The 576716-nt window shown below is 38.6% G+C and overlaps 22 protein-coding genes across 37 annotated transcripts in view; 8 read left to right on the forward strand and 14 right to left on the reverse strand.

The window, feature by feature from the left end:
• The first annotated feature begins 653 nt into the window (after positions 1 to 653).
• LOC139938420 (equilibrative nucleobase transporter 1-like) lies at positions 654 to 15597 on the forward strand. Its single transcript, XM_071933928.1, has 10 exons — positions 654 to 856; positions 1945 to 2363; positions 4020 to 4143; positions 4608 to 4700; positions 5619 to 5859; positions 6563 to 7516; positions 8264 to 8371; positions 11108 to 11297; positions 13106 to 13229; positions 14487 to 15597. Exons 2-10 carry the CDS (start codon positions 1963 to 1965, stop codon positions 14625 to 14627), a joined length of 2376 nt encoding a protein of 791 aa, XP_071790029.1. The 5' UTR covers positions 654 to 856; positions 1945 to 1962; the 3' UTR covers positions 14628 to 15597.
• Positions 15598 to 19804: 4207 nt separating this feature from the next.
• On the reverse strand, positions 19805 to 33235 carry LOC139938421 (large neutral amino acids transporter small subunit 4-like). Its single transcript, XM_071933929.1, has 12 exons — positions 33088 to 33235; positions 31138 to 31375; positions 27710 to 27950; positions 26568 to 26691; positions 26136 to 26228; positions 25817 to 25950; positions 25331 to 25483; positions 24680 to 24888; positions 23612 to 24108; positions 23170 to 23243; positions 22646 to 22769; positions 19805 to 21147 (listed from the first exon to the last, which is right to left on the reverse strand). The coding sequence occupies exons 2-12, from the start codon at positions 31295 to 31297 to the stop codon at positions 20968 to 20970; spliced, it is 1989 nt and encodes a 662-aa protein (XP_071790030.1). The 5' UTR covers positions 31298 to 31375; positions 33088 to 33235; the 3' UTR covers positions 19805 to 20967.
• Positions 33236 to 51332: 18097 nt separating this feature from the next.
• On the reverse strand, positions 51333 to 102192 carry LOC139938666 (FACT complex subunit SSRP1-like). Of its 3 annotated transcripts, XM_071934271.1 has the most exons (16): positions 102072 to 102192; positions 100850 to 101035; positions 100012 to 100117; positions 98598 to 98785; positions 96811 to 96905; positions 96073 to 96208; positions 94789 to 94892; positions 94282 to 94410; positions 93543 to 93764; positions 93172 to 93256; positions 92765 to 92933; positions 91758 to 91803; positions 90367 to 90499; positions 89368 to 89687; positions 88342 to 88501; positions 51333 to 53367 (listed from the first exon to the last, which is right to left on the reverse strand). In XM_071934271.1, exons 1-16 carry the CDS (start codon positions 102123 to 102125, stop codon positions 53245 to 53247), a joined length of 2256 nt encoding a protein of 751 aa, XP_071790372.1. In that variant the 5' UTR covers positions 102126 to 102192; the 3' UTR covers positions 51333 to 53244. The 3 variants fall into 3 exon arrangements, with proteins under 3 accessions (XP_071790372.1, XP_071790374.1, XP_071790373.1); XM_071934273.1 differs by lacking the exons at positions 98598 to 98785; positions 100012 to 100117; positions 100850 to 101035; positions 102072 to 102192 and adding an exon at positions 98316 to 98360; XM_071934272.1 differs by lacking the exons at positions 98598 to 98785; positions 100012 to 100117; positions 100850 to 101035; positions 102072 to 102192 and adding an exon at positions 97787 to 97864.
• An 811-nt stretch (positions 102193 to 103003) lies between these two features.
• Positions 103004 to 109185, reverse strand: LOC139938307 (small ribosomal subunit protein mS23-like). The gene is made up of 6 exons (XM_071933737.1): positions 109079 to 109185; positions 108826 to 108967; positions 107928 to 108089; positions 106258 to 106338; positions 105631 to 105769; positions 103004 to 104493 (listed from the first exon to the last, which is right to left on the reverse strand). Exons 2-6 carry the CDS (start codon positions 108870 to 108872, stop codon positions 104350 to 104352), a joined length of 573 nt encoding a protein of 190 aa, XP_071789838.1. The 5' UTR covers positions 108873 to 108967; positions 109079 to 109185; the 3' UTR covers positions 103004 to 104349.
• LOC139938305 (CUE domain-containing protein 1-like) lies at positions 108997 to 132482 on the forward strand. 4 transcript variants are annotated; one of them, XM_071933733.1, is made up of 11 exons: positions 108997 to 109159; positions 118471 to 118968; positions 119402 to 119551; positions 120330 to 120473; positions 120638 to 120889; positions 121565 to 121781; positions 122159 to 122332; positions 123344 to 123413; positions 123889 to 124009; positions 125435 to 125581; positions 127461 to 132482. In XM_071933733.1, exons 2-10 carry the CDS (start codon positions 118777 to 118779, stop codon positions 125528 to 125530), a joined length of 1416 nt encoding a protein of 471 aa, XP_071789834.1. In that variant the 5' UTR covers positions 108997 to 109159; positions 118471 to 118776; the 3' UTR covers positions 125531 to 125581; positions 127461 to 132482. The 4 variants fall into 4 exon arrangements, with proteins under 4 accessions (XP_071789834.1, XP_071789837.1, XP_071789835.1 ...); XM_071933734.1 differs by lacking the exon at positions 108997 to 109159 and adding an exon at positions 109303 to 109506; XM_071933735.1 differs by lacking the exon at positions 108997 to 109159 and adding an exon at positions 115709 to 115886.
• A 3498-nt stretch (positions 132483 to 135980) lies between these two features.
• On the reverse strand, positions 135981 to 168161 carry LOC139938470 (uncharacterized). 4 transcript variants are annotated; one of them, XM_071934017.1, is made up of 19 exons: positions 167613 to 168161; positions 163210 to 163261; positions 155399 to 155455; positions 154947 to 155018; positions 154131 to 154281; positions 152786 to 152913; positions 151996 to 152090; positions 150810 to 150989; positions 148849 to 149384; positions 147660 to 147812; positions 147331 to 147371; positions 147002 to 147150; positions 146460 to 146541; positions 145631 to 145856; positions 144362 to 144591; positions 142791 to 142914; positions 140237 to 140998; positions 139889 to 139972; positions 135981 to 138266 (listed from the first exon to the last, which is right to left on the reverse strand). In XM_071934017.1, exons 1-18 carry the CDS (start codon positions 167660 to 167662, stop codon positions 139926 to 139928), a joined length of 3135 nt encoding a protein of 1044 aa, XP_071790118.1. In that variant the 5' UTR covers positions 167663 to 168161; the 3' UTR covers positions 135981 to 138266; positions 139889 to 139925. The 4 variants fall into 4 exon arrangements, with proteins under 4 accessions (XP_071790118.1, XP_071790120.1, XP_071790119.1 ...); XM_071934019.1 differs by having other exon boundaries at positions 135982 to 138266; positions 142869 to 142914; positions 154125 to 154281; XM_071934018.1 differs by having other exon boundaries at positions 135982 to 138266; positions 142848 to 142914; positions 154125 to 154281.
• A 4518-nt stretch (positions 168162 to 172679) lies between these two features.
• LOC139938987 (uncharacterized) lies at positions 172680 to 217066 on the forward strand. Its single transcript, XM_071934684.1, has 9 exons — positions 172680 to 172905; positions 173498 to 173820; positions 182969 to 183068; positions 188420 to 188527; positions 189755 to 189976; positions 207344 to 207484; positions 210036 to 210150; positions 213827 to 213981; positions 214643 to 217066. The coding sequence occupies exons 2-9, from the start codon at positions 173546 to 173548 to the stop codon at positions 215777 to 215779; spliced, it is 2253 nt and encodes a 750-aa protein (XP_071790785.1). The 5' UTR covers positions 172680 to 172905; positions 173498 to 173545; the 3' UTR covers positions 215780 to 217066.
• A 7409-nt stretch (positions 217067 to 224475) lies between these two features.
• On the forward strand, positions 224476 to 234488 carry LOC139938479 (uncharacterized). Its single transcript, XM_071934031.1, has 3 exons — positions 224476 to 224609; positions 226789 to 227057; positions 231285 to 234488. The coding sequence occupies exon 3, from the start codon at positions 231303 to 231305 to the stop codon at positions 232302 to 232304; it is 1002 nt and encodes a 333-aa protein (XP_071790132.1). The 5' UTR covers positions 224476 to 224609; positions 226789 to 227057; positions 231285 to 231302; the 3' UTR covers positions 232305 to 234488.
• A 111-nt stretch (positions 234489 to 234599) lies between these two features.
• On the reverse strand, positions 234600 to 269189 carry LOC139939210 (rabankyrin-5-like). Its single transcript, XM_071935004.1, has 24 exons — positions 269165 to 269189; positions 267232 to 267430; positions 263216 to 263334; positions 262189 to 262324; positions 260816 to 260939; positions 259869 to 260018; positions 258790 to 258955; positions 257314 to 257518; positions 256562 to 256630; positions 255917 to 256068; positions 254285 to 254388; positions 253523 to 253763; positions 252183 to 252435; positions 250904 to 251072; positions 249854 to 249972; positions 249189 to 249345; positions 248544 to 248744; positions 247011 to 247187; positions 246423 to 246570; positions 245591 to 245681; positions 244544 to 244668; positions 243035 to 243181; positions 242579 to 242669; positions 234600 to 241496 (listed from the first exon to the last, which is right to left on the reverse strand). The coding sequence occupies exons 1-24, from the start codon at positions 269172 to 269174 to the stop codon at positions 241367 to 241369; spliced, it is 3483 nt and encodes a 1160-aa protein (XP_071791105.1). The 5' UTR covers positions 269175 to 269189; the 3' UTR covers positions 234600 to 241366.
• Positions 269190 to 269255: 66 nt separating this feature from the next.
• On the forward strand, positions 269256 to 291326 carry LOC139937965 (NFATC2-interacting protein-like). Its single transcript, XM_071933277.1, has 8 exons — positions 269256 to 269411; positions 280727 to 280874; positions 281290 to 281419; positions 282330 to 282458; positions 283620 to 283821; positions 284691 to 284841; positions 285209 to 285315; positions 286336 to 291326. The coding sequence occupies exons 1-8, from the start codon at positions 269337 to 269339 to the stop codon at positions 286501 to 286503; spliced, it is 1110 nt and encodes a 369-aa protein (XP_071789378.1). The 5' UTR covers positions 269256 to 269336; the 3' UTR covers positions 286504 to 291326.
• Positions 291327 to 292453: 1127 nt separating this feature from the next.
• Positions 292454 to 310437, reverse strand: LOC139937964 (flotillin-2a-like). Its single transcript, XM_071933276.1, has 9 exons — positions 310244 to 310437; positions 308754 to 308835; positions 307838 to 308052; positions 305407 to 305639; positions 304463 to 304582; positions 302853 to 303067; positions 301252 to 301435; positions 298970 to 299113; positions 292454 to 297556 (listed from the first exon to the last, which is right to left on the reverse strand). The coding sequence occupies exons 1-9, from the start codon at positions 310290 to 310292 to the stop codon at positions 297527 to 297529; spliced, it is 1272 nt and encodes a 423-aa protein (XP_071789377.1). The 5' UTR covers positions 310293 to 310437; the 3' UTR covers positions 292454 to 297526.
• Positions 310438 to 312930: 2493 nt separating this feature from the next.
• LOC139939167 (uncharacterized) lies at positions 312931 to 316173 on the forward strand. Its single transcript, XM_071934936.1, has 2 exons — positions 312931 to 313094; positions 314277 to 316173. The coding sequence occupies exons 1-2, from the start codon at positions 313036 to 313038 to the stop codon at positions 314788 to 314790; spliced, it is 573 nt and encodes a 190-aa protein (XP_071791037.1). The 5' UTR covers positions 312931 to 313035; the 3' UTR covers positions 314791 to 316173.
• LOC139939166 (synaptosomal-associated protein 29-like) lies at positions 315152 to 321860 on the reverse strand. Its single transcript, XM_071934935.1, has 3 exons — positions 321555 to 321860; positions 320235 to 320637; positions 315152 to 319641 (listed from the first exon to the last, which is right to left on the reverse strand). The coding sequence occupies exons 1-3, from the start codon at positions 321822 to 321824 to the stop codon at positions 319475 to 319477; spliced, it is 840 nt and encodes a 279-aa protein (XP_071791036.1). The 5' UTR covers positions 321825 to 321860; the 3' UTR covers positions 315152 to 319474.
• Positions 321861 to 322178: 318 nt separating this feature from the next.
• On the forward strand, positions 322179 to 390271 carry LOC139939168 (BCAS3 microtubule associated cell migration factor-like). 7 transcript variants are annotated; one of them, XM_071934939.1, is made up of 21 exons: positions 322179 to 322563; positions 325609 to 325724; positions 332109 to 332209; positions 334370 to 334512; positions 335561 to 335668; positions 336325 to 336478; positions 339840 to 339923; positions 341435 to 341617; positions 342195 to 342425; positions 343041 to 343134; positions 343929 to 344072; positions 344225 to 344530; positions 345340 to 345505; positions 346114 to 346208; positions 347413 to 347513; positions 348595 to 348788; positions 362068 to 362186; positions 364220 to 364507; positions 366657 to 366821; positions 371360 to 371550; positions 389734 to 390271. In XM_071934939.1, exons 1-20 carry the CDS (start codon positions 322481 to 322483, stop codon positions 371521 to 371523), a joined length of 3039 nt encoding a protein of 1012 aa, XP_071791040.1. In that variant the 5' UTR covers positions 322179 to 322480; the 3' UTR covers positions 371524 to 371550; positions 389734 to 390271. The 7 variants fall into 7 exon arrangements, with proteins under 7 accessions (XP_071791040.1, XP_071791043.1, XP_071791042.1 ...); XM_071934942.1 differs by lacking the exon at positions 389734 to 390271 and adding an exon at positions 369531 to 369637 and having other exon boundaries at positions 371363 to 371498; XM_071934941.1 differs by lacking the exon at positions 389734 to 390271 and adding an exon at positions 369531 to 369637 and having other exon boundaries at positions 371360 to 371491.
• Positions 390272 to 406315: 16044 nt separating this feature from the next.
• On the reverse strand, positions 406316 to 448081 carry LOC139938210 (14-3-3 protein epsilon-like). The gene is made up of 5 exons (XM_071933611.1): positions 447837 to 448081; positions 415927 to 416135; positions 414505 to 414611; positions 413351 to 413700; positions 406316 to 412100 (listed from the first exon to the last, which is right to left on the reverse strand). The coding sequence occupies exons 1-5, from the start codon at positions 447907 to 447909 to the stop codon at positions 412033 to 412035; spliced, it is 807 nt and encodes a 268-aa protein (XP_071789712.1). The 5' UTR covers positions 447910 to 448081; the 3' UTR covers positions 406316 to 412032.
• A 984-nt stretch (positions 448082 to 449065) lies between these two features.
• LOC139939212 (14-3-3 protein zeta-like) lies at positions 449066 to 463991 on the reverse strand. The gene is made up of 7 exons (XM_071935006.1): positions 463776 to 463991; positions 460242 to 460435; positions 458774 to 458904; positions 457828 to 458017; positions 455762 to 455912; positions 454575 to 454652; positions 449066 to 453537 (listed from the first exon to the last, which is right to left on the reverse strand). Exons 1-6 carry the CDS (start codon positions 463843 to 463845, stop codon positions 454618 to 454620), a joined length of 771 nt encoding a protein of 256 aa, XP_071791107.1. The 5' UTR covers positions 463846 to 463991; the 3' UTR covers positions 449066 to 453537; positions 454575 to 454617.
• Positions 463992 to 470048: 6057 nt separating this feature from the next.
• On the reverse strand, positions 470049 to 479944 carry LOC139939211 (14-3-3 protein beta/alpha-B-like). Its single transcript, XM_071935005.1, has 7 exons — positions 479741 to 479944; positions 476213 to 476418; positions 475043 to 475170; positions 474443 to 474635; positions 473230 to 473380; positions 472174 to 472218; positions 470049 to 471508 (listed from the first exon to the last, which is right to left on the reverse strand). Exons 1-6 carry the CDS (start codon positions 479811 to 479813, stop codon positions 472190 to 472192), a joined length of 780 nt encoding a protein of 259 aa, XP_071791106.1. The 5' UTR covers positions 479814 to 479944; the 3' UTR covers positions 470049 to 471508; positions 472174 to 472189.
• Positions 479945 to 481543: 1599 nt separating this feature from the next.
• On the reverse strand, positions 481544 to 501136 carry LOC139939213 (14-3-3 protein 2-like). Its single transcript, XM_071935007.1, has 7 exons — positions 500957 to 501136; positions 489064 to 489275; positions 488083 to 488195; positions 487047 to 487236; positions 486396 to 486546; positions 485462 to 485546; positions 481544 to 484550 (listed from the first exon to the last, which is right to left on the reverse strand). The coding sequence occupies exons 1-6, from the start codon at positions 501024 to 501026 to the stop codon at positions 485503 to 485505; spliced, it is 780 nt and encodes a 259-aa protein (XP_071791108.1). The 5' UTR covers positions 501027 to 501136; the 3' UTR covers positions 481544 to 484550; positions 485462 to 485502.
• A 2168-nt stretch (positions 501137 to 503304) lies between these two features.
• On the reverse strand, positions 503305 to 526175 carry LOC139938401 (gametogenetin-binding protein 2-like). The gene is made up of 14 exons (XM_071933906.1): positions 525937 to 526175; positions 524426 to 524555; positions 522736 to 522831; positions 521221 to 521333; positions 519747 to 519893; positions 518623 to 518721; positions 517633 to 517743; positions 516258 to 516461; positions 515048 to 515222; positions 513605 to 513859; positions 512732 to 512954; positions 511975 to 512144; positions 509975 to 510079; positions 503305 to 508293 (listed from the first exon to the last, which is right to left on the reverse strand). Exons 1-14 carry the CDS (start codon positions 526086 to 526088, stop codon positions 508069 to 508071), a joined length of 2205 nt encoding a protein of 734 aa, XP_071790007.1. The 5' UTR covers positions 526089 to 526175; the 3' UTR covers positions 503305 to 508068.
• A 2493-nt stretch (positions 526176 to 528668) lies between these two features.
• LOC139938961 (large ribosomal subunit protein eL6-like) lies at positions 528669 to 536240 on the reverse strand. Its single transcript, XM_071934646.1, has 6 exons — positions 536219 to 536240; positions 534737 to 534869; positions 534002 to 534103; positions 531705 to 531894; positions 530351 to 530535; positions 528669 to 529070 (listed from the first exon to the last, which is right to left on the reverse strand). The coding sequence occupies exons 2-6, from the start codon at positions 534866 to 534868 to the stop codon at positions 528918 to 528920; spliced, it is 762 nt and encodes a 253-aa protein (XP_071790747.1). The 5' UTR covers position 534869; positions 536219 to 536240; the 3' UTR covers positions 528669 to 528917.
• Positions 536241 to 536414: 174 nt separating this feature from the next.
• LOC139938379 (uncharacterized) lies at positions 536415 to 542112 on the forward strand. The gene is made up of 6 exons (XM_071933849.1): positions 536415 to 536554; positions 537263 to 537433; positions 538250 to 538405; positions 538831 to 538906; positions 539134 to 539344; positions 540123 to 542112. Exons 1-6 carry the CDS (start codon positions 536492 to 536494, stop codon positions 540382 to 540384), a joined length of 939 nt encoding a protein of 312 aa, XP_071789950.1. The 5' UTR covers positions 536415 to 536491; the 3' UTR covers positions 540385 to 542112.
• LOC139938378 (uncharacterized) overlaps positions 540882 to 576716 on the reverse strand; it is a 39005-nt gene continuing 3170 nt past the window's right edge. Inside the window, exons 4-28 of one of the 2 annotated variants that reach the window (XM_071933847.1) lie at positions 575964 to 576038; positions 575082 to 575236; positions 574207 to 574435; positions 573036 to 573152; positions 572611 to 572689; positions 571531 to 571682; positions 570935 to 571035; positions 570124 to 570354; positions 569122 to 569214; positions 567475 to 567598; positions 566200 to 566400; positions 564632 to 564730; positions 562967 to 563017; positions 561753 to 561858; positions 560656 to 560729; positions 557583 to 557707; positions 557015 to 557252; positions 556322 to 556469; positions 555357 to 555526; positions 548769 to 548854; positions 547697 to 547763; positions 546390 to 546560; positions 545054 to 545263; positions 544075 to 544260; positions 540882 to 543404 (exon numbers count right to left, since the gene is read on the reverse strand). In XM_071933847.1, the coding sequence (XP_071789948.1) occupies positions 543297 to 543404; positions 544075 to 544260; positions 545054 to 545263; positions 546390 to 546560; positions 547697 to 547763; positions 548769 to 548854; positions 555357 to 555526; positions 556322 to 556469; positions 557015 to 557252; positions 557583 to 557707; positions 560656 to 560729; positions 561753 to 561858; positions 562967 to 563017; positions 564632 to 564730; positions 566200 to 566400; positions 567475 to 567598; positions 569122 to 569214; positions 570124 to 570354; positions 570935 to 571035; positions 571531 to 571682; positions 572611 to 572689; positions 573036 to 573152; positions 574207 to 574435; positions 575082 to 575236; positions 575964 to 576038 (3396 nt within the window). In that variant the 3' untranslated portion in view covers positions 540882 to 543296. The remainder of the gene's footprint in view (positions 543405 to 544074; positions 544261 to 545053; positions 545264 to 546389; positions 546561 to 547696; positions 547764 to 548768; positions 548855 to 555356; positions 555527 to 556321; positions 556470 to 557014; positions 557253 to 557582; positions 557708 to 560655; positions 560730 to 561752; positions 561859 to 562966; positions 563018 to 564631; positions 564731 to 566199; positions 566401 to 567474; positions 567599 to 569121; positions 569215 to 570123; positions 570355 to 570934; positions 571036 to 571530; positions 571683 to 572610; positions 572690 to 573035; positions 573153 to 574206; positions 574436 to 575081; positions 575237 to 575963; positions 576039 to 576716) is intronic. The other variant, XM_071933848.1, reaches the window with a different exon arrangement.

Below are 576716 nucleotides of genomic sequence, written 5' to 3' on the forward strand. Positions count from 1 at the left end.
TTATAAGACGTACTACATTAAGGCAATGTAAGTACCTACGAAGCAGAGCAAAGTGGCTTGCCGCGTTAAAGGGGCTTTGAGTAATGAAAGTTGCCAGACCCCGACAGAAAATAGAACAATTATGGGAACAAATTATGGGAATAAATCAGTACATGGAAATGTAACAAAATCAAAAGCGCATTAAGTATATAAAATATGTTTTTACATGTGTTGAAAACTGTGTTTTGGTTCAAACTATTTTATTCCACAAAATTGATTACTGTGAACAGGGGTGGCTTATTGGACACAACGAAGAAAAACTATTACTTCAGGTACTTGTTAATATTTCTAACATTTATTTTAGAAAAAAAACGGTCACATTCGTCCAAAGCCATCGAATGTTACGGTCTTTCAATTTCATGTATTATGGTTGTCACTGTCTGTGACATTTATTTTTCAGCTCAACTAGTCATGTGTAACCCCTTTCATAAACTGTATTATGTTTACATTGCAGCAGTAGAGCATGACGGGCGCTAAGTGTGTTTGTTGGGAAAACTCATTGAATGTCTCCCCCATTTTCTTTTGTTATAGAGACGCTAACTCTAGCATCAAAGAGTTCATGGGATTCTGTGGCATTGCAGGATAGGGGTTATCCATTTTGGTTTGCGGTAATATCATGTGTACTTGCTGGGTAGATTATGTTTATGAAAGCTTAAAGATTATGATTATGAGAGCTTGTCTTGCTCTGTATTCAATCTACTACTGTGGAGTAGACTTGCGGAATTCAAGAGAGTCCTGCTTTTTAACTCTGGATGGGCGGAAGGTAGAAAAATCGGCCGGGCTACTACTTTAGCTTATTAACTTCACTACCAGCGGAGTGAGTTCTTAATTGGTCTCAACTTTTCGTTTAGCTTGCTCTAGTCATCGTCGAAGAGTTTTGAATAGTAGTAGATTTAAAAAAAAAAACATTTAATGCTCTGGATAGTTTGCCACTGCTGGGTCGAGCAACCTTTTTTACTGCGTGATGCATTGCTGAGATCGTTAAACAAGGTTTTCCTGAGTGCTTTTTATCAAAGGTATAAGGTAGAAACTAATATCATTAATTGCTTTGTCACTGTTGCTTTAATATTTACACACAGTGCACTATTTTATTGACCTGATTAAAGGTAAAGTATACATTTAATGTACTTTTTGTGCTTAAAAGCAGTGGACACTATTGGTAAATACTCAAAATAATGATTAGCGGAAAAACTTAGTTGGGAGATGTTGATAGTATAAAACATTTTGAGAAACGGCTCCCTCTGAAGTGACGGAATTTTCCGAGAAAGAAGTATTTTTCCACGAATTTGATTTCGAGACCTCCGATTTAGAATTTTGAGGTCTCGAAATCAAGCATCTGAAAGCACACAACTTCGTGTGACAAGGGTGTTTTTTCTTTCATAGTTATCTCGCAACTTCGACGACCAATTGAGCTCAAATTTTCACAAGTTTCTTATTTTATGCATATGTTGAGAAAGACCAAGTAGTGAGAAGACTGGTCTTTGACAATTACCAATAGTGTCCAGAGTCTTTAAGTGCCTCTATGGTATTGGGCCCAGTTCATTGTTTCTCGTGACTTTTTCAACTCTAGCTGGTTAACATACAACTTTAATTATTTTATTGCTTTGAATGTTTGTTCCCAAAATTTGTTAATGTGTATTTTGTTTTTAAGACAGAAGTTTTTCTGTTCCAAATTATTCTGCTTTGAAAACACGTAATGTCTGTATTTATCATAAGTATACTTGTTTTCTCGTGGCAAACATGTAGTCCTTCACTCAATCAAACATTTAAACAGCCTCGGCTCTATATGCATGGCAACTGCGTATTGACATTTCGATACGTGGTTGTTAACACAAACCTGATGTTTGGTTGTTTGCATTTTGTAACATTGTGGATTATTTCTTCATTTGTCGTATAAATCTACAGTAGTGTGACATGTAAGAGATGCTGAGTCTAGGTTTATATCGAGTCCTGACGCTAAGCTTTGGTATCAGTGAAATCCTGCTCTTTGGCGGGATATCATTCGGCTGGACCTCGCTCGTCTTCATCCTGAAGCAAGAGGGATACTTCAGTCACCTGTGTCCAGAAGCAACAAGGTCTCCCACCATCAACTCAACAGGAGCACCGGGTAATACCCCTAGCCAGGTGACAGTCTTTGGCCAGACAACACCGGCTTCCTTGGGAGTTGATGAGGTACCTTTGAGGGGTTTTCCAAGCTGCCCAGAGCAAGACGCCCAACTTCAGCTCATTTTCACCGTGGCTATCTTCTGTTATGAGTTTTTTCTCTTCCCGATGGGATTGATGTTGGATAAATTCGGAACGCTGTTCATGAGAATGCTGACAAGGTAAAGCGTTTCTTTCTGAATCAAACAACCTGGTATTTTTACCCTAGCAGAGTCTTTCTCATTCAGCCTTCGAGAAAGACTCTGCAAGGGTCGAAACGTCAGACCATTTTGCATTTATGCCTAGTACTTTTTGGTTTTGGCAAGTTGCAATCGGCAAATGGTATTTTCTAGTTTTAAATCATTCAGAATAGGAAAGCATGTGAAAGAATATTTATTAATGTATGTTTCAAGTTATGAAACCAAGAATGGCTCTATCAGTGAATGTAATATTGAGGAAACCGGTAAACAGACATGTAACTCACTCGGAATTTTCCTGATTTCTAAAACATGGTTGGGAAATTTAATCTCATTAAAAATCAATGATTTCTCCAGAAGACGATCACAGCATACTGATCGAAACGTCGAGTTGAAACCAAGGGTTCTTTACAGAACCAACCCCAACTCATTTAGAGATAGTCATTACATGGTGTTACCGCAAACCTTAATTCCATATCATTAGAAATCATTTGCAACCAAAGTTTTAAAGGAACGTTACAGAATTGGTAAGAAACAAAAATCGTAAAGATCACAGATTTACATAAACTTACATGGTCTAATGATGATGATAGTAGAAAACATCCCTTGAAATATTTCTGTCTGAAATATCATATTTGATGAGAAATAAATAATCTAACTTCGCGTTTGGAGTTTATCGCTCAGTGAGCGTTTTATTCATTTTTATTTTGGCATCGATGCAATGCAAAATTTGTAATCGGTTTTTCACTATTCTCTCATGACCCAGATGGCCGATCAATCTCAAACTTCTACAGATTTGTCAGTGTATGTATATGGGGATTACATAAAATGCTTACACTCCCAGCAACTGTTTTGTAAGCAAAAAACCAATTATGCAATGTTCCTTTAAAGGCACTGTACACGTTTTGTAATAATGTCAAAGACCAGTTGTTTTTTGGTGACCAGTTTGCTGTTAATGGTTGATGGTATAAAACATTGTGAGAAATGGCTCCCTCTGAAGTGCCATAGTTTTCGAGAGAGAAGTTATTTTCCACGAATTTGATTTCAAGACCTCAAGTTAGAACTTGAGGTCTCAAAATCAACTATCTAAACGCACACAACTTCAAGTGTGTCAAGGGTATTTTTTCTTTCATTATTATCTTGGAAGTTCAATGACCGATTGAGCTCAAATTTTCACAGGTTTGTTATTTAATGCATATGTTGAGATACAGCAAGATAGAAGACTGGTCTTTGACAATTACCAATGGTGTCCACTGCCTTTAAGCATTACAAACGTATTTTCATGACATTGATTTACTCATTTCTCAAAAACTACAGCACCTTAGTATTTTGAAGGGAAGTTTTCCACTATCATTATCTTCAAACCCTGTAAGTTTAATGTAAATCTATTGATATTTTGAAAAAGTACCCAAATCCTTTAAAGGTCATTGATTTACTCATTTCTCAAAAACTACAGCACCTTAGTATTTTGAAGGGAAGTTTTCCACTATCATTATCTTCAAACCCTGTAAGTTTAATGTAAATCTATTGATATTTTGAAAAAGTACCCAAATCCTTTAAAGGTTTGTTGTTTGGGCAAACTTGTTGAGCGCCAAAAACATAAACATTTTGTGGTTGTTTTTGTATGTATTTTTGACGCAGCTGTTTTTTGGTGACCAGTTTCCTGTTAGTTGCCTTCAGTTCTAGAGAGTCTACTAACGTCATCCTTCCAGCTATGTGTTTGTTGACAGTCGGTGGAATCGAACTGTTATTTGTTAATATGCAGGTAAGTTTATTTTATCATTTTTTTGTCTAAAGACACCGCACACCTTTGGTAATTGTCAAAGACCAGCCTTTTTACTTGGTGTATCTCAGCATATGCACAAAATAACAAACCTGTGAAAACTTGAACTCAATTAGTCGTCGAAGTTGCGAGACAGTAATGGACGAAAAAACACCCTTGTCACACGAAGTAATGTGCTTTCAGATGCTCGATTTCGTGACCTCAGGTCTCAAAATCAAATTCTAATATTTTAGTGGAAAGTTGCTTCTTTCTGAAAAACTATGTTACTATACAGGAAGCCGTTTCTCACAATGTTTTTACTCTCCACAGCTCTCCATTGCTTGTTGTCAAATCACTTTTTATGCTAACAATTATTTTGAGTAACTAAACTATTCTGGTGTGTTTCTTTCTGAAACTTTTATGCACATTATTGACAAGAGTGTGTGTTTTTTTTTTTTTTTTTGCAGATTTCAAACTTATTTGGAAGAAAGAAGTCCACCTTCATTTCTCTTCTATCTGGATGCTTTGGTTCGTCAGCATTTGTTTTTATCATCTTCAAGGTAATTTGCAAATTTAGATTAAACATCTAGAATATTTCATTCTCTCTTACTATTGGTAATTATCAAAGCCCAGTCTTCTCACTTGGTGTATCTCAACTTATGCATACAATAACAAACCTGTGAAAATTTGAGCTCATTTCGTCAAAGTTACGAGGTACTAATGAAAGGGAAAAAAACCTTGTCACATGGAGTTGTGTGCTTTCAGATGCCTGATTTCGAGACCTCAAATTCTAAATCTGAGGACTCAAAATCAAATTCTAAATCTGAGGTCTCAAAATCAAATTTGTGGAAATTACTTCTTTCTTAAAAACTATCTCACTCATTACCAAGTGAGTTTTTTATGCTAATAATTATTTTGAGTTCTTACCAATAGTGTCGACTGCCTTTAAGCATAATTAATAATCCTGCGAATAGTGATCAAAAATGAATTATTCCTTTGGATTGGCTGCAAGTGGTCAAACAAACTAATTTTATTAAAAACAGTTTTTTACTAGGTGATTCTTGGCATTACATCCGACCCAAATAATTTGGGACTTGGACTCAGACCTCGACAATTAGGACTGGGGCTCAAAGATTGAGGACGTTTTCAGTTTTGAATTGTTTTAGTGGAGCTTTCCTGTTATCGCAAAAGGTCTGTTCTTTTCCAGTTCGAGATTGTACCAATTCAAACTGCCAATATTTGCATCTTGCAATCAGGGAGATTTTGTACATCAATCGGGGAGATTTTTAGAATTTCATTCAACATGAACAGGGAAAAAAGTTTCAAAAACAAAATTGGAGAGCTTTTGAAATGTGTTCATTAGAACATGGAAAGATTGGTTGATTCTCAGGGAAAGATCCTATAGATCAAATCAGGGAGAAATGGCAGTTCTGCAACCTGTCCTTTAAAACCAAATATATCTCGTTCTTATTTTTCAGTTTGGCTACGAGCAATATGGCATCACACTTCAGACTTCATTCTTCATCTGGGCGGGGCTGTCCTCCATACTCTGTCTTAATACGATCTTACTTCCAAAGAGAGGGCATATCCCCTACCCACTGCCCCCCGACTACAGGAAGAAAATACCCATTAGCGATCTGGAAGGAGTTGATGGTACCTATACTTTCAAATCGGAGGATAGTCGAGCAGAAGATAATGGACGGTATTCTTCAGTGATGGGTAAAAAATTAGGAATATAAAATAAAAGCCCTAAAATGGTTTTGATACTTTAGTAGATAAAGTTTTTGGTGATGACCTGAATCCCTACTCACTATGAATAAAGATGTATGTAATATATTCAACCGGGCACCATCGACCTTTTCGCAAATTCCCATTGCGCAAACGCTAACTATCAAATGAGGGGCATGCTGGTCTAGCTAGCGGTCAACATTGATCGCTAGCTAGACCAGCATGCACCTCGCTTTCTTCTATCTTGTATCTTTCTCTCATTGTTTAGTTTATTGTTCTCTTTATGCACTAAGAGGCTTTTTGCATTAGGCGCTTTACAAATGTCTTATTATTGTTATTATAACCAAATGGAGAGTAGACAACCAAAGGGAGTTTCAGTTTTAGATGTGGGAGGAAAATCCCCAGAGAATGATTCAAGGGAAAGACCCACGCTGTCAGTTATGGACTGAAAACCCAATCAAGATTTAAACCTGGGTCCTAGAGGCGAAACGCGAGGAAAGAAACCACTACGCCAACCCAACGGCTTGTGAGTCAATTGTTGAATATAAACAGTTCAGCTTAAAAACAAAAAATGACATATTCCATATATGTTTAATAGGAATTACTATTTGGGTAAAGAACAATGTAATTTGTTATGTTCTTTTCTTTCACTCAACTGACAGATAACAACTGTCTTTCATTATGTTCGATACAGAAAAAAATAAAGCTCAGCTCAATAAAGATTTGGCCATTGAGGAAAACACATCATCAGACACTGAGCATCCAGAAACAGTGGACACTACATCAAAGGTGCCACATACATCAACAGAGGACATCTTATTATCACAGATACCATCCCCACCAATAGAGAACACCACATCAGAGATGCCACGCCTAGCAACAGATGACACTACATCATCACAAGAACCACACCCAGCAACCGATGACACTGCATCATCACACAAGCCACACCCAGCAACTGAGGATGCCACATCACCACATATGCCACACCCAGCAACGGATGACACTGCATCAACACAAGAACCACACCCAGCAACCGATGACACTGCATCATCACATAAGCAACACCGAGCAACAGATGATACAGCAACATCACAACAGCCACACCCGGCCACAAATGAAACCAGATCATCACAACAAGAGCCACTACCAGCAATAGATGACACAGCAACATCACAAGAGCCAAACCCAACAACAGATGATACCAAATCATCAGAGAGGCCACACCTAGCAACATCAGAGAAGCCAAACCCATCAATTGAAGACATCGAAGCACCCGTGTCCCAGGCCTCGTTAAAAAATGGGGCAAATCGTGGACAGGTGGCATCCCAAGCCACTACAGACACCTCAACAGACCACAGGACACAACAAGCCACAGAGACCAAACTCAATGAGACAACATCTGAAGAAATGGACTCCAAATCATCACAGGATATGGATCTCTCTATTACAGAAGTTACTTCTTGTGCACAAAGCGTGACTGAAGCCATGAAGAAGTTACGCTACCCGTCTCTCCGATCGTGTTTATTATCGTTACCTACACTCTTCCTACTCATCTGGTTCTCATTGCTTCAACTCAACATGTTCTTCTTTCTTGGGACGCTCAACCCAGACTTGGAGCGACTGACAAACAATGATCAATCTTTGGGTGAGTATAGATTGATAACAGTTATCACACAAGCGCGAGTTGCATTCGGACAAAATATAGCGCTTCTGAATTCCATTCCTAAAGGTACTGGACACTATTGGTAATTACTCAAAAACAATTTTTAGCATAAAAAATTACTTGGTAATGAGCAAAGGCGAGCTTTTGATAGTATAAAACATTGTGAGAAACGGCTCCCTCTGGAGTAGCGTATAGTTTTGAGAGAGAAGTAATTTCTCACTAAAAATATTAAAGATTACGGGCCTGAAACTTTGTTAATGTATCTTAAAGCACACATAATTATAAAGCAATGATGTTTTTTCTTTCGTTACTCTCTTGCAGCTTTGATGACCAATTGGGTAAAACAAATAAAAGATTTGTTATTTTTTTTGCATATGTTGAGATGCAGCAAGTTAGAATAAGCTGATCTTTGACAATTACCAAGGTTTCCAGTGTCTTTAAGGAGGAAGAAGGCAGAGTTGGGTACAGGATGCATAGATGCACTAAACTTGACACAAAATGGCGTGCCGTGTTAATTCACAACGTATAAGGAAAACCATGCAATTCATGCAATTTCGAGGCATGTTTGTTTGGATTGTTAGTTTCTGCTTTTAAAAAATCTTTCTTACCATAGCGATTTCATAACAAACAATTTCAAACACTTTTCATGGACCAATTTGCCGTATCTAAGGCAATGTGTCACTTTAATAATGACTTTAACCCTCTGTTTTATTTTTATTTGACATACAGTGAGTCAATATACGACAGCTTTGGCCTTCATCCAGGTTTCCGGTGTATTCATAGCGCCCCTCTGCGGACTTCTGCTGGATAGAAACAGAACCAAGAAGAGAATGGCAGGTAAATCAGTGTTGCTATCAACAAAACTAGTTTCTCTCTTAGAGACTGATACCTTGGATCATGATATAAGTGTTCATCGGATGGCATGGTTGGCTTGTGCGTAAAGCGCTCGCCTCTCACCAAGGTGACCCCAGTTCGATTACCGGTCGGGGCCATATGTGAGTTGAGTTGTGCGTTGGTTCTCTGCTGTGCCACGAGGGTTTTCCAGACTATCCGGTTTTCCTCCCTCGGGAAAAAATCAAACACTTTCAATCTTGGCTGTGCTCCGTGGTCGTAACGGGTTGATGTGGCTGGCAGCTGAAGGCCTGCTCCTTGAACATGTTTTAGCCGCGTCCTTCACAACTCAGCTCTTAGCTGCAAGTAAAGATTTTTTGTTCGGGGGTGCCAGTCAAAAGCATACAACCATTAAAAATGCTTTGTCAGATATTTTTTTGTTAAATGGATTTTTTGGAGTGAATGGTTTTTCAAAGAGTATCACCCGCTCTAACGAAAAAAGTTTAGCTTTTACTTTTAACGGTCAGGAACCATGACAAAAGTTTAAAACGTTTCTTATAAAACGCATAAGAATTGGCCACGTGATATATTGTCAGGATCCCGACAAAAACTAATTTTGAGCTCTTTATTTCACTGCTACTAATAATTGGCAGACTTTTTCGAGCAATGGCTTAAATGAAAGCTTGTAACTTTCTCGACCCCCATCAAAATACCTATTTAATTGTAAATCAAAATTTTTCGGTCAAATCGGCCAAAAATCTGACATAGCATCTTTAACTGCCATGTAGCCAGGGATCACACCCGAATTTACAATACAACCTGGGAAGCGGCAGCAAAGGGATCACCTAAAGGGATGCAACTTTTTACAAAAGTGAAAAACAACTATTGGCAGTGCAATCTTCAATCATGATTTTCTCAAAACGTGGATTTAGGTCACTTCATGGGAAGTGGCAGCAGCAGAGTGTGGGTTCAAAAACCAGTTATGAGACTTGTGCCCTCGAGCAAGTCACTTACAGACACTGGACACTATTGGTAATTGTCAAAGACCAGCCATCTCACTTGGTGTATCTCAACATGTACATAAAATAGTAAACCTGTGGAAATTTGAGCTCAATCGGTCAACGAAGTTGCGAGATAATAATGAAAGAAAAAACACCCTTGTCACGCGAAGATGTGTCAGCTTTCGGATGCTTGATTTCGAGACCTCAAATTTTAAATCTGAAGTCTCAAAATCAAATTTGTGGAAAATTAACTTCTTTCTCGAAAACTAAGTCACTTCGGATGGAGCCGTTTCTCACAATGTTTTATACCATCAACTTCTCCCCTTTACTCGTACCAAGGGAGGTTTAGTAATTAGCAATAGTATCCACTGCCTTCAAACATATTGTTTTGTAAATTAATGTTTGGAAGGTAGTGCATTCTGCTCTACCAGTCTCCTAGTTGCCTACATCATTATATGGAATTTAAAGGGGCAACCCTGTTTCAGCTTCAGTAGTAGGTGACAACTTGCCCATAGTGGCAGTTGATTTGGGTGGATATAGCCAAGAGTAGTATAGTTTTAGTAGCCTCTCGCTTTGAATTGCCCACAAGCCTTGTTATATCTTATAAGTACTTTCCAGGTTTGTTTTGCTTTGTACAAGGCATCCCAGCCTACAATTCTTTGCTTTAAATGGGTCATGCCTCCATACAGTTTCAGTCTCTATAGAATCAAATTGTTATATTTTTATGGAAGTAAATATTGACTGATTTGATTTGATTTGATTTGATTTGATTTGATTTGATTTGATTTGATTTGATTTGATTTGATTTGATTTGATTTGATTTGATTTGATTTGATTTGATTTGATTTGATTTGATTTGATTTGATTTGATTTGATTTGATTTGATTTGATTTGATTTGATTTGATTTGATTTGATTTGATTTGATTTGATTTGATTTGATTTGATTTGATTTGATTTGATTTGATTTGATTTGATTTGATTTGATTTGATTTGATTTGATTTGATTTGATTTGATTTGATTTGATTTGATTTGATTTGATTTGATTTGATTTGATTTGATTTGATTTGATTTGATTTGATTTGATTTGATTTGATTTGATTTGATTTGATTTGATTTGATTTGATTTGATTTGATTTGATTTGATTTGATTTGATTTGATTTGATTTGATTTGATTTGATTTGATTTGATTTGATTTGATTTGATTTGATTTGATTTGATTTGATTTGATTTGATTTGATTTGATTTGATTTGATTTGATTTGATTTGATTTGATTTGATTTGATTTGATTTGATTTGATTTGATTTGATTTGATTTGATTTGATTTGATTTGATTTGATTTGATTTGATTTGATTTGATTTGATTTGATTTGATTTGATTTGATTTGATTTGATTTGATTTGATTTGATTTGATTTGATTTGATTTGATTTGATTTGATTTGATTTGATTTGATTTGATTTGATTTGATTTGATTTGATTTGATTTGATTTGATTTGATTTGATTTGATTTGATTTGATTTGATTTGATTTGATTTGATTTGATTTGATTTGATTTGATTTGATTTGATTTGATTTGATTTGATTTGATTTGATTTGATTTGATTTGATTTGATTTGATTTGATTTGATTTGATTTGATTTGATAGGCAATATCACATTGTAAAAAAAACATACAGTCTGTGTACAAAAAAAAATTAAGGTGACGAGTTGATTGATTGAGTGTTTGTTTTGATTTACAGGTGGTAAGAGGGGTCCATACCAGGATCTGCTCGACAGCTGCATAGTGTATGCGTTGACAACTTTCATGTACATTGCATTTAATGCAACTATGTTAGTCACAGTAATTGAAGTGCGGTATGCATCTTTCCTGCTCCATGCCTTCTCAAGGGGCTTTATGTACTCGCTGGTAGTCACAGGATGTGCCCTGTTGTGAGTATAATAGTCATGAGATTTCTCCAGTTTTAACCAGAAAAACATTGGTTTTAAACCCCCACCCCCAAAAAAATTAATGAAAATAAAATATAAAAAAAACAAAATAGAATTATTTGATATTATAACTTAGATTAAAGTTCATAAAATTAAGATTACAATCATTTGGAACCCTGCAGATTGTAGAGAAGGTCTTATAAACCAAAGATAAATGTACACAGGCTTTGCACTCTGAAGCTTTCGCACTCTCGCAAGCTTTCACGCTTTGTGTTCTCAAGCTTTTACGTTTTGTATCCATAATTTAGGGGGCTTTTTTTCAACAGCCTATCACACTGTTGGTAAGAGGCAAAAACAAAAAGGAATGAAGATGTTTTTCTCAAAATGACCACCCGACACATTTTTTCAGACAAACAGCAAGGCTATTTTTCAAAATTAAGTTATTATGCTAAAATCGTTTTAATATATCCTCTCTTTTTTTCATTAAAAAAACGGTATCTACGTAAGCTGAAAGTCTGAGGCAACCTAAAAAAAAGGTCAGGCCTTTTGTTGCCTAGAGCCCAATTTCATAGCGCTGCTAAGCACACACATTTGCTAAGCATGAAATTTCTTTCTTGATAAAAACAGGATTACCAACCAAGTTTCCACTGGTTGCATATTGCTTGTTACTGGTATTCAGCTGTTGTTTGCTTTTCCCCTGAAAATCACATGGAAATTTGGCGGGTAATCCTGTTTTTATCAAGAAAGAAATTTCATGCTTAGCAAATTTTTGTGCTTAGCAGCTCTATGAAATTGGGCCCTGGTTTTAGCCTTGGTGCCCCTTCAAAAGTTTATCATAGACTTTAAGATTCTCCAATAGAAATTGGCCTTGCCCTGTCAAAGATGGAATGCGAGACCTGGGCCCAATTTCATAGCGCTGCTTAGCGGCCAGTTTTGTGCTTACTGCACGACTTCCATTTCATAGCGCTGCTAACCGTAAGCACACGAAAAGGCATGCTAACCTTCCGGTGCTTACCGCACAAAAATAAATGACGTCACGATGCAAATCCATGGTAAACACGCAATATGGCCGCCCAAGTTTTCTGCTAACCTGTGAAATACGCTAACGCTTAAGCAAATTTTTCTGCTACAGTTGAAGCACAAAAATTTGCTTAGCGTTAAGCAGCGCTATCAAATTGGGCCCTGAAGGGTGCTTGCTAAGTGATTCCAGAACATGGGGATAAAACTCCTAGTCTGACACGATGAGTGCTCTCTGGGTTTGTTTGAGTGCACTACGAAAAAGCTCTTCCTTTGGATTGCCTCAAACTGGTTGCCTGTAAAATGCCTTGTGTTACAGAGACACTTTCTGAACAGAACAAAAATTAAAAGTTCACAGATTTACAAATAACTTACAGGGTTTACAGAAGGTAATGATGAAAGACTTCTCTTGAAATATTATTCCATGAAATGCTTTACTGTTTGAGAAAACATTAAAACAATATCAATTCTCGATAGCAAGAATTACGGATTTATTTTGAACACATGTCATGACATGGCGAAATGTGCAGAAACAAAGGTGGGTTTTCCCGTTATTTTTTCCCGACTCCGATGACCGATTGAGCCTAAATTTTCACAGGTTTGTTATTTTATATATAAATTATGATACACGAAGTGTGGGCTTTTGGACAATACTGTTTACCGAAAGTGTACAATGGCTTTAATAATGTTTCCCATATACTGCTGCCTTTGAATAGGCCATCTTACACTGTGGCACCTTACATTTATATTATTATCGCAATTTGTTATTTTTATTTTTTCTCTGTATTTTTCAGTTTCCCAATCCAGTATTATGGCAGTACAACCGGCCTAGTGCAATCTCTGGCCTCCTTAGTGGGTCTGATCCAGAGACCTCTGTTTACCCTTCTACAGAACCGTCTGAACAACGATCCATTCTGGGTAAGTTTTATTACTTCTTCTGTAAACACTTCACGTCAGTGTTTTTAAAGACTTTCTGTGCTCACCTTTTTGGAACTTCTTGAGTGAGTGTTTTACTTCGAAAATATCCTTGCCACAATGAAACTTTTTTTTTCTTTTTTTTTTCTGCAAGTCGCCTGACACACAAGGCCTGAAGGCCACTTCAAGGTGTGGGCTACAATTACTTTTCCAGAGGCCATTGCCACCTACTCCTAGGGCTGAAACAGGGTTACCCCTTTTACAGTCCATAAGAGTAAGCTAAACATAATAATAAACTTGTTGATTCAACCATATAATAATTCTCTTATGAAAAAGAATCAGCTCTGAAAAAAAAAACGGTTTGGTTTATAAAACGTTTCTAACAGTATACTCTTCAGGAGATCAACACTCGCTTAAAAGAGAATTTTAAAGGGAAGGTACGCATTTGGTCATCATCAAAGACCAGTGTTCTCACTTGGTGTATCCCATCATAAGCATAAAATAACAAGCCGGTGAAAATTTGGGCTCAATCGGTCATCGAAGTCGGAGAAAATTATGAAAGAAAAAACACCCTTGTGTGCTTTCAGATAGGAATAAAAGACTTCTAGCTAGAAGTCTTTTATTATTTAAGTGAGAAATTACCTCTTTCTCAAAAACTAGATACTTCAGAGGGAGTTGTTCCCAACAATGTTTTATACTATCAACAGCTCTCCAGTGCTCGTTACCAAGTCAGTTTTTAAGTTAATATTTGTTTTGAGTAACTATCAAACGTGTACCTTCCCTTTAACATGGTTGTACCTGCAAGTTTACTATTATTTGCAGTTTATTCTTATCCTTCACACTATGCAAAGCTTTATGGTAATTACTCAAAATAATTTTAAGCATAAAATTACTTTGTAACGAGTAATGGGGAGTGGTTGGTAGTATAAAACATTGTGAGAAACGGCTCCCTCTGAAGTGGAGTAGTTTTCAAGACAGAGGTAATTTTCCTTGAATTTGATTTCAAGACCTCAGATTTAAAATTTGAGGTCTCGAAATCAAGCATCTGAAAAGCACACAACTTTGTGTGACAATAGTTATCTCTCAACTTCGATGACCAATTGACCTCAAATTTTAACAGGTTTGTTATTTATGCATGTGTTGAGATACAGCAAGTGAGAATACTGGTCTTTGACAATAACCAATAGTGTCCAGTGTCTTTAAAAATTTACCAAGTCGGTTTCCCTCGTTGTGTCAAGTTTGTATTCTCTCATATGACAGATTTACATTGGCCTGATTGTGCTGAACGTCATCACTTTCTTCTTTCCAATCTACATCTACATCTACGCTAAGAATAGCTCCAAATGGGCAGTCAAGTTACAAGACAGCGCCAAGAAAGAACTCACACTTACAGACATGTGATCATATGTGAACTTAGTCTCAGGTACCTATTAGCATGAAATTCCACCAGTACTTGGGTATGAACTTCTTGAGATGGACACCAGTAAATAATCATTTTTGTTTAGTATAATTATTATTTTAGGTTTTCCTGGCCAATAGACCCCTTGAATGTGACGTCACATACTTAAAATGCGCCCTTACTGGGCTTAAAGGAGACAATGATTGGATGATAGCTGTTCTCTGTGTAGTGTTTTGCGTTATGCATGGGGTCTATTTCAATAAAAATTCATTCAATTTCATTAATTTTAAAATGTATTCAATTCTGTATTCTTACACACATTTTTTAATTTTTTTTATGAAAGTCGCCAGACACACAAGGCCTGAAGGCCACTTCAAGGTGTGGGCTACAATCATTTTTGTTTTCGAGAGGCCGTTGCCACCTACTCTTAGGGCTGAAACAGGGTTACCCCTTTTACAGTCCATACGGATGTAGGCTTGGGTATCATCAGTCCGAAGCCTGGCCGATAGAGCAGAAAGCACTACCTCCCCAATTTTACGAAGCAAGTGTCACGACCGGGATTCGAACCCACACTCTGCTGATCAAACACCATAGCGTGAATCCGGTGCTCTTAACCGCTCGGCCATGACATGCCACATGATTTTGTTCTGTTCATTCAAGGTCTTTTCAGTCATTCTATCTCATTTATAGTTATTCAAGACTATTCTTTCACCATTCGTTAATTGAATTTCTACTTTCTACTTACACTTGATGAAATTGAACGGTTGACCAGCTCTTGCCGCTGGCTTTTAAGAAATTGAATGAGTCTTCAGCCTTATGAAATTGAATGATCTGGACTTCGTCTCGGTAAAATTATCAAGAACCAGGACTCGTTGGGATTAAACCCCTCTAGTTGAAAACCCCTTCACCACATTTTGATTCCCTTATTATTATCATTTATAATAAATTATGTAAATGGTGCTCCTTATCCGCTGTATGTTTGACTACGTGAGGGCGCTCTTAAAGATAATGTTATTGCAATTCCGGTGGTAAATTCATTCATAACCAACACGGCTAGTTATAACTGGAACACATTACCATCACAGGCATCACATTTATCACAGACCTTTAAAGAGCTGTGATTAACCAACTCAAAAGCAACTTAAAACTACGGAGCATAAAAAGACAGATCGACAGTGATAAAACTGTGCAGCAAATCGCAGCAAACATTATTAAGAGCGCCCTCACCCGGTCAAAAATATGGCAAATTATGTTTTGATACTTTGCTGAGATTTAAAGATTTAAGGTGTCATTGGAGAGTTTATTTTTGTACAACTCAAAATATGCAAACAGCAAGAGCAACTGAGGTAACTTAATCCAGCCTGTGAGTTCTTTTTCATTATTCAAATTTTCTTCCAGAATTTCAACACATAGAGGAACCTGAACGCATTTTGTACTTAGTTTAGCTTCCAGAAAGACTCTACACTAGGGTCGAAACGTCCGGTTTAATTACTTTTAGTTCATTAAATTTTCCTTTATGATGAGAATTGTGTTTTTTTAAACAGTGTTGTGTGCAAATATTTAGCCAAAGGTTTAGAATAAGCCAGATATAACCAAAATGAGGGTTCATGTGAGGGCAGAGATGGTTCTTGTGATTGATTTAACTTGGTGTATTACATATTTTGAGGCACTTGCTGTATACTCTAAGGAATAAGATGATTTGCCCATTGATAGAGGTAATAATGCTGGAAAAGCAACGACTGGCCCATTGATAGGGGTAATAATGCTAGAGGAAAAAATTGACAAATCTGTTTGGAATTGTGCTTTTTAAAGGCAGTGGACACTATTGGTAATTACTCAAAATAATTATTAGCATAAAACCTTTCTTGGTGACAAGTAATGGGGAGAGGTTGTTGGTATAAAACTTTGTGAGAAACGGCTCCCTCTGAAGTACCATAGTTTTGGAGAAAGAAGTAATTTTCCACGAATTTGATTTCGAGACCTCAAGTTTAGAACTGGAGGTCTCGAAATCGAACCTCCAAACGCACACAATTTCGTTTGACAAGGGTGTTTTCTTCTTTCATTATTATCTCGCAACTTTGATGACTGATTGAGCTCAAATTTTCACAGGTTTGTTATTTAATGCGTATGTTGAGCATGAGGTACACCAACTGTGAAGGCTAGTCTTTGACAATTACCAATAGTGTCCACTGCCTTTAAGAGTCAAACCAAGTCGCAAATACCCTCTCACCTCCAGATTTAAGCACAGTCATGTGCCATAACCTCACCGGATTACTTAAAGACACTGGACACTTGGTAATTACCGAAAGTGTCTAGTGCCTTTAAAGACCTGGACACTATTGGTAATTGTCAAAGACCAGTCTTCTCACTTGGTGTATCTCAACATATGCATAAAATAACAAACCTGTGAAAATTTGAGCTCAATTGGTCATTGAAGTTGCAAGAAATGAAAGCAAAGACATAATTTTTGCATTACTTTGTGTGCTTTTTTATTCAGGCCTGAGTGAAAAATACCTCTTTCTCAAAATCTATGTTACTTTAGAGGAAGTTGTTTCACAATGTTTATACTATCAACAGCTCTCCATTGCTCGTTACCAAGTAAGTTTTTATGCTAATATTTATTTTGAGTCATTACCAATAGTGTCCAGTGCCTTTAACAAATTATTGTGATATTTTTATCTTTATACAAATTGAGTTTTATGTTTTTATTACTGTAACTAACTTTTTATATTTTACAGTAATTTATTGGGTTTTGTTTATTTTATTGTTCATGTTCAATCACTTTGCCATTCAGCCTCTATGCTGAAAGAAATATTTTTGAATATAAACCAAAAATAATAGTAATGATTTTGATATCCAATAAAATATGTTTCTTTGTTTATTTTATGTGTCACTTGTGATTTAATGTTTACAACACAAAAATTAATCTCATATCATTTTTTATTTCCAAAACAAGTGAGACTGGAAGATAATTTCGTTATGTCATGCGCTTCTCATTGAATATATGGGACGCAGAAGCGCTATATTTTTCCAGATTCCACTCGCGCTTGTGTGATAACTTCTAATATATGTTGGAAAACCAAATTACATTCAACTATTATTTTTAATTCCAGAAAAATATGAAAGACGCATTAGGTCAAGTATTTGAGATGTCATGCCTTTTTTAAATGAAATGCTAACATCAACCTTAAAAAGTCGGTAAAAAAAATTCAGGGCTGGGGTTAGGGTTGGCTAGGAAAGGGTCAGGCATAGATATGGTTGGAGCTAGGGTTAGGGTTAGGCATTTTTAGGGTTAGCTGGTTGGGGCAATTTAGAAATTTAGGGATTATTTAACATTACTTTGACCATTTGAGTTCACTGGAGGTTAGGGCGATTTAGAAATTCAGTGTTAGGGATAGAGTCGGATATTAATATTTGGCCACAAGTTAATATTTGATGGAAAATCCCTTTTCCTGACACTAACCCCTCGTACCACCACTGGAAGTTATCACTCGCGCTTACCCCAACCTCAGAGTTGTAATAACTCAAGGTAATAGAAACAATCTTCTTAGGCCTTAATCCATTCCTGACCCCCCCCCCCCCCCACAACCCAGTTTTCTCCACCCTTCTAAAAATCTAACTGTCACTCCCTACCACCTTTTTTTCCAAAACATCATAACAGCTAGACTTGCGGTCAAGACGTTAAATGTCCAACAGCTGCGAAAGAACCGTTACCAGAACACACTGACAGAATTTAGCAGCTTTTCCACAAGTCTAGATCCTAGTTGAAGGCAGATGTCAATTCGATGAAGTCACATCTCTGGATTGAAATTTAATTTAAAAAATACCATAACACAATGAATAACCACATAACAAGGTTTTTGTAAATTTTTATATTTCCACTGCTTTTTTTATTTCTTAGAATCTTCTTGCAATTTTGTTAAATGCCCTTGATCAACACATCAGCACCATATATATACTCCAACTCTTACTTATATTATTTTATTACTTTAATTGGTGTCCGTTATAATAGTTGTCATCACTTTTGTCAACTTGATAAAAACAGAAATTTTAAATATAAATACGAAAAATAGCTACTGAAAGCTGAAAATACTATTAATTTGTAACTGCTAAAAATACAAACAAGTTAAGTTAACCAAAACAAGGCTTAAACATCATCTCTTAATTAATGGACTTAAACTGCAATATTCTTACTTACTAATTTTATTTAGTAGCGTCTGTATTTTTTTTCTAGCCTAATTTCTGATTTACTTATTTTTTTTTGAAGGTTTATTTTTTGTTAAATTGTTATGACGAAACACTCAGTATATCTAGTCTGAAATACTTCATATTCTGAGACAAGTAATAAATACATCACCGACTAAAACAAATCTTTACAAAGATCATCCACTTTTAAAACAACTAAGAATTATTTTAGAGTAGCAAATTGTAGAAGTTGGAGAACCAAAAAATAATTCTGAACACAGAAAATGGGGCACTCCAAATATCAACCAATAAGAACCATGAAAATACTGTACCGTAATTCTTTTGGTAAGTCGGTAAGTGTCTTGTATTTAGACGAACTGTCGCAAAAACAGGTTTCCTTTAGATTAGTTCATGACACTGGAGCATGAAGCGTTCTTAATTTGAACCAGCAAAATAAGAAAGCTTCATCCCTTCATCATACTTTTCTAATTTTGTACTTTAAATTATACAGGATGTCATTTGTTTCAAGAAAAGGCTTATTAATTTCAATTATTGATAGCGAACAAACATAAAAAGGATTTTCCTTTTTCGTCAGTGACAAGCCATCGGGACCCAAGTAACTTGCTGTTTCATTCACGGGCAATGTTCAATAAATGTGTCAGTTTTTATAAGCAAAAAGTACAGAGCTGTTTTCTAACCCTGCTTAAATACTAGTCAAAACTTACGGCAAGTAAAGAAAAGAATAGAATGAAAACTGAAAAATACACATGCTAACCAAACACGTAAACGTGAATCATTCTAAATCATCCTATTCTTTTGAAAAACGTATATTCTTCCTTCAACTTTTCACTCTTAATTCGTTTTGGATAAAATCTTTCAAATAATTTTTTTTTTCAATAAAAGTTTTTATTTATTTATTTATAGATCTCTGAAAATATTTTTCAGGATGCCAAATCCTGTTGCTGTTTAAATAAAGTAATTTGGGTGATTCTACTTTAAGTATGTTTTGGTTACTCTGTGCTTCGTGTGCGTATCTAGCTGTTGTTGACAACTGCAACTTTTTTGCAGTTTAACAGTTTTCCTTAAAAAAACAAAAAATGCCTCTATTGCAAATAGAGCTCCCCTGTACCCTTATACTTTTCGGCGCAATCTATCATTTACGAAACATCAAGAATCCTGTATTTTTGAGCATGAAAATAGAGTAAAATCTGCCGTGCTTTCATAAAGCATAAAAACATTGAAAACAAAACATGGCTATCTTCCTCATCCACCCTTCTCTCCCGCCTTTTAAAAATTGATAATAAATATATATATGCATGGGAAAGGAGAGAAGTGAGGATTCTACACACAAACAGACGACGCAGCATTTTTCCCGATTTAAATCTAAGTAAAATTTACAAGCTGTATCTGAATCGACATAATAAATTCTCTTGGTATTAAAACAACAAAAAAGGAAACAAAGAAACTCTGAACACCTGCGAGGATAATACAAAAATAAGATGTTTTTGAAGTAACCTCAAAACAAAACTGGTTTTGTTTGCACAGGATTTTAAAGTTTTCTGCTGTAGGTCGGTGGACTGCGAGTCAAAATATAACCTTGACTTTAGTCAAATGGTGTAGATCTTCCACCAATCGAAAAGTATTAACATGGATACCAATAATGGCTTCATTTCAGATGAAGACTCTGCAAACAGAAGGGAGCCAAATGCAGCTTACAAAGCGTGGTGTACTCCTTGTGTAGAGTCTACATCCTGCAAGTCTTTGTAAATAATAGTAGTGTTCTGCTGTCCAGGCTAGTCTAGTCCAATTCACACACTAACACACACATCGGCAGGCGATTTTCACTGGCACCTTTCAGAAGGAACCACACCACATTGCAGGCAAATAGTTGCTTTTAAAGTTTGAAATCAACACAGATAGTAACCTCTGGTTACCCCGCACGAAACCTTTACCAGCATTCAGCAAGTTAGAAACTTAAACGAGCGTATCGGCAGGGATGTAGCATTATACCGCCGACGCCTCTTGGAGCCAACGCCCCACACTGGGCATGATCCATGTCAGCCATTCTTATTACTACATACAACGCACTACCCTGCACTGTTTTTAGTTTTTTTCAGTTTATGTCTTAGTAATCACATCATCAAGTTCACTGTCGCTTCAGACGTCTTCTGGTACGGGGTCCAAGATGTTCTTGGAGGGTCTGGATGTGAGGAGGGTTTGCTTGTCGCCAGCCACTGCCTCTCTCTTCTGCCTCTTTCTTAGTTTCTTTGCAAAGTAGATCATGTAGACTGGCATACCAAAGTTAAGAACTGACATGACGAGAAGAATCACATTAACCTGTAGAAAGTAGAAAAAGAGAAATAATAAGTCATCAGTCAAAAGAAGTGTTCACTTTTTTAGAACTTGATTTGGGGTTTAACGAAAGACAACAAGTTGAAAGGAGCCCAAAGAAATAGAGATTACACAGAGTTTGGCTAGTTTTGTCCAGTTTCCATTCAGTTTTGAATAATACTTCACTTCAATTTGACGTTGAACTTTAAATTTTTAACCCCTTCACAGCTACAGTATTTTGAAGGAGAAAATTCCTTCAAGCTTTATCCTTTTGAGTAGCCATCAAGAGAGTAATGGGGGTTATACTTATGAGAAACTGAAATTTGAATCTATCAATCTGACAATTTGTCATTGATCGTTATACCAGCTGCTACCACCCAATTCGTACCCCGATATTTCAAAACCAGGAAGTGTAGAGGGAATGGTATTCCCTCAACAATTTCCTGTCACGGTAGAACAATGCATCAGCTGTTTTTTTAAAGGTACCCTCGACCCATCAATTATTACAATGAATGCCAGGAAATCACCGCAACCCAACAAGGTAAGGTCTTGATGAACTGACAACGAAATTAAAAAACCCAACTTTTGCTCATATAAGGCATTGGACCAAAACAATCCAGGGTTAGTGTCTGTTTTGTTGATCGATGCTCCACTGGAGCGTTTCCTGTGTCCACTATTTATGGGTCTTGGTCAGAGTCAAGTTGTCAACAACCCTGACTTTTTAAACCTGCGCGACTTCTGGTATTTTGTTTTTGTTTTTTAGAAAAGTGCTGGTATGATTTACAGCTTGAGCTCCTGTCCTTTTATATAGGAACCCTTTTATTTCTGATAAATAAAAACCATTGACCTCTTATGGTAGCTGTTTAAATCAGTTCCCTTCTGAAATATTATTTCATGGTTCAGTACATCTTGCACACCCAATCCACTTGTGTTACCTCATTAAATTTAACTACCTCGACCTCCTTTCAAAATGATATAATAGTGGCCGATAACCTGTATCAATTTCAGACCTAAAAGGTAGGGTCATTTAGATTGGTAAACACTTGAAAAATTAATGACCGTAAAAACTTACTTGGTGACAAGCACTATAAATCAGTATTACACTGACAAAATCAAATCTATGACACATTTTTCTAAATGCCAGAATAATTTGTTTTGCAATGAGGCAGTAAGTTCAGGACTGGGAAGTCATAAGGACTGTGCAATTCTCAACCATATTTGAATGTTTTAGGAAGTGCGTGATTTTTTAAAACACGTTTCAAGCGATGTCCCAAATATGCAATTTTGTTGTTAGCTATAGTTAATTAGAAACCGCTATTCACTCAAGAAAGTCAAAGAGCATTTTCCTCTTTTTTTCTACAGCAATTTCCATTTTTAAGGGTACTAAAATAAGAGGAAATTAGCTTCAAAAGATGCACTCCAGAAGGTACATGTCCTCAACCTCAATTATGCTCGCGACTTGGACTCGACTTTTTTAGAATCAATTAGAAGGTTAAGTACTTACATAGAATGGGTCTCCAGCTAGAGGTCCCTGTATGACGACAAAGATGGGGTATTGGAAGAGGGTGAAACAGGCTGAGATGAGGGACTGTAGACCGATTAAACTGCCTACTTGAGATGCTGGGTACCTGAAGGACAAAAACAAGGAGTAGACATTGATTAAAAAGTTGATAACACTTCTCATTTTAATTCTGGTTTATTCATGATCAAAAATAGGTGCATTAGTCTGATAGATAAACAAATCGCTTCAATAACTTTTGACTTTCGGTCACTTAATTCAGTGTGATGTCATGAATAAACCAAGGAAGGCAGTAGTAGCACTTGAAGACTAACTAATTACATAAAAACTGCAAGAGCTTTTGCAGCAACAATTCTACTTCATCTGATGACGTGGTTGTTGCTACGAAAGCTCATGCTATTTGTTTATTTAATTAGTTCTTGTTTTATTCATGAAATCAAACTGAATTAATGTGACACAAGTTGAAGGTGCTGTTTTCACAAATATTTGAAAGTAAAACATTAACTTACGTGATTGCATAAAGACCACAGCACGCTGAATGGATGAAACCTCTGATGATTGTGTGCAAAATAAAACTAATAATCTGCAGAAAATAAAACAAAAAAAGTTATAATTAAATTTAGACTGTGCTATTCTCGCAATTATTTGAAGATCTTTACCCTTTTACCAAGTACCAGGTTTTTGTTTTCACAAGTTGGTGCAAGAGAACATAGAATTTAGCCTTCAAGCAAGACTCTGCTAAGACCGAAACGTCAGGCCATTAACTATTTTTTGCACCTTAAAGTGGTCCCAAAGATGTTTGAATACATGTTTTACTTGCAAGATCTATCGATAGTAATAGCTTCATGAAATAATAAGAACTTTGACAATGTAATAGAAAAGGCCAGAATGGCTTATTCCCATCCTCTCTTTTCAAGGAAACTAAGTTAACAATAATTGAAGTATTCTCACCTGTACATTGAGGCTTGGGATGAGGACGGTAACGCCGAAGAACATGAGCAAGGTGTTGGTTATCCCAAAGGCGTAACTTCCGTTGAGCAGTTTGCGTATCTTCAAACTCATCGGTGGTTTCTCTCCATCAATGGTGTCCGACCCATTGCTGTCCGTGCTCGACAGACGCGATTTCAACGATCCCAGCCTGTCTCGTCCGAGATCAAAACTCTTGTTGCGAATAAAGTTTCCGAGTATGTTCGGCTTGTTCATTTCGGGGAGGCTGAATTTACGGGTGATGGGTTTAACAATATCGTTTGGTTCCTCGCTGAATACATTGTCGTCGCCGGCCTTGCTGGAAATGGACATTGCACGTTTGTTGACGCTGTTCTTGCGCTTATTGCCTTTAAGGTTATCTAGTGTCTCTTTGATTTTGTAGTCCATGACGGAACCGATGAGGGGAGATGTGACTAGACACATCAGTTGCAGAATACCGAATATATAGATGAAACTATTCACTGCAGAAATAAAAATTAAAAACAAGTTGCAATTTAAAATTAATTCAACAATGTTTCCAAAGGTAAGAGCGTTTCTTCAATAAAGTTTTATGGCCCTAAGGAATATGGGGTCCCCTGTCTACCACAATTGCTTCAATTCCAACAATGCTTCCGTTTAAGCTTCAATTGCATAAAAATTCTAATCCAGCTCTGTTGCCAAACCGACTCCCAACCTTAATGGTTAGTGTGGCTTGAAAGAAATCATCAGCATTTGAGTTTTGATTTTCAGGTGTCAAGTTTTATTTCCATACTTCAAGTGAGTATAACACTAGGAAAACTTCATAATAGTTTGACGAGGGCAAACAAGAAGCTGAAGCTTGTTGAAGTTCTGACCTCTTCACAAAGAATACCTATAAACATCTAGTTTATAGTCATGAGTTTTCAGAAGATACAACAATAACAAGAAGAAACTATAAACAAATAGTTAACATGCGGGTACAACCATGTGTTAATCTCTTTTGTGGGGGTGTTGGCTTTGAAAAAAATTACAAAATATTTTTTTTTTAATTCCAACTTGACTCTCATTATTTACCTGTATCGGTGTCTCCGCCCGTGATGCCCTCCAACATAGATGTGAGGGATCCGATGAAAAACAAGAGACGCAGCTGAGTGATGCACATGACGACCAGAGAGAGGAGATAGAGGGGAGTGAAGACGTTGCCGATGAGAGAGCGATCCTTAGAAGACTTCTTAGCCTTCTTCTTGATGACTTCTAGGTTGAGTTGAAGCTCAAGGTTGTGTCTTTTTAAGGAGGAGAATAAGAAGCAGATTAAGAAAGTGTTCTAAAAGTACCGTTTTTGTTTCATTCATAGGAAAAACTTCAGAGCCTATTGCCAATTTTTCTTGAATTTTGAGTCATGCTGTAGGTTGCATAATTGTAAGAACCGCCGCCCATATTCAACACACATTGTTAAATCAGTTTACATTGTTAATTTTTACTTTTTATTTTTACTTTATTGTATGGTATTTTATTGTTTTCAGTGTTCTGTACCTGCCGCGGGTCATGTTTGATGGAACCAAAACAAGGAAAGAGGAGAAACAAAAGCAAAGAAATGAATGTACTGCCGACACGAATCAATTTGACAGACATCGCTTTTTTTGTGCACAATTGTTTATCATTTCCAAAATGGTGTTTCCAGTCTTCAAAAAAAAGCTCCAATGCAATCACTAGACCATCACTTACTGTGAGGAGTAAATCTTGCTGCCTTTCCTTAGGAGGATCTCCGCTGGTGGTTTTTCTTCGTCGACACTCAGACGGCGACCAACGGAAGACACGATGGAGTAGAACTGCTTTCCAGTCACTTTGTGGTCGGCTCGCAAGATGTTGAAGTGGATTCTAATAGAAAAATTATGATAATAATATTAAAACATATTTCTTGTAATAAGGACCAAGGATGCCTCTGAAGTGAACTTTTAAGATCACTGTAGTTTGCAAGCCTGAGGAAACCCATCAATAAGGGAGCTTGCTTTGTTTATTTTTTCGAAAGTTGGGCAAGAAGCGAGCACAAATTTAATTCATTGGAACTTTAAGTTAAGTTCATTACTTCTAAATGAGATATTTCCTTTACAAATTCCTTCTCAAAGATTATGATCTGAAAAACTCTCAAATTGGTCAGTGTGAAGCAGTTTATTTTTATTTTTCTCAAGTCCTTTTAATTTCAAAACTCACCCGAATTTGGCATCTTCGGGATCTGGGATGGGCTCCACGGGAACGTTAATGATGCAGTTGACGACAACAAAGAGGGTCGCTATGGCAACTCCTGTGAAAATGTACTGCCTTGAAAGCCCAAGATCATACAACACCTGCAAGAAGAAGACAAATAATTAAGATTTTAAAATTCCTGGCTGCGTTTAAACAATGCTAACTGAAAGTTATCAGCGAGTAATTTAATTAACTTCAAATTTGGGATATTTTGTCAATTTAGTTTTCTTTTTTAAGAGAGCGTAATTTTAATAAAGACTTTTTTCCGATTGTAGCTTATAATTACCTTCAATATGAGGAAGAGAATAGCAGCCGATGCATACGATCCTATACTGAAGCTGATGATGGTGGAACGCTTCGCTGGAAACAAGTTAGCAACCTAGGATATTGAAAACAAAACAAATGAATTAAATAACTTTTAAAGGGAGTATAATCGCTTGTTTGTTTTATGCTGTAATGCTGACTTAAAGGCAACATTATCAAGAATAATTTAGTTAAAAAAGTTAACCGTGGAAATTTCAGCTAATACAGTGTCTACTTGCTGAGAAAACAGAAGAAGAAAAAAAGCGATGTGACAATGGCTACCAACTCCATCTCTGGCCTCAGCAATCTGAGTAACGATTCATGCATGAATGTTTTTGGGGTGAAAAAGTATCCAACCCTTTTACCTTAAAATAATAATTCTTCTTGGATCATTCCAGATTTCTTGTTTACTCACCTGAAAGGACGTGAAGGTGACCATGATTCCACCTACACCATTCAGTGCAACGGCAGGGAACAACAGCCACGAGCTTTCGACTGTTGCCCATCCAAACAGCAAACAAGACACAATGAACATGAACCTATCATAAACAAAAAGAACAAAACCAAGTTAATTATTTTAATTGATAGTTCACACAAATTTACAACCACAAATGTGACTTAACCGTGTTACAAATAAATTTGTCGTAAAAAGAAACAAAAAAAACAAAATCAATTTGTCTTAAAGTTAACCAACCAAAGATCTCTTTTAAGCAATGTCCATTAACTGTTATCAGAGTTCAAGCAATATCAACCCATGAACAAAAATATTTCATCAAACGGCAGATTTTGCGAACAAACACATGACAAAACCACAAAAAAAAAATGTATTGTAAACCAACATATAAACAAAGTCCAAGGAACAATGGGTATTGATCACAATTGACAGTAACTGTAAACAAATGTTGTTTAATCACGTTCACGGCCGATGAACTTGGGCAAGAAACCTTTCTAAAATTAGCATTTCCAGCAGATAAAGTCCATCACTGATAATTTATTAGGTGATGGGTGCCCATGTCAGACAAAATGTCACAAATAAAAGTCAAACTTATCAGGTAGTACCACCAGTCTTAACAACATAATAGGCATTAACCCAATCTGATTTTTGATAATAGAAACAAAGAAGGCACATACCAAATCTGATTTGCGATACACAACAAGAAACAAAAGCTTTGAACTTTTAGTCATCATCGATCTTCCAAATTAGCTAAATTTTATCATTTTAGTTTGTATACCCAGACGTGACTACTGGCTGGTTCAAAAATATGACCCAATTCATTCCCTTGTTCTATTTTTAGAGAAGGTACCCTCTTCAGGGGTAGATTTCACAAAGATGGTCCCAGCTTAGGAGTTTTCCTAGAGTTATTTAAAACTTAAGGCTAGTCCCAATAGTAATATAAGTTAGAATGAGTATGTCGTCCTTACTCAAGACAAGACTGTAGTCTTAATTCTCTGTGAAATCCAACCCCTGGTTTATGAGTAAACCGTTGGTTTTTAATTGGGGGGGGGGAAGAGGATTTTGTATATTTTTGATAAAGTCCAATAACTAAATCAACTTACGATCCAAGTATCCTGAGTAGTCTGGAGCCGAACTTGTCCATGGCCAGCCCAATCGGGAATGTCAGTCCACTAAGAAGGAAAGAACCAACAGTGAACGCCAAGTTCAGTTTCTCGTCCTGCTTGCCGCAGCGAGGATAGCCCGACTCCGTGACAGGGAGGGTATAGTTCATGTCGTACATTGCGTCGTCGTAGTTTTCGGATGAGTTTGACGGGACGTCGGTTCCATTCCCACCACTGGGCACTGTTCGGAGAAAAAATAATAAAACAATTAAGAGAAATTTATCAACAGGATCAAGAAAAAGGCTCTTATGATAAAAAATGTGCGAGATAAAATAAGGCTTCAAACTAAAAAAAAAAAAAAAAAAAGATGGGACTTAAACCTTAGACCTACGGATCATCAACAGACGGCACGGTCGAAATTTATTAAGTAACTATTTTTAGACAATTTGAGGTTGAACAAAGAAAAATAGATAGGACTTGAACCTTCGACCTTTACTAGATGAGCCTGTTAGCAGTCTTATTAGGCATATTTGCAATGATCTGAGTGTCAAATAAAGGCCATTCAACCTCTAACTGCCATATAACCAGGAATCACAGCCTAAATAATGCCACAACCTAGAAAGCTGCACCAGAGTGAAATATTTTTGGCAGGCATTGCAATTTTTTGCAGCCATTTGGTCAGCCAAGCTTGGGCTTTTAATAACTTGAGTGCACTTTTCCTATTTTTGACCTAAAACACATCTGCAGTAGAGTAGCAGAGTGTATTATTCATGCAATTGTTCAATAACTTTCTGGAGTATAATATTCATCATTGAATGATTGGTTTTTGATTCTTCTTTTTTTCATGCCCAATATTTCAGCAACTTAAAGGAATATTCAATGTCAGGTCAACCCCTGCACGAGTCTTTGAACAGTACAAAGAATTATTTGGAAGTTCTTTGGAACACATATTGACCATTTTCCTGGGCATAAAAATTTTACAAAACAGGGTTAGGCCTAGATCATGTCTAAGAAAACAAAAAAGTTATATATTCATCCATAATGGTTCACAGTCCATTGATTCAGAAAGGTGGTGCCAGTTAATTTTGACCATTACTTTATTTAAATTGCTTGTCCAGGGCACCAAGAAACAAGTGGAGAGCAGGCAGCAGCTTTCATCAACAAACAAAGCGCCTGACAAAGGCTTCCCATATGCTCAATACAAGGGCCCCTCCTATTGGCCGCTGCTTTTGGCCAGTGTTGCCATGCAAATAGTAGCAGTGCTCTGATTGGTCCAGATTGGGAGCTGCATCACCATGCAGATAAAAGTGGAGCAGTCAATTATGCCCAATAGGGGTGTTTTGTGTTCTTGCGCATTAGGCATTAGGCACACCTGAGCATGCCACAGTACTGCATTATTTAATCTGGGAAACAATTATTTATGCAGTTTCCTTGATTATAGCTCCTTGCTATACTGAAACCATACTGTACAACCAGCAACTTGAAGTACCAGGACAGTCAAAACAAATTAAAAAGTCAATTATTTCATTGCATGCATCACAGAACTGAACTCACAACAAATGCTGTATTGAATCATGGAGGAATAAATTAGATTATTCCTCCATGATTGAATACTGTAGGAAGCTGGCATTTATCTTAATGATCTCGCTTTTCAATTGTTCGCAAATTTGTCTCATTTGCAATTCACCAACAAATAATAATACTAGAAAATATGAACAATTAACATTTCACCAACAGAAAATATTAGGAGAAAAAAACACAAATTCTAGGTTTATAAGGGTGTAAGTTTCAGCATTAAACGAACAGCTGATCCCAGGGACCCTTTCTAAATCCAACCCTACTGAGAAGTGGTACAACCCGCACCAGGTGATTGTATGCAAATGCATTTCAAGTTCTTAAAACCATATCAGCTGGTCAGTGTACACTTTTAGATGCTGATGGCTGTGGCATGGTTGAAGTGTGTTATGACATCGATGCCCGACCGATTTATCAAAATCTGAGAATAGAGGATTGTCCGACAAACAATGGAGCAAGTTGTTTAGGATACATCAATCATAAGGGGTGGCTGATATTTCTTTGTTGTTATTCGATGAACCATAACATGTTGTTTCCATTTCGGCAGCCGAAACGGTATCGCAACACTTCCGCAGATATTCTTTCTCTTATGCCCTTTGCCTGCCTGCCTCATGCAACTCTGATGCTTAATTGTCAACATCAACATTTCCTTTTAAGTTGTCAACATCAATATTATTTCCATTGAAATAATTTGATTTGTCTTACTTGCACATTACACTATTAGTTAAGAAAATAATTGTTCTAGGTTAAACTGAAAGACATTTCAAAAAGCTAGTGTGCAAATAGACAACACAAATTCAACTTTAACCAACCCATTCCATCTGCAATATTCTTTGCAAACTATTAATACAAAATCTTTCCTTCAGAAGTGAATATTTTACATGCGCGACCTTGATTTCCCCCTATTTTATTTCCAGCAGGTGTCCAATAATTGTATAAGCTCAGAAGTTTTTTTCATCCAGGCCTAAATAAAGGTGCCGATGAATGATTTATTCGGAGGTCATTTGAAAAAAGATCAGGGTCCCAGCACAAAAATACCAGGGTCCTTTTTGTTATTGTATAAAAAGGCTATGTTTACATCAGCCCGTGTTTACAATTTTCCAGGCCCAAGAAAATTCCCAGCGTGGAACCCCAGCTTCAAGATGTTATTGTATTACGTAACCCACTGAGCTTGCTTGTCAGCCCTTGATGCAAATTAAGTTAAAGAGGGGGGGCCCAGGCTCACAAAAGGACAGTCAAAACACGCTGGTTTTATTATGAAGAAAACAGATGTTTTTCAATAACAAAGGCCTGCTTCTGACCGACTCTGTTTATTCACGTGATTTGACAGCACAATAACAACTTGGTTGAGGGAGAGAGAGGATTTGCAGGTTTATTTGGTTGGTATAAAACCTGTTATGTTTTTTTTATAACTTGCACAAGATCAGTTGTGGGGCCACCATCTTTCGGGAAAATGTATTAAACGCAACAACGATAAAATTGGTTGGATGGTTTGATGATATAAAGACATTGATAACAAGACCACAAAACATATGCAGAAGTATCGTTTCTTAACTTGCAAAAACGGTATCACAACCATTTACGTGTAGGGATTTAAAATTGTCTTCTAGTTAAAAAAAAACTTCACACTGGCAATACTATAGAATCGTATTTAATTGCATCCCGGAAAACTTAGATTAAGTTGGTACTCTATCCTGCATAAAAATGCAACAAAAACTTCATCCATCCATTTCACTTTGTAAACGATCTAAAATCAATCCGTTCAATTTCAAAAACTTATTTGTATAGCTTCATAAGGATACAAAATAGTTTTACTAAAAAGTATTACACATTTTAAATGAAAGAAAACTTACTTGATTGGGGGCAGACATTGCTGTAAAATCCCTCCTCGAGCAGGACTGGAAGAAGCGAACTCCAGCCGAGCAACACCGCCGAGAAAAACAAGTTCTCGATCACCATTGTGCCGACGAGCCAGATCCGGCGCGTTTCGGCAGTCTTCAAAGTTGGTGCCATTGTTGATTTTTTTTTTTTTTGATGATTTCTTGTTGAAATATTCAACTCAAAACACCCTCCCGCAGTTCCGTGCAAAACCTAGAAATGATATCCAAAAAATTTCATTTAGATTTGCAACAAACATTTCTTGTGATAAGTTTCGCCACACAACGCGATTCCGTGCAAAATCTTGGCAAAACTGCATCAGAAAATTATTCTGATCAGTTCAGTTATGCACCATAAAGAAAAAATCTAACTCACTGGAGGGTTGAACTGGAACTGCCAAATGTAACTGCCGTTCTGGACAATTTTCTTTCTTGACTGCCTAATGACAAATTCCATCAACCATTTCACTGCCCGGCTGGCGTGTTTATTTGCGGTCAGACCGATTTAACAATGGCATTTTTAACAATGGTGTTTGAACAGGTACGGACACGTTTAACCACATAATACAATCCCGTATCAATAACGGAGCCTGATTTTAATTACTCATTGATTATTGCGCAACTAACGGGTAATGTAAATCAATTAGACTTTCTTAATTGCTGGCCTTTTTGCGAGAAGATTTGCCGAAACCATTAAAATAACCATTCACCTATTTGCACAAAAAAACTTTTCTCCATTTACAAAGAAACCGTACACGTACGTTGATCGAGTTTCTTCGTGCAAAACTCTATGTGAAAACATGTACAGCAAACATGTACATTTGCTTGCTCTTTAGAGGAACCTAGCTAGTCCAATATGATGACATTTAGATTGAAAAGAATTTCTTTCTCACATTTTATGAACTAGCACACGAGTGAAACACATGCACCTCGTGATGCAACATAATGGGCTGGTCGATGCACACATACCGCGATCACATAGCAAACACGCGTGTATGGATTTATTGCATCATGTCAAGTTTCATACCATTGGGCAATGCAACACAATGAATGGATCTGAAATATTATGAATGAGATTATGATTATTTGCACTGGGCGTCGGCTAAAATATAATAATAAATCTGTCTGCTTTTTGAAATCATGTTGAGGCTCATACCTAATATAATTTATCACATTCGTTCGTTTAAAAATGTATCCGGAAATTATTAGTTTATTTCACTAATTCATGATCAAAATATTTTATTGAAAAGTACGTCCGTTTCTTTCTGATTGAACTATCAATTGCAATGTCAAATAATTCACAAAAAATACTTCAGGAAAATTAGTTGTTTAACAACAAATTCTGCGAAGAGCCCGGCACAGCAAGTTGACGATGAATTATCAAAGACAATGAAAGGTGATAATTGTATGCAGTCGCCATCTAGAACCGAGAGAAGAGAGCCAACTTCCTGTTGCTCCCTTCTCTTTCTGCCCATGCTCGACCTCTCAGAACATCATCCGATCTCAGGCCGCGCTGATTATTACACGATAAACAGATTCAAGAATAAAAAGAACCCCTGGGCATCTCAAAATATTAATATGAGGAAGAGAATTGTGACCTCCATCAACGATCAGCTGATGGGGCCACTGCGGCTGTTGCGGGTTCAATAAAACCACTGCTTGAAAAAATTAATTCTCAAATCCAGTCCAAATAAAACAGGTGAATTTGCCATGAATTCATATATTTTCACGGGAATTCGGTTTAGTACAGATGTACAATCTACAACTACATCGGTTGACCAACATCTCGACGGAGTTGACCGATATTCGTGAGAGTTGCGCAAGAAAGAACACCATCCATCTGCATCCCTTTGTTGCAAGTCAAGTTGGAAGCATCGTTCAAAAAAAATGAATAAAATAAATTCAGAATCCACCAAATAAACTTACCTGCACGCAGAGATGGTGATAATCCCAAGAGAAGCTACAGCCGAGAAAGCTGGGCTCAAAGGGTAGCGGAACGGGTCCTAGCGAAGCAAAATTCCCAACACCTTTCAACCAATTTTTGATTTCAACTCGTGAGTTCTGACAAGCCGCAATTCCTTTTTATCCTGCAGTGGTTCCCCAACGATATCAGCTGTTTCCCCTGAACCGCAGTCCGCCAATCAGCTGTTTGATGGATGCAACTATTCTGTTACTGGGGGTGTTCTCTTCAAATAGTGTCACTGTCACCACTGCATTTTATTTCGTACTTTAAATTAAGTTGCCAAAAATATCTAAATTTGTGATAATAATAGTTTTGAAGTAATATTTTAGAGTAATGTTGGTTTTTACATGCAAAATTAGTGGGAATAATTATTTTATTGTGAGTTTAAGACCCCCTTTATGTGAATGGTTGTTTCCTAGATCCAATTGCGAAATCCCCATTCGTTGCTTATGGCCTTCATTCCACGCCCACAGATACTGATAATAATATTACGATGTATGTCGTAAACAACTAGACACGACCATTGTGTTCACAGGGAAATACAATAGGGGCTACCCCGTCAAGGCGATGGGTAAGAACATTCATTAAATAAAATTGTCCCATTATACAGCTTTTTGAAGACTTTAAACGCCCGCATAACCCAAGTTAAACATGATAAATGTTTTATGGCATTGAAAGGTAAACAAAAATTAAAGGTAAAGGCAATTTTTCAGACGTGGAGTTGATATAATTTTACGTACTTCCCTCTTTTTTTTTAATGGTTGTGTCTAGAATCGCACGATGAAAATTTCAGCATGATTCATCATGGGCAGCAGCTTTCGGTTTACCACTTTCTTTATTCGTCAAACAAGGAAAACCCGTCGCTGTGTCACTTTCAAATCGGATCGATGATAGCATTGTTCAAAGAAGACTTAGCATTTTATCATTGTCCAGCAGAGAAGACTTCCCTAGTTACTGAGTAATGATTAAAATATAGATTCCATATTTAATCAAGATAGGTCAATGGTCAAAGGTAGTAGCACGGTCGGATCTAACTTGACTGATTGATGATGAGGGAATCCTTTTGTTGAAGACTCGCTGGGGAATGTTTCTTGCGGTTTTGGACAGTTATACATTAATCATTTTTCTATTCAAGTCGCGGCCCGCTGGAAAATCCAACAAATATAGATATTGCAACACGGAATTCTTGGGCATGAAGTCATCTGTGGAGTTCCCTCATTGAAGAATTCGGAACGTTAAAGTCGTACAACGAAATCCTTAGTTGTAGTGGGAAATCCAACAAATCTCGTACAAATTGCAACACGGAATGCTCCGGCGCGGAGTCATTTTTAAAAGCTCAGCAAGAATTCAAAATTTGTTTGCAATATTTTGTATATTCGTTTTTATTTTACAATACAGTGAATTAATCATAATGATAACGTACATTTAGCAACACATACTATACTGCGCATTATAATTCATTTGTTCGGGTATGCCTGTGGTTACTTAATTTTAACAGATATCGTCTGAATATATAAAACGAACATTTGTCACGTTACTTTCCAAACCATTGGAAATTAAGTTTTTTTTTAATGGGGACAATATTAAAACGCACTTGGAGCGATACGGTAAAGCTCCAACACTACAACCATTGCTCCATGCTACAACTTAAAAACATAATGACCCACGCATGTCCTTTCTCTATGGACCAACCGCGAAAGGTAGCTTACATAATTATAAACATTAGAACACTTTTCAAGAATGGTAATCCCCCAAAAAGTTAACCACTAAACCACTCAATTCATATCACCACATTATTTAGCAAACCAATATAGCCTACCATGGAGAAAGTTTCTACTAGCTGTCTGGCCTAAACAACCACGACCCATCTCTTTGGTTAAACCACGAAAGGTAGCTTACATAGTTATATATAGTGGAGTACTTTTCAATAATGGTTATCCCCTAAAAACATTAACCACTAAACCACTAAATTAATATCACCACATTTTTTAGCAAACCACGATACCATGGAGAAAGTTTCTACTAGCTGTCTGGCCAAAAAAAACACGACCATTCAATATGGTACTCCCCCCAAAAAAATAACCACTAAACCACTAAATTAATATCACCACAAATTTAGCAAACCTATGGAGAAAGTGTCTATCTGTATTATAGCATATACCAAATCCACGACCGACTGTCATTTCACACTACCAAAATAATTGCGCAACTTTAAAGCCAAACTTCAGAGGACCGAACAACAACAACTCGTGACTGGAGCAAGCACGTGAGCTAACAAACGGACATCTCCCGTGCTGGGCATTAGAGTGCTCCATTGCCCGTGGACAAAGACGTCCTAAACACTGCCCTTGCTCAAAGGCCTATAACCCTAACGACCAAAACAAAGTTGGGCAATCCCTTCTGAACAGTTGACAGTCACATTAGTCATAAAGAAACATAAACTTCATGTTATTTTAAGGTTTTAAAGTGCACTGCTTGGGAACTGTTTTAAAACATTTGTGTATAGAAACGACCCCTCTGAATTATGTGGTTTTGGAAAAAGAGGTAATTTTCACCCAAAACTTTCAACTTTTTCACCTGCAACAAGGGTGTTTTTCTGTAATTATTTTTTTGCAACTTCGAATACCAATTGAGTCAATTATGTTCATAGGTTTGTTATTTACATTATGTTAGGATAACCAGTGAGAATATGGTCTTAAACAAGTAGGATAGGCATTCCATAGAAAGACAATGAAATTGTTCGATTGTTATATACAACTAGCATGAGACACTTTTCTTCAAAAGGTGGTATCGCTTTTGAGGTATCACCGAAAATCCGGCTGAAAAACGTTTCCTAATTGTGTGCTGAATAAAAAAATAAAACCAAACGCATACATTCCCTTTGAATAAATTATTCAATCGATACATTAACAACAATTGGGTGATGGTAGGGCCACAGTTCTGCTCGGTTTCTCCAGAAGCTTCGAAAACCCTAAATTTACAACAACAAAAAATCAGTAAAGGCAGTGGACACTATTGGTAATTGTCAAAGACTAGCCTTCACAGTTGGTGTTTCTCAACATATGCATAAAATAATGAACCTGTGAAAATTTGAGTTCAATCGGTCATCAAAGTTGCGAGATAATAATGAAAGAAGAAAACACCCTAGTCACACGAAGTTGTGTGCGTTTAGAGGGTTGATTTCGAGACCTCAAGTTCTAAACTTGAGGTCTCGAAATCAAATTCGTGGAAAATTACTTCTATCTCGAAAACTACTCCACTTCAGAGGGAGCCGTTTCTCACAATGTTTTATACCAACAACCTCCCCATTACTCTTTACCAAGTGAGGTTTAATGCTAATAATTATTTTGAGTAATTACCAATAGTGTCCACTGCCTTTAATACACTAACCCAAATACTCAACTTGGAAAAAATTAACTTTGTATCAGTCAGTGGTTTGTATTTGCTGAAGAAATGACAAACGAATCGTGGGTGAGCAAACAAGAAAATCATAGCGAAAGCACTCCATAACTCGAACAAACAAACTCATAAGTCGAAAACAACTCCAAAAAAACTCCCCCAAAAGTTCAACCTTATTTGACACATTGACAGTTCATTTACATCACAAAGGCCTTAAGGAGAACTGGGCAGTATTCCATTGATTGCTTTAATGAGACACTAATCTAGCCAGTGCAATTCCCTTTTCAAAAAACTTGTATAGGCCTGCATGTACTTCAGAGGTCTCTAAACCCATGCTACATTGTATGCAAATCGGTAAACCTATTATTGTGCGCGCAACGTGCTTTCGCGAGGACACCAAAGTCGAGCACGCGATTCAAAACAAGTTATCACGTAACTTTGCATAGATCCTTCCGTATTCATGAATAGAATTTGATATCCGATGTTTTAAACAAAGGGAATCACAAAAGCTCACTGGCAGTCAAAAGAAGTTGAAATTACCACCTTTGGGCAACGTCCAATGACTAATTTACTGGATGTTTCACGATGTCACCCGTAATGGATTTATCGCGAAGAGCAAAGACCAATAGCAACTATTTATAGGAAAAAAACCGACTGTTTCCAATATTGAAAATGGGTTTCGGGGTATGACATTTTAATGAACCATGACGACAAACAGTAAATTTGATTTTGTTCCCATATAACGTTTCTCTTTCTGTTCTTTGTTTTGTTCCTTTATTTGTTCGCAAACCATTGTTCCTCTGTAGCTTAACATTATTTTCATCGATGAGAATAACTTCATTCGCAAAAAGGTGTCTTTGATTTGATTTTTCCCGCTATTTCTACTTACTTACACTGCAAAAACTGGGTGTTAAAATGAATACACTGTCACGTGTAGATGCTAACAACATCAACATTTACATCAAAATTTACAACATACTCTCGAAATGTAAAAGAGTGAAAAACACCACTCTTTACATTTCGAGTTGTCCCTCATATGGCTCTTCAAAAAGAGTGGTGGTTATTTCACTCTATTAGAGAGGTTTCACTCCAGGACAGAGTGAACAAATCACTCAAAAAGATGTAAACTTCAATCTTAAATAGTTGAAGACCACTCAAAAAAGAATTGTCCCTCATATGGCTCTTCAAAGATTGCCTTTTCACTCATTCAGAGTAGGGTGTTAGAATAGTTTTTACACAAATTTCTGCCAACTACAATTGGGTTAATTTTGATTCTCTCTTGGATATTATATAATAACACCCATGGTGTCAATGTTTCATCACCCCATTTTCAAGTCAAGTCCCAAGTTCTTGTATGTTTTGAATCATAGTGGCTTAATTTCTTTGAAAACTGTCTAGATGTTAAAGTGATATTTACTACACAATACATGTAATTGTTCTATTAGCATTCAAGTATATATGCAAATCTGCACGTAATGTTTGTGTTATTATTACAGATTAAAAAAGAAAAACGCATTAAAGACACTCGGAATGTCCTTCTTCGTGTACTACGTGACTTCACTGTCAACTATATATCCACCGTATCACAAAGTTTCGAGTTTTTGCCAAATCCTTATTTATTTAGACCCGATTCCAACCTTTGGTCTTTCGGGTTGTCCGTAACCGAGTTCAATGAACGACCTGAGTGGAAATATTTAGGGCGCCAAAACACCCAAGAGCAAAATTAGAGAAAAAAGTGACAAAGTACAAAAAGGCACGTGATTGGAATTCGGCTGGTTGAAAGAAGTCTATGGGGACAAATAATGGCTCCGTGTATTTTTCCTTCTTCAATGTTTTCAACATCTTAGACGGTAAAATTAGGTCAACTTGCTTCAGAAATTGACGGACGTTTAGTAAAAAGTCATTTTAAAGGCATTATACACGTTTGGTAATTGTCAAAGACCAGTGTTCTCACTTGGTGTATCCCATCATAAGCATAACATAACAAGCCTGTGAAAATTTGGGCTTGATTGGTCTTCGAAGTTGCGAGAAAATGATGGGAAAAACACCCCTGTTGGACGAATTTGTGTACTTTTAGATAGGAATAAAAGACTTTTATAGAAGTCTTTTAATGTTTTGGTGAGAAATTACCTCTTATTAAAAAACTACGTTCAGAGGGAGTCGTTTCCCGCAATGTTTTATGCTATCAACAGCTCTCCAATTAATGCTCGTTACCAAGTCAGTTTTTAAGTTAATATTTGTTTTGAGTAACTACCAAACGTGTACATTCTCTTTAAGAAATGCCTATATTATGGTAACATCTTTGATTCAAGGCAAAATGGGTCAAAACGTCGACATTTATACCGTAGGTTCTTTTGATTGGTAAGTAACTTGCCACAGCTATAATTATTTTGTCTCATCTTTGATTCACATTTAGAGTTTTCTTTTTTCAATAAGTTTTATCGAGTCTTCAGTAGAGACACAGACTACGTGAAGCGTTTGTGTTTGATAAACGTTAACAACAAAAATCGTCTTGAAGCCCGAGTTCGTTTTGCACTTTTAGTTCGTGCAGATTTGTTATTAAATCATGGATACATAATTGAAACAACAATCGAATATACTCAGGGACAAACCAGTTTATGCGAAAAGCAGGCCCCAATTTATATGGGAGAGTTTGTTAGGAAACTGCAGTCTGTCTGTTGGAACAGTTAACTCCAGAACCGGGAATAATGTTTAGCCCTTGGGGAAAAAAAAGTACGAACGCTTACATGAGAACTAGCTTCACATGATGTACTTTTTTTATACTTTCTGACAATTTGATAACATTTTGTTCCTAATTTATCTGTGGGCAAAAACATCGGACATCAGACGAAATTTTAGGAAGAATATCATGCCTGCAGAACACTGTCGGATTTTGACCTTGTGTTTTGGAAAGGCATGGGGAATTATGAAGAACCAAGATCTTTGAACTGATTCTCATTGCTTTATATTATCGAAAGCTTTATGGGCTTCTAACCAAGTCAATTTTGTACCGCCATTAATTCCCTTTAAACTTTATTATGGAGATATTGGTATTGCATCAAAACCCTCATTATCAAATGTTATTTATTGTCCGCCTTATCGATTGCAATAAACCGCATTAATTATGGATTGGAAAGACAATGCAATAGGGAAGCATAAATTATCATAAGCCTAATAACAGTTACTGTTTAAGTATATTAACATTTCTGCTGGAGTATTTGAATGGACACCATTATTGTAGATAAGTGCTGGTGTCAGATGCATTTGTGTCCGCCATGCAATACTGTCCGCTCCGGACACTTTTGCATATGCAATCGTGTCCGGGGCTATGCACAAACCGTTCGGCGGACATATTGTGCGCGCGTAAGCGAGCGTGCATGCACTGAACCTATACCCAACGGCCGAACATTTCCCATGTCATTCATTGTCCGGCGGACAAGTTGTCTGGTCTCCGTTTAATTTACTACAAGAAAGGACAGTTTTGCACGGGGGACCACAACTAGATATGCAAATGAGTACGGGCGGACACAATTGCATTATGCAGCAGCGTGCGGGCGGACACGATTGCATAAGCAAAACATTCCGGCGGACATTATTGCATATGCAATATTGTCCTCCGGATAGTATCGCATAGAGGACATAATTGCATGCGACACCGGCACATATATTTGTATGGATGCTTATGGTATCGCCGTATTTCAATGCTAAAAGGGAGGGATATGCTGAGTGTAACTCATGTTTAATGATCACCATCCTTTTTGAAAATAGAAATAGCTGTTAGAAACTGCTGACCAACCAAAAGGACCCATTGTAAAAAAAAAATAGTTAATGGCCTGACGTTTCGACCCTAGCAGAGTCGAAATGTCAGACCAGGCCAGTATAACACTGGACAACTTTGAAGACCGGTAGTCTCACTTGGTGTATCCATGGTGTATCCCAGTGGTATGCATAAATTAATTAATTTGTAAATGTTGGTCATCGATGTTGCAAGACAATAGTGTATGGAAGAAACAACACCCTTGTTGCACATAAGTTTCCGTGCTTTCAGATGCCAAATAAAAGGCTTCAGGCCTGAAGTATTTTAATATTTGAGTAAGAAATTGCCTCTTGCTTAAAGGCAGTGGACACTATTGGTAATTACTCAAAATAATTATTAGCATAAAACCTTACTTGGTTACGAGTAATGGGGAGAGGTTGATAGTATAAAACATTGTGAGAAATTGCTCCCTCTGAAGTAAAGTAGTTTTCGAGAAAGAAGTAATTTTCCACGAATTTGATTTCGAGACCTCAAGTTTAGAATTTGAGGTATCGAAATCAACCATTTGAAAGCACACAACTTCGTGCGACAAGGGTGTTTTTTTCTTTCATTATTATCTCGCAACTTCGACAACCAATTGAGTTCAAATTTTCACAGGTTTGTTATTTAATGCATATGTTGAGATACACCAAGTGAGAAGACTTGTCTTTGACAATTACCAATAGTGTCCAGTGTCCTTAAAAAACTGTTCCTTCAGAGGGATCCGTTTATCACAATATGTAAAAATTACACCAACAGCTTTTCATTGTTCGTTACTAAGTAAGTTTTTATGCCAACAAACTTTTCTTTTGAATACAACTTCGACTGTCACCCTTTCTTGTGAACTGAAATTGTAAAAACTTGTATAATATTCGTAACAGGATAATCGCGTTCGTTACATAACGTTTCATTTAGTGGGAGTGTGGGTGGGTGTGTCGTTTTTGTTTGTTTAAACCTTTTACAAGGGATTAAAAAACCACCTAGCCGAATTAAAAGGCATGAAAGCACACGCTGTTGTAATCTCCTCTCAGATAGGTTGAATGCATATGGTAGGACAAGATGAGTTTACATAAAGGATGAAGATGGGGCTCGTTATCTATAACCGTTTACAGTTATATTCTAGTCGACATACGTTCGTCGCACGTGTGTCAATCAAGCAACTTTAAGTGTGTGGCATTTTAAATGGTCTTTAATTAATGTGGTTTTTTACTACATCTGACAAATTGTATAAGACTGGCTTGGAGCAAGAATCCAAGGAAACTACTAACTTCACAGTGACATTGTGTAAGGCACTGATCACAACAAATTATCCAGCAGGAAAATTTGCGAGAAAGGCAGGATTTAGCCTTCGAGAAAGACTTCGGTTATAGGATCGAAACGTCAGGCCACTATATATATATATTGAAGTCTTATAAATAGCGCACGTATCTACCAAACAAGGTACTCAAGGCGCTGAGTATGTACAAACTTTCAGAAAGATAGGTTATTGCAGAGATGGATTCTGAGACCCAATTAGGTAGCACCTTATAAGGGTTTACAAGGTGCTTTGACGCATACAGCAGTCACAGCCAGGAACACTGGGCGAACCCCTTCCCTTTCGATAAGTGCACTAGATTCTTTTACATGCGATATATAACACATGGGACCAACGGCTTTACGTCCCATCCGAAGGACGAAGCAATGGTTAGATAAGGGCTCAAGTGTCACGGCTGGGTATTCGAACGTTATAAAGGTGAGAAGTAGGTCTACAAATACAACATTATGAAATCAGAAATATTATTTACATTGTATTGCAAAAAAGAGGGAACATTTAGCATCCTGTTCATCATTAAATTTATTTCTTGTTGTTTGTTTTATCACTCATCCAATCTAGGTTATTGATTAGTGATTATAGGAAACAAGAAGAAAATGTTCAGTGTAGGAGGAAAACACAAAACGGGGAAACCCCTTGCAATCTGGGCTCAATTTCATAGAGCTGCTAAGCACAACAATTTGCTTAGCATGAAATATCTTCCTTGATAAAAACAGGATTAGCAACCAATTTCCATGTGTTGCATATTGCTTTTTACTGGTATTCAGCTGTTGTTTGCTTATCCTGAAAAAAACCACGTGGAAATTTGGTTGGTAATCCTGTTTTAATCATGCTAAGCAAATTGTTGTGCTTAGCAGCTCTATGAAATTGGGCCTTGGTAGGGACTGCAAACACAATCCACATGCAAAGCTCCGGTACGAGGTGGGACTCGAACCGGGGTCGACAGAGATGAAAGCCATGAAATTAAAACCTCTGAGCCAGGCAACCGGGCATACAAGTTTAAGGGAAAGGTGAGAATTAAAAGGTGTTTTCAAACAACATACACATGGATTGTGTATAAATTATCTCAAAGGCTGTTTTATACACGCTCTCCCAATTAAGCCTTTTTTTCCTCAAACTTTCCTGCGGTCAAAACGTGAGGCAAGAACAAATTTTGTCAATTTTGTCCTTCTTAATTTAATCCTTGGCTATTATGTTGAAGTGGGTTAGGCCTATTAATTGTGGTTGGATCTTGGCTGGTAAATTCTACCTCTGGTTTGTGTAGGCGCAATATTTATTTTTTCAAACATTTTTGCTGCATGTACATTAATTTTATTGAATTTTCTACATATTTCTTATGCATAGTTGTTGTAGAAAAATCAATCAGTTAATAAATAAACAAAAAGTTGAACAAATAAATATGTTTGCATTGACACCAAAACCTCATTTTGGTTGTTAAACAGATCACAATAGCTAATTCTAAATTTTCTCTAAATTACACTCTTCAAGAAACATTCAACATTGTGCCAGAAAAAAAACGAAGGTTCGAAAAATGTATGATTAACACTACGTGCTTATAAGTTCTATTCCAAACAAAAAACCCGGAAAAGCCCCACTATCTATCCGCAATATTTTTATCTCGATCTTTAATAGAAAATCAAATAAATGACGTCACGCCGAGAGTAAATAAAAACATCGGATGATGTTTGTGTAACAGAGGTTCACCTCTCGAAGCTGTTGTCCAACTGCGTGGACTCGCTTGCGATCATGTTTTTAAAAACAAACAGAACTGTTTGGGTAGATTTTATATTGCAGGCTCTTCAAGTGTTATTGGTGTAATAAATTCCGTTTCACATAATGACCTCTACCTATATTCGAGCACTTTTGGGATGAGGCAATACACAATGAAACCGAAGCTACACGCTAAGCAGATCACTAAGCATTCATCAACGTGTATATCATAGTTAAGATCTCATGATTCATTCCAAACTTAGCAATGTATGTAGCTGCCGTCGATTTCACAAAGAGTTAGGACTCGTCTTATCTCGAGTTAGGACGAGTAACTCTTCCTAACTTAGGATTAATCTTAAGGTCTGCATGCTACAGTGCATGGTTGGGACTCGTCCTAAAGTCCTAAGATAAGTCTTAAGTTAGGAGAGTTTTGTGAAATCGACGGCTGATTCGTTCATCTCCTATTATTTAATCAGTCTTTTAAAGAAGACAAAAGTTGGTTAACCCTAACCCTAACTTTACCCTAAGGAAATTGTATGATTGTTGTTCGGGAACCGGTCAGCACCCGGATCACGGGTTGCATGGGTTAGACTGGGTTAGACTGACACAGAAACCGTTTTAAAAATGAGATTTTAAAGGCAGTGGACACTATTGGTTATCACTTGGTAACGAGTAATGGGGAGAGGTTGATAGTATACAAATATTGACTGCTTCGAGTGCTATGGTTAAAACTATGTCTCCCGAGGTGATCCCCGGAGCGTTCTATTTTCCCGAGGCGAAGCCGAGGGAAAACAGAACGTTACGGGGGTCACCGAGGGAGTCATAGTTTTTAACCATTGCACGAGTAAAAGCAGTCAATATTTGTTTTATAACACCCCAAACATTTCTAAATACTGTACTGTTATTATTAAGTTACAGACCTGAATGCTACAATCCACGGACGACGCGAATACAGATTGCAAACACTTTTACTTACTGTGTTGCATGTAGTGTCGTGCAATCCGAAGTGGTTACAGACTATTAATTTATCATCCCAGTACACGCAACGGACGTCTGGGTACTGCACGCCACGTGCTAGTCGTCGGACTAGCGCACGGCGCCATGCGCTAGTCTTCGGACTAGCGCATGGCAAACCGACGCACTATCACACGGCCGTCGTCTGGCAAAACTAAGACATGTCATGTGACGCGCTCTAAACCAATGAGCAGGCAGAATACTTGCAAGGGGTGTTATAATATAAAACATTGTGAGAAACAGCTCCCTCTGAAGTGACGTAGTTTTCGAGAAAGAATTAATTTTCCACGAATTTGATTTCGAGACCTCAAGTTTAGAACTTGAGGTCTCGAAATCAAGCATCTAAAAGCACACGACTTCGTGTGACAAGGATGTATTTTTCTGTCATAGTTATCTCGCAACTTCGACGATCAATTGAGCTCAAATTTTCACAGGTTTGTTATTTTATGCATATGTTGAGATACACCAAGTGAGAAGACTGGTCTTTGACAACTACCAATAGTGTCCAGTGTCTCTAATAGGGTTCTGCGTCAGTTTGACCAATTTCTGAGTCATTTTAACACAGATTCTGGATCACACTGACCACATCTCTCTTTTGTTCGTGTCCATTTTATGAACAACAGTTTGAAAAACCACTGATTAACATATTAATTTCAGTTTTTACCCATACACCGATGTGTGTCAGCACTATACTCAGTACTTTCCCGAGTCCTGTGAAAAAAATATCACAGGCATGTTACTCGGGTGGGATTCAAACCCACGACCCTTGCAATTCTAGAGCAGTGTCTTACCAACTAGACTACCGAGGTTGCCTGGTAGTTAGAGGCAGTTCGAATCCTATGTTTTGGCAGCGGGTACCGCAAATAACTGATTAACAGTTAGCCTATCTTAATGTTATACATCAATTAACATTCGCATGTGATGATGAATACAGAGTGCGTGGGTTTGTTAAACACAAGATCTGAAAAGAGTTACTTTATATTTGTCTGTTGTTCGATTGGTATCTCCGTTCCTAACAAAAAGTGTCGCTCACAGTGGTGAATGGGCACTACTGCAAACCTTACAAGGGCCTATTGACTTCCACCGCGAAAAGTTTTAATTCCTTACTCATCACACAGGCATGTTTTAAAACAAATTAAAACTATATCAAAATGGTGCTGTAGCATTGATTGTCACCTCTGACATAGTTTGTGACATTTCTTGGTGCAAAAAAAAAAATCAAAAACATAAGTTTATTATCCGCAAATCATCGTACTCAGTATGTAAAGCCTGAGACCAGCACCATATGTGGTAAGATGAACACTTATTACTTTATGCTTACTAATTATTTTTAAAAAAAATATAGCATTTTAGGCAAAATGTTTTAAAGGAAGTTTCCTCGATCTTTATGAATAAATCTGTGAAATTTTTTTTTCAAATCTGACCAATGTTGTGAAGCAGGCTTCAGTTGCAATTCATTCAACATCACCACTAAGTTCTATAATAGTTTTAAGGTTTTCGCGGTGATAGTTAAAGCTCTCGCGCTAGTCTCGCGACACCACTGCATTTCTCGTGAGATTGTGGCTCCCGTGAGACTTCTGCTCTGATGACCAATAAGCCCCATTTTGGGTGCAGTATAGTCGGGAGCTTTGTATTAAACAATTTATACAAGTGGTTTGTTATTGCTACGAGTCCAGTGTACTACATAAAATGTCTGGCAATAACAAAACACTTGTATAATTGTTTAATACAATCTATATTTGGCACTGAATTGAGAGTCAAGTACGTTACAGAGGTCGAGTGTTTTTTAAATGACAATTTTATAGAGATAACGGATCTTGGGAAAGAATTTGTAACCATGTCAAAATATTGAACACAGGATATTTTGGGGTCGAATAAAGGTAAATAAACAAAAGTCAAAGTGAAAAGGGTATAAATAAAACTTGAGTTATCTGAAGACGTTATCATGAATCCAATAAGCAAAAATGACAAATTTATGAATCAAATCAGATCTATAATAATTTTGGTTTTACCCATATACACCGATGTGTGTAAGTACTGTATACTCGGTACTTAGCAAGTTCTGTAAAAACATTCACAGGCATACGGTGGGATTCGGACCCACGACCTTTGCAATTCTAGAGCAGTGTCTTAGAATAATAATATTAATAACAATAATATCGAAATCTTATATAGCGCACCAAACAAGGTACTCAAGGCGCTGAGTATATACAAACTTTCGGAATGATAGGTTATTGAAGTGATGAATTCTGAGAACCAATTATTTAGCACCTTATAATGGTTTACAAGTGCTACGGCGCATTAAGCAGCCACAACCAGGAACACCGGGGCGAACCCCTTCTCTTTTCGAAAAGTGCACTGGGTTCTTTTACATGCGTTACACAACACATGGGACCAACGGCTTTACGTCCCATCCAAAGGACGAAGCAATGGTTAAGTGTCTTGCTTAAGGACACAAGTGTCACGGCTGGGGATTCCAACCCACACTTACCAAATAGAACACTGAGCTAGCCCGCAGTTCAAATCCTATATTTTAGCAGAGGGTACCGCAACGATTTAATAATAGAAATTTGCATCGGGGATAAAGAATGATAATTTTGGTTTTATCCATAATATTGTAAGAACCACTTTACACAACTTATTGGTTATTTGTTGAGTGTACCACAACTGAAGCCTTCTTCACAACATTAGTAAGACTGAAAATACAAATTTTCACAGATTCGCACAAATAGTTATAAAGATGGTTATGGTGTAAACTTCACTTGAAACAGTTTTGCTTAAAGGCAGTGGACACTATTGGTATTTACTCGAAATAATTATTAGCATAAAACCTTACTTGGTAACGAGTAATGGGGAGCTGTTGGTAGTATAAAATATTGTGAGAAACGGCTCCCTCTGAAGTGACGTAGATTTCGAGAAAAAAAGTAATTTTCCACGAATTTGATTTCAGGACCTCAGATTTGGAATTTGAGGTCACGAAATCAAGCATCTGAAAGCACACAACTTCGTGTGACAAGGGTGTATTTTTTTCTTCTCGAAATCAGGCATCTGAAAGCACACAATTTCGTGTGACATATCAAGGGTGTTTTTTTCTTCCACTATTATCTCGCAACTTCGACGACCAATTGAGTTCAAATTTTCAGAGGTTTGTTAGTTTGTGCATAATATGTTGAGATACACCAAGTGAGAAGACTGGTCTTTGACAATTACCAACAGTGTCCAGTGTCTTTTGTCACTACCAAACTAATCATAAAATTAGTATTTGTGCGCATCGTGAACAACTTCTTGTAAATGATATAAGGAGCAAAACCAAACAGCAACATTTTAAGAGATTTGAAGGCAATGTGAATTCAACAGTGTTCAACTGAAAAGACTGTTAAATAGTGAGTTTATAAAGAATTAAGCAAACTAGAACAAAAAGAATTTTAATGGAAATACAAATTTGATGAGCTGGTTCCAAATTAAATTAACTGAAAGTTCCAACCAAAAAGGGGGCATGGGGTAAACAGATGAGTGAAAACGTACCGCAAACTGAATTTAACGAATTTAACCCAAATAAATCATCAAACTGTTCATTTTGCTTCTCCCTGTAGAGGGCAAAACGAGGGCACAATAATTCCAAGGACCATAATTTTAATAATTAAATTTGGCTGATCGTTCATGATTTTTGTTATGACAAAGATCGTAAAAACAGCATGTCGTATGACATCATGTGGTGAGACGCGATTAGTACACATAGTTCATTTTGTTTTGTGCAGTTCTATCAGGTACAGCAAACTGAAAAACACCCCAAGACAAGTTTTGAAAGGTTTGCAACTTTATCGAATGAAAGTAGAAAGTTGATAAATTGGAGCAATGGTCTGTAAACATACCGGTAATATTTAAAGACACTGCATGGACACTTTTAGTAATTGTCAAAGACCAGTATTCTCACTTGGTGTATCCCAACATATGCATAACATAACAATCATGTGAAGATTTAGGCTCAATTGGTGTGATCGAAGTTGCAAAAGATTAAAAGAGAAACACCATTGTTGAATAACTTTGTGTGCGTAAATAAAAGGCCGCAGCTGAAGTCTTTTATTATTTGAGTGGGAAATTACCTCTCAAAAACCACGTTACTTCAGAGGGAGCCGTTTTTCACAATATTTGTTTCACTATCAACAGCTCACAATTGCACGTTACCAAGTAAGTTTTTATGCTAACAATTATTTTAAGTTATAAGTTATTACGAATAGTGTCAATTAATGCCTAAATGTTTTATACGGGATTGGTAGAGCTGACAAAATAGTCACAAACAGTGCTCATGTTTAGTGTGATCAACCATACATGAAATAACAAACCAAATTGTGAAAATACCAATTGCTTCTCTGACCGCAGAATTCACAAACGAACACCACATAAATCAGATTCAATCTCCAAAAACTCCCAAGATCTTTTGAGATTAAAATCTTGCGACTTTCATTGATTTGTAATCAGCTGTGACACATTCACCAAAGTATAACCAAACAAAATCATGGGCACAATTTTTGGATACCAAACAACTTTAAAGAAACACGTTGCCTTGAATCGGTCGAGTTGGTCTTTGAAAAGCGTTTTTAACCGTTTGTTATAAAATGCATATGGGTCGAAAGATGTTGTAAAAGTAGAATACAATGATTCACACAAACATGCCTCGAAAATGCGCGGTATTCCTTTTTACTCGTCGACAAACACGGTCGGCCATTTATGGTAGTCAAATTTTTGACTCCCATAAATGGCCGACCGTGTTTGTTCGCAGATTTAAAGGAAAACCACGCAATTTCGAGGCAAATTTATGTAGATCATTGTATTCTACTTGTACAACATCTTTCGACCCATATGCATTTTAAAACAAACGGTTAAAAACGCTTTTTAAAGACCAACTCAACCGATCCAAGGCAACGTGTTCCTTTAAAATACGATTCCTTAGATAAGCCTGAATGAGATCAAGAAAATATCACGACTGTAAACGAGACCTGAAACAGACTACTAGCCCTTGTTTTCTCCCCCCCCCCCCCCCCCCCACCCACTCTCTCAAAACAACCCAAAGTAAAAGGCACCATTGTTCACCCGGTCCAAATACAAAAAGTTTACTGTAAAACCTGGAATCACCTCCGACCCATTGTTATTTCCCCCCCCCCTATTTTTGGGTAAATATTAATTTGCTGGGTTGGGATTTGTTCAACCGACCTGTTTACATCAACTCTGCGATCGTGACTAGCGGCGAAAACGAGAGCTTTAGTAAATAGTGCCGATGTTAAACTGTCAGAAAAAAATTGCATAAAAACTCACACGTTCAAACTATTATGGTTAGACGATCATTACTCCAAAATGACACATAATTGCATTTTTCTTTAAACTGAGGCAACATCTGGCAAAACGATTTCACCTGATTGTTTGGAATAATCTGACTTTCAGTCAAATAAGTTATTGCAGTAACTTGGAAGTGCAGTTTTTTTCCATTATGCAAATGATGACATGCAACTAATGCAGTTCAGTCATGTAATATTGCTTTCCTGTATCATTCAAAGATGCCCATGGGACACATCTTAAAGACACTGGACACTATTGGTAATTGTCAAAGACCAGTCTTCTCACTTGGTGTATCTCAACATAATATGCATAACATAACAAATGTGTGACAATTTGTACTCAATTGTTCATCAAAGTTGCAAGAGAATAATGAAAGAAAATACACCATTGTTGGATTACTTTGTGTGTTTTCAGATGCTTGATTTCGAAACCTCAAATTCTAAATCTTTCTCGAAAACTACTTTACTTCAGAGGGAGCCGTTTCTCACAATCGTGTATACTATCAACAGCTCCCGCTTACTCGTTACCAAGTAAGGTTTTATGCTAATAATTATTTTGAGTAATTACCAATAGTGTCCACTGCCTTTGAGCAATGTGGTCTCAGTACTTTCCACAGTTCTGTGAAAAAAATCCACAAGCAAACCACACAGTGGGATTTGAACCAACGACAACTGCATTACTATAAAAATTACTAGCATCTATTAAATCAATGTGGTACCCACTGCTTACACTATATGATTCAAACTGCCTCTAGCAACCAGGCTAGCTCGATAGTCTAGTGGTAAGACAGCTACTCTAGCAATGCAAAAGTCATGGGTTCGAATCCCACCCGAGTGGATTTTTACACAGAACTCGGGGAAAGTACTGAGTAAACATTGCTTAATACAAATCGGTGTAAGGGCAAAACAGTCTGTGTGTTATGAATGGGCAGGCGACCTCCAAACTGGGTCATCGATAAGTTATTTCCACTCCACAGACACAACTTTTTCAAGTGGGTCAGGATACTATTCCCCAATGAATGGCATTTTCCAAAATTTACTTTGGATTGGTGCCAATAGTTTGTTTGTTTATCTTGTAAATACTGGCTGTTGGTGTAATATGTGTGTGTGTGCGTCAATGACCATCGGTAGCCATAGGTCAGAGAGAAGAAAAAGAACTTAACGCAATATTAGACAAAACAAATTAAAACTAGTTCCTGTAAGTTTATCTTACACATTTTAATGCATGTCAGCAAACAGTTCTACCTTCTTGTTGGCAAAACACACTGATAATACAATAACAATTCATAAGTAATGTGAATCTACTTCACACGTTATAAGTTTAATTTCATCAAATAACAATGCTACAAACTTTTTTCATTAATATTCAGTTCATAAAGTTAGGCCAAAGTTGAGCTTGGTTTTGGAGCACATCAAGTGCATGTATTCCCGTCTTCACTTATTCAAATTGAGTGTTATCCATCATAGCCACCAGACTATCTCACAACTAAGCCTCACTTCGATTGTCGTAGGCCCTTTTCGAAACCACGACTTCGGCTCAAGATTCCGCTTAGGCTAGCTTGGCCCCGTAGTTGCTTTGACAATTGCGAGTACTTGCTCAGAACTTGAGACGAGAGGACGAAGCCTGAAGTCGCATCCAAAGCCGAAGCCAAGGTTTCAAAAAGGGCCATAAATTTTCAATGATCGAGAGTTTTGCACACAAACAAAAATTGGTAACCCGCCGACGTTTCGACCCTAGCAGAGTCATTCTCGAAGGCCAAATCAAGAGTTTTCAATGACTTTGGTTCAGAGTGTTTGTTTAGTATATATAAATGCACGAATACAAGAAACCCACTGGGTCTCTCACACAAACATGTTGAGTTTAATTGACTGTATTTACCAACTGTTTAATCTGATCTCCCATCCTTGAGATAAGACTAGTGTATTTGACTCGAGCAAATTTGGCACATATCATGGCCACCATGATTTCATCTACATGTATGCGACCTGCTACCACAAAACAAGTGCAAGGTCAAAAATGTTCACCAAGTTTAACAAGTTCAGAAGCAGTCAATGGTCTCAACAATTAAGAACAGCTTTTGATGGGGGAAACATTGTTTCTACCAAGGAAATTATTTGCATAAAATGGAAATAATCTTCTCCGAAACATGGCAAATTTACAAAGAGCAAATATCGTGAAGGATGACCAAGTAAAGGTCATCATGATACAGAGGTCCTTTATTAGACTAACAAACAGCTAAACTGTTTATTGTTTCTCCCTTCAATCATTATATTTATTATTGAGCCTTGACAGACCATTTTGTTTATTTGTGTTTGTGTAGACGATCTTTCCAACAAGGGAACTCGGGAAAATCCCACAAGGGGTTATAAACAACAAGCTTGCAACCGCCAATCCTCTGATACAGAACTTGGTTTAAATGGCACAAATCAAGAAATTGTGATTCAGTAACTAGACGACAATGCTTATTTTAGTCATTGTAAATTCAGCATTTAGCTTGGTCGGGATTCGAACCCGCAAACTTGTGATTTAAAATTCTGCAGTCTAACCACTTGACCATGGTGTATGTTGAAACTTGAGACCTGTCAGGATGATGCTTTTTTCAAACTTCCTAATGCCATGGACCAGCCGGAGACAATGTTTTAAACAAAGTTTATCACAAAAAGCGGATGTACTTGGTTATTTTGAGAGAAAAAACTTATCTCAAACTGATAGTTATCTCAACTTTTTTGGCCTTGGCAAAATACCAATTGATTCTAAACACGCTGTCATTATCAACAGTAAAGTAAGCAAAACAAACACCTTCTTATTTCTTTTGAATCCTCTTAAAGGATTTAAATTGATATGAATATTGTAAATATTATTTAATAATATTGTTATACTAAGCAAACAGAACATATCACTGGCTGGTGTTGGACTAAAGTTTGGCTTACTTAATAATCGATACTCAACTTCTAGGCCTGGGCGACTTGTGAAGGGGGTCAAGACTAGTTTTTGCTTTGTCCAGTTGCAACTACTGCTTTTCAATGGAATAGTTAGTTGGAAGGGCAACTAGTCGGGTAGTAAATTTCAGTAGTCGGCTTGCCCAGGCCCAATGTCATTGTCTGTTCTGATATACTGGTGCATCAAAAGAGTTGCTTACTGCAATGGCGTCCATTTTTATTTGATCCACAATCTTTGTATTTGAAACTAGATGCGACTACTGTTGCAGTCGAGACTATGGGAGCTTGACTAGTGAATTCACTAGTCGTCAAGGCTTACCAGCCATGTTCCCATTTTTTTTCTTGGCCAATTCAGACAATTTGATGAAGGGAAAACCCTGACCTAACCAACTATTTGAAACATCAAGACTCCAATTTAACAAAGCACCAAGATTCATCAAACAACAAAACAAACAAACAATTAAGATTGATACAAATCTTAACAGCGTCAAAGACGAGGCAGCCTTGGTCACAGTCTTTACCGAATGATGATGATTAAAAGATCAGTCTTGGCTCTTTGTGAAATCGAGAATGGGAATCTTACACGAAAACTTTTTCACTCCTCCTCTTTGTCTCACTATGCATCTTCATCCATCTCCTCCTCCTCTTCATCGCTGCCTCCTGAGGCTTCTTTCTCTCCATCGGAGCTTGGAGGAGTACTCACTGCCTCTTCTTCTTCAGATGCTTCAGACTTCTTCTCCTGTAAGAGATTTAAACACAAGATTTACGTTTGGTACTCACTCTTGAAATAAATGGAAATAAAAACTTTTGGGTTTGAAACCTACACGTACAGCAGCTTTCGATAGTATAAAGCATTGAGAGAAAAATGTCACTTTCAAGTAAAGTAATTATGTAAAAAGATACCAGTTCGTATGCCACGAAATCAAATCTGAAAATGCTTCTCTGACTGTGCATTCCTATTAGGGATTATTTTTAATTCATAAATACCCCAGACAATTTCTCTACTCCTATTGGTGGAGAGCGCGTCACGTTGGGGTGGTTCAACAGCTGGAGCTGTTTATAACCGGCTGGGTTCCGCGTGTCCGGCGCGCGCATACCCCAATGTTATCATGCCGAACGCGCAGTTCATAGCTATTAGTAACAGCGCGTAATCTATTTCTAAGCGCGCGCGCATAATCCATTTCTAAGCGCGCGCGCGCGTACACACAACCCACGTGCATCAAACAGATTCTTCACCAAAAAAAAATATAAAAATAATTCAAACCTTGAATTTTCAATTGTCAAAGTGTCTATTATTGTATTTTTTAAATGTTTTTAACAAAAGGGCATTTATGAATGGGAATAAAATAAAGGAGCGTTGCCGTGCGATAAAGGCTCGGGCCTTTATCTCACGGCAACGACTCTGCCGGTTTTAAACGGCCATTAAAGAACTCGTCGCTACCCTATTATTCCTTATTTATATAGCACCGGTATCAGAGCTGCCAACAATCAGGGAAATGATTTAAAATTACAATCAACGTTATCGGGGGAAAAGTTTCCTTAATCAGGGTTGATTCTCATAGTCACATATTCATCAAAACATGGAAAGATTTGAGTTTTTTCTTCAGGAGTTTTCTGCAGGACAAAGGAGTGACATAATCGGGGGGGGGGGGAATGGAGGGAGCATGTGCCACTTGATGTCCGGAATGTTTTGCCTCCCTCCAAAGCTGGTATAGGTTTGTCTGTTAGTTTACCACTAAAAATTACTAATTTTATCGATCACAAGAATTTCTTTTGACAGAAACTAATATTATGACATCGCATGGAGTCTTTGCAAGATTATTCTGTGCTTATTAGATGTTGTTGTGCTTACAGGATTGATACCATTGGGCCAGCTAAGGACCTTTGGTCACAGAGCAAGTGTAAACCCCGGTCTAACTCAAGACAAGCTTCTCAAGACAAGCATCAAGCAACAGACATTTAGCTTTGTCTTTGCAAAAAATGAGAACACTTCGTGGCATACAGAACTTCACACAGTGTTTTCAGTTTTCAAGGACTCTATATGAAAGAGGAACAAAGAAGAAATCAGCTGATCAGCTGAAAAGGTGCAGGCCTGAGAGGCGATGTAGCTTCCTTTTAATCTGCCAAGCCTATCTTCTTGTTTTGTGCCACGAGGTCATTTGTATCTTAGACAAAGAAATAAACTTAGAAGGAAAATGTGACTGGCTTGGGTTTTAATGGCACTGGACACTATTGGTAATTACTCCAAATATTTGTTGGCATAACAAATTACTTGGTAACAAGCAATGGAGAGCTGTTGGTAGTATAGAACATTGTGAGAAACGGCTCACTCTGAAGTAACGTAGTTTTTGAGAAAGAGGTAATTTCTCACTCAAATAATAAAAGACTTCAGCTGAAGCCTTTGATTATGCATCTGAAAAAGCACACAAAGTAATGCAACAAAGGTTTTTTTGTTTGTTCATTATTCTCTTGTGAGTTTGATGACCAATTGAGCTTAAATTTTCACAATTTTGTTATTTTATGCTTATAATGTTGGGATACACCAAGTGAGAAAACTGGTCTTTGACAATTACTAATAGTGTCCAGTGTCTTTAAAGCAACACATGTTTCCATATATAGAAATGGTCCCACTCCACATCCATCTCTCTTCTGTTTCCCAAACAAATCTGACAACCATAGAAAGAAACAAAATCAACAAACACCGTGACCTCGTATGGATACAGAGGTCGCGTCCTCTGACCCAATCCCAAATTATAGAGCTACCCATTAGGCGGATCGACTGCTGGTAAAAGTTGATTTCATTATTTGACTTGCTTTGGTATATTATGTTTAACGTCTTGTTTGGACACGCAATATGGATACGCAATCCTTTCATCAAGGAGAAGAAAATCTTCTTAATAAGTTTGGCTGTCTCTTTTTATTAGAGCGATGCGGGGAATACCGCCTTCAAAGACCCGTTAATTCCTGACCTACATCTCAAAACCTCTGAGATTCAGCTAAAGGATCTCATGGAACCAATTCACCTGATGTATAAGCCTGGGCGACTAGTGACATTTACTACTCAACTAGTAGCACCTCAAATAAGCGCTTGTCTCTTTGTATTAGCATAATGGCGGAGAATGCCTCCTCCTTTGAAACCTCACTCAAGGACACATTAATTCCTGACCTACATCTCAAAATCTCTGGGTTTCAGCTAAAGGATCTCATGGAACCAATTCACCTGATGCATAGGCCTGGGCGACTAGTGAAATTTACTACTCGACTAGTAGCACCTCAAATAAGTTTGGCTGTCTCTTGGTATTACAAGTGCTCCTGGAGAATAATACCTCCTTTGAAACCTTCTTCAAGGACCATAAAGTTCCTAAACTACATCTCTAAATCTCTAGATTTTAGCTGAAGGATCTCATTGGGCCAATTCACATGGGCCCAATTTCATACAGCATGTAAATGTAAGCACACAAAAAACTCTTGCTTAGCAATAATAGGTTAGCAGCCAAAACACCGTACATTTACGATCGATGTGACTAGTACCCCACTCAGTTTTTGCTTAGTTTGGCCACTTTTACTTTGAGGGTTTCCAAGAACTTTGGTACTTATTAAAGACACTGGACACTATTGGTAATTGTCAAAGACTAGCCTTCACAGTTGGTGTATCGCAACATATGCATAAAATAACAAACCTGTGAAAATTGCAAGATAATAATGAACGAAAACAACACCCTTGTCACATTAAGTTGTGTGCATTCAGATGCTTGATTTCGAGACCTCAAATTCTAAACCGGAGGTCTCGAAATCAAATTTGTGGAAAATCACTTCTTTCTAGAAAACTACTCCACTTCAGAGGGAGCCGTTTCTCACAATGTTTTATACTACCAACCTCTCCCCATTACTCGTTACCAAGTAAGGTTTTATGCTAATAAATATTTTGAGTAATTACCAATAGTGTCCACTGCCTTTAAAAACACTAGAGGCTTTATAGAGCCTGCATCTACCAAAAAGATACTCAAAGGTGCTTGAACAAACAAAAACATGTTTTCAAGATTTTGATTTATGATGGGACTGATTTATGTATCACCTTATAAGGGTTTATTTACAAGGTGCTGTGCAACATTCAGCAGCCACTGCCAGAAACGCAGGGACAAACTTTTTTTTAAACTTTATACATTACACAACACACAGGACCCAAGGCGTTGCATCCAAACAAAAAACCCAAAGCATTAATGGCTAAATTTCAACGTGTCACGACCAGGACTAGAACCTACACTCTGCTGATCAGAAACAAGAGAGCCCAAGTCCGGTGCGTTTCACTTCTCAGCCATGACAAATCAGAAAGTCAATATTAAAATAAAATATAACAAATCTGAATAACTCAAAATGCCATTGCAGGCCTGATGCTTCAGGCAACGGAGGCGTTTGCCTCGATGCCCCCTGGTCATTGCCTTGGTGCCATTGAAATACTGTGCCAGTAGAAATTAACAATTTACTCATGTAGAGTGCCCTTTACCAAGGAAATCCTTGCCCTTTCAAAACGCAGCCTGGCATTGTTTTGTTAAATTGGTAGAAGATTCGCAATGGGACAGCCTCTATTAACCCTGGTAACCTGCGCTGGTATTCGATATCATTCATTTATTGAGATTACCCTTGTTTAACCTCATTGGGAAAATGAACACAAGTCGTGTTGTGGTGATTAGGTAGTTAGAACAATGCTATCTTGGTTATGAACCCCGTAATATTTGTTTTAAAAGATTCTGAAATTTCTGAAATTCCTGAGATGAAAATTGCAGGTATTTCATGGACAGCCATCTTGTTCCATAGTTGGGTTGGGTTATTTGCATAAAACCCAAATAAGGGCACAATTTTATAGAGTTTCAAAACACATGCTATGCTTTTATAACCAGGAAACCAGTCATAGATGTTTCGCAAAAGATTGTATTTAGGCTGTAACCTTATTCTGGTTAGCATAATTTTATTGTGCTAAGCTACTTATTCAGCTCAAGTAGCTCAATCAAATTGGGCTGGCCCCTTCAAGAGCTGCTTAATTTCTTTAAGCTGTTAATTTAAGCAGGCAAAAAATAAGCGGGGTACCAGTGATACCAAGGATATGGAACCAGTTTATATTAAGTATGAGTAGTCTGTGCTTAGCAAGTTGTTATACTTACAGGCTTTATGATATTTGGCCCTGCCTCAAATATAATCTCACTTTCGATAACGATTATGTCATAGTGATAAAATGTATAAGCAAAAAAAAAAAATTAGACTGGCTAATAATTAATCAATTTACTTTTGCCCATTGTTTCTGATATCGAGCACCACCTAATATGGGTAAAACCAAAATTAATATACAAACTGATCCGTTATCAAACTTAAATTTGATAAAATTTCTTTGAGGAATTTCTAATGTGTCATTTATTTTTCGCATGCCCTCGGCATTTCCACACAGTGACCTTTTCCAGATAAAGCTAGCTAGAATATCAGGTCATTTCACTTGATCATCATTTTTTTTTCTCTCCAAGTAAGGTACACGTTGCCTTGGATGGGACGAGTTGGTCTAGTGAAAGCGTTTGAAATTGTTGTTATCAAATGCATATGATTGGAAAGATGTTTTAAAAGTAGAATACAATGATCAACACAAATTTGCCTCAAAAATGCGTGGTTTTCCTTTTACTTTGCAAACTATAACGGTCGGCCATTTATGGGAGTCATAAATAAATGACCGCCCGTGCAATTTCGAGGCATGTTTGTGTGGATCATTGTATTCTACTTTTACAACATCTTTCTAACCATGTGCATTTTATAACAAACGGTTACAACACTTTTCAAAGACCAACTCGACCGATCCAGGGCAACGTGTCCCTTTAATTCTACAACAGCAAGTGGCTCAATATTTAAGGTATTTTGAAGGCACTCTTGGTCCAAAGAAAGTTTATATTATTTTTTACAGTTTTAGCTCATCACAGTTTGAACATTTTAAGTTTTTGAGTCCGCAGAAAATGTACAAACACAATAAGCATGGAGAGTTCCAACTAGAAAATTCATTCTTCCACTTTTCAATAAAAAAGGTTGGGGTTTTGAGATTTGGGGTTGAAAAAATTACTAGAGCAGGACTTGAACCAACAACCTCCAGATTAACGTTCCGGTGCTCTAGCCCTATGTTGGCACGGTCTCCCTTTTTTTCAATATCTTTGTTCTGGGATGCCAGTCAGAAGCCATACAACCGTTAACTGCCGTGTAGCCATGAATCACACCCAAGTTACGATACAACCTGGGAAGCGGCAGTCAGGGATCACCTTAAGAGGATGCAACTTTTTATTTGAAGTACCAAATAATGAACAGTAATATGTGATTTCATCAAAGACAAAATAGGTTTTGAAAAGGAACAAACACACTGGCTTTTAAAACTGTTTTAACTCAGGATTAGAGAGTTGTAATTTGTGTGCCCAGTGTCATAAGGACTATATTTATTGAAAAAAGAGTGGTTCACAAAACTGAAATTAACTTTTAAGCCCCCTAATTTTTTTATATATTATTATTTACAAATCCCCACTCATGCATAATTCATAAATATAGCACAATATTGGTCTCTATGGCAGTCAAGGTGCGTGACACGTTCGAATTCAAGTACGTCGAATCCTGACCCTGGATTTATATTCCAACTCTTTTTATCACTGTGGCATTGAACTTTAAAAAAAAAAGGAAAACGCATTAATATTCAACTCCAGATAACCTTTATTGCCAAACACTTTCATTGTATGTTTTTTCTATTCCAAGAAATACTCTGCTAGGGTCGAAACGTCAGTCCAATAATGTTTTGCTTTTTTTTTTGATATAACAAAAAGATCACAATAATTTAGAATCCACAATTTGGTGAAAGGTGAAGAGAAAGTCAAGTATATCATTAAACATTTGATCGCTGTTAAAAACCGATAGGGAAAAAATATACATTTGATGAGATATTGTGCTACACAGCAGACGATTTTAAATATTAACATTCTGTGCTTGGTCACTGAAGTAATGGACTAAGTGTGTTGGGTACCAGTGAACCAAACACAATATACATGCTTGGGAAGGAGTGCACCAGTGATTTATAAATGCTACTGCACACAAAATCCATACTGAACAAACCTTGGTCCCCTAACCGCCCCCCCCCCCCACCCCCACACCACCTCTGGAGGTTTTTTTGAGGCAGCAATAAGCATGATAGGCCAGGATTGATATAACCTTTTTTTTAAAGGGTTTCAATACAGAATCTTAATATTTTCAGACATGATACCAGTTCCTATCAAGGCCATTTGTGGCTACAAAATTTCTATTTGGTTATTATGGACTCACAATCCGGATAATAGAATACGGATTCAGAATCCATCGTTACTGATTCACGATCTGCTAATTATAGATTTACTACCCGTTATTGTGGATTCATAGTAATAAGGGATTCACGACTGCGAATCCGTGTTATTTTGTTATTACAGACAATCCGGATGCGGTAATAACGTATTCTGAATCCATCATTACGGATTCAGAATAACGGATTCTGGATCAATAAAAACGGATTCTGAATTCACAATGAGGGATTGTGAATTCGTAATAAATAATCAGCAATTTGTTTTTTGTTGGCACTAATGGGATATTTAAACAGTCACAGTCTACGGGAAACTTTTGACGAGAGGGAACCACAGCCATGACCAAGGCTAACAGACGGCATAGCCAATTCCAACTCTACAGACCTTCAACTACAACACAGTACAATAAACTCAAACCTCTGCATTTTTTCAGCCACAGGGTAAATAAACCTAAACATATGCGCCGAGGACAAACACAAATGAAATTGAAATATTTTTGTTTACTTCAATCGGAAACTCGTTAGGAGTGGTGGCAATTAACTTCCATGGAATTTCCTTCTCAAACAGATGTTTATATTTCCAGCTGTGGTGCATTGAAATCTTACATCATGCCGGATGCCATTTGTTTATTTGTTTTTTTTATACAAAAGGAGCATGATGAAATAACACGCAGTTGCATCATCTTTTCAGAATAGCAATGTTCCGGCCCAACCTTAGAACCGTCCCATCTGTAGTTGGGACTGTTCCTAACTTGAATTCCATGTGGGACGGCCCAACTATAGCTGGGCTCCAGAAATCTGTCACCAAACAAGGAACCGCAGTATCTTTTCAGAATGACAATGTTCCATCCCAACCTTAGAATCGTCTCTGATATAGAAAGGTTTTATGCCAATTGCCAAATCACTCTGCAAAAAAAACCTACACCAACAAAAAAATCAATAAAACCATTTTCAAAGCAATTATTTTTGCTTTAACAAGAACTTGTGCATTAACTAAAACTTGCTAGGCATGGTGTTTTTCGTCCTTTACCTAAAATGAACTTCAGGATGACAGTTTGACAATTTCTAAGCTCAAGGAGGCTTTGTCTGACCAGTATAATTGAACATTTGGTAAATTTGTTTTAAATGAACATGGTTGGAAAGATATTAAAAGTAGAATAAAAATTATCCACACAAAAAGAAATTGTGTCGTTTTCGTTTTACATTGTGAACTAACATGGTCCGCCATTTTGTGAAACCAAAGTTTTGATGAAATTTTGTATATCTTTTAAAATGTACTATTTCTTCTTTGTTTGAAGCAGCATTTTCAGAGTTTTCTTTTTCAAGCAAATTACTTAAAGATCTTTTTTTATTTTCAAGGCCACTGTTGTCGACAGCTAATCAAATGAATTATCCACCCCAAAACCTTCGTTTCCGTAAGTGGTTGAATTTAAAAAACAAGGGCAAACCCAATTCTTTTTATTGCTCGACTCTCACACGGTCCCCAAGAGAAACCTTAACTTTCTGTAATTCATCTACTACTAGTTGGCAACCATTCCACTCATTCTTAGTCTCAACTTACAAGAGAGAATTATGGAAACAACATGCAACCCGTCACCCAGACAGATTCTGTGATTCGATTTACAACCTCATATACACTCTTCTTCACCCCTGCTTTGACAAAATCCACAGGTTTGGCAAACCAAAGTTGCCCTGGTAAATTGCTCAATAGAATCCCTAACGAGAAAAGTTCAGTTCCAGATTGGCGGGGGTAGAATCCCCTAAAATTGTTGCGAGGGATTTGTAACTTCCGTCAGACATTCTCCCGCTGCGAATGAGAGCATGGCTGCAACATCTTGAGTGCATGGAAGTTCGTCGTCGATTGTCACGACTTTTGTTGTTGTTGTGACACACTTTTGAAAGTGTGAAGAAACATGGGGTCTTTAGATGATTAGTGATGTTTAAATTGAAGGTGGTGGTCTAATTTCCTAATGAGTGTTATGGATTGAGATAATTTTCTCCCCTGACGAGGACCAGCCTTGAAATTCAACAGGTGTGAAAATTCTTCCAATTATTTTCATTTCCAAATGATTCTTATTTTAAAGAGCTTTTCAGATGAGTTTCGAAAGTTCACAAAAATTATAGTGGTCCCAAATTGAACCCAAGAATTTTAAGATAGCCACGTTTACACTTTTAGTGTTTTTATTTCATTCTCTTTAACTTGGGAAGACCCTGGAAACATTGTCACGTTGTAAAACTGTAATGGAGACAACACATCCCAGTTTTTTGTTCTTCTGTCATGTTACACTTGGTGCAAGACATTCTTAGCTTATTTTTGCTGCCCGATTGAATACTGTACATTGTATAGATCATCACGGTGTGGTCATCTTGATTTAACTCAATTCCAACTCATTGTAACCAAACTGAGGCTGGCCGAAATAATAGTCTGGTGCCATGTGCAATGAATAACATTCATTACTGTTATGGAAACATGGAACATGACCAAGATGGTGACAGCGTGATAAAGGTCTTATCACGCTATGGTCATCTTGATTTTACTCATCCAATTCATCAAACTGAGGCTGGACAAAATAATAGTCTGGTGCCATGTGCAATGAATAACATTCATTACTGTTATGGAAACATGGAACATGACCAAGATGGTGACAGCGTGATAAAGGTCTTATCACGCTATGGTCATCTTGATTTTACTCATCCAATTCATCAAACTGAGGCTGGACAAAATAATAGTCTGGTGCCATGTGCAATGAATAACATTCATTACTGTTATGGAAACATGGAACATGACCAAAATGGTGACAGCGTGATAATGGTCTTATCATGCTGTCACCATCTTGATTTTACTACATTCCAACTCATTGTAAACCAAACTAAGGCTGGACGAAATAATAGTCTGGTGCAATGCGCAATGAATGTTAGCATTCATTTCTGTTATTGAACAGGGAACATGACCAAGATGGTGACAGCGTGATAATGGTCTTATCACGCTGTGGTCATCTTGATTTTACACCATTCCAACTCATTGTAAACCAAACTAAGGCTGGACGAAATAATAGTCTGGCGCCATGCGCAATGAATGTTAGCATTCATTTATGTTATTGAACAGAAAACATGACCAAGATGGTGACAGCATGATAAGGTCTATAGCGAGTCAGACAGGGTCTGGAAGAATTCCATAAAGAGAGGGCAAGGCAAATTTTCATTTTGCAAAATACACTTCCAATGGAATATCTAAAAGTCTATGGGAACCTTTTGAAGGGGCGCCAAGGTACAAGACCAGGGGCAACGGAGGTCTGTCCTCTGTAACTTAAGACCTGCAGGTCTTTCCCATTTCACCGATCAACAAAACTTCCTTCAACAATATTCTGGGAGATGGCATAAACTTTCTTTCCAATCAACCAAATATTCAAATGATAATGTCCGTTTTGAATTACATCCTTCCCTTCACTTCATTAAACAGTGGAAACAGCCTCATCCATTGACTTCTTGTGAATTAATATTGTTTAAAAAAGGTCAAGTTTAATTATTTTCAAATATAAACTGTGTAGATAGTTTTACATTTTGATTCTTGCTTGTAACAAATTTTCTTGTCCAGTAAATTTAGTTGTGAGCTACAAGCCCAGGGGTCGATTTCACAAAGAGTTAGGACTCGTCTTAACTCGTCCTTACTTAGGATTAATCCTTATTTAGGATTAATCCTAAGGTCTGCTTGCTACAGTGCAGGGTTGGGACTCGTCCTAAGTCCTAAGATTAGTCTTAAGTTAGGAAGAGTTTTTTGAAATCGGTGGCTGGGGTCGATTTCACAAAGAGTTAGGACTCGTCTTATCTCGAGTTAGGACGAGTAACTCGTCTTAACTTAGGATTAATCTAAAGGTGCGCATGCTACAGTGCAGGGTTGGGACTCGTCCTAAGTCCTGAAATAAGTCTTAAGTTAGGAAGAGTTTTGTGAAATCGGCAGCTGCGGTCTTTTGAAGTACTTCCGCAGATTCAAGCCCTGATGAAGTCAAAAATCAAAAACATTAAGCTACAACTCTCGCATTAGGCTTAATATTCTTTTGGAAGCCTAACCCTATCCCTAACTGTTTTTTTCTGAAGCCTAACCCTTATTACCTAACCCTAAAACTTACCCTAACTCTTTTCATGAAGCCTAACCCTTACCCTTTCATGTAGCTTTAACCTTAAAGACAGTGGACACTATCGGTAATTGTCAAAGACTAGTCTTCACAGTTAGTGTATCTCAACATATGCATAAAATAACAAACCTGTGAAAATTTGAACTCAAGCGGTCGTTGAAGTTGCGAGATAATAGTGAAAGAAAAAAACAACATTGACACACTAAGTTGTGTGCTTTCGATGCTTGATTTTGAGACCTCAAAATCTAAATCTGAGGTCTAGAAATCAAATTCGTGGAAAATTACTTCTTTCTCAAAAACTACGTTACTTCAGAGGGAGCTGTTTCTCACAATGTTTTATACTATCAACCTCTCCCTATTACTCGTTACCTAGAAAGGTTTTATGCTAACAATTATTTTGAGTAATTACCAATAGTGTCCACTGCCTTAAATAGTACCCAAACCCTCCCCAAACCCTCATCCTAACCCTAACCCTATGTACACTAGTCACGGGCAGAGCCTAATCCACAGCTGCATCAGAGCCTTGGTTTACCATGGTTAATAATTATAAAGATTACAACAACTCTTTTAAAATAATTATGAATTTTGTCGGACAGCCTGTAACCCCATCCCACACCATGTAACAGAGACACCAACCACAGCTTTGTTTACTTCATACCACACATCATAACAAACCAGCATCAGAAATCCTTCACAAAATTCATGAGCTTGCCTGGTCATTTCTGGAAAAACACAATTTGCATACAAACCAAGACGACCCATGACCTTACCGGACGATCCTATTGGTCGAGTCCGACCACCAGATGGCAGCGCCATCCAGGGGTAGATTATTACGGTCTCCCTACTTCATCTTCTTCCCTAATACCAAGGCCTGACAAATAGAACCCTTGGGGGTAGAGTTGACACATTGTTGTGTAATGAAGCCTTCTCGTTTAGTTGTCCTGGACCCTATCAGCTGATCTGTACACTTTCACTCCTAGTGTTTTGATTATTATTCCGAGGTCAAAAGCAGCCTGGACTGCAAGGACCCTGAACAATGCACAATTGAACAATGATTCTTTGAAAGGAATTATTGATAAGATACAGACCCTGGTAATGTGGACCAAACTTTCTAAACTGGTTTTAGCAAGTGCTTGCCCAATGCTAGAACTATAGACATTTTAGTTGTTCAATGCATTCTCACTGAATTTAGTTCTCCTCACTTGTCAAGAAGTATTTTGTTTGAACAAAATCTAAGGATATAAGAACGCCTTTTCAAATAAAATTTCAATAAGCCCACAAGCCATTTTTAGATATGTTGGACCATGGTTTGGTTAAAAATAAAGTACAGACCCTGGTAATGCTGGTGACCAAACTTTCTATCTAAACTTGTATACCTGAACTATAGACATTTTTTCATGGCATTCTCATTGGATTTTCTTTTTATTGTCCAGAGAAGTGTTTTGTTTGACAACACACTCCAATAATGAGAACATGGTCCAATAAAAATTTGCAAAAAGCCCTCAGCCTTTTAAGATATGATAATAATAATAAAGACAAATTTGTACAGCGCCTAATGCAAAAGGCCTCTTAGCGGATAACTGTTTGGCTTGGGTAAATTTGTCTGCACACACCCAAACCAAACATTGTTCTTTTCTATATGTCTACAATCTCAATAAGGCTAATGATAAGAATATCCACCACAAAATTCCTCACAACAAAACTGTAATTCCACATAAATAAAATGTGATGAAGCCTATCCAATGTAATGAAACCTTCACAAATTGGTTGTGTATTTAAAAAAACAAGTGATCTGGAATGAATTTACTCTTCTCAAACTGCAAAAAAACATTTATCGCCGTACAATACTTGTCCTCAATTCATTACGTATTATGCAACCTGTGACAATGAGGCACAGAGCCTTGTCTTCCTACAGGCACAAGTTGCATCCTTACTCTATGGTTGCATACACCCAATGGAGGAATACACTATAGTCTAATAGGCCTATAGGAAATGAAGATTGCACTGTGTGTTTTTTTTTTATCAACTTGTAATGATGGTCTTGAGTGCCCATCTCAAAACTGGTACAACTGTTATTTTGAACTTAACTCTAAAAATGATGCCGGTACTTTCAAATTTCAAATACAACCAGTGTAGTATCTCGCCTGCCAGAAAGACATGGGAACGTCCAAGGTCACTCTTTTTGTAAACAAAGTTACATGGTCTATGCTTTTCGAAGGTAGGGTCATAGATGGTAAATTCTCTACAAAGTATTTACTGTTTTGGTGAAAAGCACTGCAGCTTTTGATAGTATAAACTACTTTGAGAAAGGGTTCCCTTTCAAGATGGTTTGGATAATTTTTCACCCCAAAACATTTGAATCTGAGAAACGATTCATACATGAAATTTCTAAGGGTATGTGCTCGTTTGCCCATACTGCGGCCAGAGATGTGCTCACAACACGCTGTCACCTCGCTAAACGTGGATTGGATTTCACGTTCTTGTGAAAATACCTTGGACAGTTTTTTGCTGTTTGCTCAGCAAGTAAACACAGCATTCAGCTCAAACTTTCACAAGAGACGGCTATTGTATCTTTCTTTACAATTTTGAGAACGACCAATCTATGACCCAAGAGTGGACAACAAACTTCAAGGTTTCCCATCCAGCTGTGTGCAATAAAAGTTAACTGTACCAAAGTATGCTATTGATCTTTCGTCAGTTACGCTCGATCAAAGTTTTTGATGCTCAACAAAATCCTTGACGTCATAAGACAAACTTTGGTGTTGGGAGAAGCAAACTCCCCTCTCTTTGTGTGATGACAAGTCATCCACAATGCCGAATGCCTCGCAGCACTTCCTGGAAAATCTTGTCAACATTTGTCTTCCAGCTGCCGGGACTAATCTCTTGACAGCTGAACACAAAGGATGGAACCATGTCATGCAGAACTTATTTGAAGAGCAAAATATTATGATGGAACGAACTTTGTAAACACAGAATGATAATATTGAGTACATGGCTGTATGCTTCGTTTAAAAGGGCAAGGGCACCAAGGCATTTCCTCTTTGGCAAAGGGCACCCTATGAGGAAATTGTAAATTTCTACTGGAGCATTTCAAGGGTACCAAGGCAATGACAAGGGGCAAAGGAGGCAATCGCCTTGGTTGCCTCCGTGAAGTATCAGGCCTGTGAGTAGCTGAGTAGATGATTTTGTTGTTGTATTGCAACTGATAGTGATACAGTTTTTGTAGTAGATGATTTTGTTGTTGTATTGCAACTGATAGTGATACAGTTTTTGTAGCATTTTGCTGTGCTATAAAATCATTCTCTGCAACATAAAATGTTGATTAATCCTGAAGGCACAGGTTCAAGTCCTGGGCCCAATTTCATAGAGCTGCTAATCACAAAAATTAGCTTAGCATGAAATTTCTTCCTTGATAAATACAGGATTACCAACCATTTCTATTTGTTGGATATTGCTTGTTAATGGTATTCAGCTGTTGTTTGCTTATCCTGAAAATCACATGAAAATTTGGGTGGGAATCCTGTTTTTATCAAGGAAGAAATTTCATGCTTAGCAAATTTTTGTGCTTAGCAGCTCTATGAAATTAGGCCCAGCTCTGGTAAATTTTTTCTTTGTTCGATCCCAAATTATCTTAAAATTTACCCAGACGGTTTCTCTTTGGTTTGCTACACTATATTTCAACAAGCTATGAATCAATCGAGGAGAAATGGTGCTAGTGGTAGGGGGTAAGATAGGGGCAAGGGTACGGGTAAGAGTCGGGGTAGGGGTCGAGGTAGGGTTTTGGGTAGGGATAGGGTAGAGGTAAGGGTATGGGTTTAGGCTAAGGGTATGGTAGGATAGCGGTATGGGTAGAGCATGGAGGTAGAAATAGACTATTTCTACCTCCATGGGTAGAGGTAGGGGAAGGGAAAAAATAGTAGGAATGTCGGATTAGGGGTGTTGGAACATACATGTGTAATCCTAATGTATGGGGTATACCAAACAAGGTTTTGATCATCCATACAGATACATCCCACTTGATGTCCACATTAAAGGAACACGTTGCCTTGGATCGGTCGAGTTGGTCTTTGAAAAGCGTTTGTAACCGTTTTTTATAAAATGCATATGGGTAGAAAGATGTTGTAAAAGTAGAATACAATGATCCACACAAACATGCCTCGAAATTGCGTGGTTTTCCTTTTACCTCGTCGACTAACACGTCGGCCATTTATGGGGGTCAAAATTTTGACTCCCATAAATAAATGTTAGTTCGCACAGTAGAAGGAAAACCACGCATTTTCGAGGCAAACTTGTGTGGATCATTGTATTGTACTTTTAAAACATCTTTCCAACCATATGCATTTTATAAAAAACGGTTACAAACGCTTTTGGTTTGACCAACTCGTTCGATCCAAGGCAACGTGTTCCTTTAAGTCAGCCATCTTCACATAATATGCTCTTTGGAATGCACATTATGTGTATCACTGCAAGAGCTGTTCAGTCTCTTCCTCAATGCTCGGCCCATGGATAAATAAATTCTTCATTATCTCGTTGAGCTTCTTGGTTATTTTGAGTTTTAAGTGCACTGTGAATCACTCTGAGTTAATAAAACATAGAGCAAGGACAATGGGTCTTGTCTGGCAGAATGCAAATTAAGCTTTAGGGAGACGGCATCGCTCGCATACCTGCGTCATAGCAGCAAGTTTGTCTGATATCGTTTGGCATCACCCAGGCCTCTACTGATAGCACTGGCAACAACAGCGCCCTCACTGTTCACTTATCGGAGGTCATATCATGCAGACAACACTCATCCTAAAATTAAAGTCTATGCGATTTCTATATGATCACATGCTGCGGTTGAAAAGTACTTTTGTAAAATGTACTTTTAATTTGAAGATAGCAAATTCAATGCAACCTTGAAAAATAATTTATGTAAATGCTCTGTGTCGGGCTAGTAATCTTTTTGGGGTGCATTGTATATGTACAACAGGGGCAAGTCAAGACATGTCCACAAAACAATGTACCGTACAGTACTGAATGCATACAATGACAATGGAGGACTATAAGCAATGACAAATCTGAATGATTTTTTTAAGGGAATGTGGACTTGTAAGGGTTCAAGGGAATAGTCCTTGATGTAACCTTTGTCAGGTTCCCAGAATACCAAGTGGCAAACATAGTTCTGATTCTCATAACATCGAAAGAGTGCCAGACTGTTTTTCCTTCCAGCCTCAATTTGATTATGATGGTTTGAATGGAAGAGAAACAAGATGGCGGCACCCTGATCAGTGAAGAGCATAACAAAATTCTAGTTTCAAACAATGAACAATGGTTCAGCATTAACACGTTGTCCCTTAATTAAAGTACAATGTGGATGTTGCGGCTGAGCGGCAGGACTGAAGCTCTGGTATTTGGTGTAAAGTTCCAAATTGGAACAAAAATTATGATCAATACGGATCAATCAATAATTCTACTTGACAGACAGAAGTGCCGCATTATTTATCGTTTATAAACAACAAACATTACCTCATGACATCAATATTGTAGTCATGTGATATTAACCGCCTGTTTTGAGTAACGTTCAACCATTGACAATAGACGAAAAATGTCAATATCATGATCAATGATTGAACCATGATTTTATCTCATCAATTGTTTCACCGAAAACCTACAGGAAATACTGTCTGGTATTATACGTTAAAACCCCAAACCCTAGCGACGGATGATGAAATGTTTTTACACCATGATGAAATCATCCCAGGTGGTCTCATTTTGTTTTCCGCTTACCCTTCGCAACCGGATCAAACTATCCCTGATAAAAACTAACACCTATTCGCTCATTGCGGTACCGGCTGCTAAAACAGAATTCAAACTGCCTCTAGCCACCAGGCTCCCGGTGGTCTAGTGGTAAAACCTCTGCTCTAGCAATGCAAGATTGTGGGTTCGAAACCCACCCGAGTGATTTGCCTGTGGATTTTGTTAACACAGAACTCAATGGGTGGTGATCTCAATGCAAAAACATTCTGCGTGCAATGTCATATTCATGTACATGTGATCGGCAGCTGTGCATGCATTCACATACTGAAATGGCCTTTATTACCATTCACAGAAATGAAGTGTTTTTGGTTGAAGGTTAGTCCTTGCTAAAGGTCATCCCTTGATGTAAGTTGGAAAGAAAAAACATTCCAATAAAATGAATACAGTTTTTACAGACATGGCTCATATTTACAATGGAGCAAACAGGCCTGCAGCCGATTTCACAAAACTCTAGGATTAATCCTAACTCGAGTTAGGACGAGTAACCCGTCCTAACTTAGGATGGGTTCAATGCTTCCTACGTATTTGGATACGGAACTGAACCCATCCTAAGTCCTAAGATTAATCCTAAGTTAGGAATAGTTTGGTGAAATCGATGGCTGGGGCCAGTATATTTAGTGTCAGGCCAGTAAACTCATGCCTGGACATGTAAAGTCCAGCGATCTTGCGTTTTCTTATTTGAATAATTAAACCTCACTGTGTGTAGACCTAATATCTTGAACAAAAACAAATTATGTTAAAATGCTGACTTTGAGTCTGATCAAAGACCTTGAAATAATAATAAATGAAAATTAATATGTTATAATACTTTTCAATCTATTGAAGTATAAAGACTTGAGAAAAACAATTAGTTAAATGCGTTCTTTATAGAGTAAGGAAGTCTTGTGGTCTTGAACAACCAATTCTGGTCTTGTTGATTTTTTTCCTCAAATTCAGCGCCCTGAAAGAAATCACGACAAAAATCTGAAAAAGGAGACGACCTGCATGTAATTCCCGGCCTGCAGTTTTGTAGGACACAAAAAGTCCAGCGACACTTAAAGGAACACGTTGCCTTGGATCGGACGAGCTGGTCAAAACAAAAGCGTTTGTAACCGTTTTTTATAAAATGCATATGGTTGGAAAGATGTTTTAAAAGTAGAATACAATGATCCACACAAGTTTGCCTCGAAATTGCGTGGTTTTCCTTCTACTGTGTGAACTAACATGGTCGGCCATTTATGGGAGTCAAAATTTTGACCCCCATAAATGGCCGACGTGTTAGTCGACGAGGTAAAAGGAAAACCACGCAATTTCGAGGCATGTTTGTGTGGATCATTGTATTCTACTTTTACAACATCTTTCTACCCATATGTATTTTATAAAAAACGGTTACAAACGCTTTTCAAAGACCAACTCGACCGATCCAAGGCAACGTGTTCCTTTAAATTAATCGCTCGTGACCAGTCAGCGGTCGGCGCATGAAAGAGTAGAATGCTAATAAGCGCGGTGGAACAAAGGATGGCTCCCTCGTCGGGAGGAATGCTTCTTACGCACTACGTGCATGAAAGTATGTAGAGCTTCAACAGGTGTGCATAACACAAAGCTAGCTATGATTAAAGGAACATTACAGAATTGGTAAGAAAAAAAAACTCGTCGAAGATCACAGATTTACATAAAACTTACACGGTCTAATGATGATGATAGTAGAAAACATCCCTTGGAATATTTCTGTCTGAAATGTCATATTTGATGAGAAATAAAACTAGTTTCCAGTTTGGAGTTTATCGCTCAGTGAGTATTTATTCTTGCTATTTTTATAAATCGTGTCTTGCAAAATGTGTTATCGGTTTTTCACTTTTTTCTCGTGACCAATATGGCCGATCGATTTCAAACTTCTACAGGTTTGTCAGTTTATGTATATGGAGGATTACACAAAGTGCTGTGCTTACACTGCCAGCAACTGTTTACTTAGCAAAAACCAGTTACTGTAATGTTCCTTTAAAATAATGCTACCAGCTCATGCTCTGATGCTATCCCGAACTAATACAATTCAATCATTTTACAGAAAAAATCCATACAATGCCCAGATTCCAAAACTCCCAGACCCCTGGCTTGGAAAAACAATTTCTCCGTGCCTCCTGGACCAGACAGAGGCACGTGATGGATTCTAGTCATAAAAGGATAACATCTCAGAAAGCACAAATCCTTTCAAGGTTATGAAAATGTACGAGTGACGTCAATAGAGGGGGGTTGTTCACAGCCAGAGCTTGACCCAATGTCACCTCCTAGAATTGGGAACAATCTCCGGTAACGGGGCCTTTAGGGATCCTATCATGGGATTAGGTTTTGTTTTTTCTTTTTTTCTACATTTTTTTTTTTTCCTTTTTTTTTTTGTCTCTCTCTCTCAAGGGTAAGGTTGAATGTGGACTTTTTTCTGTCCAGGATTTGTGGGTCAAGACCTGCTGATATAAACTTGTTTTGAAAAGCAGTTTGTTGACATGGTGGTGGGTTAGTGCATTGGTGAATGATTTTTCTCTCACGGGAGCTTGGGCAGTTACAGTTTTAGAGGGTGTACATAATATTTGTAAGAGGAAAACATGCTAGGAGTCCAAACATTAATTAGGCTAATAACTATTTTGTTTGCATATTCACCGTAGGTCCATTTGGTTAGTAAGCAGTTTGCCAGAGCTAATTGTATTTTCACAATGTTTGTACAACAACAAACTATGGCACAATTATGGTAGTTGTGGAAAACTTCCATTGAAATACCCTTTTTTTCCCTGTTATGCTTTAGTTTTTGATAAATGAATAAAACATTTATATTTGATCTGCTTCAAGTCCCAAATCTGGTGTTTGAAACAGTGAAATGTGCTGAGGTTTTTTCATTTTCTGGATTGAGGTTAAACTTTCACAGATTTATTGTATTGTACATGCACATGATGGGTCACATAAAGTGCGGGCATTGGTCTCTAACATTACCCATGTTTAAACATCTAACTCTGGGTGGGTGGGTGGGTCAAAACAACTTCGAAAAAAGAAAATTGTAAACATTGATTCTTCCAAATGTCTGGTGGCCCCCAACACTTTCAAAGAAGCATATACAGTTCCACATCACAACAACTCAGCGCAGAGAACAAATCTTTTCTTGAATTTTCTCTTCTTGTCCATGTGGACCTCAAAGCTTTGCAAACAACTACCTATTTGATTTACGGGAGTCTGTACAAATACTTTAAGCAAAAGTGCAGAATTAATCCTTCTACCTAGTGCACGTATTTCTTAGAAGGCCTTGAAGAAAGGGGTGTTCAATACACTTTCAAAAGTCCGAAGGTAACACTTCGGCCTTTGCCAAACCGAATCAAAACATACCACACCCACATCTACAATTCAAAAGATATGGAATCCTGCCAAATTTTTCATTCATCACAACTTTTTTTTCAGGCGGTAGTAGATGTTAATATTTCCAACAACTACCCTAAAAGTTTGTTCCTAAATAAAAGAATTCCTCCTGTGGAGTTCCAGATTCCTGTCCCCAGCTGTCGAGAAACTTGCTTTCACAATGGATTACCAAAACAACAAAAACCTTTCCCTTACGTCAAACCTGTGTGGGTTAAACCCAAGTCCAATGTCCCCAAAACATATGAAACCTTTACAGTTTGTTTGTGAGGTACGGACAATCCAAGCACGCAAGGCATGGTGGCTAATACAGCCCTTAAATCTTGCCTGCAGGAACGTGCGAGGCTCACGTGTTTGTTGTTGTAAGGGTTTGTCCAGAAAATACGAAGCAAGGACGGTGGGTAATGTGGTAGAAACCCAAAGTCAATAGCAACTAAACTATTGTTCCTGTTATGTAAAGGGTTGCTGTTTTTTCCTTTCCTGTGTCTCTTCATCTAAACAAATATTCTGTTATTGTTCAAAGTTTGATTAAAAACCCTCACCGCCCAAAATCAATCTATACAATTGCCAAAGTGATGGCTTAAAGACATTGGACAGCCGACACTATTGGTAATTGTCTAAGACCAGTCTTCTCACTTGGTGTATCTCAACATATGCATAAATTTACAAACCTGTCAAAATTTGAGCTCAATCAACCGGTTGTCGAAGTTGCGAGTTAATAATGAAAGAAAAAACACCCTTGTCACAGGAAGTTGTGTGCTTTCAGATGCTTGATTTCAAGACCTCAAAATTCTAAATCTGAGGTCTCAAAATCAAATTTGTGGAAAATTACTTCTTTCACGAAAACTACATTACCTCAGAGGGAGCCGTTTCTCGCAATAATTTATACCATCAACAGCTCTCCATTACTTGTTACCAATTATTAAGGTTTTATGCTAATAATTATTTTGAGTAATTACCGATAGTGTCCACTGCCTTTAAGGACTGGGGCCGATAGTCCCAGACAACAAACTATAATAACAGAAGTTTGACAATTTCTCAAGTATTTATTTGTGAGGTTTTAGTACAAAAAAATCCTCCATGATTCTGCAAGGGGTGTTGATGGTACATTGTAGAACAAGAAGTACCAGCATAAAGAAGCTCAACAAACTTGCACTAAGATGTGCAGCTTTGCAAATTGGAAAACAAAATTAAATAAAAAGTGGAAAAGGCCAAGCATGCACATTCAAAGTGTTTTACAGTTTTCCTTTTTCATTATTTGTTGCATTCATTTCATTTCCATTTCAAGACATTTATTTCCATTCCAACAGATAATCAAAATAACAATAACAAAGGACAGTATTGAGAAGAATTGGAAATGGGGGCATGACCAAAAAATACAAAGCATTATTTCTATATTTAACATCGAAAACGAGCCAATAAGAAATCTTCTTTTGACTTCAGTGAGGACGCTATTTGGGCTTGTTGCATCATAATATCACAAGGGATGTATTTGCTAAAAGCAACGACAGTATCTTGACAGTGTTCTGTTTCGACATCACATTTTTTGTCAAATTTGGGTATGGAGCCCCCATCCCCCACCCCAAACATCATGACTTAGCTGGGTGAACTTGAAGCATCATCGCAATATATTTTTTAAAGGAAATCAGCTCAATAATATTCTAGCAATAAACCAATGTTTTGCCTGTCAATTTCTGAAAGTTCCGTTCAAGGCCATAGTGACCGTTTTCACGATCAAGAGCAAAACGATGCTATGTCAGATTTTTGGCCGATTTGACCCAAAAATTTTGATTTAAAATTCACTAGGTATTTAGATGGGGGTCGAGAAAGCTTTCCTTTGAGCCATTGCTCGAAAAAGTCTGCCAATTATTAGTAGCAATGAAATAAAGTGCCCAAAATTATTTTTTGTCGGGATCCCGACAAATGTCACGTGACCAATTCTTATGTGTTTTATAAGAAACATTTGAGATTTTTGTCATGATTCCTGACCATTAAAAGTAAAAGTTAAACTTTTTAACAAAATCTATTTTTTATAGTTTGGGGCCAAAAATCTGACATAGCATCTTTAAAACATGGCATCAGCAACTTAGTTCTCATGTTGATTCTGTTCTTATTAATTATTTAATTTTTGGTTTTTACCCATACACCGATGTTTGTTAGCACTGTATACTCAGTACTTTCCCGAGTCCTGTGAAAAAATATCACAGGCATGATACTCGGGTGATTCTGCTCTTGTAAAACAATTTCTGATCTAGTAAATCTTCTGAGCCACAAGTCCTAAGGTGTTATGAAATTTTCTCTAAGTGTGAGCTCTGGCCATCCTCTCACTGCTAAAATGGTATTGTTGAAATAAGAAAACAATCTTAAAGCAAACAATTCTTGTCACTCCCTAAACATTTTCTTTAGTAAGATGTTTGGAAGAAAAGTTTTTTTTGTCGTATTACAAGAATACCATTTTTAGCATTGCTTTGTTTGTGATTAAACCAGCCAACTTAAATTTTTTTTACTCCTTTTCTTAATTTCTTTTGCGTCAAGTATTGTGTTATGATTTAGCCTTTTTAGAAAGGCTTTAAAATGTTCTGCCATTCAGCATTTATACAAATTTGTTGTTCCTTTTTTTTTTTTTTTTCTTCAAACATTTTTTTCTTGACACTGTCACAGCATATCTATCAGAGAGAATTTTCAAAAGTTATTAATCTTTTTATGTGTTAGAATTCTATGCACCGATAAATCAACTGTTAAAGACACATGACCTGACCTGCATTATAAAAATAGGATTGGTCGTTATTTTGGGGTCTTTTTATTGCAACAAAAATAAATTTCAACAATGGCCACAGATGAAAACTTTGTTTGGTAATTACTCCAATTGGTAAAAAAAACTGCAGATGGTTGATTGTTAACATTTTGACAACCGGTTTCCTCCTGAGAAATTTTGTTTTTAGAGGAAGGGATACAAAAAAATTATCTGAGAAACCTTTCACAGACTGTGTTTTCAAATTACAGATTATTAATCCTGCATGGACATATCCGCACGTCGACGAAATAAAAAAAGGGCTACAAACTTTTGAACCAAAATTTTGGCCCCTAACTAAGAGTGGCTTTAAGCCTTGTTTGGGGTGAACTTGCATACAAAAAAACATGTTAATTTGTTGTTGTATATATCTACATTCAGATGCGATTAAACCAATGAGTAGTTCCAAAAACCAAAGGTATACTTTGCCTTTAAACCTTGTTCTATGTATTCCTTTTCAATCACGTCAGATTGGGTTTCAACTTTGAAAGCAACCTGACCCAAACAAATCGCGTGTTGAATTTCGCTTTCCATTGTTCAATCATTCAAATTCCGACAGTGAATCCGTTTTATCATCTCCAGGAGAGTTGTAAAATATATCACGATTATTTCTATCCAGGTATAGAAAAGCCGCTGTATAGTGTTTATATTTATTGACGTTGACGAATTGCAAATCAGGCACTATTGTCCGATACTTTCAAACCAGAGCTCTGCTTTATAGTGATGATGTCATTTCTAGTCAAGCCTTGTGATTGGCTGAGCCTACTCAGGAGATGTCGCATGGACCAATCAGAGAACCCACAGCTGTTGGGTTGGTGGAACGTATGTTTTCTTTTATCATCAGACATACATGTCGGAAGAATTGGGAAAATGACCCATTTTCATGTAAAGTTGAAACTGAATCTGAATCTCTCCCCATGCAAAACATCATTTGCATTCTTGACAATTACATCCCCACCGCTGTTGGCTGCATCCCTACCGCTGTTCGCTGCAGAGCATGGATTAGCAACGTCATCTCTGACCACGCTTTTGAAAAGGCATGACTTGCTGGCGTTCTGCCTCGGCCCTGGACCAGGATTTCTGAGAAGAAGTCCGTAGAAATGAGTAGTGTCCACAAGGTCACACAGCTGAGGGCCCCAGTGATGTAATCAGATGCACGAGATGGGAATGAACTTTGCTCGGTGATCAATGTTAATTAGCCCCCATACTTCATGACAAGAACAACGTTTGACTAACCGAATGCTAAAGCAGCATGTTGGCCTAATATAAAGACGATTCAAGGCCGAAAACTAACATGCCCTTTGACCCTTGCACTTGGGAAAATAATTTTTTTTAGTACAGTGGCTGATTCTTTAACGGCACTACGGTTTTTCAGGCCATTAAAGCCATTGGACCCTTTCGGTACAGAAAAAAAAAAAGTTCACAGATTTACAAATAACTTACAGGGTTTACAGAAGGTAGTGGTGAAAGACTTCTCTTGAAATATTATTCCATGAAATGCTTTACTTTTTGAGAAAACAGTAAAACAATATAAATTCTCGATATCGAGAATTACGGATTTATTTTAAACACATGTCATGACACGGCCAAACGTGCGGATACAAGGGTGGGTTTTCCCGTTATTTTCTCCCAACTCCAACGTCCGATTGAGCCTAAATTTTCACAGGTTTGTTATTTTATATAGAAGTTGTGATACACGAAGTGTGGGCCTTGGACAATACTGTTTACCGAAAGGGTGCAATGGCTTTAAATAACAGTCACACTTTTTACAAGGTCCCAACATTTTTATGAGACAACAGATTTTTAACAGACAAAATTCTAAAAACTTCACAGGAAATTGAACAATGAATGATGACAAAACAGAGTGACGACCAACATATGGGCTATGATAGCTAGCTCAGTTGTTAAAGGGCTCATATTTTTTTTCCCCAACCAAAAAGTGTATATCTAAAAGGAGTTTCTCAATTCTTTAGAGGCCATTTATTGTATAGACAACCATCAGTGCATCACAATGCCCAGATATGAGATACAGCCATTACTATTGATGACTCTGTAATTGTCAGTGATTATACCTGCCCTGTTGGCAGTATTAAAGGCAGTGGACACTATCGGTAATTACTCAAAAAAATTATTAGCATAAAACCTTACCTGGTAAGGAGTAATGGGGAGAGGTTGGTAGTATAAAACATCGCGAGAAACGGCTCCCTCTACAGTGGAGTACTTTTTGAGAAAGAAGTTATTATCCACGGATTTGATTTAGAGACCTCAGATTTAGAATTTGAGGTCCCGAAATCAAGCATCTGAAAGCACATAACTTTGTGTGACAAGGGTGTTTTTTCTTTCATTATTGTCTTGCACTTTCAAAGACCGATTGAGCTCAAATTTTCACAGGTTTGTTATTTTATGCATATGTTGAGATACACCAAGTGAGAAGACTGGTCTTTAACAATTACCAATAGTGTAGAGTGTCTTTAAAAGCCATAGCTTCTCATGAAAATGAGGTCTATGTTGATTGTGTTTGTTTGGACATCAAACCATACTTTCATAGTGGATTGTTCACTTGATTCTGACCTGGAATTTCATCTTTGCAAGGGCAAGGCTTTTTCATTTTGCAAAGGGTACTTCTATTGGAAAAAACCCTTTGAAGGGCCACCAAGACCAGGGCAATGGTGGTCATGGCCACGTCAAATCCCGTCTATATTTTTGAATTTAACATAACAGTTTAGGGTTTGGGCGTTTTTAGATGCTACTCTTGATTTTGACCGTATTTCGGACAAAACAAAATTATCCAAAGGATGGGAAGTTGTGTGAACTTTACAACCCTGTGAACTTTCAGATACCCCATCCTAGTCCATCCCAAAATAAAGTCAAAAAGAAATTTCTTTCTTTGATTGTCTAATCATCAAATGTATTTGTTAATATCGGAGTTGTATTACTCAACAGTTATCTGTACAGGGCTCCTGTACAAACACGCTTAAATGGCATTTTCTTTTATCTATCTGCTTGTTGCCTACTTGCAAACTAAAAATAACATAGAACCTCCTTTTCAGTATACGCTAAAGCTGCAAACTCTAGGAGTTCCCGTCAGAGCAATGTACAAAAAGCTAAATTTACAAAATAGTGGTATTTCCCACTTAAAGATAAAACGGGGTACAAAAACGGGGTACAAAAACGGCCAATGACTTTACAAAGTGGTCTACAGTTAGCAAAGTTCTCAACCTTTGAACCCAGCAAATTCCTAAATCACTGATTAGATCACAATACTGTTGAGATACTGTAGGGAATATCCCCTATCCCCCCCCCCCCCTTAACAAGTTGACCCTGCAACGCCTACCTAACGCCTACCGACCGTGGTCCATTGCGATCACAGAGTTGTGGGTTTGAACCCCACAAAGCTAACTGCTGATTTCACAATGACTAGAATAAGTATTCTCGTCTAGTTACTGAACCACATTTTGTGCAATTTTGTGTTATTTGTGCAATCCATGGTACAAGCATGGCAGAAGAACCGCTCCCAAGGTACAAGTAATGTGACATTTGGCTGGTACCCTTATTCTGATAAGCAAAATGGTTTAATTTTTAGTTACATTTTGTGCTTCCGTTAGCACATCCATGAAATTGAGCTCATCAGGTGCCCCAGATTTGCTTAGAAAGGTTTTCCACACATTTCTGCTAAGCAAAAATTAGCAAGATACCAGTCACAGTGACATAACATTTTAGCTGGCAAACTTGTTTTTAGCTTAGTTACTTTTTGTGCTCACTGCTTCAGTTAGAAGATCCATGAAATTGAGCTCACCACGTGCCCATATTTGCTTAGAAAGGTTTCATTGTTCTTGAAACTGACCATGGTAGAAGATGATGTTGATCACCGCTATAAATGATTGAAAACACTTTGTCTCGCTTGAGGGCAATGTATTTTGTATCCTGCTGAACACACAATGCAAATAATGATAATCAGCTTATGTTTGGTCGATGAATAATTAAACACCAATGTAGGTTTTGGAATGTCAGGGATATATGCATATCTGCTACTGACTCCAGAGTGGTACAGAAGAAAAAATTAAAACGATTGTGCCAAGGACGAGAGGTCATTGAACTCTGAGATGAGAGATATGCAGCTGGTCCGATGACACGACAAGGTTGACAACTGCCTTGCGTGTGATGGAACATTGGAACTGGGCTATCGCCCGTTTGGGCTTAGTGAATCAAGCAAAGAATTGGTAGATAATAGAATTTTAAAGTTAACACTTCTGAGCTTGGTCAATGAACTTTCAATGGTGGGTAAAGCAAAAGAAAACCTTAAGTTTTTGGAACTGTTAGATTGTGTAAACGTAAAGGCGTGTTAAAATTTTTGAAAATTTAATTTCCAAAGTTGGATGCAATTAAGAGATATCACCAAAATATCGGGGTGGTTGTGTCCTTGCGGGATGTATAATTGGATTATACATTCAGAGTTCTCGGATTAAAATTCGGGTATAAAAACTTTCTAACCAAAAGTTGTATTTGTCATTCATTTTAAGAATGAGAAAATAAGTTTAGCTGTTTGCAAATTGCTTACCAACCAAAAGGTTGGTATAAATGCAAAAAAAAAGTGGTTAATGGCCCGACGCTTTGACTCTAGTAGAGTCTTAAGGGATTTTGCAATGTAAGATTTACATAGTGTAGGATTTGAGGCATTGCATGGTGAGGTATCAATGTATTTTTGGTTTGCGGTAACACCATGTGTGTATCTAATTGCCAGGTAGAGTTTGTTCTTAGAGAACTGTCTCTCTTTATTCTACCACCGCGGAGTAGATTTATCAGATGTTCGGGAGGCTTCTCAGTTCTGAAAAGAATTGTCCTGCTTTTTAACCATACCCGGGTGGAAGGTCTAGAAAATTGGCTGGACTACAACTTTAGCTTATAGGATTGTATAACTGCACTACCGCGGAGTCAGTTCTTGAATTGGTCTCAACATTTCGACTAGCTTGCTCTAGATATTAAAGATCTAGTGATTAACAAACATAATAACGTATTGTTTGTATCTTTCCTTTAAAGCCATTGGACCCTTTCGGCACAGAAAAAAAAAAAATGCACAGATTTACAAATTACTTACAGGGTTTACAGAAGGTAGTGGTGAAAGACTTCTCTTGAAATATTATTCCATGAAATGCTTTACTTTTTGAGAAAACAGTAAAACAATATCAATTCTCGATCTTGAGAATTACGGATTTTTTTTAAACACATGTCATGACACGGCGAAACGTGCGGATACAAGGGTGGGTTTTCCCGTTATTTTCTCCCGACTTCGATGACCGATTAAACCTAAATTTTCACAGGTTTGTTATTTTATGTATAGAAGTTGAGATACACAAAGTGTGAGCCTAAAGGGTCCAATGGCTTGAAGACATCTGAACTCAAATGCTGGTGTCGAGGGTTCGAATCCCATCTGATGCAATTATTACATCAATTAAATACATTTTGAGTTGACCATCTGTATGGTTTTAGAATTCGTTTGTTTTTTTTAACAAGGGAGATTGTTATCATCAAAAAAATATTTTCTTGTCAGAACAAACTTTACTGGGGAGGGAGGACTGGTTGCACCGACACAGCGCCCTCTTGTGATGATTTGTTGACAGGTGGGTTACCCCAGGATAATGGCGGTACAACTCTTCAAGGCTGTACTACCAGCATCAGGGCCCAATTTCATAGAGCTGCTAAGCACACAAATTTGCTTAGCATGGAATGTTTGCCTTGATAAAAACAGGATTCCCAACCAAATGTCCACGTGATTTTCAGGATAGGCAAACAACAGCTGAATACCTGTAACAAGCAATATGCAACAAATGGAAATTTTGTTGGTAATCCTGTTTATATCAAGGAAGAAATTTTCATGCTAAGCAAATTTTTGAGCTAAGCAGCTCTTTGAAATTGGGCCCAGGTCATGTCAAGTGACTTGTTGACATCATGTCCACTTTGTTTGAGTAACAGAAGTTGACAAAAAGATGAGCAAACTAGGTACAAAGTGTTCGGTAAATACATGAGTGGTGCGTGTAGTTTTGAATAAATTCCTAGTCGGCAATTACGTCAATGCCTTTTGTGTCATTACAAAGGGGGAGAGGTCTTTACAAGAAATGCAACACGTTTGACCTCAATCCAACAATAAACATGTTATCTCTGCCCTGTGATTTACTGGGATCCTTCCTCACTTTAACTAAATTCAACACCTTTAAAGATGCTATGTCAGATTTTTGGCCCCAAACATTAAAAAATAGATTATTTTGAGTGAATGGTATTTCAAAGAGTATCACCCGCTTTAAAGAAAAAAAGTTTAACTTTTACTTTTAATGGTCAGGAACCACGACGAAAGTTTAAAACGTTTCTTATAACACATATAAGAATTGGTCACGTGATATATTGTCGGGATCCCGACAAAAACTAATTTTGAGCACTTTATTTCACCGCTACTCATAATTGGCGGACTTTTTCAAGCAATGGCTCAAATGAAAGCTTGTAACTTTCTCGACCCCCATCAAAATACCTATTGAATTTTAAATCAAAATTTTGAGGGTCAAATCGGCCAAAAATCTGACATAGCATCTTTAAGGGGCAACTCAACCGCAATCATGATACAACGGGACAACGGAGGTCGATTGCCTCCATGCCCCCTGGTTATTGCCTTGGTGCCTTTGAAATGCTACAGTAGAAACGTACTATTTCCTCATGTTGCCCTTTACCAAGGAGAAAATGCCTTGGTGCCCTTGCCCTTTAAAAAACGAAGCATACAGGCCTGCAACTGTTTAGACTCTATGGTGATGTATGCCTTCCTGTATGAAGCATGATCAGTTTGCTTGAGCAGTCTTCAGTCAGACATTATCAAACATTTCATTTATTAACTCTGGTTGTAAAGCCAAGGACTCTTAGAAAAGCAAACTTAATATCTAGCCAAGAACCCCATAGAGAAGAGACAAAGTTTCATTTTAAACATTTCTTTTTTATTTTGAAAGGAATTTTGGGCCATCAATCCTTGTTTGAAGCTGATTAACATCATCACAATCTGATGGAAATGACATAACCCTCAGGGATACCTAAATGAGGTCACACAACTTTATAATCAGAAGGGTAACCACCCCAATCAGTCGGTGGACTGACGTAAAATCCGCTAACCTTCGCTACATTATTGACACAAACACCAGTTAGGGAAAAAACAAGTCTATCAAAAGACATCGTTTCCTGAGCATCAGAGATTGTGTCGTAGACTGGGACTTTTAGAATAACAAAAGTTGCTGTAGGTGTAATGTGCAATTTGTTATCTAAACTTTGAACTACCCTTTTTGGGATCTATTAAAGATTATTGTATTGTATTGTATTGTAATATATAATAATTTGGGGGGGCTAATCATCCTTACTCGCAGGTAAGAGCTGAATTGCGAAGGACGCGGCTACAACGTGTTCAAGAAGCAGGCTAGCCGCATCAACCCAATATGACCACGGAGCACAGCCAAGATCGAAAGTATTTGATTTTTCCCGAGGGAGGAAAACCGGATGGTCTGGAAAACCCTTGTGGCACAGCACAGAACCAACGCACAACTCAACTCACATATGGCCCTGGCCGGGAATCGATCCGGGGTCACCTTGGTGAGAGGCGAGTGCTTTCTGCACAAGCCAACCATGCCACCCATTGTAATCTTATGGAACTTTAGGCAAGAATTAGAGAAGGAAATTTTTCTGAACTTCTCTGGCCAAAGACTTCAAAAACACCCAAGGACCAGTCAAAATTCTCTCTCAAGTGGTCCGGCTGACAAGTTCAGTATTGAAATCTAACCACATTTCGTGGACTTCTGAAAAAGCTGGTGGACCAGTGAAATGACAAGCTACATTAACAACCAGGGTTAAATTTCAGACAATAAAGCTTAAATATTTTCTGTTAAGCGAATATTATGAGCAGTATACTACATGACTAGTCACAAATTGTGACATGAGAGTTTGGCTGGTAACCAATACTCTAGTAAAGTAATTTTATTTTGCTGCTTAACCACTTTTTGTGCTTAAGCATCTATTAAATTGGCCCCTGGTCCGGCTGACTGGTCGCTGAAAAAGCACTTCTTGGAAATAAACTCAAGGCAACGAGTGAAGACAGCTGAAATGCCACCCTAGCAACAACAGGGCTTACCCTTAACCCTAGTCTAGCATACATGTAGGCCTACATTGTCTGGTAAATACCAACTTCTCAACTAGCCCTGTGGGCTATTAAAAACTGTGCAACCTTCTTTCCTATTTCTTCCTCTTCAGATGTGAATAGTAAATCCTTAAAAGCGTTTAAAATGTGTTTCATTTGAACAAAAAAAAGGGCCCTCCTTCATTTTATCTTTTTATTTGGCCTCATCAGCCAAGTGGGCTCCTTTAAAAAAAGCTTAAGAACAAGGCCCGCATTAATGACTACATAGCTGGATGTACTTCATCACAAGTCAACAGATCATTTATCAACTTCAAATAATTTGAGAACTTGGACCCAGTGCACTTTCTTGTCCGTCATCGCTGAAAGACCTTGATCAGACCCCCTCAATGCCAGGGCACACACTGGCTTGTCATTCCGTTTCCTGAACAGCTGGAGAGGCTTTAGTTTCCTCTGGTCATGTGACAATATGGTGGCACTGAACTCCAACATGGTCACAGTGAAGGATTCAAGGCAGTTATTGAGTTACCTGCAGTGTCACTGTATGCTTTGTTTTTGAAAGGGCAAGGGCACCAAGGCATTTTCTCCTTGGTAATAAGGGGAATGAGGAAATTGTGAATTTCTACTGGAGCCTTTCAAGGCCACCAAGGCAATCAGGGCCAGGGCAAGGAGGCAAGTGCCCTCAATGCGTCTGTGAAGTGTCAGGCCTGACTATGCCCAAACCTTGAATGAACCTTGAAAAGGCACAACTACCCCCCCCCCCCCTATGCTGAGAAGAACGGTCTTTAAAAAAAAACAATAGTGTCCAGTGTCTCTAAACCTGCTAATTCACACCTATCTAAAACCCTCTCGCAGACACTTTTTTTTTTTTTTTGACAAGTCTGAATCACATTCAGACCAACTGTTTGTTGAAAACCAACTGTTAGTCCAAGCCATCCTTCTAAAACCCTAGTAGAGACACTATTCTGCGACAAGCCTGTAACATTCAAACCAACTGTTTGTATTGTACAAGAAAACAACTTAAGAGTAACTATAAATATAAATATGAACAGTAAACTTGCGGGTACAACCATGAGTAAAATCTCTTTTGATGGAGTGTTGGCTCTGAAAAGAGCCGGTTTGGTCTCGATGTTTCGAACAGTATACTCTGCTCGTCTTCAGGAGAATGCTGGACAACTGGTGGTGGTTGAGCATTCTCAGTGTACTCAAGTATTCTCCTGAAGACAAGCAGAGTATACTGTTCGAAACGTCGAGACCAAACTGGCTCTTTTCAGAGCCACCACTCCTTCAAAAGAGATTTTACTCATGGTTGTACCCGCAAGTTTACTATTCATATTTATATTTATAGTTACTCTTATTCTCCACACCATGCAAAGCTTTAAACACCATTTAAGAAAACAACCTGTACAAAGACTATATTTAAAAGTGCAATCCAGTCTTCTTTTTAAAGGCACTGGACACTATGGGTAATTACTCAAAATAATGGTTAGCATAAAAAGTCACTTGGTAACGAGCAATGGAGAGCTATTGATAGTATAAAACATTGTTAGAAAGGTTATGTGATTTTTGAGAAAGAAGTAATTTCTCACTAAAATATTTTAATTTAATTTGACACCATCAGCTGAGGTATCAAAATCAAGGCATCTGGAAAGCACACAACTTGTGCGACAAGGGTGATTTTTCTTTCATTATTCCCTCGCAACTTCAACATTCAAATTTTCTCAGGTTTGTTTTTTATGCATATGTTTCTATACAGCACACCAAGTGAGAAGACTGGTCTTTGACAATATCACCAAAGGTATCCAGTGTCTTTACACAAAAGGCATGATAATGTAATACACATAGCAAGTCAACATTTAGGCAAACTTATTGTAATTTGATATTTGACATTAACCATTCTTTCCTTGTACAGAGTATTTTTTATCGCTAGAAATGGTAGCGTTCTCAAATAGAGAGAGAATTTTTCCAGCTTTACAGATTATTATTAGTTTGTTTAAAGAGAATTTGATTGAACTGAGTTTAATATAATAATAATAATAATAATAATGGACACTTTTAAAGCGCCGGTATCTGCCGCAAGCAGCTCTCATGCCGCTACTCTACAAAGATTAAGAACAACTATTAAGCAATGAAAATATGATTTACAAAGGCGTTTTTTTTTTTTTTACCACTTTGGATCCGGCGCCTACTGTTTTATCTCAGAAATGCTGAAAAACACTAATACCCAACAAATGCAAATGGTTTATGGTGCATTAAGCAAAAGCCAAGCTAACCACCTCTGAAAGCTGATCAGAAACTACAATAAATTGTGTCGTTTCTACTGGGTTGATGGCAAAAAGGGATGGAAATTACTTGTCATTTTTCAAGCTCAGATTGTATCTTATAAACCAGAGCACCAAAAATAGATTCCCAGGTATACAATATAGACTGAAATTAATCCACTGAATTAACGACCCACAACAAAAGTGTGAAATTCCATTGTCTTTGTTTCATCACACCATAGTGTAACGGTCACACAATGTCAGGAAATGTTGCCGGCAACAGTGTGGACAACTGGAAGTGCAAGTAGGTGCGATATTCCTGTCTGGTGGTGGGAAGGTCAGGTCAAAGGTCACACTCTGACAAGTAGCAAGTTCGGGGATAACCTGTAGACAGTTTGCAATTCAAATCACGCAATATTGCCGACAACTGTGTGGACAACAGGAAGTGAAAGATGGTGCGATATTCCTGTCTGGTGGTGGTATAGGTCAGGTCAAAGGTCACACTTCGCCAAGGAGAAAGTTTGAGGGATGCCCTTAGTCAAATTGCAATTCTAATCACGCATGCCTGGTCTGTGTTTCACTCAAACGTGTCTAGACTTGTCATGGCATTTGGGTGATGATGTGATCGGTAGACAAAAGGTGCGAGCACGCCATTTTCTTTTATTTCCTCTTCGTAACAAGTATAGTATAATACCTATTTTACTGATTGGTGTATTGGCAAAAACCTACCATTTGTCATTAAAACATTGAGTACTCTAGAAGACGATTGTTAAAATTAACAGTGGGTTAAGTTACTGAAGGTGTGATTATAAAAGATGGCAAAACTTTCTCCGTCACATAATCTAACAAACCATATTGAAAGAGTGACGTGACTTCATGAAATTACTTGGAAACGGTGCTCCGGGGCTATGCTGATCAAATTGGACAAGCTAGTCAAATCCTGCAGCGCTCGATTGTCATCTAGATTGACATATATAGTTTAGTTTGGTCGCCTCTAGTCACTCACACAAACTTCCTTATGAATGATGGTCAATAATGAAGCATTTCTCTACCAATAGAGGGCAGTATAACATAATAAGGGCCAGGACAAATTGGCATGATTGATAGAAACTCGATTGAAATGCTCTATATTGCACTTGCAATAAGATAAAGGAAAAAAAACAGGCAGCCATATTAACGGGCAACAATATCACATTTCTTCACCAATAGAGGGCAGTATATCATGATAATGGCCAGAACAAAGTTGCATGATTGATGATAGAAACTTGATTCAAATGCTGTAACATTTGCAGTTCGATGAGAATGGGTTTGGCCATTTTGTTGAGTACAAAGACTGCCCTATATGGTACAGGTTTAACAGAATTTTCAGGCTAGTTAAACAAAAAATTGCTGATTGTTCTATGGGCACAAACATTGGCAATCGGACTATAATGTATTTTAAATACCAAACCCATCAAATACATGTACCAAAAGTAACATTACACAATATAAATTTATGCAAATGCAAAATTTGGAGAATAAAAAGTACAAGGAACAAATGCAAAAATTTTGAGAACATATAATATAAAGAGCAATGAAATCGTAGAACAAAGTAATAAGAAAAATTTGCTCCAGTGATGTAATCAAATGGAAACTATACATTGAGGGCGGCAGAGTAGAGGCAGCAGACATTTAGGCCATGTCCGAAACGACAACTTCGGCTCCAGCTTAGCCTAGATCAGCGGGTCTGCCAGTGTTGAAGAACGGGCAGACTTGCGCGACAGGGCCTTAGACTGGCTGGTCTAGAATAGTCTGGTTCCTTTTTGTACAACTGAATATTAGCATTCATTACTGTTAATGGATAAAAGGAATATGACTAAGACTTACCTCTTCATCATCATCGTCGTCATCATCATCATCCCCGCCTCCCGATGACGACGAGTCACTGATGTACTCTTTGCTCTTGTAGTTTCCTCCAGAGCCTGCGCTAGACATCTTCTTGGTTGGGCTGGAGGCAGAATCTGAAGATTTGCTGGATTTCTTTTTGCTGCGGAAGTTAAACAGGAATGATATTTAGTGCTTGGGGAAAAAGGTAGGAACATTTTATTGAGCACAAGGGCTGACCAATTAGGTGTAGGCTCTAACAGACTTTTCAGGCTTTGTCAAGTCAATTTTAGGAAGGATAAAATAAAACCTGACTAAGACGGATTTGAACCTGCAACCTCCAGATTAACAATGGCAGTGCTCTTCCATCTGATCCATCTAGCCCTAATGATCGTGGTCTCATATTAAAGCCATTGGACAAAAAAAAAAAAGTTCACCGATTTACGAATTACTTACAGGGTTTACAGAAGGTAGTGGTGAAAGACTTCTCTTGAAATATTATTCCATGAAATGCTTTACTTTTTGAGAAAACAGTAAAACAATATCAATTCTCGATATCGAGAATAACGGATTTATTTTAAACACATGTCATGACACGGCGAAACGTGCGGATACAAGGGTGGGTTTTCCCGTTATTTTCTCCCGACTCCGATGACCGATTGAGCCCAAATTTTCACAGGTTTGTTATTTTATATAGAAGTTGTGATACACGAAGTGTGGGCCTCGGACAATACCGTTAATACCGAAAGGGTCCAATGGCTTTAATGACATTTTCTCTACAGCCCGATTCACACTTCCTGCGAATGCTTCGTATGAAGAGGAATTTTTTGCGTCACAATGGGAAAATCTGCGCGAACCGATTATTGCGCCTCCAAAATTTGCTTCGCATTGGCAGGAAGCATGAACCGGACATCAACGCATGACAACACAAACAATCTAGCTATAGCCGTAGCTGTAGCTCCCAATTCCAACAAGGCCATATTCTGCTAAAGTGTTCTCATTTCCCGAAGTTTTCTTTCTTCCTCTTACCTTTTCTTGGGTGATTTTGTACGGGGTGCTTTCTCAGTGGTCGTGCCCTCATCTATGAGTTTCTGTTTATACTCCTCCATCTGCTCGGTGTAAACAGCCTTCAGCTCCGTGGCTTTCTCCTTCCACTCCTCCTTATCCTCCAGCTTGTTCCACATCTCTCCGGCTCTCTTGGAGACGTCCGTCACCGAGATGCCGGGGTATTTCTCTTTGATCTCCTCGCGGTGTGCGTTGAGCCAGATCATGTACGCCGAGCTCGGACGCTTCGGCATGTTGGGATCCTTGTCCTTTTTGTCCTTTCGCTTCTTGCGAGGTTTTTCGGACTGTAGAATTGACAGAAATATGAAAAAAAAATTATATTCTGAGTCATCCAACAATTGACCCATCTACTGACGTCACGTGTGGCTACTGTCTGCTCGTGCTATATCATTTTGGGAGTCACAAGGTATGTAAAGATGATGTTAAGTTTGGGTGGGTTACTGGAGTTGGCTAGACTGAACCATGGTCGATCTAGATGTCTGTTAAGCACTGCCTGGTTTGTTTAGCTAGTTTAGTTTAACCAGATCAACCTAGTTCCGGAGCACTGTTTCTCTAATCAAATTCGGAAATTATGCCCCAATTAATTAGTGATACGGGTAAGTATGGGTTCAATATGACACTAAATTATCATGGCAGAAAGACAAATAATTAAAAATAGTTCTGAAGTAGAAAAAAATGAAAATAAAGTGACATACCAACAGTTACATTTACGTTAATCATAACGTCTGCTCAACAAAATACATTTACCATTTTTGACTAGTCAATCGACTCAATTTGTTGCATGAAGAAAATACCCCGCATGTCTTATTGAAGTTGCAAATTGATGACAAGGTCTACACCTGAACTTGATATTTACTGAAAACTTGCCCCTGCTGAAAAAGTGCAACTATGATGACTACAAACTATATTATATTGAACTGAAAACTAGAACTAAACAACAAACTTTGACTAGAAGATACTCACCACAGTTTTGGCCTTCTTCTTGGGTTTACTTTCTTTGTCTTTACGCTTCTTCCGTTTCAATTCTCCCTCCTCCCGCTCTGAACCCGAGTTTTCAGAACCCGAGTCACTGCTCGATGATGGGTTGCTGTCGTATCTACAAACACAATCATTTCAATGATTTAAAGGCAATGGACACTATTGGTAATTACTCAAAATAATTATTAGCATAAAACCTTACTTGGTAACGAGTAATGGGGAGCTTTTGAAGTAACGTAGTTTTCGAGAAAGAAGTTATTTTCCACGAATTTGATTTCGAGACCTCAGATTTAGAATTTGAGGTCTCGAAATCAAGCATCTGAAAGCACACAACTTCGTGTGACAAGGGTGTTTTTTCTTTCATTATAATCGAGCAACTTAATAGACCGATTGAGCTCAAATTTTCACAAGTTTGTTATTTCATGCATATGTTGAGATACATCGAGTGAGAAGACTGGTCTTTGACAATTACCAATAGTGTCCAGGGTCTTTGACAGTTTGGTAATCACTCTTAAAATTTATGGCGAGCAAAACTTATGGTTAGAAGGGTATACGTCAGTATAAAGTATTTTGAGAAACATTTCACTTCAAAGTAATGTGATTATGTTAAAGGATCAGATTTCATGCCCCTTAAAATTTGAATCTGAGAAGCATTACTGTTTGAACTTTTGTCAGTATATGTATTCCAATTATTCTTCCTCAAAACACCTGCATATCAGACAAACGTTCCATCACTAGCTCTCACGCATTCACTGCATCGACGTGTCAGACCTAAGTTGTATAGTCAGTACGTGCGATGTCCGGCGCAAGCGAATTTTGAAATGTTGTCAGAGATCAATATACTGAGCTTTTATTTTCAGCCTCAGTGCGGAGTGCTGTTGTCCTGCTTTCCTATTGTGTATTGCAACCTTAAAGGAACACGTTGCCTTGGATCGGTCGAGTTGGTCTTTGAAAAGCGTTTGTACCCGTTTTGAATAAAATGGATATGGGTAGAAAGATGTTGCAAAAGTAGAATACAATGATCCACACAAACACACCTCGAAAATGCATGGTTTTCCTTTTACCTCGTCGACTAACACAGTCCGCCATTTATGGGAGTCAAATTTTGGACTCCCATAAATGACCGACCGTGTTAGTTCGCAAAGTAAAAGGAAAACCACGCAATTTCAAGGCAAATTTCTGTATAAAACATCTTTCCAACCATATGCATTTTATAACAAATGGTTATAAATGCTTATTATATACCAACTCATCCGATCCAAGGCAACGTGTTCCTTTAATTTATACATATTGCTTTAAATGGCCCTCTTAATGAAACGTTTGGATTCCTTTTGCTTTTTCTTTAGTTTATATTTTTAAGAATGAAAAGAACCTACTCTTCAGCGACATCACTTCCGCTCTCACCAGGATTGAAATCACTGTCTGTAAATCAATGAGAACCAAACCAGACAAATCAATTTAAAAGTGTTTTACAGGATTAGTACAATTGACAAATCAGTGTTTATGATTTGTGTGATCAACCATAAACATTACATTAAATCATAAACCTGTGGAAATGTGGGCTTAAAGGCAGTGGACACTATTGGTAATTACTCAAAATATTTATTAGCATAGAACCTTACTTGGGTATGAGTAATGGGGAGAGGTTGATAGTATAAAACATTGTGAGAAACAGCTCCCTCTGAAGTGACGTAGTTTTCGAGAAAGAAGGAATTTTCCACGAATTTGATTTCGAGACCTCAGAAATCAAGCATCAAGAAATCAAGCATCTGAAAGCACACAACTTCGTGTGACAAGGGTGTTTTTTTCTTTCATTAATATCTCGCAGCTTCGACGACCGATTGAGCTCAAATTTTCACAAGTTTGTTATTTTATGCATATGTTGAGATACACTAACTGTGAAGGCTAGTCTTTGACAATTACCAATAGTGTCCACTGTCTTTAATCTGTTGCGTGAGTCAGGAGAACATAGTGAAAAACAGTTCACAATTTCCAGCAGTCAAACCATTGTCCTTAATTCTGGTTGTAACTAAAATCAACTGCTTGCATTTTTTATTTTAGGTTTTCAGGAACAGTTTTATCTCTATAGACCTTTATCATGGTGCAGCCATCTTGACCTTCTCCCATTGAATTCAGTGTTACCAAACCAATGCTGGAAGAAAAAAATAGTCTGGTTCCTATTTGCAAAATGATTATAAGCATTCATTATTGTTATTCAATACGAGGAACATGACCAAGATGGACGCAGCATGATAAAGGTCTGTACTGGCTTTTCTCCAAATTGCAATTGCAACTGTTTTGGGGCAGTACGCCCTCCCTTCCTCCAGGCACCCAAAGATGTTTTACATGTAGAGTGACAGAAATAATAGTCTGGTGCACTGACCTGAGGCATCCGAGTCCAAATCAGCGACGTCAGCGACGTAGTCTTTGTCTGAGTCTCCGTCGTCGTCGTTTCTTTCCCTTCCTTCCGCTTTCATTTGTTCCAGGTAAGCATCGTGTGTATCTTCATCATCGTCGCTGTCCACCATTTCCTCATAATTCACAGATTTCTTCTAAAAAATGTTCAAGCGACAAGATATAGTGTTCAGGAATATTCAAATTGCCGAGTTAGTTATAGACCCATTGCATACCACATCACACTCTCAAAAAGGAGGCAGATCATTGGACAATAGCTGTTCTCTGTGCAAAAAAAACGAGCGCATAACAGTACAATAACAATAACCCCAGCGTACCTGTAGTACGCTGGGGTTAAGAAATCTTAACTTAAGAAATCTTCCCTCGCAGACTCACGTCTTTCAAGTTGCCGCCGCCTCCTCTGTTCTTGACTCTGAGCTTCTTGGTACTGACAAAGTCAAACAATGGGCTGTACTCGTCCCTAAAAAGAAGAAAGCAAAAGTAACTCTGTAAATAAATTCTGTAAATATTCACACTAAGACAGGCCTATTTGCTTCATGTTTGAAAGGGCAAGGGCACCAAGGCATTTTCTCCTTGGTACAGGGCACCATATGAGGAAATTCAAAGTTTCTACTGGAGCATTTCAGAGGCACCAAGGCAGTGATCAAGTAAAAGGCACTTTGCTAGCCTGGGGGGGCTACTTTTACAAAAAGCTTACATCAAAAGCCACGACTAATGTATTCTAAAATGTACAAGACCAAGCTTACTTTTCTATGCTGCTGAAAACATAGACATTTCCGTTCCTGGTCTCGATCTCAAAGTCAAAGTATCGCGAGCTGCCCGTACCGCGTGCAAAGTTGATAAACGCTATCTCCTCAAAGCGGATGTGAAGTGGCGGTTTGTGGACGTAGATAAATCCCCTCTCCAATGGATACAAGAAGCCACTGTTGGATTTGTAGGAGCAGCTAACGGTCTGGGTTCCGGATCGCCTGTAAGGGAAGGAGGATGACAATAAACATGTTTAGCCCTTCACACTACTCTATTCCCCTGAGCATGCCTGAGAGTGGACCCTTCAAAAAAGAGCTGAAGCACTACATGATGTAAGAATGATCGTGTAACGTCAAGTGAGTGGGCGTCACGCATTTACGCTGGTCGAAATGGGGCACCCCATTAATCAAATAACTAGGCTTATCTCACATTATTGTAGTTGTCAATTATTGTTGCCAAGCTTAAATAAGGCATGCCCAGCTTATGAAAAAAAAATAATAAAAAAATAAAAACTGGCCTGATCAATAAAAAAGCGGATATCATCTTTAAAGCGGAGATTGCACAGGCCTGCCTGAGGTTGCCATCAGGGAGTAACGGCCAGCCTTCTCACATTATGATTGCTTTACCCCCGGTTTGCCCCCCCGCAAATGGGCACACCCCGGGGGATAGCCACCACAATTTGATAACTGATTTAAAAGTCTGTTTATGATTGAAGTCCCAAAAAGCCCCAAAGCTTACCCCGTGAACGATCCTGGAATTGTTATTTTACGAGCTGAGAGTGATTTCATGAGCCGGCTGACGATCTCGAAGGACGGTCCCGTCATGTGCGTCTGCAGCTTGCCCTTGTACTTCTCTTCTATCTCTTCTCTAGAGAAATCAACATCAGAAATTGATTTAGATTTAACTTGGGATTTTGATAAACACCTCATTCATGTCGAGATAAAATACTAACAGTAACAACTTTGGCAGAAAGTGTGTACAAATGGAAATTGGTAACTAAACATGGACAATAACATATTAGGACAAACAAACAAAATTACACACTCTATCCGCCAACAAACTTTTAAAAAGAACAAAGTCACACAAAGCAAATACACATTTTTAAACAAAAATCATGACAAATAGGACACACAAACTGCATATGAATTAAAAGGAAAAATGAAGAATTATTGGGTCAAAAAATGATGACGACCACAGACGAATAAAATGGAACTTGGACAAAGGAACTTGAAGTGAAGATCTTACTCTGTGAGGTTGATATCCAAGGATAAATCTTCCTCCTTATTGAAGCTGAGGATGAGGAAATGATATCTTGTCTGCCCCTGGACTATTGGAGGATCCAAGCTAATCTGTGGGAGGAAAAGACGAGAAGATAATAATAATAAGGAAAATTTATATTGCGCATATTATCCACCAAATTAAGGTGCTCAAAGCGCATGAAAAGAAGAACACAGAAACAAAGCAACAGTGGGAAGAGGGAACAAAGGGATACAAAAGAAAGAAACAAACTACTTAATTAAAAGCTGTTTGAAACAAATGAAATTTCAATTTGTCTTTAAAAGTGTCAACGGTGCCACTATCCCGAATGTGTGATGGCAACTGATTCCATAGGAATGGTCCAGCGTGCACAAAGGACCTGTCCCCACACTTAGTGCGCGAAGATGTCAAATAATAAACCAGTGAGGGAAACAGACTGGATATTTGTAAAGTAAATTGTATATTTATAAAGTAAATTGGGGTGAACAAAGAAAATTGACCAAAACAGGCCTTGAACCTTTTGACTTGTTGGCCCCCTCCCAATAAGTTTTAAAACAGGATTTGAACCTTTGGATTAACCAGAAGTTATATCACGATAGGAATCCTGGAACTAAAAAACACATGTATATTTGGTTTGTTGTTACACCATGTGTATGTCTTTCATTACTCTACTCTCCGTAGAATAAACAGCATGACAAAATCTCAAAGAACAAAAATCTACCCAGCAGCCAAGATTTAACAGATGGTGTTACCACAAGCTGAATATACATTAAGTAGGATTTGAAACTTTGCGTGGTGGAGGTATAATGAAGTGAGGTTTGCAGTAGCACCATGATTAGCACACAAATTTCCTTTTAGTAGTGTTGGTTCTAAAAAGAACCAGTGGTTGACAACTCAACTTTCTCCTGAAGATGATCAGAGCATACTGATCAAGACATTCGTGTCAACCACCTCTTCTTTGAACGAACACTACTCAAAAGAGATTTACACACGGTGCTGTTGCGATATGGGACTACTTTATCCTGCCCATGTATATTGTACACCACTGTGTTATCTTCCTTCTTATAAAGTGGTTTGAAAGAAAGACCTTGGTCAGGAGCTAGGAAAGCAACCATCGTATATCGCCTCAATTACTTCCTAGACTCATATCACTTCATGGTGGCAGCGGTGGGATACTTCAGGTGCTACTGCAAATGAGTATACATCAATACCTTATTAAGCAATGCCTCAAAACCCACATAAATCACACATTTGAAGAGTATTTTCTCTTACCACAAAATACATCTGTCTGTTGTCTTTATGAGGCAGTAGAAAGAGACGCAGGACCGTTGTGAAGGGGATCTTGTAGTCAAACGTCTTACCGTGAAGCTGGAGGAATGTGGGGAAGATTTTGATGTCATAGCGCCCTCTGTGGAAACAAAATGGTTATGTGAGATTTAGCAAGCAGGAAAGAAAATATGATGTGGCACCTCGAGGCTCGTGAATTACACCAGATCTGCTGTTGAGCCCACGTACATAATCACCTTTGACCTCGCATCATTTCACAAGGCTTTCATGGTTCTGGAGAATCACAGTTAAATCCGACAACATGTGTACACAAATAAAACCAACAGTTGTCCTTATTCTTGCAGATAAAGACAGGGGCCCAGTCTAGAAAGATAATAGCTTCAACATCTGGGACCAATTTCCTGGCTTTGCTTATCGCCGAATTCTGCATTTACAATCACCATTCGTTGTTTACAGGGCAAGCGCAGAATTTTTGCACAAGCTGTGTAAGTGAAAAATGCCTATAAGCATGGGGTGCGAACGCACACAAGCACAACCTGTGAATTTGTTACCCCTTTGAACCAATCCAAAAATACTCTGAAGATTTTCCAGAAATGTAAACTGTTGCCCAATTTTATTAGAGAATGCAAGTAAATTTACACACAGAAAAACAAATCAGAATTGTATTTTTGAAAATCTACGCAACATCCATCGATTGTTTCACAGGAATCGTGATGTTCTTACCTCGGTGTGAGACAAGGAATTTGTTCCAGAGACGCGATGGCATCACCAGTGGCTTGAATGACGTCTGCCTTGGCCAGGATGTTTTCATGAAACGCCTAAAAGAAATAATGGACAAAATAACCCCAATCAACAATACTTCAGATGCTAAGATTAATAAAATAAGGGTGATGTTAGCTGCATGCTCATTAGGCTCAAAGATAACAAACAGATCAACACAAGAATGCCTTGTGCCTGGTAAGATGTAATAATAACTTTCGATAATAATAACTTTCGATTTATATAGCGCCTAATAACTAACACTTAATTCTCTAAGCGCTTTACATTAGTGCCCTGGTCATAGGGCCAATAACATCCCTTTTTAATGTTTCTCAGCTCCCTTGGGAGTATACAACCTGGGCAACAGTTTATACCGCTCCAAAGGCTTTTTCATTCACAATATCAACCTCTACCCTCGCAGGTACCCATTTATTCCCCTGGGTGAAAAGAAGTTTGCCTGGCAGTGTATCGCAAGCATTTAGTCAGAGAAAACTTTTTTAAAGATGGACTCCAAGGCAAAGTTCTCAAACTGGAAGTTCAAATGGTGTAAAATTTCACTGTGTTTGATACCAATGTATCAGAAATGCCATTGTACCCGTTTTCTCCTTGCTATCGCTAAACGTGGATGCATTTGCCATTCATGAGAATTCCATTACTTTTTTTTTGTTTTTTTCTCAGTAAGTAGACACAGTTTTTCACTGAAACTTTCATGTATGACTTTTATTGTTTCTTTATTGAAAATTCAGCCCTATAAATCAGAATTATGTTGACAAAATCCAATCTACCTTTAAATCAACAAACAAATTGAAAAATTATTATTTTTTTGTTTTCACATATCAGCTAAAATTCACATGTATCAGCCCAATACGCTAGCTTGTATGTGGGGGGGAAAACACTCATATAACAACGAGGCACTTTCTTTATTTCTGTTGTCCCTTACCTCAGCAGCGTTGATATCTGATTCCGTTTGAAGAATAAAGAACCTCACCTCTCTTTTATTCATTTCCCACACCCTTTTTTTTAAGCCAAATAAAAAGTTTAGGGTCCCAGCAGAAAGTTAGAATCAGTCAGATGACCAGGAACATAATTATTTTTTTTGGGGGGGGGGGTCCTAATAAAAACATAGAGACACACATTTCTGTCCTTTGTCCCTTACTAAGTGAAGTGATAGGCTGTTAAAAAAAACTGAACTATTATAAACGCAAAGCATGAAAGCTTGGGAGCACACAGCGTGAAAGCTTGTGAGTGCGAAAGTTTGCGATTCTGGAAAAAAAGCTTGCTTACAAAAAATTATCCTTGGTTTTGAAAGCCCTACTCTGCCACCTGTGGTGTTCAATGTGGGGTTTTTTTAGGTTTTTTTTATGAATTTGATATAAATAAAACAATTTTTTGAAAGTAAAAAAAAATATTGACTTTTTGTTATGAATTTCTGGTAAAAAAAACAACTCAGAAATCACTTCCCCGCTTACCTCTGCAGCGTTGATATCTGATTTGGTTGGAGGTATAAACAACATCATCTCTCTTTTCAGAACATTTTGTTTTGTTTTTTTTGGGGGGGGGTCTTAATAATAATAATGAGGCACTTTATTCCTGTCCTTTGTCCCTTACCTCTGCAGCAATGATATCTGATTCGGTTGGAGGTTTAAAGAACCTCATCTCTCTTTTCAGAACATTTTGTTTTGTTTTTTGGGCATGTTGGGGGGTCTTAATAATAATGATGATGCACTCTATTCCTGTCCTTTGTCCCTTACCTCTGCAGCGTTGATATCTGATTCGGTTGGAGGTATAAAGAACCTCATCTCCATCAGAGAGACCTCGGTATCGTCATTCTGGTGAAACTCCAAGATGACTTCATTCTTGGCCGTCGTGCTGTGGCACACGTTCCCAAGAGGTATGTGAAACGCTGGCTTCTTGTCGACCTCGAACGCTAGCTCCGAGCCTGAACAGACAAATACATCACAGTATAAATAATTTTGTTTTACAGAGCAAGTTGACTAAGGGAATCAATGTGTGGTGAAGAGGTTTTCAACTAGTGGTTTAATCCCAACGAGGCCTGGTTCTTGATAATTCTTGATAAAATATAAAGAACCAGGCCTCGGCGGGTTTAAACCACTAGTTGAAAACCGATGCAACACACTTTGATTCCCATTCATAAATACCTTTTCAGTCAAACACATCATCACTTTTTGGTCAAAAAGTAAAATAAATGCAAAAATTATAATTGTTAAATGATTTCTTTCAATACCAGACCCCTCCAGCTATGAAATGGTAAAGCCCTCCGCCGCCCTCGGGTAAACAACTCCTTATAAGGGAATGCTGTGCGCGTCACGCGTATCACGTGATTTGGCACAACCGTTTCAGCCGTTGCTCTCGACCAATCGGAATGAAGAAACTGTCTTATAAGAACAGGTGCAAGGTCGCGTGTCACGTCCATGAATTAACACTTTTTACCGGTCATTAACAAAAGGTTTATGCACACCCACGTGACGCGCTCTCCACCAATAGGAGTAGAGAAACTGTCTGGGGTATTTATGAATGTAGATTTAATTCACAGGAACTCAGGAAACTATCGAGTATAGATAACCAAAGAATTCTCTATAAATAAAAATAATAACAAAGTTTTATAGGGCGCACATATCCACAAAAGTGCTCAGGGTGCTATTACATTGATGGTGGCCCTCTTGCCCATGACCAGTGAAAATATCTTCACTAACCTTAAGACTTTATAGGTTACCATAATGATGTCGAACAGTTATTAATTATAAAATGGTATTGGAAGGGCCAGTGACTTAGTTTCAACTGTACATGCCAGCAAGTGGGCAATTTAATTTAGTTTTGACCGATGCATCAATTAGATCACAAAAGCATTTTCCTACAAATTACACTGTTTAGCTTAAAGTTGGGAAGGTAGTGCATTCTGCTCCACCAGCCTGGCTCCTAGTGGATGATACCCATGCCTACATCCTTACAGACTGTGAAGAGGGTACCCCTGTTTCGGGCCCAGGAGTAGGTGGCAATGTGCTCCTGGTGGCTTTTGATTTGGGTCGATAACCCAAATCAGTTAAGTGTAGCCCTCAGCTTGAAGTGGCCGTCCAGGCTTCTTTTATTGGCGATTTCTCAATATTATTTTTTTTAAATGGCGATAAAATAAAAAAAAAATTGTACCATTGAACTTTGCCGTGCCCCAATTTCTTCCTTTGACGGCCAACTCTACTTCATCCAGCGTCATGTTGTAATTATTCTTGATGAATTCAGTCAACTTTTCGTGGTCCTACACACAAAAGAGAAGTGACAAACATTTTTAATGAAATTGCTTCTATAACAAGGACAAACGGTTACATCAAAGTGCAAAAGACAACCCCCCCCCCCCCCATTGCTGATTCAATCCGGGCTGTATCAGGGTTAGCCTGAACGTCTGGCGTCATTCTTCGAGGCTCGCGTGAATAACGCCAGAGACCGGCCAAAAATCAGACCTTTGACCTCTCATAGAGATACGCACAAATTCTACACCAACATTACCAAGCAAGTACGGTATCCATCATGCATGTACTGTATACATACCACCACACACGTGGACACACACGTGCGGACGACCGAAAGTAAGCTTTCCCTATCTGTGTTTTTATTGGCCAACCGAGGTGACCTCAGACCAATCAAAACAAACCCAGCTACGGTAGCTTTCAGTCACTGCATTTATCCAATGGTATCATTATACCCAATGGAATCACTGGATCTGAATAGCTGGTACCTGTCTTTATCCTTGCGGATAAAGACAGGGCCCCAGTCTATATCAGGGTTAGAAATGTACACTGGCAGGACCACCGGCCAGAGGCATGTGATTTCGGTTTGGGCACAGTAAACTCAAGCCAGGACAAGTCCGGTGTTGTTGTTTTTTCTTTTCAATTAAACATCTTTGTCTGTATGAATGATCTTCAAATGTTGAATTTGAGTCTCACAAATATCTTTTGATCCTGATCAGTATCACCCATATATACCAACTTACCGATTCTTGAAAGCCGTCATATTTAAATATCGACCCATTTTGGAGGCGGAGTTTTAGCTCATGACCTCTAGCGACCCTGAGCCAGTTTGTCTCGGCTAGGTCTTCAACGTGGACTTGTTCTACTTTGCCAGTCTTGATACTCTTGAAGAACACACCCTGTTTGCTCAGCTTGAGTCGACCACCATTCTAAAAATAGATTTACAAACGTCAGTTAATAAAAAAAAAGAGAGCAGAATAATCTTGGGGCGAAGCGGCAGAGTGGATAATTAAGAGAACCTGAATCAAGCTCTCATGTTTCTGATCAGCAGAGAGTGTGGAATCGAGGCCCAGTCTTGACACTGTACTTGCTAAACACACTTCAGTTTCAAACATATAAAGCTGTAGAGTGCAAGTCCCGCATGGGAAAAATATCTGTATGTGATGTCGGATGTGCTACCACTTTTTTCGTTCGTTTCCAAATAAGTTAGGTATCCCATTCTCATCCTTATTGCTAATTTTAGGCCCTACTCAAAGGGTACAAAGTCAAAACAAAAATAGGAAAAGTTTCTGTAAGGCGTCACAACTTTTTCATTCTCAATAAAATAATATAGTATCTAATTTACCTGATTGATATATCCCTTTTTGTAAAAATGAGTGAAAAAGTGGTGGCGCCATACGGAAAGTTATCCCAAAAATAATTAGATAACTTCCTTTTTTTGTTTGTATGGTAAAATTCACTAAAAATGAGTGAAAAAGCTGTGGCAACTCCTGCAGTAGACTGAACAGAAAAAAGAAGAGAGGATACAAAAAAAGGAATATCGATAGGGAAAAGTTTCCGTATGGCGCCACCACTTTTTCATTCGAAATAAAATAATATAGTATCTAATTTACCTGATTGATATATCCCTTTTTGTAAAAATGAGTGAAAAAGTGGTGGCGCCATACGGAAAGTTATCCACTTTTCCGGCACCTCAACGTTAACTTTTTGTGCAGTGGCCTAGTACCTGTCGAAATGGTCGAATCCTGCCTGTCAATTAAAATACCATGACTGAGTAACCATGCGTTGAGGACTTGAGTTGAGTTGAGTTGAGTAATGCGTACGAACCGAACAACGTGTCGTCACTCGTCAGACGTCAGTTACTCAGTCAGACAACGTGACCAGTATCGACGCCTTGAATATCAAAGTAAACATAAGTACTGAGACAAAGATGAACAGTTTAGAGACAGAGTGTTAAATTCTTACCATAGCACCCCTCACTTCTTGGGAGATGTCGGAAAACTCCAAAGTATCCGTCATTTTGGGAAGTAGGTTTTCCGTCGTGGTAAACAATGAAATGGCGCGAATTGAAACAGCGCCCTCTGTAATTTCCATAAGAAAAAAACTGCGCGCTTTTCCTTTTAAATAAAGCGCCCTCTTTTGACAAATGTTGTAGCGCCCTCTTGAGTCCAATCTATTCAGTCGGCTCGCTCGTGTTTTTATTTTTAGCTCATACATTGATTGGGGCATAGAGTAAGGACAGAGATTATGATTGGGGCATGGTCTGAAATTTAAGCCAAATTTATTTTTCGTTTTTTGGTAAATCAAGGATTTTGCTGCAGATGAATACATGAATGAAATCCAATTCAAGCTTACACTGGCAAACTGCATGATATCAGCAACAAAGAGAAAAAGGGGGAGGGGAGGGGGAGGGGAGGGGAGGGGAGGGGAGGGGTAGATAATGTTGCCTTGGATCTGACAAGCTGGAGTTGGTCTATAAAAAGCGTTTATAACTGTGTTATAAAATGCATATGGTTAGACAGATGTTTTCAAAGTAGAATACAATGATCCACACAAATAAGCCTTGAAATTGCGTGGCTTCCCTTTTACTTTGTGAACTAACACGGTGGGCCATTTATGGGAGTCAAAAATTTGACTCCCATAAATGGCCGACTGTGTTAGTCAACGAGGTAAAAGGAAAACAGTGCAATTTCGAGGCATGTTTGTGTGGATCAGTGTATTCTACTTTTACAACATCTTTTTCCCCATATGCATTTGATAACAAACGGTTACAAACGCTTTTCAAAGACCAACTCAACCGATCCAAGGCAACGTGTTCCTTTAAGGATACAATCCTGGCACCCAATAGTAAAACAACTAAGACTTTGTATTATAAGTTAAAACATAAGATCAAGAGCTATTTTCATACCAATCATTTTTATTGTATAATTTTCAATAAAGATTAAAACTTTTACTGAATAACTTTACCAGCGTTCCATTTCATTGCAGACAAGAATGTTCCATTGTTTTTGATGACATCACAAAATAATAACTGAGGTTCTGATCAAACAATATACACTGTTCGATTAAAGGATTTGGGTACTTTTTCAAAATGTCACAGATTTACATTAAACTTACAGGGTTTGAAGATAATGATAGTGGAAAGCTTCCCTTCAAATCTTACTTACTGAGATGCTGTAGTTTTTGAGAAATGAGTAAAACAATGTCATAAAAATACGTTCGTAAATGATTAAAATAATTTTCGTCTCATGAGACGAAAATTATTTTCATGACATTGTTTTACTCATTTCCCAAAAACTACAGCACCTCAGCACGTAGTATTTTCAGGGAAGCTTTCTACTATCATAATCTTCAAACTGTGTAAGTTGGGTGTAAATCTGTGGACATTGTGTTTTTGTCCTACAAAAGTTACATAAACCACATTCATACTAAACGAATACTGGATGTGTATTTATTATTAGAGTGCATTGTCGCAGAATAAAGCCACCAGGTGCACTGGAAATGCCAGATTTTACAGAGTGTTTAGATTCTGTGACAATGCATGAACGGAGTGTATTCAATGTTGTTCTCATAAAAGCTCCCGCATAAATCCTTGTCATCTGACATTATTTTCACAATAAACACCAAATAGACACCGAAACTCGCATTCACACTCTTAATAAAAACCTTCAATTGCTGCCATAATTATAGTTTGGAACTTCATGAAAGTCACTACATGTATGCAAAATAATGGAATAAATGTGGCACATGTTTCACCAATAAAAAGGATCTTAGTGTATGATACGTACAGTCAGATATGGGTGGCTGATGTACTCAACCGAGCAAAGCCATGCATCTTACATAATGGAGTTACCTTTAAAAATCAACAAGCTGTCATCGCAGTGTATGAAGATTTAGTGAAAGTGTTTCTGCTCTCATGATACTCAAATGGTGATTTGCTCAGGGTAGAAACATATCTACGTACTTGTAAGCCAGGTGGGTTTGGAGCAATACCATTACAAAAAATGCCCTTAAGTATTATCAAACAGGTTTTGTTTATGATAACACTTTTTTTCTACTGACACAAAACCAAGTGTCTGACTCGCAAAAACGCAGCTTTGAGTTGAGTGACAAAGATTGTGCGTCAGGAAAACTGATTTGATGTACTGCCCTCTACAACCTCACAGGCATGTTGCTATGGTAACATGACAACGTTAACAAGTTCTCCATCACATCATCTTAGCAGCCAGACCTTGTGCCTCTATCATCTTTCATCTTTCTCAACTTCTTGCGATGCGGGTGAAGACGCTTCAGTAGCGCCCTCTGTTGGATTGCTTTGTGTGTCCATGGCTTGCTGTAGAAGCAACGCTAATCCTTTGACTGAGCCAACTTCTGGTTTTGCATCAACCTGAAACAAAAATACAAGTGCATCTTAAAGGTGTGGTCGTAGATTGGTGGACACTCCAAAGATTTTTGACTATACAAACTAATACTTGGTGAGAAGCACTGCAGTCTACACACATGAAAGACTTTAGTTTTTACCTGAAAGGATTAGGACTTGACTGAAGACGTGACCAGTATGACTTGAAACTTGGTTTAAAACTTGATTCCAAAGACTTGAGATTCGAATTAAAATTATACTTCGGTCTTGATCGCAAGATTTGGATTTGGGTTATTATATTCTCAACCCTCTTATTGGAGCCAAAAGAGAAAGGAGAAGACAATAAAGAAATTTCAAGTTTAGATGTGGGAGGAAAAACACAGAGAATTATTACAGAGGAAAACCTTTGCAGTCAAGTAGGGACTGGAAACCTAACCCACAAACCAGGGTAAGGCTCCACTACGTGATAAGACGCCACAAACCTGCCAAACCTGATCGTTTAGGACTTGACCTCAAAGATTTGGGACTTGATTAGAAACATGATTCAATAGACATGAGATTCAACTTTAAACTTGACCTAAAAGACTTGAGACTTGATCCCAACTCTTTGGACTTGGTCTGAAAGACTTAAAACTTGACACAAAACATGACCTTTAAGATTTGAGTCTTGATGCCAAAGACTTGGGACTTAACTTCAAACTTGACCAAAAAGACATTAAACTTATAGGAACACGTTGCCTTGGAACGGACGAGTTGGTCTATAAAAAGCGTTTGTAACTGTTTGTTATAAAATGCATATGGTTGGAAAGATGTTGTAAAAGTAGAATACAATGATCCACACAAATTGCCTCGAAATTGCGTGGTTTTCCTTCAACTTTGCGAACTAACACAGTCGGCCGTTTATGGGACTAAAAAATATGACTCCCGTAAATGGCCAACGGTGTTAATAACGAGGTAGAAGAAATACCACACAATTTCGAATACTTGTGTGGATCATTATATTCTACTTTTAAAGTATCTCTCTAACCATATGCATTTTATAACAAACGGTTACAAACACTTTTCAAAGACCAACTCGACCGATCCAAGGCAACGTGTTCCTTTACGACTTGCCCTGAAGACCTGGATGGCTTCAGCCAGTTCCTCATCCTCGGATTGACTTACATTCTGTTTCCTTTGCCTTCTTTCACTTTGTTTGGTGAGTACGAGTCCATCCTGAGCTAAGGCTGCCGCCGTTGCTTCAAATAACTGCTCTGGATCTGTGTTTCCTTCAGTCTGTAACTCATTGTACTTAGTGATAAACCTAGGGTAGTACAAAATATTGGATTTTAGCTTGAACAACTTCATGTGTGATGGCGTTTTCTTCAACCAAATGTTTCTCGACTTGACTTTCAGCCGATGTTTTTAACGCCGGGAACAACTGCAGATTTTCCCCGACTTTTTGCAGCAGCCAACTGGCTGCAGTTATATCCACCCAGATACTTACCAGTGTTTAGTGTGCACAGACAGGCTCCTATTGTGATATAATGCTTCAGATCGTCGGTGCAAAAATATTGACTTCTTGCAAATAATTTACTTGTTTTTGAAGTGAGACTTGCATCTATCACAAAGGACTGTGCAAGCCATCGCGCTTACTCGGACATTAGGACGAGTTAAAGTGTGCAAGTTTATTTTCTTCATGTGTTAAAAAGCAATGTGAGTGGGACCAAATTTGTTTACATACCCGCGAGACTTGCATGGCCTATTAGGATTACAACACTTAGAATCTAAGAAAGTTAAATGCATGCTTACCTGTGGCATGGAGATCGCTTGACACTGTCTTGATTGGTCAAATCCATTGACATGTGATTCCCATAGACTTTGTAGAATTGGCTGCAAAAGACACAAAATACTGTTAAAATTTGTTTTACTTGTTACAAGGGAAACCTGCATACAATCAAATCTGTTTGGGTGTTTTTACTGATGGGAATAAGAGTTTCAAAAGAAACAGAAAATATACTGTATTTCAAGCCTGGAATTTTCATTTTGCAAAGGGCACTTCCATTGGAAAATCTTTAAAGCTTAAATGGGACGCTTTTGAAGGGGCATCAAGGCCAAGACCAGGTGGCAACAGAGGCCATGGCCTCTGTGGGCTGCGTGTTATTCCAGGCCTGGTATATAAGTGGTATATTTAAAGGCAGTGGACACTATTGGTAATTACTCAAAATAATTATTAGCATAAAACCTTTCTTGGTGACGAGTAATGGGGAGAGGTTGATGGTATAAAACATTGTGAGAAACAGGACCCTCCGAAGTGACATAGTTTTCGAGAAAGAAGTAATTTTCGACGAATTTGATTTCGAGACCTCAGATTTAAAACTTGAGGTCTCGAAATCAACCATCTAAACGCACACAACTTCGTGTGACAAGGGTGTTATTTTCTGTCATTATTATCTCGCAAGTCCGATGACCGATTGAGTTCAAATTTTCACAGGTTTGTTATTTTATGCATATGTTGAGATACACCAAGTGAGAAGGCTAGTCTTTGACAATTACCTATAGTGTCCAGTGCCTTTAACATTAAAAAATTACTCAATAAAAGGAATAATCTTTTGTTCAGTTCTAAGTTGTACATTGGTTTGGGTAATGCCGTGTGCATATTTAATATTTTAAGTTATCACACAAGCGTGAGTGGAAGGTGAAAAAATATAGCGCGTCTGCGTCCCATATCCAACGAGGCCGAAGGCCGAGTTGGATATGGGACGCAGACGCGCTATATTTTTTTGTATTTCACGAGCGCGCGTGTGATAACGAATTTATCTTCCAGTCTCACGTGCAACGCACAAAGTTGAAAATTTTAGAATGTTAGAATGTTATTTCACGACGAACAGCATTCACGCGCACAAAGTTTAGAATGTAATTTTTTCACTGTCTGTATACGGAGCATGACAAAATGACATTTCACAATACGCACTGTGTAATAAAAACAGAGGAAGTAGTAGGATATAAAACAGAGGTCGTAGCATATATGTTTTTATCCCCCTAGTAGTTCCAGCTTCTGATTGGTGGATTAGTGTGTACTGGAAGATAAAGCTGGATAGATTTTGTTCTTTTGAGAACTGTGTCGCTATTTACCATAGTCAGTTCTCAAAAGAACATAATCCTCCAAGCAAGTATTAAAAAAGTGTTACCGCAAACAAAATATACATTGATACCTCACCATGCAAGCAATGCCTCTATCACATACAGTTCTAAATTGTTCTCAACTTCCTGAGAAGTAAGCAGTGTTGTAACACAAGTGTCAAAACTGGGACTCGAACCCACACTCTGCTGATCAAAAACACCAGACCCAATTTCATAGGGCTCCTTCAAAAGTATCTGAGCATAACAAAATTACGCTTACTCGAATAAGGTTACCAGCCAAACTACCATGTCACAAGTACAATTTGTGACTGGTATTCTGCTCAATTCTGCATACTTACGATCGTACTTTATCCTCTTCATATAAGATCTGAGGTAGGAAATCATGTGTGTATTCCCTGTGATAGGTTGGTTCATCTCTTGGTGGGAACGCTGCCATCACGTCGTACCATAATGGTTTATCGGCCTCTTTCATCACACCAGCTCGCATTAAATCACGCACCCTTGAGCATAAATAAAAAATGGTAGTTTACTGGCATCTGAATCTGAAGTACAGTCGACAAAGCCATATATTTGCATCCTAAAGGAAACACATCACACCAACTTTGGTAACTTAGTTTGGTTTGCGCGTCACAAGTGACAAGGGATTATAATTCCAATATCTTTTATTTTTTTATTTTTTTTTATTTTAACAGCCAACTTACTTTCTTTTTTTCTTCTTTTAGTAATTCTAGCTGGAGCAGCCTCATGACTGAAGATAGTCGCTCTGCCAAAAGCACTTCTCTATGCGATAAGTGTGTTCAGGGGTCATTTTAATACAGGCCCTGATAGATTTTGTAATGTACACACATGACCTATTATAACACCCGGCCTTAATATTCTGGCTGTTCATTGGATTGGTCGAAGTCGAACCCACACTCTCCTGCTCATAAAAATGATATACAGCAGAGCTTGAGTTCGGTGCTCTTAACAGCTCGGCCACGACACTCTAGCATGTCCAGAATGCTTTATAAATAAGAGTTTATTCATAGTGCATAAAGCAACTTGGTCAGTGTTTTTGTCAGCAGGTTGAGTGTTCTGAGTGATGTTATCATGTTGCATGCCATTCAACAAAATCATGAAATGGAATTGGATGGAGCAGGAACACTGAGTAATTTAACTTTTTATTAAATGTTTTTGAAGGTAAACCGTTTTGCTTTTCACTTGGCAGTTTCCTACGAATCCTAGTAATATACTTACCTCGTGAATAACGTGCCAAACTTTTCCAAGCGACTCAAACTCGCCATTTCCGAGAATACTTTAAACAGCTTCAGGAGTTCTTTTGGTGCAGCATGTATGTGTGATAAAGAAGTTGTCCGTGTAAAATTGGTTATAGCGCCCTCTATCGAAAACAGAAAATAGAGTTTTTTTGTGATATTGTAATAATTTATGTGCAAATTTAGTACAGGACGGATTAACGTAAACTGTCCTACAAACATTTCAGGTATTTTACATGACAATTGATGGCCGTGGAGCTACACCGGTGTATGGAAAGGCGGCGGAAAAGCAACTGAGGCACATCGCTGATGTCATGGTAGGTTGAATTTACTCTGTTTTTATCGTTTTCGAGTGGAAAAGGCGCATGTTTTACGTGCACCACAACTTTATTGATCAAGTTGAACTCAAACATAGAATGACCGATTTGTGTCACAGCTCATGCGCGGTGTGTGTACGGATTTTATAATTGCTCGCTAGTAAACACTACTGTCATTTTCCAAGAATCGGGGAATTTAATACGGATGTACGGATATCATTTCATCATGGTGAAGAGGTGAGCTGCAGACAGTTAACTGAGCGTGGATTTGCTATAGAAAAATAATTTAGTTCGACTTGGCACTGCGCTGGCCTCTTTCTTTCTTCAGATCAGACTTCAAAAAAGTTGTAAGTAAAGTTCTTCAATTTCAAATTGTTGTTTTCATTGACTCAGTACAGAGTATGCTCTGGAAAATAATAATAATATAATAAAGAATATTTATAGGGCGCCAAATTCCATCAAAATGAGGTGCTCAAGGCGCACAGGAGGGGGAACCACACACAGCAGGGAAAATAAGACAAATAAATAGACCAATTACACATATATCCTCTGCTTACCAGTTATCACGCTATTATGCCTTTTTCTTTGAATTGGGAAAAAAATAATGATGCCATATATCAACCGATGCCCTAATTATCTTCATTTGTTAATACGAAGTATGCAAACATGTATTAAAACTTGATGGACATTGAAATGTTCACACCACACACCGATCTTGGATGACTTCAACTGGCCCCATTTGTTTTGAGTTTTTCCTGTTTTCACGGCAAACGAGAAAGTATGGTTTTCCGGTGAAGCCATACATGGAAGAAACATCTGCAGTGACTACAAGTGTTCTTTGAGACTCTGTGTATGACTGTATAGCCAGCAGTTGCCTTCATTTTATTCAAAATATTTTTTTATTAAATTTTTAAAATTACCATGGTAACTTGCACAAAATAAAAAATAAAAAAATATAAAAAGTGTGAATAATTACTGGCTTCAAAATCTGATTTCTATTTATTTTTGTTCTATTTTTTTTCTTAATATTTATAATAAAGCGTATAAATAAACAGTGATAATTGAATCAACAAGCTGATGTTTAAATTTTAATATAAATAATAGTATTGATACGAGGGTTACAAAATAAAAATCTCCAAAAATATTAGAAAATGATATAAGGCACAGGCTTCTTTAAGCCTCGGTATTTTTTTTCAAGAATGCTCAGCAAAACATTCAGTCACATGATTTTGATCATCATGAATTGTGAATTGAAATAGCGTTTGATGAAACTTTTTCGGTGGGCAAATATTTTTATATGGCCTCAACATTATGACATATTTGTGTACCTTGTAGAAATGCCTAAAATACGAAACTTTTTCCATTTACAAGTGCAAATGACCAGTGGAGCCTTACGTGTTTCTAAGTTTTGGTCAAAGAAGAGGAGACTCTTTGCTTGGCGAATAAAACCACACAATTTTTATCTTGGGACTGTTTACATCACGCACAGAGAGGTAAAAGATTTGCCACGATATTAGGGACACCTCGAAAACAGGACCTCCTACGATACAGGCGAGATTAAACAATGTGGTTTTCAACTTAACCTTGAAAATGAAAGTATTGATGTTAGAAATACTGCAGATTTTTAAGAGGCAAGTCATTCCAGAGTGTGGGTCCAGCATGGGAAAATGACCTATCGCCCCATGAAGAATCAATCATCAACATACTTTTGATAGTTCAGTTTTGATTTAACAAATGTTGGACTTTGTTTTGGGTTTTTTTTTCCACTTTACAAGTTAACAATGAGTAATAACAATCATCGTTAAAAAGAGAGTGGACATTTTATTAATTCTCGCACGGTAAAATTAATTCAAATTGTGATGTTTCGCCAGCAGATCATGGTAATTCAATTGCTGCGGCCATTGGGGTTGGGGGGGGGGGGGTAGATGGTTACAAATATCACAACATGCAACATTTCAGACATGTACGAGAGTAGCCGACATACATAACATCACATTGGATTTGGAAAGTAATGAGACAACATACATCATATGTGATTAAAAACGTCCTGCAGGAAAGTGGAAAGCAAAGTCTAGTCCAAATTACCTCCACAGGCTAAAAAAAATAGGATCTGACTGTAATGTGTTTCTTGACATTTTTTTACTTAGTCGTGGCGGCACGATTAACCTATGGATTTTATCCGAGTAGTTGAAAATGGTAGTCGTGACTTGACAGAAGCAATCAATAGTCGCTACTTTGACACAAGTTGCGATAGTCGCCCAGGCTTGTTTGCATCCTAGACATCGTGTCATCGCGAGATAAGATCCTTGGGATGACAACATCCTACCACCAAGAAATGGACTTCCTGAGGATTTTGGGATGAAGACATCCTAAAGGTAGAACAGGAAATAATTTATTTCTGGAAATAGTCCGACTCAAGGATGTTGTCATCCTGTGTTAATTGATCCCGGGTGTAATTTCTTGGCGATGTTGTGCCGCTATGTCGTCAATCATAGATGTTGGATCTCATAATGTTGCCATCTTACTTTTTGAACGTCATTCTGAGATAATGTTATGAGGATTCCAATCAATGGAATGGCTTCTCCACAGCTCCATAGTGGCTGCGGCCGCTACAATCTTTGAAGTTGTCCCTTCTTAAAATTTGCTCCGTATGGCTTTTTGTTGCGGCGAAAACTGTGTCTGTGTTTTTATATGAGCAATTAGGCCAAATACAATAAATTTGTATTGTATTGTATTGTATTGTATGAAGAGACTGTACAGCCATTTCCTGTTTCAGTTTCATTGATTTGATTTCAAACATGCAGTTTTATCAAAATATTGGATATTTTCATTAATAACTCAAATCAGAACATGTTTCCTGATGTCAACAACAGGTAATTTTATGGAGATATCACAATGCTCTGTTGGACAAGAAACACAGTCAAGAGACCACTTTGCATTTCTTGTTGCTTGTCAGTTTACTTTCACATCATATCAGGTCCATTTATTCTTAGGAATGGATGCTGCAAGAAAAGAAAAAAAAATCAGCCAATTATTAGGCATTGTACACAATACCTGTGTGTTTGAAGGAAGTTCTTCTAAGTTTATATTGAAGTGTTGAAACATTGACAAACAACCCCCAAATAAGCAGCCTTTTGGGGCTTGGATAACTGGGTTGGAAGTTTCTTGATCATTCGTACTTTCAACAACCTCACATATACAAAAAAAAGTATCACCCGCTCTAACGAAAAAAGTTTAACTTTTACTTTTAATGGTCAGGAACCATGACAAAAATTTTAAACGTTTCTTATGAAACACATAAGAATTGGTTGCGTGATATTTTGTCGGGATCCTGATAATTTTGAGCACTTTATTTTACTGCTGGGTCATTCCGTGTCAATTCAACATGCTTTTGGACCTGACCCTCACGGATTTAAATGAAATTCGGTGTGCTGATTGTACTCCCTGAGAAATGCCCAAATCCCAAATTTTATGTAATTCGGATCATTATTTTGACGTGACTACATACATTACGTGCACGTGTACAGTGCTAACACACATCGGTGTATTGGGTAAAACCCAAATTAAGGTGTAGTACTACACATCTCGTGCACGTGCTAGTGTGCGTGTGTGTTTTACAGGAAATCCTGTAACTACAATAAACCAGATTTGGGTTAAAGTATGACAGTTCAAAGAAGAGCCACCGTACATTTAGGATAGGAAGTGAATGTACACTATACTATTCATGAGCTTTGTGGATTTCCTTCCAGCTTCCATGGAACTTGGTCTGCTGTTTAATCATGTTTTCAATCAATGTGTACAGTGGGTCTACGAGTGAAGGCTAAATGCTCCGAGACAGTTAGATGAGTTTGTAATGCACATTATTCATCCATGGTTACACAAACAGCAGAGTATGCAGACGTGCCGGGGGGTCCAGTAAGCTTGTCATTTCATTACTCAATTACTCAGTACTTTCCCCCGAGTTCTATGGAGAAGAAAAAAAACTCAGGCAAATCACTCGTACATGTATGGGGAACCCAAGACCTTTGCTATGCTAGCCCGGTGGCTAGAGGCAGTTCGTATCCTGTATTCTAGCAGTGCAGTGGGTACAGCAATGATTGTTGCAGTACAGGCAGTATTCAATTCGTGTCTTTAATTCCCATCTCCAATTCAATTCAGTCTTTAATTCCCATCTCCCACCTAAACCTATTGTCAGTTTTATCAATAATGAAAAACAAAACTACATGTAGGTGTTTGTTTTTTTAAAGCCGTTTTCTTGCGACTCTGACAACCGATTGAGCCTAAATTTTCAAAGGTTTGTTATTTCTTCATGTACAAAGAGTGTGGTTACCTTTAAAGCCATTGGACCCTTTCGGTACAGAAAAAAAAAAAAGTTCACAGATTTACAAATAATTTACAGGGTTTACAGAAGGTAATGGTGAAAGACTTCTCTTGAAATATTAGTCCATGAAATGCTTTACTTTTTGAGAAAACGGTAAAACAATATATAAATTCTCGTTAGCGAGAATTACGGATTTACTATAAACACATGTCATAACACGGGGAAACACGCGAAAACAGGAGTGGGTTTTCCCGTTATTTTCTCCCGACTCCGATGTCCGATTGAGCCTAAATTTCCACATGATTGTTATTTTATATATCAGTTGTGATACACGAAGTGTGGGACTTGGACAATACTGTTTACCGAAAGTGTATAATGGCTAATTGGTAAGAAAACAAAATCGCGAAGATCACAGATTTACATCAAATTTACACGGTCTAATGATGATGATAGAAGTAAACATGCCTTTAAAAATATTTCTGCCTGAAATGTCATATTTGATGAGAAATAAATAAATTAACTTTGAGTTTGAAGTTTATCGCTCAGTGAGCATTTGATTCATTTTCTTTTTTGCATCAATGTCATGCAAAAATGTATAAACGGTTTACATGTATGTATATGGTGGATTACACAAAGTGCTTACACTGTTAGCAACTGGTTTGTTAGCAAAACCAATTCTGTAGTGTTCCTTTAACCATTACCGATGTTAATTTTGAAGGAAAATGTAAGAAGCTTTTTTCTCTATTTAGTGTTGGGGGGTTGATTTGTACCAATAGCTGTTTTAATGATGTGTGGTACAAGTTACTTGATTGGTAGCAAGTTGACATTCAATTTGAATTCCTCAATCCTCAGACTAAAGATAATATTGCTGCATCACATGGTTCAGGGGCAAGCTTTTTTATTGCAACCTTCAAATTTGAGCGAAGGCTGGTTCCAATGTGCCATACCATGGAGGTAGATTCATTCAGGCCATACACACTCAGAAATGTGTAGTGGTCAACATCCGAGTACTTAACTACACAGTAGGGTGTCATGGCCGAGTGGTTATGAGCATCAAATTCCAGTTCTGTTTCAGGGCCAACCCCTTCTCTTTTGGATTTAAGTGCACTGGGTTCTTTTGCAGGCATTACACAACACACTGAACCAATGGCTTTATGTCCCGTCTGAAGGCCGCAGAATGCTTAAACAGAGGACTGGAACCAATATTCTGCATGAATGGAAACACCAGAGCTTGAGTCCAGGTGCTCTTACCCACTCGGTCTTTACATACCACACATTGTCTTGATATTTCTTGTATCCTTTAACCTCGATAGGCCCTTTGTATACATCAATTGCAGGGAATGATTTTTGTCTAGCAATGTTTCTATGATTTAGACTGAACATGTTTTGTGCACACCGAATGATCAATTAGGAAATGATCATGACATAAACTGATACATTCACATTTTGGTTTGGCATTCAGTTACAATGTTTGATTTTGTGCAATTTATTATCATATTATAAGCGTTTAAACCTATTTTGTTTGAGAGAGATTGGCTGCTGCAAGCTTGGCATTTATATCCCCATGTGGGAGTTTGCCAAGTTCACTTGGTGTGGAAAACAACGGCTGGGAAAACAAACAAATTACACAATTGGGGGGAATTCCCAGTGGGCGTTCACCACTTGAACCTGCTCAAGGGCTTAAAGGAACACGTTGCCTTGGATCGGTCGAGTTGGTCTTTGAAAAGCGTTTGTAACCGTTTTTTATAAAATGCATATGGGTAGAAAGATGTTGTAAAAGTAGAATACAATGATCCACACAAACATGCCTCGAAATTGCGTGGTTTTCCTTTTACCTTGTCGACTAACACGTCGGCCATTTATGGGGGGTCAAAATTTTGACTCCCATAAATGGCCGACCATGTTAGTTCGCACAGTAGAAGGAAAACCACGCAATTTCGAGGCAAACTTGTGTGGATCATTGTATTCTACTTTTAAAACATCTTTCCAACCATATGCATTTTATAAAAAACGGTTACAAACGCTTTTGTTTTGACCAACTCGTCCGATCCAAGGCAACGTGTTCCTTTAATATGGACCGACCCCCAGGTTACACTTGCTGTATAGAGGGTCTACCATGCAGTTAGGCAGTGACATCATAAACCTTCAATATAATATAACAATAGTTCACTGCTACCACTATCAGCCTACCTGGCTGGTTGCGTACCATGTATGTACCCTAGTGTGTCAGGTGCTTGCTGACTCATGCAGTTTGACAATTGGAAACCAAAAGCAATCGGTGGAATGCACGGTTGAAGTTTTTACTTGTCAAGCACCAAGTCCTTCTGGTGGTGCTTGGGAAAGATACTGAAGAGTTCTAGTATGACTATTCAATACTGGGTAAAGATGAACGTCCTCTAGCTACTGGTAAGCTTACTGTCTTTGAATCAAGATAAAGTACATTGTGGGAATTGTAGGAAAAATTGAAGCGTGTTTGTTTGTGGGGTGTTTGTTTGTTTTTGTGATTGTATGTTTGTTTGTTTAGCTGTTTATTTTGTTGGTTGGTTGGTTGGTTGGTTGTTTGGTTGGTTGGTTGGTTGGTTGGTTGGTTGGTTGGTTGGTTGGTTGGTTGGTTGGGTGTTATTTAGGGGTGTGAGTTCAATAAAAGATCACATGTGTACATACATAAAGTAAACTTTGCAGAAACATTCCCTGTTCTTTTTACAAAACATTTTTGTTATTTCCCCGAAACCTAGTCAGACCATTAATTGCAATGAATTGATGAAGCTTTCAGAAGCCATTATTTATAGAATATAGCCCACTGTAAACTGGACAACCTTCAAAGCTTGAACTGCTTTCCAGTTATAAACGAGGAAGGAAGATCATCCAGAATAATTTTATTTTCAAACAGGAAGATTGTCTCTGTTTACTTATTTGTAAAGATTTGACCGGTAAAACCACAGCCAATGTCGCACACGAGGCAATTAGCAACTGAGTGGCAAGCAGATGTGCACTGCAGTTGGCATGTTATTCTCCTGACGATGACTGGCGCAAGCTAGCTTAGAAACGATGAGAGCAATTAAGAGCTCACTCTGCCGTAATGAAGTAAATAATGATCCACTGAAGATAGTAGTCCAGGGGTCGATTTCACAAAGAGTTAGGAGATATAAAAAACCTATGGGTAGTCCTTAGTTAGGACGAGTAACTCTTCCGAACTCGAGATAAGACAAGTCTTAAATCTTTGTGAAATCCACCCCTGGCCAATTTTCTACCCCTTCCCAGCAGTAGTTAAAAAGCACCACAGTTCTTTTCAGAACTGAGAAGTCTCCCAAATTCAGAAAATCTACTCCGCGGTATTACATGTAGAATATGTAAAGCAAGACAAGTTCTCAAAAGAACACAATCTGTCTGGCTTGTAAATACACACATAGTGTTACTGCAAACTAAATCCCATGATGTAGTTTGGCAAGATTTTCACTCACGGTTATACATCCGTGTGTACATGGTGTAGTTGCCCTCATAAATTAGGAACTAAACTATTTAAAGGGGAAGTGTTGTCTACCAACATCAGGGCATCAAATTAAAGGCAGTGGACACTAATTGGTAAATGGTAATTAGCCTACTTAAAATATTTATTAGCATAAAACCTTACTTGGTAACCAGCAATGGGGAGAGGTTGAAAGTATAAAACATTGTGAGAAATGGCTCCCTCTGAAGTCATGTAAATTTCAAAAAATAAGTAATTTTCCAAGAATTTGATTTTGAGACCTCAGATTTAGATAGAATTTGAGGTCTCGAAACCAAGCATCTGAAAGCACACAACTACGTTTGACAAGGTTTTGTTTTCTTCTATTAATATCTCGCAACTTTGACAATTGATTGAGCTGAAATTTTCACAGGTTTGTTATTTTATGCATGTTGAGATATATACCAAGTGAGAAGACTGGTCTTTGACAATAACCAAAAGTGTCCAGTGTCTTTAAGTAAACTCATGACTGGACAAGTCAGGCGTTCTTGTGTTTTCCAATTAAAAAAAAAATGTTCCACTGTATTATCTTCGATGAGAAAGAATTTTGTTTAATTGTTTCAAGTGACCTTTATGCACCTGCCTCCATTTGAGTTGGGCGCCCTCGGCTGGAGGTCAAAAGAAGGTTACCTTGTGGCGCACCCTGTGCGCAACACATCAAGACATACACTTTGCATTTCATTGTTTTATAAGCGTTAAAATTACTTTTAAGATGGCGGCGTGATCATGATATCAATGCATTTATAAGGTCTGTTCTGTTGCGTATGGAAATATACTTTTACCTATAATAAATACAAATATAAAGTGCTTATATTCAGAGAAGGAAAAATAATTAATAAGTTAACAAATAAATTAATTAACATTCAAGCCCTGAAACTGTCAATAGATTGAGGATTGTATATTGTTAGTGATTTATTGGAGGTTTGTAAACAATATCATTTCCTGGTTTCAGTTTCACCATGTTCATTATAATGTAGTCCCCCATGGAAAGGAACTACATGAATCTCAACAGAGAAACAGTTACATGTCAAACTTGATGTTTGCTTCTCGGGGAAACCACAATGTGACTGGGCAAGCTGGCCGCTTACATGTACATGATGTAAATGTTTTGCTAACCTCTGAAATACGCTTCAGCTTGATACAGACGCCTGAATTTCTCTGGATTTTCTCAAAACCTCTGAGCCTTCAAATTTTCTTGAAAGTAAGTAGTAAAGCAGTCACCAAAGTGAGATATGAGTAGTCCACATTGTGTCCATTCCTCTCATTTTAAATTTCCAAAGATTTCTGGTGAAAGAGTACGGGTTAACCCAGGCGTTTCTGGTCCACATAGCAAGCACTCTTGTTTACAGGTTTCCTCAGGCTTGCGAGCTGCACTACAGTGATTAAGTTCACTAATGAGGAATATTTGGTTTCATTACCAATATGTAACATTTATATATGGTTTTTAATGAGTTTTGACTTTTTTTCTTCTGCACTGTTTTGCAGATCCCATCTGGTTTCAGCACCTGATCCCATCTGAGAAGTTGATTCCAATCGCCACTGCCAGGAATAATATCTGTGACGGGATTAGCCATGAAACGGACAATTGGCGATGATTGATATCGTCTCTACTTTGGAGAGAATCTCAACCCAAAATTTTTTCTAGGAAACTCCAGTTCAAGAATCCCTGCATTTTTACACTTCTTGTACTCAACATTTTGTAAAGGCTGTTAATAAGTACGAAAAAAGAGGTAGCATTACCACATTTTTTTAAAGACACTTAAACCGTGCAAAGATAGACATAGTATTAGCATGGCAACAGCACCGGATATGCATCATCCTCCTTCAGGGAAAAGCAAAAAGAGCAAGAAGAACCGCTGTCAGAGTGGACCACCTACTGCTTTGATGCCTAATAACACAGCCATGGGCGGGGCCGTGGGCGGGGCTCCTGGACAGGCAGCAACACGCCAGCTGGAATTCCATCAGGCGATGGCAGACTTTAAGGTAAGCTTTGCAGCTATTCCATTTCATTTATAATTTCTGTGAAATTCGGCCCTGTCTATATGACAATTGCCGATGTTGTCACGGTTCTTTAACAACACTGAACACTTTTGGTAATTGTCAAAGATGAGTCTTCTCACTTGGTGTATCTCAACATATGCACAAAATAACAACCTGTGAAAATTTGAACTCAAGTGGTCCTCGCAGTTGCGCGATAATGATGAATGAAAAAACACCCTTGTCACATGAAGTTGTGTGCTTTCAGATGCTTGAGGTCTTGAAATCAAAATTTGTGGAAAACTACTTCTTTCTAAACAACTACGTTCAGAGGGAACCGTTTCAGACAATGTTTTATACTATGCTAACAATTATTTTGAGTCATTACCAATAGTGTCCGCGGAGCTTTAACAGGAAACTTTCGATTCTTGTATTTCAGACCATGTTTCCAACCATGGACAAGGATGTGATAGAAACAGTACTTCGAGCAAACAACGGTGCAGTAGACGTTACTATAGATCAACTACTGACCTTGGCTGCTGACATGCCTCAACAGACACCCGAGCCTCCTCAGCATCCTCAACTCCCTGTGAGTAATATTTGAGATTTGTTCCTCCTTGTGGTCATGGTCAGACAGTAGGAGGCTTGACTGTGTACTGTGATGGTTCGCCACATGTTATACTGCAGGCTGACATGGGTTTGTCCACCTTTCAAAACCACAGTGGTTGATATTGAATGGTCATACAGTAAGAGGGTTGACTGTGTGCTCTTATGCATTCTCCACAAGATATCATATCACAGGCTGGTTTGGGTTTATCTGTGTTTCAAAACTGCCATGGTTGATTTTGAATGGTCAGACGGTAGGAGGGTTGACTGTGTGCTCTTATGCATTCTCCACATGGTATCATATGACAGGCTTGTTTGGGTTTATCGGTGTTTCAAAACTACCATGGTTGATTTTGAATGGTCAGACGGTAGGAGGGTTGACTTCATAGATGCATTCATGACAGGCTGGCATGGTTGATCTACCTTTCAAAACAACTTTTAGTTATGCTCGGCCATGTTGGCAGTTTAGTTATTTTTGTAAGCAGCATCCAGAAACAAAATCCATCATTGTGCTGAAGATGATCAGAGCATACTGATTGAAATGTTAAGTCAACCACCAGTTCTTCTCAGAACCACCACTACTCAAAAGAAATTCACACATGGACTACCACAAAAACCCTTCACCTGATTTTACTCCCACCATGAAAAGTTTCAAATTTGACTCACAGTGTCCTACTTCAATCACTTGTCTCATTAGTTCTGTGTCTCCTGACGATGACTAGAGCAAGCCAAATAATATATAGTGTGTTGTTGTTTTTCAGCAATACGGAGATCCGATGAATATGGGCTTTAGTAGCCCCCCGCCAGGCACCACACCCATGACTCCAGATAGAGGAGGACTTCCAGCCATGGTGGACAAGCCACCTCCTTACTCCCCTCCATCACCCAACAGTCCATGGTCACAGGTTAGTCACAAAGTGTCAAAGACTAGGGTCGAGAAAGACTCTGCTAGGGTTGAAAAGTCAAGTCATATCTTCCTGGTCATTCGGAATCAAGTTAAAAAGAAAATAGAGTAAAATTTTGGTGAAAAGACCAACACTGTAATGTCTCTTATATTTATTTATTTCAGGAAATGCGTAAAAGGCAACTTCCTGCAACTCCGATGCAAAGCGGGCCACCTCAGTCGACCCTAACTCAGTTCACTTCGTCCCCCTCAGGGATGGCCCCAATGCTACCCCCATCCTCTTTGTTTCCCAGTCGACCTGGTGCTGCGACCCCTCCTGCCGCTGCCCCGGTACCAAGACACTCCAGATGGAACCCTCCACTGCTTGGGAACCTACCGTCGGACTTTCTTAGAGTGGTGCCAGCCAATACAACTCAGGTTAGCACTGCGTTCTTCATGGATAGATACAAGGTTCCAACCATCGTTTTTTTCAGTATAGTGTTCACTCCGTCATTTGTTGGAACCTGATGAAGTTTCATCCTATAGACCTTTATCATGCTGCCTCCATCTTGGTCATGTTTCTAATATCAAATAACAATAATGAATGCTAATAATCATTTTGCAATTAGGAACCAGACTATTTGGTTCTTCCAGCCTCGGTTTGGTAACATTGGTATGAATGAGAGAACTTCAAGATGGCTGCACCGTGATGAAGGTCTATTGGTGTCCTAGACCAATTAAACTGACCCGATTTCCAGACTGCGTATTGGCAGTGGCGATTTAATCAGCGCTATTTTTATAACCCATTTGTATTGGTCACGACACACCTTGCTTCTTAGCACTTAGAGACTTCCCTGAAGGTGTTGGGCACTATAGATATATAGAATGCGAACTGCCTCTAGCTACTGGGCAATCTCAGTGGTCTAGTTGGTAAGACAACTGGTAGAATTGCGAAAGGTCAAGGGTTCGAATTCCACCCAAGTAATATGCCTGTGATTTTTTTCACAGAACTTGGGGAAAGTACTGAATATACAGTGTTTACGCACATTGGTGTGGAGTAAAACCAAAAATAATTTATATAAATATTAATATTTTTATTATTATTACAAACAGAGCGCTTCAGTTCCTCGTCAGCAGCAGAGTACGATGGTATCTGCCGATCTCCGGCAGCGAATGGAAAAGAACGTAAGACAACGTAAGAGCATCGATATCAACGATGTAGAGATGCAGCAGATGCTTGAAGATGAGAGATTCGCTCTGACTCTTCAGAACGAGGAGTTTCTAACGGAGCTCCAGAGAAATCCGGAGTTCATCGCCGCTCTCGACAACGGTAAAATTTGATTTGTCCAGTTAATCAGTACCCATGAAGGTATATAATTATATAACAATGATAATTACTAGACTTCTCAGCCTCACAGGTATGTGTTGCAATCACTACATTATGTGGTACCTCTCTTGTTCTCAGACATTCATACTTTTTTTTTCTTTTGAGTGGAGCTCTAAGACTCCGTTTATTCATCACCAGTGAAAACAAAGTACAAACATCTTCAATTGAACATTAACACATACTGTTAGATCAATACATTAAGGATACAAGAAGCTAGTTAAAAGACAATGAACATTCATGCTTCTACGTACCATTAAAACACTATAACTACACAACTGTAAACAACATATTTTATCTAATTTGAGATTTTTATCTTGTAGATTATTCACAGTCTGTGACGGCTGCCGCTGTCCCAAATCAATTTCCTGAATCAGCGCGAGGGAGTATCCAGGCAAGCCAAGTCAGACCAGGTGCCTTGCCCCAGGCAGGGGCAGCTGGGGGCATCTCAGCCGATGATGTTGAGTTTAGGAATAAACTCTCTCACATGGGAAAGAGTAAGTAGAATTTGTAAAACAGATAACTGGGGATTTGTTTCTTGTATAAAGACACAGGACACCTTTGGTATTTGTCACCAGTCTTCTCACTTGGTGTATCTCAACATAAGCATAAAATAACAAACCTGTGAAAATTTGAGCTCAATTGGTCAACGAAGTTGCGAGAGAATAATGGAAGAAAAAAACGCCCTTGTTGCACAAGTTGTGTGCTTTCAGATGCTTGATTTCAAGACCTCAAAATCTAATTCTGAGGTCTGGAAATCGACTTCAAATATTTTAGTGATAAATTACTTCATTACTTCAGAGAGAGCTGTTTCTCACAATGTTTTATACTATCAACCTCTCTCCATTACAAGTAAGGTTTTATGCTAATAATTATTTTGAGTAATTAGCAACAGTGTCCGCTGCCTTTTAGGTTTTTACAGTCTTCCTTTGCCTTCAAGTTTTCCTGAAGTACGTGACATTACATTAAAGCCATTGGACCCTTTTGGTAAACAGTATTTTCCAAGGCCCACACTTCGTTTATCACAACTTCTATACAAAATAACAAACCTGTGGAAATTTAGGCTCAATCGGTCATCGGAGTCGGGAGAAAACAATGGGAAAACCTATCCTTGTATCCGCACGTTTCGCCGTGTCATGACATGTGTTTAAAATAAATCCGTAATTCTCGCTATCGAGAATTGATATTGTTTTACTGTTTTCTCAAAAAGTAAAGCATTTCATGGACTAATATTTCAAGAGAAGTCTTTCACCACTACCTTCTGTAAACCCTGTAAGTTATTTGTAAATCTGTGAACTTTTATTTTTGTTTCTGTACCAAAAGGGTCCAATGGCTTAAACCCATATCTACCGAAGTACAGGATTTCCGGTAGAAAACACAAACTCTTTTACCGCCTATCTATGGGCCAACCAAGAAGTTACTGTCGTTTTTTGTACTCTCGTTGCAGGTGATATGGTTTGATGGTGTATGTCGCATCCCATTAATTTGATGTGTTTTTATATTCACAGCCACGAGGTACAAGTTCACTCAAATGGCAAAGAAGTTTAACAAGAAGAAGAAGAGAAGCTCAAAACCTCAGTATCCTTTCATCCGTTTATTAAAACAAATTATTTGTTGCATATTTACAATGTTTATCGTTTTACATTGTTTGTTTTTTACTTTATATACATAGACCTATGTCTTGTTATTTCGTTATTTATATATAAACACATCAATTTTAATTCTTTTAACTACCGGTACAGTCGTGTAATTTTTTAGAATGATTTTAATTTAATTATAATCAAAGACAAATAAAGACAAAAAGCAAATTCTGCAAACTCACTCCAAAGGGTTAAAATCCCACTCTAGTAAACTTTTCCAAATGACATAACAACTTGGTTTTTTCATCAGTAATTTCTGATCGTCTTCAAGAGAAAGTCGCAAGGCAATGTTATCCACGTTGAGAGTGTTCTTGGATCAGAGTTAACCTCAAAACAAAACATCTGACTCCTACAGTACACTGAAAGACATTTTAACCCTTATCCAATACAAACTCCTTAATATCAACTACCAGACTTGATGGGTTACCGGCTGCATCAACAATGAATCTCCTTGATGACTATGATGCGAATGGGGACAGTGCACTGCTGGGTACCAGGCAAGAAGTCCAGGAGAATTTCTACAGTGATTCAAAGGTAAGTTGTCATATCAAGTCTTTAGAATGTTTGTGTCTGTTAGCGCTGCTTGGCATTTGTCTTTGTTAGCTTCTTCTAATAGAAGATAATTATATGCTTTCAATATCAAGAATGGCCTTTCCTTGCATACCAATGTTATCTCCATGCACACGCTGCACAAAGCTGTATACTTCCCACCAGGGAGCTGAGATGGTTTAAGGAGTGAATTAAGGCCCAGTGACCAGGGGTAATAATGTGAAGCGCTTTGGAATGCCCTCCGGGTGTGAAAAGCGCTATATAAAAACGGGTTATTATTATTACTACTATTATTTTATTATGCTAGGGTATTTGCCGATGTGCATTTGTTTTGGGGGTTTTTTTTTTTCTCATTAAAAAAACATCATGAGAAAACCATATAATATACTCCAGATTTTACAGTCAGGCTTTTAAAAACCAAGATATACACCAAGTAGAAAACACTCGGAAGACCTTGTTTCAGTTCAGCGTCCTTTGCCAATTATCCCCAAATTTGGGTCCAGAAAGCCCCCACAGTTTAAAAAAACCAGGGGAGAACTCTGCATACATAATGTTAAGAGAAAACATCATTAGTAGTTTCTTTTTCGCTACAGCCATTTAACTTTTAAAGAGTTTGGAACAATTTGCCCACTAATTTTATAAGTTATACTAGCCTGCATTAATTTAAAAGCTAGTTTAATGCCAACTTGCTACGAAAGCCAGATCAAAGAAAGCATAGTTCTGTTGATTTTAATTTCAAATTTAATCTCATTATTAACTGACTAAATAATTTACTTGTTTTTGGTTTTTTACCATTCCTTTTTTTAAATTCCATTTTTCATGTGAGGTTTGCGGTAGCGCCATGTGTTAAACTCTTTTAAGTAGTGTTGGTTATGAGAAGAATCGGTGGTTGACGACGCAACATTCTTTTCTCCGAACCAATATTACTCAAAAGAGATTATAAATATCAAAGTATTATATAGCGCTACCAAACAAGGTACTCAAGGCGCTGAGTATAGGTTATTGCAGTGATGAATTCTGAATATTTAGCACCCTATAAGGGTTATACAGCAGCCACAGCCTAGAACACCGGAACGAACCCCTTCTCTTTTCGATAAGTGTACTGGGTTCTTTTACATGCATTACACAACACATGGGACCAACGGCTTTACGTCCCATCCGAAGGACGGAGCAATGGTTTAAGTGTTTTGCTTAAGGACACAAGTGTCAGGGCTCGGGATTCGAACCCACACTCTGCTGATCAGAAACACATGGTGCTTCTGCAAACCTCACCTTATTATACTCCAACCATGTAGAGTTTCAAATTCCATTTTTGTTGTTGCTTCATTTGCTTGCATGTTGTACCCATCCCCCCCCCCTCCCAACCACCCGTCACCCATTTTACATACCCATCTGCATGTTTTATCCCAGAAGCAAAAGTCCCCCAAGAAGAAAGTCCGAGACTTTGAGGAGCCGATAATCTTTTACCAAGAAGACAACGAATTTGCGCTGCATGAAGAGAGCTAATGTTAGAATCGCTAGAGAGCTAATTAATGCATCTATGTGCTGGCATGCTGTGTATGTATAAATGTGTGCTGTAGTATTAGACATGTTTAGACATGTAGAGTGGTGTCTATAGTTTAGGTATGTGGTTCCAAAAACTGCTCATTTTGAAAGTCACAAAAAAATTGTTTTTCAATATCTCCTGTGGTTCCACAAACTATTTGAAAGTGGAAAGTGGGGGGGGGGGGTATTGAATAGTGGGAGTGGTTGACTATGTAGTATACAAATATTGACTGCTTCGAGTGCTATGGTTAAAACTATGACTCCCGAGGTGATCCCCAGAGCGTTCTGAAAATAGAACGCTACGGGGATCACCGAGGGAGTCATAGTTTTTAACCATTGCACGAGTAAAAGCAGTCAATATTTGTTTTATAACACCCCAAACATTTCTAAATACTGTACTATTATTATTAAGTTACAGACCTGAATGCTACAATCCACGGACGACGCGAATACAGATTGCAAACACTTTTACTGTGCTGCATGTAGTGTCGTGCAATCCGAAATGGTTACAGACTATTAATTTATCATCCTCGTACACACAACGGACGTCTGGGTACTGCACGCCGTGTGCTAGTCTTCGGACTAGCGCATGGCAAACCAACACACTATCACACGGCCGTCGTCTAGCAAAACAAAGACATGTCATGTGACGGGCTCTAAACCAATGAGCAGGCAGAATACTTGCAAGGGGTGTTATAATATGCATTCCCAACATGATATATTGCTGGCCGATATAGTGCATCTATCATTTAAAGGCAGTGGACACTATTGGTAATTGTCAAAGACCAGTCTTCTCACTTTGTGTATCTCAACATGCATATAATAACAAACCTGTGAAAATTTGAGCTCAATCGGTTGTCAAAGTTGTGAGATAAGAATGAAAGGAAGTTGTGTGTTTTTAGATGCTTGATTTCGAGACCTCAAATTTCAAATCTGAGGTCTCGAAATCAAATTCTTGGAAATTTACTTCTTTCTCAAAAACTACGTTACTTCAGAAGGAGGCGGTTCTCACAATGTTTTATACTATCAACAGCTCCCCATTACTCGTTACCAAGTAAGGTTTTAATAGCTAATAGTTATTTTGAGTAACTACCAATAGTGTCCACTGCCTTTAAAACCACAGTAGCAGAAATTGAATGGTTAGAGAGAAAGAGGGTTATTTTTATTATAGAAAGAATAGGTGAATTTGATACTTTGCATGTTTTGGTTATGCTGCAACTTGTATTGCTTCTTTAGTTAATATTTGCTATTACAGGTCATTTTTTTGTATTGATGATACATCTACATTGCATTTACATCTTCCGTTTTCATCTTGCTCATTGTTGAAATAAATTGATTACTTTGCTATCATGTTGAAGTTTATTCATAAACGTTTCTTAAGTAGGAGCTCCAACTTATCAGTGGAAATGTGTAATGAGAAAATAGAATTAGCTGTTGCAAACAACTTACCAACCAAATGGACCGAGAGTATAAATGCAAAAAATGTGTAATGATGACAACAATTTGTAATTGGTTTAAATTGTCAGAAGAATCGCCTGATTATATTGACCCTTTCCACAAAATGTCACACTCGGCTACTGTCTGTTACATTTGCTATTTTTGGTATCAATTAGCCGATTTTGTTGAGCTGTTATGACTCTCTTTTAACATCGGTCATACCGTGGCCTAGCGGATAAGAGCACCGGAACTCAAGCTCTGGTGTTTCTGTTCATTCAATCATCAGTGTTCAGTCCAATTATTAATGTTACATAATCATACATCTTCATACACAAAATTGAGATTATTTAAATCATGGGGAATATTTCTCATTTTCAACAAAAACTACTTGACCTTTGTGCCTTTTCTCTTTTCAATATTTTAACATTTCCGCTTTTTCTTGCTTGTTTTACAGCCATTTCAAGTCTAGCGATTCATCAGCTTTACCTTCTAGACAATACTGAATCCCATCCTTCAAGGATTCACCTTAGCGGAGAGGCTGGCACTCATGAAGCACCATAAAATTAAGTTCATTCCCCGAATACGTTGGTTTCACAGACAACCAGATCACAATCCAGAGGGGCAAGTTGATTAAAGGCAGTGGACACTATTGGTAATTACTCGAAACAATTGTTAGCATAAAAACTTACTTGGTAACAAGCAATGGAGAGCTGTTTATAGTATAAATTATTGTAAGAAACGGCTCCCTCTGAAGTAATGTAGTTTTCGAGAAAAGAAGTAATTTTCCACAAATTTGATTTTGAGACCTCAGAGTTAGATTTTGAGGTCCCGAAATCAAGCATCTGAAGCAAATATGATAAAGTATCTTGGTCAATGATACAATGTCATGACCGGGACTCGAACCCACGATCTGCTGATCAGAAATACCAGAGATTGAGTCTATTGCTGTTAATCGCTCGGCTACACCACTACTTGAACGAACACGTTCTGCCATTTTATAGCACCAAATTTTTAACTCCATAGTAATTTTTATAACAAATGCTTTTTATCGCCCAATAAAGGCAACGTTTCACTTTAAACCTGAGACTAGAAAACAAACATTTCAACATATATTTACTGCACTTGTAGCTGTGAATGCTTTGTAAATGTGAATGCTTTGATAGCTGAACTTTTGTTATATTACCTTCCACCAAATAGATGTTCTCACAAATTGCTATTTTTATACTTGTATGAAAATACAACCTTTAAAAAATACTACTCATAACTTGTAAGTAATTCACTTTAAAGTGCCTGACACAAAATGGCACTGTAGTCTTTTACCAATTCCTTCAACAAGCAATAATAACAAAACAGGAAAATTTAGACTGCATTATGAATCAGTGGATCAATGTGCTCTGACGAAATGCAGACTTAAATAGAGGCGAGATTTTGTCTACCAAAGTGGCGAAAAGCAAGGGTGTGTTTTGGCGGTCGTAACCAATAACTGTTTCGGTTGAATTGGCTATTGGTTAATCACTGGCCAATGACCAAAACAGTGATTAGTAACAGCTATGAAAAACGCACCCATGGTCTGCTGCCAGAAAAAAAGGGTTACCGGCTTAACTACCATACAGTTTGCATTGGTTTGTGACTGGTTCCCTGCTTATTTTTCCAAAGCAGATGTTAGTTATTAAAGTTCCTGTTATTTTTTCTGCTCGTGTAGCTCTAAACAGAATATTTGTCCTTGATGCTTGCTCCAGAATTAACATAGTAGTATATGTCAAAATGACAATACTTTGATGTCAACCATGTCATCTGTGAGATGTTGCTTTGTTATTGCAACAAAGCGGCCATACAAAACAGAGTTCCCACAAATGACGTAACTTGAGTGATGAAATCATGGGGCTTCTTGTGAATCTTTCTAAAAAGCACCGGAGAAGAGTATCTTAAACAAGTGTTTTTCAAATTTGTTTAATTTCATGTGAACTCGATTTCCTTATTGATTGAACACGTTTTAAAGGCAGTGGACACTATTGGTAATTACTCAAAATAATTATTATCATAAAACCTTTCTTGATTACGAGTAATGGGGAGAGGTTGATAGTATAAAACATTGTGAGAAACAGTTCCCTCTGAAGTGACGTAGTTTTTGAGAAAGAAGTAATTTTCCAAGAATCTGATTTCAAGACTTTAGATTTAGAATTTTTTGTCTCAAAATCAAGTATCTGAAAGCACACAACTTCGTGTGACCATGGTGCGACAAGGGTGTTTTTTTCTTTCATTAATATCTTGCAACTTCGACGACCGATTGAGCTCAAATTTTCACAGGTTTGGTAATTTATGCATATATGTTGAGCTACACCAACTGTGAAAACTAGTCTTTGACAATTACCAATAGTGTCCAGTGTCTTTAAATGAATTTCAGCAAAGATCACTTGTTGCCCTTTACGTTCAAGCTTATCTTTTTAGATCAATCTTAGCTCTTTGTGAACTCAAAAGGTGGAAATTTTAACATGCCTCCCAAAAAATGTATCCTGGTTTCAGACTGTTTTTCGACAGCAATGACTGTCACCCCTGGTCTGGGGGTGTTCAAAAAGCATTCTGTGCAAATGGCCAATGCAAAGTTGTTATTCATAAATTGTTTTTGTTTCTTCGTATTAAAAATTCATTTAAAGTTTTCTGAACAAACTTGTCTTCGAAATTTGTTGTCTTCATGCACACAATATATAACTTAAGATCACCTTCAAATTTGAAGAAAAAAAATGTACATTTTTTTGTATACAAAGATAAGCTCTATTTTGAGATGTACTGGTATTTAAATCTTGATTGCATAAAAACGTCTGTAAAATCTGTGTGGTGGAATAATCATATTGGTGTAAAAATATTACTTTTTTTTTGCTTGTGAAATTTATAAATTATATTTATGTGAAAACAATGGTAATGGGACGCCTGAGGTATCAAATTTTTTTCGGGTTTTTCTCAACTTTAAAATAGTATTAAAAAAGCTTTCCTTTTTCATTTACTGTACAACAATTATATTCAAAAGATGTTAAATTGCATTGGGGATAAAGAATATTAATTTAAATCGTTTGCAGTACCCACTGCTAAACATAGCATTCGAACTGCCTCAAGCCACCAGGCAATCTCGGTGGTCTAGTTGGTATGACACTGCTCTAGAATTGCAAGTGTCGTGGGTTCGAATCCCACCCGAGTAATATGCCTGTGATTTTTTTCACAGAACTCGGGTAAGTAGTGAGTATACAGTGTTAAAGGAACATTACAGAATTGGTTTTGCTAGCAAAAAAGTTGCTGGCAGTGTAAGCACTTTATGTAATCCACCATACACATACGCTAACAAACCTGTAGAAGTTTGAAATCGATCGGCCATCTGGGTCGCGAGAGAATAGTGAAAAACCAATTACAAATTTTGCATTGCATCAATGCCAAAACAAAAATGAATAAAACGCTCACTGAGCGATAAACTCCAAACGCGAAATTAGATTATTTATTTCTCATCAAATATGAAATTTCAGACAGAAATATTTCAAGGGATGTTTTCTACTATCATCATCATTAGACCGTGTAAGTTTTATGTAAATCTGTGATCTTCACGATTTTTGTTTCTTGCCAATTCTGTAACGTTCCTTTAACACACATCGGTGTATATGGGTAAAAACCAAAATTAATATTACTTATATTCAAGCAACTCTTTTCACAATTAGAAGTAACCATTGTGTGTATATCTCTTGTTATTTGTTTAACATCTAGTTGTTATATTATTTAAAAGTTTATATAAAAGTGGTGGACACTGTGGAGAGTATACAATGGAACTGGAAGGTATTTACGTCATTGGTTTTTCAATTTTACAAGCCTCATGTACTCTCTAATGCAAGACACATTGCCTTGGATTGGCGAGTTGGTCTATGAAAAGCGTTTGTTATAAAATGCATAAATGGTTGGAAAGATGTTTTAAAAGTAGAATAAAATGTTCCACACAAAATATGCCTTGAAATTGCATGGTTTTCCATACATGTCGTGAACAAACACGGCACGCCATTTTGTGGAGTCAAGTTTTTGACTCCATAAAATGGCCGACCGTGTTAGTTTGCAAAGTAAAAGGAAAACTACACAACTTTGAGGCATGTTTGTGTGGATCATTATATTCTACTTTTAAAACATCTTTTTAACCATATAAATTTTATAACAAACGGTTTCAAACGCTTTTCATGGACCGACTCGGCCAATCCAAGGCAACGTGTCCCTCTAAGGACCCTAGGTGGCAGCAGACTTACCACAGCTCAATTTCATGGCTCTGCTTACCGCAGACTTTTGCGCTTACAGCATAATTATGTAACCATGCGCTTTAATGGGCACTGTAAGCACAGAATTCTATAATAAGCAGCGCCATGATATTGGACCCAGGTTTTAAAATCAAATGTTCTTGGAAGCGTGTATAAGCGCAATCTTAAAAATAATCAGGCGACGCATCTTGGGAAATCTAGTACAGTTGAAAACCAAATCACGCGACCAATATGGACGCAATGCTGTAGTTTACTTATTACTTTGCCAGGTATTTTAAGTGTGCATTGCTTCAAAATCAGGGTGCTATGATGGTTGCTGTTGCTGCTTGGACCCAGAACTCTTTGTGCACCGATCATGTGCATTGGGACATGCACATGGGCTATTCTGTGAACAGTTGGAAATGGCCAGGGCCCATTTTGTTTAGCAGAAAATAATGCTTGACTAATTTCATTGCCAAGGTAAAAACAAGTGGGGCACTAGTGCAACAGTGTAATCAACTCTATGGTATATTGACTGGGTACCTGTTTCTTCTGAGCAAGTTTTGTCTGTGCTTAGCAAGTTTTGTGACTTCTGGCTTAATGAACTTTGGCTCTGGTTAATCTTCTGCCACTTAGCATACCAAAGTCACCTATTCCCAAAGATGTCTAAAGAGAAAATAACCTCTCAAAATGTTTTCTTCAGGATTGCTTACAAATTTGTAAATAATTTCTTTGTAGGCTTTCTGTCTGTGTTTATCTCGCTCGTTATTTATTGTGTTTATATCATTCAATTTTATTTGCCTATTTTATTTGACATATTTATTTGTTTTTTTTGTTGGGGGGGGGGGGTATCAGCCGAGGTTAATTAAGGACAGCAAAGAAGTTAATGCTTTATGTTTAAATAATTATATTGTTGTATCTTTAAAAGACTGATATAAAAAAATAATTTACTGGCAGATTTGTTAAGTTTTAGCAACAGGTTAATGTTCCTTCCCTTTAGAAAGTTATTTTTATTAACCTGTAATTAATGCTATGGGCACGAATCAAATATCAAGTGGAGTTGTGAATATGTTGTATGTCAGACTCAAAAGTAAGCTTGTGATTTTGTTTTCTTTTTAATTGTTAATAATTTGTTTTTTACAATATATTGTTTAATGTTAAAGTCTTCACCGAACTTGGGTACTGTGCCTTGTAAATATAAATGCAAGTTAAAGCAAATATTCACCCGTTTTCTTTCTTGTTATTGTTTTATATTTCTGGTAATAAAACCAAGGATGCCTCATACGTGAACGTAACTTGCAAGCCTGAGGAGACCTGTAAACAAGGGTGTTTTTTTGTGAACCAGAAACACAGTGGGTAAACCCCTACTCTTCCCTGATAAGTGTTCAACATTTATGGTAATGACACCAACTATGTCTCGTAAGTGAACTTAATTACTGTATCTTGCAAGCCTGAGGAAACCTGTAAACATGGGTGCTTGTTATATGAAACCAGAAACATGTACACTGGGGTAAACCCCCTACTCTTCCATGATAAGTGTTCTATATTTCTGGCAATTAAACCATTTTATGCCTCATAAGTGAACTTCATCACTGTAGCTTGCAAGCCTGAGGAAACCTGTAAACAAGGGTGCTTGCTACATGTATGTGAACCAAAAACACTGGGGTTAACCCCCTACTCTTCCACTGGGGACATTGCTTGCAAGCCTGAGGAAACTAGAAAGCAAGGGTGCTTGGTATGTGAACCAGAAACACAGGGGCTAACCCCTACTCTTCCACGATAAGTGTTCTAATTTTCAAGCCTGAGGAAACCTGTACGCAAGGGTGCTTGCTGTGTACATTTGCATCAGGTACATGTATGGTACATGTGAACCAAAAACACCAGGGTTAACCCCCTACTCTGCCACTGGGGACATTGCTTGCAAGCCTGAGGAAACCGGAAAGCAAGGGTGCTTGGTATGTGAACCAGAAACACCGGGGGTTAACCCCTACTCTTCCACAATAAGTGTTCTATATTTCAAGCCTGAGGAAACCTGTACGCAAGGGTGCTTGCTGTGTACATGTACATCAGGTACATGTATGGTACATGTGAACCAAAAACACCAGGGTTAACCCCCTACTCTTCCACTGGGTACATTGCTTGCAAGCTTGAGGAAACCGGAAAGCAAGGGTGCTTGGTATGTGAACCAGAAACACCGGGGGTTAACCCCTACTCTTCCACAATAAGTGTTCTATTTTTCAAGCCTGAGGAAACCTGTAAACAAGGGTGCTTGCTACAGGTATGAGAACCAGAAACACTGGGGTTAACCCCCTACTCTTCCACTGGGGACATTGCTTGCAAGCCTGAGGAAACCGGAAAGCAAGGGTGCTTGGTATGTGAACCAGAAACACAGGGGCTAACCCTACTCTTCCACAATAAGTGTTCTATATTTCAAGCCTGAGGAAACCTGTACGCAAGGGTGCTTGCTGTGTACATGTACATCAGGTACATGTATGCTACATGTGAACCAAAAACACCAGGGTTAACCCCCTACTCTTCCACTGGGGACATTGCTTGCAAGCTTGAGGAAACCGGAAAGCAAGGGTGCTTGGTATGTGAACCAGAAACACCGGGGGTTAACCCCTACTCTTCCACAATAAGTGTTCTATTTTTCAAGCCTGAGGAAACCTGTACGCAAGGGTGCTTGCTGTGTACATGTACATCAGGTACATGTATGCTACATGTGAACCAAAAACACCAGGGTTAACCCCCTACTCTTCCACTGCAAGCCTGAGGAAACCGGAAAGCAAGGGTGCTTGGTATGTGAACCAGAAACACCGGGGGTTAACCCCTACTCTTCCAGGATTTGTGTTCTGGGTTCTTTGACGTGCACTACCAATATTAGTGGAAGGGACCCACTCTTTAACATCACAACAAAGGACAAATAAATTATGATAATGAAAAAGTATCTTAAGTGCCACCACTGGGACTCGAACCCCCACTATACTTATCAGAACCACCAGGGCCCAATTTGATAAACCCTGCAAGCACAAACTCTTGCTGAGCACAAACAAATTTTGCTTAGCGGAAACAGGTTACCAGCCAAAATTACATGAAGTTCACATCGTTGCAACTGGTGCCCAACTTATTTTTTGCTGAGCAAAAAAACTTGCCAAATAGTTTTTCTTCTGCTGAACAGCTTTATGAAATTGGGCCCTCAGCTTGAGTCTGGTGTTTTTAACCACTCGGCCAAGACACACCATGTTTTGTCCAAGATCGAAAACGCCTCTTTTTTACATAAGACAAAAGTTTGCAGAAAGGTCCCAGGGAGAATTTGATTGACTGCATTGTGCTTCAGCATTTGAGGAGACTCGATACATTTAGCCTTTAAAGGGAAGGTACACGTTTGGTAATTACTCAAAACAAACATTAACTTAAAAACTGACTTGGTGAAGAGCATGGGAGAGCTGTTGATAGTATAAAACATTGTGGGAAATGGCTCCCTCTGAAGTAGCATAGATTTTGAGAAAGAGGTAATTTCTCACTAAAATAATGAAATACTTCTAGCAAAGTCTTTTATTCATATCTGAAGGCACACAAATTTGTCCAACAAGGGTGTTTTTTCTTTCATCATTTTCTCGCAACTTTGATGACCAATTTAGCTCAAATTTTCACAGGCTTGTTATTTTATGCTTGTGTTGGGATGCAGCGAGTGAGAAGACTAGTCTTTGACAATTACCAACCGTGCACCTTCCCTTTAAAGTTGGTCTTGTTTAGCTTGAGAAATGTTTAAAGGCACTGAACACCTTTGGTTGTTGTCAAAGACCAGTCTGCTCACTTGGTGTATCTCAACATATGCACAAAATAACAAACCAGTGAAAATTTGATCTCAATTGGTCGTCAAAGTTCCGAGAGAATAATGGAAGAAAAAAAAAACCTTGTTGCACAAGTTGTGTGCTTTCAGATCCGAGGTCTCGAATTCAATTCAGATATTTTAGTGAGAAATTACTTCTTTCTCAAAAACTATGTACTTCAGAGGGAGCCACTTCTCACAATGTTTTTTACTATAAACTGCTCTCCATTGCTCGCTACCAAGTTGTTATGCTAACAATTATTTTGAGCAATTACCAATAGTGTCCAGTGCCGTTAATAGTCAATGTTTGAACATCATTTGTTTATGACATTACACGGTGAGGCATAAAGATTCAAGTAAAAAAACCAAAACTGTCGGACTTGTCCAGTCAGGAGTTTACACTTAAAACACACATTGGGTTTTTTTCTGTGGCAATTGGCAACAATTCCAAAACGGCTGACCTGCCAAAAATATTGAAAAGAAATCTGAAGTTTAGTTGTCTGAAAATATATTTGACTGGTTTTCAAGAGGCTCAGTACTTTAAATATTTGTCGAGTATTTTTGAATGCATGTGGAAGCCTTGACAATGGCTGCTATGCGAGATTATTTAGTGTGGTGCATCTGAGTGGGCTAATAGAGCGCCCTCTTCAGTCCGTGTTAAAAGAACATAAAGATGCAAGGGACTTTTGAGCCAAGACTACTAGGCCAGCTGCCAAATATCTTCATGCGAAATATTCCAAAACTAAATTTTTTGTAGAATACATATCAGATAACCACGCCCTAAAAACACAATAAGAAAACAACAACACAATATAAATCATTTTTATATTTTTTATTTTTTCATTTTTTTTCGGATTTTTTTTTTTTTTAGTTTTTTTTTTCATTTTTTTTTTTTTATATTTTATATTTTTTTTACTTTATTTTTTTTTCTTCTCCTTTATAAATTACTTAAAAGAAAACCGCTGGATAACGCAGTGGTACAATAACCCTCTGCATAGTTAATAATACGGAGGAATCAGGCAAAACAAAAATTGTCCAGTTGAAAACCAACCCTCCTTTTAAATCAATCACTTTTTTCCCCTAGGGATTTCTTTTCAGACATCTCATCAGGATAAAATCAAGGGGAAGGAAAAAGGCGGGGGCAGAGATTTTACTTCGGGGGAGGGGGTTCATAAATGCAGCCACTATAGAACTTTGGAGACATTTGCTTTCTTTTAAAAAAAAAATTGAAATTGACAGACGTATTGCAGTTTCTTAGAAGAACAACATTATTTTGTCTCTATTGCTGAAGGCTCGAGTGTGTAAAAATAAAAACAGTGACGACCCTTTGTGAAGAGTGAACAATTTTAAATCACGGTGTTGATATAATTCTTGATAGCGAGTTTAATTATTAAACCTGACGACACTCACTTACTCATAAAACTTTCTCTCTCTCTCTCATTCTCACGCAATCTCACTCGCACAATCTCTCTTCACTTTCACAGACGTTTGTTTAAAACGGAAAACTAAAATTAAAAAAACATGCTTAAATAAGCCTTGCCTGGTCAACGTGTCCGCATCAAACATAGCAAGGCAAACCTATTCGTGGCCTTCTGACAGATTTAAGACTCACAAATTTGTTCCTAAATATTAAAAAACAAAAAAATCAACACTCGCTGATGAGAGATACTCACAAGGACTCCATTTTTCCAAAGACAGCTTTTGAAAATTTACTGAGGGAAAGTTCTTTTTTTTTTTAAAGGTCATTCAATTTCAATCCACTAGTCAGCATTTCTTAATTCTAAATTACAGTTTACAAATCTGTGGCCTGAAATATATATATTTGCAGGCCTGGAATTATAGGGTGGCCGTGACCTCTATTGCCCCTGCTCTTGGCCCTGGTCTTGGTGCCCCCTTCAAAGGTTTTCCATTGACTTGTATAAGAACTAGCCTTGCCCTCTCAAACATGAAATTCCAGACCTGTTTTTAGTTTTCTCCCCAATACACCGATTTTCACTCTCTTACTCTCATCACTCAGAAAGCATCAAGCATACAGTGATTATCACACATCGGTGTTTGGGGTAAAAAACAAACTAATTTTCTTCATCCCCAATGCAAGTAAAAAAGATATCCTTTAAAAAAAGTCAGAAATATTAACAATTGCAACTATCGAAGCTTCTTGAAGCGTAGGAAATCTTAGTAAAAATCTTCTGAATGCATGGAGAAAGTGGGTTTTTTTTTTATAGTTTCCTCAAAACCAAAAATTGCCATTAGAAGTATTTCTACAGAGTTTCCTTCAAACAGCCGAGAAAGGCTAGGAATTATTCTAGGAGGGTCTTTTTGAAGCTTGTTTATATTTTGGATGAGAACATCTGAAACTCTAGCCACGTTAAACATTTTTTAAACCGATAAATAAGAATAGACAACAGTCTCCAGTCTGTGAACAGTTGGGATGATTAGAGGGGGATTGGTGTTCGATGCAAAATCTTTGTACCCGACTGTCTGCCGGTAAAACAGGGACTTATTGGTCCCTTGCAGGACATGAAGCGCTACTCCGCAAAAAAATGCATCTTTCACTTCCCCCGTTTATGAAGTCAATTCCTTTGACTCCCAAAATGGCAGATGGGATCGCGTGCAAGTACGCTGCATGTTGTGAAAGGGGTCAATAGATATATAGGCCACAATCACAAAGGTCAAGCAATGGAAATGTGAAAGCAAAACTTATTTTGAGCTGTCATTATTTATTATACGGTGAATTCTAGCGGGTAAATTGTTGAACTTGCCTTTAAAAGGACATTAAAGATTCGACAACTGAACTATCCCATATTTTCGCTAGCGTGGCACTGCACTTTTTTGGACATCTTTAGTTTTTTTAAATCCGTTTACTGTCAAGAACCCCTCTTTGTTGTCTCAGATATATTGATCCGAAACCATGTTCATTAAAAAACGAAAGAGGAAAAAGAAAAACCACCAAATAACACTGCATTTTATTCAAAATCGAGGTAGATTTCTTTTCTTTTGGTTTTCGTTTAAAAATCCTACCCCAATAATGTAAATGTTTTGTGTTTCTTTAACTATCTTATTTCTACACTGATTTGTTTATTTCTTATTGTTCGCCAGTGGTTCTTTCTTGACTCCTGGAGTTTCTTCGGCATCCAGGTCCCATCTTTTCAAGTGTATAAAAAGTCTCCTGTAAAAAAACAAAAAAACAACAGGATTAGTTATTAAAAAAGTTCAGTTTTTGAAATATTGTTTATTTTAGTGGAAAGTGCGTTGAGGCCTAGCTTAATATAATATAATAATATAAGGTGCTATTTAAATACTCTTTTATTATTTTTTATTATTATTATTATTATTATTATTATTATTATTATTAATACTATGCAAAATGGTCACTAGAGCAAGTTAGAAAAAAAAAGATTTGTGTATTATACGGTAAGGATAAAAAATATCATTGTTTAATGTCAGTCTGGAAGCCTACTGATTAAAGAGTTCATACTAGACCTATTTTTCAGTGAACTGTATTCCTCTAAAATGAAGTAATACTCAAGAAAACACTCCCCCCCCAAAAAAAAAAAACGTAACAGCTGATTTTTGGTTGTTACAATCAAAATTAAAGACATGGGCACCTTTGGTAGTTGTCAAAGCCCAGTCTTCTCACTTGGTGTATCTCAACATACAGTATGCTCAAAATAAAAAACATGTGAAAATTTGAACTCAATTGGTCGTCGAAGTTGTGAGATAATCATGGAAGAAAAAACACCCTTGTCACACGAAGTTGTGTGCCTTCAGATGCTTGATTTTGGTACCTCAAAATCTAATTCTGAGGTCTCAAAATCATATTCCAATATTTTAGTGGAAAATTACTTCTTTCTCAAAAGCTATGTTACTTCAGAGGGAGCCGTTTCTCACGTTTTCTACTATCAACAGCTCTCCATTGCTCGTTACCAAGTAAGTTTTTACGCTAACAATTATTTTGAGTTATTACCAATAGTGTCCACTGCCTTTAAGGAGAAAGTGTTTACATGCTGAAACTTGTGCATGTTTTTTCACTATTTTCTCCTGACCCCCACAACAGATTGATCCAAAATTTTCTCAGGTTTCTTACTTCCTGTAACACTAAACCTGAAAACTGTCTGTGAATATTTTTTCAGCTCTACAAATCCTTTGTAATACTTTTAAATGCTTGCGTTCAAAATATTTTACTCTCAACCTGGGCATGAAAGTTTGTCCCCCCCCCCCCCTAAAAATAAACGCAAAAATAGTGGGATAGACAAGAGAAAAATTTGGGGGAATTTGGCCTTTTATGATACGGGCATAGAATTTTGCACACAGTCCAATCAAAACTTTAAAGGCGGTGGACACTATTGGTGATTACTCAAAATAATTATTAGCATAAAACCTCACTTGGTAATGAGTAATGGGGAGAGGTTGATGGTATAAAACATTGTGAGAAACGGCACTCTCTGAAGTGCCATAGTTTTTGAGAAAGAAGTAATTTTCCACAAATTTGATTTCAAGACCTCAGATTTAGAACTTGAGGTCTCGAAATCAACCATCTAAAAGCACACAACTTCGTGTGACAAGGGTGTTTTTTCTTTCATTATTATCTCGCAACTTCGACGACCAATTGAGCTCAAGTTTTCACAGGTTTGTTATTTTATGCATATATGTTGAGATACACCAAGTGAGAAGACTTTGACAATTACCTATAGTGTCCAGTGTCTTTAACTTTCTTTTTTGTCAACTTCAAAGTTCAATGGGATGGCTTTAAAAAACTGTTGTTAAAATTGACAAAAGAATGAGACTCACTTATTTCAGAAGCCACTGGTTTTAAATGCAGCATAAATCAGTTGCCCTGTTGGAACCCTACATGGCCGTGAGCTTGCCCTAATCCTGAATCAATGAGAAGAACAAATGTTAGAAATTACTTCAGTTTCACTCGACTGAATTCGACACTTCATTTACTTAAAATTAAGCCAACATTTTGTACAGGTTTGTTATTTCATGTACATGTATGGTTGATCACACAGAACATGAACACTGCGACTATTTTGTCAGCTCAACCAACTCTGTAGAAGGGGGGGGCCAAATTTCATAAAGCTGATTAAGCAGCAAAAATTTTGACAAAAACTGGGAGATAAGGAATGAATGTCGTACCTTGTGGTTGTGGCAATAAATGAGCAGCCATCTGTCCAGAATTATGAACCATTGGATTCACCGGTTGTCCCGGTAAGATCATCCAGTTGGCGTGCGTTGGATGTGGATGGGGATTGGTATGCACTGGCGTCACACTGGTAATGTTAGTCGCTGGTATCGTTGTGGACGTGATGTACTGCGGGTACGGGTGTGGACCGCCGCCAAACTGCTGCTGCTGCTGCGGCTGGCTAGACTGTATGGCCATGGATTGTAGATGACCCGGCTGTAACGGGGTCTGATGGTACAGTATCTGCTGCGATTGCGGGTGAAGATGATGCGCCATGTTCTGGTGCTGAGAGACATGCGGCTGGTGGCCTTGGTGCTGCTGGTGAGGCATGTGGTGTACGGGGCTTGGGGTCGGCCTGTGCTGCTGTTGTTGCTGCTGCTGTTGTGGCTGCTGTTGTTGAGGCTGCTGCTGCGGGGGCTGCTGCGGCTGTGGAATCTGACTCGGCTGAGACCCGTGAGTTTGTTGTTGGGGTGGCGTTGTGTGAGGCTGGGCGTGCGGGTGTTGGTGCTGAGGCTGGAGGTGCACAACGGACTGAGGGTGGTGGTGATGCTGCGGCTGCTGTTGCTGTTGGGATTGTTGTTGAGCATGCTGCTGTTGTTGCTGTTGCTGCTGTGCTTGTTGCTGCTGCTGCTGTGCTTGTTGTTGATGTGAGATTTGAGCATGCATTGATTGTTGCACTTGTCCAGCTTGGGCTTGCTGCAGTTGTGTGTTGGATACTACCAAAAATAAAGCGCAAATACAACTATTACAACCACAATCAAGTCCATTTCATCGGAGGTGCAAACAGTAGGTAAACAAACAAATAATGTATTGATTGTTGTAAAGCGCACTGAGACTTTTGTGTGATGCGCTAAAAAAGTACTGTGTTACTATTATTATTATTATCATAATTGAAGACTTCTTTTTTACATTTTGCATCACAAGAATAGAACAAATATATACTGTATTCTACTTTTTACGGGCAATTTACGGGCAACCAGTTCCAGGCAATCTCCAAGAAGAAAAGGCGCTCCCATTTGAATGTTCAAATTTATCTTTTGTGGATCGTACGACAATGTTTTAAAATTGACTCCTGTGCTACCAAAGTGTTCCTTGTAGCCTTTTTTTTTTTTATTTTTTATGCCTACTCCTCGGGCTGAAACAGGGTTACCCCTTTCACAGTCCATACGAATGTAGGCTTGGGTATCAGCAATTCGAAGCCTGGCCGGTAGAGCAGAAAGCACTACCTCCCCAATTTTACGTAGCGTCACGACCGGGATCGGAACCCATACCCTGCTGATCAAACACCAGTGCTTGATTCCGGTGCTCTTAACCGCTCGACCGTGACACTGACACAAAGTTGGTTGCCCCCAAGTTGCCTGTAAAAGTTGCCTCGTGTGACAAGGCATGCTGTGTAAGAGTTTGTGTACAAGTGCTATAAAAATGCTTTCCAGACTTCAATTTGTATTGATTTGAGTCAACCAAAAACATCTGTGTACGGTTAAAAACCAAAAATTAATATTCTTTATCCCCGATGCAAATTTAACATCTATTATATATCGTTGCGATACCCGCTGCCACAACATATGATTCGAACTGCCTCTAGCTACCGGGCAACCTCGGTGGTCTAGTTGGTAAGACACTGCTCTAGAATTGCAAGAGTCGTGGGTTCGAATGACACCCAAGTAACATGCCTGTGCTATTTTTTTCACAGGACTCGGGAGAGTACAGAGTACACAGTGCTAACACACATCGGTGTATGGTTAAAAACCAAAAATTAATATAAACCATTCTGTACATGCAGGCTTCAGTAACCCAAGAAGGTCTGTCATGCAACTTTGCGACTACGAAAACAAAATGAGGAATCCCAAAGCACACACAACTTTGCCAGTTTTCTATCGACAAGTAGAATTGTTTGTTTGTGATGGAAATCAGCTGACCAGCTTGAGAGCAGCATGAGTGAACAAACAAGCTAGCAAGATCGGGACCTACTACATTGGCGTTTCTTAATAACAGAATCCAGCGTTTCTGGTGCCTGAAAGTGCTGGGGGAAAAACAGATACCAATCGTTTGAGTAAAATCATCACCATGCGCCCTGATATGGTAAATTTTGATAATTTTTTTTAAATTTTTTTTTCAGAAAAAATGTCTGGCAAAACATTAAAAGAAACAGACTGGTATTGTTTAGTTTTTGAATTGTAGATTCTATGTCAACACGGCAAAATACCAATTCAGGACATGACCTTTACTTTGCCTTTTGTGGTTGGGTGAAAGGAGGGAAAAAGGTTGGGCCGTTTTCAGCATTTTTGACACAAGTTGCTCTCGGCTGCTATGGTTTATAAGGGTTTAAGTGCAAGGTGCGAAATTCCCCTGTGTACTGTGGGCCTAATTGAAAGGATGTTCCAAGTGGTTCTGAACCATCTACCCTTTGCAAGTAAACCAAGGTTACAGGGCGTCGATACGTGAACCCGTTCAGGGAATGTCTTGGTTTTAGGGCCAGAGTGTGTGTGTTTGTGATTAGACGCTGACCTAACACTTGTGAGTTCCCTGGTATGGTACCCTCTGGTAATGAATGAATATGAGGACCTGCTGTAGGTTGAGGCACACCTTGAATGCTGGGCTGTGGTTGAATTTGTCGGTACGGAACAGGATGCTGGAAAGGGGGGAAAAAAAACACGACAAGAAGCAGAAAATAAAATCAAAGAATTCACTAATATCACATTGTATTGCATCTTTAAAGGCAGTGGACACTATTGGTAATTACTCAAAATAATTGTTAGCATAAAACCTTTATTGGTAACGAGTAATAGGGAGAGGTCGATAGTATAAAACATTGTGAGAAACAGAAGTAATTCTCCACGAATTTGATTTCGAGACCTCAAGTTTAGAATTTGAGGTCTCGAAATCAAGCATCTGAAAGCACACAACTTCGTGTGACCATGGTGCGACAAGGGTGTTTTTTTCTTTCATTAATATCTCGCAACTTCGACGACCGATTGAGCTCAAATTTTCACAGGTTTGTTATTTTATGCATATGTTGAGATACACCAAGTGAGAAGACTGGTCTTTGACAATTACCAATAGTGTTCAGTGTCTTTAAAGCTCCCACTATCCAACCATAGACCCTCCTGCATATGACGTCACACTCTCAAAAAGTACCCTCACCAAGGCCATAAAAGCGTCCTTACTGAGGCCTAAGGTGGCAAATCAATGAACAACAGCTGTTCCTTGTGCGTAAAAATGTGCATGTGACCTCAGCGTCCCTGTAGTTTTTTGCGTTAATAACAATAATAATAGTAATGGCTTCTTTTATAGAACTTAACATACAGTATTTTCCTGCAAGGTATGTGGGACTATGTTTGAATTATGAGACCTACTCCTTCTACATAGCAGCATGTAATGGTTTACAAGGTGCTGTGGTGCAATATGCTGCAAATCCAGCCAGGAACACCGGGGCGAACCCCTTCTCTTTTCGATAAGTGCACTGGGTTCTTTTACGTGCGTTACACAACACACAGGACCAAAGGTTTTACGTCCCATCCGAAAGACGCACCAATAACAGTGTAAGAACACAAGTATCATGACCGGAATCTCATACCCGGACTCTGCTGATCAGACACACCAAAGCTTGAGTCTGACATTCGTATCCGCTCAGCCACGACACGCGATGACACATATAAACATAACTAAACAACAATTCGACCAATCAGAGCATTGATTGACTTGCACTGGATCCTCTGATCCCCTATAAATAAGCCCACTCTTCTCTTACCTCTTTAGTCTCCTGACGATGACTAGAGCAAGCTAGTTGAAACATTGAGACCAATTTAAGAACTGACTCCACAGAAGTACAGTTTATTACGATCCTATAAGCTAAAATAGTAGTCCAAGCCTATTTTCTATACCATCCGCCCAGGTAGTTAAAAAGCAGGACAGTTCTTTTCAGAACTGAGAAGTCTCCCGAACCCCAAAACATCTACTCCGCGGTAGTAGAATAAAGCAAGACAGTTCTCTAACAACAAACTCTACCTGGCAAGTAGATACACACATGGTGTTACCACAAACCAAATATACACAACTGATAAGTAATGTAGACTCACTTTAGTTTGATACATTTGGTAGGGTCCAGCCTGTGAAAGCATCGGCTGGCCAGGGATGCCCGGCTGTTGAGGGTAGTGTAGCATCGGACTGTGATGTGGGTAGCCCATGGGTGATACTAAGGGTTGACCGGCCGCCATGGCTGCAGCAGTGGGTATCAGCGTGGGTAGCTCACTGGATTGCTGGGGTCGCTGGTGAGGGATGTTGGTGGCCGTGCTTGGGTAGGGGAAACCTTTGCGGCATTGAGAAGTAAAAAGTTATCATAGTTTAGATTTGACATCCTAGTGTGTGCCGCTATACAAAAGCCTCGAGGAACACACCTACGGCTTACACCGTCAAGCTATTATTAATTATTATATCAAAAATATTTTATGAATTGTAATTAATTTCTATTCTTAATTTCTATAATTTTTTTGTTAAACTCTAATTAATAAGTATTTACAGAAAAATAAAGTTAAACACTGACACTTACAGTTAAACACTGACAGCTGAAGTTAAAGAAGATAATCATATAATAATATATAGTCTTATTTACTACATGTATCTACCAAATTGCAAACAAGATGATATTGATAATTGAATTGGATTGGTTTTATTAAGAAACATTCCATCGCAGCCAAAGGCCTGACTGCAAAATCTAGATATTTTTTTAATAAAAAACAGATTATAAACAAACAACAAATACAGAATCAAATACAAGAATGCAAATCAATAAACATCAAGAATCAACAACGTGCTTACAAAGAGAGATTGAAAAAAAAAGAAGAGAGGATATACTAGTTCTGAGCACAGTTGCGCAACCATACCCAACCCTACACGATTGAACGGCTCCATATGGTTTGTCAACTCAGTACAAAGTTTCATTTTAAAGGCAGTGGACACTTTTGGTAATTGTCAAAGACCAGTGTTCTCACTTGGTGTATCCCACAATATGCATTAAATATTAAAAAAACTGTGAGCACTTGGGCTTAACTGGTCATCAAAGTTGCAAGAGAATAATGAAAGAAAAAACACCAATGTTGCACACCTTTGTGTGCTTTAAGCTGATGTCTTTTATTATTTGAATGAGAAGCTACCTCTATCTCAAAAACTATGTTACTTCAGAGGGAGCCGTTTCTCACATTGTTTTATACAATCAACAGCTCTCCATTACTCGTTACCAAGTAAGTTACGATGCTCACAATTATTTTGAGTAATTACCAATAGTGTCCACTGCCTTGAAGAATGTTAAGAGGGAATCTTAATCAATATTGGGTCTCATGTCTACTCACCTTTCTTTTGCATCATTTGCTTGGGGCCCATGTGGCCGACCTGCGCCTGAGCCACCCCCGCTTGTTGAGGGGTAGGCATGGCTCCCTGGTACCCCGGCCCGCTGGAGATGACATAGGGAACCATGTTGGGTTGCTGTTGGTACGGCTGGTTGTGGTGTACAACCATCGCGGGACTGGGGCTCAGCTGGGGCCTCGGGGGTGTGGGCGTCTTAGGATTTCTCGTAAACTGTTGGGTGAAAAAACAAAATCAGTAAATAACAATAATGTTAATAATAATGACATCGAAAGTACAGTTTGCGGTGACAGCATGTAAAAATCTCTTTTGAGAGTAGTGGTGACTCTGAGAAGACTCTACGGCGTTACGTCCCATCCTAAGGACGAAGTAATAGTGGTTTAGTGTTTTGCTAAAGGTAAGGACACAAGTGTCATGACCGGGACGTATCATAACACTCTGCTGATCAGGGCCAAAATTTATGGCTCTGCTTAGCACCGAATTCTGTGCTTACGATACTGATTCCCCGCTTACGTGCATGCGCCAAATTTCTGCGCTAGACTTGTAAGTGTAGAATGCCTAGTAACGTGGAGAACGCAGGCGCAGAAGCCAAAGTTCGCCGCTAACTGGATAACTAAGCACAGAATTCCCTGCTTCCGTAAGCGCCGAATCTGTGATTATGGTAAGCAGAGCCATGAAATTTGGCCCAGAAACACTAGAGCTCGAGTCCGACGCTTTCATTCGCTTGGCCACGACACGCTACAAATAACAACATTCTTTCAAAAGAAAAGGTTCCAACTTCTAGCAAACTTGTCAGAAAGAGTGTTAATTACTCACCGTTGGAACAAAGGGTTTCGCTAGAGGATTTAGCTGTTTATCTTTGTCTTTATTGCCGTTTGAGGGCGAGTCTTTACCAGAACTGTAATAAAGAAACAAATAAACAATTAATGACAACATTATTCTACCACACACCAATTTTGAAATCATTTTTTATCATGAGCCCTTTCTAAACTCACTATAGACAGTACAAATCTTGTGCATATTGGATCTTGTTTGGCGGCTTGTTTATCGTATTTAATTTAATTTAAGTGTTATCGTAGCGACTTACTCACCGCTCAAAATTGCAATTGCTTTGCCCAAATTACATACTTTTGCTCAACTGGAGGTTGCTATGGCTTGCCCCAAATCATGTGACAACTGTCTTTAACGCCTCAGGAATTCCTGAGCAAGTCGTTGTAAAGAGATTCGATTCAAATCTAACTGGCAAATCTCTTATTTGTTATTTGCGCCTGCAGTCCTCGATCTTCCTCCATGAGACATCTTCCCCAAAAGGATTTTGGAGGATTCTGAAGGGGGGTAGGGTTTTGACGAATACTTGCCTGGTGTCCATGTCTTTGGTTTCCCGATCCTCTGCAGGTTGCGGCACTATTGGTGATGTTTTCTCCGTCGTGGTAGGGGGTTTGGCTTCGGAGGCACCTTGGCTACTAGGTATACTCGACTGCTCCTCCTCTGCCGGCTTATTTTCATACTGTGTACGAACAACAAGAAAAAATTACTCTTGCAATTTTGTCTCCAAATTTTTTTTAAAGATAAGATGTAATTTCAAAACGAAAAACTTGAAATACTTTCACGATAAAATAACTCCATAAACAATTTGCTAAAATAATTCTGTAACGATTGCAGATTGGCAGTCCTTCATGATACTTACATTAAACGAGACACTGAATTCCTTTAATTCCGCTATTTTTTCTGTGCAAAGAAGAATAGAGAACAAATTCTTTTTTAAATATGCTTCAATACCAACCAAAACATTATACAGAGCTAACACACATCAGTGTAAGAGAAAAACCCAAAACAAATATTTTTTATCACGGATGTAAATTTATTATTTATTGAATACATGCATAAGTTTTAAGAAAATCCATTTAAACACTCCGGCCGTCCAACGGAACGGTCCATGTGCATTAATGTGCAACCACAGTGTTTACCGCACATATCAGAAAGGATAAAAAGGTTGACGAAATGGTAAAAACATACCATTTTTGTGATTCTTTTCGGGGACAGCCGAGGGCGCACTTTCACCCGTTCTCTCTGGAGGATTAGTTTCTGCTTTTCGTTTGCTGCTGTCATCTGTTGACTGTTGATGCCTCTCGTCTGTTACTGTTGCATGTGCCTTTTCCTCTCTTACATCTTGTGAAGAAAAGTTCAGTAGATAATTACTTCATGAAATAGTCACCGTTATGGAATATATAGGATTTGAGGCATAGCACGGTGAGGTATCAATATATATTTGGTTTGTGATAACACCATGTGTGTATCTAATTGCCAGGTAGAGTTTGTTCTTAGAGAACTGTCTCTCTTTATTCTACTACCGCGGAGTAGATTATCGGATGTTTTTGGAGACTTCTCAGGTCTGAAAAGAACTGTCCTGCTTTTTAACTACTACCAGAAGGTATAGAAAATAGTTCCATATAACCGAGCTGCCAACATTTGCATCTTGCAATCAGGGAGATTTTGTACAACAATCAGAGAGATATTTAGAATTACATTCAATATAACAGAGTAAAAGTTTCCGTAATCAGGGAGATTTCCAAATTTAGTTACCAGAATACAGACAGAATGGTTTATTTTAAGGGAATTTTTTCAAGAGTCAGGAATCATGGAGAGTTGGCAGCTCTGGATAACATAATCACTTCATAAGAGTGAAAGGTGCACTAAATAATCAATTCATGAAATAGTCACTGATAAGAAACAGTGTCATAAAATAAGACCCTTGTGAGGAAAAGCTTCATAGATAATCAAATCATGAAATAGTTGCTGACATGGAGCAATCCAATAAATAAGCACATGAAAATAGTCAGGGCAATGAATATTACTGACAAAGTATTTTTCATACATAAGCACATGGAAAACTTATTGCAAGGAATGATTTGATAAAGAAACTGCATCATGAAATAGTCACTGACAAGGAACAATCCAACAAAAAGCACATGAAATAGTTACTGCATGCAAGGAATAACCCAATAAATATCACATCATGAAATAGTCAGCGACAAGGAGTATCTAATACATGATATTTTGATCACAGGGCTAACTCATGGAAGTATGGAGAATGTATTACTTAACACACATTGGTGTAAGGTTAAAAACCAGTTTTACACACCATGGTTTGTTTTGAAGGCAAACTTCATGGTGTCAGCATAGGTGGTTTTGTAACAATACTTACTTGGTGATGTGTCCGTGTTCGGAAGCGGTGACGACCGCGGGGACTGGCTTCCTAACCCCATGGGACGAGACGGCATCTGAGTTGGTGGCAATACCCTGGGCGGAGTCTGGCCAGGCTGCTGTGGAACAGGACGTACATGGCTGGCTAGATGCACTGGGCCCGGTTGCTGCTGCTGCTGCGGGGGTGGAGGATGATGCTTCTGCAGCTGCTGCTGCTGCTGCTGCTGCTGATGTTGCAGTGGCTGCTGGTGTTGTAGGGGCATCGACCCTTGTGGCCCGGGTATCCTGGTCTGTTGATTCGGGTACACGTGCTGTTGCTGCATGGGCTGATGAGGATGCGCGTGGGGGTGGCCTGGCACCTGTGAGTGGAGATGTGGGGGTGAATGGGAGTGAATGTGGTGTGGGCCGGACATCGGGGGCCTACCCGGGCCGGGCATCCGCTGCATTTGCGGCCTCCTTGGCCCTGGTGCATGCTGGGACGGGTGTCCTCCTCCTCCTCCTCTCGAACTACTTTCCCTCATGTGTGGAGGAATATACCTGATGAGACAAACAAACAAACAAAATACATTGTAACGTCCGATCAAATTGTTATAATTGTGGAGAAATACACTGAAAAACCAACTGTGTGTAAAAAAAAATCAAAATTTACCACAGGTATAAAAAAAAAAATGGTTTTACGACAGGGTACACTTTTGGTAATTGTCTAAGATCAGTATTCTCATTTGGTGTATCCCAACGTATGCATAAAATAACAAACCTGCAAACATTAGGGCTCAAGTGGTCATCAAAGTTGCTAGAAAATAATGAAAGTAAAAACACACTTGTTGCCTAGAATTGTGTGCTTTCAGATCACTGAGAAAGGCTTAAAATTGTGTGTTGAGAAAAGGCTGCTGAGCTGAGACAGGCTTGATGTTTTAAAACAGCTCTCCAGTGCTCTTGTTATACCAAATCAGTTTTTATGGTCATTCTTTTTAGGAGTAATTAATATTAACTCTTATATAGCGCATTTCACAATAACCGTATCAATGCGCTTTACATTAGTGCCCTGGTCATAGGGCAGATAACATCCCTTTTAATATTTCTATACAACCTGGGCAACATTTTATATCGCTCCAAAGGCTTTTTCATTCACAATATCAACCTCTACCGTCGCAGGTACCCATTTATACACCTGGGAGAAGAGAAGCAATTATAGTAAAGTATCTTGCTCAAGGACACAAGTGTCACGACCGGGATTCGAACCCACACTCTGGTGACCTAGCACAAGAACTTGAATTTGATGCTCTTAACCACTTGGCCATGACACTCTACAATTACCAAAAGGATTGCTTTACAGTCCAAAAGTTGGTGAGCTCCCTCTTTTGTCAAATATCTTTATTCAGGGTGCCAGTCAACCTGTAGCTGCCAAATAGCCAGGGATCACATCCAAATTTATAAAACAACAGCACAGGGATCACTTTAAAGGCAGTGGACACTATTGGTAATTACTCAAAACAATTATTAGCATAAAACCTTATTTGGTAATGAGTTATGGGAAGAGGTTGATAGTATAACACATTGTGAGAAACGGCTCCCTCTGAAGTGACGTAGTTTTCGAGAAAGAAGTAATTTTCCACGAACTTGATTTCGAGACCTCAGATTTAGAATTTAAGGTCTCAAAATCAAAATCAACCATCTGAATGCACACAACTTCGTGTGACAAGGATGCTTTTTCTTTCATTATTATCTCGCAATTCCAACGATCGATTGAGCTCAATTTTTCACAGGTTAGTTATTTTATGCATATGTTGAGATACACCAACTGTGAAGACTAGTTTTTGACAATTACCAATAGCGTCCAGTGTCTTTAAGATAATGCGACTGTTACTTCAACAATCAAGTAATTAATCACAATTGAAACTGACTGGGTACATTTTTTAATAGTGAAAAACCAAGACGCCATCCATTATGTTGCCCACTGACCTATTGCCTGCAGCCTCGCTGCCCCTGCTCACAGCGCTGAATTTATCCTCTTCACTAGTGATGTCATCAGCGTCAGCACTTCCTGACGACTGCGGAGCGTTCTCCATCTCCCGGGCTAACCTCTCGGCCATCTCCTTCCTCTCTTGGTAGACCTTGGGATTCGACTGGTCTAAGGAGGTCCTGCATGGTGGAGAAAAAGAGAAAAGGGGAAATTAAAATAAAAAAAATATGGAACTACATCAGGCCTGATATTTCATGGAGGCAACAAACGCGACTGCCTCCATGCCCCATGGTCATTGCCTCGGTGACCTTGAAATGCTCCGCTAGAAAATTACAATTCCTCATAGGATGCCCTCTACCAAAGACAACATGCCTTGGTGCCCTTGCCCTTTCATAAGCGAAGCATACAGGCCTGATACATGTTTGCCATTTGAAACAAAAGCACATAGAAACCAGTGGCTCAGCAACTCCTTACAATTTGAAAGTGCAGGCAGGGTTGAAGCTGGACCAATTTTAGTGGTGGGGCAATAAATCCCATTTTTCGGAGGCACCAAGGGCGAGCAAATTAAAAAAAATCATTCATGTTTAACTATGAGGCCACAATTGCGGAAGTGCCAGCTTCAGGCATGAGGCCAGGTTTCCAAACTGGACCCAATTTCATAGAGCTGCTAAGCACAAAAATTTGCTAAGCATGACATTTCTTCCTTGATAAAAACAGGATTACCAGCCAAATTTCTACGCGATTTTCAGGATAAGCAAACAACAGCTGAATACCAGTAACGAGCAATATATGCAACAAATGGAAATTTAGTCGATATTCCTGTTTTTATGAAGGAAGAAATTTCATGCTAAGCAAATTTTGGTGCTTAGAAGCTCTATGAAATTGGGCCCAATTCATGTTATGGGGCCATGCGATAAGTTGAATGGCCTATTGCAAGTGTTTTTTTTTCTTTGATACTCCTTACCATTAGCTGTGTCTCAGATCAATTCACAGTGGCCAATATTTTTGATTTATTCTAGGGCAAATTCTAATCTAGAGTCCTGGGCTGTGGGTAGGCCCGCCCAGCACCGCCCACTGTGGCTATAACGCCGGTTGCAAGTTTATTTTTATTGAAAACATTGCTCTTTTTTACATGTGCCGTCACTGGTGGAGCAGCAAAACGTCAACAAATGCTCATGGACTTACGTGTATTCTGGAAGAGACTCATCATAGGACGTCGTCACGCCATATCTTGATTCATTGGTCTTGAACATTTCTTCCGCACTCCATCCATTGGAATGCTGAAATAAAGCAACATGAATTATGGGTCAATCACTAAAACTTGTTGTTTAAAAAAAAAAAAACGAATGGCATGCAAGAGAAAAAATACTAGTGAGAAGAAATGTTCCCGACACTATCGCCTTCAATCTCTCCTAGGGTTTTTCTCTGGGCCCTCTGGTTTTCCTCCCTCTGAAAAAAATCAAACATTTTGGGTCTCTGACTGTGCTCCTTGGTCATATACGGGTTGATGTGGCTGGCTGTGAATGGCCCCCTCTTGCACAAAGTCTCCAGACATGCGCTGGTTCAGCTAACATCACAGGCTTCAACTCAGATACACCTTCACAAGATTGGAATCTCATCTTTGAGAAGGTAAGACCATTTCCATTTTGCAAAGAGCACTTCCATCAAAAAATCTAAAAGTCTAGGGGAAACTTTTTTTAGTGGCACCAAGGCCAAAACCAGGACCCAATTTCATAAACATGTTAAGCAGATAATACTGCTTGAAAAACTTCTTTGCTAAGCAAATATTGAATGGGGCACTAGTCACAACAATGTAAACTTAATGTTTCAGTTTTGGCTGGTAACCTGTTTCTGCTAAGCAATACTTTTCTGTGCTTAGCAAGTTTTTGTGCTTACAGGCTTGATGAAATTGGGTCCAGGGCCCCAGACGCCATGGCCTACATAACATTTATTTATAAGCAATCGATTCACTTACCACATCGCCGCTACCGTCCAGCGTCAGGCTGTCTCCCTCAATGGTAGTACCCTGCCATTCTTCCAACTCGCGCTCACCGGCTTGGCCATTCTGCCTCCTTGCAATCTCTGCATCCGTCATCAGGGAATCTGTAGGAAATATTACACTATTAAGTCAAGGTACTAGACTACATTTTGTTTATCACTGCACAATTATCTCTGCTTCAGTCATCAGAGAATCTGAAGGAAAAGTTACACTATAGGTCAGGGTACTAGACTACATTTTTTTATCACTGCACAATTTGCGAACGGGTATATTCCGACCTCCGCAAGAGTTTTATTCAAAATTTCGTTTAAAGGTATGGTCATAAATTGTTAAATATTCAAAAAATTATTGGCCATAAAAACTTAACCTGGTGAATAGCACTGCAGCTGTTAATAGCATTTTGAGAAGAAAAAAAAAACACGGCCCGAATAATTTGTTGCTCGTACCTCGAACTGACCTAACTGACTCAAATAATCCATTTTTGCAAATACTTTTTTAAAGAAATTATTGACGTGATACGTAATAGCTTCGTAATTACACTAATAAGCAAAATCAGCGTATCACTAGACTTGCCATTTTGTCTTTTCACAAAGTGAACTAGATGTGCCACTTGGATGACTCTAGCGCGTGCAATTAGGGCACGCGTGAGAATTTTGCGTACCACGAAGTGACCTGACTGCGGAGCGTAGTATTTTCACAAAGTGACTTATCTCTATTACGCATTGATTTTACACAGCACGCTGTAGGCAAAATTCAAATTTTCATTTCCACCAAGTGACCTATCTGTTTGAGAGTTATTTACTAATTGAAATAGTTTTAGGGATGAAAACACAGTGATAGTTCTGTATAAACAAAGTATTCAGCTTTATTTTTGTTATAAAAAAATACAATAAAAATAGTAAGCAGACTCCGAACAGCAGTTTGAAAAGTAGTGCAACTTCAATCGTGATTTTCTCTGAACACGTTTTTAAAAACTGTGAACGAGTTAGGTCAGTTTGTGGTACGCGCGACAAATTGTTCACCCCAAAACATTTGAATCTGAAAAAAAAAACATTTATCAGATTTCAAAGGGTTGGTTCCTTACACCAATGCAGCAGCCACAGATGTAGTAATCATGGATGGATTCGAGAACCGATTTGAGTTTCCAGTGAATCGACAAACTACAAAGCAACTCACAATAGATACTATACACATAGTGTTACCACAAACTAAACATTCATGAAATTTAAGACAAAGGAAGATCCTTGAAGAAAATCCCAAATTCAGGAGAGAGAAAAAGTCCTGAAAAAAAAATCGCAGGCCACAGCAAACGGACCTCTACCTCCTTTAACGGCAAACTCCGGGTCCACATCCTTGGCAGTGATGGAAACAATGGTAGCAGCTTTGAACGACACCTTGTTAAGCGCAGGCACACTACCGGAATTCACACCCGACTGATCTAACATGTGAGCTGCCTCCAGAACAACCTCGGCCTGTTAGATAAAAATTTTAAAAAACACTTCAGTTCCAAACTACTCATGGGGACCTAGGCCCAAAGATTTTAAGCAGAGAAAATACTGCATGTCAAAATATTTTGTTGAGCAACAAAATTTGCTAGGCAAACAATGATTGGGGCACCAGTTGCAACAATGTAAACTTTATGGAATTTTGGTTGGTAACCTGTTCTGTTTAAGCATGATTTTCTGTGCTTAGCAAATTTGTATGCTTACAGGCTTCATGAAATGGAGCCTAGTGCCCAATGCCTTGGCGCTGCGTGCCATGGAATTCTGCGCTAACAGCCCAAAATATCATGTGTTTTCAGGAAGCCATAAGTGCAGAATCCTGTAATAAGGTTAAATAAGCAGGGAACCAGTTAAAATCAATATACATTAGAGAACAAGAAATGGTAACCCATTTCTGCTAAGCACAATTTTTCCTTGAGCTTTTGTGCTTAACAGCTATGAGCTGCTATGTCGCAAACATCATGTGAGAAGTTTGTGATTGTTTCCTGCTGGGCTTTGAGCTATTTTTTTTTCTTTCTTTTTTCCCCTACCCACTCTAGAATTCCCACATCCAGTTTTAAAAACAAAAAAACTGATGATCAATGGATTATATATGACCTCTAGTTGCTTTGGCCTTTGCCCTTTGACCTACTCACCTGTTCTGAGACAGTAGTTAAGATCCCTTCATAAATTGAGCCAGATTTCACTTGGAGTACAACAGTGCATCCCTGTCACAAAACACCAACAAATCACGTCAAATAATATTTTCCATTGAAAGATAACAAATTATTCTGAGTACTTATAAACATCCTGATAAAGATTTGTTAAATTCAAGCGCCAAACTTCAAGGAAAAACTGTTAAAGAGTAGAAAAACTGGTTAATGGGTAGAAAAAAATGTGGCATCAATTGCTACGCAATCATATTCTATAAAACATTTAAGTCAACTCTTACAATCTGGGTTAGGAAAGTTGGTCAATGAAATTTTCAAATTATTGATAAAGAAATTTTATGGTATGAAGTTTTTGTTAGCGATTGTTTAGGGTTACAGATTACAAAAATACCAGAGAAACAAATTCATAATTTTCATTTCACAAACGAAAAACCTACCTTCAAAATCGCTGCAACATGTGTAAAGTTTTGGTCACTGTAAACACCACGGTACATCTGTACAAAGAAAACAAACATAAACAAACAATTAGTAAACAGGTTCATTAGCACATAGAATAGCAATAAACAAACCAGGGATCACTTCATAAACAAATACATGAGCAATATGTCTGCGCAGTTATAGCCAACAATTCAATTTAAGAGACCAACATTATTTATATTGAAGATAATTCTGATGGAAAAGAGAGTTGCAACTAGTAAACTTCATTGAAATGATCGATCCGCCATCTTAGAGATAAAACTATGATGAAACCATGGAAAACTCGCAGCTAAGTACGCGCAGCACACAGGATCAGCCAATGAGCTACATGTACCTTCTTTTGACCTCCAGCCGAGGGCGCCCTACTCAAACGACCTAATGTGCATGAAGTCTGTAGACCAATCTGACGCGCCTCGGGCGCGCAAGTGTTGAGGTTGCGCGCCATTTGCTGCGGTGTCTTAAATGCCTAGATTGTGCACAAAAAGACACTGGTTGGTAATTTTCAATAGGGGGCGCTACCAATTTTGTTTTTGTCGTATTGGTCTATACAAACGGAACCAGGCCTGGAATTACACAAAGGCCATGGCCTCTGTTGCCCCTAGTCTTTGCCTTGGTGCCCCCTTCAAAAGTTTGCTAAAGACTTTGAGATTTTTCATTGGAAGTGCCCTTTGCAAAATGAAAAGGGCCTTATCCTCTTGAAGACGCAATTACAGGCCTGCATAACGAACAAGCATGCTTAATATAGCAGTAGTTTCATCAACCATTCCCCCACTGCCATACGTCCCCCTACATCAGTCTTCTAATATTTAACGAGATTTTGTTTGTATGGGAATTTAATTATTCATAGGAAACATTTCCAATCCAGTCTTGATGGATCATCGCCACTTTGCCAATTACTCTAGACAGGGCAAGTTATTAGCGTCTTTGTTTTACAGACTCGGACAGTGTCTTCTCACAGTCTACTCAATAGCGGAGTTCACATGAGAACAAGATGGTCTTCGGTAAGCCCTTTTCACACTACTTCTCTATTCCCCGGGGCAACCCTGGGGATGGATAAACAACCAGCCTTTTCACGCATTACCCCTGATATACCCTGGCAAATGGGCATATCCAAAGGAATAGTGTATCTGAATAATTTTAAACTTGTACAAATCATGTCATTCAGCTTGCTGGCTGTGAAAATTATTTTTGTTTTTATGAACAGTTTCACAACAAATAAAATCAAACCATATGGTGTAGGATTTTGTCAGATCCAAGAAGGAAATGGAAACAGTCAGTAGGCCATTTACCTAATGTAGTTTTTAACAGTTCAATCCACGCACAAAACATTTACAGGGGTTTTCAGTGACCGGCCAGCTTGGTGAGTACGCTTGTGTTTTGACTACATGTTGTCCGTCAGCTTTTTCACTAATCCATATTTCATTACAAAATGGGGAAGAATCCCAGAAGGAAATGAGTCCCTCCTGCTCTCCATTCCAGCAGAAAACTCAGTGTTTTTATTTATATTGCCTGCGTCAAGTTCATGTACATCTTTACCAGGAATGTTCTTGTAGAGTCTTTGTGATTCATAGCACAGCAATGAATGAATTAGGGACCGTCCAAAGTTATCAACAAATTTATGGTCGCACAAAAATCTCTTCATCTCTTTCATTTCTTTGGAACTGGTGCATGTTTCCCTTCATCCTATGATCTTCCATCTTTTAAGAGGAATATCAATTCCTACCTTCAGCTCCACTGAGTTTCTGCATTTCTATGTTTTCTTCCTTGTAGCCCTTTACCTAGGCTTTTAGCCTTGTTTTGGGCGAACTTGCATAAAAATATCTTTAAAAATTAAACTCCCCACCCCCACCCCAAGGGAACAGTTTTTATGTGTCTGTATCAATGTGTATTAAAAAAATATTCAAAGACGAAACACCAAACTCCATCCTTCCCCCTCCAACAGACTGCCCTCCAACCCTTTCCCCCACCCCACCCCAAACATAAATGATAAAATATTGCCTGCTTTATTTTCCAGTAATTTAGTATTTGTGTTTCTGTCAAATCTGCTATATAACATTTCTTTAATTTCCCTCGACAGGAACAGCTAAACAATATTATAGCCTTTAGAATGTTTAAAAATTACACAATTCCTAATAAAATATTCGAAAGAATACGATCACATAAATTTAAAAAATGGATGCCTGCTATATTTCCCAGTTATTTAGAGTTTCCTACGTCAATTCTGCCACAACATTTCTTTCATTTCCCTCAACAGGAGCTGCTCAAATCGATAGAATTCAATTTTTTTTTAAATGATTCCTTATACAATAGAATGATTGAAGGACTACTTGAATCACATAATTTTTAAAAGTGCATTCCTTCTATAACTTCCAGTAATTTAGTATTGTGTTACCTAAGTCGATTCTTCCGCAACAACATATCTTTTTCACATGCTGCCCCTCGTCTATGGAACAAACTGCCTGCACTAGTTAAATCATCCGTTTCTTTGACCCAATTTAAAAAAACAACTGAAAACACATCTTTTCAAACAGGCATTTGATTCAATGGTTTAATTATGGTTATTTTTGTTACCTTTTAGGATGTTTTTTCTTAAATATTGCATGAATTATTGTATTCTATACCACATGTTCTAGATTTCTCTCAACTTAGGTTTACATTTTAATTTTTGTTGTTGTTATTGTATATTAATTTAATGCTATTGTTTGTATTTTAGTGCCATGGGCACTTCTGTGGATTTGTGCGCTTTATAAGTTTTCATTTTTATTATTATTATTATTTCATTTCCTCCATGAGAAGCTGCTAAAAATCATCTATAGAATTATTTTTGTACATGATTCCTAAAAGAATGATTAATGTTTTGCCATTGTCTGTAAGATCCATTAGGCGCAGGTCAAATACGCCACCCAGTTCCCAAATGAAGTCTCCAACATTGTCTGGAAATCACAGTAATCCTATAGTCAAGTTCATTCAATTATTGAACTAAATTGAATCATTTCAACCGTAATAAGAAGTCATGAGCGAGGCATGGACGGGGGTTCGGACTTGGATAGGCGCAAAATTACTTTTACTTGGAATAACCTAAAGTGGTTGAAATGCATTCCACGAAATCAAAATGACTTAACCTTTACATGGGGCATATTTTAATTATTGAAGCACGTCACTTTACAAGCAACAAATTTCTGCTTAGCAATTATTAGCAGTGTACCAATTACAAATGGTACATGTACATGCGAATTGGTACTTTTAATGGTAAGCTTATTCTGGTAAGCACAATTCTGTTGTGCTTTTCTACATTCTGTGCTTATTTGCAAGCAGTAATTTAGATTGCAGCACTACCTTGTCCATGGAGAGAACTCAGACAATCCTCAGACAGTCGAAAGGTAAATAAATTGCTCATTAATTGCTTATGTCACAGAAGTAGTCATAGTCGTAGAGCACTCTCGAACGACTTCATTGACACTATGGACTGTCTAGTCCAATTAGGCCTAGAAAAAGAAATAGTTTGTTTACGGTACTAAGCTCGACAAAAAAAAGGTGAAGTTAGGTAGGGAAAAATTTGATTTTTTTCAAAACAAAAATATTCTGAGGGGGAAAAAATGGTTTTAAAATGAAGTATGAAAGAAAATCAGGCTCTGTTTGTGAGGAGAAGGATTTAATTTGTTTATTTGTTTTAATTTGGTTTTACTTCATCATGAGATGTAAATCAGAACTATTGGTAAATTTTTCTTCATGTTGTTTTCTGGTTTTTGTTTCAGTTTTGTTCAAAACATGTTTTGATATTCCTTAAACTGATTTCTGTATGCTTAGACTGGAAGCTTAAATGAGTAGTGGGTAGAAGACAATATATTTTATTTTATCACAATCGTTGATAAAAATGTTTACGGTTGCAAGGTTTTTACACAGACAGTCTGGTTACCAGAAACAAACAATTATTGTGTTAAGGCCTTACCGAATCAGCAAGTCCAGTCTCACATTGCACGTAAAACGTGTTCCACTCAATTGAAATGGAAAGTCAAAAAGGACAATCAGTAATTAGATGTACCATTCACTTGAAATATGATCACAGACATAGTGTCACATCACATGTCACGATGTAGAAATAGTCGCAAGGATTAGAAAGCCAATAATTCTAACAGCCTAATAGCTATAATGCCAATATTTTCATGTGTATTTAAAAATCAATGGAAGCAGACCGTAGGCCAGTGACCTGCATGTACATTTAGTGAACAATTTTGTCCAGCAATTTTGCATAACAAAAAATTTAGACTAGCTTTTTATGTGCACACCATGTAGAGCTATATATTGACTAGAGCGCTAACTTCCTCTGCGTTTTGAAGACACCCTGAGCGCAGACATGTTTGATGTGTTGCGTGAGTTCGGAACGATTTTAATTTTAAGAGAACACACATTGCCGCGATTTTTTTACATTCGGCATGTGCGCTTACGTACGCGACTGTCCACTTGCGTACGTCCGCGCTACGAAAACCGTAACTTCGACTTGATTGACGCACTAAAAAAAGTATACGCGCCTTTTAAACATGACGCACATGACGTCGCTGTTTGTACGCTGATCAGCAGACTGTGCGTTCACATTTGCTGCATTTTTTGCTTCGATGACAAAAAAGAACAAACGCACTATCATGCAAACAGCCATACAATTGTCGTACAAAATTTCAAGCTTTTGTATTGGTTTGTACATAAACATGGATGCGCCCACACGGCTTCAAAACCTTAGTGCATGTATAACGGGATGTTAGCGCTCTAGTCAATATATATAGCTCTATGGTGCACACTGAATGCCTATATTGAGTAACATTGGTGATTTTCGGGCTTAGCAACTGATACATTTTGTGTAGCATTTTAGATAGATAGTTTTGTTTACTTCTTGTTACATTCGTGGCCAACGGCCAAATTACAGTAAACTTATACAAAAAATAGTTCACATACAAAAATAGTTACATTATAGTTGGCATGAGGCGTAAACTAAGGTCCAACTAGAGATATAGGGCCACTGATTTTCCGCGATCGCGGAAAACGGACGGAATTCGCGGAATCCGCCCTTTAAAACGGAAATCGGGATTTCAGTAAATTTGATTTTTTTTTTTTTTCTTGACGCCAAAACTATTGAAATTGCATTCTTTATTAAGATTCTTTTTGTTAAACTAAAAAAACATCAGAAATCAGACCATTAAAAAGTACGAGATCGTAACCGTGGATCATTCTGTTCTACTTCACACCATCATCCATGTTTACACACACCATGTACACACATTGTTAACATGGTTCAGTTCCTTCCTCCATGGTTCAGCGAAGGGCATTATTCGCGGCACGTTTTTAACATTTTTTGTTCACCTAAATTGCATTTTCTCCCTCTCTTTTACCAACAATAATACATAAACTAGCTTACCTATGATCTATAAGAACACATACAATGTTTTTTCATCTCGGAAAAGGTCTAAAATCAAACCCTAAACTGTCAACATTCTGTCGCCAAAGCGAAAACAAAATGGCTGACATTTTGTTTGTGGATGGAGAACGGTCACGTCCATAGACTTGTTCCCAAGTCTTTGATCATGCTGAAACAGCGCCCTCTTGTGGATACACTCCTGTCATTAGCCTACGATGTGGCTGATGCAGAGAATAAACTGCAGTTTTAGACTTTGAATCAAGTCTATCACATCATGTGCATTGATACTGCAGTCACAGTGCAACCTTTTTACCCTGACTACATGTTTTTGTTTCATCGAACAGCAGTATACAAAATAATCCACAATTACAAAATAAAAAATAAAAAATAAAAAGTATTTTTTTGAAATTTGTCAGTTCAAATGAACATTTTACGAAGTCAGCAGTGTAACTTATCTCAAATTGATTTTTATAAGTGTGTCCCTGGGTATTAAACAACTTTTTATTTAATTAAAAAAACATGAAACGGAATTTTTTGTGCCTGAAACGGAATTCATGTTTTTGCCAAACGGAATTTGCACTTTTCTGAAACGGAAAATCAGTGGCCCTAGAGATAGCTGGAGCTTTGGAAAAGGGGTTGAAACACTGATGCGACTGTCATGATGGCCACAAGTCTTCAAGACTATTGTCAGGGTTCTCACAGTTGTACATTTTGCTGGCAAAATATTTACATGGTTATCTGTTTCAGTGACCACCCAGCTGGATGAGTACCATTGTATTTTCACTAGTCCATCAGCTTTTTCACGGGTCAATATTTCATTACAATGCGCATTTAAAAATTTTGGGGACCACATACATGAAGAAACATGAATGCCTTGAGGAATCAAACTAACGCAGTTTAGGTCCCAACATTCAAATACGTGCGAGACTTGCATAATCTATAAGAAACACAGAACAAAATGCGCATCGTCATTTTGCTATCCATTTTGCTCACACCCAAGATTACGATACGGTACCAACTGGGAAAACAGACTTGAACCTACGACGTCCTGATTAACATGCCAGTGCTTAACTGAGCTATTTAGTCCTAATGTACCGAACCGAATGTTGGGGTCTACCTATTTGGTCATCATCTTTTGTTACACAATCCAACAGCCCACATGTGCCTACATGCATCAATAACAGGATGAATTGTAGACGATGAGGAAGTGTTTAGTTTAGATGTGGGAGGGAAACCCCATAACAGGGACAACCCATGCAATCATGGCGGGACTGAAAACATGCACAGCCCCAGTCCAAAGCGGGATTCGTACCGGGGACCATACAGAGGGAAGGCAGGAATATAGTCCACTGCAACCCGTTTCACAGTTAGCACGCTTGATAACAATACAGGCCAAAAATTCTTAGTGTGCAGTCTACGTCAGGAGAAATCTGGCGCTGAGTTTTAATTTTGTGGGGGGGGGTGTGAGGGGGTGGCCACATCCTTTGGGGATACCTTACACTAATTGGTAAGGAACCAACAATTATTGTAAAGAACATTTTTAAAGTGGAAGTCTGTAGAAGCACTCATGACATAGCCACTCATCTGAAACAAGATGGGCATAAAAAAATGTCGGGTCGAAATGAGCAGTCGCCAAATGCAAGTGAAAAGAGCGTCAGTCAAATCCCTTCTTCACTTATCAGTCGGACTCTGCAGGGCGAGTGAAAAAATTGTTCCTCGTTGGAAAAAAGGAAGCGTGCAGTGATAAATCCCACAGAGAGATGTTTTTAGTTCATAAAATGCTTTGAAAAGTCTTGACATTTACTAAATTAAATGTGCTCGGGGTCACGATCCCAATAGTTCATATTTCAGTTTGCACTAGTCTGGCTCTCTTCTCCATGTTAAAAAACAAAAACACAGAGGCGTTTTGTTATGCTTCAAAAGTACAGTATGAGTGAATTATTACATGTGTGCGAGTGAATTTTTTTTTAGTGCTACCCAAAACTTTGGTTGACTCATCCGGCGGGCGAGTGAAACAAAAGTTAAGTGAAAACGCTGAACATTAAATACAAACATGCGGCTGCGATCGCAACCATGCATTTCAGTATGGACATGTTAGTATTGCTCTCTGTCCTCCGTGATCTATACAACAATATGTCTTAAGCCCGGTTCATACTTCCTGCGAATGCGAATGCGAATGCGAAGCGAAGTATGAACCGGGCTTTAGGCGTTTTTTTAACACTTCCAAAAATAATGTGTATCATTACATGTGGGCTATTGAACAAAACTTGCGAGAGAACCAAAATGTTAGTTGACTCATTCGGACGAGTGGGAAAAAAATGAGGGAAAAAAACCCTGAACGTTACACAATGTTGTCCATCTTACCTCTCGTGTCTGCGACATAGGTTGAGACCCTCGACCACCCATTCGCCCACCCCTGTAATAAAATCAAAAGAAAAAGAAATATGTTATACCTTTCCCATCAAAACTTGAGAACTGCATTCTGTTTTATTCAAATTTGAAACAGTAAGTGTACAATTTAGTATAGCCTCACCTCAAACCTCATGTACTTTTAGGTTTTTATTCCAATCTGATGAGCCCCGTCCAACAAACCAATTACATAATAAATCATAGTAAAAAAATGCATAAATCTAGAAATAACTTTTCTGACATTGGCTGTAGCGTAAACTGCAGTGTAATGTACCCTGCTTATTTTTGCTAAAACCCTTTCCATGAAATATGCTCATGACATTCCTGCATGCATACAGACACTGTCGGTTAGCAAATAAATTAAGTAAGTTTGTTTTGCATACAACTAGCACCACAATTTTTTCGTCTGGTGAAATGTGATGACGACATTTGTGTTTCGCCAAACCAGATCTGACTGGACAAACCCCAACTCTAACAGGATCCTTCCTCACTCTCGCAAAATCCAACACCAATTTGTAACTCACCAACCCATCAGTAAAAAATGATTACGGTAGTACACACTGGTGGTATGCCACATCCCGTGTAAAAGCATTATCACTATTAGTTTACTTGTGCAGTCCTACTAATGTTTAGTTGGGTAAGTTTGTGCACATAACTGACCTCAGGCATGATACTTAATGGAGGCAACGAAGGCGATTACCCTGGTCATTGCCTAGGTGCCCTTGAAATGCTCTGCAGTAGAAACATACAATTTCCACATAGGGTGCCCTTTACCAAGGATAAAACGCCTTGGTGCCCGTCATTGCACACGTTAAAAAACGAAGCATACAGGCCTGTGAGCTTAATGTCTTTCTGGAGTTTCGTCCAAACAAGTCAGGAACTAAAGAAACAGGTCTTCAGTACAACTTGTTTGCTAGTTTAGTCAAGGTTTTAGACAGGACTTGGTAAGGGGCAAAATTTGATGAAAACTTAAAAACAGGGTGACGAAATTGTTCACTTAGGCCTACTTACTATGCATTTACATGTACAGTATGTAAACGACAAATACAAAGAGGTGTCCAAGTTTAAAACAGGGTGTCCAAAAAACACTCAGACACAACTCTGGCCAACACAATGAGTTTACTGTAGTTAGCATTCTTATCAAGGCAGTCTCATTCTCCTGCACAAAAGGAATGTCAGTAGACAACTTTAATACCAATTGTAATGTTAATATAAAGAAGCGGATCACCAAAAGAATTTTTACTGTGCATCCATTTTGGATCACCAAAAGAACTTTTACTGTGCATCCAGGCATGAGCATTACAATATTGTACATGTAGGCAGGGCTCAAAATTAACACCGGCCCTGCAGGCCCAGGTAAGTTATGGGTGCGTTCGTTTAGCTTCCCTGGGTCGACCCCGGTCTGCCCCGGAACATTCGAATAGCTTTGACGGGGCTCACCCAGGTCAGCCCCCGGTGCCCTGCTTGTGGAGTGGGTCGCTTGGGGGTGACCTGAGGTGCATGCCGTCACCACGAGAGGGCGAGTGTGATCGTTCGATTAGCTCTTGTCAGGGGCTCACCCGAGTGAGCACTGCGGGGTCGACCCAGGGAAGCTAAACGAACGCACCCTATATTAGTTTCAGACCTGTAAACTCACAACAGGACAAGCCCGGTGGTCTTCCGTATTTCCATCATTGAAAACAAATACCTCAATGTGCAACTTGGTGAAAATTTGTGGCTATAGATGAATCTGTGATTTGTGACTTTCAACGCTTTTGCGCAGACCTTGAATTTCGCTCTCGGATGGGCACTTCAAAATATGAGTTTGTAGTGGATCCTTGCAGAGGGCACCACATCACAATCACAGGGCAACACAGCAATTGACGCGTGGGTAATTTTGAGGCCTGCTGGAGTATCAAAATACACTTGAGAAAAGAGATGGGATGTTCTGTAAGTGCTTGTTCAACTTACTGATACATGTATTCATCGTCATTCAACAAATGGCAGTTGAATACAGCATGTATTCTAGTTACCCTGATTGATAAAACCAGGGGTCAAGGGGAGGGGGTCTGGCACTCCTCAATAATTTGTCTCCGTCAAATATAGCATGAAATGAAGTTAGAACCATTATCCAGACTTCAAAACAGTCCTGCCAATTAAAATCATCATCTTCCCCCCCCCCCCCAAAAAAAAGGACATTCATTTTTCTTGCTTTCACCATGGAGGTAGAATTTGACATTGGGTACAGTTCACAGTTGGGTTACATGCTGGGTGCATGAGTCTACCTTGAAACAGTGGAGTCATTTGGTCGATCGGTCCGTACACTGGCTTCTACAACCCACCCCCCAGTCAGCAAATTTCATCGACACATTCTCTCCCACAGTCATAAGAATGTTCACACTATATGCATACATCCCTGGATGTAATGTAGTATGGCTGACATAACTCTACATCTACATCTATGTCGGTTCTCATCAAAGCCCGTTCTAGTCTAATCATTCAATATGGTCAATTGAGTAAAGTCCTGTATATTAGCACCAATGCAAAGTAAAATTCATTATTTTTATACTTAGTCACGGTTTGTGAGCATGGCTGCTGAATCTACTCACATTAATATATGCAGAGTCACGGGATCTCAAGCATAGCCACAAATTAAGCAGCATTCTCGTTTACAAGAAATTTAGTTGTTTCTCCTCTCTAATTAGCCATTAAAGGCAGTGGACACTATTGGTAATTGTCAAAGACTAGCCTTCACAGTTGGTGTATCTCACCATATGCATAAAATAACAAACCTGTGAAAATTTGAGCTCAATCAGTCATCGGACTTGCTCGTCACCAAGAAAGGTTTTATGCTTATAATTATTTTGAGTAATTACCAATAGTGTCCACTGCCTTTAATGATGTTACATTTGCATTTTATCTGACAAGTCTGAGGCTCTATAATTGTTTTCATTTGCGTCTTCTTTTCCTTTAGCTTTTAAAATTTATTTTTAATTTGTTTATTTATTTTGAGCTATATTGCCTGCAAATTATGGAGAGAAACGTTGTTGACAATAATGCTGTTTTATATTTTTTATTTTAGGATGATCTTCCCATCAAGGGAACTCGGCAAAATACCACAAGGGCAAGGGGATATAAACACCAATCTGACAACAGGGCCCAATTTCATAGCGCTGCTTAACGGTAAGCAAATTTGCGTGCTTACTGTAGCAGAAAAATTTGCTTAAAGCCATTATACACTTTCGGAACAGACAAAAAATAAAAGTTCACAGATTTACAAACAAGTTACAGGGTTTACAGAAGGTAATGGTGAAAAACTTCTCTTGAAATATTATTCCACGAAATGCTTTACTTTTTGAGAACAACTATAAATTCTCGATATCGATAATTAAGGATTTATTTTAAACACAGGTCATGAAACGTGCGGAAACAAGGGTGGGTTTTTACCGTTATTTTCTCCCGACTCCGATGACCGATTGAGCCTAAATTTTCACAGGTTTGTTATTTTATATAAGTTGGGATACACAAAGTGTGGGCCTTTGGACAATACTGTTTACCGAAAGTGTCCAATGGCTTTAAGCCTTAGGTTTCACAGGTTAGCAGAAAAATTGGGCGGCCATATTGCGTATTTTCGTGCGGTAAGCACCAGAAGGTTAGCATGCCTTTTTGTGTGCTTTTATACCGTTAGCAGCGCAATGAAATGGAAATCGCAGAGTAAAGTAAGCAAAAAAACGGCCGCTAAGCAGGGCTATGAAATTGGGCTCTGATCTCTCATGCTCATACACAGTCTAAAATGTTGTAAAATGTATGACAATATTTTGTGTTTTTGTAGGCCTAGCCCCAGCAAAACCCATTTCCCCATCCATATTTCCCCAAAAAATCATTATTAATTAATTAGGAAGGTACAAATTTGAGGGGCAATCAACTGGGCATAACAAAAACTATAATGTAATAAATCCATGACCCAACCAGCATGACCAGTCTGCCCAAATAACACACAACCCTTCAAAGAAAATGGCCCAATTCCTATGTGACGCATTCAATACAGCAGCGGCCATTATTCGTACACATGATCGCCGCGCCAGTGGACATGTTGGATGTCATTCAATCTTAACCAAACAAATGAACACACGTCGACCATGTACACGTTATCCACGGAAAAATACCGGTAGACTGTGTATACCGCTCAAAACGCCTTCACAATAATTTTAGCTCTATCCACCGGGCCTTCGTTCACGTTTACACCGATTTAAAACCATGCCTGGACATAGTGGTTAACCACCGAGATAGGTCATATCAAGAAGATCCATCTGGCCATGTTTCTCGTGTCACAAATCGTGGAATATGTTTCGCTCATATTTTTGTTTTAGTGGTCTCACCTTGGATTTGGGCTCGGCCTATTCCGACCTCTTTTGCCATGGTTTTGCATGTTTCCCACAGATCGGTACGTTGCACTCACACTGCGCTGACGGAGCAGATAAATATAGTGTTTTAGCCGTTTTCTCTGACAGTCACGGAGATCAGACGCTCATAGCGGCTGGGTTATGTAATGCTGCTCCCAGTGGTCCTGGAACAGAAGGATCAGCCCCGTTTTGGAGCAAATATTGACGTAAAAGTCAGCTATTTTGGCCTGAATATTCAGGCTCTTCGCATGTACATGCAACCAACTTTACGGCAATGGCGGATGGATACACTCGACTACACATGCGCGCATTATGCACTTCATCAAATTAGTATATCCAGCTTTCAGGTGGGAATTTCTATTTTCGCCTCGTAAATTTCCTCTCAAGTCCATAAAATATATTTTCTTTTGAAAATATTCTTGAACGCAATTCTGGATTAATGTCCAATCGTTACACTGTTATTTTTCCAATTGGCTAAACTTTATTTGCGGACTTACACAAATTTGAAGAAGCTGCGAAAGGGAATGGCGGGCATTTTGGCAGAAAATAATTTTAGTAAGGAGAATTTAACTATTCACAGAGGGCGCTATTTATATTTGCCAGTATCATTGTCGTGTGTTTATTTTTTATCCCACAAGGGAGAAGGGGGGAGGGGGTCTGTTTTGTTTTGATTTAAAAACAACTTGTTTGTTTATTTTCTACACCGTCTAAAGCTACTTTCTCATTCGATTATTTTCGACCCGGTGCCTCCCGAAAAGTTGGTCGAACGTTTTTTAGCAGCGGTTCGAAAGTGGACCAACTAAGAAAAATGAAATGATCCAAAACGATCCGGTTTTCGGTAAGCAGCAGCAAAGTGAAAAATAAATTAAAGGCAGTGGACACTATTTACTCAAAATAATTATGAGCAGAAAACCTTACTTGATAACGAGTAATGATGAGCTGTCAATGGTATAACACCATGTGAGAAATGGGTAGTTTTCGAGAGAGAAGTAATTTTCCACAAAAATTTGATTTCGAGACCTCAGACTTAGATTTTCGACTATTAAAAACAGCAGAAAAGCAGAAAAATTGATAACACTAATCTGTTCAAGCCACTTTTCGGGTGGCAGAAAAGCAGAAAAGTGGACAAAATGCATCAGGAAACAACGTTCAACCTGCTTTTCTGCTTTTCTGATAGCAGAAGAAAAGCAAATGTCCACTTTTCGACCTCCATAAGGGAAATCTCTCGTTTTGGCTGAAGTAGGATGTTTCAAAAGAGGGCGCTATATCTGAAGTAGTTTGTACATCTGCGGTTCATGTTTTAAGTCCGTCCTTTGTTACATGGGTTTTGAGGCATTTTGTGAGCCGTCAACGTATTCAGTTTGCGGTAGAACCATGTGATGATAATAATACATTCAATATACAGATAGTGTGCCCCAAAACCCATGTTAATTGCTTGACGGCCGTCCCCGCCCAGTCTCAGCCCCCCCCCCCCCCCCCCCCCCCGAGCACTACAGCGGTTTGGGCAGACCCTGTTACCGCCGCCAGAAGGGAACAAAAATCATCAACTCTGGGAGTTCAAAGCCACGGCCCATGGGCCTATAATTCGGCCTGACGGATAACCTTGCCGTAACTATGCAACAGAGTGGGTGGTCACTGTGCTTTAATATAGGAACGGGTTAGCTGACAGTCTGAACACTCATGTCGAGAAAGACAATGAAATAATGCTTTGTTTCAGATGCAAAAGGGACTTTCCCATAGATCTGACAAAAGTCGCAGACTGCAGTGTGTTTGTGCAATGAACCATTGGCCTACATGAAATAATAAAAATTTGGTCTTTTAGTCCGTACTATACAGTGTGAGTCAGGAGAAAACTATAGTGAAAAACCATACACATTATTTTCAGCATACGTAAGTCGTCCCACGTTAATTATGGTTGTACCAACCCAAATCAGCTGTTGCCCCTTTTCAGGTGTGCAGATGCATTTGGCCTACTTGGTAACTCTATTAATGACAATAACACTTATGTTATAAGCCTGCAGCATGCTTTCGATGGTATAAGCATTAAAGGAACACGTTGCCTTGGATCGGTCGAGTGGTCTTTGAAAAGCGTTTGTAACCGTTTGTTATAAAATACATGTAAATAAGTAGAAGATGTTTTAAAAGTAGAATACAATGATCCACACAAATTTGCCTCGAAATTGCAAGTTTTTCCACTTGCAAACTAACACGATCGGCCATTAAAGGAAACGTTGCCTTGGATCGGACGAGTTGGTCAAAACAAAAGCGTTTATAACCGTTTTGTATATAATGCATATGGTTGGAAAGATGTTTGAAAAGTAGAATACAATGATCCACACAAGTTTGCCTCGAAATTGCGTAGTTTTCCTTCTACTGTGCGAACTAACACGGTCGGCCATTTATGGGAGTCAAAATTTTGACCCCCATAAATGGCCGACGTGTTAGTCGACGAGGTAAAAGGAAAACCACGTAATTTCGAGGCATGTTTGTGTGGATCATTGTATTCTACTTTTACAACATCTTTCTACCCATATGCATTTTATAAAAAACGGTTACAAACGCTTTTCAAAGACCAACACGACCGATATTAGGCAACGTGTTCCTTTAATGGGATTTGACTCCCATATGGCCGACCGTGTATGTCGACGAGGTAAAAGGAAAACCACGTAATTTCTAGTGATACTTGTGTGGATCATTATATTCTACTTTTAAAATATCTCTCTAACCACAATTTGTTATGCATTTTATAAAAAACGGCTTCAAACGCTTTTAAAAGACCAACTCGTCCGATCCAAGGCAACGTGTTCCTTTAATGTTGGAGAAAAGTGTCACTTCGAAGTAGTGTGGTTTTATGCCAAATATATATTCTGCGTGTTGGACTAACCGCTCCTTTTCGGTGAAATTTCAAAAACGCGAAAGTGACAATTTCAATCAATTTATTAGTTTATTGAATAATAATAGGTCTACATCTCATTGTAGAATAAAACAATCGAGCGGTTTCAAGAACAAAACGTATACTTTGCCTTCAATGAAGACTTTACATTTTTGTTTTAAAGTGAGCGTAGGCTACATTGAATTCTATTCTATGAGGAAAATCGATCATTTATCGGTAAAAATAGTCAATATGGTAAAAATTATGATCTGAAAACAACCTTTTCGCTTTACATGCCGTCGTCTGAAGTGAAGTTCTTTTCTGGCATGTCATTTTGGACAGGCCGAGGCAAATTTCAGTTCGAAAAGGCGCTTATGTTGGAAAGTCTCTAAGGAACTTTTTAAAGGAGCACCAAGGCCAAGACCAGCCGGGCATCAAGTGACATAACAATGGGCCTCCTTGTTATTCCAGCTTGTTGCTAAGGCCATGTTTAAAGGAACATTACAGAATTGGTTTTGCTAGCAAAAAAAACTTGCTGGCAGTGTAAGCACTCTATGTAATCCACATTACACAAAAACTGACAAACCTGTAGAAGTTTGAGAACGCCATCGGCCATCTGGGTCACGAGAGAATAGTGAAAAAAACGATTACAAATTTTGCATTGCATCGATGCCAAAACAAAAATGTATAAAACGCTCACTGAGCGATAAACTCAAAACGCGAAATTAGATTATTTATTTCTCATCAAATATGAAATTTCAGACAGAAATATTTCAAGGGATGTTTTCTACTATCATCATCATTAAACCGTGAAATTGTTATTTAAATCTGTGATCGTCACGATTTGTGTTTCTTACCAATTCTGTGACGTTCCTTTACAGTTGCAATGGGCGGATTTTCTCAAGAGAAATTTCGGTTTTGACATGATGCTGTCTGTTAGAAACAAAACACATGCATGACATGGACAAACTTTATCATAATGCATGCATTGGACAAATTAATTAATTAATTCTGTACACCGTTGGTAAATTGTCAAAGAACAGTATTCTGGTGTATCCAAACATGAATAAAATAACAAATCTGTGAAAATGTTGACCCAATATTGGTCATCAAAGTTGCTAAACAAGGCTTCAGGCCTGAAGTCTTTTCAGATTCAAATATAGAAGCGAAAATTACCCGTTTCTCAAAACTTTACTCAGAGGGAGCCGTTTCTCTTTAGTGTTATGCCACAGCTCTCCATTGCTCGTTACCAAGTAAGTTTATGCTAATGATTATTAATTTGAGTAACTACCAATAGTGCCAGATAGTGCCTTAAAAAATACACGTAATAATGTAGCCTTGATTCAAAGTTGTTGCGTATTGACGACGGGTCAGGCGACATGTTAATATGAGTGAAAACTACTCAAAAAGATGTAAACTTCAACCTTAAAGTGTTGAAGACCACTAAAAAAGAATTGTCCCTCATAATATTATGGCTCTTCAAAGATTGCTTTTTCATTCTTTTGCATTTTATAGAGTACAATTATTTGTATCGGGGTAATATTGTAAACAGTTAGGCCTTAACTTTCGCGAACTTTAAAAGATATCTAAATATTTTAAGGGAAAGTAGACATTGGTTTTTGGAACCGTGTGTTGGTTTTGATTACCATAAATTAAGTTTCTAAAAACTGTAATAATGAAAAGATATAATTTTCATAGGCCCATAGAAACAGGACTAAAATACATAGATCTTTGTGGCACACCACTGTAATTCAGAATTGCGGGAGCATAATTATTGTTATTCACATCACCTATGAAATCAGATAATGTAATACCTCGATAAACAATAAGTGGTTATTATGAATAAACGACGACGAGAGGGCGCCCTATCAATATCATGAGAAGCAGAACAACCTTTATCATGCAAAACAACTGATTAAAAACTGTGTTTTAAAGAAAGAAATGTTGCGCGTTAACTTTGTTTTACATCTGTTCATGAGTAAAGTATAGTCTGACGACAAAAATCCTCAATAGATGTGGGCAAATTTTTAACGATAGAGCAAGGAACAGATGTAATGGGTCATCACAAAATTAAATTCTCCCTAGTGTATCGAGCGCAAGATGGAGCTTTAAAACCAAAACATTAGTGCGCATGGGTTACTGGTCCATGACTTCCGCTTTCAGACTTGTACCTGGTGCCATATCAACACGAACTCTCAAACGGCCTCAGCACCAGACTGCCCTGTGAAAATAGCATTATGCATGACTGATGCCACACAGTAGACTCAAAGTGTGAAACGGTAAACTGCTGGACTAATCTTGAAGGCCTAGGCCTATAAATCGTGGAATATTATGACAGATTTGCTTGTGTGATTCTGCAGAAATGGATACGAGGGAGGTTATGCTTCACAAGAAATCGTAAGTATTGTTTATGAAGTGGATACATTTTTCTACTTAGTAGTGTGCACACAGTTTTTTAATAAACCAACCTCCCGGGCCCGCCTACAAAACACAACAACACTGGCCGTGACTCTGGGCTGCTGAATGTATTGTAAACACACCTTCAAAAGTGGAACCGGCCGTGTGGATGGACGAAGGTGGGCAATTGATGTGGGTCGTTGTTGCCAATGATAATAATCTACAGTCAAAATAACGTCATATAAACCTCCCTATCAACAGATCAAGTATTATATTATTGCTATAACAATTGGCTAAAAATTGACTAAAAATTTACTAAAAATTTGCATTTATTGATTTATGATTTATTATAATATAAAAAATCATAAATCAATCATGCAAGGGGGTGGATCAATATATGCAAGAAAATTTGTTTACTGTACTAGGCCAGGGTATTAAAGGGTGTGATTTGAGCCTGTCACCGGTCTGGGGAGATCTTTTTATTACAAAATAAACTGAGTTTGATTTATTTTTTATTTATTCTGCTAATATTTTAATATTTTCTAAACTAATTTTAATTTAATATTGTTTTCTTCTTTCGTTACTTTACCAGGATTTAGCTGGGTGAACTTCAACAGTTCATATTCTCGAAGGATCAGAGATGGATGTTGCAATCAGTAATGGACACGGAACCGTCGCGGAATCCCAACCGGACGGGGCGTCGATCGCATCCAGCGAGGAATATAGTCATGCCCCGCCTAGCGAGGATTATAATAACCATGACCCGCCTGGGGAGGAAAACAATGACCCGCCCAGTCCATCTTCATCATACACCAATGAACAAATGTTAAATGGTTCCGTTGCCTCTGCGACGAGACCCAAAGACCCCACTGATCGATTTGGTTTTACTGGCGGCAAACAGTTCACCAAAGACTCGTAAGTGATAATTTAACCCTCCTGTACGTCATAGACTCATGCTTGATAACACTTGCCAGTGAGTGCTGTCGTCGATTTCACAAAACTCTTCCTAACTTAGGATTAATCTTAGGACTTAGGACGAGTTCAGTTCCGTATCTAAAGTCGTTAAGCGCATTGAACCCATCCTAAGAGTTAACTCGAGATTAAAGGAACACGTTGCCTTGGATCGGACGAGTTGGTCTATAAAAAGCGTTTGTAACCGTTTTTTTTAATAAAATGCATATGGTTGGAAAGATGTCTTAAAAGTAGAATACAATGATCCACACAAATTTGCCTCAAAATTGCTTGGTTTTCCTTTTACTGTGCGAACTAACATGGTCGGCCATGGCCAACCGTGTTCATCGACGAGGTAAAAGGAAAACCGTGCAATTTAAAGGCATGTTTGTGTGGATCATTGTATTCTACTTTAACAACATCTTTCTACCCATATGCATTTTATAACAAACGGTTACAAACGCTTTTGAAAGACCAACTCGACCGATCCAAGGCAACGTGTTCCTTTAATCCTAGCATTTTGTGAAATTGTCTGCAGGTCACACTGAGTTATTTTTTTATTTCACTGTTTTCTCCAAAGTGCAATAAACTTGGAGAGTCAAAGTTCATGATATCCTAGACTGGACAATTCCACTTCTCAGATGGGTGGGTGGTCGAGTCCAAGAGCTGTGTCTCTGATCTCTTTTATACTCTCAGTATATAATAGAAATCAGCGAGCTGTGTAGGTATTTTTTGAGGGTCTGACAATACTTTGAACACAAAATCGTATAGACATACAGAGTACAGACCGGGTCAAATCTAACCCTCTGACAATGTGGAGCCATCTGGCATTTTTAGCAGGCTTCCAGGAGTCTTGCTGACAGGCTGGTGCTAGGTTTTGAGTTTTCTAACACCCCTCCCCCTTCCAACCAATTTGCACTGGACTCAAGCTCTGGTGTTTCTGAACACCAGGGTGTGGGTTCGAGGCACTTGTGTCCTTGAGCAGATACTTTACCATAATTGCTTCACCTTTGATAGGACATTAGGCCATAATGCATTTGATTTATAGTGCATGTGAAAGAGACACTTTTTTGTGGGAGGGTAGGGGTTAACCCAGGTTCTGGTTCACACATAGAGCAAGCTGTTTACAGGTTTTCTCAGGCTTGCGAGTTACAGTGATTAAGTTCACTTATAAGGCATCTGTGGTTTCATTATTTTAAAAATAAATAAGGGAATCAATGTGTGGTGAAGAAGTTTTCAACTAGTAGTGGTTTAATCCCAACGAGGCCTGGTTCTTGATAATTTTACCGAGATGAAGTCGAGGTAAATTATCAAGAACCAGGCCTCGGCGGGTTTAAACCACTAGTTGAAAACCGATTCAACACACTTTGATTCCCATTCATAAATACCTTTTCGGTTAACAACATCAACACTTTTTTGTCAAAAAGTAAAATAAATGCAAAAATTATAATTGTTCAATGATTTCTTCCAACACAACACCCCTCCAGCTATGAAATGGTAAAGCCCTTCGCCGCCCTCGGTTAAACAACTCCTTATAAGGAAATGCTGTGCGCATCGCGCGTATCGCATGACGTGGCACAACTATTTTAGCTGTTGCTCTTTACCAATAGGAATGAAGAAACTGTCTTGTAAGAACAGGTGCAAGCTCGCGTGTCACGCCCATGTTTCAACACTTTACTGGTCATAAACAAAGGTTTATACACACCCACGTGATGCGCTCTCCACCAATAGGAATAGCGAAGCTGTCTGAGGTATTTATGAATACTAAATTACGCACTAAATCAATATCATGAGAACTGCCTAATAAGTATATGTTCTGCTCCAAAGTGAAACATACAAGTACCTTAGTTTTGGTTATTGTCAAGAACTTAATAGAAAATCGTGTTTGAGTTCGGTGAAATATTGTTTTTGTGATCTCAAGATCACTTTCTGTGAGGAATGTAGGGGTTTCCCCATTATTTTCAGGGTTAGAAAGTCTTTGGATTTCGGTTTTTTTAAGAGAGTCTCCTACATTTAAGTCAAATTAAAGAACATTACCTTGATTGTGCCTACTTTGGGGTTTTTCCAGTGCCATCAACAACTACTGTATTAGATTAGTTTAGTCTTGAGGTTGTTTTATCATGAAATAAAACTTTTTAAAATGCTCCAGATTTCACATTTTTATGTTGAGCTTCTAAAATCAAACATTTAGCATCAAGAACAGCATTCCAATGCCATTTGGGGTTCAGAAGGTAAATTTTTTGAAAATTCTGTTCATGCAAGAAAATCAATTAAAAATCAATCAACTAAAAACACATCTGTGTACCAAATTTAATACAAAATTTAACAAAACCTTGCAGTTAAGATAAAACAAGAATTAGGCCCCTACCTGTTGCAAACTGCTTATCAACCAAAAGGACCTACACAATGTATTGTATAAACGCAAAAAAGGGGCTACATAGTGGCCTGACATTTCGACCTACATGTAGCATGCAGAGTTGAGTAAAAACATCAGGCCCTACAGCATCATGCTGTCACCATCTTGGTCATGTTCCCTGTTTCCAATAACAGTAATGAATGCTAACATTCATTACGCAAACATGGCACCAGACTATTATTTCGTCCAGTCTCAGTTTGGTTACAATGAGTTTGAATGGAGTAAAATAAAGATGGCCACACTGTGATAAAGGTCTACATGTATATATACACGTAAGGAATAAAAGGTCATTGCGTTTGTGGTGACGATTGCTTGAACACAAAGTGTACTATTTATACCTAAATAATTTGACCGTTCATGGTGTGGTCTGTCTAGCTCAGCTGGCTGGCTCACTAACCCTGCAGGCCTGGTGGATGATTCATCCCTGGTGGATGACTTGCCCACAAACCGCCCATGTATTTAAAAACAAGGGTTAAAGGAAGAGAGGAATAGAGGAAGTGTAAATTCATTCCCATCCTTTTAGATTGTAGGAGTGACAGTTTTCAATAAACATGTCGTGTTCGGGGCCAGATTTCCTGCTTTACATCATAGAGCTAAAGTCACTAATTAGCTACTTAGCCTGTATGTTTCGTTTTTTAAAGGGCAAGGGCACCAATGCATTTTCTCCTTGGTAAAGGGCACCTTATGAGAAAATTGTAAATTTCTATTGGAGCATTTCAAGGGCACCAAGGCAATGACCAGGGGGCATGGAGGCAAGCGCCTTCAATGCCTTCGTGAAAAATTAGGCCTGTATCAAGCATGGTATACTTAAAAGCACACCAAAATTATGCTCAACACTACCAGGTAAGATTACCAGCTGAATTGATGTACTATGTCGCATACAATATTTGACTGGTTTACTGCTTAATTTTGCTAAGCATTAATTATTTAAAGTTGCTTAGAATGATTTTTGGCTTTAACAGAGCCCATGAAATTGTTTTAAAAACAGAAAATTACTGCTTAGCAAATTCCTTTGCTGAGCAAAAAAATGAGTAGGGCACATAGTCAACAGTATAAACTTTGTAGCCTTTTGTCTGGTTATTATAAGCTTTATTTGTTCTTAGAAAGTGTTTGTGCTTGCAGACTTTATGAAAGTGTGGATCTGTATACAATGTAGAACTGTTTTAAAGCAGAAAATGTAGCTTTTAAAATGTGCTCCTAAGCAAAAATATAAGCTGTGTACCGGTCAGTCACAAATTATACATACAGTGACATGGTATTTTGGCTGGTAACCATACTCTGGTAAGCATGATTTTCTTGTGCTTAGTTCCTGTTTGTGATTAAAAGCAGCTCTATGAAATTGGGCCCAGGTTTTATTGCAAAAAAAACAACCTAGCATTTAACTGTTAAATCCTTTTTGCTGGTATTTCACCATTTCTGTTTCAAATGTCAAATTTCTTCAAACACAGATACATGGACGTACTTATTTCACTGAAATCAACGATTTTTGATCCTATTGCCAAACTATGTCTTTAAGCCTGGTTACTGCTAACAAAAAGGGTAAACGATTTAAAGCCACTGTCATTATTATAGCATTATACGCTTGCAAATGGAGGGGGTCTTTAGACTGGCGCTACAAATATAATACAATTTATAACCAAATGTGTGAGCTATGTTACCAGACATTGAAAGGAAATAAAGTCTGTGAACTCAACAGATGTGAGAAATGAAATTTATTTCAATTGTGTGGTTGAACCCTAAGTTGGTTCAATGCAGTTTTCACTATGTTTCCTGCTTGCATTAGTTGTTGGTTGTATTTACATGTAGCACAATGAACTTAGAATGTCATGACAAAACAGTTCGTTTAGGTCAAAAATAACAACTGGTAATGCTTTATGTATTGCACAAGTGCATTGTTGTAGGCGTGTGCTATGTGGATATATTCCTCATGTACATACTGTACCTGTATGTAATTTGTGCCTGTGTACGTACTATCAGACATGATGACGATGCATAGCACACACTATACTACATTCAAAACTTGAAAACATTTTGTTTAAATAAAAGAAATATTTATATGCCTATATTTTATTGTTGCAAACATTGTGTACATTTCGTTAAATGCACACTGTAGTGGACACTATTGGTAATTACTCAAAATAATGATTAGCATAAAACCTTATTTGGTAACAAGTAATGGGGAGCTGTTGTTAGTATAAAACACTGTGAGAATTGGCTCCCTCTGAAGTAACATAGTTTCCGAGAAAGAAGTAATTTTCCACGAATTTGATTTCGAGACCTTGGATTTAGAATTTGAGGTCTCAAAATTAAGCATTTGAATAATGAAAGCACACAACTTCGTGTGACAAGGGTGTTTTTTTCTTTCATTATTATCTCGCAACTGTGACGACCGATTGAGCTCAAATTTTCGCAGGTTTGTTCTTCTATATGTTGAGATACACCAAGTGAGTAAACTAGTCTTTGACAATTACCAATAGTGTCCAACTGTCTTTAATGTAAAAATGTAGGGTTTCCGGACTGCAGTATAGTAGTCCGAAAACACTACATTTTTACACACAAATGTTGTGGTACAATTTTTTTTATTATGGCTTATTTATTTCATAAATATTGTAAATAAATATTGTCAAAGAAGACACTTGCAGTTTAAAACTGAATTATGGTTTCTATGATAACAATCAGAAAACATTACCATGCACCATTTTATCAAAACCAACAAGATAAAAGGGCAAATGGTCCAGAATGACACAAAAAATAACTGGTTTAATTATTTAATTTTTTTAACAGTCGTGTAGCCAGGGACCACAACCAAGTTTATTACAATCTGGGAAGCGGCAACCAGGGGATCACCTTAAAGGGATGTAACTTTTTTTTCAGATCAAATAATCAACCACAAGGGAATCTGACTGGGTAAATTTTAATTGGGTTGGGGTCGATACTTTCAAAAACTAAACTTTTGCATAGCAACAAGGAATGTAATCTTCAATGTTAAGTGTTTGCTTTCCTGTTTTGTGTTTTTTTAACGCATGGTATAGGTCTACCATTTGATAAAAATGACCACTAACACTGATAAGTGCCAATAAAGGCACGACACTGCGTGGGTAAATGTCTGTATTTTCCTGTTATGGTTGCCATTAATCTATGCAAATTTACACTGTGTGTAAATACGCCGATATCCTGTACTGTTTACAAGTGAGCAAACTTTTGTGCTTACTTAACAACAGAAAAATGTGTGTTTAGCAAAAGTGTATTTTGTAATAAATTATCAAGAAGACGTGATAGTCACATGATAAAAATAATAAGATGCGCATAATGCGTGAGCCAAATGGGCATCAGAAGAAAACAACTGACTGATCCATTAAGCTCCGCCCCATTGCGTATTGACCAATCACAATGCTACAAAGGTCCGACACTAAGGTCTGACATGCGTGCGCGTATCTTGGTGCGCGCAGCAGAGTTGTGCAGAAAGGCAATGGAGAGCCCCACAGGTTCTTGCCCACACGTGCGTCGTGGGTGGAGCCTACTGGATCAGGCAACTGACAAGCACTATTCACCGCTTAGAGCACTTGGAAATTTGAGAACTGCAGTGTATAAAAACAATTGCGCTGGGCCCGATTTCATAAAGCTGTTATTGCTGAAAAAACTGGCTGTAGCACTCTTTGCTAAGCGAAAAATTAGTAAGGGAACTACCAGTCGAAACAATGTAAACTCTATAGAATGTTGGCTGGTAACATGTTTCTGCTAAGCAAGATTTTTCTGTGCTAAGCAAGTTTTTGTGCCCATATCATCAGATCATGCACAAACTCCTAACTGAATAAAGAGTCAAATTTTATGTACTACATGTATGTATGTATACCAGTTTTTTCTACTACACCAAGCATCATTTCACTGTTTGTACACGTAGGACACTATTGAAATTAGAACAGTGATTTTTCCTGCTCTGCCAGTCTGCTCACAGAGTTTCCCCAATTCTGGCCAAAGGTCGGAAGTTCAACTTCCTGAACAAGCTCTTGGCTTCATGATGAAATAAAGAATTTGGCGTTAGACATGCAATTAGACATTATATCATGCGATAGTTGACTTGCAGTTGCAGCCATTTTTTCAGCTTCGCAGACCATAGTAACCGAGTTATGCCCTTCACTTTTTCAGTGACTAGCCACTAGCCAGCAAGAACAAAATTGCCTTTTTAGCAAAACAATACATTTTTTTAATAAGTATTTATAAGGTAGCTTTTTTGCACTCTATAATAATCTGAGCGCCAGTTTCTCTCTCTGTATAATTCCCAGCTCATTTGCATTGAGTTAGGAATCTATATTGCTGAGATGTGATTAAAATAACGATCTCCCGCCTGCAACAAGTGTAAGATTTCATAACCTTTAGTCCAAGGAGATGTCACAATGGGTGGTAGTGATGTACTGTAGATTTGTATCATGTACCAGTTCATGCAGTGTGTCTAAGATCTTTGGCCCAATACTGCTTGTCAAATTTATTGGCTAAGCAAATATTGAGTGTGGCACCAGTCACCTAATGGCACTTAATGTAATTTTGGATTTTGGCTGGTAAATTGTTACTGCTAAGCAAGACTTTTACGTGCTTGGGAAGTTGTTGTGCTTTCTGGCTTTATAAAATTGAGCCCTGGTGTACAGTATTCAGGCTGTAAGACGTTTTGTATCACAGCTTAAAGTCAGTGGACACTATTGGAAATTACTCAAAATAATTATCATCATAAAACCTTTCTTGATTACGAGTAATGGGGAGAGGTTGATAGTATAAAACATTGTGAGAATTAGCTCCCTCTGAAGTGACGTAGTTTTTGAGAAATCACGTAATTTTCCTCGAATTTGATTTCGAGACCTCAAGTTTAGAACTTGAGGTCTCGAAATCAAGCATCAGAAAGCACGCAAATTCGTGTGACGGAGGGTGTTTTTTCTTTCATTATTATCTCGCAACTTCGACGACCGATTGAGCTCAAATTTTCACAGGTTTGTTATTTTATGCATATGTTGAGATACACCAACTGTGAAGACTAGTCTTTGACAATTACCAATAGTGTCCACTGTCTTTAAAACAAAACTGTGTGATGTACAGGGCCAAAAATCATTTTTAAATCAGCTCACTGCCGAATTCTCCGTAAAAAGTTGGGAAGGTTGTGCATTCTGGTTGATACCCATGCCTATATCTTTGCGGACTGTGACCCCGTTTCAGCCCCAGGAGAAGGTGAAAATGTGCCCCTGGTGTCAGTTAATCTGGGCCGATAGCTCAAATCAGTTATGTGTAGCCCTCACCTTGAAGCTGTTGTCCAGCCTTTTTGGTTGGGTGATATCTCTTAAAAAAATATTGTATTTATAAAATAACCCTGCCTTTCAACATTGAGTTACCAATAATAACAATTATGTAAAGTTCTACATAAAATCTGTCAAATTAATCCCTTTGTTTTACAGGATTACTTTATCTCTATCAGACTCTTAAAAATGTTTTTTTTTTATCAAATCATCACAGTCAGCCTAAAAATCAGCATTACTTTTCAAAAAAACAAACCCAAAAAACAATGGCCCTATTCTTATGAGGAATCCTTGTTTTCATTGCTTGTTTTCATTACATTTCATTATTGGCAAAATTAACTCTTTATAACAGGAATGTTGTTATAAATGGGAAGGCAGCAAATCAAATGAACACAAAGCAGAAATGGGGTGTATTATTTACTTGTATATATTAAGCAGAATCTCTTTATGAGGTGCTCTTTCTGGACACTATTGGTAATTGTCAAAGACCAGTCATCTCGCTTGGTGTATATCAACATGCATAAAATAACATACCCGTGAACATTTGAGCCCAATTGGTTGTTGAAGATGTGAGATAATAATGAAAGAAAAACACCCTTGTCAAACAAAGTTGTGTGCTTTCAGATGCTTGATTTCGAGGCCTATCAAAGACCAGTATTCTCACTTGGTGTATCCCAACATATGCACAAAATAACAAATCTGTGAACTATTTGGGGTCAATTGGTCTTTGAAGTAGCAAGAGAAAAACACCAATGTTGCATTTTGTGTGCTTTCAGATGCATAATAAACTTAGGCTGCAGCTGAATTATTACAATATTTGAGTGAGAAATTGCCTCTTTCTCAAAAACTTTGTTGCTTCAGAGGGAGCCAGTTCTCACTTTGTTTTATACTATCAACAGCTTTACATACATTGCATTTCTCGTTACCAAGTTTTAATGCTAAAAATTATTTTGAGTAATTAGTGTCTAGTAAGCTTGGGCGATATCATGATATTATCGAATATCGCGATACTAATTTGGAAACGATTTCGATATCGGATCGATGTGGTTTTAATGGAAATATCGATATATCGCGATATCAATTAAGTATCGCAATATCGCGATGTATTTCCTAGCTGAGACATCTTGCACCCCATAGGTTTTGAGTAAAACCAGAAGAATAGGTCATTAGAACACCTCTCTTATGCTATGACTGTCTCTTCTACAACTTTCACTTGGAGTTTTAAGACTGATGATGTCAAATTTAATTAATCGCGATTATATTGAATATCGCGATATATTGTCGGCAATATATCTGGAATAAAATAAATCGATATCGCCCAAGCTTAGTGTCTAGTGACTTTTTAAAAGTAAGAATGTTTTGCAATTGAACCTTTGTTGTATTGAGAGTCCAATTATTTTCTGGTGTTGTTTTTCAGGGATTGGAATACTCCCGTTCAGGTAATCCGAAGACGAGAGATCAAGTGGCTAGACATGCTGGACGACTGGGACAAATGGATGAGCAAGAAACCTAAGAAGGTCAGAGTTCAATCTGTAGTGTATTTAACTCGAAGGATACTGCAAAGCTCATGTTGTATCACCAAGCCTCGGAATAAACCCAAGGCACTGCTTTTGTTAATGGTGTCCTTTGCAAAGTTCCAATACAAATTGACATTCTCCTCATAAATGTGCCCCCTACCAAAGGAATATTGCTGTGTCCCTTTCAAGGCCTGTATCACAGGCAAAATTCAAGGCCTGTATCACAACACTGCTATGCAGGCCTTCATTTTAAAGGAGCGCCATCACGCTCCTCCGCTCTCCTTAATGTTTTCCAAGGAGAGTAAAAAAAATACGCTTCTTACAAATTTAACAAGAGCATTTTTCAAAACCCTAAAATGAGCTGCTTGAATATCGGTTGAAAGTAAAAGTTCATGATTGATTAAAGTTAACTCATTGAATTAAGTAATCAAAAGTTTAACTATTGTGCTCATTTTCTTGAGTGTGTGTTCATTAAACTTGGGTTTTGTTAGGAGAGCAAATCACTCTCCTTAATTCACTTTCTTGATTTTAGGAGAGTGATTAGCAAATCACTCTCCTTAAATCACTTTCTTGATTTAAGGAGAGCGGTGTACAGCTCTCCTCGTATTTATTCAAATGAATGCCTGGCTGTGATTCATAGCGCTGGTTGTGACTCTGGGAGGGGCTTTAATGAAGTATAAAACGGGAATGTTTGCCAAGTTCTGAGAGACGAACTGGGCGTTTGCCTCCTCAAAGAAAGGAGCTTTTAGCTGATTTTGTTTGCCAAAACGCTAGCATTTCTTTGCCAAGCAGACAGTGTGACTGCCAACTACATGTACACAGCAAACATGAGACATTCTAACAGATAAATCTATTTGATTCGTAGACACATCATTGTTGACACATTTTAACCTTGGGAAGATCTTATCATGGTCAAGTGGCGAAGTCATTTGTGCCTTGAATAAGGCCAGAAGACCCTGTGAGGTAGACAGTTCTGAAGAGCACTGCTAAAGGGAAGGTACACGCTTCGTAATTGTCAAAGACCAGTCTTCTCACTTGGTGTATCCCAACTAACGCGTAAAATAACGAGCCTGTGAAAATTTCGGCTCAATTAGTGATCAAAGTTGCGAGAAAATGATGACAGAAAAAACACCCTTGTTGAACGAATTTGTGTGCCTTTAGGTAGGAATAAAAGACTTCTGGCTAGAAGTCTTTTATTATTTGAGTGAGAAATTTCTTCTTTCACAAAATCTATGCTGCTTCAGAGGGAGCCGTTTCTCACAATGTTTTATACTATCAACAGCTCTCCATTACTTGTTACCAAGTAAGTTTTTATGATAATATTTTGTTTTGAGTAATTACCAAACGTGTACCTTCCCTTTAAGAAGAGGTTGTGCTTATAGAAAGTTATGTACATTCGGAAGTCCAGAATCTCATTTCTGCTTTGTGTTTCTTTGTTTTGCTGTCCTCTTATAACAATGTTCCTGAAGAGGTCATTTGGCCAGTCCCAGTGACCTTTTTGTAATGAGAGTCGACTGTATACCTTTGGTTTTTTGAACAGTTTGATTGGTTTAAAGCCATTATACACTTTCGGAACAGAAAAAAAAAAAAAGTTCACAGATTTACAAATAACTTACCGGGTTTACAGAAGGTAATGGTGAAATACTTCTCTTGAAATATTATTCCATGAAATGCTTTACTTTTTGAGAAAACATTTTTAAAACAATTTTCGTTGTCGAGAATTACAGATTTATTTTAAACACATGTCATGACACGGCGAAACGTGCGGAGACAAGGGTGGGTTTTCCCCTTTATTTTCTCCTGACTCCGATGACCGATTGAGCCTAAATTTTCACAGGTTTGTTATTTTTTATATCAGTTGTGATACACGAAGTGTGGGCCTTTGGATAATACTGATAACCGAAAGTGTCCAATGGCTTTAATTCGATAAAAATGTAGATAAATACAATAAAACCTTCTGTGACAAATTTCATTTCAAAAGATAGTAGTGTTTCTAAGAAATCGCCAAATGTCCAGAGCAGTTATGTCTACACAGGAAGAATTATCCGTTATGGCCAAAAACACTAGAGACAGAGAAACAAAATATTGTTGAATACCTCTCTTTAAAACTACATTCCTATGAAGGGCGTCGATTCTTAAAATGTTATACATTATCTACAGCAGCTTGCTTCTTTCAAGTTTTTATGGGAACAATTTTTTTTGGGAGGTATCCCCTCCCTTAAATTTACTTAACATTGTCATTTTATTTTTCATACGTGTACTCACGGGCCATGCAAGGCTTTCAAAATATCAAGGCTTCGTCAAGTGTTGACATTTTTACATACATACATGTTCACATTTTTACATACATACATGTTCACAAATGTTTTCATCATTATTTTGGGCTGTCAGGTTGTCGATAAGTTATCTTTCCTTGTCTTCCATCTCTAGAACACCGGTTCAAATCATGTCGGGGGGCACTACAGGGATTTTGTTTTCCCTGGAATACAGTATTTCTCTTAAAGACAGTAGACACTATTGGTAATTGTCCAAGACCAGTCTGCTCACTTGGTGTATCCCAACATATACATAAAATAACCAACCTGTAAAAATTTGAGCTCGATTGGCCGTCGGAGTTGCGAGATAACTATGAAAGAAAAAACACCCTTATCACACGAAGTGTGTGTGCTTTCAGATGCTTGATTTTGAGACCTCAAATTCTAAACTTGAGGTCTCAAAATCAAATTCGCAGAAAATTACTTCTTTCTCGAAATCTACGTCATTCCAGAGGGAGCCACTTCTCACAATGTTTTATACTATCAACCTCTCCCCATTACTTGTTACCAAGTGAGGTTTTATGCTGATAATTATTTTGAGTAATTACCAATAGTGTTCACTGCCTTTAAGTTTTACATGTTTACTCCCAAAACAACAATAAAACTGAAACTTCCTTCTTTGCATTCTCTCCATGGGGCTCTTGGCTAGTACAATGATTAAAGGAACATGTTGCCTTGGATCGGTCGAGTTGGTCTTTGAAAAGCGTTTGTAACCGTTTGTTATAAAATGCATATGGATAGAAAGATGTTTTAGAAGTAGAATACAATGATTTACAAACATTTGCCTCGAAATTGCGTGGTTTTCCTTTCCGAACTTACACGGTCGGCCATTTATGGGAGTGTTTGTCGACGAGGTAAAAGGAAAACCACGCAGATTCGAGTGATACTTGCGTGGATCATTATATTCTACTTTTAAAATATCTGTCTAATCATATGCATTTTATAACAAACGGTTACAAACGCGTTTCAAAGACCAACTCGACCGATCGCAGGCAACGTGTTCCTTTAAGAAGAGTCCTTGGCTTCACAACCCAAAAAAATGAAAGGAAATAAACAGAACGCCTTCGTTTTGTGGCAAGTGTCCCTCGCTGAATATTCTAATATCCTCCACGCTGTTGTAACTCAGTGCAAAAATGTCTGGACTTGGATAAGATTGGAATGCCTGGCCCAGTGATAAGTAAAAAAAAATTATTTGGGCCAAAGGAAATATTTCACAGAACTAGATGGTTCAAGCACGAACTTCGTAGTCATTTAACTTTCAGACTAAAATTAAACAATGATATTTTGTTATTCTTAACAATCCTGTAAGGCACTGGACACTATATTGGTTATTACTCAAAATAATTGTTAGCATAACAACTTACTTGGTAACGAGAATGCAATGGAGAGCTGTTGATAGTATAAAACAATGTGAGAAACAGCTCCCTCTGAAGTAACGTAGTTTTTGAGAAAGAGGTAATTTCTCACTCAAATATTGAAAGACAGTCAGGCCTGCAGCCTTTTAGTGGGCATCTGAAAGCAAAAAGGGGCGTTTTTATTTTATTTTTTTCTTACAACTTTGATCGACAATTGGGTTCAAGTTTTCCCTTTTTATTTTTTATTTTATGCATTGTTAGATACACCAAGTGAAAATACTGATCTTTGACAATAATTACCGACATGTCTTGTGCCTTTAATACACTGTACCTTCAAATAAGGAAAACTGCCTTACACTACCAAAGCTTTGAACACCAACTGAGTTTACGATACAATGTTGTTACAAAGCCAGCACTCTTCCAAAATACTGCAATATGCAGATGGGGCTTTCAAGTCACAGTTGACTTGCTCTGGATTTGATTACATACTGGGGATCAATAAACTTTCAGACTACAGCGCTTGCATTAGTGTATATATCGTTGTCAAATGTTGATGAAGGCCAATTAAGCATTAATCATTAATGATCAACCCTGCCACTGACTCATCGGTCATTGGAATTTAAATAGTCATGAGTTTTCATACCTGCATGTACATGTACGCCTGTTATGTACATTATAGACATTATTATGGCCTTCTGTGGCCTGGCAGTCTAGTTCACCCATGGAGCTATAGACCAATCTGACAAAACAAAATTGGTAGCGCCCTCTATTGAAAATTTCCAACTGCAGTGTCTTTTTTGTGCACGATCTAGGCATTGAAGACACCGCAGCAAATGGCGTGCGGTGCTTAACACTTGCGCGCCCGGTGCGCATCGGATTGGTCTTTAGGTTCAACAAACCCAAACTCTGGTGGTGTCAGCAGCAAAGTGTGGGTTCGAATTCGGTTTGTGACACTTGTGCCCTTGAAAAGTTTGGAAGGTAGTGCATTCTGCTATTCATATACCAGCCAGAATCCTAGTGGATTGTGAAGGGGGTAACCCTGTTTCAGCCTCATGAGTAAATGGCAATGTGCCCACTGGTGACAGTTGAAGTGGGTCTCTAGCCTTGTTAGGTTAACTGTCATTAAAACTTTTTCAAAAAGTAGGTGGATAAATCATGTAATACCAGAGTTGCCAACACTTCCTGATTCTGCAGAACGTTTCCTGGAAATAAACCAATCTTTCCATGTTCTGATGAGCGAACTTGTAAATTTACCTGACTCTGGAAACTTTTTCCAATGTACATTAATATGTAAATATGTTGAAAGTAATTCTAAATGTTTCCCTGACATCCCAGGGAGCTGAGAAGATTCAGGAACGTTATTGGCCCAATGACCTGCCGTCGATTTCACCAAACTCTTCCTAACTTAGGATTAATCTTAAGACTTATGACGAGTCCCAGGCCTGCACTGTAGTATGTAAACACTAATGGGTTACTCAGATACTAAGATGGGTTCAATGTGTCTTACGCCGTTGGATACGGAACTTAACTCTTCCTAAGTCCTAAGATCAATCCTAAGTTAGCAAGAGTTTGGTGAAATCGACGGAAAGACACTTATTTAAAGCGCATTGATACGTTATTGTAAAGTACACTGTATAAGAACAAGTTATTAAAATTTATTACTATTTCCATCTATTCGTAGGTCCGTGAGCGATGTCGTAAGGGGATCCCCTGCTCCATACGATCCCGGGCATGGCAACATCTCTGCGGAAGCAAGAAGTTGTACGAGCAGAATAAAGCTCGTTGGGAGGTGAGTCCACTTTTTAGTCAGATTGCATCATGTTGGCCGTGATGAGACCGACAGTGAATGTGGGTTAGGGAGGTAGCATCAGCGAGGACTGGTTAGGTTACCATATGGAATTTCATCGGTAGTCTGTCCCTGGTAGAGTTCGGAGTGTTGTTTATTGAATCACTTTTCTTCATGGTTGTCTTTGGACTAAATTCCTTCTGAGAAACTCGGTATCAGCGACTTAGAAACTTTTAAAATATTTTAAGAATTTTAAATTGAATCTTTCATGAATGAAAAATGAAAACTGCGCTATTTTCCTGTATGGTAGAGAAAGGCTCTTTTTAAAATATAGCAAAAGATGGGTTATGGGTAAGCTATATGTAAATGTCCAGTGCCCAATTTCATAAATCTTTAAAGTCTGCTTAGTACAAAGAAATCTTGCTTATTTGAACTGGTTTTTCACTCAAACTACCAAGTAATTAACATGTACTTTACACCATGCATGCCCCATATTGAGCACCCCCCCCCCCCACCCCTCTACTCTGGTTAAACCCCATCATTTAGTTCAAATGCAGTCCCATCTAAATAGTGATATGAGCAATTGAATAAATCAACTTCTAGGAGAAAATTTCACAACTCCAGTAACAAGTTCTTAAAAAAAATTCTTTGAAGGAATTGCAGGCCTGATATAAATGCGATTGCCTCCATGCCCCGCTGGTCAATGCCTTAGTGCTCTTAAAATGCTCAAGTAGAAATTTACATTTTCCTCATACTGTACATGTAGGTTGCCCTTTTACTAAGGTAAAAATACCTTGGTGCCCTTGCCCTTTCAAAAACGTCAGGCTTGAAATTGGATACCAACTCAGCTATCTAACCCTAATGTTGACGATCTCCCTATTTTGTCAGTATATTTGTTAAGCTCGACAGTAAAAACAACTAATAATAATAATAATAATAATAATAATAATAATAATAAGACTTGTAATGCGCACATATCCACCCTGCTGGGTGTTCAAGGCGCAGTAAAACCAAAAACAAAACGACAAAAAACAAAACACAACACAAAGAAAAACAGACACAACAAAATTAGTAATTGAAAACCTGTGACATAAGATAAGTTTTGAGAAGAGACTTGAATTTTGCGGTACAAAGACAAGATCGAAGATTAAGTGGTAGAGAGTTCCAGATGCGTGGCGCGGCTGAAGAAAAAGACCTGCACTAACAAGTTTTTCATAATTGTCTTTACAGGAGTTTGATACCATGGAGGGTGATCCTAAATGGTTGGAGATCATCCAGAAGGATCTTGATCGACAGTTCCCATTCCATGAGATGTTTGCGGCACGCGACGGCCACGGACAACAAGATCTCTTCCGCATCTTGAAGGCGTACAGCATCTACAATCCAAGGGATGGATACTGTCAAGCTCAGGCACCTGTGGCTGCCGTGCTCCTCATGCACATGCCTGCCGAGGTAGGTGTATTGACCCAATTCACCTGACGTCATCATCAGAATAATCTGGGATGCGCCATATTTGTAGGCAATGTCACTGTGCATTTATTCAGTGAAGTGCACATTTTAGGCGACGCAGCGTTTACACGTAAACCTATTGACCACCAAAAGAGGTAGGTGTATTGACCCAATTCACCTGACGTCATGATCAGAATAATCTTGGATGCGGCATATTGGTGGGCACTGTCACTGCAGTATTCAGTGAAGTGCGCATTTTAGGCATGCTGCGTTTACACGTAAACCTATTGACCACCAAAATGGTGAGCAAGGCACACTCACCACGTGTTACGTGCGTGCAAGGGGTCAATAGACCCCTTTCATTGGCCGCCATCTTTGATAAACCGTGCACGCGTGAAAGGTTATCATTGGTGTGTCTGGCGTAGCACATACATGTACACGCGTGCACGTTTGACATCAAAGATGGTGGTCATTGACATCATGTGCAATCCGTCTATGGTATTGACGGAAAAGTGCTTTTGAAATTAGAGTGGCTACAGGAATCAAAACCTGGCTTTGAGATAAATGGTCTTAAAGACAGCCATGACATTCTTTCTTCTTTAGTCTGATTTCCCATGTTTTTGCTCTTCGAAAAATCGTGATAAAATAGCCTGAAATGTCTATTTAAAGCCTACCACCATGTGTACACGTAAGTCAGCCCTTGTTCTCATTAAAATATTCCTACTTTTCTTCAAGGACCAAATATCATACCTGCAATGATCGACTTGAAATAAACCAACATTAATGTTCTTATTGTTATAGAAATGTAAGAGAGAATTGAAAGATATTTTCAAATTTATAAAGTCAATATTTTTTTACAAAGATATTGCACAGTGAGGTAGCCTATTATTATGCAATCGAAAAACACAAGACCATAGGACTTGTCCAGTTTTTAGTGTACTAGCCTGATGCTAAAATCACTGCCCTTGGGCCTGTGGTCCAGTGTAGCGCTGGACGATATCCTGATAATATCGTCACGATACGATATTGAGGAAAATATCGTTAATGTTTTAGAAAATATCAAAATATCGAGACAAAAACAATATTTTCAAGAGATAGATGATATCTGCTTAAATTATCAAATGAAATCTAAAGACCGCCTTCGTAACTGAAGGTTTCTGAGCAGCGTTTGTCATTTAATAATATGGACGCCGACCTGCCCAACACGGGTTTTGGATTGGATCTAGTGTTAATTTCGAACCCTGTATCAACACAAGGTCTTGAGCCCACACTCTGCTGATTAGAAACACCAAAGCGCTTAATTGCTCAGCCATGACTCACCTCTGACCTCAGCACAATCACAATCAGCATTATGATTGAGTTCAGCAAGACGCCTGACTATAGTTGTTCATGAAACAGAAACTCTCGTGGGACTTCATGATTTCCCCCTGATTTATTAATCTCTTCCTTTTGTGTTCTACATCACATGTAGATAGGATATGGGTTGGACTTGAACCCTTGACCTCCCATATTCCTGTCAATGAACTGAGCGTAATGTCATAGAGCTGCTTAAAGGAACACGTTGCCTCTTGGATCGGTCGAGTTGGTCTTTGAAAAGCGTTTTGTAACCGTTTGTTGTAAAATGTATGTGGTTAGAAAGATGTTGTAAAAGTAGAATACAATGATCTACACAAATATGCCTCGAAATTGCGTGGTTTTCTTTTTACCCTGTCGACTAACACGGTCGGCCATTTATGGGAGTCAAAATTTTGACTCCCATAAATGGCCGACCGTGATAGTTCGCGACGTAAAAGGAAAACCGTGCAATTTCGAGTGATACTTGTGTGGATCATTATATTCTACTTTTAAAACATCTTTCCAACCATATGTATTTCATAACAAACGGTTACAAACGCTTTTAATAGACCAACTCGTCCGATCCAAGGCAACGTGTTCCTTTAAGCACAAAAAGTAGCTAACCGTAAAAAAATATATGTTCAGCCGAGTAAGATAACCAGCCAAATTACCATGGTCCAATTTCATGGCTCTGCCGAATTCTGCACTAACAATGTACAATCACCATTCTTCGCTTACCGTGCAGGCACCAAATTTCTCGCTAGCAGTGTAGGTGAAGAATGTGAAACGTGGAGTGCGCTTAGGCACAAGCAAAAAATCCCTGCTTACCCGTGAAATATGCTTGACATAAGCGCGGAAATGAAATTGGGCCCATCATGTCATGTCACTTCTACAACTTGCGACTGGTATTCTAATCAGTTCTGCTTAGCATAAAATTGTTAAAGGCAGTGGACACTATTGGTAATTACTCAAAATAATTATTCGCATAAAACCTTTCTCGTTGACAAGTAATAGGGAGAGGTTGGTGGTATAAAACATTGTGAGAAACAGCTCCCTCTGAAGTGCCATAGTTTTGGAGAAAGAAGTAATTTTCCACGAATTTGATTTCAAGACCTCAAGTTTAGAACTTGCGGTCTCGAAATCAACCATCTAAACGCACACAACTTCGTGTGGCAAGGGTGTTTTCTTCTCCCATTATTATCTCGCAACTTTGATGACCGATTGAGCTCAAATTTTCACAGGTTTGTTATTTTATGCATATGTTGAGATACACCAACTGTGAAGGCTAGTCTTTGACGATTACCAATAGTGTCCACTGCCTTTAAAGCAATATTGTCTGCTAAAAGCAGCTCTGTTGAATTGGGACGTGCTTTGTGTGGTTGTTCTTTCCATGCATTTTGGGCCTCTGTGGTTCTATTGTAAACACAAATTGCTCTCAGTGTATTTTTTCTTCTCCAGTTTCCTCGTTGCTGTTTCGCTGTTAAAAATGTTGGCACTGTTTGCCCAAGGTTGCTTTTTAAGTCTCTGAGATTGTTCAGACTTTTGTCTAAATTCAGACTTTTTATGTCGGCGAGGTAAATTATAAAGAACCAGGCCTCGGCGGGTTTAAACCACTAGTTGAAAACCGATTCAACACACTTTGATTCCCATTCATAAATACCTTTCGGTCAAAAACATTATCACTTTTTGGTCAAAAAGTATAATAAATGCAAAAATTATAATTGTTAAATGATTTCTTTCAACACAACACCCCTCCAGATATGAAATGGTAAAGCCCTCCGCCGCCCTCGGGTAAACAACTCCTTATAAGGGAATGCTGTGCGCGTCACGCTTATCGCGTGATGTGGCACAACTGTTTCAGCCGTTGCTCTCGACCAATAGAAATGAAGAAACTGTCTTGAAAGAACAGGTGCAAGGTCGCGTGTCATGCCCATGAATTAACACTTTTTACCGCTCATAAACAAAGGTTTTGTACACCCACATTACGCGCTCTCCACCAATAGGAATAGCGAAACTGTCTGAGGTATTTATGAATGTATTTTAATGCTTTGAATGTGGTGATGCTGTTCCTGGAAGTGGCTGCCATTTTGTTTTTGAAAAACTTACACATAGTACATACATACTATTGTACTGTAAAATAACGCACACTTTGGTGTATAGACAAAAATTTCCTTCAACTTTCAATGTGAAAAGATGTGTCAGAATTAACACATAGTTGATGACAGCAACAAGTTCTACATTTTGATCATTGTACACAAAGCATCCATGACACATTCATACCGCCAACTACACGTAATGTAGGCAACATGAAGTCATTTAGGTTTACATTACCTAATTTAGTAACAAATACAGTAGGAAGTATTTCATTAAATAGATACCGGTCACGGCAGGCCTGCAGATTTACTTTCCTGTGTCACTTTCGCCACACGAAGTAGTTCCTACATATGCATTTAGCCTGCAGAACAGGAAGTGTTGCGCAATTGATGTGTTTTAAAGGCAGTGGACACTATTGGTAATAACTCAAAATAATTATTAGCATAAAACCTTACTTGGTAATGAGTAATGGGGAGAGGTCGGTAGTATAAAACAGTGTGAGAAATGGCTCCCTCTGAAGTACATAACATAGTTTTCGAGAAAGAAGTAAATTTCTACGAATTTGATTTCGAGACTCAGATTTAGAATTTGAGGTCTCGAAATCAAGCATCTGAAAGCACACAACTTCGTGTGACAAGAGTTTTTTTTTCTTTCATTGTTATCTTGCAACTTCGACGACCACAAATTTTCACAGGTTTGTTGATGAGACACCAAGGGAGAAGACTGGTCTTATAGAAGATAGCGAGTATTGTATGACATCATAATGTTGACGTATCCGTCGCACTAACTGTATCCTTTCGCATGCAAAACCTCCCTACTGTTGAACTGACACCCTTTAATTTTTCACAAACAAAATTGAATCTTAGAAAGACTTTAGCCAAGGAGCCTTTCTCATGCAATTGCATCTGAAAAACACACAATTCCATGCAACAAGTGTGGTAACTTCAATGACCAATTGAAGGTTTTTTTATTTTATGCTTATGACAATCACCAAAAGTATATCTGCCTTTAAAGCCATTGGACACTTTCGGAACAGAAACAAAAATAAAAGTTCACAGATTTACAAACAACTTTAAATATTATTCCATGAAATGTTTACTTTTTGAGAAAACATTAAAACAATTACCAATTCTCGATATCGAGAATTACGGATTTATTTTAAACACATGTCATGACACAGCGAAATGTGCAGAAACAAGGTTGGATTTTCCCTTTATTTTCTCCCGACTCCGATGACCGATTGAGCCTAAATTTTCACAGGTTTGTTATTTTGTATATAAGTTGTGATACACGAAGTGTGAGCCTTTGGACAATACTGTTTCCCGAAAGTGTCCAATGGCTTTAAGAGTCAACTACATTTTAGTGAAAACGGCTGTGAAGTGCTAAGCTAACTTTTCCATTGACGTCATCCAGCCGCCATCTTTGAGGTCAAACGGTGACGAAACAATCGAAACGCACATAGATTGGCCAATGAACAACCTCCTTTTGACCTCAATGCGGGGGCGCCGTACTGAAATGACGTCATGTGCATAAGGTCTATTGACAATCCAGCTAACTTTTAGAGTCCAATTTTGTTTAGGCCTAACACAAATATTGGCTTAGCACAGAAAAAATATTGCTTCCAGAAATTGGTTTCCAGCCAGTATATCATGTCAGATATAAATGCTTGTTTTATTACGACCGATTTGTGCAAAGGAAGATTTTATGCGTGACACCTGAGCCCAATCTACAAATTGCTACATCCGTATTATAAGAGTCAGTCAGTCATTTCTGGAAACAATAGCCATCTAATGAAGGTCGGAGTTTATAATGTGACTGGATTAGTTTACTTCCCTTCTCTGTAAGAGCCCATCGTGTAGGTTTAATGCCGGTCTAAAACTAGGTAACGAGATGACTAACGAAAAGGTGGAGTAATGATGTTTAGAGTGAAACTACTTTGTAGTCTTCGTTCAAGGCGTTGCTGATTAGAAAGACCATTGCTTGAGTCAAGTGCACTTGACCTCTCGGCCACAACATGCAATGACAGATTTTACCATCATACATGCCAATTACTGGTCAATCTTATTGTTTTTTTTCTCCCTTGTCAAAAAAAGGTGGTGGTCAGCGTTCCACTTGTGTCCTAAAAGCAAGACACTTGACCATTATTGGTTGTCCTTCAGATGGGAGGATGGGACATAAAGCCATAGGCCATGTGTTATATGCAATCTTCATCCAGTACACTCATTGATTGAGAAAATGTGTCCATCGTGGTGTTTTCTGATATGGTTGGCTGCATTAAGTTTGTTTGTACCATTGTTTTGGATATTATTGAAATAAATTTAAACATTTATAACCAAGTATGCTCAAGGCCTGATTTGAGGGGAAAAGTGATAAGACCACAGGGCTTGTTGCTCAGAATTGTAACTGGACTGGAGCTTTTCAAAGTCACAAAAAAAGAGTAAACCAAAACAGAAGAAAAACACATACCAAAAGTTCTTAAATTTGGATGGAATTTGTGAGATCTGCAGTCCAGTACAAATTTTGAATACCGGAGTATGAATTTTTTTTTAGGGTGAGTCTGTACTTCGTGCAAACTTCTTTTAATTGAGCTTCCATTAAAATAATATTAAAACAAGGAATTTACATAATTTGAAATTTATGGGTTTTAACCAATAAATTTATTTATATTCACTGTAATCAAACTTCACAATTTGTTAAAAAGTAATGAATTCCCATTGAGTCTACATTACACACATAGGCCAGCCTTGGTCTGCTGGTTGGGTACCAGTATACAGAATGGGTGCGTTCGTTTAGCTTCCCTGGGTCGACCCCGGTGTGTGACGTGTTTTTTTCCCAGGACGAACGTGGGTAATTATCTGCACACGTTCGTCCTGGGAAAAGAAAACGCCACACACCGGGGTCGCCCCAGGGAAGCTAAACGAACGCACCCAATGTGTAAACTCCTGGCTGTGTACACTAAGTATGTGAAAGGTTTTTTTGGCAGGTCTGTTCTTCATGCAAACAGGGCCCAATTTCATAGAGCTGCTTAAGCACAAAATTTTGCTTAAGCAAAAAAATCCTTGCCTAGTAAAATTAATTTACCGGCCACAACTCCACTCAATTGTTATGCTAAGTAAACAACAGCTAAATACCAGTCACAAGCAATGTATATGGCATGAAATTTTGGCCAGTAATATGTGTAAAATAAGCGAGCTATTTTCGTGCTTAAGCAAATTGTTTTGCTTAAGCAGCTCTATGAAATTGGCCCCTGGTTTTACAGAACATCCATACTTAATCAGGTTCAACGTTAAAACAAGGTGTGCATATAATTTGGAATTTATTGGTTAATTAAATATTAAATTTATTTATTTTCACTGTAATGAAACTGCACAACTCATTAAAAAGCAATTAATTCCCATTGAGTCTACATTACACACATAGGCCAGCCTTGGTCTGCTGGTGGTTTACCAGTCATACAGAATGTGTTTACTTTTTGCTATGTACATCAAACGATTGAATATACCTGCAGATGAATCATATTTTATTGGGTTTTTAAAAAAATTTTGTCCTTGAACAAGGGGACCTTGCATATTTTAGATGTAAATATTTCTTTTGTTTCCAACAGTGTTGGTCTGGTAATAGTCTGGTTTCTAAAGGTTTTACACGCCTCACATGATCAAAATTAAAAATGGCGTTCTCCCTAGGATTTTTCAAAACTGTGGGGTATTCTGGACCTAAATTTTGAAAGTTTGGCCAAGGGACGCTGAATTGAATCAAGGTCTTCGGAAGGTTTTTTTTGCATGGTTTTTAATTGCCCCAATGTTAATTCTAGGGCATTATATACATGTACATGTAAATGGTCCATGTACATGTCATGTATAGTCTATTTGTAGTGTACAGTTCCTCAAAATACAAGTAAAAGTCACCTAGCCTGTGTAGTGCATAATACATTGTGCAACCATACAATGTACAAGTATCCATTTTATGAATAATTTTTTCGCACAATGTGACATGTGTTCATATTATGCACATTTTCAATCAGTTTGGTCATTGTGTTTTTCTCATTTAAATGAATCTCGCTCAAACTCAAGCAATGACCTGGCGATTGATATTTAAATAACTTTGAGATAAATGCTACATCAGTGGTTTTTTAAACTGATTGCACTCATAAAATGTAGACACACAAAATGTGTACCCATGATTTTTACAAATGTGCAAATGATTGTTCTGTTTTACACAGTTTGCTGGTTTACTGTTTAAATACACTGGACATTATAAGGCATCCTTGGTTTCATTATTTATAAAAATAAATATTAAATTACGCACTAAATCAATATCGTGAGAACTGCCTAATAAGTATATGTTCTGCTCCAAAGTGAAACATACAAGTACCTTAGTTTTGGTTATTGTCAAGAACTTAAAGACAGTGGACATGGACACTATTGGTAATTGTCAAAGACCAGTCTTCTCACTTTGTGTTTCTAAACATATGCATAAAATAACAAACCTGTGAAAGTTTGAGCTCAATTGGTCGTCGCAGTTGCGAGATAATAATGAAAGAAAAAACAACCTTGTCACGCTTAAGTTGTGTGCGTCTCAAAATCAAATTCGTGGAAAATTACTTCTTTCTTGAAAACTATGTCAGTTCAGAGGGAGGCGTTTCTCACTCACAATGTTTTATACCATCAACCCTTCCCCATTACTCGTCACCAAGTAGGGTTTTATGCTAATAATGATTTTGAGTAATTACCATTTGTGTCCACTGCCTTCAATAGATGGAAATTTGCATCGGGATAAAGCATAAAAATTTTGGTCTTACCCACTAAGACACTGATGTGTGTTAATAAGCACTGTATACTCGGTACTTTCCTGAGCTCAGTGCAAAGAATAACAGGCATTCTTGTGTGGGAGTCTACTCATACATGTACTGTTGTGTTGTGCATACTTAGTTTTTGGAACATTCTTTTCACACCAGGGAAGAATGCGTTGATATTGAACCAATCAATACTAATGTAACGGTGTAGACGGGAAACATTTACATGCTAGTGTTACATGGAACAGAGCGCAGACATTTGTATGTTGTCTCTTGTTTCCTAAAGGGAAATCTAATTTTACAGAGAAGACCATTCAATTAAATTCAACTGGCTAAAGGCTCAATCACACGGCAGCGATAACGACGCTAAGAGAACGCATTCTATTGGTTGAATTGCTCCAACAGAAAACGCCCATGCTTATTCACCCAATCAAGCGCGTGCATTTTTAACGTTCTCGTTTTCGTTATCGTTATCGAGGCCTGTGTGGCCAGGGCCCAACTTCATAGAGCTGCTAAGCACTAAAATTTGCTTAGCATGAAATTTCTTCCTGGATAAAAACAGGATTACCAACAAAATTTCCATTTGATGGTTATTGCCTGTTACTGGTATTTAGCTGTTGTTGACTTATCTTGAAAACCACATGGAAATTTGGTTGGAAAACCTGTTTTTATGAAGACAAGAATTTCATGATTAGCAAATTTTTGTGCTTAGCAGCTCTATGAAATTGGACCCTGGCCTGCCCTTCAGTGTGCCAACTACTGGAGGGATGGCATTTAAGCAGCATGAACATTAGAAAAAGAAGAATTCACATTTATTTCCACTAACACATTTCCACAAATTACAGAACTACTTTGTAATGCTAAATTTACCATTGACTTTGACAAGAATAATTCAAATTCTAGGTTAAGGGAACTATGTGAAGAGGGGGACCTAATCACAATAGGTAATTTGTGAAAACTCTGATTATCATTTTGACCAACCCATCCATTCCACACTGAGTGCTCAATTTAAAAAAGTAATGACTGACTACTCAATTAAGATTTTTAAGTGTAACTTGGTTGTATTTGGTTTGTTGTAACACCATGTATACATGTATCTACAGGTACATGTACTTGCTTGTTGGTAGATTATGTCATGATGAAATAATCTCTATTTATGTTTCGACCCGACCCTTACTTTAAGGCACAATAGACCTTTATTAAGTTGTCACCATCTTGGTCAGGTTCCCTGTTTTCATAGCAGTAATGAATGCTAACAATTCATTCATTGCGCAAACATGGCACCAGACTATTATTTCGTCCAGCCTCAGTTTGGTTACAATGAGTTAGATGGCCACAATGTGATAAAGGTCTATATACCCAGAGAATGAGTAGGTTTAAAACCCCCCTCCAGCCCAAACCGGCCAACCTCCCCCTACCCCCCCCCCCCCCCAAAAAAAAAACCCTACCCCAAAACCAAACAAACAAACAAACAAACAACAAACAAACAAACAAACAAACAAACAAACAAACAAACAAACAAACATTTAAAAGAAGAAAACAATTGACCAGATTTTCTGACATGCAACTAAATATGCAGAATGTTCAAATCCACAGTTGGTATAGCACAGATTGTAACACAAATTTGCCCTCTTGTACAATTTTGCACAAAAAAAACCCCACAAATGTATTGTGTGCAAAATTAGAGGATGGATTCTGAGTTTAACATAATTCATTAAATGCAAAATGTTCAGTGCATCCATACAGTATACAAAATTGATCTATTGTATGCCACAAAAATGTACACCCTTGTGAGGTTTCCTAGTGGATTCACAGTTTCAATATTAGGTTTCAAGGTTCTGCCATTCATTAATGCACAATGCAAAATTCAGTGAACAATGTTACTGTTCCTGTGGTGTTACTTATTCACTGCCAAGGAGCCAAATGTTAAATGTCACATTCTTTGGCAGGATTTGGTTGAAGTGAATCAAATTGGAGACTGATGGATCGAAGTCGTAATCATTTTGAAATGTCCAGGCTGACCTTTTCACTGGAATTGGCTGACTCCGTAGGTCTACACTTTGCACAAGTATTTAGGCTGACAGAATATCAAGCACATGTATGTACTCTGAGGTACATGATTAAAGGAACGCGTTGCCTTGGATCGGTCGAGTTGGTCTTTGAAAAGCGTTCTGTAACCGTTTGTTATAAAATGCATATGGGTAGAAAGATGTTGTAAAAGTAGAATACAATGATCTACACAAACATGCCTTGAAATTGGGTGGTTTTCCTTTTACCTCGTCGACAAACGCGGTCGGCCATTTATGGGAGTCAAATTTTTGACTCCCATAAAAGGCCGACTGGTTAGTTCGCGACGTAAAAGGAAAACCGTGCAATTTTGAGTGATACTTGTGTGGATCATTGTATTCTACTTTTAAAACATCTGTCCAACTATATGCATTTCATAACAAACGGTTTCAAACGCTTATTATAGACCAAGTCGTCCGATCCAAGGCAACGTGTTCCTTTAAGGAGTGTGTTTAATAGAAGCATGGAGGAAGGATTGAAGTTAGTTTTGCATCGGGATAAAGAATAGAATTTTGTTTTTACCCTTACACCAATGTGTATAAAAGCACTGTATACTCTCCAAAGTTCTGTGAAAAAAATCAACAGACAGATTACCCGGTTGGGATTCAAACTGGTTTACAACCCACAACTAAGTATTGATAGAGCTGGGGTCGATTTCACAAAGAGTTAAGACTAGTCTTAACTTAGGACATAGATTATACGTTTTTTGATATCTCCTAGGACTAGTCCTAAGTTAGGACTAATCCTAACTCTTTGTGAAATCCACCCCAGATGTCTTACCATAAGACCACAGTGCTTTCCTCCCACATCTACATGTACGTAAACTGAACATTTCTTCTTGCTTCCTGTTATTGGCACTTTTTGTGCTGTTGGATTTGTGATCAAATAAATAAAAAAACACGTTTGGCTGGTTACCTTTTTCTGCTTAGCATAATTTTGTTGTGCTTAGCATCTTTGCACGGTGCCTGAGCTGAAACCAATGCCTACATTTACATGTACTCTGTGGTTTCGAAAACAGCCATAGAATAGCACAGCTCCAAAAGTGTGCTTTTATTGTTCTAACATGTAAATTACATACGCCTCTCACAACATATGGTTGATGTTTGTTCATAATCAACAAATGAAAACCCTCATTATATGACAATGACGGATGAATATAATGAAAACTGATGGCTGCGGGACCACTTAGCAATCTCATGATGATGACGATCTGGTTGGCATGTCAGAGTAGGGACTTGATCATGCATAATGCATTCAAACATGGTGAATAATTAGCGAGGTGCAGCAGAGTGTATCAAGTGGTCACCTGTTTCTGCTAACCAAGATTTGTTTGTGCTTAACAAGCTTGTTACAAGTACTTATATAGGCTTTATTTATGGAGCTTCTTAACAATGCGATTTTCAAAATATATTGTAAAGTGAACAGTTTGGACACCCAGATTTTCAAATTCCAGCAAATCTTTGTTGAATAGCACTGGACACTATTATACACATATTGACTGGCAACGAGGTAACTAGTATACGTATATTCCCACGAGGGACTTTGAGTGACCAGAAGAGCAACAGGCCCCTCTTCTGGTCACTCACAGGCCCGAGGGGGAATAGACGTACACTAGTTACCGAATTATGCCAGTCAATATGTGTTTTATAACACAAATCGAATTTACATGTCAAATAAGAACCGAAAAAGGAGTTTTGTAGTCGTTTTCACGGTTCAAGTCAAGAGAGGGCGCTGTTACCGCACTACAGGCACTATTTTCAAAGACTAGTGCCCGCTCTGGTACTATTCCCGCAAAACACGCGCGCGCGACCACTAACTCATATTAGTTCATCCCACGTGACCTTGTTTCAGCCAACCAGAATACAGAACAAGCAAGAGGTGTGTTTTAATATTAATCAAAATCATGTTTAGCATACGTAGCATCCTACTTAGTATGATCAATGGAGAGCTCTTGATAGTATAAAACATTGTGAGAAACGGCTCCCTCTGAAGTAACATAGTTTTTGAGAAAAAAGTAATTCCTCAGTAAAATATTTGAAATGGTTTCGAGACCTCACGTATGAGGTCTCGAAATCAAGCATCTGAAAGCACACAACTTTGTGTGACAAGGGTGTTTTTCTTGAGCTAAAATGTTCACATGTTTTTTATATATTTTATGCATGTTCAGATACACAAAATGAGAAGACTGGTCTTTGACAATTACTAAAAAGATGTCCAGTGCCTTTAAACCTTTGAACCGAGTCCACACTCTTCAAGTTCAATTCTCTAAGCTGTTCAAACCACAATAGTAATAATCTCATCATTGTTTAGTGAAGTAAAATTTGGAATATATTAATCGTTAGGTTGTTTACAGTGTCAAACACACATAGGATACACGCATCCGTTCCTTTGAAGAGTTTATATGTAAATTATTAAGTACCTCTTGAATATGAATACAGTTGTAGCATAGAGAGATGGTTCAAGAGTACTTGAGGCTCTGAGTGTTAGAACTACGCGCCATTTTGTCGGGGTCCTTGGGCCATAAGTTTACTACGGTAGATTTCCCTTTAGCAACAAACTTGTTCCAATTTCAGTTTAAGTTGGTCCCGACTCCTTAAGGCCACATCCGAATTTGCAGCTACGGCTACGTCTTTTCCTTTCCCGTCTAAGTTTGCAGAAATGTTGAATTTGGTCACAACGTTTCTTAAAGACACTGGACACCTTTGGTAATTGTCAAAGACCAGTCTTTGCACTTGGTGTATATATCAACATGCATAAAATAACAAACCTGTCAAAATTTGAGCTCAATTGGTCGTCGAAGTTGCGAGATAATAATGAAAGAAAAACTACCCTTGTCACACGAAGTTGTGTGCTTTCAGATGCTTGATTTCGAGACCTCACTATTGGTAATTCTGAGGTTTCAAAATCAAATTCGTGGAAAATTACTTCTTTCTCGAAAACTACGTAACTTCAGAGGGAGCCGTTTCTCACAATGTTTTATACAATTAACAGTTCCCCATTACTTACCAAGTAAGGTTTTATGCTAATAGTTATTTTGAGTAATAGTGACCAGTGCCTTTAAAGCGATTGAATGACTTGTTAGCATTCGGTTCAGCTGTCAATGCCCACCAGAGCGTTTTGTTTATCAACAATAGAAAGGTCTACATTAAAAGTAATGTATCAACTGTCCACCATCAAACCATGATATATTTAAAGGCAGTGGACACTATTGGTAATTACTCAAAATAATTATTAGCATAAAACCTTTCTTGATGACGAGTAATAGGGAGAGGTTGACGGTATAAAACATTGTGAGAAGCAACTCCCTCTGAAGTGACGTAGTTTTTCGAGAAAGAAGTAATTTTCCACGAATTTGATTTCGAGACCTCAGACTTAGAATTTGAGGTCTAAAAATCAAGGGCTTTTTTCTTTCATTAATATCTCGCAACTTCGACGACCGATTGAGCTCAAATTTTCACAGGTTTGTTATTTTATGCATATGTTGAGATACATTAAGTGTGAAGACTTGTCTTTGGCAATTACCAATAGTGTCCAGTGTCTTTAAGTAATTATTCACCATTGAAATACAACAAGTCTTTGCCCATGACGTGGGTTTACTCTCTCATAATTTGCCCTGTTAAAATACAACATCACAGTTTTGGTCCAGTGGGTTTTGCTTTGTGATATTTACATGCGTCATCGGTTACTCTTGATAGCTCTTATTTTTGTTTGTTGGTTTTTCAGCTGTTCTAAAAGCTTTGCCGATGATGCATTGTTCTTGACGCATTTGGCTGATCACCATGACGTTCCGATCTTTTTGTGGCTTTGTCAGAGATGCTCGTTAGCGACCTTGGTCAGAGATGCTCGTTAGCGACCTTGGTCTTTGTGCTAATTACATGAGTCATTCAGGGTTTTTAAAAACTGACTTTATTGGAGGACAGCTGTGGGTGGATCGGGCAAGCCCATTAACAGATATTTAGTGTTGGTTTTAAAGGGTTTTGGTACTTTTTGTATGACACAAAACACAATGTCTACAGATTTGCACAAAATTTACACAGTTTGAAGATAATGATGGTAGAAAGCCTCTCTAAAATATTGTTTGCTGGAGGTGTTGTAGTTTTTGAGAAATTAGTAAAACAATGTCACGACAATAATTTTTGCCTCAAAAGACGAAAATTAATTTAGCAGATACCTGCTAATATGGAAATATTGACTGCTATGAGGGGCACAGTTAAAATTATAGGCCCAAGGTGATGTCAAAACAATGACTATGCCCGAAGCGAAGCTGAGGACATAGTCATGGTTTTGACATCACCGAGGGCGTATAATTTCAACTGTCCCCCGAATAATAAGCAGTCACGATTACTTTTATATACCATATATAGATTCTTCTAATCTGATTGGTTAAAAGATGTCATCAACTGGGCCTTGATTTTGAAGTGTATACAAAAAAGTGTAACTAATAACTTACCAAAATCATGTCTTTCATTTCGCATGAATATACCAACACTGTTGGTAACAGTTAAAATCCAACACGGGTAAAAAATATACCAATCCAACTGGGATAACAGTTAAAATCCAACATCAGTCAACGTCAACGTCAACATATTTACATGTGGTTGATTTCATGTGGTTGTCAACGAGATGAAATCTTGCTTCAGCCATTTTACGTTGCGAGTTTGACATGAACACAAACAACCAAATTTCCCACACTACGTTGAAAGGTCGTCTGCGAAAAACATGTCACAGCTATAGTTCATGTAGTTCGCGCCGTGACAAGACGAACGTACACAACGCATACACACACATGCGCGCCCTACATGTAGACTGATCCATTATTTCCAGGGCGGGCATAGTCGATTGACTATGCCCCGGGCATAGTCAATATGACGTCATCTTGAAAGAAAAAGCGGGCATAGCTATTTCCATGACTCCCTTTTTAACCAATCAGATTAGAGGATTCTATATGTGAGGTATATAATGTTACATACATCTTCATTTACACTAGGGATTAGGGATTATAGAGTAGGGATTCATGTCATGGCCAAAAACTTGATATTGACCCCTTGCACGCGCGTCACACGCGGCGACTGGTACCACGCTCACCATGTTGGTGGGCAAGTTAGGTTTACGTGTATTAACTACTGCGCCTTGAACACCCAGCAGGGTGGATATATGCGCATTACACTTGTACACGTACCATACATTTTTGTATATATCTACAGTCTTCAATGACATGTTTGTTTATAGGAGACCCTTAGTACCTTTTCACCACCATCATGTAAATCATGTAAATCATTCCCCCCCCAACACTCCTTTCTGTTTGTATTAGCATGTTTTGATTATACATGACCTGAATTGAACTTCGAGAAGGTTCGACCAACGCTATGAAATTTGGTTGATTCCAATTTCCTGCTGCATCACATGAACGTGTACATGGTACTTTCTTCCTGAGCTAGGAGATGTAGCCTATTTCAGGCATGATAATCTCCCTAATCTCTGTTTTCTGATGGGGTGTTTTGCCCTCCAAAAAATTAGCAAAGTTGTTATTAAAGGAACACGTTGCATTGGATCAGACGAGTTGGTCGTTGAAAAGTGTATGAAACCGTTTGTTATGAAATGCATATGGTTAGATAGATAATTTAAAAGTAAAGCATAATGACCCACACAAATTTGCCTTGAAATTGCGTGGTTTTCCTTTTACTTTGCGAACTAACACGGTCGGCCATTTATGGGAGTCAAACATTTGACTCCCATTAGTGGCCAACCGCGTTAGTTGACGAGGTAAAAGGAAAACCATGCAATTTAGAGTGATACTTGTGTGGATCATTATATTCTACTTTCTAAAATATCTCTCAAACCATATATATATGCATTTTATGATCAAAACGCTTTTCAAAGACCAACTTGACCGATCCAAGGCAACGTGTTCCTTGAATTTGTCCTGAAAGGTCTATTAGAGCTTACATGTACATGTACATCATGCAAACACGTTGGTCTGTCTGTGTTCCTACTTTTTTGCAGGGACCAAATATCATGCCCATTTATTTCTCTAGAATTTCCTTGGTCTTAACAAATGTATGGGGCTCGATATGTTGCCCGCAACATGGGTTGGATTCAAACCCATAACCTTTGAGCAGCTGTCTGGTGACATTTAACTGGCCGGTTCGAATTCTGTCATAAGAAGTGGATATCACAAACAGACTATTAATAACTCAAAGTGGCGGCCATTTTTAGAAATGGCAGGCACAATGCTATTATGACACTATGTTTTGGTAAATATGTCAACGCCCAAACCAACTGCACTTCTACATGCATAGTGTCCACTATTGACCCAATTCACCTGACGTCATCATCAAATAATCTTGGAACCTCCATGATGTTGGGCAATGTCACTGTGCGTTGTTCAGTGAAGTGCGCATTTTAGGCGACGCCGTGTTTACACATAAACCTATTGACCACCAAAATGGTGAGCGTGGCACAGTCGTCGCGTGTGACGTTCGTGCAAGGGGTCAATAACTCAAGAAAGCTAAATAGACCCCTTGCATATGATGCCTAAAGTGCAAACAGTGCCCTCATTGAGGTATCATTGGCTGAGATTTGTGCACACACACACGTTTCCATTGGTTGACCTCAGCCGTGGCGGCCTATGCAAGCCATCTATTAGAAGTTAAAGCAATCGTACAACATCGGTAAATAGTATTGTCCAAAGGCCCACACTTTGTGTATCACAACTTATATATAAAATAGCAAACCTGTGAAAATTTAGGTTCAATCGGTCATCGGAGTCGGGAGAAAATAGCGGGAAAACCCATCCTTGTTTCCGTAAGTTTCGCCGTGTCATGACATGTGTTTAAAATAAATCCAATATTCTCTATATCGAGAATTGATAATTGTTTTAATGTTTTCTCAAAAAGTAAAGCAATAATATTTCAAGTGAAGTCTTTCACCATTACCTTCTGTAAACCCTGTAAGTTGTTTGTGAATCTGTGAACTTTGATACTTGTTCTGTTCAGAAAGTGTCCAATGCTCTAATGAACCTCAAAACACTTGTCGTTAATTTATCCTGACTGTATTTGTTTGATTTATTCTTTTCTCTCCAGGATGCGTTTTGGGCTCTGGTCCAGATCTGTGAGAAGTACTTAACCGGTTACTACAGCCCAGGATTAGAAGCTGTCCAGATCGACGGTCAAGTATTGGCCGCACTTATGAAGAAAGAGTCACCAACGTGTCATAAACACATGGTGAGACTCCAAAAACTGCAAAATCAGACATAGAGACATTTTGTTAAGTGCAGGTTTTTCTGCTTAAGCTGAAAATATTGTTAAACAATTTTCTGCCAGGCAGGATACCAGTCACATATGGTACATGAGAAATGGGTTTTTGGTTGGTAACCATATTCTGGTAAGCTGAAATTTGGTGTGCTTAGCAACTTTTTTAGCTTAAGCAGCTCTATGAAAATGGGCCCAGATTCTTGTGACATGGGCATAAATGAAAATAAAATGGATTGTGAGGATGTTTTGTTCAGGTACACGTGTATGTATTTTCATGTACAAGTACCTTTTGAGCCAACCTCGCTACCATGGGCAGCGCGCCGTATCACGCTAGCTCTGCGTACGTCTCTAACCCCTGGGAGGGAAACTCCGATCCGTGTCTTTGATTGGCTGTCATATACGCGCAAAATATGAAACACTGTGCGTCTTCAAAAAGCTCTATACGCTGAAACGCGTGCGTATAAAGATGTACGTATTTATCACCACTGAACGCCAAGGCAAGTTTATGACTTTTATAACACACAGCGCATCCAGGTCTTGCGCAACTAACGCCCAACACAGAACAGATCAACCACAGGACTAATTATAATATCCCTTATTTTTGGATATTTTGAAGTCACACTTCCAGGGGTTATGATCGAGCCAGGCATGCTGGGAAAAAATGGCGCGGCGAGATCGATCACCCCTGGGAACAAGTTTACCTCTGAGCAGACCTGTGGGCTTTGTATTTAAAAGGGCAAGGGCACTAAAGCATTGTCTCCCTGGAAAAGGGCACCCAATGAGCATTTCTAGGGCACCATGGCGATGACCATTTTTTTAAATACAGATTATCAGGTACAGTTTTCTCCAGTGTGACTTCATTTCAGAGGGAAATATTTCACAGAAAAAAAATTGCTCTAGTATGAATTTCATAACCAGCGAGCTTTCAGACATAGTAAAACATAGGATTCGAACTGCCTCTAGCTACCGGGCAATCTCGGTAGTCTAGTTGGTAAGACACTGCTCTAGAATAGCAAGGGTTGTGGGTTCGAATCCCACCCGAGTAACTTGCCTGTGATATTTTTTCTCAGGACTCGGGGGAAAGTACCGAGTATACAGTGCTAACACACATCGGTGTATGGGTATAACCAAAATTAGTATTCTTTATCCCCAATGCAAATTTAACATCTATTATTTAAACGATTGTTTTATTTTTACTATTTTTTTATTTTATATTTTATAAACAACATCTATAAAAGGTGTTTTATTATTTACAATCCTGTATATCACCTTAAACATGGGAGCATACAATATACTGTACAACAAGTACTGTCCTACCCACACTTTTCACAAATATTATAATTTATCATTTGTAAGCAGTTATCCAGGGTTTCCCTGTTTTGTGTTAGAACTATTTACGAGAAGCGAAGCAAAGGAATATTTGAAAACAACGGTGGGAGCCTGTTATGTTAAATGTATGCCACAATTGTACACAGCGTCAGAACAAATGTTTAGAAGTGGCTGTTAACTAACACAATAACCCCCCAGAAGGGATGTTACAAGGCATTTTTTCCAGAACCTGTTGTCCCTATTTGTACGATTGAAATAAAGTGTATCACGGTAGATGCCTGCCTCAACAGGCTCCACACTTGAAATTCTAGGTGGATAAAAATGTCAGCCAGTCCACATGTTGATAAAAAATGGGAGAAAATCCAAAGTAGTTACTGGCGTTAACAAATGTCCGCCATGTACAGAAGTCATTCGACATGGTTTGTTTAACGCAAAAATTGCTTCAGGGATAAACAAAAATTGTATTTAGGGGTTCTACCACACTCTGATATTTTGTAAAAATGTATACTCGGTGTTTTCCCTAGTCTTTTGGGGTAAAAATCCACAAGCATTATTACATGTACTCGGTGGGACTTGAACCTACGTACCCCTGCTTTCTAGAGTAGCTGTCTTAACCATTAGATCATCTATAGTACCTCTTGCCAGGTTGGATTGGAACCCACAGCTCCTGCATTCTAGAGTAGATGTCTTACCACTAGTTCACTGAGCGTGCCGGTGATTTTAGGCCAGTTTGGGTTTTTAACTACTCTATCGGTGGCATGGTTAGTGTGTGCGTAAAGCGTTCGCGTAAAGCGCTCGCTTCTCACCAAGGTGACCCCGGTTCGATTCCCGGACGAGGCCATATGTGAGTTGAGTTGTGCGTTGGTTCTCTGCTGTGCCACGAGAGTTTTCCAGAACATCCGGTTATCCTCCATCAGGAAAAAATCAAACACTTTCGATCTTGGCTGTGCTCCGTGGTCATAATGGGTTGATGTGGCTGGCAGCTGAATGCGCCCTTGCATGCCAGCTTCTCGAACACGTTGTAGCCGCGTCCTTCGCAATTCAGCTCTAGCTGCGAGTAAAGACGATTAGCCCCCCCAAATTATTATTATTATCTGCTTTACAAGCAGTACTATGAAATTGTTGTGGTTGAAATGTCTACAAATCAGAGATTCATTTAAGAATTATGTTTGTGTTATTTGTGTATTTGCAGAAGAAACATCGGATTGAGCCTATTCTATACATGACGGAGTGGTTCATGTGTATTTTCTCTCGGACGTTACCTTGGCCGTCCGTCCTGAGGGTGTGGGACATGTTTCTGTGTGAAGGTAATGGAGTCAGAAAGCTGGGTGTGCAATGTAATCACATAATATTCTGGAAGTGTCGTGGCCGAGCGGTTAAAGACACTGGACACTATTGGTAATTGTCAAAGACAAGTCTTCTCACTTGGTGTATCTCAACATGTATAAAATAACAAACCTGTGAAAATTTGAGCTTGATTGGTCATCGAAGTTGCGAGATAATAATGAAAGAAAAAACACCCTTGTCACACAAAGTTGTGTTCGTTAAAATGGTTGATTTTGAGACCTCAAACTCTAAATCTGAGGTCTCGAAATCAAATTCGTGGAAAATTACTTCTTTCCCGAAAACTATGTCACTTCAGTGGGAGCCGTTTCTCACAATGTTTTATACTATCAACCTCTCCCCATTACTCGTCACCAAGTAAGGTCTTATGCTTATTTTTATTTTGAGTAGTTACCAATAGTGTCCACTGCCTTTAAGAGCAACGAATTCAAACTCTGGTGTTTCTGATCAGCAGAGTATTGGTTCGAACCCCCACTTGGACACTTGTGTTCTTCAGCAAGACACTTGACCATTGCTTCGTCCTTCGGATGGGTTGTAAAGCTGTTGGTCCCATGTGTTGTGTAACGCATGTAAAAGAACCCAGTGCACTTATCAAAAAGAGAGAAGGGGTTCGCCCCGGTGTTCCTGGCTGTTGCTGCTGAATCCATCACTGCAATAACCTATTTTTCTGAAAGGTTGTATATACTCAACAACTTAAGTAACTTGTTTAGTACACGTGCTATAAAAGCTTTCGATATTATTATTTTAACATTGAGCACAACATTGCCGATCGCTGCCGATCTCAAGCCGATCGCTGCACACCTTAAGTATAAATTTACTAATGGTCAATAACTGATCAATCTATAATCGATCACCAATAGTCTTTTTATGGAACTTCACAAAAATATCTCGCTTAGCAGAAAAGAGTTACCAGCCAGAATGCCATGTAATTTAAATTGTCGCAAACTGGTTCCCCTCTAAACTGTAAAGTCAAACTTTTCCACAGACAGCTGTGTGAGATTTAGCTCAGGCACGTCAATGACTCAGGATTGTGTGACATAAAGCGAGTAACTAAATACTCCGCTTTGGGCTCTCAGGATATTCTTAAAGGAGGATACCGCAGCAATTGGCCTATTTCTGTCTTGACCTTTATTTTAATCTGTTTTTTGGGAACACGGTAATGCGGTGTTACAGTGGTCCGTAAGGCAAAATTCACTTCAAGTAGTCCAGCCCCCGATTTCACGAAACTCATCGCAAGTAGCGACGCATCGTAGGGTTTGCGATGTGCGCAGACCTATAAGACACATCGCGGCTGCGACGAGTTCGCAACTTACGACGTGTAACCGGTTGCAACTTGCACTTACGACGCGTCGCAGCGCTTCGTGAAATCGGGGGCAGAGCAAGTTCGAGTAGCGACCATTTGTCAACCACTAGTCAATATTCCATGCAATACATCCTGGGTGGCAGGGAAAATCACCCAATGGTCAACTGTAGTCCCTCGCTCAAACTTGACCTCGGCTGGCTTTCTTTGTGTTAAAAAGCATCCCAAATTAATGTGAATTATGAACTTGTGAAAAAAGCTGCGCCCAAACTCATGGCTCTATTTACCGCTGACTTCTGCGCTTACGATCACCATTCAACACTTACTGTGCAAGTGCCAAATTTGCTGCGTTAGCTTTGTACGGGTAGAATGCCTAGTACCTAGTTAAACAGGCTGAGACATCAGAACAATTCAAAACCCGATTAAAAACATGTCTGTTTACTTTGTACAATAATTGTTGATTTCCTTTTACAGCGGATAGGGACTAAGCTTAATAGGGACCTCACGGTGATATGCACTATATAAGAATGGTTTTATTATTATTATTATATTATCATGGAGTACACACTTGCACCAATTCCCTGCTAACCTGTTAAATACGATTTACGTGAGTGTGGAATTCTTTGCGTCCTGTAAGCGCAGGGTGAGCAGAGCCATAGACCTTACCGCAAATACTCGGTACGCGCACAATAGACGTGGAATGAGGTGCATGCTGGTCTAGCTAGCTATCAAATTTGATCACTAGCTAGACCAGCATGCACCTCATTCGACAGTTTGCGCTTGCGCAATGGTATTTGCGAAAAGGTCTATGAAATTGGGTCGTGGTGAAAAGCTGGTCTTCTCTGGCTAGTCACTTAAAAAGTTAAGGGCGAACTCTGTTATGTCGTCAGGAAGGAAGTGTTATTACCTGAATTGAATTACAAATCACACTGAGAGACGTACTCTCATAATTCTTATCGTGTAATATAATGACACATTGTGTCTGTCAACTTGTTTTAACTTTCATTTGAAATGTTTGAGAAAATAAGTTTAGCTGTTGCAATGGTGTATATACAAATAATAGTTAATGGCCTCCTGGTGATTCGACACTCCCCCAGTCTTTCCCAAAAGCTACAAATTTTACTCACACCACCGGTAGGCTGAACTACACGATTTGTATCAAAAAATTACAGATACTGTACAGGACTGGTAAGGATAACAAAAATCATTGTTTAATTTCTGAAGAAAAAAAAAGAACCTGAAAAACTGTTTAAACCAGCTGATTAACTCTGCTGTTACACAACAATTAAGGACGTATTGTTTACATGTTACAAATTGTGCATATTTTGTTCACTATTTTTTCTTGACCCTACAACGTTTCAAGCCAACATTTTAATAGATGTATGGTTGATTAGACGACACATGACAGTGTATGAGATAAGACTATTGTCTCAGCTCTACCAATCTTGTATAATATCTTTAATCAGTGTGAACAGAAAAGGAACACAGTATGTTTCCTTAGGGGAATTCTTAAGACCAGGGTTCTCCACAAGGACTTTTGTGTATAAAGTCTATTCAATTCAATTCAATATACATTTATTTCCACAAAACATTTCCACAATATTATAGTAATACATACAGGTATATATACATGATAGAAATAAAAATAACAAACTGGCGGAGAACGCGTGGAGGCAAGGCCCAAAATAAGCCAGGTAGCTTGTAGCGGCTTGCCTTTACATAACAAAATAGATAAACTAAAGGTAAATGCTTAGGACAAAACACATACGAAACAGACAGACAGACAGACCATCAGACAAACAAACAAACAGACAGACGGACAGACGGACAGACATACATACATACGAACGAACTACTGGAGAAGATGACAATGACAAAGTAAGCAAAAACTACAATGAGAATGTAGGTATAGAAACTATGTCACATACTGGGAAATAAGGAACTTTTTGTAAGATATTTTGAACCTAACCACAGAGGATGAGGTTTGGATAGTCTGGTCAACCGAATTCCAAAGACGAGGACCATAGTGACGGAGAGTATTTGATGTGTATGATGTGCGTGCCAAAGGGACATGCATGTTGTTACTAGATCTAGTGTTGTGGTTATGGACGTCTTTATTAAAGGTGAAGTAAGACGTGAAAAGGCGAGGAAGGAGGTTATGAGTGTATTTGTACATGATGGGAGGTTCTTAACTACAGGGACAAAGGAAAGAACAAAAGATGTCTTCACAGGGATGCAACAATTAGAACATGTGTTTGCCTGTGTAATTTGAAGAAAATTTACTTGAATTTGAAGAAAATTGCCACATTTTGACTGACTATTTTTCTTGTGTTCTGCAGGTGTGAAAGTGTTATTCCGTGTTGGGCTGGTCCTGCTGAAGCAGACATTAGGACGATCCGATAAACTTGCTGACTGCCAGGGCTTGTATGAAACTATGGAAGCTTTGAAAAACATTCCAGCTGAGATTACCCAGGAGGACTTCCTGGCTTCAGAGGTAACGTGACAAATCAAATATTCTTGCAATCGTTCTACCCTACTGTCCCCAGTCCTCGTGTTCACTGATTAACACATCTTAATTCTGAGGGGACCAGGGGCCGAATTTCACAAAGATCTAAGATTGATCGTAATTGCAAATCAATCGAAGTTGCTAAGTAAAGTATGATGTCACAATACAAATATGATATGGAAAGGTTGAGTTGGGGTGGTTCTGAAAAGAAACGTTGGTTTCAACTCGATGTTTCGATCAGTATGCTCTGATCGTCTTCAACTCGACGTTTCGATCAGTATGCTCTGATCGTCTTCAACTCGACAGTTCGATCAGTATGCTCTGACCGTCTTCTGGAGAAAGTCTAGACTAAATGTTTACCATATAAATCAGATCCGCTCTTCATCAGCTGTGATAAGCTTTTTCAGAATTGCCAGGCCTGGAAGTACACGCAGGCCACAGAGGCCATGACCTCTGTTGACCCTGGTCTTGGTCTTGGCCTTGGTAACCCTTCAAAAGTTTTCCATAGACTTTTACGATTTTCCAACAAAAGTGCCCTTTGCAAAATGAAAATGGTCTGCCCTTTCAAAAATGAAATTACGATTTCTATGACGAAACTATGAAATTCCAGGCCTCAATTACCTTCTCATCTTTTTATACTTGACTCCAGATGCTGAAGCTACGAGTCTTCGAGAAGGACCTGGAGGAAGAGCACTCCCTGTCACTGGCCCGACGTCGCATCATCAAGGAGCGGCAACTGGCTCCAGCAAAGGCTGCTGCCATGGCCAGGGACATTGACAAACTGCGCAAGAAGAAACGGGGCAAGGTGAAACCCCCGTCCTCCTCCTTCAAGCAAGAGGGATTCGGTAGCCAGGACTTGCTCGCCCTTGAGAGAGGTGCTGCGCAGGACGCTAGCCCTCGACGAGATATGCCGAGTCAACCATCCAATGAGAGGTTTCCGGATTACGATTTAAATCGATCGCCAAGCGGGAGCGTCTCCTCGGGGGTTAGACCCAAGTTTGAGAGAGAGGTACATGTTGACAATCCACCGAGAGACTGGAGCCTGGAACCAAGAAGTGATCAGGCTCGATCGCCAAGTGGAAGCGTTTCCTCGGGCGGACAATTCCAACGGGAAATACACGTGGATAACCCACCTCGAGATTGGAACCTTAACAGCACAGAACCTGGGCTGATTTCACCAACCTCTGGGAAAGATAAATCGCCGAAGGGTAAAAACTCTAAGAAAGAGGAAAAGAAAAAGGAAAAGGCAGAGAAGAAGAAGAGCAAATCAGGCCATAAGGAGGATGTTGCCAGCGGAGATGCCATCATGGGAGGAGAAAAGGAGGCGGAGAGTAAAACAGATAAAAAGGACAAGAAAAAATCTAAAAAGGAAGAGAAGAAAGAAGAAAAGAAAATGAAGAAGTCGGACAAAAAGCATAAAGATAAAAGCGGGCATTCCAGCGACCAGCAGTCATCCCCTATCGATGACCATTTCGGGGCCTCTGGAAACGAGGCTGTTGGTTGGCATGACAACGGAAGAGGCATCGCTGGTATCCATCTTGATGATCATCATTATACGCCAGCCGCACCCCCAACTCATCATGAAATGAACATACCGACAAGTTTACTCGTGAAACCCGCAGAACCTAAGAACACTGGTACACATTTCACCGGTGACCATCATCAGATGTCACCGGGGAAAGAGAGTGAGAGTTTTGCGTCGTCCCCTCCCAGACAAGGGAGCCATCTTGAGCACAACGAAGAAACTATACCCTTTCCTTCCGTGGGACTGGAAACGCCTGTATGAGAGGCGGAGTTTTCTTTCTAGATTAGGGGGGTCGGGGCCACGTTTGCTTTATATGCATGTTGCATGATTTTGAGGAATTAATAATAATAGTAATACTGTGCAATTCTTTTGTAAGGGCTGATTTGTACATAAAATTGGTTGTTTTGAATAGCTTAAGGGGTCAAACATGCTTTAAACAGATTTGTATTGGCTGTGCAGAAGTATGGACCCCCTAGCTTAGTGATTGTTTTCCTCCTATAAATTTGTACATGGCCATTTTTTGTAAAATATTTAATGGAAAATGTTACACTGTAGAAAGGAAATGTTAAAATAATTATAAAATAAAGGGAACTGTGTTTGGTTAGTTTGAGTTTTGTGGAAAGATATCCTTAGGCTCTGAGCCTCTAAATTTATATTTGTTTTTGCAAAATTTAAGAAATTTATTTACAACAATGGTGGAGGGGTCATTAATAATGGCAAATATAAATATGTTTTTAATGTAAAAGCTCATGTAATGATGTGGGGAAAATCTGCATGAAATATACTTCAAACATGTGTTGAATCCGTTAATATAATAACTTAGTGGCAATGCAATTAAAAAAAGTTTGAGAAAATTTACAATTGAGTACCGAAAGTTAAAAATAAATGGCGCTGCCAAGATGTACGCCTTGCTGTATAGTTTACATGTAACTATGGCCCTTTTGTAATCCAAAGTTTTGGCCTTGGATCTGGCTTCAGGCTCCGTCTAGATTAAGCCCTGAGCACATACGCAAAACATGCGCAATTGTCAAAACAACTGTTAGCCATGTTTGCTTGAGCCAAATCCAAAGCCGAAGCCGTGGTTTGGAAAAAGGCCTGGGCCAGGATTTATAGTTGTGTAAATCAATGCGCCATGATGGTTGCTGGTGTTGCTTAGACTCAAATTTCACCCAGAATCCGCTACGTGCCGATCATGAAGCACAGTTGGACATGCATATGGACTACTTTAAATTTGATAATTTGTCAGACTTAAAGGGAAGGTACACTATCGGTAATTGTCTAAGACCAGTGTTCTCACTTGGTGTATCTCAGCATATGCATAAAATGACAAACCTGTGAAAATTTGAGCTCAATTGGTCATCGGTGTTGGGAGAAAATGATGAAAGAAAAAACACCATTGTTGGACAACAGTATCAACAGCTCTCCAATGCTCTTTACCAAGTCAGTTTTTAAGTTAATATTTGTTTTGAGTAATTACCAAACCTGTACCTCCCCTTTAAAGGAACGCATTGCCTTGGATCGGACGAGTTGGTCTTTGAAAAGCGTTTGTAACCGTTAGTTATAAAATGCATATGGTTAGAAAGATATTTTAAAAGTAAAATATAATAATTTGCACAAGGATCACTCGAAATTGCGTGGTTTTCCTTTTACCTCATCGACAAACACGGTTGGCCATTTATGGGAGTCAAATTTTTGACTCCCATAAATGGTCGACCATGTTAGTTCACAAAGTAAAAGGAAAACCACGCAATTTCGAGGCAAATGTGTGTGGATCATTGTATTCTACTTTTAAACCATCTTTCTAACCATATGCATTTTATAACAAACGGTTGCAAACGCTTTTCAAAGACCAACTCGTTCGATCCAAGGCAACGTGTTCCTTTAAAGGAAACATTCTTCCTATTTTACAGGATTTGTTTGTAGTCACTTCCCTGAATGCCTTGTAACATAAAGATAAACAGCTATACCTCTATTGGGTTCAATTAAAGGCACTGTACACGTTTTGGTAATTACTCAAAATGTATTAGCATAAAAACCTACTTTGTAACGAGCAATTGAAAGCTGTTGATAGTATAAACCATTGTGAGAAACGACTCCCTCTGAAGTAACCTAGTTTTTGAGAAAAAGGTAATTTCTCACACAAATAATTAAACACTTCAGGCCAGAAGCCTTTTATTACTATCTGAAAGCACACTAATTTGTACAACAAGGGTGGTTTTTCCTTTCATCAATTTCTTGCAACTTCAATGACCAATTGAGTTAAAATTTTCACAGGCTCATTTTTTTATGCATATGTTGGGATACACCAAGTGAGACTACTGGTCTTTGACAATTACCGATTGTGTTCAGTGGCTTTAATGTCGCTAATCAATAAGTCTTTGTGAAAGTGGACTTTTAAGATAATTGCTGTGACCCTTCAAGAGCCAATTTCTAGGCCTGTTGTCAGCTCTATCAATACTGTGTAACACCTTTACTTAAAGACAATGGACACTATTGGTAATTGCCAAAGACCAGTCTTCTACTCACTTGGTGAATCTCAACATATGCATAAAATAACAAACCTGTGAAAACTTCAGCTCAATTGGTCTTCGAAGTTACGAGATATGAATGAAATAAACAAACACCCTTGTCACACGAAGTTGTGTGCTTTCAGATGCTTGATTCCGAGACCTCAAAATTCTAAATCTGAGGTCTCAAAATCAAATTCGTGGAAATTACTTTTTCCTTGAAAACTACATTACTTCAGAGGGAGCCGTTTCTCACAATGTTTTATACTATCAACCTCTCCCCTTTACTCATTACCAAGTGAGGTTTTATGGTGATAATTATTTTCAGTAATTACCAAAAGTGTCCATTGCCTTTAAACTATCTAGTTAGTATAACAGGTTCTACCGATGTGATGATTAAATTAAGCTATTCTGTAGTGTATAAAGATGAAACCTAACAAAGCCATGTACATTTTTGATATGATGTAAATAACTGAAATTTTACCCAGAAACCAACTCAGAAGTGTTCTGTTTTTCGGGCACTAAGAGTGGAACGGGTAAAGTATTCATGATTTGTATTGAGAAAAGGAACGCAGCTTTTAAAGTTTGCAAAGATCATGACTTAAGACCTTTATCATGGTGCAGCCATCTTGAATTTTTCCCAGCAATATCAAGGTAATCAAACCATAGAGTTATATATAAGAACTAGAGGGCGCACTGGTGATGCTGCTTGCACAAATGCAACGGGACCGCAAGATGACATTCTGTACGCGCGTTGAATATGAAATACACGTTTGAGGTTTTTTTATTGAACGCTCACGCGATGCTGGTTGTTCAACTTACAAAATGGCCGCACAAACACACGCTGTGAGATGGCTGTTTTGTCAACTTGGAAAACGGCCGCCTGCGCACATGCCGGGGCGCGTATATAGGCCAGTGCGCCCTCTAGTTCTTATATATAACTCTATGAATCAAACCAAGGCTAGAAGAACAAAATAGTCTGGTTCCTAAAATGACTATTAGCATTCATTATTGTTATTCGATACGAGGAACATGACCAAGATGGAAACAGCATGATAAAGGTCTATACAGCAACCAGGGCCAAGTTTCATTGGAACAGAACAATCATTGTGTGCACAGCCACAATCATGGCTACACTTTGTGTTATAAAGACACCAAATAAACAACAGATACATATTGAGTAACTCTTTGCAGATTTTGTATTTGACAAACTCAAGAACTTTGTAGTTTATCATTGACACGGCGATTGTTAAAGGAACACGTTGCCTTGGATCGGTCGAGTTGGTCTTTGAAAAGCATTTGAAACCCTTTGTAATGAAATGCATATGGTTGACTGGGGTGGTAACATGTTTCTCCTAAACAATACTATTCCGTGCTTGTGCTTAAATGCTTCATGAAATTGGGCCCAGCTGACTAAGACTGTGGTGCTAACCCTGTAAGCGGAAAATGGTGGCTGTAAGCACAGAATGCTGCAGTAAGCAGAAACATGAAATTTGGTCCTGCCCTATGTGTTGCTCGATAGCAGTATAAATATTATATACATGAAATTATAACATATCCCAAAATATGTTACCAGTCATTTAGTATGTGTGTATGAATTCCATTGAAATTTGATTTGTGTAAATAGTTGAAACTGTTTATTCCTCTGTTCTTTTATGTGCATGTTAAAAATAACATTCCTTCCAAACGTATATGTCTTATCGGCCATCTTGGTTTTTTGTATTACACAAGTCTATGGGAACCATAATGAGGCTGTAGGGCCTGTATAGTCTGGTGCCTTACAGTGTGGGATGTGAATTTCCATGTGATGAGATATTGGGAGACCGGTATAAGACTAATGTAAAATGGGCAATGTGATCATTAATCTAGAGATTTCTTGGTGCTTATATTTCCTATCGTGGATTTTTAAAGTTTTTAGTTTATATTCTGTCCCTGTATCGTGGTTCTAACTTTGTCCGGATCCCAACCCACCTCAACAACTCCTTACTCTTCTTGCCCCAAAGCACACACTACCCAAGTCCTGCAGATCAGCAACCCCTACTCCCACCTCAACAACTCCTTACCCACGCCCCCCCCCCCCCCCCCCCCCCCCAAGCACCAATCACACTAGCCCTGCAACCCAGCAAAACCCCATTTCACAAAGAAGTTTAAACGTTCACTTCACAATTTTTTTTTAATTCTTTAATTGTCTGTCACTAGCTTGGGCTTTTTAGAAGGTGCAATTCATGATTATTAATTTTATTTTTTTTCGAGGGGGGAAGGTAGTGAAATATAAAATGTTACTTCCAGTATAATCATAGATATCTCGGAAACAATAAATCTACTGTCTATAGGAATATAGGATTATATCCCAAAGTAATCGTTGTCGTTTGTAAAATTTAATTTATATTGGTTTATATATGAACATTGATTTGTATTCCAGTCTGTCTATATTTATTTGGATATGAATTTTGTATAATTTGTGCATTATGTTTATCTTGGACAGTTGTAGTGGAATCCTTGTACAAGTCTAATATGTTAATTATAGACATTTTAAAATTGATTTTGGATTGAACAAAGAAAAATTGACTAGAGCGGGATTTGAACCAACGACCTCCGGTTTAACGTGCCGGCGCTCTACCAACTGAGCTATCTAGCCCTATGTTGGTGGTGTCCCACTTTTGTCAATATCTTTGTTCGGGGGTGCCTGTCAGAAGCCATTTTAAAACTGGTGGATATGGATAGTTCCCACTTGGCTCCATGGACTCGAACGTCGGCCATCTTAACGAGTAATGCAGCAAAACAAAAAAAGGCAAATTCTTGGGGCTTTGCTTACAAGCCCAGCTATAAAATCACAAGTGTATAGACACAGTGTGCATGGACTTTCTGGCAAGGCTGAAATTCTGAAGGTATAAACTTTTGATGTGAACATATTTAATGAGGGAAAACTAACATCTTTTTCAGATTGTACGTAGAAATTTCCAAACAAAATGTAAAACTTCTTAATTTTAAGAACAATATAGTATCTTGGGATTTGAGGCATTGCATGTTAAGGTATCAATATATATTTGGTTTGCGGTAACACCATGTGTGTATATCTTGCTCATGTTCTTATGAGAACTGTCTTGCTTTACATTCTACTACCGCAGAGTAGATTTTCGGAATTCGGGAGACTTCTCAGTTCTGAAAAGAACTGTCCCGTCTGCTTGCCAGGACATAACCTGAAATGCTTGAAGTCATTATAGTATTCTTCAGGAGTTTCATGGGCCCAATTTCTTAAAGCCGTTTAACAGTAAATACTGCTTAGCAAATTTCTTTTTGCTAAGCGAAAAATGAGTGAGGTATAGGCCTAGTTGGGTACCAGTTGCAACAATGTAATCTTTATGGAATGTCAATGGTAAAATGTTTCTGCTAAGATTTTCGGAGGGGGGGGGCAGATCAAGGAAGACTGGTGTGTTAATCTTTGCCTGGATATTTGAGTCTGTTGTGTCTATAATGCTGTAATATTTATGGACATGGCTATTTACCAAATGTGGACACTATATTAATTTCATGATTTGAATAATAAAATTGCATTTATCTGTGGAGAATTTATTTGGGAATAAAGCTATTAGTTGATTTGTCAACCAAGTTATGGCATAGTGTGTCTGATATGTGTGTGTAAACAAGAAATTCAAGACTAAAAGCAAAATACGTCATTCTTATGAGACCTATGGATCCTTGGTAGCCACTTAGACCTGTAGGTCATAGGTCAGAAGTTACCGGCGTAGAAAAGATGATGGAAAAAAAAGTAAGCTGTTGATGTTCCTTTGAGAGAACATAATATTACCCCATCACTTAGGGAACTTCATTGGCTACCAATTAGAGAACAAATTCATTTTAAGATTGCTCTTCTTGTTTTTAAATGCTCTAACAAAACTACACCTCGTTATATTACCACTTCACTGTCACATTACACTCCTCCACGATTTCTTCGGTCCACACTTGACATCACTCGCTTGAATGTTCCCCGAGCAAACAAAGTTCTAGGTCGGAAGGCTTTCAGTGGGGCTGGGCCCATGATTTGGAACAATCTCCCAACTGCCATTAGGGAATCTAATACTCTGTCTGCTTTTCGTAAAGTCCTTAAAGGCCCATTCACACGAGCGCTGCAAACGAGGGTCCCTGGTTAAGGGCGCCAGCCGTCTGTCACCTTTACCGCGTGCGATCTTTTAGCGAGCATTCACACGACACACACATGTAAACATACGTCCCTCGTTTGGGTAGGCTTGACTGCATGGACTAAAGTCTACAAGCAAGAGGTTTGAGTTAAAACAAAAACCTTACAGTTAAAAGAAATAAAATAAATCAATTTCATTGAAATCAATTTCATTTTAAGTCACATTAAATGTAGAATATTTTACAAACATTTGCGATAACGTAACTCTCATCCCGGCGGCCGGCGGGAAGGGGGTTACGTTTTCGAAGCTAAAAAAGGAAAAACACGATTCAAATAGCTTTTGGGACGTTAAAAATGCTACATTGTTGAATGGAAATGCTTTATAGATATGAAGTTATTGATAACACATACCAAATAATGAATTAAAACATCGAAAAGCTTAACCAAATGACGTATTCTGCTTCCGAATGAACGATGTTTTTGCTTCAAGGTTTGAGCTTGTCTTGAAATGCAGCGATCCAGCGACGTCGAGTCATGTTCGAGTCGAAGAAAAACACAAAATTCCACGATTCAAATAGAGTTTTTGACGTTAAAAACGCTACATTGTTGAATGAAAATGTTTTTCAGATATGGAATTATTGATGAGACATAACAAATGGTGCATTAAAACATCGAAAAGCTTTGCCAAAAGACGTATTCTGCTCCCGATTGAACGATGTTTTTGCTTCAAGGTTTGGACTGGTCTAGCATCCGGCCACAAAACCTACCAGCCAAACGATCGTTGTCCAGCGTTGAGCAGATATACATCACGTGTATGTACATGTACATGTATATGCATGCTATAGTTCGCCCATTTCTTCCTCCATAGTTCTACACGTGTCAACGCATGCAGCGGTCCCTCGTTACGATCGCAGGCATTCGGTTCAGACGATGGCTCCCCATAATTATAACATCGATGCGATTTTTTGGAGGAGGTCTCGATCTGTGTTGTGAACAACACGGGACCCAGGTAATTTCGTAACATACATAGCATTCACACGACGTGGATTTGCGATTTCATAACATCGATGTTATAAAATCGCACGGGACCCTCGTTTGCAGCGCTCGTGTGAATGGGCCTAAGACTCACCTTTGTCCAAGTTAATTTCTCTCTAGTGCGCTATGATCTGGATGGAATAGCGCCCAATCAATTTTAATTGTTATGTTATGTTATGTTATGTTATGTTATGTTATGTTATATAAACACATCAACAAAAGTAAGTCCCCCCCTCCCCTCCCCACAACAGTTCGTCATAACATCGTAGGGTAAAACATTTGACCAATACAACTATTGTAGAAATAATTCTATGACATGTTTCCTGTTGTGTCGTTGAAAAATGAAAGATGTCCATGAATTCATGGCTGAATGAGCTCAAATGGAAGACTTGGGGGGGGGGACTTACTTTTGTTTATGTGTTTATGTTACAGATGTGGGAGGAAAATCCCAAACTGTGAAATTCCAGTCGTGTAGGGACAAAATAAATACAGTTCCTCTGCAGGACTCTGGTTCACGATTTGAACCGGGGTTATCGAAGGTAATAGGCAGGGAAGCAACCACTAAGCCAACGAGGCAACATTTCATGATGCTGCTAAGCGCATATTTTTTTGCGGTAAGCACTTTGAAGAAGTTGAGCCATATGATGAGTACCAACTTGTTGAGAAATTAGATAGACCAAAACAACTTTTAAAAAAATCAACTTTGTGTCAATCTGAAAGCTTAAACAAGTACCACTTTAGTCCTCCAGATAAATGTTTCCATTTAAGATACAAAGTCAAGGAAATTGGAGAGCCTAAAATCGCCACTTATCACTTCACAGTAAGCCAGAGTTGCATTTTAGAAAATCCTGACAAAACATTAACTGGCTGTTTTTCACTGTGAACACCAAACTTCCCTCTTAAAAATAATTACTTTTTCTTTTTCATTCATACCATAACATTCCAAAGTACCCCTTAATCAATCTTTGAAGAGCACCCAAGAGACACATGTTAATTGTTTCTTGGAACTTGGAGTTGAAAACCACCAGTAGTACATAGTCTCATTGACATTGTATGTTTTTATACTTGATATTATGTTCATTCGTTACAGTAAACACAACCATGCTAGAGTAAACAAAACCACTAATGTTTGACCTGCCACATAGGGGTTAGTTCAGGGTCAGAGTAGGGTGTTTGACAGGGTTAGAATAGAATAGATTATAACACCCCTTACAAGTATTCTGCCTGCTCATTAGTTTAGAGCGCGTCACATGACATGTCTTAGTTTTCCCATACGACGGCCGTGTGATAGTGCACCGGTTTGCCATGCGCTAGTCCGAAGACTAGCACACGGGACGTCCGTTGCGTGTGCGAGGACGATGAATTAGTAGTTTGTAACCATTTCGGATTGCACGACACTACATGCAGCACAGTAAGTAAAAGTGTTTGCAATCTGTATTCGCGTCGTCCGTGGATTGTAGCATTCAGGTCTGTAACTTAATAATAATAGTACAGTATTTAGAAATGTTTGGGGTGTTATAAAACAAATATTGACTGCTTTTACTCGTGCAATGGTTAAAAACTATGACTCCCGAGGTGATCCCCGTAGCGTTCTATTTTCCCTCGGCTTCGCCTCGGCAGTCAATATTTGTATACTAACAACCATTAGTAACCCTGCTAGCATTGTTGTTGAACATGTGAATAGCATTAGGAACAAATGATCGTCTGGTGCGGCAAAGTGAAGTCCTAGGAACAGAAAGACGAATACCTGACATATTGAATTTAAAACAATTATTGTTAAGTGGGTGTGAGACGTCTTGCATTATTTTGTGTACTTTAAGTTAGGCTTAGGGTTAGGGTTAGATTTAGAGTTGTGTAAAAGGATATCAATTTTGTGAAGCCCCAAAATTTGGATCTGAGAAGCGTCACCTTCAAGATGTGTATTCCTATATGGATTATCTTCCTAGCTGTGTGTGGCCATATTCTCTCCGGATTTTCGGCGATATCTTGAAAACGCAACCACAATTTCCACAGGCATGGTTATATCATAGAGTACTCTTGGTTATATCAATCTACATTTATTTTAAAACAATCACTAGGATTTCAATACCAAAAGTTACTTTACCTTTAACCAATACGCAAACGGGAGCATGAGGACATGACAAACATTAGAAAACGACAGAAAAGATTCACGGAGTTTTATACATTTTCCATCAGAAAGGGCATTTATATGAAATAGAAATAAAAGAGTGTTGACTAAAAACCGTGCAAGGTCGGGCCGTGCGATAAAGGACCTCACCTTCGGCCCGCCCGGTGATAGCACGGCCACGGACCCTGCTGCCGATGTCGCATGCAATTTTGTCCTCTTTGCAATACTATGCGGAGGACATTATTGCATATGCAATAATGTCCGCCGGACGGTTTTGCATAATGCAATCGCGTCCACCCTGACGCTGCTGCATAATGCAATTGTGTCCGCCCAGACACATTTGCATATGCAGTTGTGTCCGCCCCGTGCAAAACCGTCCTTGTAGTAAATTAAAAATTCGCAATTTTTTTTTTACAAGCTAAGTACATATTGAATGACATGGGAAATGTTCGGCCGTTGGGTATTCGCTGCAATCATAAAATACGTGAATATTCATGCTGCATATACGTCGTCACTTCAGTACATATATGCACGTTCGCTTACGCGCGCACATACATGTACATGTCCGCCGGACGGTTTTTGCATAGCCCCGGAGCGGACAGTATTGCATGGCGGACATGATTGCATCTGACACCGGCCGACCCCGGGGCATGCCGGTTTTAATCAAACAATACCTTCTCCCACTCTTTCTCACTTTTCCTAATTTACGGGAATGTAATTCAATAAATCTGGTTTAAAAAAAAACAGTTGATAATTTGTTAAGCAGCAATTTCAATCAAAAGGCCAGAATCCGACACTGTACTTAAATAACCGTAGTACAAGTGTTTGCAACTGTTTAAAAATAAGTGATGTCTGAAGCTTTGTATGTAAATACGAAAAGAGCCACGTGTACCCTCGACGTCTCGAACAGTGGACGTACATCTCTGCTCGTCTTTTTTCCTCAAGACGAGCAGAACTGTTTAAGAAAACGCTTAGGTGGAACGCACATGATCCATGGTTCTCAGTTGTTAAATTTGTTTCAAATCACATTTTCCATGGAAAAAAGACAACGAACATGAAATAAGCTAATATGTTATTGTGCTAATAATGACAATCACAAAGTGTGTCCGGCGGAAAAACCAGAGACTTTTTCCCCCCACAAATCATTATGGTTCTAGATGGTTAAACCATGCATTGATATTTATGAAGGAAAAATCACATTTGCGCGGGGAAAGCAGGCCAACGTAAACACGCAAAAGTACCAATAATTACAATCACAAGTGTGAAATATTTCAATCGGAAACCGATGGCGACTTTTCTTCTATCAATGATCTTGGTTCCAATTGGTTAAATGCTTATCCCTCTGGAGAACAGTTCACTGTGAACGAAATAAGAGTATTCAATTTGTACCAATGACAATCACACGTGTTAAAATGTCTCGCACAGTCTGAAAATGTTGACTTTGCATAACCTACCAATCCAGGGTTAATGTATCACTCTTCACGGAAAACAATGAACACCATAAACAGTGCAAGTCGGAAACTGGCGACTTTTCTCCAACCAATCATCAATTTATGTCACCCAATACCACTCCACCAGTGAGGATCAAATCATGACGGCTATTCGTCCCACCTCTTTCCTTCTGGAGGTTATAAAACAAGGTGGGCTCGAGCTCAAATTCTGCACAAAGCTATCTGCACCGCATCTTCCTGAAGTAGATTGTCATCTGCAGTTCACGTACTGATTCTAAAGGTAAGTGCTTTTATATTTGAAAAGTTAACTTGGTATGAGCCGTTTGCAAACTGCTTACCAACATTAGGCTTGTGGTATAAATTATTTAAATAGTTGGTGGCTTGACGTTTCTGCCCTCGAGGGTCTTTCTCGAATGCTCTAGGCACGTTAAAGGTATTAAGGCCCTACACTTTTCAAAGATCGAAAGATTGTTTCTCCTGACGGATGACTAGAGCAAGCGTTGAGACCATTTTACAGATATTTCCATGGTAAATGTTCCACCAGTCTATCCAACCTTGTTCCTCCTGTCAGGGTGTTTGAACGCGAGACCAGGCTTTCTGCTTGTTCTCATCCTTATACTATGGCTGTGCAGAGATGTAGAACAAAGAGCTACTCCAGTAGCTTTTTCCCTCATACTGCATCTCTTTGGAACTCCTTGCCTGGTGCATGTTTCCCTTCATCCTATAATCTTCCATCTTTTAAGAGGAATGTCAATTCCTACCTTCAGCTCCACTGAGTTTCTGCATCATGTCTATGTTTTCTTCCCTGTAGCCCTTAACCTAGAGTGGCTTTTAGCCTTGTTTTGGGCGATTTGCATAAAAAAAATATAAAAAAATAAAATAAAAAAATCCAATTTTCTATACCTTCCGAAAAAAGTCTCCCGAACAATACGATAAATCTACTCCGCGGTAGTAGAACATAGACAGACAGTTCTCAGTTCTAAGAACAAACTCTACCTGGCAAGCAGATACACACACGGTATACCGCAAACCAAAATGTCTTGACACGGCGTGGACATGACATAACAAAACTACATTTTATAGATGTTAAATTCGTATATAGGGGATAAAGAATACTTTTTGGTTTTACCATACACGGATGCTTGCAAAGCATTAATAGTATACTCGGTAGGCCCACTTTACAAACTTTGAGAACAAAATCAACAGGCAAAACAAAAGTAACGAACCTGCTCCATATTTTGAACCAACAACCTCGGTCTGGCGTGTCGGCGCTCTACACCAACTGTATGAGCTGCTGGCCCTTTGACCTGTAGATTAAAATCACGCCCATTTGTCTTTATTCAACCCCTAATTGCAAAAATAAAATAATAATACCCAATCCTTACTCTATGTTCAGTAAGGTGAGGCAACAACACAATTTTAAAACAAAACGTTTTTGTGTTTAATTTTTTCGTGAAAGAAGTAGGCCTATAGGTTTTAATTTTGCATTGGGATAACACATAGTGTTGGATTTTACCCTTACACCAATATGTATTAAAGTCACCTGGAAATATATGTTTTTTTTCTTTCAAACATAACAGTATATGCTTACGAACAATAAAACAATTTTTTTAGTAACTGTTTGTCACGATTTATATGTTTAAAAAATATATAAAGTTGTTTGGGGGCTGACTCCGCCTACCCCTTTTGTGACGTCAATCGAGGCAGACTTTGCATGCAATGCGTATAGTAAACACACGTGCAAAGTACATGTACGTCCAAGTCGTGAGTTGGTACATTTCAAAATGTGTTTTTCTGCATTCAGCAGCAATACACCTGGTCGGCATTGCCGGGAAGAAAAAAAAATTGTTTGATACGTACAAACTCACGACTTGGTCCGTACATTTACTTTGCAATTGTGTTTACTCTACGCATTACAGGCAAAGTCTGCCTCGATTTACGTCACGAACAGCGCCCTCTCGGGTCGGGGTCTACTCTTAAATTTGTAAATAACATAAGAACTGATTTTTTTTAAACCTTAGTTAACTGTTTATTCACATTCCACTCATCAAAACACATATATTAGTGACAAAAGCTTTATTTTGAAAAAATACCACTTCCAGGTGACTTTAAGCACTGTAATTTGAGTACTTTCCTGAGTTCTGTGGAGAAAAAAATGGTTTGTTTAGAAGTCTGCAAATTTATTAATGTCCATACCTCTAGCTATCCTACAAAATCACTAATTGTGTCTGTTATATGATAGCAGTGTTTATTGGAGCTTGTGTTATTGATGTATGTTGTTGCTGATGTTGTTGTTGTTGAATAAATAGAGTATTTTCACCTCACATCGGGGAAAAAACCTGCTAAATGCATCAAATTGCCATGTTACATGCAGCAAAATGCAACCAATAATTCTGAAGTGAACGAGTGTGCGCAGCAACTTCGGGCAGTGTGCATTCATCCAGCTAAAACAGTGCACCAATTATGCAGTGAAGTTTGCAAATGCTAGTAGACTGCATTCAGTTTGCATGCTCAACATTTTATAAGAAAAAACAACTTTGCATACCATTTTAAACTGCCGGTACCAAACAAATTTTACAAGAGTGCCACATTTATTGGACCCTTCCCCCACATTATTTATATACCTTTAAAGTGAAGTCACGTGATGCTTGATGACGTCATCGAGACGTGACCTTAAATAATTCAGTGTCGCAGCTGATACCCGAATACCTATACCAGTATCAACAACAATAGGCTTTCGGCTGCTGGCAAAACACATTGAAGAAAAAAATTATAAATGTACAAAACACAAAGGTATACAGGTGTTCTGTGATTTTTACGTGGGAGGTATATCCTGTAGTTTTCAATGGGACTCAGTTAGGGCCTATATATGTGAATTTTAAAAAATGTATTATAATTATCTAAGTTGATGTCTACATGAATCTAGAATCTACCAGACTTAAAGGAACACGTTGCCTTGGATCGGACGAGTTGGTCAAAACAAAAGCGTTTGTAACCGTTTTGTATATAATGCATATGGTTGGAAAGATGTTTTAAAAGTAGAATACAATGTTCCACACAAGTTTGCCTCGAAATTGCGTGGTTTTCCTTCTACTGTGAGAACTAACACGGTCGGCCATTTATGGGAGTCAAAATTTTGACCCCCATAAATGGCCGACGTGTTAGTCGACGAGGTAAAAGGAAAACCACGCAATTTCGAGGCATGTTTGTGTGGATCATTGTATTCTACTTTTACAACATCTTTCTACCCATATGCATTTTATAAAAAACGGTTACAAACGCTTTTCAAAGACCAACTCGACCGATTCAAGGCAACGTGTTCCTTTAATATAGCAGTATTAATATCCACATACTTCTGTGCCTTTAAAAGTGCAGGATGAATTTATCGTATTGGCAAAACTGACATACATTTTGAAGATAACAAAAATGGGGTAAGTTAACAAAATGCCCTGGTGGGCTTTATTTTTTTTTTGAATAGTGATTTTCAATACTGGAGTTTATTGTGTGTGATCACTATGGTACAGACTCACGCTGTCACCATATTGGTCACATTCCTTATCTAACAACAGTAATGAATGCTAATAGTCAATGTCAGGAAAGGGAACCGGTGTCATTATAAAAACTGTCCGCTGGCAATAAGTGTCCGCTAAGCATGCGCAGTAGACCCGGACACTATTTGGCACGTATTACGTGCCAAATAGTGTACGCTCAACAAATACTGTCCGGCGCCATGCTGCTGCTGATTATATAATTAAATACAACCATGAGTAAGACAGCGTTTAGTTCAAATACACTACGGACTGTGCTAAATGTTACGAATTATTTATAATAAAATACAAAAAAAATCTACCTCCATGATACAACCAAGAGAGCGTTCAAGTAAATACAAGTCAAGTTAAAAAATATACCGTCCCTCTTAATCTCAAAAGTACGTCAAGAGTATTTTACCTAAGTATTTAAAACGTGCAGCTGGTTAAAAAGAGCGAATTGTGTAATCAGTGCTTCAGGCCTAAATGATAAATGATACGAATATTTATAATCAAATACAAGCAGGAAAGCGTTACAAAAATGTGAAACTAAAACGTTAAAAATGAAGCAAAGCGATGCACGCAGTGATGATACAAGTTGCGATAACGTAACCCTCCTCCCGACGGCCGGAAGGAGGGAGGAGGGTTACGTTACGTTATCACAACTATGATGACACACGCTAACCACCGCGGACACTATTTAGCAAACAATGTGACGTCATAGACGCTTGACCAATCAGAACGCAATAAGCTACTGAGCGGACACTTATTGCCAGCGGACAGTTTTTGTCATGACACCTGTCCGGGTCGACTATTTGCCCTTCTAGAAAATCAAGATCGCCGCACCATGATAACGGTCTACAAACACCAGCAGTACTTCATGTTTCTGGCTGGTAGGAATGGAAATAAGATGTACAAACAAAAGGCTCTTCGATTGTAAACTTGTTTTGAAGAATGCTTTTCAACATTTTCTTTTACAGATCAAAATATAAGCTAGAATGGCTAGAGCACCTTCGGTTTGGCTTCGCTACGAAGACAGATTTGCAGGGGACATAATTCACCAGAGCGTCAGGATACCAGACGATGGCGCCACTTTGGCTACCTACTACTGCTGCATGCAGTGGAATGCTGGTATGGAAGGTGGTGGATACTGCGGTATTCAGGACCATCCTCGCGGTAAAGCCTTCATCTACTCCATCTGGGACCCCAAGAAGTCCAAAGACCCCATCAAAGCAGCCTTTACGGGTGTCGGGACAGAGCCTGCCAATTTCGGTGGGGAAGGAACTGGTCTGAGGTCATTGAACTTCTCCGTTGGATGGCAGACAGGCCGTTGGTATTCTCTGGTGAGCCGCCGTTGGGATCACAACGACCATACCTACTTTGGCTTCTGGGTTCACAATGAAACCGGCAATGAATGGGATCATCTGATCACCATGGATTTCCCGGTGAATGACGTCACTTTTACGTCAGAAACAGGGAGCTTTGTGGAAGACTGGCAGGGGACAGGGGATAACAAGCGAACAGCTGAGTTCAGGCAGGGCTTCAAGAGAAAGACGTCAAACGGGACATGGTTCCCCTTCTCCACGGCACACTTCAGCGTCACCCAAGAGGCTGCGACTAAGAATCACAACGACAACTACGACGCCGGAGTAAAAGGTGACTGCTACTACTTGTCAACTGGAGGCACCATTAGTCCTACACCTAACTTGGGGACATCCAAAACCTTCAATGTTACGACTGCGAGCCAACCAACAGAGGCAGCAATCGAGTTCTCTATTGCCTCGGCCAAGCCAAACCTTGTGGAGTGGAGCGTCCCAAAGTCGTCCACTCCCCAGTTCAAGTACACCATCAACTTAGGTGGTCAATACGTGGCTTCAGAGACCAAGCAGGAGACTACGAGTCAAGCGATACAGGGAGGTAAAGTAGGGGATACAGTGGAGGTCGTTCTTGAGGATATCCTTGGGAACACCACGTCTAAGACAGCCAAGATCACAGGCTAAATATGGTGGACCATCAGCCGATTTCACGAAACGCTAGGATTAATCCTATCTCGATAACGGTGTCAGGACACTTCGTACCTTCGTACCTTCTTACAAGACACTTCGTACCTTCTCACGAGTCACTTCGTACCTTCTCACGAGACACTTCCTACCTTCGTACTAATTTGGGATGTCTGCATCGTTTATGATTTTTTTTGTGCTTTGTGATCGGATGACTATGAAATAAAAGCAAAACAAACCAACTGTTACTATTTTGTTGGGACACCAAGGCGCCATTTTGACGATTGCATGATTGTTTGACTTTAAAATATTTGTAAAAAATATTTCAAACAGTACACATTTCATAAAATATTATTAAACATGATATAATGCCAAAAAATGAAACGAAAAATATTGTAATACGTTTTCTTGACATGCTAAGAACAATATAGTCTTTTATTAAAAAAAGCAGTAAAACTTGCAAGAATACAGCACGTAATTATAGAATGCCTTATTTAAATATAACATGACTTATGAGTGTATAACGCATAGTTTGTTAATCTTGATAAAGTTGCTCCTATTTCTCAGAAACTATATAATTTATGCACGTTTTAATTGTCCTGGGTAGACTTGGTTCAAGTCCCATTCCCGTGATGTGAGAGTACTGGCAAACAAGCCGTATACTGTAGTAGCAGTGCGCACTCACCGTCAAAATGTGGTCGGAGAATGGAACAGGTTGGGATGCAGAGCATCACTGGCGATGGCGGGGTTGGGATTTGAGTCAAGTCTAGGCCCTTAGGGACCCATGAACAGGATAGGGAAAGTTTATATTGTAGGGTATGTGGTTATCATTATGCTTACCCTATACTTCTTCGTCTCAGGTGAAAACTGCAGGCCTCCTGTTGACGATGTTACGCTGGTCCGGTACATTTCAGTCAAATAATTTTAATTTCTCACGATATTTACAACACTTAAAGTTTTGCTTACGGAATACTTACGGAACCTTAGGCTCTGAGGTTAGACTTGGTCAATTTGTGCCCCCCCCCCCCTTGAAGTGTCCAACCAATTCTCGAATTTCATTGGAATGACCCAATGTCTACTGAGCAAACTCTTGAAAATGAGACTACAAGGTGTCCTTTAGCCGAAAGGTTGCTGTCTAGGAGTGGTTTACTGCAAATTCAGTTCCCAGTCAGCCTTTGGACAACCCACCCAAATAAAACAGCTAAGGAGAGGTCAAACTTGCCTCTCTGAAAGCTGGAGAAGAGTGAGGGGATCTTTTTGTCTCCATTGACATTCGCCTATGTACAGTGTTAAAGGATTAGGGTCTGCTCTATGCACACACAAAAGAAGTTATTAACTAAGTTCCTTTATTCACATTCTGGGTTTTTGGCTCTCTTCCCAGCTAAGGTAGAGGGTCCATTGTGACTATTCACAGCTGACATTCCAAGAGCAGTTACACAAAGAGGAAAGGCAACAGTCTCTGAATGTAGGCACATAGTTAAAACATCTGTTTGGCAGCTGTTAATGGAATTTCACTATATCATTCAATTCAATTAATCAATAAAACATTTATTTCGGTATACCCTCAAAATACGTGTTTTATGATATTTACAGTCAGTTTTAAATAGTAGCCAATATTATAATATCGATGTCTTATATAGCTAGCATTATAAACAAATTAGAATGGTAAAACTTCATATCGTCGTCGCAGTGCTGGATGTTAATTTTAGTATTTCATATCTTGCAACAATCAATAGGTCGGTAAATGAAAAACGCATATAGAAATGAAAACAGTAATCGAAATCCACAAGTAAATGTTTTTCTTAGAAATTGAATGTTCCTTTTTGCCAACAACGTTTTGGCAGACCACTCTTGGTCAATTTACTCCATTTACCAGGAGCTCCAAGATTTGCAAAAACATTTTATTTAAATATAAATCCATACAAACTGCTCTACGACTTTATAATCCTGAGCCTATTATATACGATACGGTTATTTAAATGACATTATAGATTGCTTTGATGTGCCACACTGTATTTTAATTAAAGAACTATTGTGAATATAATTATTGAGAAAATTTCCTTCCCTACCAGCTGCGAACAATAATAATGATAAACCATTCTGATTCTCGGCACGATATCCTTCTACATAGAAGTCCCAACGGATTCATGATCTCTCCGCTCAGGGACGTTTCCCGTACGTTAGTGCCCTCTGCATGCCCCCCCCCCCCCCCACACCCTCCCCCACCCTCCACAGATGCCAGGCTGCCGGATGTCCTCACAATTGCCGAGTGTCAGATGTGGGTTCAAGTTCAAGCAGAAATACTACTACTAATAATATATATGTAAAGGGACGTTTTCGACCATGACTTTGGGTGCGTTCGATTAGCTTCCCTGGGTCTGCCCCGCGGTGCTCATTCGGGTGAGCCCCTGACAAGAGCTAAACGAACGATCGCTCACCGCTCTCGTAGTGACGTCATGCACCTGGGGCCAGCCCCAAAGTGACCCACTCCACAAGCAGGGCACTGGGGCTGACCCGGGTGAGCCCCTGGAATGAAGTCAGGGCTATTAGAACGCACCGGGGCAGACCGGGGTCGACCCAGGGAAGCTAAACGAACGCACCCATAATGTGTGCCTTTTTAAGTATGTGCAAACCTGTACTTCACTGCAATCTTTATTATGTTGTGCACACCCTTTATTATACTTTTTAAAACACAACCTGTCAACAACAAAAACTATCGCAGAAACCAAGTTTTGATGCAAGTAGAATTTATTTGTTTTTTTATTTACAAACGAAAGGAAGCATTCTATCCAAATTAAAACAAAATGAAGATAGCGAATGCGTTGCACCTAGTGTGACATAACTTTCAGGTATCTTTAAAACAAGATGTTTGGTACGAAAAACAAAAAAACAAACAAGGCTTTTTTCATTTTATTTTCATATTCCTTGACTTAAATTAGCTTTATCCTTTCCAGTGCTAAGGAATTTGATGTCTACAGATTTATCTTCAACAGATAATCTATAAAATTCCTTTCCACTAGCGCATCAGATTTCCTGAGCATTATATTTCAACAAAACTGAAGCATTAGATTATCCCTTTAGCTGAACTACAAATGGCTCTACAAAACATAGCTATGAATAAATAGGTAAATGGTTTACCGCAATAGACCTTAAGCAACATAACTTCGTTTAAGTAATGCGTCTTCGCCTCGAGGTCAAACGGAGGCTGTTCATTGGCCAATCCTGTGCACTGCGCATACAAGTCTGTGGTTTAATGGAACAAAGATCCACATATCATGGTTCCTAGCTTGTTAAACCATGGAACACACAACATGATTCTATGGAAAAGGGAATACTACTGGAACACCATTAGCAGATCCCCACAACTCTGTTTTCAAACGCGTTTGTGAGTTTCTATTGTTTCAAAGGACAATTTTTACAGGCAACTTGGAGGCAACCAACTAGACTGCATGCCCAAAGAACACTTTGACAGCACAAGAGACATTCTTCTAGCTGTCTAACTCACTATGCCTAAGGATGCAACGAGAAAACTCAAATGTTTAAAGACAGTGGACACTATTGGTAATTGTCAAAGACCAGCCTTCACAGTTGGTGTGTCTCAACATATGCATAAAATAACAAACCTGTGAAAATTTGAGCTCAATTGGTCATCAAAGTTGCGAGATAATAATGAAAGAAAAAACACCCATGTCACACGAAGTTGTGTGCGTTTAGATAGTTGATTTCGAGACCTCAAGTTCTAAACTTGAGGTCTCGAAATCAAATTCGTGGAAAATCACTTCTCTCTCGAAAACTATGGCACTTCAGAGGGACCCGTTTCTCACAATGTTTTATACTATCAACCTCTCCCCATTACTCGTCACCAAGAAAGGTTTTATGCTAGTAATTATTTGAGTGATTACCAATATTGTCCACTGCCATTAAGAACATCCTTCTTTTATGTTTTCTTATTCCTCCATGATTGAAGATGATTGCCTGGCACAAGTTGCCTGTAAATTGACTTGTGTGACAACATGGCCCAAGTTGGCGGCTTGATGACTTGACAATGCATAAGGTCTAGTAGTAAGTTTTTAGAAAAACATAAGATTGTCCAGCACACCAGCAGAACAAATAATTCTTCAACGCGATTTCTTTTCTTTGAGCAACTTTTACTCTGGATGTTTCCAGCAAGAACAAGTCACAGACAAAGCAAAGGAAACCTTTTGGATCAGTCCAGATAAGACTAGCGAGAACAATTTTGTCATTTAAGAATTCAGTAACTTCCAGTATGCTAAAAAATAGTACTCGGCTCACGGAATCATATCTAAAGGAGAGGATCGCTGACACCAATAAGAAAACTACCTCAAAGGGGCACCTGTCCCTCCTTCGGCTCTTTCTTACTTCGCAGGAATGTGCAATCTAAAAAGTTTAGTTTGAAATAGTTTATGAGATTTCAGTCACAGTTACTACCTTTACTAATTATGCCCTATCAGGAGAGTCTTATGTTACAGCCCTATGTATTACAGGTTCCACATCAGAAGAAAAGCTTGAGAGCCCAAAAAAAACTATCCCATTTGGGGTATACTTTTATCCTGACTCCCAATGAAGGTATAAAAGGTCCCAGATCGAAAGAATCTTGAGAGCCAACAATAAAACACCCATATTTGGATATACCTGTATCCTGACTGACATCATCTTCTCCCAATGAAGGTATTAAATGTCTCTCATCATGACAATCAAACTATCCCAATCTGGCTATATCTTTATCCTAAACTGACACCATCTTCTCACAATGACAGCATCTGTACAGGTATACTTGCTATCAGTCTGTTGTAGCTAGCAGGATTTCACATGTGTCTGTAACTCAACTGTAGAATTGATAGTTCTATTATAGCTACGGCCAGTCTATTACATGATTAAGACACCTTTTAAGGCAAGTCATAAGAATTTCTCATCATCTGTGTGTTTAATCCCAATATTAATATCTATGGGACGGAAACAGACCAGTCACTGAAGATAGAAAAAGAAATTACAAAATTACACAGTAATTAAAACCCTACAAATCCTCCACTCTGTGGTAGCAATAAAAGGATTTGACACTACCAACACTGGTATCCCTGGCGACATACACTGTCGTCAGAATCAGCCACAGCTTGATCGTCATGTGAACAAGCACAGGATCCCTATAGCAACACCCTTAGCAACAGCTGCAGCCATAGCAGCTATAGCCACTATTTCAGACACAGCCTAAGAGTGACTGGCTTTGAGGTTCAAAACCAAGGCCAGTTCACACAGCAGCCAAAGCAGAAACTACGGCTTATCAAATATCTGCTTAGCAAGTGGTATGAAAAGGTATTTTGGCTGTGACCTCATTCTGGTAAGGAATATTTGTTGTGCTCGGCTACTTTTTGTGCTTAAGCAGCTCTATGAAAAATCCACTCATCTTGGCCCAATTTCATGGCTGTGCTGTGCTTACCACCGAATTTATCCACTATCTGTGTAAGCAAGGAATACCATGGAGTACCCAGTCACATAAGCAAAATAAAGCTAACCTGTGAAACACGCTTAGCGTAAGCAATAATTTTTGCATACAGTTAGCAGAGCCATGAAAATGGGCCAAGATGGATTTTGGACGATTTGTTGAGGTCGGAATTCTTAAAAATACTGTCTAAAGAAATAAAGAACAAATTTCAACAAACATTATTATATTGCCTTGAAGAAAGAATTAAAACACAAAAGCTGATGAACCTAGTAACCAAAACATGCTGAATATAAACATTACTATTTCAATGAGCATGCGATTGGTTTATATACAACTTAAAGACATGAATGATCAAAACTTTAAAACATGAATCCTTTAACGTCGAAAAGAGGATACAGAAAACCTCTAAGAGCCGTTACAAATTCAATTAATTAAATAATAGTATTTAATTTACTGTAAAGCAATTAAAATTACAATAATTATTACATTTCTTTTTTAATTTGTATAAATATGCCCTTTAACTTGCAAACTGCTGATTAACCTTATTAGCTATGAGATTAAACATAATCCTAATCTTAATCTAGAAATAGGAACCGAAGAATGCTGAGCTCAAGGTGACATCCTTGTCCGTTTTTTATCCCAGCTGTTGGCGTAGATAACTTTTAATACCAACAGGTACATGTAACTTCACACTCTACATTCTCCCGCTATTATTTCTATGATCTTAAAACAAAAACTGGCACTTTACCTACATAACTATGAGTGTTGCTAAATATTTATAACAATTAAGCAACATCATGTCTAATTATAACGATCCCTGGCAATGAATGAAGCAAAGTTAACGAGGAAGATCTTTTGTTTATAACTGACATAAACATTAAAGCCATTGGATACTTTCGGTAAACAGTATTGTCAAAGGCCCACACTTCGTGTATCACAACTTATATATAAAATAACAAACCTGTGAAAATTTTGGCTCAATCAGTCATCAGAGTCGGGAGAAAATAACCCTTGTTTCCGCACGTTTCGCCGTGTCATGACATGTTAATCCGTAAATCTCGATATCGAGAATTGATATTGTTTTAAAGTTTTCTCAAAAAGTAAAGCATTTCATGGAATAATATTTTAAGAGAAGTCTTTTACCATTACCTTCTGTAAACCCTGTAAGTTATTTGTAAATCTGTGATTTTTTTTCTGTTCCGAAAGGGTCCAATGGCTTTAAGTAACCTAGAGTGTGTTTTGGCAATCTCTACCAGGAATATGTTTTCTGCTTCGGTCATTGGTTAAATGTTGTTCACATGTTCCTTCAGCACGAAAAATTACGTTTTGAGAAAAGTACAGAGATAAGCTGTTTTGCCATAAAAACGAGATGAAAGCGTAAAAAGAGTCCAAGAAAGGACAGCTCTCGAAAGAACAAACTCTGGCATGTAGATACACTCATGGTGTTCGCAAACGAAATATATATCGATACCTCACCATGCAATGCCTCAAATCCTATGTAGGATAAGACATGTTATGCCCTTGAAAGGGAAAAACTGCTCTCAATTTTCCGAAAAAATGGTCTAGATAAGAAACCAAAATTTTCAAATTAGGCTGTTGGTCTACACTGGTCGCACTAGCCCTCATGCAATCAACGCCCTGGCCAACCAGAACCCCGCATTTGCACAGTCAATACTGAGCTTCTATCTTAAAGATGCTATGTCAGATTTTTTGCCCCAAACATTAAAAAAAATATTTTTTTGAGTGAATGGTATTTCAAAGAGTATCACCCGCTCTAATGAAAAAAAGTTTAACTTTTAATGGTCAGGAACCATGACAAAAATTTAAAATGTTTCTTATAAAACACATAAGAATTGGTCACGTGATATAGTGTCGGGTTCCCGACAAAAACTAATTTTGAGCACTTTATTTCACTGCTACTAATAATTGGCGGACTTTTTCGAGCAATGGCTCAAATTAAAGCTTGTAACTTTCTCGACCCCCATCAAAATACCTATTGAATTTTAAATCAAAATTTTGGGGTCAAATCGGCCAAAAATTTGACATAACATCTTTAAGAATGGGAGACTCGTGAATAATTTGAGGGAGCTAATCATCCTTGCGTAGGACGCGGCTATAATATGTTTGAGAAGCAGGAATGCAAGGCACCTCTGGCTGCCAGCCACATCAACCCATTATGACCACGGAGCACAGCCAAGATCCAAAATGCTTGATTACAGGACCATCAGGTGAAAATTAGAAATTAAGAAACGCTTCATTGGACGTCAACGTATCAAGGCATAGACAGAACAAGGTGCACATGAAGATAAGAATGTGCACAAACAGAATCTGCATTCTAGATTGACGGTGCAATCATTTAAAAAAACATTATATACAAGCACAAGAACTGTATCAGTCTCTTCTTTAACTAGCCTGCTAGTCTAGCAATTTCATAGAGCTGCTTAAAGGCAGTGGACACTATTGGTAATTACTCAAAATAATTATTAGCATAAAACCCTACTTGGTAACGAGTAATGGGGAGAGGTTGGTAGTTTAAAAAATTGTGTGAAAGGGCTCCCTCTGAAGTGGAGAAGTTTTTCGAGAAAGAAGTAGTTTTCCACAAATTTGATATCGAGACCTCAGGTTTAGAATTTGAGGTCTCGAAATCAAGCATCTGAAAGCACAAACTTCCTGTGACAGGGGTGTTTTTTCTTTCATAGTTATCTTGCAACTTCAACGACCGATTGAGCTCAAATTTTCACAGGTTTGTTATTTTATGCATAGGCTGAGATACACCAAGTGAGAAGACTGGTCTTTGACAGTTACCAATAGTGTCCAGTGTCTTTAAAGAACTAAAAAATAAGCTAAGCAAAATAAAATTATACTTACCAGAATAACAATACCAGCTGCAATACCATGTCACCTGTACAATTTGTGACTGGTATCCTGCTCATATTTGCTAAGCAGGGATTTTCTTAAAGCTCTATGAAATTGGGCCCTGCTCTTTATCAGAAGACTTAAACGTTCACGTTTTAGAACCTTCGTTTAGATTCCCTTTCAAATAGTAGAGAAAATAGAAATAGCTGTTGCAAACTGCTTACCAACCAAAAGGACCTATGGTATATATGCAAAATATAGTAAATGGCCCACGTTTCGTTTTTGCTTTCAAATAGTAAAAAAAACTTCCTTCATGGATATGAGACAATCTTCGCTTTGTCTTCACTCTGCCCTGTTGTACAGATGTTACCATGTTTAACAACAAGACCCAAAAAGTTTTAACTGTAAGTTTGCGTGAACTTGAAAGGAAGAAGAAGAACCACTGGTAAAACATGAAGCGTACCTAAATGAACTCTAAATCCCTAGGCCAACTTGCCTACAGGTGACCTCAATCCTCCAATATCCTCTTCTCCTGTCTTCGAACCACATACTTCGGACTTGGACAAAACTAGACTGCCTTCGCCCGGTGAAAAGTAACTGTTACTTTTAAGTAACAGTTACAAGGCCTATTAAAAAAGGCCTTCAGTCCTCAATCCCTTGCAGTCGGACAACTTCCTCAAAGAGGATTTTGGAGAGTCGAGGAGAGTTATGGTACAAAGATGGAGAGCGTGGACTTTTTGGTTTCTTAGAGAGCACCTAGTGATAAGACATCAAAGCAAATGTCACAGACACGGACCGGCTTTGTTTGGTCGTATTTGATGATCGGAACCATCTTAGATGAACACTTATTGCACAAGATTCGCCCGCAGTGACGGCTGGTGAAAAGAAGACACACAGACAGAAAATTCACATGAGTGATTGTCAAACAATTATAGAATCAGTAGGACTTGAAACTTTGCATGGTGAGAGGGTGAGGTTTGCAGCAGCACCATGTGGTGGTTCCGAGAAGAACCGGTGGTTACGGAGAGTAAATAGATGGATTGCAATACGCGTCATCGGCCGCCATATTTGATAAATTGTGCACGCGGGAAGAGCTACCATTGGGTGAGAGTCACGCGCAGCACGTACACACGTGCACTTTTCCAGTGTTAATACATCAAAGACGGCAGACAATGACACGTATTGCAACCCATCCATTGACATGAGTGATCGTCAAACAATTATAAAACCTGTTGGATTTCAAACTTTGAATGGTGGGAGTATATACGGGTGAGGTTTTTTTTGCGGTAGCACCATGTGTAAATCTCTTTTGAGTAGTGGTGGTTCTGAGAAGAGGCTTTGAGGAAAATTTAACTGGTCCCCTTCCTATGAAGTGAGAATTGACATTGTGTACAAAGGTTACCTGACACAGGTTGGTCGGGGGGGGGGGGGGCAGGGTTATTAATGGAGAAAGTTGCAAAGAGTAGGAGCGTTAAAGGCAGTGGACACTATTGGTAATTACTCAAAATAATTATTAGAATAAAACTTTATTTGGTAACAAGTAATGGGAAGAGGTTTTTTATTTGGTAAGGTGTAATGGGGAGAGGTTGATAGTATAAAACATTGTAAGAAACGGCTCCCTCTGAAGTGACCTAGTTTTTGAGAAAGAAGTAATTTTCCACAAATTTGATTTGGAGACCTCAAGTTCTAAATCAACCATCTAAACGCACGCAACTTTGTGTTGCAAGGGTTATTTTTCTTTAATTATTATTATTATTATTGAGCTACAATTTTCACAGGTTTGTTATTTTATGCATATGTTGAGATACAGCAAGTGAGAAGACTGGTCTTCAACAGTTACCAATAGTGTCCACTGTCTTTAAAAGAATTTAAAAATCACACACCAAAACCTCAATCTACTGGTGAAAAGAATGAATAAGATTGTAATCAGTCAAAGAGAAATATATTTGTTTCTTACCAGTGATGTTTTCTTGTCTTAATGGAGAACTTGACTTGACAATCCTGACATATCTCACTCTCAGACCAAGCAGGTTCCGATGATAGCATATCTGATGGAACAAAATCAGAGAAATGAACAAGTGGCGTGTGGTCCAGAGCGGTTCAGGGCACCAATTTGGGGGTTTCCTCCCAAATCTAAAACTTAAAATTTCTTAGATGGAAATTTGCATCAGGGATGTAGAACATCATTTTTGGTTTTACCCATATACACCGATTTGTGTTAGCACTGTATACTCAGTACTTACCCGAGTCATGTGAAAAAAAATCACAGGAATATTACTCAGGTGGGATTCGAACCCACGTCCATGAACGTTTCTTCTCGTTATCTATCCATCATGTTATTGGGGCTTATTGTGCTGTTGGGTGTGTAATAAATAAACAAATAAAATAAAACTTGCGACCGTTAGAGACTTACCTAGTAACCTAAACAGGAGTTGTTTCGTGGCCACCTGTGCATTGAATATTGAGGTTCCATTCTTATTCAGTATTCCTACGCTTGCTCCACTTCTGACAATAGCTCTACACAATGCTCCGTTTCCATTCTGGTATGCTAACAGCAATACTGTAAACAAACAAAACAATGATAGTAACAATAATTATTATTATCATCATCATCTCTCGTCCTTGGACGGAATAGTAGAAGCAGCTTTGATGAAGTGGTGCTGGGTGAGTCTCGTTTGGATTGAGATTTGTGTCGTTGGTGATGGTGTCTGGGTAGCTCATTTTCCTCCTGCCGCGATTTGGATGTCTGCCAGGAGGATTCCAGAAGACCAGATGCGATACAGGTTGATAAGCTGTATGCAAACATTTATTCTTTTTTTTTCTTTGAGAAAGACTCTTCTGGGTCGTAACGTCAGATATTAAAGGGAAGGTACACATTTGGTAATTACTCAAAACAAATATTAACTTAAAAACTGACTTGGTAACAAGTAATGGGGAGCTGTTGATAGTAAAAAACATTGTGAGAAACAGCTCCCTCTGAAGTGACGTAGTTTTCGAAAAAGAAGTAATTTTCCACGAATTTGATTTCTAGACCTTTAGATGAGGTCTCAAAATCAACTTGCATCTGAAAGCTGAAAGGGTGTTTTTTCTTTCATTATTTTCTCGCAACTTCGATTACTAATTGAGCTCAAATTTTCACAGTTTTGTTATTTGATGCATATGTTGAGATACACCAAGTGAGAACTCTGGTCTTTGACAATTACCAAATGTGTACAGTGCCTTTAACTAGTTTTTGCAGAGCTCGGAGCTGTCAAATCTCTCATGATGCGCCACGCCTATGGAACAAATTACCAGCACAAGTAAAATCATCTGTTTCTTGAACCCAATTCAAATCAAGTAAATGGTTTGTTTTTACGCTTAGAATGAATTTTATTTTTTTTGCATTTCTTTACTACATGTATTGTGTGTCAGATTTCTTCTTAGCTTACTCTTTACTTTTATGCTCAGCTAAATTATTTTAATTTGTGTTTAATCTTAGATACTATGTACAGTGCTTTGTAACTTTTGTAAAAGGTGCTTTATAAATATTGTCTATTATTACTATTATTAGGCTTACAGTTCCATTTTAATTATTGTTCATGTATATGATGTTTATAGGATTTGAGATATTGCATGGTGAGGTATCAATGTATATTTTGTTTGCGGTAACACCATGTGTGTATCTACTTGCCAGGTAGAGTTGTTTTTAGGGAACTGTCTTGCTTTATTCTACTGCTGCGGAGTAGATAATCGGAGGTTCGGGAGACTTCTCAATTCTGAAAAGAACTGTCCTGCTTTTTAACTTGTACCAGGGCGGATGGTATAGAAATTAGACTAGACTACTACTTCAGCTTATAGGATCGTATATGATGTTATTGTTTGAACTTAGCGCCATGAGCACTTTTGTGGATGTGTGTGCTTTATAAGTTTTCATTACTATTACCTGTGTTGCCGTCAGCATCCTGTTTATCTACTGGATAAGTTGGCATACATTCCTTGAAGAGTTCAAATATTGCGGCGGCGTTATCGCGACCGCATTGACCTAGAATATGCATCGGTGTCTGACCCCTGGGTAAGATCAAAAATCAATTTCACACAAATATAATAACAATATATACCACAAGGGAAACTGACTGGGTAAATTTTGAAATTATTTAAGGGGTTGAGCAAAGAATTGACTAGAGTGAGATTCGAACCACCGACCTTCGGATTAATGTGCCGGCGCTCTACCAACTGAGCTATCTAGCCCTACATTGGAGGTGTCCCTATTTTGTCAATATCTTTGTTCGGGGGTGCCAGTCAGAAGCCATACAACCGTTAACTGCCGTGTAGCCAGGGATCACACCCAAACTAGGATACAACCTGGGAAGCGGCAGCTAGGGGATCACTTTAAGGGGATGCGACTTTTTGTTTCAGATATCAATATAAACCACAAGGGAAACTGACTGGGTAAATTTGTAAATGATTTTTTGGGGTTGAACAAAGAATTGACTAGAGTGGGATTCGAACCACCGGATTAATGTGCCGGCGCTCTACCAACTGAGCTATCTAGCCCTATATTGGAGGTGTCCCTATTTTGTCAATATCTTTGTTCGGGGGTGCCAGTCAGAAATTTGGGTGTGATCCCTGGCTAAACGACAGTTAACGGTTGTATGTCTTCTGACTGGCACCCCCGAACAAAATCTAATTCTGAGGTCTCAAAATCAAAGTCATGGAATATTAAAACTACGTTATTTCAGAGGAAGCCATTTCTTACAATGTTTTATACTACCAACAGCTCCCCATTACTTGTAACCAAGTAAGGTTTTATGCTAATCATTATTTTGAGAAATTACCAATAAGTGTCCAGTGCCTTTGAAACAGTCTAGATTGTAGGATGGATGGGAAACATGCACCAGGCAATGGGTTCCAAAGACATGCAGATATTGAATAAAGTTGTTGGAGTGGCTCTTTGTTCTACATCTGAGAGGTTTGTTTTATGGGCACTTACTTTGCATTATATGACTCTGCGTTGATCTGAGATTCAGTCAGTAACGCTCTGGTGCTTGCCAGGTTGCCGTGCTGAACGCTGATATGTAATGCTGTCAAACAAAAGAGAAAGCGAAATAAGAATGTTGAAAAAAAACAAAAATGTACTTCAATTAATCAGAAAGTCAGAAAGTAAGAGGACCGACTGTGTACTGTGTCAATGCATTCAATGCAATGTTTGTATGAGAGAGATTACAGCGGCTGGTCCCCTGTCCTTATTTTACATGTATTCACATGTACGTCGGATTAAACTGTGAATCTCCAGAACTCTGAAATCCATGTGAAATGATGCGAGGTCAAAGGTGATTATGGACATGGGCTCAACAGCAGATCTCTGGCGTACGTAATTCACGAGCCTTGAGTGTGACGTCAGATAATCAGGCTGTTGCAAGTTTTGGGTTTATATCTAGACATGCAACTGTAACTTCACCAAAAAGAGGAAATTACCAAATTTCAATGATTTTGTATAATATTTTTCAATTTTGAATGATAAAACTGAGATTAAAAACTGAGGAAATCAGCTGATCCAGGGAAAAGTTGCATGCCTGCATATCCCCTGGTGGGATTTTGCTGAGCTCCCTTGAAGGGAAGATCATTAAAACAAACAAACAAACAAACAAACAAAAAACAAACAAAAATTGTATGCAAGTTGCCAGACACACAAGGCCTGAAGGCCACTTCAAGGTATGCACTACAATTATTTTTTCCAGAGGCCATTGCCACCTACTCCTTGAGCTGAAACAGGGTTACCCCTTTTACAGTCCATACGGATGTAGGCTTGGGTAAAAACTCACCGTTATTGTGATTGTCGTCCACGGCGTCAACTAAGATTCCATTCTCTATCAGGACACTAATAATTATTGGCTGGTCCACGGCAGCCGCATGGTGTAATGCAGTCTGTTTATGCCCGTCGGTATCCTGCACATTAGCACCTGCTAACAGCTGATTGCAGACAAAAGAAGATTATGTAAATGATATGTAAATAATATGCAAATTCACCACTATTTTGTTATGGACAACAAATTATGGAAAATGTAAGTAAATATCAGATTATTAATTTATTTAACGTTCTTTGAAAATTGACATCAAAATTTAGTGCAAAAGTACTCGTCTTGGAATAAAAAATAGTTAATGATCACAAAGCTGCTGCTTTACGGGTGAAAATGTCAGTCAAACTCCTTAAAATGTCCCGCAGAATTTCAAAATGGTGGCCATTGAGAAAGTTCCTTGTTGTGACGCAATGCACTTCGAGCAATCCCAAGTGACCTGCTCCTCAAGTAATTGGGGCTGAATCCGGTGAGCCCCTGCGACCACCGTTAAAGCACCAGGGAAGACCTGGGTCGACCCAGAGCAGCTAATCGAAAGCACCCACTATTTCTTACCAGATTTCTGACGATGATTTCAGAGCTGGCTTGGACAGCGAGATGTAGCGGAGTGTGCTTAGAGGAATCCTGCACGCTGGAGTTGACGTTAGCGTGGACGCTGATCAGAAACAAGACGCTCTCGATGTCTGACTTTTGGATTGCAATATGAAGGAAATTCCTGCCCTTGTTGTCCAGCTGGATTTAAAAAAAAAGGACAAATCAGAACCAATTTTGATTCAGATTGGGGTGCTGTTGGTCCGATGCATTGTGTAACGCACGTAAAAGAACCTAGTACACTTATCAAAAAGAGAAGGGGTTTGCCCCCGTGTTCCTAGTCTGGGGCCAATTTCATAGAGCTGCTTAAGCAAAATATTTGCTTATGCACGAAAATAGCTTGCTTATTTTACACATGTTACTGGCCAAAATTTCATGCCATGTACATTGCTTGTGACTGGTATTTAGCTACTTAGCATAACATTTGAGTGGAGTCTTGGCCGGTAATCTGATTTTACTAAGCAAGTATTTTTTTGCTTAAGCAAAATTTTGTGCTTAAGCAGCTCTCTGAAATTGGGCCCTGATCATCAGTCTATTGTGCTGCAGCACTTTGTAAACCATTACATGGTGCTATAAAGGAAAAGATCTAATACTTCAAAAACCTAGCTCCACATATCTTGCAGGACAAAATACTGAGCGCTTTGATAGAACCCTCGGGGTCTAATAAAGCGCTGTACAAGAACCTAGTATTATTATTAACCAACTCCTAGCTCTGAACGAACCCACCCTACCTGTTCTGTAGCTCTTGGTTCCCTGTTCAAGATAGCTTGAGCAGCCTGGTTGTTCTTGAAACATGGCAGCAGCAAACAGCGTTAGACCGCTGCGATCTCTTAGAGTCAGATCAAAGAATGGATGAAACTAACTGATCCTAACCCTAAGCCTAACCCTAATCAATTCTTAGCCCTGAACGAACTCTTCCTACCTGTTCTGCAGCTCTTGGTTCTCCAGTCAAGATTGCTTGAGCAGCCTTGTTGTTCTTGTATGTCATGGCAGCAGCAAACGGCGTTAGACCGCTGCGATCTCTTAGCGTCAGGTCAAAGAATGGATGCAACTAACTGATCCTAACCCTAAGCCTAACCCTAATCGATTCCTAGCCCTGAACGAACTCTTCCTACCTGTTCTGCAGCCCTTGGTTCCCTGTTCAAGATAGCTTGAGCAGCCTTGTTGTTCTTGAAACATGGCAGCAGCAAACAGCGTTAGACCGATGCGATCTCTTAGAGTCAGATCAAAGATTGGATGAAACTAACTGCTCCTAACCCTAAGCCTAACCCTAACCAGTTTATAGCTCCGATTGAAATCTTCCTACCTGTTCTGCAGACCTTGGTTCCCTGTTCAAGATTGCTTGAGCAGCTTGGTTGTTCTTGAAACATGGCAGCAGCAAACAGCGTTAGACCGATGCGATCTCTTAGAGTCAGATCAAAGAATGGATGAAACTCACTGATCCTAACCCTAAGCCTAACCCTAACCAGTTTATAGCTCCGATTGAAATCTTCCTACCTGTTCTGCAGCCCTTGGTTCCCTGTTCAAGATAGCTTGAGCAGCCTTGTTGTTCTTGTATGTCATGGCAGCAGCAAACGGCGTTAGACCGCTGCGATCTCTTAGCGTCAGGTCTAGCAGTGGATGAGACATCAATAAGCTGATGCTAGCTGGATGTTGATTGGTGATGGCAATGTGTAACGGCGTCCGACCCTCGGCATCCTACAATTAAAATAAAATACTTGTTATTATTTATATACTTTTCTGCTCATTATAGACACTGGACACCTGTCGTAATTGGCAAAGACCAGTCTTCTCACTTGCTGTGTCTCAACATATGCATAAAATAACAAACCTGTGAAAATGTTAGCTCAATAAATAGGTCGTCAAAGTTGCGAGATAATAATGAAAGAAATAACACCCTTGTCACACGAAGTTGTGTGCTTTCAGATGCTTGATTTCGAGACCTCAAAATCTAATTCTGAGGTCTCGAAATCAAATTCGTGGAAAATTACTTCTTTCTCGAAAACTATGGCACTTCAGAGGGAGCCGTTTCTCACAATGTTTTATACCATCAACCTCTCCCTTTTACTCGTCACCAAGAAAGGTTTTACGCTAATAATTATTTTGAGTAATTACCAATAGTGTCCACTGCCTTTAACTGACCTTTGCGTTGACATCAGCCTGCTGTTCTACAAGGCACTGTACTACAAGTTCCTGGCCCCATTCACATGCTCTGTGCAGAGGGCCCTGGCCATCCTTAGACTCCATACCACCCTCACCATGAGGTCCTGGTCTACGTGGACTGTTTACATCACACATACTGTAACGATAGATGATAATAGAAATTATGAAATGGTAATTTTAAGAATCATTCAGTCATGACTTGTGTTAATTTGTCATTGAATCTGAGGACAGCTTTAAGTGGGTCAAAATGTGTCCATGAAGTTCAACAAACAAATAAAAAAAATAAAAAAATAGAAATTGGTTTAGAATCCTTCAAAAACCAGTTCAATTTGTTTAATTCAATTCGACATTTATTGTACTTTTATCTATTAAGACCTGTGTACTAGGATTGGTAGTGTACCGAAAAGGAGAGCCATAAACACTTATCATGAAGAGTAGAGGTTAACCTTGGTGTATCTGGTTCACATAGAAAGCACCCTTATTTACAGGTTTCCTCGGGCTTGCAAGCTTCAGTAATTAAGTTAACTTATGAGGCATCCTTGGTTTCATTACCAGAAATATATAATAATAACAATCCAAAATAGGAACAATTTATAGCAACCATTTTTCAGTGACAAATTTTGATCCAAGAAAGTTTTTTGTACCTCCTGATGAGGAAACAGGCCACAGCTTCATTGTTTTCATCGATGGCTTTATGAAGTAACGTCTGCTGGCAACCATCAAAGCCTGGACCCCACGCTGTTGTGTCACAACCATGACGAACCTACAAAATAATCAAACACACAAATCGGATAAAAGCAAGGCTACCAACTTTTGCATCAAGCGATCAGAAAGATTTTCTACATGTACAGTAGTTGATTGAGAATCAACATAACAGTGAGAAGGGAGACTAACGTATGAACATTTCATTTCAAAAGGTGGTTGTGTTCTTGAGATATCACTGAAAAATATACAGCCTTTATTTTATTTTTAGTATTTTTAGGAACTTAGTCTGTGTGAGTTTATCAACACTATTTAATTGTAATGCTTTAAAGGGAATGTACACAAAAAGGGATGGTACAATGTACTCAAAACAAATATTAACTTAAAAACTGACTTGGTAATGAGCATTGAAGATCTGTTGATAGTATAAAACATTGTGAGAAACGGCTCCCTCTGAAGTAACGTATATTTTGAAATAGACGTAATTTCTCACGAAAATAATAAAAGACTTCTAGCTAGAAGTCTTTTATTCCTATCTGAAAGCACACAAAGTCGTCCAACAAGGGTGTTTTTTCTTTCATCAGGTTTGTTATTTAACAGGTTTGTTATTTTATGCATAATGTTGAGATACACCAAGTGAGAACACTGGTCTGTGACAATTACCTATAGTGTACCTTCCCTTTAAGGAATTTAATTTCAAAAAAATATTTCCATCAAAAATTTGTCCACAGTTTTTAAAGTCCGCCATCTTGAAACAAAGCCTAACCGAACCCAACAAGTCATTATTACTGTTTGGTTGGAACAGCCTCGTCGCTGCGATTCAACAAACACGCGAAAAAGCTCAACCAAGATGTTTCTTGTTGGGGGGCCGCCAAAACGCACTAGACCTACCAAACAGATGAATCAATGAAAACAAATCAAGAGAACACAAAATAATTTTTTTTAATTTTTTTTTTTAAATTTTTTAATCAAATTAATAAAATTGAACCTACCAGGGTTGATGCTACGTCTTCCTGTCCGCTCTCCAGTGCAACCCACAATGGTGGATTACCCTTCTCATCCGGTGTATTCATATTAGCGCCCCGGACACACAACGCATCGACGACCACGGGAAGATGGCGCTTGATGGCTAGCTGTAGAGGAGTTTCTCCACCTCGAGATCTGGATGGGAAAAAAAACATCATTGTTCCAAGATTGTTGTTTGTTTATTTGTTTAGATGTGTTGGCGTACACAGAGCTCAGGGGACTTTTACACAATGTAATAAAGGTCCCTTTGAGGTCAATCAGACACAGTACTAAAGTCAGTTTAACTCATGGCTCAACCCGATCGAGTTCAACTCTGTGTGTCTGAACGGTTCTAAAGTTAGTCCGAATCGAGTTCAACCCACAAAAGATAAAGCTTTCAGGGAGGGGGTTTATCTTTAGACCACTTCGGGTTTATCTTTTAACACCGTGTGTGGACAATAAAAAAGACCACATTCGGTTTAACTCACAACAGACGACCCATTAGCCTCCGTAATCATTACGTAAACACCTGGTGACCAATGAACAGGCCAATAAACAGGATGTTAGAGTAACGGGGTTGCGTTTGCTTTGACCTCTTAAAACCAAAGATAAACCGTATCGGGTTTAACTCAGTGCTGTCTGAACGCAAGGGTGTTTTATTTTTATGACCACCCCCTACTGCTCGTACAAGTTAAACCGGTTTGGGTCTAACTTAGTGCGCTGTATGAACATACCCTATATAACGTATTTTCTCTGTTAAACTGGGCCCCACAAAAGCAACGGGATTCTTTAGAAAGGGGAATAATAGAACAACAAAAGGAAGTCCCACAACTCTGTGTGCAGTAGTAGGTGTGATCTTCCCACCAAGGAAACTCAGCAAATTCATACAAGGGGAACAGCAAATATCTCTCATGCAAACATTGCTTAACGTACTTGATTGTGAACTGCACAAATTTCGATTCAGTAACTAGATGACAATACTTATTCTCGTCAATGTGAAACCAACAGGTAGAGTGCCGGTGTCCCAGGGAAATCTGTTTCCCAAAGATTCCATCCCCCATATGGGTAAATAATATGGACTGAAGGAGGTTGATTCAAAAGAGGGCGCCATCAGAAGAAATTTGTACACAGTTCGTTGATGTGGGGGGATAGAATCTCCAAGGGACAAAAACAAAAACACTGGCAAATTATTCCAGAGGTCACTAGCTAGTTCAACTCATGCTGTAGTGAATTTTTCTCTGCTCAACCCATAACTAATATTCTTACTTGATGTTGATATCGGCTTGATGCTCCAGCAAGAACAAAGCACTCTGGGTATCCTGTTTGCTGATGGCCGTATGAAGTAACGTCAACCCGTCCAGCGTCGTGCAGTTGATGTTAGCACCACCGTGGAGTAGCTGGGCCGCAAAGCTGTGCAGACCGGTCCATAGTGCCAGACCAAGTACTGTCTGGTCATTACTGTCCTTCACGTTAAAGTCAGGGATGATCAGGACGCCATCTTGGCCCTGCATGGCGTTTGCTGTTTAACACAAACCATTTAAAATAGAATTGGTGAGTTGGTCACATAAAATTAATAAACTACCTCCCAAAATTAATAATAACTTGTTGTTGTTGATTCTTATAGAGCAAATATCTTTGTCAAGTCCTAGGTACAATAATCATGAAACTGCTTGCTAACAATAAATGCTTACGTCAGAAAAATAATTCCATTACGATAAATATTTGCCATAGTGAACTTGTAATTCTCATTGCAAAGCAGTCTTCACTAAGGAGCCATTCAGAGCAAACAATACGTTAATTGTGGGTGGGTGGATAAAAAAAAATATGATTTAAAGCCAGTTGACCCTTTCGGTACAGGAAAAAAAAAAGTTCACAGATTTACAAATAACTTACAGGGTTTACAGAAGGTAGTGGTGAAATACTTCTCTTGAAATATTATTCCATGAAATGCTTTACTTCTTGAGAAAGCAGTAAAACAATATCAATTCTCGTTAACGAAAATTACAGATTTATTTTAAACGAGTGTCATGACATGGCGAAACGCGCGGATACAAGGGTGGGTTTTTCCGTTATTTTCTCCCGAATCCGATGACTGATTCAGCCCAAACTTTCACAGGTTTGTTATTTGATCTAGAAGTTGTGATACACGAAGTGTAGGCCTTGGACAATACTGTTTACCGAAAGGGTCCAATGGCTTTAAACTATGAGTATAACTACGATGCTTGAAAATGATCATCATCAGTCGCGGTCAGAAAAAATCAACAGTCGCAAGAGTAGAAACTTTCCTCCTACGACATATTCCCAACAGGCGAAACAAATCAATCGATTTTACATTGTGTACCGTATGTATAGATTGCGTTGTGCATTATTAGTGCCCAGCAGCCGATTTCACGAAACACTATCTCGAGTTAGGACGACTAACTCGTTCTAACTTAGGATTGGTTCAATGCATCCTAACGTCTTCGGATACGGAACCTAACTCGTCCTAAGTCCTAAGTTAGGAAGAGTTTGGTGAAATCGACGACCAGTGTTCTTGATCTTGATGGTTCCTTAACAACACAAACAAAACCAGGGTAGACCTGAAGTCTCACAAACTACCAACTTACTTCTATGCTCCAGGAACACACTGACGACATCTGAGTGTTGGTTAGCGATCGCCATGTGTAGAGGTGTCTGCCTAGAGGCTAGGAGGAGATTGGGCTGACCGTCCTCTTCAAGATTCAGCTGGTTCATCTTGCCTAAGACATCCTCCTTGGTCTGAGCGTTGGGGTTAGCTCCCTTCTGGAGCAGTAGAGCTACTAGCTTAGCCAAGCCGTTGACGGCTGCAGCATGTAGAGGTGTTTCACCCTGAATTTAGCAAAACCAAAACCAACAAATAAGTAAATAATAAAGAAAATATTTATAAAAGTGCCTTTTGCAAAGATTCCAAAGAGCTGTACAAAGCAACAACAACAAAAAAGTACCGAAACATCTTTGGTTTTTCTTAAAATGAGAAATTTTGTTTGATACAACAAAAATGCATATAAACTAGAAAAGAGAAAAGAAATTGTATCTCCTGGCTGCCACTTCCCAGGTTGTATCACAAACTTGGGTAATATCCCAGTTAACAGTTGTATGGCTGACTGGTTGACTGGCAACAAAGACATTAACAAAATAGGGAGACCACCAACAGATAGCTCAATTAGTAGAGCGCCACCTTTGTTAAACCCCACATCACAAAAACAGTAACTAAAACAAACAAAATGAAAATAAAAATATTTTTTTGGTGATCCCTTTGTGACAGTATCCTCAAGAAACAGAGGAAGATTTGAGGAGTTTCAAAATAGTAAAAGATAGAAATAAATTATTGACAAAAAGATCTGACATACCTTGAAATTGGCAAGATTTGTTGAGGCTCCCTTTGTGGCAAGAAATAACGCAGCATCCTCATTGGTCAGACCAGACTTACAGACTCGATGGAGAAGACTATCACCTAGGAAACCATCAACATCAAAACAACAACAAATAAATATATCTTTCCCCTTATTGCAAGAGAGCAAACATCTTTCGAATGTTTCGTGTGACTCATCAAAAAAACAATATAAAATTCATTTTGTTCAAGCATTGCCGCAGAATACACTCAACTGAGTGAAATCTGGCTTTTCTTTGCCTCATGAAATGGACCCTTCCCATGAAATATGCTAATTACATTCACGCATGCGTACAGACCCTGTTGGTTGGCAAACACCATAATGTTGTGCAATAAGCAGACGCGCAATCGCGTCTGCGTCACGCACCCATTAGCCGTGTACAAAACAGCGCGATGTTCCCTCTGTTTCCAACCAAAATGTTAATGCGCACGCGCTATGTGCATAGGCCTGGGCGAATTATTCGAATATCCGGTTAATGGCGAATAGGTTTTCCTATCCGTAACCGCGAATGCCTTTTTTTTCTTAACCGGATATCCGCATAGGGCGCAAATACCTCTGTACAAACCGGATAATTCTGTAATAACAACCGAGTAACCGGATATTATTTAACTATCCGAATATCCGCGGACGTCGGGCGACAACGGATATAAATGTTTCGTCTGAATCCTTATGAAACTTCTGTTAAGACAGCATAAAACAGTATAAATTAAGTATTTAACTATGCTCACCTCCGTGAAGAGTTAAAACAATGACATTTCTGACGTAATTTGTCCAAAGATTACACAAGTTTTCCTTCACGTAGAGTCAATTACGATCAAAAGAAAAAGCAAATCGCCATCTTTAAATTAGATCCGGTCATTTTTATGAATGAACCGAGTGACACTGTCTAAAACTAATATCAATCCGCCCATAAGATCTCATTCACAAACAAACAACGCCCTCTATTGGCAAAAAAAATTATTCGAGTATCCGTTAATTTCGGATAGTTGGCCAGCGGTATCCGAATAACAAAATTTCACTATTCGCCCAGCACTATATGTGCAATTTACATATTTCATCGGAAGGGTCTATTGAATAGTCCAGATTTCACCTTATGATTGCATTCAATTTTAAGGGAATAAAAGAGTGGTCTGGGGTCTTGAACAATCGTTTAAAACCGGCAGGGTTGTAGCCATACGATTAAGGCCCAAGCCAAAGGGGAGTTCCTTTATCAAATGCCCACAACCATGCAAGGTTTTTTTTTTTAAAACGTTTTTAAAAGAATTAGTCACCACTGTTTTATTTCCATTCATAAATGCTCTTTTTGTTACAAAATGTTGGAAAATCTGTACAAAAAATGCTGTATATTTTCAGTCCTTATAACAGTCAACAAAAAGAGGCAACAAAAAACAAGCAAATATTTCAGAAACAACCCTGTGAATGTCACTGTCAAGTGCCCCAATCGTCCTATATTTATCAGTACAGGACTCCTATATTCAAATTTAAAGGGTAACGCGTCACAGCAGCAAATAAATGGCAAAATAAAGTATTACATTTGACATGTATTCCACCAATCAGATGTGTTCGATATAGAATCTAGCGTGTATGTACCAGTGTGTAAGTTGACTGAGTCAGCGCTACATCCTCTCCTAATGAGTTTAGCCGCCATGCTGTCCTCACCAAACCCAGAAGCCCTCAGTGTTGGATCCAAGGCCAACCATAAACCGCTGTCACCTTCAGCATTCTGAAGGTCAAGGTTCAACCTAGGAAGATAAGAAAGCATTGGGTATCAGGGTAACTCACCGACATAACCAGGGTTTGTCCTGGTTTCATTGGCTGCATACTACGCCACAGTACCTTGTAATGAGCGCTTTACAAGAAGCCACTATTACTATTATAAGACAAACTTTTGGAGGTAAGGATAAAATACATCATTCTTTAATTCAGCCTGAAAGCTTTGGGCCTACTGATAATGAAGTTCATACTAGAACCATTTTTTTCTGAAAAACATGTCCCTCTGAAATGAATTCATAAACAAGAAAACTGTATCTGGAAACGTAAGTAACTGCAACAGTTGATTTCGGTTGTTACAACCAAAATTAAGGACAATGTCTTTACATGCTGAAAATTGTGAATGGTCATCACTATTTTCTCCTGACTCACAATGGACTAAGTTATTTCATGTTTATGCTTTACACGAAACATGAACACTGTACAATAACTTGAAGCATTCGGAAGTAAAACTATCTTACTTACGATTTTTGAGATAACAGAAGATCAAAAACTTCAGTGTTTCGGCTGCTTACAGCTCGGTGCAATGCAGAGCTAAAAACAAGTACAAGAATAACAATAAAATTTGTCACAAGGAATCTAGGTTTTAGGCCTATTTGGGGATTTGCCATTTGTTATTTTTGTCATCTTTAAAGGCAGTGGACACTATTGGTAATCACTCAAAATAATTGTAAGCATAAAACCTTACTTGGAAACGAGTAATGGGGAGCTGTTCGTTAGTATAAAACATTGTGAGAAATGGCTCCCTCTGAAGTGACATAGTTTTCCACGAATTTGATTTCGAGACCTCAGAATTAGCTTTTGAGGTCTCGAAATCAAGCACCTGAAAGCACACAACTTCGTGTGACAAGGGTGTTTTCTTTCATTATTATCTCGCAACTTCGGCGACCAATTGAGCACAAATTTTCACAGGTTTGTTATTTTATGCATATGTTGAGATCCACCAAGTGAGAGGACTGGTCTTTGACAACTACCAATAGTGTCCAGTGTCTTTAATGAGGGTAAACTCCGATCAGCGCCCAGCACTGCTCTCCATAGAGGCACTCAGTACAAAACTTGTATTAGCAAAACACATATCACACCATCAAAGCTGTTAGAGAGAAAGACGATGGTCTCCATTTAAAAAAAGAAAATTGTATAAAAAATTTAAGATTAAAAGACAGATCGTGAGAAAAGGGTTAAAGAACCAATTTTGAGTTTTCCAATTCAGAACTTACTTTCCTCGCGTGTCTTGTTGGTCTGGATTAGAACCATGCTGTAGTAACTTGACGGCCACCTCCATCATGTCCGATATGACGTCTGGAGCAGAGCTTAAGGGACTGTACGATGCCGCAATGTGAAGTGCAGTCTCTTTCTCTTGATGTGTCGCTGCGTTGACCTTCGTTCCCGCTTGGATCAAGAAGAATGCTGAGAACTTGTCCCCTGATATGAAGACAAGTAATACCAAACTTTAAAGAAACACTCACACATACGTTAAATAAAAATCTCTATCTCTATCAGACAAAAGCATTTGCCTGTGGTCTACTCCTCAAATTGTACCCCGCTTGAATCACTGGTATTCCATAACTGCCATTTCCTCATCTTAACAAGTTAAAGACACTGGCAGAATTGGTAATTGTCAAAGACTAGCCTTCACAGTTGGTGTATCTCAACACATGCATAAAATAACTAACTTGTGAAAATTTGAGCTCAATAGGTCATCAAAGTTGCGAGATAATAATGAAAGAAAAAACACCCTTGTCACACGAAGTTGTGTGCTTTCAGATGCTTGATTTCGAGACCTCAAAATCTAATTCTGAGGTCTCAAAATCAAATTCATGGAAAATTACTTTTTTCTCGAAAACTATGTTACTTCAGAGGGAGCCGTTTCTCACAATGTTTTGTACTATCAACCTCTCCCCATTACTTGTTACCAAGTAAGGTTTTATGCTAATAATTATTTTGAGTAATTACCAATAGTGTCCACTGCCTTTAAAGGGTGAGAAAGATAGAACAACAATAATGCCATTAAATGGTAACAAATACAAGACGGTTAACATTCAGCAGCAGGTATTCCGAGGCCATACAGGCAGTGTTGTAGCTAGACCAGTTGTAGTGGTGGGCACTAAATCAAATTTTGTTGGAAGTCTACCAAGGGCAAGGGATCAACAACATTATTTGTGTTTAATTATAGGCCATTATTGCTGAAGTGGGGCCAGGTTCCCTAACTGTTTATGTTATGGGGCCATGCAATAAGTAGAATCATCTTTTGACTGTGTTCTTTCTCTGTGACATTTGATACTCCTTATCATTAGCTGTGTCTCTAGATCAATGCACAGTGGACAATATTTGAAATCTGTGCCTGGCGGCACAGTGTATTTTGCTCAGAGTGCTGGGCAAAAACTGTGAGTCCTGGGCAGGCCCGCCCAGCACCGCCCACCGTGGCTACAACACTGCGTACAGGCTCTGTTTTCACATCTCGCTCAATACAAGTCGGTTACTCTCTCTCTAAAGCCCGATTAATATTTCCTGCGAATGCGAATGCGAAGCGATATTTTAACATTATATGGCTGTTTTTTGTGGCAAATGTTATGCAGGAATTGAACATACTTCAACTGATGCAAATTATTTGTTGCGAATTTTTGACGTCAATATTCGTATCGCATTCGCATTCGCAAAAAGTATGAACCGGGCTTAACTCTTAAAGCACTGACCTCGCTTGACTGCCTTGTGGAGTAAACAGCGCCCTCCAGAGTCTGCTCTGTCTATATCCACTTTGTGTTTGACGAGTTCGTGTGCGATACTCTCTTGTTTACTGGCGAGTGCCAAATCTAGAGGTAGATCACCTCGCTCGTCAATCTCATCCAATTTATCGGGGAGCTACCGGGTTAAAAGCAAACAAAAAACGATAACAAAAGTTGCATGGAGATTTGCTATTAATAATGGTTTTTACCCATACATCAATTTGTGTTAGCACTGTATACTCAGCACATTTCTGAGTCCCTTAAACAAAATTCACAGGCATATTACTCAGGTGGGATTCAAATTCTCGACCTTTGCATCTAGAGCAGTGTCTTACCAACCAACCAATCGATCGATCAATCAATCAATCAATCAATCAATCGTTAAATTTATAAGGGGCTAATCCAACAGTCGTTGCTCATAGCGCCGTACAATAGGCCTTTGAAAAAAGATGAGATTTAAGCAAAGTTTTGAAATTTGCTAATGAAGAAGATTGCCTGATGTTCTGAGGAAGATGATTTCACATCCTGGGGCCAATTTCATAGAGCTGCTTAAGCAAAAAATTTGCTTAAGCACGAAAATAGCTCGCTTGTTTAACACATGTAACTGGCCAAAATTTCCTGCCATATACATTGCTTATGACTAGTAATAAGCTGTTGTTTACTTAGCATTACAATTGAGTGTAGTCTTGGCCGGTAATCTGATTTTACTAAGCAATGAATATTTTGCTTAAGCAATTTTTTTGCTTAAGCAGCTAGGAAATTGGGCCCTGGTGCTGCAATAGAAAAGGCACGATCCCCCCAACTGTGTTTAGTTCTTTGAGTGTGAAAAAGTGAAGTGTGGGAACAGGAACGCAGATTTCTGACAGGTTCTTTGATTGACAATAAGTCAGTGAGATATGAAGGGGCTGAGGCATTGAGGCAGGGAAACACAAGTAGGAGGATCTTAAATCGAGAGCTTTACCAACCAGCAATTTGCTGTTGAAAGCAACCCCATGCGGTCAAAAATAGCCAATTAGAAAAAAACTTTTACTGAAAAGAGTCCGACGTACCAGAGCATCAAACTCCATGAGATACAGAAAGACAATATCCTCTCGTCGATTCCTGATGGCGTGATGAAGAGGAAATGGCGTCTTGGCTTTGAACATCTTGTAGAGCAGCGGAGCTGTCATGTTGACAAAGTCATCACTTGTGAAGTCATTCTGTTGACAAATCAAAACATATAAGTAGTAATGTAGTTCTAATAGGCACTTATTAGGTGCTTTTAAACATCTAACTTAAGCACCTTCAACTATTACTATTTTTATATATAAAAACTAGAGGGCGCACTGGCCTAAATATGCGACCCGGCATGCCAGCATGCGGCCATTTTCTAAGTTGACAAAACAGCATCACTCAGCGTGTGTTTGTGCGGCCATTTTGTAAGTTGACAAAACAGCATCGCGTCAGCGTTCAATAAACACAAACTCTAACGTGTACTTCATATTCAACGAGCGTAGAGAATGGCGCGCGTGTCTCCTTGCGGTCCAATCGCGTTTGTGCAAGCAGCATCACCGGTGCGCCCTCTAGTTCTCATGTATAACTCTATAACTACTACCTATGTGCATCCGGCTTTTAAATCTTAAACTCAACCCTAATTGGGTAAATTTTTGCATCATGTCCTCAGGTTATTTATAAAAACGCCTGGTTTATTTCAAATAGGTTAACATTGTACACCAATATAACAGCTAACATATACGGCTTTATTTGTATCAAATCTCACAATGTTTTGGAAAATATTGCAGCAATTTTTTATTTCAAATTTTAGTTATTCAATCATTCATCGTCAACTTGTTTTTACACAGGTTGAGTTGAAAGCATTAAGAATTCCTGAAACACAAATTGGTCAATTTGGACTAGAATAGCATGAAGGATAAGAAAATAGAAAATTGCATGAGGGCTTCATCATCCAACGAAAGAAGACCACAACCTGATGAATGGTGAGTTGTTAATTACTTACCCAGTGGTTGGAGATCAGTTCTGAGCAGTGAGCCTTGAGCGACGTAGCTCCAATCTCCTCAGCTGTCTGGTAGTATCGGATGCAGTTTCTTACATCCACTGAAGACATTAACGCTTTCTCGCACCTTGTGAAGATGAGGTAAACAAATCATTAATGTGTCATGTTATGGCCCAAGTAGGGGTCAAGCCAACTGGACTCAAGCTCTGGCGGGTGTTTCTGATCAGCAGAGTGTGGGTTTGAGACACGGTCTTGGCACCTGTGTCCTTAACCCTTAATAGAACATTAATTTCTGTATAACCATCACCTAACGCCAAGACTTAATTTCATTGAAAATGTCAGGAAAATTAATAAGAAAGAAAATACGAACAAATTTTTATCTTTAGGATTGCAGATTTTATGTTTACATTACAAAATGTAAATTCGGTCTGATACATTTTCATTGATCCTCTGGTGTGAGTAGGTTAAATCTTGCAGCCGTTTGTGGCTGCTAAAGGGCATTTAAGTACAAGCCATAAGAGCACCGATTTCAAACTCTGGTGTTCCTGATCAGCAGAGTGTGGGTGTGAATCCCCAGCCGTGACACTTGTGTCCTTAAGCAAGACACTTAACCATTGCTTCGTCCTTCGGATGGGACATAGCCATTGGTCCCATGTGCTATGTAACGCATGTAATAGAGCCCAGTGCACTTATCGAAAAGACAAGGGGTTCGCCCCGGTGTTCCTGGTCCGATCAGTAGCAAATTGCGCCACAGCACCTTGTAAAACATTACGTGATGCTATCCAAGGATTAGGTCTCATAATACAAAAACGTACTCCCACATCTTGCAGAAAATACTGTACATGTATGTTACAGCGCCGAGAGCATCACTGAGTGACGGACATGTGCGCTATATAAGAAGCCACAATTATTATGATTATTATTATAAACAGATTTAAAGGCAGTGGACACTATTGGTAATTACTCAAAACAATTATTAGCACAAAACCTTTCTTGGTGACGAGATATGGGGAGAGGTTGATGGTATAAAACATTGTGAGAAACGGCTCCCTCTGAAGTGCCATAGTTTCCGAGAAAGAAGTAATTTTCCACGAATTTGATTTCGAGACCTCAAATTTAGAACTTGAGGTCTCAAAATCAACCATCTAAACGCACACACCTTCGTGTGACAAGGGTGTTTTTTTCTTTCATTCATATCTCGCAAGTTCGATGACCGATTGAGCTCAAATTTTCACCGTTTTTTTTTTTTGTATATGTTGAGATACACCAACTATGAAGACTGGTCTTTGACAATAACCAATAGTGTCCACTGTCTTTAAAGTAGGAAGAATATCATGCCTGCTACTGCAACTCCTCTTCTCCCCTGGGCTACTTACCTGTCCCGGAGAGTATCCAGTTTGAATTTGCTGGCAGCTTTCATGAGTCCGAGTACGAACCCATCCTCCGTCTTCATGTCGATGTTGTCAGTGTAGACCCATTTGAGCAGCGCCATGCCGGTGTCATACGGTATACCTAGCAGTAAAGCATTATAAAGTTGCCGCAATTTTTTTTATTTTTGTTTTTCAAGTTTATCTTCAAGAAGGCCTTAAGAAGTAAAATTGTATCAAGGTTCTTTTAATGGCCTTTCCTGACTTAAACCAACAACTTTGTAGTTTAGTCAGGAATGATGACAGTCTTGCCAGCTGGGCAAGCTGGGTATTTTGTAGTTATTTTTTTCATTTGTTAATGTTAGGCCAAAGAAAAAAAATACCAGTTTTTCCCCCCTCATCTTTTATTGCATCCATTTTTTATTTTTTTTAACTTTTTGTTTCTTAAAAAAGACAACTTTTCTGTGTAAATGTCATAAAACTAACTAATCTTTTGAGAACTTGTACAAAGTGGTGACTTTAAACTAAAGCAATTGGTGGCCAGTTCAAATTGAAATGCTTGGCAGCCACCTTTGGCCACTCTTTTTGAAAAAACCCAGACGGTCAACTGGTATTTTTTAATTTATTTTTTATTTATTTTTTTAGTTTATTATGCAAGTCACCTGACACACAAGGCCACTTCAAGGAGTGGGCTACAATTATTTTTTCCAGAGGCCATTGCCACCTACTCCTAGGGCTGAAACAGAGTTACCCCTTTTACAGTCCATACGAATGTAGGCTTGGGTATCATCAATTCGAAGCCTGGCCGGTAGAGCATAAAGCACTACCTCCCCAATTTTCATGTAGCAAGTGTCACGACCGGGATCCGAACCCACACCCTGCTGATCAAACACCAGTGCTCGAATCCGGTGCTCTTAACCACTCGGCCATGACACTGTTTTTTACTTTGCCTTATGTAGGCCCTATATAATGTTTTTTTTTTCTTTTTTCTTAACTCAACATTTTTAAACATTGACTATTCTGAATGGCCCCTTACCGGTGAAGTTGAGTTCATTGGCCTCCGATAGATTTGGAACTCCCCACTGGGTGCTACGAGCTGCTAAGACAAACCGGTGAGCTTTGACCTCTTTGCCATCCAGATGGACGACTAGATCGCTGAAAAGACAAAATGTATCAAAATGCCATCATCAGGACTGACCTATGTATAACACTAGCTTGGCGTATAATGCCAAAATGCTGTTTGCTAGTAAACACCACTTTTCAGCTTGCTCTATGTGATACTGAAACCTGCAACCTATGTACTTGTTTTAAATACTTATTTCTTTAATAAGCAGGCATGCAACTGCTCGTTGAAAAAAAAAGAGGAAAATTTTCAAAGGCACAATGCAAGTGCGGAGCGAGGCAGCCGAATGCCACGGGACATGATACCCGCAATGATAGCCTATAAAATGTTGAGGTTTTTTATGCTCTTAGGTGCATTGTTAGCATGTACTAGGCTTATTTTACATGATGGTAGTTGTACACTGTCATTGCCAGGCATATATTAGGCTTAAAAAAAAAGAATTCTGAAGAAAAGAAAAAAAGAGAATTCCGCGGAAACACGGAAAAACTTGCACAAAAAAAACTTGCACTGTCTAGTAAAACTGCTACAGGCTAGTAAACTGATACAGGCTTCTAAATGTGCCCTGTGTGTTACTAAAAACTGTGCAACCTACATGTTTACAATGCTAATATTTTTTTCTTTTTAAATGTAAAGAAGAGCATACAGCAGCCACAGCCAGGAACACCAAGGCGAACCCCTTCTCTTTTCTTTAAGTGCACTGGGTTCTTTTACATGCGTTACACAACACATGGGACCAGCAGCTTTCTGTCCCCTCCAAACGAAGCAATGGTTAAGTGTCTTGCTCAAGGACACAAGTGTCACAGCTGGGGATTCGAACCCACACTCTGCTGATCAGAAACACCAGAGTTTGAATTCGGTGCCATTAACTGCTCGGCCACGACACTTCCACTAACCATCATTTTGTACTAGCAAAAAGAGCTTCCAATTATAACCCACAGTGTTGATAGAGCATAAACATTTTACAGGAGTTATAAAACATTTCAAAGCTACACGTACACCAAATATGTTTACATTCTGGGTACACACTATTTTGTTTTTCTAAGCCCCATTAAAGTGAACTTTGATACTTATTGAAGTTCAACTTCAATATCCGATTTTAAAGTCCACATGCAAACAATGGTACATGTACATGGAGGAATGTATTATAAGGTAACAACATTGAAAACAGAGAAAATATAAAAAAGGGATTGGAGCTAGATGTAATTTTCAGCAGATTGTTTAAAGGTTTACTATTGGTAATTGTCAAAGACCAGTGTTCTCACTTGGTGTATCTCAACATATATGCATAAACAAACCTGTGAAAAATTGAGCTCATTTGGTCATTGCAGATGGGAGAAAATGATGTAAGAAAAAACACTTTTGATGGACGAATCTGTGTGCTTTCAGATAGGAATAGTAGACTTCTAGCTAGAAGCCTTTTATTATTTGAGAGAGAAATTACCCCTTTCTCAAAAAACTATGTTATTTCAAAGGGTGTTCGTTCCCACAATGTTTTATACTAACAACAGCTCTCCAATGCTCGTTACCAAGTCAGTTTTTAAGTTACTATTTGTTTTGAGTAGATAGTACGTGTACCTTACCTTTAATAGCCTATTTTAATGTATTAATAACATTGACCCAGACAGTAAAATACAGTGGTATTGATTAACACTGTATTGCTCACACACCGGAAGTAGGCCTGCTGCAATTCCTACAGTGATAATTGCATTGTGTAGCAATTGAAAGGGTTACTGTGACAATGGGGTTTCCCTGCGGACCCAATATTGTAATTGTATTTATTATCTGAACCAACAGCACGGGAAATGCCAATTACAGGAAATAGAAATAAAACAATAATCCAATAATCCAATAATCCAATGAATCTTTTAATTATTAGAAAAAACTTAATGTTGAAAAGTTTAAATTAGAAAAAGATAAATTAATTAAACAAAAAATGCATAAATTTACATAAAAGCTAGGGTCATGGATTGTTTTGTTTAAATATTAATTATAATAATAATAAATAAGACTTGTAAAGAGCATTTTACCAGATAAAATACGCTGGTAAGAGAGCTACGAACAAGTAAGTTCATGAGCGAGAAGAGGGAAACATGCACCAAGCAAAGAGTTCCAAAGAGATGCAGTCTGATGGTATAAAGCGGATGGAATTTTGTTTAACATTGAACTACTTAGAGACAGACGAACCATTTGATTTTGACTGGTCCTTAGGTGTTTTAAACTAATGATTGGCCAGAGGACCACTGCTAGTGTAAAAGCTATTGAACACTTTCGGTAAACAGTATTGTCCAAGGCCCACACTTCCGTGTATCACAACTTATATATAAAATAACAAACCTGTGAATATTTAGGCTCAATCAGTCATCGGAGTCGGGAGAAAATAACGGGAAAACTCACCGTTGTTTCCGCACGTTTTGCCGTGTCAAGACATGTGTTTAAAATAAATATGTAGTTCTCGATGTCAAGAATTGACATTGTTTTAGTGTTTTCTCAAAAAACAAAGCATTTCATGGAATAATATTTCGAGAGAAGTCTTTCACCATTACCTACTGTAAACCCTGTGAATTATTTGTAAATCTGTGAACTTTTATTTATGTTTCTGTACCGAAAGTGTCGAATGGCTTTAAGAGTTGCTAATACCATGAGAGCATGAGTCAGAACAAAACAGGAAGACTTATGTTGCCAACAGACTGAGTAATTAATATAACACCTTTCTAGTCATGAGAACAACTCATGTATTGTGCTGCAGTGAAATATTAAGAGATGGTACTTGTATGTGGTAATGTACAAGTTTTCAGGTTAAGGAATTTCATATTTGCAAGCACACGGCCATTTTTATTTTGCAAATAAAGGGCAACTCCATTTAAAAATCTTGTGAAATTTTTGAAAGGGCAAAAAAGCCAGGATGTGGGGCACCAGAAGCCATAGCCTACCACGACCTCCGGGCTATCAGGCCTGGAATTTCATCTTTTTGAGAGGGCAAGACAAATTTTAATTTGCAAATGGCACCTTCATTGAAAAATCCTTCCGTCTGTCTGTCTGTCTGTCTGTCTGTCTGTCTGTCTGTCTGTCTGTCTGTCTGTCTAGCCTATTTCACTCCACTCCATGAGGAAAGCCTCTTCACCAATTCACCATTTCACTCTATCCTGCGCTGTCTGTTGCCAAGTAATGCCTCTATATGTACTTAGTTCATCTCTCCATCTTCTGTTTTGTCACCCTATCTTTCTTGTCTAGTTTCTTGGAGTCCAGTTGGTTGTTTTGCATGCCAACCTGTCATACCTCCTTGCTAGGTGGCCTGCCCATCTCCACTTCTTTGAATTAATCGTCTTAATAATATCCTGCACTCTTGATTTCTTTCTTAGGTCCTCATTTGTCACCTTGTCCTTCTTTGTTACTCCTATCGTCATCCTTGCCATAGCCCTCTCTGTCACCCTTAGTTTTTTCTCTAGTCGTTTGGTGGTTGTCCATGTCTCGGCACCATACGATAGGATAGGTATGGTGCACTGATCGAATATCTGCCTTATCAGGGATACATATAGGAAGGGTGTGGTCTCGAAAAATCTTGAAGACGATCGGGAACCTTTGAAGGGGCAAAAAGGCCAAGACCATGGGCAACAGAGGCCCCTGGCATTCCGAATTCCACTTCTGAATTTGTTTTATTTCATTTTTTTTGTAAACCTCTATGGGCCTATTAAAACAGCAACAAAGTATTAATCCACATCCAGTCCTTTCATTTTTAAGAAAAAAAACCTCTCCTTCTGAGAAACTTGCAAATTTTAAAGGCAAACAAATTGCTTTTAGCCTTTAGCTATAAAAACTAATTTGTGCTTTTAAGTAGCTTTATGAAATTAGTCCCTCTGCTGAAATTCACAAAGAGCTAACATTATCACTTGACCGGGTTTATGAAATTGGCCCTGGTGGCTATGTCTTACCTATAGAGTTCTTTGTCAAACAGATCCGCGATGGTTCCGAGAAGTCTAGAAACAAAGTTGTCTTCATTGTCGGTCCCTCCTCCACCGGCTGACGCCCTCGCAACATTATATTTCTGTTCTACCTCAGCGAGACGATTCTGAAGCTTGACATACTCCTGACGAAGCAAGTCAAGATGACGTTGGAGCTTCTCTGCCTCCGCTGTTTGAGAGAGTCAGAAAATATTTCAACAATTTGTAAAAGAAAGAGGAGTTTCTCATGATTAAAGCCATTGGACACTTTCGGTAAACAGTATTATCCAAGGCCTAAACTTCGTGTATCACAACTTATAATATAAAATAACAAACATGTGAAAATTTAGGCTCAATCAGTCATCGGAGTCAGGAGAAAATAACGGGAAAACCTCCCCTTGTTTCCGAGCGTTTTGCCGTGTCATGATATGTGTTTAAAATAAATCCGTAATTAAATTCTCGATATTGAGAATTTATATTGTTTTAATGTTTTCTCAAAAGTAAAGCATTTCATGGAAAAATATTTCAAGAGAAGTCTTTCACCATTACCTTCTGTAAACCCTGTAAGTTATTTGTAAATCTGTGAACTTTTAATTTTTTTCTGTTCCAAAAGTGTCCAATGGCAAGCCATTGGACCCTTTCGGTAAACACTATTGTCCAATGCCCACACTTCGTGCATCACAACTTCTATATCAAATAACAAATTTAGGCTCAATCGGTCATCGGAGCCTGGAGAAAATAACGGGAAAACCCACCCGTGTATCCGCCCGTTTCGCCGTGTCTCGACATGTGTTTAAAATAAATCCGTAATTCTCGCTAACGAGAATTGATATTGTTTTACTGTTTTCTCAAAAAGTAAAGTATTTCATGGAATAATATTTCAAGGGAAGTCTTTCACCACTACCTTCTGTAAACCCAGTAAGTTATTTGTAAATCTGTGAACATTTATAAATACCTCAGACAGTTTCACTATTCCTATTTGTGGCGAGCGCGTCAGGTGGGTGTGTATAAACCTTTGTTTATGACCGGTAAAAAGTGTTAATTCATGGGCGTGACACACGACCTTGCACCTGTTCTTATAAGGCAGTTTCTTCATTCCTATTGGTCGAGAGCAACAGCTGAAACAGTTGTGCCACATCACGCGATACGCGCGACGCACACATCATTCCCTTATTAGAAGTTGTTTACCCGAGGACGGCGAAGGGCTTTACCATTTCATAGCTTGAGGAGTGTTGTGTTGAAAGAAATCATTTAACAATTATAGTTTTTGCATTTATTTTACTTTTTGACCAAAAAGTGATGATGTCACTAGTTAAAAACCTCTTCACCACACATTGATTCCCTTTTTACAGAATTGGTTTTTGTAACTAAACAGTTGCTGGCAGTGTAAGTACTTTATGTAATACACAATATACATAAAGTGACAGACCTGTAGAAGTTAGATTATTTATTTCTCATCAAATATGACATTTCAGACAAAAATATTTCAAGGGATGATTTCTCTGATCATCATCATTTACTCATTTATTTCATAAAAAGTAGTCGCAGGACACAGAAACTTTTCCCAAATGTGGGGGTCGGATTAGTAATCTTTTCTCAGGTCTTTCCGCTAGTGAAGCAGAAGAGATTGCAAACCTAACATGATAAATTTTTTGAAATAGGACCCCCTAAAAAAAGTATTGCCCCAAAACACAGAACAGCCGCTGACCATGTCAACAACACAGACAATTTAACAAGATCTGTCAATCACTCAACACCGACACAAAAATACACAAATCTAAAAAGATTCAACCATAAACCTACATTCCAATCAAAGAAAACATATTCAATTTCAAATAAGTGTTATGATTTGCGTAATCAATGAACATGAAAATTTATAAAAATCTAGATTTTCCAAGTCAAAATCGGATCACACCCTCCTTACCTTCCGACATTTTGCTAGCTTCCCACGTGACCCTCGCATAATCTGCTGCAGATAGTGCACGTTTAATAGGAGGCATGGTACCCCGTGTCAACATTCTGAGCTTGGGTAATGAGTACGCATTGTCTGTCAGAGAAACACGACGGGGGTTCAGACTACTAGTTCAACAGTAAACATGGCGCATGATTTGAACAGGAACAACAACATGTCACTGTCAGACAAGAACGAGGTAAAAGTGGAGACAAAAAAGGTGAGATTCTTCAAAGTGTCACTACTTTTTCTGTAAATGATTATTGCTAGTTTGTTTAGTATACATCCTGAACTTTGTTGAAGTCCTAAAATCTGTTTAATTTATAATAAACAGCACATTTAATAATGGCCTTGAACTTGTAAATAAAAAGTTGTAATTTTTTGTCATTCCCCCATGGCCATGGCCCATTGAGTTGACACTTTCAATTTCATGCAGTCACAATGTTTTTGTTTTGTTGTTTCATTGTTTTGTACAAGGCATCCCAGCCTGCAAGCTTTTGCTTGAATGGGTCATGCCTCCGTACATCTTCAGTTTTGGGATAAAATCATATTGTTTATATGGACGTTGGTAAAACGCGGAACGATTGCGGAACGACGGAATGGCGGAACGCTTTTATATACGATATAACAGATTGTATTGCACGTATGTACGTATGTACATACATACGTACGTGTATCCATGAAGCATGGAGGTAGAAATATGGAGGTAGCTAGATGGCAAGACGACTGTAGAATTTGCTGCATATATTCCAGTGTATAGAAAGTCTTTGGAATGATACTTTGTACTTACCAGTGCGTTCTTTCATTGGACAACTTGGCATTTCAAGATTATTTTTTAGAAAGGTTCTTCGTGCATGATGACATTATGCATTAACATGGAGCACTGCTGAAGTCCATGGCTGAACTACAACGAGTGTACAACTGTGTGTAATTTGTATGCATGACCCACACGCGCATACTGTGTATGTACATAGGCTTCATCCCCCTATTATGGCTGATGATGGTGCATTGCGCGAACGAAATATAAAGGGGGGGGGGGGCATGATAAATGAGCAAAAACACCATCAAGGACGGGGTGCTCCACCAATTGCAATATACCAAAATATTCTTTAAGGACTCCTCTTTCATATCTAATCCTACCTCCATGTTCATACTAGCTATCCAAAATAGTGGAGCACCCCGTCAATGAGGTCGAAAAAATTAGTTCTTTTGGCGGAACGTTTTTAAGCCACCATTAACACGTACAGTGCATTGCGCGAACTGAAACAAAATAAGGGGGTACATCGACGGACAAAAACACCATCAAGGACGGGGTGCTCCACCAATTCCAATATACCAAAATATTCTTTAAGGACTCCTCTTTCATACTAGCTATCCAAAATAGTGGAGCACCCCGTCAATGAGGTCGAAAAATTGAGTTCTTTTGGCGGAACGTTTTAATGCCACCATTAACACGTACAGTGCATAGCGCGAACTGAAACAAAATAAGGGGGGTACATCGACGGGCAAAAACACCATCAAGGACGGGGTGCTCCACCAATTCCAATATACCAAAATATTCTTTGAGGACTCCTCTTTCATACTAGCTATCCAAAATAGTGGAGCACCCCGTCAATGAGGTCGAAAAAATTAGTTCTTTTGGCGGAACGTTTTTAATACACCATTAACACGTACAGTGCATAGCGCGAACTGAAACAAAATAAGGGGGGTACATGGATGAGCAAAAACACCATCAAGGACGGGGTGCTCCACCAATTCCAATATACCAAAATATTCTTTGAGGACTCCTCTTTCATACTAGCTAACCAAAATAGTGGAGCACCCCGTCAATGAGGTCGAAAAATTGAGTTCTTTTGGCGGAACGTTTTAATGCCACCATTAACACGTACAGTGCATAGCGCGAACTGAAACAAAATAAGGGGGGTACATCGACGGGCAAAAACACCATCAAGGACGGGGTGCTCCACCAATTCCAATATACCAAAATATTCTTTGAGGACTCCTCTTTCATACTAGCTAACCAAAATAGTGGAGCACCCCGTCAATGAGGTCGAAAAAATTAGTTCTTTTGGCGGAACGTTTTAATGCCACCATTAACACGTACAGTGCATAGCGCGAACTAAAAATAAGGGGGGTACATCGACGGGCAAAAACACCATCAAGGACGGGGTGCTCCACCAATTCCAATACACCAAAATATTCTTTGAGGACTCCTCTTTCATACTAGCTAACCAAAATAGTGGAGCACCCCGTCAATGAGGTCGAAAAAATTAGTTCTTTTGGCGGAACGTTTTAATGCCACCATTAACACGTACAGTGCATAGCGCGAACTGAAACAAAATAAGGGGGGTACATCGACGGACAAAAACACCATCAAGGACGGGGTGCTCCACCAATTCCAATATACCAAAATATTCTTTAAGGACTCCTCTTTCATACTAGCTATCCAAAATAGTGGAGGACCCCGTCAATGAGGTCGAAAAAATTAGTTCTTTTGGCGGAACGTTTTAATGCCACCATTAACACGTACAGTGCATAGCGCGAACTAAAAATAAGGGGGGTACATCGACGGGCAAAAACACCATCAAGGACGGGGTGCTCCACCAATTCCAATCTACCAAAATATTCTTTAAGGACTCCTCTTTCATACTAGCTATCCAAAATAGTGGAGCAACCCGTCAATGGGGTCGAAAGAAGTTTTTTTTGAACCCGTTAGTTGGGTAAAAATCACTCCCTGAGTTCGATCTATAAATCAAACTCTTTATCCGCAGTGCTATAGTATAGCCGTTGTTGCAACAAAGGAATGCTTACACCAGCGAGAAACATGTGCGTCTCCCGCATCCAGTAGGCGTTTTTTCTATTAAAATAAAAGTATAACATTGTATATAATTCTTTTCGGGCCTTTCAATCTATAATTATTAAAAGATACACCATTGGCGAGCAACATTGGCGTAGCTAGCTTTCGTTGAGACCGCAGTGTTTAGTCGTTCAACACTCTTGCGTTGAGTTAGCTCTGTATTGCTGACGCCGGGTGGCAGTTAACCCACTTTATGTAGATCCAAAGGTTTTTGTGAGTAAATATTTATTTATTTTCGGTGAAGGTGCCAGCGCAGGATATCGGGATTCTAAGTCATTATGGGGCAAATTAGTAGAATCTCTTGATCTTAAGAACAACCTACAAAATCGCAGGAGGGCATACTTCTCAATGAAGAGAAATTATTTTGGTGTCAAAGACAGTTTCGATGCAATAACTAATGACAGGTAAGTTTTTTTTTCATCAGTTTTTGTGTTGATAATTTTTTATGTTATACAATCATTACTATCGCTGGGTCGAGGTATTTCAAATCATAAAAAGTAGGCTTATCAATTTAACGGTTCCAGACACAAACAAACATATGTTGACGCAACAGTCCAGAACAAGTCGTCGCATTTGTCTCATAGTGACGGATCGGGAAAAGTGCATTCTGGGTAAATCCACCTTGAAGTTTTGGCGTGTATTCATCCATTGCTTTCATATCTTTCTATCATAGGCCTACATTATCACTTTCAAAATTGATGGTATGTTTCTAAGAATGTTTAAAAGGTATTTGTTTCGTTGATTCAAAATGAAACGATATCAAATAAACCAACCTATTCGTCAATATGTAATAAAAACTGTTCTCGTTTATACGCGCTTATTCGTCACTTTTTGTGCCCGATTTGTCGGTATGTAAAACAAACAAATAATGAAAATCTACGTGCCTGGGCTTATTCGTGAGCAATATCAGCATTAATGCAATTGCACGTTCCTTAACGTGTCGTTATTTTGGTTAAACATGATATTTATAATGTAAAATCCTGAGTAACTGGTCCATAACTTTTATTTTATTATTTATTTTATTTTTCATTTTATTTAATTTATTTATTCATTTGGCGGTGTGGCGGCCTCAGTGCTCTGGCGGTCTCAGAGCTCCGGGTGACGTCACCGGGGATTTTGGCACGCAGTAATCACAGTGTCAGATCTCTGGCGGCGTGCCCAGCTCTCCGGGATGACGTAGCATGCTGTTGTTGTGGGCGTGAGTCTCCGGTGCATGCTCTGCATGCATGCTGCGCTGACTTCCCCCATCCCCCCTACCGCCACGAATAAATCTTCGAGACCTGTTTTGTTATCGTACGAGTGCTTTTTCGAGGGGCAACCCTAAAACCCTTTTTTGGCTTTCAGAAGAACCTTCTTTGTAATTCCCACTCCTCAAATACTTATTACGTGATTCTTCACAATACTGTCGCATACGCTCGATACCACACGACATGGGCGACGCCATGACAGCTTAGTCTGGCCCCCTGACCAAAGATTCCTTGACGTCTCTTGTTAAAAATCTTAGGTCAGGTATCACCCACGGTTAAAAATAGAGCATGACGCAACTTGTCAGGGTCCGGGGTCATCTCCAGGGAAACCATGTCTGCACTGTATCGTACTAGTTGCGATAACGTACCCTCCTCCCGACGGCCGCCAGGCCGGAGGGTTACGATATTATTTTGATCGGCAATTAATGACAATCTTGTTCAACACGTATTATTTCGACAGCTAGTCACCAGATTTGCCTCAATTTTACCACTTCAAAAATCATGAAACTTAATCCTCAATCAATGTCTAATGAACACTCAAGTCAAAACACCTTTGAAAAAATATTTTTGAAAAAAGGACAACTTACAAAACGCTTATTGCGCACAAGTTTTTCCCGATTCGTTTAGCAAATTCGTTAAATGCTACTAGCGAAGACACAACAGGCAGAAGAAGTGAGCAGAGGATTTTGGACATCATTTTTAGTAGATTTGTTTTAGTTTGGAAGGAAATAATGTGACACAATCGTACCTCCACATTAACTATCAACATCTCCTGTGTACCTCATTTGAGTTTTAGTTATTCTGAAGAGGTTTTTGATGCATTTTGAAACACTCATCTGTCCACAATTAAATGTCTGATTTTTTGTTGATTTTATAAAAAAAAAAAAAAAGAAGTTGGGCGGCGATTTCGAAAGGCCTTCTAAAACTGGCAATTTATTTTAATTTTTTTTTCCGGGGGAGGGGGTGGGGGTTGAGCTTTGAAAAATCTCACGCATAGCTGGCCACTGGACTTGGCATCTCTGACTTGTGGACAAGTCGTTTATTATCCCACGCGGTGAGATAGTCGAGTTGCAGCGAACTGCTGGTTGCGCGACTACACTACGACGAGCTGCCTGGAGTAGGGCAGCGCAGTAGTTGCGCAACCAGCAGTTCGCGCGCGGAGAGCACCGCTAGGGGTCCACGTTCCTTACGTCATCCCACGACGTGCATGTTATGTTACAATCAACAGTGGCGTTCAATCAGTACATCTACATTCTTTCCATGTTTACGTTCACCTCCAACTACCAGATCATCAATTTTTTGTGGTTTGGTTCTAAAGGCTGCACCATGGTTCAGCATCATTTTTCTGGCTGGCAATATTGAAACGAATCCAGGCCCCGATCACCACGTTCCCACGCAGAGTGTGCTCTAAAGCTTGTACTTAATACCGAGGCACCAACGTCACTATTCTGTGTGAATTATAGTGATCCCTGTGTCAAAGAAACCTCCAGAATCTGCTCAAATGTTTCATGATGGCATTAAGCTATAACGAGAAGTCACTTTTGACATTGAGCCAGCAGACGGAGATAAAGAAGAGGACGAGTTCCCGAACAAGTCTAACTTGAGGGGAGGTTGATGATGGAGTGAGGAAACAAGATAGAGTAATAGCGCCAAGTATATTGATCCTGTGCCTTATATTGCATCCTACTTCAAAGTCTAATGATACAGATGGCAAGCATTCGAGTTACAGCAGAGGAGGCTCGTTGTAAAAGTCAACAAGGATCACATCAACGTGCGTCTTCATCGATACGTCTAGGAGCAACGTGCCAATCTATTGACTATAACCCAGTAGCAGTTTCAGCCAGAAGACTTCTCGTGAGAGAACCAAGTCCACACTGCTCTACGATAGAGTTTGAACTCAGTCGCGGGTGACATCATACTTCCTTCTGGGTTAGATGTATCTTTAGGTTCAATTGGGGACAGTGACCTTGAACCTCGATATGACAGTGGTGTTGATGCTGTTGCGAATGATGTGACAAAGATAGTGTAATCGTTTGTTCCAGAATCTGCTGTTTTTTTATGGCATCAAGCTAAAACGAGAAATCAGTTTTGACATTGAGCCAGCAGACGTGGACAAAAAAAAAAGAGGACGAGTTCCCGAACTTGATCAGAGGGGAGGTTGATGATGGAGTGAGGAAACAAGATAGAGTAACAGCGCAAAGTATGTGACTATTGATCCTGTGCCTATTAATACGACGTACTATTCCTAAACGTATGGCAGTGTTGATATCAACAAAACAGCCAAGACTAAAAAGGTTGAGCCTCAGAACTAGCAGCCTAGTAAGCATAATTTCAGTCAGAAGTGTTTGAGTTGAACACTCATGTGTATGCACGAGTTTGGAAATGTTAAAACGTTGTCTCTCGAACAAAATGCATAGTCATGGTTGGACACGACAAACAACTTGTATTATTGCTTGAAACAATTTTTGCGAGATTCAACATGGCGTGCACTGACGCAATCATTGGCTTTTGTTGTATACCACTATAGCATGACAGCAATAACAATCGTGTCTCAAGATAGGATTAACATACTTGTGTAAATGAGTACATGTCTGTCGCAGGTTTTTACCTAGGTTGTTGTAAACAAGTTTGCTATAAAATAAAACGCAATGGACAGCAATTAATTTTGAAACGCTTCTCTCAGTGATGGTTACTATTATTATAATATTTCAATATCACAACAGTTGGAATGAATTTAGGTACAAGGTTATCAAAGATACACGTCAATGGGTTACTGTGAAAGAACAAGTGCAACAACTCACAAGAAGAGCAAAGTCACAAATCAGGTTTGTTCTGACTTTCTCCTTCAAAGAATAAAATCATACAGTACACTTTAAACCACTTATAAAGACACTGGACACTATTGGTTATTGTCAAAGACCAGTCTTCTCACTTGGTGTATCTCAGCATATCCATAAAATAATAAACCTGTGAAAATTTGAGCTCGATTGATCGTCGGAATTGCGAGATACTATGAAAGAGAAAAAACACCCTTGTCACACGAAGTTGTGTCCTTTCAGATGCTAACTTGATTTCGGGAGATTTTAAAAATTCTAAACTTGAGGTCCCGAAATCAAATTCGTGGAAAATTACTTCTTTCTCGAAAACTACTTCACTTCAGAGGGAGCCGTTTCTCCCAATGTTTGAAACTATCAACCTCTCCCCATTACTCGTTACCAAGTGAGGTTTCATGCTGATAATTATTTTGAGTAATTACTAATAGTGTCCACCCTTTAAATTTCAATAAACTGAAGTTGTACAGTACATTCAATTTAGCAAAATCAATAAAGGCAATAGTAAAATTCGTTCTAGCTACTTCAACAGTAATTACAACTCTGCAAAATGACACCTGGTCAACGGCAATTAACCACTGGAACAAAAAGTTCGTAGTGGAGCAACGGCCACGATAGTGTTTTTACAAGTGTTTTTTTTTTTTTTGCTCATCCATACCCCCTTATTTTGTTTAATTTCGCGCAATGCATTCCGTGCTAATAATGGTGGCTGAAAAACGTTCCACCAAAAAAACTTATTTTTTCAACCTCATTGACGGGGTGCTCCACTATTTTAGATAGCTAGTATGAGAAAGGAGTCCTCAAAGAATATTTTGGTATATTGGAATTGGTGGAGCACCCCGTCCTTGATGGTGTTTTTGCTCATCCATGTACCCCCCTTATTTTGTTTCAGTTCGCGCTATGCACTGTACGTGTTAATTGTGGCTTAAAAACGTTCCGCCAAAAGAACTCATTTTTCTCGACCTCATTGACGGGGTGCTCCAATATTTTGGTTAGCTAGTATAAAAGAGGAGTCCTCAAAGAATATTTTGGTATATTGGAATTGGTGGAGCACCCCGTCCTTGATGGTGTTTTTGCCCGTCGATGTACCCCCCTTATTTTGTTTCAGTTCGCGCTATGCACTGTACGTGTTAATGGTGGCATTAAAACGTTCCGCCAAAAGAACTCAATTTTTCGACCTCATTGACGGGGTGCTCCACTATTTTGGTTAGCTAGTATGAAAGAGGAGTCCTCAAAGAATATTTTGGTATATTGGAATTGGTGGAGCACCCCGTCCTTGATGGTGTTTTTGCTCATCCATGTACCCCCCTTATTTTGTTTCAGTTCGCGCTATGCACTGTACGTGTTAATGGTGTATTAAAAACGTTCCGCCAAAAGAACTAATTTTTTCGACCTCATTGACGGGGTGCTCCACTATTTTGGATAGCTAGTATGAAAGAGGAGTCCTCAAAGAATATTTTGGTATATTGGAATTGGTGGAGCACCCCGTCCTTGATGGTGTTTTTGCTCATCCATGTACCCCCCTTATTTTGTTTCAGTTCGCGCTATGCACTGTACGTGTTAATGGTGTATTAAAAACGTTCCGCCAAAAGAACTAATTTTTTCGACCTCATTGACGGGGTGCTCCACTATTTTGGTTAGCTAGTATGAAAGAGGAGTCCTCAAAGAATATTTTGGTATATTGGAATTGGTGGAGCACCCCGTCCTTGATGGTGTTTTTGCCCGTCGATGTACCCCCCTTATTTTGTTTCAGTTCGCGCTATGCACTGTACGTGTTAATGGTGGCATTAAAACGTTCCGCCAAAAGAACTAATTTTTTCGACCTCATTGACGGGGTGCTCCACTATTTTGGATAGCTAGTATGAAAGAGGAGTCCTTAAAAATTATTTTGGTATATTGGAATTGGTGGAGCACCCCGTCCTTGATGGTGTTTTTGCCCGTCGATGTACCCCCCTTATTTTGTTTCAGTTCGCGCTATGCACTGTACGTGTTAATGGTGGCATTAAAAATGTCCGCCAAAAGAACTAATTTTTTCGACCTCATTGACGGGGTGCTCCACTATTTTGGATAGCTAGTATGAAAGAGGAGTCCTTAAAGAATATTTTGGTATATTGGAATTGGTGGAGCACCCCGTCCTTGATGGTGTTTTTGTCCGTCGATGTACCCCCCTTATTTTGTTTCAGTTCGCGCTATGCACTGTACGTGTTAATGGTGTATTAAAAACGTTCCGCCAAAAGAACTAATTTGTTCGACCTCATTGACGGGGTGCTCCAATATTTTGGTTAGCTAGTATGAAAGAGGAGTCCTCAAAGAATATTTTGGTATATTGGAATTGGTGGAGCACCCCGTCCTTGATGGTGTTTTTGCCCGTCGATGTACCCCCCTTATTTTGTTTCAGTTCGCGCTATGCACTGTACGTGTTAATGGTGGCATTAAAACGTTCCGCCAAAAGAACTAATTTTTTCGACCTCATTGACGGGGTGCTCCACTATTTTGGATAGCTAGTATGAAAGAGGAGTCCTTAAAAATTATTTTGGTATATTGGAATTGGTGGAGCACCCCGTCCTTGATGGTGTTTTTGCCCGTCGATGTACCCCCCTTATTTTGTTTCAGTTCGCGCTATGCACTGTACGTGTTAATGGTGGCATTAAAAATGTCCGCCAAAAGAACTAATTTTTTCGACCTCATTGACGGGGTGCTCCACTATTTTGGATAGCTAGTATGAAAGAGGAGTCCTTAAAGAATATTTTGGTATATTGGAATTGGTGGAGCACCCCGTCCTTGATGGTGTTTTTGCTCATTTATCATGCCCCCCCCCCCTTTATATTTCGTTCGCGCAATGCACCATCATCAGCCATAATAGGGGGATGAAGCCTATGTACATACACAGTATGCGCGTGTGGGTCATGCATACAAATTACACACAGTTGTACACTCGTTGTAGTTCAGCCATGGACTTCAGCAGTGCTCCATGTTAATGCATAATGTCATCATGCACGAAGAACCTTTCTAAAAAATAATCTTGAAATGCCAAGTTGTCCAATGAAAGAACGCACTGGTAAGTACAAAGTATCATTCCAAAGACTTTCTATACACTGGAATATATGCAGCAAATTCTACAGTCGTCTTGCCATCTAGCTACCTCCATATTTCTACCTCCATGCTTCATGGATACACGTACGTATGTATGTACGTATGTACATACGTGCAATACAATCTGTTACATCGTATATAAAAGCGTTCCGCCATTCCGTCGTTCCGCAATCGTTCCGCGTTTTACCAACGTCCTGTTTATATTTGTAATAAATTGTATTGTATATGTTTGAATTGTATGGAAATAAATGTTTGATTGATTGATAAGGTTTATCGAGATTGGAACTGCAATGCGTTGTGGGTAGGCAGATGGGGCAGTTTGCTACATGCCGTGATGTTGTCATGCACAACTCGCGCACGCATCACCTATAAAAAAAAATCTTTGTGTGGGTTCAGCAGCGCCCTCTCTTGATATTTTGCTATTCGCAATAAACCTTATTGTTTTGTTGTTGTTATCCTGCACAGGCAATCAATGACCACTGCCATTCAGGATCAAAACAATAAGCTAGATTGCCAAATTGCGGGCCTTGATTTTGTCATTTTACATTAGAACTATGTTGATTAGATTAGATGTGTTTTCTTAAGTTTTAAAAAGACAAACTTAAATGATTTTTATTGCTGAATATTACTGAAAAGTCTTCAAAAGCAGAAAGAAATCCAATAAGATAAACTTTTTGTAAACAGAAAAGTTAAAGCCATTAGACACTTTCGGTAAATAGTATTGTCCAAAGGCCCACACTTCATGTATCACAACTGATATAAAAATTAACAAACCAGTGAAAATTTAGGTTCAATCGGTCATCGGAGTCGGGAGAAAATAACGGGGAAAACCCACCCTTGTTTCCGCACGTTTCGCCGTGTCATGACATGGGTTTAAAATAAATCTGTAATTCTCAACAACGAGAATTGATAACTGTTTTAATGTTTTCTCGAAAAGTAAAGCATTTCATTGAATAATATTTCAAGAGAAGTCTTTCACCATTACCTTCTGTAAACCCTGTAAATTATTTGTAAATCTGTGAACTTTTAATTTTTTTTCTGTTCCGAAAGTGTATAACGGCTTTAATACATTTTAAACAATAAACTTTTGTGTCATATTGCTAAGCTCCAGATGGAAAACATTTCCACTAAAATTTAGTTCCTCCCGACGACCACCAGGAAGAGGGTTACATTATCGCAACTATAGCTATAATATGCAAGGACTAAAAAAAATGTTGTTCTCGACAAGCTTACCAGGTTAAAAATGTTGGTAACACCCATTAACCTTAGACCCAGTAACTGGGGCGCTGTACTCCTTTTTTTGACATTTTCGAAGAGAATGTCAAAATTTCGAATAAAGGAGTACAGCGCCCCAGTTACTGGTTCTACATTAACCACTGTTTGTACTGAAATAACAGAACCGTGACCTGTTTTTGCAATGCAATGTACTAATTTTTTTTTATTTTAAATGTTGTTGTTTTCACTCTATGTGGTTTTAACCTCAATCTTTTGTCATTAACGTCATCAGGAAGAGGATACACAACCTAAGATGAAGAGGGCGGCGACACAAAAGCGGCACATAACGCTCCCGATGGCCGAGATTAAACCATGCAGTATATACTCGTCAGCTGCTAACAGTATCGTTCGGCCTTCATTGGATGATCTTCAGGATTCTGGTGAGAATCTATTTTGTACAAAGCTAACGATTTGTATTTTTCGCCTCCTGAGGTAGAGTGGCCGAGTGTAATGGTTGAGTGGTTTAGAGCATTGAACCCAAGTTCTGGTTGTTAAGTCATGAGAGTGTGGGTTCTAATCCTGGTCACGACTAGGCCTGTGCGTTAACGAGTATGTCTATAATTGTGCACAACCATGCATGTGATCAAAAACATTGCACCTTCATCACAGCATTTTTACTTCGAACAATCACCCCACTAAATAATCCCCCAAAGTACACCCCCCCCCAAAAAAAAAGTGTAACTGTCCAGGCGTAAAAAAAATTTCATTTGATATACCTCCTTAAATTTAGATTCTAGTTCCAGACATTTTACATTGAAAAAAAAATTGTGTGTTTGTTTGATCTTCTTTTTGCAGATGAAGAAGACTGTACTTATAATACACAGCAAAACAAAAAGAAGAAACGGCCGACCAGGAGGAATAAAAAGCCAAGCAGAGGCGTATACTTTGACTCTGATGACGATGATTTCCATCGCAATGGAGAATGGTACAAAATATTGATGCTTCTTGAAACCATGGCAACACAATGCTTACAGTCACAGTTTACTCGATTTTAACCAGAATTATTTCAGTCCCAAACTACTTGTTTTGGTCTGCACTAGTGTGACAATCCTTCTGATTAGAATATCGCAGGCGTGTGAAAAAAATAAATGTTTTTTTCTAGGCGTGTGAGTTTTTGCGGAGCGCCAATATTGTGGAACAGACTGGGACTAAAATAAAATAAAAACCTAGCCAGGTTCAGAGCTCACAGAAATGGGCTGTTTATTGTTCATTTCCTTGGTAATGCTTGATTTTAATTTTATGAGGTTATTTTATTATACAAACTATGAAGTTTGGTTATGATGGAAATGTATTCCAATTTGTGCATTATAGAGGGATCGAGCGTGTGATTATTTGAAGCTTTTGGGCACACCCTAGCACATGGGTGCAATCGCACACCTCAAATCAGGACAGGGCAAAAGGACACTGCCGAATAAGCTAGCCTTTTAAGCGTATAATGCCTAGTAACGTGGAGTATGCATGCGCAGAAGCCATAATTCGCTGCTAACCCGTGAAAAAGCGCTTGCCAGAAGCACAGAATTTCTTGCTTCCTTAAAAGAAGTGGACACTATTGGTAATTACTTAAAATAATTATGCTCTAGTCATTTTCACTGATTTTCTTATTGTTTACCCCTCTTGATCTACACATCTTTTGACGACAGTTTACCACTTTAAAAACACTGTCAAATTTTTGGCAATTTTTACCCAAAATTGCAATTCAGTTTTACAAGAAATGTTAAAATATAAAGTAAATTATGTAAAAGTTTAGGGGTAAACTTGTGTAAAGAATTTTAAATCTTATAATTTTGTGTTAAAATTACGTTTCTATTTTTCCAAATGTTATTTTATTTGTCAAGGACCCCTCCTGAGAAGTCATCCTCTACTGTATCTCTTGATTCACCGTGTTCCCCACCACCACCTCCTGATCTAGATGGCCCTATGCACAGGCCATTAGCACACGACAGAGTAACCTCTCATCTACTCAGGTAAATATCAACATCGGATATCGTAGAATCCTTGACGACATTGTCACTCAAAAAGTATGTGGGACTATGGCTTAAAGGGAAGGTATACATTTAGTTTTCACTCTTAAAATTAAAGGCAGTGGACACTATTGGTAATTACTCAAAATAATTTTTAGCATAAAACCTTACTTGGTAACGAGTAATGGGGAGAGGTTGGTAGTATAAAACATTGTGAGAAACGGCTCCCTCTGAAGTGGAGTAGTTTCGAGAGAGAAGTAATTTTCCACGAATTTGATTTCGAGACCAAGTTTAGAATTTGAGGTCTCAAAATCAAGCGTCTGAAAGCACACAACTTCGTGTGACAAGGGTGTTATTTTCTTTCATAGTTATCTCGCAACTCCGACGACCAATCGAGCTCAAATTTTCACAGGTTTGTTATTTTATGCTTATGTTGAGATACAGCAAGTGAGAAGACTGGTCTTTGACAATTACCAATAGTGTCCACTGGCTTTAAAAGCTTATGATAGTATAAAAGCATTTTATAGAAACATTTCGCTTTGAAGCAACCATGTTAAATGGAAATGATATCAGCTTAATCCAAAAATCACAGGCTCAGCTCTCATTCTTGTTACTTTATTTGACTCAAAATCAGAATAAATTAAAAAGTGAGCTTTACAGACAAAGGGAAGCATTCAGTAATGACACACAATGATAAAGTGTTGTGGCCGAGTGGTCTATTTCACCAGACCCAAGCTCTTTTTTTTGTCAGCAGCAGAGCGTAGGTTCGATACCCGGTAATGACACATGTACCCTTGAGCATTGTTGTTTCGTAAAAAGTTGGGAAGCATTTTACTCTACTAGACAGGCTTCTAGTTGATGATACCCATGCTTACATGTACATCCTTACGGACTGTGAAGGGGGTAACCCTGTGTCAGCCTCAGGAGTAGCTGGCACTGTCCCCTTGGTGACAGTTGATTATGACTGATTGCCCAAATAAGTTATGTGTATCCCTCACATTGAAGTGGGCATCTGGCTTTGTGAAGAGAAACAACATTAAATAATTTTTTGTTTAATACTACAGTATGTCTCAGAAGAATAATAAATCAAAGATGCACAAATTTGTCCATGCGGAATTTTTCTTTGCTCACTGACGTAACTATTTTGTTTCCCCGCTGTATCAGGAAAATCAACGTGACCCTAACTAATGTAAGATGCGTCCAGAACGAGTTCTCCTCAGATGATGCATTTTCTCCGCCTGCCAGGACGCCCGGAGGATCATTGTCAGTGATCGACATCGATGCGCCTCAACCCCCACGTACCAGGAACTCCATCACGGTCAAAGTGCGATCGAAATTTGGACTTCATCGATATCAGCTTGCCATGGTAAGGATACTCATCAACTCATCTAAGTATCCTACCAGCTCTGTTGGATTTTGTAGATTAATCTTTAGCAATGTGGACTAAGCACATTTGTACAAATTTAAAAGATTTAAGCAATAAGAACTGCTTAATGGCCGAATTTGTACTTGCTGCACAAGTTTCCGTTGCTAACCGTTAGCAAACGAAAAGGCATGCTAACCTTCCGATGCCAGTTTGAAATAAATATGCTAAGAAAGATGTTTTAAAGGTAGAATTTAATGATCCACACAAATATGCCTCGAAATTGTGTGATTTTCCTTTTACGTTGTGAACTAACACCCGTTTCAGACAGGCGTTCCAGAGTCGTGCCGAACCAAATTATTGAATAAAGCGCATGAAAACTTTGACGTCTGAAACAGTTAGGAGCGACTGGGCGTGCTAGAAGTGGAAAAATCGACTGTTGCAGTTTTCGGAACGACTCTGGAGCGCCTTTGCTTCAGACGTCGATCTTGTCATGAGCCGAGCCTAATGTCAATGTTATGTTAAGTTCGCCTGTCTGAAACCAAAATTTATTTTGGTCGACCTAGAGTCGCTCCTAATCTATTTGGTTCGGCGCGACTCTGGAGCGCCTGTCTGAACCCGGGTGTAACACAGTCCGCCATTTTGAAGAACCTATTGGTATTTGATTTGGGTACATATCCCAAATTGGTTTAGTGAAACCCTCACTTTGAAGTGGCCGTCCAGCCATGTGATATTAGGCGATCTCTCATAACGAAAAAAACTTAAAATGTGGGTCAAAGTTCAACAGGCTGCTCGGAATGGAATTGAATCCCAAACCCTGCATTTTGGAAATCATATTTTGTTATTTTGTGCGTGTTATTTTACCTTCACAGACTGAAAGCTTTAGCACAATAATAACAGAGATTGCAGAGATGGAGGGAGCCAGTAGGGACTGCGTCAAGCTGACTAGGGTTGGACACGACAAGGAAATCACTGAGTTCGACACACCACAGTCTATTAATCTACACATTGCAGATATCATTGGTAAGAATTGTGTTTAAGGAATTGTGGTCAAATGGTTAGACTGCATGACTGGCAATCTCAAAGTGGTGGATTTGAATCTAACCCATCTAACCGTTGATTTTACAACGAATGTAGTATATTAAGGAATGTCGTCTAGCTATCTTGGTAGTCTAGGTGGTAAGACACTGCTCTAGAATTGCACGGATCGTGAGTTTGAATCCCACCCGAGTTATATGCCTGTGATATTTTGTTCACAGGACTCGGGGAAAGTACTGAGTGTACAGTGGTTACAGTACACATCGGTGTATGTGTAAAAACCAATGAAAACACAATGAACAAATCATTTATTTAGATGACAATTACCATTTTATTTGTTGAATTTATTTAGATTGTCTGATAGTTGATCCTCCGAGTCTCCCAGGATCCCAAGACACTGTTGAAGTCACTCTGCAAGGCATGGAGAAAAACTCAAGCATGACTACGATAACTTCAAGGGTAAGATGAACTCCTCAGTCTCAGGAATTCAAATTTAGAAAATAGTTCATGGCCTGAAGTTTTTACTCTAGCAGAGTTTTTTTTTTTGAAGGCTAAATGACAAGATGACACACATCAGCAGGGCCCAATTTCATAGAGCTGCTTAAGCCATTGGACCCTTTCGGTAAACAGTGTTGTCCAAGGCCCACACTTTGTGTACCACAACTTCGATATCGAATAACAAACCTGTGAAAATTTAGGCTCAATCGATCATCGGAGTCGGAAGAAAACAACGAACCCACCCTTGTTTCCGCGCGTTTCACCGTATCATGACATGTGTTTAAAATAAATCCGTAATTCTCGTTAACGAGAATTTATATTGTTTTGCTGTTTCCGCAAAAAGTAAAGCATTTCATGGAATAATATTTCAAGAGAAGTCTTTCACCATTGCCTTCTGTAATCCCTGTAAGTTATTTGTAAATCTGTGAACTTTTATTTTTTCTTCTGTACCGAAAGGGTCCAATGGCTTTAAGCAAAACAATCTTTGCTTTGTAAAATCAGATTACCGGCCAAGACTCCACTTAATTGTTATGCTAAGTAAACAACAGCTAAATACCAGTCACAAGCAATGTACATGTATATGGCATGAGATTTGGGCCAGTAACATGTTTAAAACAAGCGAGCTATTTTCGTGCTTAACCAATTTGTTTGCTTAAGCAGCTCTATGAAATTGATCCCAGGTAGACAAATGTAACAGAAGCAATCAAGTGGAAATACGTGAACAGAGAGATAGAGAGAGAGAGAGGGGTGGGGGGGGGTGGCAGAAAGCACACAGAAAAAGCAATTAGTTACTTTCTCGCTCCCTTCTCAACTTTGATTTTACACCTTGTGGTGAAACCAGCCCCTTCTACAACTCCATGGGTGATCAAAAGGTGGAAATGTCGTCATTTCAATGGACCGGCCTAAGATCTGGATCCCAGTGTAAGACGTTTTTGTCTTAAAACACTCTCACCAAGTTATTTTCCTCTTCATAATTTGCAGACTGATCCCTTGGAGAGAATAATGGCGGAGTACAGTACGTTCTGCGGACACCCCGTCGCTAAGCTCAGGTTCTCCTTTGATGGCGAGACGATCAAACCATCGGACACTCCAGAACTCCTAGACTTTGAGGAAGACACCAACATGATCGACGTTCATATCTTAAGATAAGTCTAGCAATCGACAAGACGCTATTCAAATTATATCTTACCTATTCTATATCTACTAGGGCCCCTCGATCTACTAAGCGAAAGTAGTAGTTCCGGCTGATTTTCTACCTTCCACCCAGGTAGTAGTTAATAAGGTGGGCCCAATTTCATAGAGCTGCTTAAGCAGAAAAAGTAGCTAAGCACAACAAAGTCTACTTACCAGAAAAAGGTTACAAGCCTTACTACCATGTCACGTGTCCAATTTTGACTCGTATCCTGCTCATTTCTGCTTAGCAGAAAATTGTAAAGCAACATTCTCTGCTTCAACATCTCTGTGAAATTGGGCACAGGACAGTTCTTTTTAGAACTGAGAAGTCTCCCGAAGTCTGAAAATCTATCCCCCTGCGGTAGTAGAGAAGTTTCTGAAATCCAAAAAGGTCCACTTTGTGGTAGTGGAATATATAGCATGACAAGAAAAGAACCAAATCTATCAAACATGGTGTTACCTCAAACCAAATATACATTGATACCTCACTATACAATGCCTCAAATTCATATGCATTTATTAAAAGCTAGATCCCTCAGTTGTAACTGCCATTCATTTACATGTTACAGGTCCAGAATATTTTTCAAATTTTTGAGAATATCATTGCAATAATGAATTCTAGCCTAAACCAAAAAAAGAAAACTGGTTTTTTTTTTAAATAAAAGGCACTGGTACAAAGAGTCTGGAATTGGGTGTCCAGACAACACCCTCAGACCTCTTAGGAGTTGTATTGTGAATATCCAACAATTAGTCGCCAGGCTCAAGATTTCTCTGGATTTCTCCCGATTTCATTATTTTCCTCAAAATCTACTTGAACCTTCAAGTTTTCTTGGGTTGGCGAAGTGGTATCTATCCTCACCTTCTACCTCTAGGACTTCAGTTTGAATCACACCGTGGGAACTATGCGGATTGGGTTTTCAGTTTTTACCTGATTGCGTTGGTTTTCCCTGGAATTATTTCTCTGGGGTTTTATTCCCACATCTAAAACTGAAACATCAATCGATGCACATATTCTCTTCTTATTTTATTATTATTTATTTGGCATAACAAAAGAACAATGAAAAATACAGGAAAAATAAAACAAAATAGCAAGGACATTAAGCCAAAGGCACATGCCTGGAATTTAAAAAGTTAACTAAGAGAGTCAATGTCTGGTGAAGAGGTTTTCAACTAGTGGTTTAATCACAATGAGGCCTGGTTCTTGATAATTTTACCAAGACGAAGTCGAGGCCTGGTTTAAACCACTTGTTGAAAACCGATTCAACACACTTTGATTCCCATTCATAAATACCTTTTCGGTCAAAAAACATCAACACTCTCGGCCGTTGCTCTCGACCAATAGGAATGAAGAAACTGTCTTATAAGCATAGGTGCAAACTCGCGTGTCACGCCTACGTTTCAACACTTTTTACTGGTCATAAACAAGGGTTTATTACACACCCACGTGACGCGCTCTCCACCAATAGGAATAGCGAAACTGTCTGAGGTATTTATGAATAAATATATGAATAAATATTTATGACATTCCAAAGCCAATGCCACTGGCTAGGGTTCTTGGCTAGTTTAGGGACTAAGTTCACTCATTTGAGAGTCCTTGCTTCACAACCAGAATAATTGAAATGAAATGAAATGCCTCATTATTAGATCAAATTTACACTGTGCATAGTTTCAAATTCTACCCATAGCACATAATGGCTAATACCGGGATAAACCAAAAGCAACTCTCTATTATTCTCTTGCCGAATAAAATATTAATGGATTTAAAGGCACTGGACACTATTGGTAATTTCAAAATAGTTGTTAGTATAAAAGTTACTTGGTAACAAGCAACGTAGTTCCGAACTGACTCCGAACATTCCGAACTGACTCCGCGGCAGTACAGTTATTACGATCCTATAAGCTAAGTAGTAGTCCAGTCAAATTTCTATACCATCCGCCCTGGTAATAGTTATAAAGCAGGACAGTTCTTTTCAGAACTGAGAAGTCTCCCGAACCTCCGATTTTCTACTCCACGGCAGTAGAATAAAGCAAGACAGTTCCCTAAGAACAACTCTACCTGGCAAGTAGATACACACATGGTGTTACCGCAAACCAATATATATTGATACCCCACCATGCAATGCCTCAAATCCTATAAGCAACGTAGAGCTGTTGATAGTATAAAACATTGTTAGAAACAGCTCCCTCTGAGGTAACTAGTTTTAAAGAAAGAGGTAGATTTTCACACAAATAATGAAAAGACTTCAGGCCTGAAGCAATTTTATTATGCATCTGAAAGCACACATTTTTGCAACGAGGGTGTTTTTTTCTTTCATTATTCTCTCGCAACTTACATGACCAATTGAGTTCAAATTATCACAGGTTTGTTATTTTATGCATGTTGTGAAACACCTAGTACTTGTCTTTGACAATTAATGGAACACGTTGCCTTGGACCGGTCTAGTTGGTCTACAATAAACGTTTGAAAACGTTTGTTAAGAAATGCATATGGTTAGAAAGATGTTTTAAAAGTAGAATATAATGGTCCACACAAGTATCACTCAAATTGCCTGGTTTTCCATTTACATGTACGTTATGAACTAACACGGCCGACCGTGTTAGTGGGCGAGGTAAAAAGGAAACCGCGCAATTTCGAGGCATATTTGTGTAGATCATCGTATTTTACTTTTACAACATCTTTCTACCCATATACATTGTATAACAAATGGTTACAGAACGCTTTCCAAATACCAACTCGACCGATCCAAGGCAACACGTTCCTTTAATAAAGGTGTCCAGTGCCTATTTTGTGCGCACCCTATAAAAACTGAACAAACAGTCATGATACAGAAAGTAAGGTTATCTTAAAGTTGTTTTAAAAGTAATCCAGCACAAGGGAAACTGACAGGGTAAAATTGTAATAATTTGGGGATGAACAAAGAAAAATTTAGGTAATTGTAATTGCAAAATAATAGTTTAAAAAAACACTCTTCCTGGACTATGCTCTATTTGTTGGCTGTGCCTTTTTGCTACTTGAGTTTACTATGCGGGGTGAAAACCTGCCCGGCACTCAGGATTCCCCAACCCCCACTGGAAGAATTTCCTCATCTTTTCTAAATGTTTTAAATTTCCCTTGCACATTCCTTTCAAAGGTTTTCAACGAACAATAAAATTGGGTATTTACCGGTAAAAATGGTATCAATCAAAAGCCATTCATTTTGAGCACTTCTTTGATTTGAGTCTATTTATACGATCTACCATGTAACTGATCCATCTCTCAATGGTTTCCAGGGAAACTTTTTTCCACCACTAAAGAAATCCTTAAGAAAACACCATTAAGAAAACAAACATTTAATTGTATCACCATTACTATTAGTAATGTCTACATTGACAATTATTCATTGAAGGTATTACATAGCAACTGCATTCCAAGGCCAGGTAAATATTAAAAGTAGTTTGTCTCTTTTCATTAAAGGCAGTGGACACTCTTGGTAATAACTCAAAATAATTATCAGCATAAAACCTGTCTTGGTTACGAGTAATGGGGAGAGGTTGATAGTATAAAACGTTGTGAGAAACGGCTGCCTCTGCAGTGACGTAGTTTTTGAGAAAGAAGTAATTTTCCACGAATTTGATTTCAAGACCTCAAGTTTAGAATTCGAGGTCTCTAAATCAAGCATCTGAAAGCACACAACTCGTGTGACAAGGGTGTTTTTTTCTTTCATTATAGTTATCTCGCAACTCCGACGACCAATCGAGCTCAAATTTTCACAGGCTTGTTATTTTATGCATATGTTGAGATACACCAAGTGAGAAGACTGGTCTTTGACAATTACCAATAGTGTCCACTGTCTTTAATACTGTCAATAAAGAAAATACATAATTAATTTAGTTTTATATTCATCGCCATAGCTGAGTGTCCATTATGTTAACATCAGTTATCAGTCATAGATTGTATTATATAACAGCTGCATTCTTAAGCCTTGTAAATAATAAAAGTTGTTTGTCAGTTTTTTTATGGTAAAATAAATACTAATTTTGGTTTTACCCATTTACACTGATGTGTGTAAAGCAGTAATATACTCAGTACTTTCCCAGAGTTCTGTGAAAAAATCACAGGCATATTACTCGGGTGGCTGGGTAAGTATACAGTGCTGACACATAGTGGTGTACAAGTACATGTATATCGGTAAAACCCAAATAAATATTCTTAATCCTCGATGCAAATTTAACATCTATTAAAATTACAAACGTAATGAAAATGTGTGTGTTGTTTTATTTGGGTTTTATTTTTAGTGGGGTCGACATTTTTTGTAGGTGAATGATGAGCAGATAAAGCTGCTTAAGCAAACAATAATGCTTAACAATTTCTAGCTTTGCAGAAATGAGCAGGATACCATTCACAGATAGTACGGAACATATGAAACAGTATTTTGGCTTGAAACCTTTTTCTAGAGCGGTATTTTTGTTGAACTCAGTTTACTATTTGTGCTTAAAGCCATTATACACTTTCGGTAAACAGTATTGTCCAAGTCCCACACTTCGTGTATCACAACTTATATATAAAATAACAAACCTGTGAAAATTTAGGCTCAATCGGTCATCGGAGTCGGGAGAAAATAACGGGAAAACCCACTCCTGTTTTCCGTGCGTGTCATGACGTGTGTTTATAATAAACCCGTAATTCTCGCTATCGAGAATCGATATTGTTTTAATGTTTTCTCAAAAAGTAAAGTATTTCATGGAACAATATTTCAAGAGAAGTCTTTCACCATTACCTTCTGTAAACCCTGTAAATTATTTGTAAATCTGTGAACTTTTTTCTTTTTTTTCTGTACCGAAAGTGTATATTGGCTTTAAGCAGCTTTATGAAAAAGAGCCCTATGTGTGTACATTTGTAAACTTGTAATATTTTTGTTAGTAGTCAAGTCTTTCTTCATTGAATGTTTATGGCTTAAAAATATCTTCAAGCTTACTGATTTGAGAAAGAAATGTATACATTTTCTGTATTCTGTAAATATATATATTAATAACTGTTTATAACCTATAAGTATCATAAATTTATATTAAAAGTGATTTTATAATAGAGGTGAGAGGTTTTACTATAAGCCATAAAATGTTTTTGAGAATAAAATAGAATTTAATAAGCCAGTGTTTGTGAGTAGTTTATTTGATTTAGTTTACATTCATGAATATGGATGAGGTGGGCGGGGTCAATAAACTCATAAATATTCCGCTTGGTGCAATCCGCCCCTGGTGTGTCTTTAGAGACACTGGATACTATTGGTAATTGACAAAAACAGTCTTCTCACTTGGTGTATCTCAATAATATGCATAAAATAACAAACCTGTGAAAATTTGACTTCAACTAGTGGTCGAAAGTTGCAAGATAATGATAGAAAAAACACCCTTGTCACACGAAGTTGTGTGCTTTCAAGATGCTTGATTTCGAGACCTCAAATTGTAATTCTGAGGTCTCTTAATCAAATTCGTGGAAAATTACTTCTTTCTTGAAAACTATGTCACTTCAGAAGGAGCTGCTTCTCACAATGTTTTATATTATCAACCTCTCCACATACTCGTTACCAGCAAAGGTTTTATGCTATTAATTATTTTGAGTATTTACAATGAGTGTCCACTGCCCTAAGCTAAGGCACTTAACCATTGGGATGAGATGTCAAAGTAAAAGGTCCTTAGTGTTCTGTAAAGTGAAAGGTTTGAGCCTGCTGTTACTAGTAGCAGTGGCTAAGGTGCTCCCTAAATGCTCTCATCATTATTAAACTTCACAAACTGTCTTAAAAAGTGGTTCTCTTTCTTCAAGGCTTTATAAGTACCTTATTGGTCGATATGTTTGCTATTATCAGACTCCAACTGTCCTAAATATTAATTCAGTAGTGCGAGTTTGTATAACAGTTGACAAAGTTTTGACACAATTTCACAAACATGATTTCAATAAATTCATTTTTATTGATTGCACTATAGTGTGCACCAACTTAATGAAAAGGCTAAATAAGGATTAAACATCAACTATCTAAACAAAAATTGCATACATAATATATCTTAAATATGTATAAAACCACAACTATGTAATCATTTTTCTGTGGAACCAGGATCAATGAAGTTTGTATCATACAATTATTTGTCAATATTTGTATCATTGCAATTAATAGTACAATAAAAAAGGCTGTTTTTGAGCAATTGGTTATTACTTTATTGGGGAAAAAGCATGTTAAACGGTCAGAAAGGATCTAAAAACTATTATATACGTATATACCACAGACAGAGATCCTTGTTATTTGATTGGTACAATACATGTCACATGTCATCCATTATTTCTGCCACAACTCTCCAAAGGTTAATATTTGAGTCCAATATGGATAATTATTGGATGCTTCACAGCATCACTCTCAAAATGATTGTTCCTGTTCTTTCGTCCGAACGAGGCAAGGTCATATCATGGAGGACAGGTCATATACATTTTTTTCTTCTTTTTGGAGTGTAGGGTGGGTGAGTTTCTGCACCCATTTTGTGTTTATTTTGGTGAAAGAGTTTTCAAGATAACAAGGATCTGTATGTGAGTTATTAAAAACAAATATTGAATGCAATTAATTCTTGCATTGTCAGCAAATATAAACACTCTGGAAATCGGGCTTTTCCATTTTCCCCCACTTGAACGTGGAACAGTCCAGTTTTCACATTGTAAAATCTGCAACCATACCATTATCTGCATCCAATATTTGTATACTATAATACATTTTTGTTTAATTAAAAAATCAGCACATTCAAATTCGTATCATATTATCACATACATGTACATGTACATTTAATTAGGCAATATAATCATAAAGGATATTGAAGCAAATAGAGACATAAATTCATGATTAATTATGTGTTTGCAGCGAAGGCTTTGAAAGGATAGCCAAATCCCAAAGGAAATTAGATTACAATCATTCATAGATCTGTGAAAAATTCAGACACAAAATGGTCAATGTTTTGTACACATTTTCCATAAATATTGTCGCAGATTTTTCGCTCTTCATATATACCTCCAAGTAAAAACCTTGCATGAATATTAAATCAAACTTCATGCATATTCCTTTCTTTTTTTGTTCTCATCTGTAACGGAACATTTCATTTCTAATCACATCAACACCTCGATGAAAAATTCATGATAATATTTCAACAATCAAAAATTATTTTAGATTGTAAAAAAATCACTTACAACAAACATTACATATAAACCAAATTCTATCTTGAAATGAAAATTTGACAATGACAAGTATTTACATAAAACAAAAGCTCCTAATTAATACTGAACTTAAAATTTTTAGGTAGTGAATTTTCAGGGCATAAATTAACTGCAACATATAGTTGAACTAGTGAATACGTTTGCGAAAAGGGGCGCATGATTATAGTAACTATACAGAATTGGTAAAGAAACAAAACATTGTCCGAAAGCTTTGCTGATTAAGAAGTTCATACTAGAACCATGTTTTTCTTAGAAATGTTTCCCTCTGAATTAGAGTCATCTTCAAGAAAACTGTATCTGAAAACATAAAGAGACATCTGATATCAGCAGACCCAACCCAAATTAAAGGCAGTGGACACTATTGGTAATCGCCAAAGACCAGTCTTCTCACTTGGCGTATCTCAACATGCATAAAATAACAAACCTGTGAAAATTTGTGCTTGTCAAAGTTGGGAGATAATAATGAAAGAAAAAACACCCTTGTCACACAGTGTTGTGCGCTTACAGATGCTTGATTTCGAGACCTCAAATTCTAAATCTGAGGTCTCAAAATCAAATTCAAGGAAAATTACTTCTTTCTTGAAAACTAGGTCACTTCAGAGGGAGCAGTTTCTTACAATGTTTTATACCTTCAACCTCTCCCCATTACTTGTTACCAAGTAAGGCTTTGTGCTAATAATTATTTTGAGTAATTACTAATAGTGTCCACTGCCTTTAAAGACAATGTGTGAACAAGCTGAAAATTGTGCTTGGTTTCACTTTTTTTTTCTCCTGACTCACACAATGGCTTAAGCCCAAATTTCGACAGGTTTGTTATATCGTGTTTGGTTTGTTGATCACACAACACATGAAAACCAAACTGTCTCCGACTATTTTGTCAGCTCTACCAATCATGTATAACACCTTGTAAGGTCAAACAGTTCCTTCATAAGCTACATGACCTTTATCATAAACAGTCGCCATCTTTGTTTGGTGCCCCGTGTGCAATATGAATAATACATACCGATTCAAATCCATACCCAAAAAGCACCAGACTATTTATCCGTTCAGCCTCACTTTGATTACACTAATGTAATTGGGAGAAATACAAGATGGCTGCCCATGATAAAAGCATGCGGCTCTAATTGAATAAAAACTTGCAGCAATATCCAAAAAAAAAATGCGAAATGGCGGATATTAAACCAAATGTACCCTGTTTTAGAATAATAATGTAAATAACATTTTTGAAACATGGCAGCCTGGAAACCGGCAAAGATTTGAAACCTTTAAAAAGGTGCAGCTTGACTCAGTCTCCAACTTTCTGACAGTCTTGTAATATATGCGAAATGCTTCAAAGAGTGAATTTCATAGAGCTACAAAAACAAGCCAAGCAAACAACATTATGCTAACCAGAACAAGGTTACCAGCCACAATACCATGTCACATGTACAATCTGTGACTGGCACCCTGCTCATAATAGCTAAGCAGGGATTTTGTTAAGCAGTATTTTCTGCTTAAGCATCTCTATAATTGGGCCATGATCTTTAATGAATGACTGGTTGACTCGAACAAGCCTTGAACCCACACAGCTGCTAAACTGAAATACTGAAAAAATATGATGAAATTCATAATAAATGATACCATATGACAATCCTAAAGAGTAAAATATCCTCATATAAAATACCACAATAATCACATTGTAATAATCACATTTACTTTCTCTACTCAATAATAGTGATACATAAAAAAATGAAAATATACAGAGCATTATACAGGCGATAGTACACGTCACATTTTGGTTATGTACAGCGTTTTGAAAGCCTGAAATAAACACTTGAACTAACAGAAGGTTTCGTCTGAGACTCAGTTCCAAGCGAGGAACTGCAGTCTGTCAAAAAAACGTTGACAGAGCCAAACACAGCAACATTCAGTACTTTGATTTTCAATTTCCAATGGCACAGCTGAAACCCAACAGCCGATTTCATGAAACGCTAGGATTAATCCTATCTCGAGTTAGGACGAGAGGAAACTCGTCCTAACTTTGGATGGGCTCAATGCGTCCTATGTCTTGTGGTACGGAACTTAACTCGTCCTAAGTCCTAAGATTAATCCTAAGTTAGAAAGAGTTTTGTGAAATCGATGGCAGGAGTCTTGGGTCCCAATTTCACAGCCCTGAGTATGGTAATCGAACAACCTGTCACTACCTCCTGAGATAAAAATGTCGCACTTGGTCAGCATGCAAAATGTCCTTGGAAATAGAAATTTCCACAAAAAATACATTCCCCCCAAAATATATATATTGAAAGAAAAGAGTCAAAAATACCTTCAGTTTAGCACTTATCGGATCAATGCTGTAACTTCTGTTAGATTAATCTATAATATGGTTGACTGGGACCCCAACTACAATCGGCTCTGGCTGGCAACTGACTTATAGTCCAACTGCAGTTGGCTCTGGATGAGCAAGCCTAAGCCACCACCAGTGAACACAAAAGTCATATTTGGAAAAGATCCCACCATGACAAAGAAATTATTAATATAAGACTATGGTCCAACTATCTACAATTGGCTCTGGCTCGTGAAGCCTGGCTCATGAAGCCAAAGCCAGAACCTGATAACCACAAACACCAGAATTTAGCAAAGGCCTCAGATTGAAACAACACCATCTAAACATGCCCAAGTTACAAAATCTTAAAATTACTGGGGACTTGGGTATAGTTCAAACACTTAAAGGTAGGGTCAAAGAACGTTAAATACATGTACTCAAAAAAATAATGACCATAAAAACGCCCTTTAGTGAGAAGAACTGCAGCTGTTTTTGAGAAAGGATGCCTTTCAAAGTATGGTTTGTGTGTTTGGTGTTCGTTAGGCACCTCGCTAAATGCGGATGAATTCGCATTCATGTGAAACTACAGCGCCAGAACTTGGCTGAAACTTTCCAAGTGATTTGCATTGCATCGTTCTTTAACCAGCATTATATTGACAAAGACCAGGCTATGACCCTACCTTCAATGAAGGTTTAACAAACTTCTAGAATTACTATTTCTTGATCTCGCCATCCGAGTAGAATTCCACCAAGAAGCCTGATATTTGGACTTCAACAATTTTTGGTCAGGGAGCGGAAAATATTGGAGTATGCCAACATGTAAATAATTTGTTAAAACATTATTTATAGTCATTATATAGTCATAATATATACAGTGGTTAAAACAGAGGATTTGGAAACTAGAATGGGTGTCCACACGCTAGTCTTGATTGTCTATTGAAAAAATGAAAAACAAAAAAAACAAGTTTTTGTTTTCATTTTTTAAGAGTGCAGTATCCTCATGGATAAAAAATACCAACAAGAGATTCCTGAAGCAACCACAAACATCAAGTTATATATGAATGTATTTAGTGATAATAATATCATAGGGTTTAAATAACATTTTTATATAGTGTATGGGTCAGGGGTTAGGGGTCAGGGGTTAGGGGTTGAGGTCAAGTGGGGGGGGTCGTTAAAGCACACATAACTGAAAATTTGTTAGACCCTCTCTTTTTTTTGTTTCATTAACTCCTCATACAAAATCCAGCCTAGCACGTGGACACCTCCACAAATTTTTGTCACACTCCAAACACAGTACTTTTTTCCTAACTCCGCCAAAAATCCACAAAAAACGATAAGTAACTGTTTTAGTTAGGGTTCTCCACACTCTCATAACGAGGGTTGTATGAGCAAGATCTTAGGTGAGGAGGGGTTGTTGTTGCACCAATACCATGCAGGGAAGTGATCGGACGAGCTCATAACGTGGCGTCTTAACGAGCTCCTGGTATCTTAGACATCACCTGAAGGAGATAAAATAAAGAAACAAAAGAACTTGTATTAGAGCATGAAAAAAAAGATAATTTTCAAGTGATGAACCACAAAGGGAACTAGGTAAATTTCTTTGAAAATTGAGCAGGACTTGAAACTGCGACATCTGGGTAAAAATGCCATCCCTCGACCAAGCAGTACTTAGTGGGTCATTGGGACGGGCTACATAAATTGTTCTCATAACTCAAAACATTTAAAAAATGTTTCTCTTACAGAAGTTCAAGTGCCTTAAAGCCATTGGACCCTTTCGGTACAGGAAAAAAAAAAAAAGTTCACAGATTTACAAATAACTTACAGGGTTTATAGAAGGTAGTGGTGAAAGACTTCTCTTGAAATATTATTCCATGAAATGCTTTACTTTTTGAGAAAACATTAAAACAATTATCAATTCTCAACATCGATTATAGTAAACACATGTCATGACACAGCGAAACGTGCGGAAACAAGGGTGGGTTTTCCCGTTATTTTCTCCCAACACCGATTGAGCCTAAATTTTCACAGGTTTGTTATTCTATATATAAGTTGTGATACACGAAGTGTGGGCCTTTTGATAATACTGTTTACCGAAAGTGGCCAATGGCTTTAAGTACCACATTTGTAGATACATGCATAATACAAGATAATATAATGTGATGCGATCAAGCAAAATGAGTCATTTGTCGACCCAGGTAATTATTCAGTTTTTTGATACATTTTAAAAGAGCATAATCTATGCTTTAATGCTCTTGAAACCCTGTGTTGATGCGTTCTTAAAAGTCAAGTTTAAAGTCAAGTTGTTTATTGGTAATTGTCAAAGACAAGCCTTCACAGTTGGTGTATCTTAACATATGTATAAAATAACAAACCTGTGAAAATTTGAGCTCAATCAGTGGTCTAAGTTGTGAGAAAATAATGAAAGAAAAAACACCCTTGTCACACGAAGTTGAGTGCTTTCAGATGCTTGATTTCAAGACCTCAAATTCTAAATCTGAGGTCTCGAAATCAAATTCGTGGAAAATTACTTCTTTCTCGAAGACTACATTACTTCAGAAGGAGCCGTTTCTCACACTGTTATATACTATCAACCTCTCCCCATTACTCGTTACCAAGAAAGGTTTTATGCTAATAATTATTTTGAGTAATTACCAATAGTGTCCACTGCCTTTTAACAGACAAAATGCACATTTCAATGCTAATTTCAACTCCTTTTTTATGTTATTTATCAGGAAGGAAATTGCCAATACAAACTAAGATGTATTTGGGCATTTAAGTTAATTAAAACGATTAAAAATTTCATCCATTGGGGGGTTGGCATGTTTTGGCTTGTTTTTCAATAATGATATTTCCAACAAACAACTCATATAGCTTGATCACATCACAAATAGTTATCATTCGTCCTGACTTACCTTTGTGAGGTCTGTGCCAGTCAGAGCTTGAACAGCGACCGGGAGGGATCCAAGAAGCTTGCTGAGCTCAGTGGTGGTTCTATCATCTCCAAGGAGAACAATCTCATCAGTCTTAGCGAGAGGAGCAGCTATCTCAGCAGCAATCTAAGGAAGAATCGGACAAAGTTTCATTTCATTTCATTTCTTAATTCTGCAGCCGGTTTCACGGTTAATCCTATCTCGAGTTGGGACGAGTAACTCGTCCTAACTTAGGATGAGTTCAATGCCTCCTAGCGTCTATGGTTACAGAACTTAACTCGTCCTAAGTCCTAAGATTAATCCAAAGTTAGGAAGAGTTTGGTGAAATTGATGGGGGGTTGTGAAGCCAAGGACTCTCACAAAAAGAAAACTTAATCACTGTACTAGCCAAGAACCCTATGGAGAGAAGGCAAAGGAAGAAGTTTTAGTTCTAGATGTGGGAGGAAAACCCCAGAGAACCAGAGGAAAACCCGCGCAGCCCGATAGGCACTGAACACCAAATCCATGCAGTGCCCACGGCTGGATTCGAACCAGGGTCCTAGAGGTTGAAGGCGAGGACAGAATCCATTTCGCCAACCTGACAATTGAACGTTTCAGATCAAATGTGCGCTATTAAATCAAGATACATAAATGACCATACCATGCAGTGGTGTAACCAGAGGAGGAGGGGAGGGAGGTGGGGCAGGAGGGCAGTACCTGTTCTGGGAACCCTTGCAGCTCCTGCCCCCCAAGATCAAAATAATGCACAAATGAATGGTTGATAGTCCCAAACATTACATCCTTGCCCGCGCTTGCCCCCCCCCCCCCCTCCCCGACTCCCCATGAAAACATCTTGTTATGCCACTGATACCATGCAAAGCACACGATGCAACAAAGGGGAAGCAAATTGTTGCATACTGTTCTCCTCAGCAGAAAACTACAGAACCTTTGTTCTTCTATCTGGGGAATCGTGTCGGACTCTGCAAGCTGCGTATTTAGCAGGCTGTGAGTGGCCTGTGGGATGTACAGGGTAAAATTAAGCTTGGGCGATATCGATTTATTTTAATCACGATATGTCGCCGACAATATATCGCGATATTCGATATAATCGCGATTAATTAAATTTGACATCATCAGTCTTCAAACTCCCAGTGAAAGTTGTAGAAGAGACAGTCATAGCATAAGAGAGGTGTTCTAATGACCTATTCTTCTGGTTTTACTCCAAACCTATGGGGTGCAAGGTGTCTCAGCTAAGAAATACATCGCGATATTGCGATACTTAATCGCTATCGATATATCGCGATATATCGCGATCGCGATATATCGCTATTTCGATTAAAACCAAATCGATCTGATATCGAAATCGTTTCCAAATTAGTATCGCGATATTCGATAATATCGTGGTATCGCCCAAGCTTAGGTATAATCAGCTTCTGTTACGTCTCATGTGGATCTCCCATTATCCTAAACCAGAGCCATATATTAAAGAGTAGCGACAACTTCTAACAGAGACTCACAAAGAAGACATTTTTACATGGTGTCGCCGCAAACCTTATTTACTTGGTATTTTCCAACATGCATAGCATTAAGTGTACCTAAGTTGTGATTAGAAGCCATTTTTTGTGTCAACAAAAAACGTATCAGCGAACACAGGGTGCAATACTAGTCTACTCATTTGGGTTGTGCTGCATTTGCACTGAAAATGACATACAACAACCAGGGAACTAAAGAATAACTGGTCCCTTTATGTTGCAACTCTCTTAATACACAGATCTATCACAAACCAGTCCTTGCTCTTAATTTTTGTAGTGACTAGAAACAAAATGGCTTTGTAAATAGCCAGCAGGATGTGGGCACAATTTCATGGCTCTGCTTATCGCCAAAATCTGCGCTTGCAATCACCAGTTTTCACTCACAGGGCAAAATTGTTGGATAAGCTGTGTAAGTAAAGAATGCCTAGTAACATGGAGTACCATGTACAGCATGCCACATGTACAATTTGTGACTGGTATCCTGCTCATTTCTGCTTCGCAGAAAAAGTGTCAAGCACTAGTTTCTGCTTAAGCATCTCTATGAATTTGGAGCCTGAACACAAATAGAAAAGGGATTTAGGTCCAACTTCATGCGTAGCAAAAACGTCACAAGGCTGTTTTCACAGCGAATGTTTTGCAGTTGCACATTTCAACTGATGTGAATTAAAGAGGCGCATTGCCTTCAAATATATCAAAACGTTGAATTGCTCCTCCCTTTTTAAGAGTTGTTCATGAAACACCCACGATCGTTACCTTAGGCAATGACTCCAGGACGAGACTCATCTTAGCAGCGTCTCCGTACTGTTTGTAAGCAGCAGCCTTCATCCTCATTCTCTCAGCCTCAGCCTTGCCGATAGCCTCGATGGATATCGCCTCAGCGTGGCCGATCTTCTTGATCTTCTCAGCCTCTCCTCTGGCTGCTAGCACGGTCTTTGTTCTGTACAACAGAGAAGATGATGTGACTCTTACATAGAGTTATATATAAGAACTAGAGGGCACACTGGCCTAAATACGCGCTCCGGCATGCGCGCAGGCGGCCATTTTCTAAGTTGACAAAACTGGCATCTCACAGCGTGTGTCTGTGCGGCCATTTTGTAAGTTGAACAAACAGCATCGCGTGAGCGTTCAATAAAAAAAAACTCAAACGTGTATTTCATATTCTACGCGCGTACAGAATGGCGCGCTTGTCATCATGCGGTCCCGTGGCGTTTGTGCACGAAGCATCACCAGTGCGCCCTCTAGTTCTTATATATAACTCTATGGACTCTTAGTATTCATATGAAGTCATAGACCTTTATCATAGTGCGGATATGATGTTTTTTTCTCTCATTCAAATCAATATACCTTTCCATTGTTGAGAAACAAACAATTTTTTATTGGCAAAAGTTGTTATAGTAAGTAGTGGTTATTTACAGAATGCAATGGAGTAGATATTAATAATAAAAAATAATTAGCTCTTATAGTGCCTTTTACAATATCCGTTTCAATGCGCTTTACATTAGTGCCCTGGTCATTGGGCCAATAACATTCCTTTAATCTTTCTCAGCTCCCTGAGGGGTATACAGGCCTGAGCTGCCGTGCGCTCCAAAAGGCTTTTTCATACAGAATATCAACCTCTACCCTCGCAGGTACCATTTATAGAGAATAAATTATAGTAAGCATCAAGGACACAATTGTCAAGACCAGGATCCGAACCCACACTCCGATGACTTAACCATCAGAGCTTGAATTTGATGTTCTAAACCACTCAGCCATGACACCCTTTTGTGTATTCCAATGGGAAATTTAGACTTTCTGCTCTTCACCAGGTAATGTCAACAATTTGGGAATAGGAGAAGCATGGGAGTAACAGTCATCGACAGCACTTGTCAACAAATACCTTGTGTTTTGCAGGTTTGTGTTTTTGTATTTAGATTTAGCCCAACTGTAATTTGTTTTCCATAATACGATGCCAAACATCGTATTTGCAGTATAAACCAGACTGTTCTGGAACAGGACGTACTGGACACGAGTTCCCCAAGGATAACAAGCGTTGTGCCGAGTTTTTTGGGGTGTTTTTTTTTCAGGGTAATGAGCAAATATTCCAAACTGCTGACCTACCAAAAAATTGAGAAGAAATCTGAAGTTTAGATGTCTGACAATGTATCTGATTAATTTTCAAGAGGCTGAGAGACTTCTAAATACTTTTTGAGTATTTGTGAATTTTTAGCATTTACCACTGTTTGCTATGGGAGTTGTGCACCTTTACCTGGTAGGTCTGCTGCCCTCTAGTGGCAAAGCTCTCAAAAAGTCTCCCAATACGAATTATTCTACCAGAATGGAAGGTGAAGCACATGATCAAAGTATTTTTTTACCTTTCACCCAAAGCAATGGTTTCCACTTTGTAAGATTCAGCCTCGGCGGGTCGCTTGATGGTGGCGATGAGCTCTCGTTCCTTACGCTCGATTTCCTTCTCCTCAATGTCGATGAGTTTTCTTCGTTCTACGACGTCGATCTCGATCTCCTCACTACGGATCAGCTGCTTGATCTTGGCTGCTTCCAACTCGTACGCCAACTCGGCCTCGGCTTTCTGTCATCAGAAAAATCAGGCAAAAACACTGTTGCTTAGAGGCAGGAGACAGACATATTTTATATTCATCCCTTAATAGAGACCATAGTGGCCACAAGTGACTTGTACATAAATGCCCATAGCCGCTGCAAATGGCAGTATGGTTTGACAGTAGTGGCTACAAGTGACTTGTACATAAATACCCATAGCCGCTGCAAATGGCAGTATGGTTTGACAGTAGTGGCTACAAGTGACTTGTACATAAATGCCCATAGCCGCTGCAAATGGCAGTATGGTTTGACAGCAGTGGCAACAAGTTGCAGCAAATTGCCGCATGGTTTGACCATAGTGGCCACAAGTGACTTGTACATAAATGCCCATAGCCGCTGCAAATTGCAGTATGGTTTGACAGTAGTGGCTACAAGTTGCAGCAAATTGCCGCATGGTTTGACCATAGTGGCCACAAGTGACTTGTACATAAATGCCCATAGCCGCTGCAAATTGCAGTATGGTTTGACAGTAGTGGCTACAAGTTGCAGCAAATTGCCGCATGGTTTGACCATAGTGGCCACAAGTGACTTGTACATAAATGCCCATAGCCGCTGCAAATTGCAGTATGGTTTGACAGTAGTGGCTACAAGTTGCAGCAAATTGTCGCATGGTTTGACCATAGTAGCCACAAGTGACTCGTACATAAATGCCCATAGCCGCTGCAAATGGCAGTATGGTTTGACAGTAGTGGCTACAAGTTGCAGCAAATTGCCGCATGATTTGACCATAGTGGCCACAAGTGACTTGTACATAAATGCCCATAGCCGCTGCAAATGGCAGTATGGTTTGACAGTAGTGGCTACAAGTTGCAGCAAATTGTCGCATGGTTTGACCATAGTGGCCACAAGTGACTTGTACATAAATGCCCATAGCCGCTGCAAATGGCAATATGGTTTGACATTAGTGGCTACAAGTGACTTGTACATAAATGCCCATAGCAGCCGCAAACTGCCACAGGTTTGAACCACTTCCATTCACATAAAGAGGTCGAAGTAAAGTTCATGTCCGGATATCTTAACTTTCCAATGTGGTATGTTACTAGGCTTAGTTCTTGATAATTTAACCGTCTCAGTAAAATAATCAAGAACCAAGCCTCAGATTGTTTGAACGAGTTTAAAACCTTTTTGCAGCTCTTTGCTTCCCTTAGTAACCTCTGGAGTTAAAGATTCCAATGAGGATTTGGGAGCAGTATCTTCCTACTTAATAAGCAATATTTCTTTATACTTGAAGTAAAAGAAAAGTTGATTTTCACCAGGCAGAACACAAAAAATTTAAATTCATGCAACAGTGTGAAATTTCACCTCCTTGGTATTGATTTTGAAATCAACAAATCGATCTTTCTCTAAGCGATAATTTGGTGCTTACCTTTGTGTTGACCTCTACCTCAAATCCTGCTTTATGCATCTCAAATTTACGAGATGAGTCAGCAATTTTGGTGTCTGCATCGTACTTGGTGTCCATCATGACCTTCTCGCATTCTGCTTCCTGTTCATTGATTTAAAATAAAGAAGGTTATGAAAGAGAAAGTTTGGTAATTACTTAAAATATATGTTAGCATAACAAAATTACTTGGTATTGAGCAAGTGGGAGCTGTTAAACATTGGAAGTGTCGTGGCGGAGCAGTTAATAGCAACGAATTCAAACTCTTATGGTTCTGATCAGCAGTGTGTGGGTTCAAATCCCCAGCCGTGACATTTGTGTCCTTATGCAAGACACTAAACTATTGCTTCGTCCTTCGGAAGGGACGTAAAGCCGTTGGTCCCATGTGTTGGGTAATGCATGTAAAATAACCCAGTGCACTTATCGAAAAGAGAAGGGGTTTGCCCCGGTGTTTCTGGCTGTTGCTGCTGAATGCGACGTAGCACTTTGTAACCCCTTCTAAGGTGCTACATACTCAGCGCCTTGAGTACCTTGTTTGGTAGATACGTGCACTATATAACACTTTAATTTTATTATTATTATTATTATTATTGTTATTGTTATTATTAATATTGTGAAAAATGACTCCTTAAGAAGTGACATAGTTTTTGGGAAAGTGGTTATTTCTCACTAAAATATATGAATCTGAGGTAGGCTTTTATAAGGCATCTGAAAGCACACTAATTTGTGCAACAAGGGTGGCTTTTATTTATTCTCTTGCAACTTTGATGATCAATTGAGTCCAAATTTTTACAGATATGTTATTTTATGCATATTTTGGGATACACAAAGTGAGAATACTGGTCTTTGACAGTTACCAAAGGTGTCTTTAACATGAAGATCATCTAAAAAACCACAAAACAACTTTATGTTACAAACTAAAAGCTCACCCTGATTCCAGCATCCCTGTTAGCCTCTGCTACACCAATATCAGCATCTCTCTTGACCACGGCAGTCTGTGAGATACCCAGAGAGTCCAGGTAGTCCACCTTATCGAACACGTCCTTGATGGTGAAGCTCTCAATCTCCAGACCCATGCGGCCTACATCGGGGGAAGCTACTTCTCGTACCAGCTGGGCGAATTGGTCACGGTCCTGAAAGATTGCCTCTACCGTCAGCGTACCTGATTAGCGAAGGGAAAGCGTTAAATATCTATAAATAATGAACTCTTATAGCGACCAGGAAATCATGTCAAATCCTGCACACTGTGTCCAATAGACCTTATGCATTGACGTCATCCAGCCGCCATCTTTGAGGTCAAACGATGACGAAACAATCAAAATGCACATAGATTGGCCAATGAACAACCTCCTTTTGACCTCAAGGCGAGGGCGCCGTACTGAAATGACGTCATGTGCATAAGGTCTATAGACCCCTTGCTTTAGCTACAATTGCTGAGGTCACACATATATATGTGGCGCGCAAAACTCTCAGCCAATTTACCTCAGTAAGGGTGCTTTATGGTTCTTGTGACCAGAGCTGTGTAATGAGAGAGTTGCAACATAGAGAGACCGGTTTTCTTTGGTCGCATGATTGCTGGACAACCCAAAAAGCAAACTAGTCTGGCACCCTGTATTCTCCAACGCGTTTTTTTACACAAAACTGCTTTATCCCAAGTTATTGCAACTCTCTCATTGACCCAAGGGAGGCCATTCTCTCAGTGTATCATGAGAAAAGGTTAACAAAATGTTGGTCCTCGTGCAGTGTTGAATGCACAACCCCTTTGACCAAGATCATGTTTTTCTGTGTGCAGCACCATAGTGGCGATTTTGGTGAGGGCCGCTTGCTGTGGCCATAGGTGAGATTGATTACCCGCTGTCACCTCACTAAACAATGATGGATTCAATGATCTTGTGAAAATGTTGTGACAGATTTTTGCTGTTTTCTCAGCAATCAGACAGTGTTATCAGCTGAAACTTTCACATGTGACTTTTAATGTATCTTTCTTTATAGTTTTGCCTATAAAGTAGCTTTACCTTCACAACAAATTGTTTTGTGAACCTACATTGAAGATATCTTGTTCATTTATTTGCAGAGAATTATATTTTGATAACCATTATTTATGATAACTTGATAACACTGATAGTAATCATAATAATGATAATAAAAATGACCTTGGTTGGTGGCTGGCCGCTGTTACATGTAATTAACACTGGCCACCAACCTGTTCATAGGCAGTGAACACCAACTTCTCACACTGTTTTACCTATTTCAATATTTCTTTTTCCTTTATTTCAGAAGTTATAATACTGATACAGTAGGCCTAGGCCTATATAAAAATAATAATTTAATAACTATAATTTACCAGCCTGTTCAAGAGCGCATACAATATCATCAGGGAATTCATATGATGAATGCACAGTGTGCTTTTTTTCCTTCATTTATGTTTCTATCCTTTATCTGCAGATCTTTAGTTCCAGGTTTGCAGCAGCGCTTATGAATGAGAACTTGTTACTACCTTGACATATCCTGCCGGAAACCATCTAGGAATATTGTATTTCATTTGTCAACAGTTCTTTTTCCTCTATACATAAACACAGGAAGTTACAGGCTGTACGTTGCAACCAGTGTTTATAGGAACTTGTTTTCACCTAAACAAATCCGTCGGAAAGTCATGAGGAATAAATGTGTTTGTATTTCAATATTTCTGCTTCCTTTAAATGTTAGGATGCTAAAGTTAGTTTACAATGACTTGAAGTTAGTGTAAAAAAATAACAAATAATCAAACAATTAATAAGATTACACAATAATGGAATTATCTTGAAAACTGTACAAACTCTTCCTATAAATCTTTAAATAAAATTCCATTGCAGCGCTTTGAAATGGAAACTCGCGCGGTAAACACAAAATCGGCTGCTTAACAGCTTAATGAAATTGGACCCAGGTCTGTGCAAGGATTCCAAGGCCCACTGCATCATTGCGTTAAGTAATTTTGAAAGAGTTTTTTTTTTTCTGGTCAGATCAGGGCTTAAATTCATGGCTCTCCTTACCGCCGAATTCGGCGCTTACGGTCACCATTTTCGCTTACAAGCAAGCGCCGAATCTCTGCGCTAGCTGTTTAGGCATAGAATGCCTAGTAATGTGGAGTACGCACGCGCAGAAGCCAAAATTCCCTGCTAACCTGAGAAATACGCCTGATGAACAAGCACGGAATTCCTGCTTCCGTAAGCGCCGATTCTTTGCTGACGGTAAGCTGAGCCATGAGATTGGGGCCCAAGTGTTTCAAGAAAGTTTGAAAATCAGGAAAAAGGAGATATGGATGTTAATTCATGAAATCTGTCCAACAAATCCTGACAAAAAACGAGCTAGCCAAACACCTACCTAAGATAGCTCTAAGATGACCTTCCAGAGTTTGTAAGACTACTTGTCGAATCTCGTTGGTAGAACGACCCAAGAACTGTTCACAAGCTGTGGCTAACAGTCCCTCCTCTGTCATGACCTTGACTTGGGCCACCCCTGTGACTGTGAGGGGCACACCCATCGATGTCTCTACATTTTCACACTTGGGGTTGAGGGTCATGACCTCCAGGGTGATCCTAGAAAGACAAAAAAACAATCTTCTAAAGAATCGTACAAATATAGAGAGAATTTATGAAATTGAGGTGGGTTTTTCAAGTTATTTTTACAAAAAAACGCCAAGATTTAAATGTCCAATTCAAAATAAAAATAAGCCTTTTTGATGGCTCAAAAACAAAACAAAGTAAGTGGAGTGTTTTGGAAAATAATTTCAATTCTTGAGCTACATTTGAGTGTTGATGTTTTTCTTTAAAACTCAAATATTGCACACTTATTCTGTTATCTATGGGCACTAAGGCAGACAGAAACTTGCTATTATCAACTGCTCACAAGAAGGTGCAATGTTCCCCTTATTTCCCCAACCAGGGCCCAATTTCATAGGGCTGCTTAACTGTAAGCAAATTTGTGTTCTTACTGCAGCAGAAAAACTTGCTTAGCCTAAGCGTATTTCACAGGTTAGCAGAAAAATTGGGTGGCCATATTGCGTGTTTACCGTGGATTTGCATTGTGAAGTCATTTATGTTTGTGCGATAAGCACCGGATGGTTAGCATGCCTTTTGGTGTGCTTCTGGTTAGCAGCGCTATGAAATAGAAATTGCACAGTAAGCATAAAATCAGCCGCTGAGCAACGCTATGAAATTGGGCCCAGAAGTGCAACTGTGCACACTCAATAAGCAATTTACATTCTCCACGGGAACCATCTTGAAGACAGTGTACTCACTTTTGGACATCTGATACCATCCACCACGCCCAGGTCCATCCTCCGATGATGTACTTCTTGGAACCACTTCCACAACATCCACCTAGACAAGGAATTAAACAAGATTCAAACAAATACCTCAGGAAGTTCTGGTTTAGCCAGAGAGTGGTAACTTATTGAAAGAGAGGCAAGTGCAGCTACAAGTGTGAACACTTTCAAGGGACTTGTGGACAAATTCTTAAATAATAATAATTACACACAGCTTGTATAGCGCTTCACACATATATCATTGGGGGGCTTTACATTATAAGCTTATCTAAGCTGTCTGCCCCAGTAACCAGGACCACCGTCTCTTCCCATGTGTGATGGCGTCGGTAGATTCAAGTAAGTTCAAGTAAGTTTGTGTCTTGCAGTGAAACAATGGAAATTATTCTCTGTACAGTTATGAAAATAATTGTGAGGGTAGAGTGAGTGGGATCGCAACAATGATTTCATCATAATTTTTTTTACAATGTAAGTATAATTTCTTGTTAGTTAATAATTTTGTGCAATTAGCTTAAAAAGAACACAACTTTCTTGAATCTGTAGAAATAGCTATTTCCTTTTTGATCTAACATTTCTGGTCAAATCGGCAAAAAATTTAAGAATCTTAAATTAAAACCACCTACATGTATGGTTATTTATGGATCCTTCAACACAAAATCCAACACCAAAGTTAGAGAGTCTAAAACCTGATCCATGTTACCAGATCAGAGGGGGTGGAGGCGGGTCTGCAGGGCCTCCGCTCTCAGAAACATTGTCCCCATAATAATGAGACTTAAACAACAACGCACAAATGAATGGTTCGGATAACTTTCGGTATGGCGCCACCACTTTTTCACTCATCTTTACAAAAAGGGATATCTCATTGATGAGGTAAATTAGAAACTTTATTATTTCATATCAAATGATAAAGTGGTGGCACCATACGGAAAATTTTCCATTAATAATAAACAAGTAAATAAAAAATAATAAAAGTAATAATTAATAAATGAATAAAAATGGATCTGCTGGTAAAATAGAAATATTATTATTAAAACAGTTGATTTAATGGCCTCTTTTGCCACTGCACTGCAGTTACAAGCCATAGACTGCAACGTGTGATGATGGGGATGGATGGGTGAGGTTTCCTAAACACTTTAACCAAAAATGGCTTGGATTGGAGTGGGGACTGGGGTGATCAAAACAAAAGAAATACAACAAGTTGTAAACCAAAGTACAAAGTTAAAACATATACATCTACATCTACTCAACTAGTAGTACTGCTACTTATCTAAACATATCTAAAAATGTGTAAATTTTACTGATATTGATAAGGCAAAGCTAAGTGTGAGGTGCCCAACAAAAGCGTAGAGTCGGGTTCAATACGGCCTAGCAATGGATAGATCGAACTTAATTAAATTTGTCAAAACACTGATTGAACCGAGCTGAAAATATCTACCAAAAGCAGGTATAATGCAGAAAAAACATACCTGAAACAACCATAGCCTCATTGGGCCCTACTGTGTTTACATTCCCCATAGTGCTGCTTCGTGAAGGCTGAAGAAAACAACGATTTTAACACACGGCAACAGCAGCCACAGCCTACAAATGGCAACTATTTTGGTCGTGTGTATTTTGATGTGTGTACGGTTTGGTGTGTGGGATGTACGCACGTAATCAACTCTCCTATAGTTACTGCACAAAAATTTCCACAACAAGAAAGATGGCCGATAGCACCCACCAAATTAGTTTCCTACGCTTGTTCAGGGAATCATAGATTCTTCAGTTATTTTATTTACCGCTTATATTCTAATTGTTCAGCACACAGATTTTAGCTTTCCATTAAAACTTAAAAATTCTGGCGACACTAATTTGTATTATAAGATGAGGACAGGGTAAATAACATGCAATGTTACTTCAAAGATTCGTGGGAACTGAAACCAGAATGGTCACGTGGTAAAGGGTGGGACGCGTTGGGTTTGTGTACATTGTACAAGGTGCATTAATTTACACATGTACATACATGACATACATCAACAATGTGTAGTGGGTTACGCAAGTATGAGTACATTGCAAAACACGGGACACTTTGAGCAGCAGTAAATTTCCATCGGCGATGATTCATCAATGGCCATGATCATTATCATCATGGAAAAAAAAGAAGCAAAATTCGTGTTTGTACTACTCTCTCTGTAGATAATAAACCTGACGTTTTCCTACACAAAATATTTTCCGACAATTTTTAGTCCATCCCCCATCCCAAAGTGTTTTGTTAAAATTGAAAATGGGTGTAGTACGGGACGAGGGCGCTGTTCTGTGATGAACACCGGGTATTAATTTGTCACGCCCTGTTGGATGCCTTTTGAATCAAGTGCGCTTGTCATTCGTCGTAAGGTACCAAGAAACCACAGAGGTATAGTTCTACATCCGAGTTATTCCTCCTTGATCCGAGGGAATCCTAACCAGGAATAATGACCACTTGTTTATTTAAAAATCCGTATCTCGGTCCGTATCTCGGACCAGGCCTGATGAAAAAATGACTCAATTTCACCTGAGGGACACGTGCCTTTTGGATCGGGCGCCTTTGGATCGTTGCACAGATTTTGTGAGCGAGTTGGAGGGGGGGGCAGAGCCTCGCTTGTGTTGTCGGCATTATTGACAGCAACCTTTTCGTAGTAAAGTCTAACCTTACGGATTCGAAAGCATCAGTAGCTGTTAATCCCCGAAAAAAACTGTGAGGTCACAGAGCCGCCGTTATTGGGTTCTTTGTTGGCGTTTGGTCTTGCTTTGAAACCTGTGTTCTCCCCCTCACAACTTTGTCTTGCAAAGGGGTTCAACATGGTATAGATCCCAGTTCGGTCCCCCGGAGATTCGTTCGGTCTCCCCCGGCCGGAGGAGGGCGCTCAGAAGAAGTTTATAGTGATAGGTCAATGGGGATCGAATCTCCGGCGCCAGGTAGAACAGCCACTTCGTCCAAGTCCGAACCAACCCCTTGAACACAGCTACTAGGTTGCACCTCCGACCAACGCGCCTTTTGTGCAAATTTTTGGAGTGACAAAAAAATGGCAGGGGCAGACTGCACGTATGGACGGTGGTATAGACTTGACACAATCCCGTTCCATTGTTTTGTGATGCTCTGCATTCCCCAACCTGTTCCGCACGCGGGCGGGACCACAATAGCTACATTTTGACGGCGGGTATGCTTTAAAGACAGTGGACACTATTGGTAATTGTCAAAGACCAGTCTTCTCACTTGGTGTATCTCAACATAATTTGTATGCATAAAACAACAAACCTGTGAAAATTTGAGCTCAATCGGTCATCGAAGTTGCGAGATAATAATGAAAGAAAAAAACACCCTTGTCACACGAAGTTGTGTGCTTTCAGATGCTTGATTTCGAGACCTCAAATTCTAAACTTGAGGTCTCGAAATCAAATTCGTGAAAAAATACTTCTTTCTCGAAAACTACATTACTTCAGAGGGAGCCATTTCTCCCAATGTTTTGTACTATCAACCTCTCCCCATTACTCAATACCAAGTAAGGTTTTATGCTAATAATTACTTTTGAGTAATTACCAATAGTGTCCACTGCCTTTAAAGGAACACATTGCCTTGGATCGGTCGAGTTGGTCTTTGAAAAGCGTTTGTAACCGTTTTTTATAAAATGCATATGGGTAGAAAGATGTTGTAAAAGTAGAATACAATGATCCACACAAACATGCCTCAAAATTGCGTGGTTTTCCTTTTACCTCGTCGACTAACACGTCGGCCATTTATGGGGGTCAAAATTTTGACTCCCATAAATGGCCGACCGTGTTAGTTCGCACAGTAGAAGGAAAACCACGCAATTTCGAGGCAAACTTGTGTGGCTCATTGTATTCTACTTTTAAAACATCTTTCCAACCATATGCATTATATAAAAAACGGTTACAAACGCTTTTGTTTTGACCAACTCGTCCGATCCAAGGCAACGTGTTCCTTTAAGGACCTCCCGCACGAGAACGGGACTTGATTCAAGGCTAGGATGGTGGGTGCGTGGAAGTGCGTTGCGCGTTGTGCAAGATGTCTATTTTTGGAACAGTAACAATGAATGTTATTGTTCGCCGTAACAATGGTTTCCTTTGTTTGCTGGTTCTCGGTTGTTGCTAGAGCTACAGTGCGCTATGCGATCTGACGCAAAACTGTACAAAGTGCGAAATAAAAAGTGCGAAATCACATTCTCACCGTACAGCAATCATGGATGAAATTTAGTGTGCAGACAACAATACTCAACCATCAACTATGGCAACCACGAGGAAAATTGGGACCCATCTTAATTTTGTTCATAATGATGAAATATGGTAAGTAATCTTGAGGCACAGTAAGGGCCTAATTTCATAAAGCTGCTAAGCACAAAAATTTGCTTAGAATGAAAATTTGGTCGGAACGGTTGTAGTCATGGATCTAGAGGATTCAGATGAAGACAATTTATTTTCCCTTCCCATTGGACACTTTCGGAACAGAATTTTTTGTCACAGATTTACAAATAACTTACAGGGTTTACAGAAGGTAATGGTGAAAGACTTCTCTTGAAATATTATTCCATGAAATGCTTTACTTTTTGAGAAAACAATACAAATTCTCGATATCGAGATTTTCGGATTTATTTTAAACACGTCATGACACGGCGAAACGTGCGGAAACAAGGGTGGGTTTTCCCGTTATTTTCTCCCGACTCCGATGACTGATTGAGCCTAAATGTTCACAGGTTTGTTATTTTATACATAAGTTGTGATACACGAGGTGTGGGCCTTCGGAAAATACTGTTTACCGAAAGTGTCCAATGGCTTTAATGTATCCATCTACAGTGGCATAATGCATTTAATTGAAAAGCCAATTTTTAAAAGTTTCTTGACGCACCGATGTGCTATTATTTCTTTGGTGGAGGACCCTTTCCAGAAAAAAGTCAGTAATTTATTGCTTAATCTGTGCTTAAAGGCAGTGGATACTATTGGTAATCACTCAAAATATTTATTAGCATAAAACCTTTCTTGGTGACAAGTAATGGGGAGAGGTTGATGGTATAAAACATTGTGAGAAACGGCTCCCTCTGAAGTGCCATAGTTTTCGAGAAAGAAGAAATTTTCCACGAATTTGATTTCGAGGCCTCAGGTTTAGAACTTGAGGTCTCGAAATCAACCATCTAAACGCACACAACTTCGTGTGACAAGGGTGTTTTTTTCTTTCATTATTATCTCCCAAGTTCGATGACCGATTGAGCTTAAATTTTCACAGGTTTGTTATTTTATGCATATGTTGAGATACACCAACTGTGAAGGCTAGTCTTTGACAATTACCAATAGTGTCCACTGCCTTTAATTACCAATAACGAAAAGGGTATCGGAACACCCATTTTCCTGAAACTAGGATCGGAAATAATTACACACTCCACGATTAAACAGAACACAGGCATCATTTGCTTTATTTTCCCCGAATTTATTATTGTTATCGCTAAAACTCCATCAACAATCTCACTTCAAAAGGAAAGATCACGTTCGTCACGAGCTTCAGTCGCTCCGTAAATGGCCGGAGCAATGGGGTCTCATGACCCGTGAATACACCCGTCTGAACCGTCGAATGATCGGCGAGCGTCTCACACCAGAAGCCGGTGACTCCCTCTATCCTACCCGGTGTCCATCCGTCGGTAGCGACCGATCCACAGAATCCTCTTCGCAAAGATCAACACCGGGTTTTTCATCAACTCGCCTACCGTCGATTTTGGGCAGTAGCCCCATGTCCTGCTCGCCTGTGCACCCGTACCACGACTCACACCACCGGGCTAGACTCCCTACTATCAGCAATGGGTCTCCCGAAGGTGTACCTGAAAGGGTGCCACGCCCCTTCCCGGCGTTTCCCAAGACAACATCAGCTGAAATAGGGTGGCAATCTGCTATACCTGAGAATAAATTAGAAGTTTATGGGAGGTACGCCCCGAACGCAAGAGGGCAGCACGGGATACTTAAGTTGCTGGACTGGCCTCGGCAAAGTATTATGTAATCAATTTCAACATTCTGTATACTTTCACCCTCGGAAGAATGAACAACTTTGGGTGCGTTCGATTAGCTTTCCCGGGTCGACCCCAGTGTGTGGCATTTTCTTTTTCCAGGACGAACGTGTGCAGATAATTACCCACGTTCGTCCTGGAAAAAAAAAATGCCACACACCGGGGTCGACCCAGGGAAGCTAAACGAACGCACCCTTTGTGTTTGATGGTTTTGGAAAAAATACATGTAGCTTTTACGGTTCGCTATATGGGATGGTGCATTTATATTTCTAGATGAGTAAAACAACAATGGTCAGTATTTCCCAATGTATTAATTTCAGAAATGATCAATGAAAATTTTACCAATGCAGAATATAATGTTTGCATATTTTTTAATAGTTGCTTTCTTTTACACATTCTGTTCGGAATATTTATTTTCTACATAACCAAAAACAGTTTGTCATGCTGACCAAGCTTGATGCTGACAGCCTTTTTAGTTTGACATTATTCACCATCAATTAATTAGGAAAAGGCTTTTAATATTTTATTAGAATTTTTGTTTGCATTGATTATTTGATTGATTTATGTAGTGTTGTGTGATATGCAACTCCTTACTCTCCAATCAATTAACTCACCAAAAAGCTGTGCTACAGGTACATTGTGTGCAGCCTTTATTACTACAATTTAATAAAACAAATAATTTGTATGCAAAGTGCTTTAGTTTCTGTGTAGAGTTTTAAAGTTTTATGATGATTTCATGAAGTTTATTTTATACTATAAAATGATGTAATGCAATTTAAAGGCAGTGGACACTATTGGTAGTTACTCAAAATAATTATTGGCATAAAACCTTTCTTGTGACAAGTAATAGGGAGAGGTTGACGGTATAAAACATTGTGAGAAACGGCACCCTCTGAAATGCCATAGTTTCCGAGAAAGAAGTAATTTTCCACGAATTTGATTTCGAGACCTCAGATTTAGAACTTGAGGTCTCGAAATCAACTATCTAAACGCACACACCTTCGTGTGACAAGGGTGTTTTTTTTCTTTCATTCATATCTCGCAAGTTTGATGACCGATTGAGCTCAAATTTTCACAGGTTTGTTATTTTATGTATATGTTGAGATACACCAACTCTGAAGGCTAGTCTTTGACAATTACCAATAGTGTCCACTGCCTTTAAGATATAAAATAATAAACCAGAGGGGAAAATAATGCGTTGAACAAACAAGTTGACTCGATTTTGAACGATAATCTTATCCTGGAGCACCACTAAGCAACTCTATGAAATTGAGCCCCTGCTGCACAAAGTATTATCCACAATTTAATGAGTTAGTCTGAGGTTAATATTAGTACAATCCGACCTTTTAAAGCCATTGGACACTTTCGGAACAGAATTTTTTTTTTTAAGTTCACAGATTTACAAATAATTTAAAGGGTTTACAGAAGGCGATCGTGAAAGACTTCTCTTGAAATATTATACCATGAAATGTTTTCCTTTTTGAGAAAACATTAAAACAACATAAATTCTCGATATCGAGATTTACGGATTTATTTTAAACACATGTCATGACATGGCGAAACTTGCGGAAACAAGGATGGGTTTTCCCGTTATTTTCTCCCGACTCCGATGACTGATTGAGCCTAAATTTCCACAGGTTTCATATTTTATATATAAGTTGTGATACACGAAGTTCGGGCCTTGGACAGTACTGTTTACCGAAAGTGTCCAATGGCTTCAATCATTCGTAGATTTAGTAATTAATTATCAGTTATTACATTATTTATATACAATTTTAATTTTAATACTGCTAAGACTTAAAAATTCTGAGCCCATTTAACCACAACTCTTTTTAAAATTCAACATATTGTACATAATCAGTCTTTGGACATAAAGGGAATTTACAACCCTTCTGATTTACATTCAACACTCTTTTAGGAAGCTCATTTTCATGTAGAACCATCTTTAGTTGGCACTTTGTTTTCATCAGAAATTGTTGGATTAAGTTATTTACCCCTGATATGACAAAATCTGGAAAAATCTTAAATTTATAAAGAGTTGTGCTTTCCCTTTGAAAATGTGGGGGGGGGGAATAATATAAAGCTGGCAGTTTAGGGAGCATTTCAAGAATGTATTCCGGCATGTTTACAACAACATGGTCGATCCGTTGGACTGCATGAATGTACCTTGGGAACAGTTAAATTGATACTGCGCATTATTCACTTGAATAAGGTTGTTCCTGAAGTTCGGCACAATGTCGTAGTCTAGAAGACTGGGTCACTGGATGGAATTCGGATGTATGCCAACAGGAATGTTTTTTCGCTCCTAGATATGTACCCACTCTTAAGATGCTCCCTTAGTCTAGTTCAAACCACAGATCAAGTTCTTGCCCGATTTCGTAAAAGCAGAAAACTCATAAAAGCTGTTAAGCAGAAAACATTGCTTGGCAAAAAAAAGAGTAGGCCACCAGTAAACTTAATGGAATTTTGACTTGTAACTTGTTTTTGCTTGCTAAGCAATATTTTGTCTGTGCTTAGTATGTTTTTGTGCATACAATCTTTATGAAATAAGGCCCTGGTGATTCCTCTGTGGTTTACAGATTCTAAGTATTTTTGTTGGATCCTTAATCCATTTGTATGAGCAAATTTCAAAGCACTGACCCCCGATCAAGAATTAAACAAAAAGAAAACAAGATTTACAATCTAGTTGAAATTAATCACCATAAGCCATTTAAAATGAATCACCTTAAAGAAACTTGTGTTTGGTACTGGTTTCCTCAAAGTATATCGATAAATTTCAGTTAAAGCCATTATACACTTTCGGAACAGAAAAATAATAATAGTTCACAGATTTACAAATAACTTACAGGGTTTACAGAAGGTAATGGTGAAAGACTTCTCTTGAAATATTATTCCATGAAATGCTTTACTTTTCGAGAAAACATTAAAACAATTATCAATTCTCGTTGTCGAGAATTACAGATTTATTTTAAACACATGTCATGACACGGCGAAACATGCGGAAACAAGGGTGGGTTTTCCCAGTTATTTTCCCGTGACTCCGATGACCGACTGAGCCAAATTTTTCACAGGTTTGTTATTTTATATATAAGTTGTGATACACGAAGTGTGGGCCTTTGGACAATTCTGTTTACAGAAAGGATCCAATGGCTTTAAAAAAGCAAACCTTTGCAGTGAGCACCAGAGGTGTCAACTTAAAGCTGATTTATAGGCAAAATTTTCAAAAAGATACAACAAAAATCAACACTTAAATATTTTGTCCACTTATTGAGAAAACAGCAACGAACTTTCATGGTATTTTTTGCAGAATGCTTACTGCCGTTACCATTTAGGTAGGCTTTCAAATCTTTTAAGTCATTCCCAAAGTAAGACTGACCCTGAAGTCAAAATTATAATAACCTCAAGACCCAATGCAGCAGCAAAATGTTCAAAGTTTAAAGTTCAAGTTTGCTCACATTTTATGAATGAATCTTTGGGTTTTCTTACGCCGATAGCCTGATACCACTTTAAAAAAAATACTGTCCCATGAAACAGTATACAGATTTTATGTAAACATACAGGGCAATTTAGTTTGCGACATTTTGGTAATTTTAAGCAAGCACACGTTATTGCTGGATTTACTGCTACAATACATTTTGTCATCTGTCATCCCAAAAAATTAAAGCTTTCAATATACTCTCCTGTCAATTTGGCCCAATTTGATTGTTTTATGAAATCAGGGGTGCACAAAAAGCTTTTAAATGGAAAGGTACAGTTATGAACACGATTCTGCATCTTCCTATTTACCCTAGGGAACACTTCCTGAGTTCAAGAAATTCATACTACAATTTACATAGTAAATTCAACCCTTGGAAACAGCACAAAAAAATGTATGGCTGCACATTTCATTATATTAAATATGAAAATATTTTGTTCAAACAGGATTTCTACACGAAGCCTAAAAACACAAAACTTACAAGTGGTGAATATCAAGGCGTGCGTACAATTCAGAGGACAAACAACTTACACAATAGCTCCACACAAAAAGCTACAACCTAGGGCAAGTTTGAGTGTGCATATTTAGTTGACTATTGACCAACACGTACATGCGCAGTGACGCACTTACTCAAACGACTCGTTGGGAGATCTTGTCATCCAATCTGTACCACTGTATTAAACACTTCCATTGCTTTCCGCGTTTTCGCTATATAGTGTATAACTGGTTCCCCTCTGCGCTTTACACATGGTAGCATTGAACATGATATCTGGACGACGGGAGAAACCATGGTCATGGTTCCAAATGGTCGAACACAACAGTCAACCAATGTTTGACCAGCCTTGGTTCCAGTCAAAATGGTCAACCTTTAGTTTTACCATGGTGCAAACTCTAACTTGCTCATAGATGTGAAATCGTGTCGCTAGCCGTCTCAGTTTTTTGTTTGGCTCTCAGATATAGACCTTATGCACATGACGTCATTTTAGTAGGGCACCCTCACCTAGAGGTCAAAAGGAGGTTGTTGATTGGCCAATCCTGTGCGCCGCGCGTATAAATCTTTGCTTTTTGATTGTTTTGTCACTGTTTTACCTCTAAGATGACAGCCGGATGACATCAATGCATAAGGTCTATTGGAAAACAAGGGGAGGCAGTTCCATCATAACTATTGGCTAGTCAATGACTAAAAAACAAGACTTGTGGTTTCATCTGTACAAGATCTTGTTGACGTCTTTATTGACGCCTGCAATGCGGGTGTCCACATTTCCTGTTTTGTGAGTGATGCGGTCAATGTCATCGTTCTGTCTAACAATCTCATCTCCAAGACCAAGACCAAGGTTTTTGAGTCGACCAATTCCTGCGGCCAGTTCATCTGTTTCGGTAGAAGATAAAAAAGGAAATCAATTGAACTTGTTTCAAAATAGAGAAACACTTTTCATTGAAAACTAATTAAATAATTATATCTGAGTATCGGTCAAACACTAACATGATGAATTATTTATTCTTCAATCACTTTGAGTTGGTATTATAACAAGAACAATTGACTAGAGCTGGATGTGAACCAATGACCTCCTGCTTTACTCCACCAACTGAGCTATCTAGCCCTACATGTATGTTGGTGGTCTCTCCACATTGTCAATGCATTTGTTTGGGTCGATCAGAAGATCCTCTTTAGGGGATGGAACTTTTTCTAAACTCAACTTAAACAGGTTTTTACAAACTTGCTTTTGCACATATTCATATTGACTTTCAAGATTACAAGTTCCTGAAAGGAAAGAACCAAGCTTGAACATTATTATCATCATTTAGGAGGTGTTCATCCAGTGTATGATGCAGCCCTCCTTATGTAAATGCCATTCGTTTATATTCTTGCAATTCTGGTCTGTGTTGATCCTACCAGATGTCATCTCTTCATCGTCTTTTCTGTCTACCTCTTTGAATAAAAAAGCTTGAACAACAACTCACCTAAATTATCATCCAGCTGTGAATCAAACGCTTGCGTCCTCGACTTTTGACTATAATCCCTTGAGGAAGATGAGGGTGTCTCTTCAAAGCCAGAGGTATCGTATTTACTGTAATAGTTTGTGACTTTGGGATTCTTCAGTCGCATTGCAGGGTGCTCTTGCTCGTCCATTTTGCTAGAACTCGAATCCGATCGGTCATTGACCATTTTCTGAAGTTTACTTGGAGCTCTCTGCTGTTCGGCAGCTTCCTCTTTAGCGGCTTTCTTCCCCTGGAAATAGTTTACAACGCCTCCGAAGACGCTGCGGAGAGATGTCACATGCCTTTTGGAGGCGTCTAGGTCCTTATTGATTGTGTCTAATTTCTTGTCGATATTCTGAAGTTGTTCTCCTTGTCGTAACAATTCCTGGCCGAATGAAACAGATTATAAGCTTTTAAAATATTATTGGATCTTTATATCAGGAAAGGCGATAAATCTGTCGCAGTTTGTCTATCGACTGTAACTTTTTTTAAATACCTGAAACCACCCATGTAGCCACTCCATTGAACCATAGAGAAATAGTGGAGTATGGGATACAGTGGAGTATGGGTTCCAGTCTCTTGCCAGGAAAATTATTTCTGACAATAGTTTGACTTGAATGACAGTATTTTCTTTGCATAGAATCATTTTGAGTTTGATGTTAAAACAAGATACAAAATTGGACGGAAAAAGTTACCTGCCTTTTTTGTCCACTTTACAAATAAAAATTAGAGAGCGACTTAAAAATTAATAATTCTTAGTCAACTCGTTTTATTTTCAGTAGGCTATATTTTAATATATGTCAATTCCGAAAAGTTTCCGTATGGCACCACCACTTTTTCATTCGATATGAAATAATATAGTATAGTATCTTATTTACATCAATGAGATATCCCTTTTTTGTAAAAATTAGTGAAAAAGTGATGGCGCCATACGGAAAGTTATTCGTCAATTCTTCACATGGTGTATTGTGTGGTTGCAGAACTTAATTTTAAAAATTAAGTTGTTTACAAACATGGCAGGGGTGTGGCAGGGCATGCTCATTTTGGTTCTGGTTATTTTGGTTTTGTGTTATAATAATTGAATGTGTTATATTATAATATAACTTTGGTTTTGAAATTTATTGTATTTTTTTATATTATATTCAGCTCAGCAATTTAAATAAATGGCAAAATTGAAAACAATCATTCTATTAAAAAATAATGTCAAAAACAAAAATTCTCAGTGCAACAATTGGTATCACACGACTCCACTAATGACTCATGATTATGACAGAACCCAATAGTTCATAGTTAAATACTCACGTGAGCTGTTTCATTTCCTACATCTTCCGACTCGTACACCAAACCCAATGAACGTTGTGTGCTCTGCAACATATTTTGTTGTCTTTCTTCAATTTGACTTTGTATGGACATTGCACCGGCATTTGGGTCCCCGTATTGGTCATTTTCCTCCTCTTCATAACCAAAATCGCCATACTTATTACCTCCGGATCGAGATGATCCAGACGGCACAAAAACGAAGTCTTTATCATCATCATCGAAAGGGTTTTTCGGACGTTTTCCGTAAGACATCTTGTTCCGTGGGTGTTTTTGTCAATAAATGACGTCACTCTTACTCTGGTAGTGTTCGCTGGTCAATAACAATAGCTTATGCAACAAAAGAATGTCGGGAACCAGTTGTGTCCACAACCCACATCCTTTTTGAGGTCAAACATGGCTCTTTCAGTCAATCTATTTTAATTTGTAAAGTTTACTCGAAACAATAAAATTTTAGTTTATATTAAGTTCTTAAAACGGTTGCTACCTTTTAAATTATATTTTTAAATGTATGTTTTTAGTGCTTTAGTATAAAATGAGACTGTAGGCAATTTTTAAGATATAAAATTTGGAGCCAAAAGGAAAATAATAACAAACGTCATTTTGCTATCTTGCTGACCGCAGTGGGTAGCGAATAACGTCTGCATTTTTAAAGGTGGTATGATATTTTTTAACGAGAAAGGCCTGCTGAAAACAAGCATAATGCTATGAAAAGGGGGTTCTCATACTGGAGGGACTGCAGGAAGTGAGATTCCAGCTCTTTCTATTCATGCAATTCGTGATTGAACGGGGCGGAGAATCTCTCTCGTTGTGATTACGTAGGTTCATGACGATCAGCTGTTGTGACCTTCGTTCGACTTTCGAGTTTGGGCAAGGCTTGCTTCACGGCTTGTGACCCGGCCGGGGTAGGGATGGCTTACCAGCAGTCCCCAAGCAAACGGCCCGCTTCCTCGTCTCGGGCTGGCGGGGTTTCGGTGAGGGCTCAGCCCGTTAGGTGAGATTCAGATGAACCAGTGAATGGATATTGATAAGTCTGATAACTAGCTGATTGAACTGTTGACAAGTGTGTTGTGACTTTTGTGTTGTGGACAGTGATAATTAATTTAGCAAAATTATAAAATATGATTACGTACTCTCTACTACAAACAATTGAAACATCAAATGTGACAACATGTTTAAAAATTAAATGAAACTTTGGGGAAATTTCCGTATCATGCCACCACTTTTTATTTTTTAAATTCGTATCAAATAAATGTGTGTCTAATTTATTGAAAGTGAAATGAGACATTCCTTTTGACAAAAAGGAGTGAAAAAGTAGTGGCAGGATATGGAAAATTTTCCGAAGCTACTTGCCTTGGCTCGTTTGTTTGGAATCTAAGTTAAAAACCCATTTGTTTACTTCACCCATTTAATTCATTCTTGCTCTGTTGATGTATTTGTTTTTTCATTTTTTCTCTGCATTTTTTTTTATTCCTTGTATTGTAATGCGCAGTATATAGAGTATATTTATAGGTCAACTGCGCAATATAAATGTCTGTATTATTACTAGTTTACTTTCACTGTAAGTAAGTAAGTTAGTTTACTCCCTGTGGTTTTAAATAATTAAACAACTAAAGTTAAGCACTTCGTCATTGTGAAAGAATTAAAACTTAACTTCCTTTTTAATTGTTTTTTGTATTAAAAACAAACTTATTTTTCTTGTACAAGTAGGAACCCTGTAAATAGTGCTGATTCATTGTCAGACTCCCATTGCTTCTTGGCCTTATGGCCTTGTATAGAAATAGTCATTATCAGGAAGTGTGATGATTTTTAGAAAAGAAACTCACACTTTTTGGATGAAGTCCCCCCCCCCCCCCAGTTGTCACTTACCATTGCCTTACTGTCGAGATCCTTAATTTGTGCAATCTCGTTTTGGTGTTATTTTATGAAGAGTCTCCATGTGGACAATCATTTGATTGACCTATGGACAACAATGTGTAAAAACCTTGTTGTCAATAGGTCCGAGGCTAGTGTAGTGGTTTTAAAATTTGGGCCAGTAAACTCATCATTGAACAAGCCCTCTTGTCATGTGCTTTTGTTAAAATGTTTACTAACTGTCTGGTGTATTGATTTGAAGAAAACTTCTTTTTAAATCTTCTCTCACTGCTTGTTAAAGCCATTGGACACTTTCGGTACAGAAAAAAAAATTAAAAGTTCACAAATTTACAAACAACTTACAGGGTTTACAGAAGGTAATGGTGAAAGACTTCTCTTGAAATATTACTCCATGAAATGCTTTCCTTTTTGAGAAAACATTAAAACAGTATCAATTCTTGATAACGAGAATTACGGATTTATTTTAAACACATGTCATGACACGGCGAAACTTGCGGAAACAAGGGTGGGTTTTCTCGTTAGTTTCTCCCGACTCCAAACACCGTTGAGCCTAAATTTTCACAGGTTTGTTATTTTATATATATAGAAGTTGTGATACACGAAGTGTGGGCCTTGGACAATACTGTTTACCGAAAGTGTCCAATGGCTTTAAAAAACCGTTCAAAAGTAAAAAAAATTCAATTCCGGTCTTGTAAGAGTTCTGGTTCAGTGAGTATATTGAGCTACCAAGTAAGCTTTGTGGTCTTGTGGATTTCCCAAAAATTTGAGCCCAGCAAAATTTGTCAAAAATTGTTAGAGAATTTGTTCCATCACATAATGGTCACTCAGTAAAAAAACAAATATGACACACACTGAGCAACTTTTTCATTGTTGGGTGTATACGTGCGCATTACAAGTCTTATTATTAATACAAATCTCCCTCATAATTGTCTCATAATTTGGGCAACCCACATCATAAAGAATAACCAACTGCATGTATTTGCAAGTTGGCATACAACCTGGTTGTGTACAATCCTATTCATAAGTGCAAGAAGTTTGGAATACAACCCCCAGATTACCTAAACATTTCTATTTTTATCAATAGAACAGATGTTGGTGGTCACCCCATGCAAACCATATGAACATACGGGGGTGTGTGACCAAATGTTAGTTTAAGGTGTTATATAGGATTGGTAGAGCTGAAAAAATAGGTGCAGATAGTGTTAATGTTCTGTGTGATCAGCCATTTCTACAAACACGAAATAACAAACCTGTGCAAAATTGGGCTTAACCCGTTGTGTGAGTCCCCAGAAATTAATGAAAATTTTGCACAAGTTTAGCTTGTGAACACATTGTCCTTAATGTTGGTTGTAATCAGCCATTGCACTTCTGAAGGTTTTCAGATTAGGCCTAATTCAAAAGTTCTCTGGAATACGACGTCATTTCAGAGGGAAATATTTCACACACAAAAAGTTGTTCTAGTGTGAACTTCATAGTCAGTAATGAGAGTCAGTAAGCTTTCGGACTAAAGTTAAACCATGTTTTTAATCATCTCCAATTACCTTAAAAGCACATGGTGACTAGTCAAAAAGTGGTTAGGCTGGCTAGGTTGATGTTGGAAAGCATCTATTTTACATATAAAATGAAATATGGATAGTGAAAAATCTGACAAACTCATAAAAAGTGGAATTACATTATGATTAAACTGGCTAGTCAACAAAACAGTTACAGGCAAATCCTGATTGCATGTACATGTAGGTCCACAGAAGCTTTGCCAGAGCTGTCAACTCTTTGTTATTCTGCAGTATAGTTCCCTGAAAATCAACAACTATTCCATGTTCTGCATTAAATTTCTTCCTTGATAAAACCAGGATTACCAACCAAATTTCCATTTGTTGCATAACAAATTGCTTGTTACTGGTATTCAGTTGTGGTTTGCTTATCTTGAAGATCAAGTGGAGATTTGGTTGGTAATTATTTTCTTTTTTCAAGGCAAAACTTTTATGCTGAGCAATTTATTTGTGCTAAGCAGCTCTATGAAATTGGGCCCTGATGAGCAAATTTGGTAAGCTCTGTGTGATTATATGGAAACCTTGTTCCTACTATTTTGAAAGGAATTCTATATCTCCCTGATTATTGTACTACACCTCCCTGATTGTAAGATGTTCATTTCTTTTCTGTGCAGTGACAAGTCCTACATGGCCACAGTTGTGGACTTTCTTCAGGACGCTTACAGTGGCAACAAGGCAGAAGACAAAGACAAAATTCTATGGGTCAAATTTGAGCAGTGTTCCTCTAAAGGTAAGGGCTTTCAGTAATAAAACTGTGGCTTAACTTTTGAATGTGCCGATTTACCATGTTGTGTGCTCCTACAGTTTATTTATATCAAAATCAAAGCAAACAACTGAATTACAATAATACTGGATAAAAGATGAGAGGTCTTTTTATCTAAAGGGTATACCACCATAAACCAAAAATACTTGCGGTTTAGTGGACTATGCCGCTCATAAGAAATAACATTTTTTTTGTCAACACAGAACCACATGTATTCGTCTTTGCCACTTTGCAAACTACAACCAACCTGAAACAATTGTGTTTGTTTGAGAACCTAAATGAACCCCATGATAGCACCAGCAAAGAGTTCAACTCCTGACACTACAAAAGAATCAACAGTCCCAAAACTGACATTTATAAAAAACAGTGAAAACAATAGGTTTTTCCCACCATTTTCTTGTGAGTCCATTGAGAGATTTAGCTCACATTTTTCACAGGTTTGTAATTTCCTGTTCACTTGGTCACATACAAATTGTGAATGTACTAGTCTTTAAAAATGGCTTCGAAAAACAAAACAAAAATTCTCACAGTTAAAGGCACAAAGACCAGTATTCTCACTTGGTGTATCCCAACATATTTTATGCATCAAATAATGAACAGTGAATTTACTGAAAATTTAGGCTCAAGTGGTAATCGAAGTTGCAAGAAAATAGTAAACGGAAAAACACTCTTGTTGCACAACTTGTGTGCTTTCAGATGCATTATAGTAAAAGGCTTCAGCTGTAGTCTTTTATTATTTGAGTGTGAAAACTTCAGAGGGAGCCGTTTCTCACAATGTTTTATACTATCAACAGCTCTTCATTGTTCATTACCAAGTTAGTTTTTATGCTATTTTGAGTAGTTACCAATATTGTTCAGTACCTTTGGTAATTGTCAAAGACCAGTCTTCTCACTTGGTGTATGTCAACAAATGCATAAAATAACAAACCTGTAAATATTTGAACTGAATTGGTCGTCGAAGTTGTGAGAGAATGATGGAAGGAAAAACACCCTTGTCGCACAAGCTGTGTGCTGTAAAATGCCTTGAATCCGAGACCTCAGCTGAGGTATCAAATTCAATTTAGATTTTAGTGAGACATTACTTCTTTCTCAACAACTATGTTACTTCAGAGGGAGCCATTTCTCACAATGTTTTGTTCTATCAACAGTTCTCCGTTGCTCGTTACCAAGTCAGTTTTTATTCTAACAATTATTTTGAGTAGTTTACCACAAGGTTCAAGTTGACATTTGTACAAGGTAAAGAAACAAAGAGGAAATGTGTCCAGTGAGCAAGCAGTGTACTAACCCCATGTACTTGGCATGGAAGAGTCTATCTATTTACAATTGATTCTGGAATTCAAATTAGGCAGTCAGTTATCCGCATTGACTTAATTTATTGATTTGAATGTTTTTGCAGGCAATACACTGTACTCCCAAAACGCACTACATTACTTGCTACCGTTGGCTTGCTAGCCATAGGTCATGCAAACAGCTGCATACCAGGGCCCAATCTCACAGAGCTGCTGAAGCATATCAAGTAGCTCAGCTCAACACAATAATGCTTACCAGATTAAGGTTACCAGCCAAAATACCATTTTACGTGTACAAAATGTAATTGGTATTCTGCTTAGTTTTGCTTAGCAGAAAAATACTAAGCAATAATTTCTGCTGGAGCAGCTCTATGAAATTGAGCCCAGCAACTGTCGTGACTGTAAAGCATAAAAAGTTGCTCAGCACAACCAAATGATGCTGACCAGAGTATTTCGTTAACCAGCTATATCTATGTACATCTGCTTTGTTTACACTTTATAAGTGAAGCTGTTCAGAAATATATTATGCACTGACTGACTAGTTTCTGCTTTTAAAGTAGCTCTATGAAACTAATTCTCTTATGTTTACATGTTAACCAGAAACGGAGTTCACATCTTATTCTCAAGTTTTCTTTGATGATTTGTTAAATTTATTTTGCGTTCATGGTTAAATTTTACCTGGCCAAACACATAATATTTTTATTGGCCAAAACACATCGAACTAAAGTATTTTGATGTTCAAGCTGAATCGCCTACATGTACATTTATGTAAAACTCAATATGGTTGGGACCAATTTGGTATTGGAAGTTCAAATTAAAGGAACACGTTTAAGCTTGAACACATTGCCTTGGATCGGTTGAGTTGATCTTTAAATCGCTTGTGACTGTTTGTTGTAAAATGCATGGTTAGAAAGATGTTTTAAAAGTAGAATACAATGACCCACAATAATTTGCCTCGAAATTGCATGTTTTTCCTTTTACTTTGCGAACTAACATGGTCGGCCATTTATGGGAGTAAAAAATATGACTCCCATAAATGGCCAATCGTGTTAGTCGACGAGGTAAAAGGAAAACCACGCAATTTTGAGTCATACTTGTGTGGATCATTATATTTGACTTTTAAAATATCTTTCCAATCATATATGCATTTTATCAAACGGTTACAAACGCTTTTCAAAGACCAACTCGTCCGATCCAAGGCAACGTGTTCCTTTAATACGTGTGAGACATGCATAATCTATACTAACAAACAAGTACCCACAGTAAGATAACTTGAATACAAACCTACGTAATGAACATCTTTATTGCTGCAGGATTTTTCTTTTTTATGGAAACAAAAAACATCCCAGGGCACCCTGCCAAATTTATTAAAGGACTGCATTCATTCACCCACAGACTTGAAAGGGTCTGTCCTCATTATTCTAGATCTATAAAATCTAACAGACAATCTGGCTTCGTGTCTGACTGGTTGATCTATCAGGGAATCATTGGAGGTCTAAACCTCAAGGTATTAAATTCATGTTAATTGACTGGAGTCCTATTGACTGCAATGGACTTGTTTACACTTACTAAAAACAGGCAATAATTTAGGAAATTGTATCCCATCAAACCAATCAATCTTGAAGACTTTAAAGTACACAGTACTACTAAATAATAATTACTAGAACTTGGCAAACTGCAGCTAAAAAATAGACCACAAAATGCTTTTAAAATTATACGGCAAAAGTGAAAGGTTAAAGCAATCGCACAGCATCGGTTAACAGTATTGTCCCAAGGCCCAGACTGCGTGTATCACAACTTAACAAACCTGTGAAAATTTAGGCTTAATCGGTCATCGGAGTCATGACATGTGTTGAAAATAAATCACGTTATTCTCGATATCGAGAATTTATAATTGTTTTAAAACATTAATGTTTTCTCAAAAAGTAAAGCATTTCATGGAATAATATTTCAAGGGAAGTCTTTCACCATTACCTTCTGTAAACCCTGTAAGTTATTTGTAAATCTTAAAAAACTTTTCATTTTTGTTCTGTTCAGAAAGTGTCCAATGGCTTAAAACTAAAAAAAATAGGTGGGAGCATACCGTTAATCGAGACTATAAACCTGCTGAATTTGTGTTAGTGTTTTGTACTTGATACACAAATGTACATGACACAGGGTTCTCTTAAGGATTTTTTCAAAATTGTTGGGCATTCTGGACCCAAATTTTGTCCACAGCATGCTGAATTGCACGGAGGCCCTTTGACTTTTCAGAGACTCTTCTTAAATGTATTTTTTTTCCTATATCGACCATTTGCATCTGACTGCAATTTGTAAGACTCCGCCCGATGGAGAAACCCTAGGGAATGGAATGATAACATGAGTGTTGATAAAGACTCGGCAATAAGAATGTATTGTGTTTTTAAACTCTGTAGGGCAAATGTAGACTATGGTACATTGTACACTGTAAAAATATTTGTTTAATGCTATTTTTCATAATAGAACTTGATAATAGTATAGAATCCCTTGTCTACAAACTGTATAGCAGTATAAATGTACAGTTTGTACATGAATAGGTCTGGAAATTCAAGGAAGCCATGACCTCTGTTACCGTGGTCTTGGCTTCCTTCAAGAGTTTCCCATAGACCTTTTGAAAATTTTTATTTAGTTACTTACATACGTATTCAAAACTGAAAAAATGGCCTTGCCCTCTCAAAGATGATATTCTAGGGGTGGATTTCACAAAGAGTTAGGACTAGTCTTATCTCGAGTTAGGACCAGTTACTTGTCCTAACTTGGGACTATCCATGCAACTTGTATATCTCCTAGGACTAGTCCTAAGTTAGGAGTCCTAACTCTTTGTGAAATCGACCCCTGGCCCTCTACGGAGGGACAGCAAGACCAGGGCAACATAGGCCACTGCCTCCGTGTAATTCAAGGCCTAAATAAATACTGTTTTTAAAAAGGACTGAACACCTTTAGAGACATCTGTTTCTAATTGCTCGAGTACATGCAGGGAACAATTTCGTCTGGTAATCTTGCGTAGTAGAGTGTTTAGACTGAACATGTTTTGTGCACACTGGATGCTAAATATTGAGGAGCGAATCAATGATGATTTTTTTTTAGTAGCAACTTGATATATTTTGTGTTGCACTTTGCTATGCTGTTATGGGAAATTATTTGCTGACATGTAATCCCATCTTCCAGGATTTTGGCAAAGGGCTAATTTTGTCTTTTCACCAAATGATACATGAGACGTGTAGAAGGAACTAGCTCAGCCTGATTTACACAAAAGCTCATCATGAAGTCCTATGCTTAAAGGGAACGATGCTTATAATTAATTTGAATGGAGTCTGTTTTCCACTTACAGTATATTGGGTGTGTTCGTTTAGCTTCCCCGGTTCGACCCTGTGATGCTCATTCGAGTGAGCCCCTGACAAGAGCTAATTGAAAGATCACTCACCCTCTCGTGGTGACGTCATGCACGCAGGGCACTTGGGGCTGACCCGGGTGAGCCCCCTGGAATGACGTCAAAGACATTCAACTGTACCGGGGGCAGACTGAGGTCGACCCGGGGAAGCTAATCAAACGCAACCATTGATAGAAAAACCAACACTATTTAGAAGTGGGTCACCTCATGTACTTTCTCTGATGGTATGGGTCGGCTTTGATCAACTCCATTTCTGTCATTCCTTAAGACCACCTTATAAAAATTATATTTAAAAAGGAAGTACATTGTAAATTGACACTAAGTTAATAGAAAAGTAAATCTTTAAGTTTAATAAAATTATGTACATTAATAAAAATATATATATATATAATATGATACATAAAAATATACTAAAATAAAGTATTGGAAAAAAACATATCTAATTAAACGAAGAGAAGTAAAAAGTTTTGATAATCTTGAAGGAATGGTCGAAAACATCCTGGCATGTTGGGCCGAGCAGCTCTAGTTCAACAGACCCAGGCTCTGGTGTTGTCAGCAGCAGAGTGTGGGTTCGAATCCCGGTGATTATGCTTAGCCCTTGAGCAAGGCAGGCTCCTTTTGGACGAAACCCATGCCTCCATCCGTACTGTAAATGGGGTAACCCTGTTTTAGCCCCAGGAGGAGTAGGTGGCAAGGTGCCCCGGTGACAGTTGATTTTGGTCTACAGCCCAAATCAGTGAAATAATAATAATATTAATAATAATACAGCACTTATAAGGCGCATTTTACTGAAAACACTCAGGCGCCAGTCTGGAAGAAGTTAAAGATTTTAAGCTAAAGTATTGTAGAGGGTAGAGGTTGATTGTGTATGAAAAAGCAACGCGCCTTACAGGCAGCTCAGGGCTGTATACTCCCACGGGAGCTGAGAAACATGGGATGTTATTGGCCCTATGACCAGGGAACTACTGTTAAGAGCATTGATACGGTTATTGTGAAATGCGCTGTATAAGAATTTGTTATAATTATTATTATTATTAAATACTTATGAGAAAGTGTAGCCCCCACCTTGAAATGGTCATCTAGCCCTTACATGCTAGGAGATATCTCACACAAGTAAAAAATATCATGTCTTAAAATATCAGACCCTTTCGTTTTAAAACCAACTGGACAAATGTAATATCCTCCACTCAAATTTATAGCACTTGAATGATTGCACTTAAAGGCAGTGGACACTGTTGGTAATTACTCAAAATAATTATTAGCATAAAAACTTTCTTGGTGACAAGTAATGGGGAGAGGTTGGTGGTATAAAACATTGTGAGAAACAGCTCCCTTAAAAGTGCGATAGTTTTGGAGAAAGAAGTAATTTTCCACGAATTTGATTTCGAGACCTCAAGTTTAGAACTTGAGGTCTCAAAATCAACCATCTTAATGCACACAACTTCGTGTGACAAGGGTGTTTTCTTCTTTCATTATTATCTCGCAACTTTGATGACTGATCGAGCTCAAATTTTCACAGGTTTGTTATTTTATGCATATGTTGAGATACACCAACTGTGAAGGCTAGTCTTTGACAATTACCAATAGTGTCCACTGCCTTTAATGTGTTACAATATATTACCTACAGACCTCTATCTCTTCTTCTTCCTTCAGGACAGGTATTAAATCCTCATTACATCAATCAAGAAGGATCAGAAGAGCCGATATTCCTTGTCATTGGTTACGCCAATGGTGTCCAGATATGGAGCTTGCCGGTGAGTTGCAATGAGCTCTTTCGAAATGTGTCTTACAAGACTGTTTGAAAATGATGAAGTTCCCATGTCTGACAATATATTTCAAATTGGTGTCAAAGTAATGACTGTTGATTTTTCGGCAAATCATCTGAACATCATGTCTCCTGGCAACGAATTATCAAATCATCCGTAGTACAACACCTTGTATGGGACACAAGGTAAGGTGGTACATTTTGCTTCCAGACTTTGGGAATTGAATTGAATATTGTCAGAAACACTACAATAAGTGTGTACTCTGGGTTCTTTGTAAATCGTAACAATATATGTCTTTCTCTAGAAGACGATCAGAGCATACTGATCAAAACATCGAGTTGAAAGCAACGGTTCTTTTCAGAACCACCCAACTCATTTAGAGATAGTCAGCAATGGTGTTACCGCAAACCTTTCCATATAATCAATGTTTTTGTGTTAAGTAGGGTTTGAAACTTTGCATGGTGGAAACACCATGTAATGACTATCTCTAAATGAGTTGGGGTGGTTCTGAAAAGAACCTTTGGTTTCAACTCGATGTTTTGATCAGTATGCTCTGATCGTCTTTAGTGTCTTGTTTAAATACACAAGTGTCAAGACCGATACTCAAACCCACTGCTCAGACACACCAGAGCTTGAGTCCAGTGCACTTGACCGCTTGGCTACGACACCATGCTGGAGTATTTACACGCACACTTCACACATGTCAGGTTACTGGAATTGACATTAAGAGTCACTTTGGGGGTCCAGCCCACTAAATGGGGAGAAAACAGCCTCATTAATATTTTGTAGGCTCTCAATATTCTATTCCAGACAGATTTAAAGGAACACGTTGCCTTGGATCGGTCGAGTTGGTTTTTGAAAAGCGTTTGTAACCGTTTTTCATAAAATGCATATGGGTAGAAAGATGTTGTAAAAGTAGAATACAATGATCCACACAAACATGCCTCAAAATTGCGTGGTTTTCCTTTTACCTCGTCGACTAACACGTCGGCCATTTATGGGGGTCAACATTTTGACTCCCATAAATGGCCGACCGTGTTGGTTCGCACAGTAGAAGGAAAACCATGCAATTTCGAGGCAAACTTGTGTGGATCATTGTATTCTACTTTTAAAACGTCTTTCCAACCATATGCATTATATAAAAAACGGTTACAAACGCTTTTGTTTTGACCAACTCGTCCGATCCAAGGCAACGTGTTCCTTTAAGAGCCCAAGAAAAGGGATACAGTGTATAAATGTTGCTCAATAAGAGATATGGCGGACACAATGCTACAACACTAAGGTTTGGGTAAATTTGTGTGTATACATACACCCAAACCAAACAGTACACTCATATCACGTCAGCCATACCTCAAAAAAGATTATGGTGACCTGGGGGTTGTTGACTTCTAACTTGAGGTATTTTGGATGACATAAGCCCTGAAATAAATGGTCATATTTGCAGACAGGTGTAGGAAAATTGTTCATGATTGATGCTCAAATGTTTGGAAAATTACAACGGTGTAGGGGTGTTTTTATTTGGTTCTACAGGCCCTGGGACTCCCCGTATCAAATTGAGGATAACAATTCAAGAGTCAATGCATATTTTCCCTTTATTGAACAAAAACTGTGAGACTTTTAAGTGTTTTTTGTCTGTTTTTGAATATTTAGCATTTTGCACTGTATGCTATGGGTTGCACCCTATACTAGGGAGTTTGGGTTGACAGTTACAGTAACTGGTCCCAACCCGCCAGCAGAGGGCACCAGAACAGGCCTCCTAGTTAATACTGTATGTCTTGTTTGTAAGTGGGTGATAGTATCAGAAGAGTCAATAAGAATGCTCTCTTCAGATGCCCAGAAAGTGTAGACCCTACTTGTTTTCCTATTGCGTTAACCAATAGAGGAAAAATCAGCATCACATTAGAGTTACAGATGTGTTTGAAGCTTTGCATGGTGTTCAAAAAACCAGAGTTGAGGCCTACTGTTTAAAACATCGAGACCACACCAGCTCTTTTCAGAGTTTACACTCCCATTTATTACATGGTTGTACCAGCAAGTTTATTATTCATTTTTATTTAATTCCTACAGATGAAGTTGTTCACATTGTTGAATTCAATTGTTTAAATTGATGATTAATTGTTTTTTATTCCTCCCACTCTGATACCTCAGCCTAGTGGTGAAGCTCAGGAAGTTTTATCTCTACGTCAGGGACCAGTCCGGATTCTACGCGTCTTGCCAACACCGTACACCAGTGGGATTAGGAATCATCAGCAGGATAAGAGACCTCTGGTGGCGCTGTGTGACGGAGCAAGGTAACTAGAAACATGAGTAGTAGAATGTCTCCAAATCAATCGGCTACGGCTACAGATGGATCTATATGCGCAAACGCTGAATGCTGCCAAAGCTGCGTCACCATTGCTGGGGCGCTGGCAGGTCAATGTTTTGTACACATAGACATGAAAAACCTGCTTTTTGTTTTACTTCTAATGCGAATTAAGTGTCTTTTTGAAAGATTTACACACTTCTCCTGACAGGACAGCATGATTTAAAGTGTCTTTTTGAAAGATTTACACACTTCTCCTGACAGGACAGCATGAAGATTATATAGAATATATATTAAATATTTGAAACCAAACAGAAAGTGAATACTGGAATTTAGTCAGGAAAACCTTGCCGATGTAACACATTTTAAACTCGACCATGCAGTTTCCGCATCTATCTCACCTACTTACCTCACCTATTGCTTTGCTTTCACAATAGCATCCCTGTTAACAAATGGTTTCCTCAAGTAAGCTGTGTAGTATCGGGCACCTGTATGAGGGATGAGTAAATTTTTATTGGAACATTTCAAAGGGCACCAAGACAACGACTAAAGGCATGTAGGCAATTGCCTTTGTAGGTGGCACGGTTGGCTTGTGTGTAAAGCGCTCGCCCCTCACCAAGGTGACCCCGGTTCGATTCCCGGCCAGGGCCATATGTGAGTTGAGTTGTGCGTTGGTTCTCTGCTGTGCCACAAGGGTTTTCCAGACTATCCGGTTGTCCTCCCTCGGGAAAAATCAAACACTTTCAATCTTGGCTGGTGGTCATAATGGGTTGATGTGGCTGACAGCTGAATTGCCCTTGCATGCCTGCTTCTCGAACACGTTGTAGCCACATCCTTCGTAATTCAGCTCTAGCTGCGAGTAAGGATGATTAGCCCCCCAAATTATTATTATTATTATTATTATTTGTGCAGATCTGAATGTTGGTTATGGTTGTGGTGAGATCAGCACAGCCAAAAGCCATACATGTAGCTAACAAATCTTGAGTTGGCTATTACAGTCCCTGGGATTCATCTTTGGTTTTTAATTTATTTTGCAGTTCTAGCCAGCCATTCTGTTCAGTGAGTCTACTGTCTCTGAAGACTGGAGAACAAGTTCATAATATTGCGTTCAAGACGCCAGTGTGTGATGTACTATGTAATAGAAGGTAGGCTTCTTGGATGTTACTATTAATTATAAGAATCTTAACGTACAAGTGTAAGTTTGTTTTTTGATTTGTGAAATTTGCAGTAACACCATGTAAATATCTCTTATGAGTAGTGTTGATTCTGAAAAGAACCAGCGGTTGACAACTTCAATGTTTCGATCAGTATGCTCTGATTGTCTACAGGAAAATCAGAGCATACTGATCAAAGCGTTGAATAGGAGACTTTCCAACGATAGGTGGCAATTCTGAGAGCAATGGATTTACCCGGTAGGTCTGCTGCCCTCTATTGTCCCAGAAAGTCTCCCAGTATCAACCCTCACTTTCCCAAGTAATGATCTTGTATGAGAAAATATATTTTTTTGAGGCTGTTTGCCATGGAAGGGCTGTCCATGGGCCTTTCTCAAACCTCGGCTTGGTCTACGGCTGACGCTCCATGCTCCATGTGATGATGTCATGCAATACGCGCTGCTCCAAAATGCAGGTTAAAGGCTTAGCTGCATACACAGGCGCGGACTAAGCCTGAACCGGAGCCCAAGCCGAGGTTTGAGAAAGGCCCAGGCTTCAGTTCTAGACATATTCCATACATTATACTTTCATAATTAATTCCTGTAAAAGACGACAAACAACCATTTTGTTTGGTGATCATTCTCACACAGACTCATCGTTGTAGCATTGCAAGAGAAAGTAGCCGCCTTCGATGCCGTCTCCTTCAAGAGTCGATTCTGCATCACCAGCTGCTACCCAGCGAGCTCCCCTAACCTCAACCCTCTGGCTCTAGGCTCAAGATGGCTTGCCTATGCAGATAGAAAGGTTAGCATGTCTGACATACAGCAGGGCCCAATTTCATAGAGCTGCTAAGCATGAAAGTTTGCTAAGCATGAACTTTCTTGATAAAAACAGGATTACCAACCAAATTTCCATTTGTTGCATGTTGCTTGCTACTGGTATTCAGCTGTTGTTTTCTTATCCTGAAAATCACATTGAAATTTGGTTGGTAATCCTGTTTTTATCAAGGTGAAAATTTCATGCTAAGCAAAATTTTGTGCTAAGCAGTAGTGCTGGGCGAATAGTGAAATTTTGTTATTCGGATACCGCCGGCCAACTATCCGAAATTAACCGGATATTCGAATAGTTTTTTTCGCCGCTAGAGGGCGCTATTAAATAAAAAAATAAATAAAAAATAATTTTATTTTGCCGCTAGAGGGCGCTGTTCGTTTGTGAATGAGATCTTATGGGCGGATTGATATTAGTTTTAGACAGTGTCACTCGGTTCATTCATAAAAATGACCGGATCTAATTTAAAGATGGCGATTTGCTTTTTCTTTTGATCGTGATTGACTCTACGTGAGGGAAAACTTTTGTAATCTTTGAACAAATTACGTCAGAAATGTCATTGTTTTAACTCTTCACGGAGGTGAGCATAGTTAAATACTTAGTTTATGCTGTTTTATGCTGTCTTAATAGAAGTTTCATAAGGATTCAGACAAAACATTCATATCAGTTGTCGCCCGATGTCCACGGATATTCGGATATTAAAGAATATCCGGTTTCTTGGTTGTAATTACAGAACTATCCGGTTTATAAATAGTTATTCGCGCCCTATGCGGATATCCGGTTAGAAAAAAAAAGGCATTCGCGGTTACGGATAGGAAAACCTATTCGCCATTAACCGGATATTCAAATAATTCGCCCAGGCCTACTAAGCAGCTCTATGAAATTGGCCCAGATCAGGCCCCAATTTCATAGAGCTGCTTAAAGGAACACGTTGCCTTGGATCGGACGAGTTGGTCTATGAAAAGCGTTTGAAACCGTTTGTTATGAAATGCATATAGATAGAAAGGTGTTTTAAATGTATAATAAACTGCGCCAATAAAGTATCTAAACACTTACAAATAGTCAGATTTATCGGAACCTGAATTAGTATGCCAAAGAATAATTATTCATTTCTATTCACCGTTAATTGTTGCACATTTTGACACATCTTGTGTTGCGCTACGATGTTGTTTGGTGGATTTATGGGCACTTGAGTGGCTTAAGGTCGAATTTCAAAAGTTGCAAAAGCCCCTATTCACCCCAATTCCAGAAGGGAACTCACACAAGCATCACACACAGACAAAATCAAGACAAAAGACACAAACTCGTTTCGTTTACTTGACCATGAAATTTATGTCCGTATCTTATTAACTCTAAAACTGCTGATATCCTGTCCTCAATACTTGGTGTGTCCTCCATCACTGTCCTGAACGGCAAGGAGTCGTCTTCTCATACTCCCAACGAGACATCTGATCTGTCCCTGGTCAATCCCCTGCCATTTCCTGATCAGGATGCGTCGCAATCCCTCGAGAGTGGTGTCAGGCTTGATGGACTTGTTCACTTTCTTCTGCTGCAGAAGTCACACTCGAGCGGCCACTCCTTGGCAGGTCGTCCACATTTCCCTGAGCTTGGTAGCCATTCCACCATTTTACTGACCGTCGCTGGTGACGTTCCAACTTGATGAGCTGCAGCTCGAATCGACATACCGGCTTCTATCAAACCAACGATCCGTCCTCTTTCCTGTTTGGTCAGTTGAGCCATCTTTCCTGTTATCTTGAAACACCTTTCCCTGTCTTACCATAATCAGGGATTCTGGCTCTTAACCCATTTTGTTGTATGCCTCCCATCTTTGACCCCTTTGCTTGGTTACTGACAATTATTGCTGATGTTCATCGCAACCGATTTATCCAAAACGCGACAAACAAATCATTTATAAAGGGCGGGAGAAAGAAACGCTGATCTTACTCGTCACAATACAACGATTTAGCTTGAATAGGGGCTTTTACAACTTTTGGAATTCGACCTTAAGCCACTCAAGTGCCCATAAATCCACCAAACAACATCGTAGCGCAACATAAGATGTGTCAAAATGTGCAGAAATTAACGGTGAATAGAAATGAATAATTATTTTTTGGCATACTATTTTAGGTTCCGATATATCTGACCATTTGTAAGTGTTTAGATACTTTATTGGCGCAGTTTATAATGATCCACACAAGTATCACTCAAAATTGCACGGTTTTCATTTTACGTCGCGAACTCACACGGCCGGCCATTTATGGGAGTCAAATTTTTGACCCCCACGCAATTTCGAGGCATATTTGTGTAGATCATTGTATTCTACTTTTACATCATCTTTCTAACCATACCGATTTTATAACAAACGGTTACATAGCGCTTTTCAAAGACCAACTCGACCGATCCAAGGCAACGTGTTCCTTTAAGTGGCTAATATTGCTTGTAAATTTTCTGTTAAAAAGAAATGAGCAGGAGACCAGTCACAAATTATACATGAGACATGGTTTTGTGGCTGGTAACCTTATTCTAGTAAGCATAATGTTAAGTAGGAATTGAAACTTTGCATGGTGGAAGCATAATGTTGTTGTGCACAGCTGATTACCTCTTGTTTCATCCTAAAGAGATGATGGTGGCCATAAGTTGATATGTGACCCGCTACGTGAAAATGAGTCAGATGTTGACAATTTCAAGAATTGAGTTGTATGCATGGCTGGAAGGAGCACACCAGCAGCAGTAGTTTGGTATATGTCTAAGCTTTGGGGTGTGTCGCGTTGCTGAGTTACTCCTGTTTGAAATTAGCCAATGCATCCTTTTTCTGAGAAACGCATTACAAGTAAAGTGATGTTTTAAACTACCATTTCGCACGAAAGGATACAAATTAGACATAAGTATGATCATAAAATTGTTGTATTCATAGCTTTATTGACTAAAAGGTAAGTGTTCTCAAGGTTCCCCATGCAAGTAATTTTGTTTTGTTTTTTTGTTTTTTTCCACATTAAACTGTCCATAACTTAATAATGCATTGGGCGACATCTGACTCATTTTCACGTAGCGGGTCACATATCGTGTTTGAAAAACCTTCAGAGCGCCACGACACAGCCCGGGCTGTCTACTCCCCAGGAAGCTGAGATGATTAGAGCACATTGATATGTTTATTCGTTCATTCATTCATTATTGGTTTATTCTTTAAAAAACAAATTCCCATGGCGACCGGAGGTCGAATTACAGGAAAATATACAGAGATTAAAGATGTTATTGTAAAATGCACTGTTTTAGAGAACTAGTTATTACTATTATTATTACTATTCTTCTTATGCAATATAATTTGTTTATGATGCAGCTGGTACCAAGTCATCAGAGTGGCGGGGGTGTTTGTCGAGAGGCAGGACAATCATATAAGGCCACAGTCATCCACGCTGCTAAGGTAACAGAACTTGTTTGGCTTAAGTTGTTTTTATTGCTAAATTAGTATAACTAGTAGATATTTACAAGGCTACAGTCATTCATGCTACTAGTGGCATGTTCATAGCTGAGCAGTTCAGAGCACTGGACTCAAGCTCTAGTGTTTCTGATCAGCAGAGTGTGGGTTTGAGTCCCAGTCGTGGCGATTGTGTCCCTGATCAAGACACTTGACCATAATTGGTCCTGTGTACTAGGATTGGTAGTGCACGTAAGAGAACCCAGAACACTTCGCACGGGAGAGTAGGGGTTAAAGGGACACGTTGCCTTGGATCGGACGAGTTGGTCCATTAAAAGCATTTGTAACCGTTTGTTATAAAATGTATATGGTTAGAAAGATGTTTTAAAAGTAGAATACAATGATCCGCACAAGTTTGCCTCAAAATTGCGTGGTTTTCCTTTTACTTTGCGAACTAACGCGGTCGGCAAATTATGGGAGTCAAAATCTCAACTCCCATAAGTGGCCGACCGTGCAATTTCGAGGCATGTTTGTGTGGATCATTGTATTCTACTTCTAAAACATCTTCCTACTCGTATACTTTTTATAACAAACGGTTACAAACACTTTTCAAAGCCCAACTTGACCGATCCAAGGCAATGTGTTCCTTAAACCCAGGTGTTTCTGGTTCACACAGCAAGCGCCATTGTTCACAGGTTTCCTCAGGCTTCCGAGCTGCTGTGATAGGTTCACTTATGAGGCATCTTTGCTTTCATTTCCAAAAATGTACAATAATAAAATGCTTTTAGTGCCCAATAGTTTTGAAAAATCCTGGGGGAGAACCCTGCAGACATGACCGTTAAAGACACTGACACTATTGGTAATTGTCAAAGACTAGCCTTCACAGTTGGTGTATCTCAACATATGCATAAAATAACAAACCTGTGAAAATTTGAGCTCAATCGGTCGTCGAAGTTGCGAGATATTAATGAAAGAAAACACACCCTTGTCGCACCATGGTCACACGAAGTTGTGTACTTTCAGATGCTTGATTTCGAGACCTCAAATTCTAAATCTGAGGTCTCTAAATCAAATTCGTGGAAAGTTACTTCTTTCTCGAAAACTACGTCACTTCAGAGGGAGCTGTTTCTCACAATGTTTTATACTATCAACCTCTCCCAATTACTTGTTACCAAGTAAGGTTTTATGCAAAAAATTATTTTGAGTAATTACCAATAGTGTTCACTGCCTTTAAAAACATAATCAGGGGATCAGGTTGGGTCAGTGGTTCTTTTCCCTGATGCTTTTCACCTCTGTGAATCACGGTTCAAATCCCACCTCGGACCAGAGCCTTGTTTTTGGATTGAGGTTCCGGTCCCCATGTGATTGCATGGATTTTCCCCATTTGTGGTTTTTCCTCCTACATCTAAAACAGAGTATTTCTTCCCCTTTCCTATTCGGTGAGTTATCAACGCTAATTGGTGTGTAATATAGAAATAAATTTTTACTTTTTGTTTTTTCCTCAAATGAAATTTCAGGCGATTACCAAAGGAATCACAGCATTCAGTGAGTCCCTCGGCAAGCTAGCAACCTCCAAGCTGTCTACATCACCTCCTAGGCAGGAAAGCTCCGTCGATAAAGTCAACACCACACCCCTGAACACTAAGAATGGTATCCCAGGGATTGTGACCGTCATTGACACGCTGTCTGTAGAAGGAGAGGTAAGAATCAGAGAAATTATTTAAAAGCACTGGATACTTTGGTAACTACTAAAAATAATTGTTAGCATAAAAACTGAGTTGGCAACGAGCAGTGGAGAGCTGTTGATAGTATAAAACATTGTGAGAAACAGCTTCCTCTGAAGTAGAGTAGTTTTTGGAAAAGAGGTAATTTTTCACTCAAATAATAAAAGACTTCAGGCCTGAAGCCTTTTATAATAGTCATCTGAAAGCACACATTTTTGTGCAACAAGGGTGTGTTTTATATTACAGATGATGTAAATGAAATGCAAAAATTAACTTTTACCTACAATTGACCCCTTGCACATATGTCACACGTTCACACGCGGCGGCTGCGCAATGTTTACCATTTTGGTGGGCAATAGGTTTATGTGTAAACGCCGCGCCGCCTAAAATGCACTCAACTGAATAATGCACAGTGACATTGCCCACCAAATGGCACATCCAAGATTATTTTGATGATGAGGTCAGGTGAATTGGGTCAATAGGAAATTCACTGAGTTAGTTTGGTAGAGTGTATTCTATTGAAAGGTTTAACATTTTCCTCTTTCCTTTGCAGTTCAACGTGACCGAGGATTCCAGCGGGGACTGTATAGTGGCCCACTTCCAGGCCCACATCAACGAGTCCATATCAGCATTGGCCTTTGACCCCAGTGGATCCTTGCTCTTCACAGCGGGCTCGCAAGGTCACAGCTTTCATATATTCCGATTGATGAACCACCCGTGTTCCTCTGGACTAGGGACCGTGCACCATCTCTACGTCTTGTATAGAGGTGATACAGCTGCAAAGGTAAATATTCTTTCAAATTATTTTTTATGAAAAAACCCAAATCCAAACTGATGATGACTTGTGTTGTATCCTTTCACTATACACTGATAGACCTGCCCAAATTCTAGACATTCACTCATCAACATTCAAGTCATGACTAGTGCTGGGCGAATAGTGAAATTTTGTTATTCGGATACCGCTGGCCAACTATCCGAAATTAACCGGATATTCGAATAATTCGCCCAGGCCTAGTCATGACCCATTCCTAACTAAAGACCGGTTCATACTTCCTGCAATTGTGGTACAAATTTTGACGTCACAAATTCGCAACGAATAATTGGCACCTGTTGAAATGTGCTCAACTCCTCCTGAAACATTCGGTGCGAAAACGACCCTGTGATGTAAAAATTCGCTTCGCATTAACAGGAAGTATGAACTTGGCTTCATGAATAATGCGTAGAGACCTCCACCCCATGCAATGATTGTACCTTTGAAACAGTAGCCAATTGATAAGTATGTTATACTTCGTAAGTACCAAGCAAGACATTTGTGAGACACAATAAATAAACCAAGCAAGCAATAACTGTGGTGTTCAGCTCAAGACATTACAAGGTTTTGTGGTTATTTTGTTCATAGGTTCAAGATGTTTCAATAACCAATGATAGCCGCTGGGTTGCCGTTAGTACAATGAGAGAAACTACGCATGTATTTCCCATAACTCCATATGGAGGTAAGTGAACTAACTTGTTAATCTTTATAATTTTGGGTTGAAAAAAGAAATATTGACTAGGATGGGACTTGAATCTGCGACTTCGATAAAGGATTTCCCTCCAAAGTAATATGGTTTAGATAATTGTTCACCCTAAAAATATTTGAATCTGGAAAAAGATTTATGCATGAATCGTTTCTCAGATTTCTGGGTTTTTTTAATCACAATGGTTTAAAGCCATTGGACACTTTCAGTAAACAGTATTGTCCAAGGCCCACACTTCATGTACCACAACTTCTATATAAAATAACAAACCTGTGAAAATTTAGGCTCAATCGGTCATCGGAGTCGGGAGAAAATAACGGGAAAACCCACCCTTGTTCCCGCACGTTTTGCCGTGTCGTGACATGTGTTTAAAATAAATCCGTAATTCTCGATATCAAGAATTGATATTGTTTTAATGTTTTCTCAAAAAGTAAAGCATTCATGGAATAATATTTCAAGAGAAGTCTTTCACCACTACCTTCTGTAAACCCTGAAAGTTATTTGTAAATCTGTGAACTTTTAATTTTTTTTCTGTTCCGAAAGTGTCCAATGGCTTTAAAAAATATACAGATTTGAACTGTCGTCAGCTACTGGGCTAGCTCAAGAATTTCATGGGTTTGAATCCCAACTCGAGTAATACAATTGTGGATTTTTGCTCTATAGGACTCGGGGAGTATACAGTGCATTACGTGAGGGAAAACACAAGTAATAAATATGATAAATTCATCAACGTTTTTTTTTCTGATCATATTTGTTTGATTTGTCATCAGGTCAAGTAAGTTCAAGAACACACACTCCAGCAAAGATTGTAAACAAGGAAAGTAGATTCCATAAGAGTGCTGGATTGGATGAGTTGGTTGACCCAGGAAGGGGTAGTCCTGTCCAGGGATTGTCAGAAAGCCCTACATCCTCAGGTAAGCTTGGGGTTGGTGTTTCTGTCTTTGACCCCAGTTCGAATCCCAACTCGGACCAAAGCCTTGCATGTGGATTGGGTTTTCAGTCCGTACCTTATTGCATGGGTTTTCTCCTGGCCTGATGTATTTTTTTTCTTTTTCCTGTGTGTCAGGTTTCCACTCCCCAGAGCCGATCTCCACCCTCAATCAAACCAGTACCGTCAACAATTCCGCCCTGAATAACCCACGCCTTCCCCCGTACCCCCCACCCGTCACCGTAGTCCCACTCGCCCAGATCAAACAGCCAGCAATCCTGGCCTCGGTGGGTGCAGTCACGGGGATGACGGGGAACGCGACACGCCCAAGGAGCGCCTGCTCGCAGACCGCCGCCGTAAGCGATTACGTCTGCATCAGTACGTGCTTTGGGAGCTCCAGAGGGCACTTTGTCACCAGCTCAAAGGGGACCAGGGAAAAGAATGGTGAGTCATTAATGACCAGAGGTTTGTTTTATTTTATTTTTTTAATGAGAGACCACATGTGTGCTGTGTAGATGCATTCACAAAAGGATATCATATTGTTGGCTAGCTTAGTTTATCTACCATTCATAAATACCTCGGACAGTTTCGCTATTCCTATTTTAGTGGAGAGCGCGTCACGTGGGTGTGTATAAACCTCTGTTTATGACCGGTAAAAAGTGTTGAAACATGGGCGTGACACGCGAGCTTGCACCTGTGATTGTAAGACAGTTTCTTCATTCTTATTGGTCGAGAGCAACGGCTGAAACAGCATTCCCTTATAAGGAGTTGTTAGCCCGAAGGGCGGCGGAGGGCCTTCAAAACTAGAGGGGTGTTGTGTTGAAGGAAATCATTGAACAATTATTATAATTTTTGCATTTATTTTACTTCTTGACCAAAAGTGTCGATGTTTTTTGACCGAAAAGGTATTTATGAATGGGAATTAAAGTGTGTTGAATCGGTTTTCAACTAGTGGTTTTTGTATTTTTGTACTATTATCCCTCCTACTGTCTGACCACTGTGGCTTTGAATAAGGGAATCAATGTGTGTTGAATCGGTTTTCAACTAGTGGTTTAATTTACCTCGACTTTGTCTCGGTAAAATTTTTAAGAACCAGGCCTCGTTGGGATTAAACCACTAGTTGAAAACCTCTTCACCACACATTGATTCCCTTATTCAAAGCCACAGTGGTCAGACAGTAGGAGGAATAATAGTACAAAAATACTTTACTTGTTCAGCTGAAACTCTTCAAATTCGTTCATGTCAAATTCCAGATGCCACTAAGCAAACGGCAGTTGATTCACTTTTCATCATGGGTTGCCATGGGAACCTAGCAGAAAACATTCTTGAACCCAAGATGGTGCAGTCGGGTGGCAGGAAGACCGAGGAGACCGGGTTGGAGCTTGGGGTCACGGAGCATGCCCAATGGAACTTACAGAGGTCAGTGTAGCGTAAAAATTGACAAGTGTCAAGTTCCCTTTGAAACTTTGTATCATGGAATGCATAATACGCCTCTTTTAATATTTATGCATGACGTCATAACTCTTACCCAAAATGAGGCCATGGGCGCACGTCCCCCATCACTTGCAGTGGCTGCGCCCATGGCCTCGTTTTGGGTAAGCATTGTGACGTACCTCATGCATAAATATTAAGAGTGGCATATACACCCTTCTTGGATGAAGTGACTTATCGCTTCCCTTGATGGAGTACTTCATTCACATATGGACTGGCATTGAGGTCACTAGAACACATCTATCCCCCCAAGGGACTTTGTCGAAAACACAAAAATAGGTCCCTCTTCTGGTCACTCACAGGTCAAGTCGTGGATAGACATGCACTAGTGACTGAATTATGCCATTCTAAATATGTTTTATAACACACCTGATCAGTCTAAAAGATGAAATAACGGCTTTACGTCTAATCAAAAGGACAATGCAATAGTGGTTAATTTTTCCCTTTAAAGGTTTTGGATATTTCCATCGGTTGTTTTTGTGCTATTACTGATTACTGATTATTATTTTCTTGCATGTAATTTTTTTGATCTGTAGGGGTATGAATTGGGCTGAGCACAGACCCCCTCTAGGTGGATTCAATCATCTCTTATTAACCAATGAAGCCCATCATTGTGCAGCTGATAGTTCAGGTGAGACACTCAGTTATAGTAATAATAATAATTGGGGGGGCTAATCGTCCTTACTCGCAGCTGGAGCTGAATTGCGAAGGATGAGGCTACAACGTGTTCGAGAAGCAGGCATGCAAGGGCGCATTCATCTGCCAGCCACATCAACCCATTATGACCATGGAGCACAGCCAAGATCGAAAGTGTTTGATTTTTTCCTGAGGGAGGAAAACCGGATAGTCTGGAAAACCCTTGTGGCACAGCAGAGAACCAACGCACAACTCAACTCGCATATGGCCCCGACCGGGAATCGAACCGGGGTCACCTTGGTGAGAGGCGAGCGCTTTACGCACAAGCCAACCGTGCCACCAGTTGATGCATCTATTCTTTTGATTATGGGTTTGGTAGTAGTATAGACCTTTCTCATGGTGCAGCCATCTTCACTTTTCCCAATTGATAACAATGTAACCAAACCGAGGCTTGAAGAACAAAATAGTCTGGTTCCTGTTTGCATAATGATTAATAGCATTCATTATTGTTATTCAATACAAGTAACATGACCAAGATGGAGGCAGCATGAAAAAGGTCTATATGGGGCATTTGTTAAATTTATTTTGGAGTCTAAGAAATTGGGCCCTTTTGTTGTGGGCCCAATTTTTATGGAGCTCATCGGCGAGTATTTTTTTCTGCTTAGATTTGTGTCAAAATTGAATTAAGATTTGCTTAAGCAGAAAATATTGATGAGCAATGTTCTGCTAAACAAAAGTAAGCAGAATAAAAGCCCAGACTGCACATATGGCACGAAGCTGCTTAAGCACAAAAGTGATTAAGCAGAACAAAATTATGTTAACCAGAATAATTTTCCCAGCAAAAGCACCATGCCATATGTATAATTTGTGACTGGTATCCTGCCTATTTCTGCTTAGCAGAGATTTGGTAGGCATAATTCTCTGCTTAAGCAGCACTATGGAAATAGGCTAAGCCAGATATTACACTAGATGGAATCATGTAACTAGCACAAGCCACAACTGCATCAGTGATAAAGACGTCACCAATCTGTTGTAAGCACTGTGTACTCCGAGCTTTCCCTGAGTCTTCCAGAAGAAAGAAAACACAGGCAAACTGCTTAGGTGGGAAATCAAAGTATCTTAAGAAATAAGGGATGTTCTGTATTAATCCATTTTTGAATTTTCATGTTAAATTTGTTTGGGTATTTTTTTTTTAACAGGATATTTGCTCAATTCAGTTCCGAGAAGTGAGTCATCCGACAGTTTACGTTCCTGTCACAGCAGTCCAGACAGTGACTTTGATGAACCATGGTTATCTCAGGTATAGTATTAATAGCATTCTAGAACAGTAGGCGTTTCCACCTCTATGGTCATGTAGCAGAGATGCCAAGTTCAGAGGCCAGCTATGCATGAGATTTTTCAAAGCCTACCCCCTCCCCTACTACCCCCCCCCCCCCCCAGACAGACCCCTAATGCGTGAGTCTCACGCCTAATGCGTGAGACTTGGTAGGTCTGATGTAGGGGCAGTGTGAGACTATTGGGAACGCTAGGTTGCAGCAGACTCACCAAGACCTGTTTTCATGATTCTACCAACCTGGGAATCATGACCTTATTGTTGTTGTATTTCACTAAATTTCCTTAAAGAAACACGTTGCCTTGGATCGGTCGAGTTGGTCTTTGAAAAGCGTTGGTCTTTGAAAATGCATATGGGTAGAAAGATGTAAAAGTAGAATACAATGATCCACACAAACATGCCTCGAAATTGCGTGGTTTTCCTTTTACCTCGTCAACTAACACGTCGGCCATTTATGGGGGTCAAAATTTTGACTCCCATAAATGGCCGACTATGTTAGTTCGCACAGTAGAAGGAAAACCACGCAATTTCGAGGCAAACTTGTGTGGATCATTGTATTCTACTTTTAAAACATCTTTCCAACCATATGCATTTTATAAAAAACGGTTACAAACGCTTTTGTTTTGACCAACTCGTCCGATCCAAGGCAACGTGTTCCTTTAAGGGCTGATTTTTGTTAGATATATTTTTGAAGTCATTATAGAGTTGTAGCAATGGAAAAGCTTAGAGACACCACCCTACACTCTGCTACTAACCCTAACCATACATCACTGTCAGTGTTGGGCAGCAGAATAAGCAGGACCCAATTGTACGGCTCTGCTTACTGCCAAATTCTTCCCTTTGTGATCACCATTGTTTTGCGCTAGTTGTTGTTAGTGAAGAATGTCTGCCAACATGGAGTATGCACCAGCAAAAATTCACTGCCAGCCTGTGAAATATGCCTGATGTAAGCGGAATTCCCTGCTTCCATAAGCGCCGATTTATTGCTTACACTACGAGAAGAGCCAAATGGTGTGTGTATATTTATTCTTGAATTTTTTCTCACCAGGTGGAGATGGTGACCCATGCCGGCCCTCATAGACGTCTGTGGATGGGTCCTCAGTTTAAGTTCAAGACAGTACCCCAGCCCAGCAGTACCACTGTACTATCCTCAACCTCCTCTGCCTTACTCTCTGATGGGATGGAGACAAATCGCACAGCGATGGACATGACTCAAGACGACGTCGATCTGAAATCATTAAGGTAAGCTGGAGAAGAGACAAAAATATTTAATTTGTTTCATTTTTATACAAATACAAATTTTGATTAATTGGTTTATTAAAAACATTTCCAAAGTCACAGCAAAAAGCCAAATTGTATTTGAATTACAAATATTACAATAAATATGTTAAAAATATGTATTTATCAAAAAAAGGCACAAAGGCCACAAAAGACCTTCGATAAAAACACCGACCACCAAGAGAAAAAAAATTATTATAAGTTAAAAAATAACAACAATGACAGGATGAGAACAATTACGTAAAAATGGGCCAGCCAAAATTTCTGGTTTTGAAGCCAAGGACTCTCAGGAAAGTGAACTTACATTAATCACTATACTAGTTAAGAAGCCAATGGAGAAAAGACAATGAAGAAGTTTCAATTTTAGATGTGGGAGGAAAATGTTATTCCATGGAAAACCCACGCAGTCAGGTAGGGACTGAATCCGCATTGTGCGATTTGTGGGATTTGAACTCGGGTCCCAGAGGTTCTGTGAATGCCTACTCAATTTGCTCACACAACAACATCAAAACCGAGCATATATACAAATTGTTTATCCACGATGCAAATTTAACGTCTAATAAAAATTGTTGTTGTCTTTTTTTTGTCAAATCAGGGTTCCATTTGGGCAATTTTATATTCATAAGAAAATGATTATTTAAGAAGCTAAAAAAAATTCTGAAAAGTACTGAAATATTGTGGTCAGGCACAGAATGTAATTTAATATACGGACGTGAAGAGTAAGTTGAGGTAAATAATTGACATTTGCTCACGGTAAAAAAATATTTTTTTTTTATACTTTGTGGGTGGAAGGGCCTTGGGGTGCAAGTAAACAAAATCGCATTTTTAATTCCATATATAGCCCGTTGCCATTGGCTCATTTTGTTTTTTGGCCATTTTAGGCCAATTTTGGGGTCTGAAAAACTGTTTTTAAGCTCATGTTTGTAACACCACCCCACCAAAATGCAAAATTATTTCATCAAACCTTTTATATCACTACAAAGTATCATCCTTGGCCTTACTTGAGAAAAAATTTATTGCTTTAAATTTCACCCTTGTGCTATTTTGCATGCAATAGAGTATGTTTTTAGAACTTGCAAAATTGACTTTTTTACCCTATTTTTGGACCCCAAAATATCAACTTGCCAGGGGTCTCAGAAAATTTTCCTTTCGATCGTGATTAGGGCCAACATTCGTCTTTTCATATCTGGAGAGAAAAATTTGGGCAATTGTATCTTATGGCGACAGTACTGCCTCAAAAAATGTAAGTTTTTCCCTCAGTTTTAACTAACAACATAAAAAAGAACTCTTCTACCAATCCGGCACCTTTTCCTAAGTAATCTGTAACCATGTGGATTACCCCACATTAATCTGGAATTTGTGATGATTGGCCCCCCCCCCCCACCCCCCCAAAAAAAACAAGAACCAACCAGTTCCCTCTGAACAGATTCGGCTTTCTCAAAAAACAGCACTGTGTTTAATTGCTTTCAAGTGGAATATTTTTAGTGTTGTGAACAGAACCCCCGTTGGTGATAGTCAAACATTAAATTTGGGGATTCCCCTCACACAGTTTCCAGCCCAATATTAATGAATACAATTATTTTAATGAAAAAATGTTATCCAAAGAAGCCATAACCCATGCTTTGCCAAATACAGTTCTTAATAATTATCATGGCTGCTTTACCTTAAATGTACCTTCATGTTTGATTCCCACTGCAGTTAGAGAAGTCGCAAAGAGCATTATTTACAAGTTAACCTATACAGTCGTCCCCTTGGTCCCCTGCATATCGCCCAATGTAAACCTTTTTATCCCCATCAAACGAAAACAAACTCTAAAAGTTAGCAATTCCCAATCGGGGACTGGGTTCATTATAGTTGCATTGTAATTGTAATTAATAAAATGCAGTAGGTTAATTTAACATTGTTGACCTTCGAAGTGGGCTGTATCCAGTTTCAACACAGAACTGCTCATACTGCTGATTAATTCTTTAATGTGAGTTTTAATTCTTTAATTCTTTGATTAATTCTTTAACAACATTCGAATGACATTAGGCACCTTCAAACTTTCTCCTGTAGAAAGGTTCAGTACCTTTTCTCCAAAAGGCAAATCTTGAACCACATGCCCCCCAGTGATGAAAGTCAGAAAATTTGTGTCTTTTGGAGATCATTCCACATACAATCTGCTTCACCTGGTGCTAGGGTATTTAAAACCGCCCCGACGGCTTCACCTGCTTGTTTTAGGTGGTGTCTTTTTGTTGAGGGTCTTGTATCATGCCAAGGATTCTTGAGAATGTGTGGTTTCTCAATACCAAAAGAATCCAGAAAGTTAAACAATAGCTTTTGATGTATGTGTGATGCTTCACGACTGTTTAGTTCAGACTCACTTGAACTACTGCTGAAAGGAGGTATGTACCCAGGAGTCTCAGGCACATGTTCACCTTCTTGAGATAATCCACAATCAAGTTCCTTCATCTCATCACTGTCTTGACTTTCCTCTCCCTGTTGTAATCAAAACGAAATTGTGCCTTTACTACTACAGATAATGATTTATTAGCAAAGTAGTGGCAGTATTAACCATGACGATCAATACAAGTTTGGGAAGACTCTAACCACATAGGTAGCTGGAACACATGAGAATATTATTAAAATATCTGTGACGCAACTTACCCAATGCATGAGGGCACACGACTAGCTGCGGGCTATAAAAGCCGTGAGCGCAACAGTCTCAGTCTCCCACTCAGTCAGTTCATAGTCAGTTCGTCGTATAGTTGGTGTATTCAGCACGTGCAAGGAGTATAATTAGGTAGGCACGGGCGGGGCAGACGGCGTGCTGCACGGTGGGTGAAGTAAGGCTGGGCGCTGGTCACCGGGTGTCAGGAGGCTACTAGAACGAATGGAGGCGCACCAGTCGCTAGGAGGCTTCGTTTGATTCTGGCTTGGACACTAGAGTTACCTACACTGCAAAGGTACAGGGAACAGCGCCGGAGGTCACAGGAGGTGATTGGACACCTACGCGGAGTATTTTGAAGAGGAAAATAAATTGGATGCCACAGGCACAATCCACTGCTATCAAGGGAGACACAACGCCCCCTGTGGAGGCTTTCGAGGAGTCGCCGAAGCCCATTGAACCAATTAGGGAACGAGAGGAGAACGAGGACTTGGACCATGACACACATACCACCAGGCCATGAGGCAGTCATACCGCGGAGAATGGATAAATCATTTGACTCGTATCATGTCGGAGTAATAGAACCAGTTGAAGGAGGAGGGGTGGTGGCTGACAAGGGCCTTATAATTGCGAGATCACTAGTGAACATGGACGGCGAGACACTGCCGCTGCGTGTGCTGAACCCAGGACGACAGAAGTGTGTTCTTCGATGTGGGGTGACCGCAGGCCGCCTCACGCCAGTTGAGGAAGGAGATGTAGAGGAGGCAACAGAGGGAGCAGCGGAGAGAGGGTTAAATGATGTGCATGTCCCAGGACATCTTTGGAAGCGCAGCGTGGAGGGGATAGATGTACGCTACCATTATACAGTTGCAGGGCTGTTGTCAGAATTCTCGGATGTATTTTCTGAGGGAGAAAAGGACTTAGGAAAAACTGACTGGGTGAAACACACTATAGACACTGGCAGTGCTAAACCAGTGAAAGAGAGGCCTCAGCGACAGCCTCCATGTAACCAAAAGGAGATAGACCGACAGGTGGACGACTTGTTACAAAGAGGCGTTAAAAGCCATCGGACAGTCCATGGGCCTCCAACGTAGTTCTTGTTTGGAAGGACGGCACCCAGCGGTTCTGCGTAGATTATAGAAGACTCAACGAGAGGACAATTAAGGATGCCTACCCCATCACCCAAATTGACGATACCCTTGACGCCCTAGCCGGTGCAAGATGGTTTTCGACCCTTGATCTTGCATCCGGCTACTGGCAAGTCGAACTGGACGACGAAGCCCGTAAAAAGTCTGCTTATGTGGTGCGCGGAGGGTTGTACAGTTGGAGAGTTATGCCCTTCGGCTTGTGCAATGCCCCCGCCACATTTGAGAGGCTCATGGAGAGGATAGTGCGCGGACTCCAGTGGGAAACATTGCTTGTGTATTTAGATGACGTGATAGTGTACAGGCGAACTATAATGGAGGAGATCAGCCACTTGAGGGAGGTACTTCAGAGGTTCCGCAAGGCGGGGCTTAAATTAAAGCCAGGGAAATGTCACCTCTTTCGTCAGTCTGTCAAGTACCTGGGCCAAGTGGTGTCCCCGGATGGGATATCTACCGATCCAGACAAGGTGGAGGCGGTAAGGACATGGCCAAGCCCGACTGATGTTCGAGGGGTGAGAAGTTTCTTTGGGCTAGCCTCATATTATAGGCGCTTCATATGAGGCTTTGCTGATGTGGCGCGCCAACTCCATAATCTTACTGAAAAATCACTGGTATTTTACTGGAGCGATGAATGCCAGAAGGCTTTTCTGACTTTGAAGACTCACCTGCAGGAGGCACCGATACTGGCATACCCAGAACCAGAGGGGAAGTTTGTGTTGGATACGGACGCCAGCGGAGTAGGTATAGGAGCAGTTTTATCCCAGGTGCAAAATGAAGAGGAGCGTGTTATAGCCTTCGCCAGCCGAGCACTCTCCAAGCCCGAGAACTGCTTGACGCGCAGAGAACTCCTTGCCATTGTCGTCTATCTCAAACACTTCAGCCAGTACCTGTATGGGCAAAGGATAACGGTGCGAACTGACCATGCGGAGTTGAAGTGGTTGGTCACTTTTAAGGATCCCGAGGGACAAGTAGCCTGACGGATAGAAGTTCTCAGACAGTACAACTATGAGATATTGCATCGCCCTGGAAAGAAACACGGGAATGCCGACAGGCTAACGCGCCGACCTTGCAAACAGTGTGGACTAGTGGACGATGAGGGCCAGGAGGCGCCTGTGCAAGTGAATGTGAGAGTTGTGTCCGTTAAGCCAACTGTTACCATGGATGACTTGCGTAAAGGTCAGCTGGAAGGTTCATCCATTGCCTGGGTGGTACGCGCAAAAGAGGAGTCTGGTCGGCGACCAGATTGGAAAGAGGTATCCCCCCGTGCATCAGCAGTCAAAGTCTATTTGTCACAATGGGACCAGTTGGAAATGAGACAGTCAGTGTTATGTCGCCGTTGGGAGTCAAATGATGGACAGGAGGTGAAGTGGCAAGTAGTCCTCCCAATCAACCTACGAGAAGCAAAGATGGAGGAGTTACACGGAGGGAAGAGTGGAGGACACTTCGGGATGAGTCGTACGCTTGCTAAGTTAAAGGCGAAAATGCAATGTGTGTGCTAAACGCAAGTCGCCAGCTCGGAAGAGGCGGGCGCCCCTGAGACAGTACCGAGTCGGAGCACCGATGGAGAGGGTGGCGTTGGATCCTAATAATAATAATAATAATAATAATAATAATAATAATAATAATAATAATAATAATAATAATAATAATAATAAACATTTCTATGGCACTCTACAATTAACACAGCGCCTCACAAGAAAAACAAAATAACATAAGTAGAAAACAAACTAAAAGAAAATTACAAGAGGCTCTCAGTGGGGAAACAAAAACGTTTTGAGAGACTGCTTGAAGATCGAAGTAGACTCTGCTTCTCTGACGTCACAGGGCAGTTGGTTCCAAAGGAGCGAGGAACAACCAAGCGTGTGACGTCAGAAGCAGAGCGGAGCCTTCTACGGTCTTCAGAATGGCCAGTATTGTAGAGGATGAAGTTTTCTGTGAGGTATTTTGGTGCTTGACCATGAAGACATTTGTAAACATACAGGAGGATTTTGTATTTGATTCTTTCTCGTACTGGCAGCCAGTGAAGAGATCTCAGCAGGTCAGAGGAATGTTGTTCTTTGCCACAGGCAAACACAAGACGAGCAGCTCTGTTCTGAAGGAGCTGTAGACGCTTGAGATCTACTTCTCTGACACCGTACAATAGTGTGTTGGCGTAGTCAATGCGAGAAAGAACCAAAGATCTGACAGCATGATGGCATGACGACTGAGTTAGAAACCTGCGAATACGTCATAAATTACGGATATGAAAGTTAACACTCTTACATACAGAATTTATGTGACTGGTCATGGAGAGGGATGAGTCTAGATTTACACCCAAATTTTTAACAGTAGCAGAGGGGTTGCTGGATATGTCATCTAAATCGAGCTGGATGTTGGGAAGTGTGTTAAGAACCCTCGGAGAGGCAAACACCATAAATTCAGTTTTGGCTTGATTTAGTTGCAACCTATTAGGCCCACTGCCCGAAACACACGGAGGGAACAAATGGGTTCTTGTCATCGCTGATTATTTTACCAAGTGGATGGAGGCATGCCCCCTCCCCGACAGTACAGCCGAGACGGTGGCGAAGGCGTTTGTGGAGAACTTCGTTTGCTGATTTGGGGTTCCAAAGGAACTACACTCCGACCAGGGTCGCAATTTTGAGGCAGACATTTTTGCCGAAATGTGTAAGATACTGAGTATCCGAAAGACACGGACAGTCGCCTATAACCTGAAGTCTGACGGACTCGTGGAAAGACACAACAAAACACTCATAAACACTGTGTCAATGATGCTGGACCCCAATCGTAACCAGAGGGACTGGGACCAGCAGCTCCCTTTTGCAACATTTGCTTACAGGTCGGTACCACAAGAGTCTACAGGAGAGACCCCAAACATGCTTATGTTGGGCCGAGAAGTAATGCTCCCAGTGGACCTCACTACTGAAGAGCCTCTTCCTGACGAGGCTATGGAACCAAAGACAGACTATGGGGAGGAACTGCGCAGGAGAATGCAAAGAGCCCATGAACGAGCCAGAGAACAAACGAGGACTAGCGCTAGACGGCAGAAGTTGTCCTACGACAGGAAAGTTGAGGGGACAATGTAGGTGAGTTCATTTGGCTATACAACCCAGCAAAAAGAAGGGAGTGTGCCCTAAGTTAGTTTCGAGATGGGTAGGGCCAGACCTGATAATAAAGAAGCTTTCTGATGTGAACTACACACTTCAGAGTAAACCAAAGGGAAAATGCTTGTAGTCCATTTCGATAGAATGAAACCCTACCAAGGCCCTCACATGGATGCTTGGCATACGGAAAAGTATTACAAGGGTTACTGAAACTAGGGCTAGTGAACTTTTTTTTCAAACTAGTTATTTGTTTGTGAGGTTGCTTTCATTGGAAAGGCCGTCCGAAAGTAACACAGATGGTAGTAAGATGGTCACAATTGACCAATGCACTCCGAAGTTATGGCCAAATACATGACGCTCAAAATTATGCTAATTTGCATAGGAAATGCGTTAAAAAATTGTCATTTTCTTTGAAATTGAATAAAAAGGCATATTCAAACACCTGCTACAATGTGAATAAACATTTAATTCAACCAAAACTTGTTGATTTCATTGTTACACAGAAATATAATAGATTCCAGTTACTTTTCAGTAGTTCAAAATAATATTTAAAAAAAAAAATGGGCGTTGAAAATGTAATGTTCACCAAAATCGACCGACTACAAAGTTGAGAAATGGCCAACCTTAAAAACACTTAAAGGCTCATAACTTCCATTTGCTACACCATATTTGCAGAAAATTTTGATCACACATGGAATGAGTGAAATTACACAATTTAAGGCATTTTTTCAAAAACTTAATTTTTAGCAAATTTTTACAAAAAACAGACATTATTTTTTAACTTATTAATATGCAAAAATGTCATAACTCCAATTCCGAATGCCCAGTTTTGACGTAATTTGAAACAAAGATCATTTGGGTTATAAAGAAAGAAAGATAATTTGGATTTAAGAATAGAAGATATTTAAAAATTACTTATTTTTTGTGTTTTGGGTTTTTTAATTATATTTCTGGTGCAAAATCTCATTAGTACGCATTGTAATAAACACGGGCCTGTCGCCTGCCATACTCCATCAATCAGTGTGTGGTGAGCTATTGGTTACCTGTGGAAATTACCATCGCAAGCGTTATGTTTGTTGAACTCGATGATAAAATGAGGCTTTTCAAACAGCTAAAAAGTGTGATTTCAACGTCAATCTCAATCAAAATTTAAATATAATGCAAGTTTATAACATGAATCAACTATTTTCCAAAATTCTGTGGAATCTTTTTAAAATTTTAATCTTAAACGAGGAATGATAAATCTGACTTTTTAAAACTAAAAATCTTTGTTCTGTGGCTTTTTCTACATAAAGTGGAACCAGTTTCAACCACCATGTGCGCGAGCCCTACCGAACCTCCGATTCAAATATATCAAGGGCAGTCACTGAAACAGCAGAATCACCAGAGAGGTGCCGAGGCGACAATACCGGGCATAGATGTTGATTAGGATGTTCGGAACGAACCAATGCTTGACATGGGAGGTTATTACAATGACGTGATTACTGAGCCAGTACAGGATACAGAAGATATTCCTGTAACTCATGGTCGAAGGAACCCCCTCAGAGAGAGGAAGCTACCTCTCCGTTTCCGTTAGGGAACAATTGTACATTGAATCCCTTATACTAATCTCTGCTATAAATTTTAATGTTTATTTTTCAGACCGGTAGTCATGAAAGAGCAAGAAAGGAGAATGTTCAGCTGCCCGGAATGCCCCAAAATGTTCTGGCATAGGGCCAGCCTCACGAGACATAGACAAGTGGACCATGACCTAGAGTTGTATGCTCGGTGCGACTTCAGAAGTGCAAGGAAAGACAACCTAAGAAGGCCCTATCGCCAGAACCACAAGGAACACATCCAAGGAACACATCCACATGTGGTGCCCCTTGAGACAGTGACCAGGGGCCTGGAGAAAGCGGAAACATGGGCGGAGGCACGGGATACCATCAAGGAGAACCAGGCCACCAGCAAGCAACAACGGGGCGAGAAGCGTCCACGGGGAAACATGGATGAGCAGCAGACACCCAAGTGCAAGATTGGTAAAGGTGATGGAGGCGCCACTAGAGGTCCTCTTGACCTATCGGTGCCTCGAGGTCCTCTTGACCTATCGGTGCCTCGAGGTCCTCTTGACCTATCGGTGCCTCGAGGTCCTCTTGACCTATCGGTGCCTCGAGGTCCTCTTGACCTATCGGTGCCTCGACCGGAGGTAGTTGTTGAGCTATCCCTATCCCCAGCCTCAGTGTCTCTGCTGGACGAGGACGTGCCAGCCCCGGTGCGTGAGCCACTACGAGGAAAGCCCAGTGGGATGTTTGCGCTGGCCAAGGGTGAGGAGGACGTGAAAGAGAAGAGTAGAGGAGATGACGCGAAGGAGGATAGCAGTGAGGATGAGGAGGGAGTACTGCCAACAGAGGAGCCAGCCGAGGCAAGGGCTGTGAACAACGGAGCAGCAGAGCACAGGGAGGACCTGCAACCCATCCCTGAGGTGCCTCTTGCTGAAGTCCTCAGAGGCAGAGTGAGCCGCGTGACTGAGTTTTCTTCCACATTGGACTACCAAGAGGGGGTGAAGGTTCGCGAGCATCGGTGGCACAGGGTTTACGACATGCAGTCCGACTAGGACTTCCGTAGGGTGTAGTTTTGATGAGAGGCGCATGTATAAAGAGGCGCCAGAGGAGTTGATGACCCTGTTGAAGTTAAATAAAGTTATTGTTTTTCAATAAGTTGCTTGGATTTCTAGGTCTTTATGAACGGGGGCGTTCATGCTAAGAAGGAGGCTTTGTGCACAACTTACCCAACGAATGAGGGCGCACTCCTAGCTGCGGGCTATAAAAGCAATGAGTGCAACAGTCGGGTCTCTCAGTCTCTCAGTCTCCCACTCAGTCAGTTCATAGTCAGTTCGTCGTATAGTAGTTGGTGTATTCAGCACGTGCAAGCAGTATAATTAGGTAGGCACGGGCGGGGCAGACAGCGTGCTGCACGGTGGGTGAAGTCGGGCTGGGCGCTGGTCACCAGGTGTCAGGAGGCTACTGGAGGCGCAGCTACGGACTGCTACAGGTAGTGCGACCGGCCGCCTCTACGAGGGAGATCCGAGGACTCAGAGCCGTAGAGGGCGGGCATCTAGGGAGGCGCACTATCATGCAATTGAGGCGTACGGCACGACAGACACCCGGAGGCTAAGCCCAGCCAGGCATTACCCCCACCGACAGCATTCCCTCCCATTGACGAACAGGAGGCTAATGTGATTACAGGGATTACATTAATAATTAGGGAGGCTAATCAATATGGGTCCAGTTAATACAAGAGTGATTACACAATAAATAGTTGGAACACTGATGTCTGTCTGGTGCGTCTTATATAATTGTCTGTCCTTGTCTGTCCCAGAAGGCGGAGGCGCGGGTGAGTGCAGCTACGCGTATAGGCGGTATACTTCATCCAAAACGGACCTACCTTTCTCGACCGCTCGATTGGTAAGGGACCATTTCCGCCACATATCTTACCAGTTTCAAAGCTGCAAAATCTCTGCAGACCTCTGCAGTTGTTGCACATGCCTGAGACATTCCATGTTGACCTTGAAGAATTCTTTCACCCTCAAGTTTTGCCCTACAGCTTTTGCAAATGGCTACAAATTCAAAAAATAATTACACAAACAGTTAAATGAGGGGATTATATCATGTGAAACACAAACAAATTGTATTTAAAATTAGCTAGAAATTGTGGTATAACAGTCAGGTTTTATTTATACCTGCACCCACTGGAATGAGACCCCGCATGGTTTACATGGTCTTCTTTGACTGGAAGAAACCAACAGCCCTGTCACCAATCGCAGGGATTTTCTTCGTAGAACTGTGACCTGCAACTTCTGATGGCACCTGACATCGCCTTGCAGCTGTCTTCCAATGAATGCCCAAGTTGCTCCTGTGTAAAGGGCATATAGTTAAGTCCACTGATGCATGGGGCTCAAATATGCCAACTCGTGCTAAAATCAACTCAAATTCAGATCCAAGTCCACTTGTTGGTATTTGTACCAGCTTTAAATGTGCCTTGATGTCTCTCCTACATGTGTTTAGTGCAACAACTGTGTGGTTATCAACAGGCGTTCTAGGGTGGCTTCCACATGCAGAACCAGTAGTCACATTGAATGAGCAAGCCATGTCAATGTCCTAAAAACAAGATAAGGAAAAACAACACAATGTTAGCTTAAATTTGCTGATTTTGAAGTAAATAGTTTCATTTCAGGCCTACACATTCAGTCATTTATAAATATGCAGTAGAATAACATGTAGCGCTATATAGTTATAGGGTCCATATTTGCAGAGACTAAACCATTTTTTATTTATGGGGATGTGGTGATATCACCTCCCTGACTTGTACATTGTGTACATAAACAGGGTTTCAGCAGATTCAACAACACCAAATTCTGAGTAAAGCACAAATCAATGCCACAAAAAACAAGCCTATTTATAAACCTATGTAGGCCTAGCCCAGGCTCTAGTTACCTGCAATTCATTCAATGTATTACAATTTGTATGTGCAATTCACATGTATAGACAAACAATAGAAGAATAAAAAGACAAATCATTTTACTTACTCTCTGGAAACTTATGACAGCACATGTACTTGCTATTGATGATGCACAAGGGGAATAATGTGTAACTTTTAACAAAGTTGGCACCAGTTTGCTCGGTTTGACTTTGGTGGTCACACGTGTGTATAATTCTGAAAAATTAAAAAAAACAGAATGGCAAAATGTGTAATAACAAACAAATAACTAAGTAATATCTGTTTGTAACTAGCCATACTCATTATGTACATATATTCCCCCCTTAAAAACTGTGTTTGTACTGGATAAAGCAACTCCAAACTACTCCATTAACCAAAACAAAGAAACACATATGGTAAGGGGATAAAGAAAAACATTAACTAAGGCAATGTCTACACAATACACTCTGCAAAATTTCCCCTGGAATTTATCCCACAACCACAACACCCAAAAAAACAATAAACCTTGCTACAACTGTGCAATAAACTCTTTGCCATTTAAACAATGAACTCATTGAGGCTTTTATTCCTTCACTAAAAACCCACCATTGTAATAAAGGAAGAGTATCAAACCAATTCAAGTACCTGTAGGCCTATGTATGCTTAAAATCTGAAAGTTGATCAAAGTTTAAACAGCCAAATAACCTTAACTCATCTCATACATGTAGTTCTAGAAAACTTCTAGAATGGTATCTGGGTAATCTATGTTATTAAATTACTAGTACATTAGTTTAAGTAAATTCCAAATACCTGAAGACTGAAAGAAACTGGCAACAATGAGTAGAATTGGGGGGGGGGGGGGTATGGTCCGAGATTTAGATCATCACAAATTCCAGATTAATGTGGGGTAATCCACATGCCTACAGATTACTTAGGAAAAGGTGCCGGATTGGTAGAAGAGTTCTTTTTTATGTTGTTAGTTTAAACTGAGGGAAAAACTTTAAAATACATTTTTCCCGTTTTGGGGAAAAAGGTCATTTTTTTAGGCAGTACTGTCGCCTTAGGATACAATTGCCCAAATTTTCCTCTCCAGATATGAGAAGACCAATGTTGGCCCTAACCACAACCGACAGGAAAATTTTTCTGAGACCCCTGGCAAGTTGATATTTCGGGGTCCAAAAATAGGGTAAAAATGTCAATTTTGCAAGTACTAAAAAACATAGTCTACTGCATGATGCAAAAATAGCACAAGGGTGAAATTTAAAGCAATAATTTTTTGCTCAAGTAAGGCCAAGGATGATACTTTGTAGTGATATAAAAGGTTTGATGAAATAATTTTCCATTTTGGTGGGGTGGAGTTTCAAATATGAGCTAAAAAAAAGTTTTCCAGACCCCAAAATCTGCCTAAAATGGCCCAAAAACAAAATGAGCTGTTACCATGGCAACAGGCTATATATGGAATTAAAATGCGATTTTGTTTACTTCCACCCCAAGGCCCATCCACCCACAAAGTATTTTAAAAAATTCATTTTTTGACCGTGAGCAAATATGTCAATTAACCTGAACTTACTCTTAAGTGGTGCAGTTGGCAACTCAATTGACTAGAATTATAATGCTCAAATTATAAGCACAAACAGTGGCTAAGCACTAAATATTTATGCTTACCATAATAAGGTTACCAGCTAAAACACCATGCCTCAAGTACAATTTGTGACTGGTATCCTGCTTATTTCTGCTTAGCATGCAATTGTTAAAAGCAGCTCTATGAAATTGGGCCCTTATGAGTTGAGATAATTATGACAGAAAGCACTGAGTATAAGATACAGTGCTTCATGATACATCGGTGTGCAGCAGAAACTATAATTACAAAGTGATTTCTGTGTTGATATTTGCAGTATCCAGCCGCTGAGGTCAGATCCAGTCCCCACACCGTATTCATCGGAAGGGTCAGTGAGACCTTTAGCCTCTAGCCAAGAGGGGTCATCCATGCCCACATGTATAGAATACGGCTCAGGTATGTACTAGAACTTAATCTGCCATTTTAAAACCAAGCCTAACCAAACAACTTGGGTACAGTGTTGACGGAACAGCAGCATCACTACAGTTGAATCTAACACTGGGAAGAGGCGTGTCATGGTCGAGGGGTTAACAGCACAGGACTTAAAGGCAGTGGACACTATTGGTAATTACTCAAAATAATCATTAGCATAAAACATTTCTTGGTGACGCGTAATGGGGAGAGGTTGATGGTATAAAACATTGTGAGAAATGGCTCCCTCTGAAGTGACATAGTTTTTCGTGAAAGAGGAATTTTCCTCAACTTCGTGTGACAAGGGTGTTTTTTTCTTTCATAGTTATCTCGCAACGACGACGACCAATAAAGCTCAAGTTTACACAGGTTTGTTATTTTGTGCATATGTTGAGATACACCAAGTGAGAAGACTATTCTTTGAATTACCAATAGTGTTCAGTGTCTATAAAAGCTCTGGTATTTCTAATCGGCTGAGTATGGGTTTGAGTCCTGGTTCAAGCAAGATGCTGTACCATAATTGCGTTGTTTTCAGATGGAACATTAAGCTGTTGATACCATGGTTTGGTAGCGAACATAAAAGAAACCAGAACACTTTATGATCCCAGTGTTTACACGTTCCCTCAGGCTTGCGAGCAAACAGTAAATATTAATTAGGACTGTTCTTTTCAGAACTGAGAGTCTCCCCAATTCCGAAAATCTACTCCGCGGCAGAAGAATAAATAACAAGACCTGTTCTCAAATAAACTAATCTACACAGCAAGTAGATATAATCAAGGTGTTACCACAAACCCAATATACTTTGATACCTCACCATGCAATGCTACAAAAATCACAAAAGACATTTTAATTATTTTGTCTTTTTTTTTTTGGGGGGGGGTACAAATTGTGGGCCTGGAAATCAATAAATGAGTCTCATATTTGTTTGAATTTGTTTTACTCTTATTTTAACCTCCAAAATAGTTTGTGGCCTGACTGTTGACCCAAGCTGAGACTTTCTTTTGTCCATCGTATGCTTAAAGACACTGGACACTATTGGTAATTGTCAATGACTAGCCTACACTGTTGGTCTAGGCTCAACATATGCATAAAATAACAAACCTGTGAAAATTTGAGCTCAATCGGTCGTCAAGTTGCGAGATAACAGTGAAAGGAAACAACACCCTTGTCACACGAAGTTGTGTGCTTTCAGATGCTTGATTTCGAGACCTCAAATTCTAAATCTGAGGTCTCAAAATCAAATTCGTGGAAAATAACTTCTTTTTTGAAAACTACTCCTTTTCAGAGGGAGCCGTTTCTCACAATGTTTTATACTATCAACCTCTCCCCATTACTCGTTACCAAGTAAGGTTTTGTGTTAATAATTATTTTGAGTTATTACCAATAGTGTCCACTGCCTTTAAACATGTTTGTCAACTTGGTTAAATAAGGACTTCTCTTTGTTCTCCTACTGTTTGGAACTTTTTTTTAAAGGGACAATCTTGTTGGTGTTGTACACAAAAATGAAGCAAGGATCTTCCTAGCTGTGTCAAAACACCTGGTTTAAATGTTTAAATGTCGACCTATCCCATAGGACATGCAACTCTCAGCAAGCAATCAACTCTCAGCAAGTGAGCAGAGTTTATGTCCTTGTATCTGTCTGTTTGTCTGTCTGTCTGTCGGGCTGTCTGTCTGTCTGTCATTCCTTAACTTTCCTCACCTCCTGTCTAAGAGAACCGGTCATCCCCTGCCGACCAGTCATCCCTCGTCCTGCTCTCTCCTCGAAATCAAAGTGAGGACGTCCTCGCTGTGTCAAAACACTGTGTTGACCCAACCCTTAGGACATGGTAGTAAGAAAGCAACTCCCAGCAAGCGAGCAGAGTCAGCAGTCAGCTCTATGTCCTTGTCTGTATATATGTGTATGTCATTCCTTCCTTTCCCTCAACTCCTCTAAAGCATACCGGTCATCCTGCTCTCCCTCTGACCACCAAGAGCAGTTGTCACTTTTCATAAAAATGGCCCAACAACTTGTATTACAGATAAGCCTAAAGAATCAGACATAACAATATGTCCGCCCGAGATGACAGACCCAAAGCCCGAGCCCTCGCCAGAGCCAGACAGGCAAGCGCAGAATAAAGGCAAGCGCAAGAAAAAGAAGAAGGGGAAAGTCTCGGCTAAGGAACGAGACGCAGCAGCAGCGCCGGAAGCCGCGGCGGCGGAGACCTCGAACATCCAAAAGGGGGAGGAATCCCCCGAAGAGAAGAAGGAGAAGCTTGAGATAATAGTGCCTAGAAGGAATCAGGCAAATAGAGGGGTTCATGCTAAAGGTAGGAGGGTTGAGAAGCGTGGTAGTCACTCACCGGTGAAAGCTCGTTTGGCTACTTCTTCTATTTCTTGTGTTCGTTCAGCTTGTTGGTTTTTTACATATGGAGTATTTTCTCTAAGCAAGACTTGAACAATAATTTTCTTGCCTGGTTTTTGTTGAGTGCTAACATTGTTACAGTAGCTTAGCTTAATTTCTTGGTTACTTACTGTTTTGACCGCAAAAGATTTTATCTAAAGTGTTAAGCGAGTTGGACTAACCGAAGGAACCCTTTTTATGGTTGGAGTAGTGGAGAACAAATTGTTAGAATTTTTTTTTGTGGGTTGTTGGGAATGTTTGGGTGATGGATCTCTGTGGGATTCGTTTTCTGGGATAGGTTTCATTTTCCTTACCCGTTTCATTTTCCTTACCTGGTTGTTGGACAAAGCCAGTAGTGTGCTTGGTCTGTTAGCAAGTAGTTTTCTAGCTGTAGAACAACTAAACAGTTGCAAAACTGTTCAATATGGGTCAGTGCGGTGTTAATTACTCGATTTAAAAACTGGTCATAAACAAGATTTTTACCTTCCTGTTCTGACCTTTCAATATCATCGTAATGGTTTGAAGGATAGATGCACTATGCCAGCCTGCAATATGATATCATGTGGTGAATGCATCCTTTCGGTACAGTCAACCCTCCTACTGTCTGACCTTTCAATATCATCGTAATGGTTTGAAGGATAGATGCACTATGCCAGCCTGCAATATGATATCATACGGTGAATGCATCCTTTCGGTACAGTCAACCCTCCTACTGTCTGACCTTTCAATATCATCGTAATGGTTTGAAGGATAGATGCACTATGCCATCCTGCAATATGATATCATACGGTGAATGCATCCTTTCGGTACAGTCAACCCTCCTACTGTCTGACCTTTCAATATCATCGTAATGGTTTGAAGGATAGATGTACTAAGTCAGCCTGCAATAATAATATCGCGTGCCAATTGCTTCTACATGTATACAAACAATGGTCAACCCTCCATTCACTGACCATTCATAGAAGATCATGCCAGCCTGCAATATAAAATGATAGTCAGTCCAACTACAAAATACACAGTTCTGGACACAGTTACTCCACCATACATAATCCATTCTGTTGAATGGTTTTGACTGGTTGAATAACTTACTACCAAATGTAACAGTTAGGGAAAGTTGTTGAAATAAAAGAGGAATTTATCATCTGAAATCGAAAGCTTGGTTTACAGCCTTCCCTTTAGATTTGAACAACAGTTTTAATATACTAACTGTTTGGCACAGTTTGTTATTTTTACAAGAAAATGTGCACTGTTTCTACTAGTTAATAGTTGAACGATTAATGTACTCAATCTTAACATTTTTGATTGAAGAATCAGTTTAAATTAACACTTTTTTTTCAATTTCTGAGGATCAGCAAAGTTGCAGTCAGCCTTAGTGCATGTCAGCCTGAGTTGGTTTTAACAAACTATGGAGTTGTTTTATACTCCCAGTTTGCATTGGTTTTTTAGGAATTGCGATTCTTAAATACCATCTTGGTTTGACTTCTTCCGAAACCATAGTATTAGTATTTTCAGTATAAATTCTTTTATTAAAAATCGTATATAAAATATACACACAAAAAAACAAGGCAAATTGTCTTTTAAGAATCTGAAGAAGTTTTCTTACAAACACTACTCAGAAAATGTTCTTGAAAATCTTCACATAATATGGTTAGACCCTCAATAAACAAAAATTTGATTGGCAAACTATTCTAGGTAATACATGTTTAAACTGTGTTTTAAGGAAACTGAATGTGAAAGTTGGTACCTTTTCAGCCATTTATAAGTCATTGCAGGAAAGTTAACTTCCACATGACCGCTCTGTACGAGACCAGCCGTCGATTTCACCAAACTCTTCCTAACTTAAGATTAATCTTAGGACTTCTGACGAGTCCCAACCTTGCACTGTTGCATGCAGACCTTAAGATTGATCCTAAGTTAGGATGAGTTACTCGTCCTAACTCGAGATAGGATTAATCCTAGCGTTTCGTAAAATCGCTTGCAGGGTAATGACGACTGTGGCCTCCGTGAAACTCTAGGCCTGCAATATACATTATTATATCGTTTTTTTTTTTATTTGTTTCTTCTGTGATACTCAGGTGCATTTGACCAGGCAGTCAATCTCCTTGAAGTAAGCTGCGGTAGCTGGCCTGAGAACAGTTTACAACGAGGTACGGAGATGGTGGAGGAGCGATTGAGGCAGACGATTGCCGACGCTATGGCTGAATCGACTTATGGAAGGACACCCACAGCGAGACATAAAGGTTGGTGACTAGAACTCGGAGTAGGCGGGTCGACCGTCTTGATCTATAATCTTACAATAGAAGTCTTGGGATGTGAATCAGCACTTAAGGGGTTTCCCACCTACGTTCACGCACACCTATGTTCTGACACCTTTAGTGTATTTTTCCATTCCTAACCCTAACCCTAACCCTAGCCTTAAACCAACCCTAGCATGTAAATCACAAGGGGTTTGCCAGAACATGGAGGTGTCGAAATATAGGGGCGTTCTTCTCAGCGCTTAGAAACCCTTAAGTGCTATATAAATGCATGTTATTATTATTGTAGAGCAGTCACCACCTAAAGGTTGATTGACCACCAAAATATTCAGACAGTGATAGTAACGCTTGTTATTAAAATGTTTTTTTTCTTTTCTTTTTTCAACCCAAAAATTATTTAAAATGTACCCAGTTGGTTTCCGTAATGGTTTATTACTTAATGTTTATAGCTCAGCTTTTGTAGTACTTACAAAATTCCTGCTGTTGGAAGTGTGATAAGCATCGTCTTGGGAAATAATTTCTTTTTTTGAAAATAAAATGTGCTTGTCAGAATTCATTCTGAAATTTAAACTCTTTATTTAAGTTTAAAAGTTGCAAAAAATATGGAAGAAAACAAACACACAAGTCTTACGTCAACACTTTACAATGTTGTAGCACATCTGCAAGACTTCTTTTGTAAGATCCAGTCAGAGTAGATCCCCTTCCCCTAATCTCACCCCAACCCCTTATTTCACCACATTCTCCAATCTCATGCCACCACCTAATGTCATGCCACCCCTAGTATCACCACCCCCCTACTCCTTAAAGGAACACGTTGCCTTGGATCGGACGAGTTGGTCAGAACAAAAGCGTTTGTAACCGTTTCTTATAAAATGCATATGGTTGGAAAGATGTTTTAAAAGTAGAATACAATGATCCACACAAGTTTGCCTCGAATTTGCGTGGTTTTCCTTCTACTGTGCGAACTAACATGGTCGGCCATTTATGGGAGTCAAAATTTTGACCCCCATAAATGGCCGACGTGTTAGTCGACGAGGTAAAAGGAAAACCACGCAATTTCGAGGCATGTTTGTGTGGATCATTGTATTCTACTTTTACAACATCTTTCTACCCATATGCATTGTATAAAAAACGGTTACAAACGCTTTTCAAAGACCAACTCGACCGATCCAAGGCAACGTGTTCCTTTAACCCCTAACCCTAATCTCACCCCTACCTCTAATCTCGCCCACCCTACCTCCTAACCATCTACTTCATCTTTCACCCTCTGGATTCGTCTCTTGTACCTATCTTGCATCACTTGCATCATGTATCTTTCAATCCATTAGTAGCAGTGGCGTAGCTAGAGTTCTTGGGGCAACGATGGAGGATGGCGACTTTTTACCCACTTGGCTTTAAAAATCTTAGCATCAAAATTTGGTAATCTTTTAAAACACTGTGGTCGATTTGCAGTGTTACAGTCAAGCCCACAAAGTCCGAGACCAAACCCTCCACTCTCAGACCAATACCAAAATGTCACGGAGATAACCTAACCCTCAAGACTGAAACCTCAGACAAATCTGTACTGTTAACAATACAAAAAAATCAAAGCCAACTTTCCTTAAAAAAATTGACCCTCGTAAATCTGAGAAATGATTCAGACTTGATTCAATTCTCAGATTCAAATGTGTCTATTGATTTCTAATCAACGGGGGCATTTAAAGGCAATGGACACTATTGGTAAATACTCAAAATAATTATCAGCATAAAACCTTACTTGGTAACGAGTAATGGGGAGAGGTTGATAGTATAAAACATTGTGAGAAACGGCTCCCTATGAAGTGACGTAGTTTTTGAGAAATAAGTAGTTTTCCAGGAATTGGATTTTCGAGACCTCAAGTTTAGAATCTGAGGTCTCTGAAATCAAGCTTCTGAAAGCACACAACTTTGTATGCGGGGGGTATTTTTTCTTTCATAGTTATCTCGCAACTCCAAGGACCGTCTGAGCTCAAATTTTTCACAGGTTTGTTATTTTATGCATATATTGAGATACACCAAGCGAGAAGACTGGTCTTCGACAATTACCAATAGTGTCCAGTGTCTTTAAAGTAATTTCACAAGATGCTTACTGCTGTTACCATCTTTGTAACAAGTAAGCTTTAGTAGGACAGAAATTACAAAATATTTTTAAAGGCAGTGGACACTATTGGTAATTGTCAAAGACTAGCCTTCACAGTTGGTGTATCTCAACATATGCATAAAATAACAAACCTGTGAAAATTTGAGCTCAATCAGTCATCGAAGTTGCGAGGTAATAATGAATGAAAAAAACACCCTTGTTACACGAAGTTGTGTGCATTTAGATGGTTGATTTCGAGACCTCAAGTTCTAAATCTGAGGTAAAATTTGTGGAAAATTACTTCTTTCTGGAAAACTATGGCACTTCAGAGGGAGCCGTTTCTCACAATGTTTTATACCATTAACCTTTCCCCATTACTCCTCACCAAGAAAGGTTTTATGCCAATAATTAATTTGAGTAATTACCAATAGTGTCCACTGCCTTTAAGGGTCATTACCACAATAGGATCCTACCTTTCTAGCATCAACTGGGGCACATTGCACCGCCTTGCCTACCCCCCTCTAGGTACGCCACTGTCTAGTACCCATGTTATGATTCCTATGGTCTCTTGGCTTTACTCTCCTTTTCTTACCTAGTTTCAATCACTGATTCTACTACGCCCAAATCACCCACTCACTCTGTACAGTGGAGTGCTTTTGAATAACGCCATCCATCCTCTCCTCAACAAGACTTCACTTTCAAGGTAATCACCAACGAAAAGAAAGGACAAAAATTACAAATTAAAAATATATACATAATTTTGTTTTTGAGTTCACTGTGTAAGCAGACTTTTGGTTTTGGACAAAAGGTTGTTTACAAGTTTTATTCGAGATCAAGGCCAAGTTTCATGGCTCTGCTTGCCTTTGAATTCTGGGCTTACAGTCTATGTGCCCCTTTCTGTGCAAGTGCCATATTTCCGCACTAGCTTTGTAAAGGGAAAATGCCTATAGTAACGTGGAGTTTGCATGCGCACAAGGCAAAATTCCCTGTTAACCGGTGAAGTATGCCTGAAGTAAGTGCAGAATTGCCTGCTTTTGTAAGCGCAGATTATTTACTTAGGGTAAGCAGAGCCATGAAATTGGGCCCAGATTGACTCAATGGTTTCTTTCCCTGTCTTTCACCTCTGTGGACCCTGGTTCGAATCCCACCTCAGATCGCAGCCTTGCGTGTTTTGGGGGGTTTTCAGTCCCTACCTGATTAAGTGGTTTTTCATCCAACATTGAAGTTTCTTTTTTAAAACTGACCGTTTTTTTCCTTGTGTCCTATGCATCCTGTTATTTGCGCTTATTGTGCTGCTGGATGTGTAATCAATAAATAAAATACAAAATAAATGCAGATTCTTGTTTTGACTTTGCCATCACGTTGTGGTCAATGCACCATACCTTTTAAATCATCAGCGACACTTTTATAATAATGAAATCAATCTTTTTTTCACATTCATTTCTCAATCCATTCTTCAGATACTAACATTCACAAAATCAACTCTTAACATTTGATTCCAGTTTCTTTTAGTTTTAGCTTACCCTAATATTAGCTTACCCTAATGTTATCTAAATTGGCTGCTACAGCCACAGTTAGGACTGTTGCTAAGAAAGGATTAACCTTCCACAACCTTGACCTACATTTTGTTACACAAAGCTCTTCGTACCGTGATCGGGCCCAATTTCATAGAGCTGCTAAGCACAAAAAATTGCTTAAGCATGAAATTTCTTCCTTGATAAAAACAGCATTACCAACAAAATTTCCATTTGTTGCATATTTCTTGTTATTGGTATTCAGCTGTTGTTTGTGGAAATTTGGTTGGTAATCCTGTTTTTATCAAGGAAGAAATTTCATGCTAAGCAAATTTTTGTGCTTAGCAGCTCTATGAAATTGGGCCCTGGTTAGAATTTGCTTCCCTATCAGGGTCTTGCTAAAGGACCTCCTATTGTACTTCAATGCATAATGGTGAACTCTAGCCATAGCCGTAGATGTAGCTGCTAATTCAGACACAGGCATAAAGCCATTTTCCCATTAGATTTAAATAATCTGGTACAATGACTTACTTATTGGTCAAATCTACTTGTCAGGAGCCATTTGATTGCTTATGTCCTTTGTTACTTGAATAAGGAACTTTGTGTGCCTGAAATAAAAGGTGTAGAGCCTTGAGCCCGGTTCATTCTTCCTGCGAATGCGATACAAATTTTGACTTCACAAATTTGCAACACTTACTGAGAGATTTGCTGCGAAAACAGGGCTGTGATGTCAAAATTGGTATCGCATTCGCATTCGCAGGAAGTATTAATTGGGCTTTACACCCTTCGTCCAGGCACACAATGATTTGTAATGCTCAATTTATTAAGATTTTGTATTAAACGTATTGATGCATCTAAAACCTTGTTATCTTTACTCCCCACCTTCCATCCTCCCCCTTCCAAAACCTCAGCAGATGACCAGGATCTACTCTTAGACAATCCAGACCAGCTTAGTTCCAGTGCCGGGTCGGCAGACAGCGCTATCCATTCCTATGAGGCACGTGGATCTCCTGCACACAGCATGGATCACATCCTTGTGTTTCCTCCGGCAAGTGGTTCGCCAGACTCGAGCTAAAGTCAACCACTCTCCCACTTCCAATGAGTGAGCAAAACGTTTTACTTCACTAAAAATAAATACTAAGATTTCAGTACCGACTGAGGGTAGACCTTTTATCATGGTGCCGCCATCTTGATTTTCTCTCATTTAAATCAATGTAACCAAAGCGAGCCTGGTTCCTGATTTGTACAATGAATACCAAGCATCCATTCCTAATATTGGATACAGGGAACATGACCAAGATGGTGGCAGCATAGTGAAGGTCTTTACCATTCAGTTTGGTCAGTTATGTGTTGTGAGAAACTTGTCACATTTGCAAATAATTCACAAGATTAGAGTCCAAAAATTAATTTCCTCACTTAAAGCAGACCACTTTATTTTTGTTGCAATTTTCTCAATGCTGCATACAGGGCTCAAATTCACAAAGAGCTAAGATTGATCTTAACATATTTATCAATCTTAATGTTGGACTTTTTGAGACACTAGGTGGGAGCAGACTTACCAGGTAAATGAATTCTCAGAAATATGAGCAAGTTCGATCAGGGTACAATCATCGACTAGTGGTTAGTTTGTGACGTATGTGAAAAGATGACTGTGAACCATACTTCTTTGCCGTGAACACATAAAAAGTCCATACTCACTTCTTTTCAGCTATTTTAAGCTATTTTATCACTGTGATATTGATATGACAAATTGCTATTGGTAAACAACGATTCGACCAGCCTTGAGTGGATGGTCGCGAACAGACGACTAGACTGGTCCAACTATCGTTGACTAACGCGGGTTCGATCAGAGTTAGTCGAACTATGGTTAACTATGGTCGTTGATCGAACTTGCTCTATGTAAACAATGGAAATTTACCTGGTAATTGTGCTACCACCAAGCGGTGTCACAATACAAATCACCACTGCAATATTGTTTACTCGTCTGAAGATGAATCTTAGTGTGTGAAGACATCAATTGAGTTCCATATCTTAATATATTAAATGCAGTATACTGTTTCAGTTATTATCCCATCTTCTCATGAATTGGACATTTTTGAACTCTTGGTGGCAGCAGGCCCTCTGTTCACCACACTTCGGATGGCATTCTTAAGAATACTTATTTATCTTAACCAGTTACAGCAGAGTTATATACGTATTTATTTCAGCCAGTTGAGTTTTTAAAACATATCTGTAATACAATCTTAGAGCGGCATTCTCTGTGTGCTTTAAAAACATCTCTGTCAAATTTGCGTTTAATTTGTCATTTTGGGGGAGTTATTTTGTACTTTCAGTCAAGTAGGTTATTTTGTCGTAACCTGGAAGTACATTTTTTGTCTGATTTACCTTTATTTTTTTTTGAAAGGGGTAAAATCAACCATAACAGGGATGCAACACTGATCCTCATCCTCATGTTATTTTGCAGAGAGTCTGTAAAACCTCTGAAATGTGACACTTCTAAAATGTAACTTCTCTAGACCACAAGGAAAATGTTATCCACAAGTCAGGATTTGTCAGACTCTTACAATCACACCCATCTATTTTTTTCAGTCCTGCGCTATCTCTCCATGGGGAGTTAGTATTTTTAGTTTTCTTAATTAGTTTTGTCGTGGCATGTCATCTCATGGGAAGCGACAAGGGAGAGTGCACTTTTGCTTCTTGTTCATTAAGAGCTAAGTCTGACTGATGTGGCGTGAAACCTAAAGGGAAGGGTTGGTTTACAGTGTGTGCTTTTTGATTCGCTTCAATGGTTCTTTAGGCGTGTGGAGAATTCTTCTTTGGGAAAAAGCTTCAGTAATTGTGATTGGAAAGGAATTGGGAGGCTAGTTCTGAAGATGTGTGTGGTTGCGATGATTACAGACTACAAGTCTTGGGAGTAATTGGAACGTTAGGGGAACGTGAAAGTGCGCAGTTATGTTTGTTTGTTAAGATGATTTTCCCGTCAATGTAACTCGGCAAACTCCCACAAAGGAATGTAAACACCAACAAGCTGGCAACATCCAATATCTGTCATAGAAACATTGGTTTAACATTTAGGGTTATGAATTGCCCAAAGTCAAGACATTTTGATTCAGTAACTAAACAACAATACTGATTCTAGTCTTTGTGAGTTAAGCGGTTAGCTTGGTTGGATTTGAACCCCAAATCTTTGTTTGTGCCAGTGTTTTGAGGATTGGAACGTTTGGTCACATTAACCCTACTGCTTCCAGTATCTTGGGTTGTATCTGTGTGGAGGCATTTAATGCATTGGTTATGACCTTAAGAATGACCTTTGCGAAAGGTCAGGTTGTGACGTAAAGCTTGGGGTGTCAGCTTTCTGCTTCTTTATGCCTGGACTGCAGTCATTTTCTTTTTGCAACTTCGTAAAAACACTATTGGTAATTGTCAAAGACCAGTCTTCTCACTTGGTGTATCTCAACATATGCATAAAATAACAAACCTGTGAAAATTTGAGCCCAATTGGTCGTCAAAGTTGCGAGATAATAATGAAAGAAAAAACACCCCTGTCACACGAAGTTGTGTGCTTTCATGTACTTGATTTCGTGACCTCAGATTCTAAATTTGAGGTCTCGGAATCAAATTTGTGGAAAATTGCTTCTTTCTCAGAACTACATCAATTCAGAGGGAGCCATTTCTCACAATGTTTTGTACTATCAACTTCTCCCTATTACTCGTTACCAAGTAAGGTTTTATGCTAATAACTATTTTGAGTCATTACCAACAGTGTCTACTGCCTTTTTAAGTAAGAAATGAACTTGCTAGATTGAAAATGATTTTGAAAATCTCTGGTGTTTTGTTCTCAAGACAAACTAGACAAAAACAGTAGCTTCCCTTCATATTGCTTGAGTTCTAAAAAGTATAAATTCAGTTGAGTGACCAACTCCGGAATTAAATTATCCAGCCACACAATTAAGTGTTTATTGAAGCAGATAAAATGCAAGACAAAACTACTAATTACGTTAATTTAAATGTTATCTTGGAGCAATGCGTTACAAGGAATAGTTAAATGGTGAGTAACCTCTACCTAAATTATTTTTGCTTTTGTTGAATTTCTTTGAGGGTATTGATTGGTTATTGTTTTTTGCTTTTGTTTAGGTTTATTTAAGAAATGTTGACATTTTGAATGGTGCTTTTAAATTATTTTAAGTAATTTCTCTGTGCTGTTGTAATCATTTTTTGTTTGTTTCAATTTAAGGTAGTATTGCTTTTATTATCTTTCAAGATACTGTAGATAAAATCTAAATAAAATAAATAGTAATTTGAATTTAAACGTAACTTGAAGCAGAACTAAATAAAGAAATTATAATTAATACTTAATAATAGTGTTAAACCAGAGATAATAGTGTAAGGGAATAACATTTCCCACCCCCTTTTTTTCACGATGATTAATTCTTAGTTTTTACTCTGTAGGTTTTTTGTTTCTGAACATCTATTAAAGCCATTGGACACTTTCGGTAAACAGTATTTGCCAAGGCCCACACTTCGTGTATCACAACTTATATATAAAATAACAAACCTGTGAAAATTTAGGTTCAATCGGTCATCGGAGTCGGGAGAAAATAACGGGAAAATATTTAAATATTTAAACTGCCCAGTTCTGTGAAATAAAGTTTGAATTTGTTTACAGATTTATCATTCCAGAGTTTCAGCTATTTGTAAAAAAAATATTGTAATAATTGAATACAGAATGTTATTGTTAAGCCCGGCTCACACCAAAGCAAGTGTGAAGCGCCTACAGTGTGTACAACACTATTTTTTCATATTGTGACACAAGACAAATTGGCTTCACTTCGATAGTTGGCTTGAAGTGTGAACCGGGCTTAAACAGTGCGTTGCTGACACTTAAAAAAATTATTTGACTGTTTTTTAAGTTTGGTTTGCAAGTCAACAGTCTAATGAAAAACTAATGATAATTCAACAGGAAAAACTGGCAAAGAAAAGTTGGTAAGTTTGAACAAAACGATAACAACTTGAAATGTGCACCAGGGAGTTTATTAGGGTTTATTGTGCCCCAGTTACTGACTGGTACTATGGGAATGGGCCTCAAATTAAAATCGTTAAAAAGTTTATTCATGTGTTTGAGGTTTTTATTCCAATGGTTTTTTTTAAAAGAAGATGTTGACATTTTTGATCAAGTTTTTGTATATAATTTTTATTTAATACAGTTTTTTGTACACTTTTTTCTTACATCTTGTTGTTGTCTCAGCGGTGAAAATGGACGTTAATGTTTCACTCGATGTGTGAGGTTGGGCAGCCGTTATTGCAGCACTAATTTCTGATACGTGCAACAAGGACGGCTGTGCAATCAGGGTTAGAATACATACTAGGTACATACTGTACTTATCTATTTATTACAGAGGCTAAACATAGGTCATCGTATGTTAATATATTAATATTAAATAAACGTATTTATAAAGCACTTTACAGTACAGAAGTAGGATGTTTACTTTGGTGTCATGAATAAGACGTGTTTAAAGGAACACGTTGCCTTGGATCGGTCGAGTTGGTCTTTGAAAAGCGTTTGTAATCGTTTGTTATAAAATGCATATGGGTAGAAAGATGTTTTAAAAGTAGAATACAATGATCCACACAAATATGCCTCGAAACTGCACGGTTTTCCTTTTACCTCGTCGACTAAAACGGTCGGCCATTTATGGGAGTCAAATTTTTGACTCCCATAAATGGCCGATCGTGTTAGTTCGCAAAGTAAAAGGAAAACCAAACAATTTCGAGGTAAATTTGTGTGGATAATTGTACATGTATTCTACTTTAAAAACATCTTTCTAACCATATGCATTTTATAACAAACGGTTACAAATGCTTTTCAAAGACCACCTCGTCCGATCCAAGCAACGTGTTCCTTTAACGGGAGACTGGATCATAGCAGGCTTTGCAGTACTTGGAATTGTTGAACTGTTACCTAATTTACTGCATGCGCATATGTGCGGGCTGTCATTAGAAAGGGCCTCGTCATTCTTATGTTGTGATAAGACAGCCAGCGCACACGCATGTGTAGTAACTGTGTTAGAGTTCATAGTTCCATGTTACAGCCACATGTCTGTTATGGTTATTACGATAGTCCCCCTTTAAAACCTGTGCCCAATTTCATGGCTCTGCTTACCGTAAGCACATCAGCGCATGAAGTTAGGCCCTACTGTCCTTAACCAGTAGGCCATGATGTTCAAAAACAATTTCTAAAAACTGATTAAGCCCGGTTCATACTTCCTGCGAATGCGAATGCGAAGCGAATTTGTCGTGAGTTTGACGTCACAACCCTCCTTTCGCAGCGATATTCGCAAGTAAGTCGAACAGAACTCAACTGCTGCGAATTGTTCATTGCGAATTTGTGACGTCAACATTCGCTTCGCATTCGCATTCGCAGGAAGTATGAACCAGGCTTTTATTTGAAAGTTGTCTAAGAATTCAGGTTTTGGCTCAGTGGTTTCTTGCTGCCTTTCATTCCGTTGACCCCGGTTCGAATCCCTGCTAGAGCCTTGCATGTAGATTGTGGTTTCAGTACTTCCCTACATGTTTGAGTGGGTTTTCAAATTTGAGGTTTTCCTCCCACATCTTAAAGGCAGTGGACACTATTGGTAATTACTCAAAATAATGATTAACATAAAACCTTTCTTGGTGACGAGTAATGTGGAGAGGCTGATAGTATAAAACACTGTGAGAAACGGCTCCCTCTGAAGTGCCATAGTTTTGAGAAAGAAGTTATTTTCAATGAATTTGATTTCGAGACCTCAAGTTTAGAACTTGAGGTCTCAAAATCAACCATCTAAACACACACAACTTCGTGTGACAAGGGTGTTTTTTTCTTTCATTATTATATCCCAAGTTCGATGACCGATTGAGCTCAAATTTTCACAGGTTTGTTATTTTATGCATATGTTGAAATACACCAACTGTGAAGGCTAGTCTTTGACAATTACCAATAGTGTCCACTGCCTTTAAGCTGACCTTCATTCTATGGTTTTTTCGAAACTACAGCTTGGACTTTGGATTCGGCTTCAGGCTCCCTCCTCTCGTCTGAAACCCTGGGTCTGTATATGCAAAGCACGCGCCACTGTCAAGGGACAACCGCGGGCCAAACTAGCCTGAGCCGAATCCAAAGCCAAATCCAGTTACTTCGAAAAGGGCCATAATCTTTTCTACACAGGTATCGTTAGACCTACAGTGCTAGTCGTTTGTGGGGTCCCTTAGTGAAGTGCATGTGTCTTACCTGAACGATGTAATAATAACATACACCTTTAAGATCTCTTTATTTGAGATAATGTTACAACACATTGATGCATCTGTGTACACAAGGTGTTAAGTACATGGCACGTTATGTTTAATGAAGAGCACATTATGCACTAAACAAATATACTCCCATGTATACACATGTACAATGTACATTGAAATATGTTCATACATTGTCTTAGATTTAGGTCATGTGATGTGTGATAAGAGATGGGATTGGCCAATGGCTGCGGGTTATGAATCGTGATTGGTCAACTGGTACTGGTATCAGTTTTTCATTTTTTTTTTTTTTTAGTTCTATGTGTGAAAAGGTTTATTTTACCTTGGCATTTAATGAAGCGTCCATATATACAAAAAGCAAATTCCTAAAAACGCAAGTTATTTTCCAGACGCTTCCTGTAAAAGATAAATATCACAAGATCACATTCTAAAAGTTGAGTCAATATGGCTAATTTTTCCTCAAACAGCAAACACTAATCTTCAGAAACCACTTCAGGGCTCTGCCAAAGCAGCCCTATGCAAAAGGGTATCTTAGATTTGAAATGTTTGAATCCCTCTCTTTAAAACCACTTTCCTTAGAAGAGAATCATTTCTCAAAATGTTATACTATCAGTAGCTGCACTGCTTCTTACCAAGTTTTTATGGTCATTAGTGTTGGAGTAATTAAAGGTGTACGCTGCCTTTAAGCAGCTCTTGGTGTATTTTAAAGCTACCTTTAAGATTGGTCACAAACTTTTCATTTTATGAATGAGTAAAGTATATCAATGTGTTTTTCTTAGAATCTGTGCAAGTATTGGGTTTTATTCTAACGCTTTGGTCCGGTGAAGTGTAGGACTGTGTTTCCTTCAGACATTGAAGAAATGTCTGACTCTTACGAGATGTAATATTGGTTCAGAGATGTGGATTCTTATTTTGGTTTCACCCACCACCGGTTTGTATTCTGTTGGCAAATCATCGTTCATACTCTCTAAATGTAAAAGAGTGAAAAGTTCACTCTCTTGTCCGAGTGGAGTCAGCTTCGCTCTTTTGAGAGTGAAAGTCAATCTGTGTCACTCTTTTTGAGGAAAAGTGGAATGAACTTCACTCTAAATCCTGTGAGTACCTGTGTTTCACTCTTAAAAGAGTTGTCCGCCATTATGGCTCTTTGCGTGAGTGGTATGGCGGACAAAGCAAGTGGTTTTATACTCTTTTACATTAAAAGAGTACCCTCACATATATTTGTGTGTATCTACTGCACACGCAAACAGTTCAGCTGGGATAAGTTTGTTGTAATTTTATCCGAAATCATTCGTGTAATCATTTAAAAGCATTGCTTTACGACTGAAACTTTTTATTCTGAGGAGAACTTAGTCTTTGAAGAACAAATGTAAAAGCCAAGTCAAATTATTTTACTTTGCTGAGTTAAAGTGGGAGGCAGAACCAAAAAGATGAGCAACATTTGAGACTTGCACAGCCTATTGTTAAACAATTAAGATGTTGCAATGAGATAACACTATTTCACACTTTTCTACTGTACATATAAATGTATAAGAGTCACTATAAAATTCTTTGTCTGGATGCATTTATCAATATTTCTCTAAGAGCGCAACACTGCCTTTAACGCATCAGCATTTTAAGTGAACTGCTTTTACCAGTGATCAAACTTGTCCTGCATTTTTTATAACACTTCACCTGGTAACAAAAGAAGATTTGTCTTCTATCTACAGTTTTACATCTTAGGGGTGACATCATCCTGAGACACCCTAATTATTGCCCACTGTAAATGAACCTAATTGCATCAGATAAAAAATTGGAATTCCAAAAGAATTTTTGCAGGGCATCTGTGAAATCTAATACAAAAAATGACTCACCTATAAGGATACAGTTACTCATAACATTCAAGATGATTTTGTACCCCCTTTGGCAAGCTCCACTTCCAGTTGGAACAATGTCACTTTGCTTGAGGAAAGGAAAGGTGACTCATCTCATGTATTGGAGTGGTTATTATTGGCTTTTGTTGTTGGGATTGTCCTAAAAAGTCATATTATGTCAATTCCCGCTGTTTCTGGATGCTTTTAGAGGAAGAGGTCATACACCATGTGGTTTTTTAAAAATAGATATTCATAAATACCCCAGACAGTTTCTCTACTCCTATTGGTGGAGAGCGCGTCACATGGGTGTGCATAAACCTTTTGTTAATGCACACTGGGGCTCTGTTTATAGACCTGAGCTGGCTTTCGCGTGTCGGGCGCGCACAAATCATAGCTATCACAAGCTATCAGCGCGTAATCTAAGCGCGCGCGTGTACACACAACCCGCGCGCTTCGAACAGATTCTTCACAAAGTTTGGGGAATTTTTTTTGTTAAAGTGTCTACAACTGTATTTGTTTACGTTTTTTAACAAAAGGGCATTTATGAATGGGAATAAAAGAGTAGTGACTCGTTCTTCGACGTCCGTTTAAAACCTTGCAGGGTCATTGCCGTGTGATAAAGGCCCTCGCCTTCGGCGAGGGCCTTTATCACACGGCTGCCGACCCTGCCGGCTTTAAACGTACGTTGAAGAACTCGTCGCTACCCTTTTATCCCCTTAATTATACATACAGGGTTTGCTTTTTAAGCGACTGGCCAGCAGGACGAGTTGGCTTTTCATTTCACTAGTCCATCATCTTTGTCATTGGTACTCATTTAAAATGAAACAGGGATGCTTTTTAACACTGAACTAGCCAGTTAGACCACTTGGGGTCCTCAGATGATTTAACTGGCTTTTTGGCCAGTGGACCACTTTTGAGGGAGAATACTGCAATTTTGACTAATCCTTTCATTTTTTTCCATTTTTGTCTTGTTTAACACATTTCTCAGTAACAATAATAATTTATAGGTTTATGTTAGGGTCATTTGATATTTAATTTCTTTTCTATGATGCTGAACTACTTCCTCTGAAAATGTCAGCAAGTTGCAAGTTGCTAAAAAGGGAAAACGAAAGTGTGGTTGATACAAAATGTTGTCTTTTCTATATCTGATAGTCCTATAACAAGTATCGTTTGATGTATTTTAATGATCTGGGCCCTATAGCGTAAGCTGTTGGGCGAAAATTGAGTAGGGCACCATTTTCAACAATGTAAACTTTATGGAATTTTGGCTGGTACCCTGTTTCTGCTAAGCAAGATTGTTCTGTGCTTAGCGCATTTTTTTTATTCTAACAGGATTTATGAAACTCGCCCTGTTTTGGGGAAAACAATAGCAGGAAATGACCAAGCTACAAAGACAAGGGAAGAATTTGGAGTTTCATTCTATGAAATTTATCAAGCAAGTTGAAAAGCTTTTCATCTACAAGATTACAACATTTAAAAATAAAAATGTGTATTTAAATTAATTACTTGATGTAAAAACAAAATAAACATAATTATTTGTCATATTTGCTCAGGACTATCACGTGGTTAAACAAACATGTACAAAATGTATGTTAAAGGTGTATACGTCGAAAATTCATTATGGTGTAAATAGCTGTATAAAATATTCAAATTTAATAACGAAAAAATGAAAAAAATAATAATTAATCACACCACAGATTTACAATTTAAGCCTGTTTTGATCTTCTATTATGAGATTGTATTATAGATGAAGCCTTTGAATTATAATTAAGAGCTGTTTCGAAAGAGAGGAGAGATGAGTTTGACATTTTGCAAGTTGGTAATTAAAAGGTGAAACAGCTAGTAATGCTCCAAATTGAAGCCAAGATTTGTGTCTTTACTGTGTGTTTATTTGTGTGCAATCTTTAAGATTGTTTCAAAAAGTGTGAGGGTTTGGTCTGGGATTAGGGGTACTAGACTAAGAATTGGGGTTAATCCTAACCCGAATCCTTACCCTAACCTTAACCCAAATTTGACAAAATTGCTGGACTTACCCCTTGTGATTTTTTCAATTTTATGCCGAAATTTGATTAAATTGCTGGACTAACCCCTTGTGATTTTTTCAATTTTATGCCGAAACTTGATTAAATTGCTGGACTAACCCCTTGTGATTTTTTCAATTTTATGCCGAAATTTGATTAAATTGCTGGACTAACCCCTTGTGATTTTTTCAATTTTAGGCCAAAATTTGATTAAATTGCTGGACTAACCCCTTGTCATTTTTTCAATTTTAAACCCAAATTTGATTAAATTGCTTGACTAACCCTTTGTCATCTTTTCAATTTTAAACCAAAATTTGATTAAATTGCTGGACTAACCCCTTGTCATTTTTTCAATTTTAAACCCAAATTTGATTAAAATGCTGGACTTACCCCTTGTCATTTTTTCAATTTTAGGCCCAAATTTGATTAAATTGCTGGACTAACCCCTTGTCATTTTTTCAATTTTAAACCCAAATTTGATTAAATTGCTTGACTAACCCTTTGTCATCTTTTCAATTTTAAACCAAAATTTGATTAAATTGCTGGACTAACCCCTTGTCATTTTTTCAATTTTAAACCCAAATTTGATTAAAATGCTGGACTTACCCCTTGTCATTTTTTCAATTTTAAACCCAAATTTGATTAAATTGCTTGACTAACACCTTGTGATTTTTTCAATTTTAGGCCCAAATTTGATTAATTGCTTGACTGACAACCCCTTGTCATTTTTCAATTTTAGGCCCAAATTTGATTAAATTGCTGGACTATCCACTTGTCATTTTTTCAATTTTAAACCCAAATTTGATTAAATTGCTTGACTAACCCTTTGTGATTTTCCAATTTTAGGCCCAAATTTGATTAAATTGCTGGACTTACCCCTTGTGATTTTTTCAATTTTAGGCCCAAATTTGATTAAATTGATGGACTAACCCCTTGTAATTTTTTTAATTTTAAACCCAAATTTGATTAAATTGCTTGACTAACCCCTTGTCATTTTTGCACTTTAAACCCAAATGGGATCAAATTGCTGGACTTACCCCTTGTCATTTTTTCAATTTTAGGCCCAAATTTGATTAATTGCTTGACTGACAACCCCTTGTCATTTTTCAATTTTAGGCCCAAATTTGATTAAATTGCTGGACTTACCCCTTGTCATTTTTTCAATTTTAGGCCCAAATTTGATTAATTGCTTGACTGACAACCCCTTGTCATTTTTCAATTTTAGGCCCAAATTTGATTAAATTGCTGGACTATCCACTTGTCATTTTTTCAATTTTAAACCCAAATTTGATTAAATTGCTTGACTAACCCCTTGTCATTTTTGCACTTTAAACCCAAATGGGATCAAATTGCTGGACTTACCCCTTGTCATTTTTTCAATTTTAGGCCCAAATTTGATTAAATTGCTGGACTAACCCCTAGTAATTTTTTCAATTTTAAACCCAAATTTGATTAAATTGCTTGACTAACCCTTTGTCATCTTTTCAATTTTAAACCAAAGCTTGATTAAATTGCTGGACTAACCCCTTGTAATTTTTTCTATTTTAAACCCAAATTTGATTAAAATGCTGGACTTACCCCTTGTCATTTTTTCAATTTTAAACCCAAATTTGATTAAATGGCTTGACTAACACCTTGTGATTTTTTCAATTTTAGGCCCAAATTTGATTAATTGCTGGACTAACCCCTTGTGATTTTTTCAATTTTAGGCCAAAATTTGATTAAATTGCTGGACTAACCCCTTGTCATTTTTTCAATTTTAAACCCAAATTTGATTAAATTGCTTGACTAACCCTTTGTCATCTTTTCAATTTTAAACCAAAATTTGATTAAATTGCTGGACTAACCCCTTGTCATTTTTTCAATTTTAAACCCAAATTTGATTAAAATGCTGGACTTACCCCTTGTCATTTTTTCAATTTTAGGCCCAAATTTGATTAAATTGCTGGACTAACCCCTTGTCATTTTTTCAATTTTAAACCCAAATTTGATTAAATTGCTTGACTAACCCTTTGTCATCTTTTCAATTTTAAACCAAAATTTGATTAAATTGCTGGACTAACCCCTTGTCATTCTTTCAATTTTAAACCCAAATTTGATTAAAATGCTGGACTTACCCCTTGTCATTTTTTCAGTTTTAAACCCAAATTTGATTAAATTGCTTGACTAACACCTTGTGATTTTTTCAATTTTAGGCCCAAATTTGATTAATTGCTTGACTGACAACCCCTTGTCATTTTTCAATTTTAGGCCCAAATTTGATTAAATTGCTGGACTATCCACTTGTCATTTTTTCAATTTTAAACCCAAATTTGATTAAATTGCTTGACTAACCCTTTGTGATTTTCCAATTTTAGGCCCAAATTTGATTAAATTGCTGGACTTACCCCTTGTGATTTTTTCAATTTTAGGCCCAAATTTGATTAAATTGATGGACTAACCCCTTGTAATTTTTTTAATTTTAAACCCAAATTTGATTAAATTGCTGGACTAACCCCTTGTCATTTTTGCACTTTAAACCCAAATGGGATCAAATTGCTGGACTTACCCCTTGTCATTTTTTCAATTTTAGGCCCAAATTTGATTAAATTGCTGGACTAACCCCTAGTAATTTTTTCAATTTTAAACCCAAATTTGATTAAATTGCTTGACTAACCCTTTGTCATCTTTTCAATTTTAAACCAAAGCTTGATTAAATTGCTGGACTAACCCCTTGTAATTTTTTCAATTTTAAACCCAAATTTGATTAAAATGCTGGACTTACCCCTTGTCATTTTTTCAATTTTAAACCCAAATTTGATTAAATGGCTTGACTAACACCTTGTGATTTTTTCAATTTTAGGCCCAAATTTGATTAATTGCTTGACTGACAACCCCTTGTCATTTTTCAATTTTAGGCCCAAATTTGATTAAATTGCTGGACTATCCACTTGTCATTTTTTCAATTTTAAACCCAAATTTGATTAAATTGCTTGACTAACCCTTTGTGATTTTCCAATTTTAGGCCCAAATTTGATTAAATTGCTGGACTTACCCCTTGTGATTTTTTCAATTTTAGGCCCAAATTTGATTAAATTGATGGACTAACCCCTTGTAATTTTTTTAATTTTAAACCCAAATTTGATTAAATTGCTGGACTAACCCCTTGTCATTTTTGCACTTTAAACCCAAATGGGATCAAATTGCTGGACTTACCCCTTGTCATTTTTTCAATTTTAGGCCCAAATTTGATTAAATTGCTGGACTAACCCCTAGTAATTTTTTCAATTTTAAACCCAAATTTGATTAAATTGCTTGACTAACCCTTTGTCATCTTTTCAATTTTAAACCAAAGCTTGATTAAATTGCTGGACTAACCCCTTGTAATTTTTTCAATTTTAAACCCAAATTTGATTAAAATGCTGGACTTACCCCTTGTCATTTTTTCAATTTTAAACCCAAATTTGATTAAATGGCTTGACTAACACCTTGTGATTTTTTCAATTTTAGGCCCAAATTTGATTAATTGCTTGACTGACAACCCCTTGTCATTTTTCAATTTTAGGCCCAAATTTGATTAAATTGCTGGACTATCCACTTGTCATTTTTTCAATTTTAAACCCAAATTTGATTAAATTGCTGGACTAACACCTTGTAATTTGTTTTTAATTTTAAACCCAAATTTGATTAAATTGCTGGACTAACCCCTTGTAATTTTTTCAATTTTAGGCCCAAATTTGATTAAATTGATGGACTAACCCCTTGTAATTTTTTTAATTTTAAACCCAAATTTGATTTAATTGCTGGACTAACCCCTTGTCATTTTTTCACTTTAAACCCAAATGGGATCAAATTGCTGGAATAACCCCTTGTCATTTTTCAATTTAAAACCCAAATTTGATTCAAATTGCTAGACTAACCCCTTGTCATTTTTTCTACTTAGGCCGAAATTTGATTAAAATGCTGGACTAACCCTTTGTGATTTTTCAATTTTAAACCCAGAATTTATTAAACTACTGGACTTGCCCCTTGTGATTTGTAAATTTGTTGCCCCAATTTTATTAGAATTCTAGACCTACACCCTTCTGATTGGTTCAATAATTGACCAAAAGTGTATAGAAATGCTTGACTTTCCGCTTGATTTTTTCAATAGATGGGCAATATTATTTGTTCTGATAGAGAGATAAATTTTGATGCAGCTTGAAACTTGTAAGTTTGAACAGTAACCATAAAATTACAGGTACTTAAACTACCCCCTCCTGACATTATTATAGGGGTGATTTTTTTAATTATATATACAAGACAAACTTACGTATAACAGTAAACAAATACTTGGGTTGGTCAATGCCCAACTGAACATGTAGGTATTGTCCCAACCATTTTATTAATCGCTTGACTTTCTTGTCATTTATTATTCTCACAAATGAACTTGAAATACGATTATTATTATTAAGGTACTTCCAGCAACACGTTTTTGCAGAACAAAGACTTAACAATGTGAATATTCCACTGGCAAAATACCCCGATTTTTTGAGATTGGCTAAATAAAATCTGAAGAGGATGCCAACGCAGGAAAAGTAATACACAATATGAGAACTTTCACCTTTTTTAAAGATAAAATTGCAGTAAAACCGCAGTCTTTCTAGATTGCTACAAATCTGAAGAGATTATGTCCACGCAGGAAGAAGCTTAGTCTCATGTTCAAATTTTGGGGATTGAAAGTTGTACCTTTTTCCATAACCAGAGTCGTTCACAAAAATATACAGACCCTTTAACAACAAAATTGTGTCTAAAAAATAAAAGGCATTTAAAGAATCAATTTACATAAAGAGTCAACGAATATTTCAGACAACTAAAACTTTATAATAAAAAAACAGATGTTAGCTTTGATACAGTAATATTCTGATGGACTACAATAAATAAACACTACAAAAGATATGGAAAGGTTTCGTAACACCATGTAATGACTATCTCTAAATGAGCTGGGGTTGTGCTGACAACGGTTCTTTTCAGAACCACCCCAACTCATTTAGAGATAGCCATTACATGGGGTTACATCAAACCTTTCCATACCATTTTCACCATGCAAATTTTCAAATCCAACTACAAAAAAATTACAAGAATTAAATTATCCTCTGTATAAACAACTAAAGTTGTTTGAGCGCAAGTAGACAAAATGCATGTTTACTGAAATAATACATTTCTAGTGTGGGCCGTTATGTATGAAATAAGAGACTTGCGTTTTTTTGTGTCAAGGATGCAATTTGATTTTGCAGATAGAACAGTGCTTGGTGCTGGGGGGGGGTACTAGTAGTGTAATATTGTGAATGAGATTTTCAGTGATGTTAGTGCTGGGGTTAAAGGAACACGTTGCCTTGGATCGGACGAGTTGGTCAAAACAAAAGCGTTTGTAACCGTTTTTTATAAAATGCATATGGTTGGAAAGATGTTTTAAAAGTAGAATAAAATGATCCACACAAGTTTGCCTCGAAATTGCGTGGTTTTCCTTCTACTGTGCGAACTAACATGGTCGGCCATTTATGGGAGTCAAAATTTTGTTAGTCGACGAGGTAAAAGGAAAACCACGCAATTTCGAGGCATGTCTGTGTGGATCATTGTATTCTACTTTTACAACATCTTTCTACCCATATGCATTTTATAAAAAACGGTTACAAACGCTTTTGTTTTGACCAACTCGTTCGATCCAAGGCAATGTGTTCCTTTAAGTTTAAATGTTAGCTCGGTATTAGGGTGAGGGGTTAATGGGCTCTGTTTCACAAACCACCAAGATTCATCTTAAAATGAGTTGTCAATATTACCATGGTGGTTTGTAATGTGACACGACACTTTGCTTAGCAACTAAGATAGATTTAGTTTTTTTGTGTAACCCAGACCTTGTGTTGTGATTGTTGCCATGGTTTTGTAATCGTGTTGTGCACACATTTTGCTAAAACATGCATTCTGTCTGTCGCCCTCAAGTGTAGGCCTACACTTTCTCAAACTTATTAGACAACGTGTAAAGTTAACATCACTAGTATAGATGATAGTACAGAAATTAAAAACACCTTCACCAAATATTTTTTTTACAAAGCAGTATACCAAAGGAAAATGATTTAACCCAAGCTTTGCTTGCCATGATGTCTAACATGTCAAATAACTTTGGTGACTTTAGTTTTGTTTTAAAAGAAATTTGTTCAAATCTGTAACCCAGTTTTAATTGTTCTTGGCATTTTCACTCAGTTGTAGTCAAAAGGTTTTTGGTCAAACTTGTGAAGAGAGGCTCATTTATAAGTTGCGTTGCTTACTTTTTGACATTTGCTGCAACCTGATTTGATTGTTTGTTTCTCTAACTGCATTAATCTTTAGACTTGCATTTCTAACTACTTTTGACTCCATCAAAATCCAAAGCGTATTGTACTTGGGTTTTAATAAACTTGATTTCCCCATTATGATCCAACAACGCTTGGCATTCGGCCATCAGGCTTGCCAATTTTATGAACTGATGCAAGTACTGAGGTACAATATGGTATGGGATTTTGATGGAATCAAGATAAGCCTAATAAACAGCAATATGACTGTATCTGAATGGCTGTGGATACGGCTTGATCTTTACCTGAACATGTTTTAAGTATGGTATGAGGCCCATAGCAACAGCTGCAGCCATAGCCGCAGCCACATATTCAGACACACCCAAAGCTGGTCCTCCCATCAAGTGTCTTCATACAGGGCGCCACCATGGTCTAGCTTATTTCAGTTCATGTGGGTAAATCTTCTGGCTAAACTTGACACAGTTGTTCTTCATCAGTCAGTGACAGTCCAAAAAGCATTGAAGCTTTGCATGATGTGGAAAATAAGAAGTAATAGTCAACTTGCAGGTACAACTGTGTTCAAAATCACCTTTCAGGGGGAGAGTTGGTTCTGAAAAGTGTTAATGTCTTGTCCATTTGTCCCTTGAACTATGACCCAGATCTTCAACTGTTCAGTCCAAATCATGGTGGTTATCTCACAACATTCCTACGTTGTCGCTTCAATGGTTGAACTTGTAGCAGAGTCGGAGCTTGAACCGGCACAGTCCTTCTTCAGCTGGTGGCACTCAGTCCGAAAAGTGTTGGTTGTTAAGCCTCAATGTTGGGTTATGTCATCTCCAAGGCTACCCTCAATCTGTGGTAGAAAATTAATGATTTTCTAAGGTTAATTTTGATAAACTATTTCAATACAAGAAGAAATTTCTCCTCAAGCTCTTAGCATGGGCCAACTTTATAAAGCTGTTAAAGACACTGGACACTATTGGTAATTGTCAAATACTAGTCTTCTGACTTGGTGTTCTTAACACATATACACAAAATAACAAACCTGTGAAAATTTGAGCTCAATTGGTCTTCGAAGTTGCGAGATGATAATGGAAGAACAAACAAACTTGTCACAAGAAAGTGTGCTTTCAGATGCTTGATTTCGGGACCTCAAAATTTAATTCTGAGGTCTCGAAATCAAATTTGTGGAAAATTACTTCTTTCTCGAAAACTACGTTACTTCAGAGGAAGCCGTTGCTCACAATGTTTTATACTATCAACAGCTCTTCATTGCTTGTTATCGAGTAAGCTTTTATGCCAACAATTATTTTGAGTATTTACTAGTGAACAGTTCCTTTAAGCTGAAGAACCTGCTAAGAAAATTTCTTTGCAAAACAAACAAGAAGTGGGGCACCAGTTGTAACAATGCTTACTTCATTGAATTTCGACTGGTTACCAGTATCTGTTAAGCAAGAATAGTCCTTGCTTATAGTCTGTTTTTACGATTACAGACTTTATGAAGTTGAGCCCAGAATGTTCTTCAACTCATTGAACATGCACACATTACATGACTCAACATTATAGGTCATGTTGAACTTTATGTATTTTTTGAAAATCTTTTTCTGTCAAACTTGACCTCCTTTTGAATAAAAAAAGTTGTCCACCTCTTAGTTGAATTGTTTATTACAAACCAAAGGATACGAATGAATGCATTCTTTCAAATCAAATTTGAAACCTTCAACTCATTTGCCAAATTTTGTGGGATGCACTTTTTCTTTAAAAAGACTGCTTTAGAATGAGTTTTTGTTGTTTAAACTTACGAAGCTGTCTGTTGTTTACTTTTTTGCACCTGTCTGAAAAGTGTTGTGTAGCCTCAGCGTCTTCACTTGAATGCTTGAACTTGTAGTGGAGTCATCTGGCTAAACTTGACACAGTCCTTCTTCAGCTGGTTGTCAGTCCAAAAAGTGTTCATCTAGCCTCGAGATGTCATCTTCATGGTCATCAACTCAACCTGTGGTTGAACATTTCAAATATTCATTTTGATAAACCTCTTTTAAAAAGCAAGTATCAGTTGTTCCGACGACTAGTGAAGTCTGAATGCTTACAAAGAAAACGCCTCTCGAGCTCCAATCACTTCTTCGACTCAACCTGTGGTTGAACATTTCAAATATTCATTTTGATAAACCTCTTTTAAAAAGCAAGTATCAGTTGTTCTGATGACTAGTCAAGTCTGAATATTTACAAAGAAAACGCCTCTCGAGCTCCAATCACTTCTTCAACTCAATGGATTTCCGAATTTTTTATTGATATAGGTTTTTACCCTTACACCGATGTGTGTTAGGATTGTATAGTTGGAACTTAAACAAAACACAGGCAGATAACCAGGGTGGGATTCGAACCAACAATCCTTCCAAATTTTGTTGAACTTCATGTGTTTACTAAATAAATAAAAATATCCTTTTCTGACAAACTCAACCTCCTATTAATGAGGGCTTCCCAACAGTTTGTTTGTTAATTAATGTATTTTTTTAAATCAATTATTTCAAAGCTGCTACTTCTGAAACAATAACTCCTTTACCCAAGTCGTATGCACCTTCTATTCATTTAAAAACTTACCTAACGGTCTGTTGTTGTCTTTTTGCACCTGTCCAAAAAGTGTTGGTTAGCCTCATCACTTGAACGGTTGGTCTTGTAGTGGAGAGACATCTGGCTAAACTTGACAAAGTCCTTCTTCAGCTGGTGGTCAGTCCAAAAAGTGTTAATTTAGCCCCGAGAGGTCATATTCAAGGTCATCATCTCAACCTGTGGTTGAAAGTTTCAAAGGTTCATTTTGATAAACCTCTTTTAAAGCAAGATCAAGTGTTCCGAGGACAATTGTCAAGTCTGAATGTAGAATCTTTGTTGTATGAATCTGAAATAAAACCAGTATTTTGACTACTGGTTACAAATAATTATTGTCAGGTTCAAAATCTAATAAACTTTCGCATGTTCTGATTTTCTTTCCAAAGTCATCTATACATTATTGTTTTTGATCTTTTAAATTTCTAGGTTCAGTTGTCAAACAATACGGGAATGTAATAAAAAAAGAGGCTAAAAAGACCTTTTTTGTCGAGCAACTAACATCTGTTATCTCCATGTAATTATTTGTGATCTTCTAATTTTTGGGGTTGAGTTGTCAATTTTCCCACCAGGAGCTGGTAACTTTACAACCCAACAATACCAAATCGTCTGTACGACTCCAGTCTCTACTTCATCATCTTCAAAATGAAAACATGATCTGCTCTTTCAAAAAACAATTCTAGAAGGTTACCACTCTGATGTGACATCAATACACCTCTCTTAATATTAATGCACGAGTACGTCACAATTCTAACCCAAAACAAGGCCATAGATGAAGACACTGAAAATGGTGGCGAACGCGCGCCTATGGCCTCATTTTGGGTAAGAATTATGACGTCATGCATGAACATTAAGAGAGCAGATGGGAAACTTTTGATCGGTCCTTTTTCACAGTTCTGCGCATGCTAAACAAGGACCGTTATGTCTGCTGCAGCCAGCGTCTCAAAAGTCTCCCATTAGCTAGAGTCAGGTTTACCACACACATTACCTGAGATAACCCTAATACGTTACCAAAACGATGTCATCTACGGTGTCCCAGGGCTGACATCTGTGGACAGTTGCTTGCCAAAACATCCTCTTTAAGGCACTGGACACCTTTGATAATTTTCAAAGACCAGTCTTCTCACTTGATTTATCTGAACATACGCAAAAAATAACACACCTGTGAAAATTTGAACTCAATTGGTTGTCGAAGTTTTGAGATAATAAAGGAAGAAAAAGACACCCTTGTTCCACAAGTTGTGAACTTTGAGATGCTTAAATCCGAGACCTCAGCTGAGGTCACAATTTCAATTAAAATATTTTAGTGAGAAATTACTTCTTTCTCAAAAAGTGTGTTACTTCAGAGAGGGTTTCTCAAAATGTTTTATACTTTCAACAGCTCTCTGTTGCTTGTTACCAAGTAAGTTTTTATGCTAACAATTATTTTGAGTAATTACCAGTAGTGTTCACTGCCTTAGAAAAAAGGTCCAGAAGGTTACCACTCTTATGTCACATCAATTAGCCAAAGTAAGGTTTACCATACACATTACCTGAGACAACCACAATACTTTACCAAACCGATCTACGGTGTCCCAGGGCTGACATCTGTGGACAGTTGCTTGCCAAAACATCCTAGTCAGCAACCGGTTACAAACTGTCGAAATCAGAAACAAGTTAAATGGGATTAGAGGCAATGCATGTGAGGTATCAATGTATTTGGTTTGCCGTAACATCATGTACAGTACTTGCGGGGTATATTATGTTCTGTAGAGAACTTGTCTTGCTTTATATTCGACTACCTTGAAGTAGTTATTCAGCATTCAGAAGACTTCTCTACTGCCGCAGAGTAGATTTGAGAAATTCAGGAAGATTCCCAGTTCTGAAAAGAACTGTCCTGCTTATTAACTACTGTTTGGATGCAGGGTAGGAAACCGGCCGGGGCAACCATACTTTAAGTGAATTGAGGGGACTTCATTACCGCAGAGTGATTTCTTAATTGGTCTCACTTTTGGACTAGCTTGCTCTATGTGACAGCTAGTCTAGTGAGGGAACACTCAGAGCTGTGAAAATAAAAGTAAGAGGCTAAGTGGAGAGAATGGTAGTTTTCTTTCCCACTTACTCTCATACTTTACCTTTACTTACTTTAACCTTTGCTGCAAATCCCTCATTGAACCCACTGCCCTCACGTCATGAATCGGCGGCATCAAAGAGATTTTCAGGAGTGTTTTGCAGGCTCAATTTGCGAGTTTTAAAGCACATCTCCTACCACAACACAATACTTTAGGAGGAACACGTACGCACTGTGGAAAAACAAGTTTAAAAAAAAGAAACGTTAGATCACAATCAAGTCTTTGAAAATCAGGGTCAGATCCCAACTGTGAAAATTAAGATTTGATCAAAAATCTGTGGAAACAAACATTAGTAACGTTTGTTGCCACAGATTTTTGATCTAACCTTAATTTTAAAAGATTTGGGATAAATCCCATATCTGTGGAGAAAAGGTAAGGCTGTGAAAGAAAGAGCTGTTATAAATTCTTTCACACTTACCCTAGTTGCAATAATGTAACCCTCCTCCCGACAGCCTTTGAGAGGAGGGTTACGTTATCGCAACTACACTTACCGTTACCAATATTATACTTATACCCGATACTTTGCTCCAACCTTTGATCCAAACTGCTGACCTCCAGTTCATCTTCTACTCAAGTTCTGGGCTTTACTGATGACAGCATAGTTCTTAGTTTTGGTTCAAGACACTATCTTGTATTTTTGTTTAGGATCTTGTTTTACTGTCCTTGTGCGAGTTGCATCATCGCAAACGAAATGATATTGGGCATCTTGGATCAAGACTAAGCACTACGCCAGTCAGCAACTTTTTTTCCGTACCACACACTGGCCACGGGGTCAACAGTGAAGGGATCCGGGAAAGCGCCCATACCTTTTGAGTGTATGCAATGGCCAGCGTGTGGTACGAAAAAAAAAATTGCCGCCAGTCACACCTTATACTTAACCTATCTCCAGTCAACCTGCTGAAAGAGTAAAGAGTTAGTCTTATCTCTAGGCCAACACTGATACTCGAGTTGGTCTAATCTCTAGGCCAACACTGATACTCGTGTTAGTCCTATCTCTAGGCCAACACTGATACTCGTGTTAGTCTTATCTCTAGGCCAACACTGATACTCGTGTTAGTCTTATCTCTAGGCCAACACTGATACTCGAGTTAGTCTCATCTCTAGGCCAACACTGATACTCGTGTTAGTTTATCTCTAGGCCAACACTGATACTCGAGTTAGTCTCATCTCTAGGCCAACACTGATACTCGAGTTAGTCTCATCTCTAGGCCAACACTGATACTCGAGTTAGTCTCATCTCTAGGCCAACACTGATAGTCTCATCTCTAGGCCAATACTGATACTCGAGTTAGTCTCATCTCTAGGCCAACACTGATACACGTGTTAGTCTCATCTCTAGGCCAACACTGATACTCGTGTTAGTCTCATCTCTAGGCCAACACTGATACTCGTGTTAGTCTCATCTCTAGGCCACCACTGATACTCGTGTTAGTCTCATCTCTAGGCCACCACTGATACTCGAGTTAGTCTCATCTCTAGGCCAACACTGATACTCGTGTTAGTCTCATCTCTAGGCCAACACTGATACTCGAGTTAGTCTCATCTCTAGGCCAACACTGATACTCGAGTTAGTCTCATCTCTAGGCCAACACTGATACTCGAGTTAGTCTCATCTCTAGGCCAACACTGATAGTCTCATCTCTAGGCCAATACTGATACTCGTGTTAGTCTCATCTCTAGGCCAACACTGATACTCGAGTTAGTCTCATCTCTAGGCCAACACTGATACTCGAGTTAGTCTCATCTCTAGGCCAACACTGATAGTCTCATCTCTAGGCCAATACTGATACTGGTGTTAGTCTCATCTCTAGGCCAACACTGATACTCGAGTTAGTCTCATCTCTAGGCCAACACTGATACTCGAGTTAGTCTCATCTCTAGGCCAACACTGATACTCGTGTTAGTCTCATCTCTAGGCCAACACTGATACTCGAGTTAGTCTCATCTCTAGGCCAACACTGATACTCGAGTTAGTCTCATCTCTAGGCCAACACTGATACTCGAGTTAGTCTCATCTCTAGGCCAACACTGATACTCGAGTTAGTCTCATCTCTAGGCCAACACTGATACTTGAGTTAGTCTCATCTCTAGGCCAACACTGATACTCGTGTTAGTCTCATCTCTAGGCCAACACTGATACTCGAGTTAGTCTCATCTCTAGGCCAACACTGATACTCGAGTTAGTCTCATCTCTAGGCCAACACTGATACTCGAGTTAGTCTTATCTCTAGGCCAACGTGATACTCTAGGCCTTTCTGTCTTACCATCCATACCTACCAATGCACCACTGAAGTCTTTCCCATGGCTGCTTTTTTCGTCCACTCTTTCTTCTCTCGCGCCAATTTCTGGGTTTGTATGCTTTGAATCTTTAAAGAAGCTCAGTGTTTGCGATAAGTCTCTCCCATCTTTTAATTTAAAAATTTGCTCTAAATGGGCAAGTGTTAGAGCTTTGCCGTTTTTACTTTTTAAATGTTTTAATTTATTTCAAAATAGTTTAAAATGTCTACATTTAGGAATGATGTAATGATGATATTAGGAATATGTAAATATTCATTTAGCAGGGCTAAATTCTCTATTTACTTCTCCTAAATCAAACATCAATAATCCATTGAGCTTATCGTTTATCGATTACCTATTTTAAATGCCTTAACAAAATTTTAAGTTATTTGGAAATTTCTACATTCAGAATTGATGTCATGCTGATTTTAGGAATATGTAAAAATAAATTTAGCTGGACTAAACTCTCTATTTACTATACTCCTAAATCAAACATTAATCATAAAATGAATGTTGATTAGAATGGGATATTATTTTGAGTGCATAATGACTACATTTAAATAATTTACGATAGTGAGTTAAATTTGAAAGCACCTATATTACAGAGTAGCAAAAATGGGTCTTAATTACAGAATCTAATATATTTAAGTTTGAATTATTCCTTATTTTGCTTGTGTCTTCAGAGGAAATATCAACAATTATGTCGATTTAAAGTTGGTTTTTGTTACATTAAAGAAAAAAAAGTAAAATCATGACAATTATAAACAAACATGACAACTGACGACTTGAAGTATCAACCCTCATAGAAATTTCCAGTAAGACTAGTCTCCTAACTAACAAGCATCACTGGCTTCGACCAATATGCAAATTAAGAAATGCCAAGAAACTCTTAAGTGACCTTGAAAGCTCTACAAGTAAGGACAACATCAACAAGATCGGCGACTATCTTGGAAGGGAAGGGGTGGTACGAGGGGTGGGACTCTGCAAGAGAACGGGTTAGATCTCCTCTTACACTTTGGAGTCTTCGTCTTGTCTTGATCTTGATTAGGACAACTTGCGTTATCCGACCTCCACTAATGCGTTTCATCATTGATGTAATTTCTTTTAAAGTTTTTTTTTTAAACTATCTTTTATTTTATTTTAAGAACCATCAAAAGTCATAGGAAAAAGTTTTATGTGCATTCAGTTCAATATGGAAAATGCATATAGTTTGTTTTCAAGAAGTGCATCAGCGTTAACATTGAGCAATTGTGTTTTTTTGCGGAAAAATCGCAGAATGTCTCCATAATTCTTAGAAGATTGTTATTTCTTGGGTTTGTTTAAGATGCAGTACATCTCATTAATTCTTACTTGAGTGTATTTGCTGCCCTTTGAGAGAGAAAAAGCAATTAAGGCTTTTAAGGATAAAGGGCAGCATTTACCAAAGAATTTATTCACAATGTCTCCATAATTCTTCCTAGATTTATTTTTTAAGTTGCAGTATGTCTCCATAATTCTTACTAGAGTGTGTTTGCTGCCCTTTTGAGTGAGAAAAAGCAATTAAGGCTTTTGAAGGATAAAGGGCAACATCTATCAAAAGATTTAATCGCAAAAAAAAAATGTGGAGGTCGGATGGTGCCAAGTTTTCCTTACCTGAATCCGGCGAGGACTCCGGCGAGGACTCCAATGTACGTCCACAAACCACATATCCATAGATCTTCAACTCCCATCTGGCACATTCGAGGAGAGTTGTTGGCGAGCCCCTGAAAACGAAAATGAAGTATAAACCCCAACATATTAGAATTATTTTAATAGTTGTTAAGACACTGCTCTAGAATTGTGAAGGTCGTGGGTTCAAACCCCACCGAGTAATGGCTTTGATTTTGTTTCACATAACTCGGGAAAGTTGGCCCAACTTAGTATACAGTGCCGACACACATCATAGCAATGGGTTAAACCACAAGAAACATTTGTTATCCACGATACAAATTTCCATCTACTAAAATTATTTTGTTCCCTCAAAATATCATATCACTACCGAAAATAATATTTAGGCCTAGTTCCCTTGAAACCAATTCACTTCAGAGACATTTATTTTCCATTTCACTGGTTTCAATTAACATAGGTATACAAATTAACAATAAATCAAGTAATAATAGAACACTGATAAGGGAAACGGAGGCAAACCCTGATAAGCAGTTGCTTGTGTTGGGGAAGCCTTATTAAATACAAGAAACTGTACAACAAACAGACATAATAGAAAAATTTACAAGAAACAAAAGCATGGATAAAAGACAATCTTAAGAGAAAAACTAATTAATAGCATACAATTTTGCTCCTTCTATTTACTTTTTCACTCACTAAAGATATAAGTAATCAAAAGATAAAGAGCCTCTTATAATTTTATTCCCTAAAATTTAAAAATTATTGTTTCTTAAAAAAAGGGTGTTTAGTCCTTCTAAATACTTTCCTCTACTTAACATTTTAAGGAAAAGAAAACATCCAGATCATGGGAAGGAAAGTATTTCCAGGAGTGAAATAGTATTGGGAATATAGGGCCTGTCCATGAAATATATGATTGGCTATAAACAGAATCATTTATATAGTTAAAAGCACTGGACACTATTGGTAGTTGTCAAATTGACTAGTACTCTCATTGTATGGTGTATCTCAACATATGCATGAAATAACAAACCTGTGAAAACTTTGACTCAATTGGTCGTCAAAGTTGTGAGAGAATATTGGAAGAAAAAAACACCCTTGTCGCACAAGTTAATTGAAGTGTGTGCTTTCAGATGCCTCGAATTCAATTCAAATATTATAGTGAGAAATTACTTCTTCTCAAAAACAAGGTTAGGGCCTACTTCAGAGGGAGCCGTTTTCTCAAAATGTTTTATACTACCAACAGCTCTCCATTTGCTTGTTACCAAGTAAGTTTTAATGTTAAAAATTATTGTGAGTAATAACCAACAGTGTCCAGTGCCTTTAACTGACAGAATAATTACAAGATTGCAATAAAACAAGCATTATGCAAGCATTCCATACGCAGTGTGGACATGAGATGACAAAAGTGGTCCACGCTTGTACAGGGACTTCAAACTCTATGGACTAAAACTCGTTCCACACAGTGTTGTTTACAATAAGATTTTCCTTATGTACAGACTAAATCTAGGGATGTCCAAACAGTGACAAACACAGAACTGTGTTAGTCTTGTTTATGAGTGTGTTTTTGTGTGTGTTTTTGTGTGTGTTTTTTGTGTTTTGGGGTGTTGTTGTTGTTTTTTTTTGGGGGGGGAGAAGGATTCAGTAAAGGGGCGTTGATACCTAGGCTTGCTGGCATACAAATAAAACTGTGTAACAATGTAATAATAGGGATAAAAATAAGATTCGTCCTTGGCAACAAAAGGAAGGTCAATCATTCTGCAGTATAATTTGTTCTGCTCCGAATTAGAGTTGGTGAAATACAACTGGATGCAAAATTTGGAAAATAAACTACAAAAATAGTTGTTGTTGTTGTTGTTGTTGTTGTTGTTGTTGTTATTATTTTTATTTTTTTACATTCCATCAATTCAAATTGACATAGCACATAGCAATTAGGACTAAGTTTCAGTTGTGTTACCTGTCCCATGAGCGCCTCCCTCTTCTTGGGTCTCACGAATATTCCTCATCGATGTGTCTTGAAGCTTGGCTGAACAGGAACTCGCTGCTTGTCAAGATGTTCCTGCCTTGCTTCATCTTATACAGCGACTCGCCCTCAGTCATTTCATGTCTCAATCAATGCTACAAGTAAATAAAAAAAATTATTACCTAGCGAATTCAAGTCTATAGTGTATGGAGCCCTTAAAGTCAGTGGACACTATTGGTAATTGTCAACGTCTAGCCTTCACAGTTGGTGTATCTCAACTAATGCATTAAATAACAAACCTGTGAAAATTTGAGCTCAATCGGTCATCGAACTTGCGAGATAATAATGAAAGACAAAACACCCTTGTCACACGAAGTTGTGTGCGTTTAGATCGTTGATTTTGAGACCTAAAGTTCTAAATCTGAGGTCTCGGAATCAAATTCGTGGAAAATTACTTCTTTCTCGAAAACTATGGTACTTCAGAGGGAGCCGTTTCTCACAACGTTTTATACCATTAACCTCTGCCCATTACTCGTCACCCAAAAAGGTTTTATGCTAATAATTTTTTTGAGTAATTCCCCATAGTATCCGATGCCTTTAACAAAACTGCTCTACTAGGGGGGCCTGACGGGCCCAATTCCATAGAACTGCATAAGCACAAAAAGTAGGTAAGCACATCAAAATTATCCTTTATTCTCACCAAAATAAGATTACCGGCCAAGGAGGAAACAAAATATTTGTAAGGAAACGCATAAACAAAATTTACTGAATCTAATGATTTTGGAGGAATGTACTATTTTTTTAGGGGGCGAAGTATTTATAATTGAGAATCATACTCAGCACTTGAATTTTCGGCTATAAGCAACAATGAGCAACTGTAGGATACCAGTCAAATATTGCACAAGTGAAATTGCACTATCCGGATAACTTTCCGTATGGCGCCACCACTTTTTCACTCATTTTTACAAAAAGGGATATCAATCAGGTAAATTAGATACTATATTATTTTATTTCGAATGAAAAATGGTGGCGCCATACGGAAACTTTTCCCACTATCCTCGTCAAAGTTACTTTAAAATATTTTGAAACGACTGGAAATTAAAAAAAAATCTTTGGGGTTTGGGTGAAAAAAAAATCGAGGAAATAAATGATTTCAAGGGAATGAAAATATATAGACAAGCGTATCCTTCCACTACCTCCTAGAACTATATATGTGGTTTCGTTTCGCTGTCGTCTCCCTAGACGATAGCGAAGCGAAACCGCATAGTTCTGGGAGTATCTTCCAACCATTAGTTTTAAATTTTCACTCGTTTTGAACAAAATAAATATCATCTAATTTACTCAAAATGAGATGTTTATTTTGGTAAAAATGAGTGAAATGTTGGCCGGATACGAAAATATTTCCATTTATTTTAAAGAAAAAAAACAAAGGTGGCTTGGCCGTTAGGGCCAAAATTCCCAATTATCAAGCTTTACCGAACCTACTCCTGGAATTATTTCGGTTCCGTCCGGCTATCGTCTCCCGTAACGGAAGACGATAGCCGGACGAAACCGAAATAGTTCTTGAAGGAGTAACCTTAACCTACCTTCATGCCTTATCACGAGATTTCGTTTGAATGAGCTAGCTCTCTTCAGGTCTGTTGTCGAGAATTTTAGAACTTCGTGTGTTGAACACTGCAATTTTGTGTAAAAATCGAGCTCAAACACCGAAGCTTATTTTGCTTTAAAAATTCATAGTCGGAACTATAGAGAACTTGGTGGAATATGGAGGTATAATTCATGATATACGCCCAACGTTGTGAAGAGCTCAACAGTGAACTGCTGTCTTTTGCACTTGTGACTACAACAATACACAACACATTGAGTTCATGTGTGCTGCAGTTGCAATTACTTCAAAAACTTGGCCAAGCCTTTCAGAATAACAATTTAGTGTAAACTTGCAACAGTTTTGACGAAATACTTCTGAATACACATGACCGTCTTCTGGCGAGAATTTCGAGAAGTTTATAAGTAAAGTTCATCAGAAAACGCGACGTCCAAGACCCTAAGATGAGCCGAGAGATACGGCTAGCCACCAGCGCGACATGTCCAGTAATGCCGTGCTATCGGCCCGGCACAACGAGGGCTTCGAAAACCGCGGCCCAGATAACCTTATTTGCATAACAAGGAGTCTTTCAGGAGGTCACATTCCACGTTCACCACCTGTTTTCAGTTTCTTTCTCCTTTCTTGATGATTTGTAGGTCAACCCATTAGAGTTATATAACAGAGATTTTAAACTGGAGCATTCTAAACACGCGTTAACGGATCGGCGTGGGTTCGAATCCCCTGGTACTTCTTACAAATCTCCCCTTACAATTAAATAGTGAACTGTGCGTGACTTGTGTTTACGATCAATGTTATCAATGGCAACACGTATGGTACGCTGGGGGAGAGACGGGACACATAAACACTTTGATGATAGTTAAAATAAAAGTATACCAAAATCTTTCACAGGGGCTATCTGTCACTAAAGGGTGGTTATTTTATTAAATTTCAATGGTTTTTGAAAGTTTTCAGATACTAAAACTTGACTTTATAAAAACAAAGTTAGTGACCCCCCCCCCCCCCCCCCATTACTTGGATGGGACGCCCAAGATGGGACGCATGCATTGTACCAACGGATCAGCAAATTATTAAATTTGCATATTACCTTTTTTGTTATGGGTTAAACAGGGGCAAATTGGGGTAAGATGGGACCAAAAATGTATGACCATTACCAAAAACCGTCAAGCCCTTTGCCCCATACAAGAGTGGCTTTGAGCTGGGCGAACTTGCACAATTTTCTTTTAAATGGCAACAGATACTCCTTTGTTGGGCAGTCTCAAATGTTGTTTTATTAGAATAGCACTTTGTGCGTATAACCATTATGTAGTTTGGGTTGGAAATGCAGTTTTCAATCATCAACCAAATAAAATAAGTTTACTTTAAACATTGGGAGGAACACGGTCCAAGGGCGTCGATCTTTACTGAAAAGTAGGGGGGCGAGCAAGTCTTCAAGAAAAAAAAAACCATTGGCACTAGTTCCCTATTTTTTGGTTTGACCAGAGTTTTAACACTAGGCCTAACATCCCAAATCTCAAAATAAAATGGCCCGTAACTGCAAATTTTGTTTTGAATTTCACCACTTGTGAAAGTAATCTTTGAAAAATCTTGTCATATCCCAAACTGATCCTTTGAATGGATTTTACTACATTTTGTAACACATTTGCACGTGCGCGGGCACGCTTTTAGGCAGGATCATGTACCGTAGAGCAAAACAGAGAGTTAGCGCCACCAACAACAGGCTGCTCCAAATTCTTAGCACACTTCCCCCAAACCTTAGACCCAAACTCTTACTTTTATGTAACCCTAACACTAATCTTCAGCCTTATAATTACTTAAATTTTTTGGCCAAAATGTTTGTTTGTTAGTAAGTGTCAAGCTTACTTAAAACATGTTTGTTAAAGACAGCATCCTCGTCCTTCATAACAGTATCAACTTAACGATTAATCAATACTCTCTGGGGAGTTGGGAAGGACACTATCAAAAGATTGACATTTCATCAAAATGTCTTGCATGGACCTTTAACTCAATAAAGATCTTTCACATCAATAGCCATTCTTTGTTTTCAAATCCAAATGTCAGACTATTTTCTCCAACCTCAGTTACAAAGGCACAATAATATAGTCAATCAATATTTTATAGACAGTCCAATGATCATAAGTGTTTGTTCATCCTGTACATTTATATATATAGCAAACAATGAAAAAAATAAGGGGGAAATGAAGGAATCAAATTATTATTTCACTAATGCTAATGTTTTCCTCTTTTAATAGTTGAGAAAGACTCTGCTAGATTGAAAATGTTGTGGCTTAGCGCTTAAGAGCACCAAACTTAAGCTTTGCTGTATCTGATCAGCAGAGTGTAGGTTCAAGTCCTGGGCCCAATTTCATGAAATGTTTGCCTTATTAAAAACAGGATTTCCAACCAAATTTCCATGTGATTTTCAGGACAAGCAAACAACAGCTGAATACCAGTAACAAGCAAAATGCATCAAATGGAAATTTTGTTTGTAATCCTGTTTTTATCAAGGAAGAAATTTCATGCTAAGCAAATTTTCGTGACACTTGTGTCCTTTAGCAGGACACTTGACTAGGGCCCAATCTCACAGAGCTGCTTAGCGGTAAGCAAATTTTCGTGCTTACTGTAGCAGACAAAAAAATTGCTCAATTTAAATATATTTCACAGATTAGCAAGAAAAATAGGCAGCCGCGGCCATTTTGCATGTTCACATTTCATTTGTTATGTCATTACTTTTTGTGCAGTAAGCATGCTGGAAGGTTAGCATGCCTTTTTTGTTACAGTAATCAGTGCTATGAAATGGAAATCGTACAGTAAGCACAGAATCTGCCGCTAAGCAGTTCTATGAAATTAGGCTCTCAATACTGCTAAGATGATTATTTCTTAGTATTCGTTGAAAAGACATAGAGGAGACAAAATCAGTTTGAAGGGGAAGGTGAAAATACAACCAAGTCAAGTTTATTTGACAATAAGCACACAACACAAGTATTGTTTCATGGGGTGATTATTAATATCTTTTATTTTCAAAACATAAATGATTTCTAAACAATATGTGTTCAAAACGTCTAACAAATACAATGCGTTTCTTCATCACAATTCGCATTAACTGTCGACTAGAACCACAAAGTAACAGCTCAACAACTGGGCGAAAACAACAGCAAAATAGGTTTTCCCAGATACATTCTATTTATCAAAACCAAAATGTTGATACTGTGAGAGTGGGTGTGGTTGACAAAAATACAAGAGATAGAGTTTGATTTAAACTGGGCCAGAGTTCAGGTCGTTACTATAAACTTGTTTGTGATAAAACAACAAAAAAACAATAGTCCTTTCACAAGAATTATTTTCCCTAACTTACAAGTTGCACATTTGACTAAAACTCTATACTCAGATGAATGTGTTTCACATTATTTGGCATGACCCACTGTAAGTTTCTTGACCCCGGTTCAAAGACTCACTTAGAACTTCCAAAGATGGTAAACCAACAGATAACTCAACAGTTAAGGGTGATGAACTTTCTCACATACAGACCTCTTCATTTGTTTCTTTTGGATGACGAATTTCAAGTCAAATCAAAGAGAAAAAAGGATGTGTGTTTGAAGATATGGTATCCACAATATAATCACATGGTGTTACTACGAACCAAATAAATTGATATTGTACCACTACCTGAACATGCAATGCCTCAAGACCTATAGGTTAACCAACAGCTAATAAAAAAAAGTTGTGGAAAAAGTGTTTTAAATATTATTTCCTGTTTTGCACCATTTACTACATCTCAATCCATGTACTCGTTCTGATTTTGTTTCCCCTTCCTCCATCCCCAAGAAAACTTTTACACTCAGATCAAATCAATCTTACTCAAATGCCCACAACCAGATTTCATGAAACCTTTAGGCACAGAGCAGCAACGAGTCACCAGCCTAAATGCCATAAAGGTTACATGGTTGATGTGACTGGTGGCCCACTCATTGTTTTGCTTGGCAAACAATTAGCTGAGTAGTATTTTCTGCTCAAAGGTTTTATGACATTGGGCCCAGAGTTATCTGTAAACATGGCCTTGTGAACAAGCAAATCATATGCAAGAGGTTTGTATGGCTCACAAACTATTTGAACAAGAGTATAGCGCCACCATGTGGTGACTTTTCATTTTATATTACATGTAATAAACACTTTTAGAGTTTTAGTGTATACACTAAAACTCTAAACTTTAAAAGTGTTTATGAAAACCATGCATACATGTTTATCTAACCCATCACATTTCCTCACAAAAATGCCAGGTTGCGCCCTCTATCTACACGATTTATATTGGCTGTTTGCTGCAATGGTGCATGGCATTTCAGTGCGTTCTTGTACAAAAAGTTGTGCGCATACTCCTTATTGATGATTATGGGAATTTATGATGGGCTCACATGTCAATTACCAACCACTACAAAGTGATCAACAATGAAAAGTGCAAAAATCAGTAGCTTAGCTTCCCAATATCGACAACGAAATTATTAATGATTTTAGTGAATATTTAACATGAGTTGCATTTGTACACTCTCAAAATCTATCTTCAAGCTGCTGGCATTCTATAGCCTAAGTCTACTCCCAAAAGTCATCTGCATTTTTTTTTTATAAAAATAGGTTACAGGGTCATTGTAACCCAAACTGTCCCAAGTGGGTGTACTTCTACTACATGAGAACTTCTTCACCAAATGAGAATATACATTACTGTGAGTAGTAATTACACCATCCCAATTAAACTTACACAGTTTGAAGATTATGATAGTAGAAAGCTTCCCTTAAAATTTTACTTAACTGGGGTGCTGTAGTTTTTGAGAAATGAGTAAAAGTTATAATTTCCGTCTCAGTTTTAGCAGTTAAAAACGTATTAACCAGTTATGCTATGGTTTTTGTTTAATATCATAACTGGTTAAGGGGATTTTACATGCTAAAATAATTGTGCTCTCATGAGACCAAAATTATTTTGTGACTTGTTTTACTCATTTCTCAAAAACTACACAACCTCAGTTAGTAATATTTGAAGGGAAGCTTTCCACTATCATTATCTTCAAACCCTGTAAGTTTAATGTAAATCTGTGGATATTTTGAAAAAGTACAACAATGAACTAGCCAGTCTGCCTTTAGGAGAGAATTCTGACTCGGTGTTTTTAACTGACAATTGGAAACTGGACCAATGAAAGGCTGACTTCACTGGACACGAGCCAATTGCAAATTATCAAATCAACATCTGACAGCTCATTAGACAACAAGTTGATTGCTGAGATTAAACAATGGAAATGCGCAACGCGCAATGCAATTGTCTCAGCCAATGGTAGGTCTTCTGGCGTGACCATATTAGAAACAGGGAGGTACATGGCAATCTACCACCACTATCCGAGACCGCAACGCAGAGACGTCTTCAGTTTGCTGGTCACTGTTTGCGTACAGCTGATCAACCCATATCGCACCTGATCTTCTGGAATCCCTCTGGCGGACAGCTAAACCACGGCAGAAGGAAAGTGAGCAACCAAGACACCATCACTAGAGACACAAATCTCAATCCAAGGAGACTCAACAACTCATGAGGGATAAAGCAACCTGGCACCACTTCTTCAATGCTGCTTCTACTATTCCGTCTAAGGGCGAAGGATGATGAGGTCTTCTGTTGACCTAAGGGGCAGTTTGGGCTTGTAAGGTCATATGCAGGGGGTCTATGAATCCGATGATGCAACACCCCATTAACGCCCGGTCCCACTGCAGCGATAACGAGAACGACGCAAAGAGAACGCATTCTATTGGTCGAATTGCTCCATGCAGAATACGCACATGCTCATTCAACCAATGGAATGCCTTCTCTTTGCGTCGTTATCACTGCAGTGGGACCGGGCCTTTAAGGTTATCTTTTGTCAGCACCCACGATAAAATATTCAGAAACAAAATAAAAGGCCGGTGAAAAAATGCGGACTGTTATACCACTACACAGAGTGGTAAAAGGACGCTGGCATAATATTATTACTTGTTTTGTTATTTACTTCTAATGTCTACAGCTACAATTTATTTGTATACATATATACGCCTTGAACACCCAGCAGGGTGGACATGTGCGCACTATAAGTCTTATGCTTATTATTATTATTGTTAACAAATTCTTGTGAATCAAGTTGGATAGTTTACGATGTAAATGTTCACTATACAATCATCACAACAGACAAAGTCTTGAATCACTTGGCAAATTTGAGGCTAATTGATATACTTTTAAGTTTTTATTTTAACTTTTATTTCTTATGCTACACTCCTACGAAGCTGCAACATTATCAGTATGCATGCAAAACTGTAAGTTACGTGTAAATCAAAACAAATAATTTATTACATGAATAATTACTTTGGTCAAAAGTGAAAATGAAAAAACCCACAACAATTAAAGCATACTTGGGTATAGACCAAATGTAAGATTTCAGAATACTTTTCCAGTCCACATTGTTTGGCAACAAATAAACAATAAACACACACAAGTAACATGCGAATAATTACAAAATTAGTGTCCCCTCACCCCACTTGATCAAAACATGCAATTGCTTCCTCACATCACAGACACAAACCCCCTAGAAATCTGAGAAACGATTCACGTATTCAGATCCAAATGTTGAAATACTGAAAAAGGTCATCGTTCCCCGCCCTGTAACAGAAAGTCAACTTGGCAAAGTGTTTTAGTAGTAGGTGCGCAGAGCACCTGAGCAGAAACCATTCGATCACTTCAGGAATTCCTCCTTAAAGTTAGCATATTTTCCAAATCAACATTTAAGACCCCCCCCCCACACAAACTAGGTCACCGTATCTGGAATTGCTCTTTGGTTGATCTTTTTCAGACATAAACATCCCACAAAAGACCCGATTAAAAAACAAAAACAAGGTTGGTTCCTGGTCATTTAAAATCCGATTGTGAAACCAATTCTGACGTACTGCTGGGGTATTACACGGCGCAGATTAGAAACGCCAGCAAACATTGACTACTTGAACCAACCTAGTTTTGATGGATTGTCGGCATCATAAACAAAGAAGAAATTAATAACAAATTCCTTTAGAAACCCGGTCGATATGAGAAATGCCAAGATCCCCGAGCAAAATAAACCCTAGTAGGGTGAAGAATACGCTTTGGGAAAAACGTTATTTATGCGTCTCTACCTAGCTCTAGGGCAGGTCATGACGACCTTTCCGATCCAAACATTGCTTAGTTATGAACCAACTGGTTTTCATTCATGATCGAGAAACTAACCCAAATGTCAAATATTGTTGTTGAAGGAGAGGGGAAGGGGGAAGCCAAGACAACAACTTTGATATGGAAGATAGCTAAAAAAGGTTTAAGAAACCATTCAGAAGGCTTGATCCTGTCATATCTCTCGAAACCCTTGCAACCCATTGTGCATGGTTTTTCACGCTATCTCCTGACTGAGGATTAAGCCAACATGTTGACAGTTTAGTTATTTCATGTGTTTGGTTGATGACACAAAACATGAACACTGTGACTATTTTGTAAGCTCTAACCAATCCTGTGTAACACTTTTAAAGGAACACGTTGCCTTGGATCGGTCGAGTTAGTCTTTGAAAAGCGTTTGTAACTGTTTGTTATAAAATGCATATGATTAGAAAGATATTTGAAAAGTAGAATATAATGATCCACACAAGTATCACTCGAAATTGCATGATTTTCCTCTACATCATCGACTAACACGGTCGGCCATTTATGGGTGTCAAATGCTCCAAGCCGACCGTGTTAGTTCGCAAAGTAAAAAAGGAAAACCATGCAATTTCGAGGCAAATTTGTGTGGATCATTGTATTCTACTTTTAAATCATCTATCTAACCATATGCATTTTATAACAAACGGTTACTAACGCTTTTCAAATACCAACTCGACCGATCCAAGGCAACGCGTTCCTTTAATAGTGTCTGAGACATAGTCTGATTAAGCATCCTAAATAAAACAGTATCCCATCTACTCAAATTATTTTAAAACTGACGAAGAGTTGACTTTTAAAAGAGGCCTGACTCACTCTTGAAAACTGTTAGATTTAAAGAACCGTGCAAAATCCTTTCCAATCAATTAAACTACATGTACTAGCTTCATGTAAACTACTCCCTGTTAAGATTTCAAAAGACAGACACAATATGCAAATTTATTCAAATTAACAATCTTACACAGTGTTTCCATTGGGCAGGAAAATAGCCAATGGAGAGACACTTGAATATCAATATGTTTTAAATCTTATTATTTTTTTCTTCACAATGTGAGAGTTGTAAACAATACTTTACATCATCTTACAGTTAAACATATCATACAAGCTAATTGGTACACAGAACTCAAACATATCTAGGATGTAAAAATGATTATATGTTTTTTTTTATTTTAAAATGCGTCAACATGAATTTTTTGAGAGAGGAAATTTTGCAATGTGTTCTCTTGTATTCATTTTTAGAACAATATCATGAGTGGTGCTCACTAGTTAAAAATACTACAAGTGTGATAACATCCAAACGTCTTGTACAATGTTTATGTGTTATTAACTCTTTCAGCAGGCTCTGCCTTTCAGTGCCAACACCGTATATGTTTGATCTTTTTTATGTTTTCCGTGACGCCCATTATCGAACATGTACGATATCTTGTACATACTAAAACAATTCATACATTGTATGGCCCAGAATATACATGCACAAGAGGGCATTATCACTCGGTTAAATACTTTTGGCTTTGGGATGTGCCAAGGCAACACAAAACAGCAAGTTACATTTTGTTTGGTGAGAAAGACGTTTCTTATACGGAATTTCAAAGAAAGCTGTGAATTCAAAACACACACAAAAAAGCAGGAACTTAAAGACAGTGGACACTATTGGTAATTACTCAAAATAATTATTAGCATAAAACCTCACTTGGTAACAAGTAATGGGGAGAGGTTGATAGTATAAAACATTGTGAGAAACGGCTCCCTCTGAAGTCAAGTAGTTTTCGAGAAAGAAGTAATTTTCCAGGAGTTTGATTTCCAGATGTCAGATTTAGAATTTGAGGTCAAGAAATCTAGCATCTGAAAGCACACAACATCGTGTGACCAGGGTATTTTTACTTTCATTATTATCTCGCAACTTCCCATATTTCACAGGTTTGATATTTTATGCATATGTTGAGATACACCAAGTGAGAAGACTGGTCTTTGACAATTACCAAAAGTGTCCACTGTCTTTAAAGAGTTAAGCAAAATGCATCGTGCCTGTATTGCCTACAACAATGCCTGGCATTTGCATTGCGTACCTGGTTAAAATGAATCAATCCTTAGAGATATTGAGATGGGCAATTAATATCGGACTAATTTGGCCATCCTTATTTCATTTGAGTGCAGCAAGTTGTGCGCCCCATGGACCATTCAATGTAGAAGTTCCAGGTTTAGGTTTTTTTAAATTTATGAACAAACTGTTTTTAAAAACATACTTTAAATAGAGAGATCCACGAATCACATTATATCAATAATAAGAATCGCTCAACTAAATATATCTAATTTTTTTTTTTTAAAGACTGTCACACAGTCAATTTCTTTATTCTTACTTTACGGAATTTTTTTTAATCATGTTGACAACAAGGAAATGGAATAAAAGAAGTAAAGCTTAAGTTGTTTTCACATAGAAACAAAAATGAGTCAAAAATGTTGAGCAGGTAAAGTCGAATGCCAGGAAAAAGTCGGATGGCGTTTTTATGGCGTTTTGGTTTTACCTTTTCTTTTTGCAGGCTTTCAAGAAGAATTATAAATAAATTAAACAGTTGACAACAACTGAGGTAATAAATTCTTAATTGCATACTTATTTACCATATTACAATCAGAGCTCAAGCTTATTGGGTTACCATGTATTTATTTTCTTTGGTATTTGACCGCTTTAAAGACAACGTATTTCAACGGTAAAGTTTAGCCAAAATGTATTTCATATTGCTGTGTCAGTGCACAAAATTTCCAACGATAGCACTCACGTTACGTACAAGTTTATCATTTGTCATTGCCAAATCGCTGCATCTTACTTCAAATAACTCAGATGTACACCCAAAACAAGTATGTGCCTAGATATAGCATTTTTTGCCGAGAGCATTTTTGTGCGAGATATGTTGGTTTAGCAAAATCGGGGCACAACTTTTTAAAAAACGAGGTCTGCCATTATTGAAAAATCGAGATCACTGTTTTTGCAAAATCGTGATACAATGTTTCAGCACAGGCACAACGTTAATGTGATCCCCTTGAACCTATCAGAATGGTCATTTATTTCCTTCAAAAGAAAAAAGTGGAATAGATATTAGGAGAAATATTGACGCACCCTTCAGTATAACCAGTGCTATACTTTACTTTTAATACAAGAATGGCGCAAGCTGTGCATTACTTCTTTAAATCTACGATTATGTTTTGTCTGGGTCCCAGAATACCAATAACTAATCACCAGTGGTACAGTCACAATTGGGGGAAAGCACCAGCCTATTTCAGAATTGAGCCCCTCTTTGGTTCTCGTAGCCGAATCTGAATTAGCGGCTGTGGCTTGAACAAGCCATAAGAAACATCCTCAGCCAGAGCTGTTAGCCGCAGCCGTCAATTCGGACACAGTCTTTCAGCATTGTGTCAAAAATAAACCACACAAGAAAACCAACATATTACACTAAAAAAAATCTTTCAGAGAGTTATTGACTTTGGAAATGTACAAGCTGAAACAAAATGGATTGAGTTGTGAGGATGACTTTTTGGCATGCATGCCACTGCACAAAAACAAAAACAAAAAAACTGCACAACACAAATGGAAAAGGACAAATAATACAAGATTATTAAGTGAGAAAATGAAATTCCAACTAAGTAGCTCAAAAACCAACAGAAGCAAAAATATTACTATTGCTTCCACACGCAATTTTCATCAGCATCCACGTACAAGGATTTTGTTTTTCCGGTACTAAATATTAATTATTTTCAGGACTTGACATGACAACCATGGATGAGGTTAAAATTCACAAATATTTCGGGGGGACTACGACAAAAGTTGGGAATACCAAGCACGTTATTTATATCACAAAAGTTGATATTTTCTTTTTACTTATTTACTTTAAGGTATGAAGAAGAGTAGTTACATGTAATAGACACTGTTTGACACAAATATTGTAGAGGTTTTTGGGGGTTTTCTGTGGAACAAAAACCAAAGAAGAAAAAGGAAATCGGCACTTGAGGCACGTCAAACATAATTTCACAGGTTGGCAGAGATTTTTTTCTGGTGATCATAAACGCAGAATTCGACAGTGAGCAGAACCATCAAAAAGGTGCCCACATCCGCTAAGAAATTACTTGTCTGTACAATTCTTATTCTTAGTGAACATTTCAAGAAACTTGAATAGCAAAGATGCCTCAATCGTAAACCCCAATGTTGTACCTTCCCTTTAGCGTAATATGAAGTCCTATTGCAGTTTGTATACAATACATGACTGGTAACCAATAGATAGAGATTACAGCATATATACAATGTACTTTTGTTTATCATACATTTGTTTGGAGCCGCAGTTGTGTAAAGAAACCCCTGGCCAAGCAGCGTTTCTTATTTGAGAATTTTGAAAACTGTTTTCTATGTGTGGGGTATGAGTAATATGAAATATACAATCGGCAAACTATTCATAAATATTTAAGTTTATCAAGTTTTCAACAAATCTACTGAGTTGGGAATTTGTTCCCAAAGTCGGACAATATTTTCTGCTGATATAGAAGCTAATAATAAATCTCCATGACCCAAACCTTTCGACCATCTCCCACAATTCCTCTTGAAAGGTCTGCTGCTTTGGAGAGTCCCTCTGGGCAAGAGGTTGATGATGAGTGGACTCCATGCGTTGTGAGGATGAGTGCATATTGAGAGAGGCTAGAAGGGATGGGGTTGAAGGATGCAGGCTGATTGTACTCTATGGATTCTAGGAGGCAGCCTCTTCTGGTTCACATTGATTTGAGATGTCCTGAAGGTTGCTCTCATTCTTCCTCTCTGTTTGTACACATTCAGAAATTTATACACAAAAAATAATCAACAACCAAATATTGCATATTCCAAAATGATGGTTTTGCAAAGACGTGTCATTCCATTTCAAAGCGCTGCTAACTGTAAGCACACGAAAAGGCATGCTAACCTTACAGTGCTTATCGCATGAAAATGAATGATGCCACAATGCAAATCCATAGTTAAAGCGTAAGATGGATGCAAAATTTTCTAGCTTAACTGTGAAATGCCTTTTCGACCTCAGCAAATTTTTCTGCTACAGTAAGCACGAAAATTTGCTTACCGTTAAGCAGCGTTATGAAATTGGGCCCTGGTGTTTCGGATGGGGGACAAAGGCCGAGACCAGGGGACCTCGGGCCAGTGGCCTTTGTGTCATTCCAAGCCTACAGTGTGTTAGCACTTTAGCAGCACCATGTAAGCATTTCAGAAACATTCTCGGATGTTTGCAATCAATGTGTTGTAGTCCTAGGACCCGTAGCAAATCTGGCGATCGCACATTCACTGTAACTACATCCACAGAATGGAACAACATCCCTTCTTTCATTTTAAAAGCCGCTAAATCCACTGACCAATTCAAAAAACTACTGAAAACACATCTCTTCCCTGTTTAAGCTTTTCTCTTTTTCTCATGCTTTTCAAACATTGTGTATGTAGCTTTTTCGATAAGTTTTTGTTGTTTTATTGTGCATTTTCAGTTTTTGTAAGCGCTGTGATATAGTTTTCTATGGGGAGCGTTTTTAAATACCTGTTATTATTATTATTATTATTAATGTAGTGTCAGAACCCTCGGATTTTGTCTTATGTGTTTCCAACCTCTTGTGGCGAAACAAAACCCTACCCTCCTTGTTTCCTTCTAAATTGTTCATCCCTTACTTTGTCTGTGTGCTTCCCGTCTCTCTCTCTTTACATTTGTGTCAATTTGACTGCTTTAAAGTAGCCAGTTTACCTGTTGTGCTGTCATTTAGCATTTTTCGAGCCCTCGAGTCGTACATCAGGGCCCAAGTTCATAAAGGTGTTTAGCAGAAAATACTGCTTGACAAATTTCTTTGCTAAGCAGTAATTGAGTGGTGCACCAGTGTCACAATGTAAACATAATGTAAATTTGGTTGGCAACCTGTTTCTGTTAAGCAATATTTTTCTGTGCTTAGCAAGTTTTGGTGTTTACAGGCTTTATGAAATTACTATTTTTTTGCAGAATTATTCTTAATAACAAGAATCACGTTTTCAAATCTACTGACCTGCCTCCTCGGCGGCGACATCATTCGTCCAAAGCGTCAGGTTGTCTCGTAACAACTGCATAATCAACGTGGAATCCTTATAGCTATCCTCATTCAGTGTGTCCAGCTCCGCGATGGCTTCGTCGAAAGCTTGCTTGGCCAGTCGGCAGGCCCTCTCCGGTGAGTTTAGGATCTCGTAGTAAAAGACGGAGAAGTTTAGCGCCAGCCCGAGTCTGATTGGGTTCGTCGTCTCCAGTTGCTCGCAAGCGATCTCGCTGGCGGCCCGGTAAGCCACGAGGCTGTTTTCTGCTGCCTCCTTCCTTGCATTACCTATTGCAAACTCGGCTAGGTATCTGTGGTAATCGCCTTTCCTGAAAGTCAAAAAGAAGTTGAAAGGTATAACCCTCCTACTGTGTGACCATTTAATGTTGTCCACATGGTTTAAAGGACACACGTAGAAACACTCTGCCAGACTGCAACAGACCCCTTGCATTGACCGCCATCTTTGATGTCAAACAATGGAAATATACACGCGTGTACGCTCTCCGCACAACTCTCAGCCAATGGTAGCTCTTCATTGACCTCAGTGACAGGATGATTTTGGGCCTGCGATGTCATATGCAACCAGGCTTGGGCTCTGTTATCAATTTGGAGCAGTGTACATTTTGCACCTAGGGTTTCCAATTGTTGCATGCTGTGATGGAGTCAAAAAGCCTTTTTGAGATATGGCGGACACAATGCTACAACACTATGGTTTGGGTAAATTTTCTGGTGTACACCCAAACCAAACAGTGCACTCCTATAGTGTCTGCCATACCTCAAAAAAGGCTAATGTAGTTTTATACACATGAGCTTTGCCCAAGCTTCACCCGTGAGTGCCATTTGTAACTTTTGTAAAACGCGCTTTATAAATATTTTTTATTATTTGTACAAAACAAATGGACCCGAGTAGAGAAGAGTGGATCTGTCACAGACCTTATTAAAATGTGCCACATTCTGGCACATTTCAATTAACCAATTCCAGGGGTTATGAATATGAGCAAGCAAAGCATGCTGGAAAAAAGGCGCGGTGAGATCGATCACCCCTGGCAGCGAGGTTGCCTACTACCAGCTTAATTACAACTTAATTACAACTTCATACCCGGGGCTATTTATAATATTACATTAAGACTTACATTTTGTAGTAGAAGACCTGTGATTCACCAGGGCTTGCGTTTGGAATGAGATATTTATCAATGACATTAAGGACGTCCGAACATACATCTGAAAGCTCCTTTTCAATCTAAACCAAAAGAAGAAGAAAAAAAAAAACCTAAATTATTACTACAAGTATTGACAGTAAAAAGAAAAATGTTCATATTGTAGGCCTAAAAGGTGGCGTGTCGTGACCAAGTGGTCAGATGTACCAGACTCAAGCTCTGGTGTTTCTGATCAGCAGAGTGTGGGTTCGAATCTCAGTCTGCTTCCTGTGTCCTTAAGCAAGGCACTTAACCATTATTGCTTCAAGCTTCAGATTGGACATAAAGTCGTGCTGTGTAAAAGCCCTGTCACACAGGCCTAAATAACGAGAACGAAAACGAGAATGTTAAAAATGCAAGCCCTCGATTGGTTGAATGAGCGTGGGCGTATTCTGCGTGGAGCAAGTCAACCAATAGAATGCATTCTCTTTGCGTCGTGATCGTTATCGTTTTCGTTAACGCTGCAGTGTGACTCGGCCTTAAAGACAGTGGACACTATTGGTAATTGTCAAAGACCAGTCTTCTCACTTTGTGTATCTCATCATATGCATAAAATAACAAGCCTGTGAAAATTTGAGCTCAATCGGTCATCGAAGTTGCGAGATAAAAATGAAAGAAAAAACACCCTTGTCACACGAAGTTGTGTGCTTTCAGATGCTTGATTTCGAGACCTCAAATTCTAAGTCTGAGGTCTCGAAATCAAATTCGTGGAAAATTACTTTTTTCCCCGAAAACTAAATTACTTCAGAGGGAGCCGTTTCTCACAATGTTTTATACAATCAACCTCTCCCTATTACTCGTTACCAAGTAAGGTTTTATGCAAATAATTATGTTGAGTAATTACCAATAGTGTCCACTGCCTTTAATGCACAAAGCCATGTAAAAGTAACCTTTGAAGTGGCACACCAGAGGCAACATTGGCCATGGCCTCCAAGTGATTCTAGGAGTGGCTTTGGCATTGGGAGACTTTGGAATGCCTGGTGGCAGCAGATTTACAAGGTCCATTGTTTCAGAAATCTGACTTGCTCAGATAACCAAGAACAGTGGATTTACCTAGTAAGTATCCTGCCACCTAGTATCCGTAAAAGTCATCCTGTTGGCTGTGGACGAATATGGTACTATAAGGGTCAGTGATTGTAAGTTTTTCATGTTATATTCATAGGCCTGTTTCGAATCCATGGCTTTGGCTTAATATTCGGCTTCAGGCGCCATCCTCTCGTCTGAAGCCCTGAGCATGTGTAGGCAAAGAACAAGCAATTATCAAAACAACCACGAGGCAAAGCTCTGGAGCCGAAGCGGTGGTTTTCAAAAAGGGCAGTTGATGATGAGATAGGGGTTTATGACTCATTAGTCTGGTACCTGTTCTCTGTACTCCTTCATGAGCTTTAGTTTTAATGGGTCGTGAGTCGGGTTCTTCTTCTCCTCTTTGAGCTCCACACCGCTGGCCATCCTCCATGATGCCCTCCTGGCGCCAATCTTGTTTTTATATGCCACGGATAACAGGTTCCTCTCCTCGATGGTAAGCTCTACACTCATCTCAGCCACCTTCTTCATGTAGTCCACCATTTCTGTTTAGATATCAAATCAAAGGTTTTTTTAAGTTTCTTTCCTCACTCAGCTACAACACTGGTGCTCTCGCACTTCATGACCGAGCGGTCAAGCGCACTGGACACAAGCTGTGGCGTTTATGACCAGCAGAGGTATGTCCAAAGCAGTCTTGAGACTTGTGTTCTTAACCCTTTCATTCAGTTACAAGTTCTGTCTCACATCGTGGCCGAGCGGTCAATCACACTTTCTGATCACAAGCTCATGTCGTGGATACAGTGATGAAATGTACACATGTAGTCCATAGATTAAACATAACATGGTTATCATGAAACATCTGTTAAATTAAAAAAAGATTCCATCTGGAATTGAACCAACGTTCTTCTGCTGACATGTTTGAGTACACTGTAAACCAACGATTCTTTTCCGAACCACCCCAACTCATTAAGAGATTATCTTTACATAGTATTACCGCAAACCTTTCTATACAATGTACTTGTAAAGCACAAGTACATGTATATCAGTTAAAATATAAAGTGTGTTAAAAATTCATCCTCTTCCATCTCTTGTGATTGAAACAGAAAATAAAGTGTTTAGCAAAAATACAGTAGGTAGGCATCTAATCAATTTTATTTCATTTTCAGTGACTTGAATACAAACAACGTGCAAAGACTTTGTGTTTCTTATACAGTGTGATTGTACTAGTGTTATGTCCCTAGAATATAAATGATTACAGAAAATAAATGATTATGTTTGGACTGGAGAAAATTGATTTGTTTTGGTGCAGAAAGAATTACTTAAAGGGGGACTGTCATCATAATCATAGTAGGCCTGTGGCTGTAAACGTGGAATTATAAACCACATAAGCGCACTGCCATCACATCATAAAGGGGTGTGGTCGTTATTAAACTGTGATGCGACAGCCAACATGTGCGCATAGTAACTTGGTTAGAGTTCATAATTCCATGTACCAGTATAGCCACAGGTTCAATAAATGTTAAATTTGCATTGGGGATAAAGAATATAAATTTTACCCGTACACTTATATGTGTTCGCATACATCGGTATGGGTAATAAAAAAAAAGAAATAGATTAATACAGGGGTCGAAATTGCCACTAGCCCGCTAGCCCGGGACTACCAGATTTACAGCGGGGCTACTGATTTTTCCAGTTCGATAGCCCGACGGGCTAGTGGAAAAATAATGCAAAAATCATCATCACAAACAATAAAGAACTATGTTATTGGTGTATTGTAAAGTTTGAGCCGTGACGCGAGACATAATGTGTCTTTCGGGCTACCAAAATCTAATCAGGGCTACTAAAAATTATTGGTCACTAGCCCTGCTGACTACCATGGAAATACACTTAATTTCGACCCCTGTTAATAGCCACAGGTTTGCTACATGTATAACAATGATGTCAGTGCCCCTTTAAGCTGTGCAATCAATATTTATAACAACTTGATCAAGTTTACATACAATACATATATGTAGAAATCTCTGTGTGAATTTCACTTTCGTTTTGAACTCAACATGCAAGTGTGACCAGACATTGCTTAAAAGCCTTTTTAAAAGTATCCTCCCGGGCTCGTAAACTGTGCATTTTACTTGCACCAAGAAGGTTTATTCGCCCAAACTTCAGACATTTATTGTAAAAAACTTGATCTCTCTGAACCATTTAATTGGTAAAATGCACATTCACACACTGAACAATACACGTATATGAAAACCATACAATAATTGTTTCTACACTGAAAGGAAGAAATATTTCTAAGCATTATAGTTAAGTAGGTTGGACAGTTTTTACGACATGTAGATTTAAGCAAGCCAAGATGTCTGTTAAAAATAACCCAAGTATGAAATCTTGTACGTACAATCTTATGGGTTTGTCTAAGCGCTATTTTCTGCCCTAGCAATTCTATGGAATGAGGCCCTGCTAAGCAATTGTAAGCAGACTACCATTAACAGATTGTACACATGTACATTTCTATGTATTTTATGGCTGGTAACAATCTGGTAAGCATAATTTTGTTGTGCTTAGTTCAACACCCAGCTCAGTGCTGCAGTCACTCTGTGGAGATTCATTAGTTCTGTACTCTTAAAGGAAAATCCTATTCTACAACACTAAAAACGTGGACATGTGTAGGTAAGTCCACATAGTGTTTTAAGTCCCTAAATTATGTGGACCTCTTTTTGTTCTCAGAGCCACCTTTCGTAAGATTGTAACGTTTGACATCTAAAGGGAGAATACTATAAGAACATGCCCTTGAGCAGTTGAATCAAGGCTCCTTTGGACAAAAAAGTGAGTGTTATCGGGAAATCTTGTATGTTCCGAGGGTCAAGTGATAACATCAGATCCAGCCGTCGATTTCACAAAACTCTTCCTAACTTAAGACTAATCTTATGACTTAGGACGAGTCCCAACCCTGCACTGTAGGATGCAGACCGTTAGATTAATCCTAAGTTAGGACGAGTTGCTTGTCCTAACTCGATATAAGACGAGTCCTAACTCTTTGTGAAATCGACGGCTGGCTATTTAAAGGTTAAAGGAGCAAGGAGGAAAATTGTTACTGTGTTGAATACAACACGTATACATGCATATCACATGCTCACTACAGGGTTCTTTACATGCACAAGCTAGCGTATCGGGCCGATACGCGAGAATTGCGGGCCAAAAAGCCAACATTTCGGCCGATACGCAAATAAAAAAATAGTCAAGAGAAAACCATACAGAATAATCCAGATTACAGGCTTAGGACTTTTCAAACCAAGAAAATCTACACCAAGAAGAAAACAGTCCAAGACCTAGTTTCAATTCAGCGTGCTTCAGCCAAACATCCACAAATTTGGTTTAAGTTATGAAAAATCCTTGGGAGAACCGTGCAATAGACCCCTTCATATGACGCCAGCAGGCTATGAACAAAAGGCCCTCACTGAAGCAAAAAAATGGCCTAACTGAGTCTAAAGAAGGCAAGTCATTGGATGATAGCTGTTCTTTGTGCGTAAAAACAACGTGCTTGCGAGACCTCAACGCCCATTTTGTATCATGCAAGAAATCTACGAAAAACATGAACACACCCATGTTCAGGTACATGACCTCACTGAGTCTAAAGAAGGCAAATCATTGGATGATAGGTTCTTTGTGCGTAAAAACAACGTGCTTGCGTGACCTCAACGCCCATTTCATATCATGCAAGAGGTCTACATACACATGAACACACCCATGTTCAGGTAACATGTGTACACATGTTCATCATGGTTGTACACAGTACACGTAGGTATGGCAGATCCAGTGGTGTAGGATTACTCTTGATTAACCCTACTGTATGTATTGATCACGAATGTTCAACAGAGTAATGTAAAGTGTCTCATTCCCCCACCGGGCTCCTCCGGGCTCCTCCAGTCTCCTCCAGGGAGGAAGAAATTACAGAAGATGTCTCTGTCTGAGGGATGCGGGCATCTCCTCCTGGCTGGGACTCGCAATGTTGAATTTTGCTTGGGGAGAAAAAAGGAGCTTGCTCTGTCTGTGTGTCTGGGAACTTGAGGGGAAATTATGAAGATGTCTCGCTGTCTGGCTTCTTACAGAGAATGGTTCATATGCTTTACTGCCTTAAAATGTGAAGCCTTGTAGCCAACAATGTCCCCACTTTGCATACAACAGAGAGTCCAATTTCATAGAGCTGCTTAAACCCTTTAGAGACCACAGAGGCTTTTACCAAATGCCCATAGCGGCTGCAAATGGCCGCAAGGTTTGACCTACTTCCACACCGTAAAAAGGTCACTGTAACTGTAAAAAGGTCACTGTAAAAGGTCATTATGACCGAATATGAAAATTTACAATGTTGTCGACATTAAAATTAATTATAAAGAGGAAATACATGTACATAACATTGAAACTGATTAAAAGCCAAAGATGGACCAAAAAGCTGATTAAAAAATGGCTTAAAGGAACACGTTGCCTTGGATCGGATGAGTTGGTCTATAAAAAGCGTTTGAAACCGTTATGAAATGCATATGGTTAAAAAGATGTTTTAAAAGTAGAACATAATGATCCACACAAGTATCACTCAAAATTGCATGGTTTTCATTTTACGTCGTGAACTAACACGGCCAGGTATTTATGGGAGTCAAATTTTTGACTTCCATAATTGGCCGACTTGACGCCCATAAATGGCTGACCGTGTTAGTCGAGGTAAAACAAAAACTTCGCAATTTCGAGGCATATTTGTGTAGATCATTGTATTCTACTTTTACAACGTCTTTCTAACCATCTCGATTTTATAACAAACAGTTGCAGAACGCTTTTCAAGGACCAATTCGACCGATCCAAGGCAACGTGTTCCTTTAATTCCATCGTACATTGTATACTAAATGTTCTGTTTTATTCATTCTTATCAATATTACCATTGTCTCTGGTGCACTTTGGGAGAATTACACTTAATGGTGGGGGGAGGGGCTTATGGGGGTGGGGGGTAAAACCCTTGCCCTCCTTCCCTCAACCTTGTTTTTATCGCACAAATGAATGATCTGATACCTTAAATAGCCCCCCCCCCCCCCCCAAGAGGGGTAATTTTTCACCCCAAAATTTGAATCTGAGATATGAAGCCTTTCTCTGGCATCTGAAAGCAGACAATTCTATGCACAATGGTATTTTTCTTTCAATTAAATTATTTTCTGGCAAGTTCGATGACCAATTGAGTCCAAATTTCCGCAGGTTTGTTATTTTAAGCATAGTGAGGGTACACCAAACGAGAATACAGGTCTCTGACAATTACTCCCAAATCTACCCTTCCTTTTAAGACACTAGACACTATTGGTAATTGTCAAATACCAGTCTTCTCACTTTGTGTATCTCAACATTATGCACAAAATGAACAAACCTGTGAAAATTTGAGCTCAATTGGTCAAAGTTGCGAGTTAATAATGAAAGAAAAAACACCCTTGTCACTCAAAGTTGTGTGCTTTCAGATGCTTGATTCTGAGGTCTCAAAATCAAATTTGTGGAAAATTACTTCTTTCTTGAAAACTATGTCACTTCAGAGGGAGCCGTTTCTCCCAATGTTTTATCAACCTACCCATGACTTGTTACCAAGTAAGGTTTTTATGCTAATAATTATTTCGAGTAATTACATGTACCAATAGTGTCCACTGCCTTTAAAGCACAAGGGCCTGCAATGTACATTTATACAGTACAAGTACACTACATTTAATTACAGCGTGGATGACACTTGGGAATCAGGACGTGTACATAATGCACACAGGTACACTAAGCAAGCGACATATATTCACAGATCCTAATTAGTCAAGACTTGAAGCTCACACTAATCACGATTCACTGATTGCACAGGGGACAGAGGGGTGCAGCCTCACTAAATATACTCCCATAGCACACAGAGCAAAATGTTGAATATTAAAAAATACACAAATACTAAGAAGTCTCACAGCTTTTTACAGTACCGGTAAAGGGGAAATTATTCATTTACTCTTGAACTTTTATCCTCTGCTCAAAATGATACAGGGAGTTCCAGAGTCCACTGAGTTATTCTCCCTCCGAATAAAAACACCCCTAAACAGGTGTAATTTCGCAAAGCATGTAAGCACAAAAACATGCTTAGCACAACATTTTTGCTTAGCAAAAATAGTTTACTAGCCGGAATACCATGCAGTTAACATTACTGCGATTGGTAACCCTGTCGTTCCTTGCCAAGAAATTTGCTCAGCAGAATTTTTTGCTTGTACAAATTGGATCTATGTAAATAGATCAAGTTGCTAACAACATTAATTTCCCCATATTGATTTCACTGTAAAATTAAAGGTAACTGGGGTCGATCTCACAAAGAGTTAGGCCTATAGCTATTCCTAAGTAATGGCGGGTAACTTGTCCTAACTCGATAGAAGACTAGTCTTAACTCTTTGTAAAATCCACCCCTGGAATTGGCAACATGATAAATAGAATACTATGCATAATACAGTAGGTGTATTTATTTACCATACATATTTAATGTAATTTTCAATGCATATGAAATGTAATTCCCTGCGTGTCTAGGCTGGAGACAGTCATCAAGCGAATATGAGAACGGATGAACTCTTTCATTTCCGATGGTTCGTCAGGCGCAACGCGGCGCTGGACCAACAGACCATCCAGTAGAGTGAACATGTAGAGCAATCCACATTAAAGTCACTGGACACGCTTGGAAAATGTCAAAGAACAGCAGCCGATTTCACAAAACGCTTGGATTAATCCTATCTTGAGTTAGGATGAGTAACTCGTCTAAGATGGGACTAATCTTAAAGGAACACGTTGCCTTGGATCGGACGAGTTGGTCAAAACAAAAGCGTTTGTAACCGTTTTTTATAAAATGCATATGGTCGGAAAGATGTTATAAAAGTAGAATACAATGATCCACACAAGTTTGCCTCGAAATTGCGTGGTTTTCCTTCTACTGTGAGAACTAACATGATCGGCCATTTATGGGAGTCAAAATTTTGACCCCCATAAATGGCCGACGTGTTAGTCGACGAGGTAAAAGGAAAACCACGCAATTTCGAGGCATGTTTGTGTGGATCATTGTATTCTACTTTTACAACATCTTTCTACCCATATGCATTTTATAAAAAACGGTTACAAATGCTTTTCAAAGACCAACTCGACCGATCCAAGGCAACGTGTTCCTTTAAGGTCTGCATGCTACAGTGCAACGCTGGGACTCATCCTAAGTCTTAAGATTAATCCTAAGTTAGGAAGAGTTTGGTGAAATTGACAGCAGTGTTCTTACTTGGTGTTTCCCACATGTGCTAAAAGTGACAATTTGGGCTCAATACATTGTACATTAGGTCAAGAAAATAATGAAAGAAAAAACACACTTGTTGCACAAATGTGTGTGGTTTCAGATGCCTGAGAAAGTCTTTTAGGCATATTGTCTTTTTCAGATCCAAATATTTCTGTGAGAAATAACCTATTTCTCAAAAACTACGTTAATACTTCAGAGAGAGATTCATTTCTTAAATTATTTTATGCTATCAACAGCTCTACATTGCTCGTTACAAGTTTTTATGCTATATTTTGAGTAATTACCAAATGTGTCAAGGGCCATTTTTAAACACAGTGTCAGTTTATTGAACATATGACGGGAGGGAATTTGTTTTTACTTCTGTTCAAATGAATACAGAATAACCTCTGACTATCTTTGTGACAATTTTATCAAAGTTTCTCTGTTACTCCAACACAACACGAGGAACAGTGATGTGAATTTTATAGTTCCAATCTTATCCAGTTCAACCGACAGAACTATTTTGTCTGTGATTAATAGATGACAAATCTAGTTAATAGATGACATGTAACGGATATTAAGGGCAGATTGTTCCAAGTAGCGGACCAGCATGGGAAAACAATGCTCTCCAACTGTTTTTTGTTTGTTTGAAATAAAACAATGCATCAATTAAAAAAAAAAATTGTTAAATGCCATCTTGCTACAAATGCCAGGTCTATAAGGCAGCTTAGTTTGAGTGCTTTGTACACTAATTTTATTCAGTTTTTCAAATAATTAATTAATGTACTTTTGTTTATTTTTTAAAAAGCTTTGTACATGTATGTCCACCTATTATTTATCTCTCTAGGTCTGTTTTGTACTTCTATGTCTATGGCCCCTGTGTAATTCCAGGCCTGCAAATGTTAACATTTGGGAATTTCATTTTACACTTGGACATTTACACAGGAGAGTGTGTCACTTATTGCGATAGTAAATAAATAAACAAATTATGTCGTAAAATATCACATATTTTAGGCTTTCTACTCCCCAAATTGTGTAGTAATACCATGAAAAATAACTGTACCCAAATAAATTTTTGTAAATATCTACATCCTTGTGTACATGTATCCGTAATTTAAAAAAAAGTATGTTACATGTACAAGGCACCTGTGACAATGTGAATGTGGTTCCACATGTTTTGAAAGGTTGAACACTCCGACAGAAATTCTTACCCTAAACCTAACCCTAGCGTGTACCATGGGTTCTAGGAACATGTAGGGGTGTTGGAACACTCAAACAGCAATCCTTACCCTAACCCTAACCCTTACCCTAGCGTGTATAGATTACAAGGGGTTCTAGAAGCATACGACATAGGGGTGTTGCAACACTCAACAGTCTCCTGCACATTCAAGCAAATTCATGTCCACACACACAACAGCCCCTAATAAACAAATAAACCAGTACTCAAAGTAATGGCTGATCAATTATGTCCACTCAAAATCATCAACAAACAAACACATGGCAATAGAAAATCTGCCAGTATTGAACTTGAGCTTTGAAATCAAAGTACAACACTCCACACTGGAGTGAGATGTTTGACAAGCATCAATTAGCTAGTCTCTTTACAATACAGAGAAAACTTATCTACTATAGACACACACACACACGCTGAAAAAGGTCACCATGGAGGAGATAAGGATAACTGGATAAAAAGGCTAAACTCTGACAGAATTTGACCATGAGGGAACTTTGGACTTGTAGAGGGTAAACTGAAGATGACTTGTTAGCCCCCAACGCGTTAGCTTAACGAGGCGGGAACAAGGTTTGATCAGTAATACACTAAAGGTGTACAGAGCCACATTTCATAGGGTCCTCGAAATAGCCCACGGCACCCACAGCAATGGACCCTTCCCATGAATATGCTAATTACATTTACGCATGCGTACAGACCCTGTTGGTTGGCAAACACCATAGAGTTGTGCACTAAGCAGACGCGCAATCGCGTGTGCGTCACGCACCCATTAGTCGTGTACAAAACAGCGCGATTTTCCCTCATTTTGCCAACCAAAACGTTAGTGTGCACGCGCTATGTGCAATTTACATATTTCATGGGAAGGGTCTGTTGTGGTGGTGCCCTGTGCTTTTGCTGTGGTGCCCTTTGCAAACCTCCAATACAAATTTTATTTTTTCCTGCAGAAGTGCCCCTGACAAGAGAAAAATTGCTGTGCCCTTTCAAGAATAAAATTCAAGGCCTTTGCTTAAACAGCAATAACAAGAATTCTGCTAAGCGAAAAAATGAGCAAGGATACCCAGTCACGGATGATATATGTTGAGAGGTACAATGTATTTTGGGGCCGGTAACCTTGCTCTAGTAAGCACAATTTTGTATTGCTTAGCTATTTTATGTGCATACGCTGCTTTGTGAAATTGGGCCCTCAGGTGGGGGAAGTGAAGATCTATTAAAGGAACACGTTGCCTTGGATCGGACGAGTTGGTCAAAACAAAAGCGTTTGTAACCGTTTTGTATATAATGCATTGGTTGGAAAGATGTTTTAAAAGTAGAATACAATGATCCACACAAGTTTGCCTCGAAATTGCGTGGTTTTCCTTTTACTGTGAGAACTAACACGGTCGGCCATTTATGGGAGTCAAAATTTTGACCCCCATAAATGGCCAACGTGTTAGTCGACGAGGTAAAAGGAAAACCACGCAATTTCGAGGCATGTTTGTGTGGATCATTGTATTCTATTTTTACAACATCTTTCTACCCATATGCATTTTATAAAAAACGGTTACAAACGCTTTTCAAAGACCAACTCGACCGATCCAAGGCAACGTGTTCCTTTAAGGTCGCAAAGCTCAAATCAATCTGGAAGCAATTAGAGGCTATGCAAAGCAATAAATAGGCCCCTAACACTAAGAATTATGCAACTTTCTATTTGCAAAAAAAAGAGGAAATGGCTACTCAAACTTTTGTACAGTGTTTCTCAGTTTGTTACATTATGGCTCTGTTTTGAAAAGAAAAAGAGGAAATCAGCTGATCAGCTGAAAAGTTGCACGCTTGATATAAAGACACATTGAACACTGTGGAAGATATTCCTCAGTGAACGCACATGTATTCATGCGTCACATCCTCGACCTCAAGCAAGATCTCTCTGCCCAAGGGTTTGGAACCGCCTTTGCAAAAACACAGAGGCCATGACGAGGTTTAAGCATCTAGTCTGTGTGTATAGCTGTCAATTAGTTAGGCACTGTTGATGAAGTGGACATAATACTTAGACTGTTGTCTAGGGCTAAATTCCTGAGAGCAAGAAGATCTGGGAATTTGGCTGAAAGAATGAATTTGGCTGAAAGAATGAATTAATTACAGCGAGTTTTCCTCTTCTGCCCTCCAATATTGGCCAAAATATAGACCATGTGAACTTTGTTTACAATAGGTGTGACCTTGTATTCTTTGAGTATTCTGGCAGGCACAATACTGCACAGGTCATATTATGGGAAAGTTGTCATTTTGTGTCATAATTTTCACATAAATCCAAGAATTATGAAAGTTAAAGCTGGCAATTATTGAGATGTTTCATCATATCAAAAGTTGATAAGAATTAGACAGTGCAATCTCCATAAAATAAAAGAGTTTATGTTTTCTTCCATTAGGCTGTGTACAAATTGTGCCTGCAGGAAGTCCAGGCTGTTTTGTAAACATGTGATGTCACACGTCACATCGTCTATAGAAAATATACATTTCACAAGTATTATAATACACTGTACATGTAAGGATCAACTCATGGGTAAATTGACAAGACCACAGGGCTTGAATTAAAAAGTTTTACTGGACCAAATTGTACATGTGACAGGCACGCAACTGAAATTTCACCCCCAAAAAATAAAAATTACAATGGTTTTGTACACTGTGTTAAAAAAAATTAATGGCGCACTTGAGAATAATATGAAAAAGAGGAGTTCAGCTGTTTCAAGGAATAGTTGCATACATTATGTGACACGGTACTTTGGCTAGTCATCTTATTCTGATCAGCATAACGTTATTCCCAGCTACTTTCTGTGCTTTTAAAAGCAGCTCTGTGCAACTAGGCCGTGGTCTTTGACATTACCAAAAATCAGGTCTGATACCTCACAGAGGCAACGGATTCGATTGCCTCCGTGCCCCCTGGTCATTGCCTTGGTGCCCTTGAAATGCTCCAGTAATTTTTTACAATTTCATCATAGGGTGTCCTTTCCCGAGGAGAAAATGCCTTGGTGCCTGTGGCAAGGTTTGCCCTTTCAAAAACAAAGCATACAGGTCTGAGATGTATACCATGCCTTTCACTTTCAGACTGTCGGTTGAACAACCCCTGAGCAAGAATTACTGTCATACATATAAGGGGGATTCTACTCGACACGTCTTCCTTTATCAAACACCCACTTTGTTTTCATGCGCCTAATAATTTGATTAGTACTCCCTTACATGAAATTATGCTGATAAATGATAATGTGCTTCCATGTGGAAATGTAGTGACTTGAATTAAATACTCAACCACGTTGAAAGACAATTATCAGACTTGAAGTCCACACCTTAACATCTTCTTAAAACTGTTTTATTAAAGATGTTATTCACTGAGGTATTACTGTTTAAATTGAAGAAAAAAAGAAACCCACAAGACTGCCGGTGTCATAGAAGATTTTGTCCCCGGGTGTGCATCTCCCATACAGGTTAAAAACTGTTGATTAAAAGCCCCATAAGAAAAGCCCATAATATTTTAGTTAAAGGGGCTTGGTCCTTTTTGTAGGATATAAAACACAATGTCCATAGATTTACATTAAACTAACACGGTTTGAAGATAATGATAGTAGAAATATTACTTGCTGAGGTGCTGTAGTTTTTGAGCAATGAACAAAACAAGTCACAAAAATAAGTTTAGCATGTAAAACGTATTTTCGTGACTTGTTTTACTCCTATCACAAAAACTACAGCAACCCAGCAAGTAATATTTTAAGGTACGCTTTCTACTATCTTCAAACGGTGTAAGTTTCATGTAAATCTGTGTACATTGTGTTTTGTGTTAGTTACAAAAAGTACCCAAATCCTTTAAGATAGCCCAAGCCCAATTGCCAGAGCCAAAAATCTTGCTAAACCCGCTGGCACCCAAGCAAAATTGTCCACTACAGTAAGCAGAAAAAATCTGCTTACCATTCATGTAAGCAACTCTAAGAAATCAGCCCCAGCACATTGGATGTCTTGCACTATCGGACCGCTGCAGCCTGCAGGGTGTTTTCTGACCTGAACTCTGCTGAGTGGTTCGTGGCAAGTCTCAGGTTGTCTGCTCAAGAGGCTAACTTAACTGGAACTAGAGGACCAACCCTCAGCACATAGACACGGAAAACACCAGCCCATCATTCTAACACCTTGTTCTGACATCAATAATTATAATGATCAGAGACTTCAAGAAGATCTTCACAAGTATCATTAGAATTGTCTGATGTATCCATAAAAAACAACAGAGTTGTCTGATGTATCCATAAAAATCAACAGAGTTGTATGATGTATCCAGAAAAATCAACAGAGTTGTACGATCCAGAATTGTATGATGTATCCATATTGTATAAACGTGTGTTGTTTAAAGCCATTGGACCCTTTCGGTACAGAAAAAAAGCAAAAAGTTCACAGATTTACAAATAATTTACAGCGTTTACAGAAGGTAATGATGAAAGACTTCTCTTGAAATATTAGTCCTTGAAATGCTTTACTTTTTGAGAAAACGGTAAAACAATATAAATTCTCGTTAGCGAGAATTACGGATTTATTTTAAACACATGTCATGACACGGCGAAATGCGCGGAAACAAGAGTGGGTTTTCCCGTTATTTTCTCCCGACTCCGATGACTGATTGAGCCTAAATTTTCACAGGTTTGTTGTTTTATATATAAGTTGTGATACACGAAGTGTGGGACTTCGACAATACTGTTAACCGAAAGTGTATAATGGCTTTAAAGGATTTGGGTACTTTTTCTAACACAAAACACAATGTCCACAGATTTACTTTAAACTTACACAGTTTGAAGATAATGATAATACAAAGCTTCCCTTAAAATATTAGTTGCTGAGGTGTTGTAGTTTTTGAGAAATAAGTAAAACAATGTCATGAAAATACGTTTTTAAAAGCTAAAATAATTGTTGTCTAATTTGATCAGTGAGACGAATATTATTTTTATGACATTGTTTTACTAATTTCTCAAAAACTACAGCTCCTAAGCAAGTGATATTTTCAGGGAAGCTTTATACTATCATTATCTTCAAACTGTGTAAGTTTAGTGTAAATCTGTAGACATTGTGTTTTTCGTTCTACAAAAAGTACATAGACCCTTTAACGCACATACAAGAGCCCTGTGCACTTATCGTAAAGAGAAGGGGTTCGCCTCGGTGTTCCTGGTCTGATTGGCAGCAAATTGCGCCACAGCACCTGGTAAAACATTACATGGTGCTATAACAGGATTAGGTCTCATATTTAAAAAGTAGTCCCACATCTTGCAGGAAATACTGTATGTTACAGCGCCAAGAGTGTCACTGAGTGACGAATATGCGCGCTACGAAGCCACTATTATTATTTTTATTATTATTATCAACAGGATTGTACGATGCATCCATAGTATCAACAGAAACGGTTGTGCATTATAGTCTATTGAATTGTCTAGTGAAGGCAAGGCCAATTTCCCCATAGAAAAGAGACCCTTAATGCAAATGTAGACGTACAGATGTAGGAACTACTTTGTAATTGTTTGTACACGTAGAATCCACTGTTGAGGCCTGTAATGTGTGCCTACATGTACGATATAAAAATACCCCTACCTGCCTAACCATTTCCAAATCACCGAAATCAAGTTTTGATTGATTCTGTTGGACTGAGGACGGCTCGAGTACATGTAAATGTAAACAGATGCTTTCACATACATGTAGACCCTTTGTTTGTTAAAGGTACTATAAAGGAGTAGAAGAGCTGACAATTTGTGTGATCAACCCATGAAATGAAATAACAAACCCGAAAATTTGGGCTTAGTCCGTTGTGTAAGTTGAGAAAACCCCACAATTTTCAGCATGCAAACACATGTCCATAACTTTGGTTGTAACAACCAAAATCAGCTGTAACATTTTGAAGATTTCAGATAGAGTTTTCTCAAATATGACTTCTTTTCAGAGGGAAATATTTCTCAGAAAAATGGTTCTAGAATGAACTTCACCATCAGTACTTGCTTTCAGACTAAACTTAAACAATGATATTATCTATCCTTAGCAGTTCTGAATAATTATACATGTAGTTTTTAGTTACACGTTCACACAGGTGAAGGTCAATTTACATGTAATTCTTCTTTAACAATAATGAAAAATCTAATAAAATGTAAAGTGCTTTTACAAGAGAGATCAAAGCGCTGTACAAGAAAGGGATTTTTACTATGAGGTGTTCTGAATAAGAAGTGTTTAAAGCCAGTGGACACTTTTGGTAAACAGTATTGTCAAAGGTCCACACTTCGTGTATCACAACTTATATATAAAATAAAAAACCTGTGAAAATTTAGGCTCAATGGGTCATCGGAGTTGGGAGAAAATGACGGGAAAACCCACCCTTGTTTCTGCATGTTACGCCGTGTCATGACATGTGTTTAAAATAAATCCGTAATTCTCGATATCGAGAATTGATGTTGTTTTAATGTTTTTTTCAAAAAGTAAAGCATTTCATGGAATAATATTTCAAGAGAAGTCTTTCACCATTACCTTCTGTAAACCCTGTAAGTTTTTTGTAAATCTGTGAACTTTAAAAAAAAATTCTGTTCCGAAAGTGTCCAATGGCTTTAAGAAAATGCTTCTTACAAATAGTCAGAGACGACATTTGGTGCTTGATGGTCTCAGGGATCCCCAGGTTTTTTTGTCCCACGTTTTTGCTTTTAATGTCTCCTTTTTATGGCGTATCGCCGAAATACGCGAGTAACGGCATGCAAATCGCAGGTTTTGGCCCGCTGCGCTAGCTTGCCAATGAGGAGAACCCTGCGTGTTGTAAATTGGTTACCAAAAGTGTTTCATTTTACAATACCATATTTCATTATTGTTTGTGATGTTAATTTTTGCATTTTTTCCCCCTACAAGTCCGCCAGGCTATCAAACTGGATAAATGAGTAGCCCGGCTGTAAATCTGGTAGTCCCGGTTTAGCAGGCCAGTGGCAATTTTGACCCCTGGAAATACATAAAGTCATTTTAGACCTGGGCTTCAAATAACAAAAAAAAACAAATTACTTTGAAACACACGCAGGTTGAAAAAGAAAAACTGAAAACATGTTAAGTTTTGAGACTGAGTGTTACTGTTTATACTTCAACAGTAAACCATTTCATTTTCAAGGAATTGTTATTTTTTCCTGCAGGAGGGGAAATGACAGTGTGGCACTCACAGGAACTCCAACCAAATCAAAACAAGGATATTTTGATGCTGTATTATTGCCAAATGTAGATTAAATTATTTGCAGAAGTTCACAAAAATGTACACGTAATTCCAAGTAAATTAACTGAAAATACATATTATTCACATATCTAGTGAAATAATTGCACCAGGTATTGTTTCATTTAAAAAAAAAACCAATGCAATTTTGTATCATTTTGAAACGATGGTTGGGAGAACATTATTTTATCATTTGTGTTTTTATACAACAAGATCTGTCTGACAGTTTACATGAAGCATTGTCACCATTTGCTCTTGTTTTTTCTAGGCAGTCAAGGACTTGATATTGGTAAACAGGATGGTGGAAAAGTATTTCGTATTAAATCACACCACAAATCCAAATGTTCTTGAAAATACAGCAATGACTAATGATGTAACTTCCCAGAGGCAGGGTATATTTTTGGTAATTGTCAAAAATCAGTATCCTCACTTGGTATTTTAAATCCCCCAAAATTTTGCACCAAATAACAAACCTGGGAAAATTGGGGTTAAATGGTCATCCAAGTTGCAAGAAAAAATGAAAGAAAAAACCCAACCCGTCCGATGCTGAAGCCTAGATTCAAATTTGTGGGTGAAAAATTACCTTTTTTTTTTTTACTACATTACTTAAAAGGGCACCTTTCTTACAATGTTTTATAATATCAACAGCTCTCTAGTGATCTTTACAAAGTAAGTCTTGATAGTCATTCATTTTTGGAGCAAATATCAAAGGTACCGTACATAGCCCATAAAGCTATATAATAAGACCTCTATGATATAGCCAGAAAATCTGTTTTGTTCTAGCAGACTACTTGTACAGAAAGCACGATGTGTGCGCGTGCACTTGCCTGTATTTTGACGGAATGCAATGCCAATTTGTACACACTGATGTATTTAGGAACTATCTACGTGTGCATTACGCCGCCTACCTTCGACCGAGCTCCCGAGTTCAAAGAGTCGTTTGAACGTTGGGAACTGGGAGAAGATGCCAGGGGTTGGGGGATCTTCTACAAGCTTAGGAAAGGTTGGCCTACATACTTGTATCGTCTTTGTCCTCAGGGGGATATAAGGGGGGCTAGGTTAACATTATTCTTCAGATAGATTTCTTCCAACATAATCATTTATCAAGTGTACAAATTTTGATTCCATATTCAAGAATTTGTTTTACAAAATTTCAGACTTTTTTTTTCTGTCACAGAATTTTAAAAATAAAACTGTTATTTCTATACAAAAACTAAAAATAAAAAATACAAAATACAAAATCACTAAAAATAAAAGATTATTTAAATTATATTATTTAAAAAAGTGCCTTTGAAAGGGTAAATTGCATTTATATCATGGGCTTTTTGGTTAGTAAGCAGCAGCTATTATTTTTCCCTAATTTTTTTTAAAAGTATTGTTAAGTTTAAAAATAAAATGGCTACAGTTCTTGAAAAGACAGAGTGAGGGGAGGGAATATGCATAAAGGACCAGGGGTTAAACTGGAGATAGATAAAAATAATACAAAAATAAAAATAAAAAAAAGCAAAAACATGGTGAGATTGTTGCCTCCAGACTCTTCTAAACCATGCATTTTGTATTGGAGTCCTAATACAACGAGTCCGAGTCCTAGACCGAGTTCATGCCCAAAGTCATTTGGGTTTAGTCCACGTTTACAAAGGTCAAGTAGAGTCCAAGGTTTTGAGTCGTTCAAGTTTTAAAGGAAAAATTGATGCCATGGCTGTATGCCAAGGTTGTAAGTTTACTTTGAATCTGCTATTATTGCCAAATTTCTTCCAATAGTAAAGGTTTGAACAGTGCGTTTGATACACTTTCCTTGTACCTGTAATCTCCTATTTCATTCTTCCGTACATATTTGTTTCAATGCTGGCATAAATCACAAGAATAATACAAAATGTTTAGACACAAATTGCCTGAAGTGTAAGAAGTGTATCAAACATTCTCTGTATCCGATCTAATGCGCTGCGTTCTTGACATAGTGGCGCTATATAAATGCCCTATATGTATGTATGTATGTATAAATGCTAAATGGCAACATCTACATGTAGGTCTGGGGTGAAGCAGTGCAGCTTTTGTTCCCCAGCCAATAGTCGGACAGACAAACGACAGACAAACATGTTCTTACAGGATAGACAATAGATTTTTACATGTACAGTGTAATAGCCTTTTTGAGATATGGCGGACACAATGCTACAACACTATAAGTTTTGGGTAAATTTGTGTCTAAAACACCCAAACTAAACAGTACACTCCTATCACATCCGCCAATGGGACTGTACTTGTGTGGTGTTATGACATTGTGGGATGCACACCTCAATGTTTGTAACGGGAAATATTAAAGAAAAGTGATCACAGACAGCACCTGGGGAAAGCCCACATTGATGCTCTACTAAACATGTATTTATAAAATAAAATAAAATAAAATAAAAAAATAAAAAGGGGGCACATAAAATCATGCCATAGAACACCAGCAGACATTACAAAAAATATTTAATAAATCCATTTGTAAAAAAAATACAAGACATTATAACAGACTCTCCCCATGTGAAATTTGTTCACAACTTCTTCTCAATATCAAGAACGTGTTTGAATTATCTGCTACGTCAGCTACGGCTAGATTTCCACATCATCATGCATTGAGGTATAGGACGTCCTTAGAAACAAACTTAGCAACAGCCGTAGCCGTCAATATGGATACGGCCTTAGTTTGCAGTCCGACTCTAATGTAAGTCACCGCAAAATTTGACTTGAATCGAACTCAAGTTCGTGTCACAAGTCATAGAGCCTGACATATTTTTTACAGATGGTGTACGTGTTTCTGTTCTACAACCCATCCAGAGAAATCCACTCATTTCTTTTGTCATCCAGTCTTGCGCTAGCTTGGCCTCTAATTGATTTGCGGTTGTAAGGCAAATGTAGGTCCCTGCCTGTAAATGCTGTTAATCCTAATGAACAGGCCCAGTTTAGCCTTAAGCATCGGTCAGTGAAGTATAAGGTGGACCTGGCTGACTTCAAGTCAAATCACAGCATGTGTGAAGAGCCACTCGTACAAAGTACCCCTACATGTCCACTGTGCAGTGCAGCATAGGGACTTATCTAAAAACTACAAGTAGTATTGTAATAATATTTAGCCCTCGAGAAAACCTCTGCTAGGATCGAAACTATTAATTTTGTGCGTTTATACCATATGTCCCTATAGTTGGTTAACAGTTTGCAACAGTTAATACTATTTTCTCAAAAATAATGATTTGTTGCGCACTTGTACATTATGTATTAGGGTTGGGTCGTTTTACCAAATTAACCCTTTAACAGAGTTGCCCTATAACTTTTAGTGACTGGCCCACAGGACAAGTTAGCTTGCCATTTCACTAGTTCATCATCTTCTCACTGGTCCATATTTCATAATTTATGATCATATACATGAAGGCAAGCTTTTTAAACTGAACTAGCCAGCCGGACCACTTGCAGTGAATTTTGACTGATCCTCAGGTGTTTCAACAGGCATTTGGCCAGCGGACCGTTAAGGGAGAATGATGCTGGAAGACGCAAGATGGATATCGGAGCTCTGTATGATATTGTTAGAACATGGAAGTACGGCATGCGCCATTTCAGTGAGCAATTTTTTTGTTATCGCATTGAGACTGCAACTCTCATTGTCTGCACTAAACTAATGTTGCACTCAAAGGGTTGCTTAAAACTAAAATGGCGTCCCAAAATAATTGGGTATGTATACACATGTCAATACAATTGTACAATGCATACAGCTTCATATTAAGGAAAGTGCTGAAAAAAAGCTTACAAGGAATGGCCAGTGCATCATCAACCTAAATACATCTAAACACTATACATTAAAGCTTGCTCTGAAATGATCAAACTTGTTTTTGGATTCCTACTTCAATGTGACGCCAGTAAGTACGCACAATAAGTACGCACAATGTACGTGTATCTCATACTATCCATACCCACCCCTTCCCTCGACCCCCAACCCACCCCAGACATTTCCACTTCATGTAAAGTGTGTTAAGTGCTCTTAAAACATTACGACCTAAACTAACCAAGTTAGTTACCTGCAATGCATCATCAATAACCAACACTGGGGGGGGGGGGGCAATGAATATTCAAGTGTTGCTTACAAAGTTCTACTACACCTGCTTTTTTGTAAAGTCACAACACATTCTGCGTTTATAAAATAAAGGTGTTACATGGGATTGGTAAAGCTGACGAATAATAGTCGCAGTGTTCATGTTTGTGTGATCAACCGCATACACTGTGTACAAAAACCTGTGAACATTTTTGGTTTTTTTTAATCCGTGGTGTGAGCCAGGAGAAAATATCGAAAACCATGCACTTTTTTTCAGCATGTAAACACATTGTCCTTAATTTTGGTTGAATAAACCCAAATCAGCTGTTGTTTTGAAAAGAAAAAAGTTTTAAGAGACAGCTTTTTCGAGGACTTCATTTCAGAGGGAAATATTTCACGGAAACAAAATTGTTCGGACTGAAATTTAACAATGTTTTTTATCCTTCCAATTATCTTGTATAAATGCAACTTTAAAACTTTATGTAATAATTGCAGATTCAAGAATATGAGTTTGGTTTCACCTATGAGCAATGAGCACTGATTACTTGGTGCTTTTCACAGTCTACTCTTAAGGGACTCGAACCCATGGTTGCAACCCCTGGTATTCTCATCCAGTATGTCTATTACACAGTGTATCCATGGTTACTGCAAACCTTACTCATCATAATATTTGGAAGTTTTCTTTGATGTTTTTCCTGACTACAACCTTTTATGAGTTCCAAATGAAACTTAAGCACCTTGAGCTTTCCATTTTTCTAATTCCCGAGAGCAAACGTCCTTAATAAGTAAATCACATTGCATTGCACCTGAGGCACTCTTAATTTACACACCAGTACATGTAATATGTACTGGTGTATACATACATGATACTTAAAGACACTGGACACTATTGGTAATTGCCAAAGACCAGTCTTCTCACTTGGTGGATCTCAATAAACATGTATGCATAAAATAACAAACCCGTGAGAATTTGAGCTCAATTGGTCGTCGGAGTTGCGAGATAACTAAGAAAGAAAAAACACCCTTGTCACACAAAGTTGTGTGCTTTCAGATGCTTGATTTCGAAACCTCAAATTCTAAACTTGAGGTCTCGAAATCAGATTCGTGGAAAATTACTTCCTTCTCGAAAACTATGTCACTTCAGAGGAAGCCGTTTCTCACAATGTTTTATACTATCAACCTCTCCCCATTACTCGTTACCAAGTAAGGCTTATAATTATTTTGAGTAATTACCTGCCTTTAACAGGTCTGCACACCAACGAAATATGAAGTAAACTGTTATTGCTAACTCATTATCAAGTATTATATAACACCCAAGCAGATCATTGCCATTTGATTGGAGGATTGTCCGTCACGTGATTGCAAATAAAAGTACCATTGCACGCTGAGTCACTTTCGTGCTTTTTCGTTCCATCCGAAAAGTACCATTGCACGCTGCCAGCGTGCAATGGTACTTTTCGAGTAAAAACATCACTGCGTGCGCGTGTCTTTGGCAACGCAGCAGTGTTACTGCAAGGCATATTAGTAAAAATTACTAGCATTCGGCTTCTACAATTAAAAATTGTAGGCCTACGCTTTGTTTGTTTTGAAAGTTGTATCTTTCAATGAAAATGACAAAGATCTACTTGGATGTTATATAAAACAAATAATGAATGTTTTTCATTCGTGCAATGGTGCGAATATGTTCATTCGTTGAAAGCTGGAATGTTCCATTCAACTCATGAACATATTCGCACCATTGCACTCATAAACATTCATTATGTGTATACTAAGCCACGAAGGAAACTGACTGGGTAAAATTGAATTAATTTGGGGTTGAACAAAGAAACACAGACTAGAGAGGGATTTGAACACGCAACCTCCCCATTAACGTGCCGGCATTCGAACAACTGTGCCATCTAGCCCTATCGTTAGAGGTCTTCCTATTGACCCCTTGCACGCACACCACATGCGCAACTGTCCACCATTTTGGTGGGTAATAGGTTTACGTGTAAACGCTGCTTCCCCTAAAATGCGCACTCATGAATAATACACAGTGACTTTGCCCACCAGTGTAGCGCATCCAAGATTATTCTGATGATGACATCAGGTGAATTGGGTCAGTTCTGTTAATTAATATTAATAATAAAAGAGTATTTATATAGTGCCTTATGCCAGGCCTCAAGGGGCTTTCCACTAAAATACAATATTTTAAAAACAACACTAAATATAGAATAGGCAGTTTAAAAACCACAAGAAGGGTGGTTGTTCCAGGATGCCAATCATATGCCATTCAACCTGTAACTGCCATATAATTTATATAACCAGGGATCACCCAAATGTATGTATGCTACATGTACAACCTAACATTACAATGTACTTTATATAATTTACAATGTGTACGTACATCAGTATGAACAGGCATTTTATTTCCATTTCATTTTATTACCCACTCGAAAAGAAAAAAACAGAAAATGTTTAAAAGCAATTTAATCGCCGAAGCAGTAGGTACTGTAAGTTAAAGGTAAATTAAACAAAGCAGCACAAAAGTACAGAGTCCTGCCTCCTTGACAAAAATCAGAAAGTGCAATCTCAATTCAATGTAAGAGTTGATTTTGTCTTCCATTGACATGATTGAGCTGTGTACAAATCCCGCCAGCATGAAGTCTAGGCTCTGTGGCGCTTTAGTAAACATCTGACGTCAAATGTTACATCATCTGTAATAAGTACAGGTTGCTTAATTTTTCAGTTAATTTTAGGTCAGAAAATAAAATTAGCTGTTGCAAACAACTTACCAACCAAATGGACAGATGGTATAAATGCAAAAAAAAATAATGGCCTGACGTTTAATTTTAGGTCATCAGGGTAACAGGGCATGAGACATTGGATAAGGTACGTGTACGTGTTTGTAACAATCATTCACTGTACATCATGTACACCTGGATTCCAATACCCTTACTGCCCACTGATCGTATTGACGGCATTTTAAGTAATGCTAGGATTTCCGATTCCGCTAATGCTATGCACTTTACGTTCCAAGGTAGATTTAATAAGCGGTCGCTACTAACGACAATGTTGTAATTCCTGCGGTCATGTTGGATATTTCAGGTGAATGACAAATGCTCCGACACTGGGGGGAATTATACAGAGGAATTGTTCACTGCACGTACGTCCTGCATAGGACTGTCTAAGGTTGCCATCTTTGCTATGAGTCATTATTTTTTTTTGCCAGCGCCCAGGTTCATCATCGCGATTATTGTACATGTCAGAATGCTTGTGGATTGCTAGTCCGAGACAAGCTGAACATGAGATTGAACAAGATGATTAATCATATGGGATCCCGTCCAGTAAAGTCATTCATGTCATTCATGAATCATTCGTGTTTCTCTTTGACCTTAAGATTCAATTCATCGAGAGTCAGAATGTGGCTGCAAGCTCATTTTTGATTGATTGCAAAAATTGGCAGCCACCTGATTCTTAAACCGAGTTTGCTTGTTTTTTGAATGGTATGGACACAGGGCTCAAAATGGCCACTGGACCACAGGACAGAGGGCAGTAACTTTAGCATTTGGCAGCACTGCCAACCTTTGCATCTTGCAACCAGGGAGACTTTGTACAGCAATCAGGGTGTGGCGGTTTCAGTTTTCCGAAACACCAAATATGGTAACATTACGTCATGCGACGCCTGCGCACAGCAAGCGAAAGTAGTCAATTCTTAGTGGCGTACTGAGTCCCGGAAAACTGAACACGGCGGAAGACTGAAACCGCCACAAGGGAGCTATATGAACATCTTTCAAAATAACAGGCTGTGGAAGGGAAAGCTTTCCATGTAGGGAATTTTTTAAATGTTCATCAGAATGTGGAAAGATTGGTTTATTTTCAGGGAATTTTCTGCACACTTAGGGAGATTTGGCACCTCTGATTTTGTCAGTAAACTCGAAACCTAACAAGCCCAGTAGTCGAGGGTTTTCCCGTCATTACACCTACATATTGATTTTACTTACAAAAGAACTTTATTGACCAAAGTTATTCTCTTTTGTGTTTATTCTTCACATCTGCTGTTGTCATTAGTTACGCTGCAATACACGGTGTGGCTGAATGGCTGGGTGAAGCTTGAGCCCTGTTAATGCTTTTATGTTACAATGTCAAGCCTTTCTATTCCCCATATAAATCTTTTCATAAAGAGTCACAGATTAAACAGCTACCTGAGCGGAATGTATTTAACAGAAATGGTATTTTAACTTGTTTATAATGCAATTGTTCACCATTTAAGTGTAATTTTGATATATGTGTACACTTCTGAATTTTTCGTAAATATCGATTAAAAAATCAAGCCCCAACCTAAAGGTTTTGAAAAACTAAAAACACTTCTGCCGTTGACAGGGCGCGCATCAAAGGACAATGCAGCTGACGTCATTTGTGGGAGTTTGCTTTGTTATAATCCATGCTGCAACAAAGCGGCTTTACAAATTGGAGCTCCCAACTATGACGTTTTGAGAGTGATTACATAACGGAGCTTTTCGCAAATCTCTCAGAAAAGCGCTGGATAATGGTATTCGAGATGATTGTTTTTTACACAATTAAAATCTATTTATAATCGAATGACTCGATTTCCTTATTCATCGAAAACATTTTAAATGAAATTCAGTAAAGTTCACGACTTGACATTTTTGTTCAAGCAGGTCTTTAAGGTGTGCACACAACCATTTCACCAAGCCCCTTTCACACGAGAGCAATTTAGCAAGGGTCTCTTGCTAAAATGTAGCATGGTTGTACAATTTTACAAAATGCACCTTGTGTGAAAGGAGAACAACTTGTTCAACTGTTCAAGTTCTCTTGCAAGATCTTGTCAAACATTGTTACATTTCACAACCATGCTAGAATTAAGCAAGGGATCCCAGTTAAATTGCTGTCGTGTGAATAGCACTTCAGTGTTGAAAAGACTGCAGGTAAAACAATCATAAAATTTGGTCCTTAAGGGCTGACCTCCATGTTCAAATGGTGTTGGCTTTAGTAGACTTTTCAGGCCTTTTTAAACAATTTCTCTGATTTTTCCAAGGGCAAAAAGAATGGCAAAACAAAAGGACTAAAGTGGCAATTATAATGCATGGTAATAAGAATTTGTTTTTTTTTTCAAATTATGATATTACAAATCTTTTAAATTTCTCTAACTGACGTTTGATCCAAGTGAAAATGAAAACATTTAAAACAAAATGACTTTTTAATCCCTCAACAATACCGTTATGATAAGACGGACTTGAAATTTATCGAAGGAAGCGCTGGAACAATTTAGGGTTACATTTTTCCATGATAAGAAACCGTTTAGTAAGATTTCATAACGCAGCATTCGTTAAATAATGTCTACTACACCCACACTGCGTAATCAGTAGTCTACACATCACAGAAAAAAAATTCAGAAAAAGAAATCACCAGGCTCCCCGAGTCGTTATAATATTCCCCAACCCCCATCAACGTGGCGCTGTCTCTTTATCCAAGAGTAAATTATATGCACAACGCTGACCACGCAAGGCTTTCTATGTACATTGAAACTGATAGGTAACTGTCACAGACACATGAATAGATGTTTGTGAGTGTTTGTGTATTGGGGGGGGGGGGGGGGTGGGGTGAGTCATCCAGTGCATTATTATATATCGTGTCAGGTGACGTAGCGGAGGGAGGACTAGGTCAACTCACCTGTTTGTTGCACTGATCAATGTATTTGTGTGAATCACCATGTTCACCTGTGATTTTTGTACGTGCATGTAGTACAAAATACTACCCCTCCGTGATTATAAACTACAGTTTCTGGGCCCAATATATCATACAGTACAGCTGTTGAACACACAAATGTGCTTAGTACAGCCTGCTAGGAGTTACCAGCCAAAACACAAAGCAATGTGCAAGGTTTGTAACTGGTACCCTGCAATGCATGCTAAGTAAATAATTATGTTAAAATGTGCGAAGTAAAGACAATTCTTGCTATGGGTTACTTACCAGCCAAAACATATTAATGCAATGTGCATTGTTTGAATGCCAATCTAAAATGTATGCTCTGTAAACAATCCTGTTTACACCAATAATTCCTCAGAACCTTAATTCATGAATGTAATTCACATTAAGGCCTACCTGCAGTATCAGAGCCCAGTTTTTTATACAGCTGTTGAACACAAAACAAAAGCAAGACAATTCTTGCTACAGGTTACCAGCCAAAACACCATGCAATGTATGTTGTTTGCATCCGGTTTCCTGCAATCTAGCTAAGCAAATAATTCTGTGCTAAGTACAGCAATTTTCTGCAATAATGGGTAACCAGCCAAAGCGCCACGTAAGGTTTATTGTTTACAACTGGTTCCCTGCTGATCTATGCTCAGCAAATAATTCCATCAAGCAATAGGATATTCCTATTAACAAAATTCATGAAATTTTGCCCCGCAGGAAAGGAAATAGTAAAAGTTTACGAAAATCACCTGAGGTACATTTATAAATGAACATCATGTCTGCCGACAAAACAAATTTATTTCACAAATAAACAGCTGCCACCACAAGTGGGGAGAATAAATTATGTAGCGTTATGCATGACACACATGTTTGTTTCCGAGGACGATTTGTACAGAATGTAACGCCACGCTGGAATTTTATGAGCTTGTATTGATTTAAATCAGAATGATGGATCATTATGCATCACTACTCGCTTGCCAGCTAGTTTTTTGTGTCTGATGCAATGCAGTGGTTTTGTTCTTAATGTGAAGGTAGCTCATTGTGCACAGTTGTATTGTACTTGTAGCAAAGTACAATGCATCATTGTATTTTTTGCATGTTACATAAATATTGGGTGTTTCCAGTATTGTATAATAAGGTTTCTTCTCAAGGGAATTTTTTTTTTAGATCGTAAATGAGGTTAAGCTTTTGCATCCTGATTAATCGGGCCTTGATCTTCGTTCTTACAGCTGTACAGGGGCATAACAATTTCCCTCTGGTACATGTATTATAATGCAGACATGCAACTTTCTAATTGAAAAAAAAAGAGGAAATGACCCATCACACTTAAAGGCAGTGGACACTATTGGTAGTTACTCAAAATAATTGTCATCATAAAATCTTTATTGATTACGAGTAATGGGGAGAAGTTGATGGTATAAAACATTGAAAGAAACAGCTCCCTCTGAATTGACGTAGTTTTCGAGAACAAAGTAATTTTTCAGGAATTTGATTTCGAGACCTCAAGTTTAGAATTTGAGGTATCGAAATCAAGCATTAGAAAGCACACAACCTCGTGTGACAAGGGTGTTTTTTCTTTCATTATTATCTCGCAAACTTGACGACCGATTGAGCTCAAATTTTCAGTGGTTTGTAATTTTATGCATATGTTGAGATACACCAACTAAGAAGACTGGTCTTTGACAATTACCAGTAGTGTCCCCTGTCTTTAACTTTTTATGGTTATCGTTTCTATGGCACTGTTTTGAAAAGAAAAAAAGAGGAAATCAGCTGATCAGCTGAAAAGTTGCATGCCTTTACATGTAAGGTGCACTACTGTGAGGAAAATGACAATTTGTATTGGAACTTTCCAAAGGGCACCACAAAGGGGTGTCGTGGCCGAGCGGATAAGAGCACCGAATTCAAGCTCTGATGCTTCTGTTCAGCAGAGTGTGGGTTCGAATCCCGGTCGTGACACTTGTGTCTCTGAGCAAGACACTTAACTATAATTGCTTCTCTCCACCCAGGGGTAAATGGGTACCTGTGAGGGCAGAGATGGTTCTTGTGGTTGATTTAGCCGAGTAGCGCATATTAATGTTGCACAGGCTGCATACTCCCTACCAGGGAGCTGAGATGGTTTAAGAAGTGAATTAAGGCCCAGTGACCAGGGGTAATAATGTGAAGCGCTTTGGGACGCCCTCCGGGTGTGAAAAGCGCTATATAAAAACGGGTTATTATTATTATTATTAACAAAAGAACAGGGCACCCTAGCAATCACTGTGGGTGTTATGGTTATGAAAACCCAACATTGTAAATGATGCACTTGACAACAGAGAATTCTGTTGCATTGTGAAGTGAATGGGTTTGTGGTTAGACTTGGCACTGGGCATTTACTCTGCTAAATGGGCCATGAATTGAAGTTTGCTGGGACCCCTACATAACTGTAACCTGCTAAATGCAAACGAGTATGGGGTTTGAGTTAACTGCTACTATGTAAATGCAACACAATACACTGTACACTAAGCGTTCACACATTTTATAGAGCTGGTTTAGCCACAAACACAAATAGCTTAGCACAAGATAGTTGTGTTTACCAGAATAAGCTTTAGCCAAATTACCACATGTATCAAGCGATGTCTGTAAATTAGATTCCTACTTTTGTGAACTTGTTTCAATCGACAATTTTGCAAAACAACTTCCCTTTCGATTCAGTGGGCCCAGCCCAATTGCGTGATTACAGCAGTGCCAAGTCGGCATGCCAACAGGAAGTGTAATTGTTGATCTGCGTTGCCTAAACAACTTACTGTTTAGTATTACAAATGGAATGTGTCCAGTTGGACATTGGTCGGATGTAGTTTAAAACCATGGAGGTTTAAACCTGACCAGTTCATCTAGTTATAAAAGCTGAGCTGCCAGTGTGTCCACACACAAACACTTCAAGTTAATTGGTTAAATTTTCACAACCGAAGGGTAGCCAGGTTGCATGGGGTTCATATAAAATTAACCACAGCAACCATCTTTGAAACAAATTGGAACAAATTCAAGCGTATATAAAGCAAGAGGAAATACATACTATGTCCATTACATGCAATCAGAAACCTAAGGACGTTATTTCCCTATAGATGGTAAAGTAGGATGATAGAAAAGGAAATCAATGTGAAAATACTTTAGTTGGGGTTTAGGTCTATAATATCTTTAAAATAAAACTAGGTTTATTATAAGCTTATTTATGTTATTTTTACTAGAGCATCTTTTTTTTTGCCCCCACAATATCCATTTTTATAAACACCTCAGAGAGTTTTAAAACACACTCCAACCGGTCGAATACTTGTGACATGGGGTGACTTAACATATGAAGACTTGTGACATGGGGGTGACTTAACATACAGTATAAAGGCCAGCTCGGTGAGCTAGCAAATAAATTGGTGGCTGTCCGCTGTGAATGGACCTCAACTTTGGCTTGGTCCATTACAACAGCGGGCAGCCTCCAAACCAGTCATTACAATGCAGTGAAGACTGTGCCCTCACACTGAGTTTGCCTAAATATCAGCATGTGATCAATTCTTTCTAAATGCTAACACTGATTCAGTAAAAGAACAAACCCCAAAACGGAAAGTTGTTTTTTGAGGAGTGTTGAAAGATTACTAATTCTGCTTATCTCATTCCTTCTTCCTGACTGGTAAATATTTTCAAGAACAGGACTCATAACACTAACTGTACTGCCATGCCTACATAGTTCATTAGTTTAAACAATGAGCCAGTAACAAACAAACAACATGGGGTTGTAGCCCTACTATTTTTCTCTCAGCATGTACCAAGCCTACTAGATTTATATATTGACAAAATAGGGAGACCGCCAACATAGGGCTAGATAGCTCAGTTGGTTGAGTGCCTGCAAGTAAATCCCGGACGTCAATTGGTTCAAGTCCCACTCTAGTCAATTTGTCTTTGTTCAACCCAAATTCACATGTACTGGGCAGGATTTGCGTCAATCATAAATATTTAAAATCAGGGATGACTTTTGCCAATTTTTATGTGAAAATTCATGAAAATGGCTTGCTGGCCCAGGTTCATCTTTAATTATAGACCCAGAAACGCTTTAGAAGATGTTACATAATTCAGAAGGTACTTTGTGCATCGCGACTGTTTCTTGATTGGTTAGTATTTTCAAGAGCGGGAATCAAAACACTCACTGGACTGCCAAGTCCTCCAAAATTAACAGACGGATTTGGAAAGAATTTTGAGGATTGATGCAGTACGGATTTACGGGTGATTTGATCATGTTGGAAAATTGAGATCCTATACACATTTGTTGGTTGATTTGGGTTGAGGCAGCATTGAGGAAGGTCATTCCCCTTAAAGGCAGTGGACACTATTGGTAATTACTCAAAATAATTATTAGCATAAAACCTTACTTGGTGACTAGTAATAGGGAGAGGTTGATAGTATAAGACCTTGTGAGAAACGGCTCCCTCTGAAGTGATGTAGTTTTCGAGAAAGAAGTAAGTTTCCACAAATTTGTTTTTTTAAAATACCACCAGTCATTTAGCAAAGATTTGAAACTGTTTAATTGGGCAAGTAATTCATGTATTCTTCAATACTCAACAGAATTGAAAGATTTTTATCAGATTGAAAGTCAACATTTCAACAAAAACACACAAGATCCTGGCATCAGATTGTCTCTCGACTAGTCACACCTCAATTAATAGTCCCCACTACGACACTAGCCGCGACTAATTTTTAACTCTCAAGATGCATTGTGACAATTTGTTGAGTCATAAGTTTACTGGCCCGGTGCTTAAATCATGGCCTCTATCTAGCCTGCGATCCAGTGTAACATTTGAAGCTCAAAATAGTAGGTAGGGTACAGTAGTTGAGACATCATACACGTTAAGCAGTAAGTACAGATTGTACAGTTGGCAAGAAGAGCCCATCAGATAAATTTACTACTGTAAACATAAATTCATCTGACCTTTAACCAAATCAAACTGATAATAACTTTGAAGAAAAGGCACAAATGTTTAGAATTGAACTTTGGTTATAAATTGTTCACTTGATAAGATAATGATAAGGTGCAGTGTACACAAACTGTAAATTACACACTGTGGAGTGGATATACATGTACCGTAGGGGTAAAATTACTATACGAAGCTTGGGTGCTTTTTTATTTTGGGATCCACTGTATAAGCCTGGGCAACTACACATATTGACTGGCAATGAGGTAACTAGTGTACGTCTATTCCCCCGAGGGACTTTGAGTGTCCAGAGGGAAATAGGCCCCTCTTCTGGTCACTCACAGGCCCGAGGGGGAATAGACGTACACTAGTTACCGAATTATGCCAGTCAATATGTGTTTTATAACACAGCTCGGTCTTAAATGTGAAATAAGAACAGAAATCTGGAAAAGAAAGGAAGTTTTGTAGTTGCTGTTCACGGTTCAAACTACTCAAATAGTCGCGACTACGTCACTAGTCCTGACTAATTTTTAGTTCTCAAGATGCATTGTGGCAAGATGTTAAAAGGATTGTGTCAATGATGTCTAACTGTGTTTTGTAAGTTAATTATTGTTGTCCTGAATGGTCCGAAAACCTCATAGTCATACTTGTTGGAGTAACCCAACACTAACTCCTGTATAGTTTCATTTTAATCAAACTATTGTTGATAAATATGACTGTGTCTGTGGTCTGTGTATTGGTAGTACTAAACTAAAACTAATGTTATAATATTTCTGGACTTAAACTTTCGTTAATTCACATTTCATTGAAAAAGGGCATTTATGACCGAGAATAAAAGAGCTAGTGACTCGGTCTTAAGCGTCCATTTAAAACCGACAAAGGCCCTAGCTGAAGGCGAGGGCCCTTATCAAACGGCCACGACTCTGCATAAAAAAAAGGGTAATAAAATTGGAAAATCTGTAAAACAAGTCAACTAAATTTTCAATTTCTGTCTTGGCTCCCTTTCGGCAAGTGTCAAAATGGCGTTGACGCTAAACAGTTGTGCGTAGCGCGCATGGTAATAGTTTGTTTTTTTACATTGAGTGCTGGCCATCCTGGCGTATTGAATCATGAATGCGTTACGCGTAAAATAACACCACGCAATAAGCTCCCGCATCACGCCTATGTTTAAACACTTTTTACTGTGGTTATATCATCCCATTTAAACACCCCCACCTGATGCCCTCATGACCAATCTGAATGAGTAAATTGTCCCGAGTATTTATGAATTTAGAGTAAAACAAGGATTTTCTTGGCGCCACCACTTTTTCACTCATTTTTAATTTTACAAAAAGGGATATCTCATTGATGTAAATTAGAATTAGATACTGTACTGTATTATTTCATAACAAATGAAAAAGTGGTGGCGCCATACGGAAACTTTTCCTAATATTTTAATAAAATAAAAAACAGTTTTTTTAAAGCTTGATGATTTATAAGTTGAAATATTAAATGAAAAAACTAAACTGTCAGACCATGGTCAGACCATCATGGAGGAAGACAATTTTCTTCCTCCGAGTCCATGGTCAGACAAAATAAACGAAATTAAATAAACAGGGAAGGAAATAGGAAAAATATTATGACAACAGAAAAACGACAGTAAGAAGGCAAACAGGTACCCTTCGACCGTCTTCCTCACTCGACGTCAATGCAGACATTTAAACAAATTATATAAAATTCTCACGAAATAGGTGCAGTGTACAAATGGTGTAACGAAATCTTCACCAACAATTTAAAGACAAAATTGCAACACTAAAATTAATGTTTACCATCGTATCTTTCCGCTTGCTCAGCCAACTTGGCTATGTAGACAAGGTCCTCACGGTTACCGTTGTCTCCCATGATAAGTGACAACAACTATCGGCGTTCTTTGAGGGGAAAAAAGTCTTAAATATCTCCAGAAAGATTTTCCACCTGCAGTCTGGGTTGAGAATCAAATCACCGATGGGTTTTCCATACAAAATACGGCTTGCGTGCGTACATTTGTACGTGTACTGTACGGCCGTTGATGGGTGTGCACACGCGGGTGTGTGTAGACGTCGTGTCGATACGTACATGGTATGGCGCAATAACATAGGCTTGATTCCAGCCGTTCGAACCGAACGGTAGACACCTAGTATGAATGACGCATGCATAATTAATGTGAAACACAAGGTCTCTCAATTGGCTTTGTGTCAAAACTGGTACGCCACCTGTTCGGCAAAAACATAGTTTGCTCCAACAAAGTGTGCAGAGACAAGTTAAATATGACCAAGGGATCACTGGTTACCGCCTACTTGCAAATCGAGAATGCTAAAAATTCATTATGCAGATAAAACAGAAGATGCCAAAGTAAATTGTCAAACATTTCTTATGATATCAACATGGTTAGTAACAGGGACAAATCAAAACTTTTAAAACATTTGTTCCTTAATATAGGAACAAAAGACAAGAGCATTTTCTTTTCCTTTGGGAAACTAAAAGAGACTAACCAAATTGTTGTTGCAGTGTTTTCGTAAATATCAATATAAACCAGATATATATCAATATAAAGAATTGACTAGAGTGGGATTCGAACCAACGACCTCCAGATTAACGTGCCGACGCTCTACCAACTGAGCTATCTAGCCCTATGTTGGCAGTGTCCCTGCTTTCGTAAATGTCAGGTTTCTCAAACGGTTCTGAAAAGTGGGCAAACTATATACGCATTAATGTAACCTCACTGCCGTTGTAGAGGTTTACCGATAATGAAACAATAAAAATGCACACCAAAGTGTATGCATAGCACAGGATGGGCCAATGAGAAACATTTTGACGTCTAGCCGAGTCCACTGAAGTATTTGCTTCACATGCACAACATCTTCACATGCACAACGTCTTTACCTCATTTGACTCCCAAAATGGCAGACCAAGTTGACTTAAGCCATTTGTGACGTCATCAGAAATCTGATAGAGGTAAAGGTGAAATTAGATCTATCCAACACTGTTTCTAAAAATGAAAAGTCGCAAACTACAGTCGTTGTCTAGAGTGCTTGAAGTTATTCTTTTATTCAGTAAAATTACCACACAAATGTAATTTCTGTTGTTATCACATCGTACATGAACAAACACATGTAGTGCACAAACACTGTACACAGTCTACAAGTGAGCAGGAATTAAATCGAATCCAATTTGAAGCCCTTCTTTTTAAACTCGCTACATGAATGCAACCCCATTATTTGCCTCACACAGACGTGACAATATCCAAAAGGCTTCTTAAGTGGCTACGGCTATGGCTGACTCATTCTTGGAATGACTTCAACATTGCTGCTAAACTAAATTATCGCAAAGTCACATACAGCCACAGCCGCTCATTTTGGTATGAAGCCATTCACTCCAAACAATACATCCGTTTTACTAGTCTCCTTTACAGCCGTTTTTTTGTTGTTGCTGGTTCAGTCATGCATATATTTATCAAGAAAGAGCTAAGCATTTTTCTTAAAATGTCATACATGTACAAGCTACCTTTTTATAAAGACACATATACCCGTAGACTGCTGCAACCTACTTTTTTGTTAATTAACAGTGACAGATATAATCAAAGATATTTAAATTAATGCAGTTATTAAGGTGCAGATAAAACTATTTTAAGCACACGCAAACAAAACAGAACAAGAGTTTGAGTAAAAAAAATGCAACGTGCAGAGCCAAATTTCATAGAACTGCTTAAGCTGTAAACAAGCACAACAACATAATGCTTAGCAGAATAAGGTTACCAGCACAAAATGCCATTTCACATGTACCATGTGTGACTGGTATCCTGCTAATATCTGCTTAAGAAGCTCTATAAAAGTGGGCCTTAGAAATACGGTAAACTAACTTACTCTCTATCTCTTAGTCTCAATTGAAACAACAAAATATACAGCCTACTCACGGATCTAGCCAAAGTTAACTTGAATTTTCTGATCGATAAATGGATGGAAAAACACAACTGATTGAAATCCGTTTTATAAAACAATGGCAAGAAGACGATGAGACCGACAAAAATTCAACGGTAGAATTTTTTTACTTTTCGTGGTGATAATTTTGCTTACAATGGTTACATGAAAGAAGCATTGACTCAAAAGGTTGAGACCAGAAACCACAATTTCATTTTGGGTTGGCCTTTCAGGTAATATATCAAGCTGGTGCCATCTTTCATTGCGGTCAGCAACCAGACCAGGCCTGAACCAGACTAAGAATGTATCAAAATTTACATCCGCGACTTACAGCTGTAGCTGTTGCCAATGGTATTGTCAAAAAATAGTCTGGTAATCATCATGTAGTTACAAACCACTACTGTTATGTATGTACAACAGTCAGGGAATCTGATTTTAAAAAATGGCGGCAGCTTGATCAAGGTGTCTTGTTTTCAATGGATCCAGCTTTGATGCTGGGTGATACAGTTTCACTTATCAATTATTCAATCTCACGGCAAAGACTTAATTGTGTTAAAGCAGGTCTTGTATTTCAGCAGGGGGGCCATCAAACTAGACCAGCCAACTCCACTAGTACCAAGGGGATAATTTCGTAGAGGCTTCTAAATCAGAATATTGCTCAGCGAATTAATACACCAAGCAACTATTGCAGGGAACCAGGTACAGGTAACACACCTCAGATGGTACTTTCACTGGTGACCTCTTTCTGCTTAATCTAACTTTATAAATATGTAAGCTAAACAGTGCAATGAAAGTTACCACTGATCTTGGCCCACAGACTTCCAAGATATAGAGGGGGCACTCGCTATGTTATGTACGGAATTCAGTTGACCTGCCATTGGTACAAATTCGAATGTCCACTTTGAAATTGTCTGCTGTGTAAACTGAAGAGTGACCACCATTTTCTCAGTGGGCAAAAATGCTTTGTGGCACGCCGTGTCGCATGGTTTCATATGCCTATTAGTTCTTAACTGAAACTCTCTTTATATCTTGGCATAAAAATTTTAGAAACATTTAATAAACAAAGTTGTTTTTCAAAGAAGAAGCAATGCTTGGCCATAATCGAGTTGAAATTCAAAACCTGCTAATTGTGTTCACAGCACTCTCAATATAAAAAATAATAACCTTAATCTTACTTTAAGAATTCAAATGATACATGAGCAGCCCCGTAAGGGAGAAAACAAACAAACAAATAAACATAAACTACGCTAATGTTCACTCAAAAAAAAAAAAAAGCATATTTGCCAACTCTTTTTTTTTCAAAATAATTAATTTAACCTTAATACACCTATTCTACAACTGGGCAGTAATTATACAGAATGCAAGTCAGTTCCCATTTGTTTTTCATGATGGATATTGCTTGTTATTGAAATTCAGATTCTTATATAGATTGATCAAATATTTTCTGCTGATTGAAACATCTTTCGGTTGATTTTGAAGCAGCGTGTGAGATAAGTGCCATTCCTTCATACTGTTGTTTTCCTAGTTCTATCCCTACCAAACCAAAGTAAATGATTTCTTTGTGGAGTTGTTTTACAGAACTCGGGAAAGTACTTAGAATAGAGCTTAATACACATCAGTGTAAGAGTAAACAAAAATGTTATAACAATTTCTTCATCAAACTTGTTTATCTGTCTGTTACCACCTTATTATGAAATATCCTCAATTAGCCACGAATTGTAGATATTTCTTCAACAAATGTTCACTTCAGATGTTCACGCTAATAGACAGCTGCCCAAATCCCCATCAAATTGCCCTGTCTATGGTATAGCGCCCCCCAATTGGCTCATATATGTACATTCAAGTCTGACGAAACTCAAGTAGGTTTCTATTTCTGAATTTCACAGGAGGTTTTTTAGGCTATTGAACTTGCACGCTTTATCATAACTGTCATACAAATACACACACACACACATAATAAGACAAGCACAGAAAAATCTACAACTAAAGTACAGGCTTTGGGGTTGTACATTTTTTCATCATTTTCAAAGATGTACAAAACAACATGCTGGTATCGGGGTTTTCAGGAAAAGGAGGTTTTGGAATTGTTCAAAAAATAATTTAGTACGGTACCTTAACATTATTATCATTATTTTTTTGGGGGTTTAAAAACTTTCAGGCAGAGTAGGGGGAGGGTTTGGAAAAAGTGATCATGGGAAAAAAAAAAAAAGAGAATACGGTTTCTAACACCCTCTAAAATGACCAAAAAATTTACACCCCTGGGTCATATACTGTAGTGTCCTAGCCATACATTGTAACATACTGACTTTATACTACTAGAAGCAGCAAGTTGTTAAACACGTAATAATTGTGCATATGGAGTGTCCTTTTTAAAAACAACGAAATCACGTTCAAGAAGTAGGCCATTTGAATCGGCAAACACACACCTGACGTGGAATGAGTCCAACGACTGCTTGAGTTTTCACTGTCCGACTGCTTGAGTTTTCACTGTCCGACTTTTGGATCCAAACTTGCTCTGGGCATCGGAGATCCAACACTCTTCTCTTCCTCCCCCTGGAAAGATTCGTCTCCCCCGCCCCCACACACCCAGAAAAAAGGACACCCCACAATCTAACACCAATGTATAGTCCAAATTACAGATTAACTATGGTTTGTATTATTTGGGAGGGTTATACATATACTTATCTACCATTATTAACTCTTACTCCAGAACCAAGTCTTGATAAAATCAAACCCAATCCCTTACAACCCCTACGACCACCACCAGTTTTTAAATATTTGTCTCCATCTTTTCTTTTAACGATCATCCCCTGCTGTCAGAGAATAACCCTTCCGAAGTACTGGATTGAAACACGATTTTTCATCCCAACAATCTGTTAAGATCTAATAATAAAACTGAGAACTGTTCTGGTTTATGCTACCAACTCCATTTAAAAACAAACTGTGTTATTATTTTTTTTTTCAATCAAAAACAATTTTGCTAAAAAAATGGTTTTAATGGCGGATACTGTAAAAATGCATGATACACTTTTGGTTCGAATTGCAGCAGTGTCACTCCTTGAGAAATGTTTTTGGTTGAAGGTGGAAGTATAACTTTAACAATTATTCATTTAGTTGTTTTTTTTATTTCCAATTTCTGCCGCTGAAACTCAGAGAAATTACCAAGTACAACATTTCAGTGGGAAGGTGTTTCAGAAACTTTGGTTTGTTTAAAAAAAGGTCACAAAAGGTGTTTTAGTTAATTGAAAGATTTCACCAATTTATTTAGCGAGTTTGGATGTCCTCGTGTGATTCTCTGTATTTTACCAAAACTGTACCATGCCATTCTCTAAATGTTGATATCAAAACAAACGTCACAACATAGTAATAAAGAGGAACACTGGTGGTGACTTTACTTAGGTCTGTACACAGTCTGCTACAGTAAAGGAGAATGGACATTCTTGCCTGTGTCATTGTAATTTTTGGTTTTTGGTTTTTTTCCCTTTCCAAGTCGAATCTCTTGCAAGTTGAGAAGATGTCAAGTTTTGTCACTCCAAGTTGGGTGAATCCCATGTACAGCCCGGTTATCTCAGCCCTGAAAATAGAAAAGATAAGCAATTTTTATTTTTAATCGCTATTTATATAAACAAACATTTACGAAAGATCCCCTAGCATCACAAAGCCGGACGGCCACTTGAAAGTACGGGCTACCCTTTACTGATTGGAGCTGTCGACCCAAATCAACTGTCAGCAGGGGCACACTGCCACCTACTCCTGGGGCCGAAACTGGGCCTTACCTCCTTTACAGTAGAGCAGATTTCCCTGCCTTCCCAACTTTTACCTGCCTCTAGCTACCGGGCAACCTCGGTAGTCTAGTTGGTAAGACACTGCTCTAGAATTGCAAGGGTCGTGGGTTTGAATCCCACCCGAGTATCATGCTATGATATTTTTTCACAGGACTCGGGAAAGTACTGAGTATACAGTGCTAACACACATCGGTGTATGGGTAAAAACCAAAATTAATATTCTTTATCCCCGAAGCAAATTTAACCTCTCTTAAAACTTTCAAACCCCTCAGTATTTTATCCCCACAAGGTATGCAGAGCTACGATTTGAAGTATGAGACCTGTTTCTTTATAGCACCATGCAATGTAAACCCCTTCTCTTTTTGACAAGTGCACTGGGTTCTTTTATGTGTATTTTACACACCACAGGAGACCTACAACTATACGTCCCATCAGAAGGACGCAGCAAAAATGGTTTGTGTCTTGCTTATGGACACAAGTGTGATGACAGGGACGACTTGAACACACACTCTGCTGAAAATCAGAAACACAAGAGCTTGAGTTGGGTGCTCTTATCCGCTCGGCCACGTCACGCCGAATCCTTTCACGTTACCCATGCATGATTATTTAATTCCAATCAAACTTGTTTTTGTATATACATCTATAATTTGTTTCGTCATTGTAACTCAATTTGAAGTTTTCTAAAGACATTTACAGATTCGAACCGGTTATTTTTCCGGTCGCTCTTCGGAAGAACAATCAGACCATCCAAAAGCGTAATGGCCAGTCATCGACCCACACATCGGCGGATATATAAAGTATCAAAATATTCACATGGCACACTTACCTTAATCTTACTTGTTGTTTTTTCTGATGAGAAAGTGCTACTATTATTCCTGTGGCTCCTCAAGATCCTCCACTTTCTCTGTTAAAGTAAATTAATCAACAATTGGTCAGCATCTTAGATCCACCTCCAATTATAAATGAAAGGAATCTTTACTCAGTACCGTGACTGACTTCAATCTGAGTTTTGTTGCTTTTCTATAGTTATATAGGAGCTGTTTGGCTATAATGTATTTGGTTGACGAGATACGTGAGCAAGGTTTGCCATTGTTGGCGTTTGGTAAACTCTGGCGCTTGGTGTCCTCTGTTTAACAATTGATTCAAGACAAAGTGGAATTTGGTATCTTTCTGCTGTCGATAGCCGCCTTTTACCATCTTCCGCAGCTTGACGCTGAGTTGATGAGATTGGTCTGTCGCTCAGTGAGATTCCATGTTTGGCAAGAAATGTCAGGTGGCTTTGCTTCATGGCATTGAGGCTCCTGATTTTTGTTTGCAACAGGATTCTATGATTCAGTAGGTTTTTTTCACAAGCTCATAGAAATTTGCCTCCAAATGACAGAATATAAGTGAAGTTTATGCCATCTTATTATTGTGAACAACACTGTGCACAGTAACTTGTATAGCATCTTAAATGGCAACACGTAAGGCAACATATACGGCAATACGTACTGCAAAGCGTATTTGTAGTCCTTCATAGAAAGAGGTTTGATGTTGCCATTCCAGTGGAAGCTCACATCATTAAACTACACATTGAGTGTGTACGCACTAAGCCTGGGCGACTAGTGCGACTAGTGTCATAGTCATGACTATTGATTGCTTAATCGAGTCGCAGCTACTTTATTTCAACTACCATAGTTCCGCCACGACTACTACAAAAATAGTCATGACTACCTGTTTGGTGAACCAATGAAGTCGCTCACGACTATTCACAACAACATTATTACTTTCGAAACACAATCGGACATCATTGACACAATCCTAGCGTAACTTTTACGTGTTGGGAATTAAAAGTTAGTTGTGGCTAGCATCGAAGTTGCAACTACTTGAGGCGTGACTAGTCGAGTAGTAAATTTGAATATTCGCCCAGGCCTAGTATGCATCTTGTGAATAGGGACACAAAAATCAAGTTATGAATGCCCTTTGTCAAGGTAGATCAAGGTGGAAGACAAAATTTGTAAAAACATGATGTACCTTCAACCTCGCTGTCTGATGTCCAGAGAGTGAGGTTGTCTCTGATTAACTGAAGGATGAGCGTGGAATCCTTGTAGCTTTCGTCTTTCAAATTATCCAACTCCGATAGTGCGTTGTCGAAAGCCTCTTTGGCCACGTTACACGCTTTAGACTAAAAACAAAATCACACAGCACATTCCAACTGTCATTAACATTTCTGAGATTAACAAAACTGTAAACTTTGACAAAATTGACAAAAGTGAGATTACGGTATACATAGGTTGCAATATGACAATCGGCCATCTTAATGAGCAATTTGGAGCACACAATCATGCATTACGCGGCTTCACTAGTAATTTGAGCGGTTGACGCGCCTGCAAGACAAAATGCGATTTGCCTGTAAAGATGGCGTCTACTAGGAACTATCTATTCTATGAATTTGTCTTTTTCATCTACATGTAACTAGAACTTATTGTACTGGTTACATTTTTAGTCGATGAATGGAACCTTGTATCGAAGACTCAATAATAGACCGATTCACTAAGCTCCGCCCCATTGCGTATTGACCAATCACAATGCAACGAAGGTTCGACAAATAAGGTCCGACATGCGTGCGCGTATCTTGGCGCGCGCGCGGCGGAGTTGTACAGAAAGGCATTGGAGAGCCCCACGTGTTCTTGCTCACACGTGCGTCGTGGGCGGAGCCTACTGGATCGGTGTATTGAGTCAACCCAACGCTACCATGAGAGATATTATTGTTGGACATTGTCCATGTCGGTCCCGAGATCCAATTCTTTGGATGTTGAAACAAACAGCGTGGTATTGGGAGACCGATCAGAGATCAAAAAATACCCAGACGCAAATCATGCACAAACTGGACTTTTAGTTTAGGATCAGTGGTTTTGATCATGCTGAAATGATTTGCACAAAAATGTTTGCACAATCAGTCGATCTTGCAGGAATAGTTTGTGCAATTGCCGATCATGCTTGCAGGAATGGTTTGTGCAACCGGCTTGTCGCGCAGGAATAGTTTGCCAAGGTTGCCGATAGTGCATGAATACTATTGCTACTCTCACACTTGGGCGAATATTCTTGCGAATATGAATATTTGAAATTCGCGATGAATTCGCCCAAAAGTTGCGATTTGACAGTGAATATGTTCTCGGTCATCCTTAAACCTCTCCTTACCAATATGCATAATACGCACGCTTTACCAGTAGTACCAATGGCTTACCAATGCTTACGAAAACTGATGGCGAATTACTGTCTTCACAAGACAAGATGAATATTTGAGTTTCGCTTTGAATACGTCTGAAATGGCGGTGGGATAAGGAACATTTTCATCTCAGTCTCACCCCTCGATTGTCCTCGGTCCGCCCTCTCCTTACCAATATCTTATGAATATATAACGAGTGCTTACCAACGCTGGCCAATGCCTTTACGAACGTTCCCAACGCTTACGCACGCTTTACCATGTTACCGATGCTTATGAAAATCGACGGCGAATAACCTTCTTTGCAACATTCGGTGAAATTTAGAAACAGGTTTCTAAATTGACCAATCTTCGTAAGGAGGTGGGGAATAATTTGTGAACATTCCGAATTTGTTACCACCGTTACGAAGACATGACGAATGTTGCGAAGTTTGAGCGAATGTCAAATATGTCCTTCCGTTAGCATATTCGCAAGCATATTCGCCTTGTGAGAGCAGCCTTAAGTGACCGATCTTCGTAAGGAGGTGGACAAAGACTTGTGAATGTACCAAATTTGTTACCAACGCTTACGAGGACACAGCGAATGTTGCAAAGTTTGAGCGATTGTTAAGTATTTCCGTTCATAAGCACATTTGCTAGCATATTCTCCCTAGTGTGAGAGTAGCATATAGTGTGCGCAATATGCCGATCGTGCATAAATTATTTGCGCAATTTGAAAACAGTGCAGGATTGGTTTAGTGCCCGGACAAAAGTTGACCCTGTTGAGAACTCTGGCAGAGCTGCTATTATTTGCATCTTGCAAACAGGGAGAAAGAAAGGCCCTTTGGGAAGGCATTTAGCTTTCCGCATGGATTTTCCCATCACTGTTCCTTACCGGATCTCCCATGATCTCATAGTAGAATACTGAGAAGTTAAGAGCCAAACCGAGACGAATCGGGTGCGTCGATTGGAGCTTCTTTGCAGACTCCACGGCTTCCTTGTAGGCAGCCAAAGCTTCCTCTCTTGAATTCTTTCTGCGATCGTCTTCGCTGACCTCAGCCAGGTAGCGCCAATAGTCTCCCTTCCTGTAGGTTAAAGGGTTAAAAGTCAAAAGTTACAGTCATGACTAAAGGGTTTTCAAGCACAATATTTGATACATGCCTAATCACCATAGAAGTGAAATAACCAAACATGGCTCCTGTTGCCCCTGGTCTTTGCATCATTGCCCCTTTAAAAGTTTCCCACACGAGAGGGCAAGGCCATTTTCATTTTGCAAAGGGCACGTCCATAGGAAAATCTTTTAAGCGTGTGGGAAACTTTTGAAGGGGCAATGATGCAAATACCAGGGGCAACAGGGGCCATGATCTCTGTGTAATTCATGGCCTGAAAATGTTTGGTTTGTGTTACCCCATTACACCAAGGACTGCACGAGTAAGCTGATTATGCCTGACATGGGATCAGGAAAACCACCATAATCTGGCCTGTGAGTGGACCCGAGCTGAAAGAGCTGAAACACTACATGATGTAAGAATGATCGTGTAACGTCAAGTGAGTGGGCGTCACGCATTTACGCTGGTCGAATTGGGGCACCCCAATAATCAAGTAACTAGGCTTATCTCACTTTATTGTAGTTGTACATAAGAAGCTTATATAAGGCATGCCAAGTTTATATAAGGGAATAAAAAACATTTAAAAATAAATAAATATTGTATTGTGATGTTTTTGCAATAAATAAAAAAATTTTTTTTAAAGGAAATAAAAAATATTGTATTGTGATGTTTTTGCAATAAATTTAATAAACACAATTTAACTAAACCCAGTCACCGGTTGTGTTCTCGTACATTTTGTAATAGAAGACTCTTGACTCTAAATTTTCCGTGGCATCATCTCCTGCTTGTTCCGTCTGAGGAAGAAGGAATTTATCCAGTAGCTTCAAGACCTCCTCACACTGAGCTAGCAACTCCTTTTCAATCTGTCAAGAAAAATTATCAATAAATGACTGGTTACAATGACATACATTGTTGTGGAATAGACTGTTCAAGTCTTATAGTGTCTATGTACTTTTTGTAGGGAAAAAACACAATGTCTACAGATTTACACTAAACTTACATAGTTTGAAGATAATAATAGTAGAAAGCTTCCCTGAAAATATTACTTGCCGAGGTGCTGTAGTTTTTGAGAAATAAGTAAAACAATGTCATGAAAATAAATTTTCGTCTCAGTGATCACAAGACGAAAATTATTTTAGCATGTAAAAACGTATTTTCATGACATTGTTTTACTCATTTCTCAAAAACTACAGCAACTAATATTTTAAGGTACGCTTTCTACCATCATTATCTTCAAACGGTGTAAGAGTAATGTAAATCTGTTGACATTGTGTTTTGTGTTACAAAGAGTACCCAAATCCTTTAATAACCATATTTAAAACATTCCTTTTGCCAAAGGACACAAAGTGCAAGGTATTTTTTAGTGCAAAGGTGAGTGGGACGAAGTTTTGAATTATGAGACCTAATCCTTGCACTATGCAATGCTTCACAAGGTGATGTGGCACAATATGGTACCATCTAGCCAGGAACACCACGGCGAACCCCTACTATTTTGAGAAGTGCACTTGGTTCTTTTACATGTGTTTACACAACACATGGGACCAACGGCTTTACGTCCCATTCGAAGGGCGAAGCAATGGTAAAATGTCTTGCTTTTGAGGACACAAGTGTTACGGCTGGGGTTTCGAACCCACACTCTGCTGATCAGAAACACCAAAGTTTAAATTCGGTGGTCTTTACCGTCTGGCCACGACACTTCCCGAGTCTTGTGCATATTTGAGAGAGAAAACAAGGCGAACGAGGACGATATCTTTTCTATCAAGCATGATACTTGGTCCTTGAAAAAAGTAGACGTTTTTTATTGTGAACACTAGTAGGGTCTAAAAGCCATTTCCGGCTATTTAATCACAATTTTTCAGATTCTTCCAACAGCAAAAACAATCTGAAATCAGGCTACAAAGTACAAATAATATCATGCTTTTATGAAATAAATCTTAATTGTAAATAATACATTTTTGCTGGTTGAATTTTCAACACCAAACTAGCCAGCAGGACCTCTTGGAGATAATTCTGACTGTCCTCTGATGTTTGAACAACCATTTGTCCAGCGGACCACTGTTAAGGGAGAACGCTGGAATGTATGCATGGAAACAATAAAACAAACAAACAAACACCCCAAAACAAAAACAAACAAACAAACAAACAAACAAACAAACAAACAAACAAACAAACAAACAAACAACCCAAACAAAGTACTCACCTGTTCACGGTATTTTTTGGCTTGGGTTTGCTTAGCGGATCCATCCTCCTGGTTGGATTCTATCGATTTGATGATCCGCCATGACGCCCGCCGGGCTCCGATGACGTTCTTGTAAGCAACCGACAGAAGGTTTCTTGACTCGGAGCAAAGAGCTGGCTCTTTGACCACGATCTCCTTCATCGCTGATACCATGTCTGGAGGAGAATCATACATAGACTTATATAGTGTACCAATAAGCAGGGTTCTTCCCTGCACAAGGTAGCATTGTGTATCAGCACACAATGGCATAAACGGGTGCTTTTTGACTCGATATGAAGTAGCATATCGGGTGGATACGCACCCATTGCATGCTGATACAAACAACAAAAATGTATACAAAAAAATAAAATTTAAAAAATAGGAAAAAAAATAACCTTTTTCTTTTGACATTACTAACACAAAAATCGTCAAGATAAAACCATTTATAATGCTCCAGAATGCACATTGAGACATTTAATACCAAGACACACACACAGTAGAAAACATTAATAATAAAATAATAATATTGAGTTTTTATACAGCGCTTTTTCACTCCCTACGGGTGTCTCAAAGCGCTTCAAGATATTACCCCTGGTCACTGGGCCTTAATTCACTCCTTAAACCATCTCAGCTCCCTGGGGAGTATACAGCCTCGTGCAACAAATGCGCTACTCGGCTAAATCAATCACAAGAACCATCTCTGCCCTCACAGGTACCCATTTACCCCTGGGTGGAGAGAAGCAATAATAGTTAAGTGTCTTGCTCAGGGACACAAGTGTCACGACCGGGATTCGAACTCACACTCTGCTGAACAGAATCAGCAGAGCTTGAATTCGGAGCTCTTAACCGCTCGGCCACGACACCCACATTCAAAAGACCTAGTTTCGATTCCGCATGCTTCAGCCAAACTTTAGGTCTAGAATGCCCCACAGTTGTGAACAATTCTGTGGAGAACCCTGGGTACTCAAAGCGCTTGCAAAAAAGAAACATGTTAGGTTTTTAAAATAATTTTGCTTGATAATTCTTTTGCAAAAATTTGCCCTGTATCTTGCTTACCAGAACACTTTTTCAAAATGACACAAATCAGTGTGTTTGCTGTTTTGCCCCTGAGGCTAGTCAACCCTACACTTGACTTGCCCGCATAAATTTTGACTACCCAGTGTTTTTTTGTTTGCATGTAAAATTGACATAGTGTTACATACATGTAAGTACAATGCAGGTTGCTAATATTTGACTTGCCCACCCGGCTACCCAAGTGAAAGTTTGAACAGCGACTAGTATTTTTGTTACACTGTACAGGGCTAGCCCTTTTAGGGTCCATCCCTGTACAGTGTAACACTAGCTTTGTATAAGTTGTCTAGTAAAACTGGTATAGGCTTTGTATTAGGGCCTAACTTGTGTTTGTACTTTTGTTGTCAAATGCAAGGAGCTTTCCTTTATATTTGAGATGTCCTTGCATTCCTTTGAATCTTTACTGCAGATTTTACAAATTTCCTTCCATGAAGTCACTGCCCTTTCAACATCTTGGTATTCTTTCAAACTTAGGGGTGGAGGGGCCTATACTTGGAAAATATGTACATGTAGGCCAACGGTTTTCATCTTCTCTAACTAGGATTGTCATTATTCACTGACACTGCATAGGCCTATGCATTGCAGTTTGTCAAGTTCTACATACTGTATGCATCCAATGACCTAATTTTCGCAGAAGCGCAAGCAAACTTTCATACGTGAAAACGCAGGGACTAGGAACCAACCTTAAGAGCTATGCATGTGTTGAACTAACCACATTTTTATCCTACTGGGGCAGGGTTCCCCAAGAATTTTACAAAACTGTGGAGCATTCTGGACCCAAGTTTTGGAAGTTTGACCAAAGAATTGATTTGAAATAATATATTCCTGCATCACCGACATGCGATTCGTGCGAAACGGTAGTTTGTGCATGGATAAAAGGCCTGTAGGCTGGCATGGTTAACATGACCGCAGTGGACAGGAGTGAATGGTCAAACAGTAGGAAGGCTGGCGTTGACCAAGTTACAATGTACATGTTTATGTATGCATAAGTTCACCATGACTGCAGTGCACAGTACTGTTCATTCGTTAACCACAGTGGGCAATATTGAGTGGTCAGACAGTAGGAGCGTAAAGGGTTAGGGAAGTACAGGAGATACACTTGACTCTTCCAGGAATCCAAACACCTAATGTACAGGATGTCTGAATAGTTGTTTCCATTTCCACATAGTTAGTTAGTTTCATTTGTTTAAGTGAACTGGGCGTTGTTTGGATGCAACAAATTGTTTATTATGTTATGGATGTTTGACCAGTGAACAAACACCTAAAAGGTATGACATTTGGTTCTTGGAATAAGTAGGAACATTTGATTGAGTAAAGGGATGACCTACATGTACACATGATACATGTACTCCTAGAACTAGATGAAAGCGGAACGAACCTAATAGTTCTAGTACAGACTTTCAGGACTTTTCAGGCTATTAAATCACATTTTTTACTGATTTTTCCAAGGGCAAAAAAGTGGAAATCAGACTATAGTAGGAAGAATATCATGCCTGAATTTATCATTGAAACCTGTTTGCAAATTTCCTTAAAAAGGTTGAACAGAACACACAGTTCAACACATGCAAAGCTCTTAAGGTTGGTTACTAGTCGCTGCGTTTTCACATATGAAAGTATGATACTTCCTTTTGCCCTTGTCTAGGTTTGTCTGTTTCTGATACTTTAATTTCTTTTTGATATTTTTGCCTTTTTTTGTAAGGACCCCACTGGAAAAAAAACCTAAATTATTGCCTTTTTGGGTTTAGTTGCAATAACATAACCCTCCTCCCGACGACGAAGCCAACATAACCCTCTTCCTGACGTTATCGGGATTTTGTGCAGTTTTTGGGGATTGTTTGTTCTTCTCTGGTTTATCTTATTTCATTGTCTTTTTTTCTATGTTTTATTATGCATTTTTGACATGTTTTTATCCAAATTTTGAATAAATTCAATCAATTAAATAAGCAAGGAGATAGTGCTGGACAGATACAAGATTTTAGCCAATATTTGATCACAAGGCCATTCAAAATAATGTCAAATGTCACTGTCACTGTGTCGACAGTGTGTGGTTTCTGTGTATAGCATCATGACATATACTATAGGCGGCTAAAATTTATAACATAAAAAAAAACTAGAGACATTCATTTCAATTGATTCATGACATTTCAATTTCATTTCATTCTCCCAAATTTCTTGGTGCATTTATTTAAATTGATCAACCTGTTTTACTTGTTAAGATTTGGCAATGGTTATCAATGATAAATGTTGTCTGTTAACAATTCTCTACCATCGTAGCAATCTTATCCTTGAACGGGATTAATACAATTTGCATCCATACCCCGAATTACAATTTCAAAATGGCCACTATACATACTGACACTACACTGTGCGAAAATGTCAAAAATACATATAAAAACGTGTGCTTTCCAAACGACACCGGTAAACAAAATATCAAAAATTCATTACCATCATATCTCTCAGCTTGCTCGGCTAATTTTGCCATACGGATGAGTTCTTCAGTTGATCTGGCCTCCATTTTAATGTATCTGATGTTAAACCGTTCCTTAGAAAAAGACCACTTTTGGGCCCCTAAATTTCGGAATCTGTCGGTGTTTTGTGGGTGCGGTACGCGGATATAATTTTGCTGGGTATTTGCTGTAGTCTTGGTGCGTGCGTGCAAGGACGACGTCGTGTAAATCGGCCACCCACAGTCAATCAATAGAGGGCGCTATTATCAAAGGGCGCGCGCGGGAATAAAATAATGGCCATGATCAGGCGCAGCACTGAGACTGCCGTGGTCAAGTGGTTTTGTTCAGGGGTGCGGGTCGGGTGTAACGGTTGAGAATCGACCTTTAATTGATTTGTACGAAATTAATATTCACACCTTCTGAAACTAATGAACTATAGTGCAGATGTGTCTTAATTAGAACCTTTGGCGGGAGCTTTGGCGAGTTCCCTGGTTGGACTTGCATGAGAAAATCATTGGAACAAAAAAACAAACCAAAACCATTGAATCTTAATAATAATAATAATAGTAACAATTTAATCTTGGAGGAGTAAGGCTTAGACCTACCTCCATGAATTTCTTCCTCCATGATTGAATGAAAAAATTGTGACCCAGCCAGCCCCACACCCACCCCTACCCCACCCAAGTCGGACCTCTGCATTTTACATCATTTTAAAATGGCGTTTGAGATTGTTGTCAATATTAGGAATCGGAAAATGAGTCCATGTCAAGACTTGTATCTTGAGAGTCCCTCTTTAACAAGATCAATTACAAAGAGTGACACTGTGTATTTCCAGGCAAGATAGTACACCAACTTCAGGACAAATTTATGTGATATCTTTCCACACCGATAAATTTAAGAAGTATAAACAAAAACCCCCAAAACAAACCAACCCCAAAACATTAAGATTTCCAAGATTTCCATTTTAGTTTTTCCTTCATTTTGTACTACAGGAAAAATCTATGTTATCATTATACATATTAATAAAAGAAATCAACCCAAAACATTAATAAGTTAAACAAGTTTTCCATTTTACCCTTCCATAAATATTACTGTTTTCTTTCATTGAACTTTGCAATAGCAGGAAGTACGTCCTGACGGAAGTCAATACGGAAATCTGGGCTCTGCTGCTCTTTTGTAAACAAATGACGTCACAGGTTACAAGGTCTATACCATTATCTTGTGGGAATAAATAAACCGCAAAATTAAAGACAACAGACCTCAGTTTCATAGAACTAAGCAAAACAAATTATGCTAAACCAGAATATGGTTACCAGCCAAAAAAACCCATGTCACTTGTACAATTTGTGCACGGTATCCAGCTCATTAGTGCTAAGCAGTGATTTCTAGGCAGAATTTTCTGCTTAAAGTCGGTGGACACTATTGGTAATTACTCAAAAAATGTTATCAGCATAAAACCTCATTTTTTTGGTAACGAGTAATGGGGAGAGGTTGATAGTATAAAACATTGTGAGAAACGGCTCTCTCTGAAGTGACGTAGTTTCTGAGAAAGAAGTAATTTTCCACAAATTTGATTTCGAGACCTCAAGTTTAGAATTTGAGGTCTCGAAATCAAGCATCTGAAAGCACACAACTTTGTGTGACAAGGGTGTTTTTTTCTTTCATAGTTATCTTGCAACTCCGACGACCACGTGAGCTCAAATTTTCACAGGTTATTTTATGCATAATTATGTTGAGATACATCAACTGTGAAGGCAAGTCATTGACAATTACCAATAGTGTCCAATGTCTTTAGGCAGCTCCTTAAGAAATTGGGCCCATAAAAGAAGACAAAACACTGACGACAGTTGTGAAGGGTGATTCTCACATGAAAATGCTTCAAGGTGTTCACAATATTTTAATTCTTGTGTGCATGATACAGTCTGTACAGACCCACTTCACTTAAACAAAAATAATAACCAACTCCTAATACCTTTGTTATATAAAAAGAAGTACTATGGACTTTTAATTAAAACAGTTATACTTAAAGGTAGCTTTGCCCTTATTTTTTTTTGGTGGGGGTGATACAATTCTTGTACCCACAAAAACACAAACCAAACAAATGAAGATAATAGCAAATTATGCAATTTTTAAAGCAATTTAAATAATTTGTCTACAATTATTTCACAGAAACTTTTGTTCCTGCTTGTGTACTAACAAACTCAAAAAAAAAAAAAAAATAAAAAAATAAAAAAAGCCCATCTGGAAAAGTTATATTTTCCCCTCACCATTTTCAGCTTTCTGGTTATGAAAAAGAGGATAATGAAAAATCCATATATGGAAAATATGGATTTATTCTTGTTTTCAATACAACAATTTATATATCACGTTCATACACATGTACATTGTGAAGTCATGTACAGGCCTGGAATTTCATCTGTGCAAGGCATGGTAATTTTCAGTTTAGCTTTTAAAGGGGTGCACATCCATTGATGAATCTGGTGACCGATGGGAAACTTTAAAAAGGGGCAAAAAGGACAAGATCAGGGCAACAGAGGCCATGGTCTACCATGGCCTCCATTCAGGCCTGAAATTTCATCTTTGAAAGGACAAGGCCATGTCCACTTGTTAAGGGCACATCCATTGACAAATCTTGTAGTCAAAGGGAAACGTTTAAAAGGGCAAAAAAGACAAGACCAGGGCAACAGGGGTCATGGCTTACAGTTTGTTATTCCAGGCCTGTTTGTATGAAAGCAAAACAGATATCAAAACGCTGGTAGTGCACAAGGTTACTGAGCACAGAAAGAATGTTGTCATCAATATTAGCAGAAAAAGCATACCAGCAAAAAAATTCATGTTAATTTCATAGTTTTCAACTAGGGCCCGGTAGGCATTGTACTAAAACATTGTTAAAGAATAAATCTTGAGATATAGAAATAAACCACACCCCCACACACACACACACAATAAACACAAATAATGCTAAGCTAACCTGGTTCTTGCAGACAGAAGAACCATATACAAACTAAGGGGGTAGTTTTATACCAACATGGTGTGCCACACTCCCATATTAAAGGAACACGTTGCCTTGGATCGGACGAGTTGGTCAAAACAAAAGCGTTTGTAACCGTTTTTTATAAAATGCATATGGTTGGAAAGATGTTTTAAAAGTAGAATACAATGATCCACACAAGTTTGCCTCGAAATTGCGTGGTTTTCCTTCTACTGTGCGAACTAACATGGTCGGCCATTTATGGGAGTCAAAATTTTGACCCCCATAAATGGCCGACGTGTTAGTCGACGAGGTAAAAGGAAAACCACGCAATTTCGAGGCATGTTTGTGTGGATCATTGTATTCTACTTTTACAACATCTTTCTACCCATATGCATTTTATAAAAAACGGTTACAAACGCTTATCAAAGACCAACTCGACCGATCCAAGGCAACGTGTTCCTTTAATAATAATATTAATTTTATGCACAATTTTTAAACTTGAAATCCATTGTTTTCATGACATCATTATTATTGTTTATTAAAAACATTTATAAGAGAAATCACCAAGCATAACTAGGCCACGAACGACCGCTTCAAGGTGAGGGCTACATTTACTAATTTGGGGGCAATAGACCAGAATCACTTCCACCAGGGGCATGTTGCCACCATAGATAATTAGATATAGAATATAATACCTAAATCGGTCGCGCGTACATACGCGGGTTCTGGCATTGGGGCATCCATTAACCTATCTGCAATGTTCATGCAAACCAGCGCGTGACTTTTAGCGCGCCCATAGTGGTTTAAGGCCTATCTCCCATGTTCATCTCCACTGGGTTAAAACCAGCGCGTGACTTTTAGCGCGCCCATAGTGGTTTAAGGCCTATCTCCCATGTTCATCTCCACTGGGTTAAAACCAGCACGTGACTTTTAGCGCGCCCATAGTGGTTTAAGGCCTATCTCCCATGTTCATCTCCACTGGGTTAAAACCAGCACGTGACTTTTTAGCGCATCCATGAAGAACCAGGAATGTTTGTGTTCGGCTTGTGGCACGTATGTCTGCACGGCCGATCTGGGTATTATATTCTATATCTATGGTTGCCACCTACTTCTAGGGCTGAAACAGGGTTCCCCCTTTGCTGTCCCTTAAAGATGAAGGGATGGGTATCATCCACTATTGTGCTGTATAGAGCAGACTGCATTACCTTCCAAACTGGTTTATATCCCTGACATCACAACTTAAAACATTCACTGACTGCTTAAAGCCATTGGACCCTTTCGGAACAGAAAAAAAAAGTTCACAGATTTACAAATAACCTACAGGGTTTACAGAAGGTAATGGTGAAAGACTTCTCTTGAAATATTATTCCATGAAAATGCTTTACTTTTTGAGAAAACATTAAAACAATTATCAATTCTCAATATCGAGAATAACAGATTTATTTTAAACACATGTATGACACAGTGAAACGTGCAGAAACAAGGGTGGGTTTTCCCGTTTGTTTCTCCTGACTCCGATGACAGATTGAGCCTAAATTTTTACAGGTTTGTTGATTTATACATAATTTGTGATACACAGTGTGGGCCTTTGGAAAATACTGTTTACCGAAAGTGTCCAATGGCTTTAACTTTGTAGAAGATTATTAATGTTACAAAGATCTATTTGCTTATAAATACCTACAGAAAGAAATGCACTTTTACCCCTAACCATCTCAATCCCTTCAAAATCCAACTGTACATTTTGTTTAGTTCTGTTGGACCGAAGACTACCTACCAGTAAACTGATTATGCTTTACATTGGATCAGACATACCACCATAATCAGAGTCCAACAGTTTGGGTGTTGAGTTACTGAATGGTGTTGGACTTATTAGACTGCAGTAGTAAACTAATTATGCTTTACATGGGATCAGACACACCACCATAATCAGAGTCCAACAGTTTGGCTGTTGAGTTACTGAATGGTGTTGGTCCGAGGACTGAACTAGTAAAACTGATTATGCTTTACATGGGATCAGGCATACCACCATAATCAGAGTCCAACAGTTTGAGTGTTGTGTTCCTTTTTGGTGTTGGATTTTTTAGATGAATCACTCAAAGTCCAACAGTTTGGATATTGAGTTACCATACAGATTTTTCTTTTGCAACGTTAAAGCCATGAGCTTTGCTAAGGTACAGGCAAAAATAATACAACAGTTTATAATTTGACCAATACTACCAATAATATTACTGATAAATAAAATTTACTATCCAAAAGAAAAAGTAAACTTACAGTAAGCATATGTATACTTCATAAAAAAAAAGAGTTAATGTTTTGCTAAACAAGAGCAAATTTTTGCTAGAGCAGTTTATACATTTGTTGATACTTTAAGACCTCCAACACGAAATGGTGGCCATTGTTTGTTAGATGAATTTGTGTTGCATTACGATAAGAGTGAGGAGGAAGGATCATCGTAAATAAATTATTAAAAGGGAGTCGAGTTAAAAGTGCTGCAACCCAGGGCCAAATTCCATTGAGCTGCTTAAGCACATAAGCTAAGCGAAAAAGAAAATTATGCTAACCAGAATAGGGTTACCAGCTGAAATACCATGTCACAAGAACAGACAGTGACTGGTATCCTGCTCACTACTGCCAAACAAGGATTATTTTCAAGCAGTATTTTCTGCTTAGGCTAAGCATCTCTCTAAAATTACTCTAAAATTTAGTACACCATTGGCCAACCACCTCATATTTTTCAATACTTATTATGCAGAAACCAAACATTCTGTGTGATTTTTACTAAAGAAAATTAAAAACAAGAAGCCCCAAAAATTAAATAAATAAAATGTACTAGTGTACATCTCTCTCTACACATTTTTAATAGCATTGTCTCTTGTCAGACCAGAGTTTTGAATAAATGCGAGATTTGCGATGACAGGTGGCAGCAGACACCCATGTTTTTTTGTAGCTCTGAGCATGAGCACACTTTCCAAGTACAATGAATTTATGTTGGCCCAATTAGTCCATCCCAAGAATTGTGTTAAATTACATTCACACATGCGTACAGACTCCATTGGCCGACAAAAGCCTTAGAGTAGTGCACTAGGAAGACGCGTAAGCGTCACACCACCATTAATCAGTCTCATTCAAAAAGTGCAATGTGCTATCATTTTGCCATCCAGAAGTGAGTGCGGACGTTTTACAAATTTCATGGGATGTATTTATTTCATAGAGCTAATAGGCCCAAAAGATACCCAAGAACCAAACAGTCTCGCTTTCAAGAAAAGGGTTACCAGCCAAAACACCACTTTACACACGTGACTGGCTCCCTGCTCAGTTTTGCTTGCCAGAAACCGGTTAAGCAAAAATTTCTGCTTAAGCAGCTTTATGGAAATTAGGCCTTGATTAGTCTGCTGACACCTAGCATGCTATGATTCAGACCAATAGTAATTAAGTAGCTTTGACGAGAAGGAATTACAAAGTTGTTAACTTTTTACGTGCAATATAAAATACTAACTATTAAAAAAAAAGTGCTTTATTATTACCAATGTAAACCCACAGAAATTTAACAGTGAAATTGAACTGGAATCACAAGTACTCAAGTGAAGGTGACACCACGGATCGTCTCACAAACAGGCAACTTCAAGCAGGTTTTTTTTTGTGTGTGCAGAATCTTTGCACAGCAAAATATTCAAACTGAACAAGTATAGCGCACTGAATGCTATAAAAATTTGTTTTATTTTTATTTTTATGCAAGTCACCAGACACACAAGGCCTGAAGGCCACTACAAGGTGGGGGCTACAATTATTATTACTTTTTTTCCAGACGGCCATTGCCACTCACTCCTAGGGCTGAAACAGGGTTACCCCTTTTACAGTCCATACGGATGAGTAGCAAACAATGAGTAGCAAACAACGATGTAATCAGTAGCTAGTGACACTTTTTTGTGTCCAGAAAAGAAAAATCATTCACTACTACTAGGTAACCACTTCTTTAGCAATCTCCAAGAAGTAATGAACACTCGCAATTGAATGTTCATACAAAATTCTCTGGGACAGTAACAGATATAAATTTGACACTAGACCACAGGCCTGTGGCAAGTGAATGCTATAAATAATTAGTAGCAAAGGATGATTTTGACAGTAGCTAGTGACATGTTTTTGTGTTGGAAAAAGAAAACAATTTCACTTCAAGGCAAACACTACAAAGCAATCTGCAAAGAAGAAAAGAACATTTGCAATTGAATGTTCATACAAAATTCTCTGGGACATTATTCAGATACAAAATGCTACACTGGACCACAGGTTTGTGGCAAGTGAATGCTATAAATAATGAGTAGCAGATGATGACTTTGACAGTAGCTAGTGACACATTTTTGTGTCGGGAAAAGGAAAATCATTCACTTCTAGGCAACTACTACTTAGCAATCTCAAAGAAGAAAAGAACATTCGCAATTAAATGTCCGCATTAATTTCTCAGGGCTAGTAAAAGATACCACTGCTCAAACTTTATACTATAAAAAACGCCCGAGGCCAGTGGTTTTAGTGTGGGGCAAGTCAGTCTGACAGTGGCCGTCGGCTTTGAGCAGGGTCTTCTGAGGACCATACAGTAAGCAAAGAAATAGAAACTTTTGCCTGTGTTGTAGTGTAGCGTGGTGTTGTCATCAAGTCTGTAGAATGACGAGGTGCGCTAAACTGATTGTCAGTTGTGATTTAGGTTTACTCCAAGATGATCATTCAATTGAAGAAGAAGCTAGCCACCCGTCACAGATAACTCCCTGATATTTAAAATAAAATGTAACTATGTTAATCTTTAAAATAACTTTCATTAGTAAACTAGCGGGCACAACAATGTGTAAATCTCTTTTAGGAGGAGCGTTGGCTCTGAAAAGAGCCGATCATGTGGTCTTGACGTTTTAAACAGTAAACTTCAGGATTCGAGCAGAGTATACTGCTCGAAACGTCAAAACCACAACGGCTCTTTTCAGGCATTATCAAACGATGGTGTGGAGTGTACAAGTTTCACAACCCAATTTACACTGGTAGACCTGTCTTTTATATGGCTCGTGCAAGTTAAAAACTTCAACTACATTCCTGTTGTTGTACACAGAGACATAACCAAGATGATGGGGGTGTCGTGGCCGAGCGGATAAGAGCTCGGGATGTGGGTTCGAATCCCGGGCCCGACACTTGAGCAAGACACTTAACCATTGCTTCTCTCTACCCAGGGGTAAAATGGGTACCCTTGAGGGCAGAGATGGTTTATGTGAATGATTAGCTTGGAGCATCGTAACTCGCAGCACCGGCTGTATACTCCCCAGGAAGCTGAGATGGTTTGAGGAATGAAGTAATGACCAAGTGACCAGGGGTAATAATTAAAGAGATTGTTATTATTATTATTATTACTAAGGCATTATGATAAAGGTGTATAAAAGATACTCACATTTGGGTCCAACTTCTTACTGGTCTTCAAGATCTTGTATACAATCTGTTGAGAAACAATATTATTATGATTATAATAGAGTATTCTGGTAAAGAACATTAGGAATCTTCAAACTAATTTGGCCTTTTTAGGTGTTTAAAGCCATTGGACCCTTTTGGTACAAAAAAAAAAGTTCACAGATTTACAAATAACTTACAGGGTTTACAGAAGGTAGTGGTGAAAGACTTCTCTTAAAATATTATTCCATGAAATGCTTTACTTTTGGAGAAAACAGTAAAAAAATATAAATTCTCGATATCATGAATTACAAATTTATTTTAAACCCATGTCATGACACGGCGAAACGTGCAGATACAAGGGTGGGTTTTCCCGTTATTTTCTCCCGACTCAGACGACCGATTGAGTCTAAATTTTCACAGGTTTGTTATTTTATATAGAAGTTGTGATACACGAAGTGTGGGCCTTGGACAGTACTGTTTACCGAAAGGGTCCAATGGCTTTGAGATTTAGTAGACGGAAATTATCTTCGTGAAAGGTTTTACCCATTTCTCAAGAACTACAGCACCTAAGCAAGTAATATTTGCAGGGAAGCTTTCTTAAAACATCACCATCCTACGTCCTTGGACGGAATAGTAGAAGCAGCTTTGATGAAATGGTGCCAGGTTGAGTCTCGTTTGGATTGAGATTTGTGTCTTTGCTGATGGGGTAGCTCATTTTCCTCCTGCAAACTGTAGTCGCTCTGCTTTACGGTTTTGGAAAGTGGCAGTAGATTGCCATATATACCTCCCGGTTTGTAATATGGTCTTGCCAATGGATGTTTAGAACTCTATGCAGCAATTCAGTGTAGCAGCCGTTGATGCGATCGTTCATCTTTTGGGTTGTTGTCCATGTCTCAGCTCCATATAGCAAGATGCTTTCAAAGCAGGCCCTGAAGACCTGAATTTTGGTAGCTCTGTCAAGATCAGACTTCAAGATCTTAAAACAACATTACCTTCAACAGTGTGTTTTGTGTCCTACAAAAAGTACCCAAATCCTTTAAGACTAACTTTGACTTACCATCTCCTTTGTCCTCTGCATTCCAGAGTGTAAGATTATCTCGAAGAAGCTGCATGATGAGAGTGGAGTCCTTGTAGGAGTCCTCAGGCAAACTGTCCAGCTGTGCTATAGCATCGTCAAAGGCCTTCTTGGCCAGCTCACATGCCTTGCCCTAAAGAGGAATCACAAAAGAGAGAATGTCAACTTGAAGGAGAGACCAGGGGTGGATTTCGCAAAGAGTTAAGACTAGTCTGATCTTGAGACATGATGAGTTACCCGTCCTAACTTGGGACTAGCCTTAAGTTTTTAATATCTTCTAGGACTAGTCCTAACTCTTTGTGAAATCGACCACAGGGCTCCAATCTGATCTCAGTGTCGGGCAGAGATGGTTTAGTTAATGATTAGTATGGATCGCGGTAACTCGCAGCACCGGCTGTATACTCTCAGGGAACTGAAGTCGCAGTTAAAAGTGTAATATTTTTTTCAGGCAATTGTATCACAATTTTCAAGATTTGTTCAAGGTCAAAGTAGGAAGAATATAATGCGTGTAATACACTAGAAATATATATTTATGATAATACACGTTTTAAAACAAGGCTCCAAAACTTCCTAGGAAACGGAATAACTAGGCCAGGGGTGGATTTCACAAAGAGTTAAGACTTATCTGGAGTTAGGACAAGTTACTCGTCCTAACTTAGGACTAGCCTAAGTTTTTAATAACTCCTAAAGAGTCCTAGAACTAGTCCTAACTTAGGACTATCTTTGTGAAATCCACCCCTGCATCTTAAATTGATAACAGCTTAAAGGAACACGTTGCCTTGGGTTGGACGAGTTGGTTTGTAACCGTTTTTTTAATAAAATGCATATGGCTGGAAAGATGTTTTAAAAGTAGAATACAATGATCCACACAAATTTGCCTCGAAATTGCGTGGTTTTCCTTTTACTGTGCGAACTAACACGGTCGGCCATTTATGACATTCAGTCAAAAAGTTGACTCCCATATATGGCCGTCCGTGTTAGTCGACGAGGTAAAGGGAAAACCGTGCAATTTCGAGGCATGTTTGTGTGGATCATTGCATTCTACTTTTACAACATCTTTCTACCCATATGCATTTTATAACAAACGGTTACAAACGCTTTTCAAAGACCAACTCGACTGATCCAAGGTAACGTGTTCCTTTAAACTGGCATGTTTCATGATCAAAGTTAACGGGGGAAAAAATATGGTTCTTACTGGATTGTTGAGGATCTCATAGTAGAAGACGGAGAAGTTGAGTGCCAGACCCAGTCTGATTGGATTTGTTGCCTTGAGGTTGGCCGCAGAGACTTTCATGGCTTTCTCATAGGCAGCCTCTGCTTGGACTTTTTGGGTAGCACGCTCGTCGTCCTCAATCACTTCAGTTATATAACGAATATAATCCCCTTTCCTGCAATTTCAAGAAAAACACCAATATTTAAAGTCACTGGAGACCTTTGGTAATATTGTCAAAGATTAGTATTCACACTTGGTGTATCCCAACATGTGCATAAAGTAGCAAAACTGTAAAAAATTTGGCTCAATTGGTCAACGAAGTTGCAAGAGAATAATGAAAGAAATAACACTGTTGTTGCACAAATTTGTGTGCTTTCAGCTGAAGTCTTTTTTCTATTTGAGTGAGAAATACCCCTTTCTCAAAAACTACATTAAAGAGCTAGCCATTTCTCACAATGTTTTATACGGCTCTCCATTGCTTATTACCAAGTAAATTTAAATGCTAGCAATTATTTTGAGTAATTACCAATAGTCTCCAGTGCCTTTAACTGGGTAAAAAATAAACGTAGATTCCAAACTCACATTTTTAGATAAAAGACTGCTGTCTCTGCAGCGCTGTCGCTGGTGTACTCTTCTTCAGTTTCTTGAATGAGGGTGTCATTCAGCAGCTCCAGAACCTCGTTGCACGTGTCCTTCAATTCTTTCTCAATCTAGACGTCAAATTCACAAACAATAGTTGAGAGGTGTTGACAAAAATTGCATCAGGGATAAGAAATGTTATTTGGTTTGACTATACAGGCCGGTTTATAGTTGGTCGCGCGATGGAAATCTTGAGGCGCGATCATAAAAAGACACAGTTTTTAGGCTTCAGCGATGACTAAAAACCGTGTTTTTTAGGATCGCACGTCAATCGCGCAACCATCACGCGACCGACTATAAACCGGCCTTTACTCAAACATACTCATGAGTGCAATGTGCGCAAGTGAGTAAATGCGCGAGTAGACTAACGCCTGTGCAGCTCAGACTGTTCACCCTCAATCCATGTTATATTTGAATAATACCCTTACATTGATGTGTGTTAAAGGGCGGCTACAGCATGCTCTGAAAAGTATAGTTATTACATTTTTGTAGTATATGGAATCCATAGGAAACAGAAAAAAATCTCTTACCTCACTTTTTAAAACATGGTAAAATTTTTGTTATTTGATATCGAAAATAGCGCCCTAAGTTGGCCAAAGTTGGAGAACTGTGCACAAACCTATTGGGAAATTTTCCCCTACGACGTCAAGGGGTCAGTGCATATCATTATCATAGATGAAAAAAGCAGCACGGAGAGGTGCATTTTTGACTTGAATTATTTATTACTAAATGCAAATTTTAAGCGTAAAAAGATTATAAACCGGTATTTACGATGTCTGATTGGCCAAAAAAATGGTAATATTGAGATTATCCTGTAGCCCCTGTTTAAAGCACTGTACACTTCTGCATTTTGTTCAAATGCAGTTGGCAGGGCTGAAATTTGCGAGGGCAAGGTAGGCCATTTTCCATTTTGGCAAAGGGCAAAGGGGCAGCTCTTTGAAAAATCTAAAAGTCTACAGGATTTTTTGGAAGGGCACCATGGCCAAGACCAGGGCACCATAGCCCAGACTGGGGCAACAGAGGCCATAAGCCTCTGTGGACTCCTTGTTATTCCAGGCATGGATGGGCTGGATGTAAAAGATTTGGGGGCCGTTTTGAAGTAATTATTCATACCTCTTTCCGATACTTTGAAACAACTTTCTTGTCTATGCTTCCGACACCTGCTTCACACTTCTTCTCAGCCACACTCATGATTCGCCAAGCTGAACGCAGAGCGCCGACGACATTCTTGAATGCGACAGACAGGAGATTTCTTTCTTCGGAACTCGGTGACGGTTTGGAGTCCATCTTGAAGACACTTTTCATTGCTGTAGCCATGTCTAAAAGTAAAAATGAAAAACACTTTAATGTTGACAAATTGTAAATAATAATATAGTTACTAGTCTCGGTTTGAGACGGTCTTGGCGGTTTTATTCCACGGTCCACGTCAGCAAACAAGACCTTGTGAGAGCGGTCCCCGTGATAGCGTTGTGTGGCTGATAGGGTTGTGTGGCTAATGCTTTATGGCTGTGCGGCGGACGGACGGGTATGTGTGGGTACGTGGCGTGGGTAGTGTATTGGCGATGTATGCTGACCGTGGATCGTGGAATAAAATCACCATGACCGTCTCGAACCGAGACTATACATTTACCAGAACATAATCAGAAAGAATATTTGGTCTTTGAAACAAAGGGAGGAACATTTTATAGAGTACAAGTGCTAATTGAAGGCTGATTCATACATCAAAAGGCAAATGCAAGCCAACTTTGTTGACACAATAATCGGTACAAAAACATGCTGTTTTTCCAATGTTACTTATAGATGGATACAAATTTGCTTCGCTTTTGCTTTCGTAAGAAGTTTGAACAGGGCTTAACATGTATCCATACAGGATAGGTTTGTAGGCCCTTTTTCAGGCTGTTCAATTGCTGAAAATTGCTGATTTTCTGAGGGCGTAACAAATCAGACACCAAATTTAAATGTAGGAGAGTATCGTGTTTGATAGTATGTACAGAACCTTTTCGTATGATAAATTTACATGTTAAAAATTGAGAAAAGCCAATTTGTAAAATTTGTAGTTTTATCTCCCAAGACATTTTTATGTGCCATAATCTTCAATTTGCAATTTTGAGTGAACACTACTAGTCCTCAGTTTTATTTTGATGTCGATTATTATCAACAATAAAAACAAGGTGATGATGGAAAATTTATGGGAGTCAAATTTTTGACTCCCATAAATGGCCGACCGTGTTAGTTCGCAAAGTAAAACGAAAACCACGCAATTTCGAGGCAAATTTGTGTAAATCATTGTATTCTACTTTTCCAACATCTTTCTAACCATATGCATTTTCAAAGACCAACTCGACCGATCCAAGGCAACGTGTTCCTTTAATGCACCAATAATGAAAATGTTCAACCTAGTCATCATGACTCATCAATAACCTGAGGAACTGTTGTGAAAGTGAACCGTCACATCAGGACTTAAAAGTATTTGAGGTAAAAGTACACCACCAGGTTTAATAAACTGTGTGTTTTAACTTGCACCTAGGACATGCAGCAGCAGGGATTTGAAACATACTGTCACAAATGTATCTTTCTTTCTATTATTAATGGTGGTAGCATTCACAACCATTTTTTTTTTTTTCAAAGTGGAACGTAATTTTACATTCCACTGTGACCTACCCCAAAAAAATGTTTGTCCGATTAAATTCTTCCATAAAGTCTATGAAAGTGAGCATATGTTCGTAGTGATTGTGAGCCTCCTTTTATCAGGGTCATCAGAAATATATATATATTTTTAAACGAACTATCTGTATATTAAAGGCGCTTCATGTATGCATGGAGGAAGGAAATACAAGGAGTTTGAATGGCCCGCTAAGCACCCACAGGGTGATAATTGATCAATGGACTGCAGTTGTCACCATGGATGATTAAGTTCCCTTTGTGCACAGGGTCTGTTACTGCTCCGAACTGCACAGTGGAGAAGTTACTCGTTTGTGTTTTGTAATAGTACATAATTCCGAACAAACGATAATTACATGTGCAGTAGCTCTGTACCACATGCACATGTTAGCTTTATTGTCCGTCCGATGTGCAGTGAGATTCTGATTCTGCTGACATTTCTTTCATTAAAATCCGACTTTCAGAAGGAAAGTTACGTTGATATTTTGGTAATACAATTATTGATATATGAATAAAATAATGCGTAAATATTTCTGTGATTTTGATAACTTTGGGCTGAGTTTGGCCGGTTAAAAATGATGGTCTTAGCTCAGTGAACCCTTTGTCTACGCATTCGTGCAAACATTTATTTAAATTATGTGTTGTGTTGTGGTGCATTTTTTTGGGAGGTGAATGAAAATCTGACTTTTTCAAAAACATTGTACAACGCCGCTATCTTGTAACTGATGCGTGCAATGCATGACGTAACCTTTTAACCTCGGGTCCATACTGCGCAAGCGTACACAGAGAGACAGCTTTAGTTGCGTGCGGTTAGGAAATCTGTGGCGGTACTAGACCTGGGACAGTTTGATCTCCTGTTTGCTGTAGCTCCTTGTATTCCTTCCTCCATGATGTACAATGTATGTAAACCCCAAAATAGTACTAAAATATTTACCTTTAAAAGGGATTACAATGTTTAACTTCCAAGCAGATTTTGTAAAAGGCATTTTGGCTACCGAGTACCAACAATTTCAAATGCAAACTAGTAATTCATGCAAGTAAACTGCACATGATGCACTTGTCAATTGTGTGACGTACCATAGGACCCCCAGGAATTGTGCGTCATTTGTCAATGTGTCTCATACGATACAATTGACAGGTGCATAACAAGTGCATTTGCCTGTTACTACAAGTTACTTGTTATACTTAGGCAAGCACATGTATGTTTGAGTGTTTAAAGGCAGTGGACACTATTGGTAATTATGTACTCAAAATAATTATTAGCATAAAACCTTTCTTGGTGATGAGTAATGGGGAGAGGTTGATGGTATAAAACATTGTGAGAAACGGCTCCCTCTAAAGTGCCATAGTTTTCCAGAAAGAAGTAATTTTCCACGAATTTGATTTTGAGACCTCAGATTTACAACTTGAGGTCTCGAAATCAACCATCTAAACGCACACAACTTCATGTGACAGGGGTGGTTTTTTCTTTCACTATCTCGCAAGTTCGATGACCGATTGAGCTCAAATTTTAACAGGTTTGTTATTGTGGATAACTTTCCTTATCTTACGGATACTTTTCCCCAATAACAATAATAACAATATAAAAAAGGGGAATATTTTGGTTCCACGATATAAGGGGACCCATTGTTACTATAGTGAGTCTTGACAAAAATTACACTTCAATTCACATCACATCAAACATGATGATGTCATTATCTGATTATTGCATGTCACATGGTCACATAAGAAATTAAAATTAACATCTTTGACAAGTACCGCTATGGTGAATTCTCCTGAGTGGGGCTAGTTTAATTTTTATTAAGGCAAGGGAAGCCCACCCTACATGCCCTACCATATTCATACGTGTTATAATACCGTGCATAATTACAATACAACCGCATTTACAATTTAACAATGCTCCGGTTTTCTTAAAAATATATTATTAAAAAAAAACCGAGTAAGTGAATAAAAAAATATAAATATTGTAACGTTCCTTACCCTCATATCTTTCAGCCTGCTCGGCCAGCTTAGCGCCCTGAATAAGGCCTTCCCGAACTTGATCCGCTTCCATGTTTACTCGTGTATTATGTGAGATTTTTAAAGTTTAATTTGAAGGATTATCAGGCGATGCAGCAAAATTTGAAGCGAGAATGAATACCACTGCAGCGGATTGGTATGCACTGGTACGGTACCCTGTTTTCAAGCATAACGTTTGATATTCGATTATGCGCTAAGTCTCCCATTAAGGATAAAGACAACGGTACCAGTCTAATTTAGTTCCTGGAGGCGAGGCAAACGCGTCATCAGTAGACACGCCGCACGGCCGCAAACGGCCTAGCCTTTTGTCAAGGCCTTCGTGGCTTAAACAGCTGAGCTACTGGAAACGGATCGGATATACCACGTGCGAGTTTCAGTCACTTGGAACCACGGCTCTAAAACCCACAAAAGTCTTGAAAAAAGGCTACGTACGACCCGCCGTACCGCAAACCGCAAGTGTTGCATGGTTGCAAATGCGGATTGCCGCATACCTTGCGCATGTGGTGCGCACGGTCAATTAAGCCCTAAAATTTGCTGAAGTATTTCGATCAAAGATTATAATCTTTGATTGCGATCCCCATTTCAGCAGACATTAAGTGGCAGACCAGTCACAGCAATGTAAACCTAATGTAGTTTTGGCTGATAACCTCTTTCTGTTAAAAAGCAATACTTTTCTGTGCTAAGCAAATTTGTTTTATGAAATTGGGCCCCTGTGGACAGATAATTACATGCAAAGCTTGACTTCCCACCATCCGAATCCGAAAATCTGAATCACAGGTCAAATAATCAGGTTGTGGGATAGACTTGTGAACAAACACGTGACACTGTTTTACATGCTCTCATTCGATTACACTACACACTTGATATTGCCGTCTCCCGACTGCTGCCCAATTGAACCAAAATATTTGCAAGGGCAAGGCCCAATTTCATGGCTCTGCTTACCGTAAGCAAAGAATCAGCGCTTGCGGAAGCAGGGAGTTCCGCGCTTACGTCAAGCATTCTTCACGGGTCAACAGGGAATCTTGGCTTGTTACTAGGCATTAAATACGCTTACACAGCTAGTGTGGAAATTGGTACTTGCACATAAGCGGAAAATAGTGGTCGTAAGCGCAAAGATACAGCGGTAAGCAGAGCCATGATGTTGGGCCCTGTAGTCTCGCACAGAGTAGTCTTGGTTCCAAGACCACTGATGTTGCGTGGTCACACACAACCAACGTTCCAATCTATATGCACGGCAAACTGTACACGTTTGTAATGAATGAACATAGAGGGTGCTGTTACTAGTGTTCTTTTCCCCCCAACATCGGAATCCAAAGCGCCCTCCATGTTTAACAAGCGTGTACAGTTTGCCGTTTATATACATGTAGATTGGAACGTTGGTTGTGTGCGACCGCGCAACATCAGTGGTCTTGGAACCAAGACAACGCACCAAGCAACACTCTCAAGAGAATTGTTGTGAAAAAGCAATTAACTCTACAAGTCATTTCGGGTAATTAGTCTTTTGTCCTTGAAGAAGGCACTTAACCATAATTGCTTCTCTTCACCCAGGTTTATAAAAATGTGCACCTTCTCGGGCGGACCCAGTATTATGTTGGACCATAGAGCAATCGACCCCTCATTTCTAAGCTTATGCCCCTAAGTTCAAAGATCGTAGTATGCCCAATAGACAGGGATAACAATTGTGTATATCGAACTACTGTAAGATATGTGTGCTGCCTGAAAAGTATGGATCTCCTAACAAGAAAACGCAAATAACACATTACCCAGTATTCAGTAACAGGCATGTTTATTGACATTTAAGCTCACATTTTAAAAAATCGAAAGAGAGAGAGAGTGGAGAGATGTTACTAATGCACAAAAATTTCCTTAATGAGTTTGTTTACAATGTTGTTGCATTTGTGTTGAAGGTAAAACACGGACATATATTTTTACGCAGGAATAAGATAAAAAAGAAAATATTTAGGAGTACTTGAAAAGGATGGAACTAAAACACTACATTTTGCAAAAAATCAATAAGCCAATGATAATTGGTCTCAAATTTCACTCGGAATCCACTGCTTGTCGATCACACAAATTGGGACCTGCATATGGGCTATTTTGTTTTAAATGTGGCGAGGATATTACATCTTAGACCATTTACACTCTACATCTCTAGAGTGTCGTTTTTCTTCCATCCCTTCAAAGTCAATCCTTGTCGGATTGTGAAACTCTTCCAAAGCCAATTGGGAAACATTCCTGAAATCAGGAAACTCCTATTTGTTTCCAGTCACTGAAGGTTCATTTTTAAAAAGAAAAGTATCAAATCATTTTCCTGAGCTTTTCAGGAGAAGCGTGACAAAACAAAATAGCAACTGAAATCTGGTTGCTTGAGTGTACTTCTTTGAAGTTTTAAAACTCGTAAAACCAGCTACAGCATTGTGGGAAAAGGAAACACAAATACTACATCTACGGTCACTCAAAAAAAAAAAAAAGTAGAAAACGGTTGATAACAAATTTGCCATGTTTTTATCAAAAAATAATCAATCCAAAAATATTACCACACTTAACTAGGCACCATATTACAGCTGCCGTTATTACAAAAAAAAAAAACAGAGAAATATATTCTGCAGGTAAACACAGTGGCCAATGTCATCGTTTTCAAGTATTCTCGCAAAACAACAGATGCTGCAATCAATGAGTAAAAACGCTTTAATAGTGAAGATGGGACTTTGCTGGTGACACCAAAGTTGTTGGCTGGTGGTAGCCATGTTTGATTCAAGTAACTCTTCGATCCTCTTATAATGATAATTAAACCGACTCTCAATTTCAATAATTAATACATTTCTTAAATTAGGTAGTATAAAAAAACAATCTCTGAAAAGAACTGTAGCAAAAGCATAGTTAATCAACCCAAATAGTTAAACATACCAAATATGATGCCAGTTATAACAAATATATGGTGCTGTACGCAACAGGCGTGGAGGCCACTCTAGTTAAAAACAACTCCACTTTTCCTGTGTATCAAGGAAGTTTCAGTAACAACAAAATATCAAAAATAAAGCAAATATAGGACAAGGTTGTTTTAGATCCAATTTCCATATTTTATTTTTGTTGGTTATTATTGTTAAGATTACCGATTAAAACTCTTGTTTTAATGACAAGGTGTATGTTATGCTCAAAGAAAAACGAACAAACAAACAAACAAACACCCCCCATCAAACAAACAAACAAAATTAACAAAAAAGACAAACAAACATGTCATCCAATAAACCCTCAAGCACAAAAAAACATCACCACCTGAGTGACATTTGCAAGATGGCACAAACACACTTCAAAGTTTAAAAAAATATCGAAGACCTAAACTTTTGTCTAAGAGGGGTGGGAAAACGTCCTCCAAGAGCACCACTATGAGGAAAACGTATATTTCAAAAAGTGTTCTATCGTTGTGTCAGAGCAAAAACATTGTAAATCCATTTTGTATTAATCCGCATATCTTGCACAAAACTGCTCTGTGCAAAAACTTTGTACATCCATTTTGCATTACTCCTTGTATCTCGCACAAAAATGCTCTGTGCAAAACAATTGTACCTCAATTTTGTATAAATCATTCTATCTCGCAACAAAATGCTCCATAGAAAAACGTTGTATTTCCATTTCGCATAAAACCTCTTACTCGCACAAGCAAAAAACTTTGCATATCATTTTAGCATAAAAGCTTGTTTCTTGCATGAAAATGCTCTGTGCACAAACGCCATAACTCGAGGCATACATTTAAGCGAAGATACAACATTTTGACAATTTCAAAAACTTGCAGGTAATGCAAGTGCTAATTTAGGAGGAATGACATTTTTGCACTGACAACGACGATATATGAAAGAACGTTGAGAGAAAGGTTAGGAAGACAAACCCTATCGGTGAAAAGCCAAGACTCGGGCTGAAACAACTGACTATACCCATCGTAACGTCCCTCATGCAATACTCCCAAGGCCCTTTCGCCTACAGGTGACCTCAATCCTCCAATATCCTCCTCTCCTAAGTCACTTCATACCAACATGGCCCAATGTCATAAAGTCTGAATGCACAAAAACTTGCTAAGCACAGAAAAGTATTGCTTAACGGAAACAGGTAACCAGCCAAAATCACAAAGTTTACATTGTTGTGACTCGTGCCCCACTAAAGATTTGCTTCGCAGTATTATCTGCTTAACAGCTTTTTGAAATTCGGCTCATGTCTAGAGATGGATACGATTGGAATGCCTGACAGAGCGACAAGCAATCGTCATAAGGACTACAGCCCTCAGTTTTTCTCAACCCTTCATTTCGAAAAAAAGGATACTGAAGGATTTGGGAGGTATCGCGGTAACGAAATTCACTTCCTTCTTTTAAGTATTTCCACAAAATCAAGCTTTCAAGCCATTCATGATTCACAACTGCGCCGAAAAGAACAAGCTGAAACAAGCAAAGCTCTAAGAACCAGCTGAACAAAGCAAAGCTCTTCCTGAGACAAATATTTTGTAAGAACACCCTTAGAGTGGAGTATTACCTATGAAAATGTAGCGACACATTAACCGAATCCCACTCCCTTTTTGTTTATTTGACGTAGAAACAGTAGTTGTGGATTATAGTATACAAAAACAAAAAAACCTTAAATATTTTAGGCAGATCCAAGTAGAGGAGACTGACAGGGTTTGCTTCATTTAACGGAAGCGTTCATCCAAGGGCGAGGAGTTTCCTTTCTAAAAAAATTGAAGGAATGTCCGGGTTGATGGTCCACAGCCTAGAAGTCTCTTCCTCTGTACGAAGAAAACAAAACAAAAAGGTTCAAAAGATAGGTCTTGTTGACTGACTATCCTCAGAGGTTGAAAACAGTCACAACCAGTAAATGCTACATGGTGATTTGGCTGGTAACCTTATTTTGGAATAAAAAAATTTGTGTTTAGGATACTATTTGCACTTGTTTTATCCCAAGTAAATGCTAGCTTATCGGGCTGTTAGGCACAACTTGTAGGATGATACATAATATTTGTTACCAATGCTTTTTTTGGTGTTGGGTGGGGACTTGAAAAAAGTTTAAGTTCCTTTAAAGGGAAAAATTGCCTTGGATCGGACGAGTTGGTCTATAAAAAGCGTTTGTAGCCGTATGCTATAAAATACATGGTTAGAAAGATGTTTTAAAAGTAGAATATAATGACCCACGCAAATTTGCCTCGAAATTGCGTGGTTTTCCTTTTACTTTGTGAACTAACAAGGCCGGCCATTTATGGGAATAAAAATGGCCGACCGTGTTAGTCGACGAGGTAAAGGAAAACCGTGCACTTTGAAGCATGTTTGTGTGGATCATTGTATTCTACTTTTACAACATCTTTCTACCCATATGCATTTTAAAACAAAAGGTTACCAACGCTTTTCAAAGACCAACTCGACCGATCCAACGCAATGTGTTCCTTTAAGGCCCGTTCACACTAGCCTTGATAACGAGAACGAAAACGAGAAGGTTAACCACTGACGCCCTCGATTGGTTGAATGAACGTGCGCGTATTCTGCGTGGAGAAATTCAACCAATATAATGCGTTCTCCTTGCGCTGTGAATGTTATGGTTTTCGATATTGCTGCAGTGTGACTCAGCCTTTAACCGTGAAACTGTCCACATGGTAACTCTAACTCTCAAATCCAATGAGTCGGAAATTGAAGATCTTTTACTCACATTTGATCCGTCTCCCCATTGACCTGTATAATAATGCTAGTTTAAGATTCTTGTTGTTGGTCTTCAACATCTTCTAATTTGGTTTCTGTTGATAAAATGAGGAATAAATATAGAAAGAAATATGTTACAGCTTCTTGTTTAAACTTGTTCAAAAGAAAATCAGACCTCTTATTTCTTTCTTGAAGAGGCCAAGCAAATTCCTTATAACAGGAAAAACCCAGACATATCAAATTTGTGTCCTTGAGCAAGGCACTTAACAATAAGTGCTTTGTAGAAAGTTGGGAAGGTATTGCACTCTGCTCTACCAGCCAGGCTCCTAGTGGATGATACCCATACCTACATCCTTACCGACTGTGAAGGGGATAACCCCGCTTAAAGCCATTGGACACTTTCGGTAAACCTTATTGTCCAAAGGCCCACACTTCGCGTATCGCAACTTATATATAAAATTATAAACCCGTGGAAATTTAGGCTCTTATCGGTCATCGGAGTCGGGAGAAAATAACGGGAAAACCCACCCTTGTTTCCGCACGTTTCGCCGTGTCATGACATGTGTTTAAAATAAATCCGTAATTCTCGCTATCGAGAATTGATAATTGTTTTAATGTTTTCTCAAAAAGTAAAGCATTTCATGGAATCATATTTCTTTCACCATTACCTTCTGTAAACCCTGTAAGTTATTTGTAAATCTGTGAACTTTTATTTTTTTTCTGTTCAGAAAGTGTATAATGGCTTTAAGCCTCAGGATGGTTGATTTGGGTCGATAGCCCAAATCAGTTATAAAGTGTAGCTCTAACCTTGAAGTGGCCGTTCGGTCTAGTAATGTTAAGTGATATCTCATAATAAAAAAATGTATCTCCCCCTTTTTATCAAAAGGGCAACCAGTCAACCCAGCATCATGCTCCCCCACCCATACACCCTCCCCCAGACTTACCATCGGACTCCCCCTCTGACGTCCAGAGGGTCAGATTGTCTCTTAGCAACTGCAGAATCAGCGTGGAATCCTTGTAGTTATCTTCAGGGACCTTGTCCAGTTCCTTCAATGCGTCGTCGAAGGTGTCTTTGGCCAGCTTGCATGCCGCTTCCTTCGAGTGATAACAAAAAATTTGTTGCTTATTTTACACATGTTACTGTACAAAATTTCATGCCATACACATTGCTTGCAACTGGTATTTAGCTGGTAATTACTTAGCATAACAATTGAGTGGAGTCTTGGCCGGTAATCTGATTTTACTAGGCATGAATTTGTTTGCTTAAGCAGCTCTATGAAATTGGGCCCAGAATAAGGTTATTAACCAAATTACCATGTCACTTGTACAATCTGTAACTGGTATCCTGCTTCTATTGGCTAAGCAGATAATTTGTAGCAAAATTTTCTGCTAAGCAGAAATGAGCAGGATACCAGTCACAAATTGTATACCTGACATGGTAGTTTGGCTGGTGACCTTATTTTGATGAGGACAATTTTGTTGGGCTTAGTTTCTTTTTGTGCTAAAGCAGCTCTCTGAAGTTGAGCCCATCAATTGGATCAATAGAGCGTTACTAAAATTTAACTCGCAGGAGGCTTGTAGCCTGAGTGTCCTACCGGGTTATTCATGATCTCGTAGTGGAATACGGAGAAGTTGAGCGCCAGACCAAGTCGGATGGGATGTGTGGCAATCAGATTATCAGCGTCTGCTGCTGCGTCTTTGTAAGCGGCAAGGCTGCTCTCAGACTGCTCTTTTCTTTTGTCTCCGTCACTGAACTCGGACAGGTAGCGGAAGTAATCCCCTTTCCTAAAAACAATACAAAATAAACCCAAAACATCAAAACATGTGGTCTCCAAACCTGTCAAAAAAACTTGTTTCACCACCACGCTTTCTTTCGAGTCTGTTTTTTTTTTAATTTATAGATTGTTTACTTTTATGATAAATTTTAGTAAGTTTTTGATGTTAAAATGAGCAGTAAAATAAAATAACAAAAATTGGGCGCACACTGCTCTTCATAGAAGGGAGGACACCACGTTAAGTAAGTGGGTGAGAGTTCATAGTTTCACGTACAGCTACAGTCCAGGGCCCAATTTCATAGAGCTGCTTAGCACAAAAATTTGCTGAGCATGAAATTTCTTCCTTGATAAAAACAGGATCACCAACCAAATTTCCATTTGTTGCATATTGCTTGTTACTGGTATTCAGCTGTTGTTTGCTCATCCTGAAAATCATGTGGAAAATTGGTTGGTAATCCTGTTTTTATCGAGGCAAAAATGTCATGGTTAGCAAATTTTTGTGCTTAGCAGCTCTATGAAATTGGGCCCTGCTTTGATCATGACGACACAGCCCCTCGAAGCCTCAAATTCTACTGGTATTACGAACTGGTTTATTTGTGAAACTTATTTCAAAATGTTTTTTTCAAATAAAGTTACCCAGTTTTTCAAAGGTTTAATCAGGGCCTAAGTTCATAGCTGTTGAGCTGAAGAAGCAAGAAATGAGTGGGGTACCAGTCATAGAAATGTACGTAGTTTGGCTTGTAATCTAATTTTGTAGAGTTTTCTGTGCTTAGCAAGTTTTTGTGCTTACATGCTTTACGAAATTGCGCAAGGTTCAGCTCAATTTTTAATTCTGTAGTTTTGTCTTTGATCTTACATTTTACGGTAGAAGACCTTTGACTCAAAATCATCTTCTTTTGTGTTTGTGATTAGATGCTCGTCTAACACCTTTAGGATCTCGTAGCAGGTGTCCGATAATTCCTTCTCGATCTAGAAACGAAAACAAAAGTACAAAAGGATTGCAAACTTTAAAGGGAAGCATACATTTGGTAATTACTCTTATTAATTTATGGCAATGACAACTTTTGGTTAGAAGCCTACAGCAACTTTCGATAGGATAGAGCATTTTGATAATATTTCACTTGGAAGAAAAGGGGTTACAGTGTATGTAAAAAAAAACAAGTTGTTATGCCACCAAATTTGAATCTGAGAAGCGTTACTGTCAGTAACGCTTCTCAGTGTGTGTATTCCAATTTTTCGGTCATATTGTTATCAAAAACGCAACCATCTTTGAAATGAAATTTTTTTACACGTCAGTTTTATTGATACATCAGAATTGATATAGGATTAAAACAATTGAACGGTTCCAAAATCCAAAGGTATAGTTTGCCTTTAAAGCCATTGGACACTTTCGGTACAGAAAAAAAATTAAAAGTTCACAGATTTACAAATAACTTACAGGGTTTACAGAAGGTAATGGTGAAAGACTTCTCTTGAAATATTATTCTATGAAATGCTTTACTTTTTGAGAAAACATTAAAACAATATCAATTCTCGATATCGAGAATTACAGATTTATTTTAAACACATGTCATGACACGGCGAATCATGCGGAAACAAGGGTGGGTTTTGCCGTTATTTTCTCCCGACTCCGATGACCGATTGAGCCTTAATTTTCACAGGTTTGTTATTTTATACATAAGTTGTGATACACGGAGTGTGGGCCTTTGACAATACTGTTTACCGAAAGTGTCCAATGGCTTTAAGCAAAAGTTATCAAGCATCCTTAAAAAAACAAAAACGACATAATATTAAAACTCAGTTTGACAGTTTTACATGTGCTAAGCAGTTAACAAACCTCAATACGGTATTCCTTGGCTAGTGCAATTTTGAAGGGATCCCCTTTGCCCTCCGGCTTTGCCATCTCTTTATCCTGTTCCGTGTTGATCGTCCGCCATGCAGACCGTCGTGCGCCAATGACGTTCTTGTAAGCGACGGAGAGCAGGTTACGTTCCTCCGGTGTGAGCTGATGTCCGCGCTTCACCAGCTTACTGATGGCCTCCACCATATCTGTGATGAATAAATAAAAAAGAAACTCATCATTGGCATGAACATTCTCCTGTATGCAGGCCTGATACTTCAAGGAGGCAACAAAGGCGATTGCCTGGATGCCCCCTTGTCATTGCCTTGGTGCCCTTAAAATGCTCCAGTAGAAACTAACAATTTCCTTATTATAGGGTGTCCTTTTACCAAGCAAAAAATGCCTTGGTGCTCTTATGGGGTGTTGTGGCCGAGTGGATAAGAGCATCGAACTCTAGCTCTGGTGCTTCTGTTCAGTCAAGTGTGGGTTCGAATCCCGGTCGTGTAACTTGTGTCCCTGAGCAAGATACTTAACTATAATTGCTTCTCTCCACCCAGGGGTAAATGGGTACCTGTGAGGGCAGAGATGGTTCTTGTGATCGATTTAGCCGAGTAGCGCATATTAATGTTGCACAAGGCTGTATACTCACCACCAGGGAGCTGAGATGGATTAAGGAGTGAAATGAGGCCCAGTGACCAGGTAATAATAATGTTATTATTATTATTATTAGTATTATTATTCCAAAAACGAAGCATACCGGTCTGTGTATGAAATCACAAATTGAGGGACAGAAGGGGCAGAACTGAAGTCCAGGCCTGGAATTACATGCAGCATGGCCTCCATTGCCCTTGGTCTTAGCCTTGGTGCCCTTTTCAAAGTATTAAAAATCATCTCATGACAACAGGAAACGGAAACTTTTCATGATAAATTTTGTTTAAACTAATCAACATATGCTCGGTAATGACCCACAAAAACAAATTGATATAATTTGATTAAAAGCGAACACGGTGCATATTCCGTTGACATGTACGTACATGTATTACTACCGTGTTGGAGCACGCGTCGAACGTGTACGAAATCCCTGAGAAAACATTACCTCTCACTCTCTCTCATCCATGCCCAATTTTTTTATCACCTCGTTTAATTAAATTTTCACAGGTTGGTGGGCTGAATATGTTTAATGAAAATTAAAGGGTTGAAATAAACCTGCTCTTCTACAAACCAATGCTACATCATAACATTGGTAAATGTTAAAAAAGCAATATACATTCTTTAAAGCAAATGTGTAATATTGGTAATAGTCCATAGAGTATGAACACTTGATGTGACCCTTTTGGTAAACAGTATTTTCAAAGGCCCACACTTCGTGTATCACAACTTCTATATAAAATAACAAACCTGTGGAAATTTAGGCTAAATCGGTCATCGGAGTCGGGAGAAAATAACAGGAAAACCCATCCTTGTATCCGCACGTTTCGCCATGTCATGCCATGTGTTTAAAATAAATACGTAATTCTCGCTATCGAGAATTTATATTGTTTTACTGCTTTTTCTCAAAAAGTAAAGCATTTCATGGACTAATATTTCACTGGAAGTCTTTCACCACTACCTTCTGTAAACCCTGTAAATTATTTGTAAATCTGTGATTTTTTTATTTTTTTGGGTACCGAAAGTGTCCAATGGCTTTAAGCTCAATCAATCATTGGAGTTACACCCACAAAAAATGGGGAAAAAAATACCTGAAAAGTTTCACTCAATTCAAGAAAAACTACTTATTTTACTCACCACTCAAAAACTAAATTGCATTTCCAGCAAAAATATATTTAAGGAAAGTTTTCCACCATAACTATCTTCGTATCGTGTAAAATATTTTTTTTTATCAATGTTATACACATCCTTTCAATCATGATATCAACCAATCTGAATGACAATGCAGTGACCTTGATAACAGGAAGTTTCTAGGCAATTTGGAGTCATCTCTAGAACCAAGGCCCAATTGCACAGAGCTGAAAATATTGCTTTACAATTGCCTGCTCAGCCAAAATAAGCAGGATACCACCAGTCACAGATTGTACATGTGGCATGGTATTTTAGCTGGTAACCTTATTCTGGTAAGCATAAGTTTGCTGTGCTTAGCTACTTTTTGTGCTTAAGCAGCTCTATGAAAATGGGCCCCGGAGTAACAAAGCGTGTTGTAATGTGTGAACTGGCGGTCTTTTCACTGCTAAAAACAAATGAGATGTACATAATGTTGTTTGTCTGTTCTTAGACTTGGTCAATAGATTGTTTAAGACTGGCGCATATCAAAAACAAGGGAAGAAAAAAACTTCAACAAAGACTATATTTTACAGTGAAATCAAAAGTTCTTTTACAATTTTTATATACAAAACTCTTCTGGAAATAAAAACAAAAAAAACAAAACAAAAACATACTAATTTGTTGATACAAATTATTAAAATTAAAACTGAAACAAAATTAAAACTCACATCCGAGAAAAAAAAATATGCACATTTTAAATAAGATTTTGACACTTGTAGCCCATGGAGCAAGTTGAGAAGTGGTGTTCACTAAATGTTGTAGCATGTACATGTAGCAGCTTTTACAAGAAAATGTATGCCGGGCAAACTGTGTTAAGGGTTGATCCCTGTGTCAGACCCATCATTCTGAATCCATTAATTCACAATGGAGCACAATTGGTGAATTTTACAATGTGCATTGTAATAGAGACGGTGAGACTCGGTGAATTTAGCAAATTAACAAGGTGCATTACAAGGGGGGGGGGGGGGGGCAGTACTTAATGTACATTCCGAGTTTAAAGATGTTAGGATTGGTAGAGTTGACAAGTTGACAAGTTGCTTACTTACAGGCCTAGAAGTTCGCTTGACTCCGCGAGAATCAAAATGGATTCTCGCTGAAGAATTTCGCGAGAATCCAAGATTCTCCTAAATTTCGGGGAAGGATTCTCGCATATTTTTGGGGAGAATTTCTGTTTTATTGCATATATTTTTACATGAATATTTGCTACATGAAGTGTTTTGAAAATAAAGTAATTATGAGAAGACATAACAGGGGTTTCTCTTAACTTTTTGTTTCAATCGCGTGTATTAAATACACCAAATTTTGTAACGTGTAAAAAAAGAAAAAAAAAAAAAAAAAAAAAAAATGTGTAATAGGTGAAGTCCTTAGAATTGCGTTTTTGGACGATTTTATCTCTTAATTCATGCCCTAAATCATCCGTTTTCCATCAAAAATAATTCTATGAATTCGAGAGTTGAGGATCGGTTGTTTTGAACATGTCTTGAACTCCGTTTGCAACGAAATCTTTGAGAATCAACGATCGGTCACTGAGAAATAATTCAATGAACTTTGCCCCGCAATAACGCCTTCTGTCGGCAAAAGTTGTTCGTGTTATTAGAATTTCTCCAAGGCTGTGCATTGTGCACAATCTGCAGGCGTAATGCACAGTGTGCAGCATTTCTTTACTCCGTTGGTGAACGTGTACTGCACTGAATTCTAGTCAAGAATATCGTGAATATGGAACTACCAACTGCCGTCAACGGCCAATCACAGCGTGCAGATCAGAATGTTGGTTAGACTGAACTTTGGTCGACCGTGTGTGTGTGTGTAGCGATGGGATACTCGGCACCATGTAGTTTGTGCATCGTGTTTTTCCACGTGTATAAAAGCAGATTAATTCCGTGAGCTTACTATCCAGGGAGACTATTCGTCCAAAACGGGATCTTTTGCGCTATCAACCAATCCGCGGACAGGATAAAACAAAATATACTGGGGTTCGTTTTTGGGCTGGAACCAATAACTGTTCCGGTCCTTGGCTTGTGTTTACCAACGACTTAAATTCAACCGAACTACATCGTGTATTACAGGCAGGGAGTGCGTGGTGTGTGACGAACAATGACGGCCGTTTAGGAGTAAGGATCAGACGATGACTCGACTCGACAGCGACGTGAATGTTTTTAAAAACTAACTTTATGTCGGTTAAACGGAACTAAAAAAATTCATGTTGACCCAAATGTAAAGCCGAGAAAGTGATTTTCCCCTTCTAAATGCTGGCAATTTCACGCGAATCTACTCAGATTCGCGGCGTATTCGCCGGGCGCGAATCTTCGCGCGAATCGATTCGCGGATTCGCGTCGGATTTCTAGGCCTGACTTACATAACAAACCTATGAACATTTGGGCTTAATCTGTTGTTATTTTAAGTAACTACCAAAAGTGCCACTGCCTTTAACTGTAAAGGTTGATGAGGATTGCTAAAAAAGAAAAGAACACCAATTGTTTAATTTCAGTCTAGAAGTTTACTGATTATGAAGTTCATACTAAAAATAAAACTGTATGAAAACCTGAAGTAAATGCAATAAACTGATTTCTAATGTTAAACCAAAATTAAGGTCTAAGGACAATGCATTATATACATGGTGAAAATTGTGCATGCCCAAAAGTTTGGTTATCTCATGAATGTTGTATTCACACACACTATCTGTGACAATTTTGTCAGCTCTACCATTCCAATCTTGTACACACTACCTTTAACCGCAATAGCCCGAATGTTAAAAAAATCATTACGTGTAGGGTTGGGACTTCCTGATGAAAAGGGAGGCTCCACATTCTATCTAGGAGGTATTTTGAAATGTTGGTATTTCCACCTTTTGATAACCCCTTGTAGACAATAATAGAAGTAATACTGCTACAAAGCATTTACATGGCGCTATAAAACAAACAGAGCGCCCAACGCCAAAGGTCCAGTGTGTGTATAAGAACCCAGTGCGCTCCTCGAAAAAGAGAAGGGGGTTCACCCTGGTGTTCCTGGCTGGATTGGCAGCATATGGCGCCACAGCACCTTGTCAACCATTACATGGTGCATGGGAAAGGAAAAGGTTTCATACTTCATAAACATAGCTCCACAATACCTTGCAGGAAAATACTGAATGTTTTAAAAAGTGCATTTAGCACCACTGAGTGACGGATATGAGCACTATAAGATACCACTTTTGAGTTGAAACCAACGGTTCTTTTCCGAACCACCCCAACTCATTCATGTCATTAGAGATAGTCATTTCTTGGTGTTACCGCAAACCTTTCTATATCGTATTTCCACCATGCAGTTTCAAATCCTACTATTTAGTGTGTTATGGATTTAAAGCAGCTTTTTGAAACAGTATCCAGTCCTCAGTGCTTGTTTAAAAAGACCAACAAAACTGACATTTTTTATATCCGCAGAAAAGATAGCAGGTAAATTCTTCGCTACACGAACAAGTCTGAATTTAGATAAAAGTCTGAACATTTTTTGTCCCAGCAATTTTAGCACTACATTTCCTGTTCAGTATCCTTGGGCTAAAAGCAACCCCTGTAGCTAGTCTATTGTGATCACCGACCACATTTTGGTGGCGTTCAGTAATGGCATTGAGTAAGATCGATTGTGTTCTCTAAATGGTGAACGATGAATTAGCTCCTTTTGAATTAAACATTCCCTTGCATGACCTGACAAGCCTATAATATAAGCGCACGTTAGGCACCTTGACAACCATTGGGAAAAAGGAACCAGGAACTTTTGACATAAATCAGAGCACAACCATACCGAAAGCTAAACCGAGAGTTCAACACTATAGTCACGGCAGTAACAAGTGTACACAGAAGTGAGAGATTCGGTTCTTGTCTTTTGAATTCCAGTGAACCGGGTCAAACTATCCTTATTAATATTACAATAATTATTTAGAAGGTTACTGGGCATGCTCAAGAAGCGTATATGCATAAGGACTAGGGCGCCTTTGGCAGCCAGCAACATCCAATATTAAAACAGGCATAAAACTACATTATTAAAACTCAGTAAATCTGAGACAAAAATATACAAAATGTACACTGAAAACGACAGACAGTCTGCAAGAGTAAATAATGAAAAATTAAGATTTTATTATTTAGTTAATTAAATTTGGCGGATAAACTAAAAACAAGCAGACAAATTTTGTATATTTTTTAGCCCTATCCCATACTGTATGGTGGCCCTGAATATTTTTGCGACGTCGTGAATATTTTTGCGACGTCGTGAATTTATTCACGACAAGTCGCAAATTTTTTCATGACTAGTCGCGAATTTTTTCACGACAAGTCGCGAATTTTTTTACGACTAGTCGCAAATTTTTTCACGACTAGTCGCGAACATTTTCATGACGTCGTGAATATTTCTGCGACTAGTCGCGAATATTTTTTCAGTAGCTTGAGTGTGTAATTACTGTATTCACGTTGACGGCTTAGTAAGACTAAGCTGAAAGCTGTCCCGTACGATGATGGATCCGGAGGAGAATTCCGACTCTTGCAAATCGATGGTGGGTTATTTAAACAAAACTAACGTTGACGTATGGCCCTTACGGTAGGCCTACGAGGCCTGACGTTATAGTTTTACTAGTACTTTAGTAGAAGTAGGCTATCCTATGCTAGGCAATAAACGTTGGCACTTTCACTCTTCAGATAAAACATAACGTTATATGTCACCCGAGGTAAATTTTACAAACAACCCAATGATAAGTTTAATTATAATGTGTTGACAATTTCAGCAAATAAATTTGACAATTTTTACCTGAAATGTTAGAGCAATTTGCGTTGTTATTTCCAACTTTGAAACGCGAGTTCGTTCCGTCACGGCAGGGTGCAACGCATCACGTAATCCCCCACCAAGTTAAACTGAAAGATTAATCCTTTGGCATTCAGAATTATTTGGGTTTGGAGTAATTCAACCTTGAAAACCCCCGAAATATTGATGAAAGTCAGACACTGTTTTTTCGAACTTCGATAACAATTCTACTGGATAAAACATGGGCCCCATACACATAGCTGAGTGGCTACAATCTTCATAGCTTGGCTCTCTACGCGTGCCGTGTAAGAATTACACACTCAAGCTACTGAAAAAATATTTACGACTAGTCGCGAATTTATTCACGACTAGTCGCAGAATTATTCACGACGTCGTAACAAATATTTGCAACTAGTCGTGAAAATATTCCCAACCGTAAAAATATTCGCGACGTCGCGAAAATATTCGCGACTTGTCGTGAATAAATATACGACGTCGCGAAAATATTTGCGACTAGTCGTGAAAATATTCGCGACGTCGCGAAAATATTCGCGACTTGTCGTGAATAAATATACGACGTCGCGAAAATATTCGCAACTTGTCGTGAATAAATATACGACGTCGCGAAAATATTCACGACTGGCTGTGTCCCTTCAGGGCCACCATAATACTGTCTGATAAAAATTCTCGAAACAAATTTTCAGTAGTTTGTGTTTCCTTTCCTTACGCCCTCCAAGAATGTGTAACTATTTTTTATGCGTATGAGCACAGCGAAGTACATGTGTACATAGCATGACTATATTATTCTGATTTAAAAAGAAAATACTTTAATCAAGTGAACTCTAATACATCAAAGGGTCATGTGTCACTGACTGATGATGTTCCCAATTTCTACTTCTCTCCTAGCTTTACAATGATAACCCAGCCACTCCACAAAACGCCTGGTTTAGTTGTGAAATTCTTCGCATGTACATTGCATGAGTCACTGAATTTGTTTCCATTGAAAATGGATTAGAGCTCTCAGTCTCGAGTAGTATTCCATGAGGCCGAGGTGTCTGCATGAATTTTGGTTGCAATGGCCTGAATTTAAACACCTTTACAGGACTTGAATTTCCAAGGAAATCTACAATGGACCATGGGTCTCGTTACCCAAGGCTTTCATCAGACCTACAATGGGGCAGGGTTTTTTCCCCACTTGAACTTTTAGAAGGAGGTATGGAATTGAAAAGGTTAATTCATACAATAAGAAGTCTTCAAATGTAACTGGTTAATAGCAGGAAACGGTTTCACCCAGTATTTTGCATAGCAAAATATTTTGACTGAACAAATTTTGTGCACACTACTGAATGGTAACATTGAGTAGCAAAATGATGATTTTTGAATAGCAACTGACACATTTTGCATAGCATTTTGCTCGTTCACTGGTTTAGAGTTGTCAGTAAACCCTGCACAATTAATGGGCAACTTCAAGCTCCTTTGAAAGTTCTCATAATGATTGATGAGTGGTCACAGACTCAGTGTGGTATAGTCATGCTCTAAAAGACAACCACTCTAGAGTTTTTATTTGTTAAGGTCCTGACCTTGTCATTTCCTATTCATGTGTGCAGTGCTTACTCCAACCATGCTCCAACTTACCACAAAATTCCCCACATATTCTACGCACACTATCAGACTGACCCCATGCCACACCGTCTTTAAACCCTTGACAGACTAAGCAATTTGACTATCCTGCACTCCACATCTCATTTCCTTTTCTCCTCTTGCACTCCACACTAAATTGTTGGACTTAAGATAAGATTGGAATTTCTGACCCTGTGCTAACAAAGTGTAACTGACCTGCTAGCAAAAATTCTTCTAAATTCTTTACTAATAGACAATTTGATAAAAATAGGAATTGGGGTTGTAAGAGCATAGAGCAAGAAAGAGTTAGCAGGAGGATTTCCCCATTCACAAGCAAGCGTCTTGGGGCAATCCACGAATGTAATTCGCGAAAATTTGGGCCGAAATGAAAAACAAAAAAAACACATTATACAACAAACAATTTGGGTCAACTATGCCCCACAGTTAAAAAAAAACTTAACTAAACTTCTTGATTTGATATTGGCACTCCTTAAACAACTATAAATGCCTATAATGTTTTAAAGTTCCAAATAAAAATGATCTTTATGACAAACCCTTTTTCATAAAAGTTCTAATTCCCCAAAAGCCCATCATTGGGTGTGACAAAATTTCAAGCTGGCAGGCATCATGGAAAGAAACATTATATCTATTGAGAGTTTGAAGCTTTTGTCTGTAAAATTAAATGAAAGTGAATTTATTGGAAGGTGATGGATCAAAGGTCAATATGAGTCAGCCATGTTTAAACCAATGGGCAGCGTGCCTATTGATACCTCCCGGCACTAAACCCTGGAAGGGAAGCACTGGAAATCAATGCTGATTGGCTCAGCAAAAGTGACTGCTCTGCGCGCACGCTTGTTGAAAGTTTTGATTGCTTGTTTGTAAGGTACCCGCTGAAGATTGGGCAAATTCTTGATAAATCATCTCGCATTGAGTGGTACATTGAGACATGTAGATGAATGTTATTTCAGACTGAGTAGGATGCCCTCTACTTAACCTTCGGTCCTTATTGTAGAAGTGGAAAAGGTTGCTTAATAATAATGAGCAGAGGACTACAGTAGGTCTACTCATAAACACATATTTAGGTATTATTTTTAATTACTATTCAATTAAAAAACACGAGACAGCCAGTGGCCGCAGGCCTGTGGTTCAATATTTATCAAGCAATGTCTGTACTTTGCAAAGTATGTAATTTCGCTCTGCAAGGACATCATCATAAACAAACCAATTAATCATGAAATTAAAACAATAAAAATACACAGACCTTATCGCCAATCCGCTTGGCTGATTTTACTGGATGGCCATACAAAAGGCATCATGTTCATGGGATGGAAAAAAGGGCTTTGAAAGCCCCTTTTCTTTCCCACACATCCAGTGCCTTCCGGCAATTCTGAAAAAAAATCAGTCAAGCGCGGCGGGAATCGCGATAGGGTATGACTATTAGGCCTGGGCGAATTATTCGAATATCCGGTTAATGGCAAATAGGTTTTCCTATCCGTAACCGCGAATGCCTTTTTTTTCTTAACCGGATATCCGCATAGGGCGCAAATACCTGTGTACAAACCGGATAATTCTGTAATAACAACCGAGTAACCGGATATTCTTTAACTATCTGAATATCCGCGGACGTCAACGGATATAAATGTTTCGTCTGAATCCTTATGAAACTTCTGTTAAGACAGCATAAAACAGTATAAATTAAGTATTTTACTAAGCTCACCTCCGTGAAGAGTTAAAACAATGACATTTCTGACGTAATTTGTCCAAAGATTACACAAGTTTTCCTTCACGTAGAGTCAATCACGATCAAAAGAAAAAGCAAATCGCCTTCTTTAAATTAGATCCGGTCATTTTTATGAATGAACCGAGTGACACTGTCTTAAACTAATATCAATCCGCCCATAAGATCTCATTCACAAATGAACAGTGCCCTCTATTGGCAAAAAAAAATTTTTTTTTAATATATTTTTTTAAATAGCGCCCTCTCGTGGCGAAAAAAATTATTCGAGTATCCGGTTAATTTCGGATAGTTGGCCAGCGGTATCCGAATAACAAAATTTCACTATTCGCCCAGCACTAATGACTATGATGAATAAAATGTCCAGGAAAGTTTCAAACAGTCACTCATATTTCAACAATTAAAGTAATTTTAAAGTTTAATAACATATACAAAGGTTCAAAACACATTTGCATAAAAATTACAAAATTAAATTTGTTTCATTCATTCATACGATGAGAAAATAGGCCTAGCCCTAGCATGCCCAGTAACTGGGGCGCTGTAGTATTCCTTTTTTTCGAAATTTTGACATTGGTCATACCGATGATGTAAAAATTTCGGGAAAAAAGGAATACAGCTCCCCAGTTACTTGGTCTAGCCCAGCCCAAGCCCAAATTACAATTTATTTAATTTATATTTATTATATCGTGAGAGGTCCTGTTTTCAAGGTGTCCCTAAAATCGTGGCAAATCTTTTACCTCTCTGTGCGCGATGTAAACAGTCCCTAGATCAAATTTGTGTGGTTTTATTTGCCAAGCAAACAGTCTCCTCTCCCTTGACCAAAACTTAGAAACACATAAGGCTCCACTGGTTAGTTGCACTAATAAATGCAAAAAGTTTGGTGTTTTAGGGATTTCTACAAGGTACAAAAATATGTCATAATGTTGAGGCCATATAAAAAAAAATTGCTCATCGAAAAAGTTGCATCAAATACTATTTCAATTCACAATTCACGATGATCAAATCATGTGACTGAACATTCTGCTGAGCAGTCTGTAAATAAAATCTAGGCTTAAAGAAGCCATATGCCTCATATCATTTTCTGATACTCTTTGAGATTTTTTTTAACCCTCATATCAATATAATTATAAATACTAAAATTTAAACAAGGGCTTGGTGATTCAATTATCACTGTTTATTTAAACGCTTTATTATAAATATTTTTTTTTTTAAGAAGAAAAAAATTATATAAAAATCAGATTTGACAGCCAATAATTATTCACACTTTTTATTTAATTTTTTTATTATATATTCTTTGGACATTAGGCCAAAAAAACCAAAAACCCAGTTGATTGCCCGCCCGCATCCTTTTTTGGGGCCGCATCCTTTTTTTTCACTATTTACTATTTTTGTAAATTTTTGAAAATTTCAATGTCCATAAAGTTTTAACATATGTTTGCATACTTCTTATAAACAAATGAAGGTAATTAGGGCATCAGTTGGCATCATTATTTTTTTCCCAATTCAAAGAAAAAGCCATAATACCGTGAGGATAAATTATAGTGAATAACTCAATAAGTGAGTGAGTGACAAAAAATGCATTGCCATTGTATTGTCAGTCGGGTCAGAATCTACAAAATAATTGCAAAACGAAAGTAACAACACAATTGATAGTCAATACAAACATCATTTTACATAACAAGCATTTATTACAACTGTCACCAAAAATCAAAGAATTAATCATTTTGAGCGTTCGTTGTCATGTGCACTTGTGCTTAGTGACTACCTCATGCAGTCAAATGCAATGCCATGTCAATGCACTGCTTGCCATACCACATCACTAGTCGACAGGCCCCAAATAACACACCACACACATGATGATCGTCAACTGCACAGAAGCTATGTCAATTATCATGGGCCGATCACTAACTAAATTCTCACGAAATTTACACGAATATCTTCAATTCTTACCCTCATATCTCTCGGCTTGTTCGGCCAATCTAGCGGTGTATATCAGATCTTCTCTGTCGGATTCTTCCATGTTGATTAAGTGGGATTAAATTGAATTTTATGCAAACAATTATCGCCAAAATCGAAGGTAACCGTGCTAGTGAATCGATAAACCACACCCGGTGACCCGCCAAACGATGAACCTAGTTCCGGTGAAGTGCGGTGTGCATTGTTGAATTGCGCGTATTCACTTGTGTGCAGCTCTTCTGTGTGAGCAGTTTTTTTTTTGGTTTATGGGTTGTTGTTGTTGTTGTTGTTGTTGTTGTTGTTGTTGTTTTTTTTTTTTGGGGGGGGGGAAGGGGATTTATAACAAGGAGACTTCAATCTAACCTCCCCTCAGCTTATAAAATGCTAAACAAACACAATCTCACTAGTAACTAAAAGACCACAACCTTCACGATCTCGTGCCAGGATAATTCTGTACCCGCCCCATCTCCGAAATATTAAGAGATTCCACTGACAGCGCCCTCTTTTTTTTTTTTAGACACAACTGGCAGTTCCTGTATGTCCTTTTCGCATATATCCTGTTCATTGGTTCATGGAAGAAAGAACTACATGGGCGTTGCCCAAACGTTCCTCAAACTTGTGTTCATTACATCCATGTGTGTCTGCTAAATTTCCGTAATGGAATCTGTAAATTACGGCCGGTGAACGAGTCTAAGCATCACATCATGCGCCAGGCAGTGCAATACAACTTGTAGCACCCAAAACCAATTCAGGAAACTACATGTGGAAATGTCAACACTTGCAAAAGCAATGACTTTCTGTATTAAATGTCAGTCTTATTTTGAAGAGAACAAAAAATCGTAGAGATCAAATAATCATGTTTTAACTGGGGAACTTACTTTTATGCGTCATCCAAGATCAAACGATATTTTATACGAACTATTTTCTTGCGCAGCTGAGTGTTTGTTGACCTTTCACTTTCAGATTAGTCTTTTTTTCAGTCACAACAGCAGTTAAAATGGAAGATTTGAGTGAGCGCGCATTGATTTTGACAGCTCCCGTTTTTACTTCCTACATTACGTAATGTAAACGGTTAAACACGAGTAGGCATGTGTAAATCCCTGTAAACATATATGTACTCTTAATTGATTAGTGTTCACAAAAGGCCCTAGTAATGTAAAGTAATAAGCGGCGACCGCGCTACAATGGCAGCAAAACAAGTTTTAGGATGTAAATTAAAAAACCAAAATAATAAAAGAATGAATAAAAATCCTTCCCATGAAGAGATGACATAAAAATTCAAGGGATTTTCCCCTTATATTCTAGCTACTCGGACATGTGTGGGAAGGACAGGAAATAGCATAGTTTCCTTTGGAAGGAAGTTCACTGAAAATTGCTTCTTGAAATTCATTTTACTTGTTCAAAAGCCAGCCAGTAATTTTTGCACATATGATAGGTGCACATAAAAAACCACAGTGCCCATCCTCATGCAATACTTTTGGTAACTGATGTCAAAGACCAGTGGTGTATCCCAATTGAGTTTGCATAAAATAACACCTGTGCAAATTTTGCCTTGGACATCAAAGTTGCAAGAACATAATGAAAGCCTAAAGAAAAGCCATGGTGTCTCAGATCATGCTCAGATTCAGATTATTGGATAAAAAATTACCTTTCTCTAAAACTACTTATACTTCAAGGGTGTGTTTTTTCAAAACCCGTTTTATAACATTATCAACAGCTCTCCAGTAGGCCTACTCTTTATCAAGTGAGTTTTTACGGTCATTAACTTGTGGAGAAATTACCAAAGGTATACACGCCTTTTAAAGCCATAAGGAACAGAAAAAGAGAAAAAAAATTCACAGACTTACAAAAAACTTACAGGGTTTACAGAAGCTAATGGTGAAAGAATTCTCTTGAAATATCAATCCATGAAATGCTTTACTTTTTGAGAAAACAGTTAAACAATATCAATTCTCGATATCGAAAATTACGGATTTATTTTAAACACAAGTCATGACACGGCGAAACGTGCGGAAACAAGGGTGGGTTTTCCCGTTATTTTCTCCCGACTCCGATGACCGATTGAGCCTAATTTTTCACAGGTTTATTTTATATGTGAGTTGTGATACATGAAGTGTGGGCCTTTGGACAATACTGTTTACCGAAAGTGTCCAATGGCTTTAAAAATAAATGATATTAATTTTGGCTTTTACACCCTTACACCGATGGGTGTTACGACTGTATACTCAGTACTTTCCCCCAACATCTGTGAATAAATCACATGCATATTACTCAGGTGGGATTCGAACCCACTATCTCGAAATTCTAATCGAGTGTCTTACCAACTAGAGAATCAATGAAACAATCCCGATGACAAATTATTGACGTATTGCTCATTTTATTACATCCCTCCTTGCCACTCACGACAGCTTTTTTCATACATATGCTCGTTTATTGTCAACATAAAATATTTAAAGCACACCAAAATGGCCACTCTTAGATAAATAAGACTAGTGTTTCACAGTAGATCAAAATCATAATTATTTGTTGGTATTACCCTCTTATTGGTTGGTAACAATCATTTAGCGCTCACATTGGAAAGAAATTGCATCATGTGCCTTTTTAAAAATAATATAGAATTAGTGGGGGGGGGGGGGTTCGTTATATGTTAGGTTAGGATAAACATACTTTGTTTCCTTTTTGTTTCCCTTTCCCTTCTTTACTTTCATATTGTAGACTATCAATCAAACTAACCTGTGAAATTAAAAGAAGGGAGCATTTTTGAGATATCGCGAGTAAATGGAATATAGTCTTAAAACAATGTGTCGCGCATGAAACATTTCTCAATGTGAAATTTGTTTGATTCCTTTTCTTTAAAACGACATTCATTAGAAGGGAATCGTTTCTCAAAAAAGTTGTACATTAATATCAACAGCTGCAGATGGAGTCCTTCTTACAAGTAAGTCTTTATGGTCATAACATTTTGGTATAATTCCTAAAGGTATACCCTCCTTTTTAACAATGTTAAACTTTCCCATTTTAAATGTAATACTGGAATGTTTCGTCGAGCTTTGCATTTAATTTAGGTTTGGAAATACTATTTGTGGCTTCCCTGGCATTTTTAAGCATTTAGTTTGGTCATCGATTTCCAAAGCATTCAGTCAAAAAACTTGCATTCAGTCAAAAAGGAATTTGCAGCAATTTTAGTTTTTTAACAGATGACAGCATAAGATTCAATTTTTCACAACGTTTCAACAAGGAACAGAATTATCGTACTTGGTATTGACATGTCCAGATGGTATGCAGGCGTTAATACTGTAATACCCATTCCAAGTAGGCCGATCCAGTAGGCTCCGCCCACAACGCACGTGTGAGCAATAACACGTGGGGCTCCCCAATGCCTTTCTGCACAACTCTGCCGCGCGCGCCAAGATACGCGCACGCATGTCGGACCTCACTGTCGGACCTTCGTTGCAATGTGATTGGTCAATACGCAATGGGGCGGAGCTTAAAGGAACACATTGCCTTGGATCGGACGAGTTGGTCTATAAAAAGTGTTTGTAACCCTTTTTTATAAAATGCATATGGTTGGAAAGACGTTGTAAAAGTAGAATACAATGATCCACACAAGTTTGCCTCGAAATTGCGTGGTTTTCCTTTTACTGTGCGAACTAACATGTTCGCACAGTATGGGAGATGGCCGACCGTGTTAGTCGACATGTAAAGGGAAAACCGTGCAATTTCGAGGCATGCTTATGTGGTTCATTGTATTCTACTTTTACAACATCTTTCTACCCCATGTGCATTTTATAAAAAACGGTTACAAACGCTTTTCAAAGACCAACTCGACCGATCCAAGGCAACGTGTTCCTTTAATGGATCAGTCTATTGATGGCTTCCAAACACAGCCAAAATGTATTTCTATGGGCACACAATCATTTGGACCATTATTCCCACTTGGGCCTTTGTTCAAACTCGTATTCCAGCTCCAGCATAGGTTGTGTAAGTGACTTCAAAGGCTCCTTATGGCCCAAGAAGGGTTGACCCAACTGAAGATGTAAGAATCCAAGCTTAAATTATGCGCATTAGAAGCTAAAGCAGACATAGAAACTTGCACCAGTACTATAACACACTCTCAGACTGCTTCAAGAAAATGAAACCTTGACCCATGCACACAAGTTGTGCCAACACATCTTGAAAAGAAAAGATTGCGCAGACCACCTTTTTCGCTGTCTGTACACACAACAATGGAGAATTTGTTACAGGTAACAGGCTCGAATGGGAGACTTTGAAACGCTAGGTGGCAGCATGCAGATGCACCAGGTTAATTTCCATCATTTACGTAGTTCTGAGCATGCGCACATTACCAAGAACAACGAATTTACCTGACAAGTCTGCTGCCACCTAGTGTTTTGTTGGCAGCCTTTTGTTGTGGGAAAGCTCACTGTGGAGATTTCAACACTTTTCCACCGTTAAACAAGAGTCTATGAAGATGTACTTATCAAAGAGTAAACCAGACATTTTGGACTTAGAATTGTTCCCAAAAATACAAAGCTCTGGAAGTACCATCCGACAGATATTTTACCGCACGATGACAACATCCTGAGATGTTTCATCTTGGGATGACAACATCCTGAAGTAAGATGTCTTCTTCCTGATGTATTTTATCTAAGGATGTGATGTTGACATCCTGAACATAAGTTGTCGACTTCCCGAGATAATTCATCTTGGGATGATAGCATCCTGAAAGTGACAAGAACCCAAGGTAATTTATCTTGGGTTCTCGTCACTCAAGATAACATTCTACTCTCAGGATGTTGCCATTCCAATATAAAACATAAACGACATTCTACTTTGAAGAAGTCGTCATCTCGAGATAAATCAAATCAAGATGTTGTCATCTTACATTTATGATGTCATCAAACTGGAAGAAAACTAAGGATCTCAACAAGTTGGATGGCATTTCCAAAGCTCCATACAAACAATAGAGTGAACTTGGAAAAACATTGTCAGCAGATATCACCTATAACCTAGTCCTGCAATTATGAAGCAACTTGTGAGGCCTGGGCCCAATTTTTGTAAGCCTGTACGCATACAAACTTGCTAAGCACAAAAAATCTTGCTTAACAGAAACTGATAACAGATTACAGGATTTCACAGTGTGCTGCAAGTCCAAAATTACGCACTTAAGTTGCCAAATCAAATGATGCACTGCATTTGCATGAAGCATACAATTTGCACCCTCTAAAAGTAGCACGAACAGGCTGTTACAAAAAATCAAGCTGACCATAGAGCACTCTGCTTACGGGCTGTAAAGGTACATGCTTTAAAGGTAGGGTCATAGATTGGTTAATACTCCAAGAACTACGGGCCATAAAATGTACTTGGTAAGAAGCATTACAAACGGCTGTTGATAGTATCACTTATTTTGAGACAGGACGACCTTCAAAGTATATGGTTTGGAAAAAGATTTCATCCAAAAACATTTGAATCGGAGAAATAAATTCAAGCATGCACTTATTTTCAAATTTCTGTGGGTTGGTGTCCGTTTCGCGATCCCTACGGCCAGAGATGCAGTCGGTAATCGCTGTCACCTTGCGTTTAATGTAGATGGATTTGACATTCATGTGAGCATACCAAAACTTAATGCTGTTTTCTCAGCAAGTACACACCGTATTCAGCTGTAACTTTCACATTTGACTTGTATTGTATCTTTGCTGATGATTTTGCTTTTAAGTAAGCATTACACATTGACAAAAACCCAATCTATGACCCATCCTTTAAAGGCAGTGGACACTATTGGTAATTGTCAAAGACCAGCTTCACAGTTGGTGTATCTCAACATATGCATAAAATAACAAACCTGTGAAAATTTGAGCTCAATCGGTCATCAAACTTGCGAGATAATAATGAAAGGAAAAAACGCCCTGCCACACGAAGTTTTGTGCGTTTAGATGGTTGATTTCAAGACCTCAAGTTCTAAATCCGAGGTCTCGAAATCAAATTCGTGGAAAATTACTTATTTCTCGAAAAACTATTGCACTTCAGAGGGAGCCGTTTCTCACAATGTTTTATACCATCAACCTCTCCCCAATACTCGTCACCAAGAAAGGTTTTATGCTAATAATTATTTTGAGTAATTACCAATAGTGTCCACTGCCTTTAAAGCAGCACCATGAACTTAGGCTGTGTACTTGTCAAGTCAAATGATGCATTGCATTTGCACGAAGTAAATAAAGCTGGAAAGGGCATTTTCAAGGTCATCTCGAATAAACTGGAATGTGTGAGGCTCTGAAACCTTCAACATGTTTCAGTGACGTTTCCTCGTATGAATATAAATACTTCTGCCAAAAAACAATACTGAATAACTAATGGTGAATATCATAGACTGATACCTCAATCAGCCATCTTGGTATTCCTTTGCAATTTCGGTTTGTTTTATTGGTACATCCTTATCTCAACAGCTTTATCCTCAACAGCTTTTCTTTGTAAATTTTACCACATGGCTGAAACATGACTGATTTCTCTCTATCCATAGACCTCCTGTTTTTCCCACCAGTTGAAGGTATCTGCAACAACGTCAGTGCAAAAACATTGTATCTGAATTTTGCAAAAACATTGCATCTCGATTTCGCACAAACATCATATCTTGCACGAAAATGCTCAGTGCAAAAACATCTGGCAGCAAATTGTTTTGTGTGTAAATGTAGGCCATTTTAAGCATGATACACACTTTGACAATTTCAAACTTGCCCAGCTGTATGTAAGTACTATTTTATGAGCTACAACGTTTTCGCACTGACAATATATAAATAGTATGTTGATCTTTGAAACAAGGGAAAAACTGTCAATTCTTCACTCGACAACATCTGCTATACCATCTTAGGTTGAATCAGACTTGGCCTCAAATACTTTGTCCATTTGGGGATGAGTGCATTCTAAATGTCTGTGCAAATACTTGATTGTTTTTTAAGTCTACATTCTTCAAACCTGAATTCATCACAAAGCAGGTCATATTCTGGGTAACTGATTTTCGGGAATTTTAGTTTATTGCAAATTTTCAAATTTTGTCCCTTCTAATCTAAACCAATCATTTTTTTCCCTCAAGATTTATGAAGTCCTGGAATTTACTCGACTGTGACCCGCCCGATCTCATTTGCTAAGTTGTGGATTTGTGCCACGAACCCCTTCGTCGGTTGACCGGTGTTCTGTTGTGCAAACTTTTTGTTGTAACGATGCTTTATTTTGGCGCGTAGTTTCTTTCGCTGGCGGTCGAGAGACTTGTGACTGTCCCGGAAGCGACGGATTTCTTCAGGGGAGATCTGCGGCTCGTCATCTGATGAACACGAACCCTGGAAACGGGGTAACAAGAAGTATTAAAAGTTAAGACAGAAGAAAACACTAATAATATTGGAGTCTTTGGGCAGTGGCAAACGGGGCAACTGTTGCAGACAACCAACTGCAGTGCATGCAACAAGACGACTTTGGTAACACATGAGTCATTTTTTAAACAATGTCTTACAATCCCCAAGAAAATTATGAGAACATTCACATTCATGTGACATCATATAGTGCTTGTACCCTCCAATAAGCTATACAAGGCGACCAAACAAAGCAAAACACTTTTTAAAGACAGTGGACACTATTGGTAATTGTCAAAGACCAGTCTCAGTCTTCGCATAAAATATTAAACCTGTGAAAATTTGAGCTCAATTGGTCGTCTAAGTTGCGAGATAATAATGAAAGAAAAAACACCCTTGTCACACGAAGTTGTGTGCTTTCAGATGCTTGATTTCGAGGGAGCCGTTTCTCACAATGTTTTATACTATCAACCTCTCCCCATTACTCGTTACCAAGTGAGGTTTTATGCTGATAATTATTTTGAGTTATTACCAATAGTGTCTGCTGCCTTTAAGAAAGGTTTTCGAACTAAAAACTAAAAAACCCATTAATGTAGCACCTTATAGTGGTTTACAAGGTGCAGCCACTACCAGAAACACATCTCTTAGCCATAAGTGTACTAAGGTTCTTTTCACACAACACAACACAACACACTGGACATAGGTCTTTACGTCTCATTCAAAGCACAAACCAACAAGGGTTGAATGTCTTCCTCAAGTGTCAAGACCAAGACCCAACCCGCACTATGCTGATAAGAAACACCAGGCCCCAATTTCATAAGGCTGCTTAAAGACACTGGACACTGTTGGTTACTGATAAAGAGCAGTCTTTTCACTTGGTGTATTTCAGCATATGAACAAAATAACAAACCTGTGAAAATTTGAGCTCAAATGGTCGTCGAAGTTGCGAGATAATAATGAAATAGGAAAAAAAACACCCTTGTCACACGAAATGTGTGCTTTCAGATGCTTGATTTCGAGACCTCAAATTCTAAATCTGAGGTCTCGAAATCAAATACTTGGGAAATTACTTCTTTCTCGTAAACTACATCACTTAAGAGGGAGCTATTTCTCACAATGTTTGATACATCAACCTCTCCCCATTACTCGTTACCAAGTGAGGTTTTATGCTAATAATTATTTTGAGTAGATACCAATAGTGTCCACTGCCTATAGGCAGGAAAAATTGGTTAACATTTTTCTGCTAAGCACAAATGAACAAGTGGTTTGTAACCTTATTCTGGTAAGCATAATTTCATTGTGCTTAGCTATTTTTTTGTGCTTAAGAGCCCTTAGCTTGGTTCCGTTATGCTCGATCGCTTTGCCATGACACAAGAATACATGGAGTTATAGCTGTATTTTAAATTATTCCCCTACACCAGACAGAAAATTATACAGATTGGAGATTCTTGCAGAGTGGCTTTACAATCTCCCAATGACAACAACATTGCTTTTTTCTCTCTTTTTTTTTTCTTCTTTTTCTCCAGAAGACGATCAGAGCATACTGATCGAAACGTCACATTGAAAACAAAGGTTCTTTTTAGAACCACGCCAACTCATTAGAGATAGTCATTACATGGTGTTACCGCAAACCTTTATATATCAACATTTGCCAAATGTCCTTAGTTCTTACCTCTAACATATCAAGTAAAGTAGATGTCCAGCCAACAGCATGCCTGAGCTGAGCTTCTGTTGAACACTGACAGATTTTTTGTACTTGATTGACCTCCTCCGAAACCTAGCCGATAAAATACAACATTGTAATAAGAACAATAACAATTATGAGATGTTAGTTTTGCATCAGGGATACCCGTTATCCTTGATGTAAAATTAACATCTCATTTTCCAATAGAATTTTCCAAGAGAATTTCCCATAGAATTTACCAGTTTTCCCTCATCCGAATGGGAAAAACAATTACAGGTCTCCAACCTCAAACTAAAATATGTGTAAATTGCCAATGTTATTTGATACCCTTCCAGTGCAAAATTCTCAATATCTGACGACTGCCTTTTTCAGGGCGAAATTTGAAACGCCATTGGATTTCAACAACTGTAGTTGTTGGGGAGGTAGTGCCTTCTGCTCTACCGGCCAGGCTTTGGACTGATGATACTAGTGCTGGGCGAATAGTGAAATTTTGTTATTCGGATACCGCTGGCCAACTATCCGAAATTAACCGGATATTCGAATAGCTTTTTCGCCGCAAGAGGGCGCTATTTAAAAAAAAATCTTTTCTTTTTTTTTTGCCGCTAGAGGGCGCTGTTCGTTTGTAATGAGATCTTATGGGCGGATTGATATTAGTTTTAGACAGTGTCACTCGGTTCATTCATAAAAATGACCGGATCTAATTTAAAGATGGCGATTTGCTTTTTGTTTTGATCGTGATTGACTCTACGTGAAGGAAAACTTTTGTAATCTTTGAACAAATTACGTGTGAAATGTCATTGTTTTAACTCTTCACGGAGGTGAGCATAGTTAAATACTTACTTTATGCAGTTTTATGCTGTCTTTTAATAGAAGTCTCATAAGAATTCAGACAAAACATTCATATCAGTTGTCGACCGACGTCCGTGGATATTCGGATATTAAAGAATATCCGGTTACTCGGTTGTAATTACAGAATTATCCGGTTTGTAAATAGGTATTCGCGCCCTATGCGGATATCCGGTTAAGAAAAAAAAGGCATCCGCGGTTACGGATAGGAAAACCTATTCGCCATTAACCGGATATTCGAATAATTCGCCCAGGCCTAGATGATACCCAAGTCTACCTCCGTATGGACTGTAAAAGGGGTAACGGGAAAAAATAATCGTAGCCCACACCTTGAAGTGGCCTTCCGGCCTTGTGTGTCTGGTGACTTGCATCCAAAAAAACCTTTTAAAAAAACTGTGGGTCTTTGCATTCAGAGGAGGAATAGTTTGTTAGTCGTTCAAATTCAAGGCTGTTTTGATTAAATTTTATAAATGTCAATAATGAACCAAAACAAGTTTTGGATGTTGAAAATTTTGCACTTGTAGGGTATCGAATACAGCAGCAATTTACACCATCATAACATCAGATTAGAGACATATCATTTTTCCCCCACTCACATACATGTAAGGACTCTTTCTATTGGTGAATGAGTACATCACAAAATTGAATAAGTCATTTCCCTACCTCTCCAATTAGCTCCATGAAATGGGGGACTTTTGCAACGCTTGGTGGCAGCAGATCTACCAGGTAAAATCCATTGTTTTCGGTAACACGGCATGCTCAGAATTATGTAAATAGTGGAAATTTATCTGGTAATTCTGCTGCCACCTAGCGTTCCAAAGTCTCCTGTTGGGACCTGGGCCCAATTTCATAGCGCTGCTTAGCGGCCAATTTTGTGCTTACTGTGCAATTTCTATTTCATAGCGCTGCTAACCGTAAGCACACGAAAAAGCATGCTAACCTTCCGGTGCTTACCGCACGAAAATAAATGACGTCACAATGCAAATCCACGGTAAACACACAATATGGCCGCCCAATTTTTCTGCTAACCTGTAAAATACGCTAAGGCTTAAGCAATTTTTTCTGCTACAGTAAGCACGCAAATTTGCTTACCGTTAAGCAGCGCTATGAAATTGAGCCCAGATAACTTTCATGATACGTACCTCCTGCGTTCCCTCACAGTGGGCACAGTCCAGTGTTTTACCGCCGTCACACTTGGAATGATGTAGAGACAACAACCCCTCGTTGGAATGACACGTTCTATCTACACAGATCTCATCTTGATCCTCCATGGAAAGATCCTGACCACAAGATCCTTCATGTAAAAATTCACCTGCACAAAACAAAATCAGGTTGGGCAATCAGGATGGCGCATTGGTTTCTCTCCATGTCTTTCACCACTGTGGACCTCGGTTCGAGCCCAGACCGGCGACTTGCTGGGTTGGACTGGGTTTTTGGACTGGGTTTTTCAGTCACTTCCCGACTGAGTGGCTTTCATGGTGTAGGCTTTAATATACTTTTCAGGCCTTATAATTTACAACTTATCCAAGAGCAAAAAAGAAAATGGAAAACAGAATAGCGTAGGACAAATATTACACAGGTGGCTCAAATATAAAATTGAGTAACAGTCACAAGATTAACAAAATTGACAATTTAAGCTGCTTACTGGTATCCTATTTCTGCTAAGCAAGTTTTTGTTTTCTATTCTAGGCTGTTATATCAGGTAATACAAAGGCAACTAACTGGGTAAATTCGGCACCCATGAACAAAGATATAGACAAAAAGGAACATCGCCAACTTAATCTGGAGGTCTTTGGTTCAAGTACTGATCCAGTCAAAGTTTCTTTGTTCAAACCCAACCATTATAGGCTTAATAAAATTGAGCCCAGATTACAACAGTTTGCTCGTTTAGAAACATACCCTGTATTGAACCAGCATCTTGGTCGTGATTACATATCCCCTCTGAGCACGCAACATCCGAACTCTCTCGTGAACTATGACCGCAGTCTTCCCCGCAATCGATACCACTGGAGTAGTCGGCGTCGTTGCGACACGAGTGTAGCTTGTCGTCTGCCGTTGACTTGAAGTCTGTGTCGCACACCTTGCAAGGAATGCCCATGTTGTCATTCTCATCATGCTCACACTGCTCAAGAAAGAATAATAATTTCGGAGGCTAAGAACCTTACTCGAAGCTTAGAAACTGAATTTAGGACGTGGCTAAAACCGGATCAAGCTTTGGCCCCTTTGGCAACCAGCTCCATCGCCCAATCTTACAAAACCTCAGAGCATAGCCAGAGATCAGAAGTGCTTAATTTTTCTGCAGAAAGGAAAACTTGAGGGCCCAGAGAAAAACATTTGTGGCACAGGAAAGAACCAATAGACAACACACCTCTTCATGTACTAGCCACTTGTGCCAACATTCAAAAGAAAATTTAGCTATTTAATTATTTTCAACCTTTGGTCTTCAAGAAAAATAGCACACGAAACATAAACATAGAACAGAGTTCACAAAAAAAGTCCCAACCAGAAAACAGTACTTATATTTGCTTTACATAGCCTCTTACCAAGAGTGGCTTTCAGCCTTTTTTGGGGGCATAACAAGAAAAGTATTTGACAGAAAAATGATTTCATGTCCCAAATCAAAGGCTTGCTAGTTTTGGGTGTTTGGGTGTTTTGAGACACGCTACACTCTGGCTAATATAAGTAACTAAGAGAATAAGAGAACCACTAAGGAAAAATAAATTTCTTTATGCCCGATGCAAATTAAACATCCATTACACAAGGAGTTCTTACCACAAACTTTCCTTCTCCGCCGCCCTCCACCTGACACTGATGCTCCCCCTCTTCAGCCTCGTTGTATAAAAGCTGCAGTGACCTCTGACCTTTGCCCTCTGACCCCACAGACTCTGCGGCGTTCTTGTTCTTCTTGCGGGCTTTGCGGCGCTGTTTCTTCTGGTCTCGTTTCTGCTGCTTGACCCGGTCGGCTTCTGTGATCTCCTCGCAGACCTGCTCCAGTTTGGACATACCTTGCTTGGCTTCCAACGCCATCTGATTATGAAAACACATTACTTAAAATCAAAATGATTTCACAGGAGTGACAAAAAAGGATTGTGATCAAGATCTTAGGAGGTATACAATGAAATTGTATTATTTTCACCTTTTGATAAAAGCTGGGCTATAATAATATTAATAACTAATTCTTATAGTGCATTTTACAATAACGTACCAATCGTTAATAAAAATTAATAACTAATTCTCAGTTTGTCTCTCGACTTTCACTAAATTTTACGGGGCCAGAGCTTTTGCAGCAGCAGCAGCAGAATTATTGAATAGTCTTCCGGACAACATAATATAACAAGCTCAATGTTAAAAAAACATTTATTTTTGCAATAGCCTTCAGTTCTTCTTTCTGTATCAACTAAATTTTGCTTTTGTAATTACTTCACATCTCTTTTAACCGTTACCTCTCTTTTTTTTCATCTCAAAGCGCATAGAGACTTCTCTGTGATTGTGATATGCGCTATCCAAAAATGGTTCATTATTGTTATTATTAATGCGCTTTACGCAAGTGCCCTGGGGCCGATTTCACAAAGATCTAAGATTGATCGTAACTGCAAATCAATCATAGTTGCTATGAAAATGGTGATGTCACAATACAAATTACTATGGTGATACTGAAAAATTGTCTTGCGATGAATTTTATTGCTTTGTGAAATCGACCCCTGGTCATTGGGCCCATAACATTCCGGTAATATTTCTCAGCTCCCTTGGGAGTATACAACCCTGGTCTACCATAGCACTCTAAAGGCTTTTTGATACACAAATATCTACGATTCATTATGTACCCTCCCAGGTGCCCATTTGTACCCCTATGTGAAGAGAAGCAATTATAGCAAAGCATCTTGCTCAAAGACACAAGTGTCATGACCGGGATTCGAACCCACACTCCTTGACTTAACCACCAGAAGTTGAATTTGATGCTCTTATTTGTTTGGCCACAAGAAGCATTATCGGTAAAGTGACTTGCTTCAAGGACACAAGTGTCATGACCTGGATTCAAACCCACACCCCGATGATTCAGACCTTAGAACTTGAGTCGGATTGACTAGACTTACTTGGAATAAAGAGCACAAGTAATCAAATATTACAGAAACATTTTTGAGTAAAGTTATATACTGCTAGGATTTATGTACCAAGGAGGTAGCTGTTTCAGTGACTGTTTCATGTCAGACTTACCTCTAGTGCTTTTTCCAGTTTCTGGACGCCCACATGAAACAGCAGCAGCCATGTTTGTTCCTCTGCTCTGAGACTCTGCCATATTTTGTGCAATCTCTCGTAGATGTGGATTCCTAGACAGGTTAAGACCTCCTCCTGGGCTATCTCAATGGTTTTGGCGTGCCGCTCTCTCCGTCTTCAAGATTTCATGAAAACAATTTTAAGTAACAATTTTTTCGTTGACTAACTTTGGATTGACATCAATATATATTCGATTGCCAACGACCTACATACGTCACCAGGGGTGCCTTTCGCTACTTGCTCAAATCCCCCCCATTTCATTCGTTTTGTGTTTATGTACTTGTTTGGTTAAAAGTGTTATAACATTACTGTGACAATACGAAGTTATATAATGTTTCTATTCTCTTCTATCCCCAATTTGAGGCTCTACATGCGAATGGCGGCTGACCAGACAAGGGGCGGATAGACACCTCTATTCAGTTCTTTCAATCGAACAGAGCTAAAACATATTTTCAAATATGCATTGCCAATAAATATGTTAAAACTTTATTAACCCAAAATCATGGGACATTTTTATCAATTTCACTGTTTACAGTAGGCGGTGCTGGGCGGGCCTATCCAAAACAAACACATTTCACCCAGCACTCTGAGCAAAATACACTGTGCTGCCCAGTACAGATTTCCCCCAGATGGCGCACTTCAGCAATGATGGCCCCATATCTAAACAGAGAGGGGGGTTAGGTCCCAGAGTTGTGTAGATCTAACCCTTTGATAAAATGGAGCCATCAGGGCCCATTTCATGGCTCTGCTTACCGCCGAATTCTGTGCTTGCAATCACGACTCCCTGTTTACAGGCAATCGATGAATTAGTGCGCTAGCCTTGTAAGCGTAGAATGCTTAGTAATGTGGAGTACGCACATGCAGAAGCCAAAATTCGCCACCAACCCATAATATACACTTGCCGTAAGCACAGAATTCCCTGCTTCAATAAGCGCCGATTCTGTGCTTAGGTAAAGCAGAGACATGAAATAAGGCCCAGATGTCTTGCCGACAGCCTGTACTAGGCTCTACGGCTTCCAAGGTTCTGAGGTTCCCCCAATCAATTATTTTGGCTAACTTGAGTGCCAGTAACTAGTGGAACCTTCCTGCAAATGTGTAGCTCCTGCGTTAATTCCGCACTTAAGACTTTAAACAAATTCATTATACTCACATTCCATTGAGTTCTGGCTCCGCTCTTGCGATGAGTCGCCCAATAAAGTCTGTCTCGCATAAGAGGTGTATATGCTTCTCTAGCGGACAGCAACGTATACCCTCATAGAGGGCGCTACAGTAACTCTTCTCCTCGCACGGCTGGACCTCTCCGACCAAAATGCTGTATGCACGCATCACCTTGGTCTTACACTCGCCGCAGAACCTTATGAAGAAATTAGAGGACATGGAATATTGAGATGATGGTTTTGGCAAACTCTAAAATTGAAAAAAAAGTTTTATTTTGTAGCCCCTCTTTAAAGGCACTGGACACAACTGGTAATTCTCAACGAACAGTATTCCCGCTTGGTGTCTCCCAACATGCATAAAATAACAAATCTGTGAAAATTTGGGCTCAATTGGTCATAGAATTTCCAAGAAAATAATGAATTAAGAAGAAAACACCCTTGTTGCACACATTTGTGTGTTTTCATATGCCTGAGAAAGGCTTCTGGCCTTAAAGCCATTGGACCCTTTCGGTTCAGAAAAAAAAATAAAAGTTCACAGATTTACAAATAACTTGCAGGGTTTACAGAAGGCAATGGTGAAAGACTTCTCTTGAAATATTAGTCCATGAAATGCTTTACTTTTTGAGAAAACAGCAAAACAATATAAATTCTCGTTAACGAGAATTACGGATTTATTTTTAACACATGTCATGACACGGTGAAACGCGCGGAAACAAGGGTGGGGTTTTCCGTTGTTTTCTCCCGACTCCGATGACCGATTGAGCCTATATTTTCACAGGTTTGTTATTTGATATAGAAGTTGTGGTAAACAAAGTGTGGGCCTTGGACAACACTGTTTACCGAAAGGGTCTAATGGCTTTAAGACTCAAGTTTTTTAGAGATTTTAGTGAGAAATAACCTACTTCTAAAAAAAAATATGATTTTCCAGAGGGAACCGTTTCTAATGTTTTATAACAGCTTTTATGCTACTATATATTTTGAGTAAATACTGATTTTGTCCAGTGCCTTTCAGTCGATTTCAAAGACGGTTTGTAGAATACTGTCAGGCTACAACAACAAAACCATACGTCACACTGCCTCTAGCTACCGGCCAATCTTGGTGGTCTGGTTGGTATGACACTGCTCTAGAATTGCAAAGGTTGTGGGTTAAAATCCCTTTTTCACAGAACTCGGGGTAAGTACCAAGTATACAGTGCTAACACACATCGGTGTTATGGGTAAAACCAAAAATGAGTATTCTCCATCCATGATGAAAATTTAACACCTGTTAAGATTACTTAAATACTCAATTTTTTCCATCTGTGTCAATACACACTCTGACATACAGATTTTTCATGGTAACTATGCGTTCGTGCAAACAATACTTACCTGTGTTTCCGCAGGTATGCTTCTGTTGTACTGTGTAGACTCGATGCTTGGACGAATGTCACTTCCTCCCTGCAAGGTCTCTCCATAGTGTCCCATACATCAATCCAAGTTCTAGATTCACAAACATGCAAAGAGGATCAAATAATATACACTTCCTTCACATACATTTTGACTCCCAAAATCATGGAGAAGATAGATGCTTGTCAGTGCACAGCGCATTTTGCCAAGGGGTCAGTCGACCTAATTCACATGATGACATTATCGCAATAATATTGGTTGCGGCCATTGGAAATAAATGTTTTGTCCTTTCGGTGGGATGTAAAGCCATTGGTCCCATGTAATGCATGTAAAAGAACCTAGTTACACTTATAATTAAAAGGCAGTGAACACTATTGGTAATTACTCAAAATAATTGTTGTTCCCATAAAAACTTACTTTGTAACAAGCAATGGAGAGCTGTTGATAGTAGAAAACATTGTGAGAAACGGCACCCTCTGAAGTGACATAGTTTTCGAGAAAGAAGTAATTTTCATCAAATTTGATTTCGAGACCTCAGATTTAGAATTTGAGATCTCGAAATCAAGCATCTGAAAGCGCACAACTCTGTGTGACAAGGGTGTTTTTTCTTTCATTATTATCTCCCAACTTTGATGACCGATTGAGCTCAAAATTTCACAGGTTTGTTATTTCATGCATATGTTGAGATACAGCAAGTGAGAAGACTGGTCTTTGACAATAACCAATAGTGTCCAGTGACTTTAAGAGAAGGGGTTTGCCATGGTGTTTCTAGCAGTGGTTGCTGAGTATGCCGCAGCACCTTGTAAAAACCTAAGGTGCTACATAAAAAGGCCTCATAATCAAAAAACTTCAAAAACTTGTACAGAAATATATCATGACAAGGGTTTAGAGACAACTGTAGATAAAGTGTTGTGTAGCTAGGTTATTATTATTATTATTATTATTATTATTATTAAAGTATCTCCAACTTACGATATGTGCTTTGCCTTGTGGTTATCTAATGAATGCAGTAAACACCTTCGATTCTTCTTGTTCTTGTGTAGCATGTTGACTAGATCTTCTAACTTTGACCTGAGAACACAGATTTTAAAGAGGATTACTTATTGCCTAATCAAACAACTTTAATCATGATGGGGTTTTTTCACAATAAGGGATCAATTGTAATACAAGCTATTTAAACACCATCCCACCATTCCAAAAACTAGCAGCACAGATTGATGTTTGGAACATTATTGTTTTGGCAAAGGTTAATAAAAATCACAGTTGATAGATTTCAAGCTCTGTGTGTGCCTGAAAAGCCCTGGAGGGTGTGAGATCTTATCAGCGTCAAACCACAGAAAGCTCAGCAGGGGAGTAAAAACAAACACTGGGACAGTCTGGTCCACCACCAGAAGAAAACAGACCGGGAGAGAAACTAAATAACAATTCATCCCGACTAGAAAACCACGACCGGGACAGACATCCCTGAATATTCCCGGGGATAGTTTTGACAAGGTGCCTTAATACCGCGTCTAGTAGGCATAAGTTTTGCAAAATTTCTTGCATGATTGGTCAGTGAACTGCTAACTTAACAGCATAGAAAATTAAGATCACTTGAAGCAGCTCAAAGCCAGAAACACAAGTTGCCGATATAATCCCCTAATTCTTCCTTAAAGTGAGGTTTGCATTAGCACCATGTGTTAAGGTAGGTCTCTTCTGAGTAGTGTTGGTTCTGAAAAGATCTCAACGTTTCTATCAGTATGCTCTGATCATCCTTAGGAGAAGACATTAAGTTGTCAACCGGCGGTTCTTTTAAGAACCAACACTCTACTCACAGAGACTGACACATGGTGCTATCGCAAACCTCACCAGGGCCCAATTTCATAAAGCTGCTTTAAGCACAAAAGGTAGCTAAGCGCAACACAATTTTGCTTACCAGAATAAGGTTACCAGCCAAGCTACCATGTCTTGTGTACAATTTGTGACTGGTTTCCTGCTCATTTCTGCTTAGCAGCAAATTGGTAAGCAATATTGTCTGCTTAAACAGCTCTATCAAATTGGGCTATTATTATACTCCCACCATGCAGAGTTTCAAATCCTACTTAATGCTTTCTTACCCATGTAAGTGGAAGAGGTTATACAATTTTCTTGGATCGTACAGCATATCTGTTACCAAGGAAAGCTCTGAATGCCCTGTGATCACCAGAGGTTCTAGCGCCCTCACATGGTGTTGGTCCCTCAGTCGGGAAAACAGCTGCTCCATACTGAAAACAGAGAGTCAAATAAAAAGGGTGAGGAGAAACACAGTTTTTTTAAATTTCAATAATTCTTTGGGGAGTTACATACATGGCTTCAAAGGCCATACTCCAAGCTTTAAGTTGGTGTATGTTGGAGCTCTGTAGCATTTTTGCAATCTGGAGATTAAACCCAACTATAAGCGTTAAAATCACTTGTTTTTGTTCAAAATTACATGAGAAAGAGCTTTTTAAACATGTGCAATGAACCAAGAGGTCGTAAGGTTGTGTGTTAAACACCCAGTAGCAACAAACACCTTCCAGCCAGAGTAAGGGTCTAAAATTGGGACCAGCTGTTGTTCTTGTCTCTTAGAATATCATACCAATATGCAACATTAAAACCGTGAACTCATGTACAGGACACGCACAAACAATTCTCAGCTGATGAAAGGTTTCGCTCGGCCCCAGCGGCCAGTCTATCCAGGACCGCTGGGATGGGCTAATCACTTGTGAGTGTGAGTGCATGATGGGACTGCGCATTATTAAACCAATGTGCGTGCATGATCCGTTGCCCATCCCAGCGTCTTTGGTTAAAGCAACGGCGCTGGGGACGAGCGAAATGAAAGGTCTTCACTGACCACAATGAGGGCGCTATTTGGGGTTTGTGACATCATATACAGAGGTCTATCTAGGTAATTTATTATTATACAAATATTGAGTGGCTCAGAGTGGAATGAGAGTTCGCCTCGTGAAATGGAACAGTTAAAATTTTACCGAGCGATAATATTCTTTCATTCCACGAATTAAAGCCAATCAATATTTGTTTTATATAACTGACATATAGAACCTTGTCGTTTGATGTATTTTAAAAGTATAACATTATGAAAAATCACACAAATTACTCACAACCAAAAATCATATCGTGCCGCGTAGCGGCAACAATGTACAAATCGGATCACAACCTTTTGCACAGGTGCTGCTTTGTTTTAGCAGAGGCGCGGCGGCGTTGTACTGCTCAAAAACATTGGGAACAAGGATGATCCTAACTGTTGAATGGGAAATGCTATTCCCCATGGGCGAATAGGTCTTTTTGACCGCCGGTGCGGATGGGAGTAATAGTGAATGTCACGTGAAGTAAGTTCCACCAATCAAATGACAAGGATCTGTATGTCGGTTACATAAATCAATATAAACCACAAGGGTAAATTTTTCAATGATTTTTTGGGGTTGTAACAAAGAACTGACTAGAGTGGGATTCGAACCAACGACCTCCGGATGAACGTGCCGGAGGCCGTTGGTTCTAATCCCACTCTAGTCAATTCTTTGTTCAACCCCCAAAATAATTCATTCTACATACCTTCTCCTGCATCCCACACATGGTACGCTCTCCTGCATGGAATGACCGAATAACTCTTTACTTGGTATCATCAATGCTGCTGCCAGCTCATCCCGGCTAAGATCGCTAAATTTCTGCAAATTAATCAAAACAGAATTATTACCTCAAATGAGTTTATTACTAAAGATCGCTCCTCACATCTAGGCCAGGGTCGGATTTAACAAACCTCGAGGCGAGTTACTCGTCATAACTTTGGACTAGCCTTAAAGCAATCACACCACATCAGTTAACAGTATTGTCCAAAGGCCCACACTTTGTGTATCACAACTTCCTGTGAAAGTTTAGGCTTATTCGGTCATCGGAGTTGGGAGAAAATAACAGGAAAACCCACCCTTGTTTCCGCACGTTTCGTCGTGTCATGACATGTGTTTAAAATAAATCCGTTATTCTCGATATCGAGAATTGATAACTGTCTTAATGTAATTTGTAAATCTGTGAACTTTTAATTTTTGTTCTGTTCAGAAAGTGTTAATAACTATCTTTGTGAAATCAACCCCTAAATTCCACCTTTGAGAGGGCAAAGCCATTTTAATTTTGCAAAGAGAACCTTTATTGAAATATCTTAAAGTCTATGTGAGTATGGGAAACTTTTGAAGGGGCATGAAGGCCAAGACCAGGGGCAAATGAGACCATGGCCTCTATGGTCTGCATGTAGTTTCAGGCCTGAAAATCCAACAACATGGTAACTAAACAACTGTTGGACTCTGATTATGTTGGTAAGCACGATCCCATGGGGATTTACTAGAATCCTTCAAAATCCAACACACTAACTTAAAGTCACCTGGAAATAGATTTTTTTGTTCTTTCAAACATAAGAGTATATGCTTACGAACAATAAAACAATTTTTTTAGCAATTGTTTGTCAAGATTTATATGTTTAAAAAATATATAAAGTTGTTTGGGGGGCTGACTCCGCCTACCCCTTTTGTGACGTCAATCGAGGCAGACTTTGCCTGCAATGCGAATAGTAAACACACGTGCAAAGAACATGTACGTCCAAGTCATGAGTTGGTACATTTCAAAAAGTGTTTTTCTGCATTCAGCAGCAATACACCTGGTCGGCATTGCCGGTAAAAAAGAAAAACAAGTACAAACTCACGATTTGGTCCGTATATGTACTTTGCAATTGTGTTTACTCTAAGCATTACAGGCAAAGAACTCGATTGACGTCACGAACAGCGCCCTCTCGGGTCGGGGTCTACGCTTAAATTTGTAAATAACATAAGAACTGATTTTTTAAAACCTTAGTTAACTGTTTATTCACATTCCACTCATCAAAACACATATGTTAGTGACAAAAGCTTTATTTTGAAAAAATACCACTTCCAGGTGACTTTAACACCCAAACTGTTGGACTCTGATTATTGTGGCATGCCTGATCCATGAGTTCTTTACTATACAATTCTTGCCTTGTAAAAATATAATCAGAAGAATATAATAAAGAATTCAATATAAATGAGGATTCTAGTTACTTACCTCGATGAAGGAATCAATCTCTGTGTGTTTGTTCCTGCCTTTCTTGTTATTGTGATCACACTGATCATACTCTATGTCAGACATCTCCATTACCATCTGAAGGAAAAATAAAGTAAAATTTTAAAAAGTTTATCACATAAATTGTTTTGTCATCATTTTGTCAACATGGAATGACAGGTTTGAGTTTGAAGAAATATTCGGAAAAGTTTCCATATGGCGCCACTACTTTTCATTCGTTATGAAATAATATAATACGCAATTTACCTCGATGAAATATCCCTTTTTGTAAAAATGAGTGAAAAAGTGGTGGCGCTATATGGAAAGAATCCAAAACTCTGTCATGGTCAGTGCAACAAGATCAAATCTCCTAATTTAGTATATTGGTCCTCTGCTCACATTGCTTTTGTCTGTCATTTATACTGTTAAACTGTATACAAAGGAATTGACTTATTTGTTGTACTCAGACAGCGAATGTCTTGCAAGTTGTTTGATTCATCTGTGCTCAATTTCATGGCTATGCTTACCCTCGTAACCCTTAGGCGCCAACAAAGAATCAGCGCTTACGCTTGCATCAAGGAGGGTCCTACTACTTGGGTCAACTCGCCGTCAACTCGCCGTCAACTCGCCGTCAACTCCCCGTCAACTCAACCAATACCAATTTAAAATCCACTAAAGAGGCATAGAGCTGTAAAGTATTAGCTAAACGATTATTTCACAAGTTTTGAGTTACATTCATGTTATTTTACAACATTTTGTTGAGATTTGTTTTTGTGAAAAAATGATCGTGAAGCTTTCGCCCGCCATCTTGCTTTTTCATAGAGATTGCACAACATGGACAACAAACCCAAAGGGGGCTTTCCTGAAAACAGAATAGTCTTAGCCCAAGACATCAATTAATGGTACCGCATGGTGTATTGTGTACTGCGCTTCATGAAAATTATACTCTAATGACTTGGTTGGGTCAAGACTAATCCATACCAGTAGCGGTTGATTTGACGGCGAGTTGACAGCACAAGTGAGTTGACGCCCGTTGATGGCAAGTAGTAGGACGGGCAATGAAGCAGGTTTGATGTGGGGTTTTTTATCAGGGAACTTTTGCTTATGATGTTATAAGCATGTCCAGCTAGGGCAGACATTCGGGGCTTGCACAGTTTGCAGAGATTTATAAATAGAGATTTACGGGTAAAATCGATGTTTAAGCCCTGTTCATACAACAAATAAGTGAGTTGAGGGAAGAATTTCCATATCCTGCCAACTGAAATAAATTATAATCTATTTTAGTCAAATGAGATATTCCTTTCGGTAAAAAAAATGAGTGAGGGAAGAGGTGGGGGCAGGATATTATAGGGATAACTTTCCGTTGGCGCCATCGGCGATATCTCATTGAGGTAAATTAGACTATATATATTATTTCATGCGAATGAAAAAAGTGGCGAGGCCACTAAGGAAATCTTTTTTAGTTGAGTTTTTATAATTAAAAGTTTTTACAAAAAATAAAAATTACAAAAGAAATTTAACTAAACTTGCTCAGCCCAGTCTGTCAGTTTAAAAAACAAATAAACTTGATGATTTGATACTCATGTTAATACAGTTTAAGTTGCATATGCTACTTAATCATGAATGTACTCTTTATAGAAACTACCACATAAAATAAAAACTATGCCCCATACTCAATCAAATAAATACCCACCGTAAGATTGTCTGCAGTCAGGGGTACTTGTCTACGCTTAAACTGGTACGGGTTGTTCACTTCACACGTCCCCACTTTGGGACACACTCCCACCAACTTTGCCATTCCCATTGGTTCCATCCAGTAACTCCTGAGATGGGTCAAACAACCAAAGAATAAATGTGAGCAGTCAAATGTCTTGATTTATGCTTATCGCATGACTTTGGGGTGGTTTTTCAGAGTACGAATCCTCCCCAAGACGTCAACGTAGGAAGTTTTGGACACCTATTTACTTCTGTGCCCAGCAACACCTCTACGTAAAATAAGATTCATCCGAATGTTAATATAGTGCAACCGATAACTGTTAATTTCAAGTAAATGAAGCAAACTTATCAATAATGTTGTGTTGATATACCTTATTCTATTAATATTGTAGAAAACTGTGCCTTTAATTTATCAGATGTTGAGTAATTTATAGTAGCGGAGTAACACATTTCCTAGTTCATTGTGAATCGCCGTTATCGTCCGTGCGCCATTTTGTCGCACAAATTCATGTGTTCAACATTCTTTCCTCAACCGATGCGCTGATTGGTTAGTCTCCGTTTCCAGCACGCAGGGTGACCATGCACAACGGCTATCAACAGTCGTAGCATGATTTTGTTTCTCGTGCCCTGGGACCCCCTGCCGCCGCCTGGTATGGGTGCAATTTTGTTTATGTGCTAAACTCAATTTCCACTGCCCCAGTGCTTTCCGTGGGGTTTTCTCAATGATTCTCTAGCAAAATCGATTCGTAATAAAGGAACTGGACATCGGGTAATATTGTCAAAGACCAGTCTTCTCAGCCTGTGTATCATGAACATGCACAAAATAACAAGCCTGTGAAAATCATGGACTCAATGGTCATCGAACTTGCGAGATAGGAAGAAAAAAGGCAATTGCCACACGAAGTTGTGTGCTTTCAGATAGATGCTTGATTTCGAGACCTCCAATCTAACTTTGAGGTCTCGAAATCAATTCGTGGAAAATTACTTCTTTCTCGAAAACTACGTTGGGAGCTGTTTCTCACAATATTATACTAAAAACAGCTCCCTATTACTCGTTATCAACATGATCGAGTAAGGCTTTATGCTAATAGTCATTTTTGAGTAATTACCAATCTACATCTACAATCTACGCTGCCTTTACTCAGCAAAGTCCACTTCTGGATGTAAAAGCTGAGGTGAAGACTAAGTGTGCGTGAAACAGGTGGAAAGTTGTGCTTAGAAAATAAGTGCAATACTGTCCACTGCCTTTATAAAAAGCAATCATGACTGAATTGTTGAGGATGGCAAACAGAAGCAACAGAAGTACAATGCGCCCCTTGGTGTTTGCAAAATGCAACCGGTAAATTCGTGAAGGCTCCATGAGAGCAGGGAGGCCTACCACAGTCGTGCCTAGTGCGACGTCTGTGTTTTACTATTGTTTTGTTCAAGCCCCCCCTTTTTTTTAAAGAAAATAAACATTATATATACAGTCTTCTTTTTAGGGCCTACCTCTGCGATTTCCACTTTCTTGGCTCTGCTTCTCGTTCCCTCAAGTGCCTTTGAAGAGCTTCACTGACGACGGGCGGACCAAAGTTACGCAAAGCCTGCTTTGGTGGTGGTCTCACCGGTTCGGATGGTTTATGTAACTTTTCTTCAGCCATTACCACTCAAGTTTAGGTTTCTTTATCATTGTTCCATAGCCGACATTAACGTCAACATAAAAGTTGTTGCTTTTCCTCTCAAAATGGAAGTTGAGGGCAAGTGAGAGAATAATGTACAAAACACGCGCGAAAATAGACGCACGCGCTGTGTGCGCAGTCAAGATTTGCGCGCCAACGTTGAAAAACCATTGAAAAACGAGACGAACAAGTACGGCGCACGTGCTTCAAAACTTCCCGCCATTATTAATCTTTAGCGCTCGGGTGAAAACCTCGTGTACTGGTGGTGATGGTAAAAGCCAGGTAGCGGGGAGCCCCGAGTGTTTCTGTTTGTCTCCATCACAAACTATACAACGTGAGAGCTGAAAATCCTCCAGCAGTTTTAGGGCAGCAGCTTCACGGCCTAAATTAAGAACCAAATTTTATTTGGGGAATCTCGCACTGCGTTCTCGATGTAATGTTAAAGGCACTGGACACTATTGGTAATTACTCAAAATAATTGTTAGCATAAAAGCTTGGTAACGACGAGAAATGGAGAGCTGTTGAAAGTATGAAACATTGTGAGAAACGGCTACCATGATTTAGTAACGTAGTTTTTGAGAAAGATGTAATTTCTCGCTGAAAATAATTGAATTGACAAGGCATCGAAATAGCACACAACTTGTGCGACAAGGGCGTTTTTTCTTCTGTATATTTTGTTCATTTCATTTACTTCTGGCCGTGAAGCAATGGATTCTCAAAAACAGACTTAAATCCCCCAATGGAGGGAAGATGCGAGAGGAAAACCCCAGAGGATTATTCCAGGGACTACCTACGCAGTCAGAAAGGGACTGAAAAGCCAATCAGCGTGTAGCTCCCCTGGTAGGATTCACACCAGGTCCTACATGTGAAAGGATACCACTGTGCAAACCCGACCACCATCCCCATATCAAGGCCATTTATGTATAATTTGAAACTTTGCATGTTGGAAATACGATATGGAAAGGTTTGTTGTAATAGTCATTACATAAGGCCATTATGCATCAATGGCTACAAAAATAATGACCAAGCAATGTGCAGCCACACTGTGGTTTTGTGCGTAGACGTAGCCCTGCACCTAGTCTTGGTCCAAGACGTCACTATCTCATACTCGTGATATTTCATACTCGTGATAACCCGACAGAGGGCGCGCTTTTCTTCCCGAATTCATCGCGGTTTGACGACTGGCTGTAGTGAAAGCTAAATCGAACCATGGATAGTGACGCCCTCTGTTGTTGGAATTGATCCATTTCGGTGCGTTGTACGAATTGATCCATTTCGGTACGAACTTTACGAAGGTCTTGGAACCAAGACTACCCTGCACCACGCATTTCTCGGTTAGGATTTGAGTTTGTTTGGGCTTCTCACACAAGTCCTGTGCAATAATATTGATCTTTTCCAAAACACTTTCACAAACAGCCTAGAGAAGCTCTCCTTAACAGTGCCAAGCCAAATACTTCGCTTTTATCACGGCAAGACTATATTTCTCGGGGAAGGGCACCTGATACATGGGAACTATGTTTGTACATGCACATGTAGTAGGACAAATCAAGGGGCACAGCGACAATGAGCAGGGGCAATGGAAGGAATTGTCTTCATGTAGTACCAGGCCTGCAGTGCCGCAACTAACACTATTGGTATTTACTCAAAACATTTTTAAGCATAAAACCTCTCTTGGTATTATGTAACGAGTATATGGGGGAACTGTTGATAGTATAAACATTGTGAGAAACGGCTCCCTATGAAGTGATGTAGTTTTCGAGAAAACAAATTTTCCACAAAATTTGATTTCGAGACCTCAGATTCAGAATTTGAGGTCTCAAAATCAAGCATCTGAAAGCACACAACTTGTGACAAGGGTGTTTTTTTCTTTTATTATTTAAGCAACTTCGACGACCAATTGAGCTCAAATTTTCACAGGTTTATTTCATGCATATGTTGAGATACACCAGGTGAGAATTGACAATTACCAATAGTGTCCTTGTCTTCAAGTCAACCCACCCACAGTAATTACAGGGTTTGAAAATAATATAAAAAGGTTAAAGCTCGTCTCAACAAATTGTTCGTTTTTACAAAATTCTTGATTGACCCGAGTTTTAAAGCCATTGGACCCTTTCGGTAAACACTATTGTCCAAGGCCCACACTTCGTGTATCACAACTTCTATATCAAATAACAAACCTGTGAAAATTTAGGCTCAATCGGTCATCGGAGTCTGGAGAAAATAACGGGAAAACCCACCCGTGTATCCGCGCGTTTCGCCATGTCATGACATGTGTTTAAAATAAATCCGTAATTCTCGCTAACGAGAATTGATATTGTTTTACCGTTTTCTCAAAAAGTAAAGCATTTCATGGAATAATATTTCAAGGGAAGTCTTTTACCACTACCTTCTGTAAACCCTGTAATTTATTTGTAAATCTGTGAACTTTTTTTTTTTCTGTACCAAAGGGTCCAATGGCTTTAACCAAAATCGAGTTAATAATTTTGGCCACTTAAACAAACAAAAAACATACATAATGACTGTATACATACATCAACAATAACTCAAGCACCAAAACAAAACTGTAGTTCAGTTGGCTAACTGTAGAATTTATTTTAACCTTCTCATCAAGTAAATTAAATATTTAACATTGAAAGGTCACGAATCCAGGAAATAGCTTTTATTTTGTATGATGATGGCTGCTTTGCAACTTTTTGAGTCGCAGAGTAAAGCAAGCGAGGGCACTGTTTGTCCTTTCCCCGCTAGCTGCTCTCGTCGAGTTCCTCGTCTGACCGACCGTGTTTCTGAAGACTGAGTGAGAGTGCGAGTGATTTAGAAGACCATCTTGTGGGGGTATTGTTTGTTGTTGAGATAGAACGGCATCTGGAGGTATCCCTTGAGGTGATCCACCTTCTTGATGATGGGGACCAACTGGGAGTCCACCTTCTTCTGGTCCTGCTTGCGCTCTTCAGAGACGGTGTACTTCTGCATTGGAGAAAGAGAAAGAAGCAGCATTTAATATACTAGGTACCCACAAGCTTCCTTTCAGTAAACTACAGAAAAAGTAAGATGCACCTATATGCAACAAATTGCCGACCCAGTTTACAGACTGCTCAAAACTAACACTACTACAGAAAACGACTATCCCAACAAAGGGTATTTTAAATTAATAGCATGGCAATAATGTTTAGGTTTGACTCATCACACTTCAGCCATTTAATGTCGCTTTGTAGCAGATCAATTAAGGCTAAATTGGCACAATAATCTCCAATATAACAGGAGCTTGGGCAAGCTCGTCTTCAGTGCCAGGCTTTTGTGAAGACAAGACATTATTTCTTTGGTGAAGGGCAACTCTACGAAGGAACTTTTTTTAAATGGAACAAATCAAGTGGCACCGCGAAAATGAAAGCAAATGTATCCGTCAAAAAGAATTAGGCCTGCAGTGCTGTTATTTTTTATTAAACAAAGTGTCTTTTTGGAACAATGTATCAAATAATACACAAATTCAAAAAACATTTTTACCTATTTTTAAGTTAAAGGAACACGTTGCCTTGGATCGGACGAGTTGGTCTATATGAAAAGCGTTTGAAACCGTTTGTTATGAAATGCATATGGTTAGAAAGATGTTGTAAAAGTAGAATACAATGATCCACACAAGTAGCACTCAACATTGTATGGTTTTCATTTTACGTCGCGGACTAACACGGTCGGCCATTTATGGGAGTCAAGTTTTTGACCCCCATAAATGGCCGACCGTGTTTGTCGACGAGGTAACACGAAAACCACGCAACTTCGAGGCATATTTGTGTAGATCATTGTATTTTACTATTACAACATCTTTCTAACCATACCAATTTTATAACAAACGGTTATAGAACGCTTTTCAAAGACCAACTCGACCGATCCAAGGCAACGTGTTCCTTTAAATATGCAAAAACTTTCTCCCCCAAAACAGAAAAAGAGAGTAAAATACAGCCTTTATTGTCTCATTATTACAAACAAATTGTTTGTTGTTGAGAAGAACAAGAATTTGAGGACCACACATGATATTTTACTTTTGAAAAAAATGAAGCAGGAAAATCTTACTGAGGACTCCAGACAAACAAAAAGGTATAACTCTTTGAATTTGTTTTAAAGGTGTATTTTGTTAGGGTATACAAAATTGGAAATCTCACTTAAGTGTAAAAAATAAGGTGGCTGATGATTAAGAACAAATGAAGTAGAAGAAAAAGACAAACAAGCACTTTAAACTTCGATCTCTTTACCTCTTTCTCTGTGTCAAAGATCTCTCCTTCTTGGTTCCTTGGCTTCTTCAGCTTCTTACGGCGGAAGTACTCGTCATTGACTCTCTTGGGGATCTTAACTCCGCTGACATCTACCTTGGTGCTTGTGGCAATCACGTAGATCTGGTTGATACGACGCATGGGTACACCGTTGATCTTCAAGGGACCTGATGGATTGAGTAAAAGATCACGATGGTCACTTAGAATCAAGTCAATCTTGTACAAAGGACTAATCAAGACGGAAGCTGTTTTGGAATTTGGCGGTTGTGGCTACAGCTGGATTGCCGAGACATCATGCATTGAAGCATAGAACTCCCTTTTCAGTTTCCTAATGCCTGGGTCACACCAAACTAGTTCTTATAACATCCAAACTCGTCCTAAAAAAAATCGTAAAACAGGCTTGATCTGGCTAGAACGTTTAGTTTTGGGCGGAAATGTCTATAATTATGTGACCCCATCCACTTCAATTCTGGTTATGAGTTTGGTATGTCTGTGAACGGGATGAACAGGCTAAAAAATGGACCTGGTTTGTGTGCTCACACCCATCAAAATGACATCCAGCCGCACCATGTCTAGCAGATACATATAACTATCCAAGTATGAAAATGTCGTTTGTGGTATGTCCTCTTTTTAAGTATGTTGCCACTCCATCTAATGCAGAACAGGATGGTCATCCAAATTACAGAACAAATATTTAACGTCCAACGTACAAGGCGCCCCGCCGGACGAGCCACAACAAATAAATTAACGTAGGCTTGCTGTATAGCAATATGTCATTCCCCTAGTAGGATCCCTTTCACTGCTTGTACGTCAAAACATACAGGAGTCACTGTGATAATAAAAGAACACTTGCCATAATGTTACGGGATTGTAATTTTATTATCACGATGTCAGTGATAAATAAAACATTGCTTCTCTTTTTCTTTTTTCAATTTTCATTTCAAATAAAAAACAAAACAAAAAACAACATAGTTCTCAAGTTTTTATTGTCACACAACGAGAGCGCATACACATATGTTTTCCTAACATTTGCCTTTGCCGTCTTTTTGGAGTTGCTTTAGACAAGCAATGTATCCCTAAGGAAATGCACTTTTTAAATTATCCAACTTATTATCATTATTGAGCGATGCTTATAGCTAACCATCTTAAGCGTCACAGCCAGGATTCAAACCCACACTGCACATACTCTGTCCGGGTAAGTTTTGATCAAAAGTCGATAGTCTGAAAAGGCCTTATGAGTGCTTTCGTTTTCTATTTTCAGGGTAAAACCAAGCAAAAATAAGGGGATGAATATAACAGGGGTTTCGGAATGGAAGTCAGAGAATAACAGTCTCACCATTGACCAGAAGAAGACCACTTCCAAGCTGCTTCATGAAGACAACTCTCTTGCCCTTGTAGGGGCCACGCAGCAGGATGACGACTGTGCCTGGGGTAAGGCTGGACCTCAGCCTGCGCTTGTGTTCACTGAAGGGCTTCTTGCGGTTATTCAGTTTCCTTGGGAGGTCCTCAGTTGGGTAGTAACGGGGCTGTGGGTACAAAGAAACGATAGTAAATATTAAATTAATGGTTCAATAATAACCTGAACCATATAAACAGAACATACTGCGCATACACACAGAATCTATGCCTCTTATGAAACCAGTCTATTTGAAAGCTATCAGTGTTACGAATAAAAAATTGAGCTCTAAAAAAATTCATGTTTTAAGGTCAAAAATTCCACCTTCCGACTTGCTGACCCCATCCAATCTTACTAAGTATCATCCTAGAACAGCCTGAATCATTATCCAGAACTCATAATGACAGCTGGACGAAAGGAAATTACCAAATTTGCCACAATCTACATCACCATAATTGGGCCCTCATGGAACCTCATGGGGACTTCCAGCAGTTTGTCCTGGGTGCCCTGCAGGAGATCTGTTGAGGTCAAGTCGACCTTAACAGACGCATCAACACCATTGAGGCGAACTTCAGTACAACCTGAATTCCAATCCAAACGCTTGGATGAACTGGAACTACAGATCAATGAGTTTGAGAAAATGGCTACCCAGCGGGCTCAAGCTGAGAAGCAACTAGTAAGCTTGGGCGATATCACGATATTATCGAATATCGCGATGTATTTCTTAGCTGAGACATCTTGCACCCCATAGGTTTTGAGTAAAACCAGAAGAACAGGTCATTAGAACACCTCTCTTATGCTATGACTGTCTCTTCTACAACTTTCACTGGGAGTTTGAAGACTGATGATGTCAAATTTAATTAATCGCGATTATATCATTATCGCAATATATTGTCGGCGATATATCGTGAATAAAATAAATCGATATCGCCCAAGCTTAGCAACTAGCTGATCATGCTGAGAAACTTAAAAAGTTTGAGCGGTTTAGCCGTCGAAGTAACATCTGAGTGATTGGATTTCCCCAAAGCAAAGACGAAGACTGCCCCCACTTCTGCAAGCAAATATCTAGGGACAAATTTGGCCTCCATGACATCAAGCTTCAAAGAGCTCATCGGTATGGTCCAAAAACACAGGGTCGTCCACAACATATATTTTCAAGCTGAAGTGGTACCAAGACAAAGTTGCAATTCTTCGGCAACAGCAACAGATCTTAGCTGACACCCCCTACTTTGCACGGAGGGTTTGACCCGACAGGAATTGCAAGAGAAACGCCGTTGGAACTTGGAGGTGTCAAATGCCAACAAGGAAGGACACAAGTACAGATCAGGCCTGATACTTCACGGAGGTAACAAAAGCGATTGCCTCCGTGTCCCCTGGTCATTGCCTTGGTGTCCTTGAAATGCTCCAGTAGAAATTTACAATTTCATCATAGGGTGTCCTTTACCAAGGAGAAAATGCCTTGGTGCCCTTGCCCTTTCAGAAACGAAGCATACGGCCCTGACAGATACTTTGCTGGTAACTGGCGGAACAACACAGAGGGTCTTGCTGCATTCTACAGAGTTTGATACTCCCCTTGTCCCTACGATCATCATCAAATCGAGCGCAATGTAGAAGCTCGAGCCTTCAGTGAGTTTATTCTTCAGATGATTTGATCCAGCATGCAGGAGCGTAGTTCCTAAGCTCTGGCCAAACCGGTGTCTCGTTTTAGGGTGTCTATGAAGGAGAGACATCTCCCATGATAACAACCATACCAAAGTACCGCCAGACTCTTTTTGTCATGCTTTCAGCGCATTACACCTTCATCAACATTTTGGTTCTTTGCTTGCTCCACCTAACAGATCACATTGCGTTTGTTTATAATTATCATATTCATTTGGTTCTCCATTTGAGAGTTTGGTTAATACTCTGTTAAGTTAACTTAATGTTGGTTTGAGGTTCCATTGCCACAATTGTATTTATTAGTTTTTATAATTGTGTTATTTTGAGAAAGAAGTAACTTCTCACTCAAATATTAAAAGACTTCAGGCCTGACTCCTTCTATGAGCCATCTGAAGGCATACAAATTTGTGCAACAAGGGTGTTTTTTTTCTTAGATTATTCTCTTGCAACTTTGAGTAGAAAATTTCACAGGTTTGTTATTTCATGAATACGTTGGAATACACCAAGTGAGAATACTGGTCTTTGACAATTTTTCAAAGGTGTCAAGTGCCTTTAAGGATGGATCTTTTTCGACCTACCAGTCTGCGAACTCGGACAAGACGCTTTCCTCCGTTCTTCTCTCCACCGATCTCCTTCTCCACCATGGCTGCTGGCCTCTTCCTCTCCTTCTTGACGACAACCTTCAAGAGAAGAAAGAGCAAAGAAATTATCCAGATGTTCAGATTCAATCTGAGAGCAACTCAATGAATTTAGGCTTGTCAAACAAAATAATAAGTCTAAGTTCAGATAAAAGTCTGATATTTTTATGTCTCTAAAAAAATGTGATTTTTTTTTTTAACCGTTTTTATTTGTTTATTACAATGTTGAGTAAGTAACCCTTCTTATAGCATGTATCATTGTGAGGTCCCTATGCGCTGTCCCTAGTTTTCTATGAGGTATATTTGGAGCAAAGTGTTGAAGTATGATACCTATTTACTTACATAGCACCATGTAATTGTTTACGCGCAATATGCAGCCAATCAAACCAGGAAAACCATGAACCTCTTCTCTTTACGAGAGTGCACTAGGTTCTTTAATGTGCATTCACAACACACGGGACACATGGCTTTACGTCCCATCCGAAGGACAATGCAATAATGATCCAAGTTTCTTGCCTAATTCGAACCAACACCCTGCAGATCGGAACGACAGACCTTGATTTCTTGGCCAAGGCCAAGACAAACCGAGGTCATTGCCTTCAAGGCCTGCATGTTTTTCCAAGCCTGTAATGAAGGCAAATTGTAAACAAAGGCACATTGTTGTGAAATGCTTACATGTTTCTTCTTGTAGCGAGCAGCTCTTTCATACATCTGTGAGCGGCTGTAGCGGGCAACACCACCCGGCAACCATCTTTGCCGAGAAGAGTGGCCAGGTCTCTTCTTGACTGCTTTTTTATCGTCCCCCATGCTAAAAATAAAGAAAAAAACAAAACAAAATGAATGGACAAGCACAACTTCAGTGTCAGACAAAGGCCCTTTAATTAGAATAGCATTCAGCACCTATGTTAAAAATAGAAGCTAAGTACCTGGATCTCAGAAAAACGGGCGCAGACATTCAAATTGTATGTTTACCCGCTAACTACACTACTAAGGCAGTCATGGTGCGTCGATGACGCAGTGATCCCAGAGGTGGTGTGGGCATGTTCGTCTGACAGCAGGGTATTTTAATAAGAAAGAGTTACGCTATTATTACGCCAGAGATCTGAGACCGTGATTACTGCGTGCCGTAATCTCCGGTGACGTCACCCGCACTTAATCAAAAGAAAAGTTTCCGTTTCTGCATTTAATCAAAAGAAAAGTTTCCGTATGGCGCAACCACTTTTTCATTTGATATGAAATAACATAGTATCTAATTTACCTCAATGAGATATCCCTTTTTGTAAAAATGAGTGAATAAGGTGGCGGCGCCATACGGAAAGTTACCCAATTAAAAACACAGCGCGAGGGAGTACACGCACATGAAATTACAAAGAATGTTAGTAATAGTAGGCCTATCCTTTCACAGTTTCATTCAAACATGGTGTATCATCGTGATCATTCCCATCATTTACCACACCAGGACTGAATAGTGTAAGGGTCACAAAAATACAATTGGATAACTTTCCGTATGGCGCCACCACTTTTTTACTCATTTTTACAAAAAAGGATATCTCATTGAGGTAAATTAGATACTAAATTATTTCTTATCGAACGAAAAAGTGGTGGCGCCATACGGAAACTTTTCCATACAATTAGGCCTAGGCCCCTATATCTAAATATTTTTTTTTTTAAAACACAACAGCCAACAGCAACACAATCTCTGCTGCATTTGCTGCAGCACGCATTTGATGATATTTGATGATGCACAGCATCATGAGCATGGGCAGGAGAAACACAATAAAAAGACATAACCAGTAGAGTCTTGCACGAGTACATATTATCAAGTATGAATATGAATCAAATAAGTTTTTACAGTTCACATGGTTTTTCTTCCTCCATGGTTTTTTAGTGCATGATGTTGCTGCACTGTTTACGCGTAGGCCCACATATACATTACGTTATTACCGTTAAGCCTACACTATCCAACTTGTACGTAGTGTACCGTAAATTCAAATCAACATTTTGCATTTTTCTGTTGCATTTTACTCAAAAATTAAAGTATACAAATAAATTCCAGTTCATTTATCATATTGTTTGATAGTTATCTGGCGAGGAAAATGGAGGATTGTGCTTGATTTTTTGTGATAGAAATAGGATGGTTAAAATCTTCACGCTTACATTATTCCCGTAGGATGAAAAGAGGCAGGATATTTGCCGTGTGTAATGTTTGTGGGGACCAGTGAGTAGTATAAACGCAATTTGGATAGTGAGCACCAGCGAAAGCTAGATTCAGAATGTCTGGTACCCATTTTATTCTTAACTTGGACTTGTTTATGTGTACAGTTTTTGTAAGGTGTACCGACTTAAAAATAAAGTTTGCACAAAAAACACAGTTTCTGAGCAGACAGCGTAAAAAAACAGTACTTATTTTGTAGATTTATTCGTCTCGTCATGTCGAATGAAAGCAAAGCCAAATACAGAGCGCTGAAAAGGAAGCTTCGATTTCTAATTTATGTAAGTTTGCCCTAATAATATTTGGGCGTGCGCGTTTGGTTAAATTATAATTAAAAAAGGTTGTTATTTATTTGTTCAATTTTTTTTTGTATTTTTTGTATTATTTTAAAATATTTATTTAGTATTTTTGTTGCTAACACAAATTAATGCTTTTAAGGAAATTAATGGCAAAATGCATTTTAGAGTGCCACATTTTCACTTAACGCTGCATACATTATGTAGCTGTCAAAGTTTAGATTGTCATCACAATCATGGGGCTCTGTCAATCAAGTTGCTATTTTTATTTTTTATTTATTTATAAACAACAAAAATGTACGTATACCATATTCAATATTGTTTATTCAAACTCTGGCTGAGTTCTGCTATCTATGATCATTCTTATCACTCAGGCAAATCATTAGTTGCGATAACCTAACCCTCCTCCTGTCGGGAGGAGGGTTACGCTATCGCAACTAGTAAATCATATCAAATCAAACTGTAATCTGTAAGTTGAATCTGTGGACATTGTGTTTTGTGTCGTACAAAAATAACCCAAACCCTTTTATTTCTAACTGTCATTCCAGATTCAGCTTAAAATAAGAAATAATCACAATATTATTTTAGATTGTTTATCTTTTTCATAAAAATGAAGTTCTCAGTCCTTTTTAGGCCTATTTGTTCTCCAATCTTTGTATCACTTTATTTCATTATATATTTTTTAATCGGTAGGAGCAAGAATGTTTTCAAGAGGAGCTAAGACGTGCTCAGCGAAAATTACTGAAGATTTCCCGAGACAAGAGTTTCCTTTTGGACAGACTCTTGCAGTATGAGAGGGTGGAAGGTTCCAGCTCAGCCTCAGAGTCCACCGCATCGTCTGATAGTGAGAAAGAATCCAAGAAGGTTTGTACAGGGATGACACATTTCAGATTTTTATCTGAATTCAGTTAGTTTTGTTGCCAGATAAAGAAATCCTACTCTGTGATCTACTTCTGTAATGCTGAGGACACTTAAACTTTGTGAAATCTATTCAATTTTGTTTTTAGTTTTTCAAATACAAAAAATACCTGAATATGGTGGATGTAGGAACACATCATGATTTCAGCAAAATGTTCTCTTACTTGCCCTAAAATTATAGTTATTTATTTTAAATTTCAACCGTTAAATTAAAGGACTCCAAAAATAAGTACCTGCTGTGTGCCAAGAGTTGATTTCTACAGAGTACATCAAAGGAAAAATGTTTTAGTTAATATTTAATAATCATTTCAGGATCAAAATAACCCATGACACCCACAGCAGTTGCTGTGGTGCCCTTTGCTTTTTGCTGTGGTGCCCTTTGCTTTTTGCTGTGGTGCCCTTTGCTTTTTGCTGTGGTGCCCTTTGCTTTTTGCTGTGGTGCCCTTTGCTTTTTGCTGTGGTGCCCTTTGCTTTTTGCTGTGGTGCCCTTTGCTTTTTGCTGTGGTGCCCTTTGCTTTTTGCTGTGGTGCCCTTTGCTTTTTGCTGTGGTGCCCTTTGCTTTTTGCTGTGGTGCCCTTTGCTTTTTGCTGTGGTGCCCTTTGCTTTTTGCTGTGGTGCCCTTTGCTTTTTGCTGTGGTGCCCTTTAGTTCTAGTGCAAATTAAAATTTCAGTCTAAGAACTGCCTCTCAAGTACAAAATTCATGGCCTGTTAATTTGAATATGTTGATGATTAAGACAACATTTTCATCTTGTTTTTTTCAGAGTTCAGACGCCAAGAAGCAGAAGAAGAAAGCAAAACCAATCAAAGTCAAAGCCAAGAAGAGGAAACAACGGCAGTTAAAGTCACTCCTAGGTGGAGAGAAGAAACCACTCCCCGGCAATCTGAATTACAGTTCATCTCAGCAGCAACTTTCAAATGTAATTTATGCAGGCGTGAGACTTCTCAGGAATTTATTCCTAATTTCAGAATTTTCTCAAAATCTCCTTGAGACTTTAACTTTTTTAAGAAGTAACGCAGTCACCAAAGGGTCAAAGATATAGTGCACATTGTGTCCAAACCTGTAGTTTTATAATTGTTGTGATGCACAGAAACTGTAAATATCCTGAATTGTAACATCTTGGAGGTTCTGGATCTATTAATAAGGGGGATCCCTGACCTTGAAGGGAGTTTCACATTCCTGTTTGTGACGTTTTTCTTTTTGAAGGAAGTAGAATTTACCATGTGTTGAATTTATACCCTACGGGTACTTTTGTTTCCTTCTATTAAATCATAATTATTTGATTATCAGTTATTGTATTTCTACTTCATAACAATGATTTTTGTTTTGTTTTGTTTTGATTAGAATTCTAAGCTGATGGATTTAATGAAGGTTGGATCTCCCAATTTGCAGATTCCTCAAAGTCCACTGACAAGTCTTGGTATGCCATTTTTATGCGCATTATTTTTACAATAAGTACCCTAGTCATTGGGCCAATTACATTCCTTTAATATTTCTCAACTCACTGGGGAGTTTACAGTCTTGTACTGCCGTGGCGCTTCAAAGGCTTTTTTTTTTAAACACAATATCAACAGCCGCCCCCTAGACACCCTATAAAAAACCCAGTTTCTAGCACTGAATTTTTTTTGTGATAAATCTCCTTGGCAGGTCTACCAGTGCAATCAGGCAACTCGTTATTCCCAGGGGTGAGTCTACCAGGATTCTCACCCCCGACCCTGAATCCACAGCAGCAATCCTCCAAGCTATCCAGTCTCTTAGCGGCAGAGTCTAGCGCCATGGGAGCCCTGATGAGGGCGGGCTTGGCTGCGGCTGCAGCGGGGGAGAAGGCGGAGAAACAAAGCAAGAAAAGACACAAGAAGTAAGGAAGGACAAGATTGGAATGTTTTAATCAGAATTATAGGCCTAGTTCCTTTCTGAACATCTGCCCTGGCGACATATCAATTTCAGAATGGGAAAACAAAATCCAAGCATATTTCCTTTCTGAAAACCCATTTAGTAAAAAAGGGTAACAGCTGATTTCGGTTGGTACAACCAAACTTAAGGACAATGTTTTAACTTGTTGAAAACTCTGCATGGTTTTTCAATATTTTCTCCTGATCCTACAACAGATTTCTTATTATTTCATATGGTTGATCACACAAAACATGAACACTGTCTGTGACTATTTTCTCAGCTCTACCAATCCTGTATAAACCTTTAAAGGCAGTGGACACTATTGGTAATTACTCAAAATAATTATTAGCATAAAACCTCACTTGGTAACGAGTAATGGGGAGAGGTTGATAGTATAAAACATTGTGAGAAACGGCTCCCATTGAAGTGAAGTAGTTTTCGAGAAAGAAGTAATTTTACATGAATTTGATTTCGAGACCTCAGAATTAAAATTTGAGGTCTTGAAAAGCACACAACTTTGTGTGACAAGGGTGTTTTTTCTTCCATTATTATCTCGCAACTCCGACGACCAATCGAGCTAAAATTTCCACAGGTTTCTTATGTTATGCATATGTTGAGATACACCAAGTGAGAAGACTGGTCTTTGACAATTACCAATAGTGTCCATTGTCTTTAAATAAAATACAAATGCTGCATCGAGTCTACTCAAATATTTCCAACATTTGTTACTTTAATTTGTACAGAGAGGCCGACAAACTGCCTTCGCAATTCCACCCATCGATGTACCCCTCTCCTAGCGCCCCGTCCTCTTCATCAAGCCAACCTCACATTAAACCATCTACATCAGCTGAGAAATCATCCTCGCCAATCACAACGCCAACTGACATAAACCTCATGGGGCTGGCCAAAGCGCCATCAACGAAGACACCTCACGGGAGTCACAGACAGAGGACGGGAGAGGAGGAAGAGGGGGAGGAGCTTGTGATCGACATTCCAAATGATTGACAGGTTACTGATAGCTGGGACTGATGAAGGATATTATCACCGAAAAATACCCCATTGGGGATATATTAGCACCTTGATCAAGAGACATTGTTCCCCCAACAGGGAATACTTGGTTATCAACTTATACTACCTTCTGGTGGGGTTAGGCTCACAGGGTATTTTTCACCTTAATATCCCGATCGGGGTACATGATTACCCTGATTAAACTCCTTTCTCACCATGAGGATATAAGCGGTTCCCAATGAGGAAAAAGTACTTGAGTTTTACAAAATCTGTAGTGAAAAGTCTCAACTACCTATCCCAATGGGGTAGACTTCTACCCCAATTGGTGCTCTTTCTGCTACGAGGGCCAGGATGTATTTTGACCCAAATGAAGAAATACTTGTCCAACAATAATTGGCATTTACAGACCTACATGTATGCTACACTCTAAAATCGTTGTGGGGCATCTACTGTATCGATATTCAACAGCAGAAAATGTATTCAAATGATTTGCATTTGTATTGGTTAATATATTTAATTCCACTATCTCAGTTACTTTCAAGGAAAAAGCTGGCATTGAACAAATATCTAGTAAGGTTTTACACTTTGCAAGATAGGAGCGAAATATTAAATGAAACATTTGCAGTAACACTGCTTGATAAAATCTCTCTCATTGGCTGGCGGTTCTGAAAAGAACATGCCTCAAATTCATGAAAAAAAAACTTGCTTAGCAAAAACAGTTGACTAAAGTTATTTGTATTGATTGTGACTGGTTCCCTGACAAATTTTGCTTAGCAGAAATCAATTTTACTTGATGGGCCCATGTGGTGGATGTGTAACAACTTAATGTTCAATCACCAGCTCTGAGCATCTTCTGAAATAGTGCCCAACTTCATAAGCCAGTAAGTAGAAAATGGTGCTAAGCAAAGTTTTCTGCTAAGCAAAAATTAGCATGGAACCAGTCACAAACACATACTACATACTACATGGTACTCTGTCTGGTAACCTATTTGTGATAAGCAGTATTTTTGCAAATTTATAGCTTCTTATTCAGAACGGCCACAGCTCAAAAGAGAGATTTTACCACATGGTTACACAGCAAGCATTAGTTTTTAAGATTGAATATCTTGTTTTTTAGATTAGTTTTCTTTCATTGTTTTAAATGGAAGAATATGATGCAATTTGATTAAAGAGGGGTTCCAAAATCAAGTTCAGAAACTTGTACTTTTTTTCCAACTTTCATGAGGACGCTAACTATTGACAAATAAATGCATCACAAAATAAAATTTGACCTTAGAGCCCCTCTTAAATGCAATAAGCCTTTCTGATAAAATATCATTTGCTATACGCCTCTCTTAATATTCGTGCATGGCGGCAAAATTCTAACCCAAAATGAGGCCATAGGCGCACATAACGCCACCACTAGTACTGAGTTAGAACTATGACGTCATGCATGGATATTAAGAGAGGCGTATTGCAATGGAAACTCCTCTGTACTATTTTTTTTAATCAATAAAATAAACATCAAAAAACCAAACGAGTTGTGGAATTAATTTCAAAGTCTAAAAATAAAACATAAATTTCTTTGGGAAAACACTGGACATAGGAAGGAAAACTTTTGATTGTGTTTTGAGAAAAATAATGACACAATTAAAACCTAGTTTTTGATTATGTACAATAACAAACAAACCGCAGGATTTGTGGAATTAAATTAGAAATAAATAAATGTCTTTTGGAAAACTATTGACATACGGAAGAAAACTTCTGATTGTGCTTTGAAAAAAAAGAAATTACAAAAAAACTTTATTGATATTGTACAATAATAACATTCCATTTAAAATTATATAAAATCATAAAGTATAAAAAATTATATTCATACATAATTTAAAAAGGCACCTGTATTAAAATGAAAAATGATCCAGATCAAATCCAGTTGCCGAGCCATCTGCAGTGGCATTTTTCCAGGAAAAGGGGGAGGCTGAGGATATATAGCCCCCCTAATTTACGTCTTTTTTCTGCCCCAGTCTTTTCAGACTCATTTGAGAAGTCTCTCGAACATCCGATAAATCTACTCCGCGGTAGTAGAATAAAGAAAGACAGTTCTCTAAGAACAAACTCTACCTGGCAAGTAGATACACACATGGTGTTACCACAAACCAAATATATATTGATACCTCACCATTCAATGCTTCAAATCCTACACATTACAGATCGCTTCATGCTACTGACCGATAATCCTTATTGCTGTGTGGTCGCTAAACTTGTTGCCACGCCTCTGGCAAGTGTTTGCCACGCCTCTGACAAGTGTCTCAGATTCTTCACTCCCTTATTGGAAGTATTTGGAAGTCTCTTTCTTTTACTGACTGATGGTCCCAATTGCTGTGGCTGCTAAACATCACGTGTTACCATCTCTCCAGCAAGTGCTCTGAGACTATTTACTCCCTCATTGGAACTGGAAGTACTTGAAAGAACCTGATAGCCACTTCACTTTACAGATGCTGTGCGGTCATTAAACATAAAATGATGCCATCTCTCCATTTGAATTTATTCACTCCCTTATTGGAAGTATTTTGAAGTACTAAATGTATAATAGTCGACACTTATTTTCACTTATTAACTTCCTGATGGCATGTTGCCATGTCTCTTTACGTCCCATCCGAAGGACGAAGCATCATGGTTAAATGTCTTGCTTTAAGGACACATGTGTCACGACTGAGACTAGAACCCACACTCTACTGATCAGAAACAAAAGTTTAACAGCTTTACGTCCTATCCGAAGGACGAAGCAATGGTTAAGTGTCTTGCTTAAGGACACAGGTGTCCCAACTGGGACTCAAACCACACTCTAATGGTCAGAAACACCAGAGTTTAAATCCAGTGCTCTTAACCGCTAGGCCATGACACTTAGCTTTCCCTGGTTTGAATTCCTCTCATACAGACAAGCTTCCACCTTCCGTGATTGCTTGATGCGCATCGTATGCAGTCCAATCTTGCACTGGTTGCAGCAGTTGAAATATTTCACCCAAGGTTGTCACAGTCTACAAGTGGATACAACAAAACAATAAAATATTACAATTTTATGTAAACATTCTCTCTGAAATTATTGTCATACTACTTTTTCAAATTCAGGCTCCCACTTATTCTCCTTGGTTCCCCAAGACAGTGAAAACTACATTACAAAAAATTGAAAAAACAACAAAAAAGAAACTTATAAAATGCAGACTTATTATCGCAAATCAGTCTGAAAGCTCTGTGTAAAAACAAAAACAAAACTTACCAATAGCATATGTTTTTAATTGTACACAAAAATAATAACATCTAAACACTTAGTTTAAAATGAAAGGAATGCAAAATATACAATAATAATAATAACAAAATTATAAAAAATAACTAAATAAATAAAGAAAGATAATCAAGTAAACAGTTAGATAAGTAACAAACAAAACAGGTTGAAAACTATAATTAACAATTGATAAAAGCAGAATTTATATCGGAAAAAAAAACCCTGAATTAAAATCGGACTCAAAAAAACATTTTGTTTGTCATTTTTAAATTCAACCTTTCAAAAATGACTTTAAACCTGTAATAATTTGTGGATAGGTGTCCGCCCCCCCCCCACCACCCCACATTTTTGGATAGGTGTGTGTCCCCGTTTTTGGATAGGTGTGTATCCCCCATATTTGGATAGGTGTGCATCCCCCTTCTCACCTTACGATCAATGATCAAACTCTGGCCCTTTGTCTGTTCATCAACGGCGACCAAAGTTGCCAGTTTCTCTCGTATTAACTCCAGTAATGCAGCAGGAGTGAAGGAACAAGGTTCTTGCAGGGTTGAAGTCAGCTTATCAGAATACACAGTGATGAACTTAGCTAGGGTGGTCTTGTTGAAAGGCTTCTGTGCGGACAAATGATGGATGAAAATTAGTCATTCAATAATAAAAAATAATAATAGCCAGTTTTTATATCGTGCTTTTCATGCCTGAAAAGCGTCTCAAAGCGCTATAAACATTATTACCCCTGGTCATCTGGGTCTTAGATCACCCTTAAACCAAGGCTCCCTGGAGCCAACCAAAAAATCATATGACAAACAAAAATCATATAGCGCCGCGTAGCGGCAACAATGCACAAATTTAATAGCAATCGGATCACAACCTTTTGCACAGGTGCTCCTTTGTTTTAGCAGCGGCGTGGCGGCGCTGTACTGCTCAAAAACATTGGGAACAAGGATCCTTACTGTTGAATATGAAATGCTATTCCCCATGGGCGAATAGGTCTTTTTGATCGCCGATGCGGATGGGAGTAATAGTGAATGTCACCTGAATAAGTTCCACCAATCAAATGACAAGGATCTGTATGTCAGTTATATAATATACAATAATGAGTAAGAGTAATTTTTCCACTAAAATATTTGAATTTGATTTCGAGACTTCATAGTTCATAGTTAGATTTGGAGGTCCTGAAATCAAGCACATGAAAGCACACAACTTCATGTGGCAAGGGTGTTTTTTCTTCTATTATTATATTGCAACTTCGACCCCAATTGAGTTCAAATTTTCACTGGTTTGTTATTTTGTGCATATGTTGAGATACACCAAGTGAGAAGACTTGTCTTTGACAATTACCAAAAGTTTTGAGTGTTTTTTAAGTGCTACAATCTTGTTGTAAAAATCCAAAGACAGCTCAAGTACCTGATTGCCAGAGTCCGTTTCTGTCTTGTTGTGGTTACTGCCTCGTCCTTTATTCAGACTCTGAACGGAGGGGGCTTCAAAGAGTTTCTCAGGGGACGTCAGGGCATACCTCACCAGGGCTTGAATGTCTCTGTTGATGGTCTGAAGGTATTCCAACTGGAAGGCAAGACTGTGATGGACCCGCCATGCTTCCACCAATTGTTTCTTATCCTTTAAACACAGAAGAAATAAATGTGGAGAATTAAGGCCGAGTTCACTGCAGCGATAACAAAAACGATTACGATCACAACGCAAAGAGAACTCATTCCATTGGTTGAATGCTCCACACATAATACGTACACACTCATTCAACCAATAGAATGCGTTCTCTTTGCGTCGTGATTGCTGCAGTGTGACTCGGCCTTTAAACATCATTCGGGTAGAGCTGACAAAATAGTTCCAGACAGTGTTAATGTTTTGTGTGATCAACCATTATACTTGAAATAACAAATCTTTGAAAATTTGGGCTTAATCTGTTGCGCATGTGAGTAAAAAATATTGAAAAACCAATGCACAATTTTCAGCATGTAAACAGTGTCCTTATTTGGTTTGAAACAACCGAAAGCAACCAGTTTGTTTTAGGTTTTCAGAAACATCTTTCTAAAATATGACTTCATTTCAGATAAGAAAAAGAAGACATACATGTAAATTCAAAGTAGAAACACATTCAATACAGAAACAATACAAAAGTCACAAAAACATTACAATCGATTATGTTAAAAAGCTCAAAGATAAATAAAAAGAATACAGTACTACATATATATCAAGAAGATAGAATTAACTGTTCCAAAATGTTTACCAACCAAAAAGACCTATCGCAGGCAAAACACAATACAGTAAGTGGCCCGACGTTTGGACTGAAGCAGAGTCTTTCTAGAAGGCTTATCAAGAAAATAGTCTGCTAATGTATAAAATGTCAGACCATTATTTATTTCTTGTAAATATTTCAAGAAAATAAGTTTGCCTCCGAAAAAAAGCCTCAAAAAAAGTTTGCTTTATCCTTAATAAAAACAAGCCAAATATACACAATATGAAACACATTTATAATATATTCAGGAAAAAATAAAAGGGAAAACAAATCAAAGACTGTATACATAGTTGAACAGATCGATGGGGACAGGATTGAGAAATGGCTCAAAGTCTGGGAAAACAGAAAGTTTAAAGGAAATAGTTATGAAGTAAGTAGAAGGTAAAGTCTGTCCAGAGCAAACATGGCTCATCACGTCGGTGTTTATACTAAAGAGACAGCTAAACCAAAATATGAAAACAAGCAAGTTTTTGTCCTAATAACACCAACCGAATTGATAAGCGCCTTCTGTAGAATGAGCTGATAAGCGTTCATCATACGATGCTCCTTGATAGCGCCCTCTATCTTGTCTCTGAGATAGCTATTGACGGATCTGATGACAGTAGGGTTTTTAAGGTTACCTAGCTGGATGGCTCCGCTACCGCGGTAGTGTGCAGAAGCCTGTGTGGAAGATTGGAGGATTTAATTAGCGTTAAATAAACATTTTTTTTTTTCTTCTTCAAAGCTATGTCATCAAGTACATATTTTAGTCTGTAATTGAACAAAGAAAATTCATTTTCCCTTGTGGTTCATTACTCAATATTTAATAATCTCTGTATTTTAAACTCAATGCCGCATTTGGCTGCGTTGTTTGATTGTTTTTAAAAAAGTAATAATAAATAAAATATATTAATAAAAATAAAAGTCCCTTGGCTGTCGCTTTGGTTGTATTGTAGGATTGGAGGATTTAATTGACATTGAAGCCATTGGACACTTTCGGTAAACAGTATTGTCCAAGGCCCACACTTCGTGTATCACAACTTCTATATAAAATAACAAGCCTGTGAAAATTTAGGCTCAATCGGTCACCGGAGTCGGGAGAAAATACCAGGGAAAACCCACCCTTGTTTCCGCGCGTTTCGCCGTGTCATGACATGTGTTTAAAATAAATCCGTAATTCTCGATATCGAGAATTGATATTGTTTTAATGTTTTCTCACAAAGTAAAGCATTTCATGGAATAATATTTCAAGAGAAGTCTTTCACCATTATCTTCTGTAAACCCTGTAAGTTATTTGTAAATCTGTGAACTTTTTTATTATTATTCTGTACCGAAAGTGTCCAATGGCTTTAAGGAAACTCTTTTTTCTTTTCTTTTTTAATTATGTCATCAAGTACATATTTTAGTCTGGGTTCGAACAGAGAAACTTAGCCAGTCAGTTTCCCTTGTGGTTCATTGCTCAATATTTTATATTAAAAAGTTAAGTGACATAGAAAAATTATAATAATATTCTCAGCGAAGAAAATTTGTCCAGTAGTATTTTCTGCTCAACAGCTTTATGACATTAGGCCCATATTTGTTTAGACTAGAGGCTTCTTTAAAGGCAGAGATGTTTCTTGTGGTTGATTTAGCTTAGTAGCGCATATTTGTTGCACAGGCTGTACCAGGGAACTGAGATGGTTTAAGGAATGTATTGAATGGCTCAGTAATTACGTTGGAAGTAATTTGAGATGCCCTACGGGTGTGAAAAGCGCTATGTTATTATTAATAATATTATTAAAATACTATTATTATAAATAAAACCTGAGGAAGCCTACCTCATCCTGGAATAGGAAGATATACTGGTACATCGCCGATGGCTCAGAGGGACTGTAGCATTCATGTCTGTAGGATCAATGTCAAGGAAATTCAATTTAACAACATATAGTTCCATTTCACACAAAAATATTACAGGTATCATACAAAATAAAGATTTACATTTAAAAAAATAATGAAAACTAAATTATAAAAGTAGGAAAATGACAGAGTAAGTGAAATGGTGGCAATCCCTGGTAAGTGTTTGCTTGATTTGGGGATGCCTAACTGGGCTAGAAAAACAAAGGACACAAAAGACAAAAACATTTACTGACAATACAGACAGACAGACAAGAGGGCAAACAAAGAAAAACTATTACAGAAATAACTGCAAGAATTTACATGAATAGATCAATTACTGCAATAAGTGCTGATAAAAATAATAAATATTAATACAAAACAGAAAAAAGTTTACAAAGAGTAGAATTTGAGGTAGGCTTTGACTAAGTTACATTTAAATACATTCAGTGAGAAATTAGTATCAAGAGAAGGAGGTGGTGATCACCTTTCATTCACTAACTCAATCTCCCAAGCAAGCGAGCAACCGACCAACCAATCAATCAATCAATCAATCAATCAACAACCAAATAGAGAAGGAATTGAAGGCAAGACTATCAGAAGCTAACTTACACGTAAGAAGCAAATTTACATGTATGTATGGAGAAGTGACTTCTCAAGCTAGTAAAATTTTGTTTGTATGTGGTTGCTGCTGTTTTGGTTGTTGTTGTTTGTTTGTTTGTTTGTCTGATTGATTGATTGATTTTTTTTTTTTTTTTTTAAATAATATCAATTCTAGTGGGTTCTTTAGTAGCTAGCATATCCGTCCCTCAGTGACGCTCAAGGCACTTTAAAATACAGTATTTCCATGCAAAGTACAGTATGTGTGACTTTTGAATTGTGAGACCTCATCCTTAGCACCATGTAATGGTTAACAAGGTGCTGCGGCGCAATATGCTGCCAATCATTCACGTTTTTTCAGACTCTGAAGTATTTTTTTCCCCGACCCCCTCCCTCCCCATGTGTCAGTTTACTCACCTATCATCAGTGTTATCAACAAACAGGTAGTGCAGAACAAAATGCTTCTGGATACAAATATAGCGCCACCCTACCGGTTGATACAGCTGCAAATGGGAGAAAATCACAAACTTAATAATGTTAGTTCATAAAATTAGACTAATCATTTTTATCTTCATCATTTCTGTCTTTGTTTTATCTTTGTTTATAAACAAATAGTAGATGAACAAGCTTTGAGATGGGCCTCCTTCTTCATATCAATCAAAATCAGACAGTGTAATCTCCAAAATAGGTGTGGATTTATATATTATTTTTTTTTTACAATTCGTGCTATGAGCAGACTCTATGGTAACTCAAGTAAACATGTCCTAACTAAGGATGGGTTCAATGCGTCTATTGCTTTGGATACGGAATTTAACATCTCCTAAGTCCTAAGATAAATCCTAAGTTAGGATGAGTTTGGTGAAGTCGCTGGCAGGACACTTTTGGTAATTGCCAAAGACCAGTATTCTCACTTGGTGTATCCCAAAACATATGCATAAAATAACAAACCTGTGAAAAATTTGACTCAATTGGTCGTCAAAGTTGCAAGAGAAAAATTGAAGAAAAAAACACCCTTGTCGCACAAGTTGTGTGCTTTCAGATGCCTTGAATTTGAGACCTCAACTGGAGGTCTCTTATTCAATTCAAATATTTAAGTGAGAGATTCTTTCTCAAAATCTACGCTACTTCTGAGGGAGCCGTTTCTCACAATGTTTTATATATCAACAGCTCTCCATTGCTCGCTACCAAGTTAGTTTTTATTCTAACAATTATTTTACTGGTGCGTTCATCATTACAAAAACATTGATGGGCTGGGTAATAAATCCATAAAATGCCTTTTATTACTTTTAAAAAACAGAGCTTAAAGCATTGGACACTTTCGGTAAACAGTATTATCCAAGGCCCGCACTTCGTGTATCACAACTTATATATATAAAATAACAAACCTGTGAAAATTTAGGCTCAATCGGTCATCAGAGTCGGGAGAAAATAACGGGAAGCCCACCCTTGTTTCCGCACGTTTCGCCGTGTCATGACATGTGTTTAAAATAAAGCCGTAATTCTCGATATCGAGAATTGATATTGTCTTAATGTTTTCTCAAAAAGTAAAGAATTTTATGGAATAATATTTCAAGACAAGTCTTTCACCATTACCTTCTGTAAACCCTGTAAGTTATTTGTAAATCTGTGAGCTTTTTTTTTTTCTGTTCCGAAAGTGTCCAATGGCTGTAAAGGCAAAGTAGACATCCTACATAAAAATGCAGATGCAGTAAAACTAACCTGTGACAATTTCATTTCAAAAAGTAGGTTTTTTGCAATACTGCCAAAACCCTGGAGTAATTATGTCCATGTAGGAAAAAACGGACAAATTTTTTAATCTGTCTCTTTAAAAGCACAATACTTAGACGAGGGGGAATTGTTTCCTAAAATCTAACAAATTATCAACAGCTGCGGTGCTTCTCATCACTTAGTTTTTAAGGTTGTTAATTTTTTTTTTAGTAATTACCTAACATGCCCTCCCTTTAATCTCCCCAAATACTACACACCGCTTCTCCTGAAAATCAATACCAAGTCAATTAAGATTGTTTATACCGAAAACCAAGTGCACACTGTAATGTCTCGCTTAGACTTATGGTCAATGTGTTGCGTTAATAATTTAGTAAGTACCTAAGATGCCCTCCCTTTAATTCCCCCCAACACGTTGCACACCGCTTTTTCCACTGAAAATCAATAACAAGTCAATTAAGATTGTTTATACCGAAAACCAAGTGCACACTGTAATGTCTCGCTTAGACTTATGGCCATGTAATAATAACCTTGTTTCTATTGATGCGTTATTAATTACCAAAACCATTGATGCGCTGGGTAATCAATAAAATAACATCATAAAATGCCTTTTGATACTTTTAAAATCTGAGCTTAATTCCCAACAGTACTTCTCCACTAAAAATCAATAACGAGCCAAACTCAATTAATTTTTTTTTTAACGTAAACTGATTGCTATGGTTTCAGATGCAAAAAAACAGAGGGTCCAGGCAGTAACTTTGGGTTTTTTACGCAAGCACTACTTTTCACTTTCAGCCTCAACATTCACGGATCACGGATGGGGGTGTACAGGTTCTCCTGCGATACCTAGCTGAAATTACGTACGATACAAACTAAACTAGTTTCAAATCTTGTATTGAACTTAAGATATTCCTTGATCTACCCTTGGCCACATCTACCGGATATTCAGGGAGGTAAGACGTGCAACCAAACCATACCCTTGTCTAACCACTTTTTCAGGCGATGGACATGTTTGATAAATTTCAAAGACCAGTATTCTCACTTGGTATCCCAGCATATGCATAAAATAATAAACCTGTGAAAATTTGACTCAATTGGTCATCAAAGTCGCAAGAGAATAATGAAAAAAACCAAAACACCCAGTTGTTCCACAAAATTTGTGTGCTTTTCAGATACCTAGTAAAAGGCTTCAGGCCTGTAAAAAACATTCACCGTAAATCATCATTTTCAAATGCAGATGACGTCACTTTTCCCAACATGCTCACAACTGTTCTTTACAAAGTATTTTTTTTGCGTTTCTTCTCAGGTCACGAATACTGAAAGGAAAGTTTCATCTGATATTTCATGAAAGATGGCTAGCGCAATGATATTTTTCACTGCATGGACGACAGTCATTGTGATAACTACTACATGTTATTATACAAGTACCACATGCCCACCAATATCTCGTGGGCAACTCCTTCGTTCTGAAGTCACTCATCAATTTTACCCTGGCCCAATGCGAGATCACGTGCTTAAAGGAGCAACCTTTCGCAACATTTCATGTCGTACATATGTATTATGTGCCACATTCTGTCTGCTTGAAGATGCATGTAAGTCCTTTAACTTCTGCATGGACGACGAGCTCTGTCAGCTTAACTCAGCTGTGTATTCTGAAAACGAGACCTCACTGCAGAAATCTAGTGGCTGTCTCTACTTTCATGAACAACAAAACAACGGTAAGAGCTCATTCTAACCAATTTAAAATACTCTTATTTTACGCCCACAAATTGAATAGGTTTGGTAGCGTTTCTTTTCCCCAGTTTCCAGCATCACAAACAAGCATTTAATAATCCAATCGTTGTTTTGAGAAAAATCGTTTTTAACATTAAAACTGATTTCTTAAAAAAAGAATTGTAGTACAGATTGTAGGAAAATGAACAAGTTTCATTGATGAATTCCCTTTCAAGAAAAAACAGAAAAGTTTTGGTGAATTATATACAATGGAGGCTCTACAAGTCAGTGCTATCATCACGATCAAGCAACCGTTTATATGGTTACACTTTTTTGGGATAAGTTAACTGCCGAAAGTAGGAAAGAAGGTTATGTGGTTGAAACTATTTTCCTATAGAATTACCATCTTGTTGACACTGATAAAAAGTACTTTTTGAATATATATTTGGTTTGCGGTCACACCATGTGTCTACTTGACAGGTAGTCTGTTCCTCAGAAAATTTGCGCTAAGGGGCAAGTCAAGTCCTGGACAGAAGTAACACATAGTTCATTCAGCATTCGATGCAGGATTCAGAATGACGGCTCTGTGGCTAGCTTGACCTCAAGCCGCCACGCCTGACTGATTTATTATGACGCAATCACCACACCACTACCACGGAGTAGATTTTTTTCAGAGACTACTTTTGTTTTTGTTTTATTTTGAACAGATATTTCCAATTATGGAGGTTTGTTTGTATCTATTTAAAGTCTCAGGTAATCAATGTTATTATATCTGGTTTATTCTTTTATTTAATAGCTGCACTAGTTCCAAGCAGGCCAAATAGAAATTTTCTAAAATACTTGTTTGTGATGCTGGAAACTGGAGAGAGAAAAATCTACCAAACCTACTTAATTTTTGGGGGTAAAAATTAAAGTATTTCACAAAATACTTCATGAAAACACAATTAAAATATTTCTCAACTATGATTTCTAACGATTCTAACAATTCCAAACCACACGGGCTCTTTTCAGAGCCAACACTCACTTGAAAAGAGATTTTACACATGGTTGTACCCGCAAGTGTACTATTTATATTTATATTTTCTCTCATTCTAATTCTAGACAAGCAGTCTGTGCCATCCTCTACTGCAAACCCACTGTGCCAGACCAAGATCACCACAGAGAACGTTCCCTTTCGTGTTCTGCAGAATGCAAGCGAGCCAATACGTCTAGAGTTCACAGCAGATTGGGACACTGCTCATGAACTTTACATGTATTTTGATCGTGTAAATGGTTCGCACGCCTATCACATGTATCGTAAGTTCACCCTTCTTTTCTAAATAATTTAGAATTTTGTAAAGGCATTGCATGGTGAGGTATCAAAGTTTATGTATATTTGGTTTGCGGTAACACCATGTGTGTATCTACTTGCCGGGTAGAGTTTGTTCTTAGAGAACTGTCTTGCTTTACATTCTACTACCGCGGAGTAGATGTTCGGGGGTTCGGGAGACTTCTCAGTTCTGAAAAGAACTGTTCTGCTTTTTAACTATTACCCGGGCGGATGGTATAGAAAATAGGCTGGGACTTTAGCTACTTTAGCATAGGATTGTGATTGAGGCCGTGTCCGAAACGGCGACTTCGGCTACAGCTACGGCTAGATCGCGCGCGTCTGCCTATTCTTCAACACTGGAAGACGCGCTGATCTAGACGTAGCTGTAGCCGAAGTCGTCGTTTCAGACACGGCCTAACTATACAACTATGACATGGTTACGAACATTCATGCCTACCTTATTTTGGCAATACAAAAGCTTGTCTATACCTTGGACATACTTATGAGGCCCTAAAGTTTGGTTGAAAGGGAGGTTGGGGGCAGAGGAATTGATTCGCCTTAAATCTTTAACAAGAAAAAAACATAAGTACCAATTTCTAATACCGGATAAAAAGTATTTTTTGCTTTCTCTGTATCAATTGTTCTTCTTTTTGCTGGCCCCAATGCCCCAAGTTTTGACTGAAGAGGGCAGTTGCCCCCCGCACCAACCCAACCCCAAGTTATGTGCATATAATTTACATTTTGTGTAGAAGTTATTTATCTTATTTTATTATTGACAATCAAATTACATGTGCTTTTCTCGTTGCAGTGATGTCACAAATAAGACTCTTGTTATACGACAAAACAACTAGGTCCTACCCCTCCCAACTTGGTCCACAGAGGAAAGACTTTGACATCATCAAGGGCAAGCGTGTGGTTGCACTACTTGATGCTGGGCAATTTACCCTTAAATCTGAGGATGGTCTGTTTATGTCCCTGGTGCCATTTGTTAATGGCACTTGGAATGTTGGTTTTCTTAGCTATGGTAAAGTTGAGTATTGGATTGTTAACGATCCATGCAAGCCGCCTACAACTTAGAGCAAGTTGGAGTGCCCACATTTAGTCGACCCGTGATTGACCACTGACCAGCAATATACCAGCGCAGTGACGTACTCACTCAAACGACTCCTTTCAATTAGTCAACCATTCGGCCTTTTTGAGATATGGCGGTACAACACTATATACGGTTTGGGTAAATTTGTCCGTATAAACCCACACCAAACAGTCTACACTCCTATCACATCCGCCATACCTCAAAAAGGCTTATTGCCTTTCCCTGTAGTGTCACTGGTTCCTCTCTGAGCTTTACACGTTAGAATGGATCAGGCTACCAGTGAAGAAACCATGTGCTCACGGCTAGTTTCAAATGATCACTAGCCTGGGCTTGAGTCAATATAGTCAACCTTTAGTTGAGCCATAGTCATTTCTATATGGTTAACCATGGTGTACACTCGAACTTGCTCTTAGCATTGATAGAGATGACTGAGCAATAGCAAGTTATTGGAATATGGCTTTTGGAGGTTGCCTTTTAAGAGAGAACTGTCTAAAATTATCTGAACTTTTTTATTACTTTTCCTCCTGATTTTAGAATAAGCCCCACTCTTATTGTTTTGTGGAAGCTAGCTTAATTGATAACAAAACTAAATAACACCACAAATTTAGAGTTAGTGAGTTGTGTTGGATTGAATAGACATTGTGGCTTTTATTCACAATACGGCACTGACTAATCAACCATTGTTAAGACTGTGCTGGACTGTATACAACACCACTTGGTACCATTTGATAACAGCATTTGGAATTTTGGTTTTCTAAGCTTTGGTAAAGTGGATTGGATTGCTCAGGCATGTGATTGGACCCTTGTTAAAAAAAAAGAGCTGAAACACTACACGATGTAGGAATGATCGTGTAACATCAAGTGAGCGCGCGTAACGCCTTTACGCTGGACGAATTGGGGCACCCGATTAATTCCAGTAAATAGCCTTATCTCACATTATTGTAGTTGTACATTGTTACTTGTCCCCTTGATTGTAGAATTGAAAAAAAAATTATATATTAAAATAGTTAAAAGCATCTTGCGAGGTTGATATTGTGTATGAAAAAGGAATGTTATTGGCCCAATTAACTACTAATGTAAAGGGCATTGAGGCGGTTATTGTGAAATGCGTTATATAAAATTTGTTATTATTATTATCTTATAATTCACCAAAAGTTAGACATACCTTCAAGAAGATGTCTTGTTTCTTCCTAGCAGCATCCACCATATGAGAAATGAAAAGAGCTTTGTCGGACCTGAAGTCTGCCTCACTCATGAATCGACCAAACTCGTTGAAGTACACCCCAATTACGACATACGCATTCAAGGCTGGGATGCTTGCAATGTAATCATAGACTGTGGAAAAAAAAAAAAAAATCAAATTTACCCGGTCAATTTAGAGAAAGCGTGGCAGTAAATTTGGAATCTGGAACTTTTCCGGAAGGCATGCACACTTGCCAAATTTTCAAGGACAAAGGCATTTTGGCCATTGGCATGATAACATACCCGCGGAACATAAAGACGTACTTGGAAAGCTCACAGAGTAAGATGCACTGTACATGCACTCACACAGTGTCAACATTGGCCCAGTAATAATAATAATAGTGGCTTCTCGTATACCACTCATATCCGTCACTCGGTGACGCTCAACGCGCTTCAACATTCAGTATTTTCCTGCAAGGTATGTGGGACGACGTTTGAATTATGAGACCTACATTTGTACTACAGTACACAGCTAGGGATAACTGGCACTGGAAACAATGGTCAAAATTACTCTTTACTATGAATTACAGTGTAATCCCCAATTACCTACCGTCATCATTTTGTTTGTCAAATAAGGACAATGAAAAATATGCTTCCATGGGCTTTTACCAAACCTCAGCTTGGGCTCCATCAAAAATTTTGGAACAGTGTACATTTTGCATGGTGTTTACAACACCAAACAGAGTCTAAGAGCCCAGAGCCCATAGCCAAGCCCGTGATTACTTCCCATTGTGACAATAGCTAAAACTTTCACAAAAAGAACAAGCCCAAGCGAAACCACTGACCAAATTAGAACACTCAAAACTAAAAATATTAGTTTCAAACTTTTTTAAACCATGAGGGTAAGACATCGCACGAATGATAGAAGGTAAATAGCTCGATCCTTACCCAGTTTAGCATAGAGTTGAATGGCTTCAGTGTCAGCTCCTATGGTGCCTCTGATGTAATAATGCTCATATAGATGCAGTGTGTTGAGATAGGGTACCAGACGACCATACAATGCACAGTTCTGCCCGACGGCCTGACTGACGGAAACCTGAGGACGGAACGAGAGAAAACACTTGATGTTGAAGAAATACAACAATTTCAAGTTCACAGACAGAACAAAAGGGGGATAAAAACAGAAGATAAATGTGAAGTTTCTGTGAAATTGTTAAATATTTACATGTACATCGGGGATAATGTACAAATAGTGGTGGATGGGTACATTATGAATATAATCAAAAAGTGAAATCCAGACTGTTCTATTTTGTGAGGCGAAGCCGAGTGCCGGTTTGGCAGGAGATTCCCTAAGTTTTAGCAGCGGGTACTGCAACAATTTAATAGATGTTAAATTTTAATCTGGGATAAAGAACATTAATTTTGGTTTTAACCATATACACCGATGTGTGAAAACACTGTATACTCGGTACTTCCCTGAGTCCTGTGAAAACAAATACAGGCATATACTCAGGTTGGATTTGAACCCACGACCTTTGCAATTCTAGAGCAGTGTCTTACCAACAAGACTGCCGAGACTGCCTGGTGGCTAGAGGCAGTTTGAATTCTACGGGTGGGATTCAAACACACAACTATTATTACCTGGAATTGGCCCTTTCTTGCGACGACCTCCCTATTAGCAAGGCGCTCAGTAAGCTTCACTATCCTCATGTAGGCCCCGGGGTCTGCATCTACTGCAGCCAGAGTCTGCTGTGACAGACAGAAGGCTCCGACGCTTGGGATACCGTAAACGTTGGCCGAACGATCAACCAGTTTGGTCTGGGCTGGGCGCAGAAGCTTGGTGGTGATGGTGCTGATTGTGTCAGCGCAGAGTCGCATTCTGGGAAGAGAATTTGATGAGATTTGTTCAGAAGAAATTTATGAAATAGCACTCTAAAATCACTTAACTATTGTTTTATAATTAAGTAATAACCCTTAAAGGGTCTGGACTATAGTAGCAGTCCTGGCCGGTTTTTTACCTTCCGCTTAGTAGTTAAAAAGCAGGACAGATCTTTTCATAACTGAGAAATCTTCAGAATTCAGAAAAATCTACTCCACGGTTGTAGAATATAAAGCAAGACAGTTCTCTAAAAAAAAATCCACCTGTCAAGTAGACACACACACATGGTTTTACCGCCAACCAAATGTATTTTATTTGAATGTCTCTTACCTGAGAGCACAATGTCGGAGTAGAGTAACAAGACGTGGGTATGGGTTTGGTGGTAGGTGATTACCAGTCAATAACTCCAGTATGTATCCATGCCATATCACATCCAGCTTGATGTCGACCATGTACTGCACACAAAAAAAGAGATCAAAAACCTGAACTGTGAGAGCAAAGTGTGCAAGCTTGCGAACGCAAAGCATAAAAGCTTGTGAGTGCAAAGCCTGTTTTACGTACATGATTAAAGGAATCAATGTGTGGTGAAGAGGTTTGGACTTGATCATTTTACCGAGATGAAGTCGAGGTCAATTATCAAGAACAAGAACATTATCAAGAACATTATTATCACACACTTTGATTCCCATTCATAAATACCTTTTCGGTCAAAAACATTTGATGAAAAAGTAAAATAAATGCCAAAATTATAATTGTTCAATGATATCTTATAATTGTTCAATGATGCCGTGCGCGTCGCGCGTAATGTGGCACAACCAGAGATGCCAACATTGAACTTTAAAAAAGAGTAGCATCTCCCAAAAGTTAAGGGCGAGCGTGGCTTGGGCTGGGCTCCCTAAACCGATCTTTCTATTACTCTCTACAATGCTAATTAGCTCATTTTCAGGCATTGTCGTGAAATAACAATTACCTCTGTATGCACCACCAGAACAGCTACAAATGTTTATAATGGCCAGTGAAAAAATAATAGTGGATACATGAGGAATGAGGTTACTGTGACACGTTAGCTCACACACCTCATTCCCCACGCACGTGTGCACTATTCCCCATGGTGTAATAGAGATCAATGGGTACGATCCCAGCAATGCACTAGCGTAAAAATACTCATCCGGCCAGCCAGCGGGGGATCAGAGGGCACGCAACAATCATTACGTCGAGACACGTATTGTTCGAGTGAATTCGCCGCTATTATTCAACACTGCGTTCTAAAAGTAAAAGTTTTTTTTTTCTTTTCTGTTAAAATTATTTGGATATTTTTCTTAATTTTTATTTCCACTTAATAGTTCATTCGTTGTTTGCATGTATCGTACGATTTAATAAAATTATATTGGGCGGCTTGTTTAGCGTGTTTTATTGAGTATTATCGTAGCGTCGTAGTCACGGCTCGAAATCGTATTTGCTACGCCCAAATCGTGTATGTTGGTATCTCTGCACAACTGTTCCGGCCGTTGCTCTCGACCAATAGGAATGAAGAAACTGTCTTTACGCACAGGTGCAAGCGCGCGTGTCACGCCCATGTTATAACACTTTTTACTGGTGTTGTATCGTGTTCAAACAACACCTTGTGATGCCCTCTCGACCAATCAGAGTCTTAGGTCTTAGGTATTTATGAATAAGGTTTTAAAAGCCTTACTCTTAATTACAAAAGAATAATAATAACAATTATAATTTAATTTTTTTTTGCAAAAAACCAACTTGATTTCCGGTAAAAAAACAGAGATACTCAGGGCAGTTTCTAATCCATTTTGTGTTTGATATGTGGTATGGGTGTACCCCCCTCTAATTGTGGCTTCATTGTGGGAATCTCAGATCTGTAGAGGATTTTAGAGGGGCATTTCTGTCAGGGATGTGATAGGCTGTTGAGAAAAAAACTGAAAAGCTCAAAAACTTGCGAGCATGAAGCCCAATATTAACATTTATCTTTGGTTGTAAAAGCCTTACTCTGCAATCTGGGGTGTTATGATATGGTTTTATCTTCATTTTTATTATCAACTTGATCCTCAATTTTTTTTTTATATACCGGTGTATACATTTTTTGGTTGCCAGTTGAACAGCGGATTCGATTCAAATCCTTGCCATTACATATAAGATAATTGAGAATGTCAATGTGCCGATCTACCTCATTGACCTGGTTGGTCTCCGCATTCCGCAGAGATCAACAAGGCAGAGTAGTGAGATTCGGCTGGAGCCTCCACCTGTGAATTCTACGATGACTAAGTACTATGGTAATCGTGCTTTCTCGGTTGTTGCTCTCATGGTATAAATGGAATGATCTTCCATCAAACATTCGTGCGGCCCACAGCTATGAATCCTTTAAGTCATTGGTTACAACTCACTCTTCTTGTTCAACTTTTTAACATTAACTTTTATTGTCACTATGTACAGTGTGCTGAGATAATTGTATGCGGTGCACTTTAAACAATAAATGATTAGATTAGATTAGATTAGATTAGATTATAGGGCGAAAAAAAACAAAGAAGAAATCACACCCCTGTTCTGTACACAAGGAAAAGAGTGTGCCTAAGTATGGGAACATTTGGAGGGAACCACCCTCTGTCACACATCAGCTTGGGCGATACCACGATATTATCGATTTCGATATCGGGTCGATTTGGTTTTAATCAAAATATCGATATATCCCAATATCGACTAAGTATCGCAATATCGTGATGTATTTCCAACCTGAGACATCTTGCACCCCATAGGTTTGGAGTAAAACCAGAAGAATAGGTCATTAGACACCTCTCGTATGCTATGACTGTCTCTTCTACAACTTTCACTGGGAGTTTGAAGACTGATGATGTCAAATTTAACTAATCGCGATTATATCGAATATCGCGATATATTGTCGGCGATATATCATGAATAAATAAATCGATATCGCCCAAACTTAGTCACACATCAGCCATGGTATATTGATTAAAGGAACATTACAGAATTGGTTTTGCTAGCAAAAAAATTGCTGGCAGTGTAAGCACTTTATGTAATCCACCATATACATAAACTGACAAACCTGTAGAAGTTCGAGATCGATCAGCCATCCATCTAGGTCACGAGAGAATAGTGAAAAAAATATCACAAATTTTGCATTGCACCGATGCCAAAATAAACATGAATAAAACGCTCACTGAGCGATAAACTCCAAACGCAAAATTAGATTATTTATTTCTCATTAAATATGACATTTCAGACAGAAATATCTCAAGGGATGTTTTCAAAACTATCATCATCATTAGACCGTGTAAGTTTTATGTAAATCTGTGATCTTAACGATTTTGTTTCTTACCCAATTCTGTAACGTTCCTTTAAGATTATGAATGCCATTTATAAAGGAGATATTTACCTGCATAAGGACAGCTTCTGTGACCATTATACGAGGCCAGTTACTCAGCTGTTTCACTTCATCCACGTTGATCACTGGATACAGTTAAAAATTAATTACAATAAAAGAAAATTAATGAGATACCTGAATAATCTATATTGTATTTGCACACATTTATTTTATTGCTGCCCTACATGTACACTTACACATTTTACAAAGTTTTATAATTATTATATTTAAATTATGAGTAGTTTACAGTATTACTTAGTATCTTAGGATATGAAAGTTTACAATGATTTAGATAGTTATATATTACATAGGAAGCTTTTAAAGTAGGACAACAACTAGGTTAGGGTGAAGCAGAGGCTTTTGTGCCTTAACCTATGGACAGACAAACAACATAAAATACTATACAGAAGAAAAAAAACACAAGACAGACTAGAAAAACAGAATACACGACAGAGACTAATATGGTGAACATTATGTTGAACACCCATGAAAAGCAGACCCAAGCTTGCCTATCACAAACTCCCGTCAGTCCCCACTGGTTTGGGAAACAGCAGTGCCCTACTGAAACTTGTCTATAATGGTCAAATTTCTGCCTTTTAAAATTTAAACAATAAAGTGTAAACAAGTTTTTAATATATTTCTGAGTGAGTGCATGTTGTTTCATTTGACAAATACAACGGGGCCCAATTTCATAGCTCTGCTTACCGCCGAATTCTGCGCTTACAAACATGATTCCCCGCTTACGTGCAAGCGCCAAATTTTTGCGCTAGCCTTGTAAGCGTAGAATGCCTAGTAACGTGGAGTACACACGCACAGAAGCCAAAATTCGCCGCTAACCCGTGAAATAGGCTTGCCGTAAGCACAAAATTCCCTGCTTCTGTAAGCGCCGATTCTGTGCTTACGGTAAGCAGAGCCATGAAATTGGGACCTGGTTGTGAAACTTCAGAAAAATCCTGGTTAACAAACTTTGATGCTTAGCATCATTCTAAAATTGAGCACTAAAAGCATGACTGAAACTGACTCCTGATTGCTGTAAAAGATTTCAGATTTCAACTTTTGATGAAGAATGATTAGCTACCAGTCTCATGATGGACCACCCAACTACTGACCTGTGTTTGTCTGTTGATTGATCTCCTTGGATTCCACTCCATGTTTTATCTTTAATGAGCTGCTGGCTGTACCCTTTTTGTTTCGATTTTTTGTTGATTTTACCGGCTGCAGTCGATGAAAAAAGGCAGTGGGAATAATAATAATCCACATTGCCAGAACATGGATAAAGCTGACAAACTGTCAATAGACCTTATCGCAAACAATAGACGTGGATTGAGGTGGATTGAGCTAGCTAGACCACCATGCACCTCATTCGACAGTTTGCACTTGCGCAATGGTATTTGCGAAAAGGTCTATGTCAAGTATTGTAATCATTCAACAGGGCCCAATTTCATGGCTCCGCTTACCGCCGAATTCTGCGCTTACAATCATGATTTCCCGCTTACATGCAAGCGCCGAACATTTGCGTTAGCCTTGTAAGCATAAAATACCTAGTAATGTGAAGTACGCACGCGCAGAAGCCAAAATTCGCCGCTAACCTGTGAAATACACTTGCTGTAAGCACAGAATTCCCCGCTTCCATAAGCGCCGATTCTGTGCTTACGGTAAGCAGAGCTATGAAATTGGGCCCTGGTCTCTTCATTCCATAAAAACTATTTGCTGGGTTGGGTTAAGGTTGTTGTTACAGATAAGCTTTTGGTTAAGGTAATGGCTATGGGTATGGTTAGGATTTAGTCTAGGCTTAGGCTAGGGTTTAGAGTTAGAGTCTAAGGTTTGGTCTAGGGTTAGGGCTTTAGTCGAGGGTTAAGGTCTTGAGTTAAGGTCTAGGGTTTAGGTTTTATGGTTGGGTATGGTTTAGATTTAGGATTAGGGTTTGGTTTAGAGTTAGGGTCTAAGGTTAGGGTCTAGGGTTTATAGGTTTAGGGAAAGGATTAAGGGGTTAGGATTTGGAGTTAGGGTTTATGCCAAGGGTATAGAGTAAGGTCTATAGCTTAAACGTTTAGGGTTAGGGTTTAAGGTTAGGGTTAGGATTAAGGGTTAGGATTAAGGGTTTAGCGTTTTTGTTTAGGGTGGGTTCTATGGTTATTCAAATCTTACTCGCAAATGGCCAATGTTCATCATTCATTTAACAATAAGATGGCAGTGGAATAACATCAATGCATAAGGTCTATTCTAGTGAGCTTAATTGTATGCATATTTACCACGCAGTGCACTCAAGCCCTAACGAGAAAGACATATTAATTGTCTCATCAAAAATTTGACAAGAGCATACCTTTGGATTTCCATCATCTTCAAAAGCCGCTCTGCAACCTTTCACCAAAGCCTGATGATGAAATCAAGACCAATCCAAGAAAGTTACGTCAAGCGAGGCCTACTACCTGCCATCAAAGGGATGCATGAGGCTACAGGTTCCAGGCTCCCCCAAATCTTCAAGTCAAGCTTTTTAGCACTCTAGTTTTTGTTGAATTTTGTCAACTTATTGTGCTTTTTGTCCCCACTTAGTTTATTTTCTTTCTTCACTTGTACCTTACGGCTGTGATGCCACGCTGCACCCATCCGAGTTTAGCCAAATTTGTGCTGCAAAGGAATCACCCTACTCATGACTCAAGACTACACATGCATTGTTGCGCTGCACCTCTTGATGCTATTCTCTACTTTTATAAGACAACTAAACATCCTCTAATGGAGTACTGTTGCCACATTTTGAGCTGGAGCATCTGCCCGTTACTTTTACTAGATATAGTGCAGAACCGGTTTTAATTTTGGTTTTTACCCATACACCGATGTGTGTTAGCACTGTATGCTCAGTACTTTCCCGAGTCCTGTGAAAAAATATCACAGGCATGTTACTCGGGTGGGATTCGAACCCACGACCCTTGCAATTCTAGAGCAGTGTCTTACCAACTAGACTACCTAGGTTGCCCGGTAGCTAGAGGCAGAAGTGTGTTGTTAATCTTGTTAATAGTGCCATGTGCTTTTGCTGTAGTGCCCTCTCCAATACAAACTTACATTTTCCTCCTAGATCGAGCCCCCTTACAAGAGGAAAATTGCTGTGCCCCTTCATGAGCGAAGTTCAAGGCCTGACGCTACATTCTCTTTCCCATTGTACGTGGTTTCCCACAAGTCTCAGTCGTTTCTACAGATATTTTCATGATGAATGTGTCACCAGTGTGTCTGAGCCATGCGCAGCGTGCCGTACAATACACTCCGTCACAAACCCCTGGTAACCAACACCGATTGGCTCACCGTAAGTGACTGATATGTGCACACGCATGTTAAAAACAATCAAGCACTTGTACATAGGGTACTTAGTAGGCGCAGGTCAAAATGCAAAAAGATTTCAAATGAACCAGGTTTTAATATGGTCACCCTATTACAGTTCGAATCCCACTTTCCCCAAAATGGTAACAATTATCCTGTTAGACATGTTAGAAGATTACAATTATTATAATTTGAACAAGTTACTTTGGTGCATCAATTAATAAGTTAATAAATATTATTACTACCAAAACCAAGACAAATCATTATTGAAGAGTAATTTGAAAACCGTGAGAGTTTAAGTTGATTTGATATTGAGAATAAGCTATTTTATCAACTAAAAGGACTTATGGTTTAAATGCAAAAATGAGTTTAATGGCCCGACGTTTCGACCCTAGCAGAGTCTTTCTCAAAGGGTTTGAGAAAGACTCTGCTAGGGTTGAAGCGTCGCACTATGAACTATTTTTCACAGATTTAATATCGTATGGTAATTCATTCCATAGTTTTGGACCTTGATAACATATTGAAGAATGGTGGTTTTGCAACTGAGTTTTCACAATATTTTTTTGTTGTTGAAAAGTACAAAAAACCAACAGTCAATCAATGAAATAATGAGTTGATGCATATAAGGGTTGACCCGATTGATCACTTCGACGTCATGCAGGGTCAATAATATTACCTCAAATTGAATACGCTTGAAGAAAACCATAGCATCCTCCATCAGGACCAGTTGAATGGACATACAGTAGTCTTGAACGTAACGTAATTTCCTTAGGTCCTGAAGAACGAAATAATCACGATAGAAAGAAACTACATCAATAAATAGTAAACTTGCGGGTACAACCATGTGTAAATCTCTTTTGTGGGAGTTTTTGGCTCTGAACAGAGCCGATGTGGTATCCACGATTCAAACAGTATACTCTGCTCGTCTTAAGGAGAAATAATCACTAGTTAAGAACACACTTTTTAAGTTTGTGGCACTTTTAAAAAGAAGGTATATGTTTGGTAATTACTCTTCAGATTAATGGCAATAACAACTTATGGTTTGAAGACTACAGCAGCACTCGATAGTATAAAGCATTTTGAGAAACATTTCACTTTGAAGTAATGTGATAATGTAAAATTATCAGTTTTTATGTCCCCAAAATTGAATCTATATGGGATTATTTTTCCTGCATGGATATTCACTCCAGATTTATAGCGACTAAAAAACGTGATCACCTTTTTAGGTGGAATTTTCAAATGCTTGTTTAATTGTATTTACCACAAGTTTTGGCTTTTCTTGTTACGCCCCCATTTCCAATTCTCCTCGATACTGTTCTTTGTTATTGTTATTATGATTATCTGTTGGAATGGAAGTAAATATCTTGAATTGAAGTTTTTATTAAAAATCAAACAGCTCCAAAAACCAAGGGTAGACTTTACCTTTAAAGCATAGATTTAAATACCTTTTTTTTTTCTGTGAGGGATCATCACAACCGCTCTATTTCTCCTTTTTAACAAGTTTTCTTGAAATTTAACTAAACATTTTGTATCTTTCCTTCTTTTGTCTGTTATTTTGTTTTCCCTAAAACAAGACTTTGGCCGCATTGGAAAATCTAATTTTTAAAGATTTTAATAAACCAATAATATATCAACAAAAAAAGGAGAACATAGACCCCCTTGCATAAGGTGAAACGCTACCAGGACGCTGAGCTCACCCGCAAGTTTTAAAGCCACTGGACACTTTTGGTAAACAGTATTGACCAAGTCCCACGCTTCGTGTATCACAACTTATATATAAAACAACAAACTTGTGAAAATTTAGGCTCAATCGGTCATTGGAGTCGGGAGAAAATAACGGGAAGCCCACCCTTGTTTCCGCACGTTTTGCCGCGTCATGACATGTGTTTAAAATAAAGCCGTAATTCTCGATATCGAGAATTGATATTGTCTTAATGTTTTCTCAAAAAGTAAAGCATTTCATGGAATAATATTTCGAGAGAAGTCTTTCACCATTACCTTCTGTAAACCCTGTAAATTATTTGTAAATCTGTGAACTTTTTTTTTCTGTACTGAAAGTGTCCAATGGCTTTAAGCACAAAAAACAAAAAACAGATATGGACCAATCCATTGCCTCCTTTGACCCCACTGGAGCGTTTTTTTTTTTACCACAGTGAGGGCGCTTTTTGAGTGAGGGCGCTTTTTGAGGGCATGGCATCACATACAAGAATGTATAATTTGAAGAAGAAGACAGTGGAGACTTACAAGTGACTTGATGATGAATTTATTAGGGACTGTAGGATCAGGTAGCAGCATCTGTATGAGTAGTTTACTGAGGATTGAATGTGCATTGAGGAGCTCTGAGGATCTAGAATGAAGTTCAGGATCAATCACTGTGAGAAGCTTCTTCTTGTACTCCATGAACTGACCGGTGAGGAAGTCTTGGTCTTCAGCGTCTGCCTCCTTCTGAAGAACGGAAAAGGAAAATCACTTGAAAAGTGGCGTGCCATGGCCAAGCGGTTAAGAGCACTGATTTCAAATTCTGGTGTTTCTGATCAGCAGAGTCTGGTTTCGAGTCCCAGTCATGACACCTGTGTCCTTAAGCAAGACACTTAACCATGATGCTCCGTCCTTCAGATGGGACTTAAAGCCTTTGTTCTAGTGTGCTGTGTAAGGCACGTAAAAGAACCCAGTGCATTTTTTAAAAAGAGAAGGGGGTTCCCCTGGCGTTCCTGGTTTGATTGGCAGCATATTGCGTCACAGCTCCAATACATGGTGCTATGTAAAAGGAGTAGTGTATTGAGCACTGTATACCGAGTACTTTCCCCAGGCAAATCACTAGCGTGGGATTCGAACCTACGACCTTTGCATTGCTAGAGCAGATGTCTCACCACTAGAACACCGAGCTAGCCTGGGGCCAATTTCATAGAGCTGCTTAAGCAAAATAAGCACGAAAACAGCTCGCTTATTTTACACATGTTACTAGCCAAAATTTAATGCCATATGCATTGCTTGTGACTGGTATTTAGCGGTTGTTTACATAGCATAACAACTGTGTGGAGTCTTGACCGGTAATCTGATTTTACTAAGCAAGGATTTTTTTGCTTAAGCAAACATTTGTGCTTAAGCAGCTCTATGAAATTGGGCCCTGGATATACTAGAGGCAGTTCGAATCCTATGTAATAACAGCGGATACCACAATGATTTTTTAAGAGATTGGTAGATTGAGATGTGTGTTTGTTTAGATAATCTTCCCATAAAGGGAACTCGGCAAACTCCCACATGGGGTTGTAAACACCAAGCTGGCAACAGCTAATCTCTCTCTCATACAAAACATTGGTTTAACGTCTATGATTATGAATTCCACAAATCAAGAAGTTTTGATACAGTAACTAGACAACAATATTATTCTAGTCATTGTGAAATCAGCGGTTAGCGGGGGGATTCGAGCCCACAACCTTATGATTGCAAGTCCTGCAGTCTAACCACTTGACTACAGTGACATTCAACGGTGTGAACATCAGACTGCTGTTTTATTACCTCTTTGAATGTGACAGCCAACAGTTGTAGTGTTGTATTGAGAGACATTGCAGTGTGCCATGACGCTGCAGTGCTGTGTAGATATCGATACAACTCAACCTTGACCTCTGAACCTTCATCACTTCTGTAGGGACAAACATAATAAACAACTTCTTTAACAAACAAAAAGGTTAATGGGAATGCTTTTTAAAGCCATTGGACACTTTCGGTAAACAGTACTGTCCAAGTCCCACACTTCGTGTATCACAACTTCTATAAAATAACAAACCTGTGAAAATTTAGGCTCAATTGGTCATCGGAGTCGGGAGAAAATAACGGGAAAACCCACCCTTGTTTCCGCACATTTCGCCGTGTTATGACATGTGTTTAAATTAAATCCTTGATATCGAGTATTGATAATTGTTTTCATGTTTTCTCAAAAAGTAAAGCATTTCATGGAACAATATTGCAAGAGAAGTCTTTCACCATTACCTTCTGTAAACCCTGTAGGTTATTTGTAAATCTGTGAACTTTTTTTTTTCCTGTTCCAAAAGTGTCCAATGGCTTTAAACTTGTTATAACATAATATGGTAAGGTTTACGGTGACACCTTGTAATGACAATCTCTAATTGAGTTGGGGTGGTTTTGAAAAGAATTGTTGGTTTCAACTCAACGTTTTGATCAGTATGCTCTGATCGTCTTCTGGAGAAGGCTCGACTCTGATGCTGCCTGCTTGTTATAATGTGTGTCTTTTTTATTTAATTGCAAGTTTTATATTTTTACACTTCTGATTTGTTCGTAATTATCGATAAAAAAATCAGGCATGGGCATCAAAGTTTGGGAAACTAACTAAACTTCTTTCTCCAGAAGACGATCAGAGCATACTGATCAAAACGTCGAGTTGAAACCAACGGTTTTCAGAATCTCCCCAACTCATTAGAGATGGTCATTACATGGTGTTACCGCAAACCTTTCCATAACTAAACCTCTGTAGTTGAAGGTGCGTGTCAAATTGACAATACTTTCACGACATGTGCGGTATATATGATATTGGAACAAAGGGGCTATACAAAACAGAGCTCACAAAAATTTAACTTTTTGGGGCTAAAGCAGCTCTGTGAAACTGGGCTCTGTGAAATAGGTCAATTGAGACCAAGGGTTAAAATAAAAAAGAAATAAAAAGACCGACTAGGGAGGTCTTATTTTGTCTAGGAACAGGATAATAGTGAAGATTCTATTTTTATTAAAGGCACTGGACACGTTTGGTGGTTGTCAAAGACCAGTATTCTCAATTGTTGTATCCCAACATATGCATAAAATGACAAATCTGTGAAAATTTGGGCTCAATTGGTCATCTAAGTTGCAAGAAAATAATGACAGAAAAAACACACTTGCTGCACACATTTTTGCTTTCAGATGCCTGAGAACTTTCGCAGATTCAGATACTTGAGTGAGAAATTACCTTTCTAAAAAAATACGTTACTTCCAAGGGAGCCGTTTCTCACAATTTTGTATACTATCAACAGCTCTCCATTGCTCATTACCAAGTTTTTATGCTATATGTATTTTGAGTAATTACCAAACGTGTCCAGTGGTTTAAAAGCAATATTTCTATCTGAAAGCTTTCTCCTGTGATATTCTTTCCTTCAAACCTCAGAAGATTCTTACCTGTCTAAGAGAGTGAGTAGGAAGGCGAGATGAGAGAGAAGAAAAGAATCCCTGACAGGGTGGAGTTTGGCCATCTGCCTCTGCCAGTGCTCTCTGAGGAAAAGAAGTCGTGGCAAAAAATTAATTTGTATGAATAATACTGAGCAATTTATGAATGATCTTGAGCAAGGTCAAATCTATACAATTATATTGTACTTGAATGATTAATACCCCAACTCAGGGAAAGGTAAACCCAAAGGCCCCCCACTTTTGTTTTCATAGTATTTATACAAACATTTAATATAAGTTAGTTATGAGTTCTTGACAGACAGGAGGGACAAACCAATTAACCCTCTTTCTGTCTGACCCACCAACATCATCTACTGTTTTGTTTGAATAAGGGAATAACATAGCTATACAGCTGCCGCAAAGCATCACTTGCCCACCTGCCAAAGCACCTTTATGGATACTGGCGCTATAGAATGAGAAAACAAAAATTTCTAGTTTTGAGCTTTGGTGCTGGAGGCGAATGCTAAACATCAAATGGCAAGACCACACGACTATCATCAGTGTGCTGGAGAGAGTACATAACCCCAAAAGCCTAGTAAATACCATACTACAGAAGAAACTTATGTATTTTGGGCACATTGCAAGAAGAGAAGGGGATAACGTGGAGAAGCAATGTATGGACGGACGTGTTGCTGGTCGCGCCTGCAGAGGAAGGCCAAAGGCTAGGTGGACAGATAACATTCGTGCACTTAATGGGGGGAGTCTGTATGGCCTGAGGAAGACCGCACTGGACAGGGACGCGTGGAAGGAATTCACTTCTGGGATCATCACGGGACGGCTGACGCCCTAATGGACTAAAGAAGAAGGCGCTATAGAAGACGACATTATTATTATTATTATTATTTACAGCATAGTAGCTACTGCGCAGTAGAAACGCACAGTGGCATTTTCCATTGGTCTAGCTGTGACAATAACTAAATTTGCAAAAACACAACATATCAAAGCACAAGTCACCTGATTGGTTCAGTCACAGCATTTGCATGAACGAGGTCACTCCCATCATTCCTCACTTCTTCCTGTAGTGATAGGAGACTATCTTCCATACTCTGACCTGTCTGTAATAGTTCCGTTGCGCCTTCAATCTCAAGACGTTTTAACGTCATCAGGTAGGCGTCGGCGTGGGCTTTCTTGAAGAAGAATCCCTCATACAAAGTGAGATAAGGAAGCTCGGCAAAACTTGTAAATCTGGGTGACAAATGGATTGGTATTTAGAAAAAAACATATTTAATATACAATTTTTCATTTTATTATTTCAGAAAATACATTACGAGAAAACCATATAGAATGCTCCAGTTTGCACAGTAGGTTTTGATGTAGCCAAATGTGCCTCGAAGAGAACCTAATTCAAACTCTTGTGTTTCTGTTCAGCAGAGTGTGGGTTTGAGTCCCAGTTGTGGTACTTGTGTTCTTAAGAAAGACATTTAACCCATGCTTCATCCTTCGGATGGGATCAAAAGCCATTGGTCCTGTGTGTTGTGTAACACACGTAAAAGAACCCAGTGCATTTATCGAAAAGAGAAGGGGTTTGCCCTGGTGTTCCTGGTTTGATTGGCAGCATACTGCACCACAGCACCTTGTAAAACATTACATGGCGCTTTAAAGGATTAGGTCTCATACTTCAAAGCTTAGCTCCAAATACCTTGCAGGACAAAATACTTAGCGCTTTGATACACACCTAGGGATGTGATAAACCATTTTGTTACAATATTAAAGCTGTTTGTTAACTTGTTTTCTTAATTTATTTCCAGCCAGTCAGTGAACTTACTTTTCATTCGATGAGTTTTCTGAAGTTTGCACAAAATGAAGGACATACTGTTTACTGCCAGCACGGTACACCTTCTGTTCCTTGTCCAGCAGAAATACACACTATGAAAGAAACAAAACACAATTTAAATGATTTGCATTCTTACATTGAGCGCGACTTTAAACCCTGAAGTCTTTATTTGAATATGAAGCTTCATTCATCATCAACATTTAAGTTTGATGAATTTTGTTTCCAAGTAAAAAGGAAACTGAATTTTGGTTTCATTCTCATTGCTCTCGATGGGAGCAACTTCATAAACTCTTGCACAACACTGGTAATTGTCAAAGCACCAGCAGCCACACTTTATGTCACTCAACATACATATGAAATTACAAACCTGGGAAGGTTTTAGCTCAATTGGTTATCGAAGGTATGAGTAAAAAATGCTTACACTGATACGCACTGTACATGCAGTACTCTTTTTCACAGAACATGGGAAAGTTCTGCAATCATACAATGTTTAATACACATCCAAATTACTCTTGTTTGAAACTCTTTCATGATATTAAGTTTCTGTTCTACCCACTTGGACCAATCAAATCGGTGTTCTCACATACCTGTATTGTGATTGGCTGTTTGCTCTTGACAGCATCCCCTACCCCGTCCCAGAAATCATCCCACTCTCCTCTAGCCTGTGCAATGGTCCAGAAGTCACCTGGTTGTGTACTGGGTGTAGAGTCACTAGGTCGGCTTCCGGGAACCTTGATTCCTATAAATGGAGACAGATTGTGAAAAAATCAAGCACGCTCCATGCTTCTCCTCATTGAACCCAAGTCTCGACACTCATGGGGTGACAGGTCTTTTTCTTCGGCTGCGCCACGCACCTGGAACTCTCTACCACTTAATCTTCGATCTTGTCTTTGTACCACAAAATTCAAGTCTCTTCTCAAACCTTATCTTAGGTCACAGATTTTCAAGGACTAATTTTTGTTGTGTCTGTTTTTCTTTGTTTTGTTTTTGTTTGGTTTTACTGCGTCTTGAACACCCAGCAGGGTGGATATGTGCGCATTACAAGTCTTATTGATATTATTATTACTATTACTATTACTATTATTACAATATTTTGAAACTGAAGTTGTGAACTAACAGTGTGGGGAGCCGTATTCACTGTTTGGTAGAGACCGGGTTGGTGGCTAGGTGTGTGCACACGTGGCACCATCTTCTATCCTTGCCGGAAAAACCCCAAAACAAAAACAATACGCACAAAGAAAACAGTTGATTTGAAAGTTCCCACCACAACGAGCACATGGTGCATAACAATATGATTGTTTAGAGGCCTGTAAATTGTTGTGTGTACCATGACCGTTACAGGTAGACTGATGACTGAAACACTGGAAACAATGGAAAAAGATGGCGCAAGGGATGGGCCAAAGACAACGCCCTTTGACATCTTGTGCATGAGGTATATCATGTCAAATTTACACTCACTATTTAAAAAAAATAGTCCATGTTTCTCATCAATTGCAAGAAAAGTCTAGTTATTTCCAATTTATACAGTGTTTATGTAGGCAGAAAAAAACCTCTCCAAACAAGATGAGGACAAACTCAAAAGTTCATTTAGAATGAGGTATTTTGAAGTGTATTTTGCAAATAGCAATTGTGCTGTAATAACCACAAATCAAATAAAATTTTCTTACCGATTATTTTGTGCGGGCACTCTGTCAACACCATACGCCGAATGTCATCTGATACACAGTTGTTGAATATTAACAATGCCTACAATGGGTATAATCGATTCAGTACAACTTATTAATTAGGTTTTACATTTCTACTGATCTGTCATACGAAAACAACCCACTTGCCTCTCAGGTTATATCTCTCTTAATTTACAATCATGTTTTATTCTTCAGCATAACCATTAGTAAATTTAGCTGACAAATATTCAGCAGAGGTGAAACAAAAAAGTGCTTGCTCTCTCAAAGAAAAAACTCCAGGCCTTAATCAAATCGCTCTACTTTAAATTAAGGAAATACATGAAGCAATCAAATCAAAAGATTACTAATACAAAATTGATTTACGCATAAAACTGCAGCTGATAAAAAATTTAATCCAAGAATCGTACCTCTTGAAGACTAGGACCATAAATGACATACTCAATCCTGATATCAAGCGAGGGCGCTTCCTGATACAGCGTTCCAAAGAAGACAGATGGCCCAACCATAGCAACCACAACTTGACCCTGCAACAACAACAACAAAAAAAGTCAATATTATTCTTACAGATGATGTACCGCATTTTCCTGTAGACGAATTCACATCCGTCTTCCAATTCACATTTGAAAGAACCCAGTGTACTTATCAAAAAGAAAAAGGGTTCGCCCTGGTGTTTCTGGTGTGATTGGCAGCATATTGCGCCAAAGCAACTTGTAAACCATTACATGGAGCTAAGGATTTATAAGCCACTTCGGAATGTCACCGGCGCACGTCTGTTACTGCTGACAACAGGGTTTGTCTGTCTCCCGTAACCTTTTGACAATACCCGCTGGTCTTATCAAAAGGTTATGGGAGATTGACAAAATCCGTTGTCAGCAGTAACAGACATGCGCAGCTGACATTCCGAAGTGGCTTATTCTCATAATTCAAACGTAGTACCTGATACCTGTATGTTGCCTGTATGAAATACTGTATGTTACAGCACCAGGAGCGTCACTGAGTGACGGATATGCGCGCTAATAAGAAGCCATGTTATTATTGTTATTATAACGCGCCCTATCATGAGCAGTTTGAAGTATAGTTTGTTGTACGCGCATTTTGAACAAATTGATATGGAACTTCAGAAATAGAAATTACTACAATAATTATTCATTTTCCAAAGTTCTGTTTTTGTTAAAGGCAGTGGACACTATTGGTAATTGTCAAAGACCAGTCTTCTCACTTGGTGTATCTCAACATTAGCATAAAATAACAAACCTGTGAAAATTTGAGCTCAATCGGTCATCGAACTTGTGAGATAATAATGAAAGAAAAAAACACCCTTGTCACACGAAGTTGTGTGCGTTTAGATGGTTGATTTCGAGACCTCAAGTTCTAAATCTGAGGTCTCGAAATCAAATTCGTGGAAAATTACTTCTTTCTCGAAAACTATGGCACTTCAGAGGGAGCCGTTTCTAACAATGTTTTATACCATCAACCTCTCCCCATTACTCGTCACCAAGAAAGGTTTTATGCTAATAATTATTTTGAGTAATTACCAATAGTGTCCACTGCCTTTAACATGCTTAGTCAATTACTTACACTGTACTCCGTTTGCTCATCCGAGAGCACAACCTTAGATGGAGCCACGTCTTCAATCAGCCAATCATATTGCTTTAACGCTTGCGGACTGATACTGCTCAGGACAACATCGAGCCCCCATGCCCCATTATGACCTTTGACCCCATAGATATGCTGGGTTGTGGTGGGTTGTAGCTTCTTTTTGAGTTGTGCCTGGATGGTTCTTGTAGATTTGGAAAACATGTGGAATCTGTTCGGGACAGAAATGATATTGTTATCTTTGAGGTTTAAAAGTTATTGCAACTGAGTTTGTTTGTGTACTTCCCAGCATGGGACGAAGCGAAGTCTTTTTCTGGCTGCATAGCTCGTACAGGAGCAATTTCAAAATAATTTTGTTGATCTTCGAAGCTCTTCATGACCTTTCTCTAAAGTACTTATAGGATCTTGTTACAATCCAGAAAGAATGTTCTAGTCAACTGAGGTCAAGGAATCCCTTCTGAGATTCTCCCAATGGTAAAATGTTGTTTACATTTGGTGATAGGGCTCCTCCTGTGGCAGCCATTATAAGCTAGCGTTGCGTTCTTTCCAGGTAGCTGCAGGGAAGGTGTGGAACAGTCCAACACATTCCATCAGAGCCATCCAGACAATAGGCACTTTCAAATCAACCCTGAAGACCCATCTTTTTTCAAAAAACATTTCAGTAACATTCACTAGACAATGGAATTTTAAATTTTTCTTGATCTTTGCACTGCTGGAGAACAACCAGGGGGGAAAATTTTTATTGGAGCAAGCGCCATGAGCACTTTTTGTGGATACCGGCGCTATAGAAGACGTCAAATTAATATTATTATTATTTACGTATCAAATTTTCTTTTGGGGTGCCCCTTTCTTCTCACCTTTCAGCATTTTGTCTCATCTTGGTGACAAACTGCGGGTATGGGTTATAAGGAAGATTGTCCTCTCTTAATACTAACTGACAACATGACATCATGGAGCTCATGAGATTCTTCTCTTTGATGTAGTTGGTTATCACTGCCATCTCTGCCATCACCTGAAAGGGTTTGAAACAGTGAAACAAGGTTAGACGTTAAACCACGAGGGTGCAACACACAAAATAGACAAAAAATTCATGCGCCAAACTAATTCTAAATTTTTTGTAAACCCACAGAATTTTTTAAAATAAAATGTTGTGGATGTCATGTTATAACAGATTGTGTAAAAAATAAAACAATCTATCCGAACCTGGGGATTTGTGCTTTAGGTTTTGAGAAGATTTTAATAAATGGGGGTAAATATTTTTGGGAGCCTTTTGTATTGCTATGTACCAACTAAATGCCTTGCATAATCATCAAACTTCCTGTTTTTGCAATTTGCCATTTCTCTCTTAGTATCGTTTTATTAGTAGTTGGTTTTACCAGTAGTTTGTGTAGCTTTGTACATTGAAGAAACTTGAATAAATTTCCCCCTCCAGGGAAAAAAAAAAATTAAAAAAAATATACATATATACATTTTTGCTATCCGGCTTGGGTGTGAGGAGTGCCTCATCAAAGCTAGCAGCAAGTCGGTAATAATTTTTGACGTTTGCTTGTTTTTGTAGTTTCTGTTTGAAAAGATGGTGCTTACCCAAAATGTTTCTTGAGACCAGCCCAAAATAATAAACAAACAAACAAATAAACAAACAAATAAACAAACAAATAAACAAACAAATAAACAAACAAACAAATAAACAAACAAACAAACAAACAAACAAATAAACAAACAAACAAACAAATATTTACCTTAGGATCTGATGACTGATGATAGTAGTAGCGTTCCTTAGACGTTGGAACACTGTCACTTGGATGTATACTTGCCTGTAATCAAATTAATCAGTAAGTCTTTAAAAAGAACTACAAAAACAATATTCTTTATCCCGATTCAAATCTAACATCAATTAAATCATTGCGGTACCCGCTGCAAACACATAGGATTTGAACTGCCTCTAGACACTGTGCTTACTCGTTGGTCTAGTGGTAAGACATCTGCTCTAGAAATGGGTCGTGGGTTCGAATCCAACTCGAGTGATTTACTTGTCACAGAACTCGGGAAAGTAGTGAGTATACACTCTGTACACTGCTTAATCACATCAGTGTGAGGGTAAAAACAAATTATATAAAAATTACTTGGTTCAAAATATTATGCTTGAAAAAACAAAATCACTTTGCCACTACTGTTGATGTTTTGTTTTAGATTTAGTTTGTGGTAATAACACCATGCCAGTCATCATACGATAACAGACATTTTATTAATTTTGCTAAGAGAAAGGGGGGCAAAGCGGCGTCGTGGCCTAGCGGTTAAGAGCACCAAGTTCAAACTCTGGTGTTTCTGATCAGCAGAGTGTGGGTTCCAATCCCCAGCCGTGACACTTGTGTCCTTAAGCAAGACACTTAACCATTGCTTTGTCTTTCGGATGGGACGTAAAGCCGTTGGTCCCATGTGTTGTGTAACGCATGTAAAAGAACCCAGTACACTTATCGAAAAGAGAAGGGGTC

The sequence above is a fragment of the Asterias amurensis genome, chromosome 6 (assembly GCF_032118995.1).
Source record: "Asterias amurensis chromosome 6, ASM3211899v1".
Classification (NCBI taxonomy): Eukaryota; Metazoa; Echinodermata; class Asteroidea; order Forcipulatida; family Asteriidae; genus Asterias; species Asterias amurensis.

Coding starts and splice junctions, on each gene's coding strand:
- LOC139938470 (XM_071934016.1), bottom strand. CDS start 167,662: ATGCAAAACCATGGCAAAAGAGGTCGGAATAGGCCGAGCCCAAATCCA. Junction 147,813..148,848: donor GAACACGGACACATCACCAA/GTAAGTATTGTT, acceptor TTTCTTCACAAG/ATGTAAGAGAGGAAAAGGCA. Junction 146,542..147,001: donor ACCAAAGACATGGACACCAG/GCAAGTATTCGT, acceptor TCTTTATTACAG/TTCTGGTAAAGACTCGCCCT.
- LOC139939167 (XM_071934936.1), top strand. CDS start 313,036: ATGGCAACCACGAGGAAAATTGGGACCCATCTTAATTTTGTTCATAAT. Junction 313,095..314,276: donor GTTCATAATGATGAAATATG/GTAAGTAATCTT, acceptor TCACTTCAAAAG/GAAAGATCACGTTCGTCACG.
- LOC139937965 (XM_071933277.1), top strand. CDS start 269,337: ATGGCGCATGATTTGAACAGGAACAACAACATGTCACTGTCAGACAAG. Junction 280,875..281,289: donor GGATGATCTTCAGGATTCTG/GTGAGAATCTAT, acceptor TTCTTTTTGCAG/ATGAAGAAGACTGTACTTAT. Junction 283,822..284,690: donor ATCGATATCAGCTTGCCATG/GTAAGGATACTC, acceptor TTACCTTCACAG/ACTGAAAGCTTTAGCACAAT.
- LOC139938987 (XM_071934684.1), top strand. CDS start 173,546: ATGGATGTTGCAATCAGTAATGGACACGGAACCGTCGCGGAATCCCAA. Junction 189,977..207,343: donor TCATGCACATGCCTGCCGAG/GTAGGTGTATTG, acceptor TTTTCTCTCCAG/GATGCGTTTTGGGCTCTGGT. Junction 213,982..214,642: donor AGGACTTCCTGGCTTCAGAG/GTAACGTGACAA, acceptor ACTTGACTCCAG/ATGCTGAAGCTACGAGTCTT.
- LOC139938961 (XM_071934646.1), bottom strand. CDS start 534,868: ATGGGGGACGATAAAAAAGCAGTCAAGAAGAGACCTGGCCACTCTTCT. Junction 530,536..531,704: donor TGGTCTTCTTCTGGTCAATG/GTGAGACTGTTA, acceptor TCAATCCATCAG/GTCCCTTGAAGATCAACGGT. Junction 529,071..530,350: donor TCTTTGACACAGAGAAAGAG/GTAAAGAGATCG, acceptor TCTCCAATGCAG/AAGTACACCGTCTCTGAAGA.
- LOC139939213 (XM_071935007.1), bottom strand. CDS start 501,026: ATGGAAGAATCCGACAGAGAAGATCTGATATACACCGCTAGATTGGCC. Junction 488,196..489,063: donor CCAAGGAATACCGTATTGAG/GTTTGTTAACTG, acceptor TTTCGTTTCTAG/ATCGAGAAGGAATTATCGGA. Junction 485,547..486,395: donor GTCAGAGGGGGAGTCCGATG/GTAAGTCTGGGG, acceptor TTTTATCAACAG/AAACCAAATTAGAAGATGTT.
- LOC139938401 (XM_071933906.1), bottom strand. CDS start 526,088: ATGGCTGAAGAAAAGTTACATAAACCATCCGAACCGGTGAGACCACCA. Junction 524,556..525,936: donor AGAAAGTGGAAATCGCAGAG/GTAGGCCCTAAA, acceptor GACCCATCTCAG/GAGTTACTGGATGGAACCAA. Junction 512,145..512,731: donor AGATGCTGGTTCAATACAGG/GTATGTTTCTAA, acceptor TGTTTTGTGCAG/GTGAATTTTTACATGAAGGA.
- LOC139938420 (XM_071933928.1), top strand. CDS start 1,963: ATGCTGAGTCTAGGTTTATATCGAGTCCTGACGCTAAGCTTTGGTATC. Junction 8,372..11,107: donor AACCAAGAAGAGAATGGCAG/GTAAATCAGTGT, acceptor TTTGATTTACAG/GTGGTAAGAGGGGTCCATAC. Junction 11,298..13,105: donor GTCACAGGATGTGCCCTGTT/GTGAGTATAATA, acceptor TGTATTTTTCAG/TTTCCCAATCCAGTATTATG.
- LOC139939166 (XM_071934935.1), bottom strand. CDS start 321,824: ATGTCTTACGGAAAACGTCCGAAAAACCCTTTCGATGATGATGATAAA. Junction 320,638..321,554: donor TAGGAAATGAAACAGCTCAC/GTGAGTATTTAA, acceptor TCATTCGGCCAG/GAATTGTTACGACAAGGAGA. Junction 319,642..320,234: donor ACAGCTGGATGATAATTTAG/GTGAGTTGTTGT, acceptor CTACCGAAACAG/ATGAACTGGCCGCAGGAATT.
- LOC139938305 (XM_071933733.1), top strand. CDS start 118,777: ATGGCAACAGCACCGGATATGCATCATCCTCCTTCAGGGAAAAGCAAA. Junction 119,552..120,329: donor CTCAGCATCCTCAACTCCCT/GTGAGTAATATT, acceptor GTTGTTTTTCAG/CAATACGGAGATCCGATGAA. Junction 122,333..123,343: donor ACTCTCTCACATGGGAAAGA/GTAAGTAGAATT, acceptor TTATATTCACAG/CCACGAGGTACAAGTTCACT.
- LOC139939168 (XM_071934937.1), top strand. CDS start 322,481: ATGGCTTACCAGCAGTCCCCAAGCAAACGGCCCGCTTCCTCGTCTCGG. Junction 344,073..344,224: donor AGAAAGCCCTACATCCTCAG/GTAAGCTTGGGG, acceptor CCTGTGTGTCAG/GTTTCCACTCCCCAGAGCCG. Junction 345,506..346,113: donor GCCCAATGGAACTTACAGAG/GTCAGTGTAGCG, acceptor TTTGATCTGTAG/GGGTATGAATTGGGCTGAGC.
- LOC139937964 (XM_071933276.1), bottom strand. CDS start 310,292: ATGGGGAATGTAAACACAGTAGGGCCCAATGAGGCTATGGTTGTTTCA. Junction 308,836..310,243: donor TGAGGCTATGGTTGTTTCAG/GTATGTTTTTTC, acceptor TTCCTTGTCTAG/GTGGATGTTGTGGAAGTGGT. Junction 299,114..301,251: donor TCCTGGAGTCATTGCCTAAG/GTAACGATCGTG, acceptor ATTCTTCCTTAG/ATTGCTGCTGAGATAGCTGC.
- LOC139939210 (XM_071935004.1), bottom strand. Junction 258,956..259,868: donor TCATGGAGTTTGATGCTCTG/GTACGTCGGACT, acceptor TTAACCCGGTAG/CTCCCCGATAAATTGGATGA. Junction 246,571..247,010: donor AAATCATCGTCAGAAATCTG/GTAAGAAATAGT, acceptor GTCTGCAATCAG/CTGTTAGCAGGTGCTAATGT.
- LOC139938666 (XM_071934271.1), bottom strand. CDS start 102,125: ATGACGGATACTTTGGAGTTTTCCGACATCTCCCAAGAAGTGAGGGGT. Junction 100,118..100,849: donor ATGACGGCTTTCAAGAATCG/GTAAGTTGGTAT, acceptor TTTTGTGTGTAG/GACCACGAAAAGTTGACTGA. Junction 53,368..88,341: donor ACGACGATGATGATGAAGAG/GTAAGTCTTAGT, acceptor AATCTCTTACAG/GAGAAGAAGTCTGAAGCATC.
- LOC139939211 (XM_071935005.1), bottom strand. CDS start 479,813: ATGGAAGCGGATCAAGTTCGGGAAGGCCTTATTCAGGGCGCTAAGCTG. Junction 473,381..474,442: donor ATGAGATCCTCAACAATCCA/GTAAGAACCATA, acceptor ATTCCTCTTTAG/GGCAAGGCATGTGAGCTGGC. Junction 472,219..473,229: donor TGCAGAGGACAAAGGAGATG/GTAAGTCAAAGT, acceptor GTTTCTCAACAG/ATTGTATACAAGATCTTGAA.
- LOC139938210 (XM_071933611.1), bottom strand. CDS start 447,909: ATGGGAGACAACGGTAACCGTGAGGACCTTGTCTACATAGCCAAGTTG. Junction 416,136..447,836: donor GCAAGCGGAAAGATACGATG/GTAAACATTAAT, acceptor ATATCTAAACAG/AAATGGTGGACTACATGAAG. Junction 412,101..413,350: donor TGTCGCCGCCGAGGAGGCAG/GTCAGTAGATTT, acceptor GTGTACAAACAG/AGAGGAAGAATGAGAGCAAC.
- LOC139938479 (XM_071934031.1), top strand. CDS start 231,303: ATGGCTAGAGCACCTTCGGTTTGGCTTCGCTACGAAGACAGATTTGCA.
- LOC139938421 (XM_071933929.1), bottom strand. CDS start 31,297: ATGGCACCAACTTTGAAGACTGCCGAAACGCGCCGGATCTGGCTCGTC. Junction 27,951..31,137: donor CAATGTCTGCCCCCAATCAA/GTAAGTTTTCTT, acceptor TTCTCCGAACAG/TGCCCAGTGGTGGGAATGGA. Junction 24,109..24,679: donor GGGCGGAGACACCGATACAG/GTAAATAATGAG, acceptor TTATTTCTGCAG/TGAATAGTTTCATCTATATA.
- LOC139938307 (XM_071933737.1), bottom strand. CDS start 108,872: ATGGCGAGTTTGAGTCGCTTGGAAAAGTTTGGCACGTTATTCACGAG. Junction 106,339..107,927: donor GAAGAGGATAAAGTACGATC/GTAAGTATGCAG, acceptor TGTCTTTTGCAG/CCAATTCTACAAAGTCTATG. Junction 104,494..105,630: donor GAAGGCAAAGGAAACAGAAT/GTAAGTCAATCC, acceptor TTTTTGTTTCAG/GTTGATGCAAAACCAGAAGT.
- LOC139938379 (XM_071933849.1), top strand. CDS start 536,492: ATGTCGAATGAAAGCAAAGCCAAATACAGAGCGCTGAAAAGGAAGCTT. Junction 536,555..537,262: donor AGCTTCGATTTCTAATTTAT/GTAAGTTTGCCC, acceptor TTTAATCGGTAG/GAGCAAGAATGTTTTCAAGA. Junction 537,434..538,249: donor GTGAGAAAGAATCCAAGAAG/GTTTGTACAGGG, acceptor TGTTTTTTTCAG/AGTTCAGACGCCAAGAAGCA.
- LOC139939212 (XM_071935006.1), bottom strand. CDS start 463,845: ATGGAGGCCAGATCAACTGAAGAACTCATCCGTATGGCAAAATTAGCC. Junction 458,905..460,241: donor CCAAAAAATACCGTGAACAG/GTGAGTACTTTG, acceptor TTTTCTTGACAG/ATTGAAAAGGAGTTGCTAGC. Junction 455,913..457,827: donor ATGAGATCATGGGAGATCCG/GTAAGGAACAGT, acceptor TTTTGTTTTTAG/TCTAAAGCGTGTAACGTGGC.